Here is a 464,031-nt window from a genome sequence, read left to right as displayed (position 1 = left end):
ACTTTCTAAGCTCTTCTCTTACCCTCTTTATCAATATTATAACGAGCCTCAAAAATAGTCTTGACTGCTACAATTCGTAAAGATAAGAAGTAGAACAACTCACCAGCTGAAGAAAATCTGCAGTCTCGCCAAAAAAGGTTGGTTCCGGGGCCAGGGGGGAGATCAGCGCAAACTGGGAGAGAAATTAAGTTCCGAGGAGAGTTTCAAACGGAAAGTGAAAGCACAGATCTCAGCACAAGCCCACAGCCCCAACCCGCAGTACGGGGCTTTTCATTGGGGCAGTTGTGATCCTGCATGGCAAGAGGACGCAGCCCGGGTTAGCCTCCAATCTGCACAGTGGGGAGCTCGGCTTGGGGCCATAGAGCTTTTCCAGGGCCGATTTGCATTGGGCAGAGACACTGGGGCAGAGTTCAGGGCTGTTTGCAGTCTGCGGGTCTGCGGTCTGCGGTCAGCTGCTAATACTCACAATCCCACAAGAGGCTCCGGCCTGGGGCAGTGACACTTTCACCCCTTAGTCTCTAGCCCAGGGCAATCTCTAACCCACTCAGCCCTACTAAGCAGTTTGATAGCTCGCCCAGTGCTGAATCCACTTCCTGTTGGGGGAAGGGAAAACTCTCACTCAGAGCACTCCCATACCTCGGAGCCAGAAATCGGTTTACATCTCTCCCAGCTCTGCAGAGGAAGCTGGTAACCCCCTTGCCTAGGAGACCTACCCTAAAGGATTTAAAACATGAATAAAAAGATGAAAAGAATCATCGACAGCTTCTATGCAGAAAAAGAGCAGGTCAGCAAACCTGAAGAGACCTCAAACAGCAAACATGCATCAGACTGTCCTCCTTTACATGATGCTCTCATAGAAGAGACCATTAAAAGTCTCAAAAGAGAGTTAGAAGATAAATGGGGAAAGGAAAGAGAAGGCTTACAAGAGAGCAACAACTTCCTGAAATACGAATTGGAAAACGTAAAAAAATCTCAGGAAAGTAAGAATTGTGAATTGGAAAAAATAAAGAATTCACTAGAAAGTAGGATTTGTGAATTGGAAAAGACAAAGAACTCACAAGAAAGTAGTATCCGTGAATTGGAAAAGACAAAGAACACGCAAGAAAGTAGGATATGTGAATTGGAAAAAGAAAATAATTCACTAAAAAAAAAAAATTAGTGAAATGGAAAAAAATTCCACAGACCAAAACAATACATTCAAAAACTCAATTGGACATATACAGAAAGAAGTAAAAAAAGCTAATGAAGAAAATAATTCTTTAAAAATTAGAACTGAACAAATAGAAACTAATGATTCATTGAGACAGCAAGAATCAGTCAAGCAAAAACAAAAAAATGACAAACTGGAAAAAACCATGAATTATCTACTTGCAAAAACGACAGACTTGGAAAATAGATCTAGGAGAGATAATCTGAGGATTATTGGACTTTCTGAAAACTATGATGAAAAAAAGAGCCTAGATACTATTTTACAAGAAATCATCAAAGAGAACTGCCCAGATGTAATAGAATCAGAAGGTAAAATAGGCATTGAAAGAATTCATCGAACACCTTCTGAAAGAAACCCTAAAATAAAAACCCCAAGGAATATTGTGGCAAAATTTCAGAACTATCAGATTAAGGAAAAAATTTTACAAGCAGCCAAAAAAAAACCATTTAAATACCGAGGTGCCACAATAAGGATCACCCAAGATCTGGCTGCCTCTACATTAAAGGAAAGAAGGGCCTGGAATATGATATTCCGAAAGGCACAAGAACTTGGGATGCAGCCAAGAATAAACTACCCAGCTAAGCTGAGCATTTTCTTCCAGGGAAGAAGATGGACATTTAATGAAACAAATGAATTCCATTTGTTTCTGAAGAAAAAACCAGAACTAAACAAAAAATTTGATCTCCAAGAATAGAACTCAAGAGATGCAGAAAAGGTAAAAATAACTCTTGAGAATTGTATTTCTGTTGTGGATATACAAAAAGAATACATGTATAATTTGATTGTACTGATATAACATAAAAAAGGGAAGTAGATATGGAAAAGGGATGATGGCAGAATAAGGTGGGAAGGAGGGATAAAAAGAGGGAAACCACATCCCACAAAGAGGCTAAGGAAACTTATCATATCTGAGGGAATTTAGAGAGGGGGAGGAACATTGTGTGAATCTTACTCTCATCAGAGTTGGCTCAAAGAAAAAATAATTGACATTTGTTTTAGAGAAAATTCTCTCTCGCCTCATTAAAAACGGGGGAGAGGAAAAGGGAAAAGAAAAAGAGTAATAAGGGAAGGAAGGGGGAAAGACTCAAAGGGGGGGAGGGAGGGATTATAAAGAGGATAAGTATCGTGATACAAGAGGGGTACATAAGTTTAAAAGGGGGAAAGAGGGTTGGGGGAGGCAAGAATAAGTAAAGCACAATCTGGGGTTATTAGGATGGCAGGAAATACAGATTTAGTAATTCTAACCGTAAATGTGAATGGGATGAACTCCCCCATAAAGAGGAGGCAGATAGCAGACTGGATCAAAAGTCAGAACCCTACAATATGTTGTTTACAAGAAACACATTTAAAGCAGGGGGATACATATAGAGTAAAGGTAAAAGGCTGGAGCAAAATCTATTATGCTTCAGGTGAAGTCAAAAAAGCAGGGGTAGCCATCCTTATCTCAGATCAAGCAAAAGTAAAAATTGATCTAATTAAAAGAGATAAGGAAGGAAACTACATCCTGCTAAAGGGTAGCATAAACAACGAAGCAATATCAATATTAAACATATATGCACCAAGTGGTATGGCACTCAACTTCCTAAAGGAGAAGTTAAGAGAGTTGCAAGAAGAAATAGACAACAAAACTGTAATAGTAGGAGATCTCAACCTTGCACTCTCAGAATTAGACAAATCAAACCACAAAACAAATAAGAAAGAAATTAAAGAAGTAAATAGAATATTAGAAAAATTAGGTATGTTGGATCTTTGGAGAAAATTGAATGGAGATAGAAGGGAATATACTTTCTTCTCAGCAGTTCATGGAACCTATTCAAAAATTGACCATATATTAGGACATAAAGACCTCAAAATTAAATGCAAGAAAGCAGAAATAGTAAATGCTTTCTTTTCAGATCATGATGCAATAAAAACTACATTCAACAAAAAGTTAGGGGGAAATAGACCAAAAAGTAATTGGAAACTAAACAATCTCATCTTAAAGAATGATTGGGTGAAGCAGCAAATTATAGATACAATTAATAATTTCACTCAAGATAATGACAATGATGAGACATCATACCAAAATTTGTGGGATGCAGCCAAAGCGGTAATAAGAGGGAATTTTATATCCTTAGAGGCTTACTTGAATAAAACAGAGAAAGAAAAGATTAATGAATTGGGCTTGCAACTAAAAAAACTAAAAAAAGACCAAATTAAAAACCCCCAATCAAATACTAAATTGGAAATTCTAAAATTAAAAGGAGAAATTAAAAATATTGAAAGTAAAAAAACTATTGAACTAATTAATAAAACTAAGAGTTGGTTCTATGAAAAAGCCAATAAAATAGATAAGCCTTTGGTAAATCTGATTAGAAAAAGGAGGGAGGAAAATGAAATTAGTAGTCTTAAAAATGAAAAGGGAGAACTTTCCACCAATGAAGAGGAAATTAGAGAAATAATAAGGAGTTATTTTCCTCAACTTTATGCCAATAAATTTGATAACCTAAGTGAAATGGATGACTACCTCCAAAAATATAGACTTCCCAGACTAACAGAGGAGGAAGTAAATTGCTTGAATAGTCCCATTTCAGAAAAAGAAATAGAACAGGCAATTAAACAACTCCCTAAGAAAAAATCCCCAGGACCAGATGGATTTACATGTGAATTTTACCAAACATTTAAAGAACAATTGGCCCCAATGCTATATAAATTATTTGATAAAATAGGGAATGAAGGAGTCCTACCAAATTCCTTCTATGACACAGACATGGTACTGATACCTAAACCAGGTAGGCTGAAAACAGAGAAAGAAAATTATAGACCAATCTCCCTAATGAATATTGATGCTAAAATCTTAAATAAGATATTAGCAAAAAGACTACAGAAAATCATCTCCAAGATAATACACTATGATCAAGTAGGATTTATACCAGGAATGCAGGGCTGGTTCAATATTAGGAAAACTATCAATATAATTGGCCATGTTAATAACCAAATTAACAAAAACCATATGATCATCTCAATAGATGCAGAAAAAGCATTTGATAAAATCCAACATCCATTCCTATTAAAAACACTTGAGAGTATAGGAATAAATGGACTTTTCCTTAAAATAATCAGCAGCATCTATTTAAAACCATCAGTAAGCATCATATGTAATGGAGACAAACTGCAACCATTCCCAATAAGATCTGGAGTGAAACAAGGTTGCCCACTATCACCGTTACTATTTAATATTGTATTAGAAACGCTAGCTATAGCAATAAGAGCTGAGAAAGAGATTAAAGGAATAAGAATAGGCAATGAGGAAGCCAAATTATCACTCTTTGCCGATGACATGATGGTATACTTAGAGAACCCCAGAGATTCTGCTAAAAAGTTATTAGAAATAATCCACAACTTTAGCAAAGTTGCTGGTTATAAAATAAACCCACATAAGTCATCAGCATTCTTATATATCACTAACAAAATCCAACAGTCAGAGTTACAAAGAGAAATTCCATTTAAAGTAACTACTGATAATATAAAATATTTAGGAATCTATCTGCCAAGGGAAAATCAGAAACTTTATGAGCAAAATTACAGACCACTTTTCACACAAATTAAGTCTGATCTAACCAATTGGAAAAATATTAAATGCTCTTGGATAGGGCGAGCAAATATAATAAAGATGACAATATTACCTAAACTAATCTATTTATTTAGCGCTATACCAATCAGACTCCCAAAAAACTATTTTAATGACCTAGAAAAAATAACAACAAAGTTCATATGGAAAAACAAAAGGTCAAGAATTTCAAGGGAATTAATGAAAAAAAAATCAAATGATGGTGGCTTAGCTGTACCAGATCTAAAATTATATTATAGAGCAGCAGTTACCAAAACTATTTGGTATTGGCTAAGGAATAGATTAGTTGATCAGTGGAATAGATTAGGTTCAAGGGATAAAACAGTCAACAAATATAGCAACCTAGTCTTTGACAAACCCAAAGATCCCAGCTTTTGGGATAAGAACTTACTGTTTGATAAAAATTGCTGGGAAAATTGGAAACTAATATGGCAGAAACTAGGCATTGATCCATACTTAACGCCGTACACCAAGATAAGGTCAAAATGGGTTCATGACCTAGGCATAAAGAATGAAATTATTAATAAATTAGAGGAACATAGGATAGTTTACCTCTCAGACCTGTGGAAGGGGAAGGTCTTTATGACCAAAGCAGAACTAGAGATCATTACTGATCACAAAATAGAAAATTTCGATTATACCAAACTGAAAAGTTTTTGTACAAACAAAACTAATGCAGACAAGATTAGAAGGGAAGCAATAAACTGGGAAAATATTTTTACAGTCAAAGGTTCTGATAAAGGCCTCATTTCCAAAATATATAGAGAATTAACTCTAATTTATAAAAAATCAAGCCATTCTCCAATTGAAAAATGGTCAAAGGATATGAACAGACAATTCTCAGATGAAGAAATTGAAACTATTTCTAGTCATATGAAAAGATGCTCCAAGTCATTATTAATCAGAGAAATGCAAATTAAGACAACTCTAAGATACCACTACACACCTGTCAGATTGGCTAAGATGACAGGAAAAAATAATGATGATTGTTGGAGGGGATGCGGGAAAACTGGGACATTGATGCATTGTTGGTGGAGTTGTGAACGAATCCAACCATTTTGGAGAGTAGTTTGGAACTATGCTCAAAAAGTTATCAAACTGTGCATACCCTTTGATCCAGCAGTGTTACTACTGGGATTATATCCCAAAGAGATTATAAAGAAGGGAAAGGGACCTGTATGTGCACGAATGTTTGTGGCAGCCCTTTTTGTAGTGGCTAGAAACTGGAAACTGAATGGATGTCCATCAGTTGGAGAATGGCTGAATAAATTGTGGTATATGAAAATTATGGAATATTACTGTTCTGTAAGAAATGACCAACAGGATGATTTCAGAAAGGCCTGGAGAGACTTACACGAACTGATGCTGAGTGAAATGAGCAGGACCAGGAGATCATTATATACTTCAACAACAATACTATATGATGACCAGTTCTGATGGATCAGGCCATCCTCAGCAACGAGATCAACCAAATCATTTCTAATGGAGCAGTAATGAACTGAACTAGCTATGCCCAGAAAAAGAACTCTGGGAGATGACTAAAAACCATTACATTGAATTCCCAATCCCTATATTTATGCGCACCTGCATTTTTGATTTCCTTCACAAGCTAATTGTACAATATTTCAGAGTCTGATTCTTTTTCTACAGCAAAATAACGTTTTGGTCAGGTATACTTATTGTGTATCTAATTTATATGTTAATATATTTAACATCTACTGGTCATCCTGCCATCTAGGGGAGGGGGTGGGGGGATAAGAGGTGAAAAATTGGAACAAGATGTTTGGCAATTGTTAATGCTGTAAAGTTACCCATGTATATATCCTGTAAATAAAAGCCTATTAAATAAATAAATAAATAAATAAATAAACTCTATGACCTTCAAGATCCCTTATTGAAGTAGCCTTAATTACTAAATTAAATTCCCTCCCCTCCCTATTTTTTTCTTCTGATAATGACATAGGTCAAACAATACTGATTTTGAAGTTAAGAAGATCTAAGTTTAAATGCTGCCCCAAACCTTTTAAATGAATGATTCTAAGCAATCTCAACCTCTCTGAGCCCTCATTTTCTCAAATATAAAATAGATATTGTAATAGCACCTTCCTTCCAGGGTTGTTATGATGACCAAATAAGATAACATGTCAAATCCTTTGAAAACTTTAAAGCACTATATAAATGTCACCGCTGCTGGTGGTCAGCGGTGGTGGTGGTTATGAAGATTATGATGATGCCAGGTTAAAGAGGTAAAGAGGGAGACCATTAACATGATTAAATATCTAAGATTTAAAAAACGAATGTGTCATCATTCTCAAAAATTTTTCTAAATCCATAGTAATATTCTCCAGTGAGACTTTGGTATAATGGTTATACACACAAACATAGACATACATATGTATATATGTGTATATATACATACATATGATGTATATATACGTATATAAATGTGGGTGTCTATTTGTGTATGTATATATATACACACATTCTTACATCCACGTACATGTAGGGCATGCACATATGATATCAGGAACCTTCTGTTCTAACGTACTTTTGAAAAAGAGTACCCTCTATAATTCACCAAATAAGTGATAATTTATACTTTAATAAATCTCCAATTAAAAGGGATACATCACTACATGAAGCAACTCATTATCCTTTGGAATCAATCAACTTTTTAGGAAGTTTGCTATTGCCACTGCTGTTATAGCTAATATTGAAATGCACCTTTGCTGCTTGCTTAGCAACAGCTCATAATTCTACTCTTTGAGTCCAAGTAGAACAAGACTGATTAATCTTTGTACCACATAATACTTTCAAATGACTGGCACCATCCATGCCTCCCCAATGCTTTTTATTTTTAGGCTAAACCTTCTCACTTGCATTACTTCCTTCAGTTATCCTTATATAGAAAAGTCTTCAGGTCTTTCACATCCTATTTAAGCTTGTCTAGATATTCTCTGACATTTTCTTATCTCCATTTCTCTTTTCTGAGTTTTAAATATCACATTCATTGGTTTAGCAATCATATCTACCAGTTCTTCCTTTCACCTAAGAAGACAGTTCAAGCTATATGACTTGTGCTAATTAAAAATAACTATCTCCTTACTTATAATCTATCTTAAGTCACATTAAGCAACTGTAGTACTCATTGCTGCTAGGATAAAATGGGACATTAGATTTACAATCATCTTGTAAACTAAAGAGTTACTCAAATATAAGTTTTTATTGTTTTATTATTATTATTATTAACTTTTCAGGCTATAAGCATATACTTTCTCCCAATCTTGTACATTGGTACAACGTATTTGACTCTGATACATACAGATTTCCTCATATATGCCAGAAGAGGTTTTTATATGAATTATGGATAGATTTTTAAAATATCTTACTTGTTTGCAAAGAGAAATGTACATATCTCTGCTTATGCTAATGATTAAAAACCATGAAAATATGTGCAAATGTACGAGAGTTTGTGTTGGAATGTTACATACTTTTAAGGAAAAAGCTGATTTTTTTTTTTCTTTTGGAATGAATGAATCAGCTATATGACAGATATTCATGTAAGAATTTCCATGAAGAAAGGGGAGAACTCTTTGCCAAAAAAAAAAGAACTATCATCAGGCAGAGAAAAGATATACAATGAATATAAGTAAAGTGTAGTATACCATCAATAGTGAGGTATATATGAGAATATGACCAAAAAAAAAAAAAAAAAAAAGATAACGTTACCTAGAAAAGGAGGTGAGATAATCACATCGCAAGATAAAATACTGTAGGTGAACAAAACAATTTCTATATCATTAGTTTCCCCAATATACTAAAAGACTGAAGAAAAGAACTATAAACATTGCTTTGGTTCCTCTGGAGTTCTTAGAAAAATGCAAACACAAAGATTTTAGAAGTTATTTAACTCTTAAGAGATAACATTCAAAAGCAGAGGAATGGATTAGACGGATTAGAAAAACTAATGATGGATTAGAAAACTAATGATGGAGAAGGAAGAAAAGGAAAAAGAGAAGGGGAAAAGAAGAAAAAAGAGGAAAAGGAGAAGGAAGAGAGCAAGAATAAAGAGGAGAAGGAAGATGAGAAAAAAGAAATGATAAATGTATCCAAATATTTATTAAATACTTTGCTTCATTTTGTACGATTCTTACAGCCTCCAATTCTGTTCTATTCTTATTCCTTGGTGTATCATGAAGGTGATATTATGTTCTTGACAACTATGCCAGCATAGCAAAACTATGGGAATATGGGAACCACTTCATCTATAGGCCCAATGGTTTACTATAGGTCTGTCTGAAGATCAACCTTCTTAAATTCAGAAAAGTTTATTATCAGATTAGCCATAAAAAAAAAAAAAATTCAGGAGGCAGTGCACACAGATGTTTCTTTATTATTTTATTAAATAAAGCAGAGTAACTTTTTTTTGATAAGGTTTCACTCTTAAATCTCTATCACCTCTCTTAATGTCTTAGGCTTAAATAAACATCAAAATTACTGACTGCATAATTTTATTGATAGGGCATAATGTAATAAAACAATCACATAATTATTCACACTGTTATCACTAATAAGAAAAAGTTATCAATAACTATCACAGTTATTGCTGACTTCTCTCAGTTTTGAGCAACACACTCCCCCTTCGCAGATTTCTCAGGATGTCTCTCAAAATCTCTATTCAAGATAAGAATCATTTACATTCAGGCTTAGGGAAAAGAAAAAATTCTCATGATTCTTCCTGTATCTAACTCAATTTGTCCCAGGCTATGACAAGCAGCTCTCCCAAACCACTATCAAGTCCATAAAGGAGTTAGCATTTGTTTCAATGTTTTCAATGTTTCACTGATTATAACACATGACTACATACAAGTATTGAAATAGGGAAAAGTTATTGTTTGTATTGTTTTGTTTTGCAATATTGTTATGAAGTAGACATTGCAAAAAAAAAAAAAAACTTCTCATATTACAAATAAGAAAACTGAGGTTCTGATAAGTTATGTAATTTGTCCAAGGGCACATGGGTAGTTTATGGCAGAGGCCTACAGCCGGGCCATGTTTTATCTTGAGTGTTCATTTGGAATGTCATTCAAAGGATCCACAATCATATTGATGTGCATGCTTTTGCCCTCAAAGGAAGTACTTAAATCATCTATACCTTCTCACTTTGTGCAATTTTTAACCATATCTTTACAAAATATCTTTATCTTCAATAAAATACTCATTCAATACACTAGAGAACTTCTAATTCATTATAGTGTCAGTACATTAATGTAGCAGATCATTTTGCTAAATGACCAATCCATCACATCTGGTTAGATATCTTCATAATTATAATTTTATATCTTCTTTGTGCACATCATCATTACTAATATGCTACAGTCTACTTAAAACTACCATACATTATTTCACTCCCCTTTGGGTCAATTGCAATTTTGATTTAAGACCAAAAAGTTCAATGATTCAAAGCTGCAAAATAATACTAAGAAAGTTTGGGCATTAAAAAGTTAAGTTTTTAAAATAGAGAAAGCAGAGATAAATGAGTTGGGCAAGGCAACTGAAAAAGCTAAAAAAAAAAAAAAAAGAACAAATTAATCCCCCAATTAAATACCAAATTATAAATTTTGAAACTCAAAGGAGAGATTAATAAAGTAGAAACTAAGAAAATTATTCAACTAATAAAACTGAATTGTTTTTATGAAAAAAACCCAACAAAATAGATGAAATTTTGGTTAATTTGATCAGAAAAAAAGGAAATTAAAAATTAAATCATCAGCATCAAAAATGAAAAGGGTAAACTTACCACCAATGGGAAAAAAAAAAGATTAAAGCAATGATTAGGAGTTACTTTGCCCAACCAATTAGGAGCTACTGTGAACAGCCAGTTTGACAATTTAACTGAAATGGTTGAATATTTACAAAATTTTAAATTGTTCACGTTAACAGAAAAGGAAATAAATTACTTAGTCTCATTTTAGAAAAAGAAATTGAACAAGTCATTAATAAACTTCCTATGAAAAAATCTCCAGTACCAAATGGATCCCCACGTGAATTCTACCAACATTTAATTCCAATACTATATAAATTATTTGGGAAAATAGGTAAAGGAGTCCTGTCAAATTTCTTCTATGACACAATTATGGTACTGATATCTAAACCAGGAAGAGCCAAAGCAGAGAAAGAAAATTACAGACCTATCTCCTTAATAAATATTGATGCAAAAATTTTAAGTAATATATTAGCAAAGGGATTATAGCAACTTATCAACAAGAAATATACTATGGCCAAGTGAAACTTATACCAGAAATGCAGGGCTGGTTCAATATCAGGAAAAATATTACCATAATTGATTATATCAATAACAAAACCAACAGCAATCATATGATAATCTCAATAAATTCTGAAAAAGCTTTTAACAAAATACAGCATCCATTTCCATTAAAAACATGAGAAAGCATAAGGATAAAGGGAACTTTCTTTAAAATAATAAGCAGTATCTATCTAAAACCTATAGCAAGCATTATTTATAATGTAGAGAAACTGGATGCATTCCTAATAAGATTAGAGTTGAAACAAGGATGCCCATAATTCCAATATTATTCCACATTGTACCAGAAATGCTGCCTTTAGCAATAAAGAAAGAAAAAGAAATTAAAGGCATTAGAATAGGCAATGAGGAAATAAAATTATCACTCTTCACAGATGACATGATGATATATGTGTGTGTGTGTGTGTTTATGTATAGAATCCTAAAAATAATTCGAAAACCTGTTGGTAATAATTCATAACTTTAGTAAAGTTGTGGGATATAAGATAAAACCATACAAATCATCAGCATTCTATTACTAACAAAGCCCATCAGCAAGAGATAGAAAGAGAAATACCATTTAAAATTACTATAGACTAAAGAAAATACATGGGAATCTATCTGCCAAGACAAACCCAATAACTATATGAACACAATTACAAAACACTTCTCACACAAAGTCAGATTTAAACAACTGAAAGAATGTCAATTTCTCATGGTTAAGCTGATCTAATATAATAAAAATACATTTCTGCCTAAATCAGTCTACTTGTTCAGTGCCATACCAATCAAACTGCCAAAAATTATTTTCTAGAACTAGAAAAAATAATAACAAAATTCATCTGGAAGAACAAAAGATTAAGAATATCAAGGGAATTAATGGGGAAAAAAAATACAGAGGATGGTACCTTAGGAGTATCAAACTGAAAACTGTATTATGAAGCAGCAGTCATCAAAACCATTTGGTACGGGCTAATAAATAGAGTGGTGGAATAGATTAGATACACAGAACACAATAATCAAGACCTATAGCAATGTAATATTTGATAAACCTCAAATCTCCAGCTTTTGGTATAAGTACTTACTATTTGACAAAAAATCATTGGGAAAACTGGAAAATACTATGTCAGCAACTTGGCATAGACCTATATCTCACATCCCATACCAAAATAAGGGTTGAAATGGACACATGGTTTGGACATAAAGCATGATAGTACAAACAAATTAGGAAAACAAGGAATAATTTACCTACCATATCTTTAGAGAAGGGAAGAATTTATAGCCAAAGAAGAACTAGAAAACATTATAAAGGATAAAATGGGCAACTTTGATCACATTAAATGAAAAAGTTTCTTTACAAACAAAACTAACAGAAACAAGATTAAAAGGTAAATACAAAGCTGGAAAAAAATCTTTACAGCCAGTATTTCTGATAAAGGTCTCATTTCTAAAATATATAAAGACTTGTGTCAAATTTATAAGAATACAAGTCATTCCCCAAATGATAAATGATCAAAAGATATAAACAGAGAATTTTCAGATGATGAAATTAAAGCCATTTATAATCATTAAAAATATTCTAAATCACTATTGATTTGAGAAATGCAGATTAAAACAACTCTGAGGTACCACCTCACACTTTCAGTTTGGCTAAAATGATAGGAAAAGATAATGATAAATGTTGGAGAGGATGTGGGAAAACTGGGACACTAATGCATTGTTGTTAGAGTTGGGAAATAAACCAACTATTCTAGTTAGAAATCTAGAACTATGCCCAAAGGGCTGTCAAAGTGCAAATATTCTTTGACTCAATAGTGCCATTACTGGGTCTGTATCCCAAAGAAATCATAAAAAAGGGAAAAGGACCCATATATGCAAAAATTTTTATAGCAGCTTTTTTTGTGGTAGCAAAGAATTGGAAAATGAGTAAATGCCCATCAATTTGGGAATGCCTAAACAAGTTGTGATATATGAAGGTAATGGAATATTATTTCTCTATAAAAATTATGAATGAGCTGATTTTGAAAAGGCTGGAAAAATTTGCATGCACTGATGGTGAGCAAAACAAGCAGAACCAGAAACACATTGTACACAATAACAGCAAAAATATGATATGATCATCTATGAAAGACTTGGTTCTTGTCAGTGGTTCGGTGATTCAAAACAATTCCAATAGATTTTGGACAGAAAATGTCATCTGCATCCAGAAAAAGATCGAAGGAGACCTGAATGTAAATCAACACATGGTATGTTCACTTATGTTTTTTCTGTTTAATTTTATTTCTCCCAAGGTTTTTGTTTTAATCTCTCCCATCTTTTTCCCTTTTATTCTGATTTTTCTTTCCCAACATGATTCCTAAAGCAATGTGTGTTAAAATAAACAATTTTTTTAAAGTTTTTTTTTTTTTTAGCAGAATTCAGTTAGGATTATTGAAACTATTCTTAAATCTCCAAATACAATCCAAGGCAATATAGTCTTCCTAATTCAATTATGAGTCTAGCTTATGGTTCATTTATAGTAATTTCTTTTTTTTAAGTATTTGATGATGAAGTCATTCAATGAGTATCCAAGCTAGTTGTATAAATTTCTTTAAGACTACTCTTTGCATTTTTGAGCACTTTTTGTAAATTTTGAGCCCTTATTTAACTTACTATTATTAAGTTCAATTACCTCTGAAATGTCATGTATCTAATCTGTTCCACCATTTTGATCAACTTTTTATTATTTAGACAATATCAAATAGTTTTAAAGAGGACTACTATTTATTATATTTTAAGATCTAATAAAGATATTTTATCCTTGTCCCTTTTTTCTTTATTTTCATAGTGATTCTCGATCTGTTGTTCCTCCAGATGAAAATTGTTATATTTTTTCTAGCTGTGTAACATTAATTTTGGTATTTTGATTGATGTAGTACTGAATAGGAAAATTGATTTGTGTAATATAATCACTTGTGTCATTGGCCTAGGCAAAAGCAACTAACATTTTTCCAATTTACTTAGTGCTGTATTTCTGTGTAGTGTTTTGTATTTGCATTTTCATAGTTTAAGTATATATCTTAGTAATAAACTTCTAAATGTTTCATATTTGTGTAGGTTTTTAATGGAATATTTATTTCAATCTGTTCCTACTGCATTTTTGTTGGTAGTATACAAAAATGATTTATGTCACTTTGTTTTATATTCTAGTATTTTACTGAAACAATTGAAATAATTGAATACTTTCAGCTGAAATAGTTGAATCTTTAAGATTCTCTAAATAGGCAATCCTATCATAAACGCCCCAAAAAGTGATATCTTCTTTTTTTCTTTGCTCATGCTCATTCCCTTAATTTCCTTTTTATTCCTTATACGTATAGCTAATATTTCTAGCAGTACGTAAAAAAAATAGTGCTAGAATTGACATATTTATATCACTCTTGCTTTAATTAGAACAACCTATAGCATTATTCCATCACTTATGTGTTAGATTTTAGTTTTAAATGGAAAAACTTTTAAAACAATGATGATTAAAACAATGGACATACTTCTTCACCTGTGAGAATGTTAAAAGTATGGTCTTATGAAAATGTTTTGAATTTGGATTCTTAGGTCCTACATTTGATTTCAAGCTCAGGCACATACAAGCTGAATGACCTTGAAAAAGTAACATTAAACTTCTCTGTGCATTCATTTATTAGATCTGTAAGATACAGAAGTTATACTTGATGGTCTATAAGAACTTTTTTGCTCTACATCTATAAAAATTCTCATTCTTATGAAGACTCAATTTCATTTTCTAACTAATAGAATTCGTGTATATTGAATATTTCTCTTCATTTTGAGTCATCCCTTACCCTGTACCTAGATCTCATATCAATATCAGAAGATTCTATTGACTTGGGTGGCCAACAAATTGGAGGAGACAGTTCATAACTCTATACTGAAGTGAGAGCTCTTTGGAATGGAAAGTCAGGAGAAGAAGCAGAAATCCCTAAAAGACACAGATAGTACTTTACCTAGTAACTTCCAGGGACTGTCTGATGAAGTATTGGATGACTAGTTTTTGCCTGGTAATCAGCTATCACTAGGGGTATGGGGTGAATGATTATAACTAAGAGTATGCTAGAGTGAACAAAAATGACAATGATGAAATAGTGATTCTTTTCTCTACTTCCTTACCCTTTCCCTTTGTGATTCTGAAATTAAGCTGGCATAAAGATCTTTGGGACAAATGTATGTCAGTGATAACAGAGAGTAGAGGATAAGGAAGAAAAATATGTGCCATGGAAAATTTAGACTAGCATAAAGCAGTTGAAACTTAAACCTCAATAGTTTTTTTTTTTTGATAATGCAACTTTGATTTTCTATGTAATTTAGCAAATTTGTTCTATTATACATGGAAGTAAATAATACTCCCATTAGGATATACAAAGTTAGGACAAATACTGTATTCCAATGAGAAAAGAACAAAGGTATGATGGTAAATGTTTAACAACTCGTTCTCAGGGTGGGGGGCAGGAAAGTACATATAAAACACTTTTAAGTTTAATTTGCATCATTTAAATCTTCTCCCTCAGTTTTTTAAAAGCTTAAACGATGAATAAAGTAATAAATCAAGCCCTAGTTTTTAGTCTTTGCCAATTTCCAAAGTGTAAATGTTCATCCTGGAAGTTTAACATTCAATCTTCAGAAACAGGCTCTTGCACATCTCTTGATGAGTCGAGAATTACAGATTTTGATATCTTTACTCTAGAGAGAAACCTGAGCTTAGATAATAAGGTATTGTGTATTAGAAGGAGTGGTTATGATTGGTTGTCAGCAAGTATTAGATAAGAGCAAATTGCAAGTGCTCATTCAAAGGAGCACAAGGACACTCTTAAGGTCTCTTTGAAGAAATTGTAAGGCATGGGAGACACTGGCATAAGAGCACCCTGCATGGTGTGCCCCCATCAAAGAAGGTGCTGTCCCTCTATGAGCAAAACAGAATAGCAGTAGCACAAACATGAAATGCATAAATCTAGAGGCACCTTCAGTCCAAATGTTCAAATGGACTATTTGTGCCTGACATGTAATAAAGCCTTCCATGCTTATACTAGACTGATCAGTTATAATAGAACACATTGTATCTTGACTGTTATATAATGATTTCAATGTCCCTCTTCAATTACAAAAAATGAAAAAGACAATGAGCACTTGCAAGACTAAAACCTAGAAGCTGTTGACTTCTTCAGTGGTGATGAGCTAAATAGTTTGAGTTTAGACCATCACCTGGTAACATATGACTATATATTCTAAGTACTGCACTACCCTCCTTTACTGTCAAAGTGACATAAATACTTCTGAATCAAAATACACACTATATATATATATATATATATATATATATATATATATACAAAAATATATTGAAATCACCCTCTGTAATTTTCAACTGTCACAATTGTCTGGATGAAAGCTCATAGGAAAAGATAGCCAAAGGATTATGGTGCTATAGAAATCAGTGCCACAAATATTACTTATAGAAAAAAAAGGAAAAGAGTCAGATTTCAAGTCAGAAAATCCTGGTTAAAATCCCAGCCTCCACCATATATTGGACCTGGGAATTAAATTCAGTAAATGCTTATTAAACATTTGCTATAAGCCTAGCATTGGCGCTCAAGGCAGCATGGAAGTTAAAAAGGACAGGAGTCTTGAATAAGAAGTTTTCACAAGGAATCTATCCAAGAAGCCAAAATTTATCCATCCCTTTTATTCTGTAGAATAACACAAAGTGTTTGGCTTTCTGGACTATTGACAATTAAATTAGTCAAGGTTTTTATCAAGGCCTGTCTCTGGCAAAAACTAGCTCTGATGTTAGGAAGAACTATTAGATCTAGGGCAAATCACTTAAATTCTCTGGTTTAAGTTCTTGATCTACAAAATAGGAGAGTTGAATTAGCTAGTCTCTGATATCCCTTCCAGGGTTAAAATGCAAATCTTGTGATCCTTTCAATATTCTAGGACATTCAAAGCAAACAGATTCATGGGGGAGGGGGAGAAAAAAAATTAAGTTTCCTCTTCAGAAGTCTTATTGTGTGACATAGCATTTATCATTGTTACTTACTCCTAAGAGGTAGGGAGGAAGCAGATATTATAATATTGTCTACCCTCCATCCCTCCAGGAAGAAAAATCAAGTAACTTACTTAAAATGATAGAGTACTTTGAATACAGAGAAAGTGTCCAGGCAGACTGAAATTCATTTCAATGGGTATTTCTTAAATACCTATAAAGTTTTAGACCCAGTCATTCAATGGAAAACAAAAGTTAAAAAATCAGGAGTCCTGAATAAGAAAATTCCCATTTGGTACCAATTCAAGAAGCTAAAACTGATCATCCATTCATCTCTGTAGAGTAACCTGAAGATTTGACTTTTTGGATCATTGACAATAATATCAGTCAAGTTATTTATCAAAGTCTGTCTCAGTAAAAAACAAACAAATTAAAAAAAAAAAACTAGATGTGATATTGGGCAAGTCATAGAGTTTGTATTCTTGTGCCAATAATGAGGAAATTAAACAACATGATTTCCAAGAATCTCCTCATCAAATCTAATATATTATGCTCTATATTCCTCAATGCATGAATATCTCTCTCTTTCTCTCTCTCTCTCTCTCTCTCTCTCTCTCTCTCTCTATATATATATATATATATATATATATATATGTGTGTGTGTGTGTTATGTATTATTTTAAACATGTACTTACATTTGTCATGTGATATATGCATATATACATGCTAAATCACACATTTAAATATGTATGTTGTTTATGTATATGCACACATGCATTATATATAATTTGTATGTTACATATATAAAATGTTTAAAAATAAGAACTGAGTATTAGAGGTTAATTGGATATGGGGATACTAGTAAATCAATCAATCCATCAACAAGTAAGAGCAAGACAAAAGTGAAAAAAATCCCTGTCCTCAAACTTTAGGGGAAGGAGAGGGCAAAACACACATTTATTAAGCAACTAGTGAAAAATGGCAAGCAATTTACAAATATTTTCTCATTAAAATCTTACTTATTGTAATTAGTTTGCTGTAGATGGGGGAAGAAAATGCAAACAACTTGATATATAAAGGATAAATATATATATCAAATTTTTAAAAGGGATATATTACTACCTGAATGGGGGAAAGTGTCTGTGCTATAGAAGGTAGATTTTGAGCAGTTTTGAAGAAAAGAAGGGTTGCAGAATGTAGAGATAAGAGGTATTTAATATTCTAGGCATGGATAATAGCTAACACCAAAATATGGAGTCAGGAACTAGAATATATGTGAACAGCAAGAAAGTCATTTTAGCTAGACTTATGAATGAAGGAAGAAGGATAGTGGGATAGAAAGGAATAGAAAAAGCAGAGGGCCAGCTTGTGAAGGGCTTTAAAAGTCAAAGAGAGAAGTTATTAAAATCTTTGATCTTAAAGACAACAGAGCTTCATTTATTGAGTATAACTCCTTCCTATACAAAAATGTCTCTTCAGAAAAGTAATTCTCCATTTTTCAAGAAGCAGAAGTATAAACCAATAGTTGATAGCAGCCAAACAAAGCTGCCCAGCCTTAGTACACTGGTATCCAATGCCACTATATAGAAATATTTTCCATATCAAAATCCTCTGAATTCACTGGGCTTTTTCAATTACTTATAAATACTTTCTGACCACAAATACTAGAACTTCCAGGAAGGATTAACACCCATTAAAAGACCTTGACATCAAAGGCTGGTTGATTAATCCATAAATGAATAATGTCCAATATCACTTGAAGAGGACAAGGTAGGTGTGCATTCAGAGGTCTGTAGCATTTATTAACACAGAGACCTAGCCAGATTGCTAGGGAGCTTGATTTATTTTCATCAACCCCAAGATTCATTAGCATCAGTCCACTTTAGAAAACAATTAAGTATTAAATAATCACTGCACAATTTCAAAAAGTCTGACATAGAATAATTGATTTAGAGAAGTAAGGGATTTTAGAGACCATTGATTACCTACTTCCTATTTTACAAATGAAGAAGCTGAAGCACAAAGCAGTAAAATGACTTGCCTAGAGTCAAGCAATGAGAAAGTATCTAATGAAAGATTTGAACTAAGGTCTTTCTGATTTCAAATTCAGTGCTCTTTATACTCCATGTTGCTTATAAAGTAACTGAGTGACCTATCTCTGGCAACATAAGTAGGGAATTATAAAGATATATTGTTTTAACTAGAACACTGAGTGAAATCTCTCGGATCTGACTCTAAATGCTAGGAGAAGGAAAAGATCCAAAAAGCCCCAAATTATCAGTTATTCAACAATTAGAGAAATATTAGGCATTAAATTAAGTAGTATTTATACTGAGCACAAATAGAAGTTCAGAAGGGAAAAATCAGGGTGACTTGGAGACAAAGGAAAGAAACATGGAAAGAAAAAAACTGACTCATCAAATGTAAAATGATACAATATTAACTACTTCAGCTTATATTTGTATAGTTCTTTATGTTTATTCTTTATAATGCATTTTATATTTAGGATGTTTCATCTAATCCTCACAACTTTTTAAAGTACTTAAATGCAACTCTTATTATTACCACTGATTAAAAAACCTCAAATGCAGGATTGTAGTGTAGGGATTTTACAACCAGTCGATGGCACAATTGGAATTCAAATTCAGGTCTTTGAATTCTGCAAGTTATGTGCTTTCCACTGTACTGCATGTGTGAGTGAGCTAATCCATGCATAAAATCCATATTTCTGGAATAAATGAATTAAACCCTGCCATGAGGTCGCTTAGAAGACACCTAAATGTCAGGATACTTCAGGGAGTTAAGAACTCAGGCTGGCACATATTCTTTCTTCCAAACAGATCCAAACTGATCCTCAATTAATCAACATTTATAAAGTATATACTAAGTGTATGGCAGTGTGCTAAGTACTTGAGGATACAAAAAAGATAGAAAAGACAATCCCGGTCCTCTTGCAAGCTAATTAGAGACAACATGGAAGCATGTATACACAAAGCAAGCTATATAAAACATAGAAAAGAAATAAATAATAGAAAATGGGGAGGTGCTACAATTAAAAACTTCTGGGGAAGTCTTCCTGTAAAATGTTGGATTTTAGCTGTGTAGCATAAATAAAGTCAGAGAGGTGGAGAGAGTGCATTACAGGCATGGGACCATAGCATATATAAATATGGGAAAAGTTTGATATTGGATTTAAAAAAAAAAAAAGATTTCTGTACAATGATAGCATCTCCTGCTGGAATGGGAGGTTGAAAGACATAACTTTCCAGCATAGTCTCACATCATTGACGTGAGTATATCACGTAATCATCTCTCCCTTTTCTTCCTCCTTTTCTCTTTCCAAAACTAGGCTTCATTGTGGTATATTTATTTAAGCTATACAGGGCAATGTAGAAATACTTACTAGTCTAACCTCTAGAAAACCATCAGACAAGCCAGACTTCTGAACATCCAGAAAACACGCTCTTGAGAAAGCAATTACCCCTCATTGTCATTTATAAGTAGAGGGATTTCCATAGCCAGACTTATTTCCTGCATATGTTGTTTAGAAGTGAAAGGGGGAAAAGGAATGAAGGACTTTAAAATTTGTTATTAAAATCTTTGTCATTTAACAATGGAATTACCAATTTTCTTTTAAAAAAGAAACTAAAACCTCTCAACATTTTGGTTTCCTTCTCTGTAAAATAGGGCTCAAAATAATTATTCTTGTTAAAGAAAATCATTACAAGCAGTGGATAGGGAAGACTTGAGTTCAACTCTAACCTTAACTATATGACACTGAAGAAGTCATTTGACTTCTGTTTGCTTCAGTTTCTACATCCATAAAATGGGTTCCTAGTAAACTACTTCTGGCAACATAAGTAGGGAATTATAAAGTTCCTAGCTCACAGAATTGTTATAAGGATCAGATAAGATATTATGAATTCTTTGGAAACCTTAAAACACTATATAAATATTAACTATTATTATTAACTATTATCTTTTCTTTTTTTTTTCTGTCTTTTAGTTAACCTGTCTAGCGACATATCATTTCTTTCCAACTCTTCCTCACTCTAGACTTTGACTTAATAGTCAAAATATTTTTTTCTAAAAAAACTAGCTAGACTATGCCCTTATTCAATAAACTCTAGTATCTCCTAAATATACCCAAGATCAAATATAAAATCTTCTGGCTTTTAAACCACTTATAATATGGCACTTCCTCTCAAGTAGTTTTCTCCTCCCCTTATTCTGTGATGCAGTAAATATTGGTTTCCTTATTGTTCTTTGTACAAGACACTTCATTTCCCCAATCAATGCCTTCTCATCAGCACTGATCCCCAAGTCTATGATATTCTCCCTCTTGTCTCCAATTCCACAGAGGGAGTCTTCTGACAATGTCTGGGTTGGCTCCCCACCTTCCTTTGGTGCTCTCACCGTTCCTGAGAAGTCAAGAAAGGCGTGACCATCTGTGTTCTATTTTAAGCAAGGGATCCTTATAGTAAGAGGAATTTAGATATCAATAGCAGGATGCTTAGAGTCATCACATGCTTAGTGTAGGCATATACTTAGTGTGCTGTAATGATGTAATCAAGGTATTTAAAAGGTGGGAGGACTTGAAATAAGGACACTCCCTCCTTAACCATCCTTCTGTGTCTTCAGCCTCCTTCACTCCTCCACTAAGACCAAGGCTGGTCCCGAGATCCTCCAGAGAGCTAGTCCAGGCAGTATATTTTGGCACCCCAATTTGAGGGCTCTAGAAAGCACACTACATTTTGGCTTCTGAACAGGAACCTCCAGAGGGACACTATACTCATTTCCTTGGCTTTCCTCAAGATTCAAGTTAAGTCACCTTTTAGCAAGTAGCTGATATGCCCCATTACTAGTGCCTTTTCTCTCAAATTACACTGTGAATATTTACTTTGAACAGTTGTTTCTGTGTGAGTCCATTAGAAAATGAACTGGAACCCTGTTTTATTTTTCTTTCTTCATACCCCCCCAGCATATCACACAGGGCCTGCCATATAGTAGGTGTTTTTAAATGTTTGTTGATTACCCTCTTGTATGTCATTTTCACCCAACTACAAACTATGGTTGTATGACAGGTTGTTATTTTCATTCACTGTTATTATTTTAGTGTATAACTTTTAGGGAAAACAAAGGGTTTGAGAAATCAGAGCATTCCTTTGGGTCCAAACCAAGTCTATTTGCTCTCATACTTGGTGTATAAATGGCATGCCAGTGTTTATTTAGATACTCATTTGGTAACACTCAAGGCAACTCCAAGGCCTGGGTCAATCATAAACTATGTACTCCTTCCCATACATAACAACTTATTCATTTTTCTGGTCTATTTATATGATTCCGACTAAATCCTAATCTCTGGGAAACTATTTCCAGAATATAGCTTCATTTTTCAAGTAAATAGATTTTTTGAAAATAACCCCCAAAATCAAATGTTTGACAGTAAACAAAGTTTATATAGACATCAAACTGAATCATCAAACTGATTTTCATTTCTTTCTAAATAGAAATGCTTCTGACTGCCAAATTAATCTCAAATTTGCAGGGGGTGGGAAAGGCAGGTACAGCCCAAGTGCTCCTTTTTACCTGACCACTGAGGTAATTTGGATTTCCTGAAGAGAATCTACAATGATATTGTTAATGTCAACTCAACTGTCAAGAACATAGTTCCTTGTACCTAAATATGGCCCATCTTTTCTTGTGTTAACGTAATCAGGAAGGCAGAACAATTGATCTGTGGGACAGGAAGGCAGCAGCTATTGCTAACAATCCTGATGAGGATGTCAACCTCTCTCCCTGTCTGAGGTAAGAGCTCTTTTATAAAAGTAAAATTAACGTAGGTTCCTGGTTTTATGTTTTCTAACCTGATCTTTACAGAATGGATGACATTGACAGAAAGGAGAACAAGACACCAAGATGAGACATCTTTTTAGCAGAGAAGTTTGGCTCTTGGGTGTCTGGATACCTGGCTGGCTTCCCCTATGAGTCAGGGTTTGTGCTTCCCTGTGTAATAGGCATCCCTTCAGGACAGTCTCATATAACAGACATGGCAAACTGCTAGAAGGATGAAAGCATACTATACATCAAAGGGATGCACAGAGGTGAAGGCTGGAGGATGAGGACTATGTCATCAGGTCAAGAGAGTCACAGTTTGCTTCTCAAGCTTTCCTGATTCACTTCATTGTATCAGTGCCAGAAGTTCTGAAATCCTATAAACTTTAAGGATATAGGATACTGATTCCTGCTTTGAAACATATGTAATCCTCTTGTCATTTTATTTCAAAAGGTTGATGAATTTGATTCAATACAATACAATACAGGGAAACACAGACACAGATCCATATGAAAAAACTACTTCTTCTTAAGGGGAATCCATTCTTTTATTAAGGAATTTATGTGTGCCAGGCAATAAGAAAGAGAGGAAAGAGAGAGAGAGAGAGAGAGAGAGAGAGAGAGAGAGAGAGAGAGAGAGAATGAGAGAGAAAGAAAGAAGAAGAAGAAAGAGGAGACGGAGGAGGAGAATAAGGAAGAAGGAAGGAAGGAAGGAAGGAAGGAAGGAAGGAAGGAAGAAAGAAAGAAAGAAAGAAAGAAAGAAAGAAAGAAAGAAAGAAAGAAAGAAAGAACATACAAAATAAATATAAGGGAAGAAGGGAATGAATACAATTAATTTTGGGAAATCAGGAAAAGCTTTTTGTAAGACCTAGTGCCACTAAAGCTGACACCAAAGGGACCCTAGGTTTCTTGGAGGTAGAGGTTCTAGCAGAGAATATGTCAGGCATAAAGATACAGACTGTACAAAGTCAAAGCTGAAAGATAGACTGTTATGCACAAAGAACATCAATCAGACCAATTTGGCTAGAATTTAGAATATATAATGTTGATAAAAGTTCAATAATCCTAGAAAGAGATATTGGAACAAGGTTTTAAAATGTTTCCAAATGATAAATTAAGAAGTTTGTAATTTATCTTAAAAGCAAGAATGAATCAATGATGCTCTTTGAGCAAGGGAGTGACATGATCAGACATGGACTTTATGAATATAAATTTGGTGGATTTGTGGAGACTGTGGTTGCAAATAAAGAAATTAGATGTAGGGAGACAGGAAAACTAATAAGGAAGCTAAATCCATAGTTAAGTAAAAAGGTATAATGAAGGCCTGAAATAGGGCAGCAGCCAAATGGGGAGAGAAAAGAAAAGGATGTAAGAGATGCTATAGAAAAATAATCAAAAACCTTATTACCTGATTGGATGTGGTAGATGAAGGAAATGAATAGTGGAGGATGATTCAGTTATTGATCTTGAGGAATGGTGTCTAGAGGAAGTTTTTGCCCTTGACAAAGAAAGGTAAATTTCAAGGAAAGATGGATTTAAAGGAATGGAAAATCTTTCTTTGAGATATCTAATAGGGAGATGATGATATAGTCCTAGAATTGGAGAGAGGGGATAGGGAATAGATTGCAAAGATGAAATAGTTGAACACATGGGAGCTGATGAGATCACTGAAGGAATAAAGACAGAAAAGAGGGTTGAGGACAGAGTTCTGGTTTATATCTATACATACATGGGGTAGAAAAGGTAGTAGTCAAGCTTGGGTGTTAGAAAGGATCATAAGCAATGGATACAGTCCTCTACTCAGGGTCAGAGAAACCTGAGTTTGAATTTTGTTTCAGATATGGACTAACTGGTTAAATCTAGCCAAGTCACCTGGCCTTTCTCAGCCTCAATTTCCTCATTTATAAATAGTAATAACAGTACCTATCACCCAGGATTGTTGTGAATGCAAATGTTTTCTATTATATTATTATTATTATTATTCAGGTTGGAATAGAGGGAAAGAGAAAAATGCTTTGGAATATATCACATATGCTGTTGTTTTCCTTTACATATAAGAAAATTAATTTTAAAACAGAAAGATTTATATTTAGTTAGGAAAAAATTATATAGAATGCAAAGGAAGACAAAAATATTTTCTAAAAATTAATTTGAGTGGGGAAAGACTATATTTCCACAATTCAAACATACACTGAAGCTCAATTTTCAATTATCTTTATTAAAAGATATGTTTCTGGTGGTTTGTACCATCTTTCCACTGTTATAACCCTTCCCTTCCTCCCCACACACATACATCACTTAATTTCTCTTTTTCAAAATCTTCTGTCCTATGATAGTGATCTAGGATTTCTGAATTAATGATTGTACATGAGTGAAAGGGTTTCTTCTCAAATGATAAAAAGTAATATTCAAGGAACTGATAAATGGGTTTTATTCCAAAAAAAACTTTCTGAGAATTCTTTGCATTTGTGATGTAAGCAAACCCAAATTATGACTCAAGGCTTTCAGCAATATGCACTGTTCCTCCTAGTATACTCCTCAAATGTGTAAAAATCATTAAATATAAGTAGATGCAAGGTGTAGATTTAAATGTGCTCATGATAAAGGGTTGATCTCTCTCTCTCCACAATCTCTCTCAAGTAGTGGAATTGGAAGTATAATTTTGCTAAGCTATTCCTCCTGTTAAGTTATGTTACTACATACCATTTGGCTACCTCCTTCTCTGATCATGAGTAATACCTTTTTCTTTCTCAGAAATATATTTTCTTCTTAGCATTTCCTTTCAAGAGTATTATTTAAATGAATATCTAAATATGAATATGTGACTCTCCTAAACAAATAATAAAACAAGACGTTTAAATCTCACTGTTTGTGTGACAATATTAGAGTCAGTGTGGCATGATTGTATTGGGACATAAATCCAAGAAAATCTGGGCTCAGCTCTGGGCTCTGAAATATTCTGCCTGTGGGATCTTGGCAAAGTCACAAGCTCTCAGTATTGCAGGCAGCTTTTCTAAACTACAACTTGTTAAGAATCTACACTGCCCAAGGGAGATCCTTCACCTGTTAGCTACCTGCACCAATGGACTCACCAAGTCCAATCTCTGGCATGTGTGTACGTGTGTGTGTGTGTGTGTGTGTGTGTGTATGGTGTGTGTGTGTGTATATGTGTGTGCATAAACAACAGCATCAGGAAGAATTTACTCACTATGCTAAATGCAAAATCATTCAAAACTAGTCATCTCAATTATACATGACCATACATATCCTCAGGATCCAATAACTGAGGACTGGGTAAATAATCTCAAATCTGAAACTCTAAAGAATGTATGCATTTTTCATTTTCCTTACATCCAATAACTAGAGGTTTATTGAAAAAGAAATATAATCATCAGCCTAAAGTAAAATGGGATAAATGACAATGAGGCATTTTTCACACAGCAGGAATTGATTTTCTATAGCTGTTCTTTCCTGTTGTAAGAAAGACCCATATCTATCAATGCCTGTGTCCCCTGTTTTGACATCAGGAATAATTACAGCTAGATCATATATAGACTTGCTCACATTAGCACTGAAGCTTGAGGTCACCAAGTTTCCTCTCCATTACCTGAGGGGTATGTAGTAATTATAGTAAAGTGCCCTTAACAGTATACTTTCTTCAAATCATTTTCTTCAATTATGGAAATAAAAATCATGCTGCTCTACTATTTGGTCTTTCTAGGAACTCTTAAAATTTGAGCTATGAGTACACTATCAAACATAGTACAAGATTCATAAATCTTACAGGGTTATGATGGTTGAACAAATTTTTCAAGTTTCTGCTTGTCTGCAAGTTATAGCGTCATTTATCCACAAGATTAGAGTAACTTTTATAGTACAACAAAAATGTCACATGGTGTACAAAATAATTGTAAGACAAAGTTTTAGAGCTATTTAAATCAATAATAATGTTTCTAATCAATACCAAGACATATTTGTAATCATGGGTTCAGGGGAGGGGCTTTACAGGAGTAAGGAAATCATTCAAAAAGCACTTACTGAGTATTTATTGTGTGTTTGGCAGTATTCTAAGCCCTGAGAATGCAAAGCAGAAGCAGAAATAGCTATGTCTTGAAGAAACCAGTATTCTAATATAGGAAACAACATTCATGAATTAGAAAATAGAAGATAAAGAGGGGGTAGGTGGAAACTATATTTGGAGGGATGGCAATAACTATGGGAAAAATCAGCAATGGCCTCCTAAAAAGGTAGTACTTAAGCTAAATTGTAAAGCAAGCGAGGGATTTAAATAGTAAAGAGGTGGGTAGGTTGAGTATGCTAAGCATAGGGAACCATTAAGTGAAACAGTATTTGATGACTGAAATGGAATATGTTATGAAGAATTGAAACTAAAATATATTACCAGATTTTAGATTCTATGAAATTAGCAGTCAATAAACATTTAGTAAGCACCTATTCTACACTGAGCACCATGATAAATTCTGAGATTACAAAGAAAGGTACCTTTGAGAAGCTCACAATATAATGAGAGAAAGCTAGTAAGTAGAATGTAAGAGGACTGAAAAGATAGGAATGGGTAATATTGTGAAATACTAATGTCAAAGTGCTTTTCCTGAAAGTAATAGATATTAGACTTTATTGGTAATAGAGGATAGATAGTATCCTCTTAGGGTACTTAGGAAAATCTCTTGGAGATGAAGAGATGGTGGATTGAAGTGGAGAGTAATTTGAAGCCAAAAAAACAATATGAAATTTTGGCAAGAATCCAGGCAGGAGATGATGAGAGCTTAATTAGGACTGTGGACATAGAAATGAGGGATGAGGATATATGCAAGAGATGCTGTAAAGAAAGAAATTACACAGAGAGGTCTTGAGAAACTTATATGAATTGATGCTAAGTGAAGTGAACAGAACCAGGAGATCATTGTACACAAGATTATATGATGATCAATTCTGATGTATGTGGATCTTTTCAACAAAGAGATTATTAAGGTCTGTTCCAATGATCTTGTGATGATGATAGCCATTTACTTCCATAAAGAGGAGTGTGGGAACTGAGGGTGGATTACAACATAGCATTTCACTTTTTTTGTTGTGGTTTGCTTGTATTTTATTTTCTTTCTCATTTTTTATCTGATTTGTCTTGTGCAGCAAGATAATTATATAAATATGTATGCCTATTTTGGATTTAACATATATTTTACCATGTTTAACATGTATTGGATTACATGCCATCTAAAGGAGGGGGTGGAAGGAAGGAAGGGAAAATTGAAACACAAGGTTTTTCAAGGGTCATTGTTGAAAAAAATTATCCTTGCTTATGTTTTTAAAATAAAAACTTCAATAAAATACTATTCATAATTATAAAAAATTATAATATTTGGCAGTTGAAAAACTCAAGTTGAGTAGAAAAACTCAAGGAGTATATTAAGGTTTCTAATGAGGGTAACTAAATGGAGATTAGGCCCTAAACAGTAATAAGAAATCTGGGAGGAAAGAATGATTTGGGAGGGAAGGATAAAGAGTTCTATTTGGGAACATATTGTTTGAGGTGGTTATAGGAAACCCAATTCAAAAAGCTTATTAAGTAATTGTTGATGTAGAACCAGTATTCAGGAAAGGAAACTAGAGCTAGATAAATAGATCTGGGAATCATCTCTACAGAGATGAGAAGAGAACCTATGGAAATTAATGATACCACCAAATGAAAATGCATAAAGGAAAGAGAAAACCCTAAATAATAGCCTTGATGGACTCCCATAATTAAATGGATATGACACACAGATTCAGAAAAAGAGCCTGAGAAGAGGAAAACTAAGAGAAAGCAAAAATCACAGAAAGATGAAAAGATAGTGTCCAAGAGAGAAGAATGTAGTCAACATTACCAAATATTGCACAGACATCAAGAAGGATGATGAGGATATTATATTTTGTAATTGAGCTGTTTGTGACTGAAAAATAATCAGAAGCTAGGACACAAAGGGTTTAGAAGAGAGTAAGAAGAGAGTAAATCAAGTACCAAGTATAAATAGTTTTTTTTTTTCAAATTTAACTAAGAAGGAGAGAGTTATAGGATCATAGCTCATGTGATGAAACATATATTGAGGGTTGCTGTTTTTATAATGAGTTATATTCAGGCTTATTTGCAGACACAAAAGTTGAGAAACAAATATATGTAAAGAGCTATGGTAAGCAGAAAGTCTGATAATCAAAGATAGAAGTGAAAGAACTGATAGTGGTAGATTATGTCAGAGGGATAAAAGATGAGCATGATTGGAGAAGGGGAACTTTTGAGGAATGTGCTAATTTTTTTTCAGTGAAATATGAGGTAAGATTGTTATCAGAGAATGTGGGAAGAGGAAATGATTTGGATGACTTCTGAAGAGTTTGGAATAACTTTTGGTGATATGGTGATATGATAAGAAAATAATAAGAAGAATAGCACCATTTTAAAAGTACTCATATTTTTAGTGAAATGAAGAGAAGTATTTTTAACTATTCTGGGTTTGGAGAAATTAATATATAATCAACAAAAGATACAAACTTAGACCAGCATAGAAAATTTCACTAGAGTATACACTCTGTGAATTTCATTGTATTTTATCGATAAATTAAATAATGTATTAAATAAGAAAAGCATTTTTGTCATCAAATTTAAGAACAAACATCATCCAATTTAAGAATAAACTTAAGAAACTAAAAAAAACAACTGAGATTATCTTAAAATATTAACTTTTCAAATAGATCTTTTTAATCCAACAATTCACCTCACTCTAAAATGCAGAAAAACTTTATTAATCTTATTTTCTAGGCTGCCCAAAATAAATGTCTTTACAACTGGATTCTACTCCTGTAGCCATGACTGTGTAATGGAAAACCTGTGCTACTGTTTAAGGACTGATGACCATATATACTTAGCCTTTTCAAACTAGTAAATATTCATCTTTTTTGCATTTACATGTTCCTCCCAATAAGAGGTGCAGAGCTGAGAAAGAAAAAAAATGGGTAGAGGAGTAGAAGAGGGAAAAAAAAAATATGTAGGGTTTTTTCCCTCTGATTCAGCTTGAATTTCTTAGAAAGAACACGGGAGGCTTCTTGGGATGGGAAAAAGAGTATATAATCCACCTGACCTAAATAGAGGAACCATGATCCACAAAGCAAAAGAACTGAAATAGGTAAGATAGTTTCTTTGATAAAATCTGAAGAACAGTATTAATGGAGTTATGTTAGTGAATCAGTCAATAAAGATTTATTATATTAATAGTAAGGCACTATGCTAAGTGCTAGAAATGGAAAAAAATAATAATCAAAAGCTAATCCCTGCTTTCAAAGAGTTTGCAATCTAATGGAGGGGAATAGCATGCAAACAATTGTGTGTGTGTGTGTGTGTGTGTGTGTATAAAAGCTATATTCAGGATAAATTCAAAATAATCAACTGAGGGAAGTCACTAGATTAAGAGGAATATACAAAGGCTTTCTGTGGAAGGTAGTATTTTATTTGATATTTGAAGGAAGTCAAGAAAGCAAGGAGGTAAAGATGAAGAGGGAGAGAATTTCAGGCATAAAGATCATGCAATGAAAATTCCTAGTTTCAAAAGATGTATCTTATCAGAAAAGTAATAAGGAAGCCAATGTTACTAGATCAAAAAGAACACAAAGGGAGGGTGGATGTAAGGTGTTAGAAAATTGAAAAGGTTGCAAAACAGTTTATGAAAGGTAATGAATGCTAAAGAGAAGACTTTATATGGATAAATAGATAGATAGATGTGTGGATACACACATATATCCTGACAATCATCAAATATAATAATTATCTCTTCCAGGTTTATATCATCTGTAAATTTGATAAGAATATCATCCATCTATTCCTTTTTCAGGTCATTCCTAAAACCAAGAAACAAGAAAGATGCAAAACACTAATCCCTGGGACATACTGTTAGAGGCAAATTCCAAACTGATAATGGAATATTAATGATTACTCCTTAAATCAGAGCAGATAGGTGAAACAGTGAATGGAGTTCCAGATCCAGAGTCAGGAAGACATGACTTCAACTCCTCTCTTAGAGGACAAGTCATTTAACACTGTTGCCTCAGTTTTCCTCATCTATAAAATGAGCTGTGGAAGGAAATAGAAAACAGCTCCAATATCTTTGCCAAGAAAACCTCATGGGATCATGAAGAGTTAGACATTACCAAAATAACTAATAATTCCTTAACTTGAACCATTCCATTAATTCAAAATCTACTTAATTTTACTATGTTAAGCAAAATTTCCAGTTTTCCACAAAATAGAATGAAATCCTCTATTGAATGCATTCACAGTTTCATCTCTCAAAAACACAATAAGATTAGTCAGCTTTGACTTATTTTTGAGCAAACCATGTAATGTTTGTGATTGCTACTTCCTTTTCTTAATAGTCACTAACCGTCTCTTTAATGATATTTTTTTAAAAAATTGCCAGGAATCAACATCAACACATTTGGGAAGAGCTTTGGCTGATTTACAAAATGCATTTTGCACAAATAAAGAAGACTACAAGAAGTGAACAGATAACTCCTTAACCCCTAATGCTTTGTTGAAAATAGAGAACCAGTTTTGGTTGAGTTCACAAAAATATCCAAGTTGACAAGTCATCAACAAAATGGTAGATCAATTAATAAGATCTTTCTTCATAGTACAGTAGTGAAGACATTGTCCAAGTAAATACAACTTCTTTTATCCATGTACATTAACCTTGTGTACCATTATAAATTTAGCAATGTATGTTCTTAGCCAGTGCAAAACAACATGATAATTTTATTTCTGCTTTTAAGTTGTACCATTATTATCATCTTACTGTCCTCATTATTCTATCTTTTTGGTTTATATTGTTTTGTTTTATTGTTCATTTTTTAGTTAACATGAAAATCTGCCTCTCTATAATTTAGATTGATTTCTATTAGCCCTCCCTCTGGTCAGTCAACATACACTTATTAAGTCCCTACCATGTTTCAGGTACTATACTACATGCAGGGTATACAAATAAAGGCAAAAGGTAGTCCTTTATCTCAAGGAGTTCACAATATAATCGGGGTAGATAGAATACAAAAAAAATATGCAAACACATAAATACTTTATATGTATACAGAACAAATTTAAGATAATCAAAAAAAGAAAGTGAGATAAGAAAAGAAATTTTGTAGAAAGTGGAATTTTAGCTAACACGTGAAGGAACCTAAGGAAGTCAGGGGGTTGAAATGAAGAAGTAAATACTTCATGACATTGGGGAATAACCAGTGAAAATAGCCAGGGTAATAGAATATCTTGAGTTATAAATAGCAAGGAAGGTTGTTGTAAGGAATGATACATGGGTTGACTAAGGTGCAAGAAGACTGGATTATGGAATAAGGTATAGAAGGGGAAATGATTGCTTATAAATGACTATCAGAAATATTATCTTTAATTTTGGAAATGATAAGAAACCACTGGAGTTTGTCTAGTTGTTTGTGGGGCTGATATAGTCAAGGATTCAATTTAAGATTACTTTAAAGCTTTGAAACTAAGCAGTGCAAGTTTAAACTCTCTTCCATTTGAAAGCTCCGCAAATACATCAAGAGAAATATATATATCTCCTCCCAAAAGATTTTTCTCTTGCTGGCTAAACATTCAGACTTAGCCAGGCTACAATATAGAATCTCAAAAAATTAGGCATAGAGTTGTGTTCAAATAATGATCCTTGCAAACTTGTCATAGAACATTAATAGTATCACAGAATGCTAGAGATCTTAGAGATCATGTAACCTGGCTTTTTTATTTCACATATCAGTAGTCCCTGCAAAATAAAATTAGTTGCCCAAGATCACAAAGTAAAAATTTGCTTCAATTGGTCATCTTTGTGCTTTATAAGTAGTCAGAAAAAGAAAAATTGCAGGCACATGTTGCTATTAAACTTATTTTAGAACTGGAAACTAAAATCATATCTCCTTCACTCACATTATAACAAATCCCAGTGACTTAAACATTATAGGATAGTATACAATTGCATGGGAAAAAGTAGAAGTTTTACTGGATGAAAGTAGCAAATCATTGCAAGAGCAAAGGATGCTGGTCATTTGGAATGAAATATTATTTTGAACATTTAATCTCATAAAATACATTTTATAATATGAATGTAGTCTATCATTTATTTTCTTTCTTATATTCTGTGGAATAACAAAATGATTTCTAATGGGAAATAATGTTGACAAAATTTCTACTTGAGGGAGAAAGTCACACATGGAAACAAATTCACTCCAAGCATTTCTAATTTTTTTTTCTTACTTAGGTGATTTAGAGGAACATGATTAAGAGGAATTAATAGCTTGAAAATTCCCAGCACTGATGCAGATCTTCAAATCACCTATAAGTTTTCAAATATCCCCACAAGATGAATTCTCTGGCCCTTTATCACATAGCCTGTGTGTCTTAGAAGCAGGACTTGAAAATAGAATTGTAAAAATCAGTATTTTAAAAGATGAGAGAATTTATATCTCCATGCATATACACATAATACTCAAATACTCAAACACACACACAAAATGGTTATACTACAATTTATTGATTATAAAATGATTATCCTTTGATGCCCTTTTTGGACAGAGACTCATTTGTGATTTCATTTATTTAGAGAAATCCCAAGTGATAAAATTCTTTCTACGAATACAAGCCAGCACCTACTGTGTAACTTATATAGACTTAGAGCACTGCTTAGAGAACTTTCACAAGGTCACATTACCAACATATATTAAAGATCAATTCTGAACTCAGATTTTTCTGAGCATAACCAGATATTTAATCATTGCAATCAGCTGCCTCTATGTGACACATTTTGTTCAAGTAAAAGAAAGTTCCTTTAAAATATAACAAGCAGGGTAGAAAACAAATTTGAAAGAATTCTTCTCTGTTATTATCTTTACAAATATTATTGATGTATCTAATTGGACCCCAATATCCCCTCAAGCTAGACATTTCTCTACTTTCTTAACTCCTAGGGGAAATAATCTAAATTTGTTATCTTTATTTACTCTCTTTTTACTCATTTTCAGTTTAATTAGAACATTTTTTTTTATCACCACAATTCCTGTCAATGAGGGCATTGATGTCAAACAGCTACAAGTTGACAATCTTAAAAAGATGGCAAACAAAATGAAATTACATCTTTCTAACCTTGAATAACCTATCTCATCTATTTCTTTCTCTGCTAAAATATGCTACCACCTTTTACTATTTAATCCTTAGTAATTTACTTAAGCAACAAGAAGAACAAAAGAACATTTACTTCCATTCTGGACAAGAAAATCATATTCCATAAATAACCTTTCTGGAAGAAAATATGAAACAAAAAATAAAATTTATATGTTTCTTGACTCCAATAACTAAATAACATTTTTAACTCTTTTGATGTATTGTCATTATCTATATGCCAAAATCAGAAAGATGCCCATTTCTGTCCATTGTTATCCTCTTAACTTTGAGACAAGAAAAAAAATAGAGTAAGGTATTTGCAAAACATACCAACCCATATTTTGTTGCATAATAAGAATAATGTGGTCACCAATAAGATCACCTATGTCTTCAATCCTAATCCTTTTTGATGACTGTGCCACTGAAATTCAAAGACGATCTTGCAGAGGTTTTGATGGAGAGAATCCAAAGAACTAGAAATTAAGAACTAGAAGAAATTATAGGGACATTTTAATTAGAGAGAAGAAATGAAATTTCATTAACTTTATCAAGTTAACAAATGGATCTTGTGCTGAAGGATGTTGTCACGTGTCATTGTTCTAAATATTTTGACTTTTGGACTCGGCCAAAAATTATGAAAAGAAACAGTTTGTCTTAGAGTCGGTAGTTCAGAATTTAAGGAACTGTTAAGTGATTTAAGGAATTATTTTCAGCAATGAGCTGGAATAGATTCTTATGAGGAAGATTATAGAATTTCTGCTTGGAGGTTTTTGTTTGTTTCTTTCATGCGCCCATGCATGCATCTAATTTTTGGTGGATCCCTGAAAAACTTGTAAGAATTAGTTGGATTAGTTACCATTCAAGTTCTCTTCCATGCCTGATGATTAAAAATATATTTACCCTACCCCGCTCTATCGAAGGTAGATTATTCTGTTTGAAATATAAGTTGATGTCTCTAATGGGCTGAAGCTTGAGTTGATGCACTGAGGTCCCAAGCACGAGGTTAAAGAGTAATTGGACCATACTCTATTAATATATATGCTTGGAGGAAAAATAGCCCCCGCCCATTCTTTGTGCAAGTCCTGATGTGTTGTATAGAAAATGACAATTTTGGTAGGTGGAGGCAGAGGGGAAGAGAGAGAAGTGGGAAGAAATTGCTAGCTGGCTTTTTGTCACAGCTGCTCACATTGCTATCGTGATCCCCCTTCCCCTCTGCTGGCTGGGTCCTGTCGCAGCTGCCCAAATTGCTATCACAATCTCCCTTCACCTCAAAAAGAATAAAGATTGAAGATTTTCCCTTAATCTGAATTCCTGACTCCAGCTGATTTTAAAATACGCAGTCATCACAGATGTCCATCTATTAAATTCCCTTCTGTGACTTTGAAAAGCCTTTATCACAGTTCTTATATTTTCTAACTTAACTATTTTTCTACCAGCTAGAAACCTCTAGTAGAAAGAACAGATAAGAAGCCATGTAAGAATTTAACTGATGTATTTAAACAAATTTGTCAGAATTTAGGCATACAAAGGAGCATATTTCTTCAATGTGCCTTGGAAGCCCATAGATTGATGCCAAGGATTCTGTCATTGCTATAAATATTTTTGGAATTGCACTCAAAGCCAGTGGCTTGGGGTATGCAAACCTTGGCAAATGTTTGCCCTTTAACTTTGGATTTTGTTTTTTAAATCCAGCCAAAAGTCATCTAGAACCATTGTATATGTTTAACATATGTTGAATTGTTTGCTATCTAGGGGAGGTTGTGAGGGGAAGAGAGGGAGAAAAAAAGTGGAACACAAGATTTTGTAAGGGTGAATGTTGAAAACTATCTTTGAATAAATTTTGAAAATAAAAAAGTCATCTTTACTGTGTGCCCCTGGGCAAGTCACTGAACTCCAATTGCCTCAGCAAAAAAAAAAAAAAAAATTCATCTCTAAAACCAAAATCAAAATTGAAGTGGCTGATCAAATCAGATAATAAAATGTAAGATTTTCTTTAAAGGAAGCATGTCTATAGGTAAACTGATTTTCTTGTATTCTTTATAAATAGTCTTTAGAATCTTCTCCTAATGATTTCTTTTAGCAGTGGTTATAATACTAAAACTGGTTTATTATATATTCTAAGTAATCTATTTTTAACAATAACACTAATTTGCATGTATAAATTCCTGTGATTATTTTGTTAAACCAATTACATTCATTATTTTATAGTCACACATAACATTTAGATGTTCTAATATTTGAGTAAAGTCAAAATCAGTTAATATTTCCTTTGTGTATTGGTAAGAGAATAAATCACTGGTACAAAATTAACTGAAAAAAATATATATCATGTTCTTTATAAAATCTAGTTATAGGTATAGCACTAAAAGAGAGTAAACAGAAACCATCCTAGAATCAAAGGAAAATAATCCAAAGAACAAGCAAAGTGCTTTTGGGGAGAGGAAGAAGAAAAGTAGATGTAGAAAAATGAATTAAGAAAAAAAAAGAATATCATATTTATACATAAATTTGAAGAGTCTATTTTGCTTTTGTAAAAATCTCTCATTATTCAGATAAATTATTTTTACTAGAAGAAATAGAATAGAATATGGGGTTTGAGCTTGATATTCACATGAGTTGAGATACCACTTGAGAAAAAAGATAGATATTAAACATATGTGTGTTTACTTTGATCCCAAATTAAAATATATAGATATTTTTCCACCAAATAAAAGTCATCCAAGACAGGTCTATTTGGGGTTAGATCTCCAGAAATGCATCATACTTTAGCTAAGATTAAAGATCACTTTCTTGGATTGTTCAAGGTTAATGATGCAGGGCAAAAACTGACAGAAGAGTTTCTCTCGAATGTAAAAGCAATGCCACATTAATGACAGAAAATCATTTTTCATCCCTTCTGTGTAAATATATGTGTAGCTTAAAGAAAACATTTGCATGGAAAAGGGCTAATGCTCCCATGAAAAATAAGAAATCTTTTATGCAAGTGGGCATTGAGGCAACACGAGAGAACTCTAAATCCTATGTACCTGTCAATATATGAACTCTATTCTGTCTGATGTATTACACTCATCATCAGCTGCAGGGATTTGTTTTCAAAAAGTACAGAATACATACTGGAAATGTGTGGAAAGTAATGCATGCTGACCACATAGAAACTTCTATATTCTGGGTCTTTTTAACATATCACAAAGTAGTCAAAATCCAGTACTCAGGCTTTGAAATAAATTATTATCCCTCATTACTCCTATTATATAACATTTCTACTATATTCTCAGCTAAGGGGAAAAATTAATAAAAGAACAAAATTTGGCAACACATAATAACACAGGCTATGCTATCTGTAATTTCTCTCATGTGTGTATGTATATATTCCCTTTAAGAATAAATCTGTAACCTTTTGCCAAGTTAAGGTTGAAACAGGAACGTGATTTAGGAGGTGATATTATAAGCAAATTAGGAGAGCAAGGAAAAGTTTACCTATCAGATCATTGGAGAAGGGAGAAATTTATGACCAAACAAGAAAGAAAACATTAGGAAATGCAAAATGGGTAATTTTGATTACATAAAATTAAAAAGATTTTGCACAAAACTCCAGTGCATCCAAGATTAAAAAGAAAGCAAACAACTGGGAAACAATTTCAGGGTTTCTGATAAAGGCCTCATTTTCTAAAATATAGAGAGAACTGAGTCAAATTTATAATAATACATGTCATTCCCCAATTGATGAGTTATTTGATAAGCATTTATTAAGTGATTAATGTGCAGGCAAAGACAGTTAGGTGGCTCAACAGATAGAACTCTGGATTTGGAGTCAGGTAAACCTGAATTCAAATCTAGCTTCATATATTTACTAGCAGATACTTAATAGCTATGTGGCCCTAAGCAAATCACTTATCTTGTTCACCTTAATCCATTGGAGAAGGAAATGGCACACCAGTATCTTTGCCAAGAAAATGCCATGGACAACATTGATAAGCTATGGTTGCACTGAATCACAAAGAGTCAAATATGACTGATCAGTTTCAAAGGAACAATGTGCCACGCACTGAACAAAGCTCTGAAGACACAAATAAAGGCAATGGACAGTTTCTGCCTTCTAGGAACTCACATGGGGGAGAAACATGTAAACAATGCTGTGCAAACAGGAAAAACAAAAATAATAAACTGAAATAAAAGAATTAAGAGAGACTGGAAAAAAGTTTCCTTTAAAAGGAAGATTTTCAGTGGGACCTGAAGGAAGCCAGAGAATCCAAGAAAAAGAGATAGGGGATCATTCCAGGCATAGAAGACAGACAATGAAATTGCCCAGAGAAATGGAGTGTTTTGTTTGAGGTGCAGGTAGAAAGTCAATGACATTGGATCAAGGAGTAAGTGGCTGAGGATGAAGGAACATACAATATAAGAAGATTGGAAAGTTGGGAAAGTGATGATCTCTGGAACTCTCTGAATGCCCAATATGTGATTTTTATATTCATGGATTTCAGTGGAAAACTGAATTTCAAGTCTTTGTTGAGTTGTGAAACAACTGTAGACAGAAAACCAGGTTAGGGAGAGATTTTGGTAAGTTTATTATATATTTATTATAAATTATGTATCATATTGTAGTATTTATGTATAATGTATTTCTTAACCCTGTAACATATAAAATTGTTCTGCTCTGCTTTATCAAGTTACTATTTTTGTATATTTCATTAACAAAAATTTTGAGGCTTCTGCCCCTATCCTATTTTCCCCATAAAATTATCCTACAGTTTTTTTTATGACTGCCATTATTTTTATTTTTATTTATTTTATATGTTGTATTTATTTACACTTTATTATTATAAATTATTATATGATTTTACACAAAGAAGTACTTTTTTAGGATTTGAGTTATAAAAGAACTGCCTATATTCAATTAACATAGATTTTTGCACAAATTTGATTTCTCACCTCACAGCTGGAATAAAATGAGATATTGAGGCTAAGGGATTTGATTAAGTTCAAGCAAGTATGAAGTTCATTCATTCTGGATTCTAGATTATGGATTCTGAGTCTAGATCCAGTTTTCTTTCTATCATACAGATATCTGGATTCTTTAATTTAAAAGGAAGATGCATGCTTCAAAGATTGTTCAAAATTTTAATGTACAGAAGAAAGGAAAGGTCTGAGTTCATCATGAGAAATTCAATAGTTGACCTTTCCAAGTGCCCTACAGATATCTTCTTCTATTCAATTTTACCTCTCCTCATATTTTCTTTGAGCACTTTGGAAGTGTCTTTTTTTCTTATGACATCATATTTATACAACATTTATTTCTGTTCATGAACAAAGAGCTCACTTCCCAGGCTATGGAAGTTTCTTTTGTCCTTATGACATCATCTTTATACAACACTTATTTTAAATAAATTCAATGTATGAAAAACATTGAATAAAATAAATATTTAAATAAAGTTAATGTTATATGTCATATGGTGGTTGTTGTCCTTCATTCTTGAAGAGAACCAAAATGACATCACTATGTCAAAGTAGAGTTACAATGTATCTATCTGACTATGGCTGATCAGTCCAATACAAGCTCAGAATGCTCTGCCACAGGTCAAATACAAAAAGTCCCTATGAACATTTGGTATGGACTCCCTAACTTTGCACATTGCTGATGAGGACACACACTACGCTGGGCAGTCATGTGCCAGTGTTTTCCATATAATAAATCAACTCTAAAGTTCTTAAGAGACTCCTTGAGAGCATCCCTTGTATTGCTTTTTCTGAGTACCTTGTAAGCACTTGTCCTGTGTGAGTTTTCCACAAAATAATCTTTTTTGGCAAGCACATATTTGGAATTCAGAATAATGTGGTTAACCCAACAGAGTTATCCTCTCAGCATTAGAATTATAATGCTCAGCAGTTGAGTTCAAGAAAAGACCATAATGTCTAGTATCTTATCCAGTTAGGTGATCTTCAAAATCTTTCTGGAACAATTAAAATATTAGACTATCTACTCAACTGAAGGGCTACAGAGCTGTTGTGCTGACCTCATTGCTGTATGCCTGTAAAATCTGGAAAATATACCAGTGCCATGCAATGGAAGTTGAATCTTTTCCATTTGAATGTACTATAAAAAAGTATTATTTTTAAGTACTGATTTTAGCAGAATAATACTAAGGAATTTCTCAAAATAAAAGACCCATAAAACAAGTAATGAATTGGGAGTGACTGGGTAAAAAATACCAAATGCTCTCAGAAATTTTAAATAAATAATTAAAAGGGAAATTAGTCAACCTGCCCTCAAAGATTTCCCCCCCTCTAGACAGTCAAATGAGTATCAACAATCCTGTCAATTCCTATAGCCATGAAAATTCTTTAATAATATGTGGAAAATGTAACAGAGAAGTACTTCTCTGCCAAACCTCTATCATCAATCATCTTGAATTAGCACATAAGCTGAATGGCTAAAAGCACAAGAACACATTTTCAATTTCCCACTAACAAAAGACTGCTAGAGGTACCAGGAGACCAATATTTTCCAAAAAAAACTATTGCTGTGCCTGCCTTACTGCAAAATGTGCAAAGTCATTTAAGAGTTTTAAAAAACCCTCTAAAAATTATAATATCCTTACCATAGGCAGCCCCCTATCTCACATGTCATAAAGCACATATGCATACACATATACATATATACACGCTTTTCGCAGAAACTTAGAAATGTCAAAGTATAAATATCATTCATGATTCAAGAATAGGGAACAAAATTTCAGAATTGTTGAAAATGGAAGAGTTTTTACCCCTACAAAAATGAGTCATTTGCCATTAAGGCCTCAACAAACCAAAGTATAACAAATTCAACTTGAGAAGTAAAAGGAAAAAAATTAAATTATTCTAATTTTCAATTCTGATTTTCTATTTATCTAGTAGGATTTTATATTTATTTATATTATTATATATCTAGTAGGATTTCTAAGAGAATCTAAGGCATAACTACAAAAAGCAAATGCATAAGTGCAATGTAAACCATTTCAGAAGTAAATTTAACAGTTTAAATGGCAAATTATAGGTTTGTATAATTTATGATCATAAAGAATAGATGCTTAATAAATTATATATTTGTTCCTGTTGGTCATAGTGCTGTCAGTAATATCAATGATCTACACTGTTTGAATGAATGAAATGAATGAAATACACTAGATATTTAAATAAAAATAAATTTTAAATGAAATAAAAATAAATAAAAATTAATTTTAAAAAATCATTAATTGTGAAACTAAACATTGGTTAGTTGGTAAATATTCACTGCATAAAACATAAATTCACTGTGTGTATATATATATATATATACACTCATATATACCATATTTGTATAATTTACCTGTAACCCAAATAACCATGGCATGTGCCATTTTTTATTGTTATTGTATAAAATAATATTCATCAAAAAACTTGGCCTTGTCATTTCATTTAATTCCACAAGGTATTATATTTCTTAAGCCAAGATGCTTCATCAAAAATACACACACACAAAAAAAAAAAAAAAAAACACACACAATTGAGACTCTTTGTGTCAGGGCTCATCAATAGAGATACTGAATATCTTTCCACAAGTCTGATTTCTCCTTCTTTTTAATTCAGATAAAATAAAAATGTCATTATTCTCATTTCCATTTTCATTAGCATTTGGTTTAAGTATTTCTTCAATCACATTTCATTTCAGACAATTGTACAAGCACTGGAAATTCATTAATCAAGGAAACACACCATTCTTAAAGTTTTGCAAGAAACTTCAAGCATTTTTTTCTGACAACTTTTTTTTTTTAAACCCTTTCTTAGAAATGCTTAGTAATAACACTTTGATTGATTTTAGTACAAGAATATGATATTGTGGAAATGAAAAGATGCCACTTAGAATTTTTTTTCAACTTGGCAGGATTTTCATTTCCAGAATCTTTTTCATTGCACTGTTTATTAATAATGCATAAAACTGTGTTTTAAAATGACTTTGCAAATAAAAACGGAAACTTGTTCAACACAGATAATTTAAAATTCAACCAAATGTTTTCTTTTCCTTGACAAAATCAGTGCCATGGAGAGCACTATAGATTGACATATTCATACATAATCAGGTCTTGTATTTTTATTGTGAAAAAGGTGGTCCCAAGATACATTCTGCTAAAAGGATTTCTAGTAATTTCAAGTGCCACTTGACTTAAATACTAATACTCTGAAAAAACCTTCTACTTCTCAGTCACAGATAAATTACCTCTTGTAGAAAAACAATAGATACATTGGTTGAAGCCATTTGATTCTACATTTATCATTGCTTCCAAATTTATCATCACTTCCTACCTCTATCATTCTTGCAGACAGCTTTCAGAATATGATGTCCTGAGCCACATTTTCCATGATCAGGAATACAGACTCCTTCTGAAACCATCCACTGATAGCACATTGGATCATCACAAGGAATAGATTCCATCAAATGTGGGCAATTCCCATCAGGTCCTGTGGATTCCATGAGGATATGGCGTTGTCTCAATCTAAATCCTATGAAAAGCAGAATTTTAAAAAGTATAAGTATAATTCTTCACATGTTTTCATGCAGATAGTAGAAATATCAAATGTTTAATTGGCAAAAGGTTTAGTTGGGCATCCATAATATGGCAATAGATATTACTTTAGGAAGTATGGAAGTGGCCTACAAAGAAACAGTAGAACAAATAGTATTTATCTTCAAAATGCATACAATTTGGCTAGGAAGATAAGATTCACCCATAAAAAGAACTTAGTTACAGGTTTAACCAAGGTTTAAAAAAGTCAAAATAATGTACCAAAAAAAAAATCATTTAAATAAGTGCTTAGCAATTATATAACTTAAAAATAATTATATAACTTAAACTATTATATTACTTAAAATCATGACTACAATGACTACAACTACTACTACTACTACTATTACTATTATTACTACTACAACTAGGATTACTACTCCTATGACCACTACTACTACTACTACTACTACTACTACAACTATAACCATTACTATCAGTATAAAACAACAATAAGGCAGCTAAATGTCCCAGTGGATAGAACAATGGGTTGGATTCAGGAAGATATGAGTTCAAATCTGGCCTCAGACACTTACTAGCTATGTAATCCTTAACTTTTATTTCCCGAAATCCACTGGAAAAGGAAATGGTAAGGAATCCCATGCATAGTATCACATGCTGTGATACATATGGTCACAAAGATTTAGACATGACTGAACAACTAAAGAACAACAAATACTAATAATATCCATAATTTTTTTCTGCTTCTAAGTCCTATAATCTCATGACACCTTCCTTAAAAGAAAAAAAAAGTTAGATACGTAGAATCATGGCTATTCTTTATGTTGCTATGCAACTTACCTTTAATTTAATTTGCATCCTTGCCTAAAACAATAATTTTGGGTCAAGTTACTAAACAACATAGACAGTTACTAACTAGGCCAGTCCATCATAACATGGATCTCAGGATGCCCAATTACCTAGATCTTAATTTCTGTAAGGAGTTTTGGCCTACGCACTTTTATCTCTAAATCACATTGTCTTACTAGAAACCTATTGATTCAGTCTCTTCATCCAATAAATTATCTGAATCCTACCTTTGTGGTACCCTTGTAGTGACTACTAACTAGCTTTAAAATGTACCATAAACAGCATAAAATAAAACCTTTGGATCTTTTTCTTAGTATCTACTTAAATCACACATTGTCACTCATGCTTTCAATTGGTTTTCAAAAGTCATCACCCTTCCAAATTTACATCAATCCATGCTACTGCTGCTTCCCATATTAATAAGGTGATACAATTTAGTGAATAATATCTGCTGTGTACAAAGAACTAGAATAAAGATGCTGTTCAAGAGCTAGAACCACAAAAGACAGGACAAATAACCCCCTCACTTATAAAGCATGCAATCTAACATGCCTAAGTCACTTCTATGTAGGTGTGTGTATGTATATATATATATATATATATATGTGTGTGTGTGTGTGTGTGTGTGTATACACACATTCACAATGTACATATATAAACCTAGGAAATGAACTTTAAAAAAGAAAATATGGGACAGGTAGATTAGAAAACACTTTATAGAAGAAGTCTGTTTGGAGAGAAAAGGAAATGATAATATGGGGAGGATAGGAAGACATGATACATAGAGAGAACTAGGCTAATTTGTAGCTGTGCTTGAAGATTTGCTTGGCTAAAACAGAACAGGTATTTGCTGAATGTTATGTATTAGTGGTACAGAGACCATGATGAGCATACGGATTACACACATACACAAAACACACTTTATATATGTGTTTAAATATAGATATTCACCTGAAGTTTACTGTATTCATGTTAATTTATATATACAATAGTAAACTTACTCAGATTTCCCTAAAGAATTCTAGACAAAGAATGAGCAAAAGCAAAATAAAACCAGCAACAATAAAATGGAAAAGATGAATGTGCTGAACTTTTTTTATTTTTTTTATTTTATTATCTGAAATTAAAATAACTAGAAAGTTCAAATAAGTGAACTGGGATGTGGCCATATTCTACACTTCACTTTTATGGCAAAGAGATAAATATGAAGGAGACAGAGTGAGAGTAGAAATTGAGAAAGGTACATATTAGGATAAGTCAAAGGGATAAGATAAGACAGACCTAAGATGAATATAGCTTCTTAATTCTGGTACTATATATTTCTCACAACAATGAATAAAGAACAAGTATTTCAAGGGATTTGAAATTGAAATTTGAAAAGTTTAAATTATCTTTAGGACAATGATATGTTAGATATATTAATCTGAAATCACCAGTTCTGGAGCCACCCTATAAAAACTCAGCACACCATGATGAGTACTAGCCAGAAAAATAGCTCAGAGAGAATGTTACATAGGCATCAGCTAACAGAAGAACTCCATCTTGAGTGTTGAGAAGATTTGCCAAGTCCCTTGATTTCACAGCCAATCTCATATCTAATATAAGGCAATCTCATTTAATTCCTTGTCTGGACAGCTGCTGAGTATGATTTTTTTTTCATAATCACTGTCTCAAACAATGGTAATCATAAGGATATGTCTAGAAAAGAAACAAAACATAATAGACTATTTAGGGTTGATTTCTGGCATGTAGTAGGTTGTGGTGTTGTTTCTATAAATTGAACAATTTTGAGAGGAAGGTCAGCTTGGTTCCCTTTCATCTGCAATCCTGAATTATTGAGAGCTCTCTCAAAAATCAGAAAGCAAATGCTGCAATTCTATTTAAATTCTGTTGCAAGGCAGTCTAGCTTCACTTGACTAGTCCAGACTTGTCAGGTAATCATTTTCTTGTTTTCTTGTGATAAACCTGATAGAATAGCACTATGCCCAAGTCCTGATTTTATCATATATTTTGAACTTCTGACAACCTCACAATCTTCAATGAGTGCTAGATTGAAATTCTTTAAAATAATAACAGAACAAAGAAGGGAAGGGGGAGGTAGTCTACATCATCTCCTATGATAGGAACCAAGAAATTCTATCTCTTCTCTGCTTCTCTTTCTATAATATTCACAAATGATGAAGAATCTATCATGTGACTTAGATACCATTGAAGAATAGCCGGTAGCAATTATTACATGGATTGCCTCTAAATCCAAGGGAAAGAAAGACAGGGTTCATGGTTTGCCCCATATTGGCATAAAAGAAGTCTATCTTGGTTGGATAATTGCAAAGGATAAACCACCATTCTCACTCAGTCATATGAACTGCTTCCTTGCTTTTCTGCCATTTTCTCTAGACTTAAGAACATACCTTCAAATTATTTGTTCCATTTCTTATCTCAGTCTTTGGGTCTGGTTTGCCATGAATACTGACTTTAGTTATCCAGGATATCCCATTTATTCTTTCTGAGTACACTTTAGGCAAAACTTCCTCTTCCTCCTCCCCAATTGTTTCCTTTAGATTCTATTATTTGACCCCTCATCACCAGTAAGGACCTGTACCATTCCTACTGTAAGGATTCAAGCAATGTAGTGAATATTCACTATAGTGTGTTTTTTTTGTTTTAGTGGTGTGGGTCCATTCCTACTGTAAGGATTCAAGCAATGTAGTGAATATTCACTATAGTGTGTTTTTTTTTTTTTAGTGGTGTGGGTTGATACATACATATACATATATATATATATATATATATATATATATATATATGAAAATATCTAAGAATATATGACTGTCATGGAGCTATTTTTGTGGATTCATTTTGTTTCTTCCATAGTAAAGAATTCTAATGTGAAGATAGAGGTTTTGGTATAAATCCCACAGCTTTTCTGTATTTAATGTATTAGTCTGTGTATTCCCACACCCTGTGGAATTCTAAAATATATTTAGTCTGAGAGAGCTCAGTGACTCTAGGCTAGTAGAAACCCATGACAATATTGTGAGAAACACATGAGACAGGGTAACACTTAGTCCTTCCTGCTTAAAAGTTAAGGGGATTAATGACATTACTTACTCATATTTTTACAACTCATATAGGTTGCATCTATAGAATTATTCTCCCAAAGAGTTAACTTTATCCTTTATTTTTCTAAGAGAAATCAACAAGAGCGTAGGTATATGACTAGCTGATTTTTAATAAAACAAAGCCACAAATTCTTCTTGACAGTATTTATAAAGCAATCAGCTAAGTCTTTTATACAATAATTACACTGATTTCTAGTTCTTCACTGTCTTGGAATGAGGAAGACTAATTCAAATCTAGTCTCAAATAATTACAAGCTATGTGAGCCTGGGTAAGTAGGTCTCCCTCAGCCACAGTTCATTCATCTATAATATAGAAATAATAACAGCACTCAACTCCAAGGTTATTGTGAGGATGAAAGGAGATAATATTTGTAAAGAGTTTTGCAAACTTTAAAGGAATATATAAACAAATATATTTACACATGTATGCACATATGTATGTATACATTTGTTATGCAAGTTATGTTATATGAACATATGTGTTTATATATACATATATGCATATATGTGTGCATATAGTATCCATTAATATAAATATCCTTAAACTTCCCCAAAAAACAGTCTAATATATTTATTTTTAAAAAAGTATGATTTTAGCTATCTATATTTACACTTTCCTCAATATACTTTGTGTTCCAAAAGTGTGAGGATTATATATATTATCTCAATTTCACATCCCCACCAAATTCTAGCATAGAGATAGGATTACAATAGATAATTAAACGGTCATTGTTGTTATTGTTGTTCCTGTTTGCCTTTTGTTCTCAAAGTGGACCATGACATCAGGGAATTGATGACAAAACATGCAAGTGAATTGGATTTAAGTGAGAGAGGGAGAGAGGGCTGAGCAAAGTCACCACCCTCACTCTTCCAGAGCCATCTGGATCCAGTGGCAAATTATAAACTATCATGACTGGAAATAATCCTGGATGCAATAGGAGATGTTGGTCTTTTTTTTTTTTTTTTTTGGGAGATCTTGATCTTTTAAAGCTAAGGTCTTTCCCAAGTCTCAGTTTGACTGAAGCATCTGACCATTCAGTGTTTATTGTAGCATTGAATGACAACAGGCCACTTCCTTTAACAATACAGAAGGAAACCATGAAATACATTCCCACTTCATTCTTGCTTTAGCTACCAGAGAGCTTTCTAATTATAGTTTCGATTTTTACTCTTTTTTCTTTAACTTCCAAAACTGAACCTGTTTCATAAAAAATTATTGAATCTAGGTTGTTTTGGCAATATTTCAGAAATACATCCTAGGTACAGTAAAATTACAGATATTTCAGATGCAAGATCACTGAGAATAACTCAGAAGATACTGTAAGGTTCCTCAGAAACCATTTGGTCCAATCTTTTTATTTAAAAGATGAGAAAACTAAAGGCCAAGTGATTTGCCCAGGATCATGTAGATATTAATATTCAGATGCTGGAGATGAAACTAGATCCACTAACTAGAACCCATGTCATTTCCACAGCTTTCAAATATACAGAAAACAAAGAATATACATAAAAGCTAGAATCTCGCTTTCCTTTTTTTCCCCCAAGAACTATTTTGTTTGTTAATCTACTTTTTTTTTTTAACTTGTAACTAGCAGCATTGATTTAAAATAGCTTTCTACCAGTCTCTATTTCCTACATATTTAAACCCAACTGAAACTTGTGAAATCCGTGAACACTGGAGGGCAGCAGTTGTGAATAATTTAAATTCAGGAACAAAGTCCCTGGGGAATTAATTCAAATCCAGGCATCCAGTGAGCCAAGTTACATAATTATTCTTCTTTTGAGTTTGTTTTCTTAAAAGAGGGGGAAAAAAAAGGATGGATGGAAATATGAACAGAAGAACTTTTTTTTTTTTTTTTTTTTTTTTTTGGTAACAGCTCTTTGTTTAGTGGCAAAGCTCTGGAATTTGAGTGGATTTCCATTAGTTGGGAAAGACTGAATAAGTTATGTATGGCATAATTATTGTTCTATAAGAGATGATTATCAGGCTGACTTCAAAAATTCTGGAAAAAATTACATGAACTAAAGCTGAGTGAAGTGAGCAGAACCAAGAGACTTTGTACACAACAGGAAGAGTATGTGATCATCTTCTCAGCAATGCAATGATCTAAGACAATTCCAATAGACCTGGGACTGAAAATGCCATTGTGTGGGGACCAGCTCAAATAAATCAAGGAAATTTCTCAAGGTAAAAGCAGAAAGAAATTTTATCACCATCTCATGAGAAAGGGTGTCTCCTTCCCAAAAAAGCAGTCAGACAAGGAGAGGTGAGGTACAGTAAACAGACAATGATTATATACCAGTCTGGAGTAACATTCCCTATAGGCTGGACCTTTGCCAGTATTAGTAAGGACAAATGACCTCACATTCTAAGTCATAAATGAGGAAAATTTTCTAATCCAAGTATATCTTTAGAATACTCAATTACCTTTTATAGGAGTTTTAAAGCCAAGGTGGATCCAACTTATTCTCACCAAAAAAAAAAAAAAAAAAAAAAAAAGGACTATGTGGTCCCATTCTTTGTAAATCACATGATCTCTGGAAAAAGAAATTTGGCCCTGGGGCACAGCTAATGACTGAATTTTTGAAACAGTGTCTCCATCTTGTGAGACAGCTTTCACAGTTCACTTCATTCACTATCCACATTCAGAGAGAGAACTACGGAGACTGAACCAAAGCATAGCATTTTCACCTTTTTATTTGTTTGCTTGACTTTTCTTTCTTGTGTTCTTTCCCCTTTTGATTTGGTTTTTTATGTACAAAATGACAAATGTGGAAATACATTTAAAAGGATTGTATATATTTAATCTAAATCTTACAAAAATGAATTTTAAAAACTATCTTTACATGTATTTAGAAAAATAAAAAGCCATTGAGAAAAAAAAAAAATTAATTCTACTTTTCCATGGAAGCCTTGAAAGCTTCTTAGAAAATAAATTAAAATTTTTAAAAGGGAGGGGAAGGCTTGTGATCATGGCATTCAATTGTCAGATTGTCAGATGAAGGAACTAGGGATATTCAGTTTAGAAAAAATTAGAAAAGAGAAGATGGGGGAGGGGCAGGAACAAGTATCCTTAAGGATGTGAAGGATCACAGATTTGCATATGGAAGACACAGGCATTATCCAGTTTTGCTGCTCCTTAATTCCACTCCCCAAAGCCCTCATTTTACAGTTATGGAAACCAAAGCCCATGGGAATGTAGAAACTTGCTGATAGTCAAACAAGAAGAAAATGGCAGAATGGACACTCAAACATAAGTCCTCTGATTGAAACTCCAGCACATTCCCCACTGCTATAAAATCCCTTCAGAAATGATGGAAACTATTTCGTATTGAATGTTCTGACAAAGATGAAAATATTCTGAATTGAGGATAATTAAAAAGTAGCTATGTTGACCCAAAAATCTGGAAAGCTAGAGAACTAGTTTAGCTATTTCCTTTGAGAATGAGTGGGCTAGGACATAGGCTTTAGACATAGGCTTTAACAGGATGGGGCATAGGAATAAAAATAGAAAATAAAGAGTAGAAATAGTATGAATTAAAGACTAGTAGAGGGATAATTGTAGAAATTGGATCATGGGAAAGATTAAAGATAAGGTCTTTGTAAGACTGGGCCTCTTGCAAATAGAGAAACCCTAGAACAGAATTCCTAGACACACTTCTTTATCTCTCCTTTTTTTTCAAGGACAATTCATCTATCAACTATGAGGATTTGCACTGGCCATCCCTCATGACTGCAATATTCTTTCTACTCATCTTTGTCTACTAGCTTCCTTGGGTTCTTTAGCATCCCAGCTAGAATCCCATCTTCCACAGAAAGCTTTTCCTCAAATTTCTTAATTCCAACATCTAATTATTAATTATTTCCTATCTATTCTATATATATATAGCTTGATTGTATATATGTTTTTCTTCCCCATTTGAGTCTGAGCTCCTCAAAAGTAGAACAGTAATTTTCCTTTCTTTATATCTCCAGAGTTTAGTACAGTATATGACATATAGTTGGGCACTAATAAATGTGAATTGCTACAGTGACTTATTGTCTCCATGCCTTTGTACACATATCTATAATGTTATGTTCCCTTCCCCCCATGACTTGGTTTCTCTAGCTACCTTCAAAACTCAGTTCAAATCCCTCCTTCTGAAAAAGTTTTTTTCAGCTTCCCTCAGTGACTAATGATTTCTTCTTTCAGATTATTATGTTTACTTAATGATCTGTGTTTGTCTCTCCCATTAGAATGTAAGCTTCTTGAATGAAGGGACTTTTTTTTTTTTTAACCTTTCTTCATAATCACAGTCCTCTGCACTATGTCTGATACATAGCGAGTGCACAATAAATGTTCTTTGACTGAATAACATGTTATATTTTCACTTGTTACTATTCTAACATCATTTACTTTTTCCCCAAAAAAAGTTCCTATTTATATTAAGAATACTATTATCTTTCCAATTGTACAGGTTTATAAGTTCAGTTATTCTTGACTTTTTTTCTTTTCTCTCTTATATACTTTCAGTTTTCAAGTCTTCTTAGTTAAATCTCCACAATATCTCTTTATTTCTTTTATTTTTCCCTACTTACACATATTGCCTTAGTTCAGGCTCTCATCAGCGCTCAATGAAATGGCTGGAATAGATTCCTAATTTCTTTCTCAACTTCCAGTCTCTCCTGTCTCTGATAAACCCTATATGTCCACCAAATTTATATTCCTAAAAAAAAACTTATCTAATCAAGTAATTTCTCTTTCAAAAAACCATCAGTGTCTCCCTGTTGCCTATAGGGGAAAAATAGATTCTTCTGTTTGGCATTTAAAGCCCTCTACAGATTGGCTTCCAACTGCCTGCCAAATCTTTTTTTTTTTCCCCTTTCATTAAAAAGTGAGGTCTTTGAGTGTGCTCTATTTGGAATTCTGTGTTTACTTTTGGACACTATATTTCAGTAAATGACTCGGAGAGAATTCAATAGAAAGTGATCAGGAAAGACTTTGAAAATATCCATAACATGATCAATTGAATTAACAAGGGGTGTTTGGTGTGTGTGTGTGTGTGTGTGTGTGTGTGTGTGTGTGTCTGTGTGTGTATGTGTGTGTATGTCTGAAGAAGAGAAAATTTGGGGGGAACATGATAAGAATTTTTTTTTATTGACAGAACATATGCATTAGTAATTTTTCAACACTGACCCTTGCGAACACTTCTGTTCCAACTTTTCCCTTCCTTCCCTCCACCCCCTCCCCTAGATGGCAGGCAGTCTCATACATGTTAAATTTGTTAAAATATATCTTAAATACATACAGTTCTCTCATTGCATCAGAAAAATCAGATTTAGAAAGGTAAAAATAACTTGGGAAGAAAAACAAAAATGCAAGTAAATAACAAATGAAAGAGTGTAAATGCTATGTTGTGGTCCACACACATTTCCCAGTGTTCTTTTTCTGATGTAGCTGGTTCTGTTGATCACTGATCAATTGGAATTGAATTGGATGCTCTCATTGCTGAAGATAGCCACTTCGATCAGAATTGATCCTCATATAGTATTGTTATTTAAGTGTATAATGATCTCCTGGTTCTGTTCATTTCACTTACCATCAATTCATGTAAGTCTCTCCAAGCCTCTCTGTATTCATCTGGCTGGTCATCTTACAGAACAATAATATTCCATAATATTCATATACCATAATATGCTTAGCCATTCACCAAGTGATGAGCATCCATTCAATTTCCAGTTACTAGCCACTACAAAAAGGGCTGCCACAAACATTTTTTGCAAATACAGATCCCTTTCCCTTCCTTACTATCTCTTTGGGATATAAGTCCAGTAGTAACACTGCTGGATCAAAGGGTATGCACAGTTTGACTACTTTTTGAGCATAGTTCCAAACTGTCCTCCAGAATCATTGGATCCATTCACAACTCTACCAACAATGCAACAGTGTCCCAGTTTTCCTGCATCCCTTCCAACATTCCTCATTATCTTTTCCTGTCATAATAGCCAATATGACAGGTGTGTAGTGGAATCTCAGAGTTGTCTTAATTTGCATTTCTCTGATCAATAATGATTTGGAACACTTTTTCACATGAGTAGAAATAGTTTCAATTTCATCATCTGAAAATTACTGTTCATATCCTTCGACCATTTATCAATTGGAGAATGGCTTGATTTCTTATAAATAAGAGTCAATTCTCTATATATTTTGGAAATGAGGCATTTATCAGAACCTTTAACTGTAAAAATGTTTTGCCAGTTTATTGCTTCCCTTCTAATCTTGTCTGCATTAGTTTTATTTGTACAAAAATTTTTAACTTGATATAATCAAAATTTTCTATTTTGTCATCAATAATGATCTCTAGTTCTTCTTTGGTCACAAATTCCTTCCTCCTCCACAAGTCTGAGAGGTAAACATTCCTATGTTATTTTAATTTACTTATAATCTCATTCTTTATGCCTAAATCATGAACTCATTTTGATCTTATCTCAGGGTACAGCGTTAAGAGTGGGTCCATGCCTAGTTTCTGCCATACTAATTTCCAATTTTCCTAGCAGTTTTTGTCAAACAGTGAATTCTTATCCCAAAAGTTGGGGTCTTTGGGTTTGTCAAACACTAGATTATTAAAGTTATTGACTATTTTGTCCTGTGAACCTAACCTATTCCAATGATCAACTATTCTATTTCTTAGCCAATACCAAATGTTTTTGGTGACCACTGCTTTATAATATAGGTTTAGATGAGGTACAGCTAGGCCACTTTCATTTGATTTTTTTTTTCATTAGTTCTGCTGAAGTTCTTAACATTTTGTTCTTCCAGATGAATTTTGTTGTTATTTTTTCTAGGTCAGGCTGATTGATATAGCATTAAATAAATAGATTAGTTTGAGTAGTATTGTCATTTTTATTATATTTGCTCGGCCTATTCAAGAGCACTTAATATTTTTCCTATTGTTTAGATCTGACTTTATTTGTATGGAAAGTGGTTTGTGATTTTGCTCATATAGTTCCTGACTTTCCTTTAGCAGATAGATTCCCAAATATTTTATACTATCGACAGTTATTTTGAATGGAATTTCTCTTTGTAGCTCTTGCTTTTGGATTTTGTTGGGTGATGTATAAAAATGCCGAAGATTTATGTGGATTTATTTTGTTTCCTGCAACTTTGCGAAAGTTGTGAATTATTTCTAATAGATTTTTAGTAAAATCTCTGGGTTCTCTAAGTATACCATCATATCATCTGCAAAGAGTGATGATTTGATTTCCTCATTACCCTCTCTAATTCCTCTAATGTATTTTTCATCTCTTATTGCCAAAACTAGCATTTTTAATACAATATTTAAAAGTAATGGTGATAATGGGCAACCTTGTTTCACTCCTGATTTTATTGGGAATGATTCCAGTTTATCCCCATTACATATGATGCTTACTGATGGTTTTAAATAGATGCTACTGACTATTTTAAGAAAAAATCCATTTATTCCTATATTCTCTAAAGTTTTTAATAGCAATGGATGTTGGATTTTATCAAATGCTTTTTCTGCATCTATTGAGATGACCATATGGTTTTTGTTAATTTGGTTATTGATATAGTCAATTATGTTAATAGTTTTCCTAATATTGAATCAGCACTGCATTCCTGGTATAAATCCTATTTGGTCATGGGGTATTATTCTGGAGATAATATTCTGTAATCATTTTGCTAGTATTTTATTTAAGATTTTTGCATCAATGTTCATTAGGGATATTGGTCTATAATTTTCTTTCTCTATTTTCAACCTACCTGGTTTAGGTATCAGTCCACTGTCTGTGTCATAAAAGGAATTTGGTAGGACTCCTTCCAATTCCTATTTTTTCAAATATTTTATATAGCATTGGAGTTAATTGTTCTTTAAATGTTTGGTAGAATTCGCATGTAAATCCATCTGGTCCTGGGAATTCTTTCTTAGGGAGCTAATTAATAGCTTGTTCCATTTCTTTTTCTAAAATGGGACTGTTTAACGAATTTACTTCTTCCTCTGTTGATCTGGGCAACCTATATTTTTGTAGATACTCATCCATTTCACTTAAGTTATCAAATTTATTGGCATAAAGTTGGGCAAAGTAACTCTTTATTATTGCTCTAATTTCCTCTTCATTAGTGGCAAGTTCTCACTTTTCATTTTTAAGACTAACATTTGATTTTTATCTTTCCTTTTTCTAATCACATTTACCAAGGGTTTATCTATTTTGTTGATTTTTTTGTACAACCATCTCAGTTTTATTTACTAATTCAATAGTTTGTTTGGTTTTTTTTTTACTTTCAATTTTATTAATCTCTCCTTTTATTTTTAGAATTTCAAGTTTAGTGTTTGATTGGGGGTTTTTGATTTGCTCTTTTTCTAGCTTTTTTTAGTTGCAAGCCTAATTTGTTGATTTTCTCTTTATTTTATGCAAGTAGGCCTCTAGAAATATAAAATTTCTCATTATTACTGCTTTGTCTGCATCCTACACATTTTGGTATGATGTCTCATTATTTTCATTCACTTGGGTGAAATTATTAATTGTGTAGATGTATTGCTGTTTTACCCAATCATTCTTTAGGATGAGATTATTTAGTTTCCAATTACTTTTTGGTCTACTTTACCCTGGCTTTTTTATTAAATGTAATTTTTATCGCATCATGATCTGAAAAGATGCATTTGCTATTTCTGCCTTTCTGAATTTGAATTTGAGGTTCAACCCCCTTCCTTCTTTCCCTCAGATATAATAGGCTTCCTTTGCCTCTTTGTGAGAGTGTATCTACTTTTCTCTTTTTCTGGTACAATTTCCTTTACATCTCTAGATTCTTTTTTAATACTATAACAGTAAAACCAAATTATACATGGACTCTTTATGTATACTCGTAACAGAATATAATATCCAAGATTTCTTTTTACTTTTTTTATGTTTCTCTTGAGTTCTATATTTGGAGGTCAAACTTTTTGTTTAGTTCTGGTTTTTTCATCAGAAATGGATAGAATTCACTTATTTAATTGAATAGCCATCTTCTCCCGTGGGTAAGTTATTCTTGATTGCATACCAAGTTCCTTAGCTTTTCAGAATATGAGATTCTAGGCCCTTCAATCCTTTAATATGGACACTGCTAGATCCTGAGTAATTCTTATTATGGCTCCTCTGTATTTGAATTGTTTTTTTCTATCTGCTTGTAGTATTTTACCTTGGTCTGATAGTTCTGGAATTTAGTCACAATATTTCTTGGAGTATTGATTTTGGGTTCTCTTTCAGTAGATGATCAATAAATTCTTTCAGTGTCTATTTTACCCTCTGTTTCTATAACCTGGGAAGTTCTCTTTGATGATATCCTGAAAAATAGTGCTTAGGCTCTTTTTTTCATCATGAATTTCAGGAAGTCCAATAATCCTTAGATTATCTTTCCTAGATCTATTTTCTAGGTCTGTTGTTTTCCCAAGTATGTAATTAACGTTTTTCCCCTATTTTCTTTGCTTTTTTTTTTTTTTTTTTTTTTTTTTTGGTTTTGCTTGACTGATTCTTGGTGTCTCCTCAAATCATTCATTTCCATTTGTTCAATTCTGATTTTTAATGAATTATTTTCTTCATTTATTTTTTTATTTCTTTTTTATAATTCCCAGTTGAGTTTTTAATGTTATTTTGTTCTATGGAATTTTTTTCCATTTAATCAATTTTGTTTTTTAGGGAACTGTTGTCTTTTTCCAGTTCACTAATTCTGTTTTTCAGGGAGTGATTTCTTTATCTACTCTATCTTTTAATGAGTAGGATGACTCATCCAGACCTTCTTGCAAAGCTTCCCTTTCCTTTCCCCTTTTTTCTTCTAGGTCTCTTTTAACAGACTTTTTAATGTCTTCTGTTAGAGCCTTGTGTGATGGGTTCCAGGTTATGTCACCATTTGGGGATTCATCTGGACACAATCTGCTTTTAGTCTCCTCAGGGTTTGAAGTCTGCTCACTTTCAGTATAGAAGCTAACTATAGTTAGAGCCCACTTTGCCTTTTTATTCATTTTGAAAACCAAAAACCAAAAACCTGCGGTCTGCTTTCTGGGCAGTATAGTGTTACCATGCTTCCTCAACAGACAACAGGAAGTAGCAGTGAAACAGCAGCAGGACAGCAATGGCTGTGCTGGGATCAGCATCTGCACTGGTATTAGTGCTTGCTTGCTGAAGATCATGCTGAGCTGTTCTGGGTGCTGGGTGGGTGTGCCCAGATCCCAAGAAACCCTAGCATTTGGGGTTATAGTCTTTACCCCCTGTGTTTATAGTTTCTCTGCTGATCTACTGGCTTGCTGCAGAGAGAAGGGCAGAGCAAAGTAGCTCACACTCGGTAAAGTTCTCCCAGCAAATTTTCTGCCAGCTGAGACCACACCCTGCCCCCCTCCAGTCTGCTCAGTGTGAACTGCCTTCTGTGCTCTCACTGCTGCCTAAGGTCTGTGCCTAGTTTAACCACCCCTGGCCACTAGCAAAAACAGACCTTTTCTGGCAAATTTGGAGATTATCATCTCTTGGTAATGTGTTATACTCCCAGTATTCATGGGTTTTGACAGTTAAGCATTAATTCCGAGGTTATTTCATAAAAAGTAGTCTGAGGGTAAGGGAGAACTTAGATGCGTATGTCCTCCCCACCTCTTGGCTCTGCCCCCCAAGAATTTTTAATAGTATTGCACTGACTGTTATTTGGAAGAGTATTTAAATTTATTCCATTTCTCCATAGATAACAAATCTAGGTGCAATGGGCAGAAGTTGTAAAGAGGTAGACCTTATAACAAAGGAAACTTCCTAATACTTAGGGTTATTAAAAACTGGAGTAGCCTATTTCAGAAGATAAATGATAATAAAAGGTGAATTACTACTTATAAGAAATTCTAGAATATGTGTTCACAGAAATGAATGAAGTAATCTGGATGGCCCTTGAGGTCCCTTTCCATTCTGTGGACATTCTGTGGACTCTCTGGACATTCTGACAACAGAATTTCAAAAACACATGTCAAAAATAAATGACAACAACATTTCAAAAACAGGTCCTCTTAGAATGGAATAAAGAGATGGGATCTTGATCAAGTGTAGCCCTTCCAATAAGATCAATACTAAGACTGGAGTAGTCAATCCTTTCACTTAAGATACTCTAATCAGCTTTGAGTCAAGCCAAGATGTAAAGACTAGATGATGGTGGAAGTTAGACCATCTAGGAAATGCTTGATGTAGAGAGAAGGGCAGGGATAAATTCCCAGACTCCAAAGCAGAAAAAGAAGAGGAGTTCTTGCAGCCAGTAACTTCAGGGTAGACAATGATGTCTGAAGGGTTTTGGAAAGTGATTTACTACCTGGAAAATATATTCCACTTGGATATGAATCTGATTGAATTACTTTAGTACAGAAACCCTGTCTTCTGATAAATATAACAATCACATCATATCAAACATCTTTAGACTTGCATTATCAGTCAATGGCACAGATCAAAGGTCTTTTATATTTCAAAAGTCAGATTCTATCCTGTTGAAATATACACAAGTCCTTAAAAGAGCCAAATCATGAACTTCCCACTAACTGTTCTTGCTAACCATATTTAAATAATTATTTTCTTTAAAGTATAACTAATAAGTGTATGTATATAGATCTAAGTAAATGTCTAAGTAAACAAACTCAAATGATTACCTTTTTTCCCTTGAGGATCCTGACAGTTTTCATGAACACAAAGGCCCCAGGCTGACCAGGAAGAAACCATACAATCTGTAGAGCAAGGAATGTTGCAGAGTCTAGAGATTGAAGGAGCAGGTCCTAGGCATAATTTCTTGTCCACAGGCCTAGACACTGAAGGGAAAACAAATGTTAGTCCAAGTTGCATTCCTTGAATTTAATTGATTTACTTCATTCCTGAAAATTCATCTTTCTCTCTGAGTCATCTCCAGAGACAAAGAATAAGGTGTTGTTTAAAACATTTCATTTGCTCAGAGAGAAGCTTTATTGTTAGAAAGAAATATTTGTTTCTTCATTTTTAAAACAATGATTATATTTTTCATTTTGCTGGTGAGGAAACTGCTGCCCCTCATAAATTGAAAACTCTTGCTTAAGGTTATATAATTAATAAGCTGGAGAGTCTGAACTTGAACTCAAGTTTTCTAATTCCAAAGCCAATGATTTGCTTAATCAGAATGCAAGATGAATGATGAAATCAATTCTAGTAAGAGAATACTTTTCCACTATGAATTAATATTTTCAAAGGAATTTAAGAAAGGATCTAGAAATATCTTAGACATCAATCATCTGGAATTATGATTTTTTTCCAGTACTGCAAAATTTCAAGATGAGGTTATCCTGACTGTATAAATGACTGGATTGGGATTAAAAAATAATAATAATAAAAATCTGGCCCTGAAGGCAGTGGCTTAGCATAACCAATCTACTGTTGTGATTCCCCTAGAGGGTGGGGCTCATGGAGACACTAAAGAAAAATGGCCTGCTGAACACAAGAAAATGCAGGATCTGTGACTGCAAAACTGGCCTGGGGAAATCAGTTTCATCTAAAAGGAGGAAGAAGACAGAGTACATAATATTATAATGTAGGATTCAGAGAAGTGTAGTCAGCCTGACCTGGGGAACAAACAAGTGGCCAGACTGAACCCCTTTCTGTTTTGCACTTCTCAACCACAGGCTGTGCCAAGTAACTAAGCTGAGGAACACAAGTTTTCAAAAGTAATTTTTGAGGCCTAGAGTCGCAATTAAATTACAGCAGCAACAAAAATGAAGCTTCATGACAACAAAATATTGTACCAAAAAGGTGAGAATGTTTTAAAAATTAATAGCCCTATTCCTCTTATATTTTTAGTTAATTATTCAGTTAGTTCAAAAGAATTTATTAAATGCTACTGTATACCAGACACTGTGTGAAGGGCATTATAATATAAGCGCATTAATTAATTAAGGAAAAAGTTAAACTCTCTGTTAAAGCATTTATTAAGTTTATTAAGATTACTTGCATGTCTTTTTCCAATAGCTGAGCAATAGTTTTAGCAGCTCTCTATTGCTAAATTTGAGAGTCCCCTTTGTTTTTGAGCTTGAAGCCTAATTGCCCTATTGGCTTATCAATCAAAAAGCAGGAGATGATCTCTGCTCTCATGGTGACTATATATAGTCTCATAAAGAGATAGGGTAAACACAACAGAAAATTTAAGTCCTACATTAGCAGAAACATGAAGCCAATGAGAATTGTGTGGAGATAAACATATGGAAGGAAGGAGTCAAATCCCTTTATTTATTTATTTTTGCTGAGGCAACTGGAGTTAAGTGACTCTCCCAGGGTCACAGAGCTAGGAAGTAAGTGTCTGAGGGCACATTTGAACTCAGTTCCTTCAGACAGGAATAAAAATTTTAACTAGTCAAAAATGTTTTACCTTGGTGAGAATTTTTTTTTCTTATGACAAATTCAGACTTGAATGTAGGCTAGGGATAAGAAAAACAAGGACTTCAGTCTCCTTCATTAATTTTTATTCTGGCTCAAAATGATAAAAAAAAAAAAAAGTATGTGGAATCTTTTTTTATGGTCAACTATTAGCATGACTTTTTTTTCTGCTATAGGACTCAGTTTTCTTCATCTGTAAAGTGAATCAAATTAGAATAATACCTTATCATTTGGTTTTTATTTTAATTTTATGGTTGTTGTTGTTGGTTTTGGTTGTGTTTTTTTTCTATTTTTTTTGTTGGTTTTGTTTTGGGGAGGCAATTAGGGTTTAGTGACTTGCCCAGCATCACACAGCTAGGAAGTGTGAAGTGTCTGAAGCCATATTTGAATTCAGGTCTTCATAATTTCAGAGCATGTCAGTGCTCTATTCACTATGCCATGTCACATTTTAAGGACGTGATTTAGAATATTTAAAAGTATAAAATAAATACATAGGATTATGAAAGAAACTAATTATGAAAGGAAATAGGAAAGTTTTAACTAGACAAAATGTATCACAAGAACCTCTAAGGAGGTTCTTTATATTTTTAATTACCCTTATTCTATAAACCTATGATACTTTACTTTGTAACTGCCTCAAGCCAGGTATGTCTAACATGGTACAAGGTTATGCACACAGTAAGTATATAAATAATGTTAATACATTTAAAGTGATATCACTTAGGCTCTAGAGACATCATACTCATAATTCTATTGTATTTTTCCTAGCACAACAGCTAACACAGAATTAGACACAGAGCAGAAACTTAAGAAATATTTGGCTGACAGACAGATAACCTGAACGAAACAGTGTTTTGAAAGAAGAAAGGGACAGCATGTGATACAGAAGTGGCAGGACAGGAAATTCTCAACAAAATGACTCCTAGGAGAAAAGAGCAAAGTTCTGACAATGGCATTCATCTCTGAGTATTTGATGCTTTTGACAGACTCTTGATCTTAATATACCTCCATAAATGCTACTAGTCTAAAGGCAGCAATTTCCGTGGTGTTGTGTTTAAAAATGTTTTATTCTGGTATTGAAACAATGTGCTTATGCTTAATTCAACCTCCTCTCTGTCATAGACACCCATGGGCCAAATTCTCTCCAGTCACATAAATCACTGCTTAGTCCTAAGGTACTGAATAGCCTTAGGCCAATAAATAGTGATCCTTTGTATTTTTTTGTCTCATAGTCCCTCCATAACACATCTGTTGCAACCAGCATGGAAGAAGCCTATCACATATTAGAAAAGTCCGTCAATGTTGATGGGCTAACCAGAAAACTCTATCATTCATTGTAGTTTTTAGGCAAAATAGGAGACATCAATAAATTTAATGAATTAGCCCAATTTATGGTGCTTCTTTAGCAACTGTAAGTAGTTAAACTATGTCCCTTATGATTTCCTTGAGATCTGAAGACATCTAAAAGTCTCCCTAACTGCCTAACCATCTAGGATAATCATATTATCATCTTGCTATTTGACATGTCTCATTTGAAACAGGCAAAGCAAACTAATTTAACCAGAAAAACCTTAAGACTGAAAATAGTGACTGAGAAATAGCTTTAAAGTATAAATGACTGTGCATTGAATATCATTCAACAGGGGTAAAATTTTGTGTAGGTGGCAGTTTTGATGTGAAAAGCTGTTCTCAGGAATGTACTTTGTTTTTAATAAGAAAAGGATTGTAGATGAAATAAAATCTCAATCAAAAATGAATCAGTGAAACGAAAAATTCCAGTGTTTATTAGCATGTTTACCATTCCTAAAGGAAAAAAATGGATGCCTTTACATTTTCTTCTTTATAACAAAATCAAACTTTAGTCACAAGCACAGTGCTTACCTCATAATAAGCATTTAATAAATGTATTTTGTATTAAATTGGATTTCCTTATTCATGTCAAATAAATTCAGATGAACGAATTCAGATAAATAGTAAATACTTGGAAAAGGCAAGTCACATATGATCTTAAGAATCATAGAATTTAAAGCCCAGCTTGTTGAACCTTCTGGTTTTAGAGATGAGGTGGTCCATAGTTTTGTTTCTCTAAGTTATTCAAATCATCTAAAAAGGCATCTTACTATTATATCTCACCAAAGAAATTCCTCACCTTAGAAATGCATAATTATAGCAACTATAAGTTATATAGTATTTTAAGCTTTGGAAAGCATTTTTCACCTGCATATATCCATGTCTGCCCTCTCATTTGAAGCTCACAACAATCCTGTGATGTACTAAGATATTGTTGTCATTTTACAAATGAGGAAACTGATACTATGAAAAGCTAAATGACTTGCCAAGGGTCACATAGTAAGTGGCAAAAATTGGATTAAAATATAAATTCCCCTTGTCTATAATTTCAGAATCAATGTGCTCTTGTGCAACTATATGAACACTTATCTTCCCTTTAGCCTCTTTTGTATAATATAACCTACAAGACAGTAGAAATCATTTCCTTTGTAAACAGTATATCTCCCCTAGAATCTAATGCAGTCTTCTGTGTGGAAACAACCACTTCATATATATTTGTTAAATACTGAATGAATTGAATAAAGGAACTAAGAATATGTTAATACATTAAAATAAAATCCATCTTTTAAAATGCAGAGATTACTTTGGGTCCATTTTTCCAAGGCACAATAGCACTCATCTGTCTTTGTTACAATTAAGTGCTATTTTAGGGGTAATCAAGGAATCAGTGCTCTCATTTGTAAGAGATTGATTCCATCTTGTCTTTTCTGATATTTATTTGTATGCAAATAGCATTGCTATAAAACATTCCTAAAACAACTAGACAAAGAAGTGTCTGTTCTGCTTGTCTTCTAGATCTACAGGAGAGAATTAGTGTGGTATATTAGAAAGAGTGTGAATGTCACGACATCTCACTCCTAGTACCAGATTTGCCATTGAGCCACTGTCTAGTTTCATGATTTTAGGCAAATTCCTTCAAGTTTCTCAGCCTCAGTTTCTTTAAAAATGAAGACATAGGACAACTTCTAAGTTTCCTTCCAATTCTAACCACTTAGGTTTTAAGTCAACCAGTTATAACTTCAGATGGTTTTACACAAGTTATGTGATGACCAAAATAACGTCAGTTATATGCATTGTCTTCAAATTCAAATACACTCATCATAAATGCCAGAGGGGATTTTAATTCAAGGAGTCATAACCCCTCCTCCCTTCTCCATAGGCACTCCAGAAGACAATGGTAATATTAAATGGCAGTAGCTAAAATTTAATTCAAAACTAATGAGATATGCTACTTATGTAAAAATGCTTCTTTCCAAATGATTTTTGAAAAACAATATTGTCTTTGACATATTCATTTAGGGAGTACAGTGACTTGGCAGGAGTCCAATACACCTTACTGATAAAATAAATAAGCCTTTTCTACAGATTGAAGCACTCAGATGGTAGAAGGGGTAAGATAAAAAATATTACAATTTGAACCATAAAGCTATTTTCCTTCAAGAGGCTTCATGTGTTACTTCATATGACTTTCACCACTGGGATTTGCAAAATAATCTATCATTCTTTTAACTTACTGTTGAGGATGAAAGCAAATCTGTCTGCTAGCACTTATAGGCAGCTTAAAGAATTAAATCATATCACATCCTATTATGCCTAATAAAGCTTAAATTTAGCCATATTGTACCTCTCTTGGCAAAATATTATGCATCACAATTTGGCAGGGGAATGTGTGTATATGTAAAACAAATTTAATACCTAAAAATGATTTTTCCAATTAGAAATAATTATAGGAAATTTGGCTATATGTCAACATGTCTTCCAAATTTCATTCATTTTATATAGTTTATTATGAAATGCCCAGAAACTAATGAGTTTTTTAATTTTACAGAGTGACAATAACATAAGATAAGAGTTTTATTCATAATAAAGATGAAAGGAAAACAAATGAATTATAAAAGCTATTTTATAAGTTCAGAATCAGCATATGACAGCTAGTTATACAGAGATAGACTACATAGGTAGACTAACATTTTTATACAATATTACATTATTATCAAACTTTCCCACTTAAAATATTTTTTTAAACCTAACAAATAATTTATGCATCTATATATATATATATGAAGTACAAAGTAGAAAGTAATAGGGCAAAGAAGGAATGTGAAAGCACTTTCAGAAATGAGAGAGAATTCACTTTCAATTTTGGGGGGAAAGGATTGTGAAATAATTCCTGAAGAACATAATTCCCAAGTTGGACTTGGAAAGAACAATAAAATTTCAATAACAATAATAATAGCATTTAAATATCACTTCAATATCAATAAAATGCTTTTACAAATATTATCTCATTCCTTAACATAGTCTGGGAGATAAGTGTTTTTGTTATTTTCACTTTACAAAGGTTAAAACTGAGACAAATGGATATCAAGTAACTATCCCAGTTTTATTCAGTTAGTAAATGTCTGAGACTAGACCTGACTTCAAGTCTTCCTAATTCTAGACACCCCCAAAAAAGATAGACACATTAATATAATTTTAGATACAAAGTCAGCATGTATAAGTTCAGAGAAATGGGGGCATGTATAACAAGATCAGAAAAGAAATAGTTGCTCAATTTTGCTGAAATACAGAGGGCATGAAGGAGGATAGAATGGAATAACATTGTAAGAACAGATTGAAATCAGAATAAGGAAAGCCTTAAATATCAGACTGAATAGCTGGTATTTCTCCTTCCCCTTCCCCAGATTACACAGAAATATTTGATTTCTTTCCCTTTTGTCCTTTTTCCCCTGGGATAAAAAATATTACTTGTTATTATCATATACTTATTATATATGTTAACTCAAAATGACATCTCTTATCCTTTACAATATCAAAAGAAGTCATTGTCATTTAAAGAATAAAGGGGCAAGGGTGATGAGTTAAAGGGATGGAAAAAAGGTAAAGATAAGAGAGGAAAAACAGAAAAAAGTAGAAGTTATTTTTTACAACAAAATTCAGACTCTAGGTCTGCTGAAATAGATCACTAAGATGATCCTGTCCTCTCTAATACTACATTAGCAGAATGGGTATAAGTTCTCTCAGTTTTCATCAAGCAAAAAAGACTTTGACTCTACATTCTGTTCTTCTGTGAATACCTAGTGATTATTAGAACAGTGTCTGACAAGAAGGACAAGTTTGATAAAGGTTGATTGACTCTGTTTAGTATCTGAAAGCCTTGCAAGCTAATTTCAGACAAGTTCATCATCAGAGAGCTACACTAGGTGTTGCAAGAGCAGTTAGAGGAACTCTTGAAGACCTATCTAGAATGTTGTCTTGGAGGTGAGGGATGGGTGGGGAGGGGGTAGTGGTTAGGATGTTGGTGAAAGGAACTCAGGGTGTAATGCCAGAGAAACTGAGGTAAGATAGAGATTAGAGAGTTTTTAATATTTTATTTGGATTTCTGAGAGGAAGAGATTATGCTGGGGGCATGATGCCCCCAGGGATGATGTCCAAAGCATCTAGCAGGGAATGTGAGTTCTCAATGATATATATATCCTTGGCTCCCAGCTTGGAGCTTTAAGACAAAGGGGGTGGGGGTTAGAGTCCAAACTCTGGTGAGCGGGAATCTCCAAGTAGGGACTATCCATCTGGTTCTGACAGGTTGTGGGGTAGGACCATAAATTCTTACAAAATGGGAGTTAAGGAGGTGTCCAGTTTAGAGCCAGGAAGTCTGGATTCCCCCTCATCTTGAGTTTACACATTGACAATTTATAACCTTAGAGTAAGTAGCCCTGAGTTATATCAATCTTAATGAACCAGAGGGGGAGTTGTAACTAAGGGGTTTGAGGCAGAACAATTAGGGAAACTGAGACAGGACCAATTTAGAGAAACTGAGGCAAGACAATTAGGGAAACTGAGGCAGAACAATTAAGGAAATTGAGGCAGGACAATAAAAGGGAACTGTGGCACAATAAGGATATGAATCTTTTACAGTCATAAAACAGAATCAGTAGTTAAGTCTCTAAGTAATGAAGGACTTTGTTTCCAAAGTTTACTTCTAAGTTTTTTAATTCTTGGAATTTGTTATTAATTCAGTAATTTTTCACTTTTATCCAACTCTCTGTGACCCTATTTAGGGTCATTGTGGCAGACAAAGATTAAATGACTTGCTCAGAGTTACGTAACTAGTAGTATCTAAGGCCAGATTTGAACTCAGACCTTAGTAATTCCTGGTCCAGTGCTCTTGACTGTGCAAAGATTCACTCACAGAAAGCCTTTACATGATCTAAGATGTGATATCTAAGTTAGAATTGAAAAGGAAGTTGACTTTAGTAGCAGGTAGAGAATACAATTCAAGTTTTTAGCAGACCTGCTTCCAGAAATGCATTATGAAAGAATCCTTTTCCTCTCCACTTCAGAGCTTGCACAGGTATTTCGTATTTCCTGTTGGATTGTTGTGTGGTGAGAAAATTGGCTGCTGGGCCAGAACAGAGTGTGCCTTTAAGTAAACCCAGTCTTGTAAGATGGGAAGGAGGAAGAAAAGAAAGGGGAGGTGGAATCGATGGTAATAGTAATGGCAGCAAAATTCAAATGAGTGTGAATTGATTACCTTGTGGGAATGTGGTTAAAAGAGCAGCATCTTGGAATTTAAGAGAGCTGTGTTCTACTTCTAGATGGGCTGTGACCTTGAGTGGGTCAATTTGCTTTATTGAGCTTCAAATTGTCTCATCTACAAAAAGAGGGGTTGGTTTATAGAGTGTGTGTCTCTTGAAACTTAAACATTCTATGAGTTATTGCACATTCTTTGAACTATGAGACCAAATCTTTTAAAATTTGACCAAGTCTTTTGAAATTTGAATAAAGCAGTTCTGAAAACCTGTGTTCTCTTTGAAGTTAGAATCCATATAATCTTAATTTTAATTCAATCAGCAGGAGATAATAAATACATCTATAAAGCATGACTTTCCTAGAATATTTCTGAAGTAGTAGAGAGGATTAGAGATTTAAAATAGTAGCTTTGTTGTGGAATTTTAGAGAGTGATTCTTCCTTTTTTACCACCTAAATTTCAAGGAACAATTACACAATAGAAATAAATGGAAATAATTGTTTGTTTTTTTTTATATATATTTTAAACAGGAAATGCTGGGGTAAATTGAATTAAAGAATCATACTACCATAATATCTTGAGATACCACAGTATAATTCTAAGAGTAAGTTTTTCAGGAAGAAAGTTTAGAAAAGAACTAAATTTCTAGCGGGAAACTCCTAAATTCAGAAACTTCCTTTACTAATTCAACTCAGTACTTTCTCTGCAAATAAAAGTCTTCAGGTAGTTTCTTACAACTCAGAGATATTAAGTGGCTTACCCAAAATCAAATAGCCAGTATATATCAGTGGCAAAATTTGAAATTAGATCTTTTTTATTGAATAGCAGGCTCTTATGCTACTAAAACATTGCCTTGTGGATAGGGCCTGGAGTCAGAAAGAACCAAGTTCAAATTGTAGGTCAGATATTTGCTACCGATATGGTGCTGGGCAAGTCACCTAACCCCTGATTGCCTGAGTTTCCTCATCTGTAAAATGAGAATATTATAGAATGTACCTCAAATACATTTTTATAAGGATCAATTGAGGATATATTTTGAAACACTTGGCATAATGCCTAGCATATAAGTAGGTGTTACATAAATGTTAGTTATTATAATTACCATTAATAATTATATAATAGGAAAAAGTATATTAAAAATTGAGATTAGATCACAAATGACTATATATTGCTGGAAATACCTCCTAATCTAATATAGTATATCAAGCATAACTCAGAAACAAATAACTTTAATGGAGTGACTATTGTTTCTTAAGAAGTTTAAATGGCCCATAAATACAATGATGCATTAAATACTGATTTTTTTTTTAATGCAACATAGATTTTCCCCAAAACCATAAAATGCAATCATATAGCAAATGAAGTTATTTTTAGATGATCTATTTCCAGTTTTTTCCTTTATTAATCAAATAATTATTTACAATTTTCTCTGGTTTTACACAGTGTAGAACACAAATAATTTAGCAAAAGTATCTGAGAGTAGGAAAAAGCCTGATTTTTCAAGGTAAAATTCAGTCTTTAATCATCTGTCTTATTAACTGAAACCAGACAACCTGGGATAAAGCCAGCATTTGCATCCAAAAAAGAGGAATGAATCTCAGAAAGGTTCTTGGTCTCAAACAGCTTTATATAGAATACCACTAAATATTGCACACAGGAAATGGTAATTCCAATTATTCCATCAAGGCAGAATTTCTAAGACTTAAATGCCACTGTTACCCCCAAAGAGTCCGTCCTCCTTCTGATGCCATTAAAAAAAAAAAGACAAAAAGTTCAGGTTACTCTTTAAGGCTAACAAACACCTGAGTTAGCTTCATCTTATTTCTCTCTATATAACCTAATTATATTTATAACCAAAGAAATTCATTTATCTACTGTCTTTTTTATGTGATCTCCTTTCTTATTGCTTATATAAAAGAGCTCACCACTAAAAATTATAGTAATGGAATTTAGTGTCTCATTTCTAACTACTTGGAAAAACAAAATCTTGCCAATTTTTTTTAAAGAGTTGATACTGCCTGTTCACATAAAATTTCCAATTTGAAGGATAGGACCTGTGGTTTCACTGGTATTGGGCACTTTCTGGGAAAGGAAACTTCTTCTTCCAATATTGATCAGTACATTTCATGCAAATTAATAGACTTAAAAGCTATTTAAAGCACAAGGTATCGCAAGCAGATCACAAAAGTCCCAGGTGTTAACCAAACTAGATTAAAATACAATCAAAAAATGTTTAACAAAATAAGCAAAAATATAATATAGGATAGATAAATGTTAATTTGTGGATTTCTAAGGATATATAGCCTTGATCACAGGAATTCTCTTCTATTTGACCGTGACACCAATGTTTTATCACACCAAAAGGTTAGATGATTTTCCCAGGCTCACAGCTTCAGTACGCATCAGAGTCACTCCATGAACTCAGGTCACAGATTTAGGATCACGAAGTTACAATTTAAAGAGATTTCAGAGTCCATCTAGTCCAGCTTGCTCATTTCATACTGTTGTGGTCTCCAAGAGGACCAATGAGATCAGGGAGAGTGATACGTTGACTTACCAGTGAATTGGATTTAAGTGAGATAGAGCTGTGCAAAGTCATCAGCTTCACTGACTCAACCAGCCTCCTCAGAGTCCAATGATGTCTTATGAGTCAGGACAACTTGGCAATGGCCCAGGATGCTGCAAGGTGATTTCAGCATCTTCAAGACATTAAATGTTCCATGGCACCTGCTTCAGCTGTCCTAATGGTCACTGGAACAAATTGTTCTCTGCCTATTCTTCTGGGGCAGGTCTTTACGTCATCCATCTCATCAATAGGCTTGAGGACTATTGGTTACCCTTAATCTGGTTTAGCTCAACTACCAAAATGATTTTATTGCAGTGTGGCCACTTAGTATGCTATAGATTCTTGGAGTCATAAGTAAACACTGGATGAAGATGAACAGATGAGCAGTCCTGAAAGGGCTAGTCAAGCCCTTACAGAGGCGCTATCCCTCCCTGAATACTCCATATACTGCATAAGGGTATAGTAGAAGGATATTTGAATTTGGAGTATGGACAAGGAACTCTGATAAGTTCTTTGCAAATATTATCTCATTTGACCCTTAAAAAAACTGCAAGCTAGATACAATAATTATTTTTATACTACAGTTGAGGAAATTGAATCAGACAGAGGTTCAGTGACTTTCTAGAGCCACACAGTTCACTGAGAAGGGATTTGAAATTATGTCTTTCTGATTTCAGGCCCAGTACTCCACCCATAGCTTCCTCAAGTAAAGGGACTCAGGTTCAAATTTGCAGTGTGCTTCCTGTACTATCACGGCCTTTCCAGAATTTCATTTCTTCATCTGTTAATAAGAGGTTGCAAAATTAAAGTGATCCTTTTCCAGTTATATATTATAGACTACCTGCAAAGAGGGAGGAAATAGATGAGAAGTTCTGAAAATACATTACAGCACCAAGAAAGATAAATATAATAATGACTAAAGATTTCAGTTCCCCATATATCGGCTGGAATTCTCTCTAACAAGAGCAGAGAAGCTAATAAAATTTGGCTTGACAATGATAATTTCATTCAACCAAATTTTGAAAATATGAGGGGAATTGATACTCTACAAGCCTAATAATGAAGAACTAATTGCTACAGTAGAAATGACAAGGATCTCAGGGGAAAAAAAGCAATAACCCTTAGAATTCATGATACAAGAGAAAAAACCTGGGAATAATCTCAAATGATCCATATAATATGGGAGAGCAGATTTCAGAGTTCAAAGAAAATACAAATAGACTTCCATGGATTAAAACAAAAAATTCTTAAACAATGAAATTCTAATGGCATAAACAGAAACAATTCCAAAGAGAAAGAGAAGTATGAGTTGCTTGTAGAAAGTGATGTGGAGGCAATAACAGCTTCAACAAACTTAGATTTTTAAATAAAGAGAGGGAAGAAAGGGCAGATAATAGAGACTGAATATAATATGATACTATAATAAGTGTCAAAATTTTAAAGTTCAACATTAGCTAAAACAAAGCATTTCACAAACCAATATATATTTATTGACTAGTTGAGACTATTGGCGATCCCTTGCTTGTGGATACTCTCTCTTTCCTGGGTTCTCACTCCATTCTTTTTTATATACTTCTCTTCTTATCTTTCTGGGGACATCTTTTGAGTATGCTATTTTAAGTTCACAATTTATGTACTAACGATAGGCATGGGAATTACCCACTCCCTGTTCCAGAGGATTCTTTCCCAAATTATTTTTTCTTCTTTTTCTACATCCTCTGTCTTGGTCATCTCAAGAATTCTCATTATTTTTAAGTCACACATTTTTGTGGGTCAGTCTTACATATTAGTCTTAACATCTCTCCTAAACACTAGTCCCAAATCTCTAAATGGCTATAGAACATTACTTTACTTCCATATCCCATAGGCATCTCAAACTAAACATGTTCAAAATAGAACTCATTATTGTTTCACTTGAATTCATTAAATTAAATTCATCTCTTTCAAAAAGCATGGCTAGAATATTGTAGGTACTTTTAAAAATATTTCTTGATTTATTAAGTATAATTCAATAGTAGGAACCCTAGATATTCCAGGTTCTTATAAATTTGATTCTTATAAAAAGCCCAGTTCCAGATGATTTCCTTGCAATCTTATGTAGGTCAATGAAATCAAAACTCAGACATGTGAAACTATCTATTTATTATGATACAGCAGATTATTAAGCAAGTCAGCATTAGAAGCTTCGAATTATATTTCAGGCCAGTACTCTTTACATTGCCCATGTTGTTTTCATTTCAAAAATTTTGCTTTAATTAAATATACTGAACTCCAAATTACTCCTCCACTTGATGATTAAGATATCTCATTTTGTGCTCACTATTTGTGTATTATATCTTCTCTATCCCACCCTACTTTACTCAGTGTTTTATCCAAGAAGTATCAAAGAGCTGCAGACCTTATGCACTCCAAATACCTCTGATTTTAGAAGAACCAGATTAAAATATATCTGGAAAATGTTTAACAAAATAAAAATACAATAGATCATAGATAACATATTTTATTACTAAAGCAATATGCAGCCTGTGGGGATCTTTGTGTATGTATGTATTAGTGACCTCCTGTTCTAATCAAATTTGACATCATTGATCTCTCTTCTATGAGGACATTATAACACAATAGAGAGTGCTAAAAGTTTCACATCTTGTCAAGTAAAGAGGAAGGATAAAGGAACATCATTCCTAAAAAGGATTTCCAAAAGACATTCTATTTAAGAATCTAAATAGATCAATTGAGATTTTTTGGTGATAAGGAAGAAATTTCTTCTTTAGATATCAGCAAAGATATATAATGATGTCTTTGAGGTAAAAAAAAAAAAGTGTTTTTAATAAACTTTTATTGATGTCTTTTCATTATTTCTTACAGTACAGAAACATTCCATTATATTGGTAACACTGTTTATTTAACCAGTTTTCAACTAATGGATTATCTATATTTTCCCTTTGTTTTTTGTTATTTCCAAAATGCTTTTATAAACAGTTTGGTATCTACAGAGTTTCTCTTTTTGTTAATAGCCTTTTTTGAGTAAATGAATGACTAGCTGTAGAATCTCTGGTTCACTTTCCCAGTAAAATCTGGAATGAAGCAAGGTTGCCCACTATCACCATTATTATTCAATAATATATTAGAAACATTAGCCTCAGCAATAAGAGTCGAGAAAGAGATTAAAGGAATTAGAGTAAATAATGAGGAAACCAAACTATCACTCTTTGCAGATGATATGATGCTATACTTAGAGAACCCCAGAGATTCTACTAAAAAGCTATTAGAAATAATTCATAACTTTAGCAAAGTTGAAGGATACAAAATAAATTCCCATAAATCCTCAGCATTTTTATACATCACCAACAAAATCCAACAGCAAGAATTCCATTCAAAATAACTGTTGATAGCATAAAATATTTGGGAATCTATCTACCAAAGGAAAGTCAGGAATTATATGAGCAAAATTACAAAATACTTTCCACACAAATAAAGTCAGATTTAAATAATTGGGAAAATATTAAGTACTCTTGGATAGGCTAAGCAAATATAATAAAGATGACAATCCTCCTAAACTAATCTATTTATTTGGTGCTATACCAATCAGACTCCCAAGAAAATATTTTAATGATCTAGAAAAAAATAACAACAAAATTCATATGGAATAACAAAAGGTTGAGAATTTCAAGGGAATTAATGAAAAAAAAAATCAAATAAAGGTGACCTAGCTGTATCTGATCTAAAACTATATTATAAAGCAGCAGTCACCAAAACCATTTGGTATTGGCTAAGAAATAGATTAGTTGATCAGTGGAATAGGTTAGGTTCACAAGACAAAATAGTAAATTATAAGAATCTAGTGTTTGACAAATCCAAAGATCCTAACCTTTGGGATAAGAATTCATTATTTGACAAAAACTGCTGGGATAACTGGAAATTAGTATGGCATAAATTAGGCATGGACCCACACTTAACAACGTATACCAAGATAAGATCAAAATGGGTCCAGGATTTAGGCATAAAGAACGAGATTATAAATAAATTAGAGGAACATAGGATACTTTATCTCTCAGACTTGTGGAGGAAGAAATTTGTGACCAAAGATGAACTAGAGATCATTATTGATCATAATAGAAAATTTTGATTATATCAAATTAAAAAGCCTTTGTACAAGCAAAACTAATGCAAACAAAATTAGAAGGGAAGCAACAAACTGGAAAAACATTTTCACAGTTAAAGGTTCTGATAAAGGCCTCATTTCCAAAATATATAGAGAATTGACTCTAATTTATAAGAAATCAAGTCATTCTCCAATTGATAAATGGTCAAAGGATATGTACAGACAATTTTCAGATGATGAAATTGAAACTATTTCTAGCCATATGAAATGACGCTTCAAGTCATTATTAATCAGAGAAATGCAAATTAAGACAACTCTGAGATACCACTACACACCTGTCAGATTGGGTAAGATGACAGGAAAAAATAATGACAAATGTTGGAGGGGATGTGGGAAAACTGGGATACTGATGCATTGTTGGTAGAGTTGTGAAAGAATTCAACCATTCTAGAGAGCAATCTGGAATTATGCCCCAAAACTTATCAAACTGTGCATACCCTTTGATCCTGCAGTGCTGCTACTGGGCTTATACCCCAAAGAGATACTAAAGAAGGGAAAGGTACCTGTATGTGGCAAAATGTTTGTGGCAGCCCTGTTTATAGTGGTTAGAAGCTGGAAAATGAATGGATGCCCATCAACTGGAGAATAGTTGGGTAAATTGTGGCATATGAATGTTATGGAATATTATTGTTCTGTAAGAAATGACCAGCAGGATGAATACAGAGAGGCTTGGAGAGACGTACATGAACTGATGCTGAGTGAAATGAGCAGGACCAGAAGATCATTATATACCACAACAACGATGCTGTATGAGGATGTATTCTGATGGAAGTGGATTTCTTTGACTAAGAGAAGATCTAACTCAGTTTCAATTGATCAATGATGGATAGAAGCAACTACACCCAAAGATAGAACACTGGGAAATGAATGTAAACTTTGCATTTTGGTTTTTCTTCCCGGGTTATTTTTACCTTCTGAATCCAATTCTTCCTGTTCAACAAGAGAACTGTTCGGTTCTGCACACATATATCGTATCTAGGATATACTGTGACATATTTAACATGTATAGGACTGCTTGCCCTCTGGGGGAGAGAGTGGAGGGAGGAAGAGGAAAAGTCGGAACAGAAGTGAATGCAAGGGATAACGTTGTAAAAAATTACCCAGGCATGGGCCCTGTCAATAAAAAGTTATAATTATTAAAAAAAAAAAAATCTCTGGTTCAAAGATTGTTGACATTTTTGACACTTTAATAGTACAATTCCAAATTGTTTTCCAGAACAATTGTACTAATTCACAACTTCACCAATGACATATTAGTATCTTTCTTTCCACAATCCATCTTTTGTCATTGATACCAATTTTCTGGATAAAAATTTGATTTGCATTTCTTTTGTTAGTGATTTGAAATATTCCTTCACAAACTTAATAATTTGTCATTCTTCTTTTGATAATATAATTTATCACATATTTACGTGTGAAATAAAATACATATGCATTGTGTGTGTACCATAAATATATGTGTATATGCATATGTTAGATATCTTTTATCTGATATAATTAGGGAAAAGAGTTCCAATCCCCCAATTGATCATTTCTCTTCAATTCAAAATTTTATTTTTTTCATCTTTTGTAATTGTTCCCACCTCTTGATTTTTTAGGAATTCATCTCTTTTTCATAATTTTGAAATGATCTTCTCTTCCATTTTTTATAGTAAGCTCTATAATATTCAGGCTATGTAGCCATTTTGAATTTATTGAGGAATATGGTAGAAGATGTTATCCTAAGCCAAATTTAGGTCAGACTGCTTTCCAGTTTTCCCATCTACTTTTATCAAATAGGGAATTCTTTTCCAAGTCCCTTATATTTGGAAAATTGCTTATGAAACACTAGATGATTGAGTTCTATTAGTTCTAATTTTACTTATATTTTATATTGTTCTACATTTCCATTTTTTGCCAATATCAAAAGATTTTTAAGATTACTACTTTATAACATAGTCTGAAATCTAGAAGTATTATTCCTCCTTCATTTTTAATGTAGTTCATTCTTTTCCTTGAAAGTCTAATCTTTTGGTTTTTTTTAAATGAAAATATCGATTTTTGTTTTATTTTACCCCTATAAAGTATGCTGTTGATAGTTTGGTATAGCATTTAATTTATAAATTGATTTCATGAGAGTTGTTATTTTTGCTTTAACACAGCACAGTTAAGAGTGAAAACTATTTCTCTAGGTATTTAAGTGATTATTTTTCATTTCTTTAAAGAACATTCTATAATTGAATTTTTACAAGTATTGGATATGATTTGGTATACTGACTCCCAAATAGTAATATGCATTTTGTTAATATTTTGAATGGAATTCCTTTTTTCAGTATTGCCTTTTAGCTTTTGTTGTTCCAATTTTCCTCCAAAATTTGCCTATCATATTTGACATCCTTTCTTTTGGGATGGAGAAGTCACCTCAATTCCAAAATTTCATATTTCATAGTTCCATTTCCTTAGGAATCCATAGGAATTTCCATGGTAATGGGTTTGTTTTGAACACTGAAACTTTAATGAAGAAATTATCACAATTAGTTGCTTTGCTGATTCCTAAGGATTTTCTAAGATCCTGATGTCATAATCAAAAAGAGGTAGTCCTATCTCCTCATTGCTTGTTTTTACAATATTAATTTATTCCTCTTGCTTTACTTTTGTTGATAATATTTCTAAAACCACATTAAATAAAGCCTTGTTGCACCTTACCATATGTTAAAGCATATATCAAAACATTTCTCTCCTTGCTGCTCTGAAAGACCTACTAGCCCCCAAATATTTTATATTTTATTAGATATGGAGATTAGTTAAGACTTGTTAAGCTAAATATTCCTACGATTCTATTTAAGTTGGCTAGTAGTTACTGGATATCCTCTATGTATCCAGTCTTATTTTTTAGTCATTATAGGAGACACCATGAATATATTGATAGGTTCTCTACTTCCAAGGAAATCCTTTAAACTAGTGAGAGAAACCAGACAATAATAACCTAAAAGGCATATAGAAATGACACAAGCAGAGAAATGTGAGTGTAGAAGGAGGGAGTAGAAAAAATGTTGAAAACTTGATGAAAAGATCGCAATTGAACCTGGAAAGAATATCAATAGGCAGAGATTTGGGGATAATGACATTGTTGGGGAGAATACAATCCGAGTGTATGGGATTATAATTAATGTTGGAAAGTGAGAAAGTGAGGTGAGAAAATCAGGGGGTGGTAAATAGCCTAATATTCTGGAGTACACTAAGATTAAGAAGTGAGAAAGAAAACTTGAAAGTTAAGATATAAGAAATATAAGCAAAATAGAACCTCTCAAAGTTTTGAGCAAGGGGAAGTAACTCTTCTTTATGAAATTTAGTCTATAAGCAAAATGTAGGGCTTACTGGAGCAGAGAAGAATAAATTTAGGGAAATTGGTGAAAAGACTACTGAAATAATCTAAATGAGAGATAATGGGAGTCAGAACTGAAGTGGCAGCAATAGGAAGAAAGTCTAAAATAGTTATGAAAAAATTAAGAAGTAAGGTCTAAAAGAATTTGGCAGCTGTTTGATATGTAAGATGAGAGGAAGTCCATGACAATTGCAGTTTTTCGAGTCCAGGTGCCAGAAGAATGGTGGTCCTTCATTATAAATCTAAAAGTCAGTAAAGGATTGTTTGTATAAAGACAGAATTTATATGTAGGCTGTAGGAGATTTCATGGGGGTTTGCCAGAGAAGGGGAGTATTGAGATTAACTAGGACACAGATTTATACTAGCCCTTCCTCAAGAATATAGTTACAGTTAAAGGTGGCATTTAGGGAAATTGGGTGGGGAAACACAAATATTATACACAATGGGTCAAATTGCTAAATAGCCTAAATACTATAGTGAGTGGAGTGAAATGATGAGGTCAGGTAAGGCATGGGAGGGTGGTATTAAGGTCAGCAGTTTATGGCATTCCTGTATTTTTTCTTCTCTGGCATTTTTAGCACAGGAGGTTTAAAGTTGTTCATGGCTAACTGTGTTGTCCATAATAATGGATTATGATATCGCAGGATCCAGATACAACATATACAAGAATGGAAGAGGTGAGACATTACAAAGCTTTATTCCAGATTCAGATTTGTGCTTTCTGAATTGATTGTTTTGGCTGAGCTGACTTCCCTATCCCCAGAGAAGGGATATGTCAAGGATGTGACAGGGGACAAGTTTTGAAAGAAAGTTGATGAGTGTGATTTTGAACAGGTTGTGTTTAAGCTGCAGCAGGACACCTACTTGGATATGTACAGCAGGCAATTGTTAATGATTCCAAATTTACTTAAAGCTCAATTAACGAACAAGAAGGTGTATTCTAATTGTGAAAAATTATGAGATCAAAAAAAAATGAATTAGAGGACAAGCTAAAGGAGAAACATTACTAAATGCTGATTTTGTCCCCTCTCCATCAAAAATTATCTTCTAGAAGTGGACTGTATTACCATACTAGCAGTGTATTGTAGAACATTAATATTTTGTTTTTAATTAGACCAGAGACAGAAAAGAAAAATAACAGTACTTCAACTCAGATAGAGGTTAAGAGAGTCATGAATCACAGATCAAAGGCAAGAGTCACCTGTGTTAAATTTATTTAGGGGATTCAGCAGTCCCCAAATATAAATTAAAATAATTTAAAATTTCCAAATTTAGCTTTTTATGTAAATTTTAGCAACAGAAATCAAGTAGAATAAGGCACTTTTCACATGACAGTTATGAAGGAAGAAGTATCTTATGCAGACCAGCACTGAATAATACATGCAAACGAAATATTATATCAACATCAATCTTTCCTGAATCTCTGTCTCTCTGTCTTTGTCTCTGTTGCTCTGCCTCTCTCTTTCCTCTAGCTCTCTGCCTCTTCTCTCTGCCTCTCTCCATATGTCTCTCTCTATCTCTTGGTCTTTCTGTCTCTCATTCTCTTTCTGTCTCTGACCCTATGTTTCTGTTTCTCTTTCTGTCTCCCTTCCCCATCTTCGTTTCTTTCTTTATCTTTGTCTTATGTCTCACTTATGAGTTCATGTACACAAGAGATTTTTAATGCAAACTAGAAATTATTTTGTGACTTATGGTCTCAAAGAGTCATCTAGGGGCAGCCATGGAAACTAAAATCCTAAGATTGATTTTTCTTAGATGGGCAAAGGAGTTTCTTGGCCTCCTCCCCCTCCATTGATCAAAGGTAGTTCATTTTGTGAACTTCAGAGCTCTGGAAGAACTTAAACATTACTTTATTAAGCAATGCATGCTAACTATTACTCTTTTTTTAGCTTAAGATTGAATCTCGAATATAGGGGGATTAAAATTTTTATACATTAAAAACAACTAATCAAAAAGAACAATCTTTGGATGTGTCTGAGTTATTAATGTTCAGCATAATCTAGGTCCTTGGTTAAGGATATCCCAACAGCAATAGAGATGGTCCAGCTTCACAGCCACACAGGGGTTAGTTCAAACAATACAACAAAATTTTCTCTCAATTCCTACAATTTGATAGTTTTATCACAAGACAAGAGTTGGATGAGACCCACAATTGAATAGAATGGGGAATGAGCTAGTTCCAGAATTGACTTACAAGATAAAGTCAGTGTAGTTGATTCAATTCTAACAAGTAATAACATGCTGTCCTAAGCCCCTCAATTCCCTCACTTGTCAGGGATTGATTCATCTTCCTTTTTTTGCAATAATCATTCATAGATGTCTGAACTTTTTTACTTAACGTACAAGCCATACTTCCTTCTGCTATTAATTTCTTTTTGGTTCTTTTATCTGATTTTACTCAAGGTCTTTAACTGTTGTTTTTTGTTAATTTGTTTTTTTGTGTATTTGTTTTTTTGTTTTTGTTTTTGTTTTGTTTTTATTTTTGTTTGTTTTTTTTTTTGTCCTGTGAGTTCCCTGAGCTTTTTATGTTTTAAGTTCACTGAGTTTGTATCTAGTTTAAAATTCTTGGTTTTGTTGTAGAAAATTGAAATTGTTTTATTTCTGATTCATGATTCCTATTTTGGAGAAGGTTAAAAGGATGAGAATTGGAGGAAATGCCTAGACCTTCATCTTGGTTATATGACATGGAAGTTTCCATGAGCTATGGCAGTAGAAAATACACTTCCCCAATGCAACAAGACTGACCCTAGGATTTTTAGGAGAAATTCAACAGTGAAATTGTGAGCTGTCAAACTGTCATTAAACCAGGAATTAAAAGAGTGGCTCCAGAGTTTACATGCTTTAAAATACAAAGATATTTAAAAGTGTTATGCCTTCACTCAAAGATGAAATAACTAGAAAAAAAAAAATTTTAAAAAGGTTATATACCTAAAACTATATTATAAAGCAGCAGTCATCAAAACCATTTGTAACTGGGTAAGAAATAGAAAAGTTGATTAATGGAATAGGTTAGATTATTTTCACATGACAATTATGAAGGAAGAAGTATCTTAAGCAGACCAGCATAATAGTCAATGATTACTCACTATTTGACAAAAGTTGGCTGGGAAAATTGGAAATTCGTATGGCAGAAACCAGGCATTGACTCACACCTAACACCCTATATCAAGATAAGATCAAAATGGGCTCATGATTTAAACATAAAGAGTGATATTATAAGCAAACTGAAACAAAGGGTAGTCTACCTCTCAGATACATGGGGAAGGAAGGAATTTGTGGCCAAAGAAGAACTCAAGTATCTAATGGAATGCAAAATGGATAATTTTGATTATTTTAAGTTAAAAAGTATTTATCCAAACAAAACCATTGCAGACAAGGATATAAAGGTAGCAGTAAAGTGGGGAAATTTTTTTTTTTTCCATCCAAGAATTCTGATAAAGGCCTCATTTCTAAAATTACAGAGAAATGAATCAAATTTAAAAGAATATGTCATTCTCCAATTGATAGAGGGTCAAAAGATAAGAACAGATAATTTTCACATGAAGAAATTAAAATCTATTTTAGTCATATGAAAAAATGCTCTAAATTACTATTGATCAGAGAAATGCAAATTAAGACACCTCTTAGATTGGGTAAGATGACAGGAAACAATAATGACTAATGGAGGGGATGTGGGAAAATTGGGACACTATTACATTGTTGGTGAAGTTGAGAACTGATTCAACCATTCTGGAGAGGAATTTGGAACTATGCTCAATGGGCTATCAAAATGTACACACTCTTTGATCTGGCATTGTTTAAAGAAGGGAAAGGGACCCACATGTACAAAAATACTTATGACAGCCCTTTTTGTATTAGTAAGAAACTGGAAACTGAGTGCATGCCTCTCAGTTGGATAATGGCTGAATAAGTTATGGTATATGAATGTTATGGAATATTATTGTTCTATAAGAAATATTCAGCAGGATGCTATCAGAGAGCCCTGGAAAGACCTATATGAACTGGTGTTAAATGAAGTGAGTAGAACGAGGAGATCATTGTACACTGCAACAATAAGATTAAACTTGATCAATTCTGATGGATATGCCTCTTTTCAATAATGAGATGATTCAGACTAGTTCTAATGATCATCTGTACCCAGAGTGAGGATTGTGGGGATTGAGTGTGGATCACAACATAGTGTTTTCATTCCTTTTGTTATTGTTTGTTTGCATTTTGTTTTCTTTCTCCTTTTTTCCTTTTTGATCTGATTTTTCTTGTGCATCATGATAATTGTGGAAATATGTATAGAAGAATTGCACATGTTTAACATCTATAGAATAAGTTCCTATCTAGGGGAGGGGAATCCAGGAAAGGGAGGGAGAAAAATTTTGAATACATGGTTTTGCAAGAGTGAATATTGAATATTACGCCTATGTTTTGAAAATAAAAGTCTTTAATAATAAAAAGGTCATACATAATTTAATGATATGGTAGGATATTTGACATGAATTCCTCAGACTCCCACAAGGCTGTTTAACATGAAATATTGCTTTCATATGAAATATATTTATATCTGAGAATTAGAGAAAGTAAAATGAGAACATTCCCAATGGCACAAATATGACTGAAAATATAACTCTACCATTATTTTTAAACAATAGAGGAAAATTTTACACTATAAATTAATGTTAGGGATTCTTTTTACAAAAAGTCAGGTTTGATTCAATGCAAAATGGTGCTAGATCAGGTTGGACATGCAAAGATTATTATCAGACAGATAGAATGGTTGGTACAGAGATATTGCAAGTGGATAGAAAATTAAAACTTTTTTTTATAATAGAGCAAAATATGGTTTATTATTTAAACTGATTTGAACATGATGGTAATCCTTATAAGAACCAACTAATTTTTCTCTCCATAAGAGATAAGATCTGACCAGATATGTCTATAGCAATGTCAGTAGTCATAGACAAAATTTAGTTTTGTTCAACTACATAAATGTATACTATTCACTAATATGCTTTTATTGATTAGACTAATTATTTCAGAAATAAATTCATGTTAAAAAAAACTGACCAAAATATTCTTATTCTTTGACTCAGTGAGCCTGTTGCTAAGTATTTCCCTCATGGAGATTAAAGATAGAAAAGAAACATCTCCTATACACAAATATGTATGTATGTGTGTGTATGTGTATGTGAGTAAATATAGATACATATATATGTTTTCTTTATTATACATGTGTGTATTGTATATTATGCATATAAACAAATACATATATACATAGGCACACATTTTGGAGGGTAGAGACTGAGTCTGTTCATTTCAAACAGATCGAAATAATCTCAAGGACAAATTCCATTAATTATTAGTATAGGAGCTTGGATTCATTTAGTTTCTGATGAGGACCTCCTAAGGTACCCTACTTTTCCCTCTTGGGGACTAAATTTATTTATGCTGGACATAGTGAGAACAATGAAACTGATTTAGCTCCTTATAAGTCAGAACTACCAAGTCCAATCAATCAGCCTTCCTAGTAAAAAGGCCTACACCAATATTTAATAAATACTAGCACTTTTATGGTAGTAAAGAATTGGAAATAAAGTAAATTTCCATTGATTAGGGAATACATTGAATGAAATGAAATATTAATACATAATCAGTGTGTCATTAGAATAAAGGTGATCAAAGATAAGGAAACAGCTACTGTTAGCACAAAGCTGTGATTGATGTAATTGGATTTTTGCCTTCTGAATGAGCAGAAATGACCCTATGAGTAAATATTATGTAGCTCTTAAAGAATTGTAGCAAAAGTGGAGATTGACAGATATCAAGGTAACAGCAACTATAGGAGACAAGGGGAGGGATTTTTTTAGTATAGTTTTGCCAAATTCCTTGATAGCTAAGGTGATTATTTTTGTAATGGAGATTTGAGCATTGACTGGTATTCTGGAATTTATAGTTTGTAAGACTACAGATTCTCTTGAGCCCCTAAGAATAATTTGGAAAACTACAATCTTTGAGTCAGAGGACAACTTGAGTTAAACCTAGAAGTTATTGAAGAAGGAAGGGGAAATCATATTGTATGAGAAAACAAACTGAAGAAAGAGTGAGGAATTTGTGTTTCTACTCCCACTTAACACTTGACAAGCTAAGCTGAAAAGCATCATTGAAAAAACAAAATGATAGCACAGAAAAAACAATGGGAAAAACTGAAAGGATTAAGAATATAAGGTAGAAAAGAGAGAGATCAACATATGGGAGAAGAATGCTATAGGTGTCTTAGAAGAGAGAACTCAAGCTGAAGTTATCCATTACATTTCAAGTACCTAGTGAAGTTCTTGAAAAATGGCTGCTGTTTCTTGATTTTCCCTCTCTATTACTCTCTAGGAAGGAATAATGTAATATTCTCTGATGATTTTTCTTTCCTAAATACTCCCAATATCTTGATTTTTCTTCAGAAATTGAGAGGCTAGGGGTTAGGTAGGCATACACAAAATTTTAAATTAGGACAAAAATCTGATGCTCTAATTCTGGAATTTTCTTAACTGGGATTGTAATTAAACTAATAACTTTTCATCTGGTATAAAATCCATAAACAGAAGAGTGAACAGAGACGAAAGGGCCATCATATTATCCATAAGCTAAAAAACAAGCTAATTATAACAGGTTATGGCTAATTAAGTCACCAGACTCCAAAGTGATAAAGGAAGGGAGGTGGGAGGCAGGATTGAGACAGGTAAGACTTGGTTAAGATTCAGGCTAGCCCCTTACAGAAGAGTGAAGGGAGAAGAAAGAAAATGATATCTTCCACAGCACTACCTCTATAGTGTATTATTTGTTGCTGTCAATTCAGAGGGTATCTCACTGTTACACTCACAATATACTTCCAGGAAATTTAATTCTTCAGTGACAAAGATGGTGATAATTTATTTAGCTTAAGCCTATAACAGAATTATTGATATCTCTTGTTTTTGCATCACTTTTATATCCAAATATTTAATCCCCTAATCAGTGATCTCTCCATTAACAACCAAAAAAAAATTAAAAAGAGGATAAAATAGTTTGGCAAAACTATCCATGTGCAATGTTCCACACTTACTATCTCACCTCCACATGCACCCCTGTATAAGGAAGGGGAGATTCTTACATTTTCATGGCTCCAAATTTGGTCAATATAGTTACAAAGCACTCAATAAGGCTTTTGCAAGCCTTATTGTATTTTTTATTATAGTAAGACCTAAGTAATCTGATGTGAGAAATCTACTAAGTAAAATTGGTTTTGACATGTTTAAAAACTGCAGAGAAAAATGCGGTGGGGAGGTAAAACTACAAGTTTAGTTTGTAAGAGAGAAAAAAAAAAAACAAAATAAGTTAGTTGAGGAAATGCTTGATACTTGGTTGAAATATTTTCTGAGTTTTAGATTAGTTTAAAATCATTAGAAGACTTGGCAATGCATAGCAAGTAATACCACCTCCTATTGGTATAGTGTTTAATCATGATTTTCCCACTACTTTTTCCCATAGATTAATTTAGGAGAGGTTTTCTCACTGGACCATGTAAGAATGCTACTTCTTAGTGGCTTGAATTATAAGAAGCAATAGATAAAGTTCTGTGCTCTTAAGCTAAAAATAATTAAGATTGTAATTCCCTAAATCAGCAAGCTTCACATGAAGCTCTGACATGCAAAGTTTCTAGTAATAGCTGCCATATTCAACAAGAATAATATTAAGTAAATTAACGAGAGAGAAAAAAATGAGAAATCTACATGAAATTAGAGTTCTATTGCAATAGACATGATATACTGCTTTCCAATGAGACACCCCTGATTTGGGCTTCAGTAACTGGCCCAAGTTTTAGCCCTGTCTCTGTCAGTAACTATTTCACTCGTTTTTAATGTCTCTGGGCTTCAGTTTCCTTAGATGTAAATTGGGATAGCTAAATATTCTTTAAGAAAGTGCTATGTTAGGTAAATCAATTCAATTTATATTTTTCCCTTAGCCTATAATATCAATAATTATTATATAATGTGAATTCTTTAGGAGTGCTTTTTTGGGAGGAGTAAGGGTAGATAGTTTAGTAGCATCAGTTGGAATGTTTCAGTAAGGAAACTCCTTTCACCAATACAAACTGACCAGTATTTTGTAGTCTTCAGAAACCTATCCTTTGAGAAGTTGAGAGGCTTGTTCACACAGCCAGTTAACACCAAAGGCAAAACTTGACTCCCATGTCTGCAGAACTCTGAAGAAAACTCTCTATCCTACCACACTGCCTCAAAGATTTTTCACTAATACCTATAAATTGAAGAACTTTGGGTTGAATATTTTCAAAGCTATCTAGTAATCTACTACACATACCTGATATTCATGTAGTATGTATGTGTATGTGTATATATTCTAGTGTATATAAATACATATGCATGCATGTATACATACTGTACACTTGTATATACAATGCATACACATGTATATGTATAGATATTTACATATGCATGATTGGTTTATGTTCAAAAAATATATGGCATATTTAATATACACAAAAAGGATAAAAAAAAAAGAGAGACCTTGGCTTTTTAAAGCTAAAATCTTTAACAGGTCTTAGTTTGACTGAAGTCGCACTCATTCAGTGATCAAGGGTAGGTAGCCATTGAGGCAAAGAATTTTCTCTTTCACCTCGTCCAAAAAAAAAAAATCTAAACAAACAAATAATTAATTAAATCTTTGGGTTCTGATTGACTCAGGTTGGATGTAAATAGCAATCATTTCTTTCTTTTAAAAAAAAAATAGCTTTTTTATTTATAAAACATATGAATGGGTAATTTTTCAACATTGACCTTTGCAAAATCTTTTGTTCCAACTTTTCCCCTCCTTCCCCCTCCCCTAGATGGCAGGTAGACCAATACATGCTAAATATGTTAAAGTATATGTTAAATACAATATATGTATACATATTTATACAGTTATCTTGTTGAACAAGAAAAATGGGATTTAGAAATAAGGTAAAAATAACCTGAGAAGGAAAATAAAAATGCAAGTGGACAAAAACAGAAGGAGTGGAAATGCTATGTTATGGTTCACACTCATTTCCTATACTTCTTTCACTAGGTGCAATTGGTTCTCTTCATTATTGAACAATTAAAATTGATTTGGTTCATTTCATTGTTGAAGAAAGCCACATCCATCAGAATTGATCATCGTATAGTATTATTGTTGAAGTGTTTAATGATCTCCTGGTTCTTCTCATTTTACTCAGTGCAAAGACTTTATGTAAGTCTCTCCAGGTTCTCACAGAACAATAATATTTCATAGCATTCATATACCACAACTTATTCAGCCATTCTTCAATTGATGGGCATTCATTCAATTTCCAGTTTCTTGCCACTACAAAGAGACTGCCACAAACATTTTTGCACATAGGTCCCTTTCCCTTCTTTAAGATCTCTGGGATATAAGCCCATTAGAAATACTGCTGGATCAAAGGGTATGCACAGTTTGATAACTTTTTGAACATAGTTCCAAATTGCTTTCCAGAATGGTTGGATGTATTCACAATTCCACCAACAATGCATCAGTGACCTAGTTTGCCCACATCCCCTCCAACATTCATCATTATCTTCTCCAGTCATCCTAGCCAATCTGAGAGGTATGTAGTGGTATCTCAGAGTTGTCTTAATTTGCATTTCTTTGATCAATAATGATTTGGAGCATCTTTTCATATGGCTAGAAATAGTTTCCATTTCTTCATCTGAAAATTGTCTGCTCATATCCTTTGACTGTTTATCAACTAAAGAATGGCATAGCCATATTTCTGCTTTGGCCAAAAATCCTTAGGATCTTCCCCTCCCAGATTCATTTATTTACATATGTGGTCGTAAATATATGTGTATGTGTATGTGTACAAACATACATGCATACACGCACTAACAGATATATATATATATATATATATATATATATATATATAAACTAAATGTGATATGTGTACATATACACACATTTCTGATACACATATAAACACACTATATATATATATATATATATATATATATATATATATCAAAGGCAAACAATGTGAGATCACATTAAGCTTGGTAAAGTACTTTACAAATTATATTATTTTATTTGATTCTCACAATAACCAAGGGAGGTACTCCCATGGTTACTGTGAGAATCAAATGAGATAATATAATTGCTATTATTATCCCCATTTTAAAATTAGGAAATTGAGGTGGAACTTAAGTGACTTGCTCAGAACCACCTATCTAGTGGATGTCTGAAGCTAGATTTGAACACAATTCTTTCTGACTCCAATTCCAGGGCTTCAGCTGCTTCCCTTATAGTTATAAAAGCCAAAAGCCTATGATAATGAAGATCCTGGGATCTCAGAACCTATGCTTGTGGTTTCTAACCCCTAAATTGTCTCAGGTAAGTTTCAATGACTTTGAATAAGCTTGATAACGTATTATATGTCTATTGTCCTGGAAGAGGTTAGTTAAGTTCATAAAGACTTATTACTAGTTAAGTACCATGTGATAAATTCTTTCAGTTGCTTCATTTCATAAAAACTACCTACCAGAGGATGGAGGAGTCTCAATGTACAACAGTAGAAAGACTATCCCTACCAATTAAATCATGGCTTATTGAAGTAAAAATAGAATTTGTTGTTTTAATAAACTGACTTTTATTCCAGGAAAAGAGAAATGACAAAGAAAAAAATGGAGAAAGTAACATTTGCTGCTTCAGCATCCCACCCCACTAATGTGGGAGGTAAAGAGGTAAATAGATCTTCTATTTAGGAATCAAAAAAAAAAAAAAAAAAGAAAGAAAGAAAGAAAGAAAGAAAGATAAAAAAAGAGAAACAGTTCAGGGCTAGTTTTTGCAAAGGATAATTTTTGGTGGCTGTGTTGTGTTCCAAAGAACATTTTAGAAGGGTAGATATTACTTCTTTAGTCTTCAGCTCTTGCTGACTGTTACTCCCTGGGGAACAACTTTTGAAGTCACAATAACCTTTCTTGGAAAACAGAGTTTGCAGAAGATATGCTGACAATGGATGACAATTCAGATTCCTGACCAGAGAGGTTGGGACTATTCTGACTATTAAGATTTTAATTTCTTGGTTCATTTCCATATACATTTTGGGTTAAATGCTAAAAAGGAAAATTCTTTGGGGACATAGTGAAGAAAGAACATAGACTGGGATGGAAGCAATGAGCAGAGTCAACTACAAATTATTATTGGGCTCTCCATATCCCCAGACAGGAATCCACAAAATTCTAGAGAACATTTAGAAGTTAGGAATGCTTGGACAATTAGTAAATTGATGCAAGCAAACAGTGAACTGTTAGCTCAGAGTTGAGAATAGTCAGATGCATTATTTCTATAAGATAAAGAGATGAATAGATCAATTATAAAACACATATTTCCTCAATGATCTATTCATCAATCTATCTTATCTAACTACCATACTTCCATCTAACTATCTATCTAGATATAGATTTATATGGTATGGGCTATGTATGTACAGCTAATATACATATATTATATACAAACATATATATATATAAAATATATATTTATATATATATATATACACACACAAATATACATATTCAACACACACCTGTGCATATATACACACATGTGTGTATATATTCATATATATATGTATGCACACATATATACATATATATAGATAGATAGATAGATAGATATAGATATATATCGCATGTACTCTAAAAAGCTAGAATGTAAGGAATGGATTAGAACAAGTCAACATTAAAAAAATGATAAAAATAGATATATGGTTAAGATTTATAAACAGTTTTCAAAATAAGAGATAGAAACTACGAACAACTTATTTTTTAAATGATATTCAAAAATATTAGTAAATAAATGCATATTAAACCAATTTTGAGGTATCTCATGCCATCAAATTAGCAAAGATTATTCAGAGAATTTCAGATCTAGAGTTGAAAGAGACTTCAATGGTCATTCTGGTCTAATCTTCTCATTTTATAAATGAGGAAAATGATTTGCTCCAAAATGTTCTTATCCAAGGTCACAAAGAGATAAAATTACAGAGAGATAAAATTTAAATCGAGGTCTTTTAACACCAAAGTCAATGTTCATTCTACCTCTCCACACTACTTCCCTACTAAGAATATGGGAAATAGTGTAGGAAAAAATATAAGAAAATAAGCATGGTTTTACATATATATATATATTGGGAAATCTTATTGATCCAGAAGGGGATAGGATTTCATGACAAAACACAAGGTGATTCAGACAAAACAATTGGAAATAATTCAAGAAAAGGTTTACAAACTGTTTGACCCTGAGAATATGCTTTTGTCAGGAAAAGAACAAAAAAAATGTAAAAAATATATAAGTATTAGTCATGATTAAAGAATGAAAATTTTCTCCAACGATTGGGGAATGGCTAAACAGATTGTGAGATGAATATTATTCTACCATGTGTAAGGATAGAGAAGAATTCAGAAAAAAACATGGAAGACCTCCAGAAAGTAGTGCAGAACCCCATACAATTGCAAAGGCAATAACCCTGAGAGAAAAAAAAAAATTCAGGTCAAATTCAATAGTGAACTGGTACCATTATTATCAAGCATAAAGGAAAAACTTTCCGAGGAAGTCACTGTGGAAGGTTAGGGGGCAGGGGATAGGGGTGAAGGATGTTTTCTTATGCCAAGGTTCCTTATATGTTGTGACCCAGTTTCTCCAATTGTCCTATTTTGTTATTCTGCCTTAGGTTATAACCATTCCCTCTTAATGTTTGAGATAAAGATTTTATAGACATTCTTTAATGTTTGACAAGATAAAGGTTTATTCATTTCAGATGTCATTAGAATTTCAGTAATGTCATTGTTCTTGTTATTCCATAAAAAGCTCACTGCCCTGATACTTGGGGCTAGACTCTGAGATGATAGTCTTGTCTAGCCCTGGGATCAACATGGATCCATTGGTCCCAGTATTTCTCTCCATTTAATAAACTATTGAATTGGTCTCTAATCTCTGTCTTGCTCAGTTTCTTCCCCATTACAGTTTGTTGAAAGGTAAACCAAAAAAACACAGTTTAACTTTTAGAAAAAAAGTTTGTTTTCTTCATTTTCAGAAAAAGTGCTAATAAAAATAATCGGTTACTTTGTACCGATATCCCAATTAATTTTCAAAAATTAATGCATTGCAGTAAATCCTACAGCTAAGGGTAGCAATACATTGATGGAATCCTAGATCCATTGCAATAATTACAGTATTAAAATAAACCAAATTAATTGGAAATCAATCCTTATTTTCAATAGTGACATATACATCATTGTTTTTTTTTTTTTTTTTTTCTTAAATAACTCCTCAGATAGATGGCACAATATGTAGAGTACCAAGTCTGAAGTCAGGCTTTTCTCCTTGAGTTCAAATCTGACTTCCTGACAAGCTGTGTGACTCTGATCAAGTCACTTTACCCTGGTTGCCTCAGTTCCTCATCTGTAAAATGACCTGGAAGGGAACTGTCATACAACTCCTATATCTTTACTAAGAAATCCTAAATGGACTCACAAAGAGTGAGAATGATTGAAATGACTGAACAATAAAATTCATCTTAGAAATATGGGGTGACAAACATCTATAAATTTAAAACTTTAATTCCTTTAATTATAAAATTCAAACATTTCACCTTTTATTGTAGATATTAGGAATTTATTTTTTGTCTCCTTTCCAAAGCTTCCTGCACAGAAAGCAATCTCATATATTTATTATTCTATTATGAAATTGTAAAAGGATATATTTTGCTCGAGAATGCCCAGTGGACCTTCACACCAAAAGTCTGATCTGTTTACAGTGAAAATTTGACCCAGGTGAACTCAAATAATTGTATAATACAGAGATACATCCTTTTCTTCAAGCCAAGCAGATCAGGTCAATTCAATTCAGTTTATGTGTCAGGTGCTGGGAATAGAAAGATACAACAAGAGGGGGTCCTTGAGTCCCTACCCTCAAGGAGATCAATTTCTAAGGGAAATAATTTCTTTCTTCTCTTCAAATATTTATATATTCATTATATAATGCTCTCAGGACAGATGCTAACTAAGTTTTGCAATATGTTATTAATTTTACTTTACAGCGGTTTGAGAAAAGAATTTAGCTTCTTCAGTTTTTTGTTAGTAAATGCTAATCTAAACTTGAAAATCAGTAAGTGATTTGCTGCAAATAGGAGTCTCACACAAACAGCATACACACACACATATACACACTATGTTTATGATATAGGTCGTAATGTTACAAATATGTATTATAGATGAAGAGTTAAGGACCTGTAGATAGAGAACTTGTCTTGGAATCAGTAAAACCTGAGTAAAAGCCCTACCTCTGACACATGTTGGTTAGTTCACTAGGAGCAAGAAACTTAAATCTTTTGCCCAGCACAAGAGAGTTTTCTAAAACTATTGGATACAAATGACTTGCCCATCTGCATCAGTGGAGGGAGCTTTGCCCAGAATACTCCCAAATTGATGAAATTGCAGTTCCAAGCCATCTCTCTGTCACTAATCACTCCTACCCACCACCTCAGAAAAGGCATAGGTAATTGGTTGAACAATGATAATCATAATATACCTAAAAATTATAGATCAGTTATTTAACTAAGATTTGCTAAATATTTTACATAAATTTATCTTGAGTATACACAACTACTTCCTGGTATAAGCAGCAGAGGTAGTGTCATGTCCATTTTATCAATGAGAAAACAGATTCTGAGGGGTTAGATGACTTGCACACTGCTGGTAAATCTCAAAGTGTGGGATTTTTCTTACTTTCAAATCTAGCAGTTTATCCATTGTATCAGGGTTGTCTTATAACCATCTTCTCTACAATGGTTTTATACATTTATTTTATGGTTTGTTTCTAGCACTTAAGCCATTCTATATGAATTTTATCAAATTCTAAAAATAATTTCCTAAATTTTGAAGTGGTTATGGCTTGCCTTGTGTGCACTTTCACCTCTCATCAATACTTCTTTCTCCCACCCCATAGTTATCCTGTCTCCAGATTCTACCCTTGGAGGCATGCTCTCAAAAGTCAACTAATTCCCCACATAAGCTGTTAGCTGATAAGGGCTTAAAGTGTGGTCACCCCAGCCTAAAGCATTTACATTTTAACATAAGCAAATAAAATGTAGTTGCATATTAATAGAGGGGATAGAATCTTTAGTGGTATAGAGATAAACAACTGGGTGGATGTTTCCTGATTAAAAACTCACTATTTCTCTAGAGTCTGCCTTATTTCTCCCTTCTGAAATTATAATATTGAGAATGGGGTGAGGGCAAGGTTTCTGAAGTTTGATAAATTCTTGTTTTTACTTCAGCCTTTTGTCTCCACTATTTGTGACATTAATGGTGGAAAAGTCTTAAACTTTCCAAATGCAAGAAATACATAATAAATTGATCCACCCATAAAATCATCTATTTTAAAACTAGCATGTCAATCACCAAATATACATTACCTATATATATCACTACCCTAAATACTTTAGAATATATAAAACAGATGAAACTAGTATGGTGAAAAGAACATTATATTTGAGGACAGAAGACCTGAGTTTGAATACCTTGCTCTTAAATTTTATTATCCCATAAGATATATTCCTTGAGCTCAAGGGTTTTGAGAGGTGTGTGTGTGTGTGTGTGTGTGTGTGTGTGTGTGTGTGGGTTGTGACGTGATTTCATTCAATTCTCAAGGTGTAGTACTTACCCCATCTTCTCTACCTACTTCACTCAAGTTTATCGTCTCAGAGAGTTGACTAGGGGTAATGAAAGGTTAATTAACTTCCCTAGTATCACATAACCATTACATGTCAGAAACTGGACTTAAAACCATGTCTTCCAAATTCCAAGACTAACTCATTCTGGACACAAAGTCATAATATAATAAATTGGAGGCTACAGCTGAAGTTGACCACTGGCAATGAATACTTTGGCTATGGCAACCCACTGAAACAAAGAAAATTAGGATGGTCCAAAATCCTATCCCATACAATCACAGAATTTGAGAGCTAGAAAGAACTAAATAACATACATACATAGATGAAAGTAATTCTCCCACAGTATATTTGAGACATAGTCATCTGACCTCTAACTGAAGATATCACTGAATAAAGGAAATCTATCATCTCTTGAAATAGCTCATTGCATTGTGAAAGAGCATTAATTGTTAGGAAGTTCTTCATGACATCAAAACATAAACTTGCCTTTCCCCCCCCACCAATTTCTATCCATTCCTCCAGGTACATCCCCCTGGACTTAGATAGAATAAATTTAATCTCTCTTCCACATGACAACCCTTCAGATTCTTGAAGAAAACTTTCCTGTCCCAGCTGAGTCATACTGCTAGAGGAACTGAATTGTATCAGTCTTGACATTCTTGCTATAAGCAAAACCAGAAGATAAATGGAAGTTGTGGCTAAATGGCAGAATTGTTCATAGGTTATCCTTGGAGAGATAAATAAAGGGATTGGAAGAAATAGGATTATCATGCCTTCAAAGGCAACAAGAAACAACATTTCATAAAATATGTGACTATCTCATATTGCAGTGCACATGAAAAAGTAGTTATGAAAATATTACAATAAATATAATTGCTGCTTTTGCCCTGATATTTGGTGCAGAAGATAAAGAAGTAGAAAATTTTCAAAAAGAACTCAATAAAATCCTTTACATTACATCAATACATAATTGGAGAATAGCTGATTGATAGAAAAAGAGGCACAGGTGGAAATAATTTTAAAATATGTTAGAATAGATTTAATATATGTATTATTTAACAATAGTTTAATTTATATTATACATATAATTTTATTACATATAAATAATAATTTAATAATAGTTTAATAGTAAGAAATGAGTAAGGTCAAAGAATTGTAGACTAAATAGAAGTTTCCCACACATAGTATGAATATTTTCTTTGTGAAAATAAACTGACTATATTAAAGTCACATATGCACCAAACAAACATTAGTAGCTAATACCTTCTTTCCTTGCTTTCTTACTTCCTTCCTTGCTTGCTTGCTTCCTTCCTTCTTTCCTTCCTTCCTTCCTTTTCTTCTTTCCTTCTTTTCTTCCTTCCTTTTTTCTTCTTCCTTTGGTTCCTTCTCTCCTTCTTTCTATTCCTCCCTCCTTGCTTCCTTTCCTTTATTCCCTCTGTTAACATAGGGTACCCTTACTTACAATTGCCCTTAAAAGCATTTTCCTGCCAATATATCTTAAGATTTACTAGCTAGATTTCTTAAGGACTAGACCTTAAAACAAAACTAATCTGATTATCATTGATTGGCCATCAATAGGTCTCCTGGACAAGTCCCTTTTGGTCATTGTTTGGAGTTCTGATTGATTCAGTTTGAATGTAAAAAGCAATCATTTCTGCTTTGGCCAGAATTCCTGAGGTTCTTCTCCTCCCAGACTGATTGATTGATTGATTAAATTGGGGGAGAAGGGACTGGAGTGGGGAAGTAGGTGAAAGGGGAAATTCTTTGCCTCAATTGCTACCTAGTCTTAGTCACTGTGATTGGGTGTGGTCTTAGTCAAATTGAGGCCTGTTGGAGACCTTAGTTTAAAAAGACCAAGGTCTCCCATGTCATTCAGGACATCTTCAGTTGTCCTGATCTATATTTTGCCACTAGACCCAGATGGTTCAAGAGGGAAAAGTGAGGCAGGTGACCTTGCACAGCCCTCCCTCACTTAAATTCAATTCACTTGCATGTTCTGACATAACCATTCTTATGTCATGGTCCTCTTCCAGAAGGAAGGAGAAACAATAACAGATCCTCTCCTTAACCTTCCTAGCTACTGGTTTTTCTCCATTCCCTAAAAATGTGCTCAAGATAAAAACAAAATAAACAAACAAAAAACACTTTCATTTGACCCCAATATCCCCTCATCAAGTTATTATTTTAAACCTCTCCCCCTGATTCATAGATGAACTAAAAAAAAAAGTATTTTATGCTTGTTAAGCCCACTTCCTCTCTTCCCACTTACTTCTCAGTCCCTGAAAGTTTGACTTCTGATCACCATTTGATTTTAACTGTTCTCTCCAAAGTTGCAAAAAAAAATTTTAATTGCTAAATATTATTACTTTTTCTTAATAGATCTCCATATTATTAAGACAAAATCTCTTGTCATTTTTGCAGATGACTTCACTTTAAATATTCTTTCCATCTTCGTGATTACTCTCTCAGGAAATATTTCTCTTATTGTAATGGCAGAGAAACTGAGGCAGGAGAGAGATTAGAGAGTTTTCAATATTTTATTAATTGGAGAGTATAATTGACTAGACAGGACTCTCGTCTCAAATTATCCAGTCAGATAGAGATAAAGATATACTGGGACCAAGGAAACCATGTTGGTCCCAGGGTTGGGGGAGACTGTCATCTCAAAGAATCCAGCAATGAATAGTACAAAGCCAAACCTCTGTCAGGTTGGGAGGAGACCATAAATCCTAAAAGCACAGAGACAGGATGTCTGAATACCCAGAGATAAAGATGTCAGTGAGGTATCTTGGAATATTTTAGAGGGATATTGTAAATTCTTGAGAACATGGGAGGGTCAGGAGTTCTGCTCTCTTGTTTATCTTGCTAACAATTTATAACCTTAGAGTAAACGGTTCCCAATCTTAATGGACCAGAAGGGGTTTTTACAGTTTTAAGGAATTGAGACAAAGAAAACTAGTTCAGGGAAACCAAGTCAGAACAGTTAAAGAGAACTGTGGCATAACATCATTACCCTTTTGTCAGTCTCTTTCATTGGATAATCTTCCATGAACCATGCAGTTAAGTGTCTTCATTCAATCAACCAATTTGTTAAATTCTTATTGCTAGTCAGATAAAATGCTAAACAGTGGGAATAAAAAAAAGAAAAATGAAAGAAAGAAAAAGAAAAAAACAGTCCCTTGCAATTTACACTTAGGTGATTAATAAATGCTTTTTCAGAATGGATTAAATTCATGTAAAATTTAGAATTTATTAAGTAATTAAAAACTATTCTACTCAATAAATGTTTATTAATCCACTTCTGTACATCCTTAGCACTGAGAAAACAAAGATGAAAAATGATAAAACCTATAATCTATAAGAATTTGTGTTGTATCAAATAAGACTTATATACAACTAAATAATGATAATGTTGAACACTTTCTGATTAGAGTTCAGAGAAGGCACATATAGGTGATGGTACTTGATCTTGAGCATAAATATTTGTAGAAACCCTTTTTGTAGTGGCAAGGAACTGGAAACTGAGTGGATACCCATCAGTTGGAGAATGGCTGAATAAATTATAGTATGTAAATGTTATGGAATATTATTGTTCTATAAGAAATGATAAGCAGGATGATTTCAAAGAGGCCTGAAGAGGCTTTAATTGAAGCTAAATGAAGTAAAAACAGAAGAACATTACACACAGCAACAGAAAAATTATACCATGTTCAGTTTTGATGGACATGGTTCTTTTCAACAATGAGGTGATTCAGGCCATTTCTAAAGCTCTTGTGATGAAAAGAGTCATCTGCACTTAGAGGGAGGACTGTGGGGATTGAGTGTGGATCACAATATAGCTTTTTTAAACTTTTTTTGTTGGTGTTTGCTTGCATCTTGTTTTGTTTATTTTTTCTTTTTGATTTGATTGTTCTTATGCAGCATGATAACTGTAGAAATATATAGAGAGAAGAATTGCACATGTTTAACACATATTGGATTACTTGCCATCTAGGGAAGGGAGGAGGAGAAAGAAAGGGGAAAAAATTGCAAGGTGAATGTTGGAAATTATCTATACATATGTTTTGAAAATAAAAAGCTTTAATATTTTTTTTAAAAAGAATCCTTCAATATCATTCCAGATGGATGATTAGCAATGTAAGACAATTAAATAGTTTCTAAACATACAAAGAAGAATTTTTTTACACAGTGAATAGATGTTCTCATTCTCACCTTAAGAAAACAAAATAAAATTTTTAAACTTCAGCATGAAAATAAGATAGAAAGGATTTTCTTGAGGGTGAAAATTATTATTTATTAGAAAGGGTTATCAAAAAGAGTGATGAAGTAGCATTTCAAATGTGTAAGACCTTTCACATTTTTCCTTTCACAATTTTCCTATAGCTTTCTATTTCCTTCACATGAGAGTAATACTGAACTAATTCAAGAAATCTTAAGTTCAAAAGAAATACTTTCATTTTTCAGATCATACTACCAAAAGGGGCCTCATTTTTCCAGAAAAAAAAATTCAGTTCTCTTCATCTCTATTAAATGTCATGACCCAAACACACATGGACCCAAAAAGCTAAGTGAGATCTCAGAGAAAAAATTTGAATACTTCAATTCCCAGCTTGGGTTTTTCCAGATGTAGTCCTCTGCTTAAAATGTAAGCAGCAGCCCAGAAAAGTTCATTAAAGAAAGACAGGTAGATACATGTGAATGACAGAGAGCTAAGGAGAGTTGTTTTAAAGTAAAAAGCAAAAGTTTAGCCCTATATAGATAGTTTTCTTTTCACTTATGCAGTGTTGGTAAGTATATACAATACTTCTCTTAAGAGTAATAAATAGAACTACTTCCAGAAGCTAACATGGTGGAGTAAGCGATGAATTGCCGTAACTCTCCCACATTTACCTCCAGGGAGCTGACAGACTACCACTCCTGGACCCACCATGTTCTTTGGTGTAAAACTAGATAAATAGGTATGTTCCAGTGGCCAGACCTCCACATGTTTCAGCATAGTTCTAAGAAAACAAAAATATTCCAAAGGCCAGAGGAACACCTCCTTCAGCCCAGCTTTGGGCACAGAGGCATCCTCTAGTGGGCAGACTCCCACATGGGAGTCCCATGACAATCCCAGAAAAATAGGTAGAAACTAATCATATATGTGTCTAAGCAAACAGGCAGATGCCAGAACAAATCCCAACATGCTTTAGCATAGCCTAGGATAAACAAGCAGTTTTCAGAGGCTAGACCTCCACATGATCAAATGTAGCCACAAGAAATATAGAAACACCCCACTGGGTTTCAGCGTATGCCAGACACCACCACTAAGACTTCTTCTCAACACCAAGTAAGCTGCCAAATCATTATAGCTTCCAGTAGTGCAAGCCTGTTCTGAAAGATGCCCCTTCAATTCATCCCCAAATACATGTGTTTCCAGTAGAGGACAGGGCAATATCAGTGCAACACCAGATAAACAGATAGGACCTGCAGCCCTTGGCATAAGAAGACTGAGACAGTACTCCTATCCTAGAAACAGAGCTCACATTCAAAAGGAGAAAAAAAGGCGCGCATGTGCGCACACACACACACACACACACACAGAAAGAGAGAGAGAGAGAGAGAGAGAGAGAGAGAGAGAAAGAGAGAGAGAGAGAGAAAGAGAGAGAGAGAGAGAGAGAGAGAGAAAGAGAGAGAGAGAGAGAGAGAGAACAATAACAAGACTCTAACCATAGAAAGTTATTATGATGATAGGGAAGACCAAGACACAAAGTCAGAATAGAAGGGCAACAATCAGACACTCATAGGCAAAACTTCCAAGAAAAACATAAAGTAGTGTCAAGACCAGAAAGAATTCATGGAAGAAGTCAAAAAAAAAAAACTTATAATCACATAAAAAGACAGAAGAAAAAAATTGGGAAAAGAAATGAAAGTGATGAGAGGACAGAGAAGACAAGAGGAAGAAGAGAAACAGAGGGAGAAAGAGACAGAGAGTGAAAAAGAGGAGAGAAAACTGCTTAAAAAATAGAATTGGCCATATAGAAAGGAGATACAAAAATCCACTGAAGAAAACAGTTCCTTAAAGAGCATAATTGGACAAATGAGAAAGTACAAAAGCTAATTTAGAAACACAACACCTTGAATGTTAGAATTAGGCAAGTGGAAGATAATGACTCTATGAAACATCAAAAATCTATCAAACTCAAAAGAATGAAAAAAAAAAAAAAGGATAAAGGGAGCTTTCCTTAAAATAATAAGCAATATTTATCTAAAACTAACAGCAAACATTATTTGTAATGGAGAGAAGCTGGATGTATTCCCAATAAGAACAGGGGTGAAATAAGGATGCCCATTTATCGGCACTATTATTCAAGAAAATGAATAAGAAAAGAAATAAGAATAAAAAAAGAAAAAGAAAGAAATTAAGAAAATTAGAATAGGCAACAAAGAAATAAAATTATCATTCTTCACATGTGATATGATGATATATTTAGAGAATCCTAGAAAATCATCCAGAAATCTACGGGCAACAATGCATAGCTTTGGCAAAGTTGCAGGACATAAAATAAACCCACACAAATAATCATCATTGCTATATATAACTGACAAAGACCAGCAAAAAGAAATAAAAAGAGAAATTCCATTTTAAATAACTACAGACAAAAGAAAATATTTGTTTGTCTATCTGCCAAAACAAAACCAGGAGCTATATGAACAATATTACAAAACACTTCTCATACAAATAAAGTCAGATTTAAACAATTGGATGAATATCGATTACTCATGTGTAGGCTGAGCTAATATAATAAAAATAACAATTCTGCCTAACTTGGTCTACTTGTTCAGTGGCATACTAATGAAACTGCCAAAGAATTATTTTATAGAACTAGAAAAAATAATAACAAAATTAATCTGGGAGAAAAAAAGCTCAAGAATACCAAAGGAAATAATAATAAAAAAACAATTGCAAAGGATGGTGGCTTAGCAGTACCAGATCTAAACTCTATTATAAAGCGGCAGTCATCAAGACCATTTGTTACTGGCTAGAAGTAGAGTGGTAAATGAGTTGAATAGGTTAGATACACATGATACAATAATAAATGTCTAGGCTAGTCTAGTTTTTGATAAAGACCCAAACTCCAGTTTCTGGATAAAAACTCACTATTTGAAAAAAATTGCTGGGAAAACTGGAAAACAATATAGCAGAAACTCAACATAGACCTAAATCTCATACTCCACACAAAAAAAAAGTTTAAATGGGTATATTATTTGGTCATAAGGAGTGATACAATTTATCAATAGATCTTTGGAAAAGGAAGGAATTTTTGACTAATGAAGAACATTAGAGAACATTATGAAAGGCAAAATAGTTGATACTGATTACATTAAATAAAAAAGTTTTGCACAAACAAAACCAACAGAAAAAAATAAGATTTAAAAAGAAGTACAAAGTAGGGAGAGATTTTATAGTCAAATTTTTTTGAAAGCTTTTTATTTTCAAAGCATATGAATAGATAATTTTTCACCATTGATCTTTGCATAGCTTTATGCTTCAGATTTTCCCATTCTTTCCCCCATCCTCTCCCCTAGAAGGCAAGTAATCCAATATATGTTATATATGTTAAAATATATATTAAATCCAATATATGTAAATATATTTATGTAATTCTCTTGCTACACAAGAAAAATCAGATCAAAAAGGAAAGAAAATGAATAAGAAAACAAAATGCAAGCAAACAATATCAAATGGAGTGAGAATGTTGTGTTGTGATCTATATTCAGTTGCCACAATCCTCTGGGTGTAGATGGCTCTCTTCATCACCAAGATCATTGGAGCTGGCATCAATCATCTCATTATTGGTAGGTGTAGTGGTTTTCTTTGGAGGCCGTCTTAGACTCAGTTGAAATAAATAATTACTCCAAAATCACAGCCAGCTGCTAAAAATGCAAACGTTTATTTCTCCTTACAAATTTAGCCCGGTTAGTTGAGGCCTATCTCTCTGCCTGGCTCCAAGAGATCTTTCAGCTTTGTCCTTGGCTTCTGCCTCTGCTTTCTTCAGCCTCCAGTCAGCTCCAACTCGTGGCTTCTCAATCTCCAGTCTGTCCCACCTGAAGAAGAAACTTCAAGCTTCAAAAGCTCCCTATATTTATGTGATCTCCCAAAGGTTAACTCCGCCTTCTGGAGGGAGAGGGATTCTGGGTTATCTCCCAGAGTGCTCTCTGGTCCTAAAGGAGGTGTGAATTCAGCTCTCATACTAGCCCTGAACTCTCCCAAAGAAGTGAACTCCATTGAGTACTTAGATACTTATGAGCTCTTTAAAGGTGTGAACACAAGCATTGTTCAATCAGTTCCACTTAGTATCTTGTTTCAAGTTCTGGCCCAAAATAACTCTAAGATTAAATTAACTCCAATGTCTTTAACACTTTGTAAAGAAATGTCTTAACACTTTAGTAAAGATTCCAACAGGTAGGAGTAATATTCATCAGAATTGATTGTCATATAATATTGATGTTGCTATATTCAATGATCTCCTGGTTCTGCTCATTTCACTTCTCATCAGTTCATGTAAGTCTCTCCAGGCCTCTCTAAAATCATCCTGCTGATTATTTCCTATAGAACAATAACATTCCATATCTTAAACAGCCATTCTTTAACTGATGAACATCCACTCAATTTCTAGTTGCTTGCCAGTATGAAAAGGGCTGCCAAAAACATTTTCCTTCCTTTAAGATCTCTTTGGAATATAGACCCAGTAGAAGCACTGCTGGATCAAAGGGTATGCACAGTTGTAATGTCTCAGAGTTGTCTTAATTTTCATTTGTCTGATCATTAGTGATTTAGAGCACCTTTTTATACAATTAGAAATGGTTTTAATTTCATCACCTGAAAATTTTCTGTTCATATCTTTTGACCATGTATCAACTGGAGAATCCACTAGTGTTTCTGACAAAGGTCTCATTGCTAAAATATATAAAGAACAGTGTTGAATTTATGAGAATACAAGTCATTCCCCAATTGATACATGGTCAAAGGATATGAACAGTAAATTTTCAGGTGATGAAATTACAGCAATCTATAGATATAAGAAAAGATGCTCTAAATCACTATTTATTAGTGAAATTCAAATTAAAAGGCTCTGAGGTACTATCTCACATCTTTCAGATTGACTAAGCTGACAGAAAAAGATAATGACAAATGTAAGAGGGGAAGTGGGAAAACTGGGATACTAATGCATTGTTGGTGGAGTTGTGAAATCATCCAATCATTCTGGAGAGCAATTTGGAACTATGCCCCAAGGTTATAAAACTATGATACAACAGTACCTGGGTCTGTAACCCAAAGAAATCATAAAGAAAGGGAAAGGACCCACAGTTTCAAAAATTTTGTAGCAGTTCGTTTGATGGTTAAAAAAAAAATTGAAAAATGAGAAGATGCCCATCAATTGTGGAATGACTGAATAACCCGGTATATGAAGATGATGGAACATCATTTATTTTTTGTAAAAAAAAAATATATGAATAAGCTGATTTTAGAAAGGCCTGGAAAGATTTACAGAACTAGGAATACATTGTGCACAATAACAGCAAAAATGTGTGAGCATCAACCATGAAAGACTTGTTTCTTCTCAGGGGTTCAGTGATCCAAGACAACTGCAATAGAATTTGCATAGAAAATGGTGTCTGCATCCAGAAAAAGAACTATAGAGATTAAATATTAATCAATACATGCAATATTCATTTCTTTTTTTGTTGTTCTTTTTTCCTCTCCCATGGTTTTTCTCTTCTGTTCTGATTTTTCTCTCCCAACATTATTCATAAAACAAGGTATATTAAAAATTAACTAATTATTTTTTTAAAAAATGAAGAATAGGCAGATTTCAGAAAAACTTGGAAAAATGTGTATGAATAAAGGCAAAGTGAAACAAGCAGAACCACTGTATAAGCAACTTTGTACAATGAACAATTATGAATGATCTAGCTCCTCTCAGTAACACAATGATCCAAAACAAGCAAAAAGGACTCAGAAGCAAAATGTCATAAAAACTAGATAAATAACTAATGGCTCTGAATGAAGATAAAGGGCATTTTTTACACTTAATTCTTTTTCATGTCTTTTTTTCCCTTTTAATCTATTTCTCCCTTCACAACTGTGACTAATATGAAAATGCTTTACATGATACTATATATATATATATATATATATATATATACTATATCAAACTGCTTACCTTGTTTAGAAGAAAGAAAAGGGAGGGAGGAAAGTATTAAAATTTGGAACTCAAAATCTTGCAAAAATTAATGCTAAAAATTTCTTGACATGTAACTGGGGAAAAATAAAATACCCTTTTAAAAAAGAGTAGTCAGCAGTAACAGACATATAATAAAGTTAATTAGCAATTTAAAAAAGTAATCCATTTGTTGAATTTTTAGCAAATTATAATTTTATTTCAGGGGACAAATATAAATTGAAAGCTATTTTTTGTGGCATCAGAAAGCTAAATATCTTTATTGAAAACTAACTGATCTTAAAGGTAGAGAATGGTATTTTGAATTTTTTTTTTTAGGTGCTTGTCTATAGGAACTGGTCCATGTTCTGTTGCTAATAGATTTCATTGTTTTTATAAACCTCCAGTCCATTTTGTTCATATTAAAGCCTATTCTTACTAATCAATTAAGTGTGCCCCTTTTCCATTCCCTATCATCCCCTTTAAGAAAAGAACATATTGATTAAAACATATACAGGTGCATAAAACCTTTGGAGATGAAAGTCATGAACTTTCAGATGTGAACAAGTTTCTTTGTATGAACAAACATTTTTTTGTTCCATAATTTCATATATGGTACATACCATTAATAACATTTTAGACACATATTTACCTTAAGGTATTAAGAGTTACTCTATCAGATAATTTTAGCAATTATCCAAACAGAGTATAATATTTTTACTACCATCTATTTATATTTCATGCCTATTTATGTTACATTCTTAATTTAACCTGTGGACTTGGGTTTTGCTCACAATATAAAATGCTATATAAATTTTAAGAATATTGGTTTATTACATGAGCAAGCACTGTATAGAACTTGCTGTATGGTCTTGCAAAAGATACATTTTTTAATGTTGCTTATGCCTCAAACTGTTTTTCAAAAGTGAAATCTTAAAGGGCTTGGAGAAGAAATAGACAATTAAATTATTAAATGAATGAATAAAAATAAACAAGTAATCAATTTGTTTCAATTGATGATATAAGGATATGTAGATCTTTGTAACTCAATCAAATCCCAGCTAAATCTTGGGATGAATTTTCTATAGATAGTCTCTATATTTTAACTGGTTATAAAGTCTATTCATGTGCAAATGCCATACCTATATTTTGAGTTAGCATTTTTACTTGTTTCCCTTCCCTGACTGTTTTCTCTTTCCATCCTTCTCTCTTGTATTAGGAAGAACAATGGACTTAAAGTCAGATCTGAATCCATTGACAGTGACACCAGACAAGTCAGAGACTCTCCAAACCTCAATTTCCTCAAGTATAAAAGGGTACAGAAGTAGCTGCACTGCCTTTATTGGAATGCCATAAAAGACATAGAGGCAACCAGGTAGCACTGTATATCCACAGAGTATGAGAGATGGAGTTAAGAAGACCTGAGTTCAGATATTGCCACAGCACTTGCCAGATACATAATCTAAAATGAATCATTTAATCTCCCCTTGCTCCAGGTTCTTCATTTGGAAAATGGGAATAATAGTTATATATAATCTTAGGCTTCTTGTGAAGATAAAATAAGATATTTGTAAAGCAAATCTTGTAAATCATAAAATACCATAGAGGTGCTAATTATCATCATTGTTATTATTACTAACCAGAAAATTATAAGCAACCTAAGGTGTTAATGTTGCTCATTAGATTTTCCTTGACTATAATTTTCCATCTTATGTAGACCCAACATTTCCTACAATTCTTCTTACTGTCCTCTTGTTTACCTATCCTAGGTGCAATAGTGTGATTTCAAAAAAGCAAAAGTTTTTAATGTAATAAAATGCAAATTAATTCTCTTCTCTAAGTCTTCTCAGGAAAAATAAAAATATGCACCCACACATATACATATATATATATACATCTATATCTATATTATTTGTGTATTTTATATCATCTATATCTATCTATATCATCTATATCTTTATCTATCCCTATATCTATATGTCTGCATATATGTGTGGATATTTATCTATATATATCATCTTTAACTACCTGTATCTATTTCTATATCTATATCTATTGTTATATCATTTACTTCTAATTTATTTTAATTCATATATATATATATATATATATATATATACTTCTATACCTATAGCTACATATAAATATATATATATATGCCTATAAGTCTAAATATTTATCACTTGGATGTATCTACATATAATCTACATGTACTTCTATATCTACATCTATATCATCTATATTTACATATAATTTATCTATATATGTATATATGTGCACACATTTGTAACAAGGAATAATAATATGTGCCAATGTTGTTGGACATTTGTCTATTTTTTTGCCTTGCTGATAGCATACTGATTTTTATTTTGGGTTATGAAGAATTGCATGTTATTATTTAATTATTTTGTTAGTTACATGATTCTCTAGAGATATAAGAAAATTATTAATTGGAAAAAAACAAAACGAAAAAAAGCTGTCTTCCAGTCTTCATCCCCAGGACATCATTAAATGTATTGAAATCAACAAACAATATTGTTGTATTATTAAGTTTAATTGTGTCTATTTGAGAGGGAAACTCTCCACACAAATTAGGAGTTATACAAAAGAAGAATATCTTTGCCTTTGGAAGCAAAATCAAAGAAGTAAATTATATATTATTTAAAGGTCTATATATTTCTTGAATTTTTAACAGCTCAAGTTAGATTTTGTATTAAATAAATTAGTAGAACTTCTAACATTAACTGTGTGATAACTTAATGCAACCTTCAAATAAAAATCATTCCTTTTTTTTTTTTTTTTTTGGCTAATCACATTAAGCACATATATCTCCAAGAAGAGTTCATTAAGTTTAGTGAAAAATCACTAAATTTAGATAAAATGTAATGGAACTGAAACAGTTGAAACCAATTCTCAATTTAGAATTCTGGTGACCTACTTGTCTCTAATTATTTAATGTTCCTTTACTAACCTTTTATCTTCTCACATTGTTATCATACTTTTTAGAAAGCAAATCCTCAAAAGTTTTTTGCTTGGGCTATTTTTGTCTATCTACTTGAGCAGGGATTAAATAATAGAATTAAGGTTCTCATCTATAGCAGCTTTCTGAATGTCTTCCTTTCATCAATTCTAAGTTGTAGAAGACCTCAGGGGCAAACTAGTTCAAGTCATACCTCTATAAAACTCTCTTCATACATACTTGCTTCCCTTCCCTGACTGTTTTCTTTTTCCATCCTTCTCTCTTGTATTAGGAAGAACCTCTACCTAAAATCATGTAATCTCTACCTAAAATTGTCCAGTGAGTAGAACTCATTGCCAGTTGAAACAATCCACTCTTCCTTTGAACAAATCACATCACACAAAAAAATATTTTTGTTTGCTTGGTTTTTCTTTTGAATATGTATCTCTCTCTCTACAATTCCATGTATTATTCCTAACTTTCCTCTTTGGGACTAGTAGAAAAATTCTAGTGACCTTTCCACAAGAACCTTTCAAAAGAATGAACACTGTTATATCCATCCTAGAGCTGCCCTTTCCCTAGGCACCCTCATTTCCTTAAATCAAGCATCACTTGGTTATGATGCCTACTCCCTTCACCTTTCTGGTCAGTTTTACTTCTATGTTTTAGTTTATAAGCATACTTAATCAGAACTTGATATTTAGAATTGAAAAAATACTCAAGATGTTACCTGACAAGAGAAGAGCACAGTAGTCATAACAAATGTTTGTTGCTATTTATTATCATCATTATGTTTCTGTTAATGTATATTAGGAATATATTTTTTGTGATTTCTGTCCTGGTTACTATGGTCTCATTTGGATATTACAATCTATACTAAAACTTCTACATCTTTTTTCACAAAATTATTGTCAAACAAAACCTCCTTTAATCTGTACTCTGGCCCTATGGATAAGACATTGAAATTTAATAAGATACAATTATTTATTACTGAAGCTGACTGCCTTTCAGGTTGTACAAATCTTTAAAAACTCTGAATCTGTCATCCAATGGTGAGTTGTATCTCTCAATTTTATGAGGTCTGAAAATTTGAGAGGCATGTCATCTTTCCCATCATCCAAGTTTTTAATACACATGCTAAGCATTAAAGAAGCAAAGCTAGATTCCTGTTTCTATGCACTAAAGACTTCCCTCTAAGGTGACATTAAGTTCTTATGACAACCAGTGGTGAATGTTACACACATACACACACACACACACACACACACACACACACACACACAAGTGAAACATTAAAGTAGTCCATCGATTATCCTTTACTCTTATCCTATGACTCATCCATATTCTCCTCTTTCAATTTGTCTCTAATGGCATGTGTAATGCCATTCTCTTGAGCAACTATTGGTAATTTCACTTGGTATTAACTTTATAACTGCCAAAATGATTGCGTGAATAGTCTTGATAAAATTATTATGATTCTTGAGGCTGATCACTGCTGCCATTTGTAAATGTTAGCAAGATATCCTTTCCACCATAATGTGGTTTAGAATTTTGCCAGGAATAGAAGTCAAACTCATCAGCATCACTTACAATCAACCAATTGATTAACATTATCCACATGTATTGTTAATGTACTTCCTATGTATCAGAAACAATGTGAAATACAGGTAATACAAAGAAAGGCAAAGCCAGCTCTTACCTCAAAGGCACTATATTGTTGTAAAGAAGACAATATATAAATAATTAGATAAATACAAGCTAAATTCAGAGTAGGTAAAGGGATTAGTTTAGGAAGAGGGGGGAAATTCTAATTTCTGAGAGGACTAGAACTACTTGCTGGAGAAGGTGGAATTTTGAGTTTTATCTTGAAGGAAGACAGCTATTCTAAGAGGCAAAAGTGAGAATTCAAAGTATTATAGGCATGAGGGGATAGCTAGTACAATAACACAGAGATGAGAGATGAGAGGCCATGTATATAAGTAGATAAATGTGGCTGAATTATAATGTATTTGAAGGAAAAAAAATGTAAAAAAAAAAAAAAAAAAAACCTGGAAACAAGAAAAAAAGAAAAGTACAAAAGTAATAAAAAGCTTTAAATTTTAAACAAAAGACTTTATTTCTGACCTTGAAGATAATTGGGAGGCACTGAAATTTGTTGAGTATGGCCTTTTATTTTGTTTTGTTTGGAGGGGTGGGGAGAGAGGTAAGTGGACTTGAACAAACAAATGTTTTAGGAGAATTACTTAGGCAAAACAGATTAAAGTGAGAAGAGGCAAGGAAGGAAAGCTATTACAATAATCCATGTAAGAAGTGATAAGAGTCTGAAATAAAGTAGAAGCTGTGTGAGTTAAGAGAAAAGGACATTTACATAAGATGTTGTGAAGGAATAAATAATTGGATTTGAAAGCTGATTGAAATGAAAAGTGTGAGGCATCAGTAAATTCTATTGTGAACTTTTGAATTTGAAATGCCTACCTGACATCTGGTTCAAAATGTCTCAGAGTCAGAGTAAGAAGGACTGGAAATCCAGAGTGAGACTATGAGTAACCTTATATTGTGTATGTGTGACTATATCTCAGGTAAGACAGGTAGAAGGAGAACGAAGTGAGATCAGTCATGAAAATTCTAGGTGGAAAGAGTATTTAGGAGAAAATGGCACCAATACTGAAAAATGCTAGAGAAAGGATAAGAGGAATAAGGATTAAGAAAAGGTCAGTAGATTTGATTTTTAAGGGCTCATTGGTAATCTCTTCACTTTTTTCTTGGAGACAGGAGGGATTAGGTTCTTCACTCTTTTATAAGGCTTGTGATACCTTCACATTTTTCATGATCTTATCTACTACCAATTCTGTTAACCTCATTTTTTTTACTTATGAATGCCCCCAGGATTTACATCATGATAATTACTGTCTGCTCCTATTTGCTGATTTACTCCCATAATTATGATCCATTAAATCAAAGGAGTATCCCTGGTAAAAAGATTAGCAGTAATATATCATATTTTTTCTAGCCTATTTTGAACTGCCATCAGATTTCCTGCTATTATCCACAAAGGTTAATTATCCTTTGAATATTTTGCTATTTTTCTCCTAACATAAAACAAGAAGAAATGTTGAAACTCTATCACAAGGATTTTGTTTTTTCTAGCATAAGATTCAGAACTAAACATAACTGCATATAAACTCACTACACTCAACAGCCTCACATATAAACAAGTGCCCTGATTTTATTTCAGCCTCCTGCCATAAATGAAAATGGGGAACACATTTCAATAGCTACATGAAGGTTTTTTTTTTTTCCTTTCTAAATGATTGTGTAATGGGAATTTTAATCATCTCCTAAGCAACTGCCTAAATAGTTTGTTCAGAACTTGAATCAAATTACTTGACTTCAAATATCAAAGGTACTCCATCACTCAGATAGGGCATGAAATTAAGGCCACTCATGAAGATTTTTATTAGAGAATTATCATGTTTAATTTTATCTTTATCTGTTATTTATCAAGAAACTTCAGGGTATAGTAAATTAAAGGTTAGCCTTAGAGTAAAAAAGACTTGAGCTGGCATTGTGTCTCTGTTACAAACCAATTGCAAACCATGGACATGTCACCTAATTTCTTAGTATCCTAAGTAACTCTAAAATTGTAAATGAAGATGAGTTATCAATTATATTAGTACAGAGAATTGCTAAGTTAGGATTTCTCTTCCCCAAAGTTGTGAGCTTAGATATACCATTCATTTCTTTTTAATACATCCAAACAGAACTCATTATATTTTCCCTCAAAGCCTCTATTTTTCCTAACTTTCCAATTAATATGTGGGATACCACCATCTCAGGCACCCAGGCAGCCAACCTAGGTGTAATTCTCAAATCATCATTCCTTCTCTCCCCATATCCAAATCAGTGGTCAAATCCTATCCTTTCTATCTTTGTAGCATCCCTCACATATTTTTTATTCACTCCTCTGACATTGCTACCATCTTACTGTAGATTCAGCACTTTATTATACATGGATAATTTTAAGAGCCTTGTGGTTGGTCTCCCCGACTCAAATCTCTTCCTATTCCATCTTCTAATCAGCTGTCAAATTGATCTTCCTAAAATGCAGATGTGACCATATGATCCCCTTATTCAATAAACTTCAGTGCTCCCTATCACCTCCATGATCAAATGTAAAATCTTCTGTTTGACATTAAAAGTCTTTATTAACCTGTCCCCTTCCTATGTTTTCATTCTTTTCATATCTTACTCTTCTTCATGTACTCCATGATCCAATAATATTGGACTTTCTGCTAATGACAAAATACTCTATTTTTTGACTCAATACTATCATGGATGTCCCCCTGGTTAGAATTCTTCCCCTCCTTATTTCTACCTCTTTTTTAAATAACTTATTTGCTATCACCAGGACTTGCCATGGTATCTGGCAAAACTAGGTGTTTAATAAATGCTTGCCAGTTTGATGAGACCATTTTTTCTTACAAAGGAAATAATGCTTTAGAATGTGACTGGTTGCTCATTGGATATTGAAGGGGACCAAAATATCACAATATTGGTGTCTAACTACAGTGAGTCTGCCTGTGGCTAATCAAACCAATACAAGCTCAGAAGGCTCTACCTCAGGCTAGGTACAAATAATCCATGTGAATATTTGCAGCAGAGATGTCTCTAAATTTGCACATCTCACATTTTTAAATTTTTTGCCAGAGAGTACATTCTTTAATGGGAGCATGCCATGCTGGATAGTTCTGTTCTAGCATCTCCAATGTCTCACTAACAATTCTAAAGTTCCTCAGAAGACTTTGAGTGTATCTTTGTATCATTTCTTGTCTTTCATGTGAACATTTGTTGGGTGGGAGCTCTCCAAAAAATAATCTTTTTAGTTTTATATATATATATATATATGTCATTTCAACAATGTGGCCAGCCTATCCAAGTTGAGCTCTATAGCATATGAATGATTGGAAATCTTGATATCTAGTACTTTATTTTGTCAGATGATCTTCAGAATCTTCCTCAGACAATTAAAAAGAAGCAGTTCAGTTTCATGGCATGAATCTGATATACAATCTAGGTTTCTCAGGCCTACCACAATGAAGTCAGCACAACAGTTGTGTAGACTTTCAGTTTGGTAAGCAGCATGTATTTCCTCTCCCTCACTTTCCTTTGGAACATCCCAAACAATGAGCTAGCTCTGGCAATGCATGCCTTAATACCATCATTTATGTATATTTCCCTGGAATATATACTGCCAAGGTAAGTTTAACTTATACATATCATTAAATACTTTGCCATTTGCTATTGGTTTCAGATATGAATGGTATAGTGCTGGCTAGTAAAGAACTTTAGGCCAAAATTAGTACAAGCAATAGAGGATCAATCCATATTTTGTAACATCTCAGCCTCCAGGACTGAGTACACAATTATCTGTGAAGAAAATAATCATAATCAACTCTCCCTCCACTTTAGTCTTGCCTTTTGTAGTCTTTTCAAATTAAATAATTTACCTTAAGTGCAATAACTGATCTTAATTCCATTTTCATCCTTATTGAAGGTTTCTGACAATATCTCTGAAAACATCATGCTAAAAAGCCTGGGATCAAGCACATCACCTTGCTTTATTTCATTAGTGACCAGGAAAGTGCAATAGCGTTGTCCATTATCCAGAACCTGGGAAAGCATGCCATTATGAAACTGACATGCAATAGTGATTAACTTCTCTGGGCAATAAAATTTTGCCATTATTTTCCATGATTTATGGTATCAAAAGTTTTCTGCTCCTGGTATTTCTCCTAGAGTTGTCAAGCAGCAATCATCATATTAACTATTCCTTAGTCCTTTCTGAAGTGACAGTAACTCTCCAGTAGATGCTATCTTCTATTTGAAGAAACAACCTATTAAAGAGGCAAAGTCTTACTTTGGCAAAAGTCTTACTGAAAACCAAACCAAACAAACAAACAAGCAAACAAACAACCTAAAAGAGACACCCTTTTGTGATTATCACAGGACAACCTATTTCTCTTTACTTTATGTAAAAAAGACAATGGAGGCATTTCTGAAATCTGAAGGGAGGGATAACTATCTCTTGCCATACAACCTAGAAAATCCTGATAAGCTTTCGAATGAGCCATGGATTCCTCTACCTTGTAAGCTGGAATAAAAACAGTATTAGGCACTTTGCCACATGAGGAGAACCTACTGGCATTCAAAATCTCTTCTTCAATTGAAAATTTGGCTACAGATGGATTGACTTCAATCTGAGTCAATAGCTTCAGCACTGATTCATGATGATTTATTGAGAATATTAATCAATACTAAGCATTTCTCCAGGATCAAATCTTTTTCATTAATCAATGTAGATTCAACAGCATTGAGTAGTGGAAATGCATCATAGGTTTTTGGCCCATAAATAGTCTTTATGACATCATAAAAGCACTTTGAATTGTTACTATCAGGGTAAAACTGAATTTCATCTGCCTTTTTACTGAGCCAAGAATCCTGAATCTCTCTATGCTTCATCCGCTTTATTTTTTGATGAGTTAAATGTTGCCTTCTTAGTGATGAATGAACTATTCTTCAGGTAAACCCTATAGAGTTCTCATTTTTCATTTAGTACTTTCTAAATTTTCCCATCATTTTCATGAAACCAATCTTGAGATTTGTGAGTGTTCTGACCAAAAATGAGTAAATGCAGTGCTGCACACCTAATCTTTGAAAGCTGCCCACTCTTTTTTATGATCCACTTTTGCCAACATTCTCTGCAAGTTAGCATAGTAGTAAACTGTTCTTTCTTGGAGAAGCACTCTGGTCTTTTGACATTTAGTCTTCTCATAATCCATCTTCCTGGGGCCATTGCTTTTGTCAAATGGAAATGTCTAGTTTGGAGAGTCTATGGTCAGTTCAGCACTCTGTGACTCATATCACCTTCATCATGTTCACATCCTGTCTTTTTTCTTTACAATAACATAGTCTGTCAAATGTCAATATTTGCTTTAAGGGCATAGTCACAAAATTTTATTTCATTTGGGTAAACAGAAGACAGTATTGAAGACAAGAAGGTCATAAGACATTCAAGTCTTCAGTATTGACAACTGCTGTTGCTGGTTCTGTCCCTATTACTCCCAAGGACTCCCTGCCATGTCTAATGTCAGTGCCTACTCTGGCATTAAAGTTACCCAAGGTTATAAGCTTGTTCTCTTTGGCACATTAATCATTAGAATCTCTGTGTCTTCACAATTTTTTTCTTTGGTTTCCTTAGGGTTTATTAGGGTGGGACTATATACACTGATCATGGTGGTGTGGTACTTTCCTATGGGCAATTGTATAGTCACAAATCTGTTATTTACTACTTTTGGAGGGATACAAGCTTGTTGACTAGCTCAGTTTTGATTATAAAAGCCTACATCATCTTCACTACATTACCCATCACTGTAGCCACTCCAAGAAAACATGTATCGAGCTCTTATTTCAGTAAACTGGCCTTCCTTTTTTTGCCAGCCTAGTTTCTCTTAGGGATGCTCTTTGGATCCAATACTTGCTGCATTCTTTCTCTTTTTTTTTATTTTTTTTTTATTTAATAGCCTTTTATTTACAGGATGTATGCATGGGTAACTGTACAACATTAACAATTGCCAAACCTCTTGTTCCAATTTTTTGCCTCTTCCCCCCCACCCCCTCCCCTAGATGGCAGGATGACCAGTAGATGTTAAATATATTAAAATATAAATTAGATACACAATAAGTATACCTGACCAAAATGTTATTTTGCTGTAGAAAAAGAATCAGACTCTGAAATATTGTACAATTAGCTTGTGAAGGAAATCAAAAATGCAGGTGTGCATAAATATAGAGATTGGGAATTCAGTGTAATGGTTTTTTGTCATCTCCCAGAGTTCTTTTTCTGAGCATAGCTGGTTCAGTTCATTACTGCTCCATTGGAAATGATTTGGTTGATCTCGTTGCTGAGGATGGCCTGGTCCATCAGAACTGGTCATCATATAGTATTGTTGTTGAAGTATATAATGATCTCCTGGTCCTGCTCATTTCACTCAGCATCAGTTCGTGTAAGTCTCTCCAGGCCTTTCTGAAATTATCCTGTTGGTCATTTCTTACAGAACAGTAATATTCCATAATATTCATATACCACAATTTATTCAGCCATTCTCCAACTGATGGACATCCATTCAGTTTCCAGTTTCTAGCCACTACAAAAAGGGCTGCCACAAACATTCGTGCACATACAGGTCCCTTTCCCTTCTTTATAATCTCTTTGGGATATAATCCCAGTAGTAACACTGCTGGATCAAAGGGTATGCACAGTTTGATAACTTTTTGAGCATAGTTCCAAACTACTCTCCAAAATGGTTGGATTCGTTCACAACTCCACCAACAATGCATCAATGTCCCAGTTTTCCCGCATCCCCTCCAACAATCATCATTATTTTTTTCCTTCATCTTAGAATCGAAAGGGTGTGTATTTCCCTTGAGTTTTTAATTTGCATTTCTTTAATATGCTTGGAGATTTTTTTGATAAAATGTTTTTTTTTTAGGTTTGTTTTTTTTTTTTTCAAATTGGAGGAAAGGTTTTTTTTTTAGAGTTAATTTTTTTTTTGGAAATGGGTTTTTGGGAAAACTGTAAAAATATTTTCCCGTTTATTTGTTTTCTAATTTGTCTGCTTAATTTTGGTCAAAATTTTTTTTGGTTAAACAAATTTTTTTTTTTGGATGTAATTTTGGTTTTTTTTGGGTAAAGATTTCCCTTCCGGTTTGAGGGGTAAATATTGGTTCTCTTTTTTTTTTATTCTTTATTGGCCAAACTTTTATTTTGTTTGGTGTATGGTTGTTGGATAATCCTAGCAATATTGTTTCCTTTTTCCCTTTTTTATCAAAAGTGTTTTTCCAAAAGTGGGATCTTTTAGGTTTTCCAAAGACGGTTGTTTTTTTGTTTTTATCCCTTGCTTTTACGACAATAATTTTTTTTCAAAAAGGTTTGGTAAGTTTATTAAATTTGGGGTAATGACCTTCTTTTTTTTTTTTTTTTTCATAAATTTTATTTTTTTTTCCTATGAATTTGTTGTTTTTTTTTGGTTTGTTTGGGATTGGTTGGTTAGGCAAAAAAGATTAGTTTGGTAATTTTATTTTTATTTTTTGTGCCCTATCCATTTTTTTCAATTGGTTTGGGATGACTTTTTGTGGGTGGTTTTTTTCTTGTTTTGATTTTTTGGAGGGATTCTTTTTTTTATCGTAAATTTTTAAATGGGTTTTTTTGTAATTATTTGGATTTTTGGTGAAAATAAAATCGATGGTGGGTTTTTTTTTTCCAAAATTTAAAGTTGTGGTTTTTCAATAACTTTTGGTTTTTGGGTTCCTTTCCTTTCAAAGAAAGGTGATAATTTGGTTTTCTTTGTTTCTTTTCCTTTTAACCTTTTTCTTTGCAGTTTTCCAAAAATTTGTAACGGTGAAGGGGAAATTTTTTGGATTTTTGGGAAGGTTGGTTTTCTCCAATGTGCCTGATGGTTTTAAATGATGGCTGTTTTTTGGAAAAGTTTTTTCCTTCCCTCAAAAAGGGAAGGAGTTGGATTTTCTGCCGCCTATTGGATGTTTGGTTTTGAATTTGGATTTCAGGCCTTTTGATGTTTTCTAATTTTTCCCCTTCCTGGTTAAAATCCTCTTGGTTTGTTTATCCTGGGTTGATTTTTCTTGGTTTTTTGTTTTTCTTATTTAAAGTTTTTTTTTCTTAGGAGTTGGCTTTTTTCTTTTTGTTTCCCTTGGTTTTAGGTTTCAAACCATTTGTGTTGGAAGGGTGGTACCTTTTCCCTTTTTTCAAAATTTATGCTTGGGTTGTTTTTTAAATGTTTTCCTTAAATTTGGGCCCTGGGGTTTTTTTTAGGGGTTGTTTAATTGTTTTTTTTCTTTTTTGAAATGGGATTTAAACTTCTTCCCTTTCTTTTTGGGAAGTTTTTGGGGTAGTCTCCTTTCTTTTCAAATTTATTGGATAAAGTTAAAAATTCCTTTTTTTTCTATTTCCTTTCTTGGTGGAAAGTTCTCCCTTTTCTTTTAAGATATTTTTTTTTCCTCCCTCCTTTTTTAATGATTTCCAAGGCTTATCTTTTTTTGCTTTTCATGAAAACTTTTTTTTAATTGGTTCAAGTTTTTTTTTCTTTTTTTTTTTTTTAATTTTTGAAATTAAATTTAGTATTTGATTGGGTTTTAATTTTGGTTTTTATGTTTTTTGTTAAAAGTTCAATTTTTTCTTTTTTTTGTAAGTTGGTTAAAGATTCCCCTTTTTTTGGTGCATTAAATTTTGGTTGATGTTTCATTGTTTTTTGGTGAAATTTTTTTATTTTTTTTTACCCTTTTTGATGGATTGTTTGTTTCAATTTTTTTTTAATTTTTTTGAATTGTTTTTTGATTTGTCAAAGGCATTTTTTGCTTTTTGATTTAATTTTTGGGTTTTTGTTTTTATATGGTAATTTTGAATAGGTTCCATAATGTGAGGAAGAAAAGTTATTCCCTTTTTCCTTTTTTTTCTAAAGATCCAAATACCTTTTTTTTTTTTTTTAACTTTTTTTTGTTTTGGTTTTTGTTTTCTTTTGGTGGGTTGGGATTCCTCTTTGTTTTGTTGTTTTTTTTTCTTTGCAATTTTCCTCCTTTAAAGTTGGATGCCATCCCTTGGTGCATTAAATTTTTAATTTTTGCTTGTTGTTTATTTTATTTTGGGTGTGTTTTTCTTTTTTTTTTGCAATTTGCTTTTTGCTTTTGGATAAATGGGTGTTTTTGGCAAATGTTTTTGCCTTTTACCCTTTCTCTTTGCAATGTTTTAAATGTGTTTTGTTTTTTATTTTGATTTTGTGTTTTTGCCTTTTTTGGGGATTTTTCCCTTGGTTAAATTACTAAATTTGTTTTTGCCATTTTTCTTTATTTTTTGTTTTTTTTTTTAAATTTGATTTTTCATGATGTTATTTTTTTTCCCCCAGGTTTTTTTTTTTTTTTTTTTTTTTTTTTTTCCTTGTTTTTTAATGGGGGGATTTTTTAAAAAATGCTTTTTTTTTTTTTGAGCCAATTATGAGGTAAGTTCCCAATGTTTTCTTTTTAGAAGTGTTTTTTGCCTTTTTGGGGTGGTTTTTTTTATTTTTTTTTGTATCCCTTTTCCATTCCCTTTTTTTTTTTATTAGTAAATCTTATAAAAGTTTTTTTGTATATTCAATTTAAAGTTTTTTTTTTTGATTTTAGGTTTATGTTGGAACTTTTTTTTTTTGGTTTTTTTAAAAAATAATTTTGTTTTTAATGTCATTTTTCCCTGGAAGTGTTTTGGGTATTTTTTTTGTGGTTTTTTTTGGAATATTTTCGGCCTTCGCCCTTAAGTAAGGCAGCCAGATTTGGCTGATCTTTTTTGGACCTCGGTATTTAAATTGTTTTTTTTTTTTTTTTTTTGGTGCTTTAAAATTTTCCTTAATTTGGAAGTTTAAATTTGGCCACAATATTCCTTGGGGTTTTTTTTAGGGTCTTTTCAGAAGGTGTTTAATTTTTCAATTTTTACCTTCGTTCTATTACATCTGGGTAGTTCTCTTTGATGATTTCTTGTAAAATGTATCTAGGCTCTTTTTTTCATAGTTTTGGAAAGTCAATAATCCTAATTTCTCCTGAATCTATTTTCCAAGTCTTTTTTTTCAAGTAGATAATTCATGGTTTTTTCAGTTTGTTTTTTGTTTTTTTATATTCTTTTTCTAATGAATTTTATTTTACCGGTTAATTTTTAAAAATTATTTTTCTTGCTTTTTACCTTTTTTGTATATGTCCAATTGAGTTTTAAATGTATTGTTTTGTTCTGGGAATTTTTCCATTTCCAAATTTTTTTAGTGAATTATTTTCTTTTTCAATTCACAGATCCTACTTTCTTTTGAGTTCTTTGTCTTTTCAACCCAAATCCTACTTTCTAGTAATTCTTTATTTTCAAAATTTTGTTTCCCAGTACTTCCTGGGAATTTTTCTTTTCAATTTTATTTCAGGAATTGTTGCTCTCTTGTAAAACTTTCTTTTCCTTTCCCCATTTATCTTCTAACCTCTTTTTGAGACTTTTAATGGTCCTTCTTAGAAACATCATGTAAGGAGGACAGTCGATGCATTTTGCTGTTTGAGGTCTCTTCAGGTTTGCTGACCTGCTCTTTTCTGCAAAAAGCTGTCCATCTTACTTTTCATCTTTTATTCTGTTTTAAACCTTTAGGGTGTGTCTTCTAGCAAGGGCTTCCAGCCCTCTGCAGGCAGGGAATGTAAACTGATTTCCGGCTCTGAGGTATGGGGGTTTGGGAGGTTTCCTTCCCCAACAGGAAGTGGATTCCAGCACAGGCCGAGCATTGAAGCCCTAGTTGGGCTTTGGGTTGTATTGCTCTGGCAGAGAATAAAGGGGTAAAATTAACTGCCCCGGGGGAAGCCTCGGGGACCCAAAATTAGCGCTGACGCAGACCACAGCCACAGATGCGACCCAGACCCGACCAGACCCCAGACCCAAGGCCCGGAACTCTGCCCCGTTCTGCCCAATCAAATCCGCCCTGGAAAAGCTCTTGGCCCCTGTGAGCTCCCCACTGCACAGATTGGAGGCTAACCTGGCTGAGTCCTCCCGTCAGGATCCAACTCTCAAGGAAAGCCCCCTGGGGTTGGGGCGCCCCGGGTGAGATCTGTGCTTTCACTTTCGGTTTGAGGCTCTCCTCAGAACCTAATTTCTCTCCCAGTCTGCGCTGATCTCCCCCCTGGCCCTGGAACCAACCTTTTTTTGGCGAGACTGCAGATTTTCTTCGGCTGGTGAGTTGTTCTACTTCTTACCTTTACGAATTGTAGCAGTCAAAACTATTTTTGAGGCTCAATATAATATTGATAAAGAGGGTAAGAGAAGAGCTTAGAAAGTCGCGTGTGTCTTCTCCGCCATCTTGGCTCCGCCCCCCCCTGCTGCATTCTTTCTCAAGAAGAGCTGCTCTTTCAGATCTACTGGATTTAGCGTTGTGCATAAGCCTGCATATATTCCATGTGCTTGTGGTAAATGGAATCATTTTCATAAAAGTTTTTATATAAAGATGGTATAATAACAAATACACAAACTTATTGCCCCAACAAATGTTAGGAATAATCCCTCTATTCTACTCCTTATAAAACCACAATTTTTGAGGAGTGGAAGGAGAGTAGATTCAGAGTTTAGCTTGGTACCAATAGAGCACCATCCCAGTTTCAAGTCTTTTTTATGCCCTGAGTAACTGGTTTCTGAGAGTTTCCATATTAAAATAGTGGGCTATTGTATCACCCTGTCTTCAAGGACCCAAGGACACCATGGCTAACGCTCTTAACATTAGAAATATTAAAACCAATTTAACAAATCATAATATTGGCACCAAAAACTATAGGGCTGACCCAAGTTGAATCAAATATAGAAGTAAAAGTAAGAAAGCAGAAAATTAGGAGTTTTTAACATGTTTATTCCTTTTCTATGCCTTGTTAAACAGTTGACTAGGTATTTCATGAGTATCTACTACATGCCTAGGACTATCTTGTGGCTGGTAGGCATTCATGGGTGTGTATATACACCCATGTACATACACATACACATATACACATACAAATATACATGTCTCCCCTTTCCATCTTTAGCTCTGGATCTAGTAATCAAATAATCCATTTCTTCCAGAGAGGGCACAATAAATCAACTCACCAACTCAAATCAGCCCTCTATTTTCTGGCCATTGGGTACAGAGTACCTCTTTACAAAATAAGTTTCTTGAGGATAGATATTGCTTTGCTTTTGTAGTTGTGCACACAGCATTTAGAACAATTCCTGCTTCATTCATTCATTCATTCATTCCAAATAGTTCAGAAATATGAAACATCAGAAATTCAAACAGTAAAGGAAAGAAGTATAGTACATATGAACCAAATGAGACATATTATTAATGATGATATTTGCAAAGTGAAATGGAAAAATATTTCAAAATTATGTATGACTAGAAAAAATAGGATGGTTGTATATAGTTAATGAACAGATGGGCAGCCTTTGAAGTACACTACTTCCTTAGAGATATTTCCAGAACCAGAATGGAAACATGGAAAGATTTACATGACTTGATGAAGAATTAAATAACTACTACCAAGATAAGCATTTTATCTGTCTCTTAGTTGTGGTCTCTCCATATCTCTCTGTTTGCATGGTTACACACACTCACACACACACACACACACACACACACACACACAAACTACAACAATATAAACAATGTAATAGAAAAAACTATAAAACAGTAAAAATTAATGTTGCAAAATTATCAAGAATAAATACGGCCCCAAAGAAGTGAAATAAAATGATCTTTCTTTTCCACTTCTTTGGAAAAATAAGTATATAAGTATGGAGCACTACATAGGTTTTCAGACTGTTTTGATGTATTGATAAGTCTTGAAATTTTTTTATTCTTTTTTTTATCCATTATTTTGCCTTAAAACATATAATTTATTATATGAGATGACTTTCTAGAAGGGAAGGGGGGTAGTGGGAGATATTTTGGCAATATAACAATAAAATATGTAAACAAAATTAATTTTTTAAAAATTAAATAGATAAGAATAAGGCCTTTATTATGCATTGAATTTAGTTTCTAAGATTTACATTTTGGGGAAAGGGCCAAATGAGACAGCCTTCATTACTCACCCAACTTGACTTTTGACTTTCTGAACTTCACCACCATAACTCAGTTGCAGTCATACTCTGTAACCTCCCTCAATCCCTCTGATTTTCATTATCCAGAATCATCTTCCCTTTAACAGAAGTCTGTGCCAAAACCAGTTCATATTGAGCAATGAGAGCATTTATAACTCAGAAACTGGCAAACATTACAAATTGGGGCTTGATTTATTGTTTTGCTGATTCTTTAGATTTAAGATAGTGATAAAGAAAATGTTAATAATGCAGATTAAATTTTTAAATGCACCATGTATTGTTATGTATGCTATCTGTCTTGATAATCAAAGACAAAAAATCAAGGTTCATATTAAATCTCCATTTCCAAGGGTCCTTCTCTAATGGTAGATATTTAATGAGAGATGAGCTGAGAGTCCATGTCCCTTCATGTTATTTCACCATCAAGGAGGGAAGGTCAGATAAGATCTCAAATCACTTTATTGATAGCTGGCCATTAAGACATTGATTTTTTAATAACTAGAGCTTTGCCTCTTGGCATTTCATACACTGAAATATCCTTTTGTGGCATTTTCATCCCCTTCACTTCTCTGCTCTGTTTTGTATGTTGTCTTCCTACATTAAAAGGTAAGCTTTTTGAGGACAGGGACTATCTTTTTGCTTGGTTTTGTATCTCCACTATTTGAAGCACAATGCACACCATATAATAAACATTTAATAAATGCTTATTGTCTTGTACTGCATAGAGCAAATAAAATATGTAAGTGTCATACAGCATGACAATGTGGAGAAGAGAGGAATTCTCAACCATATTGAAGAAATCAAGATCATTCAAAATTTTAAATATCAGCACAACCAGGTGAATTTACTATCTATAATATCCTGCTACCTTATAGTAAAGTGGAATTCTAGGACTTCATTTTCACAAATTCTAAGAGGTCTTATCATGTTTAAAAACCTCAGTGTATTGGCTTAACAAAAAGTACATTATTTTGATGTTTAAAAGGTGATTCTGGCTAAATGTGGACAGGTATATAACCAAATCAGAAATTTGACCATAAGGTAATGATTTAAAAAACCAAACCAAACAAACATCCAAAAACCTTATCAACTCACAAAGAACCTATACAAATGTATCTACATCAAGGGAAGAAATAACCATAACAACTGATAACCTGAATCATTTGAAGAACTTATTTCTCTTCCTCTAATTCACAAAAAAAAAGAAAGAAAAGCAAAAAGGAAATGTAGGAGATCCCTGAAAACTGCTAACTGACATTTTAAAGAATAGTTTTTAATTTTGATAATAAGCTGGAATTGTGTTGATTAAGACAATATCTAGTAAATTTATATCAAGATATGTATGCATTGCTTTTGGAAGTTAGTAATACTAATTATTTAAATTAATAAAACTAAGTGGCAAGAAATTATTTAAGCCAAAATTAGATGACTATTTGTCAAATTACTTAGAGAAGAAATTCTTTTTCAGGTTTGGATCTGACCTATTAAACTTCTAGGGTTCTGTTTAAATAGAAAATCCTGTGAAAAGAAATCTGATTCAGAAGATACATATTTGCTTCTTGATCTATAAAATTTCTTTATATTTTTCTTCTCTTTTAGAAGTAAGTCATCCTACAGTCAACAAATATAGCAACCTAGTCTTTCTTTGACAAACCCAAAGAGCCCAGCTTTTGGGATAAGAACTTACTGTTTGATAAAAATTGCTGGGAAAATTGGAAACTAATATGGCAGAAACTAGGCATTGATCCATACTTAACACCGTACACCAAGATAAGGTCAAAATGGGTTCATGACCTAGGCATAAAGAATGAAATTATTAATAAATTAGAGGAACACAGGGCAGTTTACCTCTCAGACCTGTGGAAAGGGAAGGTCTTTATGACCAAAGAAGAACTAGAGATCATTACTGATCACAAAATAGAAAATTTCGATTATACCAAACTGAAAAGTTTTTGTACAAACAAAACTAATGCAGACAAGATTAGAAGGAAGCAATAAACTGGGAAAATATTTTTACAGTCAAAGGTTCTGATAAAGGCCTCATTTCCAAAATATATAGAAATTAACTCTAATTTATAAAAAATCAAGCCATTCTCCAATTGAAAAATGGTCAAAGGATATGAACAGACAATTCTCAGATGAAGAAATTGAAACTATTTCTAGTCATATGAAAAGATGCTCCAAGTCATTATTAATCAGAGAAATGCAAATTAAGACAACTCTAAGATACCACTACACACCTGTCAGATTGGCTAAGATGACAGGAAAAAATAATGATGATTGTTGGAGGGGATGTGGGAAACTAGGACATTGATGCATTGTTGGTGGAGTTGTGAACGAATCCAACCATTTTGGAGAGTAGTTTGGAACTATGCTCAAAAGTTATCAAACTGTGCATACCCTTTGATCCAGCAGTGTTACTACTGGGATTATATCCCAAAGAGATACTAAAGAAGGGAAAGGGACCAGTATGTGCACGAATGTTTGTGGCAGTCCTTTTTGTAGTGCTAAAAACTGGAAACTGAATGGATGTCCATCAGTTGGAGAATGGCTGAATAAATTGTGGTATATGAATATTATGGAATATTACTGTTCTGTAAGAAATGACCCACAGGATGATTTCAGAAAGGCCTGGAGAGACTTACACAAACTGATGCTGAGTGAAATGAGCAGGACCAGGAGATCATTATATACTTCAACAACAATACTATATGATGACCAGTTCTGATGGATCTGGCCATCCTCAGCAACGAGATCAACCAAATCATTTCCAATGGAGCAGTAATGAACTGAACCAGCTATGCTCAGAAAAAGAACTCTGGGAGATGACTAAAAGCCATTACATTGAATTCCCAATCCCTATATTTATGCACACATGCATTTTTGATTTCCTTCACAAGCTAATTGTACAATATTTCAGAGTCTGATTCTTTTGTACAGCAAAATAACGTTTTGTCATGTATACTTATTGTGTACCTAATTTATATTTTAATGTATTTAACATCTACTGGTCATCCTGCCATCTAGGGAGGGTGGGGGTAAGAGGTGAAAAATTGGAACAAGAGGTTTAGCAATTGTTAATGCTGTAAAGTTACCCATGCATATATCCTGTAAATAAAAGGCTATTAAATAAAAAAAAAAAAAAAAAAGAAGTAAGTCATCTTAATCCCAGATTCTGGGGTTTTCTATAATGAAACAATAACAACAAATGACCTTAGCAAATTGACACCAAACAGAGAAAGAAAAAACCTTGTGGGGTAGTTGTTTTGTTTATTTGGTTTTGTTTTAATATTTTAAAAGTTTTCCAAAACTGATTAGCTATTAATTTCAAAAACTGAGAAGCTATTATCTTCTTTACTCATTTCTAACAAAATTGAACAGTTGGGTTTTATAGCAATTGAATTTGAAAGTTTCTGCTAGGACAAGAAAGGGTGAAATATATTCAAATTTTGCCTCCTTGCTTGGGTAAACACTGCCTTGTATTTTGGGATGGCAATTCAAGTTTATTTTGTGATGGCAATTCAAAATTTCTCTTGAGGTTAACATGGGCCAAAAAGAAACTCTCAAATTGATATGGCATATGCTGACACATATTTGTGATGATAATAATGAGATGCAAAATAGCTAATAGGAAAAATATATGATGTTATTCAACAGGAAAAAATTCTAATGGTTTCTTTTTCATGAAAGCTATATGAAACCTTTGATAATCAATAGGAATAAATAACATTATGCTTTTAATGAAGTTTTCATTGAACTATGCCACTCACTACATTACATTTCCTTGCCTGTTTGACTTATTTTACTAAATCATGTGCAAGTGGGTTTCTAATTATCTAAAAATGACATTTAAGTATTTATAACTGTGCCCTTATCTGGAATCTGAGTCTGTTGCTAACTAGTTGCCCTGAAGCTCAGCTTCCTGAGCCATAAATGAATATAATAATCTGCCCTTACTCATAAATTTTGAGGATAAAACAGGATAGTCTATATGAAAAACTATATGAAAAAAGTTTGGTTTCAGGGGTTTTTGTTATGTTTTGCTTTACTTTTCTAGGAGCAGAACTAGGCTTTCCATCAATCCTCTGACATAAGTATCATGTTGAACTCCGCTGAACTGGTGAGGAATCTTTCTAAAGCTGAGCTCTTGTCTATTTTCTTTTTCCCTGATGGCTGGCTCCAAAGAACATAACTAAAAAGATAGAAAGACTAGCAGTGGATTATTTCTTTTTAAGGTGTGAGGTATCTCACCACTTTTATGAACTTCTTCCACCTTCATCCTTTTCCTTCCCCATTTGAATCATATAGGATTAAACAAAATAAATGTGGTGATCACTTAGCCTAAAATTTTAATTTTAATTAAAGGAAACTGGAGCCAGAAGAGATAAGATAATTTTCCCAAGTTCCCTCAAAGCTCACCTCAAGGACCAATTCCTCATGCAATAATTAGTGCCTCTTCCCCAAGTGATTTTCAATTTATTTTGTATTTATTTTATATTTTCTTACCTCCAGCTGTCATTTTCTACTAATAAAATGTGCCTTATTGAGAGCAAGGGATGGTTTACCTGCTTTTGAATCCTCAAAACCTAAAATAGGGTCTAGACACATGGTATATGCTTTTTTTTTTATGTTATTGAATTGAATTGAAGCAAATAAGCATAAATCACAGAGCCAAATAAAAATCAAACTTAGATTTTCTGAGCCAAAATCTAGAGATCTTTGTACTATAGTACTCCGGTTCTCAAAAGTTGTGTGTTAGTACAAAGCAAGATGAAGATAAAGAACATAAACAAAAAATTCCAGAATATTCATGAATACCTTTAGATAAACTGTGACAGGTATTTTCATCCCCTCTATTCCATGTTTGATAGCTTGTTCATTGCTTTACCCTTTTTTACATTGGGGATCTTCCTGTACTGTTTGAATGTCATACCATAAAACACCACTAAAGTTTATCCTAAATATGGTCATTGTTCATTATTGGAAATCTTTTCTGATCACCATTTCCCTCCATCCCATTAAAGTTTATATGTTTTATCTTTCAGTCTCTCAGTTTCCTTAGTGACAACTGTCTAGCTAAACTGCTGAACTAGTTTGTGCAAAGGCAACAGTATTTGTATAATGGTTTGTGAATCATTTCTCTCATATTGCACATTTATATAGTAACAGATCCTCCAATTCTTTTTATTCAAAGAAATTACAAAATGTAGAAATTTCTAAAATGTAGAAATTATAAAATTCAGAAAATGTACATTTTTAAAATGCCAGTGGATCATTTACTTGGGGTAAATTGAGATCATAACCCATCTCTATAAATGAAATAAAATCATACTATATAGAAGGCCATGTATTCTGCAATACATGTATGATTCACTAATTGGTTTCACCAATTCATTTGGAATTTAATAGGGAATAGGAGATAACATTGCATGTAGGGAATGTTTTGAGAATTTGAAAACTGAAATAGATGCTAGGTTAAATGATTCTTTTGCTAGATTATGGAAATATTTAGATCTGGGGAGAAAAATAAACAAAAACAAACAAAATAATATCTTTTTGTGTCTATTTTTTGTGTTCTTCATAGTATTTAGTCATCTAGTCTTTTCAAATTAATCTTTCTATTTATTAGACTTATTATTCCATAGTCATATCATCTACCTAGTAATCCCTTCTTAGCCACAGTCTTGTCCCATCTCTGGACACTCTCTCCTCTTATCAGTTAGTCAACCAACTAGCATTTATTAAGCAATTACATGTTTAGAGAATCATGCTAAAGTTTATGAATACAAAGAAAAGGGTGTCTAGACTAGATACTTCCAAGTTCCTAGTTGTTTGCCATCTCTTTGATTGGGACTTTAGAAATAGGAAACCCATCAAGATGCTCTTGAGCAGATCACTTCCCTCCTTATGAAGTACTCGAATGATATTGGTCCTGAAATCTTAAATATCCAAACTGATTCAGGAGCTAACCTTATTCAAGAACTGGTTGAGTTACCCTGAAGCCTAAACTGGCTTCCCTATGGCTCTCTCTTCTCGCCATAATCTCAATCCTGTCTCCTTCAAGAGACTGCCCCTTCCCTCATCATTCCCATTCTCTCATTTTATTTCAATCTCTCCATATCTACTACTATCAGCACATGTCTTTTTTTTGCTCTTTTTTTGGCTAAAATCCTTGAGTACGTTAGCTGTAATAGGTACCCTCATTTCTTCTCCTCTTATTCTTTTCTGATCTCTCTACAATCTGGCTTTTCACCTCACAATTCAACTAAAACTGCTATGCAAATTAATCAGTGATTTTTCATTCACAAACCCAAATTCCTTTCTTAGTTTTCATTGTTTTTGACTGCTACTTCAATCTTTGATACTGTTAATCATACTTTTCTCTTAAATACTCTCTTCTCTCTAGAGTTTTTTTGGAAATTATTTTTGCCTGGTTCTTCTATTTATATAATTGCTTCTTTTCCCTCTGTTTTGATGGATCTTAAACTAGATTATACCCTCTAATCAAGGATACTCCATAGGACCCTGATCTGTGCCCTCTTCTCTTCTTCCTCTATACTATTTCACTTGATCTGAAAAGCTTCCAAGGATTTAATGATTATTTCCATACTGATCATTCTCAAATCTCAATCTCTCTGATACCTTCAGTTTTTCATTTCCAAGTGTCTATCACACATTGCATTCTGATGGAAATCTGAAACTCAACATGTCCAAAACTGGACTCATCATCTCTTCCCCTACATACTACCTTTTTCCAAATTCCCCTATCACTGTTAAGGACACCATCATCCTCCCAGTCCTCCAGGATTTCAACCTAGATACCATTCTCAATTTCTCACTAACTCTCATTTATATTCATTTGTTTTATATTATATTTATATTCAATTCTTGCCAAGGATTGTCAATTTCATTTTTGTAGTATCTCTTGAATCATCTCTCTTCTCTCCTCTGATACTGCCACCCTCCTGATATAGGCCCTTGTTTCTTCTAGTTTGAAATATTGCCAATAGCTTGCAGGTTGCTTAGCCTGCCAAAATTGTTTCCTAAGTCCAGTGCATCTCCTATTCAGTTGCCAAAATGATTTTTCTATAACATAGATCTATGTCATCTCTTATCCAATTGAGTCCAATGTCTCCCTATCAGAATTAAATACAAAATCCTATATATTTTGATGGTCAAAGCTCTTTATAAACTTCTCTTCCTCTCTCCCCCCATGACTTTTCAGTTTGTTTAAACCACACAAACACACACACACACACACACACACACACACACACAGACACGTGAGTGTGCTCTTCAAACCGGTGACTCAGGTTTCCTTGTTATTCCCCAAACAAGATGCTCCATCTTTTAGCTCTGGGCATTTTCTTTGGATGTTCTTCATGCTGGAATGGTCTCCTTGTATCCTGCCTTCCCTGATTTCCTTCAAGTACTACCTAAAACACCTCTTTCTACAGAAAGCCTTTATAGATCCTCCCTACTTCTTACTTTCCTTCTATTAGGGAATAAGATGCCCTAATGCTCTTCTGTCATTGTCCCTGCTTCCACTCCCTGGCATATTTTCAATTGATCTACATAGCCCTCTCTCAAATTCATAAAATAAAAGGGTCTATTAATTGCTTTTATCATAGTCTGGGTCATTTATTTCTATGATGAAACCCTTTTAGTCCCAATAACAAACTCTGACAGGTGCAAATTAACAATGATATCTTTTATGATGTCTCTTTTCTCCTCCCTCCATGGATAAAAAAAGGACAGTTACATAACTATTTATAGAAATGTCATTTGTGAAATACTCCAGAGTCTAGCATGATAACAAAGATAACAGCCCAATTGGCTGAGAGTGAGACTGCTTGACTCCCATGTGGGAGGTGGGAGGAATGTCCAGAAAGAAAGAAATCATTTTTATTTGGAAACAGAAGCCAGATGTCTTAAGGGATGGAAACCATATGGCTAGAGGGACAGTCAGAAATTGTGTGTATGTATGTATGTATATATATATATATATATATATATATATACATACATACACACACACACACACACACATATATATATATATATATATATGTTTATAGATATGGATATAGCTCAAGCATCATCCTTCTTTACCCTGTGGAATTATTTCAATATTTATTAACTTTACATTTATTTTTACACTTATATTCTTATTTATAAATAAACTCCTTACACCAAATAAGCCTCAATGATTTGTTGAGGGAGGAAAAAGATGGGACAAAGAAACAGAGAGAGGCAAAGAGAAACAGAGAGACAGACATAGCAACTGAAGTAGGACTGATAGAATCAGGGCAGTGAGGCAGAATGGTAGAGTCAGTACAGGCAATGGAGGATCTCTGAAGCCAGTGAGCAAAACTCACTTGCCAAGAAAGTTAAAAGCTTTGCTCCTCATCCCAAAAATTCATGAGACTTAGTCAATTCCTCCTATTTACTGATGCTCTAAGAAACTAAGGGTTTCAGTATGGGGTATTTGCTTATGCAACTATTAGCAAAGAATAATATTGAGAGCAACCAAAAAAAAAATGCAAGGAGAAGGTAGTTTTTATAAGTTTATGCTTGTGTACAGATAAGTTTAGGTGGAGGTGGCTAAAATCATACATCTATAAGTAAGGAAATGCCCAAGAGCCTGGATGGGCTTAAAGAGATGAAATACGATACCCCCAAAATCGGGATTATTTAATTCATAAAAAAGTTATACTATGGAGAAAACTTCTGAAAAATGATGAAATTCACAGAAGATGGAAACAAGATGTTATTTTTATCTCCTGAAGGAAAAAAAAAAAAAAAAAAAACACTTCTAATCTTAAAAAGCCTGATAGACTCTTAGTGAGTTCCATGAATATGACAACAATGTGGGGGGAGATAGGAACAATCTGGAAAAAATTTTCAGTCAGGAAGCTTTTTTTTCCTCAAGATCTATTCTTCCTGCTGCAGAATCACAGGAAAAACAATAACAACAGCAAAACCTTCCAGCCATATCTCAACTATCCTTAGGCAGTGAATGAAACAGGTTATAACTAACAAAGTAACAAAGATTTAGAATATTGTAAGTTTTTTTATACCTCCTACCCCCATAAAAGTAGCAGGTTGGTTTCATTAGGGCATGGAGTAGGTATATTATATTACATAATGAAAAAAAAAAGTTGGAAGATTCAGGGTAAAATGCCAGTTATTTGAGCAATGTTGGACATGTGGTTTTTCATTTGTGAGTCAGCTTCATCATTTAAAAAATGGGAATAATATTATTTTCATATACCAATAATTTATTTTCCTGTAAATTATATAATACCATAGTGTAATTGACACCAATTACATCATGTATAATTATTGTTATCATTACTGGTCAGTTAGAAGAATTCTCTCTGTAACTATAGATCATATGGCTAAACACAACCCCACATGGTTATTGTTATTATTATTATTAACAATAATAGTAATGTTAATGTTACTGATTATATGATAATCATCTAGTGGAGTTCTATTAAATGGCCACAAACTGTATTATACCTCTAATCCTTCATGAATTTTACAATATATGCCACAACTACAAATAGGCCCAAAAAATGATTAATCAGCACAAATTTATTCCTACTACTAAAATAATAACAAAAACACCACTTTTTCAGAGTAATTGCATATTTTTGCTAGACAGTATTACTATGTCTATATATGAAGAACACAACTTATTATAGGAAGCCAAAGGAAATATTTATTGGCTGAAGAATAGAAGAATTTGAATTCATTAACTGAATAATTCTTTTTATGTTTGACCACAGGATTGTGTTTTGTTTTTTCCCCAAAGAACAATAGGCATATTAGAAAACCCAGAGTTTGTGTTCTTGTCATGGCCATTGACACTTGTAATGGGCTGAGGCTTGATTTGCTGCACTGAGGTCCCTAGCACGTGAGGTTAAATAGTAATTGGACTATATTAATATATATGCTTGGAGAAAGAATGGCCCCCAACCACTCTCTGTGCAAGTCCTGATGTGTTGTATAGGAAATGATGATTTTGGTGGGTGGAGGCAGAGGGGCAGGAAGAGAGGCAGAGAGAGACTGCTGGCTGGGTTCTGCTCTGGTGGCTTCTGGTCTCATGGCTTCTGGTCTGGCTGGCTTCTCCCTTTACCTCCGATTCCTTTTTACCTCCAATACTTCTTCACTTCTACTGAGAATAAAGATTGAAGATTTTCCCCTTAACTTGAATCCCTGACTCCAGCTGATTTTAAAATACATGGTCATCATATTTGGTGCCCAAGCATGGGAACCAAGGACTCCACTTTCACTGAAGAAGTCTCCAGTAACCAGGAACTTGGGTGAGTATTGTTAATAGACAAACAGGGAACTTATTTTCTTAAAAACTAAACTAGTAACCTTTTTTTTTTTGACTGAAATGGGACAGATGCTAGCTAAAGATTCTCCATTACCCCCCCCCCCACAACCCCTTCAACCACACCTAGGAGTGGCGCTATAGAAAGCATGCTTAAGCTGATAGAAGGACAAGGGCTACTTATAACTTGGGAACAGATAGCTAGACTTCTGGGTACATTAAACCACACCTCCCCTTGGTTCACAGAGGAAGAGCAAATCTCTCAAGATAATTGGACATTAATTGGGCAATAGCTCTCCACATATTACAACAAAAACAGTCCTCATTCAATTTCTATCGAGGCATTCTATTTATACAATATAATACATTTAGCCCCAATAAATCCTATAATTAATAGAAGAAAGAAAAAACCCACTAAAAATAGCCAGATGGGGAAGCCTGAGATTAAAGAGGAAGACAATGAAGAGATTAATGACCATATCCCCATAGGGCATGGAGACTTAAGTGAGGCTCAAGAGTATGGTGAATTTGAGGCAGCTTCACCTGAGGAGCAGGTAATTGACTCTCCTTCATCAACTCCACCCTCTGGGATGGAGGGAAGAGGGGTAGTGGGGGGAGCGGGGAGAAAGTGACAGCACCAGCACTTCCTCCCCAGCATCCATCTACTCCTATGACTCGATTGCAAAAGGGACTAATGAAAGTCAAAGCAGAAGGTATTGATGTAGCAGAAATCCAGCACCACATTTTTCCCGTAATACAACAGTTTAATTCTTCAGGTCAAGAAAGTCGAAGATATGCTCCTTTTAACATAGAAATCCTCAAAGACCTGAAAAAGGCTTGGACTCTTTATGGGGCTACATCAGCTTATGTTAAGATGTAATTACAAAATTTGGCTTTTGAAATCTTGACCCTTAATGACTGGAAATCTATAGCAAGGGTATGCCTAGAACCTGGACAAAACTATTTGTGGCTTTCTGAATATAGTGAGCTCTGTAGGATACAAGCCCAACAAAATAGTTAAAATGCAGTTCATGCTGCAATTACCTATGACCTACTAACAGGTGTAGGTCCTATGCAGACATCACAGTACAGATTAATTATTCCATAGCAGCATATGAGCAAATTGCTGCTAATGCTATCAAAGCATGGGCTTTGCTCCACAATAAAGATGACAAGGGTGAGGCCTTCACAAAAATAACACAAGGGCCAAATGAATCCTTTGCTGACTTTGTGGGGTGTTTGCAGACTGCTATCACAAGAACTAATGGTGAAAATGTATCAATAGACGTTTTGATAAGGTAACTTGCTAAGGAAAATGCTAAGGAGGTTTACAGAAGAATTATACTAGGACTGCGCAAGGATGCTTCTTTAGAGGAGTTCATAAGATGCTGTGCCACAGTGGGCACAAATGCCTTTTATAGCCAGGCTATGATGCAGACTTCCCAAGATCCCAACATGGAAAGACCAGGGTCCCTTCTGGCAAGGGACTTCCAGAGAGACTCATCGATGCTTTCAGTGTGGTAAACTAGGGCATCTGAAAGCTCAATGTTGGTATAAAGACAAAGTGAGAAAATAGGGTGGGAGAACAAGACCCAATACCCCATGTCCAAAATGCAACAGAGGCTTCCATTGGGCTTCAGAATGTAGACAGGTTCAGGAAAACGGGATGAGGGGCCCAGCCCCAGAGCCCCAGGCAAAAAATCACTTGGGGCATGATGACAGGCAATGGTGCACCTAGAGAGTGCCTAGAAGTCCAATACCCAGATATGACTAATCAGACAGGAAGCCATATGATAGAAGAAAAGGATTACACAATCAATCAGCCAGGAAGCAACTTGATGGGAGAAAGGGATTACAATTAGGGAGAATATAGTTGTATGTAGCTGGGACAACTGAGATACCCCCTGGAGAGGTGAAATCTGTTCCTCTCCAGCCTGTGGATCCCTTGCCTCCAGGCACAGTAGGCTTGACCATTTCACCTCCTTTTCGTACATACAAAACAGTGTCCATCCACACACTGATGTGGGAAACTGGGGAAGGTGTAGATAATATCCCAGTCTCTAATACAGGGAGACAATGTGTGACTTATCACCCAGGAGAAATAGTAGCATCAGGTTTACTCATACAGAATCCTAATAAGCAACCTGGTGATAGTCACCCAGATTCTGACTCCAGACCACAAAATCCAGCAATATATTGGACAGCAGCTGTAACAACTGACCGACCTATGCTCACGATCTCTATAAATGGCCTACCATTAGAAGGATTGGTAGACACAGGTGCAGATTGTACAGTCATTAGAGGTGCCAATTGGTCCAGTCACTGGCCAAAGATTAAAGCAGACACCTACATGTCTGGCATAGGAGGATCAATAGCAGCTGAAGTTAGTGCTTCCCCTATGAGATAGACTTTTGAAGGCAAAACAGGAGTTTTTACTTCTTTTATAGTTGAAAAAATCCCCATCAATCTGTGGGGAAGAGACGTTTTACATCAATTAGGATTACAAATGAGTACTTCGGTTTTTTAAGCAAGGCTGCTGTTGAAGGCCTGCCAACACTTTCACCTGTTCCTATCCAATGGAAAACTGATACACCAGTGTGGGCAGAACAGTGGCCCTTAGGTAGTGATAAAATTCAGGCCTTATTAGATATATACAGGAGCAGCTTGACCAAGGACACTTACAACCTTCTCTAAGTCCTTGGAATTCCCCAGTGTTTGTTATAAAAAAGATATCTGGAAAATAGAGGATGTTAACAGATTTAAGAAAGGTGAATGAACAGATAGAAACTATGGGAACTCTTCAGCCTGGACTTCCATCTCCTACTCAATTGCCTAGAGAATGGCCTCTTTGGGTCATAGATATTAAGGATTGTTTCTATTCTATCCCTCTGGATAAGGAGGATATGAAAAGATTTGCCTTTTCAGTGCCCAGCATTAACTTAGCTGAGCCTTATAAAAGATATGAATGGACAGTTTTACCACAGGGAATGAAAAACAGCCCTAGTATATGTCAAATGTATATTGCTGCTGCTTTTGCTCCAGTAAGAAAAGCATTTCCAAAAGTTATGCTATTACATTATATGGATGATATATTGGGATGTGCACCTGAGGAACAAATGTTAGAAGCATGTCTACAAAAGACCATAGAAACACTAAGGAATTACAAATTATACATAGCGCCAGAAAAAATTCAAAGACATGCTCCTTTTCAATACTTAGGATATGATGTATACCCTAAGGTGCTTACAGTACAAAAACTGTCCTTAAGAACAGAGAAGCTAAACATATTGAATTATTTTCAGAAATTGATAGGAGATATCCAATGGATGCGACCAGTGTTAGGCTTGACTACCTATCAGTTACAACTGTTATATGACATTTTAAGGGGAGACAGTGGTTTAAATTCACCACACCAGCTTACAAAAGAAGCTCAAGAGGCTTTGAGAAAAGTTGAACTGGCTTTATCCAATGTGGTTGAAAGAGTCACTCAAAAACCCTTGGAGATATCAGTTTTTGCCACACAAGAAGCACCCACAGCAGTCCTTCATCAAGGAGACAGTGTGATAGAGTAGGTGAACCTCCTGGCACAACCAGAACAAAGCCTTACTCCCTACCCAGTGCTTGTGCCTAGAATTTTATTAAAGACCATTAAGCGAGCAGTACAATTATCTGGGACAAGACCTGACAAGATATACACCTTTTATGCCAATATACAAATTAATGTGTGCTGTGAGACCATCCCAGAGTAGCAAATTTTATTACCCATGGCTCCAAATTTTACACATGGATCTCCATTAAAGATAACCAGACTATTACATAATTGACGATGGATTCTTGAAGAAAAAGTTTCTAAAGTTCCTCTTAAAGGACCAACTATCTTCACAGATGCATCCAAACATAATATTTGTACTGTTTACTCTCATGATCTAACTATAAAGAGAGTAGTCAGAACTCCTTTTCAGCAGAATGGACTGTATGTGATCATTCTAGCTCTTACTTATTATCCAGGAGACATAAATATAATATCTGATTCGGCCTATTCAGTAGGTGTGGTACAAAGAATTGCCATAGCCCAAATAAAATTTTCAGCCTCTAATATATATCAGCTCTTTAAGAAACTCCAAGAGCAAGTGAGAAAGCATCCAGGTAAGATCTATTTCTTTCATGTCCACTTTCATAGTGGACTTCAAAGTCCCATTTTTGATGGCAATTCAAAGGCAGATAGCCTTCTAACTATGTTGGTCAATACTCTTTTATTCCAAGAAGCCCAGGCATCTCATTCTAAATATCATCAGGCTGCTCGAGCTTTACGTTTACAATTTGGAATAACAAGAGAGGAAGCTAGGAGCATAGTAAAAGCCTATACAGCTTGCCTTCCTTTCCAGGCTCCTACAATGCCTCCAGGGAAGAACCCTCATGGTTTGAGACCCAATGAAATCTGGCAAATAGATGTGACCCATTATAAGTCTTTTGGTCATCTGTCTTTTATCCATGTTGTGGTAGACACCTTTTCAGGATCCACTTTTGTAATACCAGCAGCAAAAGCGACAGCCCAAGTGGTCACTGAATTCCTCATACAAGCATTTGCCATTATGGGTGTGCCACAAGCAAACAGACAATGTTCCTGCTTATACTTCCAAACATTTTGCACACTTTTGTCCACAGTATGAGATTTTACACAGCACTGGCATACCTTTTAATCTTCAAGGACAGTCAATAGTAGAGAGGAGAAACAGAGATATTAAGACGCTCTTCCAAAAACAAGAGAAAGGGGGAGCCACAGGTAACCCTAGAGAACTTCTAAATCTAACCCTTTATACTATTAACTTCTTGATTTTTGACAAAGATGCACTAGCTCCGGCAGACAGGTTTTGTAACCCACCGGAAGGGCAGTGTCCAGTGCGAGCCGCTCCACTATCTTTAGATAATCGCCAGGTGATGTGGAGAGACCCAGAAAGTGGTGAATGGAAAGGACCAAATATGTTAACTGCTTGGGGGAGAGGGTTTGCATGTATTTCTACATGTGAAGAAGGAATCAGATGGGTGCCAACGAGCCGTATTTGCCTTGTCCATCACAGAGAGACGGAGCAGACCTTTGAAATGAAGGGGAAGACCCAAGAAATATCAGGTGGTTCTGTTGCTGATTGTGCTCACCATTGAAAGAGTGTGGCAGTTATGGTGTTTGACTCATGGACATCGAAAATTGTTGGACTTGAAAACCCTCAGGAATCACTGGATTCTCTGAGACATAGGACTTGAAAACCCTCAGGAAACATTGGATTCTCTGAGATATAGGACTTGAAAACTCTTAGGAATCATTGGATTCTCTGAGAAATGATAAGACTGTTACAGGACTTCAAAATCTGCTGGAATCATTGGATTCCCTAACACATAAAAAGACTTTTGCAGGACTTCAAAAACTTAGGGGGATCATTGGATTCCCTGACATATGAAGCAAGGGACAATAGATTGGTTTTGGACTATCTCTTGGCTGCTGAAAAAAATATACAGTTGACTGTTGTTTACATACCCTCCTTCTAGGACTTCTGGAGATCTTTTACAAAACCATGTTGATTTATATTGTTTGCTATTCCGCTACTTGCATGTACAATTCATGTTTGTTACATCACATCGAGCCTGCACTGACTGAAGGGAGTGTCATCACTAATAGCCTTATTGCTGTGTGCTTGTGTAATTCCTCCCATGCTGATGGGTTTGTGCATAATAAGACCCTTCAGCCCAGAAACCTGCTAGTAACCCCCACTTCTTCCCTTTGGTGCTTTTCATCTCCGTTCCTGAAATGTCAGGAAGGGCATGATCATTTCCTTTTTTAGTGCTTTCATCTCCCTTCCTGAGAAGTCAGGAGGGTCATGATCACCTCCTTTTCGGTGCTTTCACCTCCTTTCCTGAGAAGTCAGGGAGGATGTGATCACCTCCCCTTGGGGGAATCTGACCTCCCTGAAGAGTCAGGGATGGCATGACTACCTGTGTTCTAAAACAAAAGAAAGCAGGAGATGTAATGGACTGAGGTTTGAGTTGATGCACTGAGGTCCCAAGCACGTGAGGCTAAATAGTAATTGGACTATACTCTATTAATATATATGCTTGGAGAAAGAATGGCCCCCAACCACTCTCTGTGCAAGTCCTGATGTGTTGTAAAGGAAATGACGATTTTGGTGGGTGGAGGCAGAGGGGCAGGAAGAGTAGCAGAGAGAGACTGCTGGCTGGGTTCTGCTCTGGTGGCTTCTGGTCTCATGGCTTCTGGTCTGGCTGGCTTCTCCCTTTACTTCTGATTCCTTTTTACCTCTGATCCTTCTTTACTTCTACTGAGAATAAAGATTGAAGATTTTCCCCTTAACCTGAATCCCTGACTCCGCGGTCATCATAGTCGCTAATTAGCAATGTGATCTTGGGCATGCCACTACCTCACTGGACTTTGATTTCTTCACTTGTGTCGAGTGACTAGACTTCCAAAATTCCCTTCAGAATTTTTAACTTTCCATATATTTAAAATATCCTACTCCTTTCAGTCCTATGCAATGACATTTTAAAATAAATTATCCTTTAGAATGATGGAAGCTTCAAGAAATAACAATTTGGGCAAACATTACCTTGTACTTTCTAGGCAAACGTAGAACCCTGGATGAATTGTCAACTCATAAAACAATGCTATTTCTTATATACACCTGCATCTGTACTCAGGAAAATATAAAAAGCAAAAATATCACCCAATTTTTAAAATAAAGATTGCTTTTGTTTTCTTTAAATCTGTTTTACATTGTGGTAATTCAAGAATACCACAATGATTCAATTGGGAAAACAAACAACAAAATCTTTAGATATAATTAATTCAATGACCACATATTCACAATTCAGATAAAACATGTCAACTTTCCTCCTTCAAAAAGGTTGACAAGTCTATTCTAGTGAAGATTCATTAAAGGAAATTATTAATTTTGTCTTTAAAGTTAATTATTCACCTTGTTTGACTTTGAGCAAATCATTAAATTTCTCTACCATCAAGAAACCCGACTTTACCATCAAGATCCCAGAGTCTTCTCTCTAACTCATCATTGTAAAGAGATGCAAAACCTAACATGACAAGGAGGGGAAAAAGTCCTAAAATACTTTACTTAACATTGTATACAGAAAAAAATGTAGTACAAGAAGATCACTTGCATACCTTCCTTTGATTGCTGTCCTGAAAATTTTGTGGTACTCTGAGCACAGTATAATTCTCGAGTTTGAATTCCACCTCCACATAGGGGTCCAGTTGTGTGCCAGTGAGGATCTTGCTGTTCTAGAAGAAGAGTTACTTGGCATTCTTTCCATTCAGATGTCTTCCATGAATATCTATTTGAATTAGATTTATTTATAAAAGAAGAAAAAAAGTAGTAAGGAATTTTTTTTAAAAACATGAAACATCCTTAAAGCAGTGTTCATTCATAAAGCACTTCTATAAAGTAATAACCTTTCCCCTGCAAGGAAATGTCTACTGGCTATGAATTCCTTGTACTCTGCAGCATAAAGGAAATTTCATGGCCTCATCATTCCTCAGACAAAGGGTGATTTGGGGGAATTGAAGTAGGGAAAAGAGGAAAAAATGAATGAATTCATATATATATATATATATATATATATATATATATATATATCAGTTATGAAGTTGTAAAATATCTAGAACTCAGTATGATGCTGAATGGGACAAGCCTTCACTTCTGTGACCACTCTGTGCCTAAAAGCATAGGCTTTGTATTAATTTTACACATATTTAAGAATCTTTGGGGAAAGATACCTAGAGATGTCAAACTACTCACTGAAAAGTATTGGCAGAATTCCTTGTGTTTAAAATCCACAAGTCTCTTCAAAGTTCTAAAGCATTTCTCTCTAAATACACATACACATATAATTATAAATGCCTGTATATGTATACTTATATATACATGTTTAATTCAGACTTTATTTTCATATGTGTAGGAAACTAAGAGTGAGAAAAATTTCTCTGAAAATGCAGACCTTCAACTCATTTATAATAGATTGTTGCAAAGTGTTTCTTAGAACCCCCAGAAATTAATGGTTTGGCAAGGTCACACAACTAATATATATCAAAAGTAAGATAAAATCTAATTTTTCCTAGCTTCAACTCCATTCCTCTATTTCTAATTCCCACCTCCCATATAAACATAGATAACAGAAATAGATGCATATATATATGTACATGTAAATAATCAGCCAATAAGCATTTGTTAAGTGCCTGCTATATGCCAGGCACTGTGCTAAGCTCAGAGAACACAAAGAAAAAAAAGCATGCCATATTCAGAATTCACAATGTATACATATATTCTGATATGTAGATAATTATCTGTTCATGTTAATGTATAGATTATATGTATTATATTACACTTAGATTAATAAGAAGAGACAATTACTAACTTTTTAGCCCTATGACATTTGGAAATGTTGTACATGTATTAAAATGTTAGTACTATATCACTCTTTATAATTCATTGGTACTTTTTAGATAAATTGTCATGCTGTCATTTAATCTTCAAACCCACATGGGAGATATGTTCCCTTAGTTATTACTAGTAAAGAAACATATACCAAAAAACAAGGCAAGAACACAATAAAATCTGTGCACAATAAGCAAGAAATAAAGGAACATTCATAATACAGCCCCCCTACCGAGGGAATTCTTTCAGACAGAATTTCCTTTTGTGTATTATTACAACATTTCTCAACCCCAGTATTAATATAACTTTGCAGCATTCACATAAATACCAAAAGACTCATTAGCTTTAGGAATGATAAACAAATAACTAAGAAGCCTTCTCAAATCTATTGTCATATTGTGGATGTGAAATACAAAAATCTTCTTTGGTCTTAGTTGTTTAAAACCCTAGGACATCACACAGGCAAAATGAACATGGGCTATGAACCCTCAGGCCTTGTAGAATCAGGATGAAACAAATGGAAATTGGGCAGCAGACCTAGAAAAATCAAGAAATGAATCGAATACAGTCGAATCACAATGCAGGTTAAATCTCACATAAAATATCATCTCAATGAAGAGGCATGTATAATCAAGATGTCTAAATCTCAGCCAATGGTGCATTTATTTTGAGACATATTTATAACTGCAAATCCCAGTATAACAAAAGGATAAAGATAATCCCTTGAAGTTTGTCATAATGGATTGGGTTAATATATGCTCCCTGCTTCTTCCTGCCACAACCATTCAGGGATTTGAAATTAATCACCAGATTTTCATTGTATATAACAATTCTGACTCAACTTTTATATACATTTCATCCTATAAGTAACTGTGATCTCTATCAATGAAGATTCTAACCATTAAAAGAAAATGTCAACTGTATGTTGAGAGGCAGTATGGATAGAAATAAAACAGGCTCTAGGGTCAGGATGAAGTAAGCTTAAGTTCTTCCTTTAACCTTTCTCAGAAGTCCTGGAAACTCTTTAAGAAGGGACAAGTTATCCATCTACATTGGTAGGGAAGTTCCCTCACCAAAAGGACTTTACATTGATAAAATCATAGCTCTAGACCAAAATAAAAAAGTAATAAATAAATAAATATACATGAACAAAAGAATCCATCACTTGGCAGCTGAATTTCTAAATTTATCTAGGTTGTGTTCTTAGAGAATAGACATAGAGTTTTTCTCCAGGTCCATGATTTTCAGCTTGGCAAGACCAGCCAGAGTGTTTGTTCTGTTGACAAAGCTTCAAAATTGTTTTGTTTCCAAATTGTTTCCAAATTGTTTCCAAATCAGTGAATATGAGAATAAGACTTTCATAAAATGATCTTAGCCTTTCGATGAGAGGACTCATTCTAAGGATTTATTGTTTTTGAAAAGCTATGGCATTATCTTAAGAAAGTTCAACTCCTTCATTTTTATAGAAGAGGAGAGAAATAACCAGAATGTGAGACTTACTCAAAGTCCTAATTGAAAGAGTCAGAATGCAAACTTTAGCGTTCAATTCCATATTCAGTATTCTTTTCATGTAGTATAACTGTGTGTGTGTGTGGGGGGGGGGGTGTTTCTGGACACTGGAAAAAAAGAGAAATTTATCTTCTTTTCTCAATGTGATATAATAAAGACTACTCTCTGATTGGCAAACTAGAATTCTCAAAATCTCTATTAGAAAACCAGCTGGTTGGGCTATGGTCTCCACAAAACCACCTCTTTCTATAATAACTCTAGATATTTGTACTTCTGTTAAAATAAGAATAGCAAACATCCCTTATGCTTATGGGGCAATGAATAAAAAGAGGCCCAAATAAGTAAAACTTAGACATTTTGGGAAAAGAACCTTTAGATGATGAGATGAGGGCAGTCACTTAAGCATCAATGAAGCAATTTAGGTTAAATTGACCTCCACATAATATATATATAAATATAATATATAATACAATTAATTATTATATAATTATATTATATATAATTATATAATAATTAATTATATTATATACAAGTATATATACTTTTATGAGCATAGAAAAGAAAAATACAAATTATTGATCATTATCACAGAGTTGTGCAGTGGACAGTGTACTGGGTCTGGAATTAGGAAGTTCTGAATTCACATCTTGCCTCAGATACTTTGTAAGTATGTGATTCTTGACTAATCACTTAACTACAGCCTGCTTCAGTTTCCTTAACTGTACAATGAAAAAAAAAAATCACCTGTCTGAAAATAATAATTGCACCTATCTCACTCTGATTGTTGTGATGATCAAATAAGAAAATATAAAACATTTAGCACTGTACCTGGCACATGGTAGGTACTTACCAAATGCTTCTTCCCCAGCAAGCAAACAAACAAATAAATTAATGAATGAATAAAAAGAACTACTTGTATTTATAGGGGACAGGAAGAAAGATTGAGGTACATGATTCCTGTTTGAAGCTTGTAGTAGTAGCAGTATTAGTAGTAGTTGTAGTAATAGTAGTCATAATAATAGTAGTAATAGTAATGGTAGGGGTGAGGATTGAAGCGGTAGTGGTAATGATGGTGGTCATGGTAACAGTTTAATTTTGTTTTGCTTTTACTTGATATAACAGAAAAGTTATCCTGAAGGGGAACAAATACTAACATATCTCTATGAAGGCAGAACTCTGATCCCTCACTAGTTATAACCAACTCTTAAATTCATTCTTTTTTTTCATCTTCCTAATCATTTAAGAAAAAGTCTTGTTCCCTTTTTCTGGAAAACACAGATCTGAGCTTAGACTCCACTAAAGCCAGACATGATCCCAAGGCTATTTTAGTTCTAAAATGAGTAACAACCTCTTCCCTTGGAAGAACAGCTTTATTAGTTTTTTGGAATGAAGCACAGGCCTGATGGGGCTGCTCCTCTAAAAAAAAAGTTGGCACAGTCCTCCAATCATGAAGAGTATGTTGCCATTAAGAAGTGATCCAGGGAATAAAAAGAATAGGTCACAAAATCACTACTTTTGTGTTTCTCATAACTTGACTATTAGTTGTTGAATAATAATTAGACTTTTGGTAATCAATTTGTGATAGGTAAGCTGTTGAGATAGACACTGAATGTGAAACTGCTAAGTTGCATCAAGAAATATTATGGCCAAGAAGATCAGAACACATGCATCCACTGTTCAAAGCTTCTTTTCTCTGCTATAAACATATTTGGGAAATTAAATCAGAATCAGCAAGTTTCTTGATGAATAAAGAATTCGGAAATCAGAGCAAAGGGAGTTAATTGAACCTACATAAGAGTTATTATGCCCTGATGAGCTTTACTCTACTGAGACAGGGTAGGGTAATAGAAAGGGAACAGAAGTCTTTTTATCTTGGATAAGTCATTTTCCTTTATACTTCAATTCCCTCAGTTTTAAAGTTGAAATAATAATACTTTTACAAGACAGATACTGGGTCTGTTTTATAAATCAAATGACCCATTGAATAAATAGTGTTTTTCAATTTAGAAAATGCCAATTAAATGAGTATGATTATTAATGTCAACAGATAATATGTCAGAATAGAAATATGCCTGGGACACTGAGAAGTTAAGGAATTTAACCATGACACTACTCTTGCCTACATCTAGTGTGTATCAGAATAGTCCCGCTAAGATGTTCCAGACAAACTGGAGCAATCATGTGGTTGATCAGAGCATCCTCTGTATTAAAAGTCAACATTTGCACTAAAATTCAACAAATTCATGATGAAGCATATTCAGTCACATTGATTTTACTAAAATTATCAGTATTGATATTGTAATGAAAGCAAAAATTGTTTTGTACCATTACATATCTCTGAAAATATCTTATTTAAAAAGTGATGTTCTCTTCATTTCATTATTTTTCATTGTTTTGTAATCTGCATGACTATTACTAAAGGAATGTCATAATTAATTCATTATTAAACAAATACAAATATATTGAGGGTGCATGTTCAGCATTTCTTTCTTTTGACAGGGGTACATGATGAAAAACTTGGATGATCCTGCATTTGACAATAGCTTATATTAATTATACTTTAGTCTCCTTGGTAAGATTTTGGAATCATTTCACTTTTAGCAGCAACATATTCTGAATTTTGTCTCTGAATTCTGGGATATGCTCTGTTGGGTTTCATAAATTCTTAAAATGTAATTTATTAATATAGGACTTTTTGATTCATAAAATATTTTGCATTATCTTTGATCTTTACAAAATGATGTAAAATGAGTGGTCAATTATATTCTCACTTTAAAGATGAGGAAACATTCATGGAGAGATGAAGTGCCTTGTTCCAATTATTACTGAGCTAATGAGGAGTAGAGACAGAACTGAAAAAAGCCTCATGATTCCAGAGCTTACGTCATTGCTTCAGTGATTCTTTGTGGCCTCCTATAAGAATTTACTGAAAAAAAATGAGAGAAAAGATAGATGCACTCAAGATTTGTACTTTATAAAGAAACATTTCATGAATTTTTGTAAATATACTACCTTGCTAAATAAATATATGTGGTCTCCTTTATGTGGGTATTCTCTCTAAAAATGAAAATTGCAACTTCCCCTTACCTACTCAATTTGTTGAACTCTCTTCCATGTTCTCATCACTACATGTGATCCATCTATCATGCTGGGAACTTCTCTTGACAGTGTTAGCATCCTTCATGTTATTTTTCTTGCTAAACTCTTATTTGTAATATACTACAGCCTGTTTACATACTGCATGCCTTTCCTTTGACTACTGAGTGATATCATTGACCTTTTGATGATTTCCATTCTTGATTTTCTACAGACAGTTTCATACAGTGTTACATAGCAATAGAGACATCTGGGAAAGTGGACAGGGCACTGGACCTGAAATCAGGAAGATCTGAATTTAAATGGAACCTCAGGTCATTAGTAGTTGTGTGACTATGGAAAAGTTAGTTATTGTTTCTCTCAGTTTCCCCAATTGTAAAAAGATGATAACACTTACTTCTCAAGATTATTATAAATATTAAATATGACAATATTTTGAAATGTTTAGCCCAGTCCTGTGTAACTGTTAATTGTTCCTGCTCTTCTCCCCTTTTCCCAATACAACAGTGAAAGAATATTGATGACTAAAAGATAAGCATTTATTTCAGGGTGAAGCTGGAGGTCATAAAAAAGGCACTTTGAAATTTCATAAAACCAAATCAAGCCATTCTCTTATTCCTGATCAATTCAAGCCCAGATCTTTGCACAGTTGAAATGCTTATCCAAGATATAAATATGCTAAGTTATGTAGGTAGCATATGAAAGTCATTCTCCATTCACTTACTTAGATCCTTCATTTACTTCAATAGGCATTCTTCATCTGAGAAAATTTCCTTTTGTAAATAGCTAGGCCAAAATCTTTGAGTGCTTCAGGATTTTTATTTAGGTGACTGAAATATTCAGAAATGTCAATTTCATCAATATGATCCTATCCATTGACAGAGACATCCCAATGATTCCTATAACATGCAGATAATTCCCTTTTGACCCTAACTTGGTACTAGAACAATCCAGCAGATATTCCCAAGACGCATATGTTTCTGTTTTATATTTTATCTGACAATAATAATCAGAAGATTGTTGAATAAATTATTTTCTTATAATTTTCAAGAATATTTCATAATTTGGGTATATGTATGGTAGATATCTTATTGAAAGATAATTTTTAGAAAGCTTTTTCCTTTACCATTGAATCAAATGCAATCTACATTTCAGGCCATTGAGGGATGATTAAGATAGATTATATAGTAGAGCATCACTGAAAGGTTACTTGTTCCCTTTTAATACCTTTTACAAGGATGCCTTTGATATATTTAGTATTATATAATGCGTGTAGATTCTAATTTTTAAAATTATGTGAATTGGACAGGTCTTATATGACTTTTTACATATTTATGTTCCCTGTGTTGATGTGCAATCATTTCAATCATTATTGTGTCACTATTTGTGACACCATGTAGGATATTTTTGACAAAGACATTTTAGGTGAGGAAAACTGAGTGAAATAGGTGGTAATTGATTTGCCTAGAATCACATACCTAGTGAGCATCTAAAGCTAGATTAGAACTCAGATCTTCCTTACTCCAAGCCCAGTACTCTATCCATTGAAGCACTTAGTTTCAACATTATGCTCCCTTGGTCATCTTCAAAAATAACAAAGCATGACATTTCTCCCCAAACCTTTGGTGTCTTCTACTTCTTCAGATACAATAAGAGTCAATACCTCAATATCCTTAAAACTGTATTGCTTTCAGCTTAGATCCTTTATATACTTGGTCTAGTCCAGAAGCTTTACTAATTTTCCCCCTTCAGTATTATGTTGCACTAATTCAAGAAGCATGTACAAGTTGGATTGCCAACATGTGACTTCATTATCTTCTGCTTCTTTTTTTGGACATCAGAGTTAGGACATGAGTCAATTTTTTTAATTCACAGAGAAGAATGCTGCAGAGAAGTTCAGTGATTTGCACAAATATAAGCAGCACTAGAGTTTGAACCTAGCTCTTCTAATTCAATGCACTTGCATGAAGTGATGTCTGCAACTGTTGCCATAGAAAGGGGGCAAGATCCTGACCGTACCACTCACTATCTCCTCTGACTTCACTGTGCTTTGGTTTTCTAATATGAAAGAAGGGATCAACCTCATATTTTCTACTCAGCCCAAAGCATCTCCAATGTCTTTATAGTAACACAGAGTTTGTTATTAAAAAGCTTTTCAGATCTCTTTCTTAGTTTGTTAATGTGTCCTCCTTGCAATTTCAATCTTAAATGTCCTTGAGATGACTGCTTCCTTGATTCTCTCCCCAAGGTTTTTTTTTATTTTTTTTATCTGGGAGGCATCTGGGAATGTGGTGGAGTAGGTCAGAAAATTTCAAGCTCTCCAGATTTTCCCCCCAAAAATTTGCACCTCAGGACACACATTGATCAGTGAAAAATAAATAAGATTTGGAGTAGAACAGGGTTTCTCCAGAAGAAAGACCCTAGGACTGATATTTAACCAGTGAAGTGTTAAGACATCCAGGCCAGCTCCCTAGAAACAGCAAATGGGGAGCCCTAGGGCTAGCTGTACATTGAGCAAATTAATATAACTTTTTGGTACCACTTTATACTTCTCAGATTAGTTAAGATGACAGGAAAAGATAATGATAAATGTTGGGAGGGGTTGTGGGAAAACCAGGGTACTAATGCATTGTTGGCAGATTTGTGAAATGATCAAACCATTCTGCAAAGAAATTTGTAACTATGCCCCAATGAACTATAAAAGTGTGCATACCCTTTGATCCAGCAGCGCTATAACTGGATCCATATTCCAAAGAACAGATGCTAATTAAGGTAAGCAAAACCAAGAGAATATTGTACACAGCAACAACAAGATTATGTGATGACCGACTGTGATGGACTTCACTTTTTTAAATAATGAGGCAATTCCAATAGACTTGTGATGAAAAGTGCCATCTGCATCCAGAAAGATTCTACATTACATGTACATTACATGTATGTGCATTATGTACATTGAGCCTACATTGATGAGGCTCAAAGCACAGTATTTTCACTTTTTTTGTTGCTATTATTTTACTTGTTTTTTCCCCCCTTTCTTGTGTGTTTTTTCCCTGATCTGATTTTTCTTGTGCATCACAACAATTATGGAAATATATTTAGAAAAATTGCACATGTTCAACTTATATTAGATTGTTTGCTCTTTGTGGAGAAAGCAGGGTGGGGGGGAGGAAGAGGGAGTTCCAGGTTTGATGGGATAGCTGAAGTGAAACCAGAGGCACTATTGCCCCCCATTCTCTCTTCCCCCCACTCCAGGATTAGAAATACTTATACTAATAGTTCTCATTAAAAAAAAAATTAACAGGCAAAGAAGAACCTAATATGTTTTTACTTACTATGTGAATAGGTTCATCTTCAGAGGAGAACAGTGAAGTAAAAAACCAAAAAGCCTCTTCTACCCCAAAGAGTAAATGGCCACCTATCCAGGGAGAATTTATGGAATAAATAAAAAAAGGAATTTAAAAATCAAATCAGAGGCACTGAGGAAAAACTAAAAAAAAAAAAAAGTAAGAAAAATAAGAAAATTATGAAAAAAAATAGCCAACTAGAAAAGGAGACAGAGAGCCTTGAAGAAAAAAATAATTCTATGGGAATTAGAATTGGGCAAGGGGAAACCAATGAAGTTATGAAACTTAGAAATAACAAAATAAAACATAAAAAATGAAAAATAGAAGAAAATGTGAAACATCTTATGGAAAAAAAAACATATCTGGAGAGGAGATCAAGAGAAAAAACATAACAATAATCGGACTAATTAAAATCTGTGACCCAAAAATTAGACTCTTGATACAATATTACAAGAAATAATAGAAGAAAATTATTTTGAAGGGATAGTACATGAGGGGAAAGTAAAAATGGAAAAAATCTAGCAATCATCACCTCAAAGAGATCCTACAATGAAAACACATAGGAATATTATTGCTAAATTTTGAAATCCCCAGATGGAAGACAAAATCTGTAAGAAACAACAATGAAATCAAATAAACAAAAATTCAGATATGCTGGAGCTACAATTAGAATTGTATAGGATTTATCAGCAGCTTCAATAAAAGATCACAGATCCTGGAATAATCTATATTGACAATCTAAAGAATTAAATTCACAGCCAAAAATATCATATCCAGCAAAACTAACCACAGTATTTAATGGGGAAAAAGCAGTCATCCAATGAACTCTCAGATTTTCAGGACTTTGTCTCAACTAAACCTTAGAAAATTTAACATATAAGAGAAAACCTCAAAAATTAATTTCAAGGGACTCAATAAGGACAAGTTGTGTTTTTTTTAATGAAAATGTTTAAGAAAGTATCAGTAATTGTGTAGTACAGATATGTGTGTATATATGTATGTAAGCATGTGTATATCTGTATGTAGATGTATATATTGTGTAGGTCTGAGGATGAATATATACATATACATACTTAACTGCAGCCTGCTTGGGGAAAGTGGGAGGATAAAGGCAAAAAAAAAAAAAAAAAAAAAAAGAAGTAGTAAGTATGCAGCAGAGAACAAAAGAATACTCCACAAGGAAGCAAAGAAAAGGAGATAGACAGTCAGGAATATAATCTCTTCTATTATTATATATGCTTTCTTAAAATGGAAATTTATTATATTTTTGATCCTCCCTGATCTTCTGCTGGGCACATGACATTGTTCTGCTTTTTAATTTTCCTCTTCTGTATTTATTTTTCTATTTTGTTTTTTTCTAATATAAAAAAAAATAAGAGGGGAAGCTAGATGGCTTCAGCTCTGAAGTCAGGAAGACCTGAATTCAAATCTGAACTCAGACACTTAATACTACATACCTGTGTGACCATGGGCAAATCCCTTAACCCCAATTGCCTTGCAAACAAATAAATAAATGAAATATAAATAAAATATTTTTCTGTTCATTCCTTGTTGATGCTTTATAGGGCAATAGTACTCAATATCTTCTGATCTCCTTCTTCCTAAAATTGCTCAGAAATTTAATGTTCTAAGCCAAAGTTGTCTACAATTCTCCTATTGGTAGGAAAATCCAGTGTTTGTTGACTAAGGAGATTTTCTTAGTTACTTTTGATTTCCTCAGTATAACAATTGATGACTTATTCCAGCTAAAATTCTGTATAGAATTGTCATACTTAGTACTGATGCCCTTTTTTTCCATCTGTTCCAATTTTGGGCCTCAATAATTCTTAAAAGTAGGTCAAAATGAAATTATAAAGCACACATTATTATCATTTCCCTTTGACTTTGATCTTTGTTCTAATCAATATGAAGTTTAATTGTATACAGTTAGCTGATTCAGAAATGATTTCTACATCAATAACTAATCATTTACCCATCCCTCTCTACTTTCCCTGTGTGTGTGTGTGATTTTATCTAGTAGTACTCTTTAAGAAAGTATTTGTGATGTATGAATATGGATCTTGAATATGGACTAAAATCTTTGGCTTTGTTTAATTCCTTTTCTTCCTAATCTTATATTCTAATATATATTTTACTCTTTGCCCTTGGTCACCATTGCAATGAAGTCAATAAGCAGCAAGGAAAAAAGATTCATTTAATTTTGAGTGTCTTACTGAGTTCTTCAAATACTTTTCTACCTTTTTATATACTACAATAAATAATTTGTCATATTTATTTTATAACTTTTTTCAAATGCTTATCACAAGTATTTCAATAAGAGATAAACTAATATCCCATGAAATTATGCATCTTTGCATGAAAAAATCTGTCAATCCATTTATTTACCTAACCAAAGATAGTGTCAACTTCATTCTCCTTCTCTTCTGATTTAATTAATAGAAAAAAAAATGTCAGCACTGAAAAACAATTCCTCCAACAGGATTTCTACTCATTGATTATTATCCATGAATTTCATAGCATGTATAGTAAAAAAAAAAAAAAGTTAAGGAGCAACCAGGTAGATGATGCAGTAGATAAAGCATCAGCCATGGAGTCAGGAGAACCTAAGGTCAAATCTAGCTTCAGATGCTTAATATTTGTTAACAGTGTGAGCCTGAAAAAGTTATGTAATATCACTTGCCTCTCAAAAAAGTAATACTTATAGATAGTCTAATATGAAATAGCTTTTGGGCTCCCTTCCCTCTTCTATTCTGTTCAGGTATAAGGAGGCGACATTCACTACAGAGGAGGTTTTCAGTTTATATAAGAAGTCTTTCCCAAATTTTTCTTAATGCTAGTATCTACCTTCTAAGATTATTTCCAACCCATCTTAGATACATCTTATTCATACATAACTGTTTACATGTTATTTCTTACTCCTCATTATATCGTGAACATGTTGAATGTAGGATCATTTTTTGATTGTGTCTTTTTTGTATCCCCAGTACTTAGGAAAGTGTCTTGTTCACAGTAAATGTTTGTTGACTGACAGACAGGATTGGCAATCATTTTTCATTTTTCTTCATTTCATGGGATGGCAAGATCAAAGAATTCATTATCAAATTACCAAGCTATTTGTGCTGATGATAACCATCTCTCTATTTAGCCTAACTGGTGCTTGCAATGCAAATACTTTATGTTATTTATATCAAATTGCAATCCTGATTTATAAAAAGATATAGAATATATTTAAACATTAGAATCATATAGTCAAAGATTTTTCTTTGTTGTCTGAAAAAGATAGTACATGAAATTTCAACTATTTTTTCAATTATTTTAGAAAGCCCTTGAAATTGGCAGTAGGCTCATTTTAAAAAGTATAATTATTTTAAAAAAAGGAAAAAAGAATGTTTAAAAATAAAAGTTCACCTATGAGAACAAGTGATAATAGAATATTACAGGTAGCTCCTTGATCAAAAATTGCCACTTTATATTCAGAGGCAGAGAAAGTGGCAAGACAAAATACTTCTATGGTAAATACAACAGATTTATCACTATCAATAGCATTTACAACTTCAGAGAAAATAGCAACACTGAAAGAGAAGAAAGAGAAAATAGACCAGTAAAAAGCTCCTAGATTCATTTCAGAAGCATGGATTCTTTAGTAGTCTTTGCTTCTCTATTTCTTTTTCAAAAACTCTATTCAATGTTTAGTCACAAATCACTCAGCAGCCATGAAAACCGAACATCCTGAACTCCACCAACCTGAGAAAGAACGTTGCAGATCTGACAGAATAAGAAATCAAAGGACTCCACTCAGCTAAATGCCATTTGCCTTCTCCTTTAGAAGTTATTACACTGATAGGCCTTATGCCTCTGGGAAACTTTGTAGAGTGACTGACTGAACCTTTTCCCCTTAATGTATAAAATCTATGTCAAAGACTAGAGGTTCTCAGTCAGTTCTCAAATTTCCTCACTCCATTCATGTTTTTCAGCATCTTTATTTAACCTCTTTCTCCAGATGGTGGCAGCTTCAAAAACCAGAGTTCCACAAAATAAGGACAGTAGTCCCTCAAATTGACTATGGAATCTCTTCCAGAACAAGGAATAGAAAGAGATAGAAAGACATAAATCATCCCTTCTAAGATATACCAGATCTACAGAGGGTAGAACTTGTCTCCATTGCTATGTAGAATACCTAGCAGAGTTCCAAAAACAATATATTAACTATTCCAAGATATTAGGATCATATTATGTTTTTTTGGATCAATAAATCATAGATTAGTTAGTACCTAAAGAAAAAAAAGTGAATGACATATTGAGGTATTCTAGGTAGCACAGAAAGATAATGACATTTTGTGTAAATAAATCACCAAATATTTATCAAGTCCTCAATATGTGACAGGAATGTTGTTTCCAAGATCAATTAGAATTAATGTAACATTCACAAAATCCTGTCTGGCTTCTTGATGTTCCTCAAACATTATGTTTTCTCTTCTTACTTTTTACTTTTTTTCACTGGCTATCCACCATACTTGGAATTCTCTCTCTTCATGTTCAAGGGCTTGCATCTGAAGTTTCCAAAGACCTAAGTGCAATTCCACTTTTTGTCAATGATATTTCATAGTCTTACCCACTTACCCACTTACCCAAGTGTCTTTCCTCTGAAATTGCTTAGTTCAGTGCCTGGCATGTAGAAAGGCCTTAACAAATACTTGTTAATTAATAGGCTTTCTACACAGAGAAGACTACTACATATATCAGTTGATGAAAACAATCCTGTCTGTCGACATACTTTCACTTGGTCCCTTTAACAGCTACTTGTTGGAAAATTCATGGGTTTAACTATCACTTCTATGTAAATTACATACATACATATGTGTATTCCTGTACAACAACTATAACTAGTATTTATGTAGCTCTTACTATGTGCCAGGCACTTCACTAAGTATATTATAATTATTATCTCAACAATCCTAGGAAGCAATGATATTATTATCAAGATTCACAGGTAAAGACACTGAAACAAATAGATGTTAAGTTACTTGCTCAGTATCACACAGCTAGCAAGCATCTGAAGTTGGATATGTACGTATGAATATATTTGTTTATACACATTCATATATGTATATACATTATATGTATTTCTACATATAGATAAATATGTATATATACACAGAAGTATATTATGCACATGCATATGTATATGGATGTTTATATACATGTGTTTGTAAATATAAATTCTGAGTTTCTACTGTTGCAAACACCTCTAAATTTCTAAAAGAATTTTCTATAATTCACTCCACATGTCCAAAAAATTATTATCCTCACCTCCCACAAAAATATATTTATCCTTTTTGTAAGCCTCTCAAACTTCCAGTTAGTTTAACACCTTGATTATTCCTAATTCTTCTCTCTTCATCTCCTCATATATACAATCAGTTGCCAAATCTTGTCTTTTATATTTCCACAACTTCTATCATCTTCATTCCTCTCACACAGCCTAGGTCCATCTCAAACAGTCAGAACAATAGCCAATGTGTCCCAATTGAACTTCCTTTCTCATTTCATTCCTCTATAATCCTCCAAAAAGTTGAAAACTTTTTTTTCCCAAAGTGAAACAGTGACTATGTAATTTCCATATACACTACAATGGCTATCTACTCTCTAAAATCAATTATAAACTCATCAATTTGTCATTTAAAACCATTTATAATCTGATCTAAGTCTAACTTTCTAGGTTTATTAAGTACCATTCCTTCTATGAATAGAGTGTTGACCTTGGAGCCAGAAGGTTTAAATTCAAACTCATCATCAATTATTTATTAGCTGAATGATTCTTTAAAAATCACCTAAACTCTGGAAAACTCAGTTTACTGAATTATAAAATGATATTATAATAATATCACCTACCTCCCAGAATTGTGAGGATTAATTTGTAAAACACTTAGTACAGTGCCTGGCATATAGTAAGAGCTACATAAATACTAGTTATAGTTGTTGTACAGGAATACACATATGTATGTATGTAATTTTTGTTTCATTTTTCTCTTCTCTTCCTCCCTTCACTCTTTCCCTCCCTCCTTCCGTACCTTCCTTCCTTTCTTTCTTCTTTTTATTATCATTCTCCCCCACATATCTCATTCCATTTTCTTTTCTGTGCTTTTGTCCTAGTTTCCCATCCCCCATGACAGAAATGCAATTCCTTTTCACTTCTGCCTCTGAGAATCTCTTGCTTATTTTAAAACTCAGACAGTACCTTCTATGTGACACCTTTTTTGATCCATATAGTTTCTATTTTTCTTCTTTCTTAATTTTTCTATAATTGTTACATATATAGATATATGTTTTATATGTGGGTTGCTCAGCTGGACTCCCAAGATTTTTTTTATTCATAAACACTCTTTACCAAAAGGGCAGATGGTTCCTATAGATGTTTTCTCCCTTGTCCAATCGTGTCTTTAAGTCTGCTTCTCTGATGTGTGGGTGGGAAAGAAAGGGGAAAAGGAATATTTAATTCTCCTCCTACCTTCTACTCTCCTCTGATATAGGCAGAGAACATCTCCCAAATGTTCCTGACCCTGTATTCCTCAACTTGAACAAGAACTGCTAACAATGTCGAAGATGACTGAAAACATTGTATCTAGCACTTTCCTGACAAACCAATATTGACATTATTTTAAGATATTTTGTATCAACTATATAGCTCAAGGTAGATGAGAAGCACCTCAAGAAAGTTCAGTTTCACTGGGCCAAAATAGTTGTTCAGCCCAGCTTTGACAGAGACTGATAAAGCCACAACAATTCAACAGCTGAAACCCTCAGTCCTGGCTAAGTAGCAAAACATACCAGCGGGAAAGCCTCCAGTGCCAGTAGAGAAGGCAGATTGCCAGACTAGGACATCACACTGTTCCCTGGAGAGAGTAGGTAGAGCTAACCTCTGGTGTGAGCAAAACACTAAGCACAAGGGCCCTATGCTCAAAGTAAATGCGCAGAGCTGAACAAGATATTTTATATTTTATTTATATTTTATTAAACTTAGAAAGGAAGGAAGGAAGGAAGGAAGGAAGGAAGGAAGGAAGGAAGGAAGGAAGGAAGGAAGGAAAATCACAACCAATAGCTTGAAAAAGAAAGAACAAAAATTGAATGAAGAAAAATATTATTAAAAGATACAATTGATGAAATGCAAACAAAAATTCACTGAAATATTCAATTCCTTAAAAACACAATTAGTCAAATGCAAAAAAAAAAAAAAATCTATGGAAGATAAGGCCTTGAAACGTAGAATTAATCAAATGAAAAAAAAAAAGACATAAAAGTTAAATTAAGAAAATCACACATTAAAAGTCACAACAGGATAAATGGAAGCTGATGTATACACACACATATACACACACACACACACACACACACATATATGATATTAACAATTGATCAAACTAATTAAAAAGAATGAAAAATGAAAGAAAAGGTAAAATACCTCATTAGAAAAACGGCCAATATTGAAAACAGATCCAGGAGAGACAATTTAAAAATTATTGATGTACCAGAAAGCTATGACCAAAAGGAAAAAAAAAATTAGTCTGGATAGCATACTTCAAGAGATCATAAAAGAAAGCTACCTTGATAACCAGAGAGTAAAAAATTCATTGAAAGAATCTAATGATCACCTCCAGGAAGAGATCCCGGAAGGAAAACTCTAAGAAACATTGTTGGAAAACTTCAGAATAATAATTTCAAAGAAAAAGATATTGCAAGCTGCCAGACAAAAACAATTCAAAAATCAAGGAGCAGCAGTCATGATTACCCAGGATCTGGAAACTTCTACGATAAAGGAGGTCTGAAACATTAAATTCCAGAAGGCAAAGTACCTGGTGTTAGAGCCAAGAATTAACTACCAGCATCATCCTTCAAGTGAGTAGAAGGATCTTCAACAAAATAAGAAACTTTCAATCATTTGTATTGAAAAAACAAGAATCAGACAGAAAATTTGATCTTCAAACAGAGGACTCAAGAGAAAAAGAAAGGTAAACAGGGGGAAATCGATAGTATGTAAAGGTTAAACTGTTTATCAAAGTATCAAAATGATACTTGTAACTCTTGAGAAGTTTACTCTTTTGTGGGGCAGTTAGAGGGAACATACATGGATCGAGGATGTGGGTATGAATTGACTTGGATGTGAAGATATCAAAGAAAAAATGTTGAGGGGTAGGAAAAGAATTGTTATGAGAGAAAAGGAAAGGAGAGGTAAAATGAGATAAATTAGAACATATGAAGAGGTGCAAAAGATCTATTACAATAAAGTGAAAGAAGGAAGGGGATGAACATTGTATGCAGCTTAATCTCATCAGTTTTGGTTCAAAAAGAGAATATTATTAACTGAGTTGGGTAGAGAAATGTATCTCACCCTACAAGGAAATAAGAGGAGAAAGGGAAAAGAAAAGGGAGCAGCTAAATAGAAGGGGGGACAGAAACACTAGGAGAAAGAAATAAAAGAAAAGAGGAGGGATGATAAAGAGTGAGTGGGTTAAAAATAAAACTCTACTAAGGTGAGACAAAGGTGAAAAAAGACAACAAAAGTATATATGGGGAGAAAATGGGATGGAGGGAAATTCAGAGCAGATAATCATAACAATGAATAGGAATGGGATGAACATTCTCATAAAATAGAAGAACATAGTGAATTAAAAATGAGAATTCTACAATATGTTGCTTATAAGAAACTTATTTGAAACAGAGAGATGCATACTGAGAAAAGAGAACAGTCTGGAATAGAATTTATTATGCTTCAGCCAAAGCAAAAAATAAATAAATAAATAAAAGATAGGGAGAGCAATTCTGATGTCAGATAAATCAAAAGTACAAGTAGATTTAATTAAAAGTGATAAGGAAGGAAACTACATCTTATTAAATGGTACCATAGAAAATGAAGTGATATCGACACTAAATCCATAAGCATAAGTAGTACTGCATCCTAATTCTTACAATAAAAGTTAAGCCAGTTCCCAGAGGAAAGAAACAACAAAATCAATTAAAAATTAAATAATATAATTGTAAAGAATGAATGGGTCAAACAAATCAGAAACTGTCAATAATTTCATCCAAAAGAATGACAATAATGAGACAACATACCAAAGTTGTATGAAGCCAAAGCTGTTCTTAGGGGAAATTTTATATCTTTAAATAAGTATATGAATACAATAGAGAAAGAGAAGATCAATGAATTGTGTATGCAATTAAAAAGCTAGAGAAAGGACAACTTAAAACCCCCCAATTAAATACCCCAAATGTATGCCAAGCAATTTAATAAATTAATTGAAATGGATGAATATTTACAAAAATATAAATTTCTCAGATTAACAAAAGAGGAAATAAATTACTTAAATAGTCTCATTTTAAAAAAAGAAAATGAACAAGCCATCAGTGACCTCCCTAACAAAAATCTTTAGGATTAGATGTATTCACAAGTGAATTCTACTAAACTTGTAAAGACCAATTAATTCCAATACTGTGTAAGCTATTTGGAAAGATAGGTAAAGAAGGAGTCCTACAAAATTTCTTCTATAACATAAATATAGTGCTGATATGTGGACTAGGAAGAGTCAGAATAAAGACAATTACAGACCAATCTCCCTAATGAATATTGCTGCAAAAAATTTAAATAAAATATTAGCAAAGAGATTACAAGAAATCTTTGGCAAAATAATACATGAAGTCTTCAGCAAGATAAGACACCATGGCCAAGTGGGATTTATACCAGGAATGCAGGGCTGGTTCAATTTCAAGAAAACTATTGTCATAATTGACCATATCAATAACAAAACTAACTGAAATCATATGACAATCTCAATAGATGAAGAAAAAGTTTTTGATAAAACACAGCATCCATTGCTATTAAAAACACCAGAGAGCATAGAAGTAAATGAAATTTCCCTTAAAATGACAAGCAGCATCTATCTAAAAGCAACAGCAAACATTATTTATAATGGAGAGAAGCTGGGTGCATTCACAATAAGATCAGGAATGAAACAAGGATGTATCACCACTATTATTCAATATTATACTAAAAATGTTGACTTTAGCAATCAGAAAAGAAAAAGAAATTAAAGGAATTAGAATAGGCAATAAGGAAATAAATCTATCACTCTTTGCAGATAATAGGTTGGTGTACTTAGAGAATCCTAGAGAATCATCCAAAAACCTACTTGAAACAATTAACAGCTTTAGCAAAGTATATAAATAAGTAATAATTTATATATGTGTGTGTATATATACACACATATAAATTTAAAAATTAAAAATGTATAAAATATAAAAAATAAGTATAATAAGGCCATATAAATCATCAATATTTTTATATATTACTGACAAGCCCAAGAGCAAGAGATAGAAAAATAAATTCCAGTTAAAATAACTGTGTACTAAACAAAATATCTTAGTGTCTACCTGCTAAGACAAATCCAGGAACTATATGAACACAATTACAAAATATTTCTCACACAAATAAAGTCAGACCTAATCAATTGGGAAAATATCAACCGGTCACAGGTAAGTCAGGCTAATCTAATGAAAAGGACAATTCTATCTAAATTGTTCTACTTGGTCAGTGTCATACCAATCAAAGCACAAAAAAAAATAGTGTTTTATAAAGGTAGAAAAAAATCATGACAAAATTCATCTGGAAGAACAAAAGGCCAAATAATATCAAGGAGAATAATGGGGGGGAAATATAAAGGAAGTTGGCTTAGTAGCACCAGACCTAAAACCAGACCTAAGAAAACAGTCATTAAAAACATATGGTACTGGCTAAGAAGTAGAATGGTGGATCAGTGAAATACATTAGAGCTATGACAAATAATCAATGATTATAATAATCTAGTATTTGATAAACCCCAAAACTCCAGTTTCTCATTTAAGAATGTACTATTTCAAAAAAAGTGCTTGGAAAACTAGAAAGCGATGGTAGATTTACATTAAATTAAAAAGGCTTTGTATAAAAAAAGAAGCGCAAAATGGGGGTAAAATTTTTTACAGCCAGTATTTCTGATAAAGGTCTCGTTTCTAAAATATATAAAGAAATGTATCAAATGTATAAGAATACAAGTTATTTCCCAATTGATAATTAATCATGGGACCTAAACAGACAATTTTCAGGTAAAGAAATTAAAGCTATCTATAGTCACATGAAGAAATGTTCCAAATCATTGTTGATTAGAGAAATGCAAATGAAAATAGCACTGAGGTACTCACACCTCTCAGATTAGGTAGGATGGTAAAAAAAAAAAAAAAAAAGATAATGAAAAATGTTGGAGGGAATATGGGAAAACTGGAACATTAATACATTGTAAATGGTGGTGTGAACTGCTCCAACCATTCTGGAGAGCAATTTGGAACTATGTCCAAAGAACTATAAAAATATATGCTCTTTGATTCAACAATGCCACTATTGCATCTGTATCCCCAAGAAATCATTAAAGAGGGAAAAGGACCCACATATACAAAAATGTCTGTAGCAGCTCTTTTTTTTGTGACAAAGAATTTGAAAATGAGTAGATGCCCATCAATTGGGAAGTGGTTGAATAAGTCATGGTATGTGAAAATAATAGAATATTATTGCTCTATTAATTCTGATAAACAAGCTGATTTTAGAAAGGTCTAGAAATACTTACATGAACTGATGAAGAACGAAACAACCAGAACCAGAGATACATTGTACATAGTAAAAGCAAGATCGTGCAGTGATCAATTATGAAAGACTGTTCTTTTTCAGTGGTTTAGTGATCCAAGACAATTCAATAAACTTTGAATGGAAAATTCAATCTATATCTAGAATGAGACCTATAGATATTGGATATATTTTTTATTTAAAATATTTTGTATTATTTGTATATTCACTGTTTTACTCTTTTGTTTTACTTTTTCATTCTAGTTTCTCTTTTGTTTTGATTTTTCTTTTCCAACATGATTCATAAGGAAATATGTAAAAAAAAAATGTACATGTATAACCAAAACATAAAAAAGAACACATTTGAACTATCAAGAAAGTTATTTTGCATCAAATAAGCATAGACTTGGAACTTACTTTCATTTAAGTTTCAAATTAAGGAACACATTTTATTCAGCTCATTTGTAAAAATGTAAATGGGGATTTTGTCATCATCAGTACATTGTGTAATGAAGTTCTCAGGCACAATATATTTCAGAGGTAGGAGAAGAGTTAGAAATTGGAATATATTCAAACAGCTCAGAGAATAGGAGCAAAACTGGTCTTCCTGTGGATTCATTCTTCTTTTTCTGTATTCTCTTTTCCCACTCTCTGCCAGGTATCCTGGGTCCTCATCTTCTTTGTAGAGGAATACAGATTAATAATTAAAAGGGACCTTAGAGGTAATCTAGTGCAAAAATAAGACATAGTCCTAGATGTCAAAGATCTCTTAATGTAACTGAGGAAATACAATCTAGAAAGTTACTAAGGCTTAAAGGCTCATGACCCTCAGGTGCATTTTAATAGGAGATAAAATAGTTGTTTGTATTTGTTGTTTGACCTCCTTTCCAGAAGAAGACCAATGATATCAGGAAGGTGATGTCTTGACTTGCAATGAATTCAATTTAAATGAAGCAGAGCTGTGCAACTACTCTACTAACTACTCCAGAGTCATCAGAGGTCTAGTAATAAGATGTAAGTCAGGATGACTGATCATGGCCCAAGATGCAGTGGGAGACCTTGAGCTTTTTAAGCTAGGCCTTTCCCAGGTCTCAATTTGCCCAAGGCAATACCAATTCAGTAGTTAAAGGCAAGGTAAGAATTGAGGCAAAAGATGGTCTAGTTTGCCTTTACAACAATGATCTATCAAGAAGGGGAAGTGTGAGATTTATAACTATCTCCCCAATATAAGTCTAAGCATTATGTCTAGGAAACAGGGCCCTTCTTGGTGGCCTCCAAATCCTCACTTGTACTGATTATTTAATATGAGGTTCACTTGGAGACTTTATACTCAAATTTTCTTCTCAATCTAAAAGGGAAGAAGCAGCTGTTTATCCTTGGGTAAAAAGTAAAGTAGTCCTAAATTAACAATGTTGAGATTAGAATAATAAGTATATTTTGTGAGAATTTTAAGTAGACTACTATTCCTCTGTGATAAATAGTACTCATATAATAATGAGATGCCTTCAAAATCCTAATCTATTTTTTTAAATCCTGAATTATTGGAGAACATTTTAACTTTTCTAAAACTTGGGAGTGCTTAAGAATTCAGGTTTTTTTTTTCTCTAGCTCCATTCAAAGTCTTATTAAAAAGCTATATGAAAGCAGGCCTCTCATTTGATTTAATGATGAAGAGTCATGAAAAAATTAGACCAGCAAATTAACATATTTTGGCTAAACACATACATTTTATACATATATAAGCACTTAGTTTTATTGAATTGAACACAAATGCAAAGTTTTGAAATTCAATATGTATGCATTCAAAAATCATGGAATTACCACAGTCCTGATTTATGGAAACATTTGTTATCTCATTAAAGGTTCAGAAGCATTCAGAAAAGAATAGGTTTGCCAATTCAGCAGAACAGCTGACAAAAATAAAGGGGACTGATCAAGCTTTACATGTTTTTCTGCTGTTGTAATTCTTTTAGAGCTATACAGCAAGACTATTGATTATGGAAAGTTTCTCTGGAGTTAAAAAGCTTTTTGCTCATGAACAGATGCCTTTGCTAGCCAAACTCAACATATGTATTATTAATAGAGTTTCTAACTGCATAGAGCCCTTTGTGGTACACTGTGCAACAAATAGGGACAGGATCTTCAGCCTAAAAGACTTACAATAAAGTGGCACAATGGGGATTCGTGAAATGATATATTCTGGTAACATACAGATAAAGTAAGAGGAATGGAAAAACATGGTGTTGGCTTCTGAAAGTAGAAACAATATTTTAAGTGAGGATTGTTAAAGAGAGGTGGGGACTACTGATGAAGACTGGTTACCAAGAAACTATCTTTCTCTGCTGTGACATCTGAAGCAGATTCCCTTGATGCCTTCAGATCTTAGTTACCAGCTCCTCCAATCCTCAACTATTTCAGCAACACTGCTTTATTGAAATAGTCAAAAGTATCCCAGATGTATGGGAGGGCACACATACCACATATGGTTTTAGATTTAAATTACTTATTCCCGGGCAGCTAAGTGGTGCAGTGGGGAGAACCAGCCCTGAAATCAGGAAGAGGAGGACCTGAGTTCAAATGTGATTTCAGACACTTAACGCTTCCTAGCTGTGTGACCCTGGGCAAGTCATTTAACTCCAACTGCCTCAGCCAAAAAAAAAAAATTGTTTATCCTCTTACCCCATCCATTTTGATCCTTCTCTTTGAATCCCAGAACATAGATACTCATTTCTCATGAAATCAGACACATGATGGAACATATTCAATTTAATTAATTCCCCATTTATTAAGTGTATATTAGATACAAAGCACTAGGCTGGATGCTGGGACTACAAATGAGAGCAGATAGAAAGACAGACACAAAGAGAGAGCAAGCAAGCTTGATCACAACTGTAGTTGTGCATATGCTATTGATAGTAATCCAGTACAGGAAACTAAGAAGGAATATTTAAAGAAGTAGAACGAGAACCCAGACTTAAATAATATTATGAAAATTATGAGGAGAGTTTCCAGTAGAAGAAGATATGTACAAGTGTCTAATGCTGAAGTAAAGTCAAGAGAGTGAGAACCAAGAAGAGGTCATTTGATTTGTCAATTAAGAGACTATTACTAACTTTGTAGAGGGCACTTTCAGTTGACTATTATAGCTACAAAGAGGGTTGGAAAGGATTGAAGAATGAGTGGGGGGGAAATGGAGGTAATGTCAGGGTTTGGATTTTTTAAAATTATTTGTCCTAAATAGGAAGTTGTCTAAGGAAGGAGATATACATACATACATACATACATACATATATATTTATATATAATATATATATATATATATATATATTGTAGTATGATAACTGAAAAGGATTATACTATCTAATGGGAGTTTTTCCAAGCTATTAAAAAAATGGTCATATTAGTAGGTAACCAGTAGACATGGATGAATTAAGAATAGGGATGGTGACTGGCTGAGTGGGCAAGAAGTAGGAAGGAGTAAGATCAATTGGTTAGTCTCTCCATCTGAGACTAAAGAGAGAATGCAGAATTGTTTGAAGGCATGGTTAGAGGAAGAGGAGAGAAAGAATTTACAATATGGGTTTCTATTTTCTTAGTATAGCTACCTGTCAATACTGATGAACACAGCAAGCTAAATTGCGAGCCATCTGCTGAACCATCAACCATTCACTGAATCCCGGACTTACTGGGCATGCTCATAAACTAATGCTAGCTTCGTTCTTATAGACTGAACTTTCTGTATCAGCTATTCTCTTCAGAAGTGAGAGCTCTGCCCCAGCAATTATTTTGGGATGTGGTAGAGAAATAGTGATTTAATGTGCTTCATCACTCAGATAACTCTAGGGTTTATATGTGCTCGGAATATATGCTAGCAAAATCTATTCAAAATTTCCTTTAAAGTATCATCATATTACCTCTTGATTCCTAGGATTATATAGCAATGTATGCACCACACTATTTTGTATGGTATTTCATTATAGGATTACCATAACTAACATCACCTGTTCCTTTAGTCAACAAACAAATGATAAAGACAAGATAAATATATACATAAAAATATTCATTTCCAAAAAATACCAGAGAGAGAGAAAGAGAGAGAGAGAGAAAGAGAGAGAGAGAGAGAGAGAGAGAGAGAGAGAGAGAGAGAGAGAGAGAGAGAGAGAGAGAGAGAGAGAGAGAGAGAGAGAGAGAAACACAGAGAGAGACAAACAGAGAGAGTTAAAGGTGGAAACAGTTTAAACTTTAGCTGGATAAGCCATATCTAAGAGGAATCAAGGAAAAAGAAAGCTATGGCTAGACATTTCCCTCTACCCAGCTTTATAAGAATGGATCAATATGGAAAGAATTAATTCAGGTAAATGAAGGTGAAAATGCTGTAGGGCAGAGTAAGTGGAAGTGGGAAAGAAAAAAAAAAAGAAAAAATAATATAACTTTATTTTATATTTAAGAAGGAATAGCAAATTACACATAACCATTCTGCAATTTTATAGGCAATCTTTTTTTATTCTATTATGTTATGGAAATGCTCATTCAATTTCATAAGTTAAAAATAAAACAACTTTTAAAAAAATTCTCTACTTATCTGATTATCTAAATCAGTAATGTGCAGGAGGTTTAATTTTCCATACTTATTCTCATAATAATAATCAATAAAATCAAAGATAAAAGAAGTCAAAATGTAGATATGAAAGAATTCTACACAAATATGTATGTATTTATATGTGTGTATACACTATATATATTTTGAACAAAAGCCTTAAGATAGCTTGAAAGATAAGTCTAGTTATATTGATCCAGCTTTATGCTTTCTAGAGGAATAAAGTAGTTGTTAGCTTTGTTTTAAATTTAAAAAAAAAGAATGAGGGGAATTACAATAAAAATTTTATTTGTCTAAAAATAAAAGGAAAAAATACACTGGAGAAATTCTTCAAAGTCATTCTCATCAACAGGCCCAAGAGGCTCTCAAAAAAGATCAACATAACACTCCCTGAGCTGTCACAAGCCTTGAACCCAGTATTTCTGTCACTCAACTTGACTCAAAAAAGTCAAGCCAGATGGAAGTCCTGACATGGTCTCAACATCTGTCCATTCCTCAAATTTTGGAAATCCCAATATATTCCTACATATTTTGCAATAGTGAACCTCTTCTCCTCAGCCTTTTTTTTAATCTACTTTTTCCTATAGTCTTTACAATCTCAAAATCAGAGCAAAACTCCAGGAGATATGAAAGAAGGAAAATTATTTCTGAGAACCCAAGAGTCTATCTCTCACATCCTATTGTCTTATAGGAGCTGTGTTCAAGACTGTAAAATCAGTAAAATTTTAGACGTTAGTCATTTTTGAGAATCAGATAAAAAATTTCAAATGTTAGGTGAGATGAAGTCTATTTTTGTATAAAGGGATGGAGGAGCACGCAATATCCTTAGAGGTTTGGAACAGTTGCTATGGGGAGTGGGAAAAGAAAGATGATGTCCTCATTGTAGTAAGGAAAAAGAAATTAGATAACATCAATCAGAAATGGAACCAGTTGACAGAGTTTTGTGTCTTTAACCAATACCATTGAGCAATATCATAGTGGAAAAGATAGTGATTGAAATAACTGAGATCGCAATAGGGTAATAGAGAATGGGGTTCAAGAATAATGGACAGTGTAGTGTCACCCTAATTAACTAAAGAGCTGAGATTATAATGAGAGGAATGTGAAAACAAACAGAAGTGGTAACTTGGCAGAGTATCAAGAGTCAGAGAGATGGTAAATCACAGAATTTGAAAGAACAAGGCATAAAGATAAAAGTAACAATAGGAGATTACAATGAGACAGGAATTTTAAAGTTCTTGATCTCAGGTGTGATGGTAAGATAAAGCCAATTTGTGGGTAGCAGAGGTGGAGGAGAAGGTCTTGGGAACAAAGTAGATTGAGTACCTGGGAGATTAAGCTATTTGATTGAATTTCAACATCAATATGTCTGATTAAGTCCTCTAGTATAAGGGCAAAAGCTGAGACAACCACTTATCTCCTTGAGAAATAAAAGAGAGAGAATGAACAAATGAAAGATGTAGAACCCAAGTTTCTTATCTTCCTTCCAATCTCCTTCCCTTCTCTTCCTTCTCTTCCTCTTACAACTTCTCCTTCTTCTCTTCTTCCTTCTCCTGTTCTGTCTTGACTATTTTGACTATAAGTTCTTTGAAATGGAGGACAATAATGCATTTATCTTTGTAAAATAGCTGGTTCCCCCAATCTAGATGAAATAATTTTTTGATCCTAAGAAAATTACTTATTCTTCCTGAATATATTTCATCTTCTAAAAAAGAAGTAACAAAGGAGTAGAAGAGATTGGATTATATCAATGATTTCTTTCAGTTCTAAATGTTTGATCCTGTGATCTGGTTGGGGTCAGGAAAGGGGAGACCCCAAAAGTTTGGGGTCCTAGACCGGTGTCACAAGGTGTCTCAAAAGAATTTGCAGGCTTGAACCCATCTTCTAGTCAAGGGGCAAAGTTTATTGAAAATAATGGTAAATGGACTGAATTGTAAGGGAACTGAGTAAAGATACAGAAGCAAGGAGAGATTTTATCCAGCTTTTACCATAGATATAATAATTCTATGGCCCAAGGATAAGGCAAAGGAGTAGTCTCCAGATTGAGGGGTGGTCTCTGAAATTTGATTACCACTGACCAGATCATCCTTCATCAATGAACTGAGAAATAGTCTATTTAGAATCAGACAGATTGGACATGGGAATTTCCTGAAGCAGATTCCAAAGCCAAAGGACCAAGGATTTCCTGACTCACCACCAGAACAGAAGTGCCTCCCCCTCTAAAATCATGGGACCACAAAATCATATTACATCAATCCTATTGAATAACTCAAAGTCCCCCACCCCCTACACCAACACACAAACACAAAAATCTTTATGCATCTTAGCATGATGTTTGTACACTGTGTAGCTACTTAAGGATGTTTAATAGACTTGAATTTACTTAATTTTTTTTTTCCCTTTGCCTCTTTGTTTTTAGTATTCATTAAAAAAAATCAAGGAATGCTCAGAGCACTCTCAAAAAAGAAACTATATCTGGAAAAATCTGACATCAAGTTCAATGCCTCAAGCAGATATTAGGAAGTAGTGGTTTGTCACATGGAGTTGTTTTAAGAACAAATCAAAGCATTCTGCAGGAGAGACACAAAGATACCTCAATGTGACTTTCCACAGATAGGAACAGAGTGAAGTTGCTCTAGTTTGCACATAATAAGGATAAGAAATATGTACATTGAACAGAGAGAACAAAAGAATTTATCTCTCCCCTCAAGTCCCAAGTATTGATCCCTTCTTAATCAAGTGAGTATACTTGTGTGTGTGTGCTAAAGCCTCACAAAATATTGCTATCAGCCGAAATTCTGCTTGAGATCTTTATAAGAGCTTTATCATCTAATAGTCATTATTGTAATTAAACGGCATTTTATAAAATAAAATTTCAAACTCCAGGTCCTTAGGTGAGTTCAGAAAAACTATTTGTATTCTAGTAACTGATATTTAAGTTTGGAGCTGGAAACTAAGACTTGTGATCAGTATCCCATATAACACTTTTTTCTTGGTCAGATTTTTTTTCCCACTTCCCAGATATACCAAATATAAATTTTAACAGTAGCTTAAATTTGTTAGATTTCAATATTGTCATCTTTCAAGTAAAGTTATATGAATGAGCATTTATTAGATACTGCTAAGGGTCAGCTAGGTAGCACAGTAAATATATTGAGCACCTGTCCTGTAGTCAGGAAAACATGAGTTCAAATCCAGGCTCCTTAACTTATAGCTATATGAGTCTGGTCAAGTTACTTAATCTGTTTGCCTCGGTTTCCTCTTCTGATAATAGGAATAATAGGACTATCTTTTCCAGGTATGTTGTGAGGAGCAAATGAAATGTATCTTAGTTAAGTAAAATAAATAATTACAAAATGCTTAGCACAATACCTAGAATTTAGTAAGCACTATATAAATGTTAGTTATTATTGTTGTTGCTAAGACATCATGCTAAGTAATGGGGATACAAACAAAGGGATAATCCTTTCTCTCAAGGAGTTTAATGAAGTCCTGAATGGTAAGTGTGTTGGGCAGAGAGGAATTGAAGAAATGATCCCTGGGGCAGGCAGGGAGAAGGTAATGATAGAGATCAGTTTAGCTCTGTGGTTTCACCCTCTAAAAAGATCATCCAGGCAGAAATCCAAGTTATATCAAACCCTGAGGGGTCTTGGACATCCTCACTTTGCCATATCCTGTCAGAAATCTGTCACGTCCCTGAGGTTAATTTTTCCTATAAAATCTACTGACTCACTGCCCTCCTTTGGGTCAGTCTTCCAAGGCACTCTGCTTCAGTGTCTTTCCCCTTACCCCTCCCCATGCTATGTGGTTTCCCCTAATAATCCTACCATATCTTGTAGCATCTCTCCTAACTACATTTCTCCTCCTTGAAGCTAATTCTTTTTTGGGGTGTGCTAAGTCCCTTTTAGGACTTATTCTGTCAGCTAAAGGTAATTCCCAACCTCATAGGGCTTTTCATGTTCTCCCATCTCTATTTTATATTTCCCATTTCTGATATCTATTATACCTTTTATTTTATCTGTAACTTATTCCCTTACGTAAACTTGCCTTCTGCCAAAGAGAATGGCCATTGTGAATTTTTCACATAACTGAACTCCAACTTTTGGTGCTTCCTGCCAAATCCAGAAAGAGAGAGAGAGAGAGAGAGAGAGAGAGAGAGAGAGAGAGAGGGAACTAAGTGGTAGATCACTTTAATCACTTTCTACATAAAACTTGTCTTAATTGTCTAGCTGATAGTGCCTTCCCCAGCAAAATTATCTTGTATTCAATTTGTATATATTTTGTGTGCATGTGTATATATGATGTACATATTTTCTCCACTGAAAATATAACCTCCTTGAGTTTAAGGACCATTTCACAATTTCATTTTTGTATTTGCATTCCTCTCTGCCTGAGACACAGTATGCACTTAAGATTTCTCATGTGCTTGATTATGTTATATAACATATATAAAAGTATACTTATATATGATATATACATATATAGGCATATGTGAAGGTATAATGAGAATTGAATGAGATAATGGATGCAAAGCACTTTAAAAAACCTTAAAATACTATGAATATGTCAATCATCATCATCATCATTTAAAATTACAATCTCCATCACTCTAATCAGATGATGACTCTATTTCTTTAGCCTTCTACTGCATTACAAGTGGGTTCAAGCAAAGTTTATAGAGCAATAAAAGTATATACTAATAAAGCTTAACAACTGGACTCTCAAAAAATATGCACATATACCTCTAAATTTAATCTACATTATTAACACTTCTTAAATCTAGATAATCAAGAAAACAATAAATCAAAGTGTGATTTACAGAAATTGTCTTTTCTGGAATATAAATATTCATGCTGAAAATATATCAAATTCTTACTTGCTAGCTATAAGTGACTCCAATGTGTATCTATTCATGTATGTATGTATGTATGTATGTTTGTCAATGGGTATAAATAAAACTATCTCCACATATATTTATATAGGACATATAAGCCATATAGATGGTACAGTTGATAGAAGACTGTCCTTGGATTCAGGAAAGTGTGGACTAAGGTTTGATCTCTAGGAACCATATCTCTATACAAGTATATTTAGAGAATAATAGGGATTATAGGTTAATAATAATTATTATTAGTGGAATTTTCACAATGCTTTAAGTATAAACTTATGTATAAACTCTTTAACTAAATTGATTTTTAGGACTATTATATATATAAGTTGCTATATTTTTCCTGTGAAAGGAATTTCTACACCAGTATTGCCCATATCAATGATATACTATTTACATATTAAATATCATATATATTTCATGATCTGTGTACATGTTTAAGTTTGTAAATAGCCCTAAAAAGATTTGATCATGTTAAAAGAAAATAGTAGTGTATATGAGCAACAACAAGGCTATAAAGCTTAAGGAAAGTACACTTTGGGGAATGAGAGAAGAGTAATAATGTGAAGGGATCCATTAGTGCAACAGCTGCTGTAGTAGCAAGGACAATGAAAATGAAAAACCCAAAAAGTATTGCGATAGTATTAGAACTAAAGTAAAGTTTAAGAGATTCATAAATAGCAACATTTCAGTTCCATGGAAAAATAAGTCACTCCTAGTTTCAATATGTGACATATAAAATGTTTAGTATCAGTGGTACAATGGAAACACACATTTATCTGCCTATCATATTTTCTTTTTTTTTCTGCTTCCCAAGTTCACTAATTACATGCTTTTATCACTGACATCAAACTGAAGACAAAGGTAAGTGTGCTGATTTTATGCTTTCCTGGGATAGTCCAACTTTCTGGTTAAAGGGCATCATCTGATTTGGGTGTCACTGTGGTGAATGCATTTCCCTTCTCTGACCTAAATGGAATCATGATTTACACATGATAATAGCAACACCATCTTCCACTGCTAATGTTGGCTGGCATTTATTTCAGTTAATGTCCCAGGACTCTTATTTTATGCCAATTTACCATCTTGACAAAGCTGGGGAATTGTCAACTTCAGCAAGATTGTCAAATTGTAAGACTACAGGATCGTAACTGCTTCCAGTTGAAATTGGCAAAGGGCATACTTTTCATAGACTTTTTGAGCATATATTTTAAAATACAATGAAATGAGGCACAATAACCACAACTCTGGGAGGTCTGTTTGACTGTGCCTTGGCTGAATCAATACCACTCAGCTCGATTATGTTGAAATTAGGTAATATATGTGTTTGTGGATATATAGTTTAAACTAAATAATTCATGAGCATCATGAAAAGTTATATAGTACAAGCTTACAAGCCATATGGATTTCCGTACATGATGTAGGGCATGTCACCTTTCACCCTGAATTCCAAGAAAATTATTCTCTTTGTGATAGTCACCATAAAGGACAAAACAAAAACAGCAAAATAATAATATAAAGATTTATGTTGGCAAATGTGCTTTGGTACAGTTCCATCAATAAGAAGAATTATGTGTCATTCATTAAGTGCCCTAGAAATAGAAAATGAAGACAGGAAGGTTTTGGTCTCTATGTTCATCTTTAGAACAAGATTTCATTCTTGTCTGGCCATTATTAAGAATAGAGGACACAATTTCCTATTCTGAATACGAAAAGTAATTTTTTTTTAAAATGTAGAAGGGACATTATTCTGTTATGTCTTATCTTTCCTTGTATTTGCCTCTCCAAAGGACAAATGAAGCAAAATGGTATTGTTTTACAGAAACAAATGAAAAGATTAATTGCAGAAATAATTTTTAAGAACTTACTGTTTGATAAAAATTGCTGGGAAAATTGGAAACTAATATGGCAGAAACTAGGCATTGATCCACACTTAACACAATACACCAAGATAAAGTCAAAATGGGTTTATGACCTAGGCATAAAGAATGAAATTATTAATAAATCAGAAGAACACAGGATAGTTTACCTCTAAGACCTGTGGAAGGGGAAGGAATTTATGACCAAAGAAGAACTAGAGATCATTACTGATCACAAAATAGAAAATTTTGATTATACCAAACTGAAGTTTTTGTACAAACAAAACTAATGCAGACAAGATTAGAAGGGAAGCAATACACTGGGAAAATATTTTTACAGTCAAAGGTTCTGATAAAGGCCTCATTTCCAAAATATATAGAGAACTAACTCTAATTTATAAAAAATCAAGCCATTCTCCAATTGAAAAATGGTCAAAGGATATGAACAGACAATTCTCAGATGAAGAAATTGAAACTATTTCTAGTCATATGAAAAGATGCTCCAAGTCATTATTAATCAGAGAAATGCAAATTAAGACAACTCTAAGATACCACTACACACCTGTCAGATTGGCTAAGATGACAGGAAAAAATAATGATGATTGTTGGAGGGGATGTGGGAAAACTGGGACATTGATGCATTGTTGGTGGAGTTGTGAACGAATCCAACCATTTTGGAGAGTAGTTTGGAACTATGCTCAAAAAGTTATCAAACTGTGCATACCCTTTGATCCAGCAGTGTTACTACTGGGATTATATCCCAAAGAGATTATAAAGAAGGGAAAGGGACCTGTATGTGCACGAATGTTTGTGGCAGCCCTTTTTGTAGTGGCTAGAAACTGGAAACTGAATGGATGTCCATCAGTTGGAGAATGGCTGAATAAATTGTGGTATATGAAAATTATGGAATATTACTGTTCTGTAAGAAATGACCAACAGGATGATTTCAGAAAGGCCTGGAGAGACTTACACGAACTGATGCTGAGTGAAATGAGCAGGACCAGGAGATCATTATATACTTCAACAACAATACTATATGATGACCAGTTCTGATGGACCTGGCCATCCTCAGCAACGAGATCAACCAAATCATTTCTAATGGAGCAGTAATGAACTGCCAGCTACGCCCAGAGAAAGAACTCTGGGTGATGACTAAAAACCATTACATTGAACTCCCAATCCCTATATTTATGCCCACCTGCATTTTTGATTTCCTTCACAAGATAATTGTACAATATTTCAGAATCTGATTCTTTTTGTACAGCAAAATAACGTTTTGGTCATGTATACTTATTGTGTATCTAATTTATATTTTAATATATTTAACATCTACTGGTCATCCTGCCATCTGGGGGAGGGGGTGGGGGGTAAGAGGTGAAAAATTGGACCAAGAGTTTTGGCAATTGTTAATGCTGTAAAGTTACCCATGCATATAACCTGTAAATAAAAGGCTATTAAATAAATACATTTTAAAAAAAAGAAAATTTACTAAATACAATTGAAATCACATCTCTTTGTATTAAGATAAAAGATGATGGAAAGAAACCCGGTTGCTAAGGTTTGTTTTTCAGTAGTTTCATGACTCTATTTGGGATTTTCCTGGTTAAGTTACCATAGTGGTTTGCCATTTCCTTCTGAAACTTCTTTTATAAATGAGAAATGTAGAAAAGTGACTTGCTAATAAGTATCAGAGTCCAGATTTGAACTCATGAAGAGGTATCTTCCTAGCTTCAGACCCAATGCTTTTTCCATTGTGCCAATTAAATGTCCCATACAACTGAATAACAACAAATAAAATACACCTGACCACTTATAAAGGTATACACCTGTAATCCCAGCTATAGATGAGGTTGACATAGATGTACTTCTTGAACTTAGAGTTCTGAGTTGAGTGGACTATAACTATTAAGTTTCTGTGAAACTTATGCTCAGCAATAACATATTGACTCCTGAAACAGGGAACCCGCCAGTTTGCCTAAGGAAGGGTGACTCCACCCAGATCAAATACAGACTAGATAAATTTCTCCATGGCAATTGGTATTGGGATCAGGCCATAAGTAGTAGGCCTTGAATTTCTAGTCTGTTTTTTTTTTTTTTTTGTAAGAAGTTCATTTATTTTTAATACATATTACTTTATGAATCATGTTGGGAGAGAAAAATCAGAGCAAAAGGGAAAAACAATGGGAGAGATAAAAAAAAAAAAAAACCAGAAAAAAGAAGTGTTGATTTACATTTACATTCAGCCTCCTTAGTTCTTTTTCTAGATGCAGATGGCATTTTCTGTCCAAATTCTATTGAGATTGCTTTGAATCACTGAAACACTGAGAAGAACCAAATCTTTCAAAGTTAATTATTGCACATTCTTGCTATTATTATGTACAATTTATTTCTGGTTCTGCTTGTTTTGCTCAACATCAGTTCATGTAAATCTCTCCAGGCACTTCCATAATTAGCTTGTTCAATATTCTATATATATGCTTTTGGGCACAGTTCCAGATTGTTCTCCAGAATTTTTAGTCTGAATGAAATAGGGACACCTAATTCGTTTTAAAATATAGTACATTTCAGAACAATGCAACATAACACAATATAACATAACCACCACAACAAATAAGGTATCATATAACTTTAAATTGTCACAAAGAATGCCCCATACCTAGAACATAGCTGCAGAAGTTCTCCTCCAAGGTTGCAGGCCTCTCTTTCACGTAGTTCAGGGCATTCCTGTCCACCTCCTATGGCAATATGTTTTATACTCCGGCTTCTACTCCTAAATCCTGGGGAGAGATCCCCTGATTGACAGGTCTTGGAGCAAGGACTCCAAGATGACCAGTCTGTGGTTTCGCAGTCTTTGGGCATAACACAGGACTGAACAGTCAAGGGGAGGTTGTCTTGCATACAAAGGCTGTAAAAACAAAAATGGGAAACTGAAGTAGATTCATTGATGAAGTCTTGGTTTATCTCAAAATTGACCATCTATGCAAAGTCACTATTTCAGAAAATCATGCTTGAAAATATCTCAAAAAAAACACAATTATAGCACAAACTACTACTTTATATTATGCTCTAACATAAAGCATTATCTAAACGGTGTCATATCTTGTCTAAAGAGATAAAACTAGAGTAGTAGTGTGCTGGTAAATGTTGAATAACTGGCCCTTTGGGGGGGCAACAAGTGGGAATTTGCTAATTTCTGAGGTATAAATGATCATATTGAAAATGTAACAATTCACTCGCATGAGCAGGTTTGAGCTCACTCTGGCACCCTCCTGACAGAGGTACATCAAGTACCATGTGGAACAGATTACAGTAAACCTGCAATGTCCTTGTGGTGATTGGAGTCTATATTTCTTATGAAACTAGAATGCTTATTGAAGCACTGAAGTGCTTCCTGCATAATGTGGTGATTTCCAAGAATAAGACCCATGGTCCAAGACAACACATTGCCAAAGTCCTTTAAAAACAACCCTGCTTTTTTAAAAATAAATGGTAATTTATTACCATTGCTAGCACAATAAACTGCTCAGTGCATCTTGGCATTTTCTTTGAAGGGATCACAAAACACTCCAGACAGAATTTCTTATAAAATTCTCCTATCTAGGGAAGATCTTTCCTTAACCTTTCCATACTAGTAGGGACTGTTTCTTGATTTGAAAGACAATGTAAAAACTTCCCAAAAGCAAAACTTTCTTTAAAAACAAATTAATAAAACCTATTCATCAGTTCAAGTTCTGAAAAAAGTAAACCCTTCATAAATAAAAAAAAAAAAACTAACCTACGTTTTTCTTTAAAAAAGAACATCTATCCCCAGATTCCAGGTACAACTTTTGTCATTCTTTACAAAAAAATTGCTATTGTTTTCCCTTTCTCCTTCTTGCTCATCCCCCTATGTTTTATTTTCTCCCAATTCTTTCAATTGGATCAACAAATAGAATAATAACAATTACATTTCTAACAGTAGAAAATAGCACTCAATAATTATCAATTTTATTTGGTAAGTTGTGAGAAATAATTTGGTCTTGAATATTAAGTATATAAATACTAAACCCTCTGGTGAGCCAGGAACATCATTTCCATTTTTATTTTCCAATTACACTGAAAAGAGCCATCAAATTTGAGATGTTGGCATCTGGATGACATAGAACATAGAATTTGAAACTTGGAGTTGAGAAGATTAGAGTTTGAATTCAGATTTCAAGTGCTTATCTGCTATATGAACCTAAACAAGTTACTTCTTTCTAACTCAGTTTCCTCATTTGTAAAATAGGGAAACTAAATAACACTTATTTCCCAAGATTGTAAAGGTCAAATGAGATAGTTCTTGGCAATTAGTATTATAGAAATACTACTCTGGTATTAATAGGTACTAGTTGGTACTGGTAGAAGATAAAATTAGAAGAAAAAAACTTTTTAAAGAAATTCAAAGTCTTATCTTCTTTCGCTTTTAGGAAGTTTTCTATTGTCTTCTAAATCAAGAGGTAGTTCCTACTAGCATGGAGGGGTTAAGGAAAGCTCTTTACCATATAAGAGAAAGAAAGTAGTGGTTGTTGTAGTAGTGGTAGTGCTGGTGGTCATAGTAGTAGTAGTAGTAGTAGTAGTAGTAGTAGTAGTAGTAAGCTATGGGGTCAAATTCAAATAGTCAATTTTGTTACTGTTGTTGTTTAGTCATTTATATCATATCATATTATATTAAATTTTGTATATTCTTTATAATATCATATAATATTACATATTATATGATTATATATTATGAGGTCTTTATGACCTCATTTGGGTTTTTTTTTTTATCATGATACTGTAATGATTTGCTATTTCCTTCTCTTGTTCTTTTTATAGATAAGGAAACAGAGGCAATCATGGTAGTGGTAGTAGTAATAGTAGTAGTAGTAAACTAGGGGGTCAAATTCAAATAGTCAATTTTGTTACTATTGTTATTTAGTCATTTTGTATCATGTCCAACTCTTTATAATCTCATTTGGGTTTTCCTAGCAAGATACTGGAGTGGTTTGCTATTTCCTTCTCTTGTTCTTTTTATAGATAAGGAACTGAGGCAAACAAGGTGAAGTGGATTACCCAGTGTCACACATTTAGTAAGTCATAATTTGAACATAGATATTCATTATTCCACATCTGTAAGCTATAAATTGGGCCATCTGGTTGCTTTCATGTTATAAACATTGATTAAATAACTAAAGATTGCTTAAATGCTCAGAAATAGAGATTAGATCCTTAATGTGGATATGTTTTTTTTTTTAAAGAGAAAATATACAACATTCATTTATAATTGGAAGAAAAAGAAATGCTTAAGATAGTGAGGACTATTAAATATAAATAGAACTGTAATTTGCAATAACTTGACATAACATTCATCTGTAAATGAAATCTTAGGAGCTACAAATTGCCCAAATAATATTTATTCCACTAGAAATATATAAAAAAATCTTCACGCTTTAGAATAAAACAGTATAAATAAATAAAATAAAATATTACTAAAGTCATTAGGTAACTGCCCTCCCCCCCCCATTATTTAGATTTTATTGAGATACCCAACTTTAACTGAAAGTATACTTTCTGTAGAGAAACATAGGGTTGAGATGCTTCCTGGAGACTCCTGATTTTGGTCAATCTCAGAATCTCAAATTTGGAAGGGACTTCACATGTCATCCAACTTTCAGTGGAAGGTCTCCATTAAAAAGGGAGGTATATTCACTGTATTGGAGCATTCCACATTTGGTCCCTTAAACTAATACCAACTTTTTCTTTACATTGATCCCAAATCTGTCTTTCTGAAACTTCCACCTTATTAATCCTACTTGCACTCAATGAAAAAAAGGACACAAGGACTATTAGTTTGTGGAAGGGAAGTATAATAGAATTTAGTCATTAATAAAGAAAAAATCTTATTTTTTTGAACCAAGTTAAGATTTTTGAATGCATTTTAAAATTTCACACTTGAGGGGGAAAAATTGTTTCTTTAAAGACAGAAATGAGAATATTCAATTTGTGCTTAATAAAGAGGACAAACCAAATTAGGAGTCAAACATAGGAAAAGACATTAATTTTTATTAGAATAGCACAAATGCTAACCTGAGAACCATCAATCAAGTCCTCCTTTGAGTACTTTTTAGTCATATGACCTGTGGTTTAATTTCTTTATCTCTTTATTTTTTCATCAGGACAATAAGAATAATTCTCCTTGTCCATTGCCTAGATCAGCAAGATTTTCTTAAAACTAAAACATAATAATAATAATAATAATAATAGTAATAACCCCAGGTACAATATTTTCAACTTGTCAACCACAACAGATGCAATAACAGTGAAAGGCAGCAGAATTCTGTGATATGCTTTTTTGAATAGATGGGGAGAGGGGAAGGCAGGAGACCCACCAAAAGCTGTTTCAGGATTTTAGGGATTTGATCTTGTTGTTTTAATAAAGATCAGTGCCATCACTGTAACATTCCCTTCTTTCTCTCCCTTTTCTCCCCACTCTCTCCCCTCTTTCTTCTTTCCCTCTTTCTGTTTCCCTCTATCTCTATGTGCCTTTGTCTCTGTGTGTGTGCCTCTTCATCTCTATCTCTATCTTTTTTGTCTCCCTGTCTTTCTGTCTCTCTCTTGGTTAAAAGGCAAAAGAAAAAACAGGGAGGGAACATAAGAAAGTGAAATTACAAATAGAGACATGATACAGAGGTCAACAATGGAGAGAATACTAAAGGCAATATAAAAACTACCAACATACCAACATAATTCCAGCATATTAACAAAAAGCTATCCTAAATCCAAAAAGCTTACTGGACAGTGAAAAGCTTTAGAAGGTTCAACTCCAAATTAAAACGTGAGAGATGTTGTTAAGTTAATTCTATCCTAAAAAAAATAAAGCAATAGACAAAATTTGAAAATGTGAAAAAGATAATAATTGAAACATTTTTTCAGTGTCCAGGGTACTGTGCTAGAAACAGGAAGATATGATGTTTATAAACTGTAGCCCCTACCCTCAGGAAACTTATGCCAGGTAGAACAATGAAGTGAATAGAGTTCTGAATTTGGAGTCATAAAAATCTCAGACATTTACTAGCTGTATAAATTTACTAGATGTGTGAGGCTGGCCAAGTCACTTAACCTCTGTCAGCCTCTATTTCCTTGTTTATATAAAGATAACATGTGCCAAGCACTTTCCAAATCTTTAAAATACTATATAAATATTATATATTATAATAATACAGTAATTAATTATACCTATGTATGTGCATTTCTTTAATTATTGTTCTAAATGGTGTGTGATCTATTTAAATATAGCATTTATGAAGACACTAAAACATAGAACTTCCTAGAATTATTAAGGAGTTCTGTTTTTATGGAATTTCTTGAATTAAAGTATATTAAACATTCTTTTATTCAGTCAAGCACTGAGTCTTAAACAAATATTGATGCTCAGACATAATCCATCTGGTAAGAGCTTATCTAAACGACTAACAAAATGCCCAAGAAGAAATAACAACCAGATATCAAGTTTTGAAGGTAATCTAGAATATTACCTAATTCTAATTTGGGGGGGGGGTGATATACTCATAAATACAAAGGAGGAAGAAGATATTAAAAGCAGAGTATAAGAACCAGAGAAGGTATTAGGTAAGCCTGAATTGATTGTAACCTTGAATGGAATGAAAAGTATGTATTTTCTCCCTCCCACAATTTTTATTTTTACCGTCTTTTTCTAGAATCAGCTGAACTCATGCTATCATATGAATAATAATGTTAAAGATTATAACCTGGTAAATGTGTACCTGAGTGTTTTGTAAAACCTTTGACTGTTATATACATCTAGATTGAGATAGAAGTATTATACTTTTAAACACAGACCTTCATAAACAGAGAGATGTATGAAGAGAATTCTTTAAAGTTTATCAGAATGTCTTTGGATAGAAATTTTGAGATCTCTTTATACTACATTTGTATACATAATGTGAGTGTGTATGGTTACATAGATACCTGATCTTGCTACTGGACCCAGATGCAGAGAATGGGGATGGTGACTTTGCACAATCTTGCCTCATTTTAAATCCTATTCACTTGCAAGTCAGGGCATTACCTTCATGATTGTGATGTTCTCCTTTGAGAATTAAGGACAACCAACAAATAAAATCATAGAAATGGCTTTTGGATTCCAGAATCTATGGTTAAAGCTTATTGAGCTTTCAATTCACTAGAACTCTCTCCCAGGTCATTTTTTCAATACCTATTGTCTAGCCACATTTCCCCATTTTACATTTTAAACAAGAGATCATTTTCATGGGGATTACAAAGAAATTCCAATTGAAATAAAATTAATTGACTTTAGGTTTCCTGTCCCTATTACCTTCCTATATAAGAGCATTTTAATAGTAATTTTCACATGATAATTTTGTATAATGTAAATGTATATTTAATTGGTTAATTTCCAAAGATTTTTTTTAAAACAACAATAATACATTTAAATTCAACAATGACTAGAATGGAAATTAAAATGAGACAACTTATATGAATTTATTTTTTTTAATACGAATGAATTCTGTGTTGACTTGATATTTAGATGTACTCCCACATGTAATGTGGGTAATGCCTCTACTCTTGAATACTCAATGAAACTGAACTTTGAATATGTTTGTAATTTTCGATGTATTAAATTATGATCTATATAATAGGCAACAAACAGCCATTTATATCAAACCAATTGGGATCATGTATAGACTTAACATTTGTCACTGGAATGATGAGATAATCTACTCCATCAGAAATATTGTTGATATTAATTTAAAATGCCACCAAAGTCCAAAAAATGCTTCTCAAATTTAGCATAATTTCTCCTAGGAAGAACTTTAATACTTTTGCTAAAGTGAATATAAATGTTAGAATGAAAAGAAACTTTAGGGTTCAGACTCATTTAATTGATATTTAAAGAAATTCATTGACATTGCAAAGATCCCAAAGCTAGTTTAGAGAAAAATCATGTCTACAGATTCTTAATTCTTTCTATATCATACCTATACTCATCTGCCCCTAAAAAGCCACTTTGAATTAAGTAAATAGAATACTAAAATACCAGAAAAAAATAATCCATCCTTACCCACACCAAAACACATGTAGAGGAGGAAAAGAGAGATAGAAGAGAGAATTTGGGGGAAAAAATCACTACCAATCAAGGAACATTTATTAAATACTATGTGCCATTCTTATGGTCCCAAGAGGAAGCATTAAAGATAGGAAGATATGCACATATGCAAATGCACATGCTTTACATTGTATCTGTAGTAGTGAGTAGCACCTATCTTTGATCAAATGTGAATACATAAATATATATACGCATAGGTATATACATTATTATTTCAGATTTTAAATTCTGAGAGATCATATTTAGAGATCATAATTCTTACTGTGATTCATTCTGCTAAATTACTACTTAGCAGGTAATTATTTTACCTTTCAAAAGGACTTTTGCCTTTGTAGTCACATAAATGTGAGCTGAGAAGAAATGGCAAGTTTAAAAGGTACTTAAAAACAAACAAATTCCTTTTCATGTAGAAAATTCTGGGCTACAGTAATTATGTAATAAAAACTAAGACAATAGTGGACTCCCAGCCAAGATGGCTGTCTGAAAGCAAACCAAAAGCAACTTCCCACATATTGCAGAAAAAACTTAGCATAAGACTACACTATTCTAACAAGTAGAAAAGACAAATAGTGATCAAGAAATCTAATAAGCAATTAAATAAAGCAAGTGACTTCTTCCACCTCTAAATTGCACAAAATATCAGAAACCCATGGGTGATTGACCATATGGCCACATGGAAAAATTAGAATTGGTGCAAGCAAACAATTTAAGAGTGAGAAGAAATGGACTACAGCAGAGGAAGTGAAAGTAAAGATCTCCTCTGAGAGTAAAAAATAAGTTCAAATTTGGGAAACATGACTGGAGAGATGAATAAACTGAAGAAGACAAAGAATGCTAAATAGAACTATAATGCAGAAAGATCACAAAAATAATTTAGAAGGATACAGTAATTTTATTATTTAAATACTTCAAAGAAATAAAGTAAGAGACTAATAATGAAATAAAATGTCTAGAGGAAAAAATTAAAAAACAAACAGTTTAAGCCACAATGTGATAAACCTAAGCAAAATAATGAAATCTCTAACAAGTATAAAAAAAAAAATTCACTATTTCATGAGACAGCAAGAAATTTTTGAACAAAATCAAATAGAAATAAAAGAATATATAAGGTATTTGCTGTCCTAAGCAAAATGATTTAGAAAACAGAATGGGAGAATTTAATAATTTAAGAATGATAAGAATCCCTAAAAACCCAAATTAAAAAAAAACTACCTATCTCAAGAATTCATAATGGAAATATTTCAGATTAATAAGAATCACATGATAAGGTGAAAATAGAATCATCTGAAAGAAAGAACCATCCTGAAAGAAATTCCAAAAGGAAAAGTTCTAGGAATATCATTATAAAAATTCAGAGCCTTCATTTCCAAAATATATAGAGAACTGACTCTAATTTTTAAGAAACCAAGCCATTCTCCAATTGATAAATGGTCAAAGGATATGAACAGACAATTTTCATATGATGAAATTGAAATCATTACCACTCATATGAAAGAGTGTTCCAAATCATTATTAATCAGAGAAATGCAAATTAAGACAACTCTGAGATACCACTACACACCTGTCAGATTGGCTAAGATGACAGGAAAAAATAATGATGATTGTTGGAGGGGATGCGGGAAAACTGGGACACTGATACATTGTTGGTGGAGCTGTGAACGAATCCAACCATTCTGGAGAGCAATCTGGAATTATGCCCAAAAAGTTATCAAACTGTGCATACCCTTTGATCTATCAGTGTTTCTACTGGGCTTATACCCCAAGGAGATACCAAAGAAGGGAAAGGGACCAGTATGTGCCAAACTGTTTGTGGCAGCCCTGTTTGTAGTGGCTAGAAGCTGGAAACTGAGTGGATGTCCATCAATTGGAGAATGGTTGGGTAAATTGTGGTATATGAATGTTATGGAATATTATTGTTCTGTAAGAAATGGACCAGCAGGATGAATACAGAGAGGCTTGGAGAGAATTACATGAACTGATGCTAAGTGAAATGAGCAGAACCAAGAGATCATTATATACGTCAACAACGATACTGTATGAAGATGTAATCTGATGGAAGTGGATTTCTTTGACAAAGAGACCTAATTCAGTTTCAATTGATCAATGATGGACAGAAGCAGCTACACCCAAAGAAAAAAACACTGGGAAATGAATGTAAACTGTTTGTATTTTTGTTTTTCTTCCCGGGTTATTTCTACCTTCTGAATCCAATTCTCCCTGTGCGACAAGAAAATTGTTTGGATCTGCACACATACATTGTATCTAGGATATACTAGGACATATTCAACATATATAGGACTGCTTGCCATCTAGGGGAGGGGGTGGAGGGTGGGAGGGAAAAATCAGAACAGAAGTGAGTGCAAGGGATTATGTTGTAAAAAAATTACCCTGGCATGGATTCTGTCAATAAAAAGTTACTATAATAAAAAAAAAAAATTCAGAGCCTTTGATTCAACAGCAACAATAAAAAAAAAAAAAAAATACTGCAAATATCCAGAAAGAAAAGGTTCAAGTACTATGGAACTAGAGTTAGAATCACATAAGACATGACAATTTTTACTATAAATATGAGAAAATTTTAGAAAACCATATTTCAAAAGACAAGGGAATTGGGCTGACAACAAAAATAACTTACTCTGCAAAACTGAGTATAGTTTTGCAATTGGGAGTGGGGGTGGGGAAGATCAAGGGGAACAGAAGGAAATGGATCTGTAACTGAATAGAGTTTCAAACCATTTCTTAATGAAAAAGTCAAAATTGAATGGAAATTTCTAAGAAAAATCTAGAAAGTTAAAATTTTATCAGAACAATTGGAAGAGGAAGCAAGAGGCTATAGAAAAGATATTCTAATGGAAGAGAAAATACAAGTGTCCTTTTGGAACTTTAATATCTTCTAAGGATATTGAGGAAGTAAATTAAGAAAAACTGAGGACCTATATGTATATTGGCTTTCTCCTGAGAGTTTTAATGTGAGAAAGAAAAGGAAAGATAAAAGGAATACACTTCCTTTAATTTAGATAAAATAAATAGTGTGGAAAGGAGTAAGGAAGAAGTGCATTTGTTTTTCTCTTTTAATTGGGCTGCATGAGAGGAATAAAATGAATATAGACGAAAGGTTTGAGGGTGCAGGCATTGGAAAAATGTATTTCAAATGAATCAATCTTTCAAAGAAGGACTTACACATACTCAGGCATACACATAAAAAGGCTGGTGGAAAAATATGTAAACTCAACAAGTAAATAGGCATGGATTGGAGAGGGGGACTGTTAAGAGGAAAGATAATAATGGGGAGGAAATAGTCAAAAGCAAAACAAACATCTTCTTGATCCTGAATGGGATTTAGAGAGGGATAAAAGGAATGGGAGAAAAGTTGAAAATTAAGAGAATGCCCACTAATTGGATAGTGGCTTAACAAATAGTGGCATCTAAATGCAATTTAATATTATTACACTGAAAAAAAAAAGACAAAAAATGGCAAGGGGGTAGACATGGCAATGGTGTCAAGAAAAAAAAAATTGAAGAGGGAAAGAGAGCCAAGATGGCAGAGTAAATACAGGGACTTGCCTGAGTTTTTCCCCAAACCCCTCCAAATACCTTTAAATAATAACTTTCAACAAATTCTGGAGTGGCAGAACACACACACACACACACACATGGAGTAAAACAATTTTCCAGCCCAAGACACTAAATTTCACAGAAAGTAAAAGAGGAAATTCATAAGGAAGTACAGACAAGTCAAATTGTCTGGAAAGTAATGGACTGAATTTATTATATACATTTTTTTTAAAGTAACTTATATGGAATTGAAAGTCACAGTCACATATGTAATCTTTTTGTTTTTTTTTTGTGATCATTGTTCAGAATTGAAACAAGTCATTTTTTTTAAAGAGAGCACTCAAAAATTTTAAAATATTAAGGAAAAATAACAAAATCAAACAGTTCACAAACTCTTTCTTCACTTATTCCAGCCAAGTATAATCACTTTCCTAAGCATATTACCAATTATTGTCCAATCCACAGGTTGTGCTTTTTAAATCAAAGGTACTTCTCTATAAAGGAAACTGAATAAAGAGATGTATTTTATTTAATGAGGCAGAGTATTATCTTAAAAAATCCAATAAGATCATTGGCATTTGAGTGAGAATGATAAGCCACAAACAAAATGAAAGAAAAAGATAAAACCAGATATTTAAGCTTAGGCAAAGAAATGATGAGGGAACATAGTGGCATCAACTATAATATAGCAGTCAGTGGCTTTGTGAGGCTAAACAGAGGAGAACATTGCTTAAGGTGTTTATCAAAAGTTAAAGCAATCAATTGGTGAGCCAACAAAGTCATTAATTAAAACTGCTTTCTTGCTCAAAATTGAGAAAGTGACTTTCAGAAAAGCAAACATATTGAATGACATCATGAGAATAAAAATTGAAATCCTCTTTTTAAAAAGAAACCTAATCAAGATGATAGTAAAAGAATCAGAAAAAATGCCTATGACCCCTAAAATTTCATATCTATAATAAACAGTAACAAATCCCAGGATGAGTTTAATGAATATTTTAGAAGAGAAACATATCTTTCAATAGTTATAAATGATTAAGTGAAAACAAAACTAGAATTATATAAGCTTTTTAAATGCAAGGATGTTAACTTTTTGCCCAAAATGTTCAACACATTAACTGCATCTATAGGTGCTTGATAGATACTTGTTAAATTGAAATGAATGATGTAAGTTATTTGAAATCACACAATAGTTGTGCTCCCCATTTATACACACGAGATTCCCATTTACCAATGGATATGATTTGAAAGTTTTTGATCCCTTTAGAAAAGCACTTTATATCCAAATAAAATGGAGTGTAGAAACAGGTCATTTCATTAAGTATCATTCTTCCATTCACATGAAAAAATAAAAAATGCCACCAATTACTATCTTATTGTCTCAGAATCAAAATAGTTCCATGTAAATAAATAATGGACTAGTACCTTCTCAATAATATGACCCTAACAATAACAACAATAACAACTGATATTTATATGATGCTTTAATATTTCCAAACCACTTTTCATACATTATTTCATTGGAGCTCTTGAATTACTTCATTTATCTTCTTTTATAGTAGTTGCTATAGATAATTTGCTCATTTTTCATGTGAGGAAGCAGAAATTAGTTCAGAGGGGTTTAGTGACTTCCCCATGCTCATACTGAAAGTATTAGTAATAGGCATTATTTTCCCTATCAATATTTTACATTCTATCCAGTATACTGTGCTGTCTATTTAAAGGGGAGGAAAAAATGCTCCATATTTTAAGAACCTGAGTATATAAATATAGAAAACCAGAAATGTCTACACATAGCATTTTTTTTTATCAAAAATGTTTTATCATGAGTGTACTATGTGCCAGGTGATGTGCTATGCACCAAGATAATGAAGACAAAAGCAAAATGGTCCCTACCCTCAAGGAACTTACATTCTAAAAAAATACAGCATAATATAGGGTAGTGGGAGTCAGGGAAGGAACTTTTGGTCTAGGCCAGTAGTCTTCCAACTTATTTGCTTACATAATTCTATCTGTTTTTAAGAATATATACTATTATGCTTATTTATACCACTGCTTGGTTCATGGTACAAAAATGAAAAGGGAGAGGAGCAAGGCTCTTATTCCTTCATTAGTCAATTCCCTGAGGTACAGAAACTGCCATGCAAAAGGTACTTGCTGCAGCCCCACAGTGATCCAAGGGAGAGGGGAGGCAAAGTTTAATGAGATTTGGACTTAGATTATAACAATCCTTAGAGACTGACTGCCTATGTGAATGTAAAAAGGTTAGGAGCTTGCACAATGGAAGCCAAGGGGAAGCCTCAAAGTGTGGGAGGTCATAATAAAGGGTACCAGCCCTTCTGAAATCATTCCAAGTCATAACTCTCACTTTGGAAACCATTGGTTTAGATAGTCACAAGGATTATAAGACAGAAAATTGCAACATTTGCAGTAGGAGTGGCAGTATTGATTTAATTGATGTTCCCAAGAAAAGAAGGGAGAGAGCAAAGGTGATATGGCTCTGAGCCCAGTGTCAGAGAAAATGTCAAGTTACCTAAATTGGGGAGATCTCATTAAATGGCAACATGGGATATCAAGAATTGTCCAGGATAGACAGTACAGGGGGTCCTCAAACTTTTTAAATAGGGGGTCAGTTCACTGTCCCTCAGACTGTTGGAGGACTGGAGTATAGTAAAAACAAAAACTTTGTTTTGTGGGCCTTTAAATAAAGAAACTTCATGGCCCTGGGTGAGGGGAATAAACGTCTTCAGCTGCTGCATCTGGCCTGCGGACCATAGTTTGAGGACCCCTGGACTCGATATTGTAGAGTAGTTGAATTTTAATTCACTCATCAATCAGAAGAGCCCAACCCCAGGGTAGAGTATGGAAGGCCAGGGAAGAATTTTTGCCATGGTGACTCACATATCCAAATAATAAAGATCAAAGTAATTGACAGTTTCAATGGACTACACACACACACACACACACACAGATAATAAGAAATATCAAGTCACTCTTTAATATAGTTTCTAATCATAGGTGACCCAAATCATTGTGCAGTATCCTCAATAAAATATATTAATTCTATAACATTAAAGAAAATAAGAATCATTACAGTCTTTTCCACCTTTCTTGGGTTTAACAATGTAAGCACCTAAACAAATATCAAGCAATGATAACAATAACTGCTGTGAAATGTGTTTTTGAAAATACTCATATCATTGAAAGGTATTTTAATTTTGGAGAAAATTGGTAATGCTTTGATTTAAATTATCTGTGAGGAAATTAAAATAATAGCTCTTTCAAAATATTCCTGATATTCAGATCAAGTTTCTCTGAATATGGACTAAAATAAAACAATTATAATTTTGAAATCATAGCTGCTGTTATCACACATTTGATTTCCCTTTCCTCTTCATTTATGTGCCAATTTCAATTAGTGCTTATACAAAACCTAATATTCCTATTAAAGCAAACTTTTTTACTTCAATTTATAATTGCAGAATGCTTCAACTTGTAAAATCATCAGAGAATAAAAATATTATTTTGCATATAAGAGAAATCATATGAAGCCCCACACACACACACACACAAAAGGCCTCCATAGCATCCACAAGCAAACTGCAACATATTACAAATAAGAGATTATTCCAGAGCACCAGCATAAAGGATATTTTCCAAAAGATATACATGCACACACACACACAGGAAATTATATTTCTAAAAGTTAATGCCATTGACAACAAATAATACATAAATTTGCACCAAAATCTGAAAGTGAAGTGAATTTGAGTTATCTACATTAAATATCTGAAATTTTTCTATTCACTTCAACAGCAGCAATGCTTTGTAACTTTTGTTGACATCTTGGACAAAATATGAAAATGTGTCTGTATAAAAAGACTTAAAGGATAAAAATGGGTTACAAACTGTAGTGTAAAACAGAACAATGCCTAGTCTATAATCTAAAATTAACATAAATATGTCCAAGATTTTGGATTTCTTTTAACAATTATATATATATATGTATTTATATATATATATATATATATATATATATTGCAGTTATACATATATACATACATGTATGTATATACATAAATGTCATATAATAAAAAATACTAATAAAATATACATGTCAATATTTAAGACATCCTACCTTAACATGGCATTTTTCCCATCACTTCTTGTACATCGAACCTGTCTTGTTTGATAACCTATTTCTATATCCCATGGCTTGGAATGATGGTGAGGCTTATAGCCTTGGTGCTTAAATGTGACCCACTCTTTTGAATCAGAGCTAAAGTCCAGAATAGTCTTTCCACTTAAACTAACTTCCTTAAGATGAGGCAGTCTACATTTACTCCAAGGTCCAACTTTAAGGCTAAATATGTATTCCTCTTCCCCAAGGGGACAGGAGATGTGAGAGTCACAGGCCCTTGATTCCGTGAGATTTGGGCATATAACACCTCCATAGAGTGGGGGAGAAATGACTGATCTAGTCCTGTGCTGCAGCTTCTTCCCACACCCCTTGCTGCAAACAGACCACGGTGAGAACTCAGACACAACACAATCCCGGGGACAAGGAATGAGGCAAGCTTGTTCTGTGGGTGGCTGAGGTGCAAAATATTCACAAATTTCACTGATAACCACAGTTCGATTCAGTTTTTGAATACAACGTACTGTCCGATGCTGGAGTCCATGCTGGGCTGTCACACACTCAGAAGTCCTGAGTTTGATTTCACCGTGAACTGGAGCCAGCACACAGATCTGCCACTCTGATACCTCCCACTCAAAGAGTTCACCATGCCAGTCACATACTCTAAAACAGCTTCTCTCCTTTTCAGGTTTATCAGTCTCTTCACAGTTTGACAGAAGACTTGTCCAACCTTCTAGATGAAAGCACCACACTCCTCGGGTCTGAATACCACCTGGTCCACAATTTCCTGTACATCTTCCCCACGGACCTAAAGGAGTTGAAAAAACAAAGTGGAAAATTATTAACAAATCTACCCATGCTTTGGCTTGAAAAATAAGAAGAGTCTAATTTGCACACCTGAAAAAGTACAAATAACTTCTAAAAAATCATAATTTTCATTTTTTAAAAATTTTGTTTTATATCACTTTCATTCCCAAATATATTCCTTCCATAATCCCAATATCAACATTGATATAATGTATAATATGAAAAAACAATGTAAAAGAAAGCAGTCAAAAATACTAGCTAATGCATCAACCAATTCTGGCAGTATGCAATGTTCTATACATCATCCTTCATAAATAAGAACTTTTGTTTCATTTCTTCAGAGACAAGTTTGGTCATTATTAATATATAGTTTTTTTCGCTTTTTTCCCTTTTATATTTGAATCACTGTAGTCTTTGTATAGATTATTTTCCAGTTTCTGTTTACTTCACTCTATTCAAATTTGAACAAATCTTCTAAGGATACTCTGAATTCATCATGTTCATAGTTGTTCGAGTACTATAATATTCTGTTGCATTCGTGCACCATAATTCGTCTAGCCATTCCACATTTGATACATCATTATGGGTTCTGTGCAATGTGATTATAAAAGAAAGATTTTTAAAAATAAAACATATATCTAAATAAATATTCTTCCAAAATTTAAGCACTTATACAGTAATAATTGGAATATAGGCCATTTTCCCTCAGATGAATATCTTTGAAAAATTAAAAAATACTGTGGGATATTAAAAAACAATACTACAAAGTTGTTGCATTTTAAAATAATGATATACTTAGAGAAAAAAAGTTTCCTCTAAACAAGAAAACTGAATTACACTGGAAAAAAAAAAAACACTGACTGTAATATGACCTGGATTTCAGTCTCATCTCATCTCTGCCAGTTGAGTGAGTTCTGTTAGCCTTGGGTAACTTTATCCTCTCAGGGATTTAGATGAGAGGACATTGAACTATGTGACTTTTTAAGACCTTTTTTTATCTCTAAATCTATCATCTTGTGAAATCATGTTTGTTAGGAGTGAGCATCTTTACTGGATATTGCCCTGTAATACAACACTTCTGATAACTCTATGCCAGAACACCCCTCCAAGTTGAAAAATAACAATAATAATAATAGCTATAGAACTTAGTATTTTTATAGCACTTTTAAAAAGAATATCTCATTTGATCCTCATGACAGTTGTTTGAGGTAATTGCTATTGCTATTTTAATTTCCTGGTTAAGGAAACTGAGGCACGCATAAATTAAAGTTCTAGCTAAAAGACTCAAAATATCTTGACTTGCAAGTGAATAGGATTTAAGTGAGGCAGAGTGGTGCAAAGTCATCAATCCCCTCTCTTTCCTCCAGAATGACTGAAGTCCAGTGGCAAGATATAGGTCAAGACAATTGGCAGTTGCACTGGATACAGTAGAAGAAGCTGGCCCTTGGCTAAGCTAAGGTCTTTCTCAAGTTTCAGTTTGTCTGAGGCAGTGCCTGGTCAATGATTAAAGACTAGGTAAGAATTGATGGCCTATTTTGTCTTCACAAAAAAATCAGCTTGGGAAGAAAAGACTCTCAAAGTTTCTGGCCAGAAGACAAGCCCCATGCAACAGTATTCCCTGGGACTAGTTTAAGGTTACTTGCTTACCAGCTTGAATACATTCTTTTAGGTGATAATTTTCCACTTTGTTTTTTCAACTCCTTTAGGTCCGTGGGGGAGATGTACAGGTAATTGATTATTAACTGATTATTACCACTAGCTGCCTCTTCGCAGCTTACATGTTGTCTTTCTCTTTAGACTGTGAGTTGCTTGAGATCAGGAACTGTCTTTCAACTTTGTTTGTATCCCTAATGCATAGTCCCTGATACATATTAGGTGTTAAATAGATACTTATTAACTGACTGGTTAGGTAAAGACTCTTATCCTTCATATTTTGGGGATAAATAAGAGCCTTCAGAACTTGAACAGGGTTTGGGGAATACAGAAGAAACTCAAATAGTTGGATCACACTTGCCCTTTACTACCTCCTATCTTCTTCTTATCTCATTTCACTTCTATGACATTTCAATCAATTGCAAAGGTATGAAACTCACTACTTCATGGAATCTCACGCTCCCATCCCTTTTTTCTGCTGCATGATAACTATAAGCATCCAATGTAATTAATCTAATGTAAAGACAGCTAGGTATCCTAGTACATAGAGCACTGGGACTAGAGGCAGAAAGAGCAGAGTTTTAATTCTACTTGCACACATACTACTTGTATGACCCTGGAAAAGACATTTATTCTCAGAAGCTTCAATTTTATTGTCTATAAAATGGAAATTTTAATAGCAGCAATAGCACAAAATTGTTGTTAGACAAATGAAATAATGTATTGAAAATACATGGTAAACCTTTAAAGTGTGGTAAAAATGCTAGCTACTACAAGTTAGAAATAGCAACAAAGTCCTATGAGGAAAAAAAGAAGGCTTTGGGGAAGAATCTTCATAGAAAAAAATAAACAGATAAATAAATGAGCAAATGAATGAATGAACAAATAAATAAAATAGTTATCATTTAGTGCTTAGCACTTTACAAGTACTTGATTTGATGCACGTAACAACCATGGGAAGTAGGTACTAGTATTATGTACTTTTCATAGTTGAGAACATTGAGGCAAATGAATTAAATGAATTCTCAGTCACACAGCTTCTAATCTGTTTTCCTGACTCCTGGATCCTGGTGGCATACTACTATGCCACCTAGCTTCTAGATTACCTGCCAACATTGATCCCTAGTGGTTTCTGAAGCAGGAGATGGTGGGATTATCAATAGATTTGGGAACGAGAACTCTTATTACAAAGGGGAAAGCAACATGATGTATCATGAAAAAAGGACAATGCTGGACTTGGAATCAGGGGACCTGTTCAAGGCTTTATCATCCTGGACTTTATTTTCCTCATTTATTAAAGGTGAATGATACAGGTGGGGAAGGTAAGGATAATGTATGGTAGCCGACTTTTGTTCTTCCCTCCAATTTTAAATCAATGATCATGTCTGATTAAAACAACATCCAGTAGTGTTATTTTTACCTCAAAAGAAATAACATAAATTATTTTGCAAACCTTAAGGCCTTATAGAAATGTTAACTATTATTAAACACCTAGTGTATACCAGGCACTGTCATAAGGTTGGGGATATAGAGACAAAGGTGAAACTGTCCCTGATTTCAAGGACCTTAGATTCTATCAGTTGAGATCACATGTTTACATACTGTTTACATAAGGTATAAACAAAAAAAAAATATATATATATATATATATATATACAGGGTTATAAGGAGAGGGAAAGTCAAAGGCAGCTAGGGGGAGGAAGGTTTCTTGCAGAAGATGGAATATGAGCTGAGACTTGAGGGGGGGAAGGAAATGCATGCAAGGTATGGGATAAAGCTAGCACAAAGGAATGGAGATGGGAAATTGACAGTCCTAGATGAAACAAAAAAGCACAGTTTGTTCAAACTGTATTGATAAGAGAATAGTGTTTTACAGTGATGGAAAGGCAAATTGAAAAAAAAATTTATAAAGAGCTTTATAAAGGAGATTTTTTTTTGACAGAGAACACTGGAGTTTATCAAATAGGTAGATGACATAATCTGACTTGAGCATTAAGAAAAGCACTTTTGCACTCTGTGTGGAGTTAAAGATAGACCCTCAATGAAAATAGGAAATATTGGAAGAAGGTTTGGGAGTAGGAGGACATAATAAATTCTAAATGTTGAGTCTGAGATGTTCATAAGATATTCAGCTCAAAATCTGTAGCAAGCATCTAGTTATGGAGGACTAGGAAACTAGAGCTGAAAATATAAATTAGGAAGTTATCTCTATAGAAGTGATAACTGCATGGGAACTAGTGAGGGCATCATGTGACAGAATGTAGAAAGAAGAAAATGGATGTCCAAGACAGAACTTATGGAATAAACAAACAGTGAGAAGTATGATGTGAATGATGATCCAACAAAGGACATTTGAGAAGGAGCAGACAGGAAATGACATACCAGTCTAATATATCTTTGCTAAGACACCCCCTAATAGAAAAAAAAAAATAATTGAACAGTACTGAAGAACAGCCACAAAATTAAACAGGTAGGAAAAAAAAAACCAAGAGAGGAGAGTGAGATAAAACCTAAAATAAGGAACGAGTATGCATTAGGAGACCAGTCAAATAAAAATCCAGAAGTTTAGTTTTCATTTAAGGATAAAAAACCTGAGGGTCAGAAAAGTTAGGACATTCATTCTCAAAGTTGCTAGGAATAGAGTGGCAATCTTTAATTAGATCTTGGGATGAATCTGTGTTAAAACACAAAATTGTTTCTTTGTCATTTGTGTGTGTGTGTGTGTGTGTGTGTGTGTGTTGGGGTAGGGGGAAAAGATATGGGATGGGGAAGATGAAGATACTGAAAGAAGATTTACTCTGGTTGTTTTTTGTTGGTTTTGTTTTGTCTTGTTTTTACTATTTTTATTTTTTATTGCTATTAAAGTCTGGCCTTAAAAAAAAAAAAAAAAACAACTCATAACTACCACTGGAATCCCTGTGGAGAAGATAAATTGTCATATCTGGTGACAAGTTCAGAGGGTGAATTTCCTTCTTGCATTAAAAATACTTAGATGTGTAAAAGGGTTAAAATTAGGTTTCTCCACAAACACTTGAACATGTAGTCTAGACACGATGTAAGCTTATCAGTTTAAACCACATAACCTTTGCCTTGGTACCAGCACTGTAATGACTAGAGGCCATTCACAACTTCTATAGCATACTGATTTTTACAGCAGAAATAGAGAAAGTATACCCAGATGTGAGCACAAATATAATCTAATACTTATTTATGCATGAGCATGTATGTGTGTAACACATATATGTATGGCTAGAGAAGCTAGTGACTGAATTTTAAACTATTCCATATATCAACAGTGAAATCAGAGTTGAATTATCAATATAGGCCAGCCATTCCCACACATTTGCTAAAAAACCCAACCAAACAAAAACCAGTCCCATGGAACTATTCTGACCTTAACCTTCAGTCAAGTCAATCATAACATTCCAACTACAGAGCAGTGCTCACACTTTTCAAACCTGATGTTTCTGACAAAGCTAACTTTGTTAGGCCACATTGTCAATCAAATGCTGTCACTTGGGGAAAAAGATTATTGTAGGTGACATCATCTTCTTCTTTGGGCTTAAATAGCTTTAAATGTCTTTATGAGAACAATCACACTGTGTTTAGAATAAGTTCTGCTTTTAACGATGGAAATTACTTTCAATAAATCCACATACTTATCACTGTATATTTGCTCTAGTCAATGACTGCTCATGATACAACAGAAGCAATTATTTCAGAGCACAAGTTAACCATACATAGAAAGTTGCCGTTGCTTGAATTGCTGTTGCTATGCTTCAAAAAATTTAATGCATAATTGGACAGAAGAATATTTGGGCGGGGGTGGGGGGCGGGGGTGGGGGGCGGGGGGTGGGGGGAGATGGGGAGAGGAATTGGGGGGAAGGGAACTGTCTAGACATCCTTTCATTCAGGAAGCAAAGTATTTGTATGGAAACTCTCTAACTCACTTTCTATAGACTGGCAACTTAGTTCTTATCTGAACCAAACCTATCTCATAACTTTCCTATTTCTGTTGTGTTTACAGCATTCTTCTAGCCACCAAGGTTCAAAATCAATCTGCTCAGTTGCCTCTTATCCACATCTACTCAGGTTCTATGTCTTATCAATTTTATCTTGTCAATTTTTTTTTTTACTTCACTACCTTTTTCTCCATTTTTACCATACCACTTGGTTCAGATCTCCATTACTCCAGCTGGTATTTGTACAAGCAGTTTCTCCTTATCTCCCCTGCATCTTTCACACAACCACAAAAGTGTTATTTATAAAGCACAAGTCTGATTTTGTCACACCACTGCTCCAAAATGAGAGTAGCTACCTGTACAACTCTGGTGAAATGCAATTTCTTCTGTTTGGCATTTAAACCCTTCAAGATCCAAACCCATGCTATCTTTCTAGATGGTCACACAACTATACTCTAGCTTAGTGATATTATTATGCTTCCTTCATTTTCAAAGAGGACCAATGACATCATAGTATGATGTCTTGACTGACATGAGAATTGGATTTGAGAAAGACAAAATTGTACAAAATTGTCAGTCTGACTCTCTTTTCCAAATCTATCAAAGGTTAATGAAAAGATAAGAGTCAAGGTGACAGCCATGACTCAGGATACAATGGAGGACCTTGATGTCTTCAATGTCTGACCATGTTCTGACATCTGGTGCCTAGTGGTATCAAAACTAAATAAAAATGATCCCTTCCTTTAGAATAAAGTAACCACAAATGAATATTATTTATGCCATATATTTGTATTTATTTTGGTAAAATTAAACTTTTAGGGGCAGCTAAGTGGCACAGTGGATAGAGTACCAGTCCTGAAGGCAAGAGGATCTGACTTCAAATTTGGCTTCAAACACTTAACAGTTCTTAGCTGTGGGAATCTGGGCAAGTCACTTAACCCCACTTGCCTCAGAAAATAAATAAATAAAGAGAAATACATTTCTAATTACATTTACATCTTGACACTTCTGCTCCAATCAAAGTGATCTACTAATTCTTCCCTATACTAACACTATATTCCCCATCTCAGAGCCTGTGAAAATCTATTCCCTATCACTGGAATATTTTCCCTCTTCTTAGAATCCCTACTTCCTTTCAGAGTTCAAGTTTAACAAGTGATTTCTTTGAGAAGCCTTTGCAGATTCCTACCAGTTGCAAGTGACCTCTGTCATTTTCTAATTATTTCATGTCTGTGAGTACATATACAAATGTTATTTATTTTATGTAAGCATGTTGTGTCCAGAATAATTTAAGTTCCTTTAGAGCAAGGACTGTCATGCTTTTGTCTTTTTATCTCCAGAAACTATCACAGTAGTTGACACATGTTAAATGTTTAATCATAATCGCAAATTGGTTTATTGAAAATCACCTGGGGCATTGAGAAGTTAAGTGGTTTTCCCAAGCTTGTACAGCAAGTCAAAGAGAGAGTTTAAATCTATATCTTCCAGACTGTAAAGCCTGCTATCTATTATATTATGTTTCCATGGTGCTATGCAATTATTGATTTCAAAATTATCTTCAAATGAATTTCTTCATGATTCCCTTTGTTTTCCCTTAACTTTGTAATTTATAAATTGAGATGCTATTTATACCTTGACTAGTATTTGGTTAAATAGGTCAATAAAGCAATACTTTTGTCTAAACTTTAAGACAAGAATTTTAAAATATACAATATTTTGTACAATTAAATAAAATTAGCATACCTCCTATTTGAGGCAAGTAGTACTTTATGCTATATGAGTTCTGAATTTCATGACACCTAGCAGAAAAGAAAAATTAAATAAAACCAGCTTTAATTCATTTGACAAGTTGTTTTCAATGCCTTCAATACAGTTCTACTCACATATATCAAGAACTTGGGTTCTTAAATTCTCTGCCTTTTAAGCACAAATTTTGATAGGTTCAATAAAAGCTAAAAATCTTTATATATTGGTCAAGTAACTTCCTAGATCATTAATTCTGAATCTTTCTAATATCATGACACTTTACCCATTTGTATATTACTCAAAACCCATCCCCCACAAAGACTTTTTGCTTTTATGGGTCAATATTCACTATGGTAGAAATTAGACCATAGGAATATTATTGGAAAAATAATTTTGATCCTATGAATCCTTCAGATAAGTTTGCAAAGCCCCAACTGGATTCCAGTACTATGGTTGGAAAATTGCTTACCTTGAAAATGAGAGGCTCAGTACTTTCTGAAAGTTGATGAAAAGGTGATGAAAACTATAATCACAATTCATGAAACTACATACAATGGTGTGAAGGTGTAACACACATTAAAACAGTAAAGATAATAATGAATTTTATTGTTAAGCTGAGCCAAATTTGATTTAACTATTCCCCCCAGTTTTTGTTTTTGTTTTTTACAAAGTAAATGAATTATTTTTTTCAATTAAGAATGTCATTTCTGTTTCACATTATCCAGATCTCGATTACTTTTCTCTATAGCTCATTCTTCCCTATCACTTCTTTTTTGAGAAATTATTTTCTTTCTATGGAGACTGAATCACAATACAACTCTCATAAATGGGGATTTTAAAATATATGTTAATGTTCTCTCAGAAGGTGGGGCTCTCTAACTTAGCAGCAGCAGCTCCTGTTATCTCCACCTTCACTACAGTTCAGTTGCACATCAGAAGATAAATATCCTTGACCTCTCTAGTATCCTCAACTGACAGTCATGATACAAACTTAGCTTTGACTGCAATCCTCCAAACTTTTTTCCACATCTGCCTCAATTTTGATTTAAATTTATTCTCCATCCTTATCATGATTTTTTCCTCCTTTCTATTATCTCAAAAATGAAATCAATCTCTTTCCTTTAAATTATTGATTGCATAGTCTCAACCATTTCAAACTGACATTGTCCTTTACCAATAAATCATTTTCCCCCTTGTCCTATTAGTGCCATATCAAATCTAAACCCTGTTGTACCCCTAATATTGCCTTTGCTACTCCTCTTAAAAAAAAAAAAAAAACTGTTGAACACTCTGAATGAATACATACACCCTGAATGAAATCACTATGAATGTATGTTGTTAAATCTAATATGGACCTTTAATGAGACATAGAACTCTTCTATTTTTTCCTTGACTGATTTTCTATAAAATTTCCCCAAAAGCTATACTAAACCATTTCCCTTCTCCTCAACAGTGTTTCTCATTTCCCATGTAGATGCACTTCTTTTGGATTTCTTTGATTTCCCCAGCAACTTTAGATCTCATTTACATTGTCCTCACAACTCTACTTTTCAGTTTTCATTTGTGTGTTGTCTTCCCATTAGCTTTTAAACTACTTGGGGAAAGAGACTGTCTTTCTTTTACATATTTGTATCCTCAGAAGTTAGCAGTGTCTGACACATAGTAAGTGCATGTTTCTTAATTGATGGCCTGATTCAACAAATCTAAACCACTCATCCTCTACTCCCTCTTAGGAGAAGATTTCATCACCTACTTAATCAAGAAAATAAAAGCTCTCAATGAGCTCCTTATTCTCTAAACTTTTATATCTAAAACCGACAAACATCAATTCCCATTTTTGATGATGGCCACTTGTAGCTGAGGCTTGAGTTGATGCACTGAGGTCCCAAGCATGTGAGGCTAAATAGTAATTGGGCTGTACTCTATTAATATACATGATTGGATAAAGAATGACCCCCACCCACTCTGTGCAAGTCCTGATGTGTTGTATAGGAAATGACGATTTTGGTGGGGGTAGGCAGAGAGAGAGGAAGAGAGGCTGGGAGAGATTGAGCCTGGGTTCCATGCTCGTAGCTGCTGGTCGTGTGGCTTCTGGTCTAGCTAGCTTCTTGACTCAGCTACACACATTGCTATTGCCCATTCTCTTCCACGTCTGATCTTTCTTCACTGAGAATAAAGACTGACGATTTTCCCCTAACCTGAATTCCTGACTCTGGCTGATTTTAAAATATGCGGTCTTCACAGCCACTTTCTCTCTTCTTGTACCTACTGTTTCCATTTCCTCAGGAGCTTGATGCTATTAGAGCTGTCAGTAAATTTGCCACCACCAAATAACAAAAGCTCCCTAAATTTTAACTTTTACTACCTCTACTACCACCACCCTCACCAGAATTAGATTTCTTTCTAATTTTATTATCCACTCTCTTTAATTATAAATTATAAAGAAAATTATAATTTAATTATATTTTCTTTAATGGAAAGAAACTCCAAGTCTGGCCCTCTATATGTTATACTACATCACTTCATACTTTGGACACAGAAAGGAGGAAGTCAATTGAGTAAAATTCACTTAATCATTTTCATTATTTTAAATTATTATTTTTTTCAACATATAGATCTATTTCTCTCCCTTGCTTCCTCTCTCCTCTCTACACTTCATGGTCTTATATTTGTACTAAACATCTAATTCAAACAAAGAAAAGAATCAAAAACTTCAATATAACTGGAAAAAGAAAGGCTTCCAAAGTGGATAGACTTGGTGTGTAAATAATGCTCCTAGTTCTTCCCTAATCTTCTTTTTCTCTATTCTAAATTATCACCCCTTGGGGTTCTGTAGCATAAGAAGTAAAAGCAGAGGAGTAAAATTTATCTTATTTAACTCATAAGAATTTGTATTCATTGCCTATATGTGTGAGTATATTTGTGTGTGTTTGTGTTTATAATATGTGTGTGAATGTATTTGGATGTATGTATGTCTGAAAATTAGCTACTGTATTTATGAAGGAAGTGCTTAGTGAGATATTTCATCAACAGTTAAACTAAACATTGGGAATAACTTAAAAAACACAAAAACAATCAAATTAAGTGAATTGTAGATATTTAGAATAAATGAAAAGCAAATTGCAAACAAGATACATAAAATAGAGACAAGACCTTTCAGCAATTGACCTATAACAATTTGCATTTCTCATACATAGATGGAAAATGTATTTTATTATTTGTTCAAAAGTGTATTTCACTATGAACTTTAAACACACAGAAGCAAGTAAAAACCATAGAGCCTTGAGGGTATTTGTCATTTTAAATATCACATACATTGGTGTAAGTTTGACTAGAAATTTGAGCAATCTTGTGTCTCTTATCTAAGTATAAAAAATGAAAAGAAACTTGTGAACAGATTATGTCTATGCTGTAACACAGAAAAATACAATAATGCCACCATGAAGTTATCTCTGCCTTCTGAAGAGCTCAAAGTATTTTACATATTATAATATCATGTTCAAAATATAACAGAGAGATTCTCTGAGGATACAGGTGAGAAATTTATGCACTTTATTTTAGATGTATTTAATAACAAATAAATATATAAGTGCCTTGTAGTGAAAAAGAAAATTAAACTAACTTTAAAATGTCAAAATATTTCATGCTGATTCCAAAATGCTCAGAAATCATAATCATTTCCTGAATGATTTCCTTGAAAAACAGTTCATATAATGTTAACCTCCAGAAATTGGTTTTATAGTATATGCTAACATGCCAGTAATAGGGAAAAACATGTCTTCTTCTACCTGAATACAAGAGCATTTTCCAGTTTAATAGTATAGTATGAGATTGACATATAAAATTTTAAGATGCTTAAGCCAAAGCAGTTTAAATTTACATTTTACACTTTAAGTTCTGAAAGTAAACCCATAAGATGAGAGGGAATAGATTCATTGTAAGAATCTTTGGATTTTTAAAATTCTAGCATTATTTTATTTATTTTTTTCTGATTTTACTACAAGAGGTGCTAACATATGAAGGAACTAATGTAATATTCTTCAAGCAGGAGAAAATTGCTAGCAAATGTTCTTCCTTTAATTAAGTTACTCCTTAACTGGATTAACTAAAATGAAAATTAAATGTATCACCCATCCTAAGCCATAGCATTTAAGAAGCACCCCCTGGATATTTTTCACATGCTTTATCTTGTCCTGTTAAGACACCTAGAGTTGAGGTCACCCCAAAGTAATAATTCTAAGTTCTAAAGCTAAACAGATCTAACATCATTTTTACTTTTTCACTATAAATTGACTTAAGAAGTAATGTTTTTTTTTCTTTGTTGGTTTGTTTTATTTTGTTTTAATGAGGGGACAATTTTAGCATAGGAAAAAAATACACAAAGAGCTATTTGCATTTAATCAGTACAAAACATTGCTGGTTTTGTGTGTATTTTGTGTGTGTGTATGTGTGTGTGTGTGTGTGTGTGTGTGTGTGTGTACAGATTTGATTTCAGAAAATGTGGCTTAGGAAAATTTTGACTTACATGAAAAGGAAAAAAGAAATCACAACACATTTCTATGACACGTTTCTTTTCTCAAAATATTTAATTAGAAGATTACATTGGGATTTTGTTTTCTAGAAATCACTTATCAGGCAACCTTGAATTGATGGAACAGAGATAAAAACTAAAAAGAAATTAAATTTATTCACTTATTTACCAAAATAAATATCACAAGGCAATGGATGTGCTTTATTCTCAATATTTTATTAACTAGAAAATCAACAACAAACACCTACATATATGAAGAATATCAGGAAATGGGATTTGCATCTGAAATTGTGACTCAATTACAGATAACTTTAAATTTTTCTTTATTATTTATAATTAATTAATTAATTTTAATATACATTGCTTTATAAATAATGTTGGGAGAGAAAAATCAGAACAAAGGTGAAAAACAAGAAAAAGAAAAAAAACAGAAAAAAGAAGTGTACATGGTAACTGCTGAATTACATTCAATCTCCATAGTTCTTTTTCTGGATGCAGAAGACATTTTCTATCCATAATCTATTGGGATTATTTTGATCACTGAACTAATGAAAAGAATCAAGTCTTTCCTAGTTGATCATCTCACATACTTGCTATTACTACGGACAATATATACCTTGTGCTACTTGTTTCATTCAATATCAGTTCATGAAAATCTTTCCAAGTCTTTCTAAAAGTAGCTTGTTCATCATTTTTTTAAAAAACAATAATATCTTTATCTTCCAATACTACGGCTTATTCAGCCTTTCCCCAATTGATGGATATCTACTCATTTTCCAATTCTTTGTTACAACAAAAACAGCTGCTACAAACATTTTTACACATGTGGGTCCTTTTCACTCCAGCTTTAACTTTTTTAAAAATAAAACTTAAAATGAATTAAAATTATCCTTCTAGCCTGTGTCCCTTTTTGAATTTCCTTCTGATTTCTTTTTTATTTTTAAATGTTTCTTGCATATTTTCTATTTAAAATTGCTATCATTAGCCCTCTATGTTTCATCTTCTACTCTTGCTGCAATCAGCCACCACAACTGTCCTATAACAAAATCACAATCAAACAAAGCAAATCTGTGACCTAATGGTCATGTCTAAAATGTAAAATACAATTTTACACCTACTGTACAACATCCTTCCATCAAGAGGAGGAAGACATCTTTATCTCTTCTAAGCAATAACTGGTCATTGCATTACCAGAGTTTAAGAACTCTGTTGTATTTAAAATTGTATTCCTTTATAATGTTGTGGACAGTGGATAAAGAATTCTCCTGGTTCATGACACATCATTATCATCAGTTGATACATGTCTTCCTAGTTTCCTCTGAATCCATTCCTTTCATTATTGCTTAGAGTGCAATAACAATCCAATATATTCATATACTATAATTTAGCTGCTAAAATAAGTTTGTACATATAAGTCCTTTCCCTCTTTATATTATTTGTTTTTCCTCTGGATCATAGGCTATGGACAGCTTAATAATTTGATGGGATATAATTTCAAATTTTTTCCAAGATGATTAGACAATGATAGCTCAACTAATAGGGCATACAATCCCTCTAACAATTTTCATTTTTATTTTTTGTCACTGGAAATCTGATAAGCATGAACTAGAACCACAGAGATTTTTTTTTAATTTTCATTTTTTCTTGTTATTAGTAATTAGGAACATTTTTCCCAGATTATTGATAGTTCAGATTTCTTCACTTGAAAACTACCTTTTCATCATATAATTTCACCTTTTGTGCATTTTATAAATGGTTCTTAGTATATTTATGTCAAGTTTTATCTTTTATAAGAGAAACTATATTTCCCTCATTTATTTTATTTCTAATTTTTTATTCCTTTTGCTTATACAAAAACAATTTCAGTTTTCTATAATAATCCATTTTATTTCATGTGAATAGTTATAAAAGATATTCATTCCTTTCTCCTATAATTTATATGTGTATGTACATACACAAGTGCATATTTTATGATACATACCATGTATCTATTTGAATGGATTTTATTTTTCTTAAAAGTACCTTAAAGTCATATGTAAAAGTTATCTATTTTAAATATAATTCTAACAGGCTCGGCAGTATAACTTCCCAGATCATAACATTTTGTTTACAGCAGAGGCAATAAGAAAATACAGCTAATGATAATGGAGAAGATGGAAAAAAAAAACATGAAAAGTAAACAGAACTAAGATCATATTAGTCTAGACCATTTACATAATGGTCCAAGAGTTCTATTTTTCTCACAGTCTCAGAATATATCATTGGATTTATAGTCATAGAAAATCATTGTTGTTCATAATTACCTAAAAGCACTAAGAACATGTTGTTATATTCAAGATTCTCTGTGTAAAAAGGAGATATCTGACATTTTGTTTTATTTTATTTTTCAAAATAGAAGTCAGTCAGATTATGAAGGACTTTAAATGCCAAATGGAGGGTTTCATATTTGATGCTCAATGTTATAGAAAACAACTGAAGTTTATTAAATAGAGGGAGTCACAAGGTTTCCACGGAGGGGCAAGAAAAGCATTGGGATTGTGAGACTCAATTACTGGGAGGATGGAATTACCCTCTAAAGTAGGAAGAAAGTTAGGAAAAGAGGAAGACTTAAGGTTGGAGAAAATAATGAGTTCTCTATTACACATGTTGAATTTGAGATATAGTTCAAGATGTCCAAAAGGCAGTTGAAGATGGGAGTTTAAAAGGCTGGATAGCTAGATTTGAGAAGCATCAACATAAAGATAATTGAATCCATGGGAAATGATGAGATCACTAAGCAAAACAGCAGAGAGGAAGAAGAGAAGATAACCCAATAAAGAGCCTTTGGGATAGCCATGTGACTTGGGTAAAGATCTAATAAAGGATACTGAGAAGGAACAACTGGACAGGTGGAAAGAGAAAACTATATTAAGAAAATGAGAGGTATTAACATTATTAGAGACTTCAGAGATCTTGAAGTACTGTATTAATACTATAGAAAAGTCATAAACTTTACTATCTAATTTTGGAAAATGCAGTAGATAAAACTTTGAGCCTGGAGACATAAAGACTCATCTTTGTGAGTTCAAGTGTGGCCTCATTCATCTAACTGTGTGATCCTGGGCAAGTCACTTAACTCTGGCCCAGTTTCTTTATCTGTAAAATACACTAGAGGAGGAAATGGCAAACCATTTCAGTATCTTTGTCAAGAAAAGCCTAAATGGAATCATGAAAAGGGACTTTAAAATAAAAACTTTGGAAAAAAGTCATTTCAGTTGAATAAGTTTGGAAGCCAGACTATAAATGGTAATGAAAAGAGTGAGGGGAAATTTTAGGCACTGAGAGTATATGGCCTTCTTGGTGAATCTAATCACAAAAAGAGAGGAAAGTTTTGGAATAATAGCTAGTAGGGGTGAATGAAACATGTGAGAGTTTTGTGAGAACAGTAAACATATGTTTGTAGATCGTAGGGAAGCAATAGTAGACATGAAAAGATTTCAATTAAGTGAGAAGTGGGATGATACAGGGTACACTTTGCTGAAAAAGATGAGGTAGAATGGGATCTCATGTGGATCTAAATGTGTTTGCTTTGACAAAGAGAAGGCTATGTCTTCCTGTGAGACATACGTCAAGGATCAAATGGGAGTAGAAAGAATCTGAGTCAAGTATTTTCAGGGAACTTTATGAGCATCACCTAATTTTTTTCCCCAGGAAAACATCAGATAAAGTTATTGCATATGTTTAAATTCCCAAGAAATAAATTCTTATTAAATATATGGCATAAAATAATTGAACATTTCACCTTAAAATAATAAAGAAATTAAGAAAAATCTCACTGGATTTGTATTCAATTTTTGAAAAGCTAGTTTTTTTTTTCTTTTTCATAAGTGGATTCAAAGTGTTATCATTAAAAAAAACTAATTTCAAAAACATATTTGTGGCCAAAAGGATGCTTTTGCTAAAAAGACTATTTTAATTCACTTTAAAGAAAAAGACTACTAGGTTTATGAATAACAAAGCATATTTTCCTTTTGTATATGTTTAAAAATCTCTTTCAGCAGCAATTTTCCTATATACTTGGACTGAAATTTGTACTTACCTTCTAACATAATAAAAATAACTAGCAAACTACCAGCATCTCTCAATAGGATCATGTTTTGGTTTGACACATTTTAACATGCAATAAGTATTTCTGGTTTTTTTTTATCTTTTCAGATGGATGTTTTTGATTTAAAAGCAAAACACCATTCTTACTTATGATTTTTAATTACAAATTATTGGTCACCAACAGCTAGGAAATCTGACAGAATTGACTCCATGGCAAACCTAATTAGGAATTTCCCAATATCACACTTACAAGTGAATACAATCACCACCCTGATGGGCAAAAAAACATTAATCATCAATGTTTCAAGTTTAAATTAGACTTTCTAAAATTTTAGAAGTCTAAATTATGCTCTCAATCCTATTTGCATTTGCTTCAGGAGGTTTTAATGCAAAAACCTGTCTTTTAACATCAATAAAAGTGGCTCATAACATAGCCTACTAAAAGAATCATTGAATTTTATAACTGAAAAGGACATTAAAAGGCCTAAAGCATAACCCTTCATTTTATTCTTCTGGAAAATGAGGAAATTTATACTACTTCTCCAAGGTCACACAGTTAGTTCATAATAAAGATGGGAATTGAATCTATGTCTTGGCAAAAAATCATGGTGTTTTTTCCCCCAATATAACAAACTATTCTGCTTCCTAATAAACATAAAAAATTTGGGGAAAAGGCAAAATATTAAGTAACTTTGATTTTCTCTATCTCTGTTGTTCCCTTTCCAGAGAACAATCTCTTATAACCAAGAATTCTATAGAAGGAACTATTCCCATGGACTCTTCCCTCATTTCCACAAAGAAGTAGAAGAAAATATTTAAAATGATATTTTAAATATTGAAATTATCTTCTAAGAAAAAAATGACAAGGCTGAAAATATATTCCAGGGGTGGAGCCAAGATGGCAGAGAAAAGTCAGGAAGTTGCTTGATCTCTCCCATTTTTCCTGGAAATGTGAAACACAAAACAAAGCCTCTGAACAGAGTTTGATGGAAGGAAACCACTCTCCAGTTCAAGTTAGACTGAAAAAACTTCAAGAAAGGTCAGTCTTACTGGGGTGAAAAGGGCGTTCAGCCCAGGTCAGACAAATTCTGGGGAAACCAGTGAGAGGGTCATACTCACAGCAAATCAGCAACCTAAGACTCTCAGTCTTGGTTTAGTAGATGAACAAATCAGTGGAGCAGCCCACAGTAGTGGCTCACTAGGCAAATTCTGGGAACCTAGGCTATTTCTTGAACAGAGTAGGCAAAGCTATCTCCCATAAAGACAAGGGGCCCCTGTGCTCAGAGCTGCACAGGAAGCTTGGGATAGCACCGTGTCAACCACAGAGCAGAGTTCCAACTTAAAAGTAAAAAAAAAAAAAAAAAAAAAAGGAGGAAATACCAGAAGAAAAGCAAAGAAAATGATCAAGAAACAGAAAAGAAAGCTGACCATAGAAAGCTACTATCATGACAGGGCAGACCAAAATTCAAAATGAATGTCCGCAGAAGAAATCTGAAAGAGTGAGATAAATTGATCTCAAGCCCAAAGAGGACTCTTGCAAGTGCTAATAATAGACTTCAAAAGGCAAATAAGTGAGGTAGAAGAAAAAATGAGAAAAGTAACGAGAAGTGTGCATGAAAGAGTCAACAGTTTGGAAAAAGAAGGGGAAAAAATTTGAGGAAAACAACTACTTAAATAATAGAAAAATCCTAATAGAAAAAAGAGGTACAGAAGAAAACTGAAGAAAATCACACATTAATGACTAGAACAAGGCAAATGGAAGTTAATGATTTTGTGAGATGGCGAGAATCAATCAAACAAACTAAAAAGAATGAAAAACTTAAAAAAAAAAGTGAAATACTACATTGGCAAAATAGCCAACCTGGAAAATAGATCTAGAAGAAACAATTTAAACATTATTAGCTTACCTGAAGACCATGACCAAAAAAACAAAAAAAAAAAGAGCCTAGATTGCATTCTACAAGAGATCATTAAGAAATACTGCCCCAATATTCTAAAAACAGAAAGGGAAATACTCTTTGAAAGAATTCATCAATCACCTCTGGAAAGAGATTCCATAAGGAAAACCCCAGGGAACATTGTTGCAAAACTCCAAAACTATAATCTCTTTTTTTTTTTTTCTTTTTTTTTTCTTTTTCTTTTTTTTTATTTAATAGCCTTTTATTTACAGGATATATACATGGGTAACTTTACAGCATTAACAATTGCCAAACCTCTTGTTCCAATTTTTCACCTCTTACCCCCCCCACCCCCTCCCCTAAATGGCAGGATGACCAGTAGATGTTAAATATATTAAAATATAACTTAGATACACAATAAGTATACATGACCAAAACATTATTTTGCTGTACAAAAAGAATCAGACTCTGAATTATTGTACAATTAGCTTGTGAAGGAAATCAAAGATGCAGGTGTGCATAAATATAGGGACTGGGAATTCAATGTAATGGTTTTTAGTCATCTCCCAGAGTTCTTTTTCTGGGTATAGCTAGTTCAGTTCATTACTGCTCCATTAGAAATGATTTGGTTGATCTCGTTGCTGAGGATGGCCTGATCCATCAGAACTGGTCATCATCTAGTATTGTTGTTGAAGTATATAATGATCTCCTGGTCCTGCTCATTTCACTCAGCATCAGTTCGTGTAAGTCTCTCCAGGCCTTTCTGAAATCATCCTGTTGGTCATTTCTTACAGAACAGTAATATTCCATAATTTTCATATACCACAATTTATTCAGCCATTCTCCAACTGATGGACATCCATTCAGTTTCCAGTTTCTAGCCACTACAAAAAGGGCTGCCACAAACATTCGTGCACATACAGGTCCCTTTCCCTTCTTTATAATCTCTTTGGGATATAATCCCAGTAGTAACACTGCTGGATCAAAGGGTATGCACAGTTTGATAACTTTTTGAGCATAGTTCCAAACTACTCTCCAAAATGGTTGGATTCGTTCACAACTCCACCAACAATGCATCAATGTCCCAGTTTTCCCGCATCCCCTCCAACAATCATCATTATTTTTTCCTGTCATCTTAGCCAATCTGACAGGTGTGTAGTGGTATCTTAGAGTTGTCTTAATTTGCATTTCTCTGATTAATAATGACTTGGAGCATCTTTTCATATGACTAGAAATAGTTTCAATTTCTTCATCTGAGAATTGTCTGTTCATATCCTTTGACCATTTTTCAATTGGAGAATGGCTTGATTTTTTATAAATTAGAGTTAATTCTCTATATATTTTGGAAATGAGGCCTTTATCAGAACCTTTGACTGTAAAAATATTTTCCCAGTTTATTGCTTCCCTTCTAATCTTGTCTGCATTAGTTTTGTTTGTACAAAAACTTTTCAGTTTGGTATAATCGAAATTTTCTATTTTGTGATCAGTAATGATCTCTAGTTCTGCTTTGGTCATAAAGACCTTCCCCTTCCACAGGTCTGAGAGGTAAACTATCCTATGTTCCTCTAATTTATTAATAATTTCATTCTTTATGCCTAGGTCATGAACCCATTTTGACCTTATCTTGGTGTACGGCGTTAAGTATGGATCAATGCCTAGTTTCTGCCATATTAGTTTCCAATTTTCCCAGCAATTTTTATCAAACAGTAAGTTCTTATCCCAAAAGCTGGGATCTTTGGGTTTGTCAAAGACTAGGTTGCTATATTTGTTGACTGTTTTATCCCTTGAACCTAATCTATTCCACTGATCAACTAATCTATTCCTTAGCCAATACCAAATAGTTTTGGTAACTGCTGCTCTATAATATAATTTTAGATCTGGTACAGCTAAGCCACCATCATTTGATTTTTTTTTCATTAATTCCCTTGAAATTCTTGACCTTTTGTTTTTCCATATGAACTTTGTTGTTATTTTTTCTAGGTCATTAAAATAGTTTTTTGGGAGTCTGATTGGTATAGCGCTAAATAAATAGATTAGTTTAGGTAATATTGTCATCTTTATTATATTTGCTCGCCCTATCCAAGAGCATTTAATATTTTTCCAATTGGTTAGATCAGACTTAATTTGTGTGAAAAGTGGTCTGTAATTTTGCTCATAAAGTTTCTGATTTTCCCTTGGCAGATAGATTCCTAAATATTTTATATTATCAGTAGTTACTTTAAATGGAATTTCTCTTTGTAACTCTGACTGTTGGATTTTGTTAGTGATATATAAGAATGCTGATGACTTATGTGGGTTTATTTTATAACCAGCAACTTTGCTAAAGTTGTGGATTATTTCTAATAACTTTTTAGCAGAATCTCTGGGGTTCTCTAAGTATACCATCATGTCATCGGCAAAGAGTGATAATTTGGCTTCCTCATTGCCTATTCTTATTCCTTTAATCTCTTTCTCAGCTCTTATTGCTATAGCTAGCGTTTCTAATACAATATTAAATAGTAACGGTGATAGTGGGCAACCTTGTTTCACTCCAGATCTTATTGGGAATGGTTGCAGTTTGTCTCCATTACATATGATGCTTACTGATGGTTTTAAATAGATGCTGCTGATTATTTTAAGGAAAAGTCCATTTATTCCTATACTCTCAAGTGTTTTTAATAGGAATGGATGTTGGATTTTATCAAATGCTTTTTCTGCATCTATTGAGATGATCATATGGTTTTTGTTAATTTGGTTATTAACATGGCCAATTATATTGATAGTTTTCCTAATATTGAACCAGCCCTGCATTCCTGGTATAAATCCTACTTGATCATAGTGTATTATCTTGGAGATGATTTTCTGTAGTCTTTTTGCTAATATCTTATTTAAGATTTTAGCATCAATATTCATTAGGGAGATTGGTCTATAATTTTCTTTCTCTGTTTTCAGCCTACCTGGTTTAGGTATCAGTACCATGTCTGTGTCATAGAAGGAATTTGGTAGGACTCCTTCATTCCCTATTTTATCAAATAATTTATATAGCATTGGGGCCAATTGTTCTTTAAATGTTTGGTAAAATTCACATGTAAATCCATCTGGTCCTGGGGATTTTTTCTTAGGGAGTTGTTTAATTGCCTGTTCTATTTCTTTTTCTGAAATGGGACTATTCAAGCAATTTACTTCCTCCTCTGTTAGTCTGGGAAGTCTATATTTTTGGAGGTAGTCATCCATTTCACTTAGGTTATCAAATTTATTGGCATAAAGTTGAGCAAAATAACTCCTTATTATTTCTCTAATTTCCTCTTCATTGGTGGAAAGTTCTCCCTTTTCATTTTTAAGACTACTAATTTCATTTTCCTCCCTCCTTTTTCTAATCAGATTTACCAAAGGCTTATCTATTTTATTGGCTTTTTCATAGAACCAACTCTTAGTTTTATTAATTAGTTCAATAGTTTTTTTACTTTCAATATTTTTAATTTCTCCTTTTAATTTTAGAATTTCCAATTTAGTATTTGATTGGGGGTTTTTAATTTGGTCTTTTTTTAGTTTTTTTAGTTGCAAGCCCAATTCATTAATCTTTTCTTTCTCTGTTTTATTCAAGTAAGCCTCTAAGGATATAAAATTCCCTCTTATTACCGCTTTGGCTGCATCCCACAAATTTTGGTATGATGTCTCATCATTGTCATTATCTTGAGTGAAATTATTAATTGTATCTATAATTTGCTGCTTCACCCAATCATTCTTTAAGATGAGATTGTTTAGTTTCCAATTACTTTTTGGTCTATTTCCCCCTAACTTTTTGTTGAATGTAGTTTTTATTGCATCATGATCTGAAAAGAAAGCATTTACTATTTCTGCTTTCTTGCATTTAATTTTGAGGTCTTTATGTCCTAATATATGGTCAATTTTTGAATAGGTTCCATGAACTGCTGAGAAGAAAGTATATTCCCTTCTATCTCCATTCAATTTTCTCCAAAGATCCAACATACCTAATTTTTCTAATATTCTATTTACTTCTTTAATTTCTTTCTTATTTGTTTTGTGGTTTGATTTGTCTAATTCTGAGAGTGCAAGGTTGAGATCTCCTACTATTACAGTTTTGTTGTCTATTTCTTCTTGCAACTCTCTTAACTTCTCCTTTAGGAAGTTGAGTGCCATACCACTTGGTGCATATATGTTTAATATTGATATTGCTTCGTTGTTTATGCTACCCTTTAGCAGGATGTAGTTTCCTTCCTTATCTCTTTTAATTAGATCAATTTTTACTTTTGCTTGATCTGAGATAAGGATGGCTACCCCTGCTTTTTTGACTTCACCTGAAGCATAATAGATTTTGCTCCAGCCTTTTACCTTTACTCTATATGTATCCCCCTGCTTTAAATGTGTTTCTTGTAAACAACATATTGTAGGGTTCTGACTTTTGATCCAGTCTGCTATCTGCCTCCTCTTTATGGGGGAGTTCATCCCATTCACATTTACGGTTAGAATTACTAAATCTGTATTTCCTGCCATCCTAATAACCCCAGATTGTGCTTTACTTATTCTTGCCTCCCCCAACCCTCTTTCCCCCTTTTAAACTTATGTACCCCTCTTGTATCACGATACTTATCCTCTTTATAATCCCTCCCTCCCCCCCTTTGAGTCTTTCCCCCTTCCTTCCCTTATTACTCTTTTTCTTTTCCCTTTTCCTCTCCCCCGTTTTTAATGAGGCGAGAGAGAATTTTCTCTAAAACAAATGTCAATTATTTTTTCTTTGAGCCAACTCTGATGAGAGTAAGATTCACACAATGTTCCTCCCCCTCTCTAAATTCCCTCAGATATGATAAGTTTCCTTAGCCTCTTTGTGGGATGTGGTTTCCCTCTTTTTATCCCTCCTTCCCACCTTATTCTGCCATCATCCCTTTTCCATATCTACTTCCCTTTTTTATGTTATATCAGTACAATCAAATTATACATGTATTCTTTTTGTATATCCACAACAGAAATACAATTCTCAAGAGTTATTTTTACCTTTTCTGCATCTCTTGAGTTCTATTCTTGGAGATCAAATTTTTTGTTTAGTTCTGGTTTTTTCTTCAGAAACAAATGGAATTCATTTGTTTCATTAAATGTCCATCTTCTTCCCTGGAAGAAAATGCTCAGCTTAGCTGGGTAGTTTATTCTTGGCTGCATCCCAAGTTCTTGTGCCTTTCGGAATATCATATTCCAGGCCCTTCTTTCCTTTAATGTAGAGGCAGCCAGATCTTGGGTGATCCTTATTGTGGCACCTCGGTATTTAAATGGTTTTTTTTTGGCTGCTTGTAAAATTTTTTCCTTAATCTGATAGTTCTGAAATTTTGCCACAATATTCCTTGGGGTTTTTATTTTAGGGTTTCTTTCAGAAGGTGTTCGATGAATTCTTTCAATGCCTATTTTACCTTCTGATTCTATTACATCTGGGCAGTTCTCTTTGATGATTTCTTGTAAAATAGTATCTAGGCTCTTTTTTTCATCATAGTTTTCAGAAAGTCCAATAATCCTCAGATTATCTCTCCTAGATCTATTTTCCAAGTCTGTCGTTTTTGCAAGTAGATAATTCATGGTTTTTTCCAGTTTGTCATTTTTTTGTTTTTGCTTGACTGATTCTTGCTGTCTCAATGAATCATTAGTTTCTATTTGTTCAGTTCTAATTTTTAAAGAATTATTTTCTTCATTAGCTTTTTTTACTTCTTTCTGTATATGTCCAATTGAGTTTTTGAATGTATTGTTTTGGTCTGTGGAATTTTTTTCCATTTCACTAATTTTTTTTTTTAGTGAATTATTTTCTTTTTCCAATTCACAGATCCTACTTTCTTGCGTGTTCTTTGTCTTTTCCAATTCACGGATCCTACTTTCTTGCGAGTTCTTTGTCTTTTCCAATTCACAAATCCTACTTTCTAGTGAATTCTTTATTTTTTCCAATTCACAATTCTTACTTTCCTGAGATTTTTTTACTTTTTCCAATTCGTATTTCAGGAAGTTGTTGCTCTCTTGTAAGGCTTCTCTTTCCTTTCCCCATTTATCTTCTAACTCTCTTTTGAGACTTTTAATGGTCTCTTCTATGAGAGCATCATGTAAAGGAGGACAGTCTGATGCATTTTTGCTGTTTGAGGTCTCTTCAGGTTTGCTGACCTGCTCTTTTTCTGCATAGAAGCTGTCGATCGTTCTTTTCATCTTTTTATTCATGTTTTAAAGCCTTTAGGGTAGGTCTCCTAGGCAAGGGGGTTACCAGCTTCCTCTGCAGAGCAGGGAAAGATGTAAACCGATTTCCGGCTCCGAGGTATGGGAGTGCTCTGAGTGAGTTTTCCCTTCCCCCAACAGGAAGTGGATTCAGCACTCGCCGAGCTATCAAACTGCTTAGTAGGGCTGAGTGGATTATCGATTGCCCTCGGCTAGAGACTAAGTGGTGAAAGTGTCACTGCCCCAGGCCGGAGCCTCTTGTGGGACTGTGAGTATTAGCAGCTGATGGCAGAATGCAGACAGCCTTAAACTCTGCCCAGCGTCTCTGCCTGATGCAAATCGGCCCTGGAAAAGCTCTATGGCCCCAAGCCGAGCTCCCCACTGCGCAGATTGGAGGCTAACCCGGGCTGCGTCCTCCTGCTGTGCAGGATCACAACTGCCCCAAGGAAAAGCCCGTACTGCGGGTTGGGGCTGCACGCTTGTGCTGAGATCTGTGCCTTCACCCTCGGTTTGAGACTCTCCTTGGAACCTAATTTCTCTCCCAGTCTGCGCCGATCTCCCCCCTGGCCCCAGAACCAACTTTTTTTGGCGAGACTGCAGATTTTCTTCGGCCGGTGAGTCGTTCTACTTCTTATCTTTATGAATTGTAGCAGTCAAGACTATTTTTGAGGCTCGATATAATATTGATAAAGAGGGTAAGAGAAGAGCTTAGAAAGTTGCGTGTGTCTTCTCCGCCATCTTGGCTCTGCCCCCCCCCAAAACTATAATCTCAAGGAAAAAATACTGGAAGCTCCCAGACAAAAACAATACAAAGATCAAGGAGCAACATCAGGATTACCCAGGATCTGGCAGCTTCTAAAATAAAGGATATAAAGGCATAGAATACCATATTCTGGAAGGCAAAGGACCTGGGATTACAACCAAAAATTAACTATCCAATGAGACACAACATCATCTTTTAGAGGAGGAGATGGAGCTTCAATGAATTAAGAGGCTTTCAATCATTTCTATTGGAAAAAAACAGAACTAAACAGAAAATTTAATCTATAAATACAAGGTACAAGATAACAATTAGAAAGTAAACAGGGGAAAATATATATTTAAAGGTTAAACTGTTTACATCCCCAGATAAGAAAACATTATCCGTATCTATTGAGAACTTTATCTGTCACTGGGGCAGCTAGAGGATGGCATCACATAGATTGGAAGTGTGGTTGTGAATGGACTCTGATGTGAGAACATCAAAGAAAAAGACATTAAGGTGTGGGAGTAAGGTGTGGGTGTAATGTCCCTACTGGCAAAACAGAATAAGGAATGTATAATGGGACAATTAGTTCACATGAAGAGGTGCAAAAGACTTATTATAATCTAGGGAAAGAAGGGGAGGGGATGAGCATTGTCTGAAGTTTAATCTCATCAGTTCTAGCTTTAAGATGGAATAATGTAATCATTCAATTGGGTGTACAAATTTATCTAACCTTATAAAGAAGTAGGAAGAAAAAGAGGAAAAGAAAAGGTGGAGACAGGATAGAAAGGAGAAAAGAAGCACTAGAGGAACAGGTAAGAGAAGGGGAAAAGGGTTGACAGAAGATAAGGTAGTGGGTGGAATGGGTTAAAAACACTACTAAGAGAAGGGGAAGGAGTGATAGGAGATAGGTAGTGGGTGGGTGTGAGTAAAAAAAAGCATATTATTAAGAATAAGGTGGAAAGAGAGAACAAAAGTATATACAGGGGAGAAAATAGGATGGAGGGAAATACAGAACTGGCAATCATAACTGTTAATGTGAATGGGATGAACTCTCCCATAAAACAGAAACAAATAGCAAAATGAATTAAAAATAGAATTCTATAATATGTTGCTTACTAGAAACACAGATACAAAAAGACATACAGAATAAAGAGAAAAGGCTGGAACAGAATTTATTATAATTCAGCTGAAGTAAAAAAAAAGCAGGAGCAGCAATTCTGATATCAGATAAAGAAAAAATAAAAATATTAAAAATGATAAAGATGGATAGTAATTGTGATAAAAGTACAGTAAATAAGGAAGTAGTATGTGTATGCACCAACTGATAGAACAGACAAATTAATAGAGAAAACGTCAAGCCTAGACAGCAAAATTATTTTAGTGGGTGATCTCAACCCCCCCCCTATCAGAATCAGACAAATCTAACCCAAAATGAACAAAAATAAAGTCGGAGGGTAATAAAATTCTAGAAAACTAGATATGATAGACCTCTGGAGAAAATTGAATAGGGACAGAAAGGAATATACCTTTTTCTCAGTAGTGCATGACACTCTCACAAAAACCAACCATGCTAGGACATGAAACCTTCACAATCAAATGCAAAAAAGCAGAAATAATAAACACTTCCCTTTCAAACCACAATGCAATAAAAAAATTGGAAATTAAATAATCTAATTTCAAAGAATTAGTATGTCAAACAATAAGTCACAAGAACAATACATAATTTCATCCAAGAATATGACAATAATGAGACAACATACCAAAACCTATGGGATGCAGCCAAAGAAGTTTTTAGAGGAAATTTTGTATCTCTAAATAGCTACATAAAAATATAGAGAAAGAAAAAAAATCAAATCACCAGCATCAAAAATAAAAGGAGTGAACTTACCACCAATGAAAAAGAGATTAAAGCAATAATTAGGAGCTTTTCTGCCCAGCTGAATGGTACTAAGTTAAACAGTCTAACTAAAATGGATGAATACATACAAAAATAGAAATTGCCCAGGTTAACAGAAGAGGAAATGAAATTTTTAAATAGTCCCATTTTAGAAAAAAAAAATTGAACAAGTCACTAATGAACCCTCTAAGAAAAAATCTCCAAGGCCTGATGGATTCATAAGTAAATTCTACCAAACATTTCAGAACAATGAATTCCTATACCATGTAAACTATTTGGGAAAATAGCTATAAGAAGAAGTACTAACAAATTCTTTCTATGACACAAATATGGTACTGAAACCTAAACTAGAAAGTGTCAAAACAGAGAAAGAAATTTTCAGACCAATGTCCCTAATGAATATGATACAAAAAATTTAAATAAAATATTAGTAAAGAGATTATAGCAATTTATCAGCAGAATACTATATTTTGACCAAATGGGATTTACAACAGGAATGCAGGGCTGGTTCCAATTCAGGAAAACTATTATCATCATAGGCCATATTAATAACAAAATCAATATAAATATGATAATCTCAATAGATGCAGAAAAAATGTTAGACAAATACAGCATCTATTCCTATTACAGAGCATAATGAAAAATAGAGCTTTCTTTAAAATAAAAAGCAGTATCTATCTAAAACCTAGAGGAAGCATTATATGTAATGGAGAGAAGCTGTTGCATTCCCAATAAGATCAGGGGTGAAACAAGGATGTCCATTATCGCCATTGTTATTCAACATTGTGCTAAAAATGTTGGTTTTAGTTAATAAGGAAAGAAAAGAAAATTAAAGGAATTAGAATAGGCAAGGAGGAAATAAAACTATCATTCTTTGAGGATGATGTGATGATATACTTAAATAATCCTAAAAAATCATCCAAAAACCTACTGGAAATAATTCACTTTAGCAAAGTTGCAGGATACAAAATAAATCCATATAAATCCTCAGCATTTTTATACATCACCAATAAAATCCAACAGCAAGAGATACAAAGAGAAATTCCATTCAAAATAAATGTCAATAGCATAAAATATTTAGGCATCTATCTACCAAAGGAAAGTCAGGAATTATATAAGCAAAACTACAAAACACTTTCCACACAAATAAAGTCAGATGTAAACAATTGGAAAAATATTAATTGCTCTTGGATAGGCCGAGCAAATATAATAAAGATGACAATACTCCCTAAACTAATCTATTTATTTAGTGTAATACCAATCAGACTCCCAAGAAACTATTTTTAACAATCTAGAAAAAATAACAACAAAGTTCATATGGAAGAACAAAAGGTCAAGACTTTCAAGGGAACTAATGAAAAAAAAAAAATCAAATGAAGGCAGCCTAGCTATACCTGATCTAAAACCATATTATAAAGCAGCAGTCACCAAAACCATTTGGTATTGGCTAAGAAATAGATTAGTTGATCAGTGGAACAGGTTAGCTTCACAGAACAAAATAGTCAATAACTATAGCAATTTAGTGTTTGACAAACCCAAAGACCCCAGTTTTTGGAATAAGAATTTACTATTTGATAAAAACTGCTGGGAAAACTGGAAATTAGTATGGTAGAAACTAGGCACGGACCCACATTTAACATCATACCCCAAGATAAGATCAAAATGGGTTCATGAGCTAGGCATAAAGAATGAGATTATAAATAAATCAGAGGAACATAGGATAGTTTACCTCTCAGACTTTTGGAGGAGGAAGGAATTTGTAACCAAAGAAGAACTAGAGGTCATTATTAATCACAAAATAGAAAATTTTGATTATATCAAATCAAAAAGCTTTTGTACAAACAAAATTAATACAAACAAGATTAGAAGGGAAGCAACAAACTGGGAAAACATTTTTACAGTTAAAGGTTCTGATAAAGGCCTCATTTCCAAAATATATAGAGAATTGACTCTAATTTATAAGAAATCAAGCTATTCTACAATTGATAAATGATCAAAGGATACGAATAGCCAATTTCAGATGATAAAATTGAAACTATTTCTAGTCATATGAAAGGGGGTTCCAAATCACTATTGATCAGAGAAATACAAATTAAGACAACTCTGATATACCACTATACATTAGATGACAGAAAAAGATAGTGATGAATGTTGGAGGGGATAAGGGAAAACTGGGACACTGACGCATTGTTGGTGGAGTTGTGAATTGATCCAGCTATTCTGGAAAGCAATTTGGAACTATGCTCAAAAAGTTATCAAACTGCACATACTCTTTGATCTATTAGTGTTACTACTGGGCTTATATCCCAAGAGATATTAAAGAAAGGAAAGGGACCTATATGTGCCAAAATGTTTGTGGCAGCCCTTTTGGTGGTGGCTAAGAACTGGAAAATGAACGGATGCCCATCAATTAGAGAATGGTTGAGTAAATTGTATATATGAATGTTATAGAATATTATTGTTCTATAAGAAATGACCAGCAGGATGAATACAGCGAGGCTTAGAGAGACTTACGTGAATTGATGCTGAGTGAAATGAGCAGAACAAGATCATTTTACACTTCAAGAACAATACTGTACAAGGATATATTCTGATGAAAGTGGATATCTTTGACAAAGAGAAGATCTAATTTAGTTCTAATTGATCAGTGATGGACAGAATCAGCTACACCCAGAAAAGGAACACTGGGAAATGAATGTGGACCACTGGCATTTTTATTTTTCTTCCCAGGTTATTTTTACCTTCTGAATCCAATTTTTCTTGTGCAACAAGAGAACTGTATGGATCTGCACACATATATTGTATCTAAGATATACTTTAACATGCTTAATATGTATAAGACTGTCTGCCATCTAGGGGAAGGGGTGGAGAGGGAAGGGAAAAGTTGGTACAGAAGTGAGTGCAAGGGACAATGTTGTAAAAATTACCCATGCATATGTTCTGTCAATAAAAAGCTATATTTTAAAAAAAAAAAAAAAGAGGGAATAAGCCCCAGAAAACTTACTTCTTTCAACTACATAGGCTCACTATAAAATAGTCAGTCTTAGTCATGATTTCATTTACAGCCTGGACATCTTCATTCCATCTATCCAGCCATGATATTTCTGCCTTATCTCCCTTCATTTCACAAGGAATCATAATCAAATCAATACTATCATTACTACTATTAAAATTAAGGTAATCTATTCCCCTCTGATTTCATTCACCTTCCCTCTGTCTTTCTAAAAGAAAAGCATTCCCTCCCTAGCCATCATTATCCATATGCACTGTCTCTCATTCTTAAAATATAATTCCTCAATCATAGAAACTATTTCAGCTTTGATTTATATTCCCAGTGCTTAGCATATAGTAAATGCTTAATAATTTTTTTCATTAATTCACCATTTCTATGTTCTGTGGAGCTCAGATAATTCACAACCTTGATGTCATTCTTTATTCCTTACTCACATTCATTTCACATATTTATTAAGTTGCTAATTCTTATTGTTTCTATATTCACAACTTTGCTTGTATATATCCCATTTCTCATCCACAGTCAGTCATCATTTTAATTTTTCTCTTATCTGGCCTATTGCAGTAAACTTCTAACAAGTTTCCTTTTCTCTCTACTCCAATATATAGGTCCCTCAGTTGTCAAATTGATTTCCTAAACTGAAGATTTTAACCACATTATGGGTTAAAATAAAAACTCCTCCTTTTGTCATTTGAAGCTCTTTATATTCTACCTTCTTCCTGCCATAATAACCTTCTAATATGCTGCTTTCCTCTATGTACCTTATGGGTCAGCCAAACTGGTCTGCTTGCTGTTCCTGAGCAGGACTCTCTATGTCCTGCCCTTTCAAATTACCTTTCCTTTAGGATTCTATGTATTTCATATGTATTTTGTGCATATTGTCTCCCTTATTCCAATAACACTGGTCCTTTGAAAGCAAGGACTGTTTTTTTTTTGCTTTATTTTTTACTTTATATTCATAGCACTTTGTACAGTATGTAGCATGGAATAATAACTTAATAAAACTTCCTGATTGATTGATCAACAGAAATGGTCTTAGGACTAGTCACTAGCTTAATAGTTTAAGTAGTTCAGAGAATTGAATAGACATGCTCATTTATGTTTTGATGAAATGGATAATATGCCATTTTTATATTTAAAGTTTTATGAACCATAATGTAAGTTGACAAAATAACTGTTTTCATAATTTAGTAAATGCAAAATAATACATTGAATACTCATTATGTGCCAGGAAGAGCAATTAATGCTAGAGATGCAAAGAAAAATGCAGAATGGTTCTTTATTTCAAATAACTTACATTCTAAATAAATGAAGAGCAGCTAAGATGGTTAGAGTGGTTAAAATGGATAGAATTCCAGGCCTGGAGTCAGTATGGCTCAAGTTCAAATCTGACCCCACTAGTAATCATGGAACCAAGAACAAGTCACTTAACCCTGTTTGCCTCAGTTTCTTCATCTGTAAAATGAGCTGGAGAAGGAAACAGCAGACCACTACATTATCTTTGCCAAGAAAACCCCCTCATGGGGTCACAAAGAATTGGACACAATAAGAAATGATTGAACAAATAAATAAAAGTATGGGTATATATAGTAAACAAATTATATTCAGGCTTTGGTAACAAATAGGTCATATTCTTTAGACTTTCCTCACATGGTTTTGATTTCTCTCACCAAGTATCCATATTTTGAAAGCCTGAAACTCATGCGTATTTAACATGAGGATATTCAAATGATGTTTATTACTATTGTTAATGTTAAACCCATTTTACTCAAAGGGACTCAGACATAGTTGTCTGAGTCCCTTTGAGTAAAATGGGTTTAACATTAACAGTCTAGGGAAGGAGGGAGAGAGAGAAAGAAAAATTTGAAAGACAAGTTTTTGCAAGGATGAATGTTGAAAACTATTTTTACAATATTTTGAAAAATAAAAAGCTATTTAAAAATTATGGTGAAAAATTAAACATATTTAATCTATATGAGATTGTTTGCTTTCTTGGGGAGGGGAGAGGTAAGGGAGAAGGGAAGAAAATTTTAGAAGACATCTAACAAAAACAAATCTCAAAACTTATATTTATATATATTTGGAAAAATAAAATACTATTGAAAATGTAAAAAAAAGAATGACACATCCTTGAAGAAAAATTTATTTTTCATTGTGTCTTCCTATACTAGAGTCTAGCACAGTTCTTTGCCCATAATGAACACTTAATGAACGCTTGTTGGGTTGGAATGGATTTTACTCCAATGATAAGATTAATATATTTTCCAGCATTATTATTATTAATTATAGCATTAAAAAAAAACACTTCAACCAATTCTCTAACTCCACATTCACAGCTCAATGGTTTAAGCAAATGTAGTTTTCTGATTCTATGTGACAGCAAACCCCAAACCATATGGGCAATACCTCAAAATTTGACACAAAGAGAAAGAAGTTTCAATATAAAATAACAAAGAGCATACATCCTGGATCAGAAAACCACTTGGTTTTCGATAACATTAAAGATGCCTATAAAAACACATCAGAATCTGATTTTTTTTTTTTTGCAGCAAGATAAATATGGAAATAAGTACAGAAGAATTGTACATGTTTAATATATATTGGATTACTTGTCATCTAGGACTGTGGGAAAAGGAGGGAAAAAAACTTGGAATACAATATTTTGCAAGGGAAAACTTTGAAATCTATCTTTGCATATATTTTTAAAACAAAAATTATTATTTAAAAAAAACACATCAGCACACTCAAAAATTAGTGGCTTGTAGCTATTGTACCTTTATCAAAAAGCAGTAACAACACTGCCACCAACAAAACATACAACAAAGTTTACAGGGTGACATGAAAGTACAGGGTAATAAAGGTTAAAATTGTGATCCAAGTAAATAATTTAACATAATATATTAATTGACAAACTAATGAAAGGATTTTGTATGAGTTGTGTCTTGTATATTTTCAGATTTTTAAAAACAATTCTAAAGGTGTTGTGTTTTTAGTTTTTAATTTCAGAATATGACAGTATCCATTTTATTGGGCACACAATGGAGGTGAAGCTAAGTGAATTATAGCAGAGTAATCATTTCTTCTAATTTTAGGACATAATGTTATTGACTCGCCATGTCATTCCAGAAACATTACATCAAATCAGATATTCTGCAGCAACACATAATGAACAGTTTTGTTTATGAAGGCCAGTTGATTTATTAACCTCTTGGTATGGGTGAGTAAGACATCTCAACATTAAGCACTAATGTAAACTACATTCTCCCTTGTTTACCCCCAAGGAGCTAATAAAGAGAAAATACAACCTTCGTGATCATCAAAAGGGAAAAAAACAATGATAGCCACCTTTCTAATGAATGGTACATTTAAGATAGACTTTGTTTTCAATAGGCCAACTCATATGATAATGCCAGAATTGTCCAGCTGATTTTCTTTCTAACTATGCAAAACTCAATAGTATTCTCTCTACAATCACAAAAGGCAGAAAAGATTCCTTGCTTCTCTTCCACACAAGCTGATGAAAATCATTACCATTTAAATAAAATAATAATATTATCTAAAACACATTAAACTATTAAATAATATCTATAAAGAAAAACTCTAACTTTTGAGCATCAAACATGAGCATCAAACACAAATAAACGATGAGAGTATTGTATTTAGGTTTTTAAAAAAATACCTCTGACTTTTTGTTTTGTTTTTCATTACACAGCTAGACTCTTCCCTTCAGTGACTATATTCAATTACTTATTCCTTGTCCCATAGAAAGATAACCACTGAAAATTAATCCACCTTGTGACCCTGTCTGACATATGCATCAATCTATATCTAGAACATTCAGGAGGATAGGAATGTCTGATCATGTTCTGTAAGATCAGTATCTTTAAAAAAGCAAAAGACAATCTCTGTCTTTAAAAACCTTACAATCTAATGGATGAGATAATATGCAAACAAATATGTACAAGCAATCTACATTTAAGATAAGTAAGAAATAATTATCAAAGGGAAGACATTAAACTTAAGAAAGATTGGGGTAACGCATATGTTTCTATTCTATTTTTTAGAAATATTTATAGTCATCACTTCTTATGGAACACTGTTTTTCTGTTATGCTCACATAATACATTTTTCTCAGTCATTCCCCCATATGTTGGCACCCACTTTGTTTTCAGGATTTGTTTGTTTGTTTTTTTCTCCTACAAAAAAAAATACTACCATAACTATTTGGCACATAAAGAGACTTTCTTTTTTTCTTTGACTTCCTTGGAGTATATGCTATTGGAGCATATCTCCAGGCCAAAGGGCATCAAAAAGTTAGTGACTTTTCTCAAATAATTCCAAAGTATTTTCCAAAAAGGTTAGACAAATGCATAGTTACATGTAACTGAAAAGTTAAACTCACACTTTATTAGTGTGCCTGTCTTTTCAAAGGCCTTTTAGCACACTGCACATGTTGCCATTTGTGTCATATTTATTTATTCTACCTTTTTGATCTGAAAATAATAATTCATGTATGATATACAGTAATTAAATTTCAGAACACTCATTTTCAATTATATAGAATAACAGCTAGTTGTAACTATCATCTCTTTTTGGAATGTCAAACAGCTAACTAAGTCATTTCCATCTTGAATTAATGATAATTTTGAAATCTTACAAAAGTATGTTGGTAATTTGCATCCACATTCCCTAGCATAAATTAGCATACAGTTAAATATTTTGTTCATTTGTTTCTTTGACTTTGCTTAAAACAGAATTATTCTCAGAATGAATTAAAATTTCTCTGTATCTCTCTCTCTCTCTCTCTCTCTCTCTCTCTCTCTCTCTCTTTCTCCTCCCCCCATTAAAACAAGAAAAATACTAGATACTTTATATAAGTATTGAGTTCTAAAAAAGATCACTCTCTTTTTTGGACAGCTCACCAATAGCAAGAGGGTGATCAATCCTTCCTGCTCTGCTGGTAGAGGTTTTGAGATCCAGAACTTGAAGCCGCAGTTATCCCATAGCTCTTGTTCCCCCTTTTTTGTTATCCTTGTCCAGCCTTTGTAGTTTTCACTAAAGATACCTTTAGGGAATAAAACACTACATAATTTCTCTTTGACCCATGGTCTCTCCTTGTGGCAGTAGCAATAAGAAATGGAGGGAAAGCATCTCATGCAACACTACTAAACCCTAGCTATTTTTGCTAGTTACATATATAAACTTTTCACTGTGTCTGGCAGAATGGACCTAGACTCAGGGAATGAGCAACAGGGGATGTCCGGAAACAGGACCCAACACAAAATGGTCAGACTCTGCTGGTTCTAATTCTTAGAGAGGATAAGAAATATATCATGAAGGATAATGCTCTGCACAGCACTCCCAATAAACTTGGAGAATTAAAATTGAATGCTTACATTGAATTATTCTTCCAAATCCCCCCCACTCCATAAAAAAGTCCACAACATGTGCTTCTGAATATAAAAAGTGAAATGTGACACTGACATTCTAATTTCGAAATACAAAGCTTACAATTTAACTACTTCAGAAGGGTTTCACTTATCCCCATTAATTTCTTTCTCTTTTTTGTCTCTATTAGTTTCACAGTAAATAGAAATACAGCAGAGAGGAGCACTTTGATCTCCCCATTATCATGCTGGTACTGCTTGGGCAATGGCCATCTCTCTCTTGGGGTAATATCCCTGCTTCAATCATGTTTTCCTAACTATCTTTATCAGCCTCTACTCCATGCACTAATCACACTCATTTATTCTTGAGTATACAATTGAAATAGGTCATGATTGTTTCTTATCCTTTCCTTCCTCCTTTCTTCATTTCTTGGCTTTCTTTCCCATGTTCTCTTGTCTTTCTCAGAAGAAAAAGAGATTCATTTCTTTTTGGTGCAAAACTTATCTGAGGATTTCAAAGAAGTTCTTGAAAGCTCACTGCATATAGATTTATGTCCTGTATTTCACAGTAGGGTAAGTGCCTTACAAGTCAGGAATTTAGAAACAGAATTTTCATTAGGTGATTGTCTATATTGTATGACCTGAGACATTCTTAGGGATCTTCCTTTTTCTCTTTCTTCTAATATATCTGACCTTATCTTTTTCGCCTGCTTATAAAACAGTGTAAAAACTGGACATTCTTTTTCAAATAGCATTTTTAATTTGTTTTAAACTAAATTCAAAATATAAAGTACTAAATATCCATTTCAAGAAAGCCTAAATAATAGATATTATCCATTGTGTTCAGAACAATCCATCTTTTTTTTTTTTTTGCTTCCTTGTAGATTTTCTTCTCTTCTGTGTACTTTTACTTTAATTTTTCCTTCCTCAAGAAGGCTACAATCAAGTACAGATAATATAAATGGACATATATATATATATATATATACACACAGATATACATGTTCACATCTATAATACATGTAGATATCTACAATCACATAAATACATGTATATATTCATACACATATAAGTAAGTCCATGCTATGCCTATTTTCACTTGATCTTTGTTTCTCTGAAGGTAGATAGCATCTTCCTTCATAAGTCCAAGCCTTCTTAAGTTTTGTTCTTAATCATTGATCAGATCATCATTTCCTATACCACAAAATATTCCAACTGCCTAATTATTTTAGTCTAAAACAATATTGATTAATAGGGCTGACAAATAGTATAATTTCACTGTTTTTTCTTTTGATTAAATCTATTTTAGTTTCAGCTTTGAGATCTTGATTACTATCTCTTTTTTACATACTAATTCTACTTCTGATATTTATCTTTGAATGTATTTTGCATATTTTATAACATTTCCTATAAGTGTTGTCTCCAAATTTTTAATTTACTATCTCTTTCCATTTTATGGGGGAATTCATCTAATTCACATTCTAAGTCATAATTACTTGTTTATTTTTCTCCATCCTATTTTCTCTCACTATCCTTCTCAACTTACTGTTTGTTATCCCTTCTTACTCTTCTACTTTGATTCTACCTTGTTTCCTGATGCCTCCTCTTATCTACTACATGCAACCTTGCTATCCTATTATTTAACCACCCCCCTCCAGGATCTTTTCAATATCACCTCCCCTAACCTATCCCCTTGCACTTTTGTTTCACTCTGAATTTAGAAAAACTTTGTAGCTTTCCAAATATATATATTTTGCTCTCTTCATCTCATTTCTGTTCATTTACACACCTTTTATGTGCCCCTTATCCTATTTCCTCATCTTATTTATTTATGAACTTAGATTTTTATTCCTTTCTAAATATATATGTTGTTCTCTTTTTAACTATATCTAATGTGAGTAGGCCTCCCTCTAAAAACCCTAGCCTTATCCTCTCCCCCTGCTTGTCCCTTTATTTTAATTATTTTTGAATTTAGAAGCTTTTATATCCTTCTAAATATATAGGCATTATTCCCTCTTTAACCTCCTTCCAATGAGAGTTGAGTTCCAGAACTACCAGTCCTTCTCTCCTATCTAATTCCTCTGTATCAGTTCTTTCTCTGACACCTCATTTGTTTGATATACTCTTTTTTTTTAACTTTTCTTTCATGATTTTGCTTTTTCAATCATATCATACTCAGTTTTACTCCCCAATTTTTCTTTTAAAATATCCAATTCCTAATGACAATCTTAAACATATAGTTTATAGTTTCATATATGAAAAGTAATTAAATTGAGTCCCTTGTAATTAGTCTTTGATGTTTATTTTTTATTTCTCTTGGATCTTGCATGCCAAAATTTTTATAAAGTTCAAATATTTTTGCAACAAAATTCTGAAAGTCTGACAATTCATTGAATATCTTTTGTTTTTCATCAGACTTATGCTTAACTTTGTGGGGCATGATATTAGCAACCACAACTACAATGCTTTGACATTTAGTGTTCCATTAGTGTTCCAAGTCCAATGGTGTTTTTGTGTAGCCACTGCTAGATATTATGTAATTCTAATTGTGACTCTGCCACATTCGAATTGTTTTTCCTTGTTGCTTGCAATATATTCTCCTTAATTTGGGGGTTTTAGAATTTGTCTATGTTGTTCCTGTAGGGTTTTCTTCTAGAATTTCTTGGTGGTGATCAGTGTATTGTTTTTTTTTTCCTATGTCTATTTTCTCCTCTGGTTATAGCACTTCAGGATATTTTTCTTTTCTTTTTTTTTTTTTTGGTATCAAGATTCTTTTTTTAAAAATCATTACTTTCAGGTAATCTGATTATTCTTGTATTATTTCTTTTTGATCTGTATTCCAAATCAGTTATTTTCCTTATATATTTCATATTCTCTTCTAATTTTTCATTCTTTATATTTTGATTTGTTATTTTTCGATCTCATAACTTTACAAATTCCCTTAATTTTCACGTTCTCATTTTCTTCCTCAAGATCTCCTCCAGAGAATTTGCTGGGAAGATGGTAGAGTTGGCCAAAAAATTCCAGCTCTCCAGATCTTCTCCAATAAATAAGACAAAAAAGAGCCTCAAGGTAAACATAGAATGGCAAAAAATTTAAAAAGAGGTGGAACAAAACAAGAATTTTCCTAAGACAACCATAAAAAATCCAAAGAAAAATCTCAGGAGAGAAATTTGATCCAATGAAGAGTTAAACATCTCTAAGCTAACTCGACTGAAACTAAATAAGTGATTGTAAGTCCTATGGTTAGCTGGGTTAGAAACTAGCATCATCCAAAAGTACAAGAATTTTCCCCTCTTGGACAGTGTGAAGAGTCAGGTATCTAAGAGGGGAACACTGTAGGAACCAATGCTGATAAAGAACTACAGGTCCAGTTGTGCTGCCACATGTGGTCCTGGGTGATAATGAATCACCACACACCTAGTGAGTACAAAAGCAGTGAGGCAAAGATGCTGCTGATTTGGGCCACTTATAAGAGAGAGTTTTTGGTTTCAGTTCCCAGCTTCCCCAAAGAACTGATGGTTATAGCTACTGGAGGGTTCTCATGAAACCAGAGCATTTCCAGTATCCAGGATAGAGTTGCAATTGACCTTAGCTGTGGCTTAGGGAGAGAAAGAAATGTGGAGATTGGGCCTAGGAGTCACCATCCTCCACATCCCAGGAGTAGAGATGATTATAATAACAAACTGCTATAAATAAAACAAAACTAAAATGAACAGACAAAGGATAAAGAATACAACTAGAGGAAGTTATTACAAGTTCATCTTCAGGGGAGGATATTGAAGTAAAAAAAAAAAAAAGCTTCTGCTACCCAAAGAGTAATGTCAAATGGTCACTTGCCCAAAAGAAATTCAGAGAAGAATAAAAAATATTTTGAAAATCAACTAAGAGAGACTGGGGAAAAATTAAAGCAAATAAGAAGAATCCAAGAAAAACAAGAAGATTGTGGAACGAAAGTCAACCAACTGGAAAAGGAGATACAAAATATTAAGAAAACACCTCTTTGAAAATTATAATTGGACAAGGGAAAATTAGCAAAGTAATTAGACCAAGAAATAAGAGAACAAAATATAAAGAATGAAAAAATAGAAGGGAATGTGAATCATCTCATAAGAAAAGCAATTTATCTGGAGAATAGATTAAGAAGACAAAACATAGGAATATTTGGACTACCTGAAAACTATCATTAAAAAAAGAATCTTGCTACAGTAATATGAGAAATAATTAAAGAAAATTATCCTGAAGTGTTATAAAATATACCAGATGCAAGAGAAATAAAAAGTAAACATCAAAGACTAATTACAAAGGATTCAATGAGGACAAATTATTTACTTTTTATATGCAGAACTATAAACTCTATGTCTAAGATTTTTCTCTTTTTTTAACTTTTTTCCTTCATTTTTTTTAGTTTTTTTTTTAAATAATTATAACTTTTTATTGACAGAACCCATGCCTGGGTAATTTTTTTACAACATTATCCCTTTCACTCACTTCTGTGCTGACTTTTCCCCTCCCTCTCTCTACTCCCTCCCCCAGTTGGCAAGCAGTCCTATACATGTAAAATATGTCATAGTATATTCTAGATGTAATATATGTGTGCAGAACTGAACAGTTCTCTTGTTGCACAAGAAGAATTGGATTCAGAAGGTAAAAATGACCCAGAAAGAAAAACAAAAATACAAATAGTTTACATTCATTTCTCAACGTTCTTTCTTTGGGTGTAGCTGCTTCTGTCCATCATTGATCAATTGAAACTGAGTTAGATCTTCTCTTCATTGAAGAAATCCACTTCCATCAGAATACATCCTCATACAGTAATCGTTGTTGAAGTATATAATTAATGATCTCCTGGTTCTGCTCTTTTCACTTAGCTAATGCTAAGTTCATGTAAGTCTCTCCAAGCCGCTCTGTATTCATCCTGCTGGTCATTTCTTACAGAACAATAATGTTCCATAACATTCATATACCACAATTTACCCTTCCATTCTCCAATTGATGGGTATCCATTCGTTTTCCAGTTTCTAGCCACTACAAACAGGGCTGCTAAAAACATTTTGGCATATACAGGTCCCTTTCCCTTCTTTAGTATCTCTTCGGGATATAAGTCCAGTAGTAGCACTGCTGGATCAAAGGGTATGCACAGTTTGATAACTTTTTGTGCATTATTCCAGATTGCTCTCCAGAATGGTTGGATTCGTTCACAACTCCACCAATAATGCATCAGTGTCCCAGTTTTCCCGCATCTCCTCCAACATTCATCATTATTTTTTCCTGTCATCTTAGCCAATCTGACAGGTGTGTAGTGGTATCTCAGAGTTGTCTTAATTTGCATTTCTCTGATCAATAGTGATCTGGAACACTTTCATATCAGTGGGAAATATTTTCAATTTCATCATCTGAAAAATTGTCTGTTCATATCCTTTGACCATTTATCAGTTGGAGAATAGCTTGATTTCTTATAAATTAGAGTCAGTTCTCTCTCTATATATATATTGAAAATGATGCCTTTATCAGAACCTTTAACTGTGAAAATGTTTTCCTAGTTTGTTGCTTCCCTTCTAATCTTGTTTGCATTACTTTTGTTTGTACAAAGGCTTTTTAATTTGAGATAATCAAAATTTTCTATTTTGTGATCAATAATGATCTCTAGTTCTTCTTTGGTCACAAATTCCTTCCCCCCTCTACAAGTCTGAGAAGTAAATTATCCTATGTTCCTCTAATTTATTTATCATCTCATTCTTTATGCCTAAATCATGTACCCATTTTGATCTTACCTTGGTGTATGGTGTTAAGTATGGGTCCATGCCTAATTTCTGCCATACTAATTTCCAGTTTTCCCAGCAGTTTTTGTCAAATAATGAATTCTTATCCCAAAAGTTAGTATCTTTGGATTTGTCAAACACTAGATTGCTATAGTTATTGACTATTTTATCTTTTGAACCTAACCTATTCTACTGATCAACTAATCTATTTCTTAGCCAATACCAAGGTGACTCCTGCTTTGTAATATAATTTTAGATCAAGTACAGCTAAGCCATCTTCATTTGATTTTTTTTCAATTAATTCCCTTGAGATTCTCAACCTTTTGTTCTTCCATATGAATTTTGTTATTTTTTTTTCTAGATAATTAAAATAGTTTCTTGGGAGTCTGATTAGTATAGTACTAAATAAATAGATAAGTTTAGGGAGTATTATCATCTTTATTATATTCACTTGGCCTATCCAAGAGCACTTAATATTTTTCCAATTATTTAAGTCTGACTTTATTTGTGTGGAAAGTGTTTTGTAATTTTGCTCATATAATTCCTGACTTTCCTTTGGTAGATAGATTCCCAAATATTTTATTCTATTGACGGTTATTTTGAATGGAATTTCTCTTTGTATTCTTGCTGTTGGATTTTGTTGGTGATGTATAAAAATGCTGAGGATGTATGTGGATTTATTTTGTGTCCTGCAACTTTGCTAAAGTTATGAATTATTTCTAATAGCTTTTTAGTAGAATCTATGGGTTTCTCTAAGTATACCATCATATCATCTGAAAAAAAGTAACAGTTTGGTTTCCTCATCACCTACTCTAATTCCTTTAATCTCTTTCTCGACTCTTATTGCCGAGGCTAGGGTTTCTAATACAATATTGAATAATAATGGTGATAGTGGGCAACCTTGCTTCACTCCTGATCTTACTGGGAAAGGTTCCAGTTTTTCCCCATTGCATATGATGCTTACTGATGGTTTTAAATATATGTTCCTGACTATTTTAAGGAAAGTCCATTTATTTCTATCCTCTCAAGTGTTTTTATTAGGAGGGGAGTTGGATTTTATCAAATGATTTTTCTGCATCTATTGAGATGATCATATTTTTTTGTTAATTTGGTTATTGATATAATCAATTATGCAATAGTTTTCCTGATATTGAACCAGCCCTGCATTCCTGGTATAAAACCTCCTTGGTCATAATCTTGGGGATGATTTTCTGTAATCTTTTTGCTAATATTTTATTTAAGATTTTGGCATCAATATTCATTAGGTAGATTTGGTCTATAATTTTCTTTCTCTGTTTTCAACCTATCTGGTTTAGGTATCAGTACCTGTGTCATAAAAGGAATTTGGTAGGAGTCCTTCAATCCCTATTTTTTCAAATAGTTTTTATAGCATTGGGGTTAATTGTTCTTTAAATGTTTGGTAGAATTCACATGTAAATCCATCTGGTCCTGGGGATTTTTTCTTAGGGAGTTGGTTAATAGCTTGTTGTATTTCTTTTTCTAAAATGGGACTGTTTAGTCTATCTACTTCTTCCTCTATTAATCTGGGAAAGCTATATTTTTGAATGTATTCTTCCATTTCATTTAAGTTATCGAATTTATTGGCATAAATTTGGGCAAAGTAACTCCTAATTATTGCTCTAATTTCCTCTTCATTAGAAGAAAGTTCTCACTTTTCATTTTTAAGACTAACAATTTGATTTTCCTCTTTCCTTTTTTTAATCAGATTTACTAAGGGTTATTCTATTTTGTTGGTTTTTTCATAGAACCAACTCTTAATTTTATTAATTAATTCAATAGTTTTTTTTTTACTTTCAATTTTATTGATATCTCCTTTTATTTTAAGAATTTCAAGTTTAGTGTTTGACTGGGGGTTTTTAATTTGTTCCTTTTCTAGCATTTTTAGTTGCAAGCCCAATTCATTGACCTTCTCTTTCTCTATTTTATGTAAGAAGGCCCCTAGAGATATGAAATTTCCCCTTATTACTTCTTTGGCTGTATCCCACACATTTTGGTATGACATCTCATTATTGTCATTTTCTTGGGTGAAGTTATTAATTATGTCTATAATTTGCTGTTTCACCCAATCATTCTTTAGTATAAGATTATTTAGTTTCCAATTATTTTTGGTCTATTTTCCCCTGGCTTTTTATTGAATGTAATTTTTATTGCATCGTGGTCTGAAAAGGATGCATTTACTATTTCTGTCTTACTGCATTTGAGTTTGAGGTTTTTATGCCCTAATATATGGTCAATTTTTGTATAGATTCCATGAACTAATGAGAAGAAAGTGTACTCCTTTCTGTCTCCATTTAGTTTTCTCCAGATATCTATCATATCTAACTTTTCTAGTATTCTATTTACCTCTTTGACTTCTTTCTTATTTATTTTGTGGTTTGATTTATCTAATTCTGAGAGTGCAAGGTTGTGATCTCCCACTATTGCTGTCTATTTCTTCTTGAAGCTCTCTTAATTTCTCTTTTAGGAATTTAAATGTTACACTGCTTGGTGCATATATGTTTAATATTTATATTGCTTCATTATCTATGCTACCCTTTAGCAAGATATAGTGCCCTTCCTTATCTCTTTTGATTAGATCATTTTTTGCTTTTGCTTGATCTGAGATCAGGATGGCTACCCCTGCTTTTTTGACTTCACCTGAAGCATAGTAGATTCTGCTCCAACCTTTTACCTTTACTCTGTACGCATCTCCCTGCTTCATGTGTGTTTCCTGTAAACAACATATTGTAGGATTCTGGCTTTTAATCCATTCTTCTAACTGCTTCCTCTTTATGGAGGAGTTTACCCCATTCACATTTATGGTTAAAATGACCAATTCTGTATTGCTTGCCATCTTGTTAACCCCTGTTTATGCTTTTCTCCCTTCCTTCCCTCTTACCCTCCTCCTCAGTATTAAACTTGTGAGCACCACTTGCTTCTCACAACCCTCCTTTCCAGTATCCCTCCCTGACCTTATAGTTCCTCCCCCATCTTATTCCTTTTCCCACAATTTCTGTCTCTTCTTCTGCTTAGCTTATTCCTTCCTTTTCACTTTTCCCCTCCTGCTTTTCAATGAGGTGGGAGAAGTTTCACCATAAATCGAATATGTCTAATATTTTTCTCTTTAAACCAATTCTGATGGCAGTAAGATACACACTATGTTCATCCCCCTCCATTCTTTTTCTCAGATATAATAGGTTTCCTTTGCCTCTTCGTGAGATGTAGCACCCCTACTTTACCCTTTTCTGGGTACAATTTCCTTTCCACCTCTAATTTCTAGAACAAGGTATACATGTATTCTTTATATATCTTTATAGCAGAAATATAGTTCCCAAGATTTCTTTTAGCCTTTTTAAGTTTCTCTTGAGTTCTATATTTGTAGATCAAACTTTTTTATTTAGTTCTGATTTTTACATCAAAAATAGGAGAAATTTGCTTATTTTGTTAAATGTCCATCTTCTTCCCTGGAAAAAGATGCTCATTTTGGCTGGGTAAGTTATTTTTGGTTGCATACAAAGTTCCTTAACCTTTTGGAATATCATATTCTAAGCCCTTCGATCTTTTGATGTGGATGCTGCTAGGTCCTGAGTAATCCTTATTGTGGCTCCTCTATATTTGAATTAATTTTTTCTAGCAGCTTGTAGTATTTTTTCCTTCATCTGATAGTTCTGAACTTTGGCCACTACATTTCTTGGTGTTTTAATTTTAGGGACCATTTCAGTAGGTGATTGATGAATTCTTTCAATTTCTATTTTACCCTCTGTTTCTATAACTTCTGGGCAGTTCTTTTTGATAATTTCCTGGAATATCATGTCCAGGCTCTTTTTTTCATCATATTTTTCAGGGAGTCTAATAATTCTCAGATTGTCTCTCCTAGATCTATTTTCCAAGTGTGTTGTTTTCCCAAGAAGGTATTTGACATTTTTTCCATTGTTCCATTTTTTTGGTTTTACTTGACTGATTCTTGATATCTCCTTGAGTCATTCAATTCCATTTATTCGATTCTGATTTTTGATGAAGTATTTTCTTCACTCACTTTTTTGTATCTTTTTCTAATAGTCCAATTGAGTTTTTAAATGAGTTGTTTTGTTCTACGGAATTTTTTTCCATTTTGCCAATTTTATTTTTTAGAGAGCTATTTTCTTTTTCCAGTTCACTAATTCTGTTTTTCAAGGATTTGATTTCTTTATCCACTCTTTCTTTAAATGAGTGGGATGACTTATCCAGACTCTCTTGCCAAGCTTCCCTTTCCTTTTCCCACTTTTCTTCTAGCTCTCTTGTGAGAGACTTTTTAATTTCTTCTATGAGAGTCTTCTGTGTTGAAGATCAAGTCATATCCCTCTTCAGGGATTCATCTGGAGACAGTTTGTTTTTAGTCTACTCAGGGTTTAAAGTCTGCTCTCTATCCATATAGAAGCTATTAATGTTTAGGGTCCGTTTAAATTTTTTGCTCATTTTGTCAGAGAAGAATCAAAGAAAACAAACTAGCAAAAAAACAAATGCAATCTGCTTTTTTTTTGGGGGGGGGAGGTGCTGGATGGTGTTACTGAGCTTCCTCTACAGACTGTGGGGGACAGCAGTGACGTACTAGCAGGACAGCAATGACTGTGTTGCATCTGTGCTATGAAACTCTGAGGCTCTGAGAGCATGCTGAGACATTCTTGGTGGGTGTGGCCAGGTCCTGAGAGACCCTAGCTTTTGGGGGTTATAGTCTTCACCCCCTGCGTTTTTAGCTTCTCTGCTTGTCTACTGGCTTGCTGCCAGGGCAAAGTATCCAATACTGTAGTAAAGTTCTCCACACAGAGATGGCTGAGATCACACCCCACCCCCTCTGGTCTGCTTAGCTGTGTACTACCTGCTGTTCTCTCGCTGCTGCTGCCTGCCCTCAACCAGTGCCCAATCTAAAACTGTCCCTACTCTTGAGCAAAAACAGATTTCTGGCAAATTTCAAGGATGTCTTCTCTTGGTAATTATTTGTGGGGTTTTTTTCAGTCAAGCACTAATTCCGAGGCTTGTCATCAAATAAATTCAGAGAGAAAACTCAGAGCTTAAGTAGATGTATGTGTCCTCTCTGCCATCTTGGCTGGAAGTCGAATCTCTTTTCCTTTATGTCTAAGATTTTCATCAGGAATTGGATATTTCAAAAGAAAGATGGGGGGTAGAGGTGAGTATGGTGTGATTTTTTTTAAAAAAGCTAAACCATGTAGGCAAAGGTAAAAAAGACTAATTATCTTATACAAATGAAGTACAGTGAGGGAGGAGGATAAGGCAGGGGTTTTTAGAGGGAACTCTATATCAGATCTGGCTTAAAAAGAGAACAACATATACTACTAGAAGGGAATAAAGATCTTCTAAATTTATAAAGAAATAATATGAGGGGATAAAATAAGGAAGTGTATAAAAGGGGATGTAGATTAATGGGAATGGGATAAAGAGGGAGTAGCAAATATATTTGGAAGGCTATAAACATCTTCTAAATCCAGATAGAGGCAAGAGAGCAATAGGTTGGGAGGAGTAAGGGAAGGATTTTTGGATAGTTTGTAAATAATAGGAGGGCAAAATAGGAGGTAGAAGCAAAATAGAGAAGTCAGGAGGGATAGAAATAGGGTGTGGGAAAGAATCAAAGCAGAAGAGTGAAGAGAAATAGGAATTGAATGTTAATGGTAGTGAGGAAAGTAGAAAAGAATAATAAACAAATAATTACAGCTTAGAATGTAAATTGAATGAATTTACCCAAGAAATATCAGCAGGTAGTAGAGTAAAATTTTGGATTTAACAATGCTGCTTATAGGAAATGTTGTAGAAATGAGAGAAAAACACATATATAAAATAAAGAGCAGGAAAAGAATTTATTATGGAAAAAAAGCAGGGATAATAATCATGAATTAGAAAAAGGTAAAACTAAAATGCATTTAATCAAACGAGGAAAAATAGTAAAACTATAGTATAAGTCATATCAATCAATATAATATTAATTATTTAGAATAGATAGTATAAGGCTGAAATATTACTGTAGCATAAGAAATTATTAGTTTGAGAATATAGAAAAGTATGGAAATACCTGGATATGAAGGAAGAGGCTATATACTTATACATAAAGTCAGGATAATGTAGGATCATAGGTTTCTAGATTTAAAACTGGATTGGATATTAGTTCAGCCTCTTCATTTTTACATGAGGAAGGAGAGGCCAATAGGTTGAATATCTTGTCCAAGATCATATAGTTTATAGGTCATCTAGTTACAGAGCCAGGATTTTAACAAAGGCACCTTAACTTCAAAGGCAACACTCTACCATACTGTGATGTGTCCCATCAAAAATATGTCAAGCTTGTGATGGAAAGTGCCATCCTCATCCAGAGAAAGAATTATAGAGATTGAATATTGATTAAAGCTTTATATTTTCACATTTTGTTATTTTGTTTGCTTGCTTGATTTTTTGATGTTTTTTTTCTTTTTTGATCTTATTTTTCTTGCATAGCATGATGAATATGGCAATGTGTTTAAAGGAACTGCATATTTAACCTATGTGGGATTGCTTGCTGTCCTAGAGAGAGGGAGAAAATTTTGGAATACAGGTTTTGCAAAGCTGAATATTGGAAACTATCTTTCCACATATTTGGAAAAATAAATCAAGGAAATACTATGCCATGCAGTGTAGAAATGACATCAGATGGTTACTGGGTGGGCATTTAAAGAAGCATGGTTCAAGAAAAGGGATTAATAATGACAACAGAAAGAATTGGTGCTCCAGGTCTCAAATTATCCCCCAAATGACTGACTTTTTAATAGTAGATTTAAAGTAGAAAAGAAATGGAGTGGGGGATGCTTGCCAATTCCCATGGGAAGCATCTAATAGGATAATTTGTATTCAAGTACATGAGTTCTGTATGGAGAAAAAGTGCATAGGGGGCATATTTAAGAGAAGCCACAGGTACATATTATGAAAGGACGCTTTTCTTTTTATTTTCTTTAAACAATATATATTTAGTTCATTCCCTAAAAAAAATAGAGCTACAAGAAAAGGGATGAAGGTGGGGAAAATGCCTAATCCCTAAATTGTCCAGAGACTAATTTAGCTAAGAAAAAATCCCTCAGGAAGCATATCTTCTATATTTATCTTTAGTGCTACCTTGAAAAATAGATCTCAAAATTTTTTCAATTGAATTATCACCTATCCTTTGAAGATTCCTCTCTGCAGACCAGCTAACATTTTCTATTGGTAGGCCCTTAGACTGTCAATAACATTAGCACTTGAAAATGTTTCTTTCACTACTGTTAATCATACTCTATGATTACAAAGAAGTAAGCTATTCCAAATATAATGTCCCATAAAAACAGCCCAGGTGCTAAATTTCCAGGTAAATCAACGTGAAGCCTAAAATGCAAGACTCAAGATAATCTGGATGTAACAAAGCAAATCCAATGATCAAGGATGAATTTTTCACTGGTTTTCAAGTTAAATGTTGGGAGAGAAAAGTATTTTAGTTTAATCAATACTGAACAAAGAGGGAAGAAGAGCTGCTTTAGAATAAATTGGATGGCATATTGAATAGAGCACTGGTTCTGGGATGAAGAAGATATAACTTCAAATGGGAGGTCAGATATTTGTAGCCATGAATTTCTGATTAATTATTTATGTCTGCTTAAATTTCTTTAACTATAAAATGGAACTAATAATGGCACCTATGTCCAAAAGTTATTATGTGGCTTAAATGGAATAATATTTGTACAGTCCTTAATATAGTGTCTAGCACATATTAGGTATGTAACCAAAGTGTGTTTTCTTCCTTCCTAGTCCTATGTCAGTTACTAGCTAGTAGTGTGGCCTTGAGCAAATCAGCCCATTTGAATTTCCTCCACTGTAAAATCAAGGGTGTTAGAGTGCAGTTAAAAATTCTTTCCACGTCTAAATTTATGTGTGGTTCTGTATCTTACAAGTATAAAATTTCATGATTCTAATGTGGTATAAGTTAGAAAGCAATATGGAGTTGGTACATCTACTCCTCTGACACCATAGCATTAAACTTTACTAATTGGTTTTTAAAGACTTTTGAAGGTAATGATTTCAAATTAGGAGGTTTAAATAAGATGTTTAAAAGTCTCTTAGAGAAAATGTCAGAGATATCAATCACTTTCTACTTTCCAAACTTCAAAACTATGAAATTGTGTTGCATATTTTAATTGAATGCCATTTTTCATATAGCCCCTTCATACCTGTAGCCCCTTAAATTCCAACTTGAGGATTCACTTTGTATATCCAGTTTTCATCCAAAATGCAGTTGAATCAAGAGTGTGTATCATATTCTTCTCTTATGCTAAACATCATAGAAAAAACTTCATACCTTCTTCATAGTGAAGGCTCAATGAACCTTTAGAGTTAAATAATATTGAGGATTATCCTTCTTATCCATGATATAACCAGAATGATTCTTCCTATCCATCATGTCTGTCTTATGTCCTTCTTAATTCAAAATTATTTTTAATGTCCTCTATGTACTCTTTTTTATAAAACCTTTCCATAAGATGTGCAGTTTATATAAACTCTACTGTTTATATTGACTTGTCATACAATTGGGAACATATGAGGAAAAAAATCCCTAGATACAACTTGTTAGAAGCAGAAAGCACTTCAGTCAGATTAATCTATATTTCTTTTCAATGGAAAAAAGCAAAAACTGTGATTTCTCACCTTTCCTCCCACCAGGTCAAGGCTTGTTGGAAAAAATATATATACAAAGTCTTTCCTTTATAGAGTCGCAATGATTATAACTTTAAAAAAACATACACAAACATACATGAGCGCACATTGCAAAACAAAGGCAGTATTAACATTTAAGAACATATTCTATAAAGGCCTGAAGTTCTTGGTTTCAGAGAGAATAATAAAGGAAATTAAAAAAAAAACATTCTCTGGTCAGGAAAAATGGTTTCTTTTGTTCGTGGCTCTTCAGAAGTTTATCTCCAAAAGAAATCTGTCCATCCTCTTCTCTTCACTTACATAATCACCACCACTCAAGGTATTTTTCACTTCTTACCTGGACTATTATAATATCCTCTTAATTGATATCCTTGATTCAAATTTCTCTTCTCCAATTTAAAACTCAAATAATTTTCCTAAAACATAGGCTTGAACACATGACTTCATTACTCAGTAAGCTCCAAGACTTCTCTATTACCTCAAGAGTAAATACAAACCGCTACTTAGCATTTAAACCCCTCCACAGCTTTGCTCCAAACTTCTTCTCCAGCTTTATTTTACATTTTTCCCTTTCACATATTCTATGGTCCAGTCAAACTGGACCTTTTCTGTTCAGTGCTCCTTAACATTCTACCTTCTGGGCCTTTGCACTGGTTTTTCCTCATCCCAGACTGAGGTCACCAACACAAGCCTGGCATATACTCTTTTCTCATTCTGACTGTTAAAAGCCCTCATTGTTTCAAAGTTCAGCTCGAGCATCACTTTCTCTATGAAGCTTTTCTGAATCCCTTTAGTTTTTAATGCCTTCCAGGCCATTCTTGATAGCAAAGATTGTGTCTGACAAAAACAAATAGGTGCTAAACAAATCTTTCATCAATCAATTAGTTTATTAACATTGATGATGTTTCAAAATCAAATGTGTGTGCTTGGCTATTCAAGGATTACATAGGTGAAAATGGAAAGATTATAGCTCTAGAGAAAGTTGAGTACCCTGAAAACTAAACTTGCTCTGGAGTCACCAACTGGGGTCCATATCTCATCTCTGTTGCTTAATGTAACTTTGAACTCCTTTGGTTTTAGTTTCCTAATTTTTAAAATAAGTGGGTTGAACCAGATACCTTCCTAGATCCCCTCCAATTAAGTTTATGATTCTCTGAGACTATAGCCCTACCTGGGGTGGTCTGAACATCAGGACCAAAATTTATGCAATGACTAATGTCTAATAAAGATCATAAAGTTGACACCTAGTTGAATACTTTGCAAATTACTTTCCAGTAAGAATCTTTATTGGATTGTTTTGTATCCTCACAGCCTAGAAGAGTGTCTGTCATAAAGCAGACACTTAAAAAACCTTGTTGGTTTCTGGAAAAGAAATACTTAGCTGTACTTTAGAGCTACTGTACTTTAGAGGGTCTTTAAAATGCAAGAAAGATAAGATTAATTAAAAAAAATCTTAGAAGCAAATAAGAGCTATACAATATGTGCTTTACCAAGCTCAACTACCATTCTAAGAAGTTAACAGTTTCTGCAGAATAGAGCAATAAGAATCTAAGTAAATTTAAATTAAGAACAGAAAAATATCAATACATTGACTTCTATTGCTATTGTGTTGAAAAGGGTGGGGGAAAGGGCTGTGTCAGTGAAACAAACCTTCCAGTTTAGAGCTTCTACAGGCAGCTCTGTGTGTCTTTTTCTCATTTTCATTATTTTTCCTCACCACGGCTTTTTATCTTCACACTGCCCTTCAGATAGATTTATTCAGCTTGAATCAGTCAACAAGAATTTATTAAGCATCCAAGCATTGTGTTAAATGCTAGGAATACAAAGAAAGAGAGGAAAAGTCCCTCATCTCAAGGAGCTTACTGTATAAGTTTTAGGCTTCTTACCTGTAACCTGTGAGCCACCATCTCAAAATAAATAAATAAATAGATAGTTATTGACTTCATAACCAAATTTCAGGTTTAGAACCCAAGACCATTTGTTGCCTAAAACAAATGCTCTGCAGTTTTGTTGAGACACAAACCTTTCTAGCTTCTGAAATGTTTTTTCAGAAACTAAGAGGCAAAGAGAATACACCTGAAGCAAAGTTCTGTTTGGTGCCTTGTCACAAATGCCAACTGCTAAATTACACATTGATCCACACTTAACAGCATATACCAAGATTAGGTTGAAACGAGTTCATGATTTAAACATAAAGAATGATATTATAAACAAAATAAAAGAACAAAGGATAGTTTACCTCTCAGATCTATGGAGAAGGAAAGAATTTGTGGCCAAAGAACTGGAATTTATTATTGGACAAAAAATAGATAATTTTGATTATGTTAAGTTAAAAAGTTTTTGTATAAACAAAACTAAGATTAGAAGGGAAACAATAAACTGGAAAAAACACTTCTACATTCAAAGGTTCTTATAAAGGCCTCATTTCTAAAATACATAGAGAACTGACTCAAATTTATAAGAATTCAAGCCATTCTTTAATTAATAAATGGTCAAAGGTTATGAACAATTTTCAGATGAAGAAATTAAACCATTTCTAGTCATATGAAAAAGTGCTCTAAATCACTATTGATCAGAGAAATGCAAATTAAGTCAAGTCTGAGGTACCACTACACACCTCTCTGATTGGCTAAAATGACAGGAAATGATAACGACCAATGTTGGAGGGGATGAGGGAAAACTGGGATGCTAATATATTGTTGGTGTAGTTGTGAACTGATCCAACCATTCTGGAGAGCAATTTGGAACTATGTGCATTCCCTTTGATCCATAAGTGTTTCTACTAGGCTTATATCTCAAAGAGATCTTAAAGGAGATAAAGGGACCTACGTATGAAAAAAAATGTTTGTGGCAGCCCTTCTTTGGTGGCAAGAAACTGGAAACTGAGTGGATGCCTATCAGTTGGAGAATGGCTTAATAAGTTATCATATATGAATGCTATAGAACACTTTTTCTATAAGAAATAATCAGCAAGATGATTTCATATTTACGTGAATTAATATTAATTGAAATGAGCAGAACCAGAAGATAATTGTACACAGCAACTAAATTATTCAATAATCAATTCTGATGTATGTGGCCCTTTTCAACAATGAGATGATCCAGGCCAGTTCCCATCATCTTGTGATGAAGAGACCCATCTACCCCCAGAGAGAGGACTGTGGGAACTACACATGGATCATAACATAGCATTTTCACTTTTTTTGTTGCTTGCTTGCATTTTATTTTCTTTATCATATTATTCTTTTTGATTTGATTTTTCTTATGCAGCAGATAATTGTGTAAATATATATGTATATATTGAATTTATATATTTAACCATAGTTGTCTTCTAGACTCTTTATTTATTTTCCTTCTTGTAGAAAAACAAAAAACAAAACAAAACAAAAATATATTTACCATGCTTAACATATATTGGATTCTTGCCATTTAGGGGAAGGGTTGGGTGGAAGGGGAGAAAATTGGAACACAAGACTTTGCAAGGGCTAATGTTGAAAAAATATCATGCATATGTTTTGAAAATAAAAAAGTTTTAATAAAAAATGCCAACTGCTAGAATGAGGAATCAAAGGTCACAGATTTACTGGGATAATTTGCTCTTCACTGATTGGTCCTCATCATCTAACATGCTAATGAGAAAACTTGATCTCAATAAAGCATGAGATATAGATTTAATTTTTTTGTGAGTTACATTTAACCAAAGGACAGAGTTAAGAACGAACATATACTACACTTACCTTACTCTGGCCAACAATGTCTATGACCACCAAGGAAAACCATAAATATAAGTGTAAATAGCTCAATATAATCAATCAGTACTGAAACATAGTAGGCATTAATACTTGCTGATTCATTGATATGTTACTGATGACAGGGCTAAACTACATATATGCTCTACTTATGAATAGTAACTGGTTCTCCATACAAAGGACAGCCTTTAAAACAGTCTCCTAATTTTGTTATTTACTAAAGACATGTTTTGCCAAGTGACTCCAAAATGCAAGCAGAATACTGAATGCTAGGCTAAAATACTGGTACATAGTAGGTATTAATACTTGCTGATTCATTGATATGTTACTGATGACAGGGCTAACCTACATATATGCTACATATATAAGATGGATACCTTGTCCTGTATGAGCTTTCAATTTCTGAGATAAACTTAAAAATACATTCAGTAAGCATTTGTTTTGTGATAAGTATTATATTAGGTACAGTAAACTGTAAAGACAAAAATGAAACAGCCTGCCTTCAAGAGGCTTATATTTCACTGGAGAGACAAATCATGATACAAATAATATTAGGTAAGAATTGAAGATGGATCTAAGAACTGGGATAGTTCAGAAGAGTTGAGGAAGAAAAGAATATTAAATAGGTGAGTGGATCAAGGAAGGTTTCATGAAAAAATGAAGCCTCCATCATCAATATCCAGTTTTCCTGAACTGAGCCTTGAAGTTAGAAATAAATGAGGGTATTCTGGACATGGGAAATTTTTCATACAAAAAATGTAGATAGGGGATGTGATTTCTATATAAGAAATGTCAGTTAAGCTCCTTATTAATAATATAAATAGATTCAGAAGACACTGAGATTACTTTTACTGGGGATTCTCTAGATATTCACAGTAGCCAGATTTAAAGAGTGGCATTTCAGAATCAAAGATCAAGATAGGTGGGAAGAGGAATATTCCACACAAAGGAATAGCATGAGCAAAGGCTCAGAGATAGAGAAACAAGACCTGACAAAGAAACAATAAGAAAACCAGTCACAGGCAAGTAGAGGATCCAAGAGGAATAATAGGAGAACAAGCTGGAAATGTAGGAAGGTGCCATATTGTACAGCACATTGAAAACCAGCTTAATGTTTTCCTGACTTTCTTTTCTGACATTTATTAGAGAAGAAATGCATTTCATCTAGTTAAAGCAATGTTGCTAAATAAAGTCCTTAAAAGAGAAGCTTGGTTTGCAATCATTACCATATGCTAAGCTTTATACTTTAACAAAGATCCTGAATTGTTTATCAGGTAATTGAACCATAGAGGGGGTACAAAGCAAATAGGGAGAGAACAGAGTTCCCCATCACATCCTCCTTCCTATCAACTTTGCTGGCTTATAACACAAACCACAAGTATAACACTCTTCCAAGTGGCATGGGGCCAAAGAGGATAATGCAATAAGTCTTCCATATATTGGTCTTTATTCTATCTGCCTTGTCCTCTCCTTTAATTTCTAAATTGTCAAAGACAAGAACTTGCTGGTCTATATATCAGGTGATATATCTGAGGTTGACTTGTGATAACCACTGCTGATCATCATTGGAAATGTGATTGTTAGTGTAGTGAAAGCAATCTGTGAAAACAGGCTGCAATTGAAAGGCAATCCTTGCCTCCTCCCGACACATACTTTTTTTTAAAAGACATCAAGAAAATGAACTTTTAACAAAAGGTATTTCTGAGCTTGACAGTAACATTATGTTAGCTGACTATGGAGCTGCCTAAAAGAAATATGTGATGTGCATCAGTGATGGGTCACAATTGCCAGTTTTTAAGACTACAATGATTATACTCCTTTCCCTTCAATTAAACAAATCACATGAAATGCTAAGGTATGTCTCTATAGAACACTCAAATTTTATGGATAAAGTCTGGGTAATCACTGACATGCTTGGTATGAAGTATCATTCCAGTGCTAACACAAGTGTGACAGCACACTTTAAACTTGACTTCAAAGTGGGGGAAATAAAGAAAACCCAGGTAGGGCAAGAGAAAAAAAGAATGTTTTGTGAAGTACATTTCCCCTTTGCTATGATCTTTTCATAGTTTCTCAATTCCATCCCTCGGCATGAAGGGCATAGAACCTCAAAATAAAGATAAGGGGAAAAAAAGCCTAAGGCCCCAAGTCCTCAGACGGAGTCATCAATTCTTGTCAAGAAATCGCCAGCAGTAGGTGATGGCAGTGGTAGACAGAATGGTAACTGACACTTCTACAGCCAGGATGAATGTGACATTTCTCTTTGTTTATGAATCATATGTACTGTCAGAAGGCAAAAATAGTGAAAATGTGGATTGACTTCAGTCCAAATAATTGATACAAAATTTATTTAACTCTGTTCTTTAAGTAGCTTTTTTTTCTCACCTTAAAATAGAAAGCATATTCATTTCTTAATGTAACCTGAACCAGAAGCTCCTAAACACTTCTCAAGGGGATCTCAAGGAAAACCAGACAGGAGAAAATATATACTTCACCTATATACTTGACCCTCCTTTGATGAAATAAACAATGTCTGTGGAATTAATCATTGTTTGGGAAATTCATGAACACAAAAGAAAGTCACAATGGGAGGAAATAGGTCATGATGAGACATATTCGTTGGATATCTTTTAACTGTAAGCATATCCTCTTCTATGTATATATGTAATGTTATCATTCACATTATAATACAAGGTCTCCTTCTGATATCAAAGTCAATTGTATCTACATGAATAGACTCTATGTGTATGTATATAGATAGAGGACAACTAAGATTCATTCAAAAAGACTAATTTTGGATACATTTCTATACCTTAAAACGATTGAACAAGACGTTAACCTTTCTCAGCAACAGATCTGCTGTATCCTGATTACACATGCATTTTCTCCTACTAATGTATTATTACTTTCCTCTCTATAGAACTAGTGGTAACTGGGGAACTAGCAATCATTCTCTCATTTCTCTGTATCCAATTTGCAGCTAAGTTTTATAATCCTCTCTCAAATATATCTTTTTCTCTTCACCATATCATGGTACAGACCTTGATCACCTCAAACCTGGACTATTGCAATATGCCTTTGATTGGTCTCTTTATTCAACTGTCTCCCCAATCCAGTCCATCATCCATATCAGCTTTCACTCAATCATTAAAATGAACCTCCTAAAGCCCAAGTCTGACTATGCACATCACTCCTAACCTCATTCATTAACCTCTAATAGGTCCCTATTATCTCTAGGTTCAAATATAAAAGTCTTTATTTGCCTTTTAAAGTCCTTCATAATCTGACCTCTTCCTATTTTACTAGCTTTTCACACTTTACTCCTTCCATCAGTGACACTGGCCTCTTTTCTGTTCCTCATCATAACATTCCACATCTTTACTCCCTGCATTTGAACTGACTATCTCCCATGTCTGGGATGCTTTCCCTTCTTGTATTTGCCTCCCAAATTCCCTTGCTTCCTTTAAGTCTCAGTTAAATCTTATCCTATTTAATAAGCCCTTTAAAGCTAACGTCATCTCTCTATGATTATTTCCTTGCTTGTATAGAGTTGTTTGCATATTGTCGCTCCATTAGATTGTGAACTCCTCAATAGCAAGGACGGTTTTCATTTTTGTGTTTCTAGCAGCTAAGCAAAGTGCCTGGTACATAGCAGGTACATAATCAATTGGCATTGTTGCTATTTAGTGGTGTCTGACTCTATTATTCCATTTTGGGTTTTCTTGAAAAAAAAACTGGAATGGTTTGCTTTTTTCCTTTTCTAGCTTATTTTATAGATGAGCAACTGAAACAAAAAGGGTTATATAATTTGCCCAAAGTAATGTTCTAGTAAATACCTAAGATCAGATTTGAACTCAGGAAGATGACTATTTGACTTCAGGACCAACTATGGATTCACTGTACCATTTAGATGTCCTTATTATCGAAAGTAAGTACTTAATACATGCTAATTCTCAAGACCTGACACAGAGAGAGAGAGACAAACACAGAGAGAAAGAGACAGACAGACAGACACCACACACACACAGAGAAAGAGACAGAGACAGAGAGAGACAGAAAGGCACAAAGAAAGATAGAAATACAGAGACAGTAGTAGAGTGGAATCAAGGAAATTTAACAAAACACAAGGCAACAGAACATGGAAACTTATGTATGCTCATTTTCATGTATAAGTGTAAGGATAATTACTTTCTATTCTCTAGGGTGATTCATAGCTTTGCTGTTTGCCTCACAGACTATTTGGCAATCATAGACTAGTCTCAGGTATGGCCAGGCTTCCTTCCCATCCTACCCTTCAAGCAACCAACCAATAAGTTTTCACTGAATTCTATGCTAGCCTAAAGAAATTCTCAAACTATATTATCTAACTGGAAAACAGGAGACATAATCAACAATTAGTAAACAGTTAAGTACTAGAAGTCTGTGGCATTAAGTACAAGTGCAATAAAAGTTCAAAAAAGGCAGAGATAAATGCCAGTTGGAAGGGGAGAAACAGGTTTTATGGAAGAGGTAAAACTTGAAATAGTTATTCAAAGATTGTATTGTATAAGCAAGGAAACTTTTCCCTAGCATGAGGTGGGAAACTATGAGCAAAAGTTGCAGAACAAAAACAAAAAAGCATGTGCTTATTCAACATCACATAATATTCTATGCACAGGTAAAATCCATGGTATGGAACTCATTCCTGAGCCTCTTTGTTATCATTTACCAAACATTCTCTTACCTTTATCCTTCACTTTGTACTTGAATTAGCCCTCCCCTTTATCCCTTCCTCAATTATCATTCTCAGGTATGTCATCATCCACATAGTACTACCAATAACAACAACTCTCTTTATCAAAGCCCAGTATCAATGGTGGGTGAAGGAAGAATATGAAAGTGGGGTACTATTAGCCAGAGTGATATAATGCTATGCATCCCTGATAATTTCTTTAAAAGACTTGGAGAAACTTTGAAATTCCAGCAATTTAGGCTCTGCATCATTGAGAGGGTAAATGCTATAACCAGTATAATGTGACTTTTCCTAATAATCAAAGAAATAATGTGTGTGTTTCAGGTTGAATGGACTTGTATCTACCATAGTGACCAATCTGATGCACAGCATAAAAAATCAAGTAGAGCTCTGACACTCTGGTCTCATAAGATATCCAGGTATAAGAGAAAAATTAGAGAATTCAGTACCTCACCTCCTGAAAATATTTTGTTCCAACGTATAATGGTGACTGTTAAAGTAAGAAAGACATTAGTATGGATAATGTGGAGATCTTTTAGTACTTGGACTAGTATTTCGTAAGAGGGGCTTGGAAAGTGACATTTCTAATAGTGAAAGCTGGAAACTGGGCAGAGTCAGTATGTTTTGTGGTTCTGAAAGAAAGCAGCAACTAGAGTTTGAGGGAAGTAATTATGGTTGCTTGTTTCCCAAATGCTAATTTATTACTATTTCTCTGTGATGAAAAATTGGAAAACCCTGATAATTAGGAATTTCTAGTCTATTAGATTATGACAATTATAAATGATATTTTGATGTTATATCTGGAGGAAATGTGAATTTTTTTTTTGTTTTTTCACCCTAAAATAAATTTGCATTTCTTTTTACACAGAGATATTTCTTTGAGGCAAGAGTAAATCAGCTATAGATTCAGAAAATGATAGAGAAAAAAAGAAGCCAAAAAATATTCAGACTAGAAAGAAACAGCTGTTTCTACAGCCCAACCGAGGGCAACTAAAACTTTGCAGCTGCTTCTGGGAGCTGATGTGACTGGAGGAAAGCAATTCTATTTTCTAAAAAGCTGACTGGAGGGAAGGTAAATTATCTGATATCTGAAGAGTTAGTTGGAGAAAGGAAAAGATCTTCTGCTTTGCCCTTACCTGTCACTTGCAGTTTGAAAAGTATCAAATTATCAAAGGTTTGTCTACCTTGCTCTTTACTGCCACACATAGCATAAAAGGGGAATATTTTCCCACTTGGAGAACAAGTAGTAGTAGTTCTGAATAACTCAGTGATATCAAGGGGTACTATTGTATTTGAGAGCAAATATCTCAGAGACAAACTAAGGAAACAAACATGAAAATCTCTGAAGTCCACAGATTTTGTGTTGACAATAAGTGAACACCACTGGACTTATGAAGTGTAAATGTTATTAACTTATGTCTGGACAGTCTATGACACATCTTAAACATCAACAAAAGTATAACCAAACATCTATCTCCATGTAAACTCAACTAATAATAGTGATTTTTAAAAAAAGCCTAGAAGAAATAGTTGACACATGTATGTATTTTCACAAACAATGGGTTTTAAGAAAACAATACAGGACCAGGACATTGCTCACTGAAAACCAAAAGGATCCTAGATATAAATGGTAGAAATTGTGCAATACCATTCTACAGGTTGCAAAATTCAGCACATGACTAAATAGCCAAAAATCATACTCCAGGAGCTATTATTGTACCACAGGTTTTCCTATCTCTAAGATCAGTGCTCTATTCACTATACTGTTGTCACTTTATTTCACTAATCCCATGGTGCTCTCATATCTCATGTTTAAGCATTATTCTGCACTGCTCTACCTCTAAAATCATGAACTCTAAAATCTCTCTCTCTAACCTTTGTTCCAAACCTGCTCTTCTCCCACACTGTGATGTTCAGTTCTTTAAAAACCTCCTTAATCTTTCAGTCCCTTAATGTTTTTCTGGACTTATTATTCACCATACTCACCTGAATACAATGATATTCTATTTCAAAGACACACTCTCCCTTACACTTAAGTGCATTTCTTCTTTTCTCACCCTGTTAACTCCCAACTCTATGTTATCTCACACTAAAACCCTTTTTTAGTATTATTTTGAAATAACCAAATATAGTTGGAAGAAATCATGAGATCAGAACCACTAAAATATGTATGCCTTATTTTATAATACTGATATATTACAATTTCTGATTGATTCTCTATCCCATTTTCTATTTTATTTATTCAATGACTTCTCTTTTCTCTTCAAGTCTTCAACTTCAAATCCACCACTTTAAAATTTCTTAGCTGATTCACTTACTATATTTATTAATTAGAGGAGTTCACTTTCTACTTAAAATATGACAGTGACAGCATTGCACATTTACCAGATTTTTGGGATTTGAAAAAAAAACATTTTTCATAACCACATTAGCTATAATCAGAATATTATTATCAAAAAATTTCAAAAGAGGAAAGTTGGTCTCAGAGACATAGTGATTTTCCCAAGGTTCCAAACTATTAAGTGATAGAGCCATAATTCAGATCTACATTCTTCTGATGCTAAGACTAATGTCCATTCTGCAAGACAGAGAACATTCAACAGAAAGTCCCTTAGTTACCTTCCTCTTCCATACTCTAAACTTATCTATGATTTTCCCTACATTCTCTTTTTCCTCTCTAGTCTCAAAGGATTCATTAGTTATTTTTGCCAAAGATAAATTTTCTACCTACTCCCTTGATCCCATCTTATTCTATCTCTCTCATAACCTTTATTCATAAACCATGCATTCATATTTTGTCAATCTCTCCCTTGCATTGGGAAGCTAAAACTATAGGTTTATGTTATGATCAGTCAAGAATGGGCTATTACTGCAGTACTCTTAATATTCAAATGCACAATATAACAAGTGGAGGAATCTATTTAGATCTCTACCTTTTCCCCTGTCTATGTTCAGCTCCCACCACCACCACCACCACTATTACCACCACCTGTCACTTCACCTGAATGACATCACCTTAATAAGGATATTCTATAAAGACAAGGTGAAGAGTATCAGCAAATGGAAAAACGACATCTCAAAAGAATAATTGGTTCCTGTCATACTCTGCATCCAGAAGACCTATTAAAAAATACCTCAAAAATACAGCAATCTGGTAAAGACAAGTCAACATTTTCTTTTATGATGCATACCTGGTTTTGAATGTTGATCACTGAAGGTAGACTACTTTTCCTGAGATGGGAGATAGAATTAAAGTGAATTGTGCAAGAAGTCACAGCTAGAGACTCCGAAAGGGAAGTGCTATGAATCCAGATACAATCCTTCCAATATCATAGAGATCGTTTCCTTGTTTTACTGAGATTCTATTTTTGTTGTAAGAATAGTTTTCCAATGTGTGGGTAATATATTTGTTTTTCACAATAAGCCCAAACATACAAGAAATGTGACATCTTTGAATCGGAAAAGCACTTAATGAGGAACAAAAGATAACATTTTTGTGTCTTTAAGAAATACTTTTTTATCAATTTGATGTCTCCTTGCTATTTTCTATATAAAAACATCTAAGTAAGAGTTAATGAATTGACTTTTCTCTATATAAAAGTTCCTTCCATTTAGCCTACAAACATGTTCAATTACCCCTTTAGTTCATTATTTCAACTAACTATGACCTGAGTGGCAGGAAATAGATGAAAAAATTAAGGCTCAGAAATGTCACCAAGATGGAAAGGAATAAAGTCAGGATAAGATTTCAGGTATCCTGATTAAATATCCCTATATCCTGAGAAAGACAATTATATTAATATGATTTGATGTGATTTCATGAGTATTTCATGTACAGTACATATATTATTACAGAGTCATAAGGGATATTGGAGGGAGAGGAGAAAACAATAATGTATTATGCCCATTATGTACTTAAGCTTTTACAAATATTTCCTCTTTTGATTGGCACAATAACCTTGGGAATTAGGTGTCATTATGATCTCTATTTCATTTTTAATAGTATTTTTATTTTTCAAAATACATGTAAAGATAGTTTTCAACATTCATTTTTATAAAACTTTGTATTCCAAATTTTTCTTCCCCCCTTTTCTTAATTCCCCCAACCCAAGGCAGCAAAGCAATCGGATACAGGCTAAATATGTGCAATTCTTTAAAACATTTCCATATTTGTCATGTTGTACAAGAAAAATCAGATTAAAAGGGTGAAAAAAGTGAGAAAGAAAAAAAAGACAAACAACAATAACAAAGGTGCAAATATTATACTTCATTTTTTCAGTCTCCATAATTCTCTCTCTACATGTGGGTGGAACTCTTCATCCCAAGTCTATTGGAATGGCCTTGAATCACCACATTGCTGAAAAGAGCCAAGTCTATCACAATTGAATATCACATAGTATGTACAATGTTCTCTTAGTTCTACTCACTTCACTCAGCATCAGTTCATGTAAATCTTTCCAGGCTTTTCTGAAATCAGTCTGCTCATCATTTCTTATAGAATAATAATATTCCATTACACTCATATACCACAGTTTATTTGATATGATCTAGATTTTATATTTGGGAAAATAGATGGAGATTAAGTGAGTTAGCCAGAATCACATAGCTAGTAAATATCTAAGACAAATTTGAGCTCATGTCCTCGTGACTCTAAATTCAGCATTCTATTTACAGAATTAATTTGCTGCCTCTAAACTATTTCTTTCACTCTTATTTTGTAGATTAGGAGACTGAGGCCCAAGAGATTATGTGGCATATCCAAGGTCACACAGTAAGACATAAGACTAGAGTAATAGCACTAAGTAGTATGAGTAAATAACAAGTCAGTAATAAGAGTAAATAACAGAGCAGGGATTCAAACTCAAGTCTTTTGGCTCCAAATTTAGCACTCTTTCCTTCTGTACTGCTCTCTGCAATATATAGTTATAATAATTTAATGTTGGAATACTATAAAATATTTTAGAGGGACATATAGCTTACATGTTTTCTATAAAATAAATCTATAAATCACCAAAAGAAAGTATCAAATTTCACTTGACTTTAAAATTGCTTCAACTTTTCTTTAGTGATATACTACTGAATACTATATCAGCATGACTCTGAATATATAAAATGTACTTCCATATATCCATGATGTGCAAGTACTTGATACAAATGACTACCAGCTTTCCAAAAAGCAAGATTAAATGGCTCTGCAATATCTTATACTGAATAATAACATCCATAGTAATATATTTAAAACAGGTTCAAAAAAGCTTCTTCAGAGATACTAACTACAATTCCAAGTTACCTTAATTGATTCACTTGAAATTCTAATTCCATATGTATTTCTAAATACCAGGACGACTTTTGGCTTTCTTTTGTTGAAAGGATAATCTTGTTTTTCTACTGCTTCCTGCTTAATAGCCATGGATAAATCTTCTGGGAGCTTTTAATGAAATGTCAGCATAGGATAATCTTTTTGCTACATCTTTGTTTTATGTCACTAACACAGCAAATATAATATTTGCAAATATGTTTTTCAAAGATGTCCTCATTTTTCATCTCTAGTTATAGTATCAAAATTATAAGTAAGTCTGAATAATGGAAATGTATTATTTTTGCCAGAATTTTTCAAGGTAACATAGTAATAGGTCATTTAAATTTATTTGAAAGGAACTATAGACACTTATCAAACCTGGTTTTAAAAGAAAAGAAAGTACCTATCACAAGTAGATTTTTGCTAAATGAAATGCTCCTATTTTTAGTTTTACCATTATGTAGCTTGATGCCTTCAACTTGCTCTAACAAAATCTGGGTCATTGTTTAATCTGAAGGTTATGTAAAATTCATCCCTCAAGTAAAATGAAGAAGAAGAGGTTGTCCCAGGAAAAAAGTCTCCATTTCCTGAGCAAGCAACCTTTAAATATATTAATTGTATTCAATTCAATAAGCATTCACTAAGGGTTAATTATTGAATATGAAAAGCATCACGTTAGGTCCAGGAGACACCCAGATAAAAGCGAAGCTATTGCCTGCTTACATTTTATGAAGAAGAAACCACAGGAATATGCAAAGATAAAATAATGTCAATAAATGCTTATTTTATGTAAAGATATAATCATTATTACAGACAGAGCTAAAAATAAAAAAGCATTTGGAGGGATTTTATTTTACATACAAGGAAACTGAGGCCTAAACAGATTAAATTACTTGCCCAAGGTTACAGGGAAAGTAAGATAAGATGGAAGGAGGAGAATTAAAGTGAAAATGTCTATAAAAGGAGACTACAATTAGACTATGAAAGGCTTAAAATGCTTTATAATGAGGGGAACTAGGGAAACTGGAGATTTTATTTATTCCTAGAAACAATAGGGAACCATTCCAGCTTCTAAATCTAGAGAATGGCAAGGTCTAATACATGCTTTAAATAAAGCATGCTATTCTTAAATAAAGCAGCTATGTGGAGGGTGGATTGGAGAGAGGAGAAACTGGAAGGAATAGAAGGGGGTCAGTTAGGAAGCTATGGCAGTGGGGCAGATAAAAGGGTAGTGTGAATAGAGAGAAGGGGATAAATGTTGTAAAAGTGAAAAGTGAGTGATCATCTTTTCACAACAAACACTAGAAAATGAATGTATTGTGTCCAATATTTTAATGTATAAAGCCTACAATGGAGAATTGGTCATTTGTTACAAGTAAAATATCTTTAGTTCTTTCAACATTGATATAATTTCAAGTTTTCATGAAATGAGCAACCATGGTCTCCTTCCTTTATCCAGATCTCTTAACTTGAGATGTATATTTTTTTAATATTTTGAAAACTGTTGCAATATACTGACTTTATTTATAATCCTATGAATTTTGGTTTATGCATTTAAAAACTTCATTTTTCATCCATAAGCTTTGGCAGATTGCCTCTGGGCCATGACCCACAAAACCCTTGCTCTAGACATATTCTTACTAGTTAATATTCTTTATAAAACAACAAGGTACTCAAAAGTTATCAAGACACTGGATATACTAAATCCACAGGGCCAGTTGAAGGAAAATATCACATAAAAGACAGTTAATATTATGTGATATACACATTTACACAATTACACAATATTAGTAAAGCATATATAATATAGTTAGCAACAGTAATAAAACTGTCATCTTGCCCCCACAGGGATAGAGAAAAGATGTCTTGGTTCTAAATGACCAATATTAGCTCTTTAGGAAGAAATATATCTAAATTGAAGAGGGCAATTTATCAAGTTGACTGAGCCTGATGTAATACATACACGCACATACTTTGTTTTAAATGTATGCTGAATAAACAGTTTATTCACTTTTTACTTCTGTCCCCTGTGTAAATGCCGCTACTAAGAAAAGGTCAGATACAGAAAACTGATGTTGGTTCTTAGGTCAGATATGTTTCCCATTCTGTTCCTGTAATTTTGTTTCCTAAGTGGCTTTGCCCATTGTAAAAGAATAGGAATATTGATGTCCCAAGCAAGAAGGGTTGCTGTTTTGTTTTGTTTTTGTTTTTGTTTTTAATTTTGCAGTTCATTTGTTATAAATTAACACAACATTGTGGCATATGTATCAAATATTTATGATTTCCATTAATGGGAATTTGTTCCTAGAAAAGAGATCCCTTGATAATACAGATAAAATCATGCTTCCCTAAACAGGGGGCTGAGGAATTAATCTGACTTACTGATTTAAAAAAAAAAAAAAAAAAACTTAAGCACTATACAAATGCCAATTTTTGATGCTTTCATTATTATTGTTCTTGTTGCTATTCTTCTTTCCCTCATAATGCATTTCCAAATACCACATCAGAAAATGCATCACTATAGCCTGCTGGAGGATATATTCTTTGCCAAATCATCATTTCCTCTATTACATATGAGACCTAAACATATAATAACAATATCAATATGACAATCATAAAATTTAAGATGAAAACCAAAGCCTTGTGTACTATAAAATGGAAATGTGTATACTCTGCTCTGCTCATTATGGTATTCCCTCCTTGGCTTAAGTTATCTCATGAACGAAATGTAGGATTTTACTAGATAGTCTCTAAGATACTCTGGATGTTTCAATCCTATGAATTCAGGAATGTTTTTATTTGTAAATTCAAATAAATATATTTTCCCTGCATTGGAATTCCATTTTAAGTGGCATTTAAATTCAGTTTAGACCTGTTCTTAGTTCTTAAGATAATCATAAAACTGAATTTAAAGCAAATTTTCTAAGATGGTATTATTCTCCATCCATCTTTTTTGGTAGAAAATTAGAAGAATATTGATTTTTTTTTCTATTCTAAAGAGACCCCCTAGTGAATGATAAAGGAACCACCGTGAAGTGTTCCCAGAGAGTTTTCTCTGCCTTTTGTGATATATTTGTACTGGACACTAAATTAATCTGAAGAATGTTAACATCAATAAGAAAATAGAAATCATCTTGAAAACTCAGATAATGTTTGTTGGTATCTCCCATAACTAAAACAGTACTTGGCCTTCAGCTGGCACTCCATAAATGCTTATTAAGTATATTAATGGATATTCTATATATTGATTATATAAGGATTACTAATGCTCTATTAATTATACATAAAGTAGGTGAAAATATTATATCAAGAATCTGACCAAATCAATTATACTGCCAAAGGATGGAGATTAGAGATTGCACCTATGCTTTCATTAGTTTAAGGAACTTCTGAACGTGAGAACAAATCTACTCTCAGATATTTCCTAGCAGTATGATCCTGGGAGAGTAATTTAATCTGTTTATCTCAGTTTCTTCATTTGCAAAATGTGAATAATAACATCTCTCTCGCAAGATTTGCGTGAGGATCAAATGAAATAATAGTTGTACAGTAGAGTAGAATCTGGTTTAAAGTAGGTGTTATAAAAATGTTGCTGCTTATTATTATTATTATTATCTCATGATTTATACTTATGGAGACTTGTCCAGAGCAATGAGAAGCAGTAATAGAAAATTTAAAATATTTAATAACTAAATTTTTGCCACTGTTCATAGAATTTAGATCAGAGTAATAAAATTTCAGACTACAAAATATGATCATTGTGCCCTTTCCAAGTCTAATGATACGAGGTTTAACTTGAAGGTAAGTTGGTAAGTAGCTGAAATGAGGTAGATGGGACTCAGTACTCCATAGTCAGAAAGCTAGTGTTTTGGTACATATAGTAGAAAACATATTTGGGGAAGGGAGGAAAGAGGAAGGAAGGGAAGGAATTAAGTTGTAAAAACATATAGAATAAAAAAAAAAAAAAAAAAAGAAACTATCTAGTTCATGGCTTTACCTAGAGATGTCCCTAAATGTATAAGAAAAACAGAAAAAGTGTTTGTGTGGTTGAAAGAATATTTTTGGATGTATTATACAATGAATATTTTACACAATAATATTGTGCATATTAGCATAAATCATATATTCCTTATGTGGAAAATAGAAAAGTAAAGTAAGGAGATAGACTTCAATTGTTGCAGGATAAGTAGGAGAACCAATTCTTTTTTATTTTTTATTAAAACTTTTTATTTTCAAAATATATGCATAGATAATTTTTAACATTCATCCTTGAAAAACCTTGTGTCTCAATTTTTTTCCTCCCTTTTCCCTCATCCTTTCCTCTAGATGGCAAGTAATCCATATATTAAATATATGCAATTCTTCTATACATATTTCCACAATTCTCATGCTGTTACAAGAAAAAGCAGATCAAAAAGCAAAAAAAAAATTTAGAAAGGAAACAAAATGCAAGCAAACTAAAATGAAAAAGTGAAAATACTATGTTCAAATTCACACTCAGTCCCCAGTCTTCTCTCTGGGAGCAGATGGCTTTCTTTATCACAAGATCATTGGAACTGGCCTGAATCACTATTAAAAAGAGCCATTTCTGTCAGAATTGATCATCATATAATCTTGCTGTTGTTGTGTACGATGATGGCCTGGTTTTACTCCCTTCACTCAGCATCTTTTCTATGTAAGTTTCTACAAGCCTCTCTGAAATCATTCTGCTGATCATTTCTTATAGAACAATAATATTCTATAACATTCATATACCATAACTTATTCAGCCATTCTTCAACTGATGAGCATCTACTCGGTTTCCAGTACCTTGCCATTACAAAAAGAGATGTTACAAGCATTTTTGCATACATGGGTCTTTTCCCTTTTTATGATCTCTTTAGGATACAAGCCGGGTATAGACACTGCTGGGTCAAAGGGTACGCACAGTTTGATAGCCCTCTGACTTAGTTCCATATGGAGCACCAATTCTTAAAAATTGTTTTCAAGTATAGTGGTTTTCCAGTCATAACAAAACTATAAATTATTGGGAGAATAGTTGTGAGCTGACTTGACATTCAGTGGAGTCATATATTTTTCAGCCAAGCTTCAGGCTGAATTTGTATCTGAATATTGTAGCAAAAATTGATAAATATCCAAATGGCAATCTTTATGCTGTTAGAATTTATTTTTCCTTGTTATTTCTGGGCAGACATAAAGGTTCAAATGATAATCACATCCTAAGCATCATTTTTTAAAAACAAAGACTGGAATTACTAATAACTAAATACAAATGGTGTTTCCTTGTGCCCAAGTCTTTGTGATCCTATTTAGTGTTTTCTTGGCAGACATATTGGAATGATTTTCTCTTTTTTATTTTCCTCCAGGTCATTTTACAGAGGAATAAACTGAAGCAAAAGGGATGAAGTAACTTGCTCAGAGTTATATAATTAGTCTGTATCCCAGACTGGTTTTGAACTTGGGTCTTCCTGAATCCAGGGATAGCACTCTCTTCTGCCACCTATTAGAAGCATCAGTATCACATATAGTTTTCACTTTCTTCTAAATGGCTGAAACTACTCTATTTGAAGTGCCTTTGAATTTTACAGAATTTCAGAGATGTCAGTAATACTGACAAAGCATTTCAGCATAAGAACAGACCTCAGTAGCAATCCAGTCTAAACTATATTCAAAAAATTATCCTTTTATAGAAAACCTAACAAATGGTCATTAGGCTTTAAAGATCTTTACTGAAGATACTTTACTACCCTTCATTTTTGAATGTAGCAATTCCATTTTTTAAAATTTGATTTTACTTATGTCTTTTGTTATTTATTTCTATTTATTTATTTATTTTTAGTTTTATTTAATATAATATAATACTATATTTAAGATTCTGAACTGCCTCCCTTCTTTTCTTTCCAATCTCTTACTAGAGAAGGCCACTAGTTCACACATAAACACACTCACATACACACATATATACACAGACATATTGTATGGGTGACTAACCATACATACATTTACATATCCATGTAAAATACTATGCACCCTTCTATTAGTTCTTTTTCTTGGGGTGATTAGCATTTTCCTTAATAGACTTTTTGTAGTTGATATGAATATTTGTGATATTTATATCTGTTCACAATCATTTTTCTAACAGTAATTCTGTTTTGTCGTTACTGTATACAATTATCTCTTAATTCTGCCCTTTTCATTCTTCATTATGTTATGCAAGGTTTTTCATGATTTTCCCCCCTAAAATCAACCTGCTCATAATTTCTTACCTTACAAGTAGTATTCCAGCCAATTCCATTTTTGAGTAACTCTAATTGTTAAGGTCTTTATAACAAAATAAAATTTTCTTCTCAAAAATTGCTACTAATTTTTTTCCTTAGATCTTTCCTCTGACAGCAAAGAGAACATGTTTAATCTCACTTCCATGACAGCTCTTCAATTCCTAAAAGACAGTTATTATGACATGACAACTACAAAGAGGTGCCTAAAGGCATCTGGGTAGTTCAAAGAAGAAAGTATTGAACTGGGAATCAGGAAGATCTAAGTTCAAATCTTGTATTAGATACTTAGTAACTTTGTGACTCAAGGCCACTCAGTTAATCTCTGCCCCCTTTAGTTTCCTCATCAGTAAAATGTAGATAATAACACTTTCTTTAAAGAGTTATTGTGAGGACAAATGAGATAATATATTAAAACACTTTAAAAATATTCACACATTACATAAGTGCTAGATGATATTATTATGACTCTTTAAGTCTTTTTTCCCCCTACTGTCTAAAGATGTCCAGTTCTTTCAAACATTCTTCTTATTACATTATTCTTTAATCCTTCCTCTATGTGTCCTGCAGCTTACCAATGCCCTTTCTAAACTGTGGTCGCCAGAACTGGAGGAATCCATATGTCACTAAACTGGGAAGAATTCAATAATACTTTGACTTCCTTACAATGTACTGGAAGCTATGTCTTTCTTAATCAACCCCCCAATAAATGTCATTAGCTTCCATCATTAAACTGTCACATTGTTGAATTCCCACCAAGTGCCAAGATTCTTTTCAAACTGCTCTTTATCCTTGTCATCCAATCTTGTGTTTATGAATTGAATTCCTCCAAATTCTATTCTTCATCATCATCATTATCAATAATGATAGCAAACACTTATTAAATAACACTTGTTCTCATTTTATCTTCACAGTAACACTGTAAGGTAGGTCACTATTTTATAGATAAGGAAACTGAGGTAGATAAAACTGAGGGAGAAAGAACTAAATGACTTGCCCACAATCACACAGCTAGTCATCATCTGAGGCAGAAGATGAATGTTGCCCTTCCTGACTCCAGTGTCCAGTGATCTTATCCATTATGTCACTTAGCTTCTACATAAAATGGGTAAATTGATAGCACTTTAGAATGTGAGCTCCTTGCTTTTTTTTTCCACTGCTTAATATGGTACCTTGTACTTAAAAATGCTAACTGACTCACTGAGTGATGTCACTATTATTAATGGTAACATGAATCATTTTAGGCAACACTGAAAACCTGAAAGAGAACCATTTTTTTAAATCCACTCATTAAGGAGTAATTTGGAATCTTTTTGAAAGTTTCTGATTAAAGGGAACTTATTAACTTCTAAAGCAAATAAGTAAAATGGCAATCCTGGAGTCAGGAAAACTCATCATCCTGAATCCAAATCTCATGTCAGACATTTATTAGCTATGTGATCCTGAGCAAGTCACTTAACTCTATATACCTCAGTTTCATTATCTGTAAAAATAAGCTGGAGAAGGAAAAGTCAAACTATTCCAATATCTTTGCCAAGAAAATCCCAAACAAGGTCATGAAGAGTCAGATACAAATGAAAAATGATTAAACAACACCTCCTATTCCTAAGGCATTCCATTTGTGCCTAAACCTATTTATTTTTTTTTCCTAAAAAGAAAAAATATATAAAGTTTCTTCTTTGCTACTTGGATCCATTGCTCTACTTTTGTACCCCTATCACACTTAGACCAAAGTTTAATCCTTTTTTAATATGTGATGCCTAAAGATATGTATCATGATACTCATGAATTTTCTCATCTACAAATTAACTATAGTAATTTTCTTCAGTTGCCATGAATATGGCATTAATAGAAGGCACTGAACTACTCTGGCTGTCCTTATTTCAGTTCATATATGTGTTTTCTTAAATAAAAGATCCAGAATTGAAAACAATATCATAGATACAGTTTAATTAGCATAAAGTATGACCTGGCTATCACTTCCTAATGTAATACCAGAGAAACTGAGTCAAGATAGAGATTAGAGAATATGAAAGGGAGAGATTTACTGAAACCAAACAGCTCCATGATTTGGTCCCAGGGCTGAATGAGACTATCGTCTCCAAGAATCCAGCAAATAATGTGAATTCTCTATGACATATATACACGTGGCTCAGGTACAGGAGGTAGACCGAGGCAGGAGCGGAGTCAGAGTGCTAAGAGTGGGAACATGGGACTAACAATCTGGTTCTGACAGAGTGAGGGGAGGCATGAGGGATATCTGATAAGTGGGATTACAGAATGAGGAAAAGCATCCAATATTCTGATAAGTTGGAATGGGGAGAGGTACCCAACATTCTGATGTCTAAGATAGAAAGTCTTTCTCCTTATCTGGGTCATCATAATGAGGAGGGAGAGGTGGTTGATCAGAACAATTAGAAACTGAGGCAGAATAATTTAGGGAAACTCAGACAGGACAATTTAGGTAAACTCAGGCAGGACAATAAAAGAGAACTGTGGCACAGAATTTTTACTGAATATCTTTCTTATATTCCTTATTTCCTGAATAATCCAATACAGCATTGATTTCCGTGGCTACCATATCACACTATTGATTCATGAAGCTTATAGTTCATTAAAATCCCCAGATCTGTTTATCAGACAAACTGTTATCTAGCTTTTCATTCTCTATCATGTACCTATGAGTCAGATTTTTTTTGAATGATTAAACTTTCCATTTATTTTAAATTTAAAGTTCATCTTAGCTGTTTTAGCCCAAATTTCCCCATCAATATCTTTTGGAATCCTGATTTGTATCACAAACCTGTGTCACAAATTTGAATATTATGCTATGTTTGACTTTAAGGTACTAATAAAAATGTTAAAATATTACAAAGTTAAGCTCAGACTCCTAAGACACTTCTGTTGAGGTGTAGACCACATGAGGTCTAGATTTGGGGTACCTAAATGAAATTAGGGTTTAGTTAGGTCTAGTGGCGGGTTTGGGGTATAGGGAGTCAAATAGAGTTCCCCTGCAACCCCCTTGGATTCGGCCCAAGGATACGGCGGTATATGAGGTCTAGTAGCGGCGCGCAATTCCCAATAAAAGCATTTATTGGCCCAGAGAGCTAGATTGATAAAAAGAGGTTTATTACTGAGTTTAGAAGTAGGAGATAGCTGAAGGTAGAGATAAGGAGGGCACTGGACAGAGGATCCAATGGACAGAGGGTCCTCACATGGCTGGCATGTTTGGAATCTCTGCAAAGAGGTGTTCCCAGTGTGCCCCTTTTAAGTCAGAGACTTAGCTCGAGGGGCTTTGGAGTGTAGCCCCAAAGTTGGCTCAGATCTGGGTGGGGCTGGGACAGGTCCGGATCTTCTATTGGAATTCAAAGGGACCAGGATTTGTGAGTCAAAGGGTAATTTACATTAACTGGGGGGGTTGGGAATCAAAGATTGGAATCTTTCCCCGCATCACTTCCATGGAAACCCCCTTTTAATACAACAATTAGCAATAATATTTTTTCTTGGGATCTCATTATTCAGAATTGTGAATCCAAGTAATGATACCATTTTTAGCTGATATCTCTCCATATAAGAATATATAAGAATATAAGAATATAATATTTATAAGAATAGCAAAGGAGACTTTATCAAATACATTTTAAAATCCTAGGTAATGTCTACATTACCTTTTTTGAGCTAGCAGTATACTGACTTAAAATGGAACCAATATTTGTATGGCATGATCTTTTCTTGATAAAGCCATTCTGACTTTTTGTGCTCATCATTTTTCACCATGTTTACTAGCTACCTCTTTAATTATGCATTTTAGATTGTTTGTCAGAAATTGAAGTAAAGTGACTAGCCTTGAACTTAGTTTTCATTCTTCAAACAACATTATCCTTCTTCAGCCCCATCTCACCTCTCCTATTTTCCGTGATTGTTCCAAATGGATATAATTTAAATGTAAAAGACTGCACAATTTAAAAAACAATTGGAGTACAACAGAAGTAAGTACATTTTAGCTAGAAGGAAAGAACTAAACAAGGGATATATAGAATTATAAAAGATAGATAATGATAAATACATTTAAAAAAACATTTCATGAATAGCAACAACAATACAATCAGATAAGGGGAGAAACTATGAGTTGAGGAAGAAAAGCTTATATTAAGTATCTCTTTTAAAAAAAATCTGATATCTACAAAATAGAGGAAATTGAACAATTACCTAAGAACAAGAATCACTATAGATGGTCAGAGGACATAAAGTTTTCAAATGGAGAATTAAACTGTCAACAATCACATGAATGAATGCCATCAATGCTTAATAATAAGAGAAATGCTAAGTGAAATAACCTTCAATTCATATTCAACATAATAGGTAAGATGATTTGTAACATTAGTAGTGAATTATGGGGGATAGATGGAGTATTGTACAAATAAACTATTAAACTAATAAACTATTGGTAAAATTATGAATTGGTCTGACCAGCCTAGAAATCAATCTAGAATACTGAAGAAAAGTAATTTCATATCCTTAGATACAATTCTAAGAATATATATTGAAAAAGAAAGAAAAGTCCCATATGTATGCACATGCACACACACATACAGACACACATATGCAAAACAACAACAACTAAAACAACAAATGCCATCAAAAACTAAAATCAAAGTATTTTCCCACAGATTAAGTTATGGTTGAATAAACTGAGGTATACAAATGTAGTAATGAAATATCATGATAATCTGAAGAAATGAAAAGTATTTCAGAGAAAAGATAACACAAGTAAAATAAACAGATAAAGGAGGAAAATATAAAAATTCCTATATAATATAAAGAAAAAGAAAATTAAAAGGAAGCAAAGTTTTGAATAAGGAAAAAAACTAATAAAAATAAATCAATAATATAAAGTTATTTTAGTGATCTTGGGTCATAGATGATGAAATGTATCTTACTATGATTAAGTGCTTTTCCTGCAATGTTGGTTCATGATGATGATGTTGATGATGATAAAAGTAAATTCATAAATGGCCTTGACATAAGGCATGATAACTTTATTTTAATCACCTTGCAAGATTCTGATTCAATATTCTGGTTGCAAGATTGCTCCTGTTCTATTACCAATATAACTTCTTCAGTAAATAACATAATAGAATAAAACAATCCTGTATCTCAGTTTCAGTTGTTCTAAGCCACATACCATTTGTTATATAAAACACAGTCAGTTTTGAATGGAAAGTTGTGCTGATTTTGTTATTCTGGTCATTCCATACCTTGAAAGTCTGGCCTTTGGTTTAATGATGGCCAAAAACAAACTGAGGCACAAAAGAGTAAGATAGCTAAAACAGCAAAATATTTCCCAAACATACCATATCAGAATCAGTTCAAGGAAGTGGACATATTTAGCCTTGAGAGAGATAGCATTGCTGATTTTCAAATATTCAAAGAGCTGTCATTAGGAAAAGACATTAGATTTTTCAATATTTAATCCAGGGCATAGGCCAATGGAAGTAAATTTCAGACAAGAAGTTGTTGATCAGTCAATTTAATTGTATCTAACTTTTTGTGACCCCATCTACCATGTTTTCCAAGGAATTTTCTCAGCAAGGATACTGTAGTGATTTGCCATTTCCTTCTTCAGTGAATTAAGGCAAATAGTAATGAATCAAATTGCCAAAGGTCACACATCTAGTAATCTTAAAGCTGGATATGAACTCAGTCAGGTCTTCCTGACCCTAGGCCCAAAACTTCATCCACTGAGTCATCTAGCTGACCCCCAAGTAAGAAGACTTTAGTCCAATGTAAAGAAAAATTTCTTAAGAATGATGGCAATCCTAAAATGTAATGGACTCTTTTTCAGAAATGTCAAGGTTTCTTTTCCTGAAAATATTAAAGCAGAAGCTGGATAATTCTTTGTCAAGGATGCTATAGAGAGAGCAATTCTGCTTAGCTAAAACGAAAATTCACACAAATGGCCTGAAAATTGAATTTGGAGATTCCAAGGAACATATACTATAAGCCCTTCACTAAACTGACCTAAGTTCAAGTTTATATAGAATAGGTAATTTAGTAGACAAAATTGTTTATCTCTTCCTCACTGCCATTCCAGATTCCTCTCTTTGGTCCAGAGGAGATATGAAGATGCATGTTTAAATAACTCAGATCTGGAGAAGCATCTTGGTCTAAGCAGCAAAGATGAGTAGATTAATATTTATAGCTGTGAGGTTTGATGCTAATGGTAGATAAAATGAACTGGATGCTTCAATATAGGGTAAACAAGCCCTAGGTGCTGTTAAATACTTCAGTGGTGAAACAAGTTACATAAACTTAGAGGAATTGGAATAAGGGGTTGGATCCATATGCATAATGCTCTACTGGCCCATAACTCATCCAAATTCAGAACACTTTTAACTAGATTCTTGTCACTAGAGTGGCTTGCTCACTTCTCTCATTGATGAAAGTAAATGATATGGATACAAATATCAAGTCATTTCATACTTTTCTGTTTTCTTCTGAATCACTGAAGTTATGTAAATTCCTTTTTTTTGCAATTCTTATTACTCTCTCTTATGCCTTGGCATAGCAGAAAGCTACCCCAAAGTTCAAAACTCAAAGTGTGAATCGTTGAAGTGGGCCACAAATCTCATTTGTCTCCACCACATGGAGATTTCACTAACCGTCCTCCATTAGCTAGAACTTTCCTCATGAATTGTTTATTCATGATGTGGAAATAGTTTTGTATGTCTGAAACTGTGTACCTTGAGTCTATCTCACAGATTCTTTCCCTTCATTTTTCCATTAGATAGTCATCTGTCTCTACTAGATGGTAATTCAATTCAAATCCACAGAAGACTTTTATCTGCTGAAATATTTCACAGTTTAATTTAAACATTCCTGTGATAATTATTTAGTATGCAATAGAACTCCTCTTCATTTCCTCATATGTAATTCAAACTACCCACAGAATTTCCCTTTGAAAGTAACAAATGCCGGGGCGGAGCCAAGATGGCGGAGAAGACACACGCGTCTTTCTAAACTCTTCTCTTACCCTCTTTATCAATAATATATCAAGCCTCAAAAATAGCCTTGACTGCTACAATTCGTAAAGATAAGAAGTAGAACAACTCACCAGCCGAAAAAATCTGCAGTCTCGCCAAAAAAGGTTGGTTCCGGGGCCAGGGGGGAGATCAGCGCAGACAGGGAGAGAAATTAGGTTCCGAGGAGAGTCTCAAACCGAGGGTGAAGGCACAGATCTCAGCACAAGCGCGCAGCCCCAACCCGCAGTAAGGGGCTTTTCCTTGGGGCAGTTGTGATCCTGCACGGCAGGAGGACGAGCCAGGTTAGCCTCCAATCTGCGCAGGGGGGAGCTCGGCTTGGGGCCATAGAGCTTTTTTTTCCAGGGCCGATTTGCATCAGGCAGAGACCCTGGGCAGAGTTTGTGGCTGTCTGCGTTCTGCAGTCTGCACTCAGCTGCTAATACTCACAGTCCCACAAGAGGCTCCGGCCTGGGCGGTAACACTTTCACCACTTAGTCTCTAGCCGAGGGCAATCTCTAATCCACTCAGCCCTACTAAGCAGTTTGATAGCTCGGCCAGTGCTGAATCCACCTCCTGTTGGGGGAAGGGAAAACTCTCACACAGAGCACTCCCATACCTTGGAGCCAGAAATCGGTTTACATCTCTCCTATTCTGCAGAGGAAGCTGGTAACCCCTTGCCTAGGAGACCTACCTCAAAGGCTTTAAAACATGAATAAAAAGATGAAAAGAACAATCTACAGCTTCTATGCAGAAAAGAGCAGGTCAGCAAACCTGAAGAGACCTCAAACAGCAAAATGCATCAGACTGTCCTCCTTTACATAATGCTCTCATAGAAGAGGCCATTAAAAGTCTCAAAAGAGAGTTAGAAGATAAATGGGGAAAGGAAAGAGAAGCCTTACAAGAGAGGCAACAACTTCCTGAAATACGAATTGGAAAAATAAAGAATTCACTACAAAGTAGGATTTGTGGATTTGGAAAAGACAAAGAGCTCAAAGAAAGTAGGATCCATGAATTGAAAAGACAAAGAACACGCAAGAAAGTAGGATCTGTGAATTGAAAAGAAAATAATTCACTAAAAAAAAAAATTAGTGAAATGGAAAAAATTCCACAGACCAAAACAATACATTCAAAAACTCAATTGGACATATACAGAAAGAAGTAAAAAAGCTATTGAAGAAAATAATTCTTTAAAAATTAGAACTGAACAAATTGAAACTAATGATTCATTGAGACAGCAAGAATCAGTCAAGCAAAACAAAAAATGACAAACTGGAAAAACCTACGAATTATCTACTTGCAAAAACGACAGACTTGGAAAATAGATCTAGGAGAGATAATGTGAGGATTATTGGACTTTCTGAAAACTATGATGAAGAAAAGAGCCTAGATACTATTTTACAAGAAATCATCAAAGAGAACTGCCCAGATGTAATAGAATCAGAAGGTAAAATAGGCATTGAAAGAATTCATCGAACACCTTCTGAAAGAAACCCTAAAATAAAACCCCAAGGAATATTGTGGCAAAATTTCAGAACTATAAGATTAAGGAAAAAATTTTACAAGCAGCCAAAAAACCATTTAAATACCGAGGTGCCACAATAAGGATCACTCCAAGATCTGGCTGCCTCTACATTAAAGGAAAGAAGGCCTGGAATATGATATTCCGAAAGGCACAAGAACTTGAGATGCAGCCAAGAATAAACTACCCAGCTAAGCTGAGCATTTTCTTCCAGGGAAGAAGATGGACATTTAATGAAGACAAATGAATTCCATTTGTTTCTGAAGAAAAAACCAGAACTAAACAAAAATTTGATCTCCAAGAATAGAACTCAAGAGATGCAGAAAAGGTAAAATAATTCTTGAGAATTGTATTTCTGTTGTGGATATACAAAAGAATACATGTATAATTTGATTGTACTGATATAACATAAAAAGGGAAGTAGATATGGAAAAGGATGATGGCAGAATAAGGTGGGAAGGAGGATAAAAGAGGGGAACCACATCCCACAAAGAGGCTAAGGAAACTTATCATATCTGAGGGAATTTAGAGAGGGGAGGAACATTGGTGAATCTTACTCTCATTAGAGTTGGCTCAAAGAAAAAATAATTGACATTTGTTTTAGAGAAAATTCTCCTCGCCTCATTAAAAACGGGGAGAGGAAAGGAAAAGAAAAAGATAATAAGGGAAGGAAGGGGAAAGACTCAAAGGGGGAGGGAGGGATTATAAAGAGGATAAGTATCGTGATACAAGAGGGGCATAAGTTTAAAAGGGAAAGAGGGTTGGGGAGGCAAGAATAAGTAAAGCACAATCTGGGGTTATTAGGGATGGCAGGAAATACAGATTTAGTAATTCTAACCGTAAATGTAAATGGGATGAACTCCCCATAAAGAGGAGGCAGATAGCAGACTGGATCAAAAGTCAGAACCCTACAATATGTTGTTTACAAGAAACACATTTAAAGCAGGGGGATGCATAAAGAGTAAAAGTAAAAGGCTGGAGCAAAATCTATTATGCTTCAGGTGAAGTCAAAAAGAGGGTAGCCATCCTTATCTCAGATCAAGCAAAAGTAAAATTGATCTAATTAAAGAGATAAGGAAGGTAACTACATCCTGCTAAAGGGCTAGCATAAACAACGAAGCAATATCAATATTAAACATATATGCACCAAGTGGTATGGCACTCAACTTCCTAAAGGAGAAGTTAAGAGAGTGTGCAAGAAGAAATAGACAACAAAACTGTAATAGTAGGAGATCTCAACCTTGCACTCTCCAGAATTAGACAAATCAAACCACAAAACAAATAAGAAAGAAATTAAAGAAGTAAATAGAATATTAGAAAAATTAGGTATGTTGGATCTTTGAGAAAATTGAATGGAGATAGAAGGGAATATACTTTTCTTCTCAGCAGTTCATGGAACCTATTCAAAATTGACCATATATTAGGACAAAAAGACCCTCAAAATTAAATGCAAGAAAGCAGAAATAGTAAATGCTTTCTTTTCAGATCATGATGCAATAAACACATTCAACAAAAAGTTAGGGGAAATAGACCAAAAAGTAATTGGAAACTAAACAATCTTCATCTTAAAGAATGATTGGGTGAAGCAGCAAATTATAGATACAATTAATAATTTCACTCAAGATAATGACAATGATGAGACATCATACCAAAATTTGTGGGATGCAGCCAAAGCGGTAATAAGAGGGAATTTTATATCCTTAGAGGCTTACTTGAATAAAACAGAGAAAGAAAAGATTAATGAATTGGGCTTGCAACTAAAAAACTAAAAAAAGACCAAATTAAAAACCCCCAATCAAATACTAAATTGGAAATTCTAAAATTAAAAGGAGAAATTAAAAATATTGAAAGTAAAAAAACTATTGAGCTAATTAATAAAACTAAGACTTGGTTCTATGAAAAAGCCAATAAAATAGATAAGCCTTTGGTAAATCTGATTAGAAAAAGGAGGGAGGAAAATGAAATTAGTAGTCTTAAAAATGAAAAGGAGAACTTTCCACCAATGAAGAGGAAATTAGAGAAATAATAAGGAGTTATTTTGCTCAACTTTATGCCAATAAATTTGATAACCTATGAAATGGATGACTACCTCCAAAAATACAGACTTCCCAGACTAACAGAGGAAGAAGTAAATTGCTTGAATAGTCCCATTTGAGAAAAAGAAATAGAACAGGCAATTAAACAACTCCCTAAGAAAAAATCCCCAGGACCAGATGGATTTACATGTGAATTTTACCAAACATTTAAAGAACAATTGGCCCCTAATGCTTATATAAATTATTTGATAAAATAGGGAATGAAGGAGTCCTACCAAATTCCTTCTATGACACAGACATGGTACTGATACCTAAACCAGGTAGGCTGAAAACAGAGAAAGAAAATTATAGACCAATCTCCCTAATGAATATTGATGCTAAAATCTCTTAAATAAGATATTAGCAAAAAGACTACAGAAAATCATCTCCAAGATAATACACTATGATCAAGTAGGATTTATACCAGGAATGCAGGGCTGGTTCAATATTAGGAAAACTATCAATATAATTGGCCATGTCAATAACCAAATTAACAAAAACCATATGATCATCTCAATAGATGCAGAAAAAGCATTTGATAAAATCCAACATCCATTCCTATTAAAAACACTTGAGAGTATAGGAATAAATGGACTTTTCCTTAAAATAATCAGCAGCATCTATTTAAAACCATCAGTAAGCATCATATGTAATGGAGACAAACTGCAACCATTCCCAATAAGATTTGAAACAAGGTTGCCCACTATCACCGTTACTATTTAATATTGTATTAGAAACGCTAGCTATAGCAATAAGAGCTGAGAAAGAGATTAAAGGAATAAGAATAGGCAATGAGGAAGCCAAATTATCACTCTTTGCCGATGACATGATGGTATACTTAGAGAACCCCAGAGATTCTGCTAAAAAGTATTAGAAATAATCCACAACTTTAGCAAAGTTGCTGGTTATAAAATAAACCCACATAAGTCATCAGCATTCTTATATATCACTAACAAAATCCAACAGTCAGAGTTACAAAGAGAAATTCCATTTAAAGTAACTACTGATAATATAAAATATTTAGGAATCTATCTGCCAAGGGAAATCAGAACTTTATGAGCAAAATTACAGACCACTTTTCACAAAATTAAGTCTGATCTAACCAATTGGAAAATATTAAATGCTCTTGGATAGGGCGAGCAAATATAATAAAGATGACAATATTACCTAAACTAATCTATTTATTTAGCGCTATACCAATCAGACTCCAAAAACTATTTTAATGACCTAGAAAAATAACAACAAAGTTCATATGGAAAAACAAAAGGTCAAGAATTTCAAGGGAATTAATGAAAAAAAAATCAAATGATGGTGGCTTAGCTGTACCAGATCTAAAACTATACTATAGAGCAGCAGTTACCAAAACTATTTGGTATTGGCTAAGGAATAGATTAGTTGATCAGTGGAATAGATTAGGTTCAAGGGATAAAACAGTCAACAAATATAGCAACCTAGTCTTTGACAAACCCAAAGATCCCAGCTTTTGGGATAAGAACTTACTGTTTGATAAAAATTGCTGGGAAAATTGGAAACTAATATGGCAGAAACTAGGCATTGATCCATACTTAACGCCGTACACCAAGATAAGGTCAAAATGGGTTCATGACCTAGGCATAAAGAATGAAATTATTAATAAATTAGAGGAACATAGGATAGTTTACCTCTCAGACCTGTGGAAGGGGAAGGTTTTTATGACCAAAGCAGAACTAGAGATCATTACTGATCACAAAATAGAAAATTTTGATTATACCAAACTGAAAAGTTTTTGTACAAACAAAACTAATGCAGACAAGATTAGAAGGGAAGCAATAAACTGGGAAAATATTTTTACAGTCAAAGGTTCTGATAAAGGCCTCATTTCCAAAATATATAGATAATTAACTCTAATTTATAAAAAATCAAGCCATTCTCCAATTGAAAAATGGTCAAAGGATATGAACAGACAATTCTCAGATGAAGACATTGAAACTATTTCTAGTCATATGAAAAGATGCTCCAAGTCATTATTAATCAGAGAAATGCAAATTAAGACAACTCTAAGATACCACTACACACCTGTCAGATTGGCTAAGATGACAGGAAAAATAATGATGATTGTTGGAGGGATGTGGGAAAACTGGGACATTGATTCATTGTTGGTGGAGTTGTGAACGAATCCAACCATTTTGGAGAGTAGTTTGGAACTATGCTCAAAAAGTTATCAAACTGTGCATACCCTTTGATCCAGCAGTGTTACTACTGGGATTATATCCCAAAGAGATTATAAAGAAGGAAAGGGACCTGTTGCACGAATGTTTGTGGCAGCCCTTTTGTAGTGGCTAGAAACTGGAAACTGAATGGATGTCCATCAGTTGGAGAATGGCTTGAATAAATTGTGGTATATGAAAATTATGGAATATTACTGTTCTGTAAGAAATGACCAACAGGATGATTTCAGAAAGGCCTGGAGAGACTTACACGAACTGATGCTAAGTGAAATGAGCAGGACCAGGAGATCATTATATACTTCAACAACAATACTAGATGATGACTAGTCCTGATGGATCAGGCCATCCTCAGCAACAAGATCAACCAAATCATTTCTAATGGAGCAGTAATGAACTGAACTAACTATACCCAGAAAGAACTCTGGGAGATGACTAAAACCATTACATTGAATTCCAGTCCCTATATTTATGCACACCTGCATCTTTGATTTCCTTCACAAGCTAATTGTACAATAATTCAGAGTCTGATTCTTTTGTACAGCAAAATAATGTTTTGTCATGTATACTTATTGTGTATCTAAGTTATATTTTAATATATTTAACATCTACTGCTCATCCTGCCATTTAGGGAGGGGTGGGGGTAAGAGGTGAAAAATTGGAACAAGAGGTTTGGCAATTGTTAATGCTGTAAAGTTACCCATGTATATATCCTGTAAATTAAAGGCTATTAAATAAAAAAAAAAAAATGAAAAGGGAGAACTTTCCACCAATGAAGAGGAAATTAGAGAAATAATAAGGAGTTATTTTGCTCAACTTTATGCCAATAAATTTGATAACCTAAGTGAAATGGATGACTACCTTCAAAATACAGACTTCCCAGACTAACAGAGGAAGAAGTAAATTGCTTGAATAGTCCCATTTCAGAAAAAGAAATAGAACAGGCAATTAAACAACTCCCTAAGAAAAATCCCCAGGACCAGATGGATTTACATGTGAATTTTACCAAACATTTAAAGAACAATTGGCCCCAATGCTATATAAATTATTTGATAAAATAGGGAATGAAGGAGTCCTACCAAATTCCTTCTATGACACAGACATGGTACTGATACCTAAACCAGGTAGGCTGAAAACGAGAAAGAAAATTATAGACCAATCTCCCTAATCGAATATTGATGCTAAAATCTTAAATAAGATATTAGCAAAAGACTACAGAAAATCATCTCCAAGATAATACACTATGATCAAGTAGGATTTATACCAGGAATGCAGGGCTGGTTCAATATTAGGAAAACTATCAATATAATTGGCCATAGTCAATAACCAAATTAACAAAACCATATGATCATCTCAATAGATGCAGAAAGCATTTGATAAAATCCAACATCCATTCCTATTAAAACACTTGAGAGTATAGGAATAAATGGACTTTTCCTTAAAATAATCAGCAGCATCTATTTAAAACCATCAGTAAGCATCATATGTAATGGAGACAAACTGCAACCATTCCCAATAAGATCTGGAGGAAACAAGGTTGCCCACTATCACCGTTACTATTTAATATTGTATTAGAAACGCTAGCTATAGCAATAAGAGCTGAGAAAGAGATTAAAGGAATAAGAATAGGCAATGAGGAAGCCAAATTATCACTCTTTGCCGATGACATGATGGTATACTTAGAGAACCCCAGAGATTCTGCTAAAAGTTATTAGAAATAATCCACAACTTTAGCAAAGTTGCTGGTTATAAAATAAACCCACATAAGTCATCAGCATTCTTATATATCACTAACAAAATCCAACAGTCAGAGTTACAAAGAGAAATTCCATTTAAAGTAACTACTGATAATATAAAATATTTAGGAATCTATCTGCCAAGGGAAAATCAGAAACTTTATGAGCAAAATTACAGACCACTTTTCACACAAATTAAGTCTGATCTAACCAATTGAAAATATTAAATGCTCTTGGATAGGGCGAGCAAATATAATAAAGATGACAATATTACCTAAACTAATCTATTTATTTAGCGCTATACCAATCAGACTCCCAAAAACTATTTTAATGACCTAGAAAAATAACAACAAAGTTCATATGGAAAACAAAAGGTCAAGAATTTCAAGGAATTAATGAAAAAAAATCAAATGATGGTGGCTTAGCTGTACCAGATCTAAAACTATACTATAGAGCAGCAGTTACCAAAACTATTTGGTATTGGCTAAGGAATAGATTAGTTGATCAGTGGAATAGATTAGGTTCAAGGGATAAAACAGTCAACAAATATAGCAACCTAGTCTTTGACAAACCCAAAGATCCCAGCTTTGGGATAAGAACTTACTGTTTGATAAAAATTGCTGGGAAAATTGGAAACTAATATGGCAGAAACTAGGCATTGATCCATACTTAACGCCGTACACCAAGATAAGGTCAAAATGGGTTCATGACCTAGGCATAAAGAATGAAATTATTAATAAATTAGAGGAACATAGGATAGTTTACCTCTCAGACCTGTGGAAGGGGAAGGTTTTTATGACCAAAGCAGAACTAGAGATCATTACTGATCACAAAATAGAAAATTTTGATTATACCAAACTGAAAAGTTTTTGTACAAACAAAACTAATGCAGACAAGATTAGAAGGAAGCAATAAACTGGGAAAATATTTTTACAGTCAAAGGTCTCTGATAAAGGCCTCATTTCCAAAATATATAGAGAATTAACTCTAATTTATAAAAAATCAAGCCATTCTCCAATTGAAAAATGGTCAAAGGATATGAACAGACAATTCTCAGATGAAGAAATTGAAACTATTTCTACTCATATGAAAAGATGCTCCAAGTCATTATTAATCAGAGAAATACAAATTAAGACAACTCTAAGATACCACTACACACCTGTCAGATTGGCTAAGATGACAGGAAAAAATAATGATGATTGTTGGAAGGGATGTGGGAAAACTGGGACATTGATTCATTGTTGGTGGAGTTGTGAACGAATCCAACCATTTTGGAGAGTAGTTTGGAACTATGCTCAAAAAGTTATCAAACTGTGCATACCCTTTGATACAGCAGTGTTACTACTGGATTATATCCCAAAGAGATTATAAAGAAGGGAAAGGGACCTGTATGTGCACGAATGTTTGTGGCAGCCCTTTGTAGTGGCTAGAAACTGGAAACTGAACGGATGTCCATCAGTTGGAGAATGGCTGAATAAATTGTGGTATATGAAAATTATGGAATATTACTGTTCTGTAAGAAATGACCAACAGGATGATTTCTAGAAAGGCCTGAGAGACTTAACGAACTGATGCTAAGTGAAATGAGAGGACCAGGAGATCATTATATACTTCAACAACAATACTAGATGATGACCAGTCCTGATGGATCAGGCCATCCTCAGCAACAAGATCAACCAAATCATTTCTAATGGAGCAGTAATGAACTGAACTAACTATGACCCAGAAAAGAACTCTGGGAGATGACTAAAAACCATTACATTGAATTCCCAGTCCTATATTTATGACACCTGCATCTTTGATTTCCTCCACAAGCTAATTGTACAATAATTCAGAGTCTGATTCTTTTTGTACAGCAAAATAATGTTTTGGTCATGTATACTTATTGTGTATCTAAGTTATATTTTAATATATTTAACATCTACTTCATCCTGCCATTTAGGGAGGGGTGGGGGGTAAGAGGTGAAAAATTGGAACAAGAGGTTTGGCAATTGTTAATGGTGTAAAGTTACCCATGTATATATCCTGTAAATTAAAGGCTATTAAATTAAAAAAAAAAAAAAAAAAAAGAAAGTAACAAATGCCTACCTTATCCATAGATACTTTAATTCATTCTTGTCTAATTTTTTGTTTTGTTTTCCTTTATAATAAATAGCAATATGAACAGTAATATTTTATATTTTTATATGAACAGTCTATAATTTGATATATGAACAGTATACATATTTTTTATACTATGAACAGTAAACACTTTTTATTGAACTATAGCTGATTCCTGACTAAATGAACATCTGTCTGCACTCCAATCTCTGCTGTTAATCCTATCCAAGGAGAGAGTAGCAAAATTTTGAAATTATCTTAATACATCCATGATCATTGCTCTAAAAGTGACCACTTGGTATTAAGAAAAAAGTTTTCTTTTCTTGGTTTGGGGAGCACCAGAGAGTGAAACTATACTTTTACTCTTCTTTCTGTGAATACATTTTCTTAAAAATCCACAATAAGTTTAAAATATTTTTCTATCTTATTATTAGAGACAACAATATAATTTGAGACAATGGAAGTCAATATTAGCTCCTCATTCCAGAGATCAAAATCAATATAACAAAATGTACCCTAAAACTCTATAGATGGTAGCATTAAAGTACCTACAGAAGATGTAAAAATTTATTATGTTCTTCCTAATAAAAATTGGAAGTATTACTTTTTTATGAGAAATAGCTTGTAAATTATAAAGTACTATCCAATTATACAATATTATTTCATAAGAGTTCATTAGACTTAATTGGGTTTAGAATTAACAGTGCAGCTAGGTGTCCCAATGGCTAAAAAGCTAGTAAATGTTTGACTCTTCACCAATGGACAAGAGGGAGAAGTGTTTGCTTCAGACTCTTAAAGGTTAGATCATTCAAAAGAAGTCATTCAGCCTCAATTTTCTCATCTGCAAAGTAAAGATGATATAACTTTTCCTTTCGGGGTTGTTCTAAAGATAAAATGACCTACCATATGTGTAGTACCCACTCTAAGTCAATTCCTCAATCTTTCAATGCAAAATATTTTAGGACTTCTGGAGTGTATTGACTATTACCCTAAGGATTCTAGAAGTAGCCTCAAATGGCTGGGTTTTCCAATACTGAAGCTCATGTATATGCCCAATTGTATTTCCTATTGAAAAATACCCAGTAACTTCAATTAGTTTTTAGAAAAGTAATTTAGTAAGATGGTATGGCAATTTAAAATATTCTCCCCAAAATATTTGGAACATATTTCCCCAAAAATGTACAAAGAAAGGGTCCTCACTGAATGATTTCCCATCTTTGTTTCAGTTAGAATTCAGGGAAAATCTCACCCTTTTGTGCTCTACCTGACTGAAAAAAAAAATGAATTTATTACATACTAAGCAAAACTGCTCTCTGATAGTAGCTTCTATTTTTTTAGTGAACAGCTTGTATTTTTATAGGCTTTGAGCCTCCATTAGTGTACAAAGCCAATCAGCGGCATTGGTATTGCCCTGCAGAATGAAATGGAAAAAAATGTTCAAGCTTTGGGATCAGAGGAGTTGCTAAGGTCAATTTTACTCACATGGTGAGGTTGGTTAATTTTATCCACATAACCTGCATTGTCATTAAATCTTCAAGTTGGCAGAGGCCTTTTTCAAAATAAAATCAGCCAAGTTTGTCCTCCTGTTGCTGGTAAGGAGGAGAATAAAATACAGTTTGAGAGTTTTCATTTACACAGTCACAGAGCTTTCTTTGTCCTCTGAGGTTGCTTTATCTGGAGAGGTTAAGTTTCCCTAAAACTTATTGTACTCAGATTTATTCACCTATCCCACATTGATGAAAAGTCACAAATATACATGAAACTCAGACAGAACAGAACTTGTAGTACAAGGATAATGAGGTAAAATGTAAAAGACACATATGGGAAGAGAGTAACTCATGACTTATTAGTCTTTTTTCTCCTTCACAAAAACCTCATGAAATTCTCTATTAGGCATAGTTTTTTGGTAGGCTGAGGTATGGTGTCCCTATCAGTATAGAATGAATACTTCTCTCTCTCACCAAGGGTCACTTTTTTAAAACAATACTCCTTATAATAACTCCAGTGGAGAAGCTCAAAAAACCCTGACAAGGAACCTGAGTCATCTTTTCAAAATAAAACTAATTGTAATAGCTCAAACCCCCTTTACATGACAGTAGGAAATATGAATATCAATTAACTTCCAATTCTCCAAGAATCTTCCTCATACTACTAGAATGTATTAGTACTTGTGGCCAAATCTGGGTTTCTCCTTGCCTGTTCCCATTGCTTGGTCCTGCTAGACTCAGAAAAGAAACCAATAAAAATCCACCAAACTCACTTTACCTCAATTGCCTCAACAACAATAAAAGAAAAAAATCCACCAGACTTTGCTGAGGGTACACAATACACAATAGGGGAGTCCAACTCCATCCATCTAGACCTTAGTGGACTGCCTTGTGTTCATCTACGCTGGCCAACCCCTCACTGATTAGATATTTCCCCTCAAAATTTCTGGCTTATTTTTGCTATCTTGTTGTGGGCTCCATCTTTCCTTAAACTGGATTTTGGTATTCAGAAACCAAGTTTGCAAGAAAATTCCTCATATGGCCATACTGTGCCTGTGTTTGTCCTCAATATGTCTGTCTCTGCTCCTTGATATGGTTGCTTCTTTCTGTAAGTATCAGGACTTAGCCTAGATATGTTTCTCTGCTCCCTGCTGGATACTTGGTTTCCTGAGCTAGTTCATTCACTTCAGTGATAAGACAAATGCAGAGCAGGGAAGGGAGAGAGGAGTGGAAGAATCAGAAGAAATTTTCACTTTCCACCAAAAACATTCTCCACAGCTAGATTGAACAACTCAAGTATCTCCAACTCCAAGGTCTTACTTTGTTTAGTTAGCTAATCAGACGATAACTTTTTAATCCAATTAAAGAGGCTAGCTTATTGATGGATGTGTGGTATCAACTACTTCCCTAAATACTTGTAAACTTTGGCTTTTATTAAATACCCATATGAATGTTATCTATTATTAATTATATTTTTTAAAGGTCAGGTTAAGGGTTTTCCTATTTAATGAAATAACAATTGGTTAAATAACTCAGTTCAAAGATTGAGGAATGGATTGCTTCTTTTTCTTTTCAAAGTGTGAAGAGGAGGAAAGAAACAAGCAATTTAGCAGCCAAATTTCCACAATAACAATATACTACTTATAAATCACCTTTATCTACTCATTAAAGGCAGGATTTCCATTTCATAGTACTTTTTAATCCTAACTCTTCCTTTGCAGGCACTAAAAAACAATAAAGTGCTTTGTATAAACATACCATTAAGACTTTTCATTAATTAGGAAAGCCTCTCTTAGTAGGGTCAAGCTATCACTGAATTGATACATTAATTTAAGTGAACTTTATATTTTACATGTATTTTACATATGCATGTATATATATGCATATATATATATGAGTAATACATGAATTCAATTTTCTCCTCAGAAATTTAATAAGGCTGGACAGACAAATCATTTAACCACTCTCAATCTAAGTTTTCTTATGTAGAAAACAGGAATAATCTATCACAGAATTGTTGTAAGGATCAAATTAAGTAACTTCTTCAAAAGACTTTAATTATTGCAATTACTACAGGATAAATGCTTGTTAAATTTGATTCAATTCAATATACAAGATAGAGGTTAAAACTTCAAAAAGTAGAACTTCAAGAAACATCATGTGTCATTTTAGCTGTTTTTAGGAAGTTTTAAAAGAAATAAAAAGGGAAACCTAGATTTGGGAAGATTATTTTTTTTAAAATAAGAAATCTAAATGGATTGGCTAAGTTTAAATGGTCGAAATGTGGCAATGTCAAAGATGATTATGACAAGAACAATTCTACACCATAAGTTTATGATGACTTTTGTTAAGATAACTCAATTTCTCACTACAGTACTGCCAACAGATGGAGTGGGATCTTCAAGGATTATAACATCGAACAGCTGGACTGATGTGACAAGTCATGAGGTGTCAATCAAACAAAGTAAAGGAGAGGTAGTTTCACAAAGTGGTTTCCCTGGGGAAAGAAAGCAGCAGATGATATTTCCTGTAGCATCCCTTATATTTCTTTTCCTTAGGGAATTCAAACAAAAAACAACCAAACTGTTTTGGCAGGCGTCAGTATCTCTCAAGTCTCTGGTTGACTTCTTCCTAAATATTTGTTGGCTCAAGAGGGAAATTATAAAAACTGTACACTAAAATCACATTTTGAATAGGCTAAGAATATTGATTTTCTGCTTGTGCTTTCTAGTACTTTACATTTTTGCTACATAATACTTTAGGACCCCTCTTAATAACAAAATTATTATTATATTTATACATGCTTTGAAGTGAAACTAGCCCAAGGGTTGGAATATTGGACTTCATGTCTTAAAGAACTGAGTACATATCCTACTTCTGACACTTAATAGCTTCCTGACAATGGGGAAGTCATATAACCCTTCTGTGAACCTCAGGAAATTCCCTAAGCCTTACTTTCTAATTTATGGATGGATTTTGTTTTGAATTTGGTAGGGATTTTCTAAACCAAAAAATCAAAGATCCTTAATATGTACTTTATAAAATAATTTTATAAAAGAAAACATAAAAATTCCAACACATCACATAAAACATGATAAAAATAAAAAATGATGCTAACATAAAATGATAATAAAATAATGCAACAATTAACTCTACCTGGACAATGAATTCATCCATTTCCAGATAGTTAGCAATTTTGTATGTAGGTATTTAGGCAACTTTTCAAACATATTCTGCCATCCCTTGGCCTTGTCAACTTGGTTGAGCTGTAAGAGATTTCTTTCTTTTGGATTATTACAATGATGTATTCTGTGCAAGAAAATGGCATTAATGATACTGCCAGTGTCATATATAACCAGAAAAGGAAGCATCCTGGTGAAGCAGCAAAACCAGAGGTTAAATAGTATTCCTAAATTACCAAAAGCTCTAATATTAAAGACTACTATAAAAATAATCATTATCATCAAAATAAAGCCTTTGGTAATTTTAGAAAATCATCTCTGGCAGATTCATGGAAGAATATTGATAAGAATTGCACAGGATAAGAAGGTATGAGCAAGTTGCAGTTTTAGATACTGGAAGGATTACTTCAGAGAGATGAGATAAAAGAGTGAAAGAATTAGTAGTCAGTGATAATAAAGTCGATGTGCAGACAGTATTAGGTTACTGAAAAACAATTCATTGTTTCTAGACAATAGCAAACATATGCCTGAAAACTGACAAATTTAACTAGATATTTCCCTTTTTTTCCTGAGGATATCTAGCTTTTGGAACAACTCAAATTGTCTAATATTGGATATTTTTTTTCATCTGGAAGTTTGGTTTCATGTAAACTTTATCTTTTTTATACTGAATAAGTTAATGTTTTGGGAAAATAACTATGATTCATTAATCATTTTACTGTAAAATGCAATTTCAGTGCTGAACGTAATTTCCTATTTATAAAATTCTCTGAATCATTGAGGCACTGTTGAGGGAGCACTGAACCAGAAGTTAGAAAATGAGCTACATAGATATACATGTCATTAACTAATTGTTCTATCATTGAGTATGACCATAATGATGGAGATGGCAACAAGGTGATGATGATGATGATGATGATGATGATGATGATGATGATGATGATGATGATGTCAGCAGGATCTACCTGCTATTTTCTAGGATACAAAGCACTTCACATATATTATTTCATTTTGACTGTCAAGATAACTTCAGGAGCTAAATAACAAGCATTATAATCCCCATTTCACAGTTGAAGAAAGACAGGACCAGAAAGGTTAAGTGAATTTCCTAAAGTTGCATAATTAGTAAGGGGGAAAGCTGTGTAAAAAGCCCAGGTTTTAAAAATCCCAATCCAACTCTTTTTCTGTAACAATTAACTACCTTCCTGAAAGAATAGCCCATATAGCCAAACATTCCTTAGGCATTACTTAAAAGCAGTTTTCCAATTAATGGGTATTATGAAGAGTTACTGTTCATGTCCTTAATAAGATAATCTTCTAAAACTGAGAAGTCCAAAAACAAAGCACAGAATCCATATTGCTGGGACAGAGTTGATTTTGTTTGAACTGTATAAATTGCTTATAAAGACATCAGTGCATATAAAATACTATAAAAGTAGCAGTACTTCAACTCTGTCAGGCCATTTATCAATAGCAGCCAGGACTTCAATTTCATTTTTTATATCAAATCTAAAATGCCTATAATTGACTTTAAATTCTTTCACTATTAAGTCCCCAGTGACCTTACTCCTTTTATATCCCCATCTCTGCCCCAATATGTCATAGACAGGCAAATCTACTTATTATCTGCTGCTCTCTTTCTTACCTTCAAGCTATTATTTATAACTCTCTTCCTGAAGAAGATGTCCTTCCCCTCTTCTCAATACAGAGGTTGGGACATCCCTGTCTTTTAAAATTATATTTAAAGTTCATCAATTCCCCAAAGTCTTCTCTGATTAATTCCATCTGACCCTGGCCACTACCAGTCTATTGTCCAGCCCTCTTCTCTTTTCTGATTATCCTTGGATAATGCTTTTGAATACATCAGAGCATAGTATATTAAGAAAAACTCCAGATGGGCATTCCAAAAATATAGGTTCGAATTCTGGCCCAGCTACTCCTACTTGTGTATTTTGGAGCAAATAATTAATCTAATTATGCCTGTGTTTTCTTATGTATAAAATGGGAGAATAAGGCTAAATGATCTATAAGACCACTTCCTTATATAATGCAATTGTACATTTGTGAACACTTCTGCTTCCTACTTCCCTCTTTACAAACAGCGAGGTGGAACAGTAGAGTTCCAGCCTAGAGTTAGGAGGACCAGAATTGAAATTTAACCTTAAACATTTTATTAGCTATGTGACCTATAAGTAAGTCACTTATTACTTTTTTTCCTCAGTTTCCCCATCTGTAAAATGAGCTGGAGAAGAAAATCGTAAACTATTCCAGTGTCTTTGCCAAGAAAACCCCAAATGGCTACAGATGACAACAACAATTTCTCTCCCTTGTACATTTCACAATTAACTTTAGTCATACAATAATCAGCACCTATTATCTCTAAGTCAGAGAATCATTACATATTTGACAATTACTTGATGACTTAAAAAAAATCCCTTTCCAATTAAATAGGCCCAGGAAGTTAAGAAGCTTATTGCATCATTGAAATAACTTCTAGCATTGAGACTGATGTGGAAAAATCAATGGAACCTGAATTCTAATCCTGGCTATTCTTACATGACCAATGATAAACTGCTTAATATCTATACCTAAATTTTCTCATCTGAAAAATAAGGAGTGGGAGTGAACTAAATGAGAACATCTTAAACTTTTTCCACTTGCAACACTTTTCACCTGACAAATTTTTACACAACCCAGGTTGTATAGATATACATATACATATAGCTATATAGATATGTACATATATACCTAAAATAAGTGTATAAATCATTTAATGATAATAAATTATGAAGAAATTTATTTTTAAAAAAATTCATTGTTATACATATAATTTCACCACTTGTTAAAGATGAAAGTTTGTATACTAATGAGAATGATGTATTTTTTTACTTTTACACAAAAAAATTAAATCTTGGCAGACTATTTGATACCAAATAAATTTGATAATTTGATACAGTTAAAGTTGCAAAATTTTCCATGACCCTCCACAATCAATTACCATACATGAGATCGGGACCTATGGTTAAGAAGCTTTGAACTAAATAACTTGTAAGTATTCTTCTAACTGTACAACTCTAGATCTCATGAGTTGGTTGAGAAACTTGGAAGCAAACCAATTAGAGCAGTTAGATTAGAAATTCTCCAATTCATTCTAACCAATATTTACTATGTGACCACTACATGCAAGCCACAACAGAAATTACAATCAACCATTGTCTTGTACTGACATAACCAGGTCAGTACTCTTGGGTACTAGTATTGACTCTGTAACTAACTGTGTATCCTTGGGCATGTCACCTGTAGTACTGGTATCAGTTTTATGGGGGTTGGACCAGATGATATCAAAGGTCCCATTTATTTAAACAATTTAATGATTCTGAGTCAGAATAAAAGAGTAAAGAGGCAATGAAGGTGTAGAAGTGGGAATCAGGAAAGATTTGCCAAAGGATAAACTGCTGGTGACAGATTGAGGAGAAGGGAAGGGCATTCATGAAAAGGAGCATATCATACACACAAGTGGGAATGATAAAATCACTTGTGAAAGACAAATTACAGATTTGCTTGACTGTGGTTGCATGTCTTTAGGGAGTAACAAGAAATAAGGCTGGTAAGAGCTTTCACAAGTAGGGGGCAGGCAGCTGGAAGGTCTTGAATGCCAAGTAAATTGGATTAGATATGACATCCAATGGAAGAAAGCTACAGGGAGTATAAAGTAGTGACATGATGAAATGATATTTTGAGCAATGGATTTTTTCAGAGAAAGTTTAAAAATAATTTTGAACAAAAAGAAAGAATGGGAAATTCAATTGGATCAGATTAAAGAAAAGTAATATGAATTTCTGAGTTGATAAGTTAGATATAGAGCAGCACAGTGGATACACAGTCAGCCTAGAAATAAAAAAAAAAAGGGGGTTTATGTTCATGTTCCATCAAAGATGGATTTTATATCATCTCTGATGTAGACATGTTGTAAGATCCCGGAAAAGTCACTTAACCTCTCAATGCCATATGTCGGCAATGTGTAAGGCATAAGTTATAGCTAGAATATATATAATGGAGAGAACTCTGGGCCTGAAAATAGGAAAATCTGAAATCAAATATAACTTCAGGTACTTACAAGTTGCGTGACTCCGGGCAAATCACTTAACCTCTGTTTGCTTCCATTCCTTAATCTGTAGAATAGAGATAATAATAGCACTGATCCTCCCCAGGTTATTGTTAGGAGATAATAATTTAGCATAGTACCTGGGATATAGAAAATGTTAACTACATAAATGCTAACACATTATTATCAGCTATTATTATTCTAAAATGCTAATCTGAATTGGTTAGAAGGTGTTTCCTCACTCTATTTTCCTATGCCAGTAAAATCTTAGTTCCTGTCCCTTTACTGTCTTAACCAAAGCCATCCTCCTCCCCATCCCTAGCTCTATCTTAAAGTTAGGTGGATGTGAAAGAATCACTGCTTATGTATATACCCGTTTGATTACATATATATATATATATATATATATATATATATATACATATATATATATATATACACACACACACAGAAACACGCACGTACATACATACATGTACATATATGTATGTATAATGAGAAGAAAAGAAGTGGAAAATAGATGACTAAAAAACTAAGTAGATGAAAGAAAGGATGGTTAAGTAGTTACAAAGCTTGATCTTTTTAGTGGGTGGGAAAGAAGCATTAAATCTAATGGTGCAGTAACATTACTGCCAGCAAAATTTTTCTCTGATGTATATAGCATATCATGTCTATTCAAAATTCAATATCAGTGAAGGTGGCAGGAAAAAAAGGGATGTTAATGTAGCTTGTGTGAAAGCAGTGAGAATTATTGGCAGTTTCTTCCAAAAACATTTTTTACTACTGCTCAGAACTAAAAAATCAAGATCCAAAATGGAACCTGGGAATACCCAGTAGGAGCTGACCCTCAGTGGCAAGGATATGGGTATGGAAAGTAGGTAAAGCAATTTCGAATGAAGGCAGGTGGTTAGTTGGGGAGAGGGGTTATACATATGTACTATTCATTCTGTCCCAGAAACTGGATTACCTCAATATCTGGAAAAATATATTGTAAAATGAAAAAGGAAGGTGCTGGGGAAAGGAGGAGAGGACTCATCAATCGCCACAATACCCAGGAATGTATATAGTATCATCATCACCTCACCCAGGAGAAACCAAATGAAATTACAACATTAAAAAGGATCAGGAAACTTTGCACCTTGAAAAGGACTCAGGACTGCAGTACATGAAAGTTAAATGAAGCTACATTATATGACAAATGCACCCACAACCTTCAGCAACTAATTTTTATCCTGTGATGTAAACACAGAATTATTATCCAGAGGGCAAATGGTGAACAGAGGATAGTTCAATTAAGAGGAAAAATAGTATGGGGAAATCTGGTCAAACCACACCCTGGTTACTAATTAAATAGCAAGCTTTAAAATATTCAGTGCCTTTTTGGTCTGGTTTAATTTAAAGAAATCAAAATGAAACTTGCAAAGGTATATTTGATAATTTTCTAATTAATGATCAAGAATGATAACAAATGCATTTACATCCCAATTAACTTTAAATTTTTATGCAAAATCGTATTTGATTGTAATTAGCATAGACTTCAGAAGTTAATTAAGACTAATCATTTCTTAATGTAATCAGAATCCCAAAAGAACAATATAAACAAATCTTTATTGGTAATGGTGATGCAAACTTATAAAACATAGAGCCAATTAACCTATAACAATGAATATAAAATAAAAATAAATCAAGTATATTACTATATATTTTCAAGAGCAATGTAGAAATATAATATGATAGTTAATAATTTAAACCCACAGAAATATCCTTCCTTAGTCAAACAGTAAAGATGGCTCTCCTGTCACAATTACACTACATATTAAAATTTGATACCAAAAAATAATATAAAAGGCACAATGACTTCTCAAGACAGTGCATATATATATAACTGACGCACTAGTTAAATTACAAACATTGGAAATCCAAAAACACAGAAACAGTTGATATAATAGAATCATAGGTTCTATAAATTCTGAAAGATTAAGCAGTGATTTGTTAGTAAAACCTTTTTCCTTGGCAAGTTTCAGAGTATAAAAGTGACACTATTTCTCTTTGTGCCAATTGGCTCTTATTCTGGAAGCTTGCCACCACTATCTTATAAGGTAGCTCAAACCTCTGAGAAGATGCTGGCAGGTAATATCATCAGTTATAGGTATCCATACTATAATTTATGAAGTGGCAAAAAGTGAATTTTTCTTAACAATGAAATTGAAATATGTGTATATGTGTGTATGTATGTATGAACATGCATATATGTATATATGTATGTTTGAATATAGACACACAAACACATATATTTGAGAAATTTTACTCACATAATTAAATTGGAAGCTCTATCTGCTCTTTATCAATTTCTGAGAGTTGGTACATTAGACAATCAGAAATAAGCATAAATTCACTTGAATGGATGTATCTTGAAGAAGGAAACTGAAAAAATGCAAGCTATCATTTGACTCTCCGATTGGACAAAAATTTCATCCCAGCTGGGCTTTAGTCACATACTACAGGGGAAGGTACAACAGTTTAAATATATGATATAAACAACAGTTTAAATATATGATATAAAAAATTTATTAAATACTATGCAGAGGTTGTTGCTTTTTTTCTTTCACCATAGATCCCTAGCAGCTTGGTGATGAAACAGATGCCAAAAATAAAATTCAAGAAAGAAAACAGAATGATTTAATTTAAAATTAAGTAATTCTCTAGTTGCTGTCATGATGCAATTCAATATTTCTAGTAAGATAGTCTGAGTTCAGTTAAGTTTATAATAAAAAATGTGATGCTTAAAAACAAGAAATCAAAACAATCTTTACACTTAGTTAAATAGCTAAATAAGTAAATTAAACTTGTTCTCTTCTGTATACATCTTACAACTGAACTTTGACTCTTTCTTTTGCTCAGTCATTGGATTCAAGTTTATCACATTTTAGCTTCTAGATCTACAGAGATTTTTGATTTCATTCATTTAATTATGAAGAGTTCACCAAATTTGAAAAACAAATAAACACAGGTAGGCTGTTCATATTATATAATATATGATATTGCTCTTATATAATGAGCATGGTTTCAATTCAATTTAACAAATATTTCTTGGACTCAATAATATGAGGCATATAAACAAAGGCAGTACATGACATGGCCTTGACTTCAAAGAATTTACAGTTTCACTGAGACAAGAATTATAAATGCAAAAGAAAAAAAACTGTAGAAGATAATATATTAAATTTAGCTATGCTATTTAAATGCTATAGAAGTTTAAAAATACTATAGAAATACATGCTATATAAGTTTATAGAAAAAGAAGGAAGAAACTTCTTTTTTTTAGAAGGCATTAGAAGAAGAGGGAAATCAGAAAAGATTTCATGGAGAAGGTGATACTTAATGAGTCTTGAAGGATGCTAGGGACTCAAAGAGGCAAAGATGAGAAGAGAGTACATTCAATGGAAAGGTAGATGGGAGATAAAATTACTTCTATTGAAAGAAGTTGAGGAGACTTTAGTTGCAGAAGGCTTATATAAGGAATTTGACTAATAAGAAAAGAGTTATAGGATCATAGTTTGAAGAAATGGTATGATTTAGCAAAGTTATTTTAAGAATGGGAAAGGTGACAGAACAGTTTTGAGGCAGCAAGGAAAGAACCACTAAATAGGGAGTGGAGGCTTTATAAAGCTTTCAGAAGCACTTGGTACTTAAGCTGCCCCTAGAAAGATGATTGAGATTTGAATAAGCAGACTGATAGGAAAAGAACCTTTCAAGTAGACAAGGGAATAACATAAGCCTATAACCTTGACTTGTCCATGAACAGTGACAAAACTGACATGACACAGAACTCATAATTTCTCATGACTAATTAACAAACAAAAAATTCACATATGTATTCATTAGATATTTAAGCCTAATTCCAAAGCATACAAAATCAAAACAGTCCTTTCTGTTGAATAGTATATATTTTAATAGGGGAGACAGCAGGGCTGTATAAAAATTTATACATAATATATAAAAAGTAAAAATCAAACTATTGGTCACTAGTAATTGAGAAATCCAGAAAAGACTTTACAGAGAAGGTTATGTGAAATAAGTCTTCAAAGATGCTAGAAATTCCATGAGGCAAAATGAGGTGAGTGTATGTACATTCATGGCATGCAGAGAAGCCATTGGAAAGAAAGTAGAATTGAACTAAGCAAGGTAGTGGAAAGATATCTATGAATTATGATCCTAAAAGAAGAAACACTTGGGAAGTCATGCTTCATTTAATCTAGAACTTGGAACATGAGTCACTTTTACTGAGCCGGTCTAATTAGTGCTCTTTGCAGAAGGAACAGGAGACTTTTCACATTAGCAGATACTAGAGCTCTCAGTAGAAAGCAGCAAATGGATATGTTTCTACTTTCCAGGTCCCAAGAAGAAACAAAAAGGATCTCTGCAATATTTAATTCATCAATTGGAGAGAATCCCCACCATCAAGGCCCTGTATATGAAGGATAATAAACATGACAAATACTTGTTTCTCACTCCCTAGATTGCAATATTGTATTGAAAAATAGTATGGGGTCAGAGATAGATGACTCTTGGTTTCCAGAATATAGAACTGGCTCTTTCAATATTTTTTCCCTTTCCCTGTATTCCATGTCTTACAGCAAATCTTCCCATATCCCCTACTCAACATGAAAGGAAATAAATTCTAAGAAATTAAACAGATAAATATTCATTTGAAAAAAACACACATTGTTCAACACATAGAAAAAGATTTTCACTAACAAACAATTCAGTAGAATAATATTGCTATTTAAAAATTTTTGTCAAACTTCTTTTATCCTCTGTAGCCTCCCTCATATTGAGAACTTACAACTTAGAGATTCAGTAAGTAATAGTTGAAGATAAATGAAATTAATACTTGCTGTTTGATCTTCCTTATTGTTTACCTTGCTATTCTGTTAAATTGAAGTATTCCTTGAAAGGCATCCATTTTGAAGGGGGATAGAAGGACAACTTATACAGTAAATTATGTACTAAATATACTCACAAAAGGCATCTTAGACAAAAACAAAATAATATAACTCATTCATTAGCAAATTTAAATAAATAAATGGGATGGAGGGCCAATCTATAGAGCAAATTATGTATTGAATATTCTCACAAAAGATAACTTAAACAAAAACAAAATAATACCACTCATTCAAGCACCCTTTTCACTTAATTGTAATATTACTTTAAAAGACTTAAGATTCACATAGATTACTGTTACAAAAGATCAAGGAAAATATAAATAAAAGCTACAACAAAGTCCTCAAAGAAAAATCATTATAGAATGTTAGCACATGATAGTAAAAGGAAAAGGTTTGTGTAGAGGGCCACAGACAGTGGGGGAACTCTGGGTGAAGTATAAAACCCTTCAGCCCAGAGGGAATCCGTTGACAATGTCTGGTTCAGCTTCCCATCTCTCCTAAGGACTCCTGGCCTCCTGAGAAGTCAGGGGGCAATGACAACCTGTGTTGTGATTGAAGCAGAGTGATACCAGGTGGAAAAGTGATATCAGGTGGCAAACTCCATAGCAGGTTGTTTATGTGGTACCATGTATGCAGTATATAGTGCATGTGTAGTGTTGCTTTGGTTATATAAGAGTATTAGGGCACATAAGGCCGAGAGAATTTGGAATAAATGGATTCCATGTTTGACCATCCACCTGGGTCTCTGCCTCATCACTCCTCCTCTAAGATCAAGGACTCGGGCTAGTCCCAAGATCCTTCAGAGAGCTAGTCCTTTCACAATAGTTTTTTTTTTTCATTGTCTCTTATTGTTTATATAAACATATATGGTAACTTAGTGTCACAATAACAAAACATAATAAATTTTAGACCATTAAATCTTTTGTTTTTATTTTTTCAGTTAAGATAGTGTTGAGAAATTTCAAATGTGGACCAAAAAAAGTATGATTTTTCACCTTTACCTTGATTAGTGCTACATTCTTTCCTAAGTCTGTTCGAGTGTAAATAATGAATAATAATAAGTGATATGCAGATAAATTCAAATATTCTCTGAGGCTATAAATTTAAAGTATTGGTTGGTATTCATAACAGAAATGCCTCATTTTGAGGTCTTTATACATATAAAATCTCAGGTTTAGTTAAGAGTAGATTAAAATACTTATATAACCACATTTTAATATATTTTACTCCCCTCATGCTTTTTTCTGACATCTTTAGGTACTTATATTTTTTATTGTTCTTTGAACATTGTACTGGTATTCATCTCAATTTCCAACAAGTAAAAAAAAAAAAGTAAACTCTTTGGGAACAGACTACACTTTTCATTACTTTTGTTTTTCCTTAGTGTATGACCAGGCAGACAGGAAGATCTTAATAAATGTTTACCATTTCCTGATAAATACATGATAGAACTCCAATCTCCACCTCAGAGAAGGTTCAAAAACCTACAATTATTTCTCCTTTGCTTTATTACATTTTTAATAATCTGCTAATAAAAAATTCTATAGAACTACTAATTTAGTTATAATCCCAACCCTTCAGCTCTCTTCTTTATGCTGGCCTCAGGAAGCAGAGCCAATTCTCTGAGCTCCTGAGAATCAGTAGCGAGAATGCTCTTCCTAACCATCAGACCAGGCCCTGTAAGCTCACGGCCTCCTAGGTAACACTGGGTTTAGGTATGAACTTTGTCTGGTTTGTGTCTTCTTTCCTTTTGCACAGCTCTTGTAAGATTTCAAAGTTTACCTGGCATCTTGCACACTTCTTGGGTATTCAGGCAATAGAATATCTATATGCTACCAGAGCAACTACGACAATAACAATGGCAGCAACAGAGGCAACAACTAAGCATGAGAGTAATGATTCATAGCTTCAAAGAATTCAAAGAGATTCTCTTAAAGTCACAAAAGTGTTTATTTGCATGATGGTTTGTTGGTTAGTCTCTAAAGGGAGTCTAGAAATTAGAAGGAGTTTGGTGAGAGTCTTAAGAATTTGGGAAGAGCCTTATACACTGAAAATTTGGAACTTAACTACTAAGCTTATTGCCTAAAATGTTATAATTTTTAAAAAACTTTTTTGTTTATTTAAAAAAAAGCAATAGAAAAGGAAAAACAGAAAAGGTTAACAAAACAAAACATTGCTATGTGTACAGCAAAACATCAGGGAAGATTCAAAATATATAAGAACAAATTACCAGTTCAAGAAAGGATATATTATAGTAGAAAAAATTATTTTCATGACTGTCCATCTTTTCTTTGCTCCTTTATAAGTTCTTTAGTTCTCTACTGCACAGTTTTTTACTTTATTCTTTTTTTCCCTTTCAGACCCCCTCTTTCACAAGCTTAGAATTCAGTCATGGGTGCAAGCCCACCCCTACCCAATTGCTCATATCAATCTTAAACATATGGTATACATTTTCTTGTAAAAAACATCACATGGGGCAGCTAGTTGGTGCAATGGATAGAACATCAGCCCTGAAGTCAAGAGGACCTGAGTTCAGATATGGCCTGAGACACTTAACATTTACTAGCTATGTGACTCTGGGCAAATCACTGAACCCCAACTGACTCAGCAAAGAACTAACAAAAAAACATAAACAATTTGCCCATGTTAAGTAACTTGAAATTGGACCTTGAATTGAAATTGAGGTTTGATATTGTCTCATATGTTAAATTTTCTACTGAGTTCAGGTTTGGTTGAAAGTCCTGAAAATCTACAAGGTCATTGAATGTCCATTTTTTTTCACTTAATATTATGAATAATTTTGATGGATATGATATTTTTGACCCCAGGCCCAGTTCTTTTGATTGCTGGTATATATGATTCCAGATCTGCAGTCTTTTATTGTAGTTGCTAAATTTTATAAATTCTAATTAGAGCTCCAGCATATTCATTTTTTTTTTCTTACAAACTTTTCTCTTTCATCTGGGGGTTTTGAAATTTGACAATAATATTCATACGTGTTCCCAATAAATGATATATTTGAAGTGGTGATTAGTTGATTCTTTTCTTATTTCTACTTTCCCTTTATGGTCTATCACACCAGGACAATTTTCGTGGATTATTTTTTACATTATTCTGTCAAGGTTCCTTTTTTGGTCACAGATTTTAGGTAGCCCAATTATTCTTCTATTTTCTCTTCTTGATCTGTTCCCTAGATCTGTTGTTTTTCTTGTTTCACACTCTATTCTATTTTTTTTTCATCCTTTATATTCTGTTTTGTTATTTCTTGTTCCTTTATAGCTTCACTGGCATCCCCTTGCCCAACTCTAATTTTCAAAAAATTATATTTGTCTTTAAGACTATATTTCCTTAACGCCGTACACCAAGATAAGGTCAAAATGGATTCATGACCTAGGCATAAAGAATGAAATTATTAATAAATTAGAGGAACATAGGATAGTTTACCTCTCAGACCTGTGGAAGGGGAAGGTCTTTATGACCAAAGCAGAACTAGAGATCATTACTGATCACAAAATAGAAAATTTCGATTATAGCAAGCTGAAAAGTTTTTGCACAAACAAAACTAATGCAGACAAGATTAGAAGGGAATCAATAAACTGGGAAAATATTTTTACAGTCAAAGGTTCTGATAAAGGCCTCATTTCCAAAATATATAGAGAATTAACTCTAATTTATAAAAAATCAAGCCATTCTCAATTGAAAAATGGTCAAAGGATATGAACAGACAATTCTCAGATGAAGAAATTGAAACTATTTCTAGTCATATGAAAAGATGCTTCAAGTCATTATTAATCAGAGAAATGCAAATTAAGACAACTCTAAGATACCACTACACACCTGTCAGATTGGCTAAGATGACAGGAAAAATAATGATGATTGTTGGAGGGATGCGGGAAAACTGGGACATTGATGCATTGTTGGTGGAGTTGTGAACGAATCCAACCATTTTGGAGAGTAGTTTGGAACTATGCTCAAAAAGTTATCAAACTGTGCATACCCTTTGATCCAGCAGTGTTACTACTGGGATTATATCCCAAAGAGATTATAAAGAAGGGAAAGGGACCTGTATGTGCACGAATGTTTGTGGCAGCCCTTTTTGTAGTGGCTAGAAACTGGAAACTGAATGGATGTCCATCAGTTGGAGAATGGCTGAATAAATTGTGGTATATGAAAATTATGGAATATTACTGTTCTGTAAGAAATGACCAACAGGATGATTTCAGAAAGGCCTGGAGAGACTTACACGAAATGATGCTGAGTGAAATGAGCAGGACCAGGAGATCATTATATACTTCAACAACAATACTAGATGATGACCAGTTCTGATGGATCAGGCCATCCTCAGCAACGAGATCAACCAAATCATTTCTAATGGAGCAGTAATGAACTGAACTAGCTATGCCCAGAAAAAGAACTCTGGGAGATGACTAAAAACCATTACATTGAATTCCCAATCCCTATATTTATGCACACATGCATTTTGATTTCCTTCACAAGCTAATTGTACAATAATTCAGAGTCTGATTCTTTTTGTACAGCAAAATAATGTTTTGGTCATGTATACTTATTGTGTATCTAAGTTATATTTTAATATATTTAACATCTACTGGTCATCCTGCCATCTAGGGGAGGGGGTGGGGGGGGTAAGAGGTGAAAAATTGGAACAAGAGGTTTGGCAATTGTTAATCCTGTAAAGTTACCCATGTATATATCCTGTAAATAAAAGGCTATTAAATAAAAAAAAAGACTATATTTCCTTTTCTAGTTGATTAAAATTTTTTTTCTTATTTTTCTTGAATGGTTTTTATTTATTCATTTATTTATTTTAGCTTTTTCCTCAATGGCTCTTATTTTATTTTATATTTTTGAGTTCTTTTATAAATTCTCTCAATGTCTTTCATTTGATTTTTAAATTATATTTTGACCTCTAAAAATTCTCTTTGGGCAAAAAGCCATTTAACATTACTCAGGGTAGAAAAGGGTTTTTTTTTTTTTGTTTGTTTGTTTTTTGTTTTGTTTTAATTCAGTGTCCTCCTCTGAAGATGAAACCCAAGCTTTCCCTATTTCCATGGTAAGTTTCTATAATTGGGGTCTTTCTTCTTTGTCAGTTCTTTTTTTTTTTTTTTTTGTTTAAGGATAACTTATTAGTGTGAGCATCTCTAAACCTGGGGGGAAGGGGGAGGGTGATGCCCTTAACTTCATTTCAGCCCTATCCTCTGACCTGAACCTCAAACCAAGAGCTGCCCCCTCATGCAAGTACTCACAGGCATCAGTGTCTCTGTCATATGGACTCTGGATTCGCTGGTGCTGATTCCTTCACCCAAGACCTAGTCTCAGCAGGACAGCCGGGCCTGGAGTTCCTAATCAACTGAGATTTCTTCTGTCTTCTGTACTCAGATCCCTCAACTCCTTACACAGTCCAGGGTGTGAAGGTTTCTGTGGTTCCAGCTGAGGTTCAAATCAAACCCAGCTAGCCCCAGGGCTCCCCACTTGGTGTTTGTACAGAGCTAGCCTGGAGGTGTTTGCACTTCACATGAGTGAAGACCCCAGACTAGGGTCTTTCTTTGGATTTTCTGAGGTTGGGCCAGGAGAACTCTAGTTCTGCCCAAAGTCTTCTAGATCATTCACCACTCTATGTTTGCCTAGAAAGACAAACTTGTTCCATATCTGGGGGAAATCTGGAGAGCTCTTCACAGAATCCTCCACTAAGGTTATAATTATAAAAGAGAGATGAAGAAACCAGGCTATCTTTTCATCCAGGCAAGGAGAAAGGCTGTCTTTCATTAAGGTACTGTCAATCAGACAGGATGTTTTGAGTTTTTTTTGCAGAGGACAAATAAAGAGCAAAAGGTAAGAGGTTTTATTACTCCACAATCCTTCAGTATATATGCATTTTTTGAATAGACCCTCAGTTCTGACCCACAAACTGCAGACTGGTTAAAAGAGAAAGATCTCCCACAAAATAGAAAGCATTGGACAGAAAAGAGCTCATTAAGTTTTAAGTTGGAGTACAGTCTGCAGAGATAAAATGTAAAGTAGGTAAAAAATAGCTCTGTTGCAAAGTTCTAAAGGAGGCTAAGCATATTTGTTTCTTAATTGATTACAATCACTATATGGTTGTTTATTGTTCTTTTTCTCTCTAGGAATAAATTTTTCCTCTTCAATATTTGATACATGTTTAGACTTTGAGTTTCTTCTTGCCTCCCCTTTTCCCTCCCTCTCTCTGGGGAGGACCCCAAGGAGTAGAGCCAAAAATTGAATTGTTCCTCTGGAGTCTAACAGAGGGGAGAGGAATAGAATACAGAGTCTAGTTCTCCTGTTGAGGAGACAGGAAACCCCTGAGCAATAAACCCAGAGAAACTCAAGTGAACAAACAAAGCACTGGGGTTGTCAAAGATCACCAACCCTTGACAAGCCCTTCTCCTCTAAGTGTAGGGGTACTGATTAGCTGCTGGATAGGAATCTTTCCTTGATATAAAAATAAGTTTATTTTTAATAAATGCTTTAGAGATAGAATGCCCATAGAAAAGTATATGTAAATGATCCCCAGCCCTCAATTCTTTTACATGAATCCTAAACAAATTCTGGATGCTGGGACAAAGCCAATTCTAGCTTAAGAGTGTTCTTGAAACATTGTGAAAACAGTATCTAAAACAGTCATATAAAAGCCAAGAATAGCAAATTGAAGCATGAGACCTCTCAAATAATTCTTTAAAATTCAGTAGCAGAAGAAAATTAGTTTCATCAGAATGAAAAAGCATTGCCTTAAAAATACTCCAATTGGAGAAAGTTTGTGTGAGATTGTTTTTGTTTTTTAAAAATAAAAGGCAGTAGTCAAATTCCCTATATGTGACTTCTACATTTTATTTTTTTAAATTTGTTCATTTATTTATTTTTATTTAATAGCCTTTTATTTACAGGTTATATGTATGGGTAACTTTACAGCATTAATAATTGCCAAACCTCTTGTTCCAATTTTTCACCTCTTACCCACCCACCCCTACCCCAGATGGCAGGATGACCAGTAGATGTTAAATATATTAAAATATAAATTAGATACACAATAAGTTTACATGCCAAACCGTTATTTTACTGTACCAAAAAAATCAGACTTGAAATACTGTACAATTAGCTTGTGAAGGAAATCAAAATGCAAGTGGACATAAATATAGGGTTGGAATTCAATGTAACCTTTTAGTCATCACCCAGAGTTCTTTCTCTGGGCATAGGTAGTTCAGTTCATTACTGCTCCATTGGAAATGATTTGGTTGATCTCGTTGCTGAGGATGGCCAGGTCCATCAGAACTGGTCATCATATAGTATTGTTGTTGAAGTATATAATGATCTCCTGATCTGTTCATTTCACTTAGTATCAGTTCATGTAAGTCTCTCCAGGCCTTTCTGAAATCATCCTGTTGGTCATTTCTTACACAACAATAATATTCCATAATATTCATATACCACAATTTATTCAGCCATTCTCCAACTGATGGGCATCCACTCAGTTTCCAGTTTCTAGCTACACAAAGAGGGACTGCCACGAACATTCTGTGCTCATACAGGTCCCTTTTCCTTCTTTAGTATCTCTTTTGGGATATAAGCCCAGTAGTAAACTGCTGGATCAAGGGTATGCAAGTTTGATAACTTTTTGAGCATAGTTCCAAACTACTCTCCAGAATGGTTGGATTTTACAACTCCACCAACAATGCATCAATATCCCAGTTTTCCCGCATCCTCCAACAATCATCATTATTTTTCCTGTCATCTTAGCCAATCTGACAGGTGTGAGTAGTATCTTAGAGTTGCTTAATTTAGACTTCTCTGATTAATAATGACTAGGAACATCTTTTTCATATGACTAGAAATAGTTTCAATTTCTTCATCTGAGTTGTCTTTCATATCCTTTGACCATTTTTCAATTGAGAATGGCTTGATTTTTATAAATTAGAGTTAATTCTCTATATATTTTGGAAATGAGGCCTTTTATCAGAACCTTTGACAGTAAAAATATTTTCCAGTTTATTGCTTCCCTTCAATCTTGTCTGTATTAGTTTGTTTATACAAAACTTTTCAGTTTGTTATAATCGAAATTTTCTATTTTGTGATCAGTAATGATCTCCTAGTTCTTCTTTGGTCATAAAGTCCTTCCCCTTCCACAGGTCTGAATAAACTATCCTGTGTTCCTCTAATTTATTAATAATTCATTCTTTATGCCAAGTCATGAACCCATTTTGACCTTATCTTGGTGTACAAGTGTTATGTGGATCAAGCCATTTCTGCCATAATTAGTTTCCGATTTTTCCCAACAATTTTTATCAAACAGTAAGTTCTTATCCCAAAAGCTGGGGTCTTTGAGTTTGTCAAAGATTAGGTTGCTAATTTGTTGACTGTTTATCCTTAACCTAACCTATTCCACTGATCAACTAATCTTATTCCTTAGTCAATACCAAATGGTTTTGGTAACTGCTGCCCTATAATAAGTTTTAGATCTGGTACAGCTAACACCTTCATTTGATTTTTTTTTCATTAATTCCCTTGAAATTCTTGACCTTTTGTTTTTCCATATGAATTTTGATGTTATTTTTACTAGGTCATTAAAATAGTTTGTTGGGATTCTGATTGGTATAGCACTAAATAAATAGATTAGTTTAGGTAATATTGTCATCTTTATTATATTTGCTAGCCCTATCCAAGAGCATTTAATATTTTTCCAATTGGTTAGATCAGACTTAATTTGCGTGAAAAGTGGTCTGTAATTTTGCTCATAAAGTTTCTGATTTTCCCTTGGCAGATAGATTCCTAAATATTTTATATTATCAGTAGTTACTTTAAATGGAATTTCTTTTTGTAACTCTGACTGTTGAATTTTGTTAGTGATATATAAGAATGCTGATGACTTCTGTGGGTTTATTTTGTAACCAGCAACTTTGCAAAAGTTGTGGATTATTTCTAATAACTTTTTAGGAGAATCTCTGGGGTAATCTAAGTATACCATCATGTCGTCGGCAAAGAGTGATAATTTGGTTTCCTCATTGCCTTATTCTTATTCCTTTAATCTTTCTCAGCTCTTATTGCCAAAGCTAGCGTTTCTAATACAATATTAAATAGTAACGGTGATAGCGGCAACCTTGTTTCACTCCAGATCTTATTGGGAATGGTTGCAGTTTGTCTCCATTACATATGATGCTTACTGATGGTTTTAAATAGATGCTGCTGATTATTTTAAGGAAAAGTCCATTTATTCCTATACTCTCAAGTGTTTTTAAGAGGAATAGATGTTGGATTTTGTCAAATGCTTTTTCTGCATCTATTGAGATGATCATATGGTTTTTGTTAATTTGGTTATTGATATGGCCAATTATATTGATAGTTTTCTTAATATTGAAACAGCCCTGCATTCCTGGTATAAATCCTACTTGATCATAGTGTATTATCCTGGGGATGATTTTCTGTCGTCTTTTTGCTAATATCTTATTTAAGATTTTAGCATCAATATTCATTAGGAAGATTGGTCTATAATTTTCTTTCTCTGTTTTCAACCTACCTGGTTTAGGTATCAGTACCATGTCTGAGTCATAGAAGGAATTTGGTAGGACTCCTTCCTTCCCTATTTTATCAAATAATTTACATAGCATTGGGGCCCATTGTTCTTTAAATGTTTGGTAAAATTCACATGTAAATCCATCTGGTCCTGGGGATTTTTTCATAGGGAGTTGTTTAATTGCCTGTTCTATTTCTTTTTCTGAAATGGGACTATTCAAGCAATTTACTTCCTCCTGTTAGTCTGGAAGTCTATATTTTGGAGGTATCATCCATTTCACTTAGTTATCAAATTTATTGGCATAAAGATGAGCAAAAATAATTCCTTATTATTTCTCAATTTCCTCTTCATTGGTGGAAAGTTCTCCTTTTCATTTTAAGACTACTAATTTCATTTTCCTCCCTCCTTTTTCTAATCAGATTTACCAAAGCCTATTTATTTATTGGCTTTTCATAGAACCAACTCTTAGTTTATTAATTAGTTCAATAGTTTTTACTTTCAATATTTTAAATTTCTTTTTAATTTTAAATTTCAAATTTAGTATTTGATTGGGGTTTTAATTTGGTCTTTTTAGTTTTTTTAGTTGTAAGCCCAGTTCATTAATCTTTTCTTTCTTGTTTTATTCAAGTAAGCCTCTAAGGATAAAATTTCCCTCTTATTACCCTTTGGCCATCCCACAAATTTTGGTATGACGTCTCATCATTGCATATCTTGAGGTGAATATTAATTGTATCTATGATTTGCTGCTTCACCCAATCATTCTTTAAGATGAGATTGTTTAGTTTACAATTACTTTTTGGTCTATTTACCCCTAACTTTTTGTTGAATGTAGTTTTTATTGCATCATGATCTGAAAAGAAAGCATTTACTATTTCTGCTTCTTGCATTTAATTTTGGGGTCTTTATCTCCTAATATATAATCAGTTTTTGAATAGGATCCATGAACTGCTGAGAAGAAAGTATATTCCTTTCTATCTCCATTCAATTTTCTCCAAAGATCTAACATATCTAATTTTTCTAATATTCTATTTACTTCTTTAATTTCTTTCTTATTTGTTTTGTGTTTTTATTTGTCTAATTCTGAGTGCAATTGAGATCTCCTATTACAGTTTTGTTGTCTATTTCTTCTTGCAACTCTCTTAACTTCTCCTTTAGGAAGTTGGATGGCTTACCACTTGGTGCATATATGTTTAATATTGATGTTGCTTTGTTGTTTATGCTACCCTTTAGCAGGATAGTTTCCTTCCTTCTTTTAATTAGATCATTTTACTTTGCTTGATCTGAGATAAGGATGGGTAATCTTTTTGACTTCACCCTGAAGCATAATAGATTTTGTCCGCTTTTACCTTTACTCTATATGTATCTCCCTTTTTTAAATGTGTTTCTCGTAAACAACATATTGTAGGGTTATGACTTTTGATCCAGTCTGCTATCTGCCTCCTCTTTATGGGGGAGTTCATCTCATTCACATTTATGGTTAGAATTACTAAATCTGTATTTCCTGCCATCCTAATAACCCCAGATTTTGCTTTACTTTTTCTTGCCTCCCCCAACCCTCTTTCCCCTTTTTGAACTTATGTACCCAACTTGTAACACAATGCTTGCCCTCTTTAGAATCCCTCCCTCCCCCTTTTGAATCATTTCCCCGTCCTTCCCTTATTACTCTTTTTCTTTTCCCTTTTCCTCTCCCCCTTTTTTAATGAGGTGAGAGAGAATTTTCTCTAAAACAAATGTCAATTATTTTTCTTTGAGCCAACTCTGATGAGAGTAAGATTCACACAATGTTCCTCCCCCTCTCTAAATTCCTCAGATATGATAAGTTTCCTTTGCCTCTTTGTGGGATGTGATTTCCCTCTTTTTATCCCTCCTTCCCACCTTACTCTGGCATCATCCCTTTTCCATATCTATATTTTCCTTTTTTATGTTATATCAGTTATGTTATATCAGTAATGTTATATCAGTTATGTTATATCAGTAAAATCAAATTATACATGTATTCTTTTTGTATATCCACAACAGAAATACAATTCTCAAGAATTATTTTTACCTTTTCTGCATCTCTTGAGTTCTATGGTTGGAGATCAAATTTTTTGTTTAGTTCTGGTTTTTTCCTTAGAAACAAATGGAATTCCATTTGTTTCATTAAATCCATCTTCTTCCCTGGAAGAAAATGCTCCAGCTTAGTGGTGGTTTTATTCTTGGCTGCATCCCAAGTTCTTTTGCCTTTCAGAATATCAGATTCCAGGCCATTCGATCCTTGAATGTGGAGGCAGCCAGATCTTAGGTGATCCTTATTGTGGCACCTCGGTATTTAAATTGTTTTTTTTTTTTCTGGGCTGCTTGTAAAATTTTTTCCTTAATCTGATAGTTCTGAAATTTGGCCACAATATTCCTTGGGGTTTTTATTTTAGGGTCTGTTTCAGGTGTTCGATGAATTCTTTCAATGCCTATTTTACCTTCTGATTCTATTACATCTGGGCAGTTCTCTTTGATGATTTCTTGTAAAATAGTATCTAGGCTCTTTTTTTCATCATAATTTTTGGAAAGTCCAGTAATCCTCAGATTGTCTCTCCTAGATCTATTTTCCAAGTCTGTTGTTTTTGCAAGTAGATAATTCATGTTTTTTTTCCAGTTTGTCATTTTTTTGTTTTTGTTGACTGATTCTTGCGTCTCAATGAATCATTAGTTTCCATTTGTTCAGTTCTAATTTTTAAAAATTATTTTCTTCATTAGCTTTTTTTACTTCTTTCTGTATATGTCCAATTGAGGGTTTAAATGTATTGTTTTGCTCTGTGGAATTTTTTTCCCATTTCACTAATTTTTTTTTTTAGTGAATTATTTTCTTTTTCCAATTCACAGATCCTACTTTCTTGTGAGTTCTTTGTCTTTTCCAATTCACAAATCCTACTTTCTAATAATTCTTTATTTTTCCAATTCCAATTTTACTTTCCTGAGATTTTTTACTTTTTCCAATTCACAAATTTTGTTCCCTACTTCCTGGGAATTTTTTATCTTTCCAATTGTATTTAGGAGTTTTGCTCTCTTTAGGCTTTCTTTCCTTTCCATTTATCTTCAACTCTCTTTTGAGACTTTAATGGTCTCTTCTAGAGAGCATCATGTAAAGGGGACAGGTATTGTCTGGTCATGTTTGCTATTAGTCCTTCAGGTTTGCTGACCTGCTCTTTTCTGCAAGAAGCTGTAGATAGTTCTTTTTCATCTTTTCATGTTTTAAAGCCTTTAGGTATGCCTCCAGGCGGGGTTACCAGCTCCTCTGCAGAACAGGAGAGATGTAAACCGGTTTCTGGCTCCGAGGTATGGGAGTGCTCTGAGTGAGAGTTTTCCCTTCCCCCAACAGGAGGTGGATTCAGCACTGGCCAAGCTATTGAAGTGCCAGTTGGGCTGTGTGGGTTAGCCATTGCCCTAGGCTAGAGACTAAGGGGTGAAAGTTTCACTGCCCCAGGCCAGAGCCCTTGTGGGGCTGTGGGTATTATCAGCTGACCAAAGACCACCGATTCTACCAGCACTCTGCCCGGAACTCTGTCCCAACGTCTCTGCTTGATGCAAATTGGCCCTGCGAAAGCTCTATGGCCCCAAGCCGAGCCCCCCACTGTGCAGATTAGAGGCTAACCTGGGCTGTGCCCTCCTGCCATGCAGGTTCGCAACTGCCCCAAGTAAAAGCCCCATACTGCGTGGAGATCTGTGCTCTCACTTTTGGTTTGAGGCTCTTCTCAGAAACTAATTTCTCTCCCAGTCTATGCTGATCTCCCCCCTAACCCCGGAACAAACCTTTTTTGGCGAGACTGCAGATTTTCTTTGGCTGGTGAGTTGTTCTTATCTTTATGAATTGTAGCAGTCAAGACTATTTTTGAGGCTAGATATAATATTGATAAAGAGGGTAAGAGAAGAGCTTACAAAGTAGTGTGTGCCTTCTCTGCCATCTTGGCTCTGCCCCTCGACTTCTACATTTTAAATAAAAGTTTTTTTTTTAAATATATAGCAAATCACAGTATTTAGAAATGGAAAAGAGCTTAAATGTCAACTGATTCAGCATTCAACTAGAAAAGAACTATATCATCAAGTAGTATTTTTGCCTTTCAGGGATTTATCAGAGTAAAAATTGTATTTTTAAAAAGCACAGCTATATCAGATCATGTTTCTAACCTTATTAGAAGTCACTTGCATAAAGGCAGATGATGCTGGGCTTTATTTTTGCTTTAAAGGGGTTACTGTATTTTTCTATAGGTCCTTAAAACTGAATTCTAAGATGTTGTCAGATTCTGAGATTCCTGGATTCTGTGAGATAAAATTGTGGCAAAGGTAATGTGCTGATCTCTGAGTTCTATTCAGTCTAATTTCACTCTTAAAAGGATTTAGAACTCTGAAGGAACCTCAGAGATCATCTACTTTAAATTCTTCATTTTACAGATGAGGATCCTTAAGGCTCAGATTATAAGAAGTGATTTAAGTAAAGCCACAAAAAGTATCAACAGTTGTACCAAGATTCAAACTCATGTTCTCTCATTTTAGTTTCAACATTCTCTCTGCTACATTATGCTGTTCACCGTAACATCCTTCTTTCTATGGTTATGTATCATTTGCACTTAGAAAAATGTCAAAAAATAATTTAGAAGCATTTTTTGACCATTTGTTTTTCCTTCATAAGACTATTTTAGGGTCCTCACCATAGAAAGTCAATAAATTTCAGACATAGATCACAGAAGCAGGAAACCATTCCTGAGCTATACCTATAATTGAGAGCTATCAGCAAGGTACATGTTAGCTCCTAGGGTTATCATAATATACTTAATGCTTGTAGTTGCCAAGACTGAGAGCAATTTATATATGTACAAATTTATTTATATATGCGCATATTTGTGTGTTTATACATATACAAAAACCGCAAAATATATCTAGGAATAGGTTCATAGCTAAGTAAAAGCTATGATTAATAAGGATAAATATCATGTGCCAATTTTCACAGAAAAATGCCAACAAATTCTAGCCAGATGACCAGGAAGGGTTCAATTGAATGAGAATAAATATAAGGTCCTAAAAGCAGGTGGATTAAAATATTAACAATGCAAGTACAGGATAGGAGAAGTATGTTTAGATAATATAACATACACATACACACACACACACACACACACACACACACACCCAAATACCCTGAAAGTTTTGGCTATCTGTCAACACAATATGAGTTATTTATTTGCCAACCAAAAAAACTAGCATGATCCTGAGTCGTCCTAATAAAAGGATAGCATCAAGAACAGAGAAAATCTGTCAGTGTGGATAGTGTTGCACACCGGAGTCATTGAAGACCTAATTTCAGATCCCTCATCTTACATTTATTACCTACAAATCATTTAATCTCTACCAAACAGAGAAACATGTGAACAGTTTTGAATAATACTTTACAAGCTGTCATGTGGGTCAGGGATTAATTTGTGTTTTACTCCAAAAAGCATAATTAGAAACAAGATATAGGTATAGCAGAGAAGTAGATTTTGTTTGGATAAGCAAAGATCTACCCAAAATGAAACAGAAATGTCTGCAAGAGGAATGAGTTGTCTTGGTACATAATAAGTGTTTCAGCATTGAGTGGGAAAGGGTTTCAAAAGGATGCAGTTTACTATAAGTGATTAGAATTCCGTCATGTATTTTAGGAATAGGTCACTATAGAATCATAGAATCTTAAAGAGGGAAAAATGTCAGAAATTTTTTAGAGCAACTCATGATCACTGTTTATCCAGCTTTTGTTTGAACTGGGGAGGAAGTGGCTCAAGAAACCAGATACATCCAAAGTGAGAATTTGAATACTGGGCAAGTCAGACTCATCAACATATTGAATAGAGAATAAGCCCAATAAAAATATGGGGAAAGTGTAAATAGTCTAACACTGTCTCCCATATAATTATATACAGTGTAATATTTCAATTTACATACCAACTTTAGTAGTACTATTTCAACTTCTTTACACACAATTCAATGAATTTCAAACCAAAATTCCCATAGAAAATGAGCTAAAGAAGTCCCACTAAGCCAGTTTGTACAGAGGTGTTACACAGAATGTAATCATGTTATAATATATGTAAATATATGGGCAGAAACTTGGAAGCTGTGACAATGCAAGATAAATCAATGATCCAGAAAGGAGGGTCCAGATAACTAAATTTGTATTGCATAACACATTTTTCAGAGAATAACACATAACTCATTTTTGAAAGACTCATCCAATTTTATTCTTATAGCTACCCTGGGAAGTAAGGAGAAAAAATATTAATATTATCACATATGTGGAAAGTGATTGATAAGTAAAAGGACTTTACCAAGATCATAGAAACCTAAAATTAGAACCAATGTAATTCTATATCATATTGTTATCAGTGCTCAATCTCAAATTGAAAAATAAACTAATTTCTAGAAAATAAAGCATTTGAAACAGCATAGAAAATCATTTATAAATAAAGCATTAGAAAAACTGGAAAAAGGAGGGAAGAAAAATGAAGATAGAGAGAAAGAGAGAAGAAGAAAAAGAGGAAGAAGAAGGAGGAGGAGGAAGAGAAGGAGGAAGGAAAGAAGAAAGAAGAGAAAAAAGGAAGAAAAGAAGGAAGAAAAAGAAAGGAAGAAAGGAGTGAAAGAAGGAAGAGAAAAGGAGAGAAAGAAAAGAAGGAAGAAAGGAACGAAGAAAGGAAAGAAGGAAGGAATGAAGGAAGGAAGAGAAAGGGAGAGAGGGAGAAAGGAAGGAAGATGGCAGGAAGGGGGGAAGGGGAAAGAAAGAAAGGAAGAAAGAAGGTATCCATCTTTACCTACTCATATAGCATCCTAATATTTGGATATCCATTAAAATGATGGTCATAGTTAGGTCTTTGTCCTTTGTATGTCTTGTCCAGGTTAATGAATACTTTTAAGTATAAAGTCTTAAGTGTCAAAAAAAAAAATATTGAATTTCACTTGCTTAAGATCATTTCACTATGCAACATAATGCATAGGGATATTCACAAATACATTTGAGGCTTTTGATTATGATTCCAGATTGGTTTACTCTTATCCTTAGTAATATTTAAAATATCATCTTTTGAAAAGGCCAACATAATCAACTCTTGACTATTCATGAATTTCTCATCCATCTCATCTCTCCATCTAACAATCTCTTCAAGAATGGGGATGAAGAGGCAGAAAATTTTAAACTGAAATATTCCAATTGTAATAGTTGTGAGATGCTCTTAAAATGTACTTAAGGATGGAAAATAGGAAAAATTGTGACAAATATGAGGATTAGATGTAATCTATATATTTCATTTAACCTTATTTTTCCTCTTCAGTACTACCATACACAATCTGGAATTGATCATATACATTATTTTCCCATGAAGAAAAAAATACAAAACACAGAAAACAAGGTTTTATTTTCTTCCTTAAAAATAGAAACATATCATGCAAAACAATAATCTTCTATGGATGAGCCTTTTATTTGTCATTCTCTGAAGATATTAAAAAACAAGAAGATTCTTCATGATTATCTATGCTATAACCCCCCAAAAGTAGTTTAATTTGCCACCAGAGAAAAATATATTATCAGGTTAATAAAACTGAAAATTTACAATTAATGTTTAAATGCATGTATTTAGCAAAGGACTATTTAAAATACTTTTTATCATATGGAATGATAATGTCAATATCAAATACAAATTGCTCTCATTGTAAGGGAATCACTATTCACATCACAGAACCAGCTTCTACCAAAGACTCTATTCTCCTTAATAACAAAATTTAAAGGAATTCCTTGTTTCCTATCACAAGGAAATGATAGGAGTAAGAAGAAATCCTTGGTTCCTATTCCTATGGATATATTCATTAAAGATAGTAATAGGGGGAGATGTGTACTAGACTTCTAAGTTAGAATTAAGAACATATTTTCCCATACAAAGGATAAAAGAATTCCCTTTGTACCTCACAAAAGCTTATGCAACTTAAAACAAAATAGAAATAATGTAGAGGACCAGAACTTTGAAAAGGTGTACTTGAATCTACATTAGAAAGGTACTTATAGTTAAACATAATACTTAGTTCTTAGTGTGGTGATGTAATGGTTGCAGGTGCTCAAGTGTGTTGTAGTGATGTAATTGTACTGAGGTATTTAAGGGAGACTCAGACAGAAGATTTTCTCAGCCACAGCTCCCAGCCACAGACAAAAGAAGACGCCTAACTCAAGATTCCAGACTCCATCTTTGACCAGTCTCATGGTGGCTGTCCGGCTCCTTTACTCCTTTACTAACACCTAAATTAGGCTGATTCCAAGGTCTTCCAGAGAGCTACTTTGGACATAACATTTTGGTGGACAAAGATGGGGCCCTAGAAATGCAAGCCTTGCAAAGTAGGGCACAAAGCAGTTCAACTGACAATCATAAGCTCAGTGGAGAAGTCCCTGTGACCCGGAAATAGGATGAGTATAACAAGAGACAAGCAGGAAACTTTGGTAAGGGCTAAACTAGTCACTTTTGTTTTTCAGCTGAAATGGGACTCTGGAACTAAAAATAAAAATGGACACTTGAAATGAAACACATCAGAATTTGTTACAACACAGACTTGTAGCATGCTTAGAGGAATAGTATCTAAAGACATATGTCTTCCCCCTTATCATAGGTATTCCAATTCTCTAAAATTTTTTACTTCTTTTTTTTGGAATATCTGAGAGATGGCACAGTTTAAACCAGAAATTGGTAAGGAAATTTTGCAGCAGATATCTGGACAATATGTAAAAGAACATTTTTTGGGAAAGATATCATTTTTTCCTAATTTCTTTTGATTTTACCCAAACTGCTTCCTATGAATTTTCTGCAGAACTGCCTAACAACCTACTTTCAGACTGATGTCCTCAGAAAAACTACAATCTTCAATATGCTCTAAGTTTTCTTAGAGAGCAAATTTTATGTACTATACTTGGCTCATTTAAAAAGAGTTTGGTATATTGGGGGGGGAAAGGATCATTGTAAGGCAAAAACTGTTTAGTCAAGCTTTTTTATTTTGGTTGATCTTAAATGTCTTTTTATTGCTGTATCAATCAAGTGAATGATTTTTTTCCAAGTCTAGTATAAGTTATATATTGGTGTTTGGGGCAAGAGAAACAATGAGGATAAAATTTTAATTTGTTTGCATCTCTGTCTCTGGCTAATGCAACTGCTGAAGGGGACGCTGCAATTTCCATCATGGTAAAATGACTAATGGAAAATAGGAAAGTCAAATAAAGAGATGCTGTCTCATGTCCATATGAGCTTCTAAATGTTATGAAAATCACACTGTTGTGCTTTGATACTAGAAGTTTATGGGCCTTTCTAAAAAAGTAGAAATGACAGATTTAATTTGGCCTTGGGGTAGCAATAAGGAAACAGGAAGTTAGAGAATAGGAATAGAGGGAAGAAAAAATAATGGGATGAGGGCAGAAAGAAAACTATATTTCTACAAATTAGAAACAGATGAAGAGTTTATATTATAATTGACATAAAACAAGTTTATTCATTCCCCCCAATTTATCTTAGAGAGAAATATGCCCAGCATTAAACCAGTGATTCATATTCTTGAGAAAGATTTGAGAGCAAATACAGAAGGGAGAATTACAAGAACTTTTCTTGCTTTGCAGCCCAGGGTCATTGGAAATGACTTCCAATATTCTTAAAGGTGATCAAAAACCAGACTTCAATGAAAATAAATTGTTCTTCTGACATTTCTTCCTGCAAACCTTTACTTTGTTCCAGAGCTATAATTCTTTTTAATAAGATGGCAACAGTTTAGATACCAGACAGTTCAACTTAGCCTCCTGTTACATTGAGGTATCCCTTTTCCTCTTGACTAAAAGTATCAGACAAATGCCATTGCAATTCTAGCAGCTTTCATACATTTTTTCTATGTCTTTGTATTTAACTAATAATCATCCTTATTTTCCATTGTTCAACATCTAGCAATGCTACTGGAGATGATGTTGACACTTCAGTTATCTTTGCCAAATTTTATCCTTCACATTTACCTGCAGATTAGTGTTGTAAAATTACTACTATTGTTGTGCTTATGCCTTATTTAATTTCTGAATATTTGACTTTTTATGGTAATTTTAATTTGTAGAAATACTCAATCCTCAGAAGAAACTGGATTTGCTGAGCACTGTGGCATATCCTAATCTGTATCTTCATGGCAGGTGATACATTAGGAGAGAAATACTGAATACAAAATTCTTGTCATCATCAATTTAGTGGAAAAAGTGCATTGAGTATTGAAGGATCTCTCAAGAGCTGTGCAGCATTATAGTAAATGTCCTATGAAATGAGGCATTTCCCCCCACATGTTTTTCAAAATATCTTCATCATGGGTAATTAATGTCAAATGACATTGCTTTTCACCCGATATTCCTGTCTAGTCTCCATCTGCTGATTGTCCTACAGTGAATGCCCTTTTATACTCCAGAGTTCATGTGCTAACTGTCTGGTGTTTCCCTCCTAGAGTTCTGTCCATCTGCTGTCTTCACAGATTTTGACCTTTTCAAGTCATATCTATTTTCTGATTTTCTGCTGCTCTCTCTCAGTTTTCTCATTTCACTCTGGGAAGCTACAATAATCTACTCATCCTGGTATTATTATTATTGTTACTATTACTATTATTATTATTATTATTAGCTAATCCAACAGTCCACGTCTACCCACTTTTATTAACTTCACATCAGAAATAACTTTAAAAAATAAATTAATAGTCAATTAACTATTGACTATTATAACAATAAAAATAAAAATTTTTATTAACAATAAATACCTATAATAACAATAAAACCTAATTCTTTTTAAGAGGAAGTAAATTATGTGTAGAAAAAAAAAAAAAGAACATTGGAGTGAGAATCAGGACCCTAGAGCTCTAATCCAAGTTCTGGTAGCTGAGCAACTATTATTAGCTCTTAATTTTTTCATCTTCAAAATAAGATCAAAATTAAGTTAAGTTCAAACATTTGGTAATCATTAAGATCCTTTCCATTTTTATGGTCTATGATTTTAAGTAATTTCCAGTTGAAGTCAATCAATTCAATTAACTACCACCTATGTCCTTAGCTTTGGACTAAGTTCTTATGAAGGAAAGCAATTTTAAAAGTTCAAAATGTTTCAAATCATAATTAAAAGAAATCACATGGATAGAAGCAGCTAAACAGGGAATAGAGCATTGGATCAGGAGTTAGAAAGACTTGAGTTTAAATCTTAATATGTAATAATTGTTTGATAGTTGGGTAAATCATAACTCTCTTGACTCTATCTGCCTCTGTTTCCTGATCTGTAAAATAGGTATAATAATAGAAGCTACCTCCTAGGGTTATTGTGAGGATAAAACTGGATGATATTTTCAAAATGCTTTTTAAAATTTAAGGCATGATATAAATGCTAATTATTAATAATTTTATAATTATTATTAATTGGCTAGCACAAGTCAAAATTCTTGGACCCATTTTAGATTTCTTGATTATCTCTCTCCCTCAGTTTAGCAGCTGCAAATTCTGTTATTTCTTCACAATAAGTCATATCTTAGGTAGCTAGATGGTGCAGTGGATAGAGTGCCTGCCTTGAAGTCATGAGGACTTGAGTTCAAATCAAATCAAAAGCCTCAGACACTTGATACTTCCTAGCTGTGTGACCCTGGGCAAGCTTTTAACCTCAATTGCCTCAGCAAATAAATAAATAAATAGATCTTATCTTGATATACCTATTACCTAATCTCAGAATGCAGATACTTAGATAAGGGAATCTATGCTTCAGCTAATTTATTAGGTTCTTTTTCCTTTAGCTCAATGAGACAAATACATGAGACAGTAAAGCTAATTTGCTCAACACTTTCTGGAGACCCTAAATTTATTTTTTCTTTACCCATTTGATTTTTCTTCTATGTTGTTCCCTATTCATGGCACAATTTTTCTTTCTTCTCTCAAATTATATCCTTCTAATGAAAGTATCCCTTAATTTTTACTTTATTTAAAGGGAAAAAAACAAGTCAAATGCCTTTTACTTAAAAACATGTTTTTCTCATTTATAGAAACACACATAATTTTCTTACAAAGAAATATCTATCTTTTCTGATATAACATGAATTCCTCAAGATCATGTGTTCTCTGTAGTATTCATTTGATATTTATTTAATGATTTCCTCATATATTTCTTTCTTTTTTTCTTTTTTTTTTTTTTTTACATTTTAAATTATGAAATAGTTTATGCTTTGTCACCCCCAACTAAAATATAAACTTCTTAGGAAAATATATTGTACCTTGTACTTATTTCTGGCTGTAATATATTTAAACTTACATTTAATTTGTGCTCAATACTTTTTTGCAAATTTAATATTCTATAATTATGCCATTTCATAGAATTATGTACCTCATGATTTCCAGGAAAACATGAAAATAGGGAATTGAAGATAATTGAATGGAAATTTTTTCTCATCCTTACTCTAATTTATTTTTTTTTAATTACAAATCTTGTAATATGGGACTACTCAATAGTTCTGTTCTATGAAAAAAAAAAGTAGTTGTTTCCTTTCATGACTGATAGAAAATGACACATTTATAATAGAGATAAGCAGCTTGTGGAGTTAAATATGAGGAGAGAATCTGAATGGAGAGAAAAAAGCATTTTAAAATCAATAATCTCAATAAAATCAATCTTAAACTATGGAACTGATATGACAAGGGGAAAAGGCTCTCAGGATTATGTAACCATTTGCCAACAGGCTCAAGATCAATATCTTGTATTGTTTTTGTCTTATTCAACAGTTTGTTCCTTTTCATCATCCCAACATTTTACTCCAGGTGGGTAAGAACTGAATGTCCTGCTTCATTACTTGCTGTTGTTCTCAAGGCCTAAATCTTGAAAACTTGAAAAACTTGAGAACATCTTGTTCTAGTGTTGTATTTTTTATGTTAAGTGCAAAAAAAAAATGGTGTTCCAGATATATTTTCTCTTTATTTATCATCTGAATAATCCTTTATTTTGTATATATTTAGTGCTGGAATAAACTTGTATTTGAACACTCTGAAGATATATTCATCAACTTAACAATGTTTTGGGTTGGGGGGGAGCTTTCTATTTATGGTATCAGACCTAGTACCACTTATTCAATAATAGAGCCTAAAGAAGAAAACTAAGATAAAAATAAAAAAACAAAATTCATATCCTAGATCTCCATATGGAGATGACTACTTGTTCCAGATGAAATCTAATGAAATGGTCTTATTTTAAGTATTCATAATCATATTAAATCTATTAAAATAAAGTATTTGTTAAGTGAAAGAAAAAAAACTTGATAGTTTCTATTACAATATTCTAAAATATTTAAATTTCATCTACAATACCTACAAAAGACCCACAGTATTCATAATTAGGAAAACACTTTTTTTTAAAAGTAAAAGTACATTTTATAAATACATACATTTTATTAATACTGGTTTTTGTTTATATTTAATATTTTGGGAGGGTTTTTTTTTAATTCTCTTTATGCTATGTAACATTCAAAACTGAATCACCACCTGATAGGACACACATAATGAAACAAATTACATTAATCTCAGTCCTCCTCAATGAGCTCACTCCAGTGAGTTTGACTATTTCCTATGTTTTTCCATATAATCAACATAAGATGTCAACATAATGTATTGGAAGCCTTTTGTTTTTCTTCCACCATCACAAGTATGTCAGTGGCACATTCTGAATGTCTAGCTACTATCCTATATTCTTCCTATATAATAAACTTATTATTTTCTTTTTATCACACAATTCATTAATGATACCCTTTCCTCCTACTTCTTGTTAGTCCAGTGTCTTGTTAATTAATGTTTTATTTTATTTGTGTTACTATACAAATTTCTTCAGGAATAGTTGTTGGTGTCTCATTGCTACAAAATTTGTAGTTTAATCTGAAATTTAGGATTTGAAATTTATTTCAAAATATCTGAAAAACCTTATTCCTATATGGGCAAAATCAAGTTGATAATCAAACAATAAATTTTACCATAGCAGAAAAATCAATCTGTTGTTAGTATTTTTTTTAAAGATAAAACTCTATTTTCCATCAGAAATTTTTTCTCTATTTATTTTTAATATACATTATTTATGAATCATGTTAGGAGAAAAAATCAGGGGAGAAAAATAAAAACAGAATAGAGAAGTGAACTTAGCATGTGTTGATTTACATTCAATCTCTATAGTTCTTTTTCCGGATGCAGATGGCATTTTCTCACCAAAGCCTATTGGGATTACCTTGGATCACTGAACTACTGAAAATACTCAAGTCTTTTATAGTTGATCATTGCATATTTTTGCTGTAATTGTGTACAATGTATTCCTGATTCTGCTTGTTTTGTTCAGCATCAGTTCATGTAAATATTTCCAGGCCTTTCTAAAAGTTTGTTCATCATTTTTATAGAACAATAATATTTCATCACCTTCATATGTCATAATTTATTCAGCCATTCCCAAATTAATAGGCATCTATACATTTTCCAATTCCGTGCTACCACAAAAAAAAAAAAAAGAGGTGCTACAAACATTTTTGCACATGTGGGTCCTTTTCCCTCCTTTATGATTTCCTTGGGATACAGAACCAATATTGGTACCACTGGTTCAAAGATTGCTACTTTATAATAGAGTTTAGGTCTGGTACTGCTAAAGAATTTTTATAATCCTTTGGGTATAGTTCTAAATTGCTTTCCAGAATGATTGGATCTTTTCACAAATCTACTAACAATGTATTAGTATTAGTGTTCCAGTTTTCCCACATCCCCTCTTTATCTTTTCCTGTCATTTTAGCCAATCTGAGAAGTGTGAAGAGGTGTCTAAAAGTTGTTTTAATGTGCATTTCTCTAATCAATACTGATTTAGAGTATTTTTCATATGAATACAGATGATTTTAATTTCATCATCTGAAAATTGTTACTATCCTTTGAACATTTTTAAAATGAGAAATGACTTGTATTCTTATAAATTTGAAACAGTTCTAAACTTTATCAGAAACACTGGCTATAAGTTTTCCCCCAACTTTGTAGTTCCCTTTTAACCTTGTTTCTGCCAGTTTTATTTGTGTAATATCTTTTTGATTTAATGTAATTTAAGTTGCCAGTTTTGCCTTTCATAATGTTCTCTAGTTTTTCTTTGGTCATAAATTCCTCCCTTCTCCAAAGATTTGATAGGTAAATTATTCCTTGATTCTCTGATTTATTTATAGTGTCACCCTTTATGCCCAAATCACATACCCATTTTGACCTTATTTTGGTATGAGATGGGAGTTCTAGGTCTATGACAAATTTCTTCTTCTTTTTTTTAATAGCCTTTTATTTACAGGTTATATGTATGGGTAACTTTACAGCATTAACAGTTGCCAAACCTCTTGTTCCAATTTTTCACCTCTTACCCCCCACCCCTTCCCCCAGATGGCAGGATGACCAGTAGATGTTAAATATATTAAAATACAAATTAGATACACGATAAGTATACATGACCAAACCATTATTTTGCTGTACAAAAAGAATCAGACTCTGAAATATTGTACAACTATATGCCAAATTTCTGAATATTATTTTCCAATTTTCCCAGCTATTTTTTATCAAATACTGAATTCTTGTTCCAGAAGCTAGAGTTTGGGGGTTTATCAAATACTAGATTACTATCAGCATTGATTATTGTATCATGTGTATGTAACCTATTCCACTGGTCCATCACTCATTTCTTAGCCAGTACCAAATTGTTTTGATGACTGCTACTTTATAATACTTTTAGATCTGGTACTGCTAAGATACCATCATTTGTTTTATGGTTTTTTTTTTTTGGTTATTAATTCCTTTGGTATTTTTGACCTTTTCTTCTTCCAGATGAATTTTATTATTTTCTTTCTAGTTCTATAAAATTTTTTTTTGGCAGTTTGATAGGTATAGCACTGAACAGATAGAACAATTTACACAAAGTTGTCATTTTTATTTTGTTATGTCACTTGATCCATGAGTAATTGATATTTTTTCTAAATGTTTAGATGTGATTTTATTTGTGTGAGAAGTGTTTTGTAATTGTGTAAAATCTTTTCTTCAGTCTTTAATTATCCAAATATTTGTTTCAGCTTTTTTTCTCCTACTGAACTGGCAGAGACCCTTAAAACAGAGACTATTTTTTATTCATCTTTACATCTTCCTCAATGTCCACTAGGAAGCTTTAAAGAAATAATGTATTTTAAGCACTTAACACAGTGTCTGGCACATACTATGTTGGAATCTTTACAAACTGTTAAGCCATTGGAGTTGATAGAGACAATAATTATATAATTTGGCATGGTTCAATACGATTGATTTGATCTTAGAAAGAGATATATTTTGGGCCAGAACTTGAAACAAGGTACTAAGTACAACTGATGGAAACAATGCTTGTGCTCACACCTTTAGAGAGCTCATAAGTATCTAAGTACTCAATGGAGTTCACACGTTTGGGAGATTTCAGGCTTAGTATGAGATATCCTAATTCACAACTCCCTTAGGGCCAGAGAGCATTCTGGGAGATAACCCAGAATCCCTCTCTCTCCAGAAGGCAGAGTTAACCTTTGGGAGATCACATATATACAGGAAGCTCATAGAGCTTGAGAGAGTTTTCTTGGGAGCATTCCCAGGAGTTGGAGAGGAGCATTCTGGGAGGAAGCCTACAAGCCCTATCTTCCAGGCAAGAGAGATTCAATGTATTTCTACCTTGGTGCTGGCCGGAGTCAGAAGGATAAGCCTTTGGATTTGGAGACATTCGGGCGGAGCTCTTAGAACCAAGCGGAGAGATAGGCCTCTGAGTTAACCCGGCTATATTGAAGGACACAATAAAAGATCTGAACTTTTTTATCACCTGGCTGTGTTTTGGAAAAAGAACACCCACATACTAAGTACTATATAAATGTGTATTCTCTTGCCCCGTATATTGAGCACAGTGTACAATAAATGGTTGTTGAACTGATACACTATATCTTAAGTAATATGAAGCAAAAAAGACTGTCTTCCAACCAACACAAATATTTGGGATCATCAAAGGAACCAGATTCCAAGCAATATTCTTCTGCTATAATTGACTCCTGAGAAGATTAGTTTACAGATATTTTATCTATCCTAACAGAAATAACAAACTAATCAGAAATCTAATCTCTTTAAGAACCAATCAATTAATTTTCTAGAGAGCAATCAGTTTTATTGTACAGCTATAACCTTCATAAACCCAAACCAGCTTAATTGTCACATATTATTTTGACAAGATCAGGTGATCATTCCATATTAATCACTATCTGATTATTTTTTATTTAGTTATTGTAAGGAAATCTTCAGTAGTACTTCACTTAAATAATTTATTTTAAATGTAGTATTTCAATATCTTTCAAAGTTGTTTCAATTTTTAGTTACTTTTTTGAGCCTGCCTTGATCACCATCATCATCACAACAAATACTTTCATCACTTTCTGACCTCATAAGCTGCCATTCTTTTCTTTTAAACTTGAATTCTTTTGAATTCTAATTTATAGCATATGTAGCTAGATATAACTGATTTTCTATGATTAGTTTTAAATTCCTTGAAGATATGGGCAACATCTTAACTTTGAATGTCTCCTAGAGCTTCATACAATAACACTATGCATGAAGAAGATGATTTATAAATAATTGTTGAATTAACTAATTTCATCATGATTTCTAGTTCATTATACCAAAGGCTGCTGCATGACCATCCATAATTAATAATTGACATAAATAAGATGACAAAAAAGAATTGGATTTAATTTAATCCTTAAGTTGTACCTTTTAAGTGATTATATATATGGATTCTTATATGTATATACACACACTTTTTTGTGAATGTGTGCTTGTAGAAATTTTTAGACATCTTCCTGTCCATTTCTCTAGCTCTAGGCAGAACTGGTCCAACGTCATCCCAGAAAGGCAATAGTATCCATTTATCTTTACACTCTTCAGGGAAGAAAAAATTTTAAATCTCCCTCAAGAATGCATTTTAGTGTTTATAACCCCTTACCAATAAATTATATCTATAGCCTAGCAGACCAAAAAAAAAAAAAATTAATGCATTCCATCTTTCCATTTCAGATTTAAATATAATGCCCAAATATACTGTTAAAGTAGATTTCTTCTTTCTTTAGAAAACTATTTTATTAAATCATTGTCAAAGAAAAATATCAAATAATAATTGTTTCTTATGTTGCACCAATAACAATATTAACTTTTTAATTAATTTTACAAATCCATATAAATTATATATATATATATTCAACATAATTTTTTTTAAAAATAACACAATCTACATTATTGTTCCATTTAGTTCAGTGTTCAATAAAGTAATAAAATCCTATGGAATTATGACGACATGTTACTAAGGTTACTCCAAGAAAAATTTCTTTCTAAAACTGAAACCAGTCTTTCAAAGATATTAAGATCTGTTTTGACTGAAGCACCATAAACTTAGATGTCACAGTTCAAAAATAATAGCTTAAATATGAATTCTCATGGGTATTACTTTAATGAACTTAATTATGCAAAACACCAAATACATGAATGTACTAACAAAATAGCAATTTGAAGCAGATGGGTAATTACAGCAGTGTGCTACAGATGGCATAGCAGTACAACATATTTGTAAAATTTGGTCTTGGTTTTTAAAGATAAGCAAAAACTTCTGCTTCTACAATTAAAAAATTAACAAAATAAAGATATGTAAATCCATTTATCTAAACAAAACTTTAAGATACTTTATATTTTTTCCAGCAATGCTAATCACAAATGCACATTATCTCCCACTATGGGTGATCTACATTCATTCTGAACTATGTCTTGACACTAGATTCAGATGATCCTAGAGTAAAGAATGAGACCATTTCCATTGCACAGCTCTGCTTCACTTAAATTCAACTAACTTTTATGTCAACAAATCACCCTTCTTCCTTCTTGCTTTCCTTCCTTCCTGCCTTCCTTCCTTCCTTCCTTCCTTTCTTCCTTCTTTCCTTTCTTCTTTCCTTCTTTCCTTCCTTCCTTTCTTCCTTTTTTCCTTTCTTCTTTTTCCTTCCTTCCTTTTTTTTTCTTCCCTTCCAGTCTCTCTCCCTCCTCTGTCTCCATCCATATGGGGAATTATGCCTTTAACTGTGGATGTTATGCCTAAAATGATCATTAATTTTCATTCATTCTAGATATCTTAGAATTTGTGGGCTAGACTATTTTTCTCTTTCCTATTTAGTTATTCTATCATTAAAAAAAAAAAAACTGGAACAATTCTTTTTTTTTATTATTTTTGCCTTAGTATAATTTTATTATTTTTTGGAAATACAGCACTTAAAAAATCAGGATTTGATAAAGTCCATTGGGATTCAAATAGAACTACTTGATCATTGCCTTAAACTCAAATCACTCTATCTTTTATTGATTGGCCAACAATAGCTATTAGTTCAAGCATTACTTGGTATTGTTTGAGTTTTGATGGCTCAGATTAAGTATAAATAGCAATCGTTTCTATTCTGACCAGAATCCACAAGAATCTTCTCTTCTTACTTTGGCAAACTGGGCTATCTTTTGCTTCATTTCTTCCCTACTTTTAAATCACTGAATGAATGTTGTCTCAGATAAACTGAGACCTAGGAAAGAACTTATCTTAAAGAGGCCAAGATCTCCCATTAAATGTGGGGTCATCTCTATTTATCTTAATCTATATCTTGCCACTGGACTCAGATGACCCTGGAAGAAAGAATGAGACTAAAGACTTTGCTCAGTTCTGCCTCATGTAAATCCAATTCACTTTGAAGTCAAGATATCACACTCCTTACATCATCCTCTGTGAAAAGGAAAGACAAATAACAATTCCTATTGGTTTGTGATTTTAAATTATTGGTCAAAACATCAAAGTATAAAGTTACAATATAATAACATTTATACAACACTTTACAATTTGCAAAACATTTTACATATGTTATCTGATTTGATTCCTACAAACTACTTTATGAAGGAGGTAATATTATTTTACTTTATTTTTTTAGATGAGAAAACTGAAGCTGATTAAGTGACTTGCCTAGAATCACAAAGCAAGAAAGTGTTTGGGTTTGAATCTGTTGCCAGAGAGGTGTTACATATGATCTTAAAAATACATTTCCTCTTTTCCCAGGATCAACCTACCTAAGCCAAGGAGAGAGGTTCCTTATCACAAAGTTGTACCAAAATCATGATTTTTTAAAAAATCATGACAACTTCTGAAAAGGTTAAAAGCCTATCACATTCTTGTCAGCCCCTTTCTACTTCTACAGTGACAATGATGGAATAGCATTTCCATAGCACTTTAAAATTTGGAAAATATTTTACAGGAGACAAAGCTGGGGGCAGAACCAAGATGGCAAAGAGGACACATGTTTTTTTCTAATATTCTCCCCTGACCCTCACACTAATTACCAAATCCAGCCTCTGAATTAAGTCTGGACTGGCAGAACCCACAAATATTTGGAGTATAACAAATTACCAGCAGAAGATAATTTTAAAGATCACCAGAAAAGATCTTTTTCAATTGAGCATGGAGGGAGGTAGGCCAAGCACAGGCAGGGTGAGCACAGACTCCAAGTGCAGGCAATGCAGCTGTGGGGTAGTGTGAGCTCTGCATGGTGGAGGATCTATGGGGAGAAATCTATAGCAATGTTGGCTACTCTACCCTGATTGCAAGTCAGTTGATCAACAGGTAAGTTATAAAACATCCAACACAAATATAAATGGTAAATAGTGAACCCTGAAACACCAGAATATCACGGGACCTGGCCATGTTCACCCAGAACTGGGAGTGCTGGCCACACATGGACTCAGTGCAGCCTGGACAACCTCTTTTGCCCTAAAATCAAATCTCAATTTAAAAAATGAGTAAAAAAGCAAAAAAAAAAAAAAAAACTCTAACCATAAATTGTTTTTATGGTGAAAGAAAAGAACAAATTTCAAACCCAAAGGAGACTAAACGTCTCCAGATGAAGCCCCAAAGGGTGATATAAATTGATCTGCATCACACAAGCCTCTCCTAGAAGAAATTATAAAAAATCTTAAAAGAGAGCTAGAAGAAAAATGGGGAAAGAAAGTGAGAATTTTACAAGAGGGTGTGGAAAAGAAAAAAGAAATTATCTAAAAAAAATTCACTACAAATTGACTTAGTGAAATAGAAAAAGCAAATAACTTTAAAATACAGAGCTGACAAAATGGAAAAAAAAAAAAAAAAAAAAAAACCAACTCCCTGAAAATCAGAAATTGTGAAATGGAAAAAAATGCACAGAACACAGCTCATTTAAAAATCCAAATGCACAAATACAAAAAGAACTAAAAAAAAAGTAAATGAAGAAAATAATTTACTAAAAATTAGAACTGAACAAATTAAAATGAATGACTCAATGAGATCTCAAGAATCAGTCAAGCTAAAACAAAAATATGAAAAATAGAAAAAAATGTAAGAAAACAAACTAACCTGAAAATAGATCTATGTGAGATAATCTAAAGATTATTGAATTTCCTGAAAATCATCATGAAAAAAAAGAGCCTAGACACTATTTTTCAGGAAATCATTAAAGAGAACAGCTCAAATGTCATAGAATCAGAAGGTAAAATAGCCATTGAAAGAATTCACCAAACACCCTTTGAAAGAGACCCAAAATCAAAACTCCAAGGAATATAGTGGCTAAATTTCAGAATTATCAGACCAAGAAAAAATATTATAAGCATCTGGAAAAAAAAAATTTAAACACCGAGGAGCCAAGACCTAGCAGCTTCCACTTTAAAAGATCAAAGGGTCTGGAATCTGATATTCGTAAAGGCAAAGGAACTGGGAATACAGCCAAGAATAAACTATCCACTAAACTGAGCATTTTCTTCCAGGAAAGAATATGGACATTCAATGAAATAGGTGAATTCCATTTATTTCTGATGAAAAGATCAGAGATAAACAAAAAAAAAAAAAAAAATTAACCTCCAATAGAGAACTCAAGAGAAACATAAAAAGGTAAAAAGAAAAGAACTCTTGAGAACTGTATTACTGTTATGGGTATACACAGAGAGTGCATGTGTAATTTAATTTTAGTGTTATATTATAAAAGAGAAACTAGAGATGGAAAGGGGATTGTACTGGAAAAAGGGAAAAGTGGAGATAAAATGAGGGAAATTATATATCACAAAGAGGCAAAGGAAAACTATCACATTTGAAGAAAAGAAGGGAAGGGGATGAACATTTTGTGAATGTTATTCTCATCAGATTTGGCTCAAAGAGAAAATATTAGACATATTTCTTTTCACAAAGAAACTTCTCACCTTATATAAAAGTGGGAAGGGAAAGGGAAGAACGGAAGGGGTAGGCTAAATAGAAGGGAAAACAGAAATAGTAGGGGAAAGGTATAAGAAAAGGAGAGGTACTCTGAAGGGGAAAGAGAAACTATTTCTTGCCAAAGGGTACCATAGATAATGAAGTATTATCAATATGAAACATAAATGCACTGAGTGGTATAGCATGGAAATTCCTAAAGGAGAAGTTAAAAGAGCTACAAGAAGGAATAGACAGCAAAACTATAATAGTGGGAGATCTCAACCTTGCTCTCTCTGAACTGAATAAATGAAACCACAAAATAAATAAGAAGTTAGTTAGAGAAATAAATAGGATACTAAAAAAGTTAGGTATGATAGATCTTTGGAGAAAATTGAATGGAGATAGAAAGGAGTACACTTTCTTTTTGGCATTTCATGAAACCTGTACAAAATAGACCATATAGTAGGACATAAAGACCTCAAAATCAAATGCAGAAAGGCAGAAATAGTAAATGCATTTTTCAAATCATGATGCAATAAAAATTACATTCAATAAAAGGCCAGGGGGAAATAGACCAAAAAGTATTTGGAAACTAAATAATCTCATCCTAAAGAATGAAGGGGTGAAACAGCAAATCATAGAAACAATTAATAATATCATTCAAGAAAATGACAGTAATAATACAACGTACCAAAATTTGTAGGATGCAGCCAAAGGAGGAACAAGGGAAATTTTATATTTCTAAATGCTCACTTGCATAAAATAGAGAAAGAGAAGATCAGAGAATTAGCCTTGCATTTTAAAAAGCTAGAAAAATTACTCCAATCAAATACCAAACTTGAAATTTTAAAAATAAAAGATGGGATTAATAAAATTGAAATTAAAAAACTGTTGAATTAATAAATAAAATTGAGTTAGTTTTATGAAAAACAAACAAAATAGATAAATCTTTAGTTAATTTGATTAGAAAAGAAAGAGGAAAATCAAATTGTTACTCTCAAAAATGAAAAGGGAGAATTTTTCACCAATGAAGAGGAAATTAGAGCAAAAATTAGGAGAAAATGTGCCCAACTTTATGCCAATAAATTTGATAACCTAAGTGAAATGGAGGAATACTTGCAAAAATATAGATTGCCCACATTAACAGAAGAGGAAATAAATTTCTTAAATAGTTCCATTTTAGAAAAAAGAAATAAAACAACCTATTAATCAACTGCCTAAGAAAAAATCCTTAGGACAAGATATATTTACATGTGAATTCTACCAAACATTTAAAGAACAATTAACTCTAACACTATATAAACTATTTGAAAAAATAAAGAAAGAAGGACTCCTACCAAATTCCTTTTATGATGGAAAATGGTACTGATAGGTAAACCAGGTAGGATGAAAACAGAGAAAGAAAATTATAGTCCAATCTCCCTAATGAATATTAATACAAAAATCTTAAATAGAAATATTAGCAAAGAGATTACAGAAAGTCACCCCCAGGATAATACACCATGACCAAATAGGATTTATGCCAGGAATACAGTGCTGGTTCAATATTAGAAGAACTACTAGCATAATTGACTATATCAATAACTGGGTTAAGAAAAACCATATGATTATCTCAATAGATACAGAAAAAACATTTGATAAAATCCAACTTCCATTCCTATTATAAAACTAGAGAATACAAGAATAAATGCACTTCTCCTTAAAATAGTCAGTACCATCTATCTCATACCATCAGTAAGCATCATATGTAATGGGGATAAACTGGAACCATTCCCAGTAAGATCAGGGGTGAAACAAGGTTGCCCATTATCATCATTTCTATTCAATATTGTATTAGAAATTCTAGCTTTCTCAATAAGAGAAGAAAAAGAGATTAAAGGAATTAGAATATATAATGAGGAAATGAAATTATTACTCTTTGCAGAAGATATGATGCTATACTTAGAGAACCCCAGACAATCTACTAAAAAGCTATTAGAAATAATCCACAACTTTAGCAAAGATTCAGGATACAAAATAAATCCACATAAATCATCACCATTTTTATACCTCACTAACAAAATCCAACAGCAAGAGATACAAGCAGAAATTCCATTTAAAATAACTGAGGATAGTATAAAAGATTTGGAAATCTATCTGCCCAGGGAAAGTCAGGAACTATACAAGCAAAACTACAAAACACTTTCCATACAAAGTCAGATCTAAAAAATTGGAAAAAAAAATATTAAGTGTTCTTGGATAGATTGAGCGAATATAATAAAAATGACAATACCATCTAAACTAATCTATTTATTAGTGCTATTCCAATCAAACTCCCAAGAAATCATTTTGCTGGCTTAGAAAAAAATAACAACAAAATTCATCTGGAAGAACAAGTGGTCAAAAATTTCAAGAGAATTATTGACAAAAAAAGCAAATTAAGGTAGCCAAGATGTAGAAGATTGAAAAGTATATTATAAAGCTGCAGTCATGGTACTTACTAAGAAATAGAGTAGTTGATCAGTGGAATAGGTTAGGTTTATGGGACAAAACAGTCAATGACTATAGTAATCTAACATTTGACAAACACAAAGACCCCAGCTTTTGGGAGATTAATTCACTATTTGACAAAAAACTGCTGGAAAATAGTATGTCAGGAATTAGGCATTGACCCACTCCTAACAAGATAACAACAAAATCAGTTCATGATCTAGACATAAAGAATGATATTATAAACAAATTAGAAGATCATAGGATAGTTTTCTTCTCAGATCTGTGGAGGAGGAAGGAATTTGTGGCCAAAGAAGAACTAATATTTTATTGTTATTGATCACAAAACAGAAGATTTTGATTATATTAAGTTAGAAAGGTTTTGTACAAACAAAATTAATGCAGACAAGGGATACAATAAACTGGGAAAACATTTTTACTTTCAAAGATAAAGACCTCATTTCTAAAATATAGAGAGAATTGACTCAAATTTATAAGAATTCAAACCATTCTCCAACTGATAAATGATCAAAGGATATGAACAAACAATTTTCAGATGAAGAAATTGAAACTATTTCTAGTCATGTGAAAAGGTGCTCCAAATCACTGTTGATCAGAGAAATGCAAATTAACTCTTAACCACCACTACACACTTCTCAGATTGGCTAAAATGACAGGAAAATTTAATGATGCACGTTGGAGGATTTTGGCAAAACTGGGACACTGATACATTATTGGTGGAATTGTGAATAGAACCAACCATTCTGGAGAGCAATTTGGAACTATGCTCAAAAAGTTATCAAACTGTGCATAAGCTTTGATTCAGAAAATATCTTATTTGGGCTTATATCCCAAAAAGTTCTTAAAGGAGGGAAAAGGACTCACGTGTGCAAAAATGTTTGTGGCAGTCATTTTTGTAGTGGCAAAAAACTGGAAACTGAATGGATGCCCATCAATTGGAGAATGGATGAATAAATTATGATATAGGAATATTATGAAATATTATTATTCTGTAAGAAATGTCCAACAAGATGATTTCAGCTAGGCCTGGAGAGACTTATATGAACTGATGCTAAGAGAAAATGCAGAACCAGGAGTTTATTTTACACAGCAAGAAAACAATATAACTATTATTTCTGATAAAAGTGTGTCTCTTCAACAATGACATGATTTGGGGGCAGAGCCAAGATGGCGGAGAAAGCACATGCGACTTTCTAAGCTCTTCTCTTACCCTCTTTATCAATATTATATGGAGCCTCAAAAATAGTCTTGACTGCTACAATTCATAAAGATAAGAAGTAGAACAACTCACCAGCCGAAGAAAATCTGCAGTCTTGCCAAAAAAGGTTTGTTCTGGGGCTAGGGGGGAGATCAGCGAAGACTGGGGGAGAAATTAGGTTCTGAGGAGAGCCTCAAACCGAAAGTGAAAGTACAGATCTCAGCACAAGCTCGCAGCCCCAACCCGCAGTATGGGGCTTTTCCTTGGGGAAGTTGCGAACCTGCATGGCAGGAGGGCACAGCCCAGGTTAGCCTCTAATCTGCACAGTGGGTGGCTCTGCTTGGGACCATAGAGCTTTCGCAGGGCCGATTTGTCAGGCAAAGAAGTTGGGGCAGAGACTTTGGAGCAGAGACTGCCGGGCAGAATTCCTGTAGAATTGGCAGTTTACAGTCAACTGCTAATACCCACAGCCCCACTAGAGGGTCTGGCCTGGAGCAGTGACACTTTCACCCCTTAGTCTCCAGCCTAGGGCAATTGCTAACCCACACAGCCCTACTGGGCAGTTCCATAGCTTGGCCAGTGCTGAATCCACCTCCTGTTGGGGGAAGGGAAAACTCTCACTCAGAGCACTCCCATACTTCGAGCCGGAAACCCGTTTACATCTCTCCTGTTCTGCAGAGGAAGCTGGTAACACCCTTGCCTAGGAGGCATATGCTAAAGGCTTTAAAACATGAATAAAAAGATGAAAAGAAGATCTACAGCTTCTATGCAGAAAAAGAGCAGGTCAGCAAACCTGAAGAGACAGCAAATAGCAAAAATGCACCAGACTGTCGTCTTTTACATGATGCTCTCATAGAAGAGACCATTAAAAGTCTCAAAAGAGAGTTAGAAGATAAATAGGGAAAGGAAAGAGAAGCCTTACAAGAGAGCAACAACTTAGAAAGTAGGAATTGTGAATTGGAAAAAATAAAGAATTCACTAGAAAGTAGGATTTGTGAATTGGAAAAGACAAAGAACTCGCAAGAAAGTAGGATCTGTGAATTGGAAAAAGAAAATAATTCACTAAAAAAATTAGTGGAATGGAAAAAAATTCCACAGACCAAAACAATACATTTAAAAACTCAATTGGACATATACAGAAAGAAGTAATAAAAGCTAATGAAGAAAATAATTCTTTAAAAATTAGAACTGAATAGAAAGTAATGATTCATTGAGACAGCAAGAATCAGTCAAGCAAAAACAAAAAAAATGACAAACTGGAAAAAAACATGAATTATCTACTTGCAAAAATGACAGACTTAGAAAATAGATCTAGGAGAGATAATCTGAGGATTATTGGACTTTCCGAAAACTATGATGAAAAAAAGAGCCAAGATACTATTTTACAAGAAATCATCAAAGAGAACTCCCCAGATGTAATAGAAGCAGAAGGTAAAATAGACATTGAAAGAATTCATCGAACACCTTCTGAAACAGACCCTAAAATAAAAACCCCAAGGAATATTGTGGCCAAATTTCAGAACTATCAGATTAAGGAAAAATTTTTACAAGCAGCAAAAAAAAAAAAAACCAATTTAAATACGAGGTGCATTAATAAAGGTCACCCAAGATCTGATGCCTCCACATTCAAGGACCAAAGGCCTGAATCTGATATTCCTGAAAGGCAAAAGAACTTGGGATGCAGCCAAGAATAAACTACCCAGCTACAGAGCATTTTCTTCCAGGGAAGAAGATAGATATTTAATGAAACAAATGAATTCCATTTGTTTCTAAGGAAAAACCAGAACTAAACAAAAAATTTGATCTCCAACCATAGAACTCTAAGAGATGCAGAAATGGTAAAATAATTCTTGAGAATTGTATTTCTGTTGTGAATATACAAAAGAATACATGTATAATTTGATTTACTGATATAACATAAAAAAGGGAAGTAGATATGGAAAAGGGATGATGGCAGAGTAAGGTGGAAGGAGGGATAAAAAGAGGGAAACCACATCCCACAAAGAGGCAAAGGAAACTTATCATATCTGAGGGAATTTAGAGAGGGGAGGAACATTGTGAATCTTACTCTCATCAGAGTTGGCTCAAAGAAAAATAATTGACATTTGTTTTAGAAAACCCTCCACCCTCATTAAAAAGGGGAGAGGAAAAGGAAAAAGAAAAGAGTAATAAGGGAAGGAAGGAGAAAAGATTCAAAGGTGGGGAGGGAGGGATTCTAAAGAGGGTAAGCATCGTGATACAAGTGGGGTACATAAGTTCAAAAAGGGGAAAGAGGGTTGTGGGAGGCAAGAAAAAATAAAGCATAATCTTGGGTTACTAGGATGGCAGGAAATACAGATTTAGTAATTCTAACCATAAATGTGAATGGGATGAACTCCCCATAAAGAGAGGCAGATAGCAGACTGGATCAAAGTCATAACCCTACAATATATTGTTTACAAGAAACACATTTAAAGCAGGGAGATACTATAGAGAAGGTAAAAGGTTGAGCAAAATCTATTATGCTTCAGGTGAAGTCAAAAAGTAGGGTAGCCATCCTATCTCAGATCAAGCAAAGCAAAAATTGATCTAATTAAAAGAGATAAGGAAGGAAACACATCCTGCTAAAGGGTAGCATAAACAACGAAGCAATATCAATATTAAATATATATGCACCAAGTGGTATGGCATCAAATTTCCTAAAGGAGAAGTTAAGAGAGTTGAAAGAAGAAAGAGACAACAAAACTGTAATAGTGGGAGATCTCAACCTTGCACTCTCAGAATTAGACAAATCAAAATACAAAACAAATAAGAAAGAAATTAAAGAAGTAAATAGAATATTAGAAAAATTAGGTATGTTAGATATTTGGAGAAAATTGAATGGAGATAGAAAGGAATATACTTTCTTCTCAGCAGTTCATGGAACCTATTCAAAAATTGATTATATATTAGGACATAAAGATCTCAAAATTAGATGTAAGAAAGCAGAAATAGTGAATGCTTTCTTTTCAGATCATGATGCAATAAAAACTACATTCAACAAAAAGTTAGGGGAAATAGACCAAAAAGTAATTGAAACTAAACAATCTCATCTTAAAGAATGATTGGGTGAAGCAGCAAATTATAGATACAATTAATAATTTCACTCAAGATAATGACAATGATGAGACATCATACCAAAATTTGTGGGATGCAGCCAAAGCGGTAATAAGAGGGAATTTTATATCCTTAGAGGCTTACTTTAATAAAATAGAGAAAGAAAAGATTACTGAATTGGGCTTACAACTAAAAAAACTAAAAAAAGACCAAATTAAAAACCCCCAATCAAATACTAAATTTGAAATTCTAAAATTAAAAGGAGAAATTTAAAATATTGAAAGTAAAAAAACTATTGAATTAATTAATAAAACTAAGAGTTGATTCTATGAAAAAGCCAATAAAATAGATAAGCCCTTGGTAAATCTGATTAGAAAAAGGAAGGAGGAAAATGAAATTAGTAGTCTTAAAAATGAAAAGGGAGAACTTTCCACCAATGAAGAGGAAATTAGAGAAATAATGAGTTATTTTGCTCAACTTATGCCAATAAATTTGATAACCTAAGTGAAATGGATGACACTCGAAAATATAGACTTCCCAGACTAACAGAGGAGGAAGTAAATTCCTTGAATAGTCCCATTTCAGAAAAAGAAATAGAACAGGCAATTAAACAACTCCCTACGAAAAAATCCCCAGGACCAGATGGATTTACATGTGAATTTTACCAAACATTTAAAGAACATTGGGTTCCAATGCTATATAAATTATTTGACAAAATAGGGAAGGAAGGAGTCCTACCAAATTCCTTCTATGACTCAGACATGGTACTGATACCTAAACCAGGTAGGTTGAAAACAGAGAAAGAAAATTATAGACCAATCTCCCTAACAAATATTGATGCTAAAATCTTAAATAAGATATTAGCAAAAAGACTACAGAAAATCATCCCCAGGATAATACACTATGATCAAGTAGGATTTATACCAGGAATGCAGGGCTGCTTCAATATTAGGAAAACTATCAATATAATTGGCCATGTTAATAACCAAATTAACAAAAACTATATGATCATCTCAATACATGTAGAAAAAGCATTTGACAAAGTCCAACATCCATTCCTATTAAAAACACTTGAGAGTATAGGAATAAATGGACTTTTCCTTAAAATAATCAGCAGCATCTATTTAAAACCATCAGTAAGCATCATATGTAATGGAAACAAACTGCAGCCATTCCAATAAGATCTGGAGTGAAACAAGTTTGCCCACTATCATTGTTACTATTTAATATTGTATTAGAAACGCTAGCTTTGGCAATAAGAGCTGAGAAAGAGATTAAAGGAATAAGAATAGGCAATGAGGAAACCAAATTGTCACTCTTTGCCGACGACATGATGGTATACTTGGAGAACCCCAGAGATTCTACTAAAAAGTTATTAGAAATAATCCACAACTTTAGCAAAGTTGCTGGTTATAAACTAAACCCTCATAAGTCATCAGCATTATTATATATCACTAACAAAATCCAACAGTCAGAGTTACAAAGAGAAATTCCATTTAAAGTAACTACTGATAATATAAAATATTTAGGAATCTATCTGCCAAGGGAAAATCAGAAACTTATGAGCAAAATTACAGAACACTTTCACATAAATTAAGTCTGATTCAGCTAATTGAAAAATATTAAATGTTCTTGGATAGGGTGAGCAAACATAATAAAGATGACAATATTACCTTAAACTAATCTATTTATTTAGGCTATACCAATCAGACTCAAAACTATTTTAGTGACCTAGAAAAATAACAACAAAATTCATATGGAAAACAAAAGATCAAGAATTTCAAGGAATTAATAAAAAAAAAATCAAGTGAAGGTGGCTTAGCTGTACCAGATCTAAAACTATATTAGAGCAGCAGTTACCAAAACCATTTGTATTGGCTAAGGAATAGATTAGTTGATCAGTGGAATAGATTAGGTTCAAGGATAAAATAGTCAACAAATATAGCAACCTAGTCTTTGACAAACCCAAAGACCCCAGCTTTTGGGATAAGAACTACTGTTTGATAAAAATTGCTGGGAAAATTGGAAACTAATATGGCAGAAACTAGGCATTGATCCACACTTAACACCGTACACCAAGATAAGGTCAAAATGTGTTCATGACCTAGGCATAAAGAATGCAATTATTAATAAATTAGAGGAACACAGGATAGTTTACCTCTCAGACCTGTGGAAGGGGAAGGACTTTAAGACCAAAGAAGGACTAGAGATCATTACTGATCACAAAATAGAAAATTTCGATTATACCAAACTGAAAAGTTTTTGTACAAACAAAACTAATACAGACAAGATTAGAAGGGAAGCAATAAACTGGGAAAATATTTTTACAGTCAAAGGTTCTGATAAAGGCTTCATTTCCAAATATATAGAGAATTAACCTAATTTATAAAAAATGCTCATTCTCCAATTGAAAAATGGTCAAAGGATATGAACAGACAATTCTCAGATGAAGAAATTGAAACTATTTCTAGTCATATGAAAAGATGCTCCAAGTCATTATTAATCAGAGAAATGTAAATTAAGACAACTCCAAGATACCACTACATACCTGTCAGATTCGCTAAGATGGCAGGAAAAAATAATGATGATTGTTGGAGGGGATGCAGGAAAACTGGGACATTGATACATTGTTGGTGGAATTGTGAATAGTTTGGAACTATGCTCAAAAGTATCAAACTGTGATACCCTTTGATCCAGAAGGTTCATACTGGGCTTATATCCCAAAGAGATTACAAAGAAGGAAAGGGACTCATGTGCACAAATGTTCAGGCAGCCTCTTATAGTGGCTAGAAACTGAAACTGAATGGATGCTCATCACTTGAGAATGGCTGAATAAATTGTGGTATATGAATATTATGGAATATTATTGTTGTGTAAGAAATGACCATAGGATGATTTCAGAAAGGCCTGAGAGACTTAACGAACTGATGCTGAGTGAAATGAGCAGGACCAGGAGATCATATATATACTTCAACAACAATACTATATGATGACCAGTTCTGATGGACCCAGCTATCCTCAGCAACGAGATCAACCAAATCATTTCCAATGGAGCAGAATGAACTGACTAGCTAGCCCAGAGAAAGAACTCTAAGTGAATAAAACCATTACATTGAATTCCCAATCCCTATATTTATGCCCACTCTGCATTTTGATTTCTTCACAAGCTAATTGCACAATATCTCAGAGTCTGATTCTTTGTACAGCAAAATAACATTTTGGTCATGTATATTATTGTGTATCTAATTTATATTTTAATATATTTAACATCTACTGGTCATCCTGCCATCTGGGGAGGGTGGGGTAAGAGGTGAAAAATTGGAACAAGAGGTTTGGCAATTGTTAATGCTGTAAAGTTACCCATGCATATAACCTGTAAATAAAAGGCTATTAAATAAATAAATTTTAAAAAAAAAAACAATGACATGATTCAAATTAGTTCCACTTGCTCAGTGATGAAGAGAGCCATCTAAATTGAGAGAGAGGACCATGAAAATTGAGTGTTGACAACAACATGGTATTCTCACTCTCTCTGTTGTTGTTTGCTTGCATTTTATTTTGCTGCTTCTTTATTTTGCTAATTTAATTTGATTTTTCTTATGCAGCAAAATAGTTGTATAAGTATGTAGGCATATATTGGATTTAACAGATATTTCTACCATAGTTAATATATATTAGACTACTTGCCATCTAGAGAAGGACGTGATGGAAGGGGGGGATTAAACAAGGTTTTGCAAGGCTAATGTTAAAGAATTGTCTATGCATATGTTTTGAATAAAAGTTTTATTAAAAGATAGGAAGAAGTTAGGAGAGGATAAGAACCAAACAATCCTAAAAATATTCATAATAGATTGTTTGGTTCTTTGCCCTCTTCCTGGCTTTGTCATTTTTTCTTCTTTTTTAATAAAGCTTTTTATTCATTAAAATAATGAATTAAGGATGTATGTGTATAAATGTGCATATGTGTATATTTATATTATATATATATAATCTTGATAATTTATATTTTTATAATTGGTTTTCTTTGAAATCCAATCTATTTTATGCATTTAAAATTATTCTGAAAATGGGATACGTGCCACCAGGGTCCTGGTGAACAACAAAGGGGTCCTAAACACGCAAAAATGTTTAAGAAGCTCTGGTATTCTGGTATAAATGAAACAGAAGACATAAATTAATTGCAGCTCAAAGTCACCCATTGGAGAGGTGAATAAGGAAACTAACAGACTTGGTTTTATTATGTATACAAAATCCACAAGAAACAGTTTGTTAGACATTTAATCAACTCACTGGGAAATGTTTATTGTAATAAACAGACCAGTATGAGGGTAACTGAAGTATATGCTTCAATGTGTGCTGAGCAGATAAAGACTTAGGGTTGGCTAATTCTAAAATGAGAGTTACTATTTTTAAGAAGTCATTTTCTATCTCTCAACATTTCAATGGTGCAGGATGGGTCATGTTTGGTATGTCACATGACCAGTACCTTATTAATATCATCATCATTATTATCATTTATTATTATTAATTTGTTCTTGAAGAAGATAATCCAGGAAATATTGATTGATGGGAAATAAACAAAATTAAAGGCATTTTACTATTAGGGGAGAGGGACAGAGAGAGAGTGAGACAACATGAAAATGAACATATATGATATTTAGAAAAGTTCCCCAAGTCAGGAAATGCCACAAAGACTATATCTCTACAAATTTATTATTTGGGTAAAAGATATAATTTGAAGAATGAGAGTCATTCAATTAAGATGTAAAACAACATTTCTAACCTCTTTCCAGAAATTCAGCCTTCTCCAATAGGGAGAAACTATTAAAGTAGCTGTATAAGATGAACATATAAGGGCAATCATCAGGACCTCTTTTCCTTCCCAGTAAAGCTGCAACAGATTTACAATACCTCTGAATACTCTGATAAATGATGCACAGGTAGATGAAAAAGCAGAAAACTATCAAAGAGATCAATATGTCCTTTAGCAAACGAGCTGAAAGGATGTAGTATCAATAGAGCAACAAGATTTAGACCATGACAACGATCCCCAGATAGTGTTTAACCTACTGATTTTTTCTCTGGGCATCAAACCTTTGCAACACTTCCAATTTCTTAAGCTTCTCAACTTTATGTGACAAGGGAAAAGCGATCATCAGGAAGAAAAAGAAACTACCTTGAAAACACAGCTTTGGATTGGGCTCAATATTGCAAGTTAAATTATCTTCCAAAATTATTGGGCCACTGGAAGAGACATATTTAAAACCCAGACCCATTTATGCTGTAGGCCTGAGAAACCTGATATCCATGGGCAAAGTGTCTGTGGATTGACTTCAAGACAACACTGAACTTGGAAAAAAAGAAAAAAAAAGAATTACATCTTTATTTTCATTAATCTCTACCTGAAATCTAGTGCTTCCTTTAATTAAATTAAATTAAATTAAACTTCTTTTAATTAAAAAAACAAACACATTTTAAAAAAATATTCTGAGAATAGGTCCATAAGCAAAGTAGTCCATGACACAGAAAGGATCCTAAACATCTTTTCTAGGAAGTTTGGGGATTTTTCCAAGTGAAAATCAGCAAGTGGTCTTGGTCCTGCAATTTTCAATATATACCATGTTTTCCAAGGTCACCTGAATCATCCTTGAAATCAATTCTCGTTTGTGTACTTCTGATTATGTTGAATTGTATTTCTAATTAAGTTCAATAATTTATTTTACAGCCACAATATTTAAAATCAACCTTTAAATGTCTTGCAGTATCTCTTAGGATGGAAAGGATGCATGTGACTGGGTTCTGGTACATATTAGGATTTTTGTATGAAGTGCTTCTTTACTCTATGCCTGATTTATTAAATTGTTGCTTCCTGAGAGTTTCAGAATTAAGTCATCAAGGCTTTTACAAGCAGCAAAACATTAAAAATATATTACGTATTTCTTCCTTTCCTATACTCAACTACAAGTGAATGTTTAGCACCTTCTTCCTAAATTTAGACTTAAACCTTTCTAGGCTAATATTACAAGAATTTATGTTACAATTTCAAATTTTGGTTGCTCCAAAAAATTCTCAAACACCAAGCCAAATCTAACCTTACTTTTTTGGGGGAAACTCCAATGTGATATTTGAATCAGTAGAGATACTACAATGCCAAATGAATTCTGGTAGTTATTCCCATTGGTTGAATGTCCTGAAGGAACTTGTCAATTTCACCTCAAGTTTATTTTGTAGGAACAGGGGAAGCTATTATTAACACACAGGAACAATCTAAACAGAACAGATTAAATTAGTAACATCTAACCCAATTCTTTCCTGGAGTGAAGCTGAATTAGCTAGGTGATTTCCTAAATTAAGTTACAATTTAATGTTATAGCCTTAGTTTTCATTCCGTTAACATCTGGTTTAGCAGGAATCTCTTGAAGTCCCCACGTATAATTCACTCTCTCAAGGTGACCCACTATATTCTATTCATCTGACTACCAAGTCAGAACACATTCAGTGCTAATTAATAAATGATTATGTCCATACTGTGATGTTAGCCCAACTTGGACCCAATTCAGTATTTCAGAGATTCTCCTCATTCTACCACGACATTTTCCTTGACTTTTTGGTCTTTCCCTCACTTACTGTAACCTTCTGTATCAACTAATATATTTATCAGTTATAAGAGTAAAATGAATTGTTATAAATTGGAAGGAGAATTGAGAAATATAAAAAGTACTGGATTTGGAGATGGAAGAATAGCATTTGGAAACTATCACTTATTAGTTTTGTAATTTTACAAAAGTTAATAACTATTATGTATTTCACTTTCTTTACCTGCAAAATGAAAAGGTTGTCTCTGGTCCTTTCAAATATATTCTATTCTAATATTCTATTACATCCCACTCTTCCCCTCCAATAGAATGTAAGCCACCTGAAAACAAGCACTCTAATTTTTATCTGTATATCTCTAGCACCTAATAAAAAATATGCTTGTAATGCTCTCTCCCTTTATTCTTCTTTGTCTACCTTTTCCTTAGAGACAACTCATATGCCATTCCACTAGAAAATGTTATGATTCAGGGGGATTCATGCAAGGTTTCAGAGATTCCCTTTGTCTTATCTTTGATCTTCAATTCAACTAATAGGGACTATGAATACAAACATCAAAAATTGTATAGTCTCTCTATCCCCAATGAACTTGCAATGCTATGGAGGAGTTTATAACAGGGGAATATGATATCTACACAGTTATGTATAATTTATAATATAATGGAGTAGGGGTAAAGGATGAATTAAAATTCGCTGGGAAAATTTGAGGAGAGAGAGATCACTTTCAGAAGGATCCCTGGAAGATGTGAAAAAAACCTGAGCTGACTTTATGAAAGACCAGGATTACCAAAAAAGATGAAAAGGGGCTAAACTCCCATTCAGACAATGCAAAATTTAGTAAATTAGAAAGGAAAACAGTTGTCCAGTTTGCCAGAATTAATAAATTTTGGGGAAAAAATAAAATAAAATAAATTGCACACAGAAAAGGTGGCTTAAAGCCAGATTGTTGTAGGGCTTTAAATGGTAGGCTAGGGGATTTATCTTTTAACCTATAGAAGACAGGATGGCAATGACATTTTCAAATTTGTACATTAGGAAGATTACTTTGGCTTCTGTATAAAGTATGGATTGAAAATAGGATCAATTAGACTTTTAAAATAATCCAAGCAAAATGTCATGAGATACTGAATTAGAGTTGGGGCAATAAGAACAGAGAGGAGAGGATGAATGTGAAAATGACAATGGAAATACAATACAAAGGCTTTGGCCTTAAACAACTTCCTTGACTATTATTCTCTGATTTACAGTTGGAATATCTAGTAGAAAGAAGAACTCAATAAGAACTTCTAATACCTTGTACAGTCTTGGAATAAAAAAAAAAAGAAGGTACTATCTACTAAGTTTCTCTAAGAAAAGAGATATTTAAATTCAAGAAATTGATGGCATTTTTGGAATAAATCCACTTTTATAGATACATATTCCCATGTTCTTCAAAAATTAATAATTGGTGATAAAATTAATTTATACTGAAAGTATCATTTAGTTGATACTACAGTGATTCTGGAGAGGCTATTTGTGATGATTTATTTTGATTATATGTAATATAATGTCCTAAGTATGGTTTATAATTCTGTACAATTAAAAATTTTAGATTTGGGAACAGCTAACTGGCACAGTGGATTGAGCACTAGCCTTGACGTAGGAGGACCTGACTTCAAATCCGGCCTCAGATACTTAATATTTCCTAGCTGTGTGACCCTGGGCAAGTCATTTAACCCCAATTGCCTCAAAAATAAATAGATAAAATATTTAGATTCAATTGATCCCACTTTAATTGTTTAAAATAGATTTAATTGTTTACAAAAACAACTAAAGACAAGTAACACAAGTGCACTTGGGAGCAAGTATTAGTTGTACTTTTCTTACTGCTTTTCCATTTGGTGTATATATATATATATATATATATATATATATGTTATATGTTCAGTAGTAAATATTACAATATTCTGTGCAGAAGCTTCCTTAAAGTTGAGAAGATAGATTCTTTAAAATAGTTCTTCCATTTACTCTTGGAAATCTAAAATAAGATTGAGTAGCATGGCCTTGGAAGGACTTTGAGCAGAAGGCAAATAAAGGTCACCTTTTCTATGATATTATTCAAAAGCTAAATTTTAAACATTTGACAAGAGCTCTGGTATTTCCATTTTCTGTATTTTAACACACTGTTAAAAACCAGAGCCATGCTCATTTGTTTTTTGTTTGATTTTTTTGCCTTTTAGACATATTTATAATCAAAAAGTTCTGCATCTCTACCCATAATACCCAATGTTAAACATTTGTATTTTCATGAAAAACAAAGCTTTTTTAATCAAGGGATCATTTGTAATTTATCTGAAGTATAAAAAAGAATTGCTTTGGAAGAGTATATTTGAAACTGTCATATAATTCTCAGAGGTTCATGAATGTTTTATTCTTGCAAAAAGCAATGAAAATTTCAGACATCCACAAACTGGGTAGCTGATCCACAATTTTAATGTATTATAAAGCTCTCTCTGAAGAATTCAATTGTACAAACTCCCTAAGATCAAAGGTAAAATAAGTTGAAAGCTTTCATCATGGACCTCAGAGTGCTACTGGTTCAGAATGGTGTCAAATATTTTCACTGCATTCTGAACATAAAGCTACATTATATTTCATTGTCAATTTGAGATGCTTCAAAGATGAAATACTAACTCATTCAGATTATACTACCACTGAATAATTATGAAGGTGGTAAAATTGGACTTGGGTTCTTATAACACTACTGACTTCTCAAGGTTGTTATCATGATCAATGATTTAACACTTGCAAGATGTTTTGTAAGCCTTAGACTAAGCTATTATTATTTTGGAGTAGCATATATTTTTAATATAGAATACCCCTTTAAAGGTCATTTAGTTAATCCATTGCCTCCAAAAAAGACATCAATAAACCACTTCAGACATTTTTAGGAAAAAAGATTCAGCAATTTACTCCTATGGTATATTTGGTATCTAGCCATATTGAGATTATATTTGGTTTCTAGCCATATTAAGGCTAAACAGAAGAAGACTTTTCTTGAGATCAGTTCTCTCATTGAAAAGTAAAATATTTTTTTTCCTTTGGGGGAACTGAACACAGCTGGTCATCATCTCCCTCTTAAAGTTCATTTATGTACTACATAAAAATACTATAAATTACTGGTATTCAAATAGAGGAAAATGAAAGCCAACAAACATTTATTAATTACTTTGTTCAGGGCGCTGAGTTAACTAGGCACTGGGGAAATATATAGAATAAATAAGACATGATCCCTACCCCTTATGGAGTTTATAATCTACTGAGTTATATTAATTACTACAAATACTTTATAAACTGTTTAGATAAAAAATTATACCTTCTTCCTATAAAATGATTCTTAGAATTATTATTGCTATGGTTTCAATGACTCAAACAAAATAAGTAATCTTTTTCTGGCCATGTAACAGTCACTTTTATAATCAAATGTCTAAATGTTGGATTATTTGAATTATAAATGAAACCAAAAAGCTGAGCTACACTGTAGCTGAATACTTACAATATTTTTTTAAAATTTTTCCCCTTCCATTGAGTAGTAATTGCCTAGCACCATCACTCCTCAGAAGTAGAAGTTAACAAACTCTCAAAGTTAAAAAGAATCTCTGAGAGCATCAAATTTACCCTGTAGCCACAGAGGCCCTTTCTTCAAGGTCTTTCACATATATCTAGTTATTCAGACTTTAACTGAAAGACATGTTGACACAAAGTCCAATACCTCCCCCAACCCCAAGAAAAACCATATCAATTTTAGACATCTCTAATTTTCAGGATTTTTTTCTTACATTAAGACTAAATCTTTTCTCTGCAATTTTGAGGCACTGTTCCTAGTTCTGTCTAATGGAACTAAGCAAATAATCTAACCCCTTATCCACAGGACAGCCTTTCAAATATTTTAGATAATTGTCTTGCCTTCACCTATTTCCAGTTCATTTTCTTCTTCACACTGAACCCCTTACAGTTAATTCAACCTATTCTTTATTATTTTTTTTAATTGAGGCAGTTGGGGTTAAGTGGATTACCCAGGGTCACACAGCTCGAAGTTAAGTGTTTGAGAGCAGATTTGAACTCAGGTCCTCCTGACTTCAGGACTGGTGTTCTATCCACTGAGCCATGTTGTTGTCCCATAATTCAACCTGTCCTTGTATGATGACATGGTCATCAGTCCTTTCATTATCTTGATCAATTTATTTTGATTGTATTCCATTTTATAAATGTTTGCTTAGAATAGGAAGCTCTAAATTCAACACAATATCTTAATGTTGTTTGATAAAAATAAGACTACAGCAGGACTATCACTTCATTCATTTGGGAAACTATTCTTCACTTAATACAATTTAAAAATCTCATTAATTTTTGGTTGCCACATCATACCACTGACATATATTGAGCTTGGAATCTACTAAAACCCTCAGATCTCTATCGTATACTTTTTTCATTATATATTTGGTAAGTTGATTTTTTTAGCCAAGTGTAGGACTTTGTATTTGACCCTCTTTTTAGCTTTGGATAGTTGTTCAATTACTCTAGCTTGTTAAGATCTTTTTTAAAAATATACTCACTATTATCTAATACATTAACTATTCTTTCTAGCTAGGTATCATTTGAAAATTTTATAAGCATGTCATCAATACCTATATTGAAATTTTGGTTTAGCAGCAATTTAGCTGCAAGAATAACAGGATATAGGTTAGCAGACCCAATTTGCTCCCTTCAGATTTGCCAAACTGAAATTTCAGCATAATCTGCATGGTTCTAAAACCAGCTGCCAGGCAGATGTTTTTTTTTTCTTTTTTTTGACTCTAAACGGGTGGGCAAATTCACCCAAGAAGGAAATTAAGCAGAATAGCGAGGCAAATAACAAAGAAATACCCTCCTTATCCCATATACCCAAAGGAATTCTAAGATCCCCATGCCACCAGCAAGAGAAGGAATACATGCAGGAGAAAGTATTAAGGTTAACTCAGACTACTCACACTTCTAGAACTATAGTCCAAACTGGAAAACTATGCTCTCTATGAAGCTTCCACTTTCTGCCACTTCCAAAGCAGTCATTTTGTAACTGCCACACAATGCTACTGATGTCCACTACTAGGATACTTTCCCTACAACACTGCTGAATATCCATTGAATTTACTTGTTTACTATGCTTGTTCTTGCTATATGAGTTCTTCTAACTCTTTTGAAAATATAACTCATAGCCTTGTGGTTATCCCCAGTCTTTTACATGAATATGATACACTCTATTCAGAAGAAAAATTTCCTCATGTCTTACCTTTATTTTTAATTACTTTGTGTCTACCTCAAAAGCAACTATACAATGTTTGCCTGTTTGGGGATTTTAACTATCAATTCCATTCAATGTCCACTCACAACCCATTTATGTAATCCAGAGTGTCATTTTAAAAGCCCAAAGAAAGAAACACAGAAATTCCCATCATTGTTTTTTTTTTTTTTTACTCTAACAAATAAACTGCTATTCTCTTTAAAGAAGACACATATGTCAAACAACAGGGGGGAAATAAAGCTCTTTGGGGCACTGTTCTAAAGACTTCCCTCTATAAATGATATCAAGTCATTAATGATTAACTGCTCTTGGAATATGTTCATTCAAACAATATGGACTCTACCAGACTATGCATTCATTTCACAAAGAAGAAATGTATGATTGACAAGGAAGTCACAGGGAATATTGCGAAATGCTCTTCAAAAACACAGATGTGTACAGCAACATCCTGGTACCTAATAACTTCATCCCTTAAAATTAAAATAGAAATTAGTCAGACATTACTTTTTTTTACTTTGATTTTTATTCAAACCATGCTGCCTCTTACTAATTACTACTTTCATTTAAAAATGCTTCCAAACTATATTCTTTAATAACTTCTAGAATTTAGCAAGGATTCAAACTTCTTTTCTTTCTCTTCCTCCTCCTCTAATTCTTGTCCTCCAGGACTACAACACTTCATCAGTTCTCATTTCAAACATGACATGGAACATTTAAACAACCACATTTACTAATTGTTTTCTTTTTTTTTTATTTTTGGGCATATTCGGGACTACGTCACATAACCAGGAAGTGTCTGAGGCTGCATTTGAACTCAGGTCTCCTAAATCTAAGGCTGGTGCTATATCTACTGCACCATTAGCTGCCCCTATAATTCATGCAATTCATTCAACAAATATTTACTATGTGGCTACTATGCTCAAGCCTTAACTTTCTTTGACAATTTCATGCTATTCGATCCTTTCTCTCCAAGTATAGTTAACTGACATCTTCCTGTAAAAGGATGAAATCAAGTATACCTCTTAAAACAACAGCAAAACATTTCCAAAACCTAAACAAACCATATAATTATCCCAAAGCACTTTACAAAACAAAGTAACAAAAGTTACTATTGCTTGATACCATGATATTACAGTAAAAAAGCTTATATGAAACTTGCTTATTTCCAACTATTTGGTTTTGACTTGATTCACTAGAGAATTAGAGGGGAGCTTGAATACTGGGAAGATGTTCACTAGAGAATTAGAGGGAGAGCTTGAATATTGGGAAGTTTATAGACAATCTATTCAGGTTAGAACTGAGACTTTATGTCTTCTAGTTCGATCTTTCCATTCCTTTCCTCAATTTCTTCTTCCTTGCCCTCCCCAAAGCCCAGCTCATTTTCTCAGTTAGGAAAGTGAGAATAATAAAGATTAATTGAATAAAATAACACAAGTAGCAAGTAGTGGGTTGCCCAAAAATTCAGAACTCCAGGTTCCAAATTGAGTGGCTTTATACCTTACTTTCTTTACATATATATTTAATTCAATCAATACAGAGCAATTGATGTTGTGAAAATATATCTAAAACCTTGACTTTAGTTTCTCTAGAAATATTAAGAACTAATGTCACTCTAGCCTAAAGCACTTTTCAGATTATCCTTTTGGGAAAGTAAGTAGAACAAAACTTAAGAGTCTTTCCCAGGGAAATGGATTCAAGTTAATGATCAAATTTAATTCTAGCCTATATCAGACTGTTGTCTCCTACTCACCTGAAGTGAAGATGACCTTTTAGCCATCTCAACTTAAGATACTGATAACAGATAGGAACTCTTTTCAGTCTTCAATGGAAGTGATTTTTTTTCTGAAATAATTTGGGTCAAGTGACTTGCCCAGGGTCACACACTAGGAGGTGTTAAGCATCTGAGTCCAGATTTGAACTCATGTCCTTCTGACCCAGGCTGCTGCTCGATCCACTGCACCCCAATGGGAAGTGAATTTTAAAAAGAATCTGGGGTAGTGACTATTCTTGAATGTCATTTCCAAACTGTATTTTAACATATTGTGATTTGTCCCCTTGTTCAAAATTCCTATAGATGTTATTTATCTTAAATCATTTTGGCTCAGAAAATCATTTCTGAAGACTTGGCTGGGAGTGTTGGAGAAGTGTGTGATTTTGAACGTCTTTCAGCTAGGTACAATTTGGATATGATTATGGGAATGTTAAATAAAATTGTTTCTGTAGACAGGTCCAAATCATGAATACTGTATCAGTAATTTTTCCTCTACAATTTGTAAGATGGGACAAAAGAAACTCAGATTCATAAGGTATCATCTAGTTCCATCTTTAACTGAATAAGAATTTCCTCAATAACACACCCAAAAAACAATCATTCAGTCACAGCTTGAATGCCTACAATGAACAACATGGAGAACTCACTAGATCCTTAAGTGGCCCTTTCTTCTTTTGTATATCTTTAATGGGGAGGGGGAGGGGAAGTTCCTCATTTCAAACAAAAATGAACTTTTCTACAATTCTCCTCTCACCTTAGTTTTGCTTATTGGGATCAAGCAAAGCAGGTATACCCAAGACAACACATTAAATACTTGAGGACAAATATCCCTGAAATCTTATCTTCTCTAGGCTAAATATCCCCATTTTTTTCAAGGAATCCTCACATTTTAGGGAGGTCATTGTATTAGAATAATATTTACGGGACTGAATCTAAATTTTCTATTGCATATAATTTTCACCTAAATGACAATATATAGAGTACAATGAAAATAAAAACAAACCGGAAAAATGTTGTTGAATGGTCCTTTAGTATATGTATGTAGAGATGAAACAACTGGTGAGAGACAGAATAAGAAAGTGATAGAATTTAAGAGTCTGCATACCTTTTCTGGAGCAGTTCAACCTAGGATTGAAGCAACTCTAACCCTCAGATTTTGGTACTAGTTTAAACTGAAAAGTTTGCAAGGTCACTAATATTGTTTTGATAGTCTAGCGATAGGAACAGCAGTATGATATAATCAACAAAAGACATCTTTCTTCATGGAGATTATCAACTTCTTTGCAACTTAGAGCATTAAAGAGCTACCTAGGATATACACCTAGAGATTAAATGATTTGTTCAGGGTCAAAGAACTAGTAAATTTCAGAGGTGGGACCAGAAACCAGATCTTCCTGGCTTTAAGACTAGTTCTCCAGTTACTAAAATCATACTCTCTCTCTTTGAATTGCATGAAAGATTAGTGGTTTTTCCTGGAGCTACTTGAGTTGATGAGATAAGGAATAACTGGATGGGGGGTGGGAGAGGTCTTTTTTTTGGGGGGGGTTGTATTTCTGTGTATTTCCTCTCACTTCTCTCAAATAAGCATTTGTATAAAAATAAGTTTAGTATTAAGCCACTTGGCAATAAGTTTCTCTTTCCTTGGTACTATTCTTCTTTCTTTTTTTTTAATGATAAAAGGAGAAAATCTCAAACATATTTTTCCTAGGCAATTGCTTTGTTAGCAGATCCTGGATCCATATATCATCAGAAGATATTTCCCTTTGTGAACTGATGAGGTTAAGCTATGTACTGGATCTACTCCACTATACATGGAAAAACAAGACAATGAGTGCCTATGTATTATTCTCCATTCTAGTATAATACACACAAACAGCATCAAATTTCTAAGTTTCAAATCTAATCGAGGAATTTCCCAAGGAACTACACCATTCAAAATATGAAATGTTCAAATAAAAAATCAAGATTATTTTAAATGTAAGGAACTCCCTAGGTTCTGGCTTTTTTTCTCAATCTGATGTATGAATAACATATTCCTCTGGTAATGAACAAACAGCTGCTTCATCTGTTCCTTTACCTCTGCCCTGCCATCTCTCCTCTCCGAAGTTCCTGATAGTTATCATTCTTCTTTTTGCTCTAAAAAACACAGGCAACATTCATGTGCTTTCTTGGCTCTCATGGTTCTGGAATTTTCTATCACACTGGTTCTTTTAACCCTGATCAAGGCTCTAAGTGCATACCCTAAGTAACTTACCCTAATAATTTGCAACGAAGATGACAATCTCCAAGAATAGAGGTAAATTTCCTGTATCAAAAGAAAAGGATTAGGGTAACATAAAGCTGGCAAGGGAAGAGTGATGACAGATTGTGAATGGCAATGAGTACCAGTGACTAAGGGTTTTAGAGTTTATTAAATAATCAACAATCTTTGAAGGATTACAAGCAGATGAGTGATACCATTTGAGAATTAACATTTGTTTATACTCTATTACATATAAAACATTGTTTTAAGCATTGGCAACACAAAAACAAAAACCAAATAGCCTTTTTTCCAAAAAGCCTATATTTGTGAAGGGGAGTTGCATGAAATAAATAGGTAAAGGAAGCTAGGAACAACAGAATAGAGTCTTAAATGCCATTTTTACCAAGTTTGGATTTATCCTAAAAGAAATAGGGAGCCCTGAAGAAAAGACCAGACTTGGAGCTTAGAAAAAAGTTGATTGACAGCTCTGTGGAGAATAGTCTTAAAACAAAGAGACACTGGGGGAAGGTAATCATTGAAGAAACTTTTATAGCAATTCAGAGAGGAGGGGATGAGGATCTGCAATAAAGTGACAATCATGTGAACGGAAAGAAGAGAAAACATAAGCAATGTTTTAGAATAAAACCAATTTGACTTGCAAACTCCCTGGAAATTAATTCTTAATAGAAAGAATATCAAAAATATCTCAACTTATGACAGATGACTTACAAATTTTTACTGGATTAGACTGCATAGTTAGGGGATATGGATGTTCTCAACAAAAAGAAGAGATTTGAGAAAAGTAGCAGATAGAAGAGACATTCTGGGCCAGGTTTAATCCACGTCAATCCAGTGATTCTGGTTCAGAACTAGAATATAATGAAGTACTAATGAATCATAGAACATAATTAAAACAACTTTGCAGGTAATAAAATTTAAAAGGAAATTGTTTTTGATTATTAATTCAGATAAAACACCACCCTCCCTTGTCTGCATTCATAGTGGCAAAGGCTATGTTGAGTCGGAAAGGAAATCTACAGAGTAGTAGAAATTAATCTTCAAGCTCCAGGTCTCTAGAAGTTGGGCTTTTTGTGTATCAAGTAGCAAGGAGGCCAAAAGTATAATTCATGACCTAGGTTTAACCAAATCTTGAGAACAAGCTCTTTGAAAAGAAACTAGCTTTGCCTTTATCAAACAAGCACCCTTCCTAACATGGGTGAGAAAGATGACAGTTTTTATTGTAGATAAACTTAAGTTTGAGCTATCTATGGGACACCTGGGAGACATCCAGCAAGCAGGTAATAATGAAGGATTTGGTGCTAGAGTTCATGAAAGATTAGATCAGATCTGGGGATAAGGAATGTTTTATACACTGTACAGAAGGATTTGAAGAATGAAAAATTAGAGATTATTCAGCAACCCAAGTGGATAGTAATAAATGCCTGCATTAAGTAAGGTGGAAGCAGTAGGACTGGAGAGAGGACAGATTCAGAAAATACTGTGACCAGATGATCAAGAAAACTGAACAAATAATTGGAAATATTAATAGAAAGAAAAAGTCATAGATAATACTGACGGTTTGAGAAAATAATTCTATTCCTGTCAGAAACAAGGAAACAATAAGAAGGTGTGAGGGAAAGATATTAAGTTTGGCTTGGATAGGAAGTGACTACAAGACACTCAGATAGAGAGATCCTAGAAATACAGTTCAGGAGATTGAGAGAAGGTTCATGACTAACCACAGATTCAGAAGTCCTGTGAATAGAGATAGTAATCAGAAGGGTATAGAGAGGTTGAAAGCTTGTGAATGAGAGATATTGCCAGGGAAGGATGCCAAAGGTGGAATCTTGGACAACAGCAACATAAAATGAGGAAGAAGATGAAAAGCTAGTAATAGAGAAAAGAGGAATGCTTAGAAAAGTGGAAGCATAAGGATAATTTAGTTTTCCAAAAGTCAAGAGAAAAGAGTATGTCCAGTGCTCTTTACAGATTAAAAACTATAAAATGGTTGATAAGACTTAAGGCTACAAAAAGCACCTTTGGAATCAGAAATAAAGAGATCATTAATGACCTTTAAAAAAGACATTTTAGTACAATGTTAGGAATAGAAGAAAGAATGACAAGGATTTAGGATTAGGAAAGTCTTAAATAATTGGAAATATTGCATGTAGATAAGCTTTTCAAGAAATTTAGAGGGGGGAGGTAGAAAGCACCAGACATGCGAAAAGGGATTTTCAAAAGATATAGTCTCACTGTCTAATGGGGAGATAACAAAAAACTATGTACAAGCAAGATGAATAGAGGATAAATTTAAAATAATCAAAAGAGAAAAAATATTAGCATTGAGGGAGATTAAGAGAAACCTTCCTATTAAAAATGGGATTTTAACTAAGACTTGAAAGAATTCAAGGAAGCCAGGAAATAGAAATGAAAAGAGAGTATTCCAGGCCTGCTAGTAAAAGTGTTTGGAAATAATAAAAGTATCTTACCTAAGAGAGTGATAGTAAAGATAAAATGGAAGTGTCTATAAAGTGTTTTGCAAAATCTTATAGTGCTATATAAATATCTGTTATTATTAAAGTTCTAAAATTATTCCATATACAATATGAAGTATCTAGCTCTTCTCACCAGATAATAAGACTAAAGCTATTTCCCACTGTACATATCAAAACACTGACCACGTAGTAGGTACTTAATAATTACTTGTTGATTATTTAAATGTGGGATATATCCATAAGGGTTTAGAATACTGTGTGGTAATTACCCATGTCTGAAGAAGCAGCTGGTGAATTATAAGCATTGCTTCAGAAAAAATGACATTTCTTTCTCTTCCAAAGAAAATATTTGCCTCAGCAAGTCATTGGTAGCTAAAGTTATTATCAGAAACAATTCTGTGTAAAAACCATTTAGATGTTTTCTCCCCACCCCTTCCCCTTTTTTTGCTAAGGTAAATAAATCAAGAAATAGAAAGTAAGCAATAATTCTCTCTCTCTTTCTCTCTTTTTTTAAGTTGCAATATAGTTCCCTGTTTGAAAGTAAATAACAGTGAAGTGGTGGAATCATGTAAACAACTAAACAGTTGAGATAAACATTTTTAGAGACTCCACGACATAAAAATGTTTAAATTTAGTGGATTGCCACTAATGTATTACTTTATGGTGCTACTAAAATTAACAGGAATTGAGATATTATAACCCCTTGCTGTGCCTGGTTTGTGAAGTAAACACTGTGAAAGAGAGTAGCCCTGTAAGAATTATAATGCTTTCTCTTATAATACTTAGATCTTAGAATACTTCAGATTTAGACATTTCAAAGACTAAGAAAAAAATTAAACTAGAGAAAAAAACAAGTCAGATGACTGACCAAGAGGACACTATACTTCTAATCCTAACCTTGCTAACAAAATCAAATGAAAATAAAGTAAACAGTATTTCTAGACATGATTCTGTCATCCTTTAAACTGTAGATGACCAAAACTGAATAAAGCAGGCTGCATTGTAATTTCAAATCAAAGTTTAATTGCAAAGTGAATAAAACGCTTGCAAACAAAAGTCCTTCTGAAAAGGAAAGATTATGACATGTCAGGACTAGAGTTTTTAAGCACTAAAACCACAAAAAAAAGCAGTATCCAACACATTCTTAGGCCTTAAATAAACAGTTTGTATTGGCAAATTTTGGTATTTTGGGGGACAATGCAAGCATTCTTCTAATCCTGTGGGAACAGTATCTAAGTTATTAGAATCATTGAGCTTTGTGATCATCTCAAGTCTTAAGGGTCATTGAGCCTTATGGTAATTCAGCATGATACAGAATCAGAGTTAGAGTGGCAAAAACAGAAGTATAGCACCTGGTTCAATTCTCTTAGTACTTACAAGGATGGGAATTTTTCAGAGTGTCAGGAGATATTATTCATTACTTTGTACTGCAGCATAGACCCAGCTCTCAGGTCAGGATCCCTAGGAAATAGGGAAGCTTCAACAAATCTAAATTATTACACATATTATAAATCTTATAAATGACAGCATTAACTAGTGGTAGGGAGGCTGAGTGTAAAGAGTTATTGTTATGCCAAGCTTTGGTTACAGGCTGCTTGTTGGGTCTTAGTTCTGGAAAATAGAACTGATATTGGATAAGATACTGGAAAACAGTATCTTGGCAGTTTCTAAGAGTTTGGTCTCAATTTCTTACCTTCACAATAGTTTTCATACTTATTCTTAACCTCTATTGTTCAATTCCTTTCAGAGGTGAGATCCAACTATAACAAAATTGCAATAACAGAAAGTTCCTTTTGCTTATTCTATTCCCCCCCCTTAAAAAGTCTTCCACATTCTGTCTATCAATATGGTGCTTGAGTAAAATGGTTCTTAATCCAAACTTGTCCGATTTATCTCTAATATATGTACTATAGACCACTCTTCTCTCTGTAGCATTAGCCCAATTATTCTTTTTTTTTTTAATAATTATAACTTTTTATTGACAGAACCTATGCCTGGGTAATTTTTTACAACATTATACCTTGCACTCACTTCTGTTCCGACTTTTCCCCTCCCTCTCTCCACCCCCTCCCCCAGATGGCAAGCAGTCCTATGCATGTTAAATATGTCACAGTATATCCTAGATACAATATATATGTGCAGAACTGAACAGTTCTCTTGTTGCACAGGAAGAATTGGATTCAGAAGATAAAAATAACCTGGGAAGAAAAACAAAAATGCAAACAGTTTACATTCATTTCCCAGTGTTCTTTCTTTGAATGTAGCTGCTTCTGTCCATCATTGATCAATTGGAACTGATTTAGATCTTCTCTTTGTCAAAGAAATCCACTTCCATCAGAATACATTTTCATACAGTATCATTGTTAAAGTATATAATGATCTCCTGGTTCTGCTCATTTCACTCCGCATCAGTTCGTGTAAGTCTCTCAAATCTCTCTGTATTCATCCTGCTTGTCATTTCTTACAGAACAATAATATTCCATAACATTCATATACCACAATTTATCCAATCATTCTCCAATTGATGGGCATCCATTCATTTTCCACTTTCTAGCCACTACAAACAGGGCTGCCACAAACATTTTGGCACACACAGGTCCCTTTCCCTTCTTTAGTATCTCTTTGGTATATAAGCCCAGTAGTAGCACTGCTGGATCAAAGGGTATGCACAGTTTGATAACTTATTGGGCATAATTCCAGATTGCTCTCCAGAATGGTTGGATTCATTCAAAACTCCACCAACAATGCATCAGTGTCCCAGTTTTCCCACATCCCCTCCAACATTCATCATTATTTTTTCCTGTCATCTTAGACAATCTGACAGGTATGCAGTGGTATCTCAGAGTTGTCTTAATTTGCATTTCTCTGATCAATAGTGATTTGGAACACTCTTTCATATGAGTGGAAATAGTTTCAATTTCATCATCTGAAAATTGTCTGTTCATATCCTTTGACCATTTATCAATTGGAGAATTAGTCCAATTATTCTTGTAGGTAAGGGAAAAAAGAAGGGAGAAGGAGAAGAAAAAGTCTTTAATATCCTAGACTTTCAAAAGTCTTTCATTGTAAAGCTATTCAGAACAATAAAGAACTTCTGTATGCAAGCAGTCTGAAAACTGAATGTTAAAAATTAGCTGAAATATCATTATGAGATCATTATTGATCACAAAATAGAAAATTTTAATATCAAATTAAAAAGCTTTTGTACAAATAAAATTAATGCAAAGAAGATTAGAAGGGAAGCAATAAACTTAGAAAACATTCGTACAGTTAAAGGTTCTGATAAAGGCCTCATTTCCAAAATATATAGAGAAATTGACTAATTTATAAGACATTAGGCCATTTTCCAATTGATAAGTGCTCAAAGACATATGAACAGACAATTTTCAAATGATGCAATTGAAACTATTTCTACTCATATGAAAGGGTATTCCAAATCAATATTGATCAGAGAAATGCAAATTAAGACAACTTTGAAATACCACTACACACCTGTCAGATGGCTAAGATGACAGGAAAAGATATTGATGAATGTTGGAGGGGATCCAGGAAAACTGAGACATAAGAAACTTAAATGCACAATGTTTTTTGTATACTTTGTTATCATAATGTTGACATTTTTTGAACTTGTAGTGTATTTAAATTACCAATTCTTTTTTTGTCTGACAAACTGCTTTCTAATGACAGATCCATCATCTTGTACTTGTAAAATCTATTTTTTGAACCAGTGTAAGACTTTACATTTATCTTATTAAATGTCTTCTTATTCTATTCAGTCCAACTTTCAAGCCTGCCAAAATCTTTTTTAGATTCTGAATGTCATCCAGTATGTTAGTTATATCTTCAAACTTTGTGTCATCTAAAAACTTGCTATCATACCATATATTCCTTTCCTTGGGTATTGATTTTTAAAAATAGTAAATAGCACAAGCTTTAATTCAGATCCCTGGGACATTTCACTTTTAACTCCTTCATAAGTTCATATCAAACCATTAATAACTGCTCTTTGCATTCAGCCATTCTATCTGTTCTGAATGCATATAATGGCAATATCATTTATCTTATATCTCTTAATCTTCTCAATAATAACAGCATGATATATACTTTGGCAAATGCTTTCCTGAAATCTAAGTAAATATATATGTCAGCATTCCTCTGCTCTAACAGTTTATTTATCCTGTCAGAAAAGAAAAGGTTTTTTCTGATGTGACCTATTCTTGATGAAGCCATGTTGGCTCACTATTATCACTATTTCCTTTTCTCAATGCATATTCTCCTTTAATGATTCATTCTAATATTGCTCCATAAATCAAAAGCAAGCTTACCTCTCTATGGTATTCAGACTCTACTTTTCCTTTTGACTGAAAATCCAAATTGTATCAATATGCCATCTTATTTCATATTATACATTTGAAATTACTAGACCTTCCAGGTGACAAAGAAGGATTTCCTACCATCCACCACCGACTTCAAGCCCCTATATTTCTACACTATCAGTTGATGACTCTTTCTTCCTTTATTTAGATCAAGCCATCTGACATGAACTTCTTCTACTTTATCTCAGTGTCTTTCTATCTTCATGACTCCATAGACCTCACAATCCACATTTTGTTATTGGTGCCCTTGTTGTTGCTGTTTTGGCAAAGGTATTGGAGTAGTATGTCACATTTCAATGCTTAGCAAGGTGCCTGGTTCATAGCAGAGATATGACAAATGAATGTTGAATTTTAAAAGGATATTCTATGTATATACAAAAAAGAGCTCTGAGCCATGATCACCAGAGAGGAAATTCTAGATGATAGTGGTAAGTTATATAAGTGACCATTTTTACCACTTTGTTCTATCTTATGAGTTATAGAGAATATTTATCAAAATGGCCAGACAACATTAGAGATGCAATCGGTAGTCAGAAAACAGAGCCAACATGCTTACAATGCAGTTGAGGATATGACACTTTAAAATAAAGGTTAAAATAAGGTTTTGTCAAAATTACTATTATAGGCAATAAAAATACTATAGGTTTTCAGACCAGACAGTATGAGCTTGAATAGTTATGGAAAACCTCAAGGTGAAGTGGGACATAAGCTAAACTCTCATGGATAAAATTTGGATAGACAAGCTAAAGAGAAAATAGCACTCTATTTATGGGGACTAATAACAGCAAAGACAGAGAATTAAGAATATACTATATAAACAGAAGACAAAAAGTGGTCAGTTAGATTATTTGAACTGAGAGTAGTGGGAGAAAACATCAGAAAATTAGGTTGCTGATGGGAGAAAATCTTGAATTATAGGGTTAAGAATGCTAGACTCCTATAAGTGATGAGGGGACAAGTAGAAGGATTCAAACAGATATTTTAGGAAGATTACTTTAACAGTGATACAGACAATGGATTGCCAGGGGTAGAGGTGAGAACATTTAGATGACTTTTAGAGAGATAATGAGTTGATGAGATTCAAAACTTCAAACATCTTCAGTACATATGTAGTAGAAGGGACATTTGTCTTGGGTATAATAGTTAAAAATTATGTAATTCAAGGCAAAGTATTTAATTTCTCTGAGTGACCTTTCATCATAGAAAATGTGAATAGTAATATTTGCACCATGTACCTTGCAGGGCTTTTATGAGTAAAGAGCTTTGTCAACTGAATAACACAGCACAAAATGTGAGCTGCTAATACTAATTAAGATGATAGCAAGGATAAATAGATTTAAGGAATTTTGAGAGTAGTATCAATGGAATTGGGTTACTGATTAAACTTGGTTGATGAGAAAGGAGAATATATTTATTTCAAGCCTCTGGAAATGATGCTGCTATTACTGGAAATTGGAAATTTAGAAAGTTAAGACCATTTAGCAATATGAAAATAAGGAGACAAGGACATTTGGAATAGTTTAAGTATATCACTTTTTCTTGCAAGGAGGTGGATTGGACAGATGGTATACACTCAATAAATATCTATTGTTGGATACAAGTATTCCTCTTGTCTTTAGACTCTACTCTTACAATATTCTCTTAAATTATATTAACTTAATTCTGCCACTTGCATCTTTTTGCCTAAATAATTAATTCCATTTAAACCATCTTCTCAAATATTAAAGAAATTTTCTATGTTTCATCAATGTTTTAGTAATTAAAGGTCTCTGTGAAAATAAGATTTTATTTTAATAATCTGCAATGTAACATATGCAGTCAGAATCAGTTCATTTATCAAAGTATCAAATTGTAGACATAGACAAAATACGAAATTTATCAATTCTCATCATCATGTTATTTATTTCCAAAGATCCATCCATATACTATAGCAGAACATTAAACACAACTTTCTCAGTGATATGATTTAATACAAAGAAAAAAAAGTGTTTCAATACAAAGTCTAATCTGAGCCAAGAAAAGGAAAGAATATTACATTTTCTTTGATTCAGAAATAAAGTAAAAGTACATTACTTATATCCCAGAAGTGTTTAAATAAAAGCCAAGCACATAAGTATCTATAATCAATAGGCAGAAGGAATATGCTTTTAAGAAGTTAAGACTTTAGTAATTTAAAAAGAAAAAAAAACATCCCAGGCTCTCCCTTTTCATGGCTGTTCCTAGGTATAATTTCAAAGTAATTCATTTCTCTCTTCACTATCATCAGCCACCCCTTCTGCATTCTTTATTTCCCCCCTGGCACCTTCCTAAGGTACCCCAAGCCCTCATGACTAAATAATAAGGCACCTTTAGGATCTAAATCTGGGTTGTTTTACAATTTTTTCCCTATGCCCATAAAACTTGCTTCCATAAAGGATCTGAAAAATTTAAACTATTTGTAGTCCTATGAAAAGGTGCTCCAAATCACTTTTGATCAGAGAAATGCAAATTAAGACAACTCTGAGATAATACTACACACCTCTCAGATTGGCTAAGATGACAGGAAAAGATAATGATGAATGTTGGAGGGAATGTGGGAAAGCTGGGACCCAGATACATTGTTGGTGGCCCTGTGAATGGATCCAATCATTCTGGAGAGCAATTTGGAGCTATTCTGAAAAAGTTATCAAACTGTACATACCCTTTGACCCAACAATGCTTCTACTGGGCTTATATCCCAAAGAGATCTTAAAGGAGGAAAAAGGGACTCTCCCATGTGCAAAAATGTTTGTGGCAGCCCTCTTGTAGTGGCAAAAAAAAACTGGAAATTGAATGGATGCCCATCAATTGGAGAATGGCTGAATAAATTATGGTATATGAATGTTATGGAATATTATTGTTCTGTAAGAGATGACCAGCAGGATAAATACGGAGAGGTTTGGAGAGACTTATATGAACTGATGCTAAGTGAAATAAGCAGAACCAAGAGATCCTTACACACAGCAACAACAAGACTTTAAGATGATCAATTCTGATGGATGTGGCTTTCTTTAACAATGAGATGATTCAAACCAGTTCCAACTGTTCAGTAATGAAGAGAATCAGCTACACCCGGAGAGAGAACTATGGGAAATGAGGGTGGACCAAAATATAGCATTTCCACTCTTTCTTTTATTGTTTGCTTGCATTTTTATTTTCCCTCCCAGGATTTTTTTTTCTTTCTTTCTAGATTCGATCTTTCTTGTACAGCAAGATAACTGTATAAATATGTATGCATATATTAGATTCAACATATTCTTTAACATTTTTAACATGTATTGGATTACCTGTCATCTAGGGGAGGTAGTGGGCAGGAGAAAATAATTTGGAACAGAAAGCTTTGCAAGGATTAATATTGAAAAAATTACCCATGCATATTTTTTAAATAATTATAACTTTTTATTGACAGAACTCATGCCTGGGTAATTTTTTTACAACATTATCCCTTGCATTCACTTCTGTTCCAACTTTTCCCCTCCTTCCCTCCACCCCCTCCCCCAGATGGCAAGCAGTCCTATACATGTTAAATAGGTCGTAGTATATCCTAGGTACAATATATGTGTGCAGAACCGAATAGTTCTCTTGTTGCACAGGAAGAATTGGATTCAGAAGGTAAAAATAACCTGGGAAGAAAAACAAAAATGCAAACAGTTTACATTCATTTCCTAGTGTTCTTTCTTTGGGTGTAGCTGCTTCTGTCCATCATTGATCAATTAGAACCAATTTAGATCTTTTCTTTGTCGAAGAAATCCACTTGCATAAGAATATATTCTCATACAGTATCATTGTTAAAGTATATAATGATCTCCTGGTTGTGCTCATTTCACTCAGCATCAGTTCATGTAAGTCTCTCCAAGCCTCTCTGTATTCATCCTGCTGGTCATTTCTTACAGAACAATAATATTTCATAACATTCATATACCACAATTTACCCAACCATTATCCCAATTGATGGGCTTCCATTCATTTTCCACTTTCTAGCCACTACAAACATTTTGGCACATACAGGTCCCTTTCCCTTCTTTAGTATCTCTTTGGGGTATAAGCCCAATAGTAGCACCGCTGGATCAAAGGGTATGCACAGTTTGATAACTTTTTGGGTATAATTCCAGATTGCTCTCCAGAATGCATTGATTCATTCGCATCTCCACCAACAACCATGCATATGTTCTGTAAAAAAAAAAAAAAAAAAAAAAAAAAAAAAAAAAAAAAAATAAAAAAAAAAAAAAAAAAAAAAAAAAAAAAAAAAAAAAGCTTTAATAGAAAAGAAAGAAATTAAAACCAATTATTTGAAAGTTAGGGTTACCAATAACAGCTCACAATGTGATATCTCTGAATAGTATCTGCTCTCCTCTCTACTGTCTTTTTTTCCTCTCTTTTGGAAATTTCATCCATCCACATGAGGGTATCTATATCTCCAACCCTGCCTTTTTTTTCTCTCTATTCCATCCTACAGCCTTTTACTATCAGTTGTCTAAAGAACATCTCTTTCTGAATGTCAATTAAGATACATGTCAATAATGAAACAAATTATATTTTTCTCAATCCTGCTCCTCTTTCTGACTTTCCTTTTTCTATCCTGGCACCACCATTTCTCTAATCATCCATATGTGACCCTTTAGAATTATCTAAAGTACCCTGAAGTTCAAAATTCTAATATCTTATTATCTTACATCCCTCTGCTTTCATGACTTCCATACATGCAATCAGTCCTTCGATTCATTCTTTCCCCAGATTATTATAATAATCTACTAATTAGTCTTCAAGCCTTAAAACAATCCTATATATCAGCATTAAATGAAACCACCTAAAAATGCCTCAGATAAAATAAATGATACAGCACTTATTTTGACTTAGTATGTCTAGACATTGAACTGCTAAAGATAAAACCACAAGAAGGCAAGATAATTCCTGATCTCAGAGAGCTTAAATTTTTATGTGGAAAGAGAATACATGAAGGAAAGCTAGGAAAGGATTTAGAGGGTTGATACCAAGTATTGGCATGATTTGGAAATGATTAGGACGTGAGAAAGGCTTGGTTTCAGGCAAGATAAGGTAAAAGATCACTTATCAGAACTTTGGATGTATCATGGGACAGAGCCCAAGGTTCTGGTGGAAGGGGGATAAAACATTTGAAAATGATGGCTGAAATGCATGTGTCATTTTTTAGAAATGGATGAGATAGGATGGAGGAGGAAGGGCGAGGGAGTAGTTAAAAACTCTAAAAGACTTAAGATTTTAGCCTAACCTCATTATCTTACACTGCAAAGGCCTCCAAAACCTGCCCTTCTGTCAATTTTTTCCTTTATCTTACACTATTTTCCTATACAAACCTTACCCTACTTTTAGACTGAACTATTCTCTATTCCCCAAAGTACAACATTCAATTTCCCACATCTGTGCCTTTGATTATACTATTCCCTATGCTTAGAAAGTTTTTCTTCAGTCTCCAAATCCTAAAATTCTAATTAGCTCCTGCAGATCATCTTAAATGTTACCTCTATGAATTTTTATGGGTGGGAGGAGCAAGCATATCAATTGATATCACAGATTGATTGAATAATCTCTAAGCTAATACAAATCTTGCTAGGTTATAATCAGTATGGTTATATGAAAAGTAATTACAGAAACAAATTTCATTTTCTTCTATAAGTGAACACAAGGTCACAGGAATGATTTAGGTAACCACAGAGTAATCAATAATAAAATATTAGATCTGCCTAGTTCTGACTTATCCACAATAGGGGTCAAGAAATAGAATCACAAAATTTCAGAGTTGGAAACTATGTCAGCAGCCATACACCTAATACATATTTTGGGGGGGAGTGAAAATCCTTACTAATAGATTTCACAAGTGCTCAGTTAGCCTTCAATACTCTAATAAGAAGGAAAATCACTACTTTAGGAAGCCCTTGTACTTGTGAATACCTCTAATCATTATTTTTCTTGTTGATTTGGTTTGTGTCAAGGCCATATTTCCATTTTTTAAGTTTCCACTTATTTCTCTAAGGTCATTCCTCTGGTGCCCCAAATAACAAGGCAAAAGCTTCTTTCAAATGACAATCTTTAAAGTACTTGAAGACCACTATCTGATTCCCTTCTCCCCTCAAATTCTTCTCTACTCTAGCATAATCATCTCTAGTTCTTCCAGTTACTGTAATACTCAAACACAAGGCATAAATTCCAGACTTTTCATCATTCAGATTCACCTTCCATGACAGCTTTAAAGTTTAACTATGACCTTTCAAAATTATTGAATTTAAAACTGAACAATACTCAAGAATAACCAAAACACAAAACAGCAAGAATCTCATGACTCCATTACTAGGAACTGAGCTTCCTCTTCTTGAAGTCCAAATGCATATTAATTTTTTAGCCACTATTTCATATTTTTGATTCAAGTAGATTTGACAGTCCACCAAAACTTTTGGATAATAATAATAATCTTTTAGCATGAAATAATTCTATGCAAAGATAAACCATAAAAGAGTTAAAGTGAAGCAAGAGAGAATATCCATGCTATGTGGATGGAATCTTTTTCAAAGTTTTGAGTTCTTAAAAATAGATCTGTGAAAACTATAAGTGAATCTGTTCTTAGGACCATAATTGCCACATATACTTCCTGAGTAAAACTGGCATTCTTTTGAAATAAAATAAACAGATTTTATTACATTATATACTTGTTCCACTTTATTAAAAATAAGAGAAATTGAACTCTTAGAAAAGCATCACAGCATACATGAATGCTAAATACTTAATAATTAGACCAACATATTTTTGGGCATCCCCTTATTGATAAGAAATTGAGAAAATGTTTGAACACATGGACAAACTACAAATGCTGTTAACTTTTTAGATGACAATCTGACAGGGATTCAAGAAATTATTAACATTTAAAATTGAAATAAAATTAAACAAGTAAAGTTTTAAATTCTAATGGACATTGAACTTACCTCTATAAAATACTAATATACCTATGTAAAGTATTAATATGAATTAAACTTACATTTAACTCACCATTTTCATAGCTGTGTCACATTCATTGCTAGGATTTTTACCAAATTTCATTCAAAACCAAATTTCTCCTACTCCTATCCCCCCACCCATAGACACATAACTTGCATGTCTTCATTCCAGAAAAAATACTACTTGTTACATCTTAGCAAGCAAATATTTTGTACATTTGTAAATTCATTGGAAATAATTTGTTTATGCAATGATAAAGCAGTAAAGTTACCCATGTTTAAGTGTAAAACAATGGAAGGCATAAATTTATCTTTACTGGAAATGAGAGACTGTTCCACTTTTCTGCACAATCCATTAACTACTATACCTAAACAAAGTCTTTATAATGTTATGTTTCTCATTTCATGAATTTTTATAGCTAATGTGTTTCCAGCCAAGAATAATGTGGTGATTAGAACAGAGTTCAATAAGAATATGTGGCAATGCAATAAGTATAGAAGTTAATGAATTTCTCCATGACTAGAAAACAATTATTGATCACCAATTTTTTGAAAGCTTTAAATCAATTGTTATGTCATTTACTACAAAAGTTTCTAAAATGAATTCAAGGGGAGTTTCAGATAAAAGGTTTTGAAACTAATAAGGTATTGATTTTTCCAAACTTCGTATGCTAATTTAAGGATTTGATAGTACCTAATTTAATTAAGCTGATGCTTTTTTGTGTGAAAATAGCATAGAGAGGAAGGCTGCCTTGCAAACTATCTGAGTTCCTAAACTGATGCATTTCTAAATGTGACGAGGAGAATAAAAATACCTGAGACTTAGGAGTCCTGGTTGCAGCCAACACCAGCTAGGGTTTGGCATTGTGCTTTCATTTTTTTTCTCTTATTTATCTCACATATTAGATGAGTCAAAGTCCTTGAGAATAGAGAATTTACCTGAAAGTTAGAAACTATCAATTATGTCAATTAGTCTCATATGTTGAGAAACAGAATATGAAAATAAGCTCTAGCCAACATTCAATTTCTGTGATAATGGAGGCAGGGAAAACATATAAAATTGAAATCTATCAATAATACAAATACCTCACTTGAACATCCTTACCAATCAAGCTTAGAGATGCTACCAAGTAATAAAACTGACAGATTTCAGTTTCTCTTTTGTTTTCCTGTCTAGGCACCCATGAAAGTGCTAATGAGCAGTGAACTAATCAAAAGGCTGAGCTGAAATCAGGGAGGAGAAAGTGGAAATTTAAAGGATAATCCACAATTTGGATAATGGGCCAGCCAAGTAGGGGGTGTAGAATAACTTGAAGACATGGAACTTTCAATATAAATTTTTTTCTGTATAGACATACAATATGCAGGAATAACAGTGTGCACTTCACCTCTTCTTACCTTTAATGCAGACTGCAATTCAGTATTGGGAATTCTCTGATCTACTCTCTTCCTTACCAACTCCTTTCTTTCTTGAGGATTATAACTAGCAATTCATTTTTATCTTAAACAATCCATTTCTGAGGTTCACACACATATTTTCCTTCTTTTGTATAATTTAATGAAATAAAAAAAATGACCCTAAACACGCATAATGACAAGATAAAGTGATACACCAACATAATGAACTGTAAGCTCTTTGTATATGATAGAATACAAAGTGTATAGTTTCTAAATGTATACTGAATGTTGAAAAGAAGCTGAAAGTTACAAATTTAAAAACAATATTAAAATTAAAAAGTATTTCTATCTGTCTTTAAAGTTCTTGAAAATGCCCACTACCTCTTTAAGAATTTATTTTCTTACCTTCCTTTTTCTATTTTTTTCTTTAAGTACTATTTTAGGTTAGGCTAAAAATATTGTATTGCTTTTATTTCATTTATTTACTAATATTGAAATATTTTAAAATATTATAAAAGTACAATATTAATAACCCAAATTATAGGTTAAATGAGTTTTTATTTGTCATTTTGTGTTTCACTGACTACAATATTATTTTTTATAGGAAAAATGTTTTTTAACACATACTTCTGATAAATTGTATATGAGATGAGCCTTGAAAGAAATTTGGGACTCTTAAGAGGTTGTGGTGAGGAGAAAATTCATTACAGGCATGGGAGTGACCTGTGCAAAAACATAGAGACAAGAAATGGAATTTCAAACTTGGAGAACTGCTAGTAGGCCAGTTCTACTTATGCATTCTTTGAACAATGATTTATTTAACTGCTACTTGCTATGTCTAGGTGCTAGAGATACAAAGAAAACATATCTCATAATCTTTGCCTTCAAAAAACTTCCATTCTATTTGGAAGAAAGAATAATACAAAACGAAATAAATTATATATGTGTGCATACATACATAAATTCATATATATGTAAAGAATACAAGTCTATTAAGTATATGTAAGTAAAATATATAAAAAGCAAATATATATTCACACACATATATACATATTTACTTCTCTTTGTAGTATTCTTTCAAATAGAGTAGAAATGTTTTGAAGGTAAAGATTATGTGATTTTACACACACACATACACACACACACACACACACACACACACATACACACAAAGAGACAGTAGGTAAAACAACATATAAAAAGAATAGAAGTGCTTAACCAAAGGCTGAAAGCAAATATAAATGAAATGATAGAAGTGCACTATGTTATCCCAGTGAAGTCATCACCCACCTAACTGCATCCCAGAGTACTAAAAAAAATAATAGATGTGATTTCTAAGCCACTCTCAGTGCTCTTTGAAAAATTGTGAAGGATGAAAAACGTGACATAAGACTGGAAATACGTAAATGTCAACTTGATTGTCAAAAAAACAGAAAGGATTAGACCTTTCACACTATAGGTCAGTAGGCTTGCCTTAATTCCTGGCAAAAATTCTAGAAAGAAGTATAAAAATAATGATTTTTGAACAAGTATAAAGGGAAGTGATTGTCACTAACATCCAATGTGGCTTCAGGAAGAAAAAAAATAGGTCTTTCTAGGCTAACCTTATCTCCTATTTTGACAGGAGAAATCTAAAGCTACTGTATTTTTAGATTACAATAAGACATCTGATAAAATCTCTCATATTGTCCTTTACACAATATACATAAATTGAATTAACTGATAGCAGAGTAAGGTTAAAAAAAGATATTAATTACATTTAAAGATTTATTTATGAAAAGTATTGAGAGAAGTCAATTCATTAAAAGTATTGAGATAATATTCTATAAAGGTTATTTAAAGGTGAGGTGTTTAAACCAGAAAGATGAATGAGGGGTCAAGGTACTTTCAAGTATATTAAAAATTGTCATTTGAAAGAGGGATTAGGCTTATTCTGATTGGCCCGGGGAAAGCAAAACCAGAAGTCAAAAGGAAAAGTTGAAGAGAGACAGTTTGACGTGAGAAAAAAACTTCTTAATTGGGCTTACCCACAAGTAGAATGAGCTGCTTTAGGAAAAGGGACATTGTCCCTTAAACTTACTTAATGGAAATCTTTTTCAGGTAGATGGTTAGCCCAAAAGACTAGTTTGTTGAAAACTCACACAAGGCAACCACTCACACAGAGGTCAGAAGAAGCAATAAAGGACAACCTCAAGCTCTCTCTGAAGAACTCTGAAATGGATTTTGAGACAAGGGAAACACTGGAGCAGGACTACTCAGCATAGTGTACCCACATCATTTGCTCCATGAGCAAATCAGAATTGAAGTAGCTAAAAAAATATGAAATATGTAAATTTAGGTATATTTTCATTCCAAATATTCATATGGACTATTTGTATCCAACTTGTGACAAAGCCTTTTGAGCTTATATTGTGTTGAGCAGCCACAGGCAGACACTCTGTAATGACCTCAATCTAGCAATGTCATTTTGGTCTTCTTCCAGCACAAAGGACAATAGTCAACCAACCTACTCAGATTAGATGGCTGCTAACTTCTGATTGTCTTTATTTTCTCCTTTATGCAAAATATTCTTTATGTCAATGTCAAGACAATATTCATAAGAAATTGAATCAATCCTATCACTCCTCTCCTCTAAATTCTTCAACTCCCTATTACCTAGCAAAGACACTATAAATTCTTTAGTCTGACATTAAAGGCTCTCTGTATTATATCTCCAACCTTTCACTCCTCATCACATTATTAATTTTATATATTCTAAACTCTATCACCAGTCTTATCTTGCCCTCACCCAAATCTCCCTTTGCCTATCTTTCCTTCCAGGATTTTATACCCTGTTGAACTTGAATCCTCTAAATTATTAGCATTCTTATCTTCCTCTCAGGTTAGAACCATTCCCAATATATTTTCTTTGATCTCTTCACCACTAAACATAATATACATTAAGTGTCTCTCACTGATTTTGTACTTAAAAGTTGTTTAACCTTAGCTTCCTATTAGTAGGCTGTAAGCTCCTCAAAGTCAAGCACTTTTTTGTTTTTTATCTTTATATTTTCAAATTAAGACATTGTCTCATATATAGTTGGTACAAAGTTTGTTAGTTTTTATTATAATTTTATGAAATGTTTCTTTTATCAGCCTCCAAACACACAAGTTTATTTTAATAGTAATCGGGTACAAAATGAGTAGTCATTCCAAGTTTAGTGGTGTGGCAATGTATTACATTTATTTTAATTTTATTCAGAAATTCATAGTTACTATGAGCAGTAAAGCAGCACTTTTTAAAAATCATGTCAGCATTCCAAGAACTGAAAAATAAGTCACTAACACCAGAAAAATAAGATAATACCTGCCCTTCCCTGAATTTATATTCTACTGAGGGAACACATCATGTTAACAAATTAATAAAAATATGAAATGCAATATGATGAGGAGGAAGCATTAATAACTGAAGGAATTAAGGAAGAACTCTTGAAGGAGATGACATGAGAGATATGAAGGGTACTAAGAGGTAAATGCAAGGAGGAAGATAATTCTACATATGCAGGATAACTTATACAAAGGCACAAAACAATAAAGAATGTCATACTTGAGGAACACAAAATAGTCCAATTTGGCTGAATTTGTCAAGTGCAAAAGATATTTGAAGTGGGAAGACATAACATAATCAGCCTGGAAATAAGTCTATAGCTCAATTATGAAAAATTTTAAATTCCAAAGAAAGGAATTGAATTTTATTTTAAAAGCTAAGGGAACTGCTAAAGCTTCAGGAGAATGGACAGATGTGAGGATGCACACACACACACACACACACACACACATTACACATGGAAATATACATGCACACAAGCTTTATAAATACTAGTTGGATTATTCATTGACATTATATACCCTGTAGGTAGATAATTTGATAACAAGGAGTTAGATGTTACATTTACTCATTTTTACATTCATATTTACTCTCTTAAAATTTTATTGTCCTGGACTGCCCATGTTCTAGTATAATGAGAATATTTTTGATCCTTAGTTTTGCACAGTTCTTTCCAGGATTTATATAATCTATGAACTTGATGCTTGTAATATTAATGACATTCTTATGAAATTCAAGGATAAAGACAAATAGAAGCAAGTCTAGCACACAGGCCTATGTCTCCTTATGTGAACATCAAAAGTTTTATTTATTTATTTTTAACATCATCATCATTGTTGTTATTTTATTGTTGTCATTCTTTTCTAATGCAGCTTTTTATTTACAAAACATATGCATGGGCAATTGTTCAACACTGACCCTTGCAAAACTTTCTGTTCCAACTTTCCCCCTCCTTCCCCTCACCCCATCCCCTAAATGGCAGGTATATGTAAAATATGTTAAAGTATATCTTAAATACAATCTATGTATGTATATTTATACAATTATCTTGCTGCACAAGAAAAATTGGATCTAGAAAAAAAGAAAAAACCTGAGAGGGAAAACAAAAATGCAAGCAAACAATAACAGAAGGAATGGAAAAGCTATGTTGTTGTCCACCCTTATTTCCCATAGTTCTCTCTGTGAGTGTAGCCGATTCTCTTCATTACTCAACAATTGGAACTGGTTTGAATCACCTCTTTGTTGAAGAGAGTCAATCCATCAGAGTTGATCATTGTATGATCTTCTTCTTCTCATGTATAAGGATCTCCTGGTTCTGCTCATTTCACTTAGCATCAGTTCACGTAAGTCTCTCCAGGCTTCTCTGAAATCATTGTGCTGGTCGTTTCTTACCTGATGGAATCTTTACTAAAGTGTTAAGACATTTCTTTACAAAGTGTTAAAGACATTGGAGTTAATTTAATCTTAGAGTTATTTTGGGCCAAAACTTGAAACAAGATACTAAGTGGAACTGATTGAACAATGCTTGTGTTCACACCTTTAGAGAGCTCAAGTATCTAAGTACTCAATGGAGTTCACACGAGAATTCAGGGCTGGCTTAGTCTGAATTCACACCTCTCTCAGGACCAAAGAGTACTCTGGGAGATAACCCAGAATCCCTCTCCCTCCAGAAGGAGGAGTTAACCTTTGGGAGATCATATAAATGAAGGAAGCTCTTGGAGTGAGAGGAGGAATTTCTCCAGAACATCAACAGGGCTCTGAGACAGAACACTCGGGAAGAAAAAACTACTCGCCACAGACTGGAGATTGAGAAGCCATGAGACGGAGTTGAGCTGGAGGCTGAAGAAAGCAGAGGCAGGAGCCAAGGACAAAGCTGCAAGATCTCTTGGAGCCAGGCAGAGAGATAGGCCTCAACTAAGCGGACTAATTTGTAAGGAGAAATAAACATTTGCAACTTTTACCAGCTGGCTGAGATTTCGAAGTAAGTATTTATTTTAACTAAGACTAAGGCTGGCCCCCAAGGAAAACCTCCACACTTACCGAACAATAATATCCCATAACATTCATATACCACAATTTATTCAGCCATTCTCCAATTGATGGGCATCCATTCAATGTCCAGTTTCAAAAAGGACTGCCACAAAAATTTCTGCACATGGGAAAGTCCCTTTCCCTTCTTTAAGATCTCTTTGGGATATAAGCCAAGTAGTAACATTGCTAGATCAAAGAGTATGCACAGTTTGATAAATTTTTGAGATAGTTCCAAATTGCTCTCCTTTGGATTCGTTCACAATTTCATCAACAATATATCAGTGTCCCAGTTTTCCCACATCCCCTCCAACCAATCTGAGAGGTGTATTATGGTATGTAAGAATTGTCCTACATTTGCATTTCTCTAATCAATAGTGAATTGGAGCACCTTTTCATATGACTAGAAATAGTTGCAACTTCTTCATCTGAAAATTGTCTGTTCATATCCTTTGACCATTTACCAATTGGAGAATGACTTGAACTATTATAAATTTAAGTCAATTCTCTATATATTTTGGAAATGATACCTATATCAGAATTTTTAAATGTAAAAATGTTTTCCCTGTTCACTGCATCCTTTCTAATCTTGTCTGCATTAGTTTTGTTTATACAAAAACTTTTTAACTTAATATAATCAAAATTTTCTATTCTGTGATCAATAATGATCTCTAGCTTTTCTTTGGTCACAAATTCCTTTCTCCTCCACAGGTCTAAGAGGTAAACTATCCTATGTCCTAACTTATTTATTATCTCATTCTTTATGTCTAGATCATGAATCCATTCTGACCTTATCTTGGTATATGGTGTTAAGTATGGGTCAGTGCCTAGCTTCTGCCATAATACTTTCAAAGTTCCCCAGAAGTTTTTGTCAAATAGTGAATTCTTATCCCAAAAGCTGGGGTCTTTAGGTTTGTCAAACACTGCATTGTTATAGTTATTGACTATTTTTTCCTGTGAAACTAATCTATTCCACTGATCAACTAGTCTATTTCTTAGCTAGTATCAAATGGTTTTGATGACCACAGCTTTATAATATAGTTTTAGATCTGGTACAGCTAGGCCACCTTCATTTGTTTTGTTTTGTTTTGTTTTTTCATTAGTTCCCTTGAAATTCTTGACCTCTTGTTGTTCCCGATGAATTTTGTTGTGTTTTTTTTCTAGGTCAGTAAAATAGTTTCTTGGAAGTTTAATTGGTATAGCACTAAATAAATAAATAGTTTAGGTAGTATTGTCATCTTTATTATATTTACTCTGCCTATCCAAGAGCACTTGATATTTTTCAATTTTTTAAAAATCTGACTTTATTTGTGTAGAAAGTGTTTTGTAGTTTTGCTCATATACTTCCTGACTTTCCCTTGGCAGATAGATTCCCACATCATTTATATTATTGACAGTTATTTTAAATGGAATTTCTCTTTGTATTTCTTGTTGGATCTTGTTAGTGACATATAAAAATGCTAATGATTTACCTGGATTTATTTTGTATTCTGCAACTTTGCTAAAGTTGTGGATTATTTCTAACAGATTTTTTAGTAGATTCTCTAGAGTTCTTTAAGGATACCATTATATCATCTAAAAAAATGATAATTTGATTTCCTCATTATCTACTCTAAATCCTTTAATCTCTTTTTCTTCTGTTATTGAAAAAACTAGCATTTCTAATACAATATTGGATAGTAATGGTGATAGTGGGCAATCTTGGTTCATCCCTGATCTTACTGGAAATAGTTCCTGTTTATCCCCATTACATATGATGCTTACTGATAGTTTTATATAGATGCTACTGACTATTTTAAGGAAAAGTCCATTTATTCCTATACTCTCTAGTTCTTTTTTAATAGGAATAGATGTTGGGTTTTATTGAATGCTTTTTCTGCACTATTGAGATAATCATATGGTTTTTAATAATTTGGTTATTGATATAGTCAATTATGCTAATTGTTCTCCTAGTATTGAACCAGCCAGCATTCCTGGTATAAATTCTAATTGGTCATGGTATATTATCCTGGGGATGATTTTCTATAATCTCTCTGCTAATATTTTATTTGAGATTTTTGCATCAATATTCATTAAGGAGATTGGTCTATAATTTTGTTTCTCTGTTTTTGTCTTACCTGGTTTATATATCAATACCATGTCTGTGTCAAAAAGGAATTCCCTATTTTTTCAAATGGTTTATATAGTATTGGAGTTCATTGTTTTTTAAATGTTTAGTAGAATTCACATGTAAATCCATCAGGTCCTGGGGATTTTTAGGGAGTTAATTAATAGCTTATTCTATTTCTTTTTAACTATTTAAGCAATTTACTTCCTCCTCTGTCAATTTGGGCAATTTATATTTTTGTAGATATTCATCCATTTCACTTAGCTTATCAAATTTATTGGCATAAAATTGGGCAAATTAACTCTTAATTATTGCTGTAATTCCCTCTTCTTTGGTGGAAAGTTTTCCCTTTTCATTGTTAAGGCTATTAATTTGATTTTCTTCTTTCCTTTTTCTAATCAAATTTGCCAAAAGTTTATCTATTTTGTTTTTTTTTTCATAAAACCAACTCTTAGTTTTATTTATTAATTCAACAGCTTTTTTTTACTTTCAATTTTATTAATCTCTCCTTTTATTTTTAGACTTTCAAGTTTAGTATCTGATTGGAGGTTTCTGATTTGCTCTTTTTCTAGATTTTTTAGGTGCAAGCCCAATTCATTGACCTTCTCTTTTTTTATTTTATGCAAGCAAGCCTCTAAAGATATAAAATTTCTCCTTATTAGAACTTTGGCTGCATGCCACAAATTATGGTATGTTTTCTCATTATTTCATTCCCTTCAATGAAATTATTAATTGCATCTATGATTTCCTGTTTTATCCATTCATTCTTTAGGATGAGATTATTTAATTTCCAATTACTTTTTGGTCTATTTTCCCCTGGCTTTTTAGTGAATGTAATTTTTATTGCATATTGATCTGAAAAGAATATATTTACTAGTTCTGCCTTTCTGAATTTGATTTTGAGGTCTTTATGTCCTAATAGATAGTCAATTTTTATATAAGTTCCATCAACTTCCAAGAAGAAAGTGTACTCCTTTCTGTCTCCATTTAGTTTTCTCCAAAGATCTATCATACCTACCTTTTCTAGTATTCTGTTTACCTCTTTAACATCTTTCTTATTTATTTTGTGGTTTGATTTATCTAGTTCTGAGAATGCAAAGCTGAGATCTCCCAATAGCATAGTTTTGCTGTCTATTTCTTCTTGCAGCTCTCTTAAATTCTCCCTTAGGAATTTAGATGCTATAACACTTGATAGATATATATTTAGTATTAATATTGCTTCATTGTCTATGGTACCCTTTAGTAAGATATAGTTTCCTTCCTTATCTTTTAATTAGATCATTTTTTGCTTTTGCTTGATCTGAAATCAGGATGTCTACTCCTGCTTTTTTTTTTTTTACTTCACCTGAAGCACAATAGATTCTGCTCCAGCCTTTTACTTTACTCTATATGTATCACTCTGCTTTAAATGTGTTTCCCGTAAACAACATATAGGATTCTGGCTTTTAATCCAGTCTGCTATTCACCTCTGCTTTATGGGAGAGTTCTCCCCATTCATATTTATGATTAAAACTAGTAATTATGTATTTCCTGCCATTTCATTATCCCCATATTATACTTTTCTCTTTTCTTTTCCCCTTCCCCTCCTCCCCACTTGCCTCAAGCAGCCCTCCCCCTTTAGAATTCCTCCCCCTTAGAGTCTCTTCCTCTTTTTTATACCTTTCCCCTACTATTTCTGTATTCCCTTGTATTTATCCTATCGCTTACCTTTTTGCTTTTCCCCTCCCACTTTTCAATGAGGTGAGAGAAGTTTCTCTGTAAACCAAATATATCTAATATTTTCTTTTTGAGCCAAAAATGAAGAGAGTAAGATTCACACAATGTTCATCCTCCTCTCTTCTTTCCCTCAGATACAATGGTTTCCTTTGCCTTTTCATGAGATGTAATTTCCCTCTTTTTACCTCCACTGTTCGCTGTTTCTGGTACAATCCCCTTTCCACCTCTAATTTCTTTTTAATATGATAACAGTAAAATCAAATTACACATGAGCTCTTCATGTATTTCCATAACAAATACAGTTCTCAGGAGTTTTTTTTTTGTTTGTTTTTTGTTTTTGTTTTTACCTTTTTATGCTTCTCTTGAATCCTATATTTGGAAGTCTTTTTTTGTTTAGCACTGGTTTTTTCATCAGAAATAAATGGAATTCACCTATTGCATTGAATGCTCATCTTCTTCCCCGGAAGAAAATACTCAATTTAGCAGGGTAGTTTATTCTTGGATGCATTCCAAGTTCCTTTACCTTTCAGAATATCAGATTCCAGTATCTTTGATCCTTTAATGTGGAAGCTAGATCCTAAGTAATCCTTATTGTGGCTCCTTGGTATTTGAATTGTTTTTTCCGGCTGCTTATAATATTTTTTCCTTGGTTCAATAGTTCTGAAATTTATCCACATTATTCCTTGAAGTTTTAATTTTCGGGTCTCTTTCTGGAGGTGTTTGATGAATTCTTTCAATGGCTATTTTATTTTCTGATTCTATGACATCTGGACAGTTCTCTTTGATGATTTCCTGAAAAATAGTGTCTAGGCTCTTTTTTTATCATGATTTTCAGGGAGTCCAATAATCCTTAGATTATCTCTCCTAGATCTATTTTCCAGGTCTGTTGTTTTCCCAAGCAGGTATTTAACATTTTTTCTATTTTTTTCATTTTTTTGGTTTTACTTTACAGATCCTTGATGTCTCATGGAATCATTCATTTCCAATTGTTCAGTTCTGATTTTTGATGAATTACTTTCTTCATTTACTTTTTTTTACTTCTTTTTGTGTTTGTCCAATTGAGTTTTTAAATAAGTTGTTTTGTTCTATGGGATTTTTTTTTTCCATTTTAAGGAGTTATTTTCTTTTTCCATTTCACACATTCTGTTTTCCTGAGAGTTCTTTACCTTTCCATTTCACATTTCAGGGAGTTGTTTTCTTTTTACACTTTATCAAATCTCTTTTAATAAGTTATATGCCTTTTCCAACCCCTCTTACAGGGTTTTCCTTTCTTTTCCCCATTTTTCTTCTAGCTCTCTTTTAAGATCCTTTTTAAATTTCTTCTAGGAGAGCCTTGTGTGGTGGGGACTAGATTATATCACCCTTTGGGGCTTCACCTGGAGACAATCTGCTTTTAGTTTCCTCAGAGGTTGAAATCTGTTCTTCTCTTTCACTATAGAAACTGTTTATAGTTAGAGCTTGCTTTGCCTTTTACTTATTTTTAGAAAAAAATTTGACATCTACTTTTAGGGCAAGGAGGTTCCAAGCTTCCTGTACAGACACCCAGAAGTGACAGCGGCTGTGCTGGGATCAGGCTGAGTCACTCCTGATGCTGAGTGGGTGTGACCAGGTCCTGTAAGACTCCTCTGGCACTTTGGAGTACACTCTTTACTTTTTGTGTTTCTGTTGGATGTTTTATAACTCTCTGCTGATCTACTGACTTGCAACCAGGGCAGAGTAGTCAACACTGTGGTAGAGTCCTCCCTGTAGATTCTTCACCCTGTGGAGACCACACTCTGCCTCCAGTCTGCTCAGTTTGTGCTGGCCTCTGTGCTCTGCCCCTCTGACTGTGCCTGGCCTCCTCCCATGCCCAATCAAAACAGACCTTTTCTAGTGATCTTTCAAATTATTTTCTGCTAGTAATTTGCTGCACTCCCAATATCCATGGATTCCACCAGTCCAGCACTATTTCAGAGGCTGAATTTCATAATTAATGTGAGGGTAGTAGGAAAGCTCAGAAAGTAGGGTGTGTCCTCTCCGCCATCTTGGTTCCACCCCCCCCCCATCAAAAATTTTAAAACTTTCTGCTCATTCACACTGCTCTGAATTCACCTATTATGTTACATAATCTGAATTATTCCATCTTGCTTAAAAGAGAAGAACAAGAAACACTATCAAAAGTTTAAGTGAAATACAAAAACATTTTATTTAGTCTTGGCTATTTCCTTTATCTCCCAAATATTATAAGTTTAGGGGTGGATGCAGGTAGATAAGCAGATTCCTGGTGCTGGAATCAAAAAACTTAAATTTGTACATTACCTCAGATACTTATTTTTGTGATTCTGGCCAAGTTATTTAACTTGTCTGCCAAAACTTCCTTATCTGTAAAATGAAAATAGTAGTAACACCTATCTCCTAAGTTAGAGATTTGTAAAACACTTAGCACATAATAGGAACTTAATAAATACTTGTTCTCATCCTCCCCCTTTCATAAACTTGTGCCCCCCCCAAAAAATGGAATTCATTTGGCATTACATGCTCTTGACAAAGCCATGATCATATTTCATGATTCCTTCTTCCTTTTCATGGAGTTTATTAATAATCTCTTTGTTATTATGTTCTAGAATTTTGCTAAGAATTAAAGTCAAATTCATTGGCTTGCAGATACACTTTTAGTAAAATAGATGTTTGTCCTTCAATCCTATAGTATCTTATTGTCCTTCAATCCTATAGTATCTTATTCTTAACCAACCTTCAAATAACCCTGACAATATTTCACTAATAACATTGACTATTTTTTTTCATTTTCAGTACTATGGGATATAGAGTTATGTAGTGACTCAAATGCATCAAGGATATCTAAGTGCTTTCTTATTTATCCCCTAACTATCCTAGATTTCACTTCCTTACTAGTCATTTTTTGCCCTGCCTTTTTGAGTAAAGAATCATTCTCCTTGCCAATGACAACATACATAAATGTTAAGTAGTTTTGTTTTCTCTTCAGTAGTCATTACCATCTTTCTAGTCACCTTGAACAGTAATATTTTCTCAGATATTCTTCTTTTCTCTGGTAATTAAAAAAACACTTCTTTTTTAATCTCCTCACCATCCTTCACTAACTTCAACTCATTTTGAGCTTTCATTCTCCTGACATTATGCTTAATGGACTGTCACACTTTTTATATTCATCCCATTACCTATCATAGTTTCTATGTTCTTTACATGTCCTTAAAATCTAAGTTGGTCAAAAAGGTCAGGAAATTGAATAGTCAACATGCATTTTTAAGCACCTACTATGTGCAGCTATTATGCTAAATTCTAAGAGCACAAAAAAGGCAAAAGACAGACTCTTCTTTCAAGAAATTCATAGCCTAAAATGGTAAGCAATATGAAAACCACTATATACAAACAAGAGATATGCAGGCCAAATTAAAGATAACCAACAGAGAGAGGCACTAGCACTAAAAAACAAAAACAAAAAAAAAACGGGCAGGGGGGAAGTTTCCTCTAGATTATGAGATTTTAATTTAGACTAAAAGCACCTCAGAAAAGTCAGAAGATAGAGATAGGATGAGGGGGAGAGAAAGAATTCCCAACATGAGGATCAGTCAGTAAGGATGCATGGAGATGAGAGTACCTTGATCAGAGAAAATGAAGGAGTCTGGGGGCACTGGATTGAAGAATGCTTTGTGGGGGAGGACACATAGTCATAGAAGACTGGACAAATAGAAAGGTTGTAAAGGTCTTTGAATGCTAGATGGAATTCTATTTGATCCTAAAGGTAATAGAGATCCATTGGAGTTTATTGAAGAGAGTTGGAGGGGAGAGTGAAATGGCCAGATTTGGATTTTAGAAAAATTAATTTGACATCTGAGAGCAGGACAGATTGCAAAAAGGATATCCATGAGCCACAAAGACTGTAACGACCATGCTAGCACCCAGGGCACCTGAGAATCAGTCAGAGTCAGGATAAGCAAAAGTCTTCAACCTTTATTCTTGGTCCCCAGACTCAGGATTGAACAAGATGGAAGCAGAATCTCCAAGACCACCTTCCCTTCTCTATTGCTGAGAGTGTGTCCCTGGCTCATTTTACTCCACCCCCTAGTCCCTCCTACAATCCTCTATACACCAATCATTGAGCCAGCACAGATAGTTGAAAGGACCATTTTCCAAGCAGATGCAAGAGTACTATCCAATCAGTAGTTAGCCTCAAGTGCTCAGCAGTCCCAACCTCAGTGCATCACCCCAATAGTTTCAGTCTTCTACAGAAGACCAATCAACAGGTCTTTGTAATAATCCATGTGTAAGTTGAAGGAGGTCTGACAGTATCAATAGAGAATAAAAGGATATGTGAGAGAAGTTACAAAGTCAAAATTGTTTTGGGCAACAGATTGGATGTAGGGAGTCAGAGGAAATAAGGGAAGGGTTAAGGATGACACCTAGGTTGTGAAGCTGAATAACTGAGAAGGTGGTACTACCCTACCCTATAATAGTGAAGTCTGGAAAAAGAGAAGGATTGGAAAATGAATGAATTGTTTTGGACTAGGTGAGTTTAAATTGTTTATCAGTCTTTGAGTTGCAAATTATGATAGGCAATTGAAGATGGAATACTAGACATTATGAGAGAGGTTAATGGATAAGTTGATCTGAGAATAGATGACCATTCATGGGAGCTGATAGGATCATCAAGCATAATAGGTGAAGAGAAGAAGGTCCAAGACAAAGTCCTTTTCAATAGTCATGATTAACCATCATATCCTGGTATTAACACCAATATTTTCAGAATGTCCTCATTTTTCCTTTCATTTGAATTGCTACTATTATCTTGTGTATTTCATAAGGGGACAAACTTCTTTTATAGTACTTTGACCCAAGGTTTCCAATGAATTGTTTCTCTCAAAACCTTGAAATCTGTTCTCCCATGTTCAGCTTTCTCTAATTTTCTTTAAAGAATACTGAGATGGAAAATTCCTTGCTCCTCTTTACAACTTCTTGCCCTCTAATATTTCTATCATTTCGTCTTCAATTGATAATCCCTTTTGATCAACAATGTTCTCCTATATTTTGAAGGATACTTCTACTAAAGGAAATCAACTATGTATTAAATCTTCTGCTCTGGGCAGAAAGAACTATCTATTGAGGAGTTGTACAAATAATTGAATGCCCCCAGTACTATTTTAAGGGTGCATCTGGACCATGTTATGATTTATTTTCTGAGCTACTCATCTATTTCCTTCTTTATTCCAGGTGGTCTCTAGTATACTCTAGTAACTCTAGTATAATTTTAATTACTCTCTGCAGATCATCACCCAACATTCTTTATTCTGTGCTTATCTATTCTAATTGCTTGGTTAAATTTGGGTGCATTTTCTTAATATATTATACTACCAGGACAATGCCCCAACAATTTTATCTATTTCATTACTTTTCAGTACATCATACTACTTCCTCCTGATATTCCATTCATAGATCCTGAGATAATGAATATACTTGGTGAATTAGTTTCTCTATTGTTCGTAACACATATTTTGAGCATTTGTATATGCAAGCCCATGCATTTGATTACTCCTTGGATTTTCTGTCTTTGAATTTCTACTGTTATTCTCTTTATATTATTACTTACTAGATATGTGGCACAGTATAGAGGGTTAAACCTAGAGTTAGAAAAATCTGAGTTTAAATTTGACCTCAAACACTAGCCATGGAACTCTGAGCAAGTCATTTAACCTCTGTCTACATGTTTCCTTGTTTCCTCTCCATGAAATGTGCATAATAATAATGCCTACCTCTCAGGGTTATGGTGAGGGTCCAATGACATGAAGATTGAAGCTTCTGACTATGCCCAAAGGGCTATCAAACAGTGCATACTCTTTGATTTAGCAGTGTCACAATATAGGGCCTGTATCCTAAAGGGATCTTAAAGGAGGGAAAGGGATCCACACGTGCAAAAATATATGTTGCAGCCTTTTTTGTAGTGGCAAGAAACTGGAAACTGAATGGATGCTCATCTGTTGGAGAATGGATGAATAAGTTATGGAATGTGAATGTTATGGAATATTATTGTTCTATAAGAAATGATCAGCAAGATGATTTCAGAATTGCCCAGAAAGTCTTATGTGAACTGATGCTAAGTGAAATGAGCAGAACCAGGAAATCAGTGTACAAGACAACAGTAATATTATATAATGATTGATTCTTATAGGTGGTTCTTTTTAACCACAAGATGATTCAGGCCACTTCTAATGGTCTTGTTATGAAGAGAGCCATCCACACCCAGAGAAAGAACTGTGGGAACTGAGTGTGGATCACAACATAGCATTCTCACTTTTTTGTTATTTTTTGCTCGCATTTTGGTTTTTTTTTTTCCTGATTTTTCTTGTGCAGCATGATAATTATGGAAATATTTATAGAAGAATTGCACATTTTAATATATATTGAATTACTTGCTGTCTGAGGGAGGGGATAGGAAGAAGGAAAGGAGAGTATATGGGCCATGGGGTTTTCCAGGGGTGATTGCTGAAAGTTATCTATGCATATGTTTTGAAAATAAAAAGCTTTAATAATTTTTTTAAGATTGCAGTTCCTGGCAATTAGTAAGTGCTATATATTTGTTAACTGCTATCATCATCATCATCTAACTTGTTAGATAAACAAAATCTAATTTTTGTTTAACTTTCCTCTTTTACATTAAAGTACTTTTGATTAGATATGGAAGACATCACTCAGTTTCATTTTTACTAGACAACTTTGAGTATACTCAATACCTGGCCAAGAACTCATTATCCTTACATTTTATGCTATAGAATAGGAATCCAAATCCTCTTCTCAGACACCTTCTTCTTAACCCAGCTGTTCACTTACCAAATTTGTCTTCCTCTTTCAAAATCTTTGCACCAGCAGCAATGATGGGAAAATCTCTTATACATTGTCTTTAGTAATGACTTTTGGATTCCTTCTGGCAATATCATTTCTCCTCATGTGAATTATCAGACAGGAAGAAGTCATCAAAGGCAGTGTAGAATAACAGAAAGAGCAATGATATTGAAGCCAGAGGTCTCAATAATTCACTTCAGATCCTGACTTTTTCATGTATTACCTGTGTGACCATGTATATGACAAGTAATCTAACCTCTTTGGGCCTCCGTTCTGCATTTACAAAAAGGGAGGATGTTTTCGATTTCCCCTAAAGTTGCTTCCAGCAATAAATTCATTATGTTATTACATTCTCCATTTCATCCCTGATATTTTCTCTAGAAAGACAGCAGATCTTCTTATTTTACCTCCTCTAGCCCAAAAGGCAGGAAAAATAGCAAATAATCTTTTAGATCAGAAATTCTTAATCTTTTTATATGTCATGGTGTTACAGACTTCTTTGAAAGTCTAGTGAGTTTCTAAGACCCCTTTTCAGAATGTTTTTAATTGTATCAAAAATGTACAGTATTACAAAGAAAACCAACAATGTTGAAATAAGGTCATCAAAATATTCCAGGAAAATCAATGTCTAAATCAAGAGCTAAAAACAAAACAATGCATATGCTAGTAAAGGTCAATATTCAGTATCATGAGGGCTTAAAAAGTCCTATTCAAATGTTTCATAACAACCTTGTGATTGTCCTGTATTCACAAAGATTTTGCTCACAGAATTTAAGCTTGGATAGGTTCTACCTCTTGTAAAGGTTTCCAGAACAGGTTTAGTGACAGACTATAGGAGAAGATCAGCCTAATTATGATTATCACAAAAAGATACATTTTTGCCTCTCCCAAACTGAAGAAATTTTAGTAAACATAGTTTCTATGATATTATCAATGGAAAGATTACATTGAATCTTATCCTGGAAGGACTTTATATCTCAAAAATACTGGAAATATTCTAAATTCAAGATCATTTAATGGAGTCCTTTGTCCCTAAACTTCCAGGACTTAGAAACCCCTCAGAAGGTTGCCCCCATGTTGAAAAAAGTGGATCTATTTTGTCACCATGTTTCCCTTTCCTTATTTATGAACATATCATGAGACAACCATTGGCTACACCCCACACTAAACTACATTATAAGTGGTCATGGAGAAGTGATAGTTCCCCTCTTCCTTTTTCTATTCCTGTTGTTGGAATTCCTTAATCCCACTTAAAAAATCAACATCCTTGTTGGATAATGTTCAAAGAGATAAAAGTTGTCAGAATTCACGCTGGTATTTTTTAAGGCTGGTATCACTAATTGGGAAGTGAAAGAAAACAATGGAGAACAAGAAAAGTGGGAAGGAACACAAAATGATAAAGGGTAATAAGTAAATAGGATATGTATTAAATAATGGAGTGAATGGATTCCAGCAAAAGAACATGTCACTAGTAGCAACCCATTGTTTGAGTTAGCTCCAGTGAAAGAGCAAATATATCCTATAGAATTATCTTGTATTGACAAAATTATGTACAGACAAAGCTATCCTGTCCTGATATCCCCTAGTTACATATACAAGCTGGTGATTAAGCTATAGATTTCAACTCAGCTCAACTCCAGAGACTATCTTGTATAACAAGGATGACCACAACCACCAATGGATTTGCTGATACACACAATTAGCATAAATAGAGTACTTTTTAAGGGTTTTGTCCCATAAAAGATCCCGACTTCCACCTTGTTAGTTGTGAGTTCATTATATACTTTGCCTACTTGCATCATATTAAAGTTTGCCCATTGACCTTGAGATTGTTTGAGGCTGTGAATTCATTGTGTATGACTCCTCACCTTTGTGACTTGTTATATCTCATCATGACTTGTTGAATCTCATCATTAAATAGGTCAAGTTTCTCCCTTTTGAGAGTGAGACTTTATGTTCTTCATTCTCTGCAGTATCTCATCAATACTTATCCTAAGGAACAATATTAATCAAAAGATTAACAATTGCTCCTCTCAATGCTGTCTATGGTGTAAATCTGAAATTGAAGTTAGAAAATTTTGTTGTTGTTTGTTTGTTTGTTTTTAAGACATAAAAGGAAACCAAGTACATGATGTGTAGTGGGAATAGGAGGAAGTCAGAAGATCTGGGTTCTCCAATTCTAGCTCTATCAGCCTCCAACCTGTCCTAGGCAAGTCATTTCATGTCTCTAGGACTCAATGTTCTCATTTATAAAATAAAATAAAATGTAGTAAATGACCATTTAGGTCTTTTTCAGTTTGGACATTTTATGATCTATTATCTCATAAAATCCATTTCAAGGATCTTACCTTACACACACGCACATAAATGCTCACATAGCATAATACCAGCTACATAGATAGTGTTTAATAAATGCCTTCATATATAAAGGTAAGATATGGTGCTGTCATATCTCATATGGAGCTTTCAACTTAATTGCACATGGAAAATTCCTCATTTGTAAGGTTATGATTTTACCACAAGCTCTACTGCTAATTCCATTTCACAACTAATATTGCAGTGTTTGTGTAATTATAACATGATGAAGCTAAATACTTTCAAAAGCGTGCTCAGGAAAATACACAAAAGCATAGATCACACACATACATACACACACACACACACACACACACACACAATTTTTGCAATCATCCTTGAAGAGGAACACTGAATAATCTAACACCAAATAAAATGCTTTATCATTCAAAGAAAGGTGTACTAATTTGCATGAATTGTACATTTTTCCTGTTTTTTCATATCTCAAGTTTTGTGGAGAGACAACTTTTATTAAAAAGAAATGAAATATTTGATTTGTAGATTATTTTATATATACTTTTATATACTCTGGAAATGAGTATGTCTTTTCTAAAATGACCAAAGCTACATTTATCTCCCCCCAAAAAATGATTTAACAAAGGGATTCCTAGCACTAATAACAAAATATGTCTTTACTACCTCTACATCCCAACATTTATCTTTTGACTTGCAAGGAGTGACTCAAGACTCTTAAGTGCATTAAAGGATGGCATCTTCTCTCATATGAGGGTTAAAGTAGTTGAGGGCTTAAATCCAATCAAACAATTCAATTTCTAAAGTGTGGGATATCTCTATCAGAATAACATCTTTGACAGCTAGGGAAGTTCACTCTTTTGGTTCCAGAGCAATTAAAAAAGAGGAAATTTTTAAAAATAGGAGTGGGTTAAGTTGGAAATCCTTCCTTCTAAGGAATTCCATACCAACTCATATCCATTTTTAAAAAGTAGATATTTATTAGAGGTCAGCATTTTAGTACTGAATAAAACAATGTTGAGGAGTTTGTAAAAAAAAAGTCTCTTAAAGATCAAACAGCTTTCCATTTTTGGTCCTTTTCTGTTAGACAATGTATTCTCCCCCAAACTTTCTTGTTTTTCCTTAATAGAGTTTTCTATATCAAAATCTTTGGTTTATTTTTTTCCTGTCTATTTAAAGTACATGTTAACTTTTTTTTACTTTTTTTTTTGAAAAGACGACATAGGAGAACATTTTGAAAATACTTGTTTCTGTATATTATATCAATGTGATTTTATTTTTAGTGTTTTTTATAGTTTAATACTTTTAAAAAAAATTCATGCAATAACAAAGCATGCTTGTTCTAAAATTAAGAGTAAGATTTCAAACAGATTTAAAGCATGTGAAAAGTAATGATCTATATCTAGTAAAGAAAATGAACATCTATTAAACTCCTACTATGTGCCAAGAAATTTGCAAAGTGATTGAGAAATATTATCTGTGTTAAGCATTTTACAATTATTATCTCTTTAGCTCTTCAAAGCCACCATGTGAAATAGGTACTATTATTACTCTTATTTAAAAGTTGAAAAGACTATGGCAAAGTGACTAGTTCATGGTTGACTCCAGACCCAGTTCTCTATCTATTATAATAAAAGATTTTTTTTTTTTTTTTTTTTTTTTTTTTTTTTTGCTGAGGCAATTGGAGTTAAGTGGAGTTAAGCCCAGAGTCACACAGCTAGGAAGTGTTAAGTTATACCAGATCTGAACTCAGGTCCGCCTAAATTCAAGGCTGGTGCTTTATCCACTGCATCACCTAGCTAATGTAAAAGATGACTTTTTAAATTCCCCGTTATTATGTTGAATATATAGATATGTATATGCACATATATGTTAACATTTCTAGGCTCGTGTGTTTTATGCAGAAAAGATGACCAGAAGTCTTTTGACAATACAGTTTTATCCACTAACATTTTTTCAGTGCTGAGGAAAGGTAAATCAAATCTGTAGAACACTCTGATAGAATTAGTGATGGGATATAACACTTGTGCAATGCAAAAGCAGCTATTGAAAAATCACATTTCTCTTTTTTCTTTTATTTTAATCATAAAAATCATGAAAATTGTTCTATAAACATGAATGAGCTAGAAAATATTACCCCAACATTACTTACTAGAGAGAGAGATATGAAATTTGGAGATGAGATTTATCTTCTTTTCACTTTAATTTGTACTCCTGCTATACTGTAAATGTAATAACTATCAACATGAAAAATGTAACAGATTGATAATACCATTGAGCTTTAATTAAACCACTGAATTGAAAAACACCCAGATGGATAACTGGAAAATGTAGTTATAATCCTTCTAAGAAATATGCTGGATTGCCTGTTAGACTGTCACTTGTAAATAAATGTTATTACAAAAATAGCCTTCCTTTTGAAGATTTGCTAAAAATTAATCATTTAAGTTTGTAAAAGCAGATGGTTTTCTTTATTTTATTCAATTTAGTCGTAAAACACTTATCACTCTAAATCAGTAAGTGTTCCTTGTCCAAATCCCTGCTCACTGTGGCAGTCCAGCTCTACAGCTTTCTACATAAATAGATCAATAGTCCTGAAGTGTACATCTTGCTTTTCTACAAATCCATTGGTTCTGATGTTTTAGCTTTGAAATGTCATGTTGTTTGCAAGGAATTTTTAGTAGTTATTAGAAACTGGAAATCCACAGTATTTTATTAAAGTAAAAGGATAACTAAAGAGATACCTTAGGTAGAAAGATTTTATGGTTCCCCCTGAAAAAATAGTAAATATTGGTTCAGTTTGGTAGATGAAATAAGAAGAGAAAAGAAAGAAAGGTTCTTCCCACTACTTGTTATGAAGCTGCCAGTTGCTGTCCATTTGTTGAAGAGTTTTGTTTTATTAATGTTTCTGAGAAGATGGTTACTAAAAGCAAGGTTACCTGCTCTTTGACTCAAAAAGTCACTAGTACATGATAGGACAGGTATGGTTAGGCAACTGTTATTCAGGAAAAGACCTGAGGATGACAGCATGCTACAAATTCAAATGAGTCACTTTTGGGATATGGTTGTTAAAAAAAATGCAGGATCTCAAATTCTATTTAGGGCAGAACATCCAGATAGGAAAGTGAATGATATCACTGTGCTTTGTCCTGGTTACAACATGTCTGGTTAATTATATATGTAAGGCAATGTTGCTAGTTCCTTTGTGATGTCAGGAAAGTTATTTAAACTCTTGGGTCTTCAGTATAATCATCTAAAAAATAAGTAGTTTAGGGAAGATTATTTTTAAAGTTCGTTCCATCTCCAAATCCGATGATCTTTGTATGTTCTCAAGCACTCTATTTGGCTCCATGAAAAAAGTGAAAAACATAAGTGTTCTTTCCCTCATTCAACTTTTAACCTAATTGGCATGAAAAGACTAATCCACATGAAAACAGTATGATGATATAATAGTTGTAATTTGTAAAGCATGGAGAATAAGTACTGCGGAAAACATTCCTCTCTAGGTTACATTCCTGATGCTTCATGCTATTTCTCCACTATTTCTAACAGACTTTTCAAAATGGAAGGTCCTTCTTCCCCAGTGACCATCTCACCATCAATATCCAACTACTGCTGCTCATAATGTGCCAGAATAATGTGATATTTTTTCTTGTTTTTCCCAAGAGCTCAGAGAAAACAGGAGGATTATTAATTCATCTTTTTTATTACCCAGGGAAAAGAGAAAAACTTAGGACCCAGTCCTTTCTGGAAAAATACCATCTTTGGTTTAGGAGGACTTTAACAAGAAAGCTGGTTTTGTCAGGTGGGGCCATGGACACTTCCTTTCCCACTGCTTTTCAATGATTGATTTGAAAGAAAACTTATTTCTCCAGAAAGGTGAATTCAAGAAAGGGTCTGGGGAGTAGTAACCTTGAACTCAGATTTTTATACTTTCCTCTATACTATAATTCCTCCTAGCAGAGAATACAAAAAGAAAATACAGAGTATAAATAAAAAAAAATAATGTATTATAGCTCCATTTGTTTCCATGCTTTCAATTGTGTCTGACTTCTTGTGACCACATATAGCAAAGATACCAAAGTTAGTTGCCTCTGCTCCAAATCATTTTACAGATGAGGAAATTGAGCTCAACAGAGTTAAGTGACATGACCAAGGTCACAGAGCTAGTGCCTGAGGCTGGATTTAAATTCAGGAAGATGACTCTAATCCAATACACTTTCCATTATGCCACATAGTGACACTATGTCTATTTCTTTGTATCGATCCCATGATTTCACCAGTATAAGTAAAACCAGGTAAGGGAGTCCTTCAATAAATTCAGATGTATACCTACACATAGAAGTTTATTCTTAAAATTTGGTCTTGGGGGGCGGAGCCAAGATGGCGGAGAAGACACACGTGACTTTCTAAGCTCTTCTCTTACCCTCTTTATCAATATTATATCGAGCCTCAAAAATAGTCTTGACTGCTACAATTCGTAAAGATAAGAAGTAGAACAACTCACCAGCCAAAGAAAATCTGCAGTCTCGCCAAAAAAAGGTTGGTTCCGGGGCCAGGGGGGAGATCAGCGCAGACTGGGAGAGAAATTAGGTTCTGAGGAGAGCCTCAAACCGAAAGTGAAAGCATAGATCTCAACACAAGCTCGCAGCCCCAACCCGCAGTACCGGGGTTTTCCTTGGGGCAGTTGTGATCCTGCACGGCAGGAGTTCACAGCCCGGGTTAGCCTCTAATCTGCGCAGTGGGGAGCTCGGCTTGGGGCCATAGAGCTTTTCCAGGGCCGATTTGCATCAGGCAGAGATGCTGGGCAGAGTTTGCAGGCGGTCTGCAGTCTGCAGTCAGCTGCTAATACTCACAGTCCCAAAGAGGCTCGGCCTGGGGCAGTGACACTTTCACCCCTAGTCTCTAGCGAGGGCAATCGCAACCCACACAGCCCAACTGGGCACTCTGATAGCTCTGCCAGTGCTGATTCCACTTCCTGTTGGGGAAGGAAGACTCTCACCAGAGCACTCCCATACCTCGAGCAGGAAATCGGTTCACATCTCTCCCTGCTCTGCAGAGGAAGCTTAACCCCTTGCCTAGAGACATACCCCTAAAGGCTTTAAAACATGAATAAAAAGATGAAAAGAATAATCGACAGCTTCTATGCAGAAAAAGAGCAGGTCAGCAAACCTGAAGAGACCTCAAAACAGCAAAATGCATCAGACTGTCCTCCTTACATGATGCTCTCATAGAAGAGACCATTAAAAGTCTCAAAAGAGAGTTAGAAGATAAATGGAGAAAGGAAAGAGCTCACAAGAGAGCAACAACTTCCTGAAATACGAATTGAAAAGTTAAAAAATTCATGAAGTGAGGAAACAAAATTGGTGAATTGAAAAATAAAGAACTCAAGAGTAGGATCTTGTGAATTGAAAGAAAAATAATTCACTAAAAAAAATTAGTGAAATGGAAAAAAATTCCACAGACCAAAACAATACATTTAAAAACTCAATTGACATATACAGAAAGAAGTAAAAAGCTAATGAAGAAAATAATTCTTTAAAATTAGAACTGAACAAATAGAAACTAATGATTCATTGAGACAGCAAGAATCAGTCACAAAAAAAAAAAATGACAAACTGAAAAACCATGAATTATCTACTTGCAAAATGACAGATCTAGGAGAGATAATCTGAGGAATATTGGACTTTCTGAAAACTATGATGAAAAAAATAGCCTAGATACTATTTTACAAGAAATCATCAAAGAGAACTGCCCAGATGTAATAGAATCAGAAGGTAAAATAGGCATTGAAAGAATTCATCGAACACCTTCTGAAAGAAACCTAACATAAAAACCCCAAGGAATATTGTGGCCAAATTTCAGAACTATCAGATTAAGGAAAAAATTTTACAAGCAGCAAAAAAAAAAAAAAAAATTTAAATACCGAGGTGCCACAATAAGGATCACCCAAGATCTGGCTGCCTCTACATTAAAGGAAAGAAGGGCCATTTGGTATTGGCTAAGGAATAGATTAGTTGATAAGTGGAATAGATTAGGTTCAAGGGATAAAACAGTCAACAAATATAGCAACCTAGTCTTTGAGAAACCCAAAGATCCCAGCTTTTGGGATAAGAACTTACTGTTTGATAAAAATTGCTGGGAAAATTGGAAACTAATATGGCAGAAACTAGGCATTGATCCATACTTAACGCCATACACCAAGATAAGGTCAAAATGGGTTCATGACCTAGGCATAAAGAATGAAATTATTAATAAATTAGAGGAACACAGGATAGTTTACCTCTCAGACCTGTGGAAGGGAAGGTCTTATGACCAAAGCAGAACTAGAGATCATTACTGATCACAAAATAGAAAATTTCTGATTATACTAAACTGAAAAGTTTTTGTACAAACAAAACTAATGCAGACAAGATTAGAAGGGAAGCAATAAACTGGGAAAATATTTTTACAGTCAAAGGTTCTGATAAAGGCCTCATTTCCAAAATATATAGAGAATTAACTCTAATTTATAAAAAATCAAGCCATTCTCCAATTGAAAATGGTCAAAGGATATGAACAGACAATTCTCAGATGAAGAAATTGAAACTATTTCTAGTCATATGAAAAGATGCTCCAAGTCATTATTAATCAGAGAAATGCAAATTAAGACAACTCTAAGATACACTACACAACCTGTCAGATTGGCTAAAATGACAGGAAAATAATGATGATTGTTGAGGATGGGGAAAAACTGGATATTGATGCATTGTTGGTGGAGTTGTGAACGAATCCAACCATTTTGGAGAGTAGTTTGGAACTATGCTCAAAAAGTTATCAAACTGTGAATACCCTTTGATCCAGCAGTGTTACTACTGGGCTTATATCCCAAAGAGATCTTAAAGGAGGGAAAGGGACCTGTATGTGCACAAATGTTTGTGGCAGCCCTTTGTAGTGGTTAAAACTGAAACTGAATGGATGTCCATCAGTTGGAGAATGGCTGAATAAATTGTGGTATATGAATATTATGGAATATTACTGTTCTGTAAGAAATGACCAACAGGATAATTTCAGAAAGGCCTGGAGAGACTTACACGAACTGATGCTGAGGAAATGAGCAGGACCAGGAGATCATTATATACTTCAACAACAATACTATATGATGACCAGTTCTGATGGACCAGGCCATCCTCAGCAACGAGATCAACCAAATCATTTCCAATGGAGCAGTAATGAACTGAACCAGCTATTCCCAGAAAAGAACTCTGGGAGATGACTAAAACCATTACATTGAATTCCCAACTCCTATATTTATGCACACCTGCATTTTTGATTTCCTTCACAAGCTAATTGTACAATATTTCAGAGTCTGATTCTTTTTCTACAGCAAAATAACGTTTTGGTCATGTATACTTATTGTGTATCTAATTTATATTTTAATATATTTAACATCTACTGGTCATCCTGCATCTAGGGAGGGGTGGGGGGGTGAGAGGTGAAAAATTGGAACAAGAGGTTTGGCAATTGTTAATGCTGTAAAGTTACCCATGCATATATCCTGTAAATAAAAGGCTATTAAATAAAAAATAAAATAAAATAAAATAAAATAAAATTTGGTCTTTTTGATTCTTATGTCTTTCTCCTTCTCCCTCTCCCTCCCCTTCTCCCTTTCCTCCTCCCTTTATGTTTCCCTCCCCCCCACCCGTGTCTCTCTCTCTCTCTCTCTCTCTCTCTCTCTCTCTCTCTCAATCTGTTTCTGTCTGTGTGTGTGTGTGTGTGTATCTCTCTGTCTCTTCTTTTTCTGTCTCTGTCTCTTTCTCCTGTTCTGTCTTTCTGTCTTTCTCTGTGTCTGTCTCTCTGTCTCCTCTCTCTCCCTCCCTCCCTCCACCCCCCCGCTCTCATTCTGTCTGTTGTTCTCTGTCTCCTTTAGTTTGGACAAATTGGGATGGTCTGGAGTGAAGAAGAGAATTCACAGAGAAAAAGAAAAGGATAAAAGATAGCAGAAAAGAAGGAATAATAACTCCTCATAGTGAAATTGTAAAGAGGGTATTTTTATCTATCGGTTTGAACAACAGGGTATGTTCCAGAAACTGACTGTGAAAGTTAGCCAGGTTTGAAACCCAATGTTATCTTAAACTTCTTCATTCCCAACATCCAATCAGTTAAAATGTGAAAATGACACTAAAAACACAAAAATATTTCCTGCCAGATCTTCTCAGATAAATTTTTATACTCTGGGAAGTTTCTAAGAAAAACAGTGCCAAGGAGGGCCAAATGATAACTCATTAGAAAGATAAGAAGCATTCAATGGCTTACAAAATGGGAAAATAGTACAATTAAGCAAAATTGCTATATTGACTGTAATTAAGCCTACTCAGCTCTACTAATAATTATTTTCAAAAGCACAAAGACGTTATGAATTCTGACACCTAATGATTTTTTTCCTATTAGCATGCTAATTAATTTTATAATTAAAGAAAACATTAAGAAACCCACAGAGCTGGAAAAGCAAGACAAAGCTTACTTAAGTGTCCCATCTACTCTTGAAGGGACATTACTTTTAGTTGTTTGCAAAGTTGAGTACAAAATTTAAGCTTTTTTTCAATATAGTTTCTACTATAAGAGGAGAGTTTCTGCTTTATTCAAATATATACAACTTATTTGGAAGATGGGAACAATGAAGAAATTGCCAGTTATAGTAGGACACTGATATAAAACTCAGTTGGAAAAGGAGGGTCTGAACCACACATAAGGATCCCTGTCACATACTGACTTAGAAAACCACCTTAACATCATCAATGTTACATTACATTTTTATTCATTTTAGTGAATATTTGTTAATTAGATTTCAACCTGGTAAATGAATCATGAATTTGACAACTCTGTCGCATAGAATACAAACTGTAGGATATTGGATTCAGAAATATCGTTCAATCAAAAGAGAGATGTATTCCCACTTTCAGGGTAATTTGAGACAATCCATGGAAAAGTCCCAAATTTTCTTCTTTAAGTCCTGATTATAGATATTGAATGGAAGACACAGTACAAAATCAAGATTATTGTATTAAAATACAAATACTACACATTCTAGACATTAAGTTATTATTATCCATTAACAAACTATAAATATGAATTTGTTTTTTACATTAGAGCTGGTCCTTTGCCTATAGGGACTTTGAAAGAAGGGAACACAGGAAAGATAGATTTTTCGGGAAGCAGATAAAGGAGAATTAGAAAATGGTCCTGAGCATGGAGTGCTGGAGACCTTGAACAATCAGGAGGCAGAATAAAGGCACTGAGTGTCTTTGGAATTTGGGTGACAGAAAAAAATAAAGAATAAAGTAAGGAGGAACATGATATTATATGGCAGCTCTTCCCACTCCAAACCCACCTCCACACAGCTGCTAAAGTGATTCTATAAATGCAGATGGAAATATGTCATTCTTCTACTCAATAAACTTCAGTGGCTCCCTATTGCCTCCAGGATAAAACAGAAATTCCTTTTTTGGGCTTTTAAAGCACTTTGCAATCTTGTTCTAACTATCGTTCCAACCTCATTATACATTATTCCCTTATCTGTGCTATATAGGCCACCTTCATTTTCTTCAAAAGGTAGTAGAAAACATCACTTTCTGTCAAAGCCTTTCCAAATACTTTTAATTACTTATGTTCTACCCAGATACTCACAGCCACACATCTACAGACACATACCACCACCCTAACACATATGCATACATACATATATTTACATATACACACATGCACATACATATATTTGTTTTCTCTTTCATACATTCTTTCTTATCTCCTTTGTAGAATAGTTCCAGCTATATAGTAAAAACTTAATGAAAACTTATTGATTGATAATCAATTAATTTTTTAGCTTTTTATTTTCAAAATATACGCATAGTTTTTGACATTCACTTTTGCAAAATCTGGTCTTCCAAGTTTTTTTCTTCCCCTCTCCTCAAGTCCTCCCCTATTTAACAAGTAATCTAATATATATTAAACATGTAAAAATTCTTCTATACATATTTCCACAATTATCAAGCAGCACAAAAATATCAGATCAAAAAGGAAAAAAAAAAAAGCAAACAACAAAAAAGCAAGAATACTATGTTGTCATCCACATTCAGTCCCCATGGTCCTCTTTCTGCATGCAGATGGCTCTTTCCATCACAAGTCCATTGGAATTGGCCTGAATTACTGTACTGTTGAGAAGAGTCACGTCCATCAGAATTTATTATCACATAATCTTGTTGCTGTGTACAATGCTCTCTTGGTTCTACTAACTTCACTTAGCATCAGTTCGTGTAAGGCTCTCTATGCCTTTCTAAAATTATCCTGTTGATAATTTCTTATAGAACAATAACATGCCATTACATTGACATACTATAACTTTTTTAGCCATTCTCCAACTAATGGTCAATCATTCAGTTTCCTGTTCCTTGCCATCACAAAAAGGAGCTGCTACAAACATTTTTGCATATGTGGGTCTTTTTTTTTCCTTTTTGTGATCTTTTTTGGGATACAGGCCCAGTAGAGACACTGCTATATCAAAGGGCCAGGGGTTCTCAAACTACAGCCCACAGGTCATTGCGGTCTGCTGAGGACATTTATGTGGCCTGGCCTGGTTATGGCAAAAGCAGACTGGAAGTGACGTTCGACCTAAACTTGTGTTAGCAATGCACATTTCTGGCACTGGGCTGAGGCGGGGAAGACAGAGTGGGTATTGAGGTGAGTTCCCAGGCCAGGGTGTGTGGTGTGGGGAAGGGAGAGAGATGCAGAATTCGGAGAACTGAAGGATCACGGCCTTGTACAGTAATGGCAGCCACCACAATAGACAGGCGTGGGGTGTGTACAGTGCATGCTGCGCATGGCATGGTCGCTGCTGGGGGAATTCACTGCAGCAGTGAAGGTCAGAAGCCAGAAGCGGGAGCTCGAAGAGCAGGAGAGAATGTGGGAAATGGAGGCATCACAGTGCAGAGGCAGCTTGGAGGAAGCTGGGTATTGAAGTCTATATGTCTCTGTGTGGGCAAAGTTATTGCTGATATATTGTTTTTGTAGTGCTGTATATATATATATATATATATATATATATATATATATATATATATGTATACACACACACACACACACACACACACATATATATATATATATATATATATATATATATGTATTTTACTAATAGCAATTTGTAATCCCTAGGAAATAATGATGTCAAGAAAAAGAAAAATTGACTCGGAGTGTAGGATATTCAAAGAACAGTAGACTTATGATTACTTTTTCATGCAGTACAAGGAAAGAGCTGATATATTCTGATATGCCAGAATATAGTACTTGTGTTCAAAGAATATAGTTTGCGTGGACACTATGAAACTCAACATAAAGATAAATATGATTGTTTGGTTGGAGAAGTGAGAAAAGATAAAATATTAAAACTGAAAAATACATTGACAACTTAGCAAAATACTTTTGTGAAGCAGAAGCAGCTAAATATTTCATCACTGCGAGCAAGTTTTCAAGTTGCCAAGCTAAAAGCACGCACTGGCAGACCATTTGTGGAGGGAGAATTTGTTAAAGAATGCCTTCTTTCTGTTGCCAGAGAGATGTGTCCAGAGAAAGCCAACTATTTAATATAGTGAGTCTTTCTGGACCTACAATTAAACGGAGGATTGAAGAAATGGGAGACAATCTGCATCAGCATTTGCAAAACTCCATAAAAAAAGTTTTATATTTTTCCTCGGCACTTGACGAAAGCAATGATGTTCGTGATTCTGCACAACTTCTAATTTTTATTTGTGGGACAAATGATTATTTTGAAGTCATAGAAGAGCTTGCTGCACTTCAAAGCATCAGAGGAACAACTACAGGAGAGGATATCTATGAAAAAGTCTGCCAAACTATGAATTGTTTGGAGCTGGAGTGAGCTAAACTAGGCAGCGTGACAACTGATGGTGGAGTCTAAGAAAGGAGTAATTGCTCACATTAACCAAGAGATGAACAAACATAACCATTCTCATCCAATAGGCATACACTGCCTCATCCACCAAGAGCTGTGTAGTAAATCTCTGAAGTGGGATTCTGTTATGAAAATTGTGGTATCTTGTGTTAACTTCATTAGAGCTAATGCACTAAATCACAGACAATTTCAGGAATTTCTTTCTGAGCTAAATGTTGAGTATGAAGATGTTCTATATCACACAGAAGTCCATTGGCTGAGTTGAGGGAGAGTTTTGAAATGTTTCTATGACTTATTTCCATAGATTACAACTTTTCTGCTTTCAAAAAATAAAGAAGTACCAGAGCTCAATGATGCAGAATGGAAATGGCACCTTGCCTTTCTGACACATGTAACAGAGCTACTCAACAATTTCAATATGCAACTTCAAGGAGAGGGAAAGCTTATTTGTGATATGCAATCACATGTCAAAGCATTTGAAGTAAAATTAGGCCTCCTCATCAAACAAGTAAAGGAGGAAAACTTCTGCCACCTCCCCACAACTCAAAATCTGTTAATGGAAAAACTGCTGATTGCATCCCCAAACAAAACATGTGTGAATTCACTGGAAAAATTGCAAAAGGAGTTCCAATTTAGATCTAAAGAGCTTCATCTCCATGAACAGGACATACAGCTTTTCCATAACCCATTTTCTATTGACATTGAAAATATGGATACAATTTACCAAATGGAACTGACTGAATTGCAGAATTGTGACTCTCTGAAAGACGCATTCAAGTCAAGCAGCCTTCATAATTTCTATGCATCTCTCCCCTCTGAGATATATCCTCATCTCAGGAACCATGCACTCAAAATGGCAACCATCTTTGGCAGCACTTTTATCTGTGAACAGACTTTTTCTAGAATGAAACATCTGAAATCTCCAACCAGATCAAGACTAATGGATGAACACTTGCATCACTTGTTACGACTAGCAGTGACAAATATGGAGCCAGACACTGACCATCTCATTAGCCAAAAGCAGGCCCATAGTTCCCATTGAAATACTGGTAAGTTTGTTGATTTTACTTTACTTCATTTTAAATATTGTATTTGTTCCCGTTTTGTTTCTTCACTTCAAAATAAGATATATGCAGCATGCATAGGAATTTGTTCATAGTTTTTGTTTTTACTGTAGTCCTGCCCTCCAACAGTCTAAGGGACAGTGAACTGGCCCCCTATTTTAAAAGTTTGAGGACCCCTGTCAAAGGGCATGCACAGTTTGATAGCCCTTTGGGCATAGTTCCATATCAGTCTCCAGAATAGTTGGATCAGTTCACAGCACCACCAACAATGTTATTAGTGTCCCAGTTTTCAAACAGCCCTTCCAACATTTGTCATTATCTTTTCCTATGATCTTAGCCAATCTGAAAGGTACCTTAGAGTTGTCTCACTTTGATTTCTCTGTTCATTAGAAATTTAGAACATTTTTTTTTGTATGGCTAGAAATGGTTTTAGTTTCTTTATCTGAAAATTGTCTGTTTATATTCTCTGACTATTTATCAATTAGAAAATGGCTTATATCATTATAAATTTGAGTCAATTCTCTTTATATTTTAGAAAAGAAACCTTTATCAGAACTCTTGATTGTTAAAAATTTTTCCCAGTTTTCTGCTTCCCTTCTAATCTTGTCAGCATTCTTTTTGTTAGCCCAAAAACTGAATGTCATCAAACATCCATTTGTATTCATAATGTACTTAACTTCTTTGGCCACAAATTTCTTTCTTCTCCACAAATCTGAGAGGCAGACTATCCTTTGTTCTGCTAATTTCCTTAAAATATCACTCTTTATGTCTAAATCCTGAACCCATTTTGATCTTATCTTGGTATAGGGTATTAGGTGTTGGTCAATGCCTAATTTCTGCCATACCATTTTCCAATTTTCCCAGCAATTTTTTCAAATATAGTAAATTATCAAACACTAGATTGCTATAGCAATTGATTATTGTGTCTTCTGAATCTAACCTATTCCACTGATCAACTACTCTGTTTCTTAGCCAGAACCAAATGATGACCACAGTTTTGTAATATAATTTTAAGTTTGATACAACTAGCTATCTTCGTTTTCATTGTTTTTCATTAATTTTGTTGAAATTCTTGACCTCTTCCTCTTACAGATGAACTTTGTTATTATTTTTTCTGTCTCTGTAATTTCTTGGCAATTTGATTGGTATGGCACTGAAGAAGTAGATTAATTTATGCAGAACTGTTATTTTATCATATTAGTTAGCCTACCCATGAGTACTTGATACTCTTCCAATTATTTAGATCTGACTTTATTTGTGTGGAAAGTGTTTTGTAATTGTGTTCATATAGTTCCTGATTTTGCCTTGGAAGATAGACTCCCAAATATTTTATATTATCTACAGTTATTTTAAATTGAATTTCTTTTTGTTTCTTTTGCTGCTGGATTTTGTCAGTAACATCGAAATGCTGGTGATTTATAAGAATTTATTGTGTAACCTGCAACTTTGAAAAAGTTGTTATTTCCCTTATTTTTAGATGATTCTCTAGAATTATCTAAGTATACCATCATATCATCTGCAAAGAGTGATAATTTTGTTTCCTCATTACTTACTTGAACTCGTTTAATTTTTTTCTTCTCCTATTGCTAAAGCTAATATTTCTAATGTAGTAATGAATAATAATGGTGATAGGGGCAACCTTTTTTCACCACTGATCTTATTGGGAATGGTTCTACTTTATCCCCATTACATATGATGCTTGCTGATAGATGCTACTGATTATTTTAAGGAAAACTCCATTTATTCCTATTCTCCCTAGTGTTTATAATGGGAACAGGTGCTGAATTTTGTCAAATGCTTTTTCTGCATTTATGGAGATAATCATATGATTTCTGTTAGTTTGATTATTTAAAATAGTAATTTATGTTAATAGTTTTCCTAATATTGAAGCAGCCCTGCATTCCTGGTATAAATCTTACTTGGTCATTGTATATTGTGCTGGGGATAACTTGCTATAATCTCTTTGCTAATAAATTATTTAACATTTTTACATCAATATTCATTAGGGAAATTGGTCTATAATTTTCTTTCTCTGTTTCGGCCCTACGTATGGTATCAGCACCATATCTGTGTCATAAAAGGAATTTGGTAGGATTCCTTCCTTCCCTATTTTTCCAAATAGTTGGCGTAGTATTGGAATTAATTGTTCTTTAAATATTTGGTATAATGCACTTGCAAATCCATCTGATACTGAAGATTTTTTTTGAGAGTTGATACATAGTTTGTTCAATTTCATTTTTCTAAATTTAGATTTTAGAAAAATGAAATTGAACTAAATTTTTAAGTATTCATCCATTTTACTCATATTATCAGATTTATTGGCATACACTTAGGCAAAATAGCTCTTAATTATTGCTCTAATTTCCTCTTCATTGGTAAAAAGTTTACCCTTGGTTTGTCTATTTTGCTGTTTTTTTCATAAAACTAACTCTTAGTTTTGTTTATTTGTTTAGTAGTCTTCTTACTTCCAATTTTATTAATCTCCCCTTTTGATGATCATTTTAGAAAGAAGCCACCATGACTGACAAATCTGTAAATGTAACCCCTGACATCAAAGAATTCTACCACTCAATATATTAAACCTTATCTACTTTAGGCATGATCATTATATTCCCCAAAATGCCTTGGTTTTGCTAAGTCACTGGTTTGGTGTGCCTGAAAATGATTGTAGCTGACTGCCTCCATAGTAAAAGTCCAAAAAAACTGCTATGTCAAAGTACTGAATTCCGGTTAGGGCTAATATTTTCTGGAATTATCATAAGTGCAGGCTTGCCTCTCAAGAAGTAAGGTTGGTGGTGAAACTGATTATGCCATATATCCTTGCTGTGTGTGTGTGTATGTGTGTGTGTGTGTGTAAATGATAGATTACACAATAAGAAGCAATATTTAATAAATTTCTTATTATGCCCTTTATATATGATGCATTGTATTGTATATTTATATTATGTCTAATATATTACAAGGGCCATCTAAGTTCAATCTAAGCTAGACTTGGAATATGGGATGTTTGAGTTCAAAGCCTGTCTCATATTCTTACTAGCTATATGACTCTGAGAAAGTCACTTAACTTGTTTGCCACAGTTTCCTCATATGTAAAATAAAGATAATAACAATGCTTACCTCCCAGGGTTATTGTGTGGGTCAAATCAGAAAATAATTGTATGTGCTAAGGCACAGTGCCTGGCACATATTATGTATTATATAAACTTTATCTACTATTATAATTATTAATGATATACTTAAATTTTATTTATAAATTTATTAAATGTAGGAAGTATATTAATAAAAAATGAAACAGTCCTCCCTCTTAAGAAGCTTACATTCTATTAAGTGAAAACAATATTAACAAAATGCAAAATAGCACTAGAATGAAAAAATAATTTCTGGAAGGAAGGTATTAGCAACTGAGAAGACCAGAATAAACTTTCTAATGGAGCTAATTCAAAGCTAAACCCTAAAGGAACTTGGGATTCTATGAGGAAAAAATAAATTCCAGACATCAAGAAATACTTGTACAAAATCAAACTGGGAAGAAGAAATACAGTATTTGGGGATTATGAATGTAGGCCAGGATTGTATTTTATCAAATTATCCTGGAGAGTAAAATTTAAGTAGTGTGCAGCTATATATTTTATACAATGAGTATTAGAATTTGATTAATCAGTGAACTAAAAGTGTGACTGCTTTCCAAATTTCCCTACAATAAGAGCAATCATGCACTCATTCATTTACTTTTTCTTATTTCAATTAATTGAATTTTTAATCTGTGCTAATGAGTCAGGTGGGATTTTTAATTTAGTCAATAATTTTGAAAGTTGATAGAGGCAGAAAAAATAACTATTACAAACAAGATGATGACTGTCTCAAAAATTATTCTTTTTTTTTCAATCTCTCTCTCATTTTATCTTTCCTTTCTTTCTTTTCTGATACTTGAGTTGGGTTCTTAAATTCAATAGAGTAGTCATGGAAAGGAACACTTGCTAGGTGTATTCAACAGTGTGAACAAAAGTATGAGAATACAAGGTATATTTCTAAGTCAGAAAATTTGGCCAGAGCAAAAAGAACAGAAAGGATATGAGGTGAGTCTGGAATAGGAGCTCAGTGCTAGTTTGAAGAGAGTCCTGAGTGACTGACTGCCATTTCAGTCTTGTCTGACTCTTTAAGATTTCATTTGGGGTTTTCTTGGCAAAGATTCTGAAGTGACTTGACATTTCCTTCTCTTGTTCATTCTACAGATGAGGAAACTGAAACAGAGTTAAGTGACTCACTCAGGTCTCAGACAGTATGTGTCTAAGACCAGATTTAAATTCACAAACATGAATTTCCCTGACTGTAGGCCTCCTACTCTTTTCATTGCACCACCAGCTACCCTGAATGATGGGTAGAAAAAGTTAAATACTACTTACTAAGCAATAGGGAACCATTTAAAGTTTTTAAGCAAAGAAGTAACATGCTAGATTTACACTGTAAAAAGAGGGAAATGTGTGGAATAAAAATGTAGCAGGTTAAAATAAGCAATAAAACCTATTAAGTGATTATTATGATATTCTAGATGAGTAATTAATAATGCCTGTACTAAAGTGGAGGGGGGGGGGAGAAAGATATCTAGTACATAGAAAAATGAAATACAATGTTGTATTGAATGAAACTAGTTTCATATTTATTTTTATGGTCATTTTAACAACGTTTATCATTACATCAAAGGTTGCAGGAAGAGAATTAATAGATGAGTATTTACTTTTTATCCATTCCTTATCAGGCTTTACACTAGTAACTGGAGATTGTGAAAATAATGTCTATCTCCAAGGGGCTAACAGTCTTTCAAGAAAGACTAGAGAATAAGATTTAAATAGCATAAAGCCATATCTTTATATTTTACATTTAGGATTACATTAATCAGTGTACTAAAACTGCTACTTCTTTCCAAATTTCCCTACAATAAGTCCTAATTGTAACCATGCACTTATTAATTTACTTTTTCTTATTTTAGTTAACTGAAATCTCATGGGTATTGACACAGTGTGTGTGTGTGTGTGTGTGTGTGTGTGCATATGTAAGTGCATGCACATGCATGTGCACATGCTTGCATACAAATTAATATGAGTTTGTGTTTTGGAGGGGTGTTTGGTTTTTGTAGGAAGAAATCACTAGTGGCAATAGGGAGGGGAAATCAAGAAAGCTTAATGTAGTTAATTCATCTTGAACTGAGTTTTAAAGAAGGCGAGGAACTCTAAGAAGAGAGGAGAAAATACAGGGATGAAGGACAATGTCTGCAAAGTGCTTAGCATGGTGTTTGACACATGTTAAATGCTTAATAAAAGAATATTAATTGATTGATTGAGAATGCCCAGACAGAAGATGGAGTGCCATGAAGACCAATTCTGTTAAAATGTAGAATGTGTGAAGAGAAGTAATGTATAATAAGATTAGAAAGGAATGCTGAATCTAGGTTGTCAAGGGCTTTAAAAATCAAAGGTGTTAATATTTGATCCGAGAATTGAAAGGGAGGCACTACAATATATGGTACAGAAGAGTGGCATTTCTGACTTGTTTTTATGAGCATCACTTTAGTAGCTGTGTGAAATATAGCTTGGACAGAACAAGGAAGGAGACCAGTTTTGAGACTATGACAAAAAAAACTAGGTGAGAACAGCTAAGGACTTGAACTAGGATGGTGGAGGAAAGTGTACAGATATGACAGATATTATGAAGATTTGTATATGTATGTTGAGTAAGAGTGAGGATACAGAAATGATATCAATGTTGAGAACCCAAATGATTACAAGGAGGTGGTAGCTCAGGCAGAACTAAATGCAAATGGATTTGGGCAAAAGGTTATTAGTTCTATTTTGGACAAGCTGAGATTGAGATATCATGAAGATATTGAGTATAAAACATATAATAGGGACTTGGTGATATGGAATTAGACCTCAGGGAAGAATATGATATATAGATCTGGGATTAATCTATTTAGAGTTAATAATTAAACCCAGGAGATCTGATGATATCACCAAGAAAAGAAGAGGGAAAAATGAGTGAGGCTATTATATCATCAATGAGTTAATAGATGTGGCCTAAAAGGCACTTTTAAGGGTTTCTCATTTGGGATATTGCTTGTCTCTCAGACCTTATAAGCACTACTTTAAGTGATTAAAAACAAAGTTTTTTTCAAGCTTGTTTTTTTTCAAAAATTCTTAGTTTAATAAAGTACATATAGTCAAATAGATAAAATACATGTAAGTTTAGTGAGACATTTACAAAAAGCTTGAGACAGACTCCCACCTGAAAAGAATTAAGTTACTGAAAGGAATTCTGATCATCATAATTATCACATATTTTCAATATTCTGGGATGGTCTTCAGTTTCTTTTCTATCATGAAGCCCCTTCCCATTCTGGTGAAAACTTCTCATTCTAGTGATCCCTTTCTCAAAGAAAAGTTTTTAAATGCATACAATAAAATATATAAAATTGCAAAGGAAATTAAAGATTAGTAACAAAATGTGTATATGCAATTCCAATTGTTCAATGATAAAGAAAGCTATCTATACCTAGAGAGAGGACCATGGGAACTGTGTACCACAACATAGCATTCTCACTTTTCCTATTGTTGTTTGCTTATATTTTATTTTCTTTCTCAGTCTTTTTTTTCCTTCTTGATATGATTTTTCTTGTGCAACAAGATAACTATATAAATATGTATAAATATATTGGACTGCCTACCATCTAGAGGAGGGGGTGGGAGGAAGGAGGGGAACCTTTGCAAGGGTCAGTGTTGAAAAATTAACCATGCATATGTTTTGTAAATAAAAAATAAATATAAAAATGTGTATACTGCATGTATATGCAGTATATATATATATATATATATATATATATATATATATATGTATATACTCCTATCCAAGTTTAGACTCACTGAAATCTATTCATTTATATGCAAGGGAGGAGACTAGGCTAAGAAGCCTGCTTTACAAGTTTACTTCATTATATGTGCAGTCCTTTGATATAGTGAGGAAGAATGGTCAAAAAGAAAAAAAAGGTATCAGAGCCTCTTTAATGTAATTATTTTCCTGTATGTGTGTGGGGAGATGGCTTTTTCCCTACCCCTGCCCTTTCCTGGACACTGGAAGGACCAGTCTAGTCACAACTGCCTCAATACAGAAAATTTCTGCCACAGAAGAAAATAACAAAGCTCTTGGCACTTTGTGATATTCTTCTCTACAAATAGCATGAGTTATAAATGCTATTAGAACAGGGTCTATTATTATCAGATCTTTAACTTCAGGGATTCTGTCACTTGCCACAGTTCTTCCCAAGGTCTTCATTACATGCATAGGTGGGGGGAAAGCTACAAACCCTGAGACAAGATCTTTTTTTTTATACCAGAAAAGGATAAGAATAGTTAGCGTGTAATAACTATATATGGCAAGATGATTCAACAAGAAGAAAATGTCGATGTCTTTAGTTTCGTTCCCTTTTCAATTTCCAATTCAACAAAACTTGAGTGTAGAAAAAAAAGGAGAGAGTTCAGATTTTATTTCTTTACTAAAAGCAGATTATGAAGACCTCTATGAACACTGGGACAGGAAGACCTAGGTTTGCGATTTGGTATTGCTACTAACTAGTATTGTGATTCTGAAACTAACAAACAGTATGTGTCTAAATTTTTTCATCTGCAAAAGAGTAGTTTTAAGTGCTGTTTCCAGCTCTCAAAGCATAAGATTAAAAATGATAACTCAGATAAAATCATGTACAGAATAACAAATCTTAAAGTTTTAGATTGAATCAAGATGTATAGGTTTCTAAATACCAGCTCCTTCTCTAATATACAAAATTGCTCTGCAAGCACAATGAGTATTCTATGTTGTCCCTCCCCCTTAACCCCAAACCATTATGTTTCAGTTAGAAGATATTAAATGATGGGTTATGGTACTTGAGATTTTACACCAAAGTAAGGAAACTGCTCAGGGCACATTTGAATTTTTATGACTATAATGATGTCAGCTAGCAAGATAGACTATTTCCTTTCAAAAATAAAGTGTCCTCTGGGGTGATAGAACAGAAGGCGGGCTAACCTCTGCTTATGGCTCAGGTTACATAGATGCTGTACCTTAAATAATTTATTTGATGTGATCATATGAAGGCCTCATCTGTGGGAACAGACTGAACTGAAACCAAATCTGTCCCAATCTGTATACTAATCACTGTTCAACAACAGAGAGGTGTTGGAGAGTCCATTAGGCAGTACAAAGTCTGGAGGCACCTACCACTTAAGCACCGAACAGATGCTTATTATGGGTAAAAAATGCCTAGTATTCTGCCAGGCACACAGTTGGGTGCTCAATAATGTTAGTTGAATGACTGAGTGAGTTACATAATAACTGGGTTTGTGATTCAAGAGACAGAATCATAGTAAAACCAACTTCAACTGATTCTGCCATAAGAAGGCATCAAACTATGTCATTTTGATAAACTAGATACCAACTATGAACAGCAATGCCTCAGGGGTAATTCTGATTAGGAGGTGAAGAAAGCAACAACTTAGATACTAATAAATACTAATAACGGAACAAATGGCAATAAAATGAGACCAAGAGAAAGGAAAATGAAGTAAAGAAGAAAGGGAGATAGAAGGGAAAATATAGAATGGCATTAATGTCCATTTCCTTTTGCTTTAGATTTTGAGGATCATTAGCTTATTTAAAAAAAAAACACATTATGCTACCTCCTTTTCCCCATACCAAATCACAAGTAAGATTTGTCTCTATACTTATATAAGAGGAAATAACTTGTTATAGAGTGCTATTTTACTATCTTATTTTTCATGATTTCTACTTTTCATAGTAATTTTAAAAATGCTTCCCCTCTCCTTTGCTTCTTCAGCAATTACATGGAGTAAAATCATAGGATAACAAGATTATAAAATTCAGATCTGGAAGGTATGTAAAGTTTTAATTCCCTCAGCTGAGAGAAAAGGAAACTGAGGCTTCTCACTTATATCATGACTTGTCATTTGCAAAATATTGTTCCATTCAATAAGCTTTTCAAATTTTATTGATGAGGATGTAGGACTGGAAACATTAAGGAACAGACATCTGACAGTATTTGGGGTATAGTAGGTACTTAATATTAACATTGAATGGTTATCTTTTGTTCTGTTAGAGTCAAAATGTTACAATCAAGGTGCAATGTATCCAACTGTATCAGATCAATATGAATTGGATATTCTCTACCACAGGTCGGGCACAAATAGTCCATATGAGCTTTTTAGATGGATTCTTTGACTTAGCATATCTCATGTTTCTTTTGAGCAATTTAAATTCTACTTTATTCATAGAGCACAGTATCTTCTCTAATGAGAGTACACCATGCTGGCTGGTTCTGTACCATTGTGTCCCACCTAAAGAAACCTTGAGAATGTCCTTGTATGACTTTTTCTGATCACCATATAATCATTTTTCCTGTGTGAATTTTCCAGAAAGCAGTCTTTTTGGCAAGAATATATCTGGCATTCAATATGGCCAGCCCAACAGAGATACACTCTTTAAACTAGTTTGAATGCTTGGCAGTTTAGTTCAAGAAAGAAAGAACCTCAGTGTCAGGTAGCCTATTCTTCAAGATGAACTTCAGAGTCTTCCTAAGACAATTCAAATGGAAGTGATTCAGTTTCCCAAAATAGCACTAGTATACTGTCCAGGTTTCACAGCTTATAACAATAAGGTCAGCACAACAGTGAGGTCAGTTTGGTAATCAGTCTAATACCTCATTTCTCCTACACTTTCCTTTGGAACCTTCCAAACACTGAGATAACTCTGGCAATATGTGCCAACCTCATTATCAAAGTGTACATCCCTGGAAAGTATACTGCCAAAGTAAATAAACTTATTCACAGCATTCAAAATTTCTCCATTTGCTGTAATCAATGGTTCCATATATGGATAAAGTGTGGTGCTGGCTGATGGAGTACCTGTGTTTTCTTGGTGTTTGTTGTTAGACAAAAATTAGCACAAGCAGCAGAAAATCAATCCATACTATATTTATATTTCAGATTCAGAGGGTACATTGGGTGCATAATCATCTGCAAACAAAAAAATCATATACAACACTCCCTCCATTTTAGTTTTGACTTGAAGCCTTTTCAATTTGAAGAATTTACCATCAATGCAGTAGCTGATTTTGATACCTTGTTCATCTTCATTGAAGGTGTTTGACAACATGCCTGAAAAATCATGCTAAAAATCATGGGATCAAGAGATTTACAAAATGGAGGGTCCATTACTCATACAAAAGCTGACTGAAATTTTCTGGATTAAATAGCAAAAGGAGGTTATCCTTCAGGAGTTCAAGGATGATTCCATCATGTATATCTTCAAAAATAAAGGGAGTAGATTATGCTGTGACAATGACACAATGGGCTCTCAGTCATTTATGGCAATTTTTTTTTTACTAAAGACTTCCTTAATAGGCTGATACTTCATCTGGAAGACAGTCATTACTTGATAGCCAGTATGGCTTCCAAAGGGGCCAAGGAACAGTCAAAAGATTGAATGGTTGATTTTCTGATTGTCTCTGGAAATCACACAGATTATCAGGAGTAACAAGTATTTTCACCAATCATCCATTTCATTTTCTACTGTATTACAGGAGTATGACCTAACTGGGACAAGAACTATATCTCTACCTCTATTCTCCATATACATGGGTTAAAAACTGTCCATGCTTTTGACAATATAAAATGTACATCAAAGAGGCTAGACCACAAAAGAATGTGGAACTAACTATTGAGGATCACTATAATCAGGAGTTAGAGCCAGCTCTTGTCTTCCGCAAAATGTTCAGTGTGAGATAAATTGGCAAACTCTATAAATCAGGACTTCATTTATTGTTTTATTGGTTGTCCAGACTTAAGAATTACTAATTCAGATTAAACCTAAAAGTGTATGTATATGCATTCTTGCCACTATCCTAGCACAATCTTGATTTGCTTTCAGCAGAAGTGCAATAGAAAGCTCCTGGAATAAACTCATCACCAGTCTAGAAGTCTGATAACTGTAAGATAATGAAAATGAGGATGAGGATGAGGATGAGGATGATAAATGACTGAAGTAGCAGCAGCAGTAGTGGTAGTTCTGGTAATAGGCATTTATATGGTGCTTTATAATTTGCAAAGTGTTTTATATCCATTGTTTCATTTGAGTCTCACAGTTTTTCTGATTATAATAATTTTGCCACCCTCTAGGAGCTAAACTACTGGTTAGCCAGCTCAAAAGAGAGTAAACCTTATCTTCTTTCCTAAGAAAGCAAAAGTTTTCCAACATTTCAGCTACCTGAAACAAGGCTGGATAGTAAAATATATAATTAAAATGTGAACTTTTTGAAAGCAGGGATTGTCTTACTTTTCCATTTGTATCTCCAGAATTAATTAAAGTGTATGTATACAAATATATGTGTATATATGTGGATAAGTATATAGATAAAAATATAGATTTATACCAATACATAAAATGGAAAGTAATTTCAAAGGGGAAATTGTCATAAATGAACAGGTAGCATTCTAGAAATGCATTCATGTGGCTTTCTGAAAATCATTTGTAGGAAACATATAAGTTCACACTGAGGCCATGCAATAAGTTATATTGAAATGTTCAATTCTGCTTCATTTCTATGACTCTCTACTGATAGATACAGCATGATCATAGATTGGCTACTAAAACCGTATTTTCATTCTTTTATTTTAACAAGGTTATCTCAAAAACAGTAATAGCATAAAGAACCAGTGAAACTTGTTCCATAACTTTCCTCACTTATTGACTCATGTTTTACTTGAGTCTGAAGGCACAGGGATATAGATCATTCCCCTTTGCCTCAACTTTTCTGCATGGTATAGATAGGCTTATGTGATGACTGAGTATTTTAAAATCAGCCGGAGTCAGGAATTCAGGTTAAGAGAAAATCTTCAATCTTTATTCTTTTTGAGGTGAAGGGGGCTTAGCAATTGAGCAGCTGCAACAAGAAGCCAGCCAGCAGTCTCTTTCTGCTTCTCTCTCTGCTCCTCTGCCTCCACCCACCAAAATTGTCATTTCCTATACAACACATCAGGACTTGCACAAAGAGTGGGCAGGGGCCATTCTTTTTCCAAGCATATATATTAATAGAGTATGGTCCAATTACTGTTTAGCCTCATGTGCTTGGGACCTCAGTGCATCAACTCAAGCTTCAGCCCATTACATCTCCCGCTTTCCTTTGTTTCAGAACACAGGTGGTCATGCCATCCCTGACTCCTCAGGGAGGTCAGAGCCCCCAAGGGGAGGTGATCACACCCTCCCTGACTTCTCAGGAAAGGAAGTGAAAGAACCGAAAAGGAGGTGATCACGCCCTCCCTGCATCTCAGGAAGGAAGATGAAAAGCACCAAAGGGAAGTGGGGGTTGCTAGCGGGTTTCTGAGCTTAAGGGTCTTATTATGCACAAACCCATCAGCATGGGAGGTATTACACAAGCACATAGCAATAACGCCGAGGTTATTAGTGATGACCCTCCCCTCATTCAGTGCAGGCTCGATATGGTGTAACAAACATGAATTGTACACACAAGTAGCGGTATAACAAACAATATAAATCAACATGGTGTTGTAAAAGATTGCCAGAAGTACTAGAAGGAGGGTATGTAAACAGCAGTCACACATACATCTTCTTCAGCAACCAAGAGATAGTCCAAAACCAATCTATTGTCCATTGCTTCACATGTCAGGGAATCCAATGATCCCCCCAAAATTTTTGAAGTCCTGCAAAAGTCTTTTTATGCATTAGGGAATCCAATAATTCCAGCAGATTTTGAAGTCCTGTAACAGTCTTATCATTTCTCAGAGAATCCAATGATTTCTGAGGGTTTTCAAGTCCTACAACAATCTTATGTCTCAGAGAATCCAATGATTCCTGAGGGTTTTGAAGTCCAACAATTTTTGATGTCCATGAGTCAAACGCCATAACTACCACGCTCTTTCAATGGTGAGCACAATCAGCAACAGAACCACTCGATATTTCTTGGGTCTTCTCCTTCATTTCAAGGGTCTGCTCCATCTCTCTGCAATGGACAAGGTGAATACGGCTCATTGGCACCCATCTGATTCCTTCTCCACTTGTAGCGATGGAAGCCAACCCTCTCCCCCAAGCAGTTATCCTATCTGGTCTCTTCCATTCACCACTTTCTGGGTCTCTCCACATCACCTGGCGATTATCTAAAGATAGTGGAGCTGCTTGCAGTGGACACTGCCCTTCCGGTGGGTTACAAAACCTGTCTGCCGGAGCCAGTGCATCTTTGTCAAAAATCAAGAAGTTAATAGTATAAAGGGTTAGATTTATAAGTTCTCTAGGGTTACCTGTGGCTCCCCCTTTCTTTGGTTTTTGGAGGAATGTCTTAATGTCTGCTTCTCCTCTCTACTAATGCCTGTCCTTGAGGATTAAAAGGTATGCCAGTGGTGTGTAAAATCTTATACTTTGCACAAAAGTGTGCAAAATGTTTGGAAGTATATGCAAGGCCATTGTCTGTTTTTATTGCTTGTGGCACACCCATAATGGCAAATGCTTGTGTGAGGAATCCAATGACCACTCGGGCTGTCTTTTTTGCTTCTGGTATTGCAAAAGTGAATCCTGAAAAGGTGTCTACCACAACGTGGATAAAAGACAGATAACCAAAAGATTTATAATGCGTCACTTCCATTTGCCAGATTTCACTGGGTCTCAAACCATGAGGGTTCTTCCCTGGAGGCAGTGTAGGAGCATTGAAAGGAAGACAAGCCGTACAGGCTTTTACTATGCTCCTAGTTATTTGAAATTGTAAACGTAAAGCTTGAGCAGCCTGATGATATTTAGAATGAGATGTCTGGGCTTCTTGGAATAAAGGAGATTGACCAACATAGTTAGAAGACTATCTGCCTTTGAATTACCATCAAAAATGGGACCTGGAAGTCCACTATGAGAATGGACATGCAAAATATAAATCTTACTTGGATGCTTTCTCACTTGTTCTTAAAGTTTCTTAAAGAGCTGATATATATTAGAGGCTACAAATTTTATTTGGGCTGTGGCAATTCTTTGTACCACACCTACTGAATAGGTCAAATCAGATATTATATTTATGTCTCCTGGGTAATAAGTAAGAGCTAGAATGATCGCATACAATTCATTCTGCTGAGTGGACTGAAAAGGAGTTCTGACTACTCTCTTTATAGTTAAGTCATGAGAGTATACAGCACAAATATTATGTTTGGATGCATCTGTAAAGATAGTTGGTTCTTTAAGAGGAACTTTAGAAACTTTTTGTTCACTATCAGGCTTATATACTTAAGACAAATCTGGAAATACAGATTTATATTTCCTGTTTTATTCAAGCTATTTCAATGTCATCATTAAAAATAAGTATTGAACACCCACTTTGTACAGAAAATTGTTTTTGATAGTTCCTTGATATGTTATGGCCACTTGGATTTTTAGGAGACTCTATAAAAATATTTTATAATATAGTCACTGAATGATTGTTCAGTATTATTCAACATAGTAGCCTGCTGCTATTTCAAAGGTAACATCATTCTATCACCAAATTTACAAGTGATTACAGAGCTCATGGCAATTTTATGATAAATCCCTGTTTCCATATAGCAAGTGTCTTGATTGGACTAGTCTGTGGAAAACAAATGTATTTTACAATAAGAGGGAAAAAGAAAAAAAATGGATTATATATTTCAATCTAAAATGATTCACTAGTGTTTAAATACTGGAATATTTTTAATGTTTAAATACTTGGAATGTTGATATTTCTCAATCAACTACAATCTGATGTTTAGCGATAGATATTTAAGGCAACTTTGAAATTCTTTACACAGAAATCCTTGTATATCACAAGAGTTTTTATTACCAATGCACTCCTAACGTATCCAAGATATTTAAAAAGCCAGTTTGTTTTCCAGTTCAAATTCTGATTCAAGAACTTGAAAGCTATGTGACTTTGGGCAAGTCATTTAAACTCTGTCAGTCTTAGTTTCCTCATCTCCAAGATGGAGCATCGTACTATAATAATAAATACAAATAATAGTTACATAGAAGGTTATTAGAGAGTTCAATTGAAATAATATACATAAAACACTTCAGAAAAAACTTGATACATTGTATAAATATTAGTCATTATTATTATTCAAACCAAAAGAACAGATAACATTATTCTTTAGAAATTAAGTTTAGGAGATAATATCATTTTACATTTAAAGACATTGTTTTAATTACCAAGTAAAAAGATTAGTTTTTAGATATTCAATTCCAGGGAAACAGGAAGAGAGTTTTGTTGAAAGGTGTATGGCTAAACAGAAATTTTAAATTTAACCTATTCCATGTCAGAAACATGACAGAAAGTATTTTAAAGTCATGAGTTGCTTATTCATGCTAATTCATGTTATGCATTCATTATAAAGAAGAGATGCCTTAAAAATAATGATGGGCTTTTTAATGGAAAGAATTGCTTTGTGTAAGAAATGAAATAGTTTGGGAAAATGATATTTTTCCTATAGAAAAAATATTAATGTAAGAGGAAATAATCAAAAAATCAATGATTTTTACCTTCCTTTTGATATAAAGAAAATGGAGAGCGTGTCTAAACTTCCTTTTCTTCCTTAATGAAACTAGTATTGATTTTTCATCCTTGTGAATCATTGCCTAGAAGCAATTTCTTTTAGCTTCAGGTTCTCACATTTAATTTGGATGTATGCTTAAGAGAGAGTTTATCAATAAAATCTCCAGTGGTACACTGAAAGGTTTTTATTAGAAAGAAACAGTCAAGGTAATTTTATCAATTTTGTTAAACAACAAGATGATCAAAGAATTATTAATGAACTGCTTTTAAAAAGCAATTTCAGCATGAACATGGGTCATACACCCTAGGACAGCTATATCAGTAAGCATCAAACAGCCTGACATGATGAGGAAAACAAACTCACATTTTTGTCATAAGGCCAATGTGTTTCTTGGTCCCAAATCAGACTAAAAGATTTACATTGATGGTCAAAATTGCTAAAAAGTTCTCTAGCTATTTCAGAAATATTCCATAATTCTGTTTATGTTATTTATAATTTATAATTATGAAACAAAAATATATAATCTTTTGATTTTCCTCCATACATAATGGAAACATGGATTAAAGGAAAACCAGCAATCTTTTTATTCACTTTTACCTCTTGGATCATCAATTATTAGAGCAATGCTCTCAAATTGTGTCTATACAAAAATAACTAAATTGTATTTCTAAGGTCTTTTTGATAACCATCTACATTAGCAACATCAAAAATATTTAAGGGAAAAAATATGGTGAGATTACTGCTATTATGGGTAATATATCTGGATTCTGAGGAAGTTGGGGTCAGGAGAGTGATATTTTATTTAGCTGCTCATCTTCTATATAAGGAGTTCCTCCATGAGAGACTACTTCACATTTGTACTTCCATACTTGTCTATCTTTTCAATCAACTATTAAGCTCAGAAAAGGGGATTTAAGGTGATCTAACCAGGTTAACTTAATATGATTTAAAACTTTCTAATGGTCTCTAAGAAGTAATATAATTTGGAGGGAGGGAATATTGGGTTTGTATAAGAACAACATAACATGGAAGATACTTATTTTTTCAGTCTTGTTTTTATATTATTCTAATTTGTATGTTTTCTATTTGAGTTAAATTGACTTACTAACCATTTCACACACATGATATTCTATCTCCCAGACCCATCCTGTTATCCAAGCTATTGTCTGTACTTTAAATGCATTTTCTCCTATAGGAAATGGCTATGTGTATATATATATATATATGTGTGTGTAATATGTATATATGTGGATGCATATGTGTATATATATATATATATATATATATATGTGTGTGTGTGTGTGTGTGTGTGTGTGTGTGAGAGAGAGAGAGAGAGAGAGAGAGAGGGGGGGGGGGGGAGGGAGAGAGAGGGAGAGAAAGAGAAAGGAGAGAAAAAAGAGAGAGAAATAAAAAAGGATATTATCATACTTATTGTACACATGCACTGTTACTCTCTCCCTGGACAAAAATTGTGTCGAGGGGAAAAGAGTTATTTCATCATATCTTTAAATTCCCAACACTTTTCATTCATTCATCCATTCATTTTAGGGAGAAACGAGTATTAAGGAGGAAGGAGTAATCAACCTTGTCAATGTCTTTAAAGAGGTCGAGAATGTGGGAAAATTATAAGCAATATCAAATTATTTATGTATAGATATAAAAAAATGCTTAATTTATTTCTGTATTTACTCTCCCCACTATCTGTTATGCCACCATTACATCTATGTGCCATTATATCCTATGAGTTTTGGAAATAAAATCATTTTTATATTCATATAAATAAAAAATAATAGAAAGGCTACTTTTCAGAAAATTTCTATAATAATTTCCAAGACTATTACAAAATAGTTTTTCATATGTTTTCTATTGTGTAATAGCCAAGTCCCTATCTGCCTGCATTAGCATAGATAATCAGGAATTCACAAATTACAAAAAAATTTCCCTTTGTTTTATTCAAGTTCTCCAAACCCAGTTCCCTTCAATTTACTATAAGTAACAAAATCAAAATCAGCATCATTTTTTTTAAAGCACTAACATTGAATACTCACTTTACTTACCAAACTCATTTAATGTCAGGTAGAATTAATATGGTACTTTGCCTGCAGTCAAATACTATTCTCAATCTTAAAATTTTAGTAAAAAGTATAACGAACCATAGGAATGGAACAGAAACCCAAAGTAGTAAGCTCTATATTGTTAAATGAGGAGTAGGAGTAGATTTTCTTTCAGCTTTGACAGTCTTTGGGTCTACAAAACTGGTTAAAGAGATTTGAAATAAAGGCAGACAGAAAATATAGCTGAGAAATAGATCAGTGGGGAAAGAAAATTGTTAAATCTTTTAAACTGGGAAGGTAAAAAAGAGATTATTGTTACTATCACTGGTCTATAGCTCCTAGAATGCAAACATACACTAGCTTTTTAAGGCATGTTTTTAAAAAATATACAATATAGAATAGGAATCAAGAAAAATGGGTTCTAATCTTGGCTTTGCTCTTACTGACCTATGTGACATTAGGTAAATTATTTCACCTTTTAAAAAACTTGTCCCATCTATAAAATTAGAGTAGTATAAAATAATTTCCAAAGCTAACACTATCATTCTATGAAAATATTAGTGACTATATAGTATATGCTAACCCTAACTTCAGAACAACTAGAATTAGGGATCCTAGAACTGCTATTATCATTACTAGAGTATATAAATTCTCTCTCTCTCTCTCATTCTCTTTCTTTCTTTCTCTCTCTCACATATATGCATATATGTAAAATGCATGTATATATACACATTCATGCATATGTAAATGTACACAGATATATGCATATAATTAGATACAGATATGTATAATTTGTGTTCTTATAAATATCATATGATACTTATATATAATATATATATATATACATGTGTACAGATATATACATATACATACATACTACATATATATGTCATATCTGTGATTATGCATTATGTAAAACTTCTATATTTAGTGATCATTGATGTTAGCAAAGAGATCAATGTTGAACATCTTGTTTAAATACTTATAATCCATTTTGTAGCATGCATCTAATACATTCTGATTGTCATGAACTTGTCCTTTTCTCCATTTTCTTCTTAGAAACTCCTAACAGCCACTATATATTCATTATGAGTCTTTCGTGTACTCATCCCAGATGATCCCAGATTAAGTACCACCATTAAATTCAACCCTTTGACCTTCTGAATTGAAGGTCTATAGGGAAATGTGCAGCTTATTGGCCAATACAAAGGCATCAACTGTCTGCAGCATATCCCCTGCATCTGTTCACCAATTTATTCTGCATAGTGTATCAATAGACCTTTAAATCTGCTTGTGATCTGTAATAATTAAATCATTTTAAATGCTTTGAAAGCTGGCTCATCTATTTCAAAATCAAAGATGTTAAGAAAGGTGAATAAGCAGTAGAAAATTTTATATTTTTGTTCACCATTGAACATTACACTTGAAAAAATTTGTCCAGATTAATATATAAAGATCATAATAATCATCTATAAATCAAATTCATTTTATAAACAATATGCATATATCATTAGTTATTTTCCTGAGTATAATAAAAAAGGAATTCTTCGGCACCTTTTCTTGTCAAAGTTCATTCTGAATTTAAATTTCTCAAAAATATCAAAAGGATTAATAGAGCTAAAGCCACCCTTTTCCAATAATCTTAAAGATTTTTTTCTAAGTGGTCAAATCACTAAAGTACCACAAAAATCTTCTTATGTGACCTTTCTCAGTTCTTCCTTTCTCCATCTTTTAGAGATAACACTGTCTTCTTAAGAACACTTAAATTGAAATTTGTTTAAACACACTGAAGACCTCCAAGTTAAATTTGAAACTTTCAAAAAATTTTAAAATTATTGATAAAGAAATATATTCTTGTCTTTCCCCAAAGATTTCATACCAAAATATCTTGAAGGTAAGCTCTGTATAGGTATACCAGATTCTTTGCAATTCATGGTACACTTTACTTAATAACCTGGGGAGGGGAGGGATGCAATATACAACTTTGTTGTGTTTCATGCTTTATAAATCAGAGTTAGGACATGGAAAATGGAACTGAACTATGTGCAGAAATATATGCAGAACCTCATAACATGATAACTCTCAAACACTGTTTTCTAATGTACTAAAATCTAGATGAGATGTAGGTCCAAGGAATATGAATACACTCTGTCCTTGAGAAAAGAGATGATCATAAATGCTTCTTAAGTATTCTTATACTAATCTTTACAGGTTAAGTGCTTTGTGTCAAAAATAATCCACATTTGAGTGCCACACAAACCTTCAGAGTTCTGTGACCATGTGTAAATCATTTACCTTATCTACATCTCACTTTCCTCATTTGTAAAATGGAAATAGTTCCTGCACTACAAGTTTTATTTTTAGTAGTGTGTAAACCATCAAGTGCTATAGAAATAAGAAGTTTTATATGTCCATATCACCAATGAGTAATACTCTAATTTTGTTGGGAGGGGAAATTTGGGTTTCCAAATATATTTATTAATATGTTTATAAGTAAAAATAATCTTGAAAGTAAAACAACTTTGCAGAATTATAGTATGTTATATTTTAGTGTTAAGAAATAATAATTCAAACTCATCATTTTACAACAGAAATAGAAAGATTATTCTGACTAGCCCAAGGCAACTCAGTTAGTTAATAGCAAGGTCAATAATAGAATCAGGTTCCAAATTCAGTACTTTTTTAAAACTATATCACACTAGTATTGTTAAATACCAGATGTATATACTCACCAAGGTAATAGCCAAAATTCCTTTTGTTTTTCTCCAACTAAAAACAAGCCAAATAATTGTTCATGATATTTAGAGTATCTATGTTATACTGTCAGTGTTCTTTAAAAGCAAACTTCAAATCACTTTGAAACAAAGAAAGAAATCACTTTAAAGTTATAAAACACAAAGTTAAAGTTAATGAGAATCAAATATTATGGAGAAAAATATTTTTTTTAATAAGAATGCCTTGGAAAGGGAAAAATGTAAGCTTAGAAAGCTGAGGTAAAAAATACCATGATGCCAGATTTTATTCTTAGTCTGAATGAAGTTATAGTAAAAGGTTTCACTTAAGGTAATATTGTAACATTCAAAGTACATCTTAAGGTAGTGTTTGTGGAGTGTCTTTTTTTTTTCATTTTGTATGTATTATATACATCTATATTTTTAAATAGCATGCTCAGATCTGCTGATCAGCAAAGTACCATATCCTTTCAGTGCAGAATGCAAATATCCTTTTTTTTGGACAAATCACAGAAATATTTACAAAAGCAGGATTAGTGATACACATAAGACAGACATATCTATAGGGTGTTGCTTAGACTGAATGTTTTATGTATTGACTAGATAAATAACATTGGTTTGGAAGCCTTTTTCAGCATCAGTTGGGTACCAAGTAAGGAGTATGGCTCTCTGCTGCAAGGATGTCAGATCCTCATTCATGGTGTTCCGATTGGATTCTCTTTGAACATATGCCCTTTCAAGTGAAATTAATCAATCTCTTTATCACTCTCACAGCATCTGGAGCCATAATCATTACCCAACTGCTGAGAAAGAAATGAAACCACTAATCGCACAGGGAGTAGAGCTTAGTGTTCAGAGAAGGAAAGTTTTTATTAAGTTCTAATTTGAAAAGTGATTTTTCATGACTAGCCACACAAGACATGTCATGCAAAGGAGACCGTACTTCAACAACCATTGACTACTTATTCACTAGCAAAGAATCAACATATTAAGATCTGTAATAACTAGGCTTTCTTGATAATTTTAATGTTTTCTTAAATCAGAAATACTGAACTCAGTTTGTGTTTAAATATATATCAAGGAATATTTCCCTAAGTAGAAATAGCAGAAACTGTATGAAAAAACATAGCCTGTCCAATGTCCAGGAAAGATGTGAAGATGAGTTTTTCCACAAAAAAATTTAAAAGTCATTATTCCCTCAGGTAGGGCAAAAATTTAATCAGATCTTAAAGTCACTGTGCTACACTGTTGAGTAATGGATTTCTAGTTCTCACATATACCACTGTATGAGCCTGAGTGATTCCTTGGACCCCTCTAATATTTTGTAAATTTGTAAAATAAAGAGGACTGATTGGATTCTAAATTCTATTGTAGTTTTAAATCTGTTTCTATAAAACACGAACCACATATCTAAGTAGGGATCCAGGGAAGGGGAAGGGAAGCAGAAATGGTAAGAAAGACTTTAGAGAGGAAGTAGTATCTAAACTGATCATAAAATGAAGATAAAGATTATAAGAAATGGAGATGAAGGAAAAGTACAAAAAAAGAGCATGTGTTAGAGTCACTCCTTAGTCAATAAACATCCATTAAGCACTACTGTGTTGTTGGCACAGTGCTTAGCACTGGTGATAAAAGAATGAAAGACACTCCTTGTCCTCAAGGACATTATAATCTAATGGGGGAAGATTCCATCCAAAAAGAAGCTGTGAAATATGGGAATCTGGGGGAAGAGAGTTGCCTTTAGAAATTTCTAACATGGAAACAGATTAGAAAGGCTAGAGAGAGCCCAAAGTAGTGCAGCAAGATAAGAAATGAGACACATTGAGCTTAGCTTTATCTTTAAATGGCAGTTTTAGTGTTCCTTCTCTATTCTCCAGTAATAGGGATAGAGCCTGGTAATGCAATGTAGTCCCAAGGCTGAAGGATGTTGCAGGATGATGAATTTTTCCCAATTTCAGCTTCCTGGGACAGAGTGAAAAAGTCAAAAGAACTCTCAAAGTAGCACAGCCAGGGGAGAAATGAAGAGATACTCCGAGTTAGTTTCAATAATTATATTCCTTGATCCATCCTCTAATTAGTGTCAAGTATTGTATAAAATACACTAGCTATTTTTCACCAAACAAAAGAGGTATGTTCCTGAAGGGTTACTTGCAAAAAAGCAGTGTATTTGTATCACAGTATTTTAGAGTGATGAAGGATTTCTGGGTCTAGTTAAAGCTCTTTATTTAACAAATAAATCTCAAGGTCTTAAAGTAATTTGTCCTAATTCTTCGGGAAAAAAAATAGCAGAGGTGTAAAAAAAAATTTTTAAATAAAATTAAATAATCTGCTAAATTGCAGGTCAGGGCTCTTTCCAGGATGTCAAAAAGAAGATCTGTGCCAGAAATGCCTTCCCTTGGAAGGGAAACCACAAAACAAGAGATCCAGTCCAGGTGTTACCTTTAACTGCAATCTCTAGAGAGAGAATCACTGTGCTTTCCTCCCTGTCCCAGGTTAATCCTCCCTTTTACAAGTCCCTTCTGATGTCTCTTAATTAGTTGTATATTTAATTTAAGGTTTTTAGCAAGAATTATTAGTAATTTTAAAGGGCATTTTCTTTATTGATTGATCTGGAAAAAAAAGCATAGAGCATGGCTTCTTATACTTTTTCTATTCATGATCCCTTTTTGCCTGAGAAATTTTTATGTGACCCCAGATATATAGGTTTATGAAATAAGTATAAAAATCAAATATTTACTGATAATAAATCATAATTTCACAACCTCCACATTCAGTTATGTGTCTGAACCACATCTTAAGAAACTTGGCAATAGAGTACTTCTCTACATGTTGAAGTAGCAACAATTACTCAAAGTATCTGTTTACTAAGTTATTATTATACAAATGTGCATTTATATATAAGTTTCTCTTATAAAATATAACAGTTGAAAGGGAGCTAATAAGCCTTTTAGCCCTTCCTATACCTGGATGAGTATGCTCTATGCTTATGCTATAGGGTGAATTATCATCTGGCATTTACTTAGAAATCTTCAATCAGGGGAACCTTTTGATTTCAAAGACAGCCAGGTATATCTTTGAAAAACTCCAATTATTCAAACTTTCTCTTAATATTATTTGTTAGACTCTTCAATTTTCAAACATCATTCCTAATTCTATGGGCCTAGCATAAAATCAAGCTCTCTTTCATATGTTGCTGTTCAGTCATTGTCACATCCAACTCTTTGTGATCCAATGGACCACAATAATCATGCTCTTCTGCCCTTTCTCTCTCTCTCTCTCTCTCTCTCTCTCTCTCTCTCTCTCTCTCTCTCTCTCTTTCTCTCTGTTCAAATTCATGTTCATTGCTTTAATGATACTACGTATTCATTTCATCCCTGACCATTTCCTTTTGCCTTCAATTTTCCTGAAAATCAGGGTCTTTTCCAGTAAGTTCTATCTATCTTCTCATTATATAGCCAAAGTATTTAAGCTTCAACTTCAGTATTTGATCTTCCAATGAATAGCCTGAATTATTTCCTTTAAGTATTGACTTATTTGATCTCCTTGCTGTCCAAGGAACTCTCAAAAGTCTTCTCCAGCACCACAATTTGAAAGAATTGATTCTATGGCACTCAGCTTTACTTATAGTCCACCTCTCATAGCCACACATCGCTACTGGAAAAAACCGCAGTTTCAACTCTATGGACCTTTGTCTCCAATGTGATGTCTTTACTTTTAAATATCCATATTTTAAATATGACAGATTTGTCATAACTTTCTTTCTAAGAAGTGTCTTTTAATTTCATGGCTGTGGTAACCATCTGAAGTGATTTGTAAGTCCAAGAACATAAAATCTGATACTGCTTCCATTTCTTCTTCTTCCTCTATTTTCCAGGAAGTAATGGGACAAGTTGACAAGATCTTATTTTTTGTTTGTTTGTTTTTATGTTAAGTTTCAAGTCAGTTTTTACATTTTCTTTCACCCTCATCAAGAGGCTTGATTGTTATTTAAATACTTCAAGAAAACTATCATGTTGTTAGTATCAAATAATATAATATTTGGTAAAGTGCTTAGCACAGAATACAAGTGTTTAATAAATGTTTATTGATTAATTGATTGAACACCAACTCTCCCTCCACAGCACCACTTTTTCCACTCCTGGCTCCACAGAATAAACTAGGAAGAGAAGAAGATAAGCATTTATAGAATGCTTAATACAAGGCAATTATTATGCTAAATGGATGAATAATTTCCACTGGATCCCACAACTAGTGTCTAAAGTAGTCCTTAAACTTCAGTCTTCTAGACTGTATGCCCAATGCTCTATCCACCATGCTACCAGCTGTCCCTGAGCATTTCCAGTTCCTTCAACCTATCTTCAAAGAAAACAACCTCAAGTACTGACAATCCTGGCTGCCTTCCTCTAAATGCTCCCCAATTTAACAATGTCCCTCATAAATTGTGATATCAAGAACTAAATAAACTATGATCTCGAACCTCACTTGTCATGGAAACTATGCATTAACTTTCTTGGTTGTCACAACATGCTTTTGACCTGTATTGATCTTGTGACACCTCAAAACATCCAGATCATTCTGAAAGAACTATTGCTTAACTAGAGATAGTCAGTTTCCTTTGGCTTGAAAGAGTTAGTATTTCAATTCAGCAAGCTTTTTAGTAATGGTCACTATTGTCTTTCAATCAAGGAAGAGCTTCAATGATGAAGATAGCTAACATCTAGAGATCATTTTTAAGATTTGAAAACTGCTTGCCATATGTAAATGATGTCTTTTGAGCCCTGCACCAATCCTGAGAAATAGTCACTATGACAGGATACTCATTTTCATATCATTTCAATAATTAGCACCATTTGTAATAAAGAAAGTCAGCAATATAATGGAAAGAGCCCTGAACTCACAGTTGAAATATCTGAATCCTGACTCATCAATTTCCTAGTTTTTTGTAATCTTATTCAAGCTACTTCAGTTCTCTGTACCTTTCTTTTTCTACCTGTGAAAGAGAGATAAAAATCCTTGCACTGCTTATTTCAAAAGACTGTTATGAGAAAAGTGGTTTATAAACCTTAAGTACTATAGACATATGGACTACTATGTCCTTTAGAGAGTTGCTGTGAGGAAAGTACATTGCAACTTGGAAAGTGGCAAAACATTTGAGTTATTTTTGCTATTTCTTTGCTTGTGTTTGTAGGTCTGCACAAGAAAGTATTACAACTTGGAAGCAGTTGGGGAATATATAAAGAGCTAAATTAGGTCCAAAATCAAACTCTATGGAAAATTCCATTTTCATAAGTAATAACAGGTTCTTAGAACTTAAAAGAACATCTCTGAGACTTTTTTTTAATAAGGAAAATCTAAGGAGACATTCATTCAGGACCCTGTATTTCATTGTTATCTTTTTTTCACTTCAATTTTGAAGGAAAAGGTAGGTTATCCTCAGGTGCCAGAATGGATTTTCCCAAACAGCCTAGAAACTGTTGCCAAATAAACAATTACATTTAAAAATTTTGTTGAGACTATTATCATCGCTAGAAGAAACTGTTCTTGTCCTATAGTTCTATTGTTCCTATAAATTTGTAAAAACTGGCTCATTTTTTATACTAAAATTATAGAAAACAAAAGATTTCTGAGGTTCAATATAAGAAATTGCTGTGATCTAAGAGTTAATGAAAGTTATATGTACATATCTATTTATCTATCTATTGATCCTTCTATCTTTCCATTTATACATCCATCCATCCATCTATCTTGGTTACTATGTGCCAGACAGTGCAAAGCACTTCATAAATATTATATCTCATATTATTCTTACAACAATCCTGTAAGATGGGTGCTATTTATTATCCCTATTTTTATAATTGAGGAAAATGAGGCATAGAGTGCCCGTCACCCAGCTAGCCAGTATCTGAAGCCAGATATGAATTTACCCAGATTCCTGACTTTAAGTCAAGCATTCTATCTACTATACCACTTAGCTGTCTCAGATAATGACCAGCTGTAAGAATGGCCATAAGACATATCAATAGAAAGATGAATGCTACCATTGTTAAAAATTAATGTATATGACTATATAGCCTTGCAAGAAGGAAAGGGAATAAGAACTTATTGAATGAATATCTATTATGTTCCAAGAACTAGGCACATTAAAATTTTTATTTTATTTCATTCTCAAAACAACTCTGGGAGGTTGATATGGTTAATATCTCCATTTTTCTATTGAGATAACTTAAGGCAAACTGAATTTCAGTTACTTGTCCAGGCCACAAAGCCAACAAGAATATAAGACTGAATTTTGAACGTGTGTTTTTTTGGACTAGTACTCTATCCACTATGCACTTATATAGTTACAAATATTGCTATAGATAGATAAAGTTATACATGCACATATAATTCCATATATATGTACATATGTACACAGATATATATACACATACATTTATAGTATATATGTATATATACATATCATAAACATATATATATATATCATAGACACATATATGCACACAGCAAACAAAAATTTGTTATGATACTTCTTATCCATTGAAAAAAAAATTTTGTTTTTTTTTAACAATTTATGTGAATTGGAGTCTATGGTAATTTGTGTTCTAAATGATGAAGAGAGGGAGAGTTACCCTCTCAAAATAAAGAATTCCACCCCCTGTAGAAATTAAATATGAGACAATTTATTATTTTTCAGCATAATTATTTTTAAATGTAGTGGAATGCTTTACAAATGCAGTAAAGGAATTAAGCTCCAAATACAGTTTTCTGAAACATATTAAAATATGACTATCCCTTTTCAGTGTTGTTCTCAAACATAACAACAGAAATCTCTTCAACAGCTGCATTCAATTAAAAAATTATTAACCCTAAGGAAAAACTACTTCCCAAAAAACTCCCATCTGTTATTTTTTTTAATCATTCATTTTACTACTTTGTGTAAGTGGAATGTGTATTGTGAATGAAATCTAACATTAGGTGAAAAAAGTACTAGTTTGATGATAAATTGCTTTTTTTAAATAAAAAAGTCATAAATGTAAAGGGAAAATTACATTCACAAATTTCCTGTATGACCCACAGTTCTGTTCCCATAGTAACCCCAAAGAGAGAAAGAAAGGAGAAGGTAGTTAATGCATATGATCACTTTGGCTGACAAAACAAAGCCTGATCAGAAGTAACTGTCATCAGAGAGGGAAAACAAATTAAAAGATTATTTTTATGCATATATTCCTGGTCTATTCTCCAATATCTATTACACACATAATTTTTGCTAAATGGTTAAAATCTGTTTAAATGTTTTTTGTTTTAATATTTCTAAAAGAAAGTCAACAAAAAATAAAGCATAACTTTCAATTTATATTAGTTTACATTAAAGTTGGATCAATATTTCCTTAGGTTGAGATGTTTTAAAATCAAACTTTAAAAAATTAAGACTGTTATGACTGTATAATATTGTTTTTGTGTCCAATCAATTTCTAATTCTATTTTGCTGTATTAAACTTATATTTTCAATTATTCTTGTACTTGAATTCATTTTAAAATAAATTCTTCCTTGCATGACAGAGCTCAGAGTTGGGAAGTGAAGTATTGTCCCTGATTGTTCCAAGGAATTTTAACCCTCAATGTGCCATATCTTAAGGAGAGATATAATTTATATGAAAAAAAATTTCTAAATTGGGATCGTGTTCCTCCTGCTCACTTTTTTTTTGCTCATACCCATGAATAAGGAGGTTCTCTTTGAATTTCTAGACTAGTATGATTCTCTAACTTTTCAAAAATAATGACTCAATTACTTGAGTAATTTAAGTAATGACTCAAATTTTTTCATGCTGGTCCCCCCAGTTCACCCCACAATTGGATAGTAGCCATTGTTTGGAAAATGCAAAATACCCAAAACAAACAAAAACCCAAAGAAATTAAGTAATGCTTTTATTTCATGTATGTATATGCTTAGGGAAAAATTCAAACATATAAAGAATCATATTTATTCAGAAAATGTTTCCTTATTTATGTATCCATGTATGGATGCATGTCATTCATCCAATTCTACTCATGGATTTTTGGCCATGTTGGGAGCCACCAATTTAGTGAGACTTTTAATACAGGTATTTATGTACATATCTTATCAAGGAGTCATGTCAATAAGCATTTATGTACTAACTTAGAAGTACAAAGAAAGGTAAAATATATATGCTGGTGTCAAAGAGCTTACAAAATAAATATAAAAACCATGTATAAAAAGATATTTACAGAGTAAATTGTAGATAAACACAAATGGGAGTTTTAATATTCAGGAGAACTATAGAACTCACAGCCCTACTAAATTACAGACTTCCTAAAGTCAAAAATGTTTGTTATTTTTTTTCCTGGGTTATTTTTAGCAGCATTAGCACAAATCTTTGTAAACAGTAGTTAATAACAGTTTCCCAAATTGAATGTATTGAATTTCTGTACTGTTCCCTGTGAATTCTAGTAAACTTTTCTGTACTATGGGCCCTCTATAAAATTTTGTTGGATGAAAGGTAAATATACAATAATAGGTTATTAATAGGGAATGCCAAAAGACAAAATAATTTTGGGACTTCTATTGAATACATATTTTTTCATGACTTCATGCATTCAAAATTTTGAGTTTACACATGTATTGATTCTGCAGTTATACAAACTACTGCAAGAATGTCACATATACACATGCACATGCATACATATATGCAAATATACGTATAAGTATAAAATTCAAGGTCTCCCATTTCATCCAGAGCCATCTCCAGTTGTCTTGACTTATATCTGGCCATTGGACCCAGAGGGCTCTGGAGAAGAAAGTGAGGCAGGTGACCTTTCACAGCCATCCCTCACTTAAATCCAATTCACTTGCATGTTATGGCATCACCTCCCTAATGTCATGGTCCTCTTTGAGAACAGACAAAAAATATCTCTACAACCGACAACACATATGTGAATGTGTGTTTACAAATTTCAAACCATCTTTATTTATACATAAGTACATATAGGTGTGTGTATATGTATGTATTGGTGGTGGTATTGGGTATTTCAGCCATGTCCTATTCCTCATGATCCCATGAACCACAGCATACTGATACTGTCAATGGGGTTTTTATGGCAAAGATATTGGAGTGTTTGCCATATCATTTTCCAGTAGATTAAGGCAAAGAGAGACTAAAGAATTTTCCAGGCTCAGAGAACTAGTAAATATCTAAGGCCAAATTTAAATTCAGGTCTACCTGATCCCAGGTCCAATGCTTTATTCACTGTGGCACCCAGCTGTCATATATATGCATTTGTGTATGGATGAATGGATATACTCATACATGTATGGGTATGTGTATATATTTAGAGAGAGAGAAAGAAAGAAATAGACAGAGAGCACAGATATATCTATAATACATATGCATACAATATATTGTATTCAGACATGCAATAAACACCTGTGTATACACGTGTTACATACATGCATATATTCATACATACATGCGATCTGTACAGCAACCCTGGGTAGGATATCAGGACAGGTATTATCACCCCCATTTTGATGAGAGATAATTCCATTTAAAGTAACTACATCACACACATGAGAACTTGCTAATAAAACATTAATGAATCAATCAAAGGCATTAAACTACATCTTGTAAATCCTTAATCAGTCTGAAAGGACTAACAAAATTGTTAGATAATATGAAATTCCCCTACATAGGAAAGATTTGGGTATTTATGGAAGAGACTAGTCATGCTGTGACTATAAAAGAACAATCCAGTTTGCAATTCAGATACTTGAAATTGTTTTCAATGTCAAGGAAAGAGAAGTCCCAGTTAACTTCTTGAGAGACAGTCACTGAGGCAGTGGGTGAGGAGAAAAGTCTTTTGTAGGCATCTCTGGGACATCAATGGCTAATGGAAGCATCTGCAACAGGAGCCTAAAGCAATCTAGATAAATTGAGCAAAGAGAGCTCCAGAACATTACAAAGAACAGCCGAAAGCTATTTCACACATACCTAAAGGAAACATCGTATGAATGTCACATAAAAGAAAAAAAACTTTTATTCAGCTGATCACTGTTAATTACACCGTAGCAGAACATTCTGAGCTGACATTGGTCTGATCAGCTATAGTCAGACACTTTGTAACTGGACTCTAACATAATGATGTCATTTTGGGCCTCTTTGAGAATGGAGTACAACCACCAACCACTTACCTGTTGTGTGACCCTGGACAAGATACTTAACCCTGTTTCCTTTGGTTTCCTTATTTGTAAAAATGAGCTGGAGAAGTAAATGGCAAAAAACTCCAGTATCTTTACCAAGAAAAACCCAACAAACTAAACAATTTATACAATGCCTTGTGGTTTTCAAAGTACTTAACAAATGTTGTCTTATTTGTTTTTTGTTTATTTTTATCTTTTTTTATATATAGCTTTTTATTTACAAGTTATATGCATGGGTAATTTTACAGCATTGACAATTGCCAAACCTTTTGTTCCAATTTTTCCCCTCCTTCCCTCCATCCCCTCCCCCCAATGGCCGGTTGACCAATATATGTTAAGTATGTTAAAGTATAAATTAAATACAATATATGCATATATGTCCTAACAGTTATTTTGCTGTACAAAAAGAATCAGACTTTGAAATAGCGTACTATTAGCCTGTGAAGGAAATCAAAAATGCCAGAGGACAAAAATATAGGGATTGGGTATTCTATGTAATGGTTCATAGTCATCTCCCAGAGTTCTTTCTCTGGGTGTAGCTGGTTCAATTCATTACTGCTCTATTGGAACTGATTTCGTTCATCTCATTGCTGGAGATGGCCACGTCCATCAGAATTGACCATCATATAGTATTGTTGTTGAAGTATATAATGATCTCCTGGTCCTGCTCATTTCAATGTTGTCTTATTTGATCCTAAAATAACCCTGAGAGTTAGGCACTATTATTATCCTCATTTTATAGATGAGGAAACTGAGATAGACAGAAATTAAGTGAAATGACCAGGATCATACAAGTGTCTAAGGCTGGATTTGTACTTAGGTATTCCTGACTCCAAACTGACTAATTAAATCTGGCTGTCTTTTGATTTCAGCTGATAATCAATAGGAGAAACACTTTTGGGTAGGTGGATGGGAATTCATGAGCTAAAATGTTGGGGTTCTCCCTACTCCATCGAGGGAAGAAATTGTTAACCACCTTTTAGGGCCTCAATCTGCCAGTATAATAGAGTTTGGAGATAGTCCCAGAGTCTGTGTTACATGTATTTTGTGACACAAAGTAACTAACGGATGTCAAGAACTCTACAAAGCTTAAAGTGCTATATAAATAACAGTTGTTGTCATTATTGTTGTTATTATCCTACAGCTCCTAAACCTCCAGACTAATTAGAACTTCCTTCTTGGAGACTCATAGTGCACTCATATTAAATTCAAGCAATGTTTATAGAGCTAGACAGGAGTGTGCTAGTAAATTACAATTGTGAATTCAATAGGAGTAAAATATACCCAAACGCAGTGCATGTGCATACACATATATGCATATATGTATGCACCCATAAATATATACATGCCTATATCTCTATAAGCACTTTTATTATTAACACTTTTGTAAGTCTAGACATTGAACCTAACAATACATTAAGTCTTGTTGTGTAGCAATTACCTATTCCTAAGGTGAAAATGCTCACATAGAAATTTTAACAATAGGTTTGGTTAGCATTCATACCAGCATACACCTGTCTCAGATTAACTGAATAAGGTTCAGAGAGTTACAGGACTTTCTTAAATTTACACAGGCAGCAAGAAATAGAACCAGATCTTCTGCCAGACGAGTAATACCATGTTGTGTAAAATCTTTAGAAGGACTTGATCTCTTTACACTTTTCAGTTCACTTCAATGTTACTTTGTGTGTGTGTGAGAGAGAGAGAGAGAGAGAGAGCAGTTGTTTTTCATCCCACAAGATACATAGATATCATCCATTTATTAAAGCTATTTATTTTTAATTAAATACCTAGGTGAATCATTTTATGAATTTATATTACACTTATAACAATTAAGCAGACTCCTGAATTCCTCCTCCCTCCTAATTTACTACATGTTAAATTATCTGGACATTTCAAAAAAGACTTTCAGAGCAAAGGGGAGGAAAGGAAGGAAGTAAAGATGATTCAAGCTTTAATAAGATGGTAAGGGTGAGGGGTGAGGAAGAAACTTCTCATACCATGCCATTTAAATTTTTTCCCCTCAAAAAAAAAAAAAAGATTCATTTTGACTTACTTTACCCTCAGAACTTAAATCTTTCTTTTCACCTGAGTCATTATTTATTGACTGAACTGGGTTTAATGAATTTACAAGTTACAGTGTAAGCAGCTTTTCAAAGGTCTATCCTACAGAGAAAAATCTTCATCACCTAGATAATATTTATTTAGGCCTACTTATGAAAATGGGCAAATCCTCTTCCAACCCACTTTTATCTCTTCTATTTTAGAAAAGCATACAACAGCCCAATGCCTGTACAGCCTGAAAATGTGAGGTCAAAATCGAAACATAATGTATTATAAGTCTATATTTTTCAGTCTCACCTCTTAAAAATTCTAAACTGTGTTCATTTTAGTACCACCAGAATATGCTGGTATGTGGTAATATACTAGAATATGCTTAAGACTTATATTATTTTAAAAACAGCTTTATGCAATCTCAAAATGCATTTTCATATGCTAATATAGTTTTTCCCCAAAAACATATTAAGTAATTTTTTGTCAATGGATATACAACAATTGCTCTTATAGATGTCTAATGATTTATACAAAATGTAAATTTCAAATTTTATCCATTTCCACAAACATCTATTAAATGCTGACTACTTGTCCATCATGGTTTTGTAGGAATTTGAAAAAATTAACATGGAGCAAGTGTCAGGAAGTATAGGTATCTCCATTAATTCCCTTGAAATTCTTGACCTTTTGTTTTTCCATATGAGCTTTGTTGTTATTTTTTCTAGGTCATTAAAATAGTTTTTTGGGAGTCTGATTGGTATAGTACTAAATAAATAGATTAGTTTAGGTATTATTATATTATTATAGAGCAGCAGTTACCAAAACTATTTGGTATTGGCTAAGGAATAGATTAGTTGATCAGTGGAATAGATTAGGTTCAAGGGATAAAACAGTCAACAAATATAGCAACCTAGTCTTTGACAAACCCAAAGATCCCAGCTTTTGGGATAAGAACTTACTGTTTGATAAAAATTGCTGGGAAAATTGGAAACTAATATGGCAGAAACTAGGCATTGATCCATACTTAACGCCGTACACCAAGATAAGGTCAAAATGGGTTCATGACCTAGGCATAAAGAATGAAATTATTAATAAATTAGAGGAACACAGGATAGTTTACCTCTCAGACCTGTGGAAGGGGAAGGTCTTTATGACCAAAGCAGAACTAGAGATCATTACTGATCATAAAATAGAAAATTTCGATTATACCAAACTGAAAAGTTTTTGTACAAACAAAACTAATGCAGACAAGATTAGAAGGGAAGCAATAAACTGGGAAAATATTTTTACAGTCAAAGGTTCTGATAAAGGCCTCATTTCCAAAATATATAGAGAATTAACTCTAATTTATAAAAAATCAAGCCATTCTCCAATTGAAAAATGGTCAAAGGATATGAACAGACAATTCTCAGATGAAGAAATTGAAACTATTTCTAGTCATATGAAAAGATGCTCCAAGTCATTATTAATCAGAGAAATGCAAATTAAGACAACTCTAAGATACCACTACACACCTGTCAGATTGGCTAAGATGACAGGAAAAAATAATGATGATTGTTGGAGGGGATGCGGGAAAACTGGGACATTGATGCATTGTTGGTGGAGTTGTGAACGAATCCAACCATTTTGGAGAGTAGTTTGGAACTATGCTCAAAAAGTTATCAAACTGTGCATACCCTTTGATCCAGCAGTGTTACTACTGGGATTATATCCCAAAGAGATTATAAAGAAGGGAAAGGGACCTGTATGTGCACGAATGTTTGTGGCAGCCCTTTTTGTAGTGGCTAAAAACTGGAAACTGAATGGATGTCCATCAGTTGGAGAATGGTTGAATAAATTGTGGTATATGAAAATTATGGAATATTACTGTTCTGTAAGAAATGACCAACAGGATAATTTCAGAAAGGCCTGGAGAGACTTACACGAACTGATGCTGAGTGAAATGAGCAGGACCAGGAGATCATTATATACTTCAACAACAATACTATATGATGACCAGTTCTGATGGACCAGGCCATCCTCAGCAACGAGATCAACCAAATCATTTCTAATGGAGCAGTAATGAACTGAACTAGCTATGCCCAGAAAAAGAACTCTGGGAGATGACTAAAAACCATTACATTGAATTCCCAATCCCTATATTTATGCATACCTGCATTTTTGATTTCCTTCACAAGCTAATTGTACAATATTTCAGAGTCTGATTCTTTTTCTACAGCAAAATAACGTTTTGGTCATGTATACTTATTGTGTATCTAATTTATATTTTAATATATTTAACATCTACTGGTCATCCTGCCATCTAGGGGAGGGGGGGGGGGTAAGAGGTGAAAAATTGGAACAATAGGTTTGGCAATTGTTAATGCTGTAAAGTTACCCATGTATATATCCTGTAAATAAAAGGCTATTAAATTAAAAAAAAAATCTTAGCTAGGTGGAAAATATCTTTGGAAAAACCCCAAATAGTTTACTCAAGTGCCAAAACAATTTCATCAATCAATAAAAATAATGGCAACTCCTATTAAAAAAAAAAAAAAGAAGTATAGGTATCTCCAGATGCATTCAGGCACATGTGAGCATATTAGTTAGGTATTCTCTTATTCAGTGTTAATGATATGCCCTTCAGTTCTAGCTCATTCCAATCTTTGAACTTGATCATAGCATCTCCTTAACTCTGCCTGCTTCCAATGTTCAGCATTCTTAAATTTCTCCTTTGTCCTGTTGGGTCCTAACTCTGATTCCTGAAGCTTCCTTTGTCTAAAAATTTATTAGTGGTATTTTAGGCCACGTATAATCTATGAATCAAAGAATTGGAAATTGAGGAGGTGTCTATTAGTAAGGGAATAGATGAACAAGTTATGGTATAAGATTGTGATGTAATATTATTGTGCTATTTTAAAAATGAGAATAGCTTCAGAAAAGCTTGGGAAGATTTATATGAACTGATGCAAATGTAAGTAAACAAAACCAGCATATAATAATTGCAATATTATAATGATAATCAACTGAAAGACTTGGCTCTGCTGCTCAATACAATGATCCAAGATTATTCAGAAGAACTCATGGTGAAAAACTTCCTTCGCTTACAGAAAAAGAACTACTGAACTCTGAGTACAAATTGAAATATAATTTTTCACTTTATTTTTCTTACTATTGTTTTCATAACGGCTAAAATGGAAATATGTTTTGCATAATTTCACATGTATAATTGATATATTGTTTGCCTTCTTAATGAGTGGGGAATGGAACAGAGGGAGGGAGAAAATTTGGAACCAAAAAATGTAAGTTAAATAAATTGTGTGTATGTGTGTGTGTGTGAGAGTATGTGTGCAAGAGCTCATATTTAGAGAATACAATAGGTCCAGGTATGAGAAGGTCTCGAAGAAAGGCTTACGTCCTTTACTCTGATACTGACTGACTTCCCATAGATACTCAACAAATACTTTTTCAGATGGCTTACTCTTGCTATCCTTTGGCCACACTCAAATATTTTTAAACTGATTCTGAGAAAAACAAATCACAAAAGTGAACCACCATGATTAAAGATATCACAACACATCCCACAGATTAATAAAAAGACTTGAGGATCTTCATTGCCCCTTTCTTTCCTTCCCCTCTTCCAAGTTAGAAAAGAAAGTGCTGACTGTATATCAGTCTTCCTTACTACTTGGGCTAAACTCTCATATTCTTCTTGACCTGCTTATGCTTCTCCTATACAAATTTGACTGACAGCTTTCCCACAATTTCCTTTATTTTGCATAATCTCTGAAGATGGAAGTACTCTCATCCACTGATAAATTTTCTAACTTTGCCTCCCCTTTAGTAATTAATATTCAATAGCTAATAAACTAATAGGGATTTGCTATTTAGAGGTTTAAATAAGCATTTTAAAAAAATACTGACATATGAATTAATATTCCTTCCTCACCAAGGCTATGTATTTCCACTAAAACATTGAAACTAGTTTGTACTTGACTTAAATTGTGAACTCAGCTTGTTTTTGGCCCCAAAAATTTAAGATGTTTTTCGATAAGGGGACAACTTCAGAAAGTGGTAGAGAGAGAGTGCGGTATAATAGAGTCAGAAGACTTAGGTGAGTACCAAATTTGCACAACCCAAGCTGTATGAATCAAGACAAGTCACCTCACTCTTCTGTTCTAAAGGGAAAGAGACAAGGACTTGGCTTATTATTTTCTCAGTACAGTGATCCCCTAATGGGATCCTACTTATCCAAGTTAGTTCTCTCCCTGTAATTTATCATCTTTGAGGGTTGATTAGAGTAATGAGAGGTTAAATGAATCTTCTTAGATCCCACAGTCAATATATATCAGACAGACATAATTCAACCCAAGACTTTCTGGCTTTGAATTCAAGTCTATGTCTAATATGCCACACTGCCTCTCTGAAAATATGTATAATAATGCTCTTGTTATCCTGTGCCACAGAGTTACTGTCAGAAGTCGTTTGGCTTCAATTTACTTTTGAATAGAAATAAAATATCCTTCCCATAACACAGGAATACATTTTCATAATACTTTTTAAGTTTTACAGTCTTCTATAATGGTTATACTTGGAAAGGATTTGAAGATATTTGTGATCCCAGAGCCCTATAAGGACATCATCTGTTTATCAACCTTGTGGAGTTGGAAATGATTAGCTATATTTACTCAAAACAAGAAGCTACATCATTTCTTATCCAAGTCTTTTGCTGACCTGGTTCTGTTTCCTCTACCTGGATAACAGATTGCCTGACACTGCATATACTTCACAGGATCTCATCACAATGTTGACAGGCATTCAATAGTCTTGCTAGATCAATGACTCCCATATTATCCTATGGCTAAACACGTTTCCCATCAATGAAGATTGCTTTAATGGTCTTTCATTCATTCATTCTTTACTCATCTATTCACTGCTTTTCTGATATTAAGACATATATAGGAATGCTTCCAAGTTAGCTGAGGTTTGCTAAGTAAGATCTAACCTCTAGACTGAAGGGAAAAGAAGGAAATGAACATATATTTTAAGTGATTGACAACAATCTGAATCCAGAGATTTCTAAATAAGAGTTTATCAGTTCTTCAAAGAAGTAAACTCAACTTTTAGATTAGGTAGGACCTTGAGTCCTTGGATATGATAACAAACTCCCATAGTGCCACTTTCTTTTCTAACTTAGAAGAGGGGATAGTATCTGGATGATACTAAATGAATTTTCAGGGTTAAACTAAATAAGCACAATCAGAATAAGAAATATCTTATTACATGGTCCACTGTCAGTTAGTTTAATATGTCAAGATAGAGAACGAGAGTGGTGACCAGGAATTAAAATATGGGAGTCATCTTTCTACATTTCAGGCAAATTTGATGATATTACAGTTGACTTCATGGGAGAAATGAAAACAGACATTTACCATTATTAGTATGCCAGTATAAGAGAAATGTTCAAACCATAAGTGACAATAGGAAATATTCCATATAGTAGAGCATTACGAAAACTGAGTGTACTATAGATTCCTGTGGAAGAGTATATAATGTTTTTTGAATTTTTGTTCCTTTTTAGTCAAACTTTCTTTGATATATAATGCTTAGGATGCTTTTAAGTACAATATCAGTATAAGTATGCTATTCTAGGATAAACCCCTAAGAAATATTCCTCATAAATGGAACTTAAACACAAGCTCATCATGCCATAAACCCTTAAAACAAAGATTTTAGGAAATACCAAATATTGTATTAAAACTTCTTTCTTTAAAAAAATGTTACTGATATTTTTGTATATAATCTAAATTTCTTCTTGCATCCCTCTTGACCCTCCCTGCTACACAGACATCTTTTATATTAGCATTTCTGATAGGAAAAAAATGCAATCAGTCTCTGCTCTGTTTGTAGGATAGTGTAGGTCTTAAGAGAGGGAAAGAAAAGGAAGGAAAGATCCCAATGTATTTAGGGGCTATGAAATTAGTCTTCCTCTTTGCCCCTATTGCTTAATTTTATGAATTTGGATACATTGTTTCTCAAAGTTATTTCCACATAACATCTTTAACATCTCCTATTTTTGTTTCAGATTTCAAATTAATTTTAATTCTTCAGATAAGTTTGTGAAGAAGTATATGCCAATATTTTAATGTTCTGAAATACCTTAATATATTGTATAAATATAGATGCTGAATTTGGGACTCTGGAAGGTCTGAATTCAAATTCTAGCTCTGACACTAATTGGATAATCATGATACAGTGGATAAAATTCTTGCTCTGAATTAAAAAAGTCCTAAGTTCAAATTCAGCATCAAACACTCACTAGCTATATAGGCAAGCTATTTAAACTCAGATTGCCCCAGTTACCTTATCTACAAAATGGAGATATTAATAGCACTTGTCTCCCAGGGGTTTTGTTGATGGATCATATGAGATAATATTTATATAGTGCTTAACAGTGTCTGGCACACAGGCACTATATTAATGCTAGATATCATTATCTAGCTTATCATTGTCTAACGTATCTGAACCACAACTCTTCATCTAAAATTGGGTTAATAATTTAAACCTATAGCACCTATATCATGAGGTTGCTGCAAGACTCAAATAAGAAAGTGTATATTTGTATATGTATGTCATACACATACACATATAGTATTCCATTTAGTACTTTTAAAGTGTCATCATCAACATCATCATCATCATCATCATCATCTGTGCTTCAGCAATTTTCAAATGCTGTCTTTGGAGGGAACAATAGGATCACCACTTTGAATCTGGGAGAGCCTCTCATTTTTCAAGTGAAAAAAAAAGTTTTAAAGATGAAGTCCACTGACTGAGGTCAAACAGAGGACTATGAATGAGCACCACAATGCAAAGCCAGGTCATTTTATTGGAAAACCAGACCTTTTATATTAATTCATTATTCCCAGACAAGTATTATTGTAGCTCAAACACCTTGACCCAGAAATTTTAGTGTCCCAACTCTTTAGAATGCCTGTTATCTATCTGTTGTACCACAGAAACAGTGTCTATGATCAGGTACCCCTTAAGGCTGTAATCAAACCCATGAAGATAAACTTTCCTTAATTTATCTAAGCTCATCCAAAACTCACAAATGACCTTTTTCTGGAACCCATTTTCCAGAATAGTGAAAACCTATCAAAACTTAGACTTCACTGACAGAGCCTTTGAGTTACACAACCCCCATGGACAATTTCAGCAGAGGAAAAAAGAACAACAAAGTGCCATGCTATTTTTACACAGACATGCACATGTTTGTAATTTTATATTTAATAAGATGTTTGGTCGGTTATAATTTAAACAAAGCAGCAGCATTCACAGTCAGGCAATACTCTACTTTTAGAACTGTTTGCAAAGCAATGGAAGCTACTGTGAGAAAATATGCAAATCACTAATTAGATATCACAGACGACAATTAAATTAATTTATAAGGGCTTAAATGCAATTAAATTTCCTCCAGATTGTATCTTTAATGGTGCTTGGTTAGCTGTTAATATACTTTAAAGCATATTTCAGTCTTTTATTTTTGCAAAGTCATTTAAATGTTACAAATATTACTTTCATGAATATTTCCATTTTGACAAAATAAGTTTACAGTCTAGTTAATTTGTGGGCTATGACATAAAGACCAAAGCTCAACAACCACAGACCTACAATATATCACATTCTTAGTGTGCCCAAATTATCTATTGTGAACAAGTACTTTGAAAAGGGGATGAATAGAGATGATTGAGATACTTTAAGCAAATGAAAATCTAGAACAAAAGAAAGTATAAGAAGTTCAAATAATAAGTTGTTTGGATTTTCTCAACTGTACTGATAAGTCAGTAAAATGATTTTACATAAACAAATTAATAAAACTTTACTCTGGAACATAATGATTGAATATCTTTCCATGTATTCAAAAAAAATTTTAAACTCTCACTCATATGTACAAAATAAAAAACCATACAAAAGTCGAAACTAATCATCTCAAAATTTATTAATGTTACATCACAACTCTCAGATAGATAACTAACGAGAAATGTTCAAAGAGCAGTTATTCAGTGTGTTATATGGAATGTCTGCTAGAAAGCATTTAATAATAAATATCCAACTAGAGTACCCATAAAAGAAATCTGAATGACTGGTCTAAAGCATTTTTAGCAAGAAGTTGTCAGCTAAATTCAGATGTCACTTTTGCAATAAATGGTTGGTTCTGTGCAGAGAAATAGGGAAAGCCTTGATAAAGAAGGAGATGTATCTATGGAAATCATAATGTTATTTGACAGCAATATGAAAATCCATAACTGATATCATTTCTGGATTGGAGTGGGCTATAGGAAATGGGGAAGTATTAATGAGGTTTTTTTGTGATGGGACAAAAACTATGTTCAATTAAAAATCAAACCCACACTTTATAAAAAGATGCTCAGAATGGTCTCAGTCTATTTTCTCCCTCGGGAGACATTACACCATTTCCAAATTAAAACCAGCAAGTTGCATTTTTTTTCTTCTTATGAATAAAAGTAGGAAAAAAAGTGAAAAAGGAATAGTAGAAGCATTCCTACCTGGTTTCCAAATGAATTGATTATCCTTTTTGCCTTCCAAATGAGTTGTTAGGAGCAGTATGAGAAAAAATAAAAGATAGGGTTTTCTCATGCTCTTCCATACCCAGTGTATGATAGCCAAATTGACTTTTGGAAACATTCTTCAAATTATTTGGCTTCTTGTTTTCCTTATTCCTATAATAAAGAAAGAAAAATATGTAATAATCAAAAATATATAGTTAGATATAGATATATATGTAAACTAGAGAACATTTCTATCACTTTACAAGTTAAGTACTAGAACTTCAGAAATAACTTTTTCAAATAATTTTTCCACTTACATGTAAGTTAATTGAAAAATATATAGGAATAGAGTCTATATTTGGGATTTCACTGGTAAAAGGAGCTCTCAGGAAGGAACTTCTACTAAGAAAGCAGGTAAACACCTTGTCAGCAATTTATCATCTGGAGAAGTTACTTTAGGTACTGAAATAGTTACTATCTTGCCCAGAATCCCACTGGCAGTATTTGTTAGAAGTGATATTACAATTCAACTTTTCCTAGATCTAAAGTCAGTTCTTTACCCATGTAATATTGCCTTTGTGTGTGAATATATGTGGATGTAAACTTCCAACTGCCTATCTCTAACTGCATGTATTATAAAATAATAAACTTAACATGTCCAAAACTGATCTAATCATATAAAAAAACTCCTCCCCTTTCCAAACTTCCCTATCATCATCATCATCATCCCAAGTCACCCAGGCTCACCATCTAGATGGCCCCTCCATTCTGCTCTTGCAAGGCTTTCTATAGCATCCCTCTATGTTCCTTCTTCTCTCCTCTGATACTGCCATCACATTCATGCAAGCCTTTACCATTTCATGCCTAGGCTACTATAATAGATTTTAAGTTCATCTCTCTGTCTTGGTTTCAAGTCTCTTGACTTGTCACCATTCCTCTCCTATACCATGAAACTTCTGTGGCCATCCTATGACAAAGAAAATCTTCTATTCAGCATGCAAAAGCCCTTTATAATACACCCCACCACTTGCCTTTCTACTCTTAAATTTTACTCTCTACCATGTAAACTACAATTCAATGATACTGACCTCCTTATAGTTTCTTGCATCAGCTCTAAATTCTGGACATTTTCAGTCTATATCCTATAGGCCTAGTATGCCAGGAATTCTCTTTCTTTCTATATCTACTTCCTAGTTTCCCTGATTTCTTTCAAGCGATAGTTTAAAATTTCATCATCTGTGAGAAGATTTCCTAATTTCCCTTTCATACTCGTGCCTTCTCTTCTCATTTTATATATTTATGTGTATGTATATATATATAAAGTTATATATTTGCTAAATTTTACTATTAATTTTAAAGATCTAAATTAAATTATATATACATATGTATATAAAATTGTATATTGTCTTCCTCATTGGGCTGTGAATCACCAGAGAACAGAGAATAGTTTTCCTTTTTTCCTATCTCCAATACTTAGCATAATGCCTGACACATTTTAGACACTTAATGAATGCCTTCTGTCTGACTGATATGTATGTGTATATTTATATTTTAAGTGATTGATAAGTTGTGATACTTGGTGGAATACATGAAATGTAATTTCTTGCAATAGAAATTGTTTGCACGTACTATTTCAATTTTGGGAGGCTGTCTGATGATACTTTTCTTTCATTAAGTCACACTATTTTCACAGTAACAGGTTTCTTTTGTTCAGGTCACTTCAACAGAGACAATTGTTTAAGAGGAGCTTATTTTAATAGAACATAGAATCAGTGATTTTACTGATGTAGATACTCCTTTCCTAGTATAACTCTTTTATAAGCTAGCAAAGGGCCTCCAAGAATAGCTATGAATAAAAATTTGTCATCCTCACGCAACCTTGTAATGAATGAATCTTTCCATCACCTTGTTAAACTGGGCCTCAGAAAGAATACAATCCATCACTGAATCTGTAATTGCAGCCTTTCCTGCTTAGTAACATTGACACATTGTAGTTCACTCATACAGATAGAGCACCTCAATGAAGCAGCAGGGGGTAGATTTCAGTTACAAATTTATAATCTTCAACATATTAATAGAATGATAGCTCACATTTATAGATTCCTATAAAAAGAGCAGACTGCCATCCTTATACCAAACCTGTCAATAGAATTATTTCTATTTGACTCAGAAGAAAATGGAAGCTCAGAAAAGTTAGCTGATTTACATGGTCATTCATTTAACAAATGCTTGAGAGTTCTCCATAATCTACAAGGCAATTATCAACAAGTATTGCTTTTAAATATTCCACCTGTCGTGCTTAATTACTCATCAGAACCTTCCCACTCTGTTTAACTTTTTTTTAATTCAAAATATAGATTTTTAGCATTAAAATGAATGTAACATAATTCTTTCACCCATGACTACATGGAGAGAACTTTCAAACTAAAATGTTTAATCATTGTCTCATCCATATTTGCAGCCACAAAGGTGTGAGTCAGTGCTACAACACATCTGAGAATAGAGAAAGCAACTTGTCTTTGCATCAGTCTGAGAGGGGATATTGGTTGTTACCAACATGGTGTGAAAAACAGGGAACAGTTGGTGGGAAGACTTTTTTTTAGCTCTTCTTAAATCAGCCACATATTAAGATTGTTATTATATCTCATTTGAAGTATCTTCTCAGAATATTACATTTTTCAAAAGAGACTATATGTAATTATACATATGTACACACATATTTACACAGATATAAACTTCAATTAACTATTAAATGCCCACTTTGTAGAAAAAACATAGATATCCATAATAATTTGAAGTTTAGAAATATTTTTCTCACAACATATCTAATAAATAGTCGACAGATTAGGAAACTGAGGCTGTGAAGAGTTAAACTACTGTGATCACCCAGTTAGTACTCAAAATATTATTTAAACCATATCTCTTGGCTATATGTCTAGTGTTCCATTGATTGGGCAACAACCTACATTATCTTGTCTACCTTAGAGAACAAGTCCATAGTCAAAGGATTCCAGTTAGGAAGTGTTAAATGTCTGAGATCACATTTAAACTCAGGTCCACCTGACTTCAGGGCTAGTACTCTATTCATTGTGCCATCTAACTGCCTGAGTAAGTTATTTTTTAAAAGCAATGATGCTTACAAAAGAATTCAACAACACTACACAAATGATCACAAGTGAGGACCAAAGACCAAATGAATAGTACAGAGAAATTCATCACTTACCAGAGAAATCAGTTTTCATATGAATTCAGAGTGTCTTTTCTATTAGATTGTAAGTTCCAGGAAGGAAAATTTTGATTTATTTTTAATAAGGAATTTCTTATTTGAATCAATCATTAAGCATTTACCATATGAGAGGTAATATGGTAGATAATGGGATAAAAATACTAAACTAAGGTTGATCTTTTATTTTAAAGAGCTTACATTCTAAGGCAAAGAATAGGCAGGTATTTTTCTGTCTTTTTCTTGGCTTCCCTAAGATCAATACCAGATCAATCCTCTGAATGGGTTTTGGGGAGACAGAACCCACAAATATTTAGAGTATAACAAATTTCCAGCATAACATATTTTGGAAGAACTTCAGGAAACATCTGTCTCAATAAGGCAAGTGATTTTGGGTGGGAGGCACTCAGCGTACTGCAGGTGTACTGCAGGGAGTCCCAGAGTACAGAGGCCTCCTCACTGGGGACTGTTAGATCTTAGCCAAAATACAGCAGCCTTGGCTACACTGTCCTGGTTCAGAAGTTAGCGGATCAGCCAAATAGCTGTGAGACCTCAAACTCAAATACAAAAGGTAAATAGTGAGCCCTTGAACACCAGTGTAACAAATGGGACTTGGCCATGCCCACTCAGGACAGGAAGGAAACCTACAGTACCACCAGTCTCAGGGAAGCATAAAGCCACTGTCCAGGAAGCTTGAAATAATCTTCCCTTTGCCCTAAGAGCAGACCTCAACTCATAAAAATGAGCAAAACACCCAAAAAGAACTCTGATCATAGATAGCTTTTATGGAGACAGGAAACAACAGACCTCAAACCTTGAGGACACTACAGGCAAAATATCTCCAGATGAAGCCTCAAAGAGTGATATAAGTTGGTCTCCATCTTACAAGGGTCTCTTGGAAGAATTCAAAAAGGAACTTAAAAGAGAGTTAGAAGAAAAATGAGAAAAGGAAATGAGAGTTGTAGAAAAGCAAACAGAAATTGTCTGAATAAAATCACTCCCTAAAAAGTAGTTTTGGGAAAATGGAAAAATAAAATAACTTAAAAAGCAGAATTTCTGAAATGGAAAAAAATCCAATGAACAAAACAACTCATTTAAAAATTCAATTGACCAAATGTAAAAGGAGATAAAAAATCTAACTAAAGAAAATAATTCACTAAAATTGGTATTGAACAAATGGAAGTGAATGACTCAATGAGACATCAAGAATCAATCAAAACCAAAAAAAAAGAAAGAAAGAAAGAAAAAAAAGAAAAACAAACAACAAGAAAATGTGAAATGCCTCATTAGAAAAAAAACAACTGACCTGGAAAAAATAGATCCAGTAGAGATAATCTAAGAATTATTGAACTACCAGAAAACCACAATGGAAAAAAAAAAAAACCTAGACACCATCTTTCAAGAAATCATCACAGAAACCTGCCCTGATGTCCTAAAAGCAGAAGGCAAAATAGCCATTGAAAGAATCTGCCAACTATTCCTGAAAGAGACTTCATACTGAAAGAAATATTGTAACTAAATTCCAATTTATCAGATCAAAGAAAAATATTGCCAGCAGCTAGAAATAATTCAAATATTGAGAAGCCACAATCAGGATTACCCAAGATCTAGCACTTTCCACTTTAAAGGTTTGAAAGGCCTGGAATATGATTTTCCAGATGGCAAAGGAATTTGGACTTGCAGCCAAGAATCAACTATCCAGCAAAATTAAGCATTATCTTCCAGGGTAAAAGATGGGCACTCAATGAAATAGGGGGATTTTATTTTTGAGAAAAAAATAACCACAGGAAAAAAGAATATTTGGTCTTCAAATACAGAACCCAAGTAAAACATAAAAAAGGGAAAAAAAGGGAAAGGAAAAAAAACTATGTTTTTTTTAAGGTTAAAATGTTTAAATTCCTATATGGGAAGATGATATATTTAACTCTTGCGAACTGTATCTTTGTTAAGGGTATACTTACTGGTTATCAGTATAATTTGACTTTACTGTGATGATATAAAAAAGGAACTAGGGATTGTACTGGAATAAGAGGAAAGGGGAGGGTAAAATAGGATAAATTATATCACACACACCAAAATGACCTATTACCACTGAGGGAAAAAATGGAGGGGGTGAGCATTGTGTGAATCTTAATCTCATTGGTTTTGGCTCAAAGAGAGAATACCAGACATATTTAGTTTGATATAGTACTTGTCTCATCCTATAAGGAAGTAGAAGAAGAAAGGGGAAAGGGAAGGGGGAGGCTAATACAAGAAAAAAAAAAAAGATCTTACATTCTACTAGGGCCAGTTAATCTTGAGTAAAGATAAATAAATACAGGTTACACATAAAATAAATTTGTTTAGGGTAAGCACTAACAACTGGGAGAATAAGGAAACACTTCTTAAAGATCTTAAAGTCCTTTGAACTAATTTGGGTACCCAAAAATTAGAGATGAGAAAAGACAACATTCCAGTAAAATGCCACCAACAATCAAGGTAGAAGAGGAGAGAGAATTTCATTTGTGGGGTACAACAAGTAGACAGATTCACCCATATTACAAGAAGGAAATGATGAGTATTTAGGCTAGAATAGTAGAATGGAGGAATATTATGGAGAGTTTCAATGAGGGGATTTGGATTTGATTCTAAAGACAATAGAGAACCACTAGAACTTCTTGAGCAGTTTGAGGTTGTACCCCAACCTGATAAAACTTTGTGTTTTCCTTATATAGGCTAGTGTAAGAAGATAAATCCCCATTCGTTGTTATTGTTTAGTCATTTGGTTGTGTTCTCCTACTTTGTGATCCCATTTGGGACTTTCTTGGCAAAGATAGTGAAGTAATTTGCCATTTCTTTCTCCAGTTCATTTTACAAATGAGGAAACTGAGGCAAATAGAGTGAAGTGAATTTTCCAGAGTCACACAGGAAATGTCTAAGGCCTAGGTCTTCTTAAATCCAGGCTTGGGGCTATCCACTGTGCCACCTAGCCACCTGTTGTCAAGATTAGGAATATTTGTAACAAAAACACTACAAAGGGTATCACAGCTTTATATATGTGTTTATTTTCTAAATCATTTTCCTATTACTAACATTCAGTAGCCATATGTCAAACAGCATGATGTATCTTAATTGTATAGCATTAAATATGCAGATCATTCCGCTGAATTCAGAGATTTCCTACTTTTAGAGGGATTGTCACTTTGTCCCAGTCAGTCCTACTTTTACCAGGAAGTTCTAAGGGAAAAATTCTCCTCTTAAGTAATTTGAAGCATTAATCTACTAAGTGTTACAGGAAAATAAACAGAAAACATCAAAATAAGAGGTGATGATGTTCAATTAAAAGAACACCAACTTAATCTGTTTAAATAAGAAAAAAGAGGAAGTGGCTAAATTTAAAATCTAGCAATATTTCTTGCTGAAGTTTAACTGATACAATATAGTTACCACAACAAAGAGGCTAAAAGAGCCTAGAAATTCACTTGGACAGGAGACATTTCATCTTCATGAAAAGAGAAATAAATGGCAACCAAGTAAAAAATGATTTAGACTAAAAAGAACATTTTGATCTTATGGAATAGTATTTAGTAGTACTACCTATTCCCAAAACAATAAAAAGGAATTGAGCGAAGAAAAAGTTTTGGCAAGAGATCAAGTAATTAAAATTATACTAAGAGCATATTAAGGTTAACAACAAATTAATGTAAACTATATGTAAATATATTTATAATACAGAATTGTCCCCTGTTAGTTGCAGTGATTCACAAACCTAGGAATTGCATAAAGTAGAATGGCCCTAGTAAAAATAGAGCTGTACCAGATTCAGGATATACATAAAAACATCACATGCTACACATAATACAATTTAAGAATAAAGAGTAGATTGTAAAGAATACTGAAAGATGAAATTATCTAATTATTAGAAAGAAATTACATAGTATTTATAGTACAAAGAGATAATTCAGGTTAGTAAATAGCTACTGACCTATATGTCTATCTTTATAAATCTTTGAAGTAATTTTTAACTTGATAGTTAATGGTTAATAATTGCAATTCTTCCTTAGACAATTGATTTCATACATACACACATTTACATATACATATGTCTATATGTAAATACATATACATATGTAACATATGTATACACATACATCCTTTAACCACTTACACTTTGGGGAATGGGTCTAGCTATCTGATATTTTTGTTTCTTTAAATATATTTTCTAATTGTATGTTTGTTTCTTTTCTACAAATCTTTATTAAAGTAATCTGTACATTTATTAAGGACATGATTGAAAAAAATATAAAAAGGAAATAGGCAGGCTTTTGTTAACAATATTCTTCAGCAGACTACCTTCTTTAATAATACCACTGACTAAATGATACAGAGAATACAATATTCTACACTTCATTTTATTTATAAATTGTGAGGAAGTGAAAAAATTGATAGAGTCAAACAAAATTCAGTCTTAAAGGCTCTCTCTATCATGAAACCTCTCTTATTATTTTAAAATTATGTAAGATTCGCAGTAATAATTAATAGCCAATGTAATTTTATTCAATATCCTTCTGATTAAAAATATCAATAAATGTCTAAAATCTAAGCTTGCCCAAAAGGTATTTGCCACTTTCAACAAAATGACTGAAGATATCTAAGATAGTGAATCCCCAATATATGGAAAAGTCCATTAGAAAAAAATAAAGGTGACATGAAGCTGGTTTCATTAACCCTAGAATATGACAGAATCTTCTAAAACTCATTCAAAAGCATTGTGTCTAGAATTCTATGCAAGAAAATTCAAGTGGATGAAAAGCATCCATTATCTAATTTAATCTATAATTATATAGAAAACCCTTTGAACAGATCCATCACTATTCATATTTTGGACAAACAAAAAAGAGTGATGATGAGCTGCGGAATAGATTGCATTTTGTAAATAAATTTGTTTTCTCCAAAGAATCAAATTTGCACAAGTTATATGGAAGGCAATAGAGGGATATACTATGGTAAAAGAAGCGGGAAAAGCCTGCAGCACATTAAAAATGACAAACTGTACACAAGAAGTAGGATAAAATGTATCATAGATGTGTGTAGGATTAAAAAAAAAGAAGAGAGATTGTTTACTCAGTAAGAATCATGGATAATAGCTAATGTTCAAAATATTAAGAGAACTAGAAAGAAGATCCCTATGGGAAGATTTCCTGGAGGGAGGGATTTCTCCCTATGGGAGAAGATTTCCTTACTCAAATAAGATTGGCAGATGATGAAAAAGGCCTAAGAATACTGTGATCTGTACCCTTGGAGACAATATCTACATAAAAGAAACAGTAGGGTTAGTGAAATTTTTAAATATTACCGAGTGATTCAAGAAAAACTGATTTTTAATAATTAGGAATATTAAATAGTTTAGAAAAATCCTAATGATTGAGCCTCATTCTACATACAATTAGCTCTTCATAGCACTAGCTATACAAGAAGCTAGGCCTTCATCTTTCTTAATCATCTCTCATCTTTCACTAACTGAATTTTATCTGTGCTATCTAATAGAAAACTAATTGGCAGTGTCAATGAGCAGTGTGATCCTGATACTGAGGGAAAAAAATCTGAAGCAGATTTCTTCCAATTTGAAAGAACCCACCTCAAACTACACCTCCAAAGAAACTTCCCACTCCAACATATTTTTAGTGTCTTGATTCCCTCTCCATTTCCCTCCTCATTATCCTTTTCCCAAAAAGCACACACTGACTAAACAGGTTCTCTGAAAAGATTGATAGTCATTCTCATCTTCATTATCTGAGAAGTTGTGCAACGAGTTTACTATAAATAAAATGACAGAAAACAAGAAAAATTGGAGATACCACATCTCTGTTTGCATAACACAAATGGGAACACTGAGTGAGCTAACAATAAAAAATATTACACAGACAACATGTGCCATCCACAGTGGCAATGAATAATTTATATTACAAAGACCGCCAAGTTTTCAAATCAACTTAGATATTGTAAATCTAGCTTGCAAAATGCATTAGCAAGCTTATCTGTAAACTGATGAACACAGAAAAGACTCAAAGCTACATTTTCTCCTTTTAGCCTCTGTTTTCACCATCACTTAAAGGGTATTTGAACTATGAAAAATATGCCAAATGTTTTATATGCATTTCATTTCTCCTTAAATGTACTCCTAGCATCAAGGCCCTTGAATATTTAAAGGGTACCCAAAAAATACTATCACTACAGCTCTTTCAGTCTGGAAAAATGGCCTCGATTAAATGGATAGGAAAATGTAATCATGCATATCTCTGTAGTGCCATCCCATGGTAATTGTGCATAAAAGATGACTAAATCACGATGGCCAACTGACACACTATTCCACTTACTATATATATCATATATCCAGACTTCTTTGATTGATATCACAGAAATCTATAATATATTGATTGTAAAATCATAAATTTGGAACTGCCAATTTAAAAGCTATCAATTTCAACTTCTTCATTTTTATAGAAGAGGAAACTGAGACAAAGAGATGTTAAGTGACTTTCCCAGACTAATACAGCCAATAAATATCTGACTCAGGACTTGCATTATGTGTTGCTGACAAGACCAGTGCTTTATCTGATTATACTATAATTCCTTTTCTATTGGAAAGTATCTATCTTTAACTTGAACAGATAATCCCCAAAATGAGGAAGGTGTTTCTAATTGCCCCATACACAAGCATATTTCCCAAGTAAAATAGCCCAAATTTTGCTATAAAGCATAAATTACTTGACCAAAAATATCACTGAGAAATTTGTCTCTGAAAAAAAGCAACATTAAAGTGTATTCACAATTTTAAAAAGCATTTGCTAAAATGCTTCTATGTACTAAATGCTGGGAATGGCAAGAAAGGTAAAAACAGTTCCTGCTCTCAGGAATCTTATGCTCTAATGGAGAAGATAACATGGTAGAACTATGTATATAACATGTTAAGAACTATATCTATCTATCTATATATACACACATATACAAGATATCTACATGTAGATATAAAGTAATCTTAGACAAGAAGGCATTTGTTGGCTGGGAAAAGAAGGGTTATGAAAAGCATCTGAATAATGTGGGATTTAAATTGAATTGTGAAAGAAGCCAGGGATACTGAAATGGAGGTGAGAGCAGAAAATTCCAGGAATAGTTGGGGTATGAGTGTAAAGACATGAGGATCAGGAGTTGGAACATCATATGCAAAGACCTGTACAAATGGATTGCTAAGTATATAGAAGAGATTCAAGTAACTTTAAGAGGATTAGAAAGGTGGGAAGGGGACAGGTTATGAATAGCTTTAAATACTAAACTAAGGTCTTTATTTTATCATGGAAGTAATAGGGAGTCACAGAAGTTTATTGAGTAAGGATAGGGATGATATAGGCAGACTGTTGCCTTATGAATATCACTTTTGGAGATGCACATAGAATGAATAGGAATAGGGAAAGATTTGAAGTGTAAAATGAATCTGCTACCTACTATAATAGTCAAGGTCAGAGATTATAAAGGCATGAACTAAGATTGTATGGATTTGTGAATTGAAAGAAGGGAACGCATATTAGAAATACTTAGATAGTAAAAGCAACAAGAATTAGAAATGCATTTGATAGATGGAGTGAGAAGTAGAAGATAACACTGATATTATGAACCAGGGTGACTGGGATGATAATAGCAAAATTCAAAAAAAGAAAGTTTGGGATTTGAGGGAAACACAGCAGATACAGAGTTAGCTGTTACCACAAAAAGTTATCTTCTCTACCATTAAAATGAATTAATAATTGTCCCAGATATTTAAAGAGATAGCCAGAGCATTCAGTTTGGTGTCTATATCTTTATTCTAAAAGACAAAAAGCACTCTAGAAGTAGGGAACCATTAATGATTCACACCAAGGCTGCAAAGCAAAGCAGAGGGCAAGTATTATTATTTATATTTCATAAGTGAGGAACCTCAAAGTACAGCAGTGACACCTAGGTTAAATAACTGGCCCAAGATTCCATATTATGAATAAGCCCTAAGGTCTTCCGATTGATGAAATCAAACTTTATCCATGAGACTGTGCTGACTCCCTCTTGATACAATCTGAAAATAACTTAATTCCTAAATCCATTAAACTTTGGTACATAAGTAAATGTTAAAAGACACAATAAATGTAGTCATTTTACTACATGTAATAGCTCTGTATTTTTGCTCAAATGCTGCATTGAGTTTGTATGATGCACAAATTTAAGAGGAGTTTGAAGGATGTAAAACCTACTTAGGTACACATTCCTGAGATGGCAACCCATCTCAGCATAGAATATTTTGCCTAGGAAATTGTCTTCAGGTAATACTGTTTCCCTCCCTGCACTAGGTTTTCTCTGTGTGTCTGTGTGACCTCTTATAGGAAATAGAAAATTATTTCATGGGTATTCCTTCCACTGACAAATCTCCACCCTACCATACTTTGTAGATGGTATTCATGGCATATGTTTAAAAATATGATGATGGACTTTTTGATATTAAACTTTTGTGCACTTATCTAGGCTGATTCTTTACTATTATTGTCAGTTGGAATGGAAAATGTAGGAGATAAAATACCTTGTTGGACTGCTGTGGCAAATTCACACTAAGAAATTGAACCAAAACTGAATAAGAGGAAGAAAATGTAGGGAGAAGTATAGAATTTTCAACAAGTTTTCTGAAAAACAAAAACCCATTCTTTTGATTTGATTTGCCTTTAAATCAATAATCTTCTAATCCTGTTATACGGCTACAAATCATGAAATGCTGCAGTCTCTTAAGAATTAAAATTGCAGAAGATCTAAATGGCAAAAGAGAAATGGAAGGCAATCTACATAGTCTAAACACATTACTAATAATGATCCCAGAGCAAAAAAAGTATGCACACATGTCTATATACAAAAATATATATATGCATACACACTTATATACACACATTTATACATATATGTGTATGCATACATATGCTTATACATGGATCTGTGAAATGCATGACTGAAAAAGAAAACAGGTTTACTTATAAAAAAGGATGGCTTAGCCTAGTGCCTGCTACCTAATAGTTAATAAATGTTAATTGATTAGCTGATAACCCTACCTTGTGAGTATAGTCATTAAAATACCAAGAATCTAACATCTTAGAGAACTCATTGTAGGTCACAGACAAGAGTCCCACAGAATGACATAAGGAAGCTCTGCAATAGGCACCAAAGAAAAGAATACATGCCTCAAGGAACATCATAGCTCCCCTTGAGCACTGATATGATACAATGAGATACCATTGACAATGACTCCAAAAGTACACATTAATCTCACAGTAGAAAGTATATTTCACTTGTGGTGTCATTTTTTGTTTACATTTAGACATTTCCACCAACATAACCATTCTCACCACCAGCACCATCATTTTTTTTCTTCCTCTCACCAGCTTATCACCAGGAAATTCATCATCATGGAGAATACTTCAGCTTTGGTACTAACAATCAGTATAGTCAGTTGCTTTGACCTCTCTGATTGAAGGGACAGAAAAATCCTTCTCAAAACCTTCCTTCATAGAGGTCTCAAATTTCCAGTTGTCCCAGTTTGGCACCAGCTGCTCTGTTTGTACATAACTACTCCATCATAATCATGCCTCTCACTGCAAAATAACTGAAGCTCTCTCCTTCTTTTCAGATTATGTTTATGTCTTGTCTTCCCCCACTAGACTATTAGCTCCTTAAGGGCAAGGACTACCTTTCTTTCTTTTTTTTATTTGTATGATAGGACTTAGAACAGTGGTTGGTACATGGTAGCAGCTTAATAAAAGTTTACTGTATTTTTTGCAAATATAACTGAATTCTACCTTACATGGTCTAGTAGTCTTTTATTCTTCAGCAAATACAAATGTATTCAAATAAGAATCAACTCATAAAACCTATTTTATAACAAAGCCATAATGATCAAAGACAATTCTTAAGGGCTAAAACTGGAAAATGCTATCCACCTGCAGAGAAAGAATTGATCGCATATGAACATAGTCTGAAGCATGCTACTTATTTACTTTTTTATTTGTATGTGATTTTTGTATATTTTCCAACATGTCTAATATTGAATATGTTTTATATCTCTACCTATATAACATATATATCAAATTACTGATTGTCTCAAGAAAGGAGGAAAAGAATTTAAAAGCTTTCCAGTAAAGGTCTGTTTCAATCGAACATGGAGGGAGGCAGGCCAAGCATAAGCAGGCTGAGCACAGACACCAGTGCAGGCAGTGCAGACCCTGGGGCAGTGCAGACACCAGAGATTCCATGGGGAGGAAACTACAGCAGTATGAGCTACACACCCTAGTTGCAAGCCAGTAGATCAGCAGGGAAGTTATAAAACCCAACACAAACACAAAAGGTAAATGGTGAACCCCAAAACATCAGAATTTCATGAAACCTAGCCACGCCCACCCAACCCTAGAAGTCAATAATCACAGCCTCTGCTGCTTGTGGAGAAAGCTTGGACAATCTCCCTTGTGCTAAAAGCAGATCTCAAACTTTAAAAAAAAAGGAGTAAAAAAGCAAAAAGAACTCTGACCATAGATAGTTTATGGTAAAAGAGAAGAACAGATTTCAAACCCTGAGGAGGCTAAAAGCAGATCATCTCCAGATGAAGCCCCAAAGGGTGATAAAATTGGTCCCCATCACACAAAGCTCTCCTACAAGAACTGAACAAATGAAAATGAATGACTCCATGAGATATAAAGGAAAACCAAAAAAAAAAAAAAAAAAGAAAAATAGAAGAAAATGTAAAATACCTACTTGGAAAATCAACTGACCTGGAAAATACATCTAAGAAAGACAATATAAGGATTACTGGACTTCCTGAAAACCATGGTTAAAAAAGAGCCTAGATATTATTTGTCAAGAAATCATCAAAGAGAACTGCTCTGATGTCATAGAAACAGAAGATAAATTAGCCATTGAAAGAATTCACTGGATACCTTCTGAAAGAGACCCCAAAATTAAAACTCCAAGGAATATTGTGGCTAAATTTCAGAACTATTGAACCAAAGAAAATAATATTGGGAGAAGCCAGGAAAAAAATTCAAATACCAAGGAGTCATGTTAAGAATTACCTAGGACTTAGCAGCTTCCACTTAAAGTATCAAAGGGCCTGGAACCTGATATTACAAAAAGCAAAGGAACTCGGAATGCAGCCAAGAATAAAATGCCCACCAAACTGAGCATTTACTTTCAGGAAAGAAGATGGATATTCTACAAAACAAGTGAATTCAATTTATTTCTGCTGACCAAAGCTGAACAAAAAATCTGACTGCAAATATAGAACTCAAGCATAAAAAAATAAAAAGAAAAGAAGCCTTGAGAATTGTATCTCTGTTATGGGTATACATAGATAGTACATGTAAAATTTGATTTTACTGTTATACTATAAAAAAGAAACTAGAGGTGGAAAGGGAATTATATCAGAAAAAGGGGAAAGTCAAGGTAAAATGATGGAAATTACATCTCATGAAGAGGCAAAGAAAACCTATTATAATTGAGGGAAAGAGGAGTTTGAACATTGTGTGAATCTTACTCTTATCAAACTTGGCTCAAAGAGAGAATATTAGACATATATGGTTTGACAGAGAAACTTCTCTCACCTCATAGGAAAATTGGAGGGGAAAGAGGAAAAGGGAAGGAATAGGCTAATAGAAGAGAAAATAGAAATAGTAGAAGAAAAGCATAAGAAAGGGGGAGGGGCTCTATAGAGGTAAGGTTGCTTAAGGCAAGTGGTGTTTATAAATAAAACACTAGGGGGAGGGAAAAGGGGAAAAGTAAAGAGAAAAGTATAATTTAAGGTAAATAAGATGTCAGGAAATACAAAATTAATAGTTTTAATCATAAATGTGAATGGGGTGAACTCTCCCATAAAGCAGAAGCAGATAGCAGACTTGATTAAAAGCCAGAACCCTACAATATGTTGTTTACAAAAAGCACATTTAAAGCAGAGTGAATCTTCTAGAAAAAACAAAAGGTCAAGAATTTCAAGGGAATTAATGAAAAATGCAAATAAAGTTGGCCTAGCTATACTTGATCTAAAACTATATTATAAAGCAGTGGTCATCAAAACCATTTGGTACTGGCTAAGAAATAAATTCACAGGACAAAATGTCCTAACTGTAGCAATCTAGTGTTTGCCAAATCTAAAGATGCCAGCTTTTGGGACAAGAACTCCATATTTGATAAAAACTACTGGAAAATTGGAAACTAATATGGCAGAAACTAGGTATTGACTCACATCTAACACCATATGCCAAGATAAGGTCAAAATGGGTTCATGATCTAGACATAAATAATGATATTATAAACAAATTAGAAGAACATAGGATAGTTTCCCTCTCAGATATATGGAGGAGGAAAGGGATTTATGAACAAAGAACTGAAGATCATTATTGATCACAAAACAAATAATTTTGATTATATTAAGTTAAAAAAGGTTTTATACAAACAAAACTAATATAGACAAAATTAGAAGGGAAGCAATAAACTGAGAAAATATTTTTACATTCAAGGGTTCTGATAAAAGCCTCATTTCTAAAATATATAGAGATTTGACCCAAATTTATAAGAATTCAAGCTATTCTCCAATTGATAAATGGTCAGCCCTTTTTGTAGTGGCAAGAAACTGGAAACTGAATGGATTCCCGTCAATTAGAGAATGGCTGAATAAATAATGGTATAAGAATGTTATGAAATATTATTGTTCTATAAGAAATGACCAACAGGATGATTCAGAGAGGCCTGGACAGACTTATATGAACTGTGAAATAAGCAGAACCAGAAGATCATTTATCTAAGGCAACAAGAAGATTATGTGACGATCAATTCTGATAGATATAGCTCTCTTCAACAATGAGATGATTCAAACCAATTCCAATTGTTCAGTGATGAAGAGAGCCATCTACACCCAAAGAGAGCACTGTGTGACCTGAGTGTTGTTCACAATACAGCATTTTCACTCTTTTTGTTGTTATTTACTTGCATTTCATTTTGCTTCTCTTTTTTTCTTGTGCAGCACAATAATTGCATAAATATGTGTGCATATATTAGATTTAACATATATTTCTACCATGTTTAACATGCATTTGACTACTTGCCATCTAGGGGAGGACATGGGGGAAGGGAGTGGAAATTGGAACACAGGGTTTTGCAAGGGCTGATGTTGAAGAATTGTCCACACATATGTTTTGAAAAATAAAAAGCTTTAATAAAAATTAATAATTGCTTTTTATCTTGAAAATATATACAAAGATAGCGTTCAACATTCACTTTTCTAAACTTTTCTCTCTTTCTATCCTCCATGACCCTCTCCTAGATATCAAATAATCCAATATAGGTTAAACATGTGATTCTTCCAAACATATTTCCACATTAATCATGCTACACAAGAAAAATCAGATTAAAAAGGGAAAAAATGAGTGGGGAACAAAGTAATGAAACAATAATAAAAAGGTAAAAATATTATGCTGTGACTCATATTCAGGCCCCATAGTCCTCTTTCTGGATGCAGATGGCTCTCTTCATCACAAGTCTATTGGAAATGACTGAAATAACCTCATTGTTGAAAAAAAGCCATCATAGTCAATCATCACAAAATCTTGTTGTTGCTGTGTACAATGTTCTTGGCTCACTTCACTTAGCATCAGTTCAAGTAAGTTTCTCCAGTCTTTTATTTTTTTTAAATCATTCTGCTGATTGTTTCTTACAGAACAATAACATTTCATTACATTCATATACCATTAATTATTTAGCCATTCACCAGCTGATGGGCATCTACTCAGTTTCCAGTTCCTGGCCACTACAAAAAGATCTCCTACAAACATTTTTCACATGTGGGTCCTTTCCCCTTTTTTATGATCTCCTTGTGATACAGACGCAACAGAGACGCTGGTGGATCAAAAGGTGTGCACATAGTGGAACTCAAAATTTTTTTTAAAATATTATGAAATTAGAAATGAAATCAGAAAAAATAATTAATTTAAAAAACAGAGAGGAACAGAACAGATTTGAAAGTGTTTGTACTCTATACTGTAAAACTGGTTCCTTATTCTTTGAAAGTAGCCGATAAACATGTTTTAATGATCATTGAATTCAAATTCAAATCACAAAAATTCAAATATTACTTCACATATCTCTACTAGGATTAGTATAAGAGGAAATGGTATTCCTCTGCTTTTTGAAGTGATGAAGGTTACTTACAAAGATTTTATAATGATTTTCCATTGAAAGTAGCAAATAAAGAGTGGCAGAATCTTTCACTTCAAAATAGAGCAAAGTACTTGACAGGCATACTGTGTTTAAATATTTGCATACTGTGTTTAAATTCAGAAAGACCTGGGTTCCATTTCAGATATTTACTAACTGTGGAATCTTGGGCAAGTCTTAGCCAGTTTCCTTGTTCAAAATAAGAATGTCAATCTTAATGCAACTCTAAATCTCTTATCTTATGATCCCATTATTTCTCACTGTCACAGAAGATAATAATTGGTTCTACTATCAGTTGTTAGCTAGGTGACACAGTGTATAGTGTACTGGAGCCAGGAGGACAGATAGGAGTTCAAATTCAGCTTTAAACTAATATGAACCAGAACAAGTCACTTCACCTCTATTTGCCTTAGTTCCTTCATCTGTATAATTGGAATAAGAATATTCCCTACCTTTCATGAGTATTGTGAAAATACAATGAGACAAATATTTGGGTGTCTTGCAAATCTTAAAACTAGATATTATTCTTTTTTCTTTTTCTCCTCATTATTATTATCATTATAACAGCAGCTATTGTTCTACTTGCAGGCAGGGGGAAGAACTTGATTACCTTAAGATATCTTTTGTGAAGTTTTATTAACTATTAATTTAAAGAAAATTATACATATGAAACATTAAAATCTTAAACTAACTGGAATGTGATAATATGAAAGCAACTTCTCAATTACTGTTGACCTTTGAAATTAAAAATACTTAATTACGCATTAATATTTTGTGCATCTTAGGATTCTAAATATTTAATGTCAGGAAAATTATCCCATTAAACTATAAATATAGGCTTGAGTTCTCTTGATTAATTATGCATCTACTGTTGCAAGGAAACTTATTGAAAATGCATCTATGGTTGACATATAAGTAATAGCATGTTTATATGCTTGTATTATTTTCTAACCGTTCTCTTTTTTTTAATATTTGTTGCTCTTTATTCACTGTCTTTCAGCATTTGGACATGCATCAGCTAAAGATTACACTGGCTTTTTCAAGAAATTAATCTAATATGTTGTTGGATATTTCCAGAATAGCAAAATAATATTTCAATTAATGAATTAATTAAATAAAGAAGATCATTAATTATACCTCATGTCACAAATAAGCCTCAAGAAAATTTGTTAATACATAATTGACTAGTAGATAACAAGTTGCAAAATAGCATCTTTAAGGTATTTTTCATTATTTTTTCTTCTATGTTTAAATATACCTTGGGAGTCCCAAACTCTGGTATCCTGAAATATATTCTACTTGTTTGCTTTCCTGAATTTTTCAGTTTTTATAATGTGCACTTAAGCACTGTTAATCAAGAAACAATTACAAAAAGAAAAAAAAAAGCACAAATGCTAATCTGTGCAAGCCTGTCAGATATTTTTAACAAATACTGATCAAACTGGACAAATTATTAAATCAGGGTTTTTTTTAAAACTAAAGTGTTTTTTTGAGAAAGAAAAATTTCAATGAGTACCATGGAAATTTACCATTAGAAATTTTACATTTAGAAGTTTAATTATAAACTTAGATAAGTGGATTATAATGAAAGATATCTCTAGCAAGGGAGCCCCAACAGATGCATTATGAATGCATTAAAGAAAACACCAGAGAGGGAACTTTCCATCAGCAGAAAGATTTTAATTAAATAGCAATAGGATAGATTTCTTCTGTAAAATGATATTACTGTTACACACAGTTCATTAAAACTATTTACTATATAATATATTCTGTGAAATTCTTCTATACTTGAAACCACATTCCTAAACTTTCCAATCTCAGGCAAAGGCAAAATAAGATAAAAGGTCAGCTCTAGAAAATTTCATTTTATTCGTCAGTAGCCTATGTACAAATCAATCTTAACTAAATGAGAAATTTCAAATATTATAAATTTGACTCAATGATTTCCTTTCAAGATCAAGAGCTCGGTCACCTTAAACTTTCTATGTATTTCTCCCTCCTACTTAATAGGGCCTGAAAGAAGATGGCAACATTATAGGCAAGTAAAAAATTACATATTCATGCAGTAACTACTGGATCATATTAACCCAATACTAGAGACAGGATACACAAAGCTCCTCTAAGTAATCTTGTTGAACTGACATTTTTAATATGGCACATTTATATTTTTGATTATGTCAAGAACTGTAACCTTTCAAAAATTACCTTGTGTAATTGGTGCCTCATCAAAAACAATGGTTGTCTTTCCATTTATTTTGGTGAGGTGATTTGTTGCCCCAACAATTTCAGGTAAAGAATTCCATAAACTAAATAGTGGGCTAGGAAACATTGAAAAGTAATAGCAAACTCAAGTGACTATAAGAAATCCCATTTATATCTCAACAAGTGAGCCCAACTACATACATTTATGGCCTATTAAACAGGCCTATGCATTCTCTTCATTTGTTTAGTCACATGCCTCATTAGCAATATTTTCTAAAATACTTTTACTCTATAGATGAATACAAGTTCAATAAAACTTTGTTAAAGGATAGGCAAGCTACTGAAGAAGAACTAATTCCTAAATGTGGTGGGAGGAGGGAGGGAAGAGAAAGAGTGACAAAAAATAGATTTCACTAAGTAACATTTCCAATTTAATAGGTATAGGTATTAGACCATGAATAGTTTGGTGTTGGGAACTCAAGAATTGAGGAAATTCCCTCTATTGTGCAGGCCAGCATCTTCTCGGGAGGTAATCATCCTAGAGAATTGTCTAAAGCACTGAGGATTTTGATGATTTGCAGAGGGTGTGAGGCAGAGCTTGAATTCAGGTTTTCCTGACTCCGAAGAAGGTCTTTATCCACTACTCCATGTTACCTTTGTTCAGATTAGGTAAAATTATCAACTAATACTCTGAAAAATTCTGAAAAATTAAGAAAGAATTTTTTTAAACTAATCATGCAAATAAAGGAAATCTGATGCTTCCAAGCATCTGACAGTGATTCATCACTGTGTATAGTTAAAAAATCATTTGCAGGAAACCATTTGAGATCCTATACCTTTAATGTAATAAGAAAAAATATACTTTCAATCAAATATTTCAAAATATGACTATTCTCAGAAAACCTAAAATTTGTTACCTTTCACTTAGAAGCCCACAGATATTTTACATGACACAAGCTTTCTTTCTTTCCATTGGCTATAGGTAAGACACCTCATTGTGAAATAGAAAGAATACTAGACAGGAAATCAGTGCTGGATCCTAATTCTGACTTTATTCCTTCACAGATTTATAATTTTGTCAACTCACTATTCTTTTCTTAGACTCAAGTTTCCTTATCTAAAAAATAATAAGATTAGATTAAATCATCAGTTTGCAAAAAAAATTATATCAGAGTCTTCTTATACACTTTAAAATTCTGGAAGACCCAAAGAACTTTACTTTATAAATATTTTCCATAAAAGAAAGGAAAGTAGATCATTTAAAAACAATATTCATTCATTTAACATGACATCCTTTTTATATTGTTTCAAAAACAAAAATAATTTAGTGAAAAAAATAGGATAATTATTTTACATATTTTTCCTAAAACTCTCCATTGTTATACTGAATAGAAGGCAGCTGGACTCTTAAAACAGCTTTTGCATTCAATCTATTTTGATATGTAGTTTTGATTTAAGCATATTAAAAATTCCAACTACATACAGACATGTTACTCAAAAAAAGATTCATATTTTAATGGTTTTGGTATTATTATGAAAATAGTATTTACCCTTCAGATGCACAGAAAAATTCTCAGAAAGCCCCATAAGTCTACATATCACACTTTGAGAACTGCTAGACTAAAGGATTCTGAGAACCTTCCCAATTCAAATATTCCATGATTTTATATTTTACTAATATTCAGAAATATGGGCATCTAAGTACTACAATGTATGGACCTCCAGATCTGAAATCAGGAGGACTTATCTTCTTCAGTTGGAATCCTAATTCAGATACTTATTTTATTGTGTGACCCTGGAGAAGGTAACCCTATTTACCTTAGTTTCTCATCTATAAAATAACAAACCACTGCAGTATCTTTGCCCAAAAAAACCTAATCATGACTGAAATTACTGAACAACAAAAATACTCAAAAATATCACAGATAAAGAGGATAAAATGAGGATTGTGTTCTAAGAAAATATATATGTGTATACATATTAAATTTATGTATGTGTGTGTATAAATACATAAAAGACACTTTAAAGCAGTATATGTAATAAAATGTATTTCTTTTAAATATAATATATATTTAGAATCATATATGTATGAATTTATATACAATATTATATGTATGTATATATACCTTAGATTGTTCTAACTGATCAGAATAAAATAGGACCTCATGAAAATAAGTATAAATTATATGTTTTGTACATCACTAAAAAGAGTCAACAATGGTTATTATACCTATTTATCATGCATGAGGTTGCCTGAAACAGTATGTATAATTTTTTCTCCATGCTCATCAATCTAAATGGATTTTTGGTAGAATATGATGCCATGGAATAGGATGCTAATGAGGTCAAGATTATGAATTGTGTTCTTATATATTCTATCAAGTTTTACTTTATTCTGTTATCAGAGAAATAGATGCCAATGGTCATAAAACAGTCTGGATGACAAAGAATAGGGGTAGAACTACAAATACACCACAACATTTAAAAAAAGTTGATTGCTACTCTAATGATCAGTGATCTCTAGTATTAAGTTGTGATTATCATGTTGGGTTGATATTTTTTCTTAAAAAAGAAGAAAATATTCCCAATATTCTTCATTTTATTTCAAACCAAGTTCCTGTTTATGAATCATAATAGTTTCTGAACATCCTCTACCTTGGCCTCCTCCCCCAACAAAAAAAGAATATATATATATAGAGAGAGAGAGAATATATATATATATATTCTCTTAGAACACAATCCCTCTCTTCCTGTCCTCTTTATCTGTGATATTTTAATCATTTAAGTCATATTCAATTCTTTGGGACCCTATTTGGGTCTAGCAGTTCTCAAAGTGTGGTTTGGTTATACAAATATATACAATGAGAATCAATAATGAACTTTGTGATATTTTAGGCTGTTTTGCATACAAAAGAACAAGGATATACATCACATCCAACGTCTACAATAGAGAAATTTAATGAATATTGTAATTAGGAGGGATCTCAGAGATTTAAAGAGTGAAACTCTTAATAGAACAATGTGTTTTACAAAATTCAATATGCATAGTTATCTAGTCTCTACTCAGATCCTTTCAGCAACAAGAAGTACATTACCTCACAATCACTCAAGCAGTCAGCAAGCATTTATTAAGTACTTATTGTGCCTACCAGGCACTTTACCACACATTGGGGATATAAAAACAGTAAAGAAACATACTTGGTCTTCAGGGAATTTACTTTCTATTGAGGGTTACAGTATACACACTTATAAGTAAATGCAAGATACAGGAATGAGTACTAGACTTAATTTTAATTTTAATAGGGAGAAGTCAGATAAAAAAAAATTATCCCTCTATTCAGCTCAATTTCTCCAGAAATGACTTACCCAAGCCCCATGGCCAGCAAAGTGTCAAGGGCAAAATTGGAATCCTGAATCCAAGGCTAGACTCACTAGACTAGGTACCATATTGCCTCTTATATAAAATATGAAGTTTCATTATTAGTGGGAGGACATTAATTGCCAAAGAGATTATAAAAGGGCCCTTGTAAGGAAAGTAGGTTTGAAATAAGCTTTGAATGAAAATAAATATTCTAAAGGCAAGAAGAGAGGTTAATGATTCCAGGCTTAGAGAAACCCTATAAAAAAGCATAAAGATAAAAGATGGACTGTTGTATATGAAGAAAATAATAAAGGTCAATTTGGAGGGATGATACCAGTGAATAAATGGGAGTAATGAAGAGTAAGGCTAGAAAAATAGATTAGAATCAGTTTATTAATGACTTTAAATGTCAGATAAAAAAGTTTGTGTTTGATCCTGCAGTAAATAGAAAGTCACTGTAGTTTTCTGAATAGGGAATAACATGAAACCTGTAAATTAGAAAAATCATTTTGGCAACTAGATTGAGGCTGGATTAGAAGGGAACAACCTGAAGCAGGGAGATTAATTAGGAAACTATTACAAGAATTTAAACGAGTGCCTGGGAGGGACTGAAATAGAATGGTATCTCCATTAGAAGACAAAAAAGGATGAAAAAAAGGATCCTTCAGTCATAAGTCAACCTATTCTTAGAAATCTCTAATTACTAGAATGTCTCCCTCTTCCCCCCATCCTCACTCTTGGTTTTATCTATTGGTTCTAGTTCTATCTATTGGAACCACAGAGAATAAACTGAATCCTTCTTCTTTCAAATATATGAAGGCAGAGCATTTCCTTTTTAAATACCTTCCCAGTTCTTTAACCATTCCTCATATGTTACAAAATTTAGCCTTCTTAAAATCCTGTCCATCGTCCTTTAGATGTCCTCTAATTTGGCAATAATTCTCTTAAAATATAGTGCCTAGCCTCATTTCCAAAATATATAGAGAATTAACTCTAATTCATAAAAAATCAAGCCATTCTCCAATTGAAAAATGGTCAAAGGATATGAACAGACAATTCTCAGATGAAGAAATTGAAACTATTTCTAGTCATATGAAAAGATGCTCCAAGTCATTATTAATCAGAGAAATGCAAATTAAGACAACTCTAAGATACCACTACACACCTGTCAGATTGGCTAAGATGACAGGAAAAAATAATGATGATTGTTGGAGGGGATGTGGGAAAACTGGGATATTGATGCATTGTTGGTGGAGTTGTGAACAAATCCAACCATTTTGGAGAGTAGTTTGGAACTATGCTCAAAAAGTTATCAAACTGTGCATACCCTTTGATCCAGCAGTGTTACTACTGGGATTATATCCCAAAGAGATTATAAAGAAGGGAAAGGGACCTGTATGTGCACGAATGTTTGTGGCAGCCCTTTTTGTAGTGGCTAAAAACTGGAAACTGAATGGATGTCCATCAGTTGGAGAATGGCTGAATAAATTGTGGTATATGAATATTATGGAATATTACTGTTCTGTAAGAAATGACCCACAGGATAATTTCAGAAAGGCCTGTAGAGACTTACACGAACTGATGCTGAGTGAAATGAGCAGGACCAGGAGATCATTATATACTTCAACAGCAATACTATATGATGACCAGTTCTGATGGACCAGGCCATCCTCAGCAACGAGATCAACCAAATCATTTCTAATGGAGCAGTAATGAACTGAACCAGCTATGCCCAGAAAAAGAACTCTGGGAGATGACTAAAACCATTACATTGAATTCCCAATCCCTATATTTATGCACACCTGCATTTTTGATTTCCTTCACAAGCTAATTGTACAATATTTCAGAGTCTGATTCTTTTTGTACAGCAAAATAACGTTTTGGTCATGTATACTTATGTATCTAATTTATATTTTAATATATTTAACATCTACTGGTCATCCTGCCATCTAGGGAGGGGTGGGGGTAAGAGGTGAAAAATTGGAACAAGAGGTTTGGTAATTGTTAATGCTGTAAAGTTACCCATGCATATATCCTGTAAATAAAAGGCCATTAAATTATATATATATATATATATATATATATATATATATATATATATATATATATATAAAATATAGTGCCTAGAATTTAATATGATAATGTAGATATTTTCTGACAGCAAAGTAATTTGGGAATTTCAGCTCTCATTTTGGATAGGATCCTATTAATAATTTAGTTTACAATTGGATTAACTTTTTAGTTATCATAACTCAATGAAGATAGGGGTGAGAGGGAGTCATTTTGAGTTCACAGACCCTACGTTTCTTTTCAACATGAACTACTAATAGGTTAAGCCTCTTTCATTCTATAATTTTACATTAGTGGAGTTTGTTTTTTTTTTAACATCACTGTATGTAGCACTTGATATTCATTACTAGTCAATTTCAATTTGCTCCAATTTGTTAGTTTCACTTTATCATTCTAGGCTGAATCTTCTTTTTGAATCTTCATTGTCATCCTTGCTATTCTTCCCAAGTTTTGTGTCACCTACACATTTGATCAGCGTGCTGTCTCTATCTTTGTCCTTGTCCTTTTTGTTTTTTTTTTCATCTTGAACAAAAAAGGTCATGTGCAAAATCCAGAAATGTGCCAACAGGGATTTCCTGCTAGATTGACATTGATCCATTAATCAACACACATTGGGCAAAATTGTTCAGCCAGCTAAGAATCCATCTAACCATATTATCATTTAGCCCATATTTTTCTATCTTGTCTTTTAAGAATATCATGAAAGCTTTAGTCAAATGCTTGATTGCAATCAAGATCTATCTTTGGCATACCTTGGAGCTACTAGCAACCATGTTAAAAAGAGAGATAAAGTTAGCTCAACAAAGACATTGCTCTGAATCAATCATGATTTCTTGTGGCCATTGCTTCCTTTTCTAAGCACTCATTGTCAATCCATTTATCAATCCATTCTAGAATTTTGTCAAGAATCAAGGTTAATTATGACTCCAAGGACATTAAATGAACAGATAGAAGGAATCTTAGAAGTCATCTGGTTCCAGCCCCTCATTTTATAAATGGGTTAATTGAGGTTAGCGTCTATGCTCAACAGATAGTCAATACGTAGCATAGCAAACATTGCAATGCAGATTTCTGCATGTACACTCTGGATCTACAGACCTAATTTTGCTCAGAGACACAACTCTTCAGCTCTGGAAATCCCACACTGGGACTCATATTGTCTTGGTTACTGGGCATGTTATATGGGCCATTAGATGTAACAGGTCCCAGCTATGTTTTATATTCTCTCTAGTACTTTTTGCACTACATCTTTGACTGTATCTTGCTATCTGTCCAGGTATGCCAGCATACCTTGTTATCACCTCTCCTCAGTGGCACTGTTCTCAAACCATTATCAATGCTTTCTGTGCTACTAGAAAGAGTGTGTCAACTCTTCTATAGCTCTACTCACCACTTCCCAAAATAAAACTATATACCATTTATACTATCTCCTCCATTTAAATAGATTACTACTTGAAGACAAGGATTATCTCCATATTTTCTATTTGCAACTCTAAAACCTAGTATTGTGCTTGTCAATTAATACTTCACTCAAATAATTTCAGTTATACTAAAAAAGTAGATTAATGATCATTTAAAAGAACCAAGTGTTTAATACCCAATCAAGAGAATGACCTAGAGACCAAGAGAATTTCTGAGTTTAGATCTATTGTAAATGAGTCTAAAAAATTCTCAAACTGGACATTGAGTCAAACTCTCTCTGCACTATGCACCTGTTGCTCTTCCCAATGTCAACTCTGTGGAACAAGATGCCCTTCCAAGATAGACTCCCTATCATGTCTGATGTCATTAATTCCAGTCTCAATTGGCATTATCTCCTTCTATCACTTCTCTCTAATTGAGGTTTGGAGGGTAGAATATTATATTCCTCCCAATGCCTTCCTTTATAGAGGAACTCTTGCTCATTCTAATTTATTTCTTCACTGGTTTAAAATTCAGAGGAAAAAATTTCCTCTGATGTCTTCGCACACATACACATTATGCACATTGCTCATTCCTATCTTGGAGAACCTTGGCTATTCCTTGTTTCCTTCCTCATCTCACTCCCTCCCTTTCTTCCTTCCTTCTTTTCTTCCTTCCTTCCTTCCTTCCTTCTTTCCTTCTTTTTCTTTCTTTTCCTCCTTCTTTCCTTCATTCTCTCCTTTATCTCTCTCCATCATATGGAGAATTATTTCCTTACATGTGGATGTGTTGTCCAGAGGAATATAAGATTTGAAAGCTAAAACCTCACAAGATATCTTGGGGTTTGAGGGCTAGATTTTTTTCCTTTTCCCTACTTATTTAATCTAACATTTTGCCCTCCAAAACTATAACAACTAACTATTTTTGTCCCACAAAATTTCATTTATTATTCCTTGAAATAGCACTCTGGAAAACCAAGCTTTAACAAAGCACAGTTCAAATGTAATTACTTGACTATGCCTTAAACACAAATCACTCTGTCCCTCAATGATTGGTCAATAATAGACCCCAGTCTAACCTTAATCACTCCTTCAGTGTTTTGGTTTTGAAGGCTCAGAATATAAGTAGCATTGTTTCTGTTTTGGCCAGAATATTGATTTTTTTTTTTTTTTTTTTTTTTTGCTTTTTGTGAGAAGGCAGACTAGGGTATCTTTTGCCTCATTTCTTACATATTCTTAAATCACTAAGTCACCAAATGGGTGTCATCTCAAACAGAGATCTAGAAGAGACCTTAGTTTAAAAAGGCCAAGGTGTGCCCACTGCTTCTAAGGTCATCTCCAGTTGTGATAACCTATATCTTGCTACTGTACTCAATAACTCTGAAGGAGAGAGAAGCTGATAAATTTACATAGCCCTGCCTTACTTAAAACCAATTCACTTGTAAATTAAGACATCATCCTTCTGATGTTCTGAATGAACAGTTACACACACACACACACACACTCATACACAACCCTTCCTTCTTTGCTTTACTCATTTAGCCCTACTTCATTCTTCAAGAAACCATTAAAGTGCTACTTTAAGAGGATAATGAGCTGCTAAACTCTTCCATCTCTGAATTCTCACCGAGTGTATAATGCCTTACCTACACTATTCACTTAATAAATGTCCATTGTACTGAATCACAGGCAATAACATTTAGTTTTTCTACTTACACCTCAGTTAGTTTTGGGTTATTTTTCTGTTGTTATTTGTTTGTTTGTTACATTTGCTTTGATGGCCTTAGAAATCAATGTTTATTCAAACCAACTCAGGCTACTACTCAAGGAAACCAGGCAATCAGAGCTGAAGGCAGATAAACAAATCCACTTTGTTTCACATGTATTCATTTGTTTGGGTTTTGTTTTTTTTTTCTTCTCAATTAGATTAAAAGTCCTTGAAGGCAGAGACCTTCAGTTATACTTCTTTTTTTAACCCAACACAAAATCTAGCACAGTTCTAGACATATAGTATAGATTTAGTAAATAATAAATTGTTAATAACCTGTTGGTTGATTTAGGAAATCAACATCAGCAAGTCACTTCTCCATCCTATGTGATAGCTAAAATGTGTGTATTTTTTCCTTGAAGAAAAATAATCTGTTAAAAAAGAAAATTCATCTACTACCTTAAAAGTGTATTACTTCCTCCTATACTCATTCTGCTTGAAGTCATAAAGAAGGGAGTTGTGTTGTTCTTCCTCTGTGCAGCACAGAGCTCATCTAAACACAAGAGTTGCCATCAACTTTTAATGGAAATGCCTGGAGCAAGACAGGAAACAGACCCTTGGGTTTCTAAGCCCTGAGTAAGTAATCAAGGCTTGTCATGGCTTCCTTTTATCCTTTTTATCACAGGAATATTAGAATGAATGTAAACGATTTCCTTCTTGCCGGAGGGGCACGTTCAATCTGATTTATGTTGGCATATGCTGCTCCCGATTTTTGATGATGGAAACCAAAGTCGAATAAAGAGCAGCACCTTTGATCATCTCCACCAGCTTTCCTCTTTGTTATTCTGCAGCCCTTAGAATCCCTTCTTTCACAAGCATTCTGGCTCCTCCATCTGCCTGTCCATTTGATATTACAGGCCAAATAGCATCATAGTTTCCATATAAACAAAGGATTTCCAAAACCCAGTCAACCGTTCAATAATTATGTGACTAAGAGAGAGTATAGTACATGTTCTATAACTAATATCCTAACTCTCACTGGCCCAAATGAGTTAAGTTTCCAGACATGAACTACTACATTGCATCAGAGCCCTAAGGTAGCCCTGAAGGATGGTCAAATAGTCTTTCTGATATTATATAGCTCAAAATATCTCTACTCCAGCCCCACCTAAATTATGATATTAAGAAGCAATTTAGTTGGTCAGTCTTAAGTGGCTTTGAGCAAAAATTAATTACTAAGATTATAAAGAAGAGTTGTTACATCACATCACTCCATAATTCAAAAATACACTCCCCCATGAGTACATATAGAATCCAGGGGAAAATGGGTTGAAGTTTAAGGGTAAAAATGTCAATTCTTGTTTGCTTCAAGTCATTTTCTTCTCTTTGTGAAAAGATCAAGAAGTTCTCTTTAGGCATAGAATAACTTCTTTGTAGGGTTCCTTATGGAACATTAATCTATCTATATCCATTCTGTTCTTATTCGCAGGATAAACATTGCCATCAACTACTCTCTAGGATGCTGATGATAAGAACATGGGAAGCTGAAAATGCTTTGAATTCCTTTAAGTTTCTGAGGTCTTCACCTGGTCAAAATGGAGAGATATAAGGACACCTAGGCTAAGGAAAAAACTAAAACCTCTCCTTTTCTGGCAAGATATTCTTCCTCAAAGTTTTGCTAAAACAAGGAATTCACTCTATCCTCGGGAATAATACTGATTCCCCCCAAAATTTGATAATTTATAGATAACCCTTAGGATATGACCAAGTTACCTCAGCTGATAGGAATGTGATCATGGTGCAACATCACTCTAGTTCTATGGTCTTTACTTTGAATCTATGATTAACTGATATATTGGAACTAAAATCTATGATAGAGACTAATTGAAACATATGCATATTCTTAAGTCAGACCATTTTATCATTTACTTTTAATGAGGCAGGTAATTTGATTGATTTATCAATTTGTACCATCACCCTTAAAGAAGTAATTAACAACAAAGAGTCAGAGACACTTCATGGTGCTTAGATTTGACTTGTGCCTGATTTTATGGATGTTTATGACTTACCATCTTGTTTATCCCTTTTGTCAATCATTAGCTCCATGGGGCTCAGTATCTCTGCAATATACTGCCCAGTGTGATTCTTGTACTTCCTTTAATGTACAATTCCAAATTAGGGCTATCAACATCTTGCCAATAGACCCAGATGGCTCCAAAGTAGAAATTATGGCTAGTAACTGCACAGACATCCCTTAAATGCAATTCAATTGCAAGTCACACCATCACCTTCCTGATGTCATGGTCCTCTTTGAGAGTGAATAATAAACAACAATAAACTTCCCACTCTAATTAGGGTCATAATACAAGACAGAGGAAAGAGTGGCATAAAATAAGATCTCCAACTTTATGGATTTTAAAGTTCTGCTGAGGAAAGACCATCCATGCAAAAAGATAATTGAAAGTAACAAACACTAAACACCAAATGAATGGTACAGATAGTAACTGTTTCTTGTGTTTATAGTATTGAACTCACTGAGAATAAACACTGGAAAGAGTTAATGGAAGAGACAAGAAAATCTGAGCATTCAAACTAAAAGTATGTCTAGAAAAATAACAAAGAAAATTTGTTTTCAGAAATGAACATTCACATAAATGAAGACTCAGAGGCATCCACTAGGAAACCAAAGTTTAGTTGAGTATCTTTTTTCCCTTCCTGGAATAGCTATCCTATGGTATGACTTGTAAAACTATTATCTATTTCCAAACCCTTGAATAACAATATATTTTGTATCTCTCATCTAGGGCTGAGCTGTTCTGATCGATGAATGACTGAAGACTTAACAAACAATATCTACCTGATCCCAAGATTGTTCTTCATATTCTATCAAACCATAACTTTTCAGGAAATCAGATCTTACTCTGATATTTTACCATTTCCTTTGCTGCAGTCAACCAGTACAATGTATACCTTTCCATCCTCCTCACACGTAACTTCTACCACTTCCTTTGGACACAGTAACCAAATCAATACCAATTAATTTTGTTACTGGGGAGGTTGTAACAATTGATGTTCCTATGACTTCCCTAATAATCTTCAGCTTCAAACTCAGTTTCCAAGCCACCACATATCTTTGATTGTCTTCCTCAATATATTGGAAGCATCTTGAAAGTAAAGGTTGTTTCATTTTTAAATATATATCCCTAGTGCCTAGCATAATGTCTGGTGCATAGTAGTAGTAAAATAATTGCATTTTCATCCATTCACTAAAGAAAGGAACAAACTAATTGAGCTAACTTCAAGGCTCCAAACAAAGGAATATCTGAGATGTGATTGCAAAGAGAGAGTATAGATTGTAGCATGTCTTTAAAGGAGTCTGGATTTAGTATAATAAAAAAATAAGAAATGGAAATAAAGTGAGTGCCCCTCAATTAGAGAATGACTAAATTAAGTATGATGTATGTACATAATGACACACTATTGCTGTGTAATAAACACTAAACATGTAAGGAAGACAGAGAAACATGGAAGTCCTGTATAAATTGAAGCAGAGTAAAGTAAAGCAATAGAAGGGGGAAATATAATAAAATAAATGAAAAGAAAAATAAAATAAAGCTATATACTAATTATATTGGTCTATTTTATTCTTGAAAGAAGACCTGAATAAATGTACTTCTGTTTATAAGAGTAGGAGGACACTGTGGGTCAGGAATGCTACATATGGAGCGAGATATGGTCATTAGGTCATAAAGTTCTGCTTAAATAGTTTTCTTTGTCACAAGAAAAGGCTAAAGGAAGATGATATGGAAGAGGAATTTCTCTGGAAATTATAATGATGAAGAAACAAAAGATACCAGAATTTTTCTGGAAATTACAGTGATGCAGAAACAAAAGATGCCAATAAAATTAGGTGTATGTTTGGTTTTTTATAAGAGATAGTTTGGTAGGGAAAAACAATTTAATAAATGAATCCTGTGGAGATTTTTTGTTATTCTTTAAATGAGAATCAAGCTATGTTTATAGGCAGGAGAAAAGACAGAAAGACATATATATTCAATGAAAGGAAGGTTCTGGAGAAAGAAAAGACTTGGGAGGAAATGGAAGTGAGAGGATTAACTTTGGCAAAGAAGACCCACATTTACCATGAAACAGAATAAGATAAAAAAACAAGTACTAGGCAAAAAAATTCTAATTAACTTAAAACTTATCATCCTCAAATGAGGTTGGAGGCCAATTTTACCTTCTCCCCACCTTATCATCATTTTCTCACTATTCCTCGCAATATATCCTTACCGCCAGCACTATTTTTTTCATTAAACTCTGCTCTAAAATACATTTTCCTGCCTATTTTCTGACATGTTCTTAATTCTAGAAACTCAAAAGATACAAGTATACAACCACTATGTGGCAAGCCCCTTTTTCTTTTATTTTTTCCTGAAAGTTTTATTTTATGGATTCACATATATATCCATCCTTGGCCAATTAGAGAATTAGCTGCATCTACCAAAATCCACTCAAATTGAATACACAATCTATTTTTTTTAATTTCTAAAGAAACCATTGCTAACTAAAACTGATCAGAATGAATTATATATATCACATATCTATTTTTTAATTTAACAATCTTTTTAATTTAATAATCTATTTTTAATTTAACAATCTTTTTTTAATTTCTAAAGAAAATATTGTTAACTAAAACTGATCAGAATGAATTATATATAAATATAAATATATAATACATACATATATTTTCCTGGCTCATATATTATATGGAAGTATTAGGTGATGTTTATAAAACTTCCCAAACCAAATTTTCTAACTAATTTACATCCTCCAGAGATGAGGACCTGAATGCACACCATTGTATTATTGAAAAAGTAATGCAGACCAACTCTGACTAGTATTAGCATAACCCACAGTGTGAACTGGGGCTTGGTGTTGGATCAAGAACATCTGTTGACCAACAGGCACAGTGGTTTAATACAAGCTGCTTTTTCCCCTTAATGTTAGAAGAAGCATCCTTCTCACTAGATCTACACATTCTCAAAAAGTTAGGTAGGTAGGTAGGTAGATAGGTAGGTAGGTAGGTAGGAAGGTATGAAGGTAGATAGGATAGATAGATAGATAGATAGATAGATAGATGGATGATGGATTGATAGTACACATACAAATGCAGGCATGTGTGTGTGTGTATGTGTGCGTGTGTTTACGTTTACCTGTGATTTAATTGGTATGGGAAATTCTAAGTTAGGACATTACTGCTAGAAATACAGATGAAGAAATTTTCTGAACAAAGTCTTAGGGAATCCTGTAGGGCAATGAGAGGAATCAGCATTCTATTATATTGAGTTGCCCTGATTCTCAAATCAGAACATCTATACTTAAATTCATCTCTGACATCTATTATTTGTATGATTTGGGGTATGTCTCATGTATGTCTGAGGCAAGACCTGATATAGGTAGTGCAATTAAAATGTCCATTTTACAGATAACAAAACTAAAATCAATGGAATTCACTTGCCTAAAATTATAATGTTCCCTCAGACTGATTTAACATTCTTTCCAATACAGCATGCTGAAATAATAAAAATAATACATA

The 464,031-nt window shown here is 33.5% G+C and overlaps 1 protein-coding gene across 1 annotated transcript; it reads right to left on the bottom strand.

Moving 5' to 3' along the window:
- Window positions 1–42,294: 42,294 nt before the first annotated feature.
- Window positions 42,295–430,393, bottom strand: LOC100934858 (thrombospondin type-1 domain-containing protein 7B). Its single transcript, XM_031960024.1, has 6 exons — window positions 430,225–430,393; window positions 186,969–187,776; window positions 172,784–173,032; window positions 137,921–138,090; window positions 58,351–58,506; window positions 42,295–42,710 (listed from the first exon to the last, which is right to left on the bottom strand). The coding sequence occupies exons 1-6, from the start codon at window positions 430,361–430,363 to the stop codon at window positions 42,502–42,504; spliced, it is 1,731 nt and encodes a 576-aa protein (XP_031815884.1). The 5' UTR covers window positions 430,364–430,393; the 3' UTR covers window positions 42,295–42,501.
- Between the last annotated feature and the right edge of the window lie 33,638 nt (window positions 430,394–464,031).

This window comes from Sarcophilus harrisii, chromosome 3 (assembly GCF_902635505.1).
Source record: "Sarcophilus harrisii chromosome 3, mSarHar1.11, whole genome shotgun sequence".
Lineage (NCBI taxonomy): Eukaryota > Metazoa > Chordata > Mammalia > Dasyuromorphia > Dasyuridae > Sarcophilus > Sarcophilus harrisii.
Note: the sequence above shows the minus strand (reverse complement) of the source record. Positions and strands in the feature narration are given on the sequence as shown.

What these genes read in the sequence shown, in the direction of transcription:
- LOC100934858 (XM_031960024.1), bottom strand. Translation starts at nt 430,363, where the DNA reads ATGTTTCCAAAAGTCAATTTGGCTATCATACACTGGGTATGGAAGAGC. An exon ending in TCAATTCATTTGGAAACCAG is followed by an intron (nt 187,777 to 430,224) that starts GTAGGAATGCTT and finishes CAACTCCTTTAG; the next exon opens with GTCCGTGGGGAAGATGTACA. An exon ending in CTTCTGCAGCTATGTTCTAG is followed by an intron (nt 138,091 to 172,783) that starts GTATGGGGCATT and finishes TAATTCAAATAG; the next exon opens with ATATTCATGGAAGACATCTG.